The sequence below is a fragment of the Urocitellus parryii genome, chromosome 9, assembly GCF_045843805.1.
Source record: "Urocitellus parryii isolate mUroPar1 chromosome 9, mUroPar1.hap1, whole genome shotgun sequence".
Taxonomy (NCBI): Eukaryota; Metazoa; Chordata; class Mammalia; order Rodentia; family Sciuridae; genus Urocitellus; species Urocitellus parryii.
The window spans coordinates 48523020-49099735 of record NC_135539.1 but is presented as its reverse complement, the minus strand read 5'-3'; the positions used below and the strand labels follow the sequence as shown (position 1 = coordinate 49099735).

Below are 576716 nucleotides of genomic sequence, written 5' to 3'. Positions count from 1 at the left end.
AATAGTCAAAAAAGAAAACAAATAGAACTGATCAGCAAAACATTAACCTAGGTCTGTATGAGCTCAAAAAACAAAATAGAACTTCATGATATGGGAAAGGGCAATAATAAAACAGATATTGAAAAAAGCATCCTGGTTCTGTCGCAGATGTAAGGATAGCCAAATTGGAGTTTTGGATATCAGCTATTATTGATTTGAGCCAAATCATCTTCTTTTTGGTCTGTAGAATTCGCTTTAGTTAATCTCTCTGGAATCCAAATTGGCTGCTGTTCTCCCTGTGGAAACACACAAACAGACCCCCGACTCCAGACAATCACTGGGTCAGGATTTTAGTTAATCTCTCCGGAATCCAAATCGGATGCTGTTCTTCCTGTGGAAACATATAAACAGGCCCCCGACTCCAGACAATCACTGGGTCAGGACCTTGGTTAATCTCTCTGGAATCCAAATCGGCTGCTGTTCTTCCTGTGGAAACACACAAACAGACCCCCGACTCCAGACAATTACTGGGTCAGGACCTTTCCATTGTCCTGTTAGAATATCTTTCCAAAGTACCTTGGGCTTATGTACATTTTTTGGACACATATGCCTTTCTGCAGCACTAAGTCCTGATGAATCCAAATTTAAAAAGTTTAGAGTAAAAAGGGTTATTTTAAGTTTATCTTTGGGGAATATATACCCCTTCCCAATTCCGTCTTTTTGCTTCAATAAGTACATTTTAATAGTTTGATGAGCTCTTTCAACTATGCCTTGTCCCTGTGGATTGTATGGGATTTCTGTTATATGAGTAATGCCAAATGATGAACAAAATTGTTTAAAAGAAGTAGACGTATAACCAGGGGCATTATCTGTTTTTAACTGTTTTGGAATGCCCACAGTGGCAAAATTTTGTAAGCAATGAGCTATAACATCTTTAATTTTTTCTCCAGCATGAAGGGAGCCCATCAAAAATCCAGAAGAAGTATCAACTGTAACATGCAAATATTTTAATTTTCCAAATTCTGGCAAGTGTGTGACGTCCATCTGCCAAATATGGTTAGGTATCAATCCTCTAGGATTGACTCCAAGATTAACTTGTGGTAAAAAGGTCACACAATTTTGACATTGTTTTATTATTTGTCTAGCTTGCTCCTTAGTTATTTTAAAACACTTTTGTAAAGTATTAGCATTGACATGGAACCTTTTATGAAAATTTATAGCTTCTTCTAGTATAGAGAAAATATGTACGTCATGTGTAGTTTTATCTGCTAAATCATTGCCCAAACTAAGGGCTCCAGGCAATCCTGTATGTGCCCTGATATGTCCTATAAAGAATGGATCTTTTCTGTCCCAGATTAAACTTTGTATAGTGGAAAACAAAGAGAAAACAGTAGAAGAAGGGGAAATCCTACCAGCATCTTCAAGGGATACTATAGCATTAACTATATACTGACTATCAGAAAATAAATTAAATACAGAATCTTTAAACATCACAAAAGTTTGTAATACTGCATTAAGCTCTACCTTTTGAGCTGATTGTTTGGGTACTAAAAATGTAAAAGTTCGATCAGGTGTAACTATTGCTGCTGTACCATTATTTGACCCATCAGTGAATATATTTGGAGCATTCATGATAGGTGTTTTTCTTGTCATTTTTGGAAAAATTACAGGATGCAATGACCAAAAAGACAATAAAGGATTAGATGGTAAGTGGTTATCAAATGAAACATTAGATTTGCACATGATTATTGCCCAAGTATTTAACTCATTAGCTAATTCATCAATTTGATTCATAGTATATGGAGTAATAATTTTATTAGGAGAAATTCCAAACACTGCCTTTGCTGTTTTTATTCCTTTGAGTATTAATTGTCCTACAGCCTCAGGATACCTAGTAAGAATAGTGTTAGGAGAATAAGATAAATGTATCCATAATAATGGACCTTCTTGCCAAAATACTCCTATAGGAATATTTTTTGTTGATAGTACAATAAATAATAAAGGCAGACTTATATCAATTCTATCCAAATGCATATTTTCCATATATGTTTCAATGATTTTTAATGCCTTTCTTGCTTCAGGCGTCAACATTCGGGGTGAATTTGGATCTGATGGACCTTTTAGGATATCAAATAAAGGTCCTAACTCTCCTGTTGATATGCCTAGATAAGGCCTTATCCAATTTATGTCTCCTAATAACTTTTGAAAGTCATTAAGTGATTTGAGTTGATCTACTCGTATTTGAATTTTTGGTGGACGGACCATGGTTGAGGATAATAGAACTCCCAAATAATTAATTGGAAAATTTAATTGTACTTTATCTATTGCTATCTCTAGATTATAATTTTTTAATAAGTTTGTAAGTGTGGCATAACATTCTAGCAATGTGTTTTTAGCTTTGTGTGCTAATAATATGTCATCCATATAGTGAAATATTTGTAGCTCAGGATTTTGATTTCTAAGTGGCTGGATTACTTTGTTAACATAAATTTGACGCATAGTTGGGCTGTTAGCCATCCCTTGAGGGAGTACTTTCCATTCATATCTCTGATCAGGACCTTCATGATTTAGTGCAGGGATAGTAAATGCAAAACGTGGACTATCCTCAGGATGAATTGGAATTGAAAAAAAACAATCTTTAATATCTATAACTAAAACATACCAAGTTTTTGGCAAAGCAGACAACTGAGGAATCCCCGATTGAGCAGGTCCCATAATGACCATTTCATTATTAATGGCTCTTAAATCTTGCAATAATCTCCATTTACCAGATTTCTTTTCGATGACAAAAATGGGAGTATTATGGGGAGATACAGAAGGTTGTATATGTCCTTCCACTAATTGTTGTTTGACCAGATCATGGGCTACTTGTATCTTTTCTTTAGTCAAGGGCCACTGAGGAACCCATACTGGTCTTTCTGATTTCCAGGTAATTTTTATTGTCTCAGTGGCCCTTTGTGAAAATCCAACCCATGTCTGTCTGTTCCTTGATTTATTTGTATTGGTGCTGCTATACCTTGTTCTTGTTTTTCTAATCTTTTTCCTTTCCTAAAACCTTGTCTAGCCATAATAGTGGGTGCATTTTGATTGATATTATTTGTTAATGTTAAACCTAATTGATCTAAGACATCTCGTCCCCATAAATTTACAGGAAGATGATCCAATACATATGGCTGTATAGTTCCTTCACATCCTTCAGGATCCTTCCAATCTAATACCATTGCACTTTTATTGGGATTATTCGCCACTCCTAGGCCTCGAAGCGTTTGAGTGGCTTGTTGTAATGGCCAATGTTTTGGCCATTCTTGACGAGAGATAATGCTAAGGTCTGCACCTGTATCCAGTAACCCATTAAATTCATGTCCTTGAATATTTAGTTTTAGCATGGGGCGAGAATCTAAATTTAAAGAAAGCATAGCCCAATCTACACCTGTGGAGCCTAATCCCTTGGAACCTCTTTCTACAGCATGACTGGAAAATTTATCATGTAGGCATGGTATTATTAGTAACTGTGCTATTCTATCTCCTGGTGAAATTACTGATATACCTTTTGGAGAACTGGCTATAATTTTTATTTCACCTTCATAATCGGGATCAATTACCCCAGGACTTATCAAAAGTCCTTTTAGAGTAGAAGAGCTGCGTCCCAATAATAAGCCTACTGTTCCTTTGGGAAGAGGTCCTTTCACCCCTGTGGGAATGATTTGAACTCCCATCTCTGGAGTTAGTACTGATTTGGCGGAGGCGCAGATGTCCAACCCTGCGCTCCCTCTAGTCTGTCTGATGAGGGATCTGATGCCCTGGGCACTACCCTGATGGGGTTGCTGGGGTTGCTGGGTTCCTCCAGAGCTCCGTATATTTGTGGTTTGGGGCCCCGGAGCATTGGGGCCCCCTGTCCGTTTTTTGGCAACGGAGCCCGATGCCTTTGTCCACGATATTGTGGATAAAAACCTTGTCCTTGCTCGTTTTTTGATAATGGAGTACCCTCTATGGTGGTTTGAGAACGGCATTCATTAGCCCAATGTCTCCCTCTACGGCATCGTGGGCAAATACCCGGTATTCTATTCCTTTGATACCTAGTATTGTTAAACCCTCCTCCTATGGGGCAATTCCTTTTAAAATGTCCTGCTTGTTGACAATTGTAGCATGTTCTTGGCCCGGCATCTAAAGCCTGTTTTACTGCAGCTGCCACAATTTGCCCTTGTTCATTAATGTCTCTGGCATCTAAAGCCTGTTTTACTGCAGCTGCCACAATTTGCCCTTGTTCATTAATGTCTCTGGCATCTAAAGCCTGTTTTACTGCAGCTGCCACAATTTGCCCTTGTTCATTAATGTCTCTGGCATCTAAAGCCTGTTTTACTGCAGCTGCCATGACTTGCTCTTGTTCATTAATGTCTCTACACAATTTAATATATTTGTTTAAATCTTCCTGTTTCCATGGTCTAATGATATCTCTGCACCAACGATTCGCTTGGTCATAAGCCAGTTGTTTTATTAATGGCATTGCTTGTTCTGTATTCCCAAAAACTCTGGTAGCTGTTTGAATAAGCCTATCTACAAATTCAGCATAAGGTTCATTAGCTCCTTGTATTATCTTAGATAATTGACCTTGTAAACCTCCATGTCCTTGTAAAGTCTTCCATGCCTTAAGTGCATCTACAGCAATTTGTGCGTATACACCAGGATCATATGCAAGTTGTTGCTTCCGATCCTCCTAAGGTCCCTTTCCTAACAACATATCTAGATTTCTCTGAGGATAACCAGCTGCTGCATTTCCCATAGCCGTCTCCTTGCAAAATTCCTCATTAGCAACCTTCCATAACAGGTATTGTCCTCCAGTTAGCACAGCTTTACACATATTAGCCCAATCTGCTGGCGTCATGTTTAAGTTGGTAATGGATTCGATCAAGCTTACAGTGAAGGGTGCTTGAGGACCATAGGTTGTTACAGCCTCTTTTAGCTCCTTCACTGTTTTGTAAAATAAACCCTGGTGAATTCGCTGCCCTCCTACCTCAAATACAGGGCATACTTGAGATCCTGTCTCAGGATCCCAACTATCAACTGCGGGGGTTGGGAGCCTCCTAGCATATGGAGGTGGTGCTGTTGATTGGACACTTATGCCCTCTGGTGATAGAATGTTGTTAGTAGCAGTCTCCTGTAGAGGTGGTGCTGTTGGTTGGAGACTTTCACTCTCTAATAGAAAGATGTTATTAACAGTCTCCTGTTGTAACTTTTCCCCTGATGGCTTTTGCTGCTCTAAACTTCCTTCCTCTGCCTTTGTCTGAACTGAAGGCTTTCGACTAAGCAAGCCAGATACGAGCGTCCACATTGTCAATGTGCCAACTGGCAAAGTCCCTGGGTTGTACTTTTCTATTCTTTTTAAATCTTCACCATGATGGTTCCATTGTGATATATCTAACAACTCCTCCTTAAAAAGCCATGGGCTATATTTTTGTATTGTATCAACGTATGCCCTGAGTATTCTTGATTTTACTGAGATGCCTCCTTCGTCTAACAATTTACTTAACACTCTTTCGGTTTGTTTTTTACTAATTGCTGATCCCGTATTTCTACTATAATACAACCCAGCAAGATAACACCAAACCAAACCGAGACAGAATCCAATAAAAATGGAACAACAAAATTTCATTATAGCCTTTCTATCCTCCTGACATGTGCATCCGTCCTTTCTCCCTATCTGTTCCTCAGACGTAAATAGTTTTTCCTCAAATGTGAGCGGTTTTTCTTCCGTCTCACTCATCTCCAGGGACTGAAATGTCCTTCCTTCCTTTCTCCCTATCTGTTCCTCAGACGCAAATAGTTTTTCCTCAGATGTGAGCGGTTTTTCTTCCGTCTCACTCATCTCCAGGGACAGGCAACTTAAAACAAAAATGAAGCAAAACAAAAGAGTAAACTTAGAATGGCTACCCATCCTCTCGCCCTGCCCTCAGGGGCGAGCAGTTTACTTACCCTCAGTCGCTCCCCGTGCGAGCTACCAAATGCCGCAGTCTGGCTGGGCACAATTCAGGAGCCACTTGTCAAAAGAAACAAACTTTATTTTTAAAACTACAAACGCCAAACAAAACAGCTCCTCAGGAAAAACCCTCAGAGCCCAACTGCCACCACCGGCTTCCCACAAGCCTCTCACCCCCACACCAGCCTCTCCACCTCCCACAATCCTCCTGCTCTTGAGGCCGATTGGCTAGGTCGCGTGGGCGGAGCCAAAGAAGTCCCCCAATGAGCAGTTCCGTAGTCTGAAGGGCAGGGAAACAGCCCAATGAACATGACCGCAGAGGAGCCAATCAGCTAGATGTTGCTGGGGCCACTGTGAGCCAATCATCAGCTGGCAGCTTGAAGGGCAGGGAAACAGCCCAATGAACATCACCGCAGAGGAGCCAATCAGCTGGCAGTCTGGAAGTTTGCTGGCAGCTGGAAGTTTGCTGGGGCCCCTTTGGCTGTGGCTCTCAACTCCCAGCTCTCCCATGAGCGCAACAGCCAGACGGACGGAATCAGGAGTGGCGCGGGACCCGCGGCGCGGAACTCCTGGCTACTGCTCCCACCAGTGCTGACAACTGTGGTCTCTTGCACCAGCTACCGGGGGTGTGGCTACCAGAGGGTAAGCAAAATTCGCTGGGGGTTCTCAGCCCCAAGCTCTACAAACTTAGGGTCTGAGGGAATGGCAAACAGGGAGAGTGTGCCCAGGTGTTCATGAAAACAGGGCTCCCGGGAGCAGCAGACCAGGCGTGTAGCCAGTATTTTGGTGAGCGTCACCGGTGAGCGGGGCCTGGCTTGAGGAAAAGTGGGGAAGCTACTAGACACAAGAGGAGGCCTTAGGCACTCAGGATTGGAGACTCGCCCAGTCTGGGAGGAAGAGCTGCTGCACAGTGATTGGTTCCCGCATATTGAGAGGAGAAGCTTGGCCTGGTGGGCACAGCTCCACCTACTGGAAGAGAAGTTAATCAAACTCTAAGACTGCATTTATTAATTTTTTTTTAATTTGGGTTCTTTTTTTTCATTTTCATTTTTTTGTTGTTGTTGTTTTTTAATTTTTTTTTAATTTTTTTCTATTTTTTTAATTTTAATTTTAATTTTCTATTATTATTTTTTTTTCTTTTTTTATATTCTATTTTTTCTTTTGTCTTTTCATTTCTTTTCAATTTTCTTATTCCCCCTTCATTGAATTCTATCTGCTTACTCTCATTCTCTTTAGTGACTTCTTCCCTTCCCTTCTAATACCTTTCCTCCCAAGCATCAAATAAATTCATAGGAGTAAACAGTAACTCAGCAGTCAAGCAGAACAAGAAGTAACATGACCAGCTTCAAAAAGCAAGGAAGAAAAGGAGTACAAACAATGCAGGACAGCCTAAATATTCAGGAGGACCTAGAGTCATCAGAAAAATGGCCATATAAAGAACTCAAGGAACACCTTAGACAGATGGAATGGAACCTTAAAGAGGATACGAGACAGCAACTTCAAGCAGCGAAAGAACACATTGAGAATGAATTACATAAACAGATAGAAGAAGAAGTTAAGCATCTTTATCAGGAGATAGAGATTATAAAAAATAATCAAACAATAATTCTAGAAATGAAGGAAACTATAAACCAAATTAAAAAATCAAATGAGAGTATCACTAACAGAGTGGAGCAAGTAGAAGCCAGAACGTCAGATAATTAAGACAAAATATATCATCTTGAAAAGAGTCTAGCCATTTCAGAAAGGCTGGTAAAAAATCACGAGAAAAACATCCAAGAGATATGGGATAACATAAAAAAACCAAACTTAAGAGTCATCAGGATAGAGGAAGGTATAGAGATTCAAACCAAGGGAATGAGTAACCTGCTGAATGAAATAATTACAGAAAACTTTCCAGAAATGAAAAAGGAAACAGATATACAAATTGTAGATGCATACAGGACACCTAGCATACAAAATCACAGTAGACCAATGCCAAGACACATTGTTATGAAGATATCCAATATACAGAACAAAGAGAAAATATTAAAAGCTACAAGAGAAAGGAGGCAGATAACACTCAGGGGTAAACCAATATGGTTAACAACGGATTTTTCATCATAGATGCTGAAAGCGAGAAGATCCTAGAACAACGTATTTCAACACTGAAAGACAATGGATGCCAACCAAGAATTCTGTATCCAGCAAAATTCAGTTTCAGGTAGGACAACGAAATAAAAATCTTTCATGATAAACAAAAGTTAAAAGAATTTGCAGCCAGAAAACCAGCATTGCAAAGCATCTTGAGCAAAACACTACATGAGGAAGAAATGAAAAACAATAGCCAAAACCATCAGTGGGAAGTGCCTCGGTAAAGACAGAGGGCAGGGGGAAAACTAATCCTGGAGAAACAAACTAAATTAAAAAAAAAAAAAGATAAATAATCAAACATGGCTGGAAGTACAAACCATATGTCAATAGCAACTCTAAACGTTTATGGCTTAAACTCTCCAATAAAGCGACATAGGCTGGTAATATGGATTAAAAAACAAATCCACCAATATGCTGCCTCCAGGAGACACATCTGATTGGAAAAGACATACACAGGCTCAAGGTGAAAGGTTGGGAAAAAATATACCACACACACGGTCCTCGTAAGCAAGCAGGGGTGGCCATACTCATATCGAATGAAATCGACTTCAAGACTAAGTTAATCAAAAGGGATAAGGAAGGACATTATATACTGTTAAAAGGAACCATTCACCAACAAGACATAACAATTATCAATATTTATGCACCAAATAATGGTGCTGCGACGTTCATAAAAGAAATTCTCCTCAAGTTCAAGAATCAAATTGACCACAACACAACAATTATGGGTGACTTCAACACACCTCTCTCACCATTGGACAGATCCTCCAAACAAAAGTTGAATAAAGAAACTATAGAACTCAATATCACAATCGATAACCTAGACTTAACTGACATATATAGAATATATCAACCATCATCAAATGGATATACTTTTTTCTCAGGAGCACATGGATCCTTCTCAAAAATAGACCATATATTATGCCATAGGGCAACCCTCAGTAAATATAAAGGGGTGGAGATAATACCATGCATTTTATCTGATCATAATGGAATGAAAATGGAAATCAATGATAAAAGAAGGAAGGAAAAATCCTACATCACATGGAAAATGAACAATATGTTACTGAATGATCAATGGGTTACAGAAGACATAAAGGAGGAAATCAAAAAATTCTTAGAGATAAATGAAAATACAGACACAACATATCTGAATCTATGAGACACAATGAAAGCAGTTTTAAGAGGGAAATTCATTGCCTGGAGGTCATTCCTCAAAAAAAGAAAAAACCAACAAATAAATGAGCTCACACTTCATCTCAAAGCCCTAGAAAAGGAAGAGCAAAACAACAGCAAATGTAGCAGAAGGCAAGAAATAATTAAAATCAGAGCAGAAATCAACGACATGGAAACAAAAGAAACTATTGAAAAAATTAACAAAACTAAAAGTTGGTTCTTCGAAAAAATAAATAAGATTGACAGACCCTTAGCCATGCTAACGAAGAGAAGAAGAGAGAGAACTCAAATTACCAGCATACGGGATGAAAGAGGCAATATCACAACAGACACTTCAGAAATCAGAAGACAATTAGAAATTATTTCGAAAACCTATATTCCAATAAAATAGAAGATAGTGAAGACATCGATAAATTTCTTAAGTCATATGATTTGCCCAGACTGAGTCAGGAGGATACACACAATTTGAACAGACCAATATCAATGGATGAAATAGAAGAAGCAATCAAAAGACTACCAACCAAGAAAAGCCCAGGACTGGATGGGTATACAGAGGAGTTTTACAAAACCTTTAAAGAAGAATTAATACCAATACTTTTCAAGTTATTTCAGGAAAAAGAAAAAGAGGGAGCTCTTCCAAATTCATTCTATGAGGCCAACATCACCCTGATTCCAAAACCAGACAAAGACACCTCAAAGAAAGAAAACTACAGACCAATATCTCTAATGAACCTAGATGCAAAAATCCTCAATAAAATTCTGGCAAATCGGATACAAAAACACATCAAAAAAATTGTGCACCATGATCAAGTAGGATTCATCCCTGGGATGCAAGGATGGTTCAAGATACGAAAATCAATAAATGTTATTCATCACATCAATAGAATTAAAGATAAGAACCATATGATCATCTCGATAGACGCAGAAAAAACATTCGACAAAGTACAGCATCCCTTTATGTTCAAAACATTAGAAAAACTAGGGATAACAGGAACTTACCTCGACATTGTAAAAGCCTCAGGCTAGCATCATTCTGAATGGAGAAAAATTGAAGGCATTCACTCTAAAATCTGGAACAAGACAGGGATGCTCTCTCTCACCACTTCTGTTCAACATAGTTCTTGAAACACTGGCCAGAGCAATTAGACAGACGAAATAAATTAAAGGCATAAAAATAGGAAAAGAAGAACTTAAATTATCACTATTTGTGGATAACATGATTCTATACCTAGAAGACCCAAAAGGGTCTACAAAAAAACTACTAGAACTAATAAATGAATTCAGCAAAGTGGCAGGATATAAAATCAACACGCATAAATCAAAGGCATTCCTGTATATCAGCAAGAAAACTTCTGAAACTGAAATGAGGAAAAACACTCCATTCACAATATCTTCAAAAAAATAAAATACTTGGGAATCAACCTAACAAAAGAGGTGAAAGACTTATACAATGAAAACTACAGGACCCTAAAGAGAGAAGTAGAAGAAGATCTTAGAAGATGGAAAAATATACCCTGTTCATGGATAGGCAGAACTAACATCATCAAAATGGCGATATTACCAAAAGTTCTCTATAGGTTTAATGCAATCCCAATCAAAATCCCAACGGCATTTCTTGTAGAAATAGAGAAAGAAATCATGATATTCATCTCGAAAAATAAAAGACCCAGAATAGCAAAAGCAATTCTAAGCAGGAAGCGTGAATCAGGCGGTATAGCGATACCAGATTTCAAACTATATTACAGAGCAATAGTAACAAAGACAGCATGGTACTGGTACCAAAACAGGCGGGTGGACCAATGGTACAGAATAGAGGACACAGAGACCAATCCACAAAACTACAACTATCTTATATTTGATAAAGGGGCTAAAAGCATGCAATGGAGGAAGGATAGCATCTTCAACAAATGGTGCTGGGAAAACTGGAAATCCATTTGCATCAAAATGAATCTGAATCCCTATCTCTCGCCATGCACAAAAGTTAACTCAAAATGGATCAAGGAGCTTGATATTAAATCAGAGACACGGCATCTGATAGAAGAAAAAGTTGGTTATGATCTACATGCTGTGGGATCGGGCTCCAAATTCCTCAATAGGACACCCATAGCGCAAGAGTTAACAACTAGAATCAACAAATGGGACTTACTCAAACTAAAAAGTTTTTTCTCAGCAAGAGAAACAATAAGAGAGGTAAATAGGGAGCCTACATCATGGGAACAAATTTTTACTCCTCACACTTCAGATAGAGCCCTAATATCCAGAGTATACAAAGAACTCAAAAAAGTAGACAATAATAAGATAACAAATAACCCAATCAACAAATGGGCCAAGGACCTGAACAGACACTTCTCAGAGGAGGACATACAATCAATCAACAAGTACATGAAAAAATGCTCACCATCTCTAGCAGTCAGGGAAATGCAAATCAAAACCACCCTAAGATACCATCTCACTCCAGTAAGATTGGCAACCATTATGAAGTCAAACAACAACAAGTGCTGGCGAGGATGTGGGGAAAAGGGTACTCTTGTACATTGCTGGTGGGACTGCAAATTGGTGCGGCCAATTTGGAAAGCAGTATGGAGATTCCTGGGAAAGCTGGGAATGGAACCACCATTTGACCCAGCTATTGCCCTTCTCAGACTATTCCCTGAAGACCTTAAAAGAGCACACTACAGGGATACTGCCACATCGATGTTCATAGCAGCACAATTCACAATAGCTAGACTGTGGAACCAACCCAGATGCCCTTCAATAAATGAATGGATAAAAAAATGTGGCATTTATACACAACGGAGTATTACGCAGCACTAAAAAATGATAAAATCGTGGTATTTGCAGGGAAATGGATGACACTAGAGCAGATTATGCTAAGTGAAGCTAGCCAATCCCTAAAAAACAAATGTCTTCTTTGATATAATGAGAGCAACTAAGAATAGAGCAGGGAGGAAGAGCAGGAGAAAAAGATTAACATTAAACAGAGACATGAGGTGGGAGGGAAAGGGAGACAAAAGGGAAATTGCATGGAAATGGAGGGAGACCCTCATTTTATACAAAATTACATATAAGAGGTTGTGAGGGGAATGGTAAAATAAACAAGGAGAGAAATGAATTACGGTAGATGGGGTAGAAAGAGAAGATGGGAGGGGAGGGGAGGGAGGATAGTAGAAGATAGGAAAGGTAGCAGAATACAACAGTTTCTAATAGGGCATTATGTAAAAATGTGGATGTGTAACCGATGTGATTCTGCAATCTGTATTTGGGGTAAAAATGGGAGTTCATAACCCACTTGAATCTAATGTATGAAATATGATATGTCAAGAGCTTTGTAATGTTGTGAACAACCAATAAAAAAAGAAAAAGAAAAGATTTAAGCAAAAAAAAAAAAGAAAGCATATTTTCATTGAAACCTAAAGAATGCACAGGAGTTACCCATTAAGTGGAGAAAGAATGGAAGGAAGAGCATCCAGAAACAGGGAGCTGTAAGAACTATTTGTCAGAGGTGAGAAAATAAAGGAGCCCACTTTGAGTTCCTGGAATAGTGTGGCCAGTCCTAGTGTACAAGGGGTGATCTCGAGTAGAGGGGTTAGTGGTGGATGACTTGGAGATCTGCTAAGGAGCTGGACTTTTCTTGAGGACAATGGGAGGGCTGACGGTATAGCTCAGTGTTAGAGTACTTGCCTGGTATGCACAGGGTTATGGGTTCAGTCTCTAGCACTGCAAACAAACTGGCAAAAAAAACATTTTTTAAGCATAAAAATAATTGTCAGACCTTGAAGTGAATGAAAGTAGAAGAAAAGCTTACCCAGAGGTCATGAAGAGTTTCCAGTTTCAAAGGTCATTTGATTGAGAAGTAGCAGGCAGCTGGCAAGACTTGAGGCTGAAGCATCAGGTTGGAGACTGAGGTAGCAATTCAGGGATGAGAAGAAGATAGCCTGAACTAAGGTAGAAGAGTTTGCAGATTTGCAAGAAATAAAGGCATAAGGGGCAGAATATAGTGGATAATTCCATGTAGGATATTAAGAATAAGGAGGAGTCAAGAACTCCTCCAAGGTTGGTAGCGTGGCCAAGTCATTCACACTTACGGGCAGAACATACAAGCTTGGGCTTGACAGGAGAGAGAGAAGTTGATCTCAGTTTTGTGTATGTTGAGTCTGAGATTCTTGCAGATTAACCTGAGTAGGTTACTTGAGTTTTAGAGGCCTGTAGACCATCCAAGAAGAGAAGTTGAGTATGACTTAGAAACAAGTTTTGAGAACATGGGAAGATTATTAGCTAGAGAGAAGATTGAATATCATCAAAACTGGGGTAATTGAAGCCAAAGGAATGAAGAGACTTCCCAGGGAGAGTCAGGAAAGCAAGACAGAAAAAGAAAAAGATCATGGTATGAAAAGATACAACAGCACAACTTTTAAGGAAAGTGAATGCAACTTAGAGTGTTGAATCCAAAACATTGAACTAGAATCCTGACACATGCCTTTATATAATCAAATGATCTTGAACTAATTTCTTGAATTTTTCTGAGCAGAACCCATGGTTCTTAAGCGGAGGCCAATTTTCTTAATTCCCAGTCCATTTCATTTTCTGGTCCTGTGTCCCTACATTATACAACCACAGGGATACCATTCACAATGTGTTCCTTGAGAAGGGCACATTTAGACTGCTCTCCCAAGGGAGTCCAGTGGGAATTGTACCTTTTACATAGATCTCAAGGCAAGTGAATGCTTCCCTCTTAGACCAGGACAATGAGGCTACCCTGCAAGTGCCCCAGAAAATACTCTACAGGAACTTCTCCCAAAATAGCACTTGCCAAAAACATCATACTGTGGATTGAGGTAGTAATTCAAGTGCCATTCAATTTTCTTACCTTAGTAGCATTTACTGATAGAGAAGAATGACTCCATCCAGGACTAAAAATTTACACTGGCTTATAATTAGAATAGATCATTTTTTTAAAGAATAGCAGATGCATGTACTACACAAAATCTTTTACAAATAGAAGTGTAATTATATTGTATGAAATTTTAAAGAAACTTCAGCAGAATTTTTAAAAGTCTATAATCCTTACGAAATTGTAGAAGCAAAATACATTCACAATGAAAATTAAAAGATCCAAACATAGACCCTTTCAGTGGGGAAATTTTGTAAGAAAAGAAAGTTTAGGGAGAAAACACATAAAGTGCAGTGGTACAACTAAGCCCTTATTTTGACTTTGATTACAATGAGTTAAATTTATCTATTTTCCTAAATATTTGGAATAAATCAATTAATAACAATAAAAAACTATATGCTGTATACAAGAGGAATGTTGGAAACAAAATGATCCAGAAAGGTTCAAACAAGAATGGGCAACAATATGCCAGAGAACTAAAAACAACAAAGAAGGGAGGTGTTGGCTTACTGCTGTGATACAAAGAATATTCAACCTAAAGTGGAAGCATTTTGTGGTCATAGAATATAGTTTCCGTGAATATATAACTATCTTGAGCTATTGTGAATCAAATAAAATATAATAAAATTTTATAAAGTAAGACCTATAAGAAATCAAAGAAAAATACAAAACAATTGTAGCAGGAGACTTAAAGTCAGCTCTTGCCCATGTCAGCTGAGCAACCTAAAGAGTACATTGATGTAAAGACAAGAATAAGGGGCTGGCCTGGAGCTCAGTGGTAAAGTGTTTGCCTCGCATATGTGAGGTACTTGGTTCGATCCTCAGCACCACATAAAAATAAATAAATAAAGTCATTGTGTGTCCATCTACAACTAAAAGAAGATTTTTTAAAAGACAAGGATAATATAGTTAAGAAGGCAGGTATAATTTATTTATCATGTTCTATACACTTAGCTGAGAATATACTTTCAAGTAGCTACCATTTAAAAATATGCATACACATTAAGAAAAAAAACTTAATACAAATTTTTTAATAAAACACAACCTATATTCTCTAGTTATGATTACAAATTTACAAATAAGTACAAATCAAAACCAAACTAATGAAAACCAGAAATGTTTACATTTTTTAGTTTTAATAATTTTGTATCAGAGGAAATCAAGACTGAAATGAAAGAATATATTGAAAATTCTAATAATGAAATAACAATTTGTATAGCGGTACTCAAAAGAAAATTGGCACATTAAGCCATAAGTCAAGTAAGAAGAAATAAGTCAAAAAGAACTAAGTATTCCACACAAAATTCATATATTTAAAATTTTTTTCAAGATTTAAAATACAAAAGTTTAAATATTTAAAGTATAAAAAAATTGAAAATTGAAAAAATTAGGAAGAGAACTACAGAATTGAATAATAAAAATGGAAGCAAAACCTAAAAAGTTAGATCAAAATAAACAAGGGTTCCTAAGAACTCCTATTTGAAAGACAAACTCTCTAATCAAGTTAATTAAAGGGGAGGGGAGGAGGGAGCCACAAAACCACAAGTAAAAAGGCTTAAAAATCACAAATAAATAGACACTTTAAAACTAAATGAAATAGATGATTTATAGAAAAACATAACCAAAATTGATGACAGAAAAGACAAGAAGTGTATTGATGAGAAAAAAAATGAAGAACCTTGTCATGGCATCGTCTAATTTCACAGAAGATCCAGTCAACTCTTCAGAAGAGCAATAATGAGACTGATTACTTCTCCAGGAGAAAAAGCTTCCCAATTCAGTTTTAACAAAGAGCATGATTTTGACAACCACAGGATATGCAAAAGAAAACTATCACATCTGTAATTCCAGCGACTTGGGAGTCTGAGGCAGGAGGATCGTGAGTTTGAGGCCAGCCTCAGCAACTGACCTTGTCTCAAAATAAAAAATAAAAATTAAAAAAAAAACTGGGGTATAACCCAGAGGTGGAGTACCTCTGGACTCATTCCCCAATAGGAAAGAAAAGAAAAGAAAAGAAAAGAAAAGAAAAGAAAAGAAAAGAAAAGAAAGAAAGAGGAAATTGTCTTGGCTCTTAACTAATGAGGCAATTAACATAAATAAAGTACTCATAAGTAAAGACAGAAGCACAATAGCCTCAGTCATAGCCTCCCAAGGTCACCCTGTCCCCACAGGAAAGAAAAGAGACTGAATGTACAGCTCACATCACACTGTGAGGCTCCAAAAGTCCCAAAGTCCTTGCAAGTCTTACAAGCTCAGACAACTCACCGGAAAGCTTGCGCAGACGAATGAGAACGCCCATCAGGAGAATTCAGGAATGGACTTATTGGTAGGCTACTATTCTTCCAAAAGCCAGCTTTACGCTCACTCTGATGAGGTGGGAAGCCACTTGTGGGTAAATCAAATGCTATTTCTTCTAACTGGGCTTGCTACTTGTTCCTCAGTTGCAGGAGACTGTGAAACAGCTCTCTGTAGCCTGTAGCCTTGTGAGCTGCATGTCATCCCCAGCCATTAATGCCAGGTTGAGTGATTCCAACAGGGTGTCATCTCCAGATGGCATGAGAAAACTGTTCTCTAAAAGGGCTGATGGAAGCCAGGTGCAGCAGTGCATGCCTGTAATTCCAGCTATTTGGGAGACTGAGGCAAGTTCAAGGCCAGCCTTAGAAACTTAATGAAATCCTGTCTCAATGAAGAAATAAATAAATGCAGACAGATATGGATATGGAGGAAGGAAAGATGTGTGCCCCTAACCTCTGAAACCTTTAAGGAAGGTTTTTCCATTTAAAAACCATTCACAGAGTGGTACACTAAGCAATTACTGAGGGTGGAGCCATGTGCTAACTTGACAAGGTACTGTCCCTGCTCTCTAGGACTTTGAAGCTCAAAGTGCTCTCCAGCAATATGGTGGCATCATCAGCATTTTTCCATGTGCTTGTTAGAATGTAGAATCCCGGGTACCGCTCCAAACACACTACATTGTAGCAAGGAAATTCCTATGCAGATCGAAATTTACAATCTGGTAGGGAGGGACATTGAAGGAAATTCTTGCTTACCCTACAGTGTGACAAATTTATATTACACATGAAGGGTTACTCAAATCACTTTGGAGAAAATGAGTTTTCAAGGTTAAGTCAAATTTGCAGAAGTTTTCAAGGTTAAATCAAATTTGAGTGTTAAGGAAATAAGGGTTTATTAGATAAATGGAAAAACAATCTCAAAGACAGGCAGGCCTGAGACAGAATGATGTGAAACAGGAGGAGGAGTTGCTGTGGGCTTAAAGAAGTTTCTAGAAATTAGTTCTTGTAATAATTCTTGTAGACTCTGTCACCTCCAGACTAGGTGACTTTGGGCAAATGACAATCTCTTTGTGTCTCTGTTTTTGGGTTCATTTCAATAGAGATGGCAATAGTGCTACACAACTAGTAGGTTTGTACAGAGAATTAAGTAAGTTAATACTAAAAGGCACTTTGAAAGGCACCTAGGATGTAGTAAGCACAATATGAGTGACAGTTGTTGTTGTTCAAGACTAAGGGCATGTAACATACACTTTAAACTCCTCCCTAACTTCTTCTCCCACATCTGGCCTATGCAAACTCTGCTCCAATCAAACTAATTTTGGGTGTTGTTGCCCCCAGTACAACTTTTCATTCCAGGGTATGAACTTTTTCCTGGACAGTATATCTATCTTCCCTATACATGTGCCCAAATCTTCTGTTAACTAATCCAAGTTAGTTATCAAAACTCTTCAAGGATGTCCATCTTTCCAATTTCCCTAGCCCCAAAATAACTTTTCCTTCCTCTAAACTCCTGTGATAGCTATTATTGTCACCATAATACACAGAAGCAATTTCTCACCAGCGTAGATGGGACACAGGCTGTGTTTCATTTGGTATCTAGTGATAACAATGTTCATTGTTTTCTTCCACATGCCAGGTTCTGTTCATAGCATTTTGCACAAGAGTAGCTCATTTAATCTCTATATACCCTGAGATGCGTACTTTAATAGTTCTCTTTATAAATGATGATAATTTAATCTCTACACTGTCATATGTACTTCAATAATCCTCATTTTATAAATGATGAAGGTAAAAAGAGCTGTTCAGTAACTTATCCAGGATGGCCCCTTGTAAAGAGTAGTTGAGCTGAGATTCAAGTCCAGGAGCCTGCTCCCCATGTACCCACACTCACAGGGCTCTGGCTCCACTAAAGCTATGCTGATTTGGGAGGAAATTGCCTTGGATTTGAATTTGGGAACAGAATTTTAAATGTCATATTTATTTTTTAATTGAAAATCATGTTTTCTTAGGAATGTTATAATTAAAGTCCTAGCATAGGAGATGAGTCATAGAAATTAGCTTTTACTTTTTCTTTCTTCCTTCCTTCTTTCCTTTTTACCCCTTCCTTCCTCCCTCTCTCGCTCCCTCCCTCCCCCGCCCCCCACTCCCCTCTCTCTTTCTTTCTTTCATCTACAGGAAGAGTAACTTCAGAATTCCTTTCAGTGCAGAACTCACAAGCCTTATATTCACAAAATTCTCCATTATTCAAGAAAATCTTATCTCTAGATATTTGAGATTTCAAATCAACAAAAGATATCACCTTTGTTATTTAACTTAATAGGTGAATTATGGTGTTTCTGAATTTCTAGGCCTCTATGAGTAGTATTCATATTATAGAAAGGAAAAAAAAGTATCTTCTTCAAAAGAGTATTATCAAAAGATAAGTAAAGGGGCTGGGGTTGTAGTTCAGTAGTAGAGCGCTTGCCTTGCATGTGTGAGGCCCTAGGTTCAGTCCTTAGCACCACATAAAAATAAAGATACTGTGTCCATCTACAACTAAAAAAATAAAAAAATAAAAAAAGAAGCAAAGTGTATTCTAGTTCTCAAAACTTTGTAAAAAAAAAATCAAATTTAGTAGCTTGAAACAATGACTCTTTGATTTTATGTCAAGATTTAGCAATTCAGAAAATTGGCCAGGGCCTGATTGAGGGATTCTTCTGCTTCAGAGTACCATGGACTAACTCACTGGGCCGCATGCAGCTGACAGTGAAGCTAGTCTAAGTTGGCCAAGATGCTTCACTTACGCGCCTGGTACACCTGTTTGCAGAACACGTGGAAGATGTGTTAAGCTGAGGCCTCCTCTTTCTCTGTGTAATCTCAGAACCTCTCTGTGTGGTCTCTCAGCAGGACAGGCTGACTTTTCATATGGTGGCTCAGGGCACCAAAACACAAAAGATGAATACTGCCAGTTATCTTAAAAGCTAGGTTCCCAGAATTGGCACAGTGTCACTTCTGCCATGTTCTATTGGTTTGATCCATCATGGTCTAACCCAGATAGAATGGAAGAGGAAAGAGACACTATCATTTGATGAATAGGATTTGTGGTCATTCTTTATCTTTCACAAACCATATATACACTGATAAAATCTTGACTAAATTTCATGTTACTATTACATTGGGAGGAGAGGACCATAGCTTCCTCTGTAGTTCTACAAATATTTGTCAAGAGGAATCACAACATCACATTCAAGTGATGTGGCTATTACTGTTGCGTAAAATGGGAGCTTTCTTAAGTGAATAATTCCTCTGGGTTTCTCTCTTCATTGGTTAGAGCCCAATTAGCCTGCTTGCTTGTTTCACAAAGTCAGAGCCCTGTCTCCATCAGTGGATATTCTATAATTCATAAAGCTTTCCTCTAAGTCAGGTACCTCTCCTCTGCCACTGTCTGCCTGAGGCAAGCTCTCCAGCCAGCCAGGATTCATATGGCCTTCAGTAAATAAATAATTATTTTTGATTGTGTCATTTTGTGTCTATCTAATGTCTACTTCTCTACATTCATGCCCCTCAGAGAAGTGTCTGAGGAACGCTTCCATCAGAATCACTGCATGTTGATGGTCCCACTCAACCTCTCCCTTGTAGTTGTGCCACGTCAGAATTTTTCCAAGAAGGATCGGAATCTCGGAGATCTAGCAAAGTTCCTGGATTTTTAATACACTCCAAGATTTGGGAATCATTGTGTTAGATAGTAAGGAGGGAAAGATAAAGAACCATGTTTTGTTAAACTTGAACTACCACAGTCCTCTATATTAACAGCCATTAAAGATTTACATTATTTATCTTATAATAAACATGACTCTTGCAAAGCATTTAGGAGTAAAACTAAAAAACAAAGGTAAAACTGGAATGTTTTTTATTATTTTATTCTCAGGCACTAGAAGACCATAACAAAGTCTGGAGAGTCATTGATGGCATTGCCGTCAATTAAGGAAGATCTGCTAATCCCATCTGCAGACCACCTGGGAAGTAACAGGAGAGACTCCTGCAGATTATCTGTTTGGATCACGTTGACCAGTTAAGTGTGCAGTACATCAAGGATTATGGCAAAGGAATATTTGCTGGAGACCCCACTGAAGCTGAGGTCTTGGGGAACATTGTTGAGAGAAATAAGCAACAGAGAGCGCCTCTGCTCTGAAGATTGGGCCAGTTAAAAGCAACATCAAGTTATGGTTTGGAAGTGAGGTGTCCCCCAAAAGCTCATGTGTGAAAAAATGCAAGAAGGTTCACAGAAGGAATGACTGGATTTTAAGCTCCTTAACCCAATCAGTGATTTAATCTCCTAATGGGATTGAGTGGTAAGAAAAGGCAGGTAGGGTGTAGCTGGAGGAGGTGGGGCATTGGGGATGTGGCTTTGTGTATATATTTTGTATCTGGCTAGTGGAGTCTCTCTGCCTCTGATCATCATGTGAGCTGCTTCCCTATGCCACACCCTTCTGCCATGATGTTCAGCCTCACCTTGAGCCCTGAGGAATGGAGTCTGCTATATATGGATTGAGACCTCTGAAACCATGAGCTCTCAAATAAATTGTTCTGGTCAGGACTTTAAGTCACAACAACAAAAACGCTGACTAAAATAATCAGCCACACTAAGTCTACAGCAAGAAGATAAGGCCTTATTAAAGTGCTTCTGGTGGAAATTCACCATGAAAGGATCATTCCATATTTGCAATCTTCATAGAGTGCAAGCAGTATAGATGCTAATAGATTAATTTTTTCTCTTTTATCAAGCCTAGAGAACTAGGAAGCATCTCAAGAATTTGGCAGAGAAGCTGGGGTTAGCAGTTTTCGATTTAGGGGAACCATGATTCGTGTTGTCATTAGACAGTTGAAGCAGCAATCCCAGAATCTTCCTCTTCCGAGGCCATTTGAAATATAGTCACATGTGGAGCCCCAGGAAATCACCTCAGCTCACAATGGAAGACACAGATCATCAGCTGGACCAATGTGTCCAGGCATTACTACAAAATCTGGCTTGCACATCAGCCTGCAGAGTGAGCCATATGAGTTACTGCCACCACCAGTGTGGCCAAACTAGCAGGTTCCAGTGAGGGGCTATGGGAGATTAGAAAAATAAAGACTCACATATACAGATTGTGAAGTTAACAGCTGGGACTGGGTGGAGCATTGCTTTCTGATGGAGAAGCAGATCTAAAGATTTACACCAGCAATCTTTATTATATATGTCTCAAAAATAAGATTAAAGACCATGCAAGCATTGTTCTTTGAATTCATGAAAGTTACAGAGTTAGTGAAACTATGCAGCTTTGCCGAAGTCTGGCTGGGCACAATTCAGGAGCCACTTGTCAAAAGAAACGAACTTTAGTTTTAGAACCACACACGCCAAACCACACAGCTCTTCAGGAAAACCTTCAGAGCCCAACTGCCACCACTGGCTTCCCACAAGCCTCTCAACCTTCCCCCCTCCTGCTCTTGAGGCCAATTGGCTGGGTCACATGGGCAGAGCCAAAAAAAGTCCCCCAATGAGCAGCTCCGTGGTCTGAAAGGGTGGGGGAAACAGCCCAATGAGCATCACTGCAGAGGAGCCAATCAGTTGGCAGCTAAAAGTTTGCTGGGGCCGCTGTGAGCCAATCATCAGCTGGCAGCTGGAAGTTTGCTGGCAGCTGGAAGTTTGCTGGGGCCCCTTTGGCTGTGGCTCTCAACAAGCTTATTCCTCAGTTACAAACTATAGTTTCATTTTATTAAGGCTAGAAGAGATTGGGTTCTTGCATAGTAGACAATCTACTTTCCTTCTAGAAAAAGCAAATGTCACAGATTCGGATGCTTGGGAATGCTGATGAAGTTCATCAGTTACCACTGGTTCTACATGACTCATTGGAATAGCTCAACAGCTTGAAGCATATTTGTCTTATGAGTATATTGGACTTGCCAAGCGTATTGGACTTCAGGAATAGGTAATGAAAGTAGGATGGAGACTGAAATCAAGGACATTTTATTCATGTGGGAAATTTAAGAAGTGAATGAAGAGATCCCAGAAACACTTTTTCAATACCTAACAAAATGCTGTGAGGGATTCTGTAACTTGATTTTGGCCTTAAAAGACCAAAATGCTGATTACTCTATAATAGTAATCACTTGTAGAACCATAAGAAATGTGCATATGTCAACACAAGATTTGTTCCCTTTTGATGGAAAAGGCACACGTCACATTTCAGATGATTGTAGTTAGTGATACAGGCTTATGCAATATCACAAGCTTAGTGGAAACTATTATTAAATGTGAAGGGAAGGGCTAGGGCTGTGGCTCAATGGTACTGCACTTTCCTAGCATGTGTGAGGCACTGGGTTCATTTCTCAGCACCACATGTAAGTAAATAAATAAAATAAAGGTCCATTAACAACTAATAAAAATTAAAAATGTGAAGGGAAGGATTACACAGAGCTCTGTATTAATCAGGGCACAACATTCCTGAAATTAGGTGTATTTTCTTTGAAAGGATTTATGGCAGCAATTCACTCTTGTATACCTCAGAAATCTACACTGTAACAGAGGTGGCAGCCCAGTTAGAAAGACACAGACTTATACTACTCAATGACCAATCTATGTAAGTTGAGACTCCAAAATACTCATCCACTCAGAAGATTATTCTCCTGCTAACCCCTCCAGCTGCAATTTTGAAAATACTTTGCACTGGGCTGGTGACATGGGGTAAACATAAATTACTGGTTCTGGACTTTGGTGGTACTGTACCACTCATCAGTAAGACCATTAAAGTCCTTAAAGTCCTGCTGTGGCATCACCAAAGGTTTTAATTGGTGGCACAATGTGCATTCACAGCAAAATGCTTTCAGTATTTAGAAATGTATCTTGTACATCATATTTTATAATAGCCTGGAAAACTCTCACCCAGATTGCCAAATAATGCCAATTATCTCTCCAGGCTTGCTGCCATCTCTATACTGCTATGACTGGCTCTAAGTGAGGTGCTGACCTTGGCTGCTAAGGAAAAGGGCTCGGCAGCCCCACTTTTCTCTCTCTGCCATCTATGGCAAAAAGTAGAATGCTGCCAGCACTTTTGTGACTGCCACCTTTAGAAGACCTTTTTGAAGAAAATGTCTCTGTCTTTCCTCACTTCCAAGGTGTCATATGAAGTCAACACCAACCTGATTTTTTACAGCTATTATTGCATAGTGGTCATATCCAAGACTACATTCTAAATCTTATCCAGGTTTTATAGAAATCCTTCCTGATGGCATCCAATAGATCTGTCTGTTAGAGGCAATATCAATGGGTTTGAAAAAAGTTAAATTTGTCTTGCTGTCTTTCAAGAAACTGAGCTGGCCAATCCTACTTCATAGTGCACACATTGGGCCCTTCCTCTTTCTGTGGAAGTCCATGTTCCAGAATGACAACATCCACTAATGTCTATGTCATAGAGCATGGAGGGAATTCTTTAAGGCAAATGCATTGTCTCCCACATGAGCTTTTGGGGAACACCTAATATTCAAATCATAACAATTCCTATCTCTAACCATGTATAAAAATCAACTTAAAATAGATCAAAACCTTAATGTAAAATTTGAAACTACTAGAAGAAAACATAGGGTAAACACTTTAACACATTGTCAGAGGCAATGATTTCCTGAATAGGACTCTTAATAGCTCAGGAAATAAAAGCAAGAATTGATAAATGAGTCATACCAAATTAAAATGAATTATACCAAATTCCTCGGGTCAGGAACATCTTCTGGCCTTAGATTTGAAACCATGGAATTTGTTGAGATGAGAGGAGGAGGTTCTGCTGTAATTTTTTTCACAATGTAATCCAAATTCTGAGCAGTCAAAAGAAATGTGGTTGTTGGAAAGTCAGAATGCCTTCATCCTGCAGAATTATCAGCCCACAGTATAATCTCAGTTTTAGTTCCAAGGTGGAAAAGGCAATCAATTCAATAGGAAGTGTCTTTCCAGAGGGTGAAATCGAAGTGTATTTCATAGTACTGCAGTCTTGGATCATGGGCCCCTTGAAGCCCTCAACATCCTTTGATTTGAGAAAGTCTTAAACCCCAAGGTGGCTGAAGCATTAAATCTTTACCTTATGAAGGGGGGAAACAGCCTGATTATTTTGTGTTCTATTCTTTCTCTGCCTCCATTATAAATGGGATGCCAGCTGCTGCTACTGCTAGCTCTTCCCTTGATATCTTCTGATACTAGCACAGAAGCTGTGGTCTTGCTGGACAATCCATTAACTGGGGAAACTTGAACATGTATTACTTCTAAACAAACACCGTCTTCCAAACCACTAGAGGAATGCTAATCTTCAAATATCTGAAATCCATGAGTACTTAATTATAAGTAATTCTCAACAAGCCATGGTCAAATTTGACTTTAGCAAATTATAAGACAACTTTCCCCAAGTTCCACCTCTCAAAATTTACTTCCCCAAAGAATTCCAAAATGAATCCAATTTTCTGGAAAATTCTCACACTCAGTCCTCACCTCAGATCTCAACAATTGAGTATATGATTGTCTAGAAACAAAGACATTAATAGTGTCTATATTGCTTGTGCCATGTCATTAGGCACAGATTCAGTAACAGCTATGACAATTCAGAGTAATTTCTTTCATGACCTAAAGGTTTAAACTTCTTTAACCAAACTGATCCACATACAACCCTGCAAACCTTAAAATTGTTTCTGGAAGAGAGAGAAAGAAATCACAGAAACAATCCCATTCACAATAGCCACACATACACAGACACAATGATGAGTACACATGAATGAGGAATGCACTTAACTAAGGAAATGAAAGACCTCTACAATGAAAATTACAAGATTCTGAAGAAAGAAATTGAAGAAGGCATGAAAAGGTGGAAAGACCTCCCATGTTCATGGATTGGAAGAATTAATATTGTTAAACTGTCTATTCTGCCCAAAACAAGCTGTACAGTCAATGCAATCCCCACCAGAATACCCATAAAATTCTTCACGGAACTAAAAAAATCCTAAAATTTATATGGAAGCACAAAAGACCCGAAAAACCCAAGCAGTCATGAGCAAAAAGAGAACAAATACTTGATTTCAAGACATACTACAGAGCCATAGTAACAAAAAGAGCATTATAGATCAACATAAAGACAGACACATAGATCAATGGAACAGAATATATAAACCAGAAATAAATCCATGCATCTAGAGTCAAATGATTCTTGGGAAAGTGCCAAAAACACACATCAGAGAACAGATAGCCTTTTTTTAAGTGATGCTAGGAAAACTAGATATCCACATGTAGAAGGCTGAAGTACTTAACCCCTGTTTTAGTCAGATTTTTTGCTGCTGTGACTAAAAGACCTGACAAGACCAATTTTAAGGAGGGAAAGTTTATTTGGGGGTCACAGTTTCAGAGTCTCAATCCACAGAGAGCCAGCTCTATTCCTTAGGGCTCAAGGTGAGGCAGAACATCATAGTGGAAGAATGTGCTGAAGGGAAGCAGCTCACATGATAATCAAAAAGCAGAGAGACTCCACTCACCAGATACAACATATATACCCCAAAGACACATCCCAATGACCCGCCTCCTCCAGCCACAACCTACCTGGCCACATTTACTGCTCAGTTAATCCCATTAGAGGATTAATTGGGTTAAGGCCTCACAACCCAATCATTTCACCTCTGAATATTCTTGCATTGTCTCCCACATGAGCTTTTGGGGAACACCTAATATTCAAATCATAACAATTCCTATCTCTAACCATGTATAAAAATCAACTTAAAATAGATCAAAACCTTAATGTAAAACTTGAAACTACTAAAAGAAAACATAGGGTAAACACTTTAACACATTGTCAGAGGCAATGATTTCCTGAATACGACTCTTAATAGCTCAGGAAATAAAAACCAGAATTGATAAATGAATTATACCAAATTAAAAGCTTCTGCATAGCAGAAAAAAACAATTAATGGAGTGAAAAGACATGCTACAGAATGGGAGAAATTTTTTGCCAGCTATTCATCTGACAAAGAGTCAATATCCAGAATATATAAAGAACTCAGTTTCTCTAAAACCAAGTGATGCAATTTAAAAATGGGCAAATGATATGAATAGATACTTCTCAAAAGAAAAATACAGATGGCCAATACTTTTCTTAATGTTCAATATCTTCAGCTATTAGGGAAATGCAAATTAAAATTTCAATGAGATACCACTGCAGCCCAGTCAGAATGGAGATCATCAAGAATAACAAAAATAGTTTTGCTTGGTGAAACACATTTAGAATCCCAGAAACTAGGGAGGATGAGACAGAAGGATCACAAGTTCAAGGTCAGCCTCAGCAACTTAGGGAAAACCTGTCTCAAAATAGGACTGTGGATGTAACTAAGTAATAAAGCATCCCTGGATCCAATCTCCAGTATTAAATAAATAAATACAAATATAAGTAACAATAAATGCTGACAAGGATGCAGGTAAAAGGAACTCTTACACACTCTTGGTGGGGAAGAAAATTAGTACAGCCACTATAGAAAGCAGTAAGGAGGTTCCTCAAAAAAAAAAAAAAACAAAAATAGAACCACCCTATGATCCAGCTATCCCATTCCTGAGTATATATCCAAAGGAAATGGAGTCAGCATTCAGAAGAGATACCTGCATACCCATGTTTATTGCAGCACTGTTTTCAATAGCTAAGATATGAAAGCAGCCTAGGTGCCTGTCAATAGATGAATGTATAAGAAAATATGATTGATATATATATATATATATATATATATATATATATATATACACACAATGGAGTATTATTCATTCATTAAAAAAGAATGAAACCCTGCAGCAAAATGGCTGGAACTGAAGGACATTACATTAAGTAAAATAAGCCAGACACGGAAAGACAATTGTTACATGTTCTCTTTCATAGGTGTAAACTGGGGGAAAGCAAAAAAGATAACCTGTAAGAAGAAGAGGGATTACTAAGGACTGGGAAGTGTGTCAGGGGTTGGGGAAAGGTAGAAGTGTGAATGGACACAATCCATGCACCATGTCCCTTTGTGAGGAAATATCATAGTAAATTCCATTAATTTGTATGATTAATGTGTTGATAATTATAATAATAAAAAATTTTAATGGTAGATCAGGATACCTCCTGGGCAGAGAATTTAGTATTCTAATCAGCATAGTTTACCTCAGAAGAGTGAGTCAGACTGATTCAATGATTTTGGCTGGGTCTTTGCCTCTCTGGAGGACCTTATCTGAAACAAAACAACTTCAATGGAATGCTAACAGTCATTTAAAGGAGCAGCAGTTCCTACGCCACACTCCCCATAGGTAGTTACCCCTGAAAGTACTGCCTAGCAGCTAACAGGGCACAAAGCCCTAAGTTCAAAAGAGTTCCCTAGAGCACTCTATAATAATATAATTTGAGAATTATAAATAATATAATTTGGGTTATGGACATATCTGTCAGTTTATCACAGTTCAGTGCTAATTGCTTGACTCATTGTCTCACCGATCCATAGAAGCACGTTAATGGGAAAAGGAAAAAGAAAGAGCAGCAGATGCACATGGCAGAGTAGCAGAAAGTAGGGAGGGAGGTGTTATCAGTAGGGTCCACATCTAGTGGACCTCGTCCTCTAGTCATCCCACAATTTCCCTTCCTCTTTTTTTGTACTTGTGTTAGTAAGCTTTTCATTCCTGTGACAAAATACCCGAGAAAAACAACTTCAAGGAGGAAAGATGTATTTTGGCTCCATTTCAGACTATACTCATTTGCCCCCACCACTGTGGGATTGTGGTGTGTGGTGGAACTGTTCACCTCATGGTGGTAGGAAGGAGAGAGGGAGGGGTGAGTAAGGATGGGGGCAGAATAAATCCTTCAGAGCAACACTTCCAGTGACCTACTTCCTCTTACTAGACTCCACTTCCTAACGTGTCCACCACCTTCCCATAGGGGAACCATGTACCACAGTGAATCTCAACATCGTGTACATCCACAAGGCTGGGATCCTAGAACAAGATACATGCTATGTTTGTATAAATATATCAAAATAGGTTTTATGGTCATGAATAACTACACTGAACAAATTAAAATTAAAAAAATTAGTGCCACCAACTGAGGACCCAGTTCTTGACACATGAGCATTTGGGAGACATTCCAGATCCAAACTATAGCAGACAAGAATTCATATCAATGTTTTCACTGTACTTTCATCTTTATTAAGTTTTACAAACTACCAAATTTTACTCTGCCACAATGTACCACACCCAGAGGCATATCCAGGTTTTGTGGAGGTCTCCAACAAAAATAATATAACAAGCCAGGTGCGGTGGTGCATGTCTGTAATCCCATTGGCTCAGGAGGCTAAGGCCAGAGGATTATGAGTCCAAAGCTAGCCTCAGCAAAAGCAAGGCCCTAAGCAACCCAGGGAGACTCTGTCTCTAAATAAAATACAAAATAAAGATGGGGATGTGGCTCAGTGGTTGAGTGCCCCTGAATTCAATCCCTGGTATCCCCCCAATTAAAATTATATAATAATATAAATATAAAGTTATGTACAAAATCATTATTGGGACTGGGGATCAAACCCAGGCCCTCACATGTGCTAAGAATGCACTCTACTGCTGAGCTATACCCCCAGACCCAAAGACTTAATTTTTAAATGAGATAAGATAAAGCTATGAAATTTTTTTTTAAATTAACAAATACCACAGCATCACAAATCCCCAAAATATATTTTTAATCAATTAATTTCCCATTAACAATATTTTCACCAACACTTTTTGGCTGCATATTTTTTATCATTTATTGTTAGGGAAATGATTTTGTAGTATTTCCCACAGCAGGGATAGAAAATATAATTAAAATTTTCCTCTAGCATGCATAGTTATAATAGTTGGACTGCACATACATGCAACTATTCATTATTTGAAGTAATGACATAGATTTGCCCCTAAAAAGACAGATGTACAGACCATGGAACAGAACAGAGAACCCAGAAATAAACCTGCCTATATATGGTTAAAGAATCTTGTTGAGCACTGTGCTTATAATCCCAGCAGCTCAGGAGGCTGAGGCAGGAAGATTGCAATTTTGAGACCAGCCTCAGTAGCTTAGTGAGGCCCTAAGCAACTTATCAAGACCCTGACTCAAAAATGGAGATGTGACTCAGTGGTTAAGTGCCCCTGGATTAAATTTCCAGTACCCCCCCCCCAAAAAAAAAGAAAGAAAGAAAAATTAGAGGGGGAACTATTAGATGCAGAAGTATATCAGTGGTAGAGAATCTATAGGTTCAGCCTCCAGTACTGCCAACACACACACACACACACACACACACGCACTATGACTACATGACAACAATTTCTTTAATAAATAGTGCAAGAAAACCTAGATAGCTACATGAAAAAGAAATTGAACCCTCAAACCATACACAAAAGGATATTATTCAACTCCATCCATTTACCTGCAAATGCCTTAATTTTATTCTCTTTTAAGAAGAATAAAAGAAAAGTGAATAGCAAAAAGAGTGAAGCAGGAGGCATCACAAAACCAGACCTTAAACTATACTGTAGAGCAATAGTAAGAAAAACAGCATTGTACTGGCACCAAAGTAGATGTAGACCAATGGCACAGAATAGAAGGCACAGAGACAAATCCACATAAATTCATTTATCTCATACTAGACAAAGGTGCCAAAACCATACAATGGAGAAACAATAGCCTCTTCAACAAATGGTGCTGGGAGAATTGGAAATTCATATGCATTGAAATGAAAATAAACCCCTATCTGTCACCATGCACAAAACTCTACTCAAAGTGGATCAAGGATCTAGGAATTAGTCCAGAGACCCTGTGCCTAATAGAGGAAAAAGTTTGCAGTGAAATTAGTTTAGTTAGTAGATAAGGTAGTTTTTTTTTTCTCTCTGAAACTTAAACTGTTTGCAGAGACTTAGCTTAGAGTCTAACTTGTTGATCGTTTTTTAGGTTGAACTGTGCCACCTCTTTTGAAGGGTTAGGGAAGCATCAAGGTAAAAGGATCCAAGAGAAGACGACTCTTCTTGGGTGTTGTAGACAAAGAACATTTTGTCTTGGGGATAAAGTGCAAAGCTAGACCTGGATGACCTAAACTGTTCAGCAGTTTCTCAGTAATTTATTGTAATAGGAATACAATAATTTTATTATGTTTCCATGAAACCTTTTTTTTCAAAGTGAAAAGTTACCACCACTACCATAGCTACCCCCTTATTTTTAAGTACATGACATATTACTCATTAAAAAAAGATCAGAAAAATATTGAAAGTATAAAGACGAAAATAAAACATCCTATAATGATACCACTCGAAGGAAACCACTGTTCATCTTTATCTTTTTCTAAGTTAATATAAACAAACAAAATACAAGTTTACAAAAATGGAATCATTCCAGCCATATTGTTTTGTCTTTTCAAATGCATGGCTGGATATCCTTGCATGTAGAGGACATAGGATCACATGTTGATTTTCTTACTGCCTGAATATATTTTAAGTACTCCCATTTCACCATTTATTTTCTAACAACACTCTCCTGTAGTTAAACAATTAAAATTTTCTTAATTTGTATAGGGCTTTAGGTGATATCCTTGTGTGTGCTTGCAGGTGTAATTTCACTTATTTTATATTAGGAGAAATTCTAAGATGTAAAATTGCCTGGTCAAAAGGAATATCGACTTTTAAGGATGTTGACAATGCCAACCCCTCCTCTAGGAAGACCATGCAGTCTCCCAACGCTGGCCGGCAGCATTGAGGAGAATGCCCTTACTGTACCATTTCTGGCCAAGACCCTGTAGTTCCTCATCCATGTGAGGTAATCTGGTAGGGGAAAAGGCTCATTTGAAAAAACTGATTCGAGAAAGCTCTCTGTGTAGGGAAGATACTCTTTTTGATTGCTGTGTGCATTATAAACATTACTTTACTCTTTACCATTTCTTACATTTGTTTTTTTTTTGTGATATTTAGCAACATAGAGAAATTTGTTTATGAATCAAAATCAAGGGGAAAAGGATAAAAATGAGATGTTCAAGCCTATTGAAATATTTTTAACTAATTAATTTATTTTAATTAGGTATATATGATAGCAGAACTCATTTTGATTCATTGTACACAATTTCAGCACAACTTTTTATTTCTCTGGTTGTACAGGATGTAGCGTCGCACCCTATGTGCAGTCATACATGTACCTAGGGTAATGATGTCCATCTCATTCCACCATCTTTCCTGCCCCCATGCACCCTCCCGCCCTTCCCTCCCTTTTGCCCAAGGTTCCTCCATTTTTTCCATGCCTCCCGCTCTCCATTATGGATCAGCGTCCACTTATCAGAGAGAACATTCTGCCTTTGTTTTTTGGGGGGATTGGCTTACTTTGCTTAGCATGATATTCTCCAACTCCATCCATTTACCTGCAAATGCCATAATTTTATTCTCTTTTACTGCTGAGTAGTATTCCAGTGTGTATATATACCACAGTTTCTTTATCCATTCATTTATTGAAGGGCATCTAGGTGGCTTCCACAGTTTAGCTATTGTGAATTAAGCTGCTATGAACATTGATGTGGCTATGCTACTACAGTATGCTGATTTTAAGTCCTTTGGGCAGAGTCTGAGGAATGGGATAGCTGGTCAAATGGTGGTTTTGATTCCAAGTTTTCTAAGGAGTCTCTGTACTGCTTTCCAAAGTGTTGCACCAATTTGCAGTCCCTCCAGCAATGTATGAGTGTGCCTTTCCCTCCCATATCCTCGCCAACATTTATTGTTGTCTGTTTTCGTGATAACTACCATTCTGGCTGACGTGAGATGAAATCTTAGAATACTTTTGATTTGCATTTCTCTAATTACTAGAGATGTTGAACATTTTTTCATATATTTGTTGATCGAATGTATATCTTCTTCTAAGAAGTATCTATTCAGCTCTTTAGCCCATTTATTGATTGGGTTGTTTGTTTGTTTCTTCTGGTGTTAAGTTTTTTAGTTCTTTGTATATCCTGGAGATGAGTGCTCTATCTGACATGTGTGTGGCAAAAATTTGCTCCCCAAATGTAGGCTCTCTGTTCACCTCATTGTTTCTTTTGCTGAGGAGAAGCTTTTTTAGTTTGAGTTCATCCCATTGATTCTTGTTTTTATTTCTTGTGTTTTAAGGAAGTTGAGGCCTAATCTGACATGGTAAAGATATGGGCCTACTTTTTCCTCTATTAGGCACAGGGTCTCTGGACTAATTCCTAGGTCCTTGATCCACTTTGAGTAGAGTTTTGTGCATGGTGACAGATAGGGGTTTATTTTCATTTCAATGCATATGAATTTCCAATTCTCCCAGCACCATTTGTTGAAGAGGCTATTGTTTCTCCATTGTATGGTTTTGGCACCTTTGTCTAGTATGAGATAAATGAATTTATGTGGATTTGTCTCTGTGCCTTCTATTCTGTGCCATTGGTCTACATCTACTTTGGTGCCAGTACAATGCTGTTTTTCTTACTATTGCTCTACAGTATAGTTTAAGGTCTGGTTTTGTGATGCCTCCTGCTTCACTCTTTTTGCTATTCACTTTTCTTTTATTCTTCTTAAAAGAGAATAAAATTAAGGCATTTGCAGGTAAATGGATGGAGTTGAATAATATCCTTTTGTGTATGGTTTGAGGGTTCAATTTCTTTTTCATGTAGCTATCTAGGTTTTCTTGCACTATTTATTAAAGAAATTGTTGTCATGTAGTCATAGTGCGTGTGTGTGTGTGTGTGTGTGTGTGTTGGCAGTACTGGAGGCTGAACCTATAGATTCTCTACCACTGATATACTTCTGCATCTAATAGTTCCCCCTCTAATTTTTCTTTCTTTCTTTTTTTTTGGGGGGGGGGTACTGGAAATTTAATCCAGGGGCACTTAACCACTGAGTCACATCTCCATTTTTGAGTCAGGGTCTTGATAAGTTGCTTAGGGCCTCACTAAGCTACTGAGGCTGGTCTCAAAATTGCAATCTTCCTGCCTCAGCCTCCTGAGCTGCTGGGATTATAAGCACAGTGCTCAACAAGATTCTTTAACCATATATAGGCAGGTTTATTTCTGGGTTCTCTGTTCTGTTCCATGGTCTGTACATCTGTCTTTTTAGGGGCAAATCTATGTCATTACTTCAAATAATGAATAGTTGCATGTATGTGCAGTCCAACTATTATAACTATGCATGCTAGAGGAAAATTTTAATTATATTTTCTATCCCTGCTGTGGGAAATACTACAAAATCATTTCCCTAACAATAAATGATAAAAAATATGCAGCCAAAAAGTGTTGGTGAAAATATTGTTAATGGGAAATTAATTGATTAAAAATATATTTTGGGGATTTGTGATGCTGTGGTATTTGTTAATTTAAAAAAAAATTTCATAGCTTTATCTTATCTCATTTAAAAATTAAGTCTTTGGGTCTGGGGGTATAGCTCAGCAGTAGAGTGCATTCTTAGCACATGTGAGGGCCTGGGTTTGATCCCCAGTCCCAATAATGATTTTGTACATAACTTTATATTTATATTATTATATAATTTTAATTGGGGGGATACCAGGGATTGAATTCAGGGGCACTCAACCACTGAGCCACATCCCCATCTTTATTTTGTATTTTATTTAGAGACAGAGTCTCCCTGGGTTGCTTAGGGCCTTGCTTTTGCTGAGGCTAGCTTTGGACTCATAATCCTCTGGCCTTAGCCTCCTGAGCCAATGGGATTACAGACATGCACCACCGCACCTGGCTTGTTATATTATTTTTGTTGGAGACCTCCACAAAACCTGGATATGCCTCTGGGTGTGGTACATTGTGGCAGAGTAAAATTTGGTAGTTTGTAAAACTTAATAAAGATGAAAGTACAGTGAAAACATTGATATGAATTCTTGTCTGCTATAGTTTGGATCTGGAATGTCTCCCAAATGCTCATGTGTCAAGAACTGGGTCCTCAGTTGGTGGCACTAATTTTTTTAATTTTAATTTGTTCAGTGTAGTTATTCATGACCATAAAACCTATTTTGATATATTTATACAAACATAGCATGTATCTTGTTCTAGGATCCCAGCCTTGTGGATGTACACGATGTTGAGATTCACTGTGGTACATGGTTCCCCTATGGGAAGGTGGTGGACACGTTAGGAAGTGGAGTCTAGTAAGAGGAAGTAGGTCACTGGAAGTGTTGCTCTGAAGGATTTATTCTGCCCCCATCCTTACTCACCCCTCCCTCTCTCCTTCCTACCACCATGAGGTGAACAGTTCCACCACACACCACAATCCCACAGTGGTGGGGGCAAATGAGTATAGTCTGAAATGGAGCCAAAATACATCTTTCCTCCTTGAAGTTGTTTTTCTCGGGTATTTTGTCACAGGAATGAAAAGCTTACTAACACAAGTACAAAAAAAGAGGAAGGGAAATTGTGGGATGACTAGAGGACGAGGTCCACTAGATGTGGACCCTACTGATAACACCTCCCTCCCTACTTTCTGCTACTCTGCCATGTGCATCTGCTGCTCTTTCTTTTTCCTTTTCCCATTAACGTGCTTCTATGGATCGGTGAGACAATGAGTCAAGCAATTAGCACTGAACTGTGATAAACTGACAGATATGTCCATAACCCAAATTATATTATTTATAATTCTCAAATTATATTATTATAGAGTGCTCTAGGGAACTCTTTTGAACTTAGGGCTTTGTGCCCTGTTAGCTGCTAGGCAGTACTTTCAGGGGTAACTACCTATGGGGAGTGTGGCGTAGGAACTGCTGCTCCTTTAAATACAAAATAGGGCTGGGCATGTGGCTCAGTAGTTGAGTGCTCCTGAGTTCAATCCCCGGTACCCGCCCCCCAAAAAATCTATAATCAACATGCTGTGTACTTGCCGTACAAAACAAAACGATCGAACCCGGGCCGCATGCATGCCAGGCGAGCGTGCTACCGCTTAAGCTACATCCTCAGCCCATGCATTCTTACTTATCCCTGCCTGTAGTCCTACATATGATGAAACAAAACCAAGCCTTCTCTAGATCTAGGTAACTGTCACTACCAAGTCAGCGGTGAGAGGGCAGAAACAAGGTTTGGATTCAGTGAATCCATGAAAAAATGTTCTACCTATTCCCCCAAAAGAATTGTGCTCGTTAAAATAAATTCCCTGCAATTTACCCATTCTTATCTTTTCATGAATCTGCTCCAAGTTCTGACATTTACTTTGAAAGTGGGACCAACCTTCCCCTGTTCCATCCCTAGAATAATCTTGAGGATTTGCTATTCTTTGGATTAGCTTTCTGCGTTTAACCACACAGCACCACCTGGTGTCTGGATCTGGATGGCGCAGATTCATGAAGGTCACAAGCATGGATTGAGACTTGGTGGTCCTGACATCAGCTTTAAAAACTTTGTATTTTGTTTCTGATTGCAAAAGAGCATGCTCATTGTAAAACTTTTATTTGAGACAGGGTCTCACTGTATTTCCCAAGCTAGCCTTAAACTCATAATGCTGTTGCCTCACCCTCCTGCAGTAACTGGGATTACAGGTGTACCCCATAGGTCTAGCTCATTATAAAATTTTTAAGTATGCTTGTAAAGAGTGGTTCTAAAAGTCCACTTATGCAAGCAGAAAGTCAAGTTTGTCTTGCTTTGACTGCCATATGAATATTGTCCTTACTCTGAAACCATCAAAGGATATCTGTTATTTTGATAACAGTATCATAGTTATATAGGATAGTGTCCTCTATTCATAGGAAAGTTGTGCTACAATCCTTGCAGTTGACCTTCTAGGTTTGGAGGAAACAAGGAAAAGGAGGTTAAGAGGGGGTGGGAGAGAAAGAGAATGTTAATTATTGAATCCAGATGGGTAATATACAGGTACTTATTGTATAGTTCTTGCAAATTTTTATGTGCTTAATATTTTTCAAAGTCAACAGTCACAAGCACTAATGAGGTATGAAGAGAGAAGATAATGTAGTCTGAATGTCAAATATGGAAACTCAGAAATGCAGACCATTCATGCCCTTCCATATAGGTAGGACTTCTAGGGACTGCACACTATTGGGCAAACGGGACGATCTGGGACTGAATTCCAGCCAACAACTTTGAAGGTAGCATCAAATATTCATGGTTCTGGGGAGTGAAGCTCTGATCAAGAGTAAGTCTATTTCCAAGGTGTAAATATTAACACTGTGGTCAATTTCAAGATGCCAATATGAGATCACTAAGCATAGAGTCAAGAATAAATTTGCACAATTGCACAATCAACTCTCTTGAGCTTTGCTCCTGCACACCATTGTAAACCACAGTAGAAAATGCAAACCAAAGTCTCTTCCTTCTTGCTAGCCATTCTTCTCAAAATTAGCCACTATTAATTGTTCTTTGTGTATATATTCAAATATAATTTGTGCACATGCTTCTATGTAAGTATGTGTACATCTCTTGTGTCTGCTCTATAATTGCACAGCATTCATACCCTACCCTCTGTTCTGTATCTTGCATATCTTTCCCTTAACAAAAATCTTAGAGGTCTTTGATAGTACACACAGATCTACACTTCCCTAGTGTCTCCAACAGCATTCCGTCTGTGGAAGTACCAGTGTGAATTATTAGTCTCCTGTTGATGGACATTTGGTTTATTTCTCTCATTCTCTTTCATTAACATAAATAATGCCATGATGATCATTTTAATACACCTTGACGTACTTTTTGTAAATACATTCATAGCAGTGAATTCGCTGCATCATGGAGTATGCACATTTGAAGATATAACCAAATATATTTCACATATATTTACCAATGTTAGGCTTTAGCAAGTTTCTGATTTTTGTAAAATTTGACTTACCAATCAAAATTAATTTACAGAAGTTGAAAATTAGTGTCTCAAGACTTTGATCTGCACTTCATTCACTTGCTCAATCCAGAAATATTTTTTGAGTGCTCACAGTGTGCCAGACATTCGTGCAGTCTTTCATATTAAATCTTACAGTTTTAATAAGCTATTTATGTATCTTCTTCTAGGGACTATTTATATCCTGCTGCAATTTTCTATTAGGTTGTTCTTATTCCTTTTTCAGATTTGTAGGTTCTATTTGTGAAGGCATCTACTACTTTCCACACACATTGCAATTTTCCCCTAATTTATTTTTGGCATGCTGAATTTGGAATTTTTCAAGTTTGTTTTTCTATAAAGAAATGCTTATTATCTATATAGTAAAAAGTAATATATCTCTATTTCTGGAAACCAGGTTTTGAATCTGACTTAAGAATGTCTTTCCCATCCAAAATTATAAATTAATACACCCATGAATTCTTTTACTATTTTTACATTTAAATTTTCAACATTTAAATATTTGATTCATTTAGAATTTATTACAAGAAATACTGAGATCCAGATTTATAACTTTCAAAATTGGTGCTCAGTTTTTCCATTGTGAATATTTACTACTTCTACATCCATTTGAAATGTTACCTTTATTCCTTCCTAAATCCACATTTCCATCTTCAGTCACTTCTGTGCTGCTTATTATGTTCTATTACATTACCTACTTATATAATTTGTACATTTTATGTAGTATTAATGTATATCATACACAAAACATTACAATGTTTTGATTCATGTTTAAGATACATTTTATTAAGTTTTTAAAGAATGTTCCTAATAATCTGTATATTTTTCTAGATGAACATAGGTATAATTCTATAAAATTTCCTCCAAATTATCTTAATGATATTTTTTGAGGATTGAATTTATTGAGGATTTTGATAGTTTATTTTTTTCCTATCAAGAATTTGCAGAGGCTGGAGCAGTAGCTCAGTGGCAGAACACTTGCCTAGCATGTATGAGGCACTGGGTTCAATACTTAGTACCACATAAAAATAAACATATAAAATAAAGGCATGCTGTCCATCAACAGCTACAAAATTAAAAAAAAAACAGAATATGCATGTTCTCATAAAAATAAATGGAAGACAAATAGAGCAGGGGAAGTGGGCCAAGGAGAACAAAGAGGGAAGGGAAAAGAGAAGTCCTGGGGAATTAAATTATATTATTATATTGTATGCATGTATGAAAATGTAACAATAAATTCCAGTATTATATATAATTATAATGTACAAATAAAAGTATTTAAAAAAAAACATGCATGTTTTCTGTATCTCTTTTTTTTGTGTGTGTGTGGGGGGTTATTGGGGATTGAACCTAGGCCCAAACACATGCTATGCACTTTATGTACTTTATCACTGAATTATACTTTCAACCCTTTTTTTTTTTTTTTTGCGGGGGGGTGTCGGGGGACAGGCTGGTGCTGGGGATTGAACTCAGGGCCTTGTGCACATAAAGCAAGCACTCTACCAACTGAGCTATATGTCCAGCCCTTGTTTTCTATATCTTACAGAAAAACTTAAAAGATTTTTTTTTTCATAGTGTATCCATGTCTCCTAATTCTATTGCCATAATAAATTAAATCCCTTTTACTTTAAAAAGCTATTGCTTGTTTGCAAATTAAACTTATAAACAGCCTTCTAATTAAATTCCTTTAATAGTTATTATTTTCCAAGAGACATCATTGAAAAGAATCATAATTTTCTTTCTTCCCCTTATTTATGGTTCACTTCATTTTCCTGTCTGATTGCATTGGCTAGTATTTCCCAGTATATTGAAAATAACGGTGGGAATAGTAGTTGTGCTTTCTTGCTCTTAAATTTTATGAAACAGCTCCTAGTGTTTCGTCATTAAACATGATAAAATGTTAAGTTTCACATGGCTACTGTATCCCCATTCCTTAGGTTTCAGCCCAAAGGTTGTCATCAGGGACACTGATCTAAAATACATGATTATTTAATAGATTCATGATCTAAAATCCCTCATTCCCATTTCTTAAACTCTTAATTATTACCTTATTTTCTTCACTGCACTAACTACATTATTTATTGTATTACATATTGAAGCCTTAATTAATTTTGTTATGGTTACTTTTTTCTTTTACCTTCACTTAAATATAAGCTCCACTGGAATAAGAACCTGGTCTATTTAGTACATAGTATCTATTTCTTGGTCAGTGAACCTTCCATCTAGGAAAGAAAAATGAATGCGTTTATATTTCCTCTCACCTTTTCACTGCCATTTTAATATTATTTCAACATTGCCATATTTTACTACACTTTCATACCACACTCCCCCTAGTCTAGATTTAAATTGCTTCAATATCACCAACAGTGCTATTGTAATCTTTAAGGTCTCATAGATGCAATAATAGCCTCTGGCCCTTTCATTAGGCATTTCTTAGAACTTTAAGGACATTGCTTCATTTTCTTTTGTCAAGAGTTGTTGCTTGGGCTGGGGCTGGGGCTCAGTGGCAGAGCGCTTGCCTACCATGTGTGCAGCATTGGGTTCAAACCTTAGCACCACATAAAAATGAACAGAAAAAAATAAAGGCATTCTGTCCATCTATAACTACAAAAGTTTTTTTTTTTTTTTTTTTAAAGAGTTGTTGCTCAAACTGGTGTCCTCCCTCACCTCCCTTGTTCTGCTAGTGGAGTCAAGATGTGCTCATTATTTCTGTTTGCTTTCATTCTATTCCCTTCTCAGCACTGCAGGAAAGTCCCAATGTTTCTAGGTAGTCTGCCAACGCCTGGAATTTTCCCTATCTTGGCTTCCACTGGCTCCTTGCTCATTGCCTTTTCCTCAGATCCAGCTTCCTCCACAAAGTCCCCTTTATCCAGTCTCAGCTCTCTCCTTTGTCATTTCTTTCAGTCAGGCCTGTCTTTGTTTCTATCCAGCTTCACTCCCTCATATTCCTTTTGAAATACCTATAGGAACTTTCATTTCCTGATTTGACCCTAACTCAGAGGTGATTAGATGTGTTAAACTAGTTAAAGCAAACACTAAACTATACCCTACATTTTCTATCCTCCTTTCTCTCTGGCCACCACTTTTGGTTACAAGATTGTGTGCTTTTCATTTTGATTGTGTAGTAGTATCCCAGCTCTTTTAAGGAAAATATTTCTTCTACAATTTCATTTTTCATATTGTATCTTTGAAAACTTTGTGACAGTTGCCATTTATGGCATATATATAAGGGTTTCATGTGACTGTTCAATGGTAATCATACCCATTTCAAAAGCATTTTTTTAACTGGTTCAGAATTACTCTTGATCTCATCACATTTCATAATGGAAACAAGACAGGTTTAGATTTTGTCAACCGATAGTCAAGTATAATAATTTTTATTAAAAAAGCCATTTGCTGCTTGTTCCATGATACAAGGCTACAAAGCAAAACAACAAAAAAAAATTCTGGTTTTGTCCAAAGCCCTTTGATATTTGTAATTTATTAAAAAATATTTATGGAATATTTATTACATAGTAGGAGCTGTTGATTGTGAAGTGATGGAAAGTGCTTTTAGACAATGAAGATAGGCCTCTAATATGACAATGAGAATGTAGCAAATTGAAAATTTCTAAACAGAACTTTCAAGGCAAAGAAAGTACAATCCCTGGAGGGACTGCAATGAGCAATGGAACACATGGTGGGTGAGCCAGGAACATGGTAGTGTTCAGAAGCTTGAACTTGAAAGCCATGGTAGGCGCTTTGAGTCTTGTCCTGAACCTGAAGTCACAGAGGATTAATAACAGAATGACAAGGTGGTTTACATTTTACTTTGGCAGCTACCATAGAGAATTGGCTGTGTATATGCAGGGATAGGTGATGGAATGGACAGCCTGGGAGCAAGGTTAGATTGCGGCAGTGGCTTTCTGAAAGATGAATTGGATTCCAGTGGTCAATATTGTATTAGATCTGAATATTTTTGAAGACAACCTGCAAGTGGATTAAATGTGGGGTGTTGGAAAAAATTGACTTGGGTCTTGAACAACTGAGGGAATGATGGTTATCAAGTACTGGAAATGGGAACACTAGAGAACCAGGTTTTAACGACAATCATGAGTGTTTAAGAGAACCTGCCTATTTTAGAGTATCTAAAATGACCATTGCTGGGAATGAAGATGAGGGTTAATCCAGGTGTAATTGACATGAATGGGATTTTTACAGGCAAACCTGAATGAGATCACCAAGGCAGACTGCTTTAAAACACTCCCGAAGTTCAGGGATCAGGTAAAAGGGGAATACAGCAAAAATGGGCCTCAAATACTAGGCAAGTGCTACTTCTCAGCCCTCAGAATTTTCATTAAAATAGTTAAATTAACAAGTTACGGATTACTGAAATACAACTATTACATTTTAGTGTAATCTACTAGTTTAAATTCTTACACAAATGCAAATTTTCCATTAACTTCCCAAACACAGTTCTGAAATAACTGCACAATATAATCAAAACATATTTATTACTTTTTAGTGTCATTTTTGTACACTCCCGTACAAATACAAGAATATAGGCATATTTACAGGTATCGAAAAGAAATCTGTATATTCAAACCCAACTTCTAAATACAGTAGCTTCAAGTCCTGAACTACAAGTCTAGTATGCACTGAAATTACGGGCCGTCCTTCACTCTCCCCTTTGGAGTTGTCCCTTTAAAGCTAAGGTTGTGTTCAAACAGAACATTAAAGTTTTTGAAATGGAGTGACTCTTTTCAAGATTTTAAATGATTCCCTTCTAAGATTTTACAAGCATGGGGGGGGAATCTGAATAATTATATATATATAATTTTTTTAAGAAGAAAAAGCCACTCTAGCTATTAAAAGAAGTCTTGAAAAAATGGTGGCAAATGGAGTTCAGTGTGCTTAAAATTTGAAATCAGTCTAAGTTTTAAAGACAAGTTTGGTTAAAGGGGAAAAAGTGAAAGCTGGTTCTTCAGGGTAAAGACTAACAGGCCCACCATCATACTTACTACAATTGCAGTTCTTAAGATTTGAATATAGACTACTTGTCTTTTTTTAAAATGGGGGGACCTCTAAGGTTACCAGGGCTATTCAGTATCCCTATTTTCACATTATCTGAACAAAGGTACATGTTCAAATTCATAACAAGCCAACTAGATAAATATTCCAGAGTATTGTGCCTATTCTAGTGGATATTCCCTAGTTACCTCAAGTAGGTTAGGAGCTGGACATCAAGTCTGTATTAAAGTGCAATATTTAAAATAATTTACTACAGAATCATAAGTGGATCAAATATTATAAAAATATTTCCACAAGAAAAATTCTGTTTAAAAGTTTACCACTAAGAAATTTCAAATTAGGCATTTTGTCCTGAATGTGTGACTATTTAAGAATGTAAGCAACTTTTAAAACAAAGGGACAGAGTGACAAACTATTTGCAAACAAAACTTAAATTCACCTAAACCACAAGTTGCCATCTGATCAGAAAACATTTTCCTATAACATTACACATTGCTCAATTTTTCCCCCAGAAAAGATACAGTAAGAGTTCTAGCTTAACATAGCTCTTCAGGGTTTCATTTACATGCACTAATGAAGTTCAGCAAATGGTAACAATCTCACAGGTATGAACATTTTATGACAATATGATTCATGACATTTATCTTTTCTTACATTTAAAAGTATTAAGTTACAAGAAAAAGGAGTCAGCTTCCAGTATAAGATTTTAATTCCTCTCAGTAACACTGGAACATTTTTGTGTATTTCAGAAAACAATACTATTGCTTACATTTTACTTTTTATATTTACTGAAAAATTTGAATGTTCATTTCTATAGTATAAATGATTAAAGCACAAGAGCAATTTTGAAATTTTATATCTCAGAAAGTAATAACATTGATGTTGATGTAAAACATCAAAAATAAGCCCTTGGTGCTGGCAGTTCTGGAAGCACATATCTGTCTCAACAAAAAACCCTCTAAGATGTTAAAAATTTTGAAGTCGGGCTGGGGTTGTAGCTCAGTGGTACAGTGCTTGCCTTGCAAGCGTGAGGCACTGGGTTTGATCCTCAGCACCACATAAAAAATTATTAAAAAAAATTGAAGTCAAAAGACTTTTCTGCATACAGAAACTCTTTGTCATTTGATACAATCTGGCAGTGTCATGCTAAGGCCATGTGACTAACATTTTTAGCAAAGAAAAAAAAGCCAAGGTAAATTTATAGTAGCAATAGTTTCTTTTTTTATTTTAATATACTTTAGGAAACAATATACAAAGCTGAGCTTTCCCACCATTTCCAGATAACAGCAGGAAGCTCCAATTACACAAATTTAGCGTTTTGTGATGGCTAAGAACAGCAGTCAGCACCAGACTTGAACAGTTAGCTACAACACAAACATCCTTCAAAATGAAATGTCATAATAGCAAGACAAGTAAACCAGGGTTTAACAAAAGACAACCACTGGGGAAGTGACTTAATCATTTCTTGTTGAATTTCATATTTCATTAAATATCTTATACACAATTTGTTAATGTTTTAAACAAAACTTCCCTTAAGGAATTATATCAATTAAGTATAAATAGTCAACAAGAATAGTTCTGATAAAGAATCCCCAGGTAGTTCAAATTCTAATATGCACTGACCGAAGGAAAAGAAAAATAACAATTTGTTGTTTGTTTCAACATGTTTATTACAACAGTTACAATTCACATCTGACTAGCTTTGTTTCCTCTTTCCCCTCCCACAACCATGTTCATTGGGCCATTTCCTTATATTTGAGCAATCAATGTACTTTCAGCACACATGCCCAGCAGTACTTTTAAGTCCATTCTTACAGGGTGCAAAATGGATTTCAATAATTTATACAAACAAGTGGGTTATGCTCAATCACTGCAATTTTAAGCTACTGTACACAGGAATGAAAAGGTTATAGAAAAGTGCCATAGCAACAGTGCCTTAAGAAAGGAGAAAAAGAGGAGCCTTAAAAAAATGGATAAAATCAGATCAAGGATTTCAGAGGGAAATGGAACACATGGGAAATGAAAAACATTTCTGCAAAACAAATGGAGAAGCACTGCTCTTGATCAGGTGCAAGTGTGGAAACAGTTGTTTCATGATATTTTGTACACTGCCCATATGGTTCAAAATCGTATCCTTAGACACAGATCGCCTGGCGCTTGCACTGAATTTTTGAAAATGCAAGATTTCTGAATGATAAATTAACCCCCCCAATTTTTCTTTTTTAAAAAAGCTAATTTTGCAGACAGGTTTACATGTAAAAGGCTAGGTATTTAGCCACCTTAGCATTGATTAGTTTTGGATGTCTAAGCTCTGTTACACATGGCTTCCCATGGCTTCACTCTACAAAACATATTTACAACGTGAAGAATACATCTACAAGAAATCTACATTTCAAGGGTTTTACAAATCAATCTTGTATCTTTCCCCTGAATTGACTCTCACAGACCCCGTCCCCTTGTCATTTCCTTTGCCCAGCTTAACGGTCCAAAGTCTACTTAAATGCAGCTCAAAAATGTTAAGATTGGGCAACAGATTTACAGTTCCTGTACTCAAAACCATGTGCAATTATTCACATCTTCACACCATGAAGGAATTCTGATTTTTAAGCTTTTCGAGTTCCTTAATTTGTTGTCTCAAAAATAGTATCCTGAAAAATAAAAACAAATATCAGAATCTGTGTGTACATATAGTGTTGAAGACAAACCAAACTATGGAAGCAACTTATAAAATTATAATCAACATTATACAATTCAAATTTGTATAGTTTGTATGATTAAGACAAATTAACCATTTGATTTATATTATGCATAAGAGTATCAGGATGCCAAAATTAGAATGTTTTTTAAAATTTTCTAACAATTTCTCAATAATTATTCTGAAAATAAAGACCGATTTAAATTTTATTGTTCTATATACTGCATCATCATATTTTAAAAGGCAGTACACATACTGAATGTGAAATAAACCTCTAGGTTTGAGGGCTAATCTGAGGAGCAATATTCAATGAAGATACATATAAGTAGAGCCAAAATAATTATGAATATTCAAAATAATTATGAACTGTATATTTTAAAATAGCTAGGAGAGAGGATTTTGAACTTTTCCTATACAAAGGAAAGTTTGTGGTCAATTACCCATATCTGATCATTATATACTGTACATGTGAATGAAAATGTCACACTATGCCCCATAAACATATATATTGAAAAAAAAAAGAAAAATGGGCTGCAGGCATAGTTCAGTGGTAGAGTGGGTACACCACAGCAAACCCCACCTCAATGTTTTGTTTTTTTTTAAATGGAACCAAATCAAACTTAAAAGATTAAACAAATTTCACAAACCCCAGTTAACTAGATTCCCACAGATTTCATGAAATCTTTCTCCCATGAACTCTGTTATTTATTGCCGGTACTATGGGTAAACTAAGCATTCATACATATACCTAGCCATGTATAAATGTATAATTTTCTACAAGTCAAATAGTCTAAATGTAAGCCAAAATGAGGTTTTTACGTTAGAACTACTTCCAGAGCAAATATCAGAGTGAAAGAATCCCAGTTAATATTCAGAAAAGTATCTCCATATATTTTAGTAACCGTAACGGATAAAAATGCCAATCTTCCAAGTTTACTATAAATCTCAATTTGATTTTTGTGGAGGGGGGACGTGGGTAGGAGTTATGGGGGTGTAGAGAGGGTACCAGGAATTGAGTTCAGGGGCACTCAACCACTGAGCCACATCCAGAGTCCTATTTTGAATTTTATTTAGAGATAGGGTCTCACTGAGTCACCATTGCTGAGGCTGGCTTTGAACTCACGATCCTCCTGCTCAGCCTCCAGAGCTTCGAGGATTGCAGGTGTGCACCACCACACTCAGCTTTAATTTGTATTTTTTAAATATATGTATATATATTTTTTAACAACAAGATTAACTCTTCCCTCTGATCTAGTGACTTATATAGACAGAACGTAAAGGAACTAAAAATTTGTCCTCGATTTTGTGACAATGCGTCTAAAAAAACATATTATTTAATGTGAATTACTAAAGTGAAATACCAGACTGAGTAATGGAAGATAAGAATTTATGTAGAAAAACAATTAAGATAGCAGATATACTATATTATTAAACTTGCTAGACAAAATCCTTTCTGAAATTTCCAAGAGAAATATAGATGATGCAAGGATAATATAAATAGTAATAAGAAATTTCAAATGAAATATCCTCAGCAAAAAAGCTTGTTAACCCCAGGGCTGGGGTTGTGACTCAAGAAGTAGAGTGCTCGTCTACCATGTGTGACACACTGGGTTCTATCCACAGTACCACATAAAAATAAAGATATTGTGTCCACCTATAATTAAAAATATTTAAAAAAACACACACACACAGTGCTAACCTCAAATCAAGAAGGAACACTTACAATAGCTACTGTTGACATTTCACTTTTTAAATGTAAAAGGAAAAAAAGCCTAATTTATCATGAGTTAAGAGAAGCCAAGATGCCTTATTTATCAGGAATATTATTAAATTATAAAAAGTTATAGACATTTATATATATAAACTCATATATATATAGACTATATATAGACTCAGTAAAAGATATAGAAGTGCTCCCTTATCTACCATTTCTCTTTCTGTGGTTTCAGTTACTTGCAGTCCAAAAATATTAAATGGAAAATTCCAGAAACAATTGGTAAGTTTTAAACTGTGCCCTGTTCTGAGTGGCATAATGATATCTCTCATTGTCCACTCCATCCTGCCCAAGATGTGAATCATCCCTGTATTCAGTATCAACATGCTACATATGCTACTTGCCTGTTAATCACTTAGTAGTTATCCTGGTTATCACACTGACCTTTATAGTATCACAATGCTTGTGTTCAAGTAATCCTTATTTTATTATATAATCGTCACAAGCATAAGAGTAGCAGTGCTGGCAATTCCAATATGCCAAAAAGAAGCCATAAAGTGGGGATGGGGTTGTGGTTCAGCGGTAGAGTGCTTGCCTAGCACGTGTGAGACACCAGGTTCAAGTCTTCCTTAAGTAAAAAGGTAAAAATTCTCAACCTAATAAAGAAAAAAATTGTATGCTGAGGCTGCAAAGATTTATAATAAGAGTGAATTTTTAACTGTGAAACTATGAAGGAAAAGGCACTCATGTTAATTTTGATGTTGCACCTCAAGCTAGAAAAGTTATGGCCATGGTGTATGACACACAATTAGGATGAAAAAGGCAATAAACTATAGGATTTGTTATTATACACAATTTAAGGCATTCATTGGAGATCCTGAAATTATTGCTGTACATAGTTCTAAGAAAAATAAATATTTATTCCAGTGAAAATCTTACCTTTGCTCTCGCAAAGTTGCTTGAATTTCACATACTCGGACTAAAGATCTTAAATTTTTTAATTCAGTACAAATTTCTGACATGTGAACGCTCCCCATGTTATGAGCTTCTTCACGCAATCTTGATGCCTTTAAAGAAATAAAGATTCCATAAAATATACTATAAATAATATTAACTTACACACACAAAAAAATCCTTATTTCCAAGAACTTTAGACCAAGATCACAGACTAATCCATTTCCTTTCAATGCACAAAAATGCTGGCAATTAAGGGGAATAGATTTTCTTTTAAAGAAACCATCTCTGATGGAAGTTACTTTGAATTCCCCTTCAGGTTTCTTACCAGAATAGCATTTCCAACCTCTGGATTGTAATAAATTGGAAGAACTCATAATTTGAGGTTCATAAAGGATACCAAGTCAACCAGAGACTGTCAACCTGTAGAAGAATCTCACTATTGTTAGTTAAGGGAGAGAAAAATGGCAGTGACTAGAATGTCCTAAAGTTTTAAATCTTTAAGCAAGAATGTTTCATTAACTTCTGTTAGTCTAGTGAGAGTCGCTCATGAAATTCATAATTCTAACAGATTCTTAAACAACCATAGAGTCAAGTCACTGAGTGGAAAAAGGACATCAGATTGAGCCACATCAATGACCTTGGAATAACTTATTTGGCCACAAACATAGGGGCTTCAATGGCAAAAATGGGAAAACACTTATCTACACTCTAGCAAATCCTAATAAAAGCAATGAACAAATACAAAGCACTTATTAGCACAGCATTCAACACTGAGTACCTGTTAAAGTATTTCGTGAAACCAAAGAGCTCATAACTACTCTCTACAGATCAAATATTTTTAAAATTATAGATAAAATTAGAAATGTTATCATAAATACAGCTCAAACTCAGTGGTCCAGATTGGATTTCCTACAATCAGAATGTGCTTTTTTGCCAGTGTAATAAAATATTTACTGTGAATCATGTAACGTACCTGCTTCTCTGCATGATCTGCAGGCCATCCTTGAACATGTTTTATGAGATTTTCATTGAAGTGTGCTGCTAGTGTAGGTGTTAATGAACACGCAGGTCGGGCAGATGAATTCTGTGGTACAACTGCTGTATTTGATACATTACTACTAGAAGTATGATTTGGACCAGGTGATGGACTTCTCTGGCTACTGGAAGAAAAATGTTTAAAATGTAGAATGTATAATAATTAAAAGTGGTATCATAGAAACTACCTGTTAATATAGTTTATTAAACATACTTTGGCAATTCAAGTATATCATATATTCCTCAATACACTTCAGGGGAAGAAAAAAGCCTTTTTAAACACTACTGTCAAAATTAAATTGAAAGTAATTATATTTTTCAAATTCGACAGCAGAACGTGTTGATTTTGTATACCACAAACACTAATATAAATAAGAAATGGTCATATTTTATAGGTGCACATAAAAGGCATATCTGAATATTGTGTCTCATATATCCCTCTTTAGAGGGAAGGGTCTTTGTTCAACATCAGAATAAAGTTGAATCAGAGGATAGAATAATGTGAAGCAAAATAAAGGCATTTTATCAGACAGCACTGAAAGGAACATAGTGGCAAAATAAGACACAAAAAAAAATTACTCTAAAATTAGTTATCTTCTTTTAAAACTGAATGATTTGGGCCAGGGTTTTGGGATATGGTGTGAGAACCAAAAATTTAATCACCCAAATTGATTTCCTACCTGCTTCACCAGACTTGGCTCTGAATGAATTTCAGTTATTTCCAAAAACTAAATCTCCCAAAGGATGAAGAGTTTTCATCACTGAGGATATTTAAAATAACACTGCAGCCTCTAAAGACAATTTAAAAGAAGAATTTCCCAAAAATGTTCTGAGCAATGGCAACATTGCTGGAGTAAGTAGACAGCATCCAAAGGTGATTATTTTGAAGGGAACAACTCTCATTTGGATGTATAAGTTCTGAAATGCTTGTTTAGAAAACAACAATAAAAACAACAGTTGAATTATTTTGCCACCTTGTAGCATGAAATAAAAATAGGAAAAAAAATCAATCAAATGAAAACCATTCATTCAACAAGTTTTATTTAAGGTTGCATTGTTATGAGCCAAGTGAAAACACAACACAGTGCTACATAATTGTATGAAAGGTCAGAATTGAAGCTATCAGTAAATTCTGATATACTCCAGTGGGAAACAGTGGTCCAAGTTTTGTATTTTTGGCTTCACCAAAACACTTGAATCATGAGGTGATGCAATCAGTAAAATACTGTAAAAGCATCTGCCCTTTTGGTACAATTATTCTATATTTTTAGTTCATATAATTAAGTAGAATTTTAAAGAGCCATATTTCTTCAAAATAACCAAGGTTCACTTCATGACATAAAAGATTTGTCTCTGCATTTTGTTTATTTATTTATTACATATTTTGCAATATTGGGGATTGAACCCAAGGCTGCTCTATCACTGAGCTACTTTCCCAGCCCTTTTAATTTCTTATTTTGAGATAGGGTCTCATTAATTGGCCAGGCTAGCCTTAAACTTGTGATCTTCCTGACTCAGACCCCTAAGCTGCTGGAATGACAGGTATATGCCACTGCATCCTTTTTATCTTTGCAAATTTTATACTAGGTTCTCCATGGATTTTTCCAAAATTGTTTTTTTATACAAATAAATATTAATATAGTAGAACCTCATATTAAAGAAAACAAAAATGCAGTCTAATACACAACATCAACTTACCTTGAGCGCTGAAGACTTCGAGGAGAAACAGGTTCATGACCTGGCTGCTTGTCAGCAGTTACAGGCTGCTGTGTGGCTGATTGTGACACTGGTCCTTGCTTTACTACTGGAGTACTAACCTGAAATGTTAAAATCTGGTGAGACAGGTTTCTAACACATAGGCACATAGCACAGAAAGTAGAGAAGCTTCTACTAGCAATACAATTTTCCTATTATTTCTGTTCTCTAGTGATTAAGAAAATGGTTATCTTAATTTTTGTTCCATAATATTAATACTAGTGATATTTAATAGTGTGAATTACTGAGTAGGTTATCAAATCCAATCACACCTTTCCCTTCAAATCTAGTTAGTAATCTCAAATACTATAAAATCCGATTTTTCACAAAGAGGAATCAGAGGGCCTGTCAAATTAACAAAAAGATGAAGTCAAGTTTTGAAACACATCTCATTTCTTCATAAAATGGCCTAAGGCCATACAGTATTACTAACACCAGCAGAAGAAACTAGTTCTCCAGGTTTCAGCAGTTTTCATTCCAAAAAACTGCAATATCCCTCGATTTATTATTATGTCTGTTATCAATAAAAGTAATTATCTATGTTACATTACACAAATACTGATGCCAAGATTTCAACCACATATTGAGTATATACACCCACACCCACACACAAAGAATGAGTTATATACATATAATTCAACCTGAGAGGTCTTCAAAAGAGATGTTACCTTTTAGAGACAGATCAAGAAGTCCATAATTGCCAATGGGGATAAATATGCTATTTATATTCAGATGTCATAGAAAAAAACAAGGCAGTTTAAAATATAAGCCTCAAATTCAGACACAAAGGTAGACAATGCGTTAAAAAAAAAAAGGCAGCTATCTGCTTATGGAATTTGAAATGCTCATTTTATAAGTGCAGAAACACAATAATACTACTTTTGGCCACTACTGCACTTTATTTATTTACTTCTTACATGCACGGCGATAGTTCTGTTTTGTTGAAATTCATAATTTTTAACCCCTCAAAATTCAGGCATTTAGTAACTACATAATAAACTAACTATAACCTGGAATTTTAAAAGTTCAACTAGACCCTAAAACATACATCAATCTCTCACTGTGGAAGGGAATGATGGCTACCACCATCTTCAACTACTAGAAAAAATTTCAATTTCCACCTATACTTATCAGATAGAGTTTAGAAAAAAAAAATTATATAAAACTCAGTATTTCACTGATAGCAGCAAGTTTAAAGAGTAAAGAATGGGTGCAATTGCCTTTTACTTCTGAACTGCAGCCAGTCCTCATGCTGTGGTGCAAAACTTTATGGTAACATTGTGATGGTTCTGCTAGGTTCTGGTAGGAACAGAAAAGCAGTTTTCTAACTGTGGTTCTAAGGCATCATCTATATAAGATTCTGCTTAGACACACACAGGCATATTGCCTAGTCAAATGTGTTCTGTATTCACAAAGCCCTAGGTTTCAAATTCTTAATCTACCACAAAACTATCCTTTTTCTTAATTTTACTTAGTAAATGAAATAAACACTATGAGTTTCAGGATGTGAAAATTATATGTATATATGTGAAGCTCTTAGAGAAAAAGATCACTGAAAAACATTCTCTCATCTTTCATACTTTGAAACTCTACAAATACTTAGATTCACTTAGTAAACCATCTTTATCACACTCTCCATGCCACAAATTCCAACATCAATAGAGGAAACAGAATCAGATGGTGTATATAATTAGCACAGATTCAAGCTCCCCTTTCTGTATCTACTATCAGTCACCTCTCATTCATTCCACTACCACCTCCTAGGCCTTTTTCTACAATACGGGTTCTAAAATATTATTGATTTTCCAAAAGCAAGCAGTTTCCCTCAAAGGTGACATACCTTTGGCTGTGATGAAACTGGAGGAGTACTAATCAAAGGTTTGATAGGGACTGTGTTAGTTTGAGGTGTGCTTATTCTTGGAGACACATAGGATCTTGGGGATGAAGCATCAGACGTTAAAGACATTGGAGACTGATTAGATGGCTGGGCTGGAAAAGAGTGAAAGAATAATAAATAATAATAAATAATAAGCCAAAACCTTTGTAATATACATGAAGATCTCAGTATCATTCTATATAACCCATACCTCACATTTCCCCAAAGAACATTTTTCTGAAAAATTAAAAATGTGACATCTACACTGGATGCCATGCTAACTAATTGCACTGTTAAATAGTATCATACTCAGTGCAAGGTCCACTCTCTCTGAGACTGGACCAGGAAGCTCAGCTTGAACCTATTCTCACAGGGTCCCATTTCTTTTTTTACTATTCTTCATTTAGACCCAGGCATCTCACAGTTCCCTGCCTCATAAGGCTAGACAGAGCATTTCAGATGTCTTTGCATCACTATACTTCCATTCCAGTTCAGGTATTAATGTTCAGTTTATCATTTTCTGACAAAGCAATCCTTTTTGCTCTTGTTTGTCGTTCTCTATTTCAATACCATTATGATGAAGAGGTATCAAATTCAAGCAGAAATTGAGCATTTCTGCATCTCTAGACAAAAATCTAGACAAAAATCAGTGAACATCAATCTCAACCAAACTTCAACTTGTCAAATACATGCAATGTTTTACAGAAACTGAAGATATACCAAAGTTTACTTTCAGCTTTGGAGTAAAATATCGTATTAATAACAACTTAAATTCTGAATTAAATATAACTATGTTCCAGGTCTGATGGCAATACCTAAAATAAATGTCAAAGCATGCTTCATTTAAATAAAACAATAAAATGGTATATGCCAATGTTACAAAAACTAAAAATAAAATCACCGTTTTACAGCAAAACTGAATACAAACAACCCCTTCTCAAAAAAAAAAACTTGCCCTTAATTCCAAAACAAAAATCAAGAAACAAATTTTAGAAATATCTAAGAATATAAATGAATACCTTGAGCAGAGAGCTGAGCAGCTTGAGAAATCAGAGATGTTATGTTGAAAGCAGATGGTCCAGCAGTAAGAAACTTATGAATTATAGACTGCAGTGAAGCTTGTGTCACAGCTGCTGTAAGAACTAAAAACACATCATCCACTAAATTCAAATAAAAACAATGAGGCTTATGTGGCATTGGTAACAATTTGAAAACTCAAGGAGAACTCAGGGGAAAAAAGCAAGTGTTTCAAGTTACAACTTTCAAAATACAACCTGGAGAAAATTAATAACAGGTCTAAGACTAAAATGATCTAAGAGAAAAAGAAAATGGATTTACACTGAAGGTAAACCAATTGTTTCTTTTACAATAAGACCCCTCAATGAGACTTTTTTAAAGCACCAAAAAACATTCACTGAAACTTCTGTGTCAGAAGACTATCCATTTATAAGTAGAATACTCAGTTAATTACTCAGAATTAACTGAATAAATGGTTATTTCATTGATTGCTTTTTAAAAAAAAGCTGACCACTCAAACCACATCGATATCCACCCAATAAACTTTCAACAACGAATATTAAAAAGCCAGTACTTAGAAATACCATGTATTTTTGCTGCATAAGACATAATTGATATATTTTGTGCTATTGTTTCCTCAAACTATTTAAAGCTTTACTTTGCATTTACCTACAAAATCAAATTTCAGACAACAAAAATAAAGTTGAAGAAAGCAATAGAAAACTCATGTCTAGCCTGATATAGCTCTTTTTAGAATTAACTACTATTATTAAATATATTATGTATAAATATAAATTGATGATTCTAATCAGAAAATTACGTAAGCTCTTAGAATGTCTGAATTTGAATGGTTTCCAAATTAAAACCACAACCACTTCTATTCAGATTTCTTCAAGTTGATTGCCTGAACACTTTACTTCAGTAGCATACTGAAAAGAAAAGGTAGAATTACCGTGCTTAACCTGCTTAACCGTAGAGGAAGGGAGGGGAAAAATTTTATTCAGTACCTCCCTCCCTTCTGAGAATCTTTTACAAGTATTTTAAGTAACAATCTGAATTTTTAACCTTCTAGTAATTAACATATTTAAATATTTTAAAAATGCTGAGTTTTTATACAAATTTTAACAAATATTTCTTATTTTGCTTCTATACTTAACACACAAAAGAGCTCATTCTCCAGTAACGACCAGACACACAGCTGCTTTAAAAAATATATAGAAGTGGGTTGAGGTTATAGCCCAATGGTAGAATGTTTGCCTAGCATGCCTGAGGCCCTGGGTTTGATTTCCAACACCACAAAGAGAATAAAGAAAAAAAAAATCTATATAGAAGTATTACTAACTCAATTTTACTACCAGTACCTTTAAACTATGAAAGACAATAAATTTTAAACTCCAAAAAGAAGAAATTTAAATATTAGTTTCAAAAGGAAACAACAACAAATTCCCCTTAGTTGGGAATTTCATTGATAACATAATTTTGCACAAAGCAAACAAATATTTCTTAAATTACTGCTATCAAAAATTTACCTTCATTGATTTTGGATATGTCCACATTAGAATTATTGAGCTGCAGTGTGGCTTGCAAAGCAGGAAGCAACTGTCTAAGCAGATTTGGGTCCTGAAGTAATGGAGGTATTGGTGACTGTGGAACAGGAGAAACAGGGACTGCCGATGCAGATGTTGGAGGTGCTGATGTGGGATTCAGTCCGGAGGCAGAAGAAGTGGAAGGAGTTGTGCAAGAATGTGATACCAATTTGTCTCCTGATGTAGACTCTAAATAAAAAGATGATAAAGATGAAAAAAATTACCTGAATTTTGGAAACCTGAACAAAAATCAGAAAAACACTTCCCATTTAGTGCTCATAAGATTGCTTAGTAAATATCTGCCTGACTAGAATAATGCTAATAAGCCATATTCATCTGATTTTTTAAAAGTACCATACTGTCTAAGTAATGCCATCTCAAACATGGTTATATATTAACCACACAAACAGCTTCCATTAGAAAAAAGGAAAAATATTATACACCTTAATTTGCATGCCCTAAAAAAATATTTATGACCATATTAAGACAAGGCCTTAATACATAACAGAATGGGCACCATGGTGTTCACCCTCAAAGATGGGCTAAGGATGTGATGAATGAGGAAAGACTCTATAGAGTAAGTTTTAGAATAACAGTAAAAATTATCAATAAAAACGACTCTTTCAAATGCTAAAAACTAAAGCCTAGACTCAGTATTTAAATAAAAAGACGCAAGAAAAAAGTATGCAAAGCTACTATCCAAATTATTAATATAAATTCAATTGTAATCAAGACCCAAATGGCATCTTTACAGCATATGATAAATTGCTAATAAAAATTCTGAAGATTCCTGAAGAAAAATGCAACACATGAGATGCCCTGTCAGATAAATTACTTGAGACAGATCAAATTTTGTATATATATTTACAAGTCTTTAAAACTATTAGAAGAAAACATAGAAAAGGTATCATTGACATAAGTAGATATCTAAAAATTACAAAAAGCAAGATAACTAATTCAAAATATTAGCAAGCATTATATTTTAAAGAATTTCTATGAATTAAAAAAGGAAACTATCCAAAGGAAAAATGGAGGAAGATACAAAAAGAGATTTCACAGAAGAAATCTGAAGTCTAAAAACTCAAGAAAAGATACTTAATTTTATTCACTGATCATCAGAAAAGTGTAAAATAAAGCAAGATATCCATTTACTCTCACTGCATTGGCAAAAATTTAAGTTTGACAATACTAAATGTTGGCGAGGAGTAATGAAAATATTTACTTAACATTTCTGGTTGAAACTACTCTGATACAACCATTCTGGAAAATAATTCAGTATTATCTTAAAAAGGTGAGGATAAATACACTTAATAACCCAGTAATTACCCTTAGGTGAACTGCCCCCAGTGAAACTGTGATATACACAAATCAAGGCAAATACTCAACAGCACTGTGTTTCCTTTATTTTAGCTTAAAAGTGGAAATAAACAATGTCCACCAACAAGGAAGTAAACAATTGTGGTTCCTACATACCATGAGATTGTATTAATATAGTGACTTCAAAGCAGGAAAGAGTATTAGAAACATGAATCTGAAGGTAACAACATTCAAACTGAACTATCTTATAATATTGATCTAAAGACTAAATATGGGCATTTGGGAAAACACCTTTAATTTCCCATGCATATCCACTTCAAGATTATATATTTGTCATACGACTGAATTAAAAATTGCTGTTATGAAGTCACGCATACATTTCAGGACAACTGCATTTCAATTTTATACTGTTATTTAATCATTGTAAATCTTCATCTTTAACTCTAGAACAAAGCATTCACTAACCTTCATGGTCCCAGAGAAGCTGGGAATTACCAGCAAGTTTACTGAATAGAAACAATTTCAGTCTGTACACTATTATAATTGTTCAAAGAACCAGGGGGTAGAACCTCTTTAAAGTAGGAATCTCATAGCTACTTTAAGTCCATTTCAAGGATATGTTGATTAAAACTGCAACCAACTCAGAAGGCCTAAGATTTTTTATTTTTATAATGCCAATTACTTGAGTTTGACAGACTATCATTTCCCACTTTATATTTATTAATCCAGACTAGCAAAGAAACTTGATTGAAATGAATGATTTTGTCCCCCTTCGGAAAATCCATCAGTCGTTCTATTTTGAGGGGCAACTACAACTTCCACCCACGTGAGACAAGTGCTCTACCACTGAGCCACATCCCCAGCCCTCCTTCTGCTCTTAATGACAGGCAGAATCAAGTTGGAAAAGGAACTGTTTGGTTCTGTCAAATCCATTCAGACTTGGAAGTCTTAATAGAAGAGATTAATAGTTCTTCAATGTTGTCCTAAATTTAAGCCAATCAAAAGAAACACTATAAAACAAAATACTACTACACATCACCATAAAGAATGACAAAAACTAAACATTCTTGATTTCTAATTTAAATAGCTTTATTTCCTTTTTTTGACTTTAGCAGTGTTTTGAGAGATGAGCAGCATAAAAACCAGTTGATCCTATTAGGATCCCCATGCAAGTGACATCTCTAAAGGTCAGAATTTCTCTATTACAAAGCCTTGACTTTTAGTATTAGTTCTCAATACACTGCTTAACAGAATATAATCACTTCTAAAGCTTAAAAATATACAGATACTTGCGGCTGGGGTTGTGCATCAATGGTAGAACACTTGCCTAGTATGTGTTAGGTACTGCGTAGGATTCTCAGCACCACATATAAATAAACAAATTAAAGGTCCATTGACAACTAAAATATATATGTATGTATGTATATATTTTAAAAAGTACAGATACTTGGGCTCCAACTTAGAAATAATGAGGGGCTGTGACATGCGTGCGGCCCGGATTCGATCCTCAGCACCACATACAAAGATGTTGTGTCCGCCAAAAACTAAAAAAATAAATATTAAAATTCTCTCTCTCTTAAAAAAAAAGAAATAATGAGCCTGGGAGACTTAGACATATGTACAAATTGTAAATGTTCTGTACCCCCTGCTGGTAACAAAAAATACAGACTGGAGAATCTTGAAGGTTCCTCATAACTTTGAGTGAAGTGAGAATAAGACCAAAGACGGAAAAGCTAAAACTGTTTTCCAGGAAGGCCTTTAATATCTCATTTTTATGTTCTTCTTTTAATAGCCTTTCCCCCTTCCAAAATACAAATGCCTTTCCAAACCATGTTATAGCGTATTCATATATCTGAATATTATGCACCTCAATCTACCTGTGTAACTGGAAACTAATAACTAATTTGAGTTTAATAATTACTACAAATGCTATTCTGAGTAATCTCCATTTTACAAATGTATAAGTTTTACATTTGAGGGGTTTCTCTTATGCCCCCCTCCTCTTTCTTCATAGTACCAAGCATCTTCTATTATACAATAATGTTCTACTCAAACAAGGGCTCTATCAGAAGAGAAATTTTTGTTTGATGTATCTCACAGCCTTAGAGTAAAATTGGACTAGGCCTCATCAATACATATTTGTGAACAGGATGCCCAACTGTGCAATATAAGCAAAGATGCACATTCTCTCTTTACTTCTAGGACAATCTTTTGAATTGGCCTAAAAAAATGATGATGCTGGGGAGGATGAAGTCTAGGTTTCCAACAATATAATAGCTAAAGGAGTTAATAAACCATTTATTCTGTGTTATATTCACTTTCTTAGGCTTATTCTGAATACTTGAAAAACTACTGTTTTCATTAACAAAGGTAAGATATTAAGAAAACCTTAACAATTAACTATTGTGCTGTTCACACAAATCTAATTTTAACTAACAGTCTTTGAAATTGTTTAAGCTAGAATCTAATTTGTTAGGCTATGAGGCTAAAAAATCATGGCTACCTTAAACATTTCTTCTGTCAAAGGAATGGTATACAGTTTAAACTCTAGTACTTTGACTTAAAGATATCCAGATCTTTACCCTAAGCTATTTCAAACTTTATTCACTTCCCTACATTTCTACAACTCAGAGCTTTAACCAATTATTTAATATGAACCATAAATAAGTTCATAAAAATTTTGTTTTTAAATAGTCTCTCTGCCTTAAGATAAAACAGCCTTCCTTCTCTTTATACTTAATCATAAGTAGAGAGTTATTGATTTGTATTTCTATTTCTTTTCCTGAAGGGGGAGTAACTTAACTAAAATTAAGAAAAAATTGTTTCATCAGGCAACTTTTCTAACCCAACCTTCCAAGTCACCTAGAGCATACACCAAAGTAAATTTTTCTGGGATAGCAAATAATTCTCTTTGATATACACTTAGGATTTGTAAAGATACTGATAATAACTGCATTTCTAATCAATTTCCTATGATGTTTTGACAGCTGCTGTAATACTGAAGAGGGATATGAACACATGTATCTCAAAACAACAACTATATCAAAGACAATCTGCTTTTCCCACTTTGTAATAGTGGTGGTACAGTTAACATGAAGTAGTTTATAAAAGAAAACACAGTATACAGATATAATAGAAAAAAATCACATGGTTGCAAGATGATGATACCTATTAAAATATTACTGAGATTATCAATTTGCTTTGAATTATGTATATTTTAATCACATATCCTTCTAATACTTCGATGCAGTTATAAACATACATGAATGTTGATGTTTTCTAAGTATGTTTTTGCAACTTGCTTTTTATTCAACTGAGAGAATCTTCATCCTACTACAAAAGCATATTTTTCAATGTTTAACAGATGTTGTTAAACTGTCCTCAACACTACACTAACACACACTCACCAACCACATTTCCCCATATCCAATTGCTGTCAACCAACCTAAAATATGAAAAATGAACTCACAACTTCATCTGTACACTCAGTATGTACCTGCATTTTTAGTCTAATAAAATTTACATAAAATTTACCATTGTAAGTGTATGATGCAGCAGCATTAAGGACATTCACATCTCTGTGCAACTTTCGTAATCATTCATCTCTAATAAAACTTTTTCATCTTACAAACTACTTGTTAAACAACTCCTCAAACACTCCCACCAGCCCCTAGGACCACAATTCTATTTTCTGTCTTTAAGAACATACGCGGAATCATCCCATAAATGAAGTCTTACTACGTCTTACTTAATGTAATGTTCTCGTGGTTCATCCTCATTCTACAGCACGTGCCAGAATTTTCATTCCTTTTGAAAGTTGATAATGCTGCACTGTATGTAAATATGCACCACATTTTAGTCTTTAATCTGTTAATGAACACTTACTGTTTTTCATGTTGGTCTACAATGAATAACTGCTAGGAACAGAAAAATCTTGAATCCTTGGCTTTCAAAATTTTGTGGTGTATATATAGAAGACAAACTGTTGGATGCTGCACGTAATTCTCTGTATGACTTTTAAAGGAACTAACTAATCCCTAGTGGCTACATCATTTTACAATCCTACCAGCAAGTGTAGGATTTCTTCACAACTTCACAACCAATTTCTTCACAACTTCAAAAGTATGATTTTTTTTAAAGGTCACAAAGTCATCTTAATGGGTGTGAAATGTTATTTAATTGTGGTTTAGATTTGTATTTCCCTCGTGACTAATGAATTGATGTTAAGCATCTCTACATGTGCTTATTGGCCATCAAAATATCGTCTCTGGAGAAATGTATTCAAGCCCTTTGTCCATTTTTTAATTGGATTTTTTGTTATTGCTAAATTGGATATTCTCAGTATCAATTTCTTATATAAAATTTATAAATATTTTCTCTAATTGTATAGATTATTGGTAGTTTCCTTTAATACATAAAATGTTTTAACACTAATGAAGTCTAATATCTATTTTTTATTTCACTGCTTGAGTTTTTGGTGTCACTGACAACTTCAACATTAAAGATTTCCTCCTGTTTTTTGTTGTTGTTGTTGTTTGTTTTTTGTTTTGTGATGCTGGGGATTGAACCCATGGCCTTGTGCATGCAAGGCAAGAACTCCAGCAACTGAGCTATACTCCCAGCCCCTTTATTTTAAAATCTTATTTTAGCCATTGAAATGTCATCTTTAGTTCATTTTTAAAATTAATTTTGTATATAAAGTCTAATGACAACTTGAAATTCCTCTTTTCTAACAGCCTGATCACATTCTTTGCATGGTTTTTCTATTGAACCATTGTTTTTCGCATGGCTTTGCATAGATTCTTAAGGTATCCCATCTGCTATGTATGTTGTAAATATTTTCTCCTAACATTATTTTTCAATCTTGATTATTTGTCCCAGAAATTTTAAACATCTCAGTGGTCAATATATCAACTTTTTATTTTTGGTACTGGGGACTGAACCCTTGGGTGCTTTACCACATCCCCAGCCCTTTGTATTGAGACAGGGTCTTGCCAAGTTGCTAAGGCTAGTCTTAAACTTGGGATCCTCCGGTCTCAGCTTCCTGAGTTGCTGGGATTACTAAAAACATGCACCATCACACCCAGCTAAATTATCAACTTTTTTAGCTAAATGCATTATGGGTCTTGATTTTAAAAGGTCACCCTTATTCACAAATTATTAACAATATTTCCTAGTATTCTTTTTGTCACAGCCGATTCTCCTGCTCTACTGTTTGAAATACCATTTTTAGTCACTGAACTAAACTTAAACTTATTTACTAAGACTAAATTCCTCTAATTTATGTATTCAGCTATTCAAACATTTGAGTAACTATGGTCAACCTATTTTTTCATCAATATTTAGTAACTCTAAAAACTTTCAAAAACAAAGCAATTGACAGCTGAAGTTGGTCCACCTGGACAGTAAATAACCTTCTGTGTCAGCTATAAGACCACTGCTGTCTTAATGTATTACTAAAGTCTTAGAGTTTACTCAAATTTTACTTAGTCTGCAGATACCATAAAAAACACACAGGGGAATTCTATTCCAAATGAATGTCACTGCATATTAATCCACGACTGATTTCTTCTTCCCTCTCCCAATGAGAAACAAGTATGTTAATGATCTGATCATTTAGATACACTAATTCTGAGAGCTTGACTTCACTTAGGTCTGCTTTTCTGACTACTTACTTTGTTTATAAATTTACCTGTTATAATTCTAAATTACTAAACTTTTCTTACATTGCCATGACCAATACAGGTGCTCTTCCAACCCACAATACATTCATTAACAGTGTTAGAGTTGTTTATCCATCTGCAACAAATATTTACAGTGCTTATTACTATGTCGAGCACTAGGAAGAGAGCGGCAGATAAGATTCTGCTCTTGTATTATTTGACACAGCAAACTTTCAAGTAACACCCTTAGACATTAATACTTAGTCATATTATTATCACTTAAGACCAACAACAACCTTATTTGAACCATCAATCTTTTAACATAAATTATGTAATTGTGTAAATTTTGTTTTTGTTTTTCTGTAGTACTGGAGATTGAACCCAAAGTTTCACTCATGTTAGGCAAGTGCTCTACCATGGAGCTAAACCCCCTAATCCTAAATTATTTAACTGTTAAAGAAAATCATGATGTTGACAAAGATTCAACAGGAAACTTTATTTAAATAACACTGACTTTCAATTAGAAATGCATTTAAAATCAATGGACACTTCATAAATTTAAATCAACTGAGGATGAGAAAAGATCAAAACTATTATAATTTAAGACAGTTAATATTGTCTTCAATTATCATGCAGGAAAAAAAATACTTGGTAATTTCAAAGGTAATTGTGTTTCTTCCTATAAGCTTAAAGTTACTATAAATTTTAATTGTGTTAAGTTTATCAGAAATGGTGCTAAAAGCATGGAAAGAGGGTAGAAGGTGAACAAAGTAAAAAATGCAGTGAAACAGACCGTCTAACCCAAAAGAGAATATATTATTGAAAAAACTAAATTTGTAAGTGCAATTTTAGAAAAAAAGTAGAAATCATTTGGGAAACACTGGGAGAAGTGATACAAAAACTAGCATGACATCACAGTTCAGACCTAAAGAAACAGCACTGAGTTCAACATGTTGTGAATGAAAAAAAACAAAACAGAACATCCAATTTAACAAGGCTCAGAACATGAAAGAACATAACATGCTCTAAGAAATACACATGTTCACAACAGATTAAATGGATGCAAGAGTGAAATGGTTAGAGATCAAGGTAGTCAGAGAATGCAACCAGGCTGTTCAGTACTTACTACAATCTTATTAAGTTCTGACTGCTTTTAGCTAAGATAAAACCACTACACAGAAAGTTTTTAAGCAAGGAAATGGCACAATTCAATCTAAATTTTATAACAATGCCACTTTAAGGTCAGACTAAAATGAACGAAATAAGGTCATTCAATCCCAGTTTCAAAAATGCTGGTGGTAATTAATAGCAGAAAGGATATACCTAAATGAGATCTAGAAAGAGTCTTAAGATTTGTGAAAGGATGGGTAGAAGTAGTGAGAATGCTGAAGAACAAGGAAAAGTTTTGGGGAAAATGCTGTCAAGTACTAACAATCTAAATTATGGAACAAGGAGAAAATTTTGAATACTGTATTTGAGAAAATGTAACAAATACCAAGAAAGACGTAGATAAATTACTATGAAGTGGAATTAAAGGTATGGGTGTCAAGATGGTCACAAGGAAAAAGAAGACATTTTAAGCAAGAAAAAGGACAAAATAGTGAAAAAAGAAAAAGTAGATGATGCCAATATAAAAAGTGCAAAGTGAAAATAATTAGGAAATTGTAGGAGAGTAGTATCAAATGAGCCATAGAGAAAATTTCAAAAGAGAAAAGAGCTAAAAAGCGTTAAATATGCAAAGGTAAAATGAGATAAAGACTTCTTCTACAAGGTTGAGATTTTGTTTGAGACAAGTGTCTTGCTATGTTTAGCCAAGGGTAGTCTAGTGAACACCTGGGCTGAAGTGATCCTCTCTTACAGCCTCCCCAGTCAAGGAGAGATGCCACTGTACCTAGGTCACTTTTTTTTTTTTTTAACTGCAAGGGTTTTTAAACAAAATTCTTCTGTGACCAAATAAAGGAAATTACAGTAACTAAAAAACCAGAACATTCTTTAGAATTAATAATTAATGCATTAATTCAGATTTCGTCAAGTTTTTTTCCGCATATTTTCTATAACAGAGTAAATCTGATATGTATGCAATAAATTTGGTGCAAACCACCTTTAAGAAGTTTTATAGTATTTGAAACAAATATTAAGCTGTTTAATGTATTTTTTAACTGTATGATAAAAGCATATGATTTAGTAACATCTAACACAAATGCCACAGTAACAAGAGACATTCAAATAATATGCACAAAAAGAGGGGAAATTAAAGTAAAAGAAATCCAATTATTTGAACCCTTCATCAACAAATTAAGTCAACATGAAGCAATGGATCAAGCAATAGATTTGGCTTAAAGAATTATCTTCACCTAAACCCACCAAACATGGAAAAGTTTCTCAACACTTAATAGTTTGCTAATGGATCTACCCATAATTTATTTCTTCACTGCCTTTTAACTTTCTTAGATTCTTAAAATATATATATATATATTACTATGAAGTTCAGGTTTGGAATTGTGAAAGCTCTATGCAAAATATACTTATCACACTGCTGTTTCTTTTGTGTGTCATCTCCCAAGCAGCTATCATTACTTTTCAGACTTTTTTGGACATGCTATGCTTATTAACTTCTAGTCTTATAAATGCAATTTGGGTTATAATGTTTACTTGTACTTTTCAAACTTAAGAAGTGTTAATATCTGAATTACGGCTTATCTTGTGGCCCTCACAACTCAAAATTTGTTTTCTAATTCACAAATTGAAACCAGTAATTACATGTTAGAGAGAAATGTTTCAAAATATTTCTATTCACAAAAATTGACACAATTTCTAAACTATACTAACAACAAGATTATAACAAAAATTTAAAAATATCAAATATAAAGGGACAGTCAGTCATTTGACTCTGATAAGTTGTTTAAACCATTGCCAAACATTACAAATTAAGGACTTGACCTCAATATCAAAAGCAAAAAACAGTTGAGTCTGGATATTAAAAATTTAAAGGCTATAATATGACTAACTCTAGACCTAAGTCTATGCAGTAACATTATGAAAGACTTAAATGAATTTGAGCCTTACTTAAGCCAAAGGAAATAATGTAAATATCAGAAACTAGAGTTCAACGTGCAGCATCTAGTAATAATGGCATACCTTTTCTTTCTGTTTTCTGTGCAGGGACAGAAGATGTGGGTGTAGGCAGTTTTGATAAAGTAGATGCTCCATTAGCATCAAATGATTTCTTTGGCTGGTGATCAGACTGTAGCGAAAATGGACTAGAAGGAACAGTGCTTGGGGTAGCAGTTGGATGAACCACTGGTTTGATGGGGTGCTGTACTGGCGTAGAACTACTGTGAGTCTCTGCTCTTGGCAGTCTGTAGTCTCTGTCATTGTGTCTGCTTGTTTGAGACAAAATATTCTGTGGGAGCAAACTACTGGCATCACTGGAATGCTTGTCTTCCACTTTAGTTCACAGTTCGAAAAAAGATGTTGGAATGACAGAAGGGGGAAGAAAAAAGATTACGTTAGAATCCTGTCTTTAACATCAGCTAATTTAGCAACATACTTGTACTTATTTATCTTTGTATAAAACTGCAAGCCCAGTTAGTGTGTGCAGTTTTACCACTGACATAAATATTCAAATACTAGAAGAGGAGTTTAACCTGACTATAAATATTAATCTATATTCAGGTTTCAAGTGGGCTACTAATTTCTTGGGATTCTTAGAACCACACTGTAGTTCAAACAAAACACTTGGAAAAAAAGATTCAATACACGGAGATATAATATTTTACTCAAATCAAAAAACTTTAATGTTTCAAAAATAAAAAAGTAAATGTTCCATTCCTTTAAAATACGGATCATAGATTCTAATAAATGACTGAGTTATCCACAGTGGTCCAACTGCAAAGAAATATTAAGCTTATTATTAGCTTGATTTTTCTGAATACTAAAGTAGTGGGTTCTGAAGTAGTTTATGCAAGGGCTTAAATGACATCACTTAAGATGTTGGAGCTCATCATGAAATGTGCAATTAAGTAAACCAATATTTTTAATAGTGCTGACAGTTAAGTTAATAAAAATGATACACACTTCCTGAAAATAGAAGTCCTACATCTGCATCATGAACAACATCTACTTAACAGTTAAAGTAAAAACAGATCTTTCAATTTAAAAGCACAAAAATACTATAAACACAGGGAAGTACTGAAAATAACCTCTATTAATAATTTAAATTCTAGCATTATGCTTCCAAAAAAAACAGAATGAAGGAAAGAAAATTTCAACAATTACATTAACCACATTTATTACTAATAGAAAGTCTCTAACCTAAACAATATTCCAATCTACGGAACGGAAAAATTAAACCAACCTCCAAGTAAAAACCCTAAGATTCAAACATGTGACAGGAATCACAATTTTACTCCAAGTAAAAACCCGAAGATTCAAACATGTGACAGGAATCACAATTTTACCGAAGTATGCCTTCTCCATTTAATATTGAATTTTTTCCGGTTCATACTCCTTATTCTACAGACCAAGACAGCAAAGAAATGCTCTCAAACTACAAGTCATTTTAAAGTCATCACCACACATTACTATATGCTATATTCCAACAAAATAATTTAAATCATATAAAAATACAAGGTCTTTTGACAATGATTTAATGTATAAAATTTAGGGTCCAAAGTTATGTTACCTTAGAAAACTGAACAAAAAATAGATTGAACTATCACACCAGAATAAACATCTGTGCATGGGCACATTAATAAATTATCAACTCTCATGGACATAAAACTACAATTCTAGAATTTCTTCTAGCAAAAAGAATACTATCACAAACCCTTGAAGGATAGAAAGAAAAGGAATAATACTAAGCCTACCTCTACCACTTGATTGTCAAGAAAATAAAAATTCTAGGCAAAGAAAATTCCCTTTCAGTTCTATATAGCTACCATCAAAATATGTCAAGTAAATAAATGTACAGCAATGAAAACTAAAAATGATATTTCAAATAACAAAAAAAAAAAAACATAGGAACCAAGAAACTACAGGTACAAAAACCTTGTATTACAGCTCTAAAGAGAACACTGTTAAAGGAGATGTGCAAATGGCACCTGATAAGTATGAAGCTCAACAATCCAACAAAGGACAGTCATCCAAAACAATGAAACACCTGATCCAAAATATCAATAGTGCAATGACAAATCCCAACAGATTTCTTTAAACTTAAAGAGATCACCCCGTTAGATGGATTAGAAAAAGATCCAGTAATAGTATCATTTTAAAAATTGTATCCATATAATTCTGAATATCAAGTTGTGGAGAACATGTAAAAATCTTTCCAATCCTACCCCCTTCTTGTTTCTTTTATCAGTTATTAGAAACAAGCTTTAAGTATCACTCTACATGAACACCAATATGCTGAACACATAGGAAAACTGCCAAAATTTTTTAGATAGGCAATGTTATACAACTGGTTACTACCACAATGTTTACAGCTTGGCTGATCCATTAAAAAGAAAAAAAAAAAGAAAGAAAGAAAGAAAAAAAGAAAGAAAGCATGATACAAAACTACATTTTAACACAGCCATAGTCCCACTACTCATAATCTGCACATGTAGGAATTCAGCTTCAGGTAAGAGGGCAAATATAAAAATCTTGTTTATAGAAGAAAAAGGCTAAAAACTACCCAAGTATTCATGAATGGGAGTTATTTATAAAGGTACACCCAAGCACTGGAATATTGTATAGGAAATAAAACAAATGTAGAATTACAAGCTGACATGGAAATAAATCCCTAAAATAGTATTAAAGAAACAGACTAAAACCAGTAACAGATAATACCTTTTTTAGAGTAAAATACACACATATACAATTTCCACATACATTTATATATGCGCACAGAAAGAAAGTATAAGTTTCAAAATGATCCTGAGTCATGGGATTAAAAACTTGACCTCTCTTCCAATTTCTTAATAAACACGTCTTAATTTTTGAAATCATGAAGAAAAATTTTAAGCTTTGAAAGAAAAAAAACTGTATTCACACATATAGTTGCATTCACATGTACAAGACACACAAAATTCCCCCTCCCATTAATTTTCCTAAATCAAGTCTTTAATTTCTCCTCTTACTCTACCCTGAGGGAAGAATGACTTAAATGAGAGGTTATTTTGAAAAGAATATACTAGGCATACAAAGCTTTGTTCTTTTCCCTCTTTGGGAAACACTGGAAACATCAGCATAAGTAGAGACAACTGGTCCAATCTAATGCTGCCTAATCCCAGGAACTACTTAGCATGAACACAACACCGTATCCTAAAACATTTTTTTTTAACTAAAACAGATTATTTTTATACTCATCTGTCATTCTTCCTTTATGCTTCCCCATCCTCTATTTGCTCAAGGGTCCTGTAAGCTGGGTGCTATCTATTTCCTTCAACAAATCTGTTTCATTTTTAATGTTTGCCCAAAGTCACAGTTACTTAAGAAGTGAAATGTGACTAGAACCCAAGTCTTCTCAAAATACAATGTGCTTCCTATCTTCAGTACTTGGTACCACTGCTTTCTATACAATTTCACTAACAAAGTTTTAATGTTCCAAAGACTGCAACACTCAGCCATGGAAATTCATGTTACTGGTTCATCTTAAATTTTCCCCTCAAAAATTCAATGTCTCTTGCTGAGACCAAATACAGCAGTACTTTTGAGTTTTGAATTACAGAAATAGTATTCAAACGCTTAAATTTAAGATTCCCAGAACACACCGTCTTAAATATTCTCAAAATCTCAATCATTTATTTGAGGAAGGGGAAGTCATTAAGAATAAAACATTCAGTAAAATGTTAAATTCAAAAAAAGGATTAAAAACAAGTATATGATGATACCAAAAACCTTTCCCAATGCACAAAATTTGGCCTCAAAAGAATACTAAAGTAAGCCCATAATTTGATTTATAGACAGGAGCACTTTACAACAAATGTTTTAGAATAGTATTCTAGTAAACATTCTGGGAATCATTTTGTGGAAACTTAGCTGAGAGCTATACTACAGGTCTATAATTCTTGACTCATGAAGGGCGTTACATTCCAATAAACCAACTGAAAGTTAAAATATGCCAAAAATACACTTGATATACCAAACCTACTGAAAATCAGATATTAACCTTGCCTACCTTATACATGCTCAGTATACTTGTATTAGCCTACAGTAGGGCAAAAATCACTTAACACAGTCTGTTTTATAACATGTTAAACTGCATATGAAATTTATTGAACATTGGTACTGAAAATGAAAAACAATGTTTGTATTGATAGGACTTCTTAACTTTGCAGTAGTGTGAAAGCATAAGTTAGGGAATATCTACATGCAGATAAATACTTTCTCAAGGGTTGTTATAATCTGGACATGAGGTGTCCCCTGAAAGCTCATGTGAGACAACTCAGGAATGTTAACTGGTGAAATAATTAGATTATGAGGGCTGTTATCTATCTAATCAGTGGATTATTCCTTTGATTGATTAATTTAAAGTTGTTCTTCATCAGCAAAAAGCCAGGGGTCACCATCTGTTTAATTAAAAAAAAAAACTTAATCTAAAACACAAAATCTTATTGTTTACTAATTCAACAGCACTGTAGCCATTGTTAGTAGTAGGAAATATATTTATTAGTAGTAGGAAATATATTCATGTACTATTCTACTGTGCATCTCTATCTTTGTTTCCTATTCAGGAAACAAACTAGTAGAGGTTGAGAAAGAGTCAACATAAAAAGAAATCATGTATATGTTCCTATTTATCTTAATTTATACATGTATATGACAACACATATAAACACTTATAAACACTAAATAAACGATAGGGATGAATTACCCTGTTTCAAAGAAAAAAATTAATACTTACTTCCACTGGCAAACCCACTAGTAGCTGTTGCTTGCATCACCTCTCTTCTGTAATCCCTATCTTTTGGGAAGCTATTAACTGCCACCTTATTTGCTTCTTTTTGTCTCTGCTCTCTAAAAATAAAAAATAAACTCATAAAAATCACATTGAGGGCCTGAGTGTTCAATGATTAGATCTTTATTTTAAAAACAAACAAATAAACAAGCACAATCCTCATGAGCTGCCACTGATAACAAATGCGCAACAAAATGGGATATGGAAGACAAAAGAATTGAACATGGCCTGAAATTTCACTGCAGTGAAATGGATGGAGCAAACACCATACTCAAATGTCTCTGATGGCAAAACTATATCAATTATTCATACTATCAACACTATAATGAAAACTCTTCAAATTCTACATAAGGTTAAGAAACCTATTAGGATATGAAAGAATCTATTGCAAATTCTAAAAATGCATACATGCAGATTAATAATATAAGTATTTTATTAAATATATTGATTGCTTCCAAGCCCCTCTATTCCCCTCAGTAAAAGTTGCCCATGTGTCCTAACTTTTTTTAAAGGAAAGAGAAATTACGGAAATAACAATGACAATGGGCCAATCACTGAAATTAAGGAGAATGACACTATAAGGAAACTAAAATTAGAATATTTAATGTAAAATATTAAACTGTAGGATTAAGAATATTATTATTTAATTAGATTAAAACAAATACCTTTCAAGCCATTCTTTTGGTTTTTCCCATTGTGAAACTTCTGTTCGACAATTGTAGTAATATTTTTTCCCAGACGAGCTAATGTGCTCAGACCAGTCATCTGCAGAATCATAAGGCTTAAAAATACATTTTTAAAATTAGAAAATGTTAACTTGTACCCTGATCTAGAATCTAATTAACTGCTTATGTATTTTAAAAGAGTTAGTCTATGAAAACCTTTAAATATAAGAAAACCCTAAAGGATCAAAAGTAAACATTAATAAATATTAGTTATATTAGGCACAAGAAAAATTTAAAAATTCAAAACATCAAAGCATTATATAAAAGTTCCCCCTTATCATAATTTTAACTGCTAAAATCCAATAATAGGTGCAAAACCCTTTCTCAAATGACTGATGATGGCATGAGATCTGTAGTTCTAAACAGGAGAAATCATATATAGTACAATAGATAACAGCCTGCCTGTGTTTATGCTAATGAAAAAGGTACTAAAATTATAAAAATATTAAATACCAGATAATTAAAAGCTATAAATCTTCAAAATCCATGAGATGGGTCACGTATATACTAAAATCCGGCTAATACATTATAAATAAGACCAGAAGTTACCACTCTTTTCCCTATAACTAAAATCGGTCTTTGAAAACTTCTCAGATACAGTCTCTTACAGATGTTTTACAGGCAATGTAAAATCAGAATAAAATTAGAAAAATCTGAAAGGTCCAGTTTCCAGGAACTGAGTTCCAATAACATTTAAGTGCCTAAAGACCCCAGAAAATCTGGCAAATTATCAAGTACTCTTCTAGTTGAATTTCTTAACTATTTTTTTAGAGCAGCTTGATATTAAAATAATATTATACATATCCTCAGTTAACCACCCACAGAACAATACAATTTTAATGTTTGAGGGGAAAACCATTTATCGCTGTGCCTTTACCTAGCTTTAATTTTACCAAATAGAAAACAAGCTTAACAAGCTTAGAGAATTTAGGAGTTATTCACAGGTCACAACACTGATTGATGGTTTAAAGAAAGGCTCAAAAATTCTGATTTCCAAAATGATCTTTAATTTTGAGGACAACGGTGAAAAACTGTTTCAGATTCTGCTATACATTTATACTCTCAGGTATGTAATTCAAATGAGGAGGGTCCTTAACATCAGCCCTGTGCTGCCAGACCTCTAAAGAAAGGCAGAAGAGAGTTAATTCTTAATCCCCAGTTTCCAAAGTAAGCTATAACCAAGTTTTAGGAAACCAATCACAAAAGGCCAAATTCAAAAAAATCTTCTCTAGAGAAGAATTTTTGAGTTATACAAAATGATCCCTTTTATAAATATTGCCCAGGAAGACTTATATGGAGTTACTGGATTGGTCAGAGACAGAATGAGATTTGAGACTAACAAGAGAATACAATAGTATTTCTACACCAGCATTCTTCAAAGCCATGGTTTGCAAACTGTCACCTGTCCTAAAGGAGATAAGGAATGTAAACTAGATAACAGTTCATTTACATTCATGCACAACTCAAGGACAGTTAAAAATTCACATCAAGGGGCACTGTCCTCTGCTGGCTCAGGAGGCTGAGGCAGAAGGATCAAAGCCAGCAATTTAGCAAGGCCCTAATAAGCAACTCAATGAGACCTAGTCTCTAAATAAAATACAAAAAAGGGCTAGAGATTATTGCTCAGTGGTTAAGTGCTTCTGAGTTCAATCTCCAATACCAAAAAAGTTCACAAACCAGAACCCTGAAAAGCTCTGGTCAACTACACTGTCAAATCCTACCTTAGTACAAGATAATATCTTACCTAACAAAACATGTATTCGGGTACTACATTATAATCACAGACTAAGTAACTTTATCTCATCTTTACCTAATTTCCATACTCAAATAGGTTAAGGAAAAACAGAAAATGTTCCAAGTAATGAATTAATTTAAAAAATACTTATATGAGCAATGGCAGGTTTCTAACTTCTTTATTTTACAAAACACACACACACACACACTGAGAACTACACTTAACAGCCTTTTCTAAATTAAGCTTGAGGTGGTAGCCAACACAAGCATTCTCCAAGTGTCATCCAGGAAACACTGGGAATCCTGACATCTTTTGCAAGACTGAAACTATTTTCAGAATATTACCGAAATAAATCTAATTGTCTTCTTCTGTTAGGCATTAAAGAGATGGTTCAATGTTTTCTTTTTTTTTTTTTAAGAAAAGTTATTTTTTCATAAAAATGTCATACACATTAACATTGTGTTTATGATATTTCAAATGAATTGTTAATGTTTTGATTTTTAATGTGGTAAATACTGGTGAGGAGTGAACAACATAAGTAAGTTTCTTGGGAAGAAAAACTGAGAATGGATATTTTAAAAAAAAAAAAGTTACCAAGGCACATATCAAATCTCTCCCTAAATTCAAAATATCTCAAGTGAATACACCTTTTTCTCTTCTATTCTCCTAAATTTTTCTCTTCTATTCTCCTACCACTTCTCTAAAACTAGGGAAGATAGATAAGTTAATCTTATAATTCATAAATTAATCTTATTGTTAACAACAGTTCATCATTAAATAATATTAAAGGTAGCCAGGCATGGTCATGCACACCTGTAATCCCAGCAGCTTTGGAGGCTAAGGCAGGAGGACTGTGAGTTCAAAGTCAGCCTCAGCAAATTAGCAAGGCCAATAGCAACTTACTGAGACCCTCTAAATAAAATATGAAAAGAGCTGGGGATGTGGCTTAGTGGTTGAGTGCCCCTGGGTTCAATCCCCAGTACCAAAATAATAATAGCAATATAATAACAGTAATAATAATAATAATGGTTTGGTATTTCCTATAACACCTTCATGATGTTCTAAGAATTCTCTGATGCCTTAATAATTCTAGGTCAGATTAGTTAGAGATTAGATCTCAGGAAACTCAAACATTAAAAACTCTGAAATACACATGGAATACTTAACTGCTAATAAAGAGGGACTGGAATATGAATACAAAGTCACACAGAATTGAGTTTAAAGCACTTCCCACAATTTCAAACTGGCAGAGGATATTTAGGGAAGTTCCATTAGAGTGTTTTTAAGCAGGAACAATTTTTTTTTCCTAAGTGAAGAAATTCAGAACGCTTAAAGAAATCAAATAAGCATAATGAATCTAAAACAGATTATCTGTCTATAAGCCTGTCGTTATTTCAATTGAAAAGAGGCATTCAACAAGCTTTTCCTCAAGATTTGTCATGAGACAGGCTCTCATCTTAAACATAAATGTTTACAATAGCACTGAGATAGGACATGCATATAATATCTTAATCTAATAATGGAAGAAAGATTTTTACCTTGACTTTCAACAGTTAAACTTCACAAAAAAAAAACTTATCCAAACAAGTCTGTGTAACTAAATAATATTATTTATGATTTTTAATAATATTGTTATTGATTTAAAGCCTGACATCCTCAAAGAGAAAAACACCCCAATTTTGTTTAAGCTATAGTATATTTTAACCCAGATTAAAATAATGTGTACAGGTATTGACTTCCTCAACAGGATTTCTAATCTCAGGAAAAAATATATAGAATCATAAAAGGGCTGGAATTCATAAAGGTTCTACATAGCAAAGCAGAGGAAACAATTAAGACTGTAAAGACAGAATCTACAAAATGGATCAAAAGCTTTCTGTATACTCTTCTGATACAAGATTATATCCAGAAAATAAAAAGAACTCACCTCCCACCCCACCCCCCAAAAAACCATCCAATTAATAAAAGTCAAACAAACTTAACAACTTCTCAAAATCGCTAACAAATAAAGAACAAGTTCAACATCTTTAGCAGTCAGGGAAGAACAAATCAAAACTACACTGAAATTTCATCCCACACCAGTTAGAATAGCATTTATTCATACAAACAATAGTAAATGCTGAAGAGGATGTTTAGAAAAAGGAACCCTACATGTTGGCAAGACTGTAAATTAGTACAACCACTATGGAAATCAATATGGCAGTGCCTCAAAAAACTAGAAATGGAACCACCGTATGATTCAGCCATACCATTCCTCAGTATTTATCCTAAAGAATTAAGGTCAGCATAGTATAGTGATAACATGCATAACCATGTTTATAGCAGCACAATTCACAACAGCCAAACTATGGTACCAACCTAGGTGTCCATCAATAAATATATGGCTGGCTAAAGAAACTGTGGTATATATACACAATGGAATTTTACCCCAACCATAAAGAATGAAATTATGTCATCTGCAGGAAAATGGATGGAACTTAAGAACATAATGTTAAACGAAATAAACTATTCAGAAAGTCAAGGGTCATGTTTTCTCTCATGTAGAGGCTAGAGAGAAAGAAAACATGTGTATGAGGGGATAATTTATGAAAATGAAAGAGACCAGCAGAGTAGAAGAAAGGGACCAAGGGACGGGGGAGGGAAAAGAAGGGGAAAATATTGAGGAACAATATTGGCCAAATTATATTGTTATAATGGGTACATGTACAAATATGTAACAATAAATCCCACCATTATGTATAGTTACAACATACCCATACAAATATGAAAAAAATAATTGTGTTAGTGAATGCTATTCATTATTGAAGTATTGGGTAAAAAATTTTTATGTTTACTAGTCACTCAAAAACTTGATCTTTAGAACAAAAAATATCAGTCGACAAGTAATCATCATAAATGTTCAAATGCTAACATCTCAGTTAAGATTAAATCAAACAATTTGTAACTACTATTCTTGTCTCGCCCACTGGGTAATTAATGTCAAAAACTAAACAACAAACAAAAAGAACTCTAAGGTAATTTACATACCTACAGTTGAAATCTAAGGAAAGAGGTACCCTAAGTCTGAAAACAACAAAATGTTCATTCTATTCTGATAACCGCTTTCAGTTTCCACTCACAGTGAAATTCCCTGGTATCCCAATGATTTATCTTTCAAACATATCGGATGCTATTATTCTTTCTAATTTCATCAAGTTAATAACCCAAATAATAAAAATTTATTTTCCCTGAATAAGTGGTTTTGGTTTTATTCTTAAAAATTTTTAAAAAAGCACAATCTACACTGATAACAGAAGACAAATACCATATCTAAATTTCCAGTGATAAATAGGACTGTATGTTAATGTTTATAAATTAATGGGCCATTTTTCATGAAAACCAAGAAATTCTCTAAATCTTTGAGCTTGCAGCTTACTAAACACGACTCATCTCAAGTAGTATGATGTACCTACAAGTATATCAAGCTGTTATCTCAGCCACAATTCCACCCTTCTATTGTCTGCTCTGAGGGTTAAGGATGGAAAAATGCAAAATATACTTATATTTCACAGATGAATTCCTGTTAGATGTATCACAGATGACTAAAAGGCAGGAGGAAACCCTAGCAGCAACAGCAGATTCCAGTTTTCAGTTCTACACTACCCCAACTCAACAAGTGGCAAAACAGTAGAACCAAAATTCTTTCAACACCACTTAAGGTATGGTTATCAGCAAAATATCCAAGGCAAAATGTGTTGTCCATAGTCTTTTTTTCTAAATGTTCTTTCTTTCCTATAATGTATTTTCCACCTTGATACATGCCATTTTTTTTAAATTGCTAATCAGATGTTACTTTACCTTTCACTAGCTCTCCACTGCCTTTGTATATAATTCATATTCTTTGGTAAGAAGCATCTTTTTTTAGTGATCTAGCCCCATCTCTATAACCAAATTCCTGTCATTTTCCCACAAAATTTTTGCAGATCTCCAAGCATGCTATTATGTCCCACACATTGGTGTTTTTCTAAGTGTTATCCTTTGTAGACTACACAAAGTCTTCAACTGGCCAAGTTATATTTAACCTGTCAGCAAGCATTACTTGTTTCTTCCTAATTGAAGCTAGGAATCCCCGTCTTGAGCGCTCTCCTAAGCAACTTAAACATGCACTGCAATGTTTACTTTTCTGTCTCCACTACAGGTCTAAAATTTCCTTTATAATGGGCTACATTATCTTAGTTCTATGTATATTATTTAGCCTAGTAAATTGAAATGTACTAATCTTCTATCAAATGAATATATTAGAAATTTCATTTGAACCTGTAACAGGGACCTTTTATCCCCAAAAGTCTGATATAGAGTACATGATAGTAATAAACACAAGCTGTAATAAATTCACGTATTATGGAAAGAGAGCTATCTTAAGTTAAACCACTTTATTATTAACTAGAAGTTTTCAGATAATACAAAGGCAATATTTTATTTTGTATAGAAATACTCATAAAATTAGTATCAAGTAAATACATTAGGAAAAGGTCAACCTTCTCGGGAGGCTGAAGCAGTCTCAGCAACTTAGTAAGGCCCTAAAAAACTCAGTGAGACCCTATCTCTAAATAAAATACATAAAGTTAAGTGCCCTTGAGGCTTAATCCTCAGTACAAAAAAGGGGGAGGTAAACTTTGTTTAAAACATTTTTAAAAATCAAAAACATTAGATCTAAAAATGACCTGCTATAGAGTTTATTTCTAGTAATTCTTTTTTTTAAATTTGGGAATTAACATAATACTTACTGCATCTGAAGTTTTGCTTGGATTATTGCTTGGATTAGAAGAATGTGAATTTGAACTATGAAGAGCACTGTGGTTGTGTGAATTTTCTTGTGGAGAGTAACTGGTCCCTTAAAAAAAAAAAAAAAGAACAAAGAATTAGAACTTTATTTCATCTGGTTTTTATCATACCACAGATTATTTTATATCTTTAAATCAACACTTCATATGACCATTAGGAATAGAGATAATTTACACTTTTCATGCTATATCAAGTATTTAAAACCCTACCATGAATGTGCACTAAAAATATATTACATGGATAACATATGAAACAATGTTGTTTACAATTAGACTATATCACTCCTAGCAATTTAGATTTTTTTAAAAGAAAAATTTACTGAAGAGAGGGGCTGGGATTGTGGCTCAGCAATAGAGCACTCGCCTAGCACATGTGAGGCCCTGGGTTCGATCTTCGGCACATAAAAATAAACAAAATGAAGATTGTGTCCAACTACAACTAAAATATAAATATTTTTTAAAAAAGAAAAACACAATACACACAGAAATTTACAAAAATTCAACTGACGAAACTAAAAGTTACCATTATCACTGTCCTTACATATTTTAAAATCTTAAATAATTATAACTTGCTAATAGTCTTGCCAATTTTTAAATGAAACAGCATGAAAGTTTTCAAGCTGTCCCTCAAGGAAGGGACACTCAGTATCTTCTAATAGGACCAACTCCATCTAACAATTGCTTCAGACAAACTCTTGAATCTTATGAATAATCTACACATCAACAACTGTCAAGGATGATGGTTTCTCTAGTATTTTAAGAAAAACTAGGGTATAAAAATCCAAACTTAAAAAAACTTGTTAATGATACAGAACTGAAAGTGGGAGGAGTGTATTTAAATGGTCCAGTGAGCCATGAATTAGCAGTCAGAATCACAGTTGGTCAGAGTAGAAAGGAGTTAAGAAGTAATTACTTCCATTAGAAAAAAATAAATGGCTAAAAGGAAAGCTGAACTGAGACAGATGATGACGACTGTAAAGTTTCAGGTACCCAAAATCAAAGAGCAGATCTATATAAAACTAGAATTTGGGGGGGGGGAGGGGGCGCATACTTAGCTTCCCAAGTCTTCTCCATTAGAGGTCACAAGAAGACCAACTGCCTTACAATAAACATGTGGAAGAATATATAGCAAGAGAAATGGCAATGGTCATGATTTAATCCTGGATAAGGATACTCTTCATAAAGGGAAACTACAAGCAGATTCAAATACCCCACAAAATTACAGGTGTCAAAGAAAAAGAGAATTACTTTAAATGCATACAATGGTTACTTAAGGACAATGTAAGGAAATTTATCAAGAAGCTTGATGCTGGAGAGAGGCTGATGACTTGCTTTACTGTATGTTATCTATTTTTATCTATTTATGTAAAACACCCTAAACCCCCTTTTTAATATAGAAGGTAATAAATGCTTTATGAATGAACACAAAGCTATCAGTCAAAAATAAGCTCAGTGTACAAAAAAGTTAACACAACAGATGTAAGACTACTACCCTTTCAAAGGCCTGCTTGCATAGTATAGGCCCTTGGCAGTCATGTGGGGACCAAGATTTCAGTAAAGTTTTAATTGTTCATTGTACCTATGCTGTTTGTGCCTAAAATAGTCTGTTAAGTACTTGCTTTATAAATGGAAGTCTAAACTGTTTGTATTAAGCAGAGGGTACCTACAAACTAGCCAAATCCAATTTTTAAAACAGAAAACATTTAGTATCATCGCAATCTCCTGCTGAAAGAAATGAAGTGCTCATCACTTGTCCCAAGCTACAAGGAGATAGATAACTTGGGAAGCTTACCTCTATATTCTTCCACTTTGTCCCCATATGCATTTTCCCTTTTCATTTTATACTATAATTAAGCCACAGCTATGACAATGACTACTGACTTGGTCCTGTGAGCCTTCAGACAATCATTGAACATGGGATTGGTCTTAGGATCCCCAATGCTTAGTAACAAAAATTACAGCCTCAAGTTTTCAATAAAATCTTGGCTCTATGCTAAACTTTCTGCTTTACAGCTATAACTCATTTTTTTAAAATAAGCTTTACACCATAAGAAGTAGTATTTAGAAATAATAAGGACTACTAGAAGATCTTTTATACTCTGCATGTTGATATTTTCATGGAAATTTCCATAAAATAATGTCAAGAATAATGGAGGAAAAGTCACTGTTACTGACTAAAATGAACCCCTAAGTAATTTATAAAGCCGCCTACATTAGATACTCTTCTCTGATACTGCATACATTCTTAACAAAATGGTCTGTGCTTAAATCTACAAAATAAAAGGGGGCAAATTAAGTATTCAGACAATATAGGTAAAGTGCTCTGTGAACATAAGATTTTTAAGTTTAATGATCTCTTACAAGGTTAAGATCCAGGAATCTACTCCCTTTAGTAATTATCAATGAAAATTCAAATGAAATCCCAATAAGCTCTTTCCTCTGAAGAAATAGTAAGTCTTCCATCAGCCTGATGGAGACATCAGGTAGTTAAATGTCTAATATGTGAGTTTTCAGTGGGCATGGCGGCGGCGGCGGCGTCATCATCATCATCATCATTGGAAGCAATAGGAACCACTAGCCCAAGAACTTAAAGAGAAAACTGAATCCACTGTTAAAGAGAATACATTTTTAGAGAGGGGAGTTTCCAGGATAGGGACCAGATTCCACATTCTACAGAACAAATTTACCTAGACTACTCAGGGGATTTCACCAAGAAAGCCACACACCTGTAATAGGTATTTCTGATATGATGTTTTCTTTGAAATTCTGCAATATAGCACAGTAAAAGTAAGTCTTGTGAAAACCACTAGGAGCAAACCACTACATTATGCAACCAGAGCACTAATGAAAACTTGAATAGCACAGGCAAACAGCTCCATGTGGTTGTAGACTGCTTCAGGGGATATTAAAAATGCAAAAAAAAAAAAAAAAAAAAAGCATTAGGACAGAAATGCAGCTTGCTGGGACATGGAGGTGGAAGGTGGAAATAAAGCTCTTAGCATTGAAGCTGTTATAGTGGACAAAGAAGAAAATGCAATTTGACACACAGAGTCATGAAAAGATAAAGAAGCAAACTTGAATTTTCTTTAGGGGCCTTGCCTGGACAGCAGCAAGTACAATAACTAGACAATGTCTCTGGGGGAGAAGAGAACAGATTTGATGTGTCAGCCATAGACTTGCATTTGACAGTCAGCTATTGGAGTTACTTTTAGATGTGTGCTCTATTCAATGGTGGCCACTGGTCACACAAAGCTATTGAACACTTGAAACAAGGCTTAAGAATTGAGATTTGCTGTTATGTATAAAATACACACCAGATTCAAAGACTCAATACAAGAGAATGCAAACTCTCAGTGACATTTTTCATAACGACTGCATGATTAAATACTTTGGATATATTTGATTAATAGTACACAAAATCAAAACTAATTTTAAATGTTGCCTATTATAAAATTTAAAATTGTGTACCTAGCTCATTGGAGAGCAAATGCTCTAGATGAAGGCACCCACTGACAAGTAGAAAGGGGATAGAAATGTCCACTGTGCACAGGACATTCAAAGAACTATCCTATATCTGTCAGAAAATTCTGTAATCAGATGACTTTAGAACCCATTCCTGCCTTAAGACAGTATGCTGAATTTTCTAGAAACGTTAAGTGCTACGCAAATTGTAAGGTATAGCACTTATTTGGAACTTTTACCAATATGTTTACAACTTGGAAAAATCTCATCTCTGACAGTAATGCCAAAAAATACACCTGCACTTGTATCCATCATAAATAAATGCTATCAAGATTCCTTTGTTAACAGGAGTTAGAACCAAACATTAAAGTGGCAGAGATAACTGAAAAATAATGAATTATATTAATTATATTAATAAATATAATAAAATAATCACTGAATTATATTAATAAAGCTTGAAAAATAGTACTGCCACACTTGAAGTTTGTCCTGAATCATATATTAAGTATTTTTAGCACAGGGATACAAACCCAGTTTGTGCAAATTTCATAAACATTATCTCCTTTGGAGCTATCATCTTTCCTACTTACAAGTGTAGCTTGCATATATTAATTGAAATTTTATAAAATATTTAAAGAGGAGGAGCCACAAGAATGAATCCCTTCCACACAACCTATACAAAAATGAATTCAAAATAAACTGACGTGTAAAATCTAAAATTATAAAACTCCTAAGAAAAACAGAGGCCTAAACTATAAGAAACAAAGTAAGAAAACAGATAATTAAACACTGTCAAAAACTTGTGCTTTAAAAGGACACCATCAAAAAGTGAAAAGATGGGCTGGGGGTATAGCTCAGTGGTTGAGTGCTTGCTTAGCATGCATAAGGCACTGGGTTTGATCCTCAGCACCACATAAAAGCAAATAAAAGTATTGTGTCCATCTACAACCAAAAAAAAATTTTTTTTTAAGTGAGAAGATAATCCATAGAACAGGAAAACACACAGTTGGCCCTCTGTAGCCATAGCTTCAATTACAGATGGGATGACTGGTGGGATGGGTAGCTCAGTGACAGAGCACTTTGCCTAGTAGGCATGAGTCCCTGGGTTCCATCCCCAATACCACAAAATTTCTGATGGGAAATACCCAGGAAAAAAAAGTACCTGATTAAACTTGAACATGTACATACTATTTTTAAATCATTATTCCCTATAGTTAATAACTATTTATATACAGCATTAACATAGTATTAGGTATTGAAAGTAATCTAGAAGATGTTTTGAAGATGGGAAGATATGCATAGATTAAAAGCAAGCACTATGCCAAAAAGGAATTTGAAAATCCACAAGTGAAATAACCAGTAAGGCCACATATTGTGTGATTTCATGGATATGAAACATCCAGAATAGGCCAATCTGTAGAGAGATAAAATACAGTTTTCTAGAGCTAAGGGCAAATAGGAGACTGAGAGGCACTGATAGCTAAATGATTTCTTTTTAGTAATGTTCCAAAATTGATTTTGAATCAGTGTAACTTTGAGTATATTAAAACCTACCGTCTTGAACACTTTAAATGACTGCTCTCTATGCTGTGTGAATTATACATTACACATCAATAAAACTGTTAATAAAAATCTATGATACCTTATATGACTACCTTACTTAAACACAGTACCTAATTCATCTTTTCTCAAAACTTAATCCTACAGATTTGACCAGAAAATGCTGCATGGCTATGTAAATCTGGAATAGCTATATGCAACATTCTCTCATAGATAAATTTAGTGTAAACTTTATAGACTTGAGAATTACTGAGGTAAAGAAACTTCAATCTGAGGTTGGAAAAAAAAAATAATTACTAATACATGATATAACACAGATGAACTCTGAAATCAAGAAGACACTTGAAAGAAGCCAGTCACCAAAGACCATGCAAATTCACTTACATGAAAAATACCCATTATAGGAATATCTACAGAAACAAAATAGATCAGTAACTGGGAAGTTGGGAGTTGAAGGAAAAAATGAGAGGGACTGCTGAATGGGTATGGATGTCTTTTGGAGGAAATGGTAAAATTCATAATATGTTATAGCTCAAATTTTTGAAACAGTCATGGTAAAGTATTTTTAAAAGGGTTAGCTAGGTCTAATCAGATTGAGAACCACTCATTTAGTGAAGAGAAGTCAGGCAATGTAGGCTTCAGTACAAATTTTGCATTTAACTAAATAAAAATGAAGGCATCTAACCTATGGTCATTGATACTTGTCAAATTAAGATACTACTTGACAATGTGCAGGATTATAAAGATCAAAGTCTTTTGATCCCTGCTGACTTTTCAGACAGTTAGTCCATTCCCTCTGCTCTATTTTCCACTCTGCCCATTTCTTGGTTAATCTTCAAACACACCTTTCTGACCACCCAAAAAGTAAGTCCTCAGAATACATAAACATAACTGTTCAGGAGGGGTGTGTTAAGACTACATTCTACATTAATTCTTATGTTTTTCTGTTTTTAAGAATTAACTAAGTGGTTAGTCTAAAGAAGGAATGTATTTCTCTGCCACGCCAGAGATCATTTAGTGCACAAGTTGGGAGACCAGGGGCTGGAGATGTGGCTCAGCGGTAGCGCGCTCGCCTGGCATGCGTGCGGCCCGGGTTCGATCCTCAGCACCACATACCAACAAAGATGTTGTGTCCGCCGAGAACTAAAAAATAAATATTAAAAAAAATTCTCTCTCTCTCTCTCTCTCTCTCTCCTCTCTCACTCTCTCTTTAAAAAAAAAAAAAAAAAAAAAAGTTGGGAGACCAGCCTAGGGAATATTGAGACCTCATTACAAAATGATGATGATGATGATGATGATGATGATGAAGATGAAGATGAAGTAGCAGCAAAGTGTTGATGAGAGAAAAGAATAAAGTATTTTAAAAGTCAAAAGCTTTAAGAAAATTTATCAAATTACAATCTAAAAGGATGAGCAAGCAATGAAGTTGAGAAACCAAGAATTATCCTTTTGCAAGCTGATGCCCTTTTTTAAAAATAATATTTATTTTTTAGTTCTATATGGACACAATACCTTTAATTTATTTTTATTTAGTGTTAAGGATCATACCCAGTGCCTCTCGCACAGTAGGAGAGCGCTCTACCTTTGAGTCACAACCCCAGCCCTGCAAGCTAATGCCTTTAAAGAACAGTACAACAAAGAGAACAGCAAGCCCTGACATGTCTATAGGTGTCTCCAAGTAATTTCACCTCATGAATCTATTAAATTAAGCAAAATGAGAAGGGGTGAAAATGAACATAAAGAAATCTTCAAGTATGTTATGCTCTCCTTATATCTCACACTTAAGCTATTACATTAAGAACAGTATGAAAAACTATGACCATCTAATGTAAGACATTTCAACTGGGTTCAATGAAATAGTAAACTTTAATTAAGGGAAATAATATAAGCAACAGCATGAAAGTAGAAAGACAGATGGTGACAACGAGTAAAAGTAGTTTGACAACATATGAAGTTCCTATATAGAGATAATAGGGTGTGAAGGGTGTAAAGCTAAGTTAAGCCAATGACTTAACTTAGGGGCCCTGAATGCTAAATTAATGAAAAATGAACCTCATGTTCTCAGCAAGGAACCCTCAAAATTACTTAAGAACCCACCTTTCACTTTTGAGTATATTTCTCATGCTTGTGCAAAAATGTTGAGATCATGAAAAAGAATGCTAAAGAATATTTTTAAAGACAACACAAGAAACTAAAGAGGATTTTTTTTCCCCTAGAGAAATGGCTTCCTAATTTCTCCTCACCTTCCTAAAGCCACAGAATTCTTTCTTTATAGAGTAGGCTATCCTTAGGTGTTTATACATTAGTTAACCTCTATTAAAGCCTTTCCTTGACCAAAGTACATATTATGCCCATAACATTTCAACTCACTATTTCCTTTATAGCATAAATTACAATGTTATGTTTTCCTGTTTATGTACTTCACATGTCCACTATAAGAAAACTCCTTGAATATATTCATGAATATAAACTGTGAGTACAACATTGCCTGCATTGGTTAGTAGATTCTAAAAACAAACATTAGTAAAAAGAGAACTGCCCTTATTCTGGGTACAGTGGCACATGCCTGTAATCCCAGCAGCTCAGGAGGATGAAGCAAGAGGATTTCGAGTTCAAAGCTAGCCTAAGTAACAGCAAGGCACTAAGCAACTCAGTGAGACCCTGTCTCTCAATAAAATACAAAAAAGGGCTGGAGATGTGGCTCAGTGGTTTGAGTTCCCCTGAGTTCAGTGGCTGAGTGCCCTTGAGTTCAATCCCCAGTGCCAAAAAAAAAAAAAAAAAAAGTAAGAGAGTGTGTGTATGTACCAACAGAGAGAATGTGAGAAAATTCAAACAGAATTAAACAAAGGCATTTAACAGCGGTAGGAATAGACAAATATTTCCTTTCCATGAAAATAATCAACCTCTAACAGGGATGATTTTTACGTGGTAATTTACCAACAGGTATTTTAACAGCAACAACATTCTCAACAACAACATTCTCAAAAGTCTTATTTCTACAAATTTTTTCAATCGCAATACTATTTTTTAAAAATACAGAATAGGCATCAAAATAATCAGAACAGAAAAAGCATTAGCAAAGAATTCAATCCTTGTAGGCTCCTTTTCTACATAAAGAACTTATCCTCAAAGATAAAATTGTGATATTTTATGATTTTTTTCTATGTAATATCCAGACATCTTCATTTATCAATAAAAACTATTGTCATTTTTAATGACATTATTGTCTTTCACATGTGCATGTATATATGAGAGATAATTATGTTTTCCACCATTTATTTCACTGTTGGAATTCCAAATTCAGGTAAGAAGAAAAAAATATCAAAATAATCATAAAGTTATCTTAAAAGACTACTTCCAAATTGACTTTAAAAGCCATTAGTTCATGGAAATCCAAATTAAACTACTATCTCTCACCATGCACAAAGCTCAACTCAAAAGTGAATCAAGGACCTAGGAATTAGGCTAGGCCAGAGACCCTGCAACCAACAGAAGAAAAAGTAGGTCCAAATTTTCATGTCAGGTTAGGTCCTGACTTCTTTAACCAGACTCCTAAAGCACAAGAAATAAAATCAAGAATCAATAAATGTGACAGATTCAAACTAAAAAGCTTCTCAGCAAAGGAAATAATAATATGAAGACAGAGCCCACAGAATATGAGAACATCTTTATTACATGAATATCAGAGCACTAATCTCCAGTATATATGATGAACTCAAAAAATCACCAAAAATAATAATAATAAATAACCCAATCAATAAATGGGCTAAGGAGCTGGACACTTCTCAGGAGATATACAAGCCATCAACAAATATATGAAAAAATGTTCAGCTTCTTTAGTAATGAGAAAAATGAAAATCAAAACTAATATTTCATCTCACCCAGTCAGAATGGCAGCTATTAAGAATACAAGCAACAATTAGTGTTGGTGAGGATATGGAGAAAAAGGCACACTCCTCCATTGCTGGAGGGACTGCAACCAATCTGTAAAGCAGTATGGAGATTCTTAGAAAACTTGGAATGGAACCACCATTTGACCCAGCTATCCCAATCCTCAGTCTATACCCAAAGGACTTAAAAATCAGCATACTATAGTAATGCAGCCACATCAATATTCATAGCCGCTCAATTCACAATAGCTAAACTGTGGCACCAACCTGGATGCCTTTCAACAGATGGATGGTTAAAGAAACTGTGGTATACATACAACAGTATATTACTCAGCATTAAAAGAACAAAATTAGGTAAATGGATGGAGTTAGAGAACATTATGCTAAGCGAAGTTAAGCCGATCCCAAAAAACCAAAGACCAAATATTTTTTTTAAGAAGGTGCTAATCCATGGGGGGGTGGGGGTTATGGGAAGAATGGAGGAACTCTGGATTGGGCGAAGGGAAGGGGTATAGGGGCAGGAAAGGTGGAATGAGATAATCATCATTACACTAGGTATTTGTATGACTGCACATACAGTACAACTCTACATCGTGTACAACCAGACAAATGAAAATGTGTGCTCCATTTGTGTACAATGAATCAAAATGCACTCTGCTGTCATGTATAACTAATTACAGCAAAAAGCAAAAAAAAAAAAAATTTAGAAAGCCATTAGTTCAATGATTAAAAATTATTGACAGGAAACCACACAGCACAATTTATATTAAAAATTACACTAAAAGCAGACTTTAAAATGACAGCTTGATACCATGTTTCTATATTTGCCCCCTACAGTAACTATTAAAATTAACTAAAATAAACAGCCTCAGTAATTCATGGGGGGTTGGGGGGTATGAGAAGAATGGAGGCCCTAATCAACTTGCCAATCTCAAACAAAAACTAAAAAAAAAAAAAAAAAAAACAAAAAAAAAGGGTTAAGGATATAGCTCAGTGGTTAAGAACCACTAGATTCAATATCTAGTACTTCACCTGCCCCCCCTCCAAAAAACAAAACAAATCAAAAACATAAAAGGATATGCAATCAGACCTGGGGTTGCGGTTCAGCAATAGAGCGCTCGCCTAACACATGTGAGATGTGGGGCCTTGAGTTCGATTCTCAGCACCACAAAATAAATTAAATAAAGGTATTGTGTCCAACTGCAACTAAAAAAATTTTTACAAAAGGACATGCAATCAAAACTGAAGAGAGAATTGATACAACCCGACCAACACTGTCACATAATTTCAAGAGACAATTAAATCCATACTAAAGTGCACAGAAGTACTAAAATTCCAATTCCTCTAAAATCTATATATTTTGAAAATGTGGTAGGCAAAAGACAAAGAGTCACCTGTCCCATCAGATTGGCTTTTCTTTTTGCCTAATGAAGTAGAGATCTGCATGAATCTATCTGAGAAAAGTCTGTCTAAACCTTTGCCTAGACCTCTAGATGTGGAATTTCACTGGAAAGAATTCATCAAATAGTGAAAGTTCAAAGAGAAAACATAACACTTCACTTTATAACTCTTCTCTAAATACACAACTTTCACTGATAAAGTACTCAGATTATAAACCTCCAATTTTTATTTTTTTTATTATTAGTTGTTCAAAACATTACAAAGCTCTTGACATATCATATTTCATACATTTGATTCAAGTGGATTATGAACTCCCTAAACCTCCAATTTTTAAGGGTACAATTCTAAGTGTCCAGGTGAATAGTCAGAATCAATAAGAATTTAATCACACACACAAAGCCCAGAAGAATGACTTTACTCAAGACAAATACACAGAAACCTCCCACGCAAAACCTATGCAGCAGTCAAATGAACACAACATAAATAAGTGAAAATCTGAGAGAGTAACAAAAACAGCTATGAAACAAAGCATAAAGAGTGCAAAATAAAGGGGGAAACTAAAATAAGCAGACCTTAAGGGATACAAAAAAAAAAAAAAAAATCAAAGAAATTAAAATCATGTTAGAAGTAACAAGAATCAACATTGCTCAAATAGCCATAAGGAACAAAAATCAGAAAAATATCATAAAGCATGTAGAACAGTAGCACAAAGATGAAAGCACAAAGATTCCAGATATTGAAAAAAACGAAGGCAACACAGGCAAAACTGGAGGGTAGGGACACAGTTAAAAAGAAAAAGGAACAGAAAGCAGGAAGGACACTCAAGGGTATAATGAAATAAAACTTCCCTGAAAGTAAGTTCTTAATCTGTACACTGAAAGGGTATACAGCAATAGGAAAACATTCTCAAATCTAAGAATTTGAAAACTGAAACATCTATAAATAACTTGGGCAAAAGATATGGAACAGAGAATAAGGAAAACCACAATATCAAAAATTTTAACAATCCCTAGTTCAGAATTATTAGGTGTCCTAATGCTTTTATCATTTCCTTATCAAAAACACACTGGTGGAGGTGATCTTGTTTCAAACATTCTTTGACCAGAAGACCTTGACACATTAACCATTCTCTGCCTAGAATACATTTCCCTCACCCCTCATCCACAATTCCCAGTTGCCTCATTTCTTAATAACTTATTTCCCATGCATCTTTATTTCCCTTATTCAGCTTAACTCTTCCTATACAGCAGCACTTATCTCCAACTCCTTTATTACATGTTGTCTTTCCCAAGAAAACATCTAAGTTTCTAATAATAAACGTTCTTGAGAGCAGAATTGTCTACAATACCCACAGTATCTGGCATATAACAGGTGCTTATTATAGACATCTGTATATACTGTATGATGTTACATGAGTATCTCATGGAAACCACTACAATCCCACTAAAGGTTTACCTTATACATTCCACTTTTTTTTTATTAACAAATTCAGCTGGGTTGTTTTGTACTGAATACAATACTCACATCTGTCATTCTAGGATTTTCTGGTATCTCCCAACTTTCAACAGTACCTAAAGCAGCACTTGCAAATTATATCAAATAAAAAGTGTAAACAAACTATGATCTAATCTTTTCAGAATATCCTTATTCCTGAAACTTCCTGAGTGCAGATTTTGATTATAAAGCAAGCAATTGTATTAGCCTTTTTGTTAATACAACGATTTTAGTCTGATATAATAAAGTGCAATAACACAGGACAATGTGGATAATTCTGAAAATACACAGGTTGGTTTGCTTGCATAAAACTTTTTTTTAAATTTATAAACACAGATTGCTACTCATAACAAAATAATTAAACTGAAGGCCATTAGATTGAGGCAGTTCTAGCACTCTGGCTTCCTATGCAAGCAAATTGAACCTAAGCTCAGCTTATCACAGGAAGCCAACTGAGTATTAGTTATATTGTCTTGAACTGTCCACAGGGATAGTCCAAATAAGGCAACCACTCAACCTTTAGCAAATTAATGTCTTTGTGCTGTTTTTACCTTCAACAACCTCTGGTGGGGAGTCCCCATATTGCTTGTGGTCTAGTCAAATTGTTGTATGCTCTAATCAGCTCTGTAAAACTTTTAATGATGGCAAAACCATGGCATAATCTGACTTTAGGGAAACAGGTGATAAGAATACAAACAGACTTTGGGTGGGGGTAGACAGGCATGACCTAGCATAAGAACCCTAGCCAGAGCACCTACATTTCCTGTTCTTATTTTTAAAAAGTCATTTCAACATAAAACTATTCTAAAATGTATATTGAACCACAAGATGCCAAATAACCATTCTGAAAAAGAACTAAGAGGTAATGCATATTCTTACTTAAAACTCTTAAGCTACAGTAATCAAAACAGTGTGATAATATTATAAGAACAGACACCTATTAATTGAACAGAATAAGCGTCTAGAAATAAACCCACAAATTTAACTTAAACTTGATCATGTATTAAATGTACGGTCAGAAACCATAAAGTCCTTTAAAAAAAAAGGAGTTAAATTAATTTTGTGCATAAGAAAAACAGGTACAACAAAAGCAAAAAATGGAACTATTAAACCAACAAGTTATGCAGTAAAGGAAACCACAAAATGAAAAGGCAACCTATACAATGGAAAAAATACTTCCAAGACAATATATGATAAAGTGTTAATATCCAAAATATATAGGGAATGCACCAACAGTTTAATAAAAAAAAAGGAAAGAGAAAAAGAAAACCCTCCAATTATAAAACAGGCAAACAACCTGAACAAACGTTTTTCTAAAGACATTATGAATGGCCAGCAGATACATGAAAAAATGCCTGGCATCACTCAACACTTGAGAAATGCAAATAAAAGCCACAATAATCTATATGAATAGCTATGATGAAAAAGAGACAGATGTTGGTGAGGGCATAGAAAAAAAAAGGAACCTCTGTACACTGTTAGTTAACATGTAAGCTGGTACAGTCATTATAGAAAACAGCACGAAAGTTCCTCAAATAATTCAAATGGAACTACCACATCATCTAATAATCCCACTTCAACATAAGGGTATATATACATACATCTCAAAAAGAAAGTAAATCGGCATTTCTAAGAGAGATCTGCACCCCAGGTTCACTGAAGCATTATGCACAACAGTCAAAATATGGAAACAACCCAAGTATTCATCAATGGGTAAACAGATAAAATAAAAGGGACTGGGGATGTAGCTCAGTAGTAAAGCACCCCCAGGTTCCATCCCCAGTACCCCCCCCCCAAAAAAATTGGTGTATATATAATGGTGTATTATTCAGCCAAAGGATACCCTGCCATTTTCAACAAAGTTGAACCTACAGGTAATGACCTGTAGGTCATTATATCAAAAGGACAGGAAAATGAATACTATATGATTTCACTTATACATGGAATCTAATGTTGAATTCACTGAAGCAGAGAATGAAAATGGTGACTGGGGGTTGGGTTGAGGAATTATTGGTCAAAGCATACAAACTTTCAGTTACAAGATAAACCACCTTCTGTAAATAATGCTGTTAGTTTGTTAAATTAAGCAAAGTGCGCACTTACCAAATCATCACTCTGAACACCTTCAATGTATGCAATCTTTTTCAATTAAATATTTTAAAATTTAAAAAAACCTACAGGTTATTATAAACCTTTAAGCTTTTTAAACAAGATGGGAAAAATAATCTCATTATTCAAATAATAAAACTGAAGTTTCCAGCTCCTCCCAAAACTCCCCAAAAGAAGTACTGGCTTAGCCTTTTCAGAAGTGTATTAGTATGCAAATTACCACTATCTAACATCTGAGACAATCTCCACTCAAAATTAGAATACATTAAATGAATTAAAGGGGGGAGGGACAGCATTCCATACCACAAGATAGCATGAATCATCTAAGCTAAAAACTGAATGCTAATGTAAAATAGTTCACAAGCATTGTGAAAAAATATCTGAAAAATTCTAATGCAACCAAGGCCTTGAAGAGATACATCTCTAGAAAGCAGGGGTTCCTAGAAATCTTTACAGTATCACGTGTGTTTCCTTTGTTTGAATCAAAGAGTATTCCCAATATTCTCTGTAAATACTGGGAATGTCAAAATGTCAGTTTAGAAGGAAAAAAAAAAAAAAGGTAGAGGCAACATTCAGCCCCCTGGATCTGAGTTCCATACCAATTTGTTGGTTCCATACCAACCAATCATGGAACAAATTGGGGCAGAGTGGTTTACATCTTCACTGAAAACACGGCAGAAAAGTCTGACAAGTAATGTAGAGATGATCTTTAGTACATGGAAGGATGTATGTTATATGCAAATACTATGCAATTTTATGCCATTTTATATAAGGAACTTGAAATGAGCAAATGCAGATATATGGGAGGGTCCTCAAACCAACCCCCAAATACAGAGATGACTGTACCTCTATACTTCTCCAGACTTTAAAGAGCCACATTTTCTTACCATCAAGGCTTCAAACTAGTTTTTAAACACATTTAAATATATTTTCAAAATTTTAACTTAATTATATGTCTATCTCAGACCTCCTACCACTAATCATACCACAGAATTCAATTCTTAGTTCCTAAATTCCATTATATTTCAGTCATATAATAGCACCAAGTGGTTACCAAAGTTTGAAATGTCATCATCAACCTGAGTTTTACAAGCATGTTAAATGTACAGAGTTCTCATTCATTTAGTATTAAGTGGGACCCTGCGGCATTCCTAAACACCTCAAGTGATTCTAAGGCAAGCAGTCCATACATTAAACTTTGAAAAACAAATGGTACAATGTTTCTGACCACACAAAAATGTCAGAATGTTTTCTTGTTATGAATAAACTAAAAGTATGTTCCTAACAGCTCTGAAAAACTGATAGAACTTAGGATCACTGGCAGTACATTTTATAGTATGTATTCACTTTTTATTAAACACACACACACACACCTCACCTTCCATAGACCCCAAAATTATTTGTAGTCTCTAATTAGTCTTTTCCTTAAGAGGACTTAAATAAGGAAAAGCCAAATATTTGACTAGTCTGTTCCTGCACTGAATATAAAATATGGTTATGTCACCCTTTGGTTATTCCATTTCAATTAATTTGTTATTGCTCTCTGATAACTATTCTTAGTCAGATTTTATGTTATCATTTTCAAAATTCCTGAATGACCAGACTATATCTGAATTATCCAGTAAGAAAGACTAGGAGGCAGGAAAATTCTAGAAATGCTCCAGGCCAAGATCAGATGGTTAAAGCTCACCAAGTGAATAACCCAAAGACAAGAGGTCAGAGGTGTAATAATAAGGGGAGTAACAAACAGCACAGGGCCTTGTTGACTACAATAAGGGTATCTGAGAAGGTTTTGAGAAGAGGAGTAACTTGATCTGAATGCTGCTACATACACTGAAGGGTCAAGAGGCAAAAAGGCACAAAGAAAGGAAGAAAAGTAGAAAGATTACTGGCCTTAGCCACTGGAAGTTGTAGTTTCTATTTAACAAAATGCAGAAAAACTGAGAAAACAAAGTTTGAGAAAGGAAAACTTTTAGACATTACAATATAATCATCAAAAATAATAAAGTGTTACATGTGATAAACAGATGTCCTAAATAACCTAAGCTGTGATTGAGAGGTTAGAGAACATAACTTCTACCTGACAGAAGAGTAGGAAGCAGGAAGGAATTAATAGTTAAAATGGGCTGAAAGAGAAACAGTATTCTGGGAGAAGGAAATAGCATATATGAGATACCCAAAATGTGTTTAAAAAACTGAATTAGGTACAAAGACTGGACAAGTAAAAATAACATGTAGCCAGCTACTCCTTGAAATTGTACTGTATCTTCAGGGCAAGAGGAAGTCACTAAAAAGATTTTACATAAAGAATAAGCCAATGTGTTTTTCTTAAAAGGAGATTCAGGTTGTAATGTGGAGGAAACAGTATGCCATTTAATTCAGGCCAAAGGAGAATCATCTTCTGAGCTAGAAATGAAACACAAGATTCATAAGCTACTTCAAAAGAAGGATCTAGAAGACACAATGAATACCGAAGACAAAGGGGGAAAATGATATTAAAAATCAAGAACTAAGCAAAGTAAGTAAAATCCAAATACAAACAAGTTTTATCAAACCTCAGTGCTCCTTCTATTCCTCAGCTACAGAATCCTATAACTTTATAAATATTTACTCATTCTAACTATTGGTATTTTGAAAAATTCCCACAAGTAAATAATGACATTTAGGCATTAAAAGTTATACTCTAGGGCTGAGGATGTGGCTCAAGTGCCAGCGCGATTGCCTGGCATGCGTGCGGCCCGGGTTCGATCCTCAGCACCACATGCAAAACAAAGATGTTGTGTCCGCCGAGAACTAAAAAATAAATATTAAAATTCTCTCTCTCTCTCTCTCTCTACTCTCTTAAAAAAAAAAAAAGTTATACTCTACTTACATACTAAACCTAATAAGTGCAATTATTTCTCCTTCATCTTAAATGGCACTATAAAACTTACATATTTTTCTATGGTACCATTAATATTTTTTCAATAAGCACCAGGGGGGGAAAAGGTACTTAAAACACAAAAAATTCACAAGAATTTCTGGAATATGAAATTTTAAAAAAAGAAAAAAGTACTAAAGTAAATCCACCAGAAATAGAAATTAAGTATTTGGTCAATTAATACCCAATTATTTCAAGAGTCAAAAACAAATAGTTCCTGACAATGCAGAAAATGAACAGTTTTGGGCAGACAACTTACAATATAATAAATTGCAAGTTGTATTCACACGTTTATAACCTAAACCACTTTTTATACAAACAAAAGCCTGTTTAAATGAAAGTATATATCTCGCATACAATAAAAATTTTTTAAAAAACGCACAGAAAAACTCTTTGAGAACTGTTGCAAAATTCAGCCCTTTTTCCAATTTTAAACTTAGTAAATTCAGAGAGCATTATTTTTGCTGTTCTACTTTCTTTCTTTCCTGGTACCAGGGATTGACCCGAGGCACTTCATCACTGAGCCACAATCCTCATTCTGACTGACTGATGGAAAGATTGATTGATGAAAATGTTCCCAATGAATGATTGCTAGCAAGGTTACAGATTTTTTAAAAATTCATATATTGGTCTCAAGTCATTTATCTGGAAAAGGCCTTGGAAGTTATCAATTCAGCCTTGATCTTCAGCAGGCGTGGGGGGGTGCAATAACCAAGAGGTTATAGGATTTATTCACAATCACAATGCTAATACTTAGCAAAACAAACTAGTTTTGAGGTCTGGATGTTCTCAATCTAATGCTCTTCCAATTGATATTTCTGACTTTAATTCTTGTTACCAAGTTAATCCCTAACAGCATATAATCCATACATCCAAAGCGCAAAACGAATTTTCTCATAAGCATTAGAATCCAAAGAATCCAAGGAATATACAAAACCTGTGGCTGTGCAATTAAAATTTTTTTTCTTTATTTTTTTTGTAGTGCTGGGGAATGAACCCAGGGTCTCATCTATGCTTCAACAACATTTTTAAGTTTTATATTTTATTTCCTAGTTCCACAACACAATGCTTTGATAAGTTCATTAAAGACCCAAATGACAACCAGTAAGTCTTCTGAAACAATATTGCACAAAAATCAAAAACTTTCTAAATATTTTCTGGCTTCCTCCATTAAAACCAACATGAATAATATTGAAGATTAAAGATGGGCAACACACCTAATATACCATGAAGGAGAAGATCTAACAAAAAAAATTTCATTATGAATCAACAAGCCTGTTTTTCCACCTTATGTCATCAATTAGGAAAATAATATACCCCAATGATATATCATTCTAGCACCTACAAATATAAGTCTAGCTTTTTTAAAACAGAAGATGGCTTTAAGACAGAAAAAAAATCTTCAAAGTAAACACTGAAAGGGAAAAATTAGAAAGTTAGCAAATGTTATTTTTGAAAAGTGAACATCACTAAAATATTACCTTCAAAGAAGTACATAGGAAACATTTCACCATAAGCAATCTAAAATGATACCAATCCTCAAAATATTATTACTCTTAGAAACCATTTCAGAGCCTATAGTATTTTCACTCAAACATCATTAGCTGTTCTTTAATCACTGAGGACAGATTTAACCATTGAAACCAAATACAATGAAAATACTGGAAAATAAGGCGACTGGTTTACAGTTTCAGATAAAAATAACATGTGATTAACGAATTCAACCTCCAAACTTTTTGAAACTGAGCCATTGCTTCGGAATAAGAATAGCTTTTATCCTTCAATGGGTTTACTTTCCAAAGTCATAGTTTACTATCAAAATGCACAAGTTCAAGAGCTAAGTTTGCAGAGATAACATGATTTTCAATTAATTTTAAGTCACTTTAGAAATAAAATCACAACACAATAAATCACTAGTCCAAAATAATCAGAACAATGTCCATCAATGAAAAAAAAAAATGAAGCACTACATATGAATTTTTAAAGATATATAACATTGTAATATACATTATATATGGAAAACAGACCACCACCCACCATCCCCCTAAAAATTCCACTATTCTAATATACTACAAAAAGTGGGCCCATAAAGCTCCTGAGCTAGATTTTTTAAATTTTTTTTAGTTGTAGATGTTCACAATACCTTTAATTTTATTTACTTATTTCATTATGTAGTGCTGAGAATTAAACCCAGTGCCTCACACGAGCTACAATCTCAGCCCCTACAGTTGTACTTTTTGTAGTGAATTTAAAAAATGATTTAGGAAAGGAACAGTAAAAAAATTAGTAATAAGCTTGAACTGAATCATTTTAAATGTTATTTCATTATTCAAATTATATTTTATAGCATTATGATAAAGTAACTGATACTAGTCTAAAAAGGAAGGCTAGTCTAAAAAGGAAGGCTACATAAGGAATTGGTAGTAGCCTGCAATTAGCATTATATACAAATTTTCTTAAAAGTTTACTAATCATTTAAGCCTTTTTCTGCAAGTCTGAACAAACTATTTGCTTTTTTCATAAATAATACAAAAGCAACTTGAATCTTAACATGACAGAAAAACTCTAGAGTAATAAATTGTTGATTTTACTCACGAATTCATGATGTAGCAGGAACCACATATATAATTACAAATCACTATAAAAGAGCTGTAATAGAAATAGATTCAAAAAAGGATGAGATCTTAGAATAAAAGGTTTACCAAGAAAAGAGAGGTGGGGTAGAAGGGGACAGTTTTATCTGTGAAAGCATATACAAAGAGACAAGCATAAGAAAGATATTCTAAGACTGGATTTATATGACTAGATTGTAGAAGGAAGAGAGGGTGACTGTGGAAAAAAAAGCAGGAGAGAAGTCTGGATTCTTGGTAATGTTAATTAGACTTTTTAAAATTCAAAATTTCAAGCCAAGTTCACAGGCAGAAAATCCAGTCTGAAATGCTAACATTTCTGGCATGAACCCAGCAATGCTTTTTTCATTTTAGTATCCTCTATGTACACTGATGGGAAGATTTCCCTGATAAGAATACCAGGAAGTACAGAGGAAAACACATCAGTTGGACAATTCTGTCAACACCACATAAGAGTTCTAAAATTCAGATGCTAAAAGTTAATGAAGGGAACAATGCATTCAAATTTACAACCTAAAATTTTCACTCAGACAGCAACAGCTAAGGAAATGAAGTAACAGATCTTCTAAGAGTATGATACAATAGTTAAGAAAATGTCAGTGAGAAAAATAATAGGTATTAAGACAATTTTCCATGAATACGCAGGCACAGATTTGGGAAAATTTTCTACGGAACATCAAGGTGGTCGTTACCTAACAAGCAAAAAGGTATGTGGACCCGGAAATCAGAGTGGTAGTGTCTTGGATAATAATGACTATACCCAGATAGAGTTTGAAAAATCAGAAGTAGCAGCTGGGCATGGTGTGCTTGTAATTTGTGACTCAAGAAGCTAAATCAAGAGGATCACCAATTAAAGGCCACCCTCAGTAATTTATCAAGACCATATCAAAATAAAAATTAAAAAGGACTAAGGATGTAGCACAGAGGTAAAGTGCCCCTAAATTCAATTAATCCCCAGTACAGAGAAAGAAAGAAAGGAAGAAAGGGAGGAAGGGAGGGAGGGAAAAGAAAAGAAAAGAAAAGAAAAGAAAAGAAAAGAAAAAAAAAATGGAAAAAAGAGACACACAGGAGCCAAAGGGAAACAGCAAGGATGGACCACAGATCTCCACTGGAAGAAATGCTAACTTCTCAGTGGCAAGCAAACAAACAAAAACCAACACCATGAAAAACTAAAAATAAAAAACCATCAATAAGCAAAATAATTCCAAAGGATTTATGGCTTTTCGGTGGACTTGGTAACCAAGAATACTATCAGCGATTACAAAGAGAAATCTCATAATGAGAAATCGAACAGCAACAGGCTAAACAACATTTAAAAATTAGTTTCTTAATTGCACTAGCCACACTGCAACAGGCAGATGTGGCTAGTAGCTACCACAATTAACAACTCAGACATTAAACATTTTCAGCCCACAAACATTGTAGGCTTTTTCCTACGATCTCATCCCCAAACATGAAGAGATTACTACACAAACAGCAAACTTCTGAGGAATCCAGTAACATAGAAGAGATGTATCAAAGCCAAACAGAAGATCTTCTTGGGAAATACAACTGACACACCAAAAAACTAAAACATGAATGCCTAGGTAGTCTGGTAAATTAGATTCCTAAAATTACAAGAAGCTATAAAAATTAAAAGTAAAGCATCAAATAGAATACTTTAAGTACATGAAATGCATACAGGTTTAAATATAGTTAAGTGTTCTGGAAGCACATGCCAAAGGAATTCCCTCAGAATATAGTAACTCTTTTGCTCAAAAACCATCCAAGTACCTACTACTTACCAGGCAAACAGACCAAAACACATCTAACAGGAGTTCCAATAGGAGAAGAGTCAGAAACAAAGAAGGGCAGGATAAGAGTGGCACTGAACAAGAGAGAAGGTATGACTTTATGGGCTAGCTTCAGACAAATAAGGCCCAAAGCAGAAGTAATGAAAAAAAGACCCGTTATACATAAAAATAAAAAAAATGGGAGGTAAAGATGGAAAGAGAAAGAAAAAAAATATCCTAAGGGTTCTCAAGCTGCCAGGTAAATAAATAGGATATATATATCACAAAGAATCCCTATTTATGAGTATCCCCCATTTATGGTTTGATATCAGACTTCTCATTTGCAACAATAAATGGTGATCTTAAATTTAGAAGTGTCTTCAGGAAAATTTAAAAATTTAAGAATATTTTTTTAAAATCTAGCCAAAAGATTCAGGTATGACAAAACAACATTTCCCTACATACAAAAAAAGTCTCATTATCATCCACAAAAAAGTTATAAATCTTTGTACAAACTTAAAAAATAGAACACATAAAGCAAAAAATGCTTTAAAAAATGAGACACGTCAACTATATTTCAAAATTATCTCACTTGTGAGAAAAAGGCAGATCAAGTAAAAATAAAGAATCCAAACATTTTGCTACATAATTAAGAGCCTCATCTACTGAGACCTTTGTAAACCCCCATCTCAAAAAAATTTTTCAAATATCAAAAAAATATAGAGAGTACTGGCGGTGTAGCCCAATGGCTGAGCACAGATCCACAAAACCAATTCATTTAGTTATGAGCTTTTTAAAAAAATAAAAAGGACAAACCAGAACTGAATTACTTTTAGGCTTAAATAAAAAATAAAAACACCACTCTGCATCAAAACCTATGCAATATGTACAAAGCAGCACAGTTTACAAAAATCACAAGTTTAATAAATAGAATGTTGCCTCTCACACACCATGTTCCAACTTCCTTAGCTCTCCATTATAATGAAAATCCATTCACCAACAGGCACACACTCCTATGAAGTTAGATTTGGCAAAACTGTTTGATGAAGAATAGTTCTGGAGATGAATTATTAAATCCATTCTCTTTTCACCACAATCAAAATATCCCATTGTAATTTTTTTAAATTTATGGTTTGTGTGTGTGTGTGCTACCCGACTAGTTTTATGAATGAAAACAGGTCAAAACCTTTCAGAAGATGGTGTTATGTCATGACCTTCTGACAATCATACAAATTCAAAAGTAATAGAAGATTGAACAAATTCTAATTGTATCTAACTTATATCACATTCATCCAGTTTCTTTTAAAATGTAAATACTTCTAAGAATAAATGGACAAAATTAATCACTAACCAAAACTCAACATATGTACACCGGTTTGAGTAAAGGCTATTGTGTAAACCCAAAACCAGTGAAATCGACCACTGAATTGTCTCAGGACAGCATGATGACTAGAGTGCCTAGGACAATTTTATCTCAAGAACAACGGTGGCTGCAAATTCTAATAATATACAGTTGCTAATACTAATTAAAAACTTCCTCTACTGCTGGGCATGAGCTCCACTGATAAACATCAAACATCTCTGCCACAGGATATTAAGTTAGCTACTTAAAAAAAATGCCAATCATAATATCTATGAATCTAAAAAGTGGTAAGAAAATTATTTTTTTTTCCAGTACTGGGACTGAACTCAGGAACACTCTACCACTGTGCTACACCCCCAGACCCTTTTAATTTCTTGTTTTGAAACAAGGTCTTGAACTTTAATCCTCCTGCCTCAGCCTCCAGAGTAAGTGGGATTACAGGCGAGTGTCACCACATCAGGTAAAATTTTTTAAAACTCAAGAAAACACACAACCACTGGCAAATAATCCCTCTAACATCCAGATTTTGAATGATGTTAAATTCGGAGTTTCTCCTGCTGTGTGTAATCTTCCTAGACATGCAATTTATAAATATCTAATTTAAACCAAGTTTTATTTTCAAATTGTTATCTAAGCTCCATCCCCTATTACTCCAATTAAAGGTAATTCGGGCTGTAAGTGAACTGTAGCAAGTTTCTCAGATAATCCTAATAAGCAGTCTTATTCAGGACTTTTGCAGTTTTTGGTTTAACTCCTCTGTCCCAAAACATTACCAACTCCTGGATAGGGGTTCGTGCCCAAATAAAGTCCCCAAGGCTTTCCTCACATGCTTTTCACCTGCCAAACTACCCAACATTTTCCTTTCTAATTCTAAAGATGGAAAAAGTAGCTGAGACACAGGGCTGCTAATCTCACACAAATTTTAATTATTCATAGGAGTAAGAGTAAGCCTACTGTTACAGCCCACACTAACCTCTAAGTGTTTTTACATAATTTTACTTTATAACAATCTTAAAGGACTGGACGCAAAAACCTAAGAGAATAAGTAGCACACTTAAGATCACATATCTACAAATATCAAGAGCTGGCCTTAAAATACTGAAAGTTTCAATGACTGAAAACTTCACTCATTAGTTAAGGATAGAAATAGGTTAAACTCCCTGAGCAGGAACTGAAAAGGATTACTAATCACTCCTTTTAGATTGGTACTTTCAGCACTAAGTAGCTACTGAATCCACTATGCAAATATTAAAGCGAAATTTCAGAGAAAAAAAAAAGTATAACACAATATCTTTATAAAAATTGTGGAAAGACCATTTATAGAATCTTATTTTATGGCATAAGATGTCGCCTACAAAACTAGTGATTAACTTGAAGCAATTTTACTCTCATGCCCCTGCATTTAATTATTTTCCCAATGAATGCGTAGTAACAAAAATGTTTGTAACAGAAGCACTATATACCTCAAGGATCTAATAATTCTAATCTTGCTTGGCAGAAATCAAGCACATAAAAAAAGTTCTTTAGGACTGAAGGTATATATATATATTTCAGTAGTAGAGTGCTTGCCTACTAACATGCACAAAGTCCTGGGTTTAATCCCCAGCACCACCAAAAATAAATAAGAAATAGAAACATTTGTAACACATTGTAACATAACAATTCTCCAGAACCTCAATGTCCAGTTGAGCAGCCACCAACCACATGTTGCAATCAGACACAAAATGTGGTTAGTCCAAGCTGAAGTATGCTATATACAAAAAACACACACTGGACTTCAAAGACCTTGTACAAAATAAGGAATATAAAGTATCAATGAGAATTTTTTAAAAATATATTAGGTTAGATAAAGTACACCAAAATTTGATTCCACTTTATTTTTTAAAATAAGCCTACACATATGGTTTGCATCTGCAACTAAGCTTTCTACTGGACTGGAGAGTGCTGCTCTAGAACCTTGTTACTCACATAACGCCAGAAGCATAGACATCACCTGGATTCTTATTAAAAGGCACTCCTGGGCTGTACCCCAGACCTGAACCAAAATATGCACTTTAACAGTATACACATTCAAACTTGAGAAGCACTATTCCAGAAAACTGCAATTTCATTTCCCTTAAATCATAACAATCTGAATATTCTTTTAGTTTTAGGTGAAGATACTGGCTTTACAGTTTCAATAATAGTAATTAATTGAAATGTTACAAGATGTTAGGCACCATTCTAGGAATATAAAGCAGATAAAAACTTTAAAAATAAACTTACTCCCTGTTCTGGTGAGAGCCTACATTCCACAGAAGGCAAAAACAAAAACTAAGTCCAGTCACTTCTGCTATAACATGTTTTGAAAAGTGAAAATTGGTTCAAATTCTAATGATCTATCGGGGAATAATGTAAATTTCCCCTTATTGAGAAATACCAGCTGCATTCAGCCAGAACCACGCTGCACAGGAATTCACAAAGCACACAGATACAGACTTCAAACATCCAAAAGCTCAATTTATCACATAAATCATGAGTCCCATCCATCTACATGGTGTTAAACTTTCCATCTGATTTCCAGATAATCCTCCATCCATTATTTTATAGTAACTCATGAGCTTTACAACCTTTCCACTAGATGCCCACTTTCACAAGAAAACTTCAGATTTCTATCAAAGTGTCATTCATTATAGTATTAATAGTCTTATAATAGTTCATAAAAATAAAATCCTGCTGTAATTTTTATGAGGTTCCTCTTTTTTAATGTAATTTGTCACTAATATTTTTTGAGTATTGTACTCCTAAAACTCATTTCCCATAAACCCTGTGGTGCAATTTTGCATAGCATGGTGACATTCAGGAATACATGTCAATGTTACAGTAAAATAAAAGTAAACATCATGTGAAGTAAGAGGAGAAACAAGGCAAGGGAAACACAAATGAGAATGGGGATGGGTGTTTCAGAATACTCATAAAAGTTAGGGAAGGCCTCTGAGAACAGGTAATATTCAAGCAGACAAATTACTGAATTGAAAGAGCACACCAGAACATACAAAAAGATTATCCATAAATGGAGAAGTATAAGGTGTAGAATCACTAAGGCAAGAACAAAGTTTTCCTATAAGGATAAAAAAAAAGAGTACAAACAAGGGAAAGAGTGGTAGATGATGCTTAAGAAATACCTAGACACCCAACTACACTAATATCATGGTACTACAAGCCTTGAAAAGTAATAAGGAATCATGGAGGGCTGTGAGCCTGAGAGTTGACTGGCATTTTAACTGATCATTGGCTACAGTGTAGGAAAACCATATGAAGCAAAAAAAGAAGCAGGAATACCACCATTTGGGGGGCTATTGCACAATTCCAGCAGCAGGTGGTAGCCAGGACTAAAATGATTGTACTTTATGTACACAGAAGTTACACACTTGATTTTCTACTATAATTAGGCAATTTGAAATAGAAATTTAGGTAAAGATATTGGCTTTCCAGTTTCAATAAAAGTAAACTAGAGACTTTACATGAATTAAAACTTCAACCGTACACCAGGAATAACACTGAGTGATCAACTTCAAAAGGTAGTTATGGTACTGGATGAACAACAATACAACAAGGCTTTGAAAATTATAAAGCATCATATATGCCTTAAAAAGACGACTGACCATTGGCTATATTAAGCCCTAAATAATCTCCAGGACTTGATCCAGTGTGCCAGATACCAACCCATTCTAGCATTCATTCTCTAGTATCATAGCAAAAAATCACATTCTACCCCAAAACCATTCTGAACAGAAAAACATGACATATTCTTCAAAGATACAAACTAGAATATATAACTTTCTGTTAATTATGGACCAAAAATCCTAAGTATGTTACACCAAAAATTTTACATCAAGCACAAGTAGAAAATGGTTCAAATTAAGACGCACTTAAAGGATCAAAGTGAACCACTCTAAAATACGTTTATTACTATAAAACAAATACCATTAATCATAAAGAATATATAGTAACTCTAAAAATACCAAAAATATTGAAATTATGTGATAAGAAACTAAGACAAAGGACTTGATACCAAGTATTCAAACATCACAAATTTACATGCTTGGATGTTTAGATCATATATATTGTTTTCTAAAATTAAACATACCAAACAATTGAAACAAAGACTTTTAATCTTTTAACCTATCCTATTTCTCTTGAAATGCAATATGTTTCCTATAATTTTTAAAACTGACCTATGTAAATCCAATTCAAATGTTTCTGATTAGTTAACTATCTTAGTAGAAAGCATGAATAAATTATAAAATATTTATCACTAGTAGTATTAACTGAAACCTGAGCACTAAATTCTGTGCAAAATTCCCACATTTCTTTGTAAACAATATTTGAGAACGTATCTTAAGGAAAGATGATTTCTTCCTAGCAAATTTTTTGGCATGCATTTAAACTATTTCCAAAATAAAGCACTACCTTGTGAAGACATGGCCTAAAAATGCACATACATTGTACCCATGTGTACAAGCAGATTCTGATATTGTACTCTAATTAGCCAAGATTTAACCAACCACTGAGGAAAGTTGGTTGAAAGTATTAATAGGATAAAAAAAAAAAAAGCACCTTTAATTTGTGCTGTAGTAAACACTATCAAGTGAACTTTCAATATACCTGTTTCATCTCTAACAAACCAGAGCAGAAAGAACTAATTTCTAAACTCAACTGTCACTTTTTGTTCAATTTTAGAAAACAAAATTTCCCTCATTTATAAATCTGTAAAAATTGACCTACCTACTCAGTGTCAATGTGAGGATCAAATGAGACTTTATAATACTTTCTAACAATACTGATACAATGCACATTTCATTTTGTTCAAAATGTACTTATTTGAAATAACCATATAATTTGTTTTCAATATGAAAAGACCCAAACATCATTAAATTGTACGTAAAACTATAAATTATTCTTAATGGTCCTTACTGAATAATTCCTTCAAAACATTAATGCAAATGTTATCCAAAATGCTTAAAAACAAACTGTTTTAGATTCTCAAGTTTTTTGCATGTTGGAATATTTACATAGACTACCAGTTAGACATTCCTCATCTGTTTCTATCTAAAACTGAGCATTTCTGCATGACACTCAACATGATTTCAGATTTTCAGATTAAGGATGTTCAATCTGTAATAAAGATTGTTAAAAAATACATTTTCAAATTTCACCAAATTAAAGCTAGCTGCCAAACAAGATAAAAATAGGGGGCTGGGGCAGTGGCTCAGTGGTAGAGTGCTTGCCTAGCATGTGTGAAACACTGGGTTCAATCCTCAGCACCACATAAATAAATGAAATAAAGGTCCATTGACAATTAATAAGAAAAAATATATTTTTTTAAAATGTTACTAGGTAGCTCTAATCTTCCAAATCTTCCAAAAACAATGCTAAAGGCAATTTTCCTTTAAAAAAAAAAAAGGCAGAATTTTAAAAAGCCATGTAAATTTACTAAAATCCCAAATTCAGGAATCAGTAAAGGATATCCTTCATTAAAAAAAAAAAATGTGGCATTTATACACAATGGAATATTACTCTGCACTAAAAAATAAGCTCATGGCATTTGCAGGGAAATGGATAGCATTAGAGAAGATTATGCTAAATGAAGTTAGCAATCCAAAAAAAAACAAATGCCGAATGTTTTCTCTGATATAAAGGGGGTGACTCAAAGTGGGGTAGGGAGGGAGAGCGCATGGGTGGAAAATTAACTCTAGATAGGGAAGAGGGATGGGAGGGAAAAGGAGAAGGGGAACAGCAAGGATAGTGGAAGAAGACGGTCATCATTATACAAAATTCATGTATGAAGATATGAATTTGGTGTCAACATACCATATATACAGAGATTTGATAAATTGTGGTATAAAAGTGTATTAAGAATTGTAATGCAAAAAAATTATGAATGTAATGCACTCCACTACTGTCATGTATGTATTAAAAAAAAAAAAAAAAAGGATATCCTTCAATTAACTAATTGAGCCAGCTCTCCCAAAAGATGTTTCTAACAAACTTCTAAGAAGTTTCTCACAATAATTGAGAGGGATAATGGGGGGAAATATATCCAAAAAGTTGAAGTTTGTACAATTATTCCCAAATTTAAAATTACTTGGTAAAATATTTAGAGCTGGACTTAGAATTAAACAAAAGAACAAACTCTCAAGACTTCCTTCTGCCTTGTTTTTGAACCCAATGAAAATAGACCAACCTACACTGTGTGCCCTTTTTTTTTTTTTTTTTTTTTTGAGGTCTGGGTGACAGATGCATCTTTAAAAATATATCTAAACTATAAAAACAAATCAAATTGATTTTTGTTTCTGGTTACATATAGAACAAAGTACATAAAAAATGTTTCACCAAGAAAATTATCTTCACATAATTAAAGGTAATTATAATAAATCATAAGTGCTAAAAAGGATAAGATCTCTCTAACCTCTAGATGCTAAATTGCAGTCTTATTTTAACCAAGATTTTTAGTAGTAAAAACAATCATCCTCAGTCTCTGCTTTTTTACATTATAACTTTAAGTCCTTTTATGCCTTCTGAACTGATAATTTTCAAGAAAATCCAAGATATCAAGAAAGATTACTGAAAAAAAAATTTTTATGCCAATAAAGCTCAAGCCTAAGGAAAACTAATAAAACATTTAACCAGTTTCTTATCTGTTTAAATGCAATTTACAAATCATAGCATATAGGCTTTTAAATTAGATATTTTTAATAGCCACTGATTAAATAATCATAAACTGAAAAGAACTGTTTAAAAATTCATAAACTGAAAAGAAATTTGAAATAAATAGTTCAATAGTAACTATTTAGTTGTTATACATACCCAAGAGTACAAATGACCCCTTTACTTGCATTTGGTTTTTGATAATGGATTTGAATTTACACATATACACTTATGTATACACACATGAACACTTATTAACATATATTTGAATGTTACAATGCCTAAAATAAAATCATACTTCAGAAAGTTTATTACACTTCACATATTAGCAATAAAAGAAAAAATGGGATACATATCTACCTAAAGTCAAAGCTTAATTTCTAAGTATTAAATGAGGGAAGAATCACCATTTTATATCCTTAAAAAACAGAATTAACATCAAGAATTTACTCTGGCCAAGCACAGTGGTGCATGCCTGTAATCCCAGAGGATCAGGAGGCTGAAGCAGGAGTTCAAAGCCAGCCTCAGCAATGTCAGTGAGACCCTGACTCTAAATAAAATACAAAATAGGGGGGGATGTGGCTCAGTGGTTGAGTCTCCCAGAGTTTAATCCTTAGTATCAAAAAAAAAAAAAAAAAGATTTACTCTGACCTCTGGAATGAAAAGATATTTTGTGGTATTATTCCTTAGTAATATACAGGAATATGGCAAGCAGATATATTAAAGATTGGGTAGACAAGAATGAACTAGTATTTGGCTCCAGAGGGAAGATAAGCAGTGAAGAAGTAAATTACAAAGTAGGGTCTAACTCAGCAAATGACTAGTTAGAAAAATCAGTAGAAAGTTTCTTACAAATGGAGTGAAAGTAACATCAGCAAAAACACAAATAAGAAGAAAATTAAAAGCTACAAAGTACCTGAAATTCACATGTAGTAAGAAAATGAAAATCAAAGTGAGGAAACAAATAGAGAAAAAATAAGCAACTAAACCACTAGCTCTTAAGAGTCAAGGCATTTAAGAACAGGTTTAAGGACCAGGATCATGTTATCTTGACTTCCCAGAGTATCACACAATTGTTGACACACAACAGATGCCCAATGTTTGTTGCATGAATAGGCAACAGACTGTTCTTGGGATTACTTCACCTGTGAAACGACTGGGCATGGTTCACTATAAATTGATGCAAAGCATTTATATAGACATTTCCTAGGGTATCTAAACTGACTTCTTGCTGGATCTGGGGATAGACAGATTAACTCAGTCACTCTAAAATAAGAACTTGAGAATCTATAAAAACTTAAAGAGTATGCTTATAAAGAGTTGATGTACCTTGTCCTAGTCTGTCACAATTGCCAAACTGCACAAAATACAGCACAGTGTAGCAAAACTAGGTAGTACCTGTCTTCCAAGAGCTACCATTTGAAATAAAATCCACTATAGAAGAGTGGCTGATAAATATCACGAGTTCTACATAACAGATATGGAAAACTCACTCACAAAATTACAAACATTAAGTTTAATCCTGCCAAAGAATCTGACACTAATAAACCCACCTGCTACTCACTTACAAACGTGGTTTATCTGCCTAAGTAGCACAAAACTACAGCTATATTCAAGAGAACTATTTTCCTCCCAAACATCCAAATTACTCCATCCCAAAAGAATCTTCTGACCATTAATAATTTCCTCAACTCTGAAATTACGTAGATGAGACCAATGTTTCTCACTTGAGTAAAGCTGGTTCTATTCCAAAAGACAAAATTTAAAAAGACCAAAAAGATGCAGGATTTTTTAAGTAAGCCTACTAGGAAGCTATTTATTAATAGGGGCAGAAAGCCACAGAGTACTTCACTTAGTGTCCCTGGAAGTTTTCAATTAAGATTTTATAATTAACCCATGTATGTTGTGTACTTCAACAATATGAGATCTTACAGAGAAAGAAAACATGGATGTTTTGATTACCTTAATGAAATTAGTTTGTTCCTTTATATAGATTTTAAATATAAAATTTTTCCTTTAGGAAATTTTGAGCAATATGAAAATTTACTTATTCTCAACGCCCATCACAAATACTTGAAGTCATAACTGAAGGGTATTAGCACTGAGCAAAAGAAATGATATTAACTCTCAATGAACACTGTACAGAAATTTAACAAGACCCTGGAGAATACAAAAAATAAAATTTTAAATGTTTACAACGAAAAACAAATTTCTGAATTACAAAACATTTTAAACCTAAGTTTTTAAGATTTGTAATTTATCAGTATCATTAGGAAACAGATTTTGAACCCCCTAGAAAATACACTGAAGGAGCAAACAAGGTTCTTAAAAGTAAACTGAAATCTTCACTTGAAAACTTGAAGTTCTTTTCCTGAAAAAAATGTCCTATATCTCTACCATCATTAACATATGGTAGACTATTCACAAATGCATTCCCTATTATCAGACACAAGAAACCACACTGTGTCAGCATCTTATTTCTATAGTAACTTGTTTAACAAACAACAACAAAAAAAAGACAAAACATGAGAACATATAACCCTATAGTAAAATTTCCAAAGTGAGGAAGTTACTATGTCCACTGTTTTACTTAGATTTGTTAAATATCTGTGAAAGTTTCAACAAGAAAGATACTCACCACCTTCCCTCTCTCTAACTCTGTGAGTATGCACATTTTTGGCCTTATTGTGACCTGTGCTGTCACTATATTTGTTTTCAGGACTATCAGATCTCCGCAACATTTTATTTGGTGGTGAAGGATCTGCGGCGTCTCGCATCTTTTCATGTCGGTGATCACCACTACTGGGGTGACTCTTCGATGAATACTTAAGTGCCTGTAAAACATCACCCCCCCAAAAAAAGAGAAAGAATTGAAACTTTAAATAACTCACTAAACTAATTCAATCACAAATTTTAGTGTATTTACTTCATTCAGTTTTATGAATTTATACCAATAAAATTAAAAGGTCCATTTTCAATTCTTCCTTTATTCAGACAAAACCTAAATGCTTAAGAGCTGGTTTGACTTCATATCACATTTAAGAAAGGAATCCCCTCCATTATCACATTAAAATAAGAAATCAAGTATTTTGGCACACTGATTCCTCAAAAAAATTTGAAATATCTGAAATCCCTTTTTGAAAGTTTAATCTAAAGAAAACTGGAAAACAGTACCACCATAATCAATTTCTGCTCTATTAAAGGCACACATATAAAGCAGTCTGCAAACCTTCATTTTTAAAGGGCATCACTTTCTTAGACCTTGCTCATCTACTCTTCCAGGTGTGGAAAATAAAATTTGAAGCTATAAAAATATTGCTCAAAATGAATTAATATATGAGCAACGTTCTCAAGAAAGCATAACAAAGTTTATTAACACACCTCAACATAATGGTTCAGTTTTAATCTAAGTATCTTAAAACAATCATGATATACCAGTCTTTAATGATGGGTAATTGTGTTTTGGGGACATATTCAATAGAATTTAATCTTTGAATTATGCAAATGTAACAAAAAATGTTTTAAACAGCAGGGGAACCTAGTGTTTTAAACTGGAGCTTTGACTCATACCAGACAGTTACAGAACTATGAAGTTAGGAACCTGTTCTCTTATCAGAATGATTATAGGCAGAAAGTATTCTATTGTCATCTGAGAGTTATCAACTATTTATGAAGCTCCCCTACACACACATACTGGGACCACGTCTACTGTAATTTTCTAAAACTTTACATTCAACAACTGACAGTGACAAAAAAAAAAAGAAACCTATATGCCTAGAACCATCTATATTAGAATGAACTGCCCAAGTACCCACAGATTTTAATTCTTACTAAAACAAATGCATCATCTTTCACTTGTAAGGCAATTACTTGCACCAAAAACAATTAAAATGAAAAAAGAAACTAGTTTACAACTGATTTGAGAGTTGCAAATCACTTAGATAAAAGGCCTGGGAAAAATAGCTAATGTCTCTTTAACTTTCAATGCAGTATATAAGTATGCCAAGGCAGTAAGTATGCCTCTGAAGTCACCTATCACTGCACCGCATGGATTCTTCACTTAAATAACCAAGTAAGATCTTCCTGGCTGTGAACGATTTTTTTCCCCTTAAAAAAAGGAACTTCCTCCAGTCACCTGTCAAAATAAGTCACTATACCTTGTTGGTGAGCGCTAATGAAACAACTCCAAATTTTAAGGTGGCCCGCGGTGCTAGTTTTCGCATTTGTTGCACCGAAGGGCCTGTAGCGACTTCTGAAGCCTGCGCTCGAGTAGTCCCTCCCTTCCCCCTCCGTCCCCTTCCAATCCCTCCACCCCGGCCTCGGCTGGTACCTGGTAAGGCTGCGAGTCCCCCCTCCGGTCGTGACAGCTGAAAAACAGGAAGAAAAACAGCGACATTAGACTTTGAGGGGAGGGGAAGGAAGAAAACGGGTCCGCTTACCGCCCCTCCCCGCGGGAGACCTACCAAACGTACCGGCGCGGAGCCCCCACACGCGCACACCGCGTACTCACACGGGACTCCGGGGAGGGCGAAACCCTGCGAACCCGGCCCCTCGGTCCCCTCCACCGCGACTCACTCTTTCCCTGCCCCTCGAGCGGCCGCTCCTCCTCCCCAGCCCGATCCGGATCAGGGTTAACAACAAAAATGGCGGCTCGGCCAGCTCCAGATAAGGAGGAACAGCCCCCCCGCCACCGCCGCTGCCGCCGCCGCCGCCCCCCGCCTCCGCTGCGGCCCGGCCCGAAACGAAAAGACAATTTACCCATCACTGAGTCTCTGCTGTTTCCTCGCATACATTACCATCAATGCCCGGCCTGTGAGTGTGTGTCGGGGAGGGGGGAGAGCGGCCGCGAAAGGCGGGCGGGCGGGCGCGCAGGCGGCGGCGGGCGGGCGGCAGCCCCGGCACCAGGGCCAGGCGCGCCCTGGGCGACTCTCAGCACCTCCTCGTTACTGGCGCCGGCGCTCCCGGGCCATCTCCCTCGGTCGACACCACGCTCACTCTCAGCCCGGGCAGCGGCGCCAACTACACGGCGGCAGCGCGAACCGGGGGGAGGGGGGTAAGAAGACGCGTCCGGCTCAGCCCTGCGGAGAGCGACTGCTACCTCCGCCTTCCTCTCCTTCTGCTCCGCCGCTTCCTCCCCTCCTCCCCCCGCCGCCGCCGCCGCCGCCGCTGCTGCCTGGTCCTTCTCCTCCTCCTCCTCCTCCCGCCGCCGCCGCCGGTGCCGCCGCTGCCGCTCCACCAACTACATCCGGGCAACTAGGACGCTGCGGCCTTCGGCAAACCTCGGCAGTTTCCGCCGCGCCCCTCCTCTTCCACAGTCGGCCTCCCTCCCCACCCCGCGCGGCTCCGGAACGCCGCCTTCGGCAAACCTCGGCTCGCTCCGGCCTTCCTCTTCCTCTGAGGCCTGGCTCGCCTCCTCACGACCCGTCAGGCCTTTCCGGTTGCCGCTTCTTTTCCTCACGCGCAAATCTGGTCGCTGCCGTTCCAGTTTAGGGATAGTCCTGCTCGGCGACCTGCTCGAGGCTGGACCCAGGGGCCTCGGGCTGTGTAGGGTGGGAGCTGCCTTTGGGAGGAGGACCGCAGGGCGCGAGGGACGCCATCGCGGACTAAATAAGGGAGGCTGCGGCGGCTGCGCGTGCGCCCAGAGGCGCAACGGCGGCGCGGGGCGGGGGGCGGGGTGTGCCCTTCGGCGAGCTCTCCGGCCGCCGGCCCCCGCCCCTTCAGGCTCAGACGTGGTGGTCGAAAACCCCCTAATTGGGCGACTGGCGGACGGTTACCACGGAAGCTGCCTCGTGGGCCGCAGCAGAAGTCGCCCTCGGGGAAGTGGCAAGCGTGCTCCTGCGCGGTGAGGCGCGGCCCCGGAACCCGGAACCGCGGCTGGAGCACCTAAGCTAACCGGACGCCTAGCACGCGTCTGGGCAGGAGTGCGCTCCCCTCGCGGCGCTCTAGAAGCTGAAAGAAAGCGAGATTTCCAGGCAGGAAATGCGAATATGGAGGATTTGAGGGTGCTGTGCCGAACGGGAGAAGGCTGAGTGCCTGAGTGGCTGTTAGGTCTCTGGAGAGCCCTGAATTGGGGAGGGAGAGCCGCTCTGGCCGTGAATTAAGACGGCGGAAAAGATCGGAGACGTTGGGGATGGGTTACTTGAAAACCAAATGCCTGACCGTCTCATTATTTTCCGTCCCCAGCCGTTTTCTCCCCACCCTCCCGTTAGTTCCCATTTTTCCCTTATAGTTCTTTACTGAAGTTCTTCGGTAAAAGAACAGTCTTTTGGAGATTCAATACGTGAATAAAGGCATGGGATGTGCTACGTGAAATTGCTGCAAATGTAATGTTTTGTACTGCGGTAGACGGGTTGGGAGGCAAAACGTCAAGTATACCTATTAATGTGGTATTCCAGTGATTTATTATTTGTGCCCTGTCTCTGTAAGGGGACGGTGATTTAATGAAGGATTGTAGTCAGTGTAAAACGTAGAAAAGACAAATCGGAAGAAAAAAGAAAGTCTTCAAGAAACAATTGCCCGAAATTGGTATTTAACAAGTTATATTATTGCTAGGACTAATGAAGAGATGGAATGCTGGTGAAGGGTGGGGGGACCCTGAAATCACTAGTGATTGAAAAACCTTTATTTGCCACCTCCACCTGCAAACAATTATTAATGGCTTTAAAGACCCACTTAGGTTATAACCAAGAAATTGTCAGTGTCTAAAATGAAGGGGGGGCGGGAACGTAGTGCCTTGTGTGTAATTTCTAACTTTTTTTTTTGAGACCAGAAATATCAGATTGGAGTGATGGGATGTAGGTCAGTGGTAGAACACTTGCATTCCAGAGGCCTAAGGTCCAATCCCCAGCGGAGACACAGGCCTTATCAGATTAGAAGAGTACAAAAAGGAATCTGTAAATCCTATGCAGAAACTTTGAAGACAGACAACAATATTACTTTCATTTCATAACAAGATATCTGTTGAAAAACCCCTATCCCATTGATCAAAAGCAGCAAACTGGGCAAAGCTATGGGGGTACATTCCAGACAATGTCCTATTAAGCCTCATTACATATTTGCAAATTGCCTACTCAATAAAATAAAAATCAATAAAAACTAAAATCAGTACATATTTTCTGCATTCATAGACGTGGGCAAAGAGGTGATATTTAACTTGCTTGATACCTGTGGTCAAAGTTGAGATTAAGGCAACACTGCCTTATTCCAGCTCTCATACTATAAACAGTTGTCATATTTAGGGCCATGTTTTTTATATTTGTGTGTGTGTGTGTGTGTGTGTTTAGTTGGTGATTTTGCTCTTTTAAAACCCTCCACCCTCAAAGTAGTGCCCTGTGCTTTAGTGCTGTTTGGTATTTCTGCACACAGGAGGAAGACTATGAGAAGTCTTAAGGAAAAAGACACATGTGATAAGTCTCAGTTAGGCCCTTTGAGTTCCATGTTAATCAACTATATTTTGAAATGAGGTATCTTTATTTTTTAAATTAATTAATTTTTGGTGTTGGGGATTGAATTCAGGCACTTGACCACTGAACCAAATCCCCACCCCTGTTTTGTGTGTTATTTAGAGATAGGCTCTCACTGAGTTGCTTATCGCCTCACTGGTGCTGAGGCTGGCTTTGAACTCACAATCCTCCTGCCTCAGCCTCTGAGCTGCTGGGATTACAGGCATTTGCCACCACTCCCAGCTAAACAAGGTATCTTTTAAACACAAAACAAACATTGATTGGACAATGAAAATATAATCAGAAACTTAACCTTGTATTTATTGAGGAACATTTCACTGTTTTTGGTGATTTTATTAAGCATAACTACCAAAAATAACAGTCTGTATTTAATAGAGAGTATATGAAATGTTACACTCATTTTTAAAAACTGTCTAGATAAGTCCTTTGAAAAGTATTCTCATTATTTTCCTCTCCTCACCTGCCTAAACTACAACCCTAGTAAACTACAGTGTAGTACTTCAGAGCAGTTGAACTTGGCTGAAGAAAACCACAAAACCATGCTAACTTTGAAATTAGTTTGTGTTCCTCACCCACCTCCTCACTTCTTAACCAGCTGTTTCATATCTTTTAAACCTGCCAAGGTCATTATCTTCTTACCTCTGGAAAAAAAAATTAGAAATCAATAACTATTCTCAGCATTGTATCTACCAACCTTTTGCCTCTGACTGGGGTGCAACACTGTGGCAAGTAAGTAGATTATACAAGTTCTTGTCAGAGACCAAACTTGTCACTTTTGTATTGAGTTGCATTTTACTCAGAGAATTGTCCTCTTCCTTTATAATTTTTTTTTTCCTTTCAGCTGTATCACTTCTATTTACAAACATACCTGCACTAGGTATCACCTGAGGGGAGAAAAAGACCTTTTACCTGTATTACCCTTCAAATATTAATACATTGCTTTTTAATCTGATGTTTTATAGAAATACTTTATCTTCACTTCTACTACCCTTTCTTGAACCCATACAATTGGACTTTATTCTCACACTCCTGAACCTGCTTAAGATCATCAGTATCCTCCCTCTTCATAAATCTGATTTCATTACTCAGTCTTCATCTCACTTCACTTGTCAGCATTTGACACAGTTGGTAGCAATATTCCCAAAGTTCCCTATCTTTCTGCCAGAATTCTGTCTTGTATCTGTTCCTTCCTAAATGACTGTTGATTAGTCTTGCTGGTTCCTCCCCATTTTTCCAGCCTGTAAGTCCTGGAGTGCCTTAGGATCCAAATCTCAAAATGTGTGCTTCTCTTTTCTCTCTTCCTAGGCAATACCATTCACAGACCTAGCTGAATGAAATCTACATCTGAATCTCCAGCCCACACCAGTCCCTTAAGCACTGAATGTTTAGCAGGCATCATAAACTTAATGTATCCCAAAATCAAATCTTGTGCCCTTTACACCACAAAATAAGTCCTGCTTAGGTCTTACTATTCCATTAAATGCCAATCCCATTCCTCTAGGTAAGGCTGAAAATTTGGGAATCATCTTTGACTCTTTCATACTTCACATCAACTTCATCAGCAAATCATGCAGGCATTACTTTCAAATATATCCAGAACCTGACCTTTATGTACTACCTCCATCAACTTACACCTGGACAATGCCAAACTCCTCCTATGTTTCCACATAGTCTACTCTCACACAGACAAGTGATCCCATTAAAAGTCAATATTATTCCTATCTTAACTTTGACTAATGGCTTCTCATTAGTGAAAAAAGTCAGCTCTAATGATCCACCAAGGCCCTATGTTATATGTTTTGTTTGTTGGTTGTTTCCCACTAGAATGAAAATTCCATATTAGGTAAATAAATACTTGTTTATGATGAATATTTGACTACAAAAGAAAAATAGCAAAATAGAATTCTCAAAAAGAAAATACTTGATTCCATTTCTGCTTACATTCTAAAAGCAAGAGTTACAAATCAGTCCTGTTCTCAAAAATACAATATGGGAAAACTGGATCGTTCATAATACAGGCAAAATATTGTACGACAAAACATTAGAAAGTGTACACACATTTGTGTACATAGCAAGTTTTAAGCAGACATTTGCATTGCTACCTTATGAGAGATACCAAGTTTGCAAGTGAATAAAAGACCCATGTTTCCACTAGTAGATTAGCATATATTAACCTGTAGAGGGAAAGAGCTATCAGTTCATATTTTATAGGTGACCATGGTTTTAATGTGATACTGTTGGTGGAGAATCAAAAAGTGAAGACCTCAAGCCTCTGATTGTGAAAGGGACTTTAAAAAAGCTTTGCTGCAATTTCTAAAAAGTGTCACAAAAAATAAGGATATACCTCCTGAATTTTCACATAGCTCTTTCAGTTCTCTCCTTTGTCCTTGCCTTCTCTCAAGTTCTGCACAGTATACTAATTAAAAGTATGGGTTACAGAAGCAATTGCAGGGCTGGGAGTATAGCTCAGTGGCAGGGCACTTGCCTAGCATGCATGAGACGTTGAGTTCGATCTCCAGAACCAAGGAGGAGGATGTGGGAGTTGAATCATTGCATAATGTAGAGCTCTGGCTACGTTACCAACTTGTTAGTAGTGTGACTTGAGCAAATTATCAGAGGTTTTGCTTCCTCACCTCTAAACTTGGCTTGATAAGGTTTAGTGCTGTTTGTGAAAGGTAAATGAAATAAAGTAAATAAAGGCACCTGTCACACACATGTTCTACTACTGGTGGTTATTATTCATTCAAGTTTTGTTTTGTTTTGTTTTTTTGAGCTTCGGTGTATCAGGAACATAGTGTTAAGCAATATCACTTGGTCTCTGCTTTCATGGAGTTTATATTTTAACCAGTTACAATAAATAGTTGAAAGGAGAGACTTTATATTCTCAATGTTGGGGGTATATGTTGTTCATTCAATTATGAAAGAAAATAAGACAACTGTAACAAAAATTACTATTTATAGAACGGGAGTAAAAATCTCCAGTACAACATGATATCAGAATATGATATATGCTTCTAGGCAGGAACGATATAAATAATATAATGAAGAGATCACGTGAAAAATACTTATTGACTAATGTGTTGCCTGTAGTGCTGGATTTACCAAAGTGGCTGCTTATTTTAAGAGTTCTTCCAGGTACTAAAATTTAGCCAAGAGTGAGCTCTGTACCCTAAATTCTTTGCCTTTCTGTGGCAAAACTTCAATATGGATTAACCCAACTATTCACTTTCTCGGTAAATTTGAGCAATAGGACACTGCTGAAGACTAAAATAATAGATCGGACTGACTCCACTATAATCACATGACCTCCAAAATCAAATGGTCCCTCCATATAGCCAGGCAATCTTACATTTCTCTCTTCAACTTTTCTCAACCACTCCAACAAGTTTTCCACACTTACATTCTCTCCAAGCTTATTTCCCTCACTTTGCTACTTTTCCTTCACTCTCAGAAGATCATCCTTAGTCCCAAGCTGAAGTCACCAAATAGAAATTCCTTCCTGCCTCCAAACTTCAAAGCTACCTACATTTATCTTTCTATTTATTAATACCCACTCTGTGCTGAGAATACATCTGAAAAAAACAAGGCAGAGGCTGAGGCTGGAGCTTAGTGGTAGCGTGCTTGCCTAGTATGTATGAGGCCCTGAGTTTGATCCTCAGCACCACATAATAAATAAAATAAAGGTATCCTAGTGGAGAAGATAGGTGTAAAATGAATATTTAACATAGTAATTTAGAAGTAAGTGCTACAGAGAATGTAGGGTAAACGAAAATTTTGGATTGAAGGGTAATTTTTTTAAATGGTCAAAGAGCAGGTAACATTTGAGCAGAGACTTTAGAAGGAGGTAAAGCAAGCTATATGCCTATCTGGAGAGCAAAAGTCCTGAGGAAGGAGAGTAACTGGTGTATTTAAAACCAGTAAGGAAAACTGGTTGAAGGATAGTGACAGATGGGGACAATGTTAGGAAGTGAGGTCAAATAGGTTAAAGGAGGTGGGTAAATAGGTCATGAAACATAGGCCTTTAGAAGGTTAACTTTTATTCTAAGTGAAATGTGAATCGACTGGAGAATTATAAGCAGAGAAATGATGCTGGAAACTTGACAATAGTCTCTATTCCTGTCCTTACAGAAGGAATCAGGGAAACAATAGGCTTCTGATCTACCCAAAGGTCACTGTTTCAAAGCAAGAGTTAGTCCTCCTAGCTGCCATTTTCTTTACCTGTGCTTTCCTTTCACCCTTTCAGTTGCCTTATAGTCAGTTATCCCTTCCATTGTATATTCAAACTTTCCTTTCATTTGGATCAATTCTACTGGTTCTTAAACATGCCTGAATTCTATCTTTAAAAAACCCTTCCTTTACCTTATATTTCCCCCATTTACTGCTCTAACCCCTTTCTCATATCAGCCTAACTTTTAAGTCTTGTTTGTGGCATTTCCTTCTTCACTGCCTTGTTCATGTTTCAGGTCAATGTAATCTGACATCTACCCCCATAACATTAAAAGAATTTTTTCCCAAGGTAGTCATTTCTCAAGAAGCAGTGCTGATTTTTCAGCAGACATTCTGGCATTTGAAAACGTGGCAGTGTGTTTGGTTATCATTTATATATTTACGGTAATACCTAAGGGTGAGAAGTGCTACAGATATTTTAGTTGTAAGAGGTCAAAGATGCAAAACAGATACCAGTGTACAAGATACTCCTTTATTTTTAATAATGGTCCTGCTCAAGCTGGGCATGGTGGCACATGCCTGTAAACTCAGCTACTCAGGATGCTGAGTTAGGAAGATCACAAGTTCAAAGCCAACCTGTGCAAATAAGCAAGACCCTGTCTCAAAACAAAAAAGGACTGGAGATGTAGCTTAGTGGTAAAGCATTTGCCTAGCATGTTCAAGACTCTGGGTTCCATCCCCAGTTCCACACACACAAAAAAAATTATCCCACTCAAAATATTAATATCACTCCATTGAGAAATAATCTTAAGATTGCAGGTGATTTCTTTGTACCTATGTTTAATGAACATTTTTCAATCTTTTTCCTACTCAATCTCAGAATATTTAGCATTGGTAAGTATTCTCTTTGCATATCACTTTTCTTTTGGCTTCTCTAGTACAATATATGTCTTATTTTCTTTCTGCTCCTCTAACCACTCCTCTATTCTTTTTTACAGATTTATCATCTTGTACTCTACAACCAGATGCTGAGATTCTTCAAGAATTAGTCCCTCATGGGCTGGGGATGTGGCTCAAGCGGTAGCACGCTCGCCTGGCATGTGTGCGGCCCGGGTTCGATCCTCAGCCCCACATACAAACAAAGATGTTGTGTCCACCGAGAACTAAAAAATAAATATTAAAAATCAATCTCTCTCTCTCTCTCTCTCTCTCTCTCTCTCTCTCTCTCTCTCTCTCTCTCTCTTTAAAAAAAAAAAAAAAAAAAAAAAGAATTAGTCCCTCAGAAGTGATGGCAGCAAAAATGGCCAGTAGGAAACTCCAGGGACACACCCCTCCACAAAAACATTGAATAAATTGGAAAAAATTTTCAGAATCAACTTGATGTAACTCCAGAAACTTGTAGGAAAAAGGTTATAATCTTAGGAGGAGAGTTTTATATCATTTAAATTTATTTACTATCTCTCTATTCCCTGGTTTGAAAGTGACACCCCAAACTAGCAGTGGCTTTGAAGAGACCCAGCATTTCTGGTGTGGGTTCCTAGTGCCACATGAAGCAGAACAGACTTTTTTCTCAATTTTTCTTTTTTGGAGGCCTGTGTTATGGTTTCCTGAAGGACTGATGCAAAGGGCTTGATTTTATTCCACTTAACTCAGAACTCTGCTGAGGCAGAGATGGGGGTATTGTCAAAGATGTCTGATATAGGCTGGGCTATGGCTCAGTGGTAGAGCACTTGCCAAGCATGTGTGAGGAACTGGATTCAATTCTCAGCACCACATATAAAGAAATAAAGAAAAGTCCATCAACAACTAAAAATTATATTTAAAGAATATTAGAAACAAAATAACTGCTGCCATCTGGAACAAGGAATTATAGACAATAGATATATCAAAAAGCCTAAGAGGAAAAGCTGTAGAATAAAATACTTTAGGAAATAAAGACTGAAAACTCACAAATATCTGGAAATCTAAAAGGCCATATGTACAGAAAAGAGCTGAGAAAACCCTAAACTCTTACCTCTGGCTAATATTTAGGCTATGTTTAAAGGGGAAGTGAAAGTTAAAGTGGACTTGTAAAAACAGTTCAACTGAATATTAAGGGTATGCCCCAACATATACACAAAGCTCACTGGCAAAGATGGGAGTGTTAAATTTCTTTTTTTGGTTCCAAGCATTTAGGGAAATCTCTGTTGAGTCACTAGCTGACCATTTACCAACAGAACAGACTTCACTGGCCACACACAATAAGAAGTACAGATTTTACATAGTTTAGAAAATTCACTAAACAAATAACAGCTACCACATAAGCAGCAATGACGAACCCCAGGGAGGAGAATTTTATTTCAAGAGTTACTATATTATAGTAAAAATTTCTGGAATTATAAGGCAAACCAGGAAAACAAAAACAAAAAAAGTATGGCTCATACACAGGGAAAACAAGGAAATTAACAGACACTTTTCCTGAAGAAGCACAGACACTGAACATAGTAGATAAAGAAAGGCTTTCATCAGCTTTTTAAAATATGCTAGAAGCTGGGTGTGGTGGCACACGCCTTTAATCCTAGCAACTCAGGAGCCTGTTGAAGTTGAAGGCCAGCCTCTGCAATTTAGCAAGGCTCTTACTTAGGTACTTAGTGAAGCTGTGTCTCAAAATAAGAAATAAAAAGGGCTAGGTATATAGCTCAGTGGTAAAGTGCCCCTGGGTTCAATCCCCAGTATCAAAAATAAATAAATATGCTAGAAACAGCCAAGGGATGTAGGCACTCAGCTAACATGTGTGAGGTCCTGGGTTCAATCCAAGCACTATAAAAAATAATAATAAATAAAGAATTTTATATCCAGCAAAACTATTGTTCACAAGTGAAGGAGAAATTCAAGCATTCCAAGATAAATAAAATTGAAAGAGTATGTCACTAATAAACTTGCCCTACATGGGCAGGGATACTAAAGGAAGTTCTTTACATTAGACAGTAATTCAAATGGACACTTGAAGAAATAAAAAAAAAAAATAAAGAACACTTATAAAAGTAACTACATAGTCAGTATTGGTGTATTTTTTGTTAGAAACTTTTTCTGTGTAAATTGAGAAACAAAAATCTTTAAATTTAACTCAGTGGGTACACAGTATGTAAAGATATAATTTGTGATGATAGCAACATTAGAGGGAGAGGACAAAATGTAGGAGAAAAGAAGCTAGAAAAGTTAAGATATTAATTGTATTCCCTAGGGCAACTGCTAAGAAAATAGCTAAAAATTAGAAGAAAAAAGCTAAAAAATTAGAAGAAAATAGCTAAAAATTGATAAATGGTATGATAAAAAATATCTAATATAAAAGAAGGTAACACTGAAGGCAATAATGAAGGAATTGAAGAAGGTGGGCTAGGATTGTGCTCAGTGGTAGAGCACCTGCTTTGCATGTGTGAGGCACTGAGTTCAAAACTCAGCACCACATAAAGATAAATAAAGATATTGTGTTCATCTACAATATTTAAAAATTTTTAAAAGAAGACACATGGAAAACATATAGCAAATGATAAAGTCCTTGGTTATGTTAAAAGTAAATGCACTAAACTCCAATTAACAGGCAGAGAAATTGGCAGAATGGATTTTTTTCTGTAAGTGTTCTGACTAGTTCCTGTCTACAGGAGACTCACTTTGGAGCCAAAGATACTGGTGGGTTGAAAGCAAAAGTGTGGTGTTTTTGTCCATTTGTACAGCTATCAAATAACTTATACATAACATAAATTTATTTTCTCACAGTTTTAATGGCTGGGAAGTCCAAGATCATGACACTGGCATATTTGATGTCTGGCGAGGGCTTCTCTTTGCTTCCAAGATGGCATTTTATACTGCATCCTCCAGAGGGGAAGAATGTTGTATCATCATATAGCAGAAGAAAGAACAAAAAGGATGGACTCTATCAAGCCCTTTTATAAAGGCACCTCATCTCATCCATGAGGAGAGAAGCCCTCATGACCTAGTCACCTTTTGAAGCCCTCACTTCTAGTACCATCACATTTACCATTAAATTTCAACACCTGAATTTTGGTGGGCAAACATTCAAATCACAGGAGGTCAAAAAAGATGTTCCAAAATATCTCAATTCTACATGGAACATTCTTCTAGCTAAAACATGTTAGTCCACAAAATAATCTCAAAATTTTTTTTAAGATTGAAATTATATCAGGTATCTTCTCTGACCACAATGGAATGAAACTAGAATTAACATACCCTTAACCAATAGGTAAAAGAAGAAATTATGAAAGGAATTAGAAAATACTTCGAGGTGAATGAAAAAAGGAAACAACACACTAAAACTTACACAATGCAGAAAGCAGTTCTCAAAGAAAAATTAATATCGGCAAATGTCTAAAAAAAATTAGGGCTGAGGATGTAGCTCAGTGGTGGAGCATGTGCTTGGCATGTGCGAAACCCTAGGTTCAATTCCCAGCACCAAAAAAAGGACATCCCATTTCAAAAATGAGCAAAAGGGGTTGAAAACATAGCTTATCTTAATAGTAGAGTGCTTGAGAGAACTTGGATGGACATTTTTCCAAAGAACATATTTCTTTCTTTTTTTGGCAGTGGGGCCAGGTGTGTGCTGGGGATCATGATATTTAAATGGACAATAAGAACTCAGAAAGGGTGCCAGGGTTGTGGCTCGGTGGTAGAGCACTTGCTGAGCATATGTGAGGCAGTGGGTTCAATCTCAGAACCACATTTAAAAAAAAAAAAGGTATTGTGTTCATCTTCATATACATCTGTATATTATATATATACACAAAACTCAAAAAGGTGCACAACATTTTTAGTTATTAGGAAAATGCAAATCAAAACCACAATAAGATAACACTTCTTATCCACTAGAATGGCTATTAATCACAAAGTCTTGGCAGGGATGTGGAGACACTGATCGCTTCTTAAACTGCAAGTGGAAATATAAAGTGATGTGGTTGCCATTAAAAACAGTTTGATGGAGCTGGGGTTGTGGCTTAACAGTAGAACACTTGCCTAACACATGTGGGGCACTGGGTTCCATCCTCAGCACCACATAAAAATAAAATAAAGGTATTGTGTCCAACTACAATTAAAAAACAAAAATATTTTTTAAAAAAAACAGTTTGGTGGTCCCTCAAACTTTTAAATGTGGCATTATGACCCCCCCCCCCCCCGCAGTTCTTCTTAATATCTACTCCAAAGAATAGAAAAGAGGCATTCAAACAAAAACATATACAAAAGCTTGTACATAATGTTTAGGGTATCTTTATTCATAACAGTCAAAAAGTAGAAACCCTAATGTCCATCAACAGAAGAATGGACAAATGGAGATATATCCATATAATGGAATATTACTCAGCTATAAATAAGAATAAAGTACTAATACATTCTGCAACATGGATCAATCTTGAAAATATCATAAGTGAAAGAAGCCAGGTACTGAGACACATTCTATTTATGTGAAATGTCTAGAATAATCAAATCCATAGAGACAGAAAATAATTAATGGTTGCCAGGGCTTGTGGAGAGGTAGGGATACTACTTCATGGGTATAGGGTTTGTGTTTTTTTTTTAGTGATGAAAATGTTTATATTTAGGTAGTGGTTATTGTTGCAAACATCACAGATACACTGACTATCACAGAATTGTACACTAAAATGATTAAAATTGTAAATTTCATGTTATATGAATTTTACCTCAAAGAAGAAAATACAGTTACTCTCTTCACTTCATACATGAGTATATGCTTTCCATACACTCATTCACTCCCCTGGCTTTTGTGCATTGTTTACTGCCTATAGGTGTCTTCCTCACTAGAGACAGTTCATATACACAACCCTCATCTTTTTATCTAAGTTCCAGGCCTGAATATCCTACTGCTTACTTATCTAACACCTTCACATGTATGATTCAAATGCATCTTTGAAACATACAAAACTGAGCTCATAACCTTGCCTTTCAGACTTGGGCATCTTAAATGTTTCCTAATTCACTAAAGGCTAAAGATACTCATTGAAGAATTATTATTTGTTGGGACTGAATAAGTGCTACATCAATTATTCACTTAATTCTTACAAAACCCCAGATTTTTAATCTTCTTTTTGCAGTGAGTGTATTGAAAGGTAAAACAACTTGTGAGAATCACACACCTTGTTAAGTAAAACTAACTTTGAACTAAGGCATCTTGACTCCCCAGAGCCTATGTTCTTTACGATGTTGCTATACCATCCACCTTATTATAGAAACCTGGAAGTTATCCTTGTCACTTTGCTCCTTTACACAACAATTCCTCCTATTGATTTGATTCCTAAGTAACTCACTCTATTTGTTGCTCTATTTGTTACCAGCCTTTTGTTGCTACTATTACTTGGAATATTTTAGATTATTATTCACTATTATCCAAGCCCCCATCTTTTGTCTATACAATGACCTCTAAGCCAAGTTCTCCATATTCACTATGAAAAACCTAATAAAAATACTTTAAATGTAACTGTATGTCTCACAAGTGGGGAATTCATATTCTTGTCTTATGCCCAAGGAATGTTTTCAAATATTAATCATAAAGTTGGCCACATAGAAATCCTTAATGAATTTCAAAAAGGAAAAATTGGTAAAAGCCACTCTAGATTTCAGTGTGATAAAACCTGAAGTCAACAAAGGTTACCTTTATTTCTTGATTATCTTTTAACCCTACATTCTTTTTTCAATTAATTTTTTAATTTTAATGAGGTATATATGACAGCAGAATGCATTTTGATTCATGGTACTCAATTGCAGCACAAGTTTTCATTTCTCTAGTTGTACATGATGTATCATTGCACCGTAAGTGCGGTCATACATGATCCTAGAGTAATGATGTCCATCTAATTGCACCATCTATCCCTATGTTCTTAACTGCTGGTTCATTGCCAATCTCTCCAAGGCTCCTGCTTTCATTTCTTGGTAATTTTAATATGCATACCTGTGATGTTTCCAGTACCTGACCTCCAGCTTCTTAGACACTTCTTTCACTCTCTCTGAAGTCATTCCATAGTGAGACCTTCTTATTACTAGTAACTAACAAGCCCTCTATTTCAATTGTCTATATCCCTCTCTCTGACCCCACCTTCTATCTTCACCCCATGTTTTCTTCTCCTGATTCATCATACTTAACAGCAAAAACATAATTTTAACCAGGGTTTCACTCTTCCACTTTTGCTCCCGTGTAGCTGAACATGACTGGAAGAAAAATGCATGCTAAATTCACAAACACAAACCTCATGTAATCTCAGCATACTGCCAAAGCAATCAAATCGTATTTTCTCCCAGTTTATTCACTCTTCCTGTTTTAATCTGTTTGGGCTGCTATAACAAAAAACAACAACAACAAAACATAAACTGGGTAGCTTATAAACAATAGAAATTCATTTCTTATAGTTGTAAAGGCAAGAAAATTCATGGTCAAGGCACCAGTAGACTGGATATTTGATGAGGGCCTACTCTCTAGATTATAGATGATGCCTTCCTAACTGAGTCTTCACATGGTAGAAGGGTTGAGGTATCTCTTTCATGCTGAGAGCCATAGCCAAGTAAGAATGACGCATGGCATTTTTGGTTGAAAGGTGACGCCAGCAAGCCATTGAGATGGTAATGATTATGTTAAGATGTGCATTCAATTGGAGATTAGACCCCTGCTGTCCGCCTTGGCCTGCTACTTTGGAGCTCTTGCAGGACTCCCAGAGAGTTCCCATTGGTTGGGGAAGTGCTGTAGGAGGGAATTCTGGAGGAGGGATTTCTGGTTGGTGTAGTGTGTCCCGGGAGAAGGCCGCGTGCGTGGCATTCGTGGGAGTTTTGGAAATAAAGTTTGTTCCTGCTTTTGCTCCTGATTTTGTGCCCAGCTAGACTGCGGCACTTTCAGACTTCTTTTACAAGGACACTTATCCCAATCTTAAGGGATCATGACCTAATCACCATGACCTACTTACTTCCCAAAGGCTGTACCTTCTTACACCATCACCTAGGGAGTAGGATTTCAACATATGTATTTTGGGGAACAAAAAATTCAGACTCTTCACCTTTACTTGGAATATTTTAGATTATTCTCCTCTCCAAATAGCCCAGATGTTTTTACTTCCAATCTTATCCTCAGTGATAACTCTCTTTTCTATTTCCTGGGAAAAAATGAAGTGATCAGGAGACCTGCTCCTACATTCATCTCCTTATCAACATCTGAACTCTATGCTTTCAAGCCTACTGATATATATCAGCTATGCATGCTTTTCATGTTCTCATCTAAAATCAGCCTCTTTGCTTGTTTGCTAGATTAGGGATCTGCAAACTGCAGCCTATTGAACCAAATCCTGCTTTGTTTTGAATGGCCCATGAGCCAAGAATGGTTTTTACATTTTTAAATTGTTGGGTGAAAAAATATACAACAGAGACCATGTGTGGTCCACAAAGCCTACAGTATTCCCTATGCAGGTTTTTAGAGGGGAAAAAAAAAACAACTACTGATCTTTACACTAGATCTCACCTCTTTTCGCCTACGCAATATTGACACAGAAGTTCTCTCTTCTCCAACTTTAACCAGCATTTTCCCCATACTAGACTATTTTTTTTTACCCTCATTCAAACATTGTTATCTCTTCCATCTTCAAATCAAACTGAAAAATTCAGCACCACTTCTCTTAGTAATTACCGTTCCATTTCTTTGTTTTCCCTTTGCTTCCCTGCACCTTGAAATAATAGTCTATACTTGGTGTTTTGAATTCCTTCTAATTCTTACTTGAACCTACTCCAACCAGGCTTTCTCTTCTGTTACCAAAACAACTGCCCTTGTCAAGGTCATTAATAGCTTCCATATGCTTGTTCTAATGGATGGTCTTGGAGTCTATTATTATTTGACTTATCAGCAGCATTTGAAAAAATGAATCACTCCCGCTTCCTTGATAAATTCTTCACCTAATTTCTAGGTCACCACACTGTTTGCTCTACCTTGTAGTGGCACCCCCTCCTCCACAAAAAAAAAATTGTAATTAAGCATCTTCAGAAATCTTCATTATAATTGATCTTACAACTATCAGCAAAAGGATTTCTGCAGAAGAGTTCAATGTAGTTAAACTTTCTATTTCCTGTTGCTCTATCTTACAATAATTAAATTTGGCCTGAAAGAGATCAGCACTCCAATACCCCTTTACTAGTTTTTCACATTTATGACTATCAATCATAGTAACAATATATCTAGTATAGTAACAATATATATAATAGTTTGTAAAAGTTTTCAAGCAGGAAGTATGTTTGCAAATGCAAAGTGTGATAAGACAAAGACCCTTTAACAAGGCCTCTGGCCTTGGGTTTAACAGAGATATTTACATTTCAAAGAGAAGATGTTACTAATTGGGCTCCATGGTAACCCCTGGAGTGGGAGGGAAAAAAGGGCAGAAGAAGCTCTCCCCTTCTCAGGTGCTGTCCTTGAAGGGTTCATTTGCCCAGAACAGTGAAAGAAAGAGCTGCTTTTGTGTGAACGTCTTCTGATTGTGAAGCTCTGAGCCCCTCCCCCTATACACTGGGTATAAAGTTCTGAAACTGCCTGAACTGGGGGTTCAGGGGGATTGATTGATTACAGCTAAAGCTTTGCCCTCTGAACCTGGTTGCAACCAAATAGACCCATGTTCTGTTTTCCTATCTGGTGTCCTACTTGGTCTGTCCCTACAACAATCTCACTGGTGTAGGGCTCAGTCTGTCTTTCTCCATCTGTACATCTTAAGGATCTTATCATTTCATGACTTCCAAATCTACTTATTTGCTGTCAACTCCTAAATTTATATGTATCCTTGACTTCTTTCTTGAAATTCTGATTCCTATATATAACTATTTATTCAACATTCCACATGAATGTCAAATAAAAATGTCAAATTATATTCAAAACAAACTTCTGATCTTTAACCCTAAAGCTGTTAAGTCATCATCCTCATTTCACTATGTTAACTCATTCTTCTTGTTGCTAAATCTAAAACTTTTGGAGACATCCTTCTTTCATACAACTCTATCGAGAAATTCTGTTGGTTTCACCTCTAAAATAGAACCAGAATTTGATCACATCGTCTCCCACCTGGACTACTGCTGAGTTTGCTTCCTACTTTGTGCTTCTACTCTGGTTTCCTATAATGTAAACTCAAAGCAGCAGACAGTGATACTTTCAAAATGTACATCAAATCATGTCATTCATCAATTCAGAATTCTTCAATAGCTCCCCATTTCACACATATTGAAGCCTAAAGTCATAACAATGACCCAAAAGCCCTAAATAAACTGGTTTCCCTTACCTCTCCAACCTCATATCCAATTTTCCCTCCTTGCTATTCTGGGCATGCTGCTGATCTAAGGCTTTTGCACAAGCTGTTATATCCACTTGACTAACTCCCTCTCCTCCTTTAAGTCCTTGCTTAAATTTCACCTGCTCAGGTGCCTACCTTGATCACCATATTTAAAATCGAAGCCCTTCCACCTGTACCAGTAGTTCCCCTTTCTCTGTTCTGTTTTTGTTTTACTTATAACACTCACCACCCCCCAGCATGCTATATAATTTACTTACTATGTTTACTGTCTATCTCCTGCCCACTAATGTAAGCTCCACAAGGGTAGGAATCACTATGATATATCCCAAGCATAAAGGTTATAGCTGATGCTTAATAAATGCTTTTATTCTGCTCCTCGTCATCCTCAATAATTTTTAAGAAGGTAAAAGGGTCCTGAGACCACATAGTTTGTGAAATACTGAATTAAACAATTATATTCAGAGAACTGACAGCTGGGTCAGTTATGCCTCTATCTCCCTTTCACATACACAGAGCATATGCTGTGGGAATCTAGGGCTTTTCCTACAAGAATAAAATCTCAAGGAGGGTCCTCTAGGCTAGAGCAATATTTCCCAAAGTAGTCTGGAAGAACATTTGAGCTGGTATGAACATTTGGTATGGAAGAATATAAGAGATCAGCCCATCTGCACTTCCTAGGCACAAACCTGTGCACAAATATGAACTGTCCATTGAACAGTACCTCAGATGTAATGAGGCTTCTTCCCACTGAGGAGAGGGCTTGCTTATCTAGGGCCAACAGATGGATGTCCTAAATGACAAAGGAGTAACTGATGTTTGTAATCTACTGTGCCTTGTGAGACAATGATTCTGGTTTACATTTACACTATAGATTTTAAAGTTTCTTCTAAAAATAAATTTAATTTTAAAAATTGAGTTTATTTAAATAAAAGTATTATAAAGATATTAAATATTTGAATATGGCAAAAATTATTGAGGGAAGCCTAAGAAGCACTGCTCTACGCTTAGCAAATCATTCATCTGACTGGGATGGGTCTTTGATGTAGTTGTTGGGGGGATCTCAGAAAAATGAAGAGAAATGGAGAGAACTTCAGGTAAATTTTGACTTCCTAACTGACAGAAGTAAACAGTGAGAAGGGCAACTCTGCCTATGAATGAAAGGTCAAAACCTTTGTTTTGGCATTTGTGGAGGTTATCTAGTTTCTACTTGTTTTTTTCCTGATGGAATTTGTTTACCATGTTTCAGTCACTTACACAAAACTTTTGTTTATCCCCATGTGTCTCCTACAGTGTCTGAGTCAACAATACAGACTTCTCCCCCCCCCCCCCCCCCCCCCCCCCCCGCCGCACCGAAACATGATATGATCATATATTTATAAGGCATTGGTGGCTGGAACATATAAAGAACTCTATTACTCAACAAAAAAAGAGCAACCCAATTAAAAAATGGGCAAAGGATCCGAACAGACATTTCTCCAAAGATGAACAACAAAGGGCTGATAAACACATGATGAGATGATCAGCATCACTAATCATCAAGGAAATACCAATCAAAACCACAATGAGATATGACTTCACACTCAATAAGGTGGCTCTTGTAAGACAAACAAAAACCCTGAAAATTGGGGGGATGGGAGTAGGAAAGACAGTAGAATGAATCAGACATAACTTTCCTACGTTCATATATGAATACACAACCACAGTAAGTCCACATCATGTACCACCACAAGAATGGGAAGTTATGCTCCATGTATGTATGGTATGTCAAAATACACTCTACTGTCATATATATCTAAAAAGAACAAATAAAAACATTTTTAAAAAACAAGTTTAAAAAAAAACAGAAAATTAATGTTGGTGAGATTGTGAAGAAACTGAAACCCTTGTGCTCTGCTGGTAAGAATTGTAAAATGGACAGCCACTATGGAAAACAGTTCTTCAAAAAATTTAAAATAGAATTATCATGTGATCCAGCAATTCCACTTCTGGGTATACACCTAAGAGAAAGCAGGAACTTGAAAGATATCTGTACACATCCATGTTCACAGCAGTATATTATTCACAATAGTCAAAAGGTGGAAGCAATCCAAATGCCTATTGATGGATAAATGAATAAATAAAATGTGTTATATACATATAATAGAATATTATTCAGCATTAAGAAAAATTTGTGACACATACTACGGTATGGATGAAGTTTGAAAACATTATTCTAAGTAAAACAATCCAGTAACAGAAAGAAAAACATTATATGATTCCACTTTTACCTTAAGTAGTCAGTGTCATAAAGACAGAGTAGAATGGTGGTTGCCAGGGGAGGGAAGGAATTAGTTCTTGTTTAATGGGTACAAAATTTCAGTTTGGTATGAGAAACATTATGGAGATGAATGGTAGAGATGTTTCACAACAATAGGAATGTACATAATGTCATTGAACTGTACAATTAAAATGGTTTTAATGTAAACTTTATTATATATAATATATATAATAAAAATATATAATAATATATATATAATAAAGTTTACATTAAAACCATTTTAATCATACATATAAATATATCCACAATTTAAGAAAACACTGTGAGGAATTGTTAGTCACATTGCTTAAAATATAATCTGACTATGTGTCACATTGTAAAATGTATAACCAGATATTGCAGAGATAACACCTAAGTCAGTGGCATTCAGGAAACCACAATAGTTAATGTAATTTGCACATCATACTCATGCTATGCACATGTTAAGAATTAGACTGATTAAATATTTTTTCTGGTTCCCCATTTAGGCTTTTCTTTTGCAATCCTGTTAATAGTAAAAGAGAGCAGACTGGGGCCCAAAAGGAAGCTCTGAGGCCCTGTTGTGCTAGGAAGTTGTCCCCAAACAGAATACCAGTTATCCAACTAATGCATGATGCAACTGCACATGCCCAGAGAGTTACCGTGTTGGCAGTTGCTCAGGCCCTACCTATTCAGACTTCTAGTTTATCCGGATCATTCTGCTGTGCAATACAAAATTTTCTCTGCAAGCTTCTTTTTGCAAAGAGTACTTGGTGATGTACAAAACCTTAAGTCGACATAAGCAACTTTTAAAATTGTTTTTGTTAATAGAAGGCATTCTTTTCCTTTCTCTCTTACTTTTTTTCTTTCTTCCCCCGCCCCATTTTACTTTTCTTTGTGCATGCTAAGCACATACTCTACCACTGAGCTACACCCCTAACTCGGGAAAGATGATTCTTTTTTTTTTTTTTTTTTAAGAGAGAGTGAGAGAGGAGAGAGAGAGAGAGAGAGAGAGAGAGAGAGAGAGAGAGAGAGAGAGAGAGAGAGAGAATTTTTTTTAATATTTATTTTTTAGTTCTCGGCGGACACAACATCTTTGTTGGTATGTGGTGCTGAGGATCGAACCCGGGCCGCACGCATGCCAGGCGAGCGCGCTACCGCTTGAGCCACATCCCCAGCCCAAGATGATTCTTATATGGAAAAACTTTCATAATTTTATCTGCTTTTTACCAAGATACTGCAATTAGTCACCCTTTCTTGTGAATCAATCTTTGTTGACTTTTTTATAATATTGAGAATTACATAAACTGGCAACTTTATCGTTAAAACTATCTTTAAAAATAGTTAACATATGAAAGCATTCTTTAATTTTCCTTTCTAGGTGTGATAACTCTAGCTTTTTCCTCTCTGGTTTCCAATATGCTGTTTTCTTTCCCAAATGCCACATTCATTGAGGAAGACTTCATCCTTGATTTAGTCTCTGAGCAGCATGCAACTTTCCCAGCATCAAATAGTAGCAGAAGGGCAAATTATCAGGGTAGGTACAAATTAATGAATGAGAATTGTTGCCTTCACATTAGGTTACCCTCCTCCTCTTGTTGGGGATCTAACCCAGGGCCCTATGCACTCTAGGCAAGTGCTCTGCCACTGAGCTATACCCCCAGCCCCAACTTAATTTCTTATTCTTGCTATTGTTTTGCCAGTGAATAGTGTCATTAGGTGGACTGCAGGAAACTCTCCAGCTTCTAATTGCTTATTAAAGTCATCTTAATTATTCCTTAGCTATTATCTGTGTTTAAATCAAAGCAAAATAAAAGCCTGAAAATGATTTCTTTGGGCCCTTTTCTTCTGTTAACTTTTACATATATTTACTGTAGCAAAATTTGCTCATAGAGTGTGGTGTAGAATCTTTGAGGTCTAATAACTTGCTGCAATTATGTCTTGTTAAAGTAGGGTTTTCCTGGCTCCTGCTGCTAGCAATCATTACCTTTGTTAACATTCTCTCTTTACAGACTTTAAAGCTCCATCAGATAGAATCCACTGCAAAACCTTCCAAACATGCATATTTAGATATTTTGTTCATACTTTGAATTCCTAGTAGTCAGACCAAGGGAATTATATAGGCTATAGTTAACCCAACTTAGGACAGAATTACCAGGTATCCAGTTTTTCATGCAGAGTTAGAGGAAATATAATAATTCCATTAAAAATGTCCAGTGTTTATAATTAATCAAGTGTTGTTATCATTTTAGAATACATGACTTTTGCAAGGATTAAAAAAATATTTTAACAGTAGATGGAAATAATAACTTTATTTATTTATTTTTTTGTGGTGCTGGGGATCAAACCCAGTGCCTCACATGTGCTAGGCAACTGCTCTAGCACTGAGCCACAATCTCAACACGAGAATATTCTTTCAAGTCCAACCTTGGAATATATTATATACTTTTAGGCAGCTGCATTTAGAGCTTTGAAGTCAGGAGTCTGCTGGGCACATGTAAGCTGTGTGTGTCCTTGCAGCCAGCCCAGCAGGGGCATATGACTCTATTGGCTGGGCTCCAAATTTATATTAGTATTGTCTTCCTGCCAGGTGGTATGTGGTGGTACTGAATTCTTTCCTTTTGAAATGTTGTTTTCTGTCTGGTTTTCATACTTTATTTCATCACAAAGTATACTTTATTTCATCACAAAGTATACCCCTAGAAAAAGGAATATTCATCAGCTATATTAGTAAAAAACAGACCACTTTAAATTGACACTTTTAAAAGTTAAATTTTGTTTGCAAAATTCTAAAATGAAGTTTTGGTGCTTTTCTAGATGACAATTATTTTTGCCTTTGAAAGAATTTTGACCTGTTTATATAGGGAATGAATTTACCTGTAGAATACCACAAATAGAAAAAAAAAGCCCTTTCACAAAGATGTTTAATCCTAGTGTCTTTTCTCCTTTTCCTTCTTGGTAGAATACTTGGTTTTTAGTGGTTCTACCTCTGTGCTGAAAAAAAAAAATGTATTTCTTCACTTCTCCTGTAACTTGATGTATCCATGTCTGTCCAAGAGGATATAAGCAGAATTAGTACATGGAATTGCCAGGGAATGTGCTTAAAGGGAAAAGTCTATTCTACTTTCTTTTTTGTGGTCAGAAAATGTGAATATGATGACTAGTGCTTGGAGAGCCATCTTGGAAGACAGAGCAGAAGCTATATGCCAAGAATGATAGAGTAACAAGTGGGAGCCTGGTTTCTTAGCACCATGGAATGGAATATCAGCTCTAAAAAGACTAATTCCAGATTTTTTTAATGTCAGGGATAAACTAAGCTGCTATTTTGTTATGTCACTGTAATTTTGGATTTTCTGTTACTCATTGAACCTAATTCAAATTATTAAGATCTCAAATACATTGAAAATTTATCTCCTTTTAAAAATACACCATATTGCTAGGCATGGTGGTACACACTTATAATCCCAGCAATTTAGGAGGCTGAGGCAAGAGGATGGCAAGTTTGAGGCCAGTCTCAGCAACTTAGTGAGACTCATAGCAACTTAGCAAGACCCTGTCTCAAAATAAAAAACAATAATAATTTTAAAAGGGCTGGATATACAGCCCAGTGGTAAAGGACTCTTGATACCAAAAAATAAAAATACAAAGAAGAGGAAGAAGAAGGAGAAGGAGAAGGGGGAGGAGGAGGAGAAGGAGAGGAGGAGGGGGAGGAGGAAGAAGACAAGAATATTGTTTTCTAAGTTGTTTAGCTTTGGCTAATTGTGGCATCTCTACTTAATAAAGTATTCAAGTCTGAATAATGTCCCCATAGTAAGTAAGTAAGCAGTACTACTAGTAGTAGTAGTGGTAGTAATAATAATAGTAATAATAATAATAATAATAATAATAATAATAATAATGTTTTAGTCAGCCTTTTCACTATTGTAGTTAAAGGAAACAACCAGCACAATTGTAGAGGAGGAAAAATTTATTTAAGGGTTCATTGTTTCAGAGGTCTTAGAAGGCTCCACTCCTTGGGGCTCAAGGTCAGGCAAAAATCATAGTGGGAGAGTGTGGCAGAGGGAAGCAGCTCACATGGTGATCAAGAAGCAGCAAGAGAGGTCTCCACTTGCCAAATAGAAATATATACCCCAAAGTAACGCCCCCAATTCCCAACTCCTCCAGCTACCCTACCACTTCAGTTAATCCCTATCAGGGAATTAATTCACTGATTGGATTAAGATTCTTTCAACCAAACATTTCTACTCTGAGTCTTCTCCAATTTTCTCACAGGTGAGATTTTGGGGGACACCTCACGTTCAAACCATAACAAATAATAATAATAACAACAACAACAGGGGCTGGAAATGTAACTCAGTCTGTAGAGTGCTTGCCTTGCATGCACAAGGCCTTGGGTTCAGTCCCCAGCACCACAAAAATATTAAAAAATAAATAACAATAATAACAACAACAGCAACTCTAATTTATTTTGCTGAGGACACCTTCAATATGATGTTCATTTCCTTTGAAAGAACAGCCTGCCTTGATAAATAGAAATAGGTTATTGAAAACAAATAGCTTGCTAATTCAAACCTGCCAAAGAAGTTTTGCTAATACAAATCAATATTCATTTTCAGTTCTTATGTCTAATTCAATTGTGGGGAAAAAATCAGTGTTGTGAGTAGTTTGTGTTCTGATGAATTCAAAAGATTGAGTGTTGAGTTAATAAAAAGTATATTTTGTATTGGGGTGGATTGCTTTTGGAGGGTTATAATGTTTTATTTGTTGACCTGAATGGTAATTTAATTTACTCTGTAATTTTTCATTAAACTCTACATATGTTTATGTTATTTTCCATATTATATATCTCAGAATAATAAAGAAGTGAATTTTGTTTTTAAAATACAACTCTCACTTGTTTTGAAGAAAATGTTTTGTTTTTGCCAAAAATAAATATAAAATACAAATTTATATTTTTATCAAATATATGTGGTATTTTTGTTGAAGCCATCCAGTAGGATTTTTTCCCCCAGCACTCAGAATTGAATCCACAGCTTCCTGCATCTAGGCAAGAGCTCTGCCACTGAGCTATCTCCCCAGCCCTTTCTATTAAATTAAATGAATTAATTAGCCACGCACAGTGGTAGACATCTATAATCCCAGATACTCAGGAGGCTGAGGCAGGAAGATTGCAAGTTTGAGACCAGCCTCAGCAACTTAGTGAGACTCTTGTCTCAAAATAAAAAATAAAAAGGGGCTGAGGGCCTTAAAGAAGAATGAAATTATGACATTTGGAGGCAAATGGATGGGGTTGGAGAATATCATGCTAAGCAAAAATAAGCCAATCCCCAAAAACCAAAGGTCAAATGTTTTCTCTTTAAGTGGATGCTGATCCAAATGCGGGGGGCGGGGCGGGGGGCAGTGGGCAATGGAAGAATGGAGGAATTTTGGATTGGGCAGAAGGGAGTGTGGGGCGGGGAAGGGGCCTGGGGGTGAGAAAGTTAGTGGAATGAGACGGACATTATTTATGTACATGTATGATTGCATGAATGGTGTGACTCTGCATCATGTACCACCAGAGAAATGAAAAGTTGTGCTCCATTTGTGTACAATGAATTGAAATGCATTCTGCTATCATGTAGAACTAATTAGAAGAAATAATAAAAATGGGGGGCTGAGGTGTAGCTCAGTGGTTAAGCACCCAGGATTCAATCCCCAGTATCAATGATGATGATGATGATGATGATGATGATATTACCAGTGAGCTACATCCCTAGTACTTTTTAAAATTTTAAGACAAGATCTCACTAAATTTCACAGGTTAATTGTGATCCTCTGCCCCAACCTCCCAAGTGTGGAGGATTAGAGGTGTGCACCACTATACCAGTTTATCAAGTAAATTTAACAAAAGATAAATCCATCAAATTATCTAACATTCAACATAGCATTTACTTTAGTTAAACCCATTAATATAGAGGATACATATAATATATAGAATAAGTTTAGAATAAATGGTTGGATAGATACAATTTTAAAAGGTACAGAAAGCCAGGCATGGTGGCACACACCTATAATCCCAGCAACTCGGAAGGCTAAGGCAGGAGGATCACGAGTTCAAAGCCAGCCTCAGCAAAAGCAAGATGCTAAGCAACTCAGTGAGACCCTGTCTCTAAATAAAATACAAAATAGGGTTGGGGATGTGGCTCAGTGGTTGAGTGCCGCTGAGTTCAATCCCTGGTATCAAACAAAAAAAGCTGTAGAAAAGTTCTAATACATCTTCCATAAGAAATTTAACGTAGTAAAAGAAGCTCTGATATTCACTACTATGCTTGAGCAAGGTACATATACTTTTTTAGCTTCATGCTATTAAAGATGTGTTATTATCCTTGCCCTCTTACCTCACAAAGTTGTAAAACTGCAGTGAGATATGTGAAAGACCTTTGAACAAGCATTTACAAACCTGTTATTAATATATAGAGTAGATTTAATATGGACATGATCCAAATTAATCCAAGTTATTTGTGATTATGTATCTATAGAAGGAATGTATTAGTGAGATTAATGAATACTATCTGCTTTAGTATAAAGACTTCTCAGTGATTTCACCCAACAAAGACATATTCCTCTATCTCAACATAATCCAGTGTGTCAAGTGAATATCCTGGGTGGCTCTCCTTCAATTGTGGGACTAGAAATACTTACATCTTACAATTTTGTCATCTTGCAGTTCTTTGAGGAGCTGGAGTTGTAGCTCATTGGTGGAGCACTTGCCTAGCACGTTCAATCACATAAAAATAAATAAATAAAAGAAAGGCATTGTGTTCATCTATAACTAAAAAGTAAATAAAAATAAAAATAAATAATAAAAAATTCTTTGATTCCAACTCTGCAGATTGGAAAGAGAAAACAGAGGAACTTACATCTGCCCTCTACAGTTTTGGACCTTAGGGTACCATATGTTCTTCCTCTCACAAGTCCTCTGGCCAGAACTACTTCAATAGTCTATCTCAATTATAGGGTAATACAGAGTATTTGTGAACACTGCCTCTTACACCAGCCACTTAAATGGAAGTCACTTTATTTAAAGCAGGAGTACTTAATGTGAAGTCCATGGGATGGCTTTGAGATATCTGGGACTCCCATAAAATTTTATTCCAAAATTTGGGCTTCTTTGTGATGTTTTTTTCCCCCCTAGGGAGAAGGTCTATAGCTTTCTTTGATCCTAAAAGGGTAGTGAGAAAAAGTGAAATCTAGGAACTACTGATTTAAGATAAGGGGGAATGACTATGAAAGTGGGTGTTATCCTTCCTCTTATATTTAATATTGGCTAGTTTACTGCCTATTTGATATAGAGGACATATGGGTAGTAGAAGTTCCACATACAATGGATGGCTTAGTCATTGGGCTAAGTGTTCTTTTTTCACATCTTATCTTTAATCTTCACATTGCCTTTAAAGGCAGATATTCTTATCCCCTTTGTGCAAACAGGGAATCTAAGAAGCATAGGGATCACATAAAATGCCTCAGGTTACACAACTAGTAGAAGGGAGGAACTACAATGTAAACCTAGGACATTTTTTAGCTTCAAAATCTCCCTAATCACACTGGGTAGATTAGGTGTTTATTATCCACTAATAATGAGATGTGAAAAACAATACAGCCTGAGCACATTTATGATTTTTTTTTTCCTCCTGCAGGCTGAACCAACCAAATGAAATGTGAGGGTTTAGCAGTTAGTATTGTAGAAATTTCTGTGGTTGAATTGACAGACCACAATATTGATGAGAATCTGTTGCATACAGAACTGGCTACAAATGGAAAAATACCAAGAAGTAAAGAAGACAGTGAAATATTTTCCTCCCGATTCATGGTTAGATAGAGAAATGGATTGATAAATAGAAAAATTTGCTTCTGCTGATGTTGAAATAATTTTGTAAATAATTTTTTATAATAGTTGAATTTATTCGGTGAAACCATTTTTGTTTTTATTTTCCATTTTTTTCCCTGAATTTTCCAAAATTTTACTCAGATGTAAAACTAATGCAAAACATTAAATATTTCCATAAAGTACCAAGAGCAATTAATGATCCATATGGGCACTCAAAAGAACACTGTGCAGTTGTCATCACAGAGCATTCTTGGCAATTTTACCAGAATATTGTGGTTTTTTTTAGATTTATTTTTTTGTAAGGGAATCAGAAGTGGGAATTTGTACATTGTTGTGGTTGCAAACAACAAAAATCAGCTCTGGTTGTATTAAATGAAATAGAATAGATTGTAAGAGTTTTAGAGAAATCCTAGAAAGTTGGAGAGACTGAGCCTGGACAAAGAAAAGAAACAAGTTGTTCTCATGGGTCAGGAGAGAAGTTCTCAGCGAAATTCCTATGACAGTAACAACCTTTTATTGATGTGTTTTCATAACAGCACTTCACTGATCCAAAATTCAAAAGAGTGTCTAACTGTCCAAGCCTAAATCACGGATTCAACTCCCCCATCTCCTTGCTATTTCCTCACCTCACACCCCGAGTTCCCCTAAGGGAGGGCATCCACTCCTCTCCAAATTACAAACAATGAAGTGTTCTCCAAAAAAGAGATTAGGATACCAAACAGGACAGTAACTTTTCACACTCTAATTGGCCTTCCGTCATCTCACTGGCAATTCAGGCTCTTTATGGATAATTAGGAAATTAAAAACTCACATGTCTTAATCAAAATTTTTAGTTCAGTTACATATGCTGAAGTAAATTGTAAATTAAATACATAAATGATATATTAACTTAGATATACTGCTTATCTCATACATTCTCAATATTTATCAAAGAAACAAAAATTGAGTAGAGGCATGTCTTTACAAAGAATGTGATTGATTATACTAAAGTGGCACAATAAGAAAAAGAAACAAAAAATTGTGAGTAGTTAATAAAAAGAAGTGGTACACAGGGGGAAAAAAAACAGAGAAGAACAAATAATGTAGAAGAATAGAACGGAAGAAAGTGGTAAGAAACATGGATGGTAAGTCTTTGGCCATTTCTTCCTACGATAGATTCACTCCTTTTGCTAACATGTCTCTCTGATCATCCTTCTCTTCACCATTGCTTGGATCAGTTCCCTTCTCTTCTCTCCAACCAGAAGCAAACACTATTCCAAGCCCCTTATAGGGATTGAAGGTTGATTCAGATCCCAGAAAACCAGGAGAGCAAATTCCTGCCACATACATCTTCCCTAATATAATCAAATCAGAACTTCCAGAAGGTGGTGCTGGCAGCAGTAGCAAGGGTGGGTTTGGGCAGAAGCTTGGTGGACACAGGCAACAGTGACCACGAACCTGTCCCACCCTTTTTTTTTTTTTCTTCAGTAACCCAAGCGGCTCCAAAAGAAAAGGAAGCAACTCCTATAGCAGAACCCAGTAAAAAAAAAAAAAAAACAGAGTTCCCTACCTCAAAGGCCCACCTAGGGCCCACCAGGAAGTTCGGCAAAGCTCATCTGTTGAGAAATACTTTGTGACCATCTATTACATTCTTCCTTTTGCTTAGCTGAAACAGGATCTTAGGTTTAGCTATTTCATTTTCAAATTTTTCTTGGATGAGCTTAAGCAAAAGGAACTGCTCTTGACCAACAGCTTATATTAACATAATCACTGGTTACTAAAGTCCTGAAAAGTCCATACAACTGGAAATTATAGTCTATTTTGAAAAATGGTAGTTGTATTAGACAAATATGCAGAGTCTAGGAGTAGCATGCTCCTAGATATTTGCATACAACTCTTAAGATTTTGATAAAGTTAAAAATTAAAAGGCGGTAGATAGAAAAAAATCAGATTATGATAAAATCTTCCCACTCCCATGTATTCTCAAAAAAATATTTTTTCTTTTCCTTTTTTTTTTTTTAGCAGTCACCCTTTTGATTCCCTTTCCCTGTAAAACAATGTCTAAACCATGGCCAAGTTTTGCTCCATTCTGTAAATCAAAAAAATATTTTCTTTCTATCAGAAATAGCAATCATGGAAATTTTTGAAAAAGGGAATGACTATCAGGACAAAGACTTAAGGAAGAATAAAAATAGTCAATTTAGGCTTCATTTTATGGCAGGTAGTTTCTTTGAAAAACAGAACAGCACCAAAATAAACAATCCTATATTTAGAGATATTTTTGATAAAAAAAATGTGCTCTTTATTAGAAATAACAAAATTTTTAAAAGGAGATCTGTAGGCTTTGCAAATTCTACTTGAAAAGTTAGCAATGGATTTGGGAATATATCCTGGTAATTGGGTATAGTAGGCTGATTGCAAAGTTTAACACAGAAAACAATGGTTTCTAAGAAAACCATAACATGAGCTTTGTGATAGTAAGATGGGCCCGTGAAACCTGAGAAGAGTAGCAAGGAATCAAAGTCCTTTTTAACCTTTAGAGCAAGCATGCTTTCTTTTTTGCATGGGTGTAAGGGCTTTAAAGCAGGAACAGTGTAAGGGAGATAAGTCTGGCTCTAAATTTCTAGGAAAAAAGGGAACTGGAGTTAAGGAAAATTTGAAAATAAAAATCAGTCTTAAAGTGGGTAGGGGTTTATTTGGCTGTCAAGAATGCACTCTTTACTTAGACTGAAAGGTCAGACTTAGGGCCCAATTGGAAAGGAATGTACTTTATTAATACTCAAGGGAACTGGAAAGAAGAAATATCACAGCTGCTTTAGTTCCTCACAGTAGCAGGCAGCGTATATATCTAAACTAACTAACTAAATAAATGGTTCTGGTGTTGGCCTGGCAGTGGAATAAACCGGCAACTATTTAAAAGTCAGTTCTGTGTGGGAACATAAGTTAAATGGCTGTAAGTGACTTTTTTTTTTTTTGCCTCCTTTGTACATAATTTGCACCCAACGATTGGTTTTGACTAGAGCAAACTTGTTTATCAAGTTTGTATCATTTACACATCCTAAATGGTGACACTGAAATTTATCTAGAATGGAAGAGAATAAAAGACATGATTCCAAGAACTCCCAGAAACAGATTGTGAGTTCCACAGGTCACTAGGTCCTCAATAAGTTTGGTGATGAAAGAATGAACCCCACCTAACTCCAGAACTCCTTGAGTTGCTCCTGCTCATTTGTCCCTCTCCCTTTTTCATTTTGGCAGTTATCCTACTATCTTGCTGATAAAAAAAAAAAAAAAAAGGCTACCAATTCATGCTATCTGTAAGGGGACATTAGCAAATACAATGTAAGCAGAGACTTGATAAACACACATGCACTTGCTGCTGTGGACTCAGCCACTCCTACTAGTTTCCTAGGGGATGAAAGATCCATCCCAGTCAATCCAGCCTCTCCAGATGAGGCCCATACTTAAAGAGTGAGCTCAACTGACCCCATGTAGAATACAGACCATCCAAATCGCTAACTCACAGAATTAGAGGCAAATGATGCTTGCTGCTTTAACCAACTACATTTTGGGGGTGATTTGTTATATAGCAAAGTGAAACACCATTATTGAAGAGTAGATACCTACTATTATTGTTGTTCAAACAGAAAATTTTGCGACAGGGCTTTAGCAAACCTACATGAAATGGGAGGTTGCTGTGGTTTGAATGTGTCCCCCGAAGAACCATTAAGTTGGAAACTTTATCCCTGATGCAACAATGTTTGGAGGTACAAACGGAGACTGTTACAAATGGATTAAGGCCTATTATAAAGGGGCTTGAGGCTGCAAATCTACTCTCCTACTTTTTCTTGCCCTCTCCTTGCCCTTCTGTTAAGGGGTGATGAAGCCAGAAAGCCCTTGTCAGATACTAGCCCCTTGATCTTAGACTTCCAGCCTCTGGAATCATGAGCCAATAAATTCCTGTTCATTATAAATTACCCCGCCTTTGGTATTCTGTTATGCAGTACAAAACAGACCAAGGCAAGGATTTTTTTTTAAATATTAAAATAAGTATATTATTATTTTTCTGCTGATTTATCATATATTTTAAAGGTAACACAATTTAAAGTGAAAGTTAAAGTATAACACTTAGAAACACTGAAGTAATTAACTAGAATTAAAATATTCTCACTATTTTAATCCAGGAGAAAGCAAAATATTGGGCCAGGATCCTGACATTGGCCACCTATTTTTGTTAAATAAAATTTAAAAAATATATATTTTTATTGAGACACAGTTCCCATGTTCACTCATTTACCTGTCGTCTACACTGCTTTTGCACTACAACATCAGAGTTGAGTAGTTGAGACAAAGACCATATGACTGCAAAGTTGAAAATATTCAATAAATGTTAGCTATCATCATCTTCATACATTATCATCATAATAACTATTATTGTAGCCCAAGGATACAAATGAAAAATAATTTTCTTTTTTTTTTATTGGTTGTTCAGAACATTACCAAGCTCTTGACATATGTTTCATACATTAGATTCAAGTGGGTTATGAACTCCCATTTTTACCCCAAATACAGATTGCAGAATCACATCTGTTACACGTCCACATTTTTACATAATGCCCTATTAGTAACTGTTGTATTCTGCTACCTTTCCTATCCTCTACTATCCCCACTCCCCTCCCCTCCCATCTTCTCTGTCTATCCCATCTACTGTATTTCGTTTCTCTCCTTGTTTATTTTCCCATTCCCCTCACAACCTCTTATGTGTAATTTTGTATAACAATGAGGGTCTCCCTCCATTACCATGCAATTTCTCTTTTCTCTCCCTTTCCCTCCCACCTAGTGTATCTGTTTAATGTTGATCTTTTCTTCCTGCTCTTCCTCCCTGCTCTGTTCTTAGTTGTTCTCATTATATCAAAGAAGACATTTGGTATTTGTTTTTTAGGGATTGGCTAGCTTCACTAAGCATAATCTGCTCTAGTGCCATCCATTTCCCTGCAAATTCCATGATTTTGTCATTTTTTAGTGCTGCATAATATTCCATGGTGTATAAATGCCACATTTTTTTTTATCCATTCATCTATTGAAGGGCATCTGGGTTGGTTCCACAGTTTAGCAATTGTGAATTGTGCTGCTATGAACATTGATGTGGCAGTATCCCTGTAGTAAGCTCTTTCAAGATCTTCAGGGAATAGTCCAAGAAGGGCAATAGCTGGGTCAAATGGTGGTTCCATTCCCAGCTTTCCCAGGAATCTCCATACTGCTTTCCAAATTGGCAGCACCAGTTTGCAGTCCCACCAGCAATGTACAAGAGTACCCTTTTCCCCATATCCTCGCGAGCACTTGTTGTTGTTTGACTTCAGAATGGCTGCCAATCTTACTGGAGTGAGATGGAATCTTAGGGTGGTTTTGATTTGCATTTCTCTGACTGCTAGAGATGGTGAGCATTTTTTCCTGTATTTGTTGATTGATTGTATATCCTCCTCTGAGAAGTGTCTGTTCAGGTCTTTGGCCCATTTGTTGATTGGGTTGTTTGTTTTCTTATTGTTTAATTTTTTGAGTTCTTTGTATACTCTGGATATTAGGGCTCTATCTGAAGTGTGAGGAGTAAAAATTTGTTCCCATGATGTAGGCTCCCTGTTTATCTCTCTTATTGTTTCTTTTGCTGAGAAAAAACTTTTTAGTTTAAGTAAGTCCCATTTATTGATTCTTGTTATTAACTCTTGTGCTATGGGTGTCCTATTAAGGAATTTGGAACCCGACCCCACAATATGTAGATCGGAGCCAACTTTTTCTTCTATCAGACGCAGAGTCTCTGATTTGATATCAAGCTCCTTGATCCACTTTGAGTTAACTTTTGTGCATGGCGAGAGGAGGGGATTCAGTTTCATTTTGTTGCAGATGGATTTCCAGTTTTCCCAGCACCATTTGTTGAAGATGCTATCCTTCCTCCATTGCATGCTTTTAGCTCCTTTATCAAATATAAGATAGTTGTAGCTTTGTGGATTAGTCTCTGTGTCCTCTATTCTGTACCATTGGTCCACCCGCCTGTTTTGGTACCAGTACCATGCTGTCTTTGTTACTATTGCTCTGTAATATAGTTTGAAATCTGGTATCGCTATACCGCCTGATTCACGTTTCCTGTTTAGAATTGCTTTTGCTATTCTGGGTCTTTTATTTTTCCATATGAATTTCATGATTGCTTTATCTATTTCTACAAGAAATGCCGTTGGGATTTTGATTGGGATTGCATTAAACCTATAGAGAACTTTTGGTAGTCTCGCCATTTTGATGATGTTAGTTCTGCCTATCCATGAACAGGGTATATTTTTCCATCTTCTAAGATCTTCTTCTACTTCTCTTTTTAGGGTTTTGTAGTTTTCATTGTATAAATCTTTCACCTCTTTTGTTAGGTTGAGAAAAATAATTTTCTTTTGATGAAAGAGCGGACACATAAAACTATGAAATTATGATTCCTAATCTTTACATAACCATTATAGTCAATGTGTAAAGAGAAATACTCTTTGATTCTAAGTGTTAATAAAGAGGCTTTCCTTGTATTAAAACACATTTATCTACCATGTCAGACCACATACATAATTGTTATAAAATTTGGAAAATGTTTTAGATCACCATTTGGAAAATGTTTTAGATCACCATTAACAAAAATCATTTCAAATTAAAATAAAATATGGACCAAAAAGCAAAAACTAGGCTTGCTTTCTCATGTGAAACTAATTGCTAGTAGTTCTAGGAAACATATTAGCTGCTATGAAAAATCGTAAATCTGTATTTCTATAGATGAGTATGATATTCTAGGACCCTCAGAAAATTATGGTTTGGATATGAGGTGTACGCCAACACCTCCTGTTAATGTAGGAATATTCAGAGGTGAAATGATTAAATCTCGAGAGCTGCAACCTAAGCAGTTCATCCCAGTTTGCAGGGACAGATTGGGTGGTAACTGTAGGCAGGTGGGGTATGGCTGGAGGAGGTGGGTCACTGGGTCATGCCCTAGAAGGGCGCATCTTTCCCCTAGCTCCATTCCTACTCCCTACCCCCTATTTCTGCTTCCTGACCCCACCACAAGGAGGGCAGTTTTCCTCTGCTGGGTTCTTACACCATGATGTACAACCTCACCTTGGGCCCAGAGCAAAGGAGTTCACTGAATATGGACTGAGACCGCTGAAACCATTAGCCTCAAATAAACTCTTCCTCCTTTAAGTTGTTCTTGTTGGATATTTTGGCCACAGTGAAACAAAAGCTACCTAAAACAGAAAGGAAGCATAATCCAGGAGAAGAAGGAATCTGTTTTTGTCTCCTTTTCTTTTATCTCCTTGACTTTCTTAAACTAATTATTTGAATTTGTCTTTAATTCTGGGAAATTTAAGTATTGCCCTACCCATTCTCTTTCTTACTTGCTTACATGGATATTCCTGTGGCTCCATGTCTCTTAATCTCCCTTTCACATATTCTATCCCATCATCTTTCTTTCACTGTGTCTACTGCACAATCTATCTGTTGAATCGCCAAGTTCAAGTTTTAAACTTTCACTTCTAGAAGTTCTGCATAACTTTTTTTTTTTTTAAAGAGAGAGTGGGAGAGAGAGAGAGAGAGATAATTTTTTTTTAATATTTATTTTTTAGTTATCGGCGGACACAACATCTTTGTTTGTACATGGTGCTGAGGATAGAACCCGGGCCGCACGCATGCCAGGCGAGCGCGCTACCGCTTGAGCCACATCCCCAGCCCCCTCTGCATAACTTTTAAAAATATCTGGTTATTTTTTCTCATCTCTTATTTCCAAGTAATATATCTGATGACCTATTTTATTCATTTAAGCAAATTATGTTTCATTATTTTACATTTCAAATATGAAAAGTTTAACAACTTAAGTCTTTGCAAATCTAATCCTATTATTGATTACTTCTGTTGACTCTCATTGTGGCTTGTCTCCTCATGTGTTTTCTGATTGTGATTAATTTCTGTTGAAAATTTCCTTCTTGCTGTTTGTTGAAGCCTGTGGGTTCCTCTAGATGGATTTACATTTCCTTATTCCAGGCAGCTAGAGACCTATTGTTAGTATAACTTTATGCTTTAAATCCATCAGAGAACCTTGCTTGTTATTAGGAATGCTCAGGAAAACTCTTCCTACTAGTCCATCTCCAATCAGAGCCAAAGGTAAAACAGGCAAGTTCCATTACTATTTTATCCTAGGGGTTAGGATGGTCAGATTCAACAAATAAAAACAAAGAACACCATTCAAATACAAATTTCAGGTAAATAATATTGCATGTAACTATATTACTTATTTAAAGATGGATTTCTCTTTCATTCATTAACTGTGATGTATCTTTTCAAGGTTTTTACTTTACGTGGGGTCTCTGATCTGACTTTTCACCTTACATGGGTCCATAAGTTGTAGCTGATTTAATCTTCTATATGGAAATCAGCAAATACTTTCAAAATATCCACTGCTTTCTTTAGATTAGTGCTTTCTTATTCTTTTCTCCCCCCTGCTCCTGAAGGATTTCCCTTACTTTCTTGGCTATTGAATTTTGCTCTGAATATTTGTAGGAGGAAAGTTACTTAAGATATCAAACCCCTTGAATTTTGAGCTTAATGTGTTCAATAGTGCATAGTGACTTTGCAAAGTCCATCATCATCTTCTTTATCTTGCCCATTTGGAATGGTTAATACCAATAAGAAGAATGAATCTTTACAGAATATATTCAAATTCCATGCAATCAACTTTTGGAAATTAAGAAAAATAGTCACATAATTTTATAATATCAAATACAAGGTTTCTCAGTTTTTTTTAATTAATTAATTTATTTATATATGACATCAGAAAGCATTACAATTCTTATTACACATATAGAGCAAGATTTTTCATATCTCTGGTTATATACAAAGTAGAGTCACACCAATTTGTGTCTTCATACATGTACTCTGGATAATAATATACATCACTCAGTTTTTAATATGTAATTTTACATTTAAAGATTCTTTTTGCCCAGGGAATTGAACCATTTAAATGCTATTCCAATTTTTCAAGATGATATGGCTAAATATCAGTATTGTTAAAATTTATTTTGCTTGGGGAGATTTTTTTAAATTATTTCTTTGGTTATTTTATTTCTTCCTCTTCTTTCTCTGTCTCTCCTCTTCTTTTACCCTTATTTTTTTCTTCCTGGAACTTTATTAATCCTCTTGAATCACAGTCCTATGTATTTCTTAATTTATAGGTCATTTTTCCTATCTTTTAAATAGAAAAATATGTATGGAAGATTTCCTTTCTTTTTAAGATATATGGATTTTTTAAAAAATATCTTTATTTTGTTTATTTATTTTTATGTGGTGCTGAGAATCGAACCCAGGGCACCACATTTCACTCACACACACACACACACACACACACACACACACATATACACAGGAAGCACTCTACCACTGAGCCATAACCCCAGCCCTGGGAGATTTTCCTGATTTTAACTTTAAGTCTTTTCATTTTTCAAATTTGGCAATCTATTCTTATTTTCTAATAATTCTCTTATTTTATGATGCTTGTTTTCTTATTATATTCTTCATGGTTTTTAGATTTAATATATACTAAAATCTATTCAAGGACTCTACATTAAAATATTTAAAAAATATCCCGAATTAGCTCTTCCCTCTGGGATTTTGTTAGTTGACCTTGCTCCTTCTCACATGTCCTGTTAACTTTATCCAAATATGTGTGACTTTTGGTTGTTAATTCAAATTTAGGTATGATTGGGTTGATTAAACCCAATCATGAGTTTCCTTCACCATTATCTGTAAGGACTGACTAAATATTTGAAAGGCTTTATTTTGGGTGCCTAGAACTTTAGCAAATCTTTTGCTTTCTGTAGACAGCAGATTCTTGTTTTTATTCTATGAGTAATTGCTGTGTTTAGATGTGGGGGTATATGTTAGTGGATCATTTGTCCCAGATGTTTGCTGAGAGTCATTTTGTTAAATACTATGAAAACAGAACCACAGCCCCCTGTGGTTCATTATCTGTTGACTCAATACTTAGAGCTTGTCTCAGGCTCCACAGAGCAGATTAGGTCCCACTTCACTGCTGTCTTTTCTTGTAGCTGTTTTCAGGTGCAACTTGATCTCTGATTAACTTGCCACCAGAAACCTATGAAGTTTCCACCTACAAATATTTTGTTTAAGTGTCTGGGGTTCTTGCTTTTCTTTATACTGATCAGATTGATTCCTTTATTATATCTTTAGTGTCATTTTATAGGACTGGAAAAGAAAAGAAAGTAAAAATATATGTGGATTAGTCAGGATTTCCCCAGAGAAACAGAACCAATAGATATATAAATAAAAAGAAATTTATCATGGGAATTGACACATGTGATTATGGGGCTGAGAAATCGCACAATCTTCCACCTGTAAGCTGGAGACACAGGAAAGCCAGTGATATGATTCAGTTCAAGTCCAAACACCTGAGAAATACAGGAGCCAATGCGTTAACTCACTTTTCTAGTTCAAAGACCTGGGAGGGACAGTGTTGGGGACTGCTGATGAAAGATCCAGAGTCCAAACACCTGAGGATCAGGAGCTTTGATAATCTGAGTATAGAGGAGAGTGAATGTCCCAGCTCGAGAAGAAAGAGTGAATTTCACTCTTCCTCTGCCTTTTTGTTCTGTTTGGGTCTTCAGATGATTGGATTTAGATGATACTCAGTAGCATTGGTGAGGGCAATTTTCTTTACCTGGTCTACTGACTTACAAATCCAGAAATATTTTTACAGACACACTCAGAAATAATGTTTTATCAGTTATCTGGGCACACCTTAGCTGACACATCAAATTAACTATGTCAGTATACTTTGTCCAAAATTTAAACCCACAAGCCTACAGATCTGATCTGTTATTTCTAATTCACAAATATGATCTAAATAAAAATAAATCATCTTTAAGTATTTCTGAATACTATTTGGTATTTCTCTTGTCATAGTTAAAATACACTAACAGAAATTAAGTCTTATTTATTAATAAACATTATATAACAATTTTCATAAATTTTATAGAAATTGCCTATCAGAAAACATGATCTGAAGATGTTAGCTGATTTTGGATACTCATTTCATAAATGACTCATGTAAATAACAAAAATTATGGCAGAGTTGAAATAAAATCTATTAATTCTGAATTGGGTCTAAATGAATCTATAATGTTAAGTATTCTTATAAGACTACTTCAAAATGGAAGTATCAATTTCTAACAAGTATATTTTACTTCTCTTTACACTACTATCTGTTAGTATCTTTTAATGTACTCACTGTTGTGCATTATTTTCGTTATCTTAGCTCCAAGTGGTGGAAATAACTTCTAACAAATACATGCCTTACCAAGAAAGGATAACTATTAAATACATATAGACAAAATTTTAAACTAAATGATATCTAGTTCAATCTCTTCATTCTAATAATGAGAAAACTGAAGCACAAGAATTAAATGTTTTGTCTAAGATAACAGCTAGGAACAAGTTTTCTTAATCCTTACCTTATTAAAATATAGTTTGCTGTCTTAACCATCAGCTTGATTTGTGACTGGTGACAGTAAAAGGAGGCCCTGGTGGCAAGCCAGACTTATTAGAAAAGAAAATACTTGTGCACAGAACTGCTTCTCAATAAATCACATCAAAGTGATCACTATGAACACTGTAGGGCCCAAACTATTATAGACACAAAAAGTTGAACTCAGAGGTAGTGAACTAGGAAAAGTAATGTAAACTGTTACTACAAAGGAACTTCAAAGCCATCCCTTCCCTCTCTCTTACTCACTTAACATCTCCAAGCCTCTTTCCCCTCTCTATCTTGTCTTCCCACCAGTGCTCCCCTTGTTAGCTTATGTTAACCAAATATACTGCCATAATTTTTTTTTTTTTTTTTTGGTATTCGGGATTGTACCCAGGGTTGCTTAACTGCTGAGCCACATCCTAGCCCTTTTTATAATTTTTTTTTTTTTTTAAATTTTGAGACAGGGTCTCACTAAGTTACAAAGGTTGGCTTTGAACTTGCAATCCTCCTGCCTTAGCCTCTTAAGCCACTGGGATTATGGGAGTGCACCACTGCACCTGGTGACCATAATTTTTTTTTAACCTGGTAGAGAAAAGGGTAAGAATATGGAAATACATAAGCAGTTTAATTTGCTCTAAATCCTGATTCTTAGACTGTCTTAAGTAAAACCATTTAATAATTTTTCCTATATATTTAAGGATAATTTAAAAATATTTTCTTTAAAAAAATCATGAGTCTTTTGCCAGGCAGGTGGCACCAGCCCGTAATAGAAACAACTTGGGAGGCAGAAGCAGAAGGATTGTGAGTTCAAAGCCAGCTTTGGCAATTTAGCAAGGACCTAAGTAATTTAGCAAAACCCTGTATTAATTAATTAATTAATTAAATAAAAAGGGCTGGAGATGAGGCTCAATAGTTAAGCTCCCCTATATTCAATCCCAAGTACAAAAAAAAAAAAAACACACATATCGTAGGATTACTGGATATGCACTTAGTTGGTCCATTTTTTGGGGGGGAAAAACTTGAAAAAAAAATGAAGGGAGCATTAAATATCATATATATGTAATATATGTAATATGTACATATCACATATATATGTTATATATATGTGTATATATATATGACTAGAGGTGCCTCTCTATGAAACTTGCTACGTAGAGAATTAAACACATTTAGATAAGTAATCCAGTAAACTCACCAGATGGAGGCTTAAGTACCTGAAAAGAAATAAGAAAATAGCAGAATCATACTAATTCTACTTTATTTTCCGACTATGTATTTTCTTATAAATACGACAGTCCCCTCTTATCTGTGGCTTCAATTTCTGTGGTTTCAGTTACCAGTGGTCAAAGGTAGACTGAACATGTTATACAAAAAATTTCAGAAATAAAAAATTCATAAGTTTTAAATTGCACACTTTCTGCATAGTGTGATGAAATCATGCACTGTCCTTCTCTGTGTTACTCCTAACATGGATCATTCCTTTGTGCAGTGTATCCATGCTGTATATATTACCCATCTTTGGTTATCTAATTGACTGTTCCTGTATCTGAGTGCTTTTGTTCAAGTAAACCTTATTTTACCTAATAATGACTCCCAAAGCGCAAGATTAGTAATGTTGGTAATTTGGACATGCCAAAGAGAAATCATTAAGTACTACCTTTAAATGAAAAGGTAAAAGTTCTCAACTTCATAAGGAAAGGGGTGGGGGAAATCACATGCTGAGTTTGCTAGGATCTATAATACAATGATGGGAGGGACAGAGAGAGAGAACAACTTTTATTACAATATATTGTTATAGTTGTCCTATTTTACTACAAGTTCTTGTTAATTTCTTGCTATGTCTCACTTATAAATTAAATAAATTAAATTTATCATTGGTATGTATGTACAGGAAATAACAAAAGATATGTAGGTACAATCAGTGATTTCAGGATCTACTGGGATATGTTCCTCATAGATTAAGGGGGACTACTGTATGTAACCCCATACCTTGATATAGCATTAATTTAGCAATTGGATTGGGTATGGCAGTTGTAGCCAATGCATCAATAACCTGCAAGAACAATTCATGTTCATCATGTAGTCCAAAGATAATGAAAAATGAAAAGTTCTCAGTTGTATTAATGACAGGTAAGTACAGGCCAATTTATAGTTATTCCATGATGACTTCATAATGGAGTCCCCAGTATGCTATTGCTTTTAAAAATATACTTTTGAGTAAATTAACATTTGTTAGCTCTTTACTTCTATCATTTAATATTATCACAAAGATTAAAATCTTTTTTTTTTTTTAGAGAGAGTGAAAGGGGAGAGAGAGAGAGAGAGAGAGAATTTTTAATATTTTATTTTTTAGTTCTCGGTGGACACAACATCTTTGTTGGTATGTGGTGCTGAGGATTGAACCCGGGCCGCACACATGCCAGGCGAGCACGCTACCGATTGAGCCTCATCCCCAGCCCGATTAAAATCTTTTAAAAAAATTTTTGGTTGTAGATGGACATAATAACTTTTATTTATTTATTTATTTATTTATTTATTTATTTATTTAATTTAATGTGGTGAACCCAGAGCCTCACACATGCTAAGCAAGTGCTGTACCACTGAGCCACAGCTCCAGCCCCAAGATTGAAATCTTAAAGTAGGAACATATATAATTATACTTGTAGCTTCTTGAGATTAGGGGCTACTCGTTTGAGTTTGGAACTTAAATGTTGCTCAAAGGCCCACGTATTAAAAGCTTGGTGCTATTGGGAGGTGGTAGAACTTTAAAGAGTGGGTCCTACTTGGAAGAGATTATGTCATTAGGGTGTGTCCTGAAAGGAGCATGGGAACCCTGGCTCCCTCTTTTTCCTTTCTATTTGCTTTCTGGCTGTCCATGAGGGGAGTCACATCTTGTGCCACTCGCTCCCACCATGTTGTACTTACCTTGACACAGGCTCAAGAACAATGGGTCAACCAGCCATGAACTGATACCTTCAAAACTGTGAGCCAAAATAAACCTTTCCACTTTCTAAGTTAATTATCACAGGTATTTTTAAACTTAATGGAGCCAGGCATGGTGGTACACAGCTGTAATCCCAGTGGCTCGGGAGGCTGAGGCAGGAGGATCACAAGTTCAAAGCCAGCCTCAGCAATTTAGCAAGGTGGTAAACAATTCATTGAGACCCTGTCTCTAATAAAATACAAAATAGGGCTAGGGATGTGGCTCATGTTTGAGTGCCCCTAAATTCAATCCCTGGTACTTCCCCCCCCCCAAAAAAAATTAAAGGAAATCTGATGGACATACTAATTCTGACTCCTAGGAGTTTTTATCCAGGGTTAGCAATATAGCTGTATCTTACATCTGTAAAGCTTATATATGTGAAGTAGGATAGTTCTAGCACAGACTGTGGGATAATTCAGATCCTCTACACATGGTAGATAAGATCATCAGCTCAACCTTTAGTCAGACTCACTACTGATAGGATCCAATCCTTGTAACCCAATCTTTCCAGAAACCGATTCATCATTTATCCTTCTGTGTTTTAGTCTTTGCCTTCTATATAAGGAGATAAGGAACCTAATTGTTACTTTTCTTTCTGAGCCTCTCTGCCCCTATCTCTTGTGAACTGGTAAATTAGTAGATAAAATTTTCTCAATTTTATCTACCCTGGTGAGTGAGTTACTCCTCTGAATGCCACTTTCTGTGATTAAATATCCAGAAGCTCCTCCAAAATCTCTCTGGCATTATTTCCATCTCTTTCTGGAGTTTTTCCAAAGGCCTGGTATTGGATGTCTACCAGTCACCCGCCTTTGCTGACAATAATGTGACAGAGCTAGGATTCAAGCCCAGATTTCATCACCACCAGAGTCTGTGCTTATCTGCACTACAACCTACTACTATCTATACTGAAATTTTTGAAAGGTTCCCTAAATAAGAGACTTGTCACAGGGGACTTAAAAAAAAAAATAGCCTTCTTGAGAACACTGATTGCCTAAACAGTTACGGATAGGGGTAAAAGCCAACTCTCTTGGTCTAGTTAAAGTTGGTGTTACTGAAGGGCTATTGCTCAAGATGAGATATTCTCCCCTAGCATGGGAGGTAAAGATGGCCCACCATAAGGTTACTTTCTTATTTGGCAACACAGAGAAATTTGAAGATTTTTTTTTTTTTTTTTTTTTTTTTTTTTGCTCCATAAATCAGCCCGTAAAAAAGAACATCTCAAACTTACAGCTACTAGATTAGGGGCATCAAACATTCAACCAATGCTCAGCATCTTGAGTCAGTGTATTTCAGAGACAAAAGAAAGTACTGTACCTGTTGTATTTTAAAGCGAAGGCAGAAGTTATTTTGCTGCAGAGCTGCAGCTTGACATTTTCAGCAAAATATGTAGCCCTTTTTTCAATCTTTGTTTAGGTTGTTCTGCCTACTACTCCCCGGCTCAAAGTTAATAGAATTGAGAATAGAGTCCAGAAGGATGATTGGAAGCTAAACCCCAAACTTATCATTATTTTGGATAAATTCAGAGGATGGATAAACCTAAATCATGCAAACCTTATCTGTAGCAGCCATGGGAATCTGCTTCTCAATCTCCTGCTTCAGGAAGTTTTTTTTTTTTTTTTTTTTTTTTTTTTGGTATCGGGATTAAACTCAGGGGCACTCAACCAGTGAACCACATTCTCAGCCCTATTTGGTATTTTATTTAGAGACAGGGTTCTCACTGAGTTGTTTAGCACCTCAATTTTTCTGAGGCTGGCTTTGAACTCGTGGTCCTCCTGTCTCAGCCCCTGGAGCTGCTGAGATTACAGGTGTTTGCAACCACAACAGCTACAGGAACTATTATTGATGTCCAGCCCTAGCTGCTGGTATAGTATCAGCACTGAGACCACTCTTGCTTCCCATAGGCTACTTCTAGCCAATGGCAGCATGGTAGGAATACCAAGGAGGGCCATACTTGGAAGACAGGGTTTCCACTAGTGGGTAATTTAGTTTCCAGGACTCCCTTTAGACCTTGCTGAAACTTTCTTAGAACTACACTATAGTCGATGACCTTCATTCCTTCCGTCCTTCCTTCCCTCACTCCCTTCATTCCTCTCTTCCTTCCTTGCTTTCCTTGTCCTTCACAGGGGCCAGTCAGGCCTGCATCATAGTCTAATGGCTCTCCCATCCTCCTCCTGCTTCCTCCACATTATCCCTCACAGAGAATTTCCCCAATAAATCTCTTATACTGGGGCTGGGGTTGTGGCTCAGTGGTAGAGCGCTTGTCTAGCACCTGTGAGGCCCTGGGCATGACATTAAAAAACAAAAACAAACAAACAAAAAAACAACAATATTTTTTTAAAAAAGGTTTAAGGGCCAGGGCTGTAGCTCAGTGATAAAGCACTTGCCTACCGTGTGTGTGGCACTGGGTTCAATCTTTAGCATCACGTAAAATAAATAAATAAAGGGATTGTGTCTATCTACAAATCAAAAAATGAAATAAAATAAAAATGTTTAAAAAAGATCTCTTCTACATCTATACCCTTTACCAGCTGCTTCTCAGAGAACCTGAATTAAATAATTATTTAACTATTTTGTATGTGTAGTTTAGGACCAAATAACATCACTTATGAATTCAGGGGAGAATGTCATTCATTAGGAGGGGGAGGAACTAACAATGAATATATATGTATTTTATACACACAAATACACATACACACACATTCTATTGAGCAATTAATTCTGCCAATCTACACATGTAGGAAAGTATTTCAATTCTGAATAACTTAACGTCTCTAGAGCAAAGACCTATATTTTGGAATAGTTATTGGAAGAGCCAAAAAGAAAGAGGTAGAACGAGCCAATTCTCATGCTTAGGTGGAGCGCAATGAGTTTGCAGAGCAGGCTGTGCAATCTGGAAACCACAACCCTGCCTCAAGGCTTGGCTAGAGGTGATTAGGCTTTGAGAGATACGTTGTCCTTTGTTATCTGTCCACTCATCCATACACTGAAGACCAGTGAGTACCCACACTGGTGGGCCCTGGATGTAACAAAGGTTAGACAAGAACATTATCCTAAGAAGCTCAAGCCTATGGGGGAAGATAGGCTTGGAAACTGGTGATATGTCCTAAAACTGAGATATGAATGACTTGGGTGGCTAGAGAAGGACATACGCCATTCTGCTTGGCAGATGGAGAATCATTTAAAGGGGGAGCTGAAGGACACAAAGGTTGATCAGACATGAAAACAGTGGTGTGAAGGAACTCCATTCAGAGTTTTCAGGGGTCCCTGAGGCCCTGCAAGATGCTTCTGCCTACCTCCTTGGCACCACATTGCACCACTCTTGTTGGCCTTGCTGTAGGCACTTGGCCTTCTCTCCTTCCTCCAGAATGCCAAGTTCCTTCCCACTCATATTGTTCATCCAATTAACTCCTCCCCTAGCACTTACTGTCGGCCAGATGCTGGACATAAAGTGAGCAAGGTGAACAAGGTATCTGCTCCCCTGCTTCTTATATTCTGGTGGGAGAGGCAGAAGATAAACAAGTAGCAATTTTTAAAAGTATTTTCTGATAATGTAAGTGGAGAGGAGACTAAAACAGTAATATCATGGAAAAGATTAGGCAACTGCTTGAGGTTGGCTCCCAGTTCTTCTTCCCTGACCTCCGATTTTAGTGGTCTCAATAAGGATCAAATACTTCTAGATCAAAAGTTCCTTAAGGGACAGTACTGAGTTGAGTGTTGGGAAAGGACCTGGCCAGAAGTTCAGCAGGCTTGGAACGAGGAATATGACGTAATCCTGACCTTTGAATCATCCTCAGGAGCTTAAAATCTAATTAGGAAGGTGTAGCTTTAATTTCCTAGAGCTGCAGGAACATTATTATGAACTGGCTTAAAACAAAAGGAATGTATTTGTTAGAGGTCAAAGTTCTGAAATCAAGGTGTCTTCAGGACCATGATGTTTCTGAAGGCTTTGCAGAAGTATTATTCCTTGCCTATTTTAGCTTCTGGGTGATGACCAATGCTATGGTTCAGATATGAGGGTGTTCCCTCAAAAGCTCATATGTGAGACAATGTAAGAATTTTCAGAGGTGAAATAATTAGATAATGAGAGGTGTAGTCTACTTACTCAATGGATTAATCCATTGATAAGGATTAATTGGGCAGTAACAATAGGAAGGAAGGGTGTGGCCAATGGAAATAGGTTATATTTGGGGTTTATAATTTTGTCCCTGGTGAGCTGAGTTCTTTCTCTGCTTTCTGGTTGCCATGTCCTGAGTTGCTTTCCTTTGCCACACCCTTCTGCCATGACATTCTGCATTGCTTGGGGACCAGAACTATGGAGTTAGCTGACAATGGACTGAAACTCCAAAACAGTGAGCCAAACTAAACTTTCCCTTCTCTAAGTTATTTTTGTCACAATTTAGCCAACAAAAATCTGACAAAGAGCTAGAAATCCTTGGCTTGTGGGCACAACCATTCCAGTCTCTGCCTTTGTCACCACATAACATTCTCCCTGTGTTATCTTTCTGGGTCCAATTTCCTTTTCTTCCCTATACAAATCAATTTCAAAATTTATATAAACTTTAATGTAGTAAGAGTATTTTCCCTTTTCTTATAAAGGGAAAATGTGTTCATTTTTTTTCTTTTTATGTGGAAATAATTACAAATTTATTTGAATAACAAGAATAATATTAAGAACACTCAGATCATTTCCATATTTTCAACATTTTGTACTTCTTACTTTATCATTTGCTCTCTATAGCTATTTATTTCTAATGTTTTCACTTAAACTATTTCGAGATAAGTTTCATATATTAAGGCTCTTTATCCCTATGTACTTCAATGTGCATTTGCTAACCACTGTACAGTTTTTAACTAGCAAATTTAACACTATACATTGCTTTTGTCTAACCTAATCCATCATTGGCATCTGTATTCTAGTTTAGTCTATTAGCTAAATAATATTCTTTTAATAGAATTTCCCCCTCCAATTGAGGATTGTGTCCAAGGAATGACATTTCATTGTCATATCTCTTTAGTCTCCTTTAATCTAGAAAATCTCTATAATCTTTCTCAACATTTTTGAAAAATATAGTTTCTCACTTTTTTTTTTTAATGTGAGTATTCCTCACTTAGGTTTGGTGAGTGTTTTCTCTTGATGAGGTGTAGGTGTGCATTTGTGGTTAGACTGCTACATAGCTGATGTTCCCTTCTCAGGGCCTCACTCTGGATATTCATATGCTCTTTATCAGCAATGTGAACTCAGATTACCCCAACCAAGATGTTGTCTTGACTGTATAATTACTGTTTTCTTTCCTGTTGCAGCTACTAAGCAGCCTTGGGGGACACTCTTTAAGTCCAAGCCCCTTATGCAAATACCTCCTTAGACTGAACATTGATTCTTTCCTGTCACACGCTTTCTTTGAAGTATCCAACTCCAGCATCCTTCTTCATTGACCAGTGAGGCCTGTATAAGAATCCTCTCCTCTTTTCACCCATTTATTTACCTGTTTATTATTGATGATAACCTATTATCACTAGTATGAACTATTCCCAATGGTTTTTAATGTATTGACATACTTAGTTATTTTGTTGTTCAAATTGTCCTAGATCTGGCTTATCAGAGACCTATCAGCTGACTCAGGTGTCTGTGACATGCCTTGGGCATTACTATGTTGTTTTAAATTAACATGAATTTCTAATAATAAATTTTAGTATTACAGGGGAAAGAGAAGGAAAAAAAGATTTTTTTTTGCTGCTAGGATTTGAACTCAGATCCTCATACATGCTAAATACACACACTGCACCACAAAGTTACATCCCCAGCCTAAGCAGATGTTTTTAGAATGAAAGTTTTATCTAACAGAAATTCAGAATGTGACTCCTTATTGTTGTTCAAATAGTATTGCACAGAATCACTTTTGTTATAAAGGTTTTTTTTCAATAAATAAACAATTCTTGAGCATTATGTATGTAAAATTCTGTTAAGGCACAAAGGGAGAGTAATAGAATTTTAAGACACAGTCTTCCTTACATTAAGAGGTTGATAATACAGTTGTAGACAGAAAAATTTCTTACGGCTCTTTGAAAGTTTGAATACAAATGAAGGCAAAGCACATGTAAAGATAATCAGAAGTTTAATAAAACCATGTGGCTCTGCCTTTTTGACCTCCCCAGAGGCTGCTGAAAGCCTGAACTTGGACTTTCTAGACTCACCCATGCACAGGGAGGCTTCTGAGAAGTGAGGGGTGGACAGGAAGACAAGGAGAAACAGTTATTCCCCAGAAGCAAATGGACATCTGCAAATACAGAGAGCTGACATCTGTGTTTGCTGGGGGGTTTTGGTTATCCTCTGAGAATCATCCATTTCAGAGCTAAAGGGCTGGTGGTTGCTGTTCTGGTACCCCTACCCTCCAGCGTTCCTGACTTTCTTATCTTCAGAGGTTACATAGGTCCTTAGTTGCCACTAATAAACTTCTTACTCAGATTACTTAGGTGACTTCCTATTTTCCTGACCTATAGCACATGACCCGTTTCTTATTTATTTATCACACATTTATATAGCATTTACTATGTATGAGCCTTGAGCCATGCTTTACAAATATTAATAAATGAATCCCCATAAAGTAGGTATGATTACCTTTCTCTAATAGGCACATAGAGATTAACTAAGGCTACAGAGCTAGTCAGTGGTAAATCTGTGCTTCAAACCCAGTAAGTTTGGCTCCAGAATCTAAGTTTTTATTACAATTTTTATAAATAATACTTATGTGACTATATTAGTCTGCTCAGAATGCCATAACAAAACACATAGTTCAGGTATATTAAACAACAGAAATTTGATTTCTCTCTGTTCTGGAGGCTTGAAGACCGTGATCAAGATCCTAATTGATTCATTTTCGGGTGGGGGCTCTCTTCTGACTTGCAGATGGCCTTTTCTCAGGGTAAGCATGCAGATAGAGATGGAGAGTGAGAGAGGAGAAGGAGAGAAGAGAGAGGATGAAAGGGAAGGGGAAGGGGAAAGGGAAGAGAAGGGAAGGGAAGGGAAAACTATCTGATGCCCCTCTTCTTATAAGGACACTAATTCTATTGGACCATGTCTTGACCTCATTTTACCTTATTCACTTCCATAAAGGTTTTATATCTAAATATAGTCACATTGGGAATTAGGAATTCAACATATGAGTTTTGAGGGCATACAAATATTCAGTCCATAAGAGAAACCAAAATAGCACCAAGAAACAACAGCTACTATTGTTATGTTGTGTAGTCCTAAGTATCTTTTTCCCTGAGCTTTGAATGAAATGCCTTCTTTTTACTTCTCTCTATTGTGGGGCCTTGCTTAAGTTATTTAATCTAGCTGAGCCTCAGGCTCCGCAAATGAAAACAAAAATATCTTTTGCAACATAGTATTAAAATAACAATGCAAAATACACAATCTATACCAGCCACTCAGTAGGTACTTGATATATCTTAGCTCTCTGGCTTGAATTTTCTTTAAAGGGTGATACTCAATACAGTGGATCTATCTGTTGTAGTTATTCTTTTTTCACCAGCATTCTCATCTGTGAATATTTATTGGCTATAGGTCATGTTGGAGGAGACATTGTAGTGTGGCTCACTCTGCCACATTCCATGCATTTGAGTAAGACTAATTCTATACATATTACAGACTAGTAAGGTAGGGACCATATTGCCTAAATTATTGTACAGCTTGCAATAAGTGCAATATACAATCTTTCTGTTGCTTCCTAGAGACATTTGATTTTCTGGAGGCAGGGTGAAGGTTGGCTTTGTTAATGTGGATCACAACTGAAGCAGTGCAATCCTAGAGCTCAAAGCAGGGCAGCACCTTCCAGATTCCCTGGCTTCTTTATGGTAACCAAAGAGATAGCAACTTTGTAGGGCTACTTCCTTGTTCTGGGGTTCATTCTGACTGCTCAACCAGGGTCTGCTTCTCCAGCATTAGCAATGGTTTTGCATGCTCACATTCCTGTATAAATCCCTTTCTGCTTCGATGTGCTTAAGTCACTGCTATCTGAAGCTGAAACTGATTCAAATACTCAGAAAATGGAGAAAAAGTTATATGGTACATTTGGAGATAAGCTCCATGGAAATGGAACTTTTCCCTTTCATTCACTGTGGTACTCTCAATGCCTAGAACAGTACCTGGCGTGACTCAATAAATAACTATTAAATAATTGTTAAGTAAATTTCTGTTCTCTTAACATTTTTTTTTGCATTGCACATTACCCCAAATTTAGCAACTTAAAACAACAAGCATTTATTATTTAATAGTTTCCATGGTTCAGGAATCTAGGAATAGTTTAGCTAGGTAATTCTGGGTTGGGGATACTCACAAGATTGACAGTTGAGAACTCCTTTGGAAGCTCACTCCTATGGCTCCTCTGTGGAAATTGGTTTTGCAGTTCCTTAAAAAAATTAAAAATAGTGGGCTGGGGATGTGGCTCAAGTGGTAACACGATTGCCTGGCATGCAGGGGGCGCTGGGTTTGATCCTCAACACCACATAAAAATAAAATAAAGATGTGTCCACCGAAAACTAAAAAATAAATATTAAAAAATTCTCTCTCTCTCTTTAAAAAAAATTTAAAATAATGTTGCCATATGATACAGCAGTTCCACTTGTAGGTAAATACCCAAACAAATTAAAAACAAGGTTTCAAGGAGATCTCTCTCTTCCTATGTTCAAAACAGTACTAACCATAATAGCTAAAAAGGGAAGCCACCAAATGTCTATCTGTAACAGATGAACAGATAGATGAACAAAATATGGTATATACCTATAAAGGACTATTATTCAGCTTTAAAAATTAGGAAGGAAATTCTGACATATGCTACTTGATGAATGAACCATTGTTACCATTTGTATGTGAGGTGTCCCCCAAAAGATCACATGTGAGACAATGTGAGAGAGTTCAGAGGGGGAACGATTAGGTTGTAAGAGCCTTTAACTAATTATTGAATTAATCCTTGATGGGATTAACTGAGTGGTGACTGGAGGAAGGTGGGGTGTGGCTGGAGGAGGTGGGAATTGGGATGTGGCTCTGGGGTATATATTTGTATCTGGTGAATGGAGCCCTCTCTCTGCTTCTTAATCATCATGTGAGCTGCTTTCCTCTGCCACACTCTTCAGCCGTGATGTTCTGCCTCACCTAGAACCCCCAGGAATGCAGCCAGCCTTCTATGGATTAAGACCTCTGAAACCATGAGCCCTTAAATAACCTTTTTCTCCTCTACGATTGTTCTGGTAGGGTCTTTTAGTCACAGTGATGAAAAAGCTGACTAAAACAACCATGAAAGGCTTTTTTTTTTTTTTTTTTTTTTTTTTACAAATTTTTATTGGTGCATTATAATTATACATAATAAGATTCCTTATGCCGTATTTATACATGCACATAATTTGATCAATCTCATTCCATATTACCTTCCCTTTCCCACTTCTCCTCCTTTTTCGTGATACATTTTCTCTGCTCTACTGATCTCCCTTCTATTATTATTACTTTACCTAGTACATTATAATTATATATAAAGGTAGGAAGCCTTGTGGTATATGCATACATAGACATAGCATAATTTGGTAGATTTCATTCCTTAGTACTTCCCCAGGCCCTCTCTCCCTTCCTCCCTTTTGGTTCCCTTCTCAACTTTAGTGATCTCTCTTCTATTTTCATGAGACGATAAAGACTGTACTAAGCAAAATGAGCCAGGCACAAAAAAGGACAGATGCTGTATGAATCCACTCATATAAATTACCTTGAATAGTGGAACTCAAGAGTCAGAAAGCAGAATGGTGGCTGTGAGGGCCTGAGGGAGGGAGGAGGGGGGAGGTTTTGTTGAATGGGTATACGATTTTACTTTGATGTGATTTTAAAATGTCATGGATGTGGACGGTGGTGATGGTTGCACAGCAATGTGAATATAAATGATCCTATTTGAAATTTTTCTTTTATTTTTTGGTGCTGGTGTTGAATCCAGGGCCTCATGCATATGAGGCAAGTACTGTACCACTGACCCCCACTCTCAGCCCCAAAATGGCTTTAATGATTTCTGTTATGAAAAGAAATAACAGGGAAAAAGGCACATCTCCTAATTTTTGCCATTTTCTTTTGCCTTAGAAGTTAGTACTAGATCTAGCAGACAATCAAGGAGAGAGAAATTTAGCTTCACCTGGTAAGGGGAAGAGTATCAAAAGATTTATGGCTATACCTTTAAAACTACCATTCCAAAATAAACATCATTCATGTAAAAATAAAATAACCCACTAACAACTTGCTAAAGGTGCTTGTCATAGACTTTTTAAGTGGTGGCCTGTTTATAAAGACTGACCCATAAAGTAAAGAGAGAATTTATCCTTATGTTGTCACTTAGTGCTTAGTGTTTATCTATTTACACACGTGGGACATGAAATCAGAATGGGTTTAATGGAGTAAAATGCTGGTAAAAAATTTGTATAGATGTGAGATACTTCACTCAAACTCAGTAAGTTCTGATTCTTTTAGAAAGAAGATTTAATCTTTAATGATTTCACATCAAAGGTAAATCCCTAAAGAACTGCATTTGAAGTTGTAGCCACACGATATACAAAATTTGTAACAAAACTTGTAATCTGCATATTACATATCTGCTAAAGGATATAGACAGACCATATTCTGGAGGTTTCTTTTTTCATTTAATTTTATTTATTTATCCTAATTTGTTATACATTACAGCAGAATGTATTTTGATTCATAGTACACATTCAGAGCACAATTTTTTATTTCTCTGGTTGTACACAAAATACAGTCACACCATTCTTGTCTTCATACATGTACTTAGGCTAATAATGTTCATTTCATTCCACCATCTTTCCTACCACCATGACCCTTTCTTTCCCCTCCCTCCCCTTTGCCCTAACCAAAGTTCCTCCATTCCTCCCATGGTGGAATGTGTATATATCCATTATGTACATATATACACAGTTTCTTTATCCATTCATCTATTGAAGGGCATCTAGATTGGTTCCACAATTTAGCTGTTGTGAATTGTGCTGCTATAAACATTGATGTGGCTGTGTCACTGTACATGCTGTTTTAAAGTTGTTTGGGTATAAACTGAGGAGTGGGATAACTGGGTCAAATGATGGTTCCATTCCAAGTTTTCTGAGGAATCTCCATACTGCTTTCCAGATTGGTTGCACCAATTTGCAGTCCCTCCAGCAATGTATAATTGCCTTTCCCCCCACATTCTCACCAACACTTACTGTTTGTATTCTTAATAGCTTCGATTCTCACTGCAGTGAGATAAAATCTTAGAGTAGTTTTGATTTGCATTTCTCTAATTACTGGATATGTTGAACATTTTTTCATATATTATCCCTTGTTCTTGGATAGGCAGAATTAGTATAGTCAAAATGACCATACTACCAAAAGTACTATACTGATTTAATGCAATTCCAATCAAAATCCCAGTGACATTTCTCATAGAAATTCCTCATAGAAAAGCAATCATGAAATTCATCTGGAAAAACAAGAGACCCAGAATAGCCAAAGCAATCCTTAACAAGAAGAGTGAAGCAGCTGGCATCACTCTACCAGACCTTAAACTATACTACAGAGCAATAGTAACAAAAACCACATGATATTGACATCAAAACAGACTAGTAGACCAGTGGTACAGAATAGAGGACACAGAGACAAACCCACATAAATACTAATCTAATAGTTATCTCATATTAGACAAAGGCGCCAAAAACATATATTGGAGAAAAGATAGTCTTTCCAACAAATTATGCTTGGAAAACTGGAAATTGATACACAGCAAAATTAAATTAAGCCTCTATCTCTCACCATGCACAAAACTCAACTCAAAGTGGATCAAGGATCTAGGAATTAGACCAGAGACCCTGCTAATAGAGGAAAACATAGACTGAAATCTTCATCAAGTAGGATTAGGCCCGATTTTCTTAACAAGACTCCTATAGTGCAAGAAATAAAATCAAGAATCAGTTAGTGGGATGGCTTGCAGCTGAAAAGCTTCTTCTCAGCAAAATAAACAATCAGTGAGGTGCAGAGAGAGTCTACAGAATGGGAGCAAATTTTTACCACATGCCCTCAGATAGAGCACTAATCTCTAGGATATACAAAGAACTCAAAAAACTTAAAAAAAAAAAAACCAAATAATTCAACCAATAAATGGGCTAAGGAATCGAACAGACACTTCTCAGAAGATAATATATACATTCGATCAACAAATATATGAAAAAAATGTTTGGAGGTTTCTTCATGGATTTCACCGGGTACACTAACATCCTGGGCCACTTGTCACAGAATGGATTTGGGATGGTCATTGGCCTCGGTACTGATAAAAAGCACTGCTAGAGGCCATGTTTGCCTCTTGTTTTACTAGTGCCTTCAAAATTCTGTGCAAGGACATAATCAAACAGCATATATTTAAAGGAACATTTTCCACTCTATCCCTAAGTAATAATCAGACATATACTTTTATAAGTTCTCTTTAAGTAGCATATTTTACCTGTGTATAAAAAGAACTTTTTTTCTTTCAGATCTATCTATTCATTTGTAGCTTTTTACATTTTCTCCCTTCTGATGAGAGACCAAACCATCAAACCATTTCCAGTTTAAAGTAACACCACACTGGCTATTTTTGTTGTTGGTGATGGGGTAACATTGTGTTTGCTTCCCTTCCTTTTTTTTTTTTTTTTTATTTCTCCAGACAGTGTAACAGAAGAGATGTAGTTATTTCTCAAGTTTAAGCAGTTGCTTTCTAGGGAAGCCAAATGTCAGCAGAGTGAACAAAGAAAAAAAAAAAAAAAAAGGAAAAGAAAAAAAATCAAAAAGAGATCATCACCTTCTCTCTTGTTTTTATAATTGTACTTGTTATTCAATATGTCTATAATGACACCTCTCCTATGAGACAATAGAAGTTTATCAAAAGAGGTGCATAAATTACCACCAGTGTTTTATGAGATTTCTGAGATTTCTGTGTTTCAAGGGCTTCCTCCTTTTATATCCTTTTCTTGGATCATTTCTTTTTCGGACTTGCTTTCCCCCACCTGCCCTTTTCACTTCACTCCCTCTTTCCTCTTTTTATCAGGGCTAAAGGAAGTGATATTCTTGGTTCCTTTTGTGGCAATAGGTCACCAACAGTCCTACTACCATCCAGAGTGCCTCCAGAGCAGAGTCATTCATTGCATGGTTTTCTCCTCTCCCCTCCCATTCCTGTAAAAGCAGGAGCACCTGTAGGTTAGGGGGGTTCCTCTTTTGTCTTCATTGGAGGGATGGGGGCAGCTGGAAGGTGTTTTATTTGAGGGAAGTTTGCTAATGTGTATTTTCTCACTCTCCTGCTTGTGGAGGAGGAGATAGGAGTTAAACTAAGGAAGAACTGAAGATTTGAAAGTTACTGGCAGTGAGGCTGGGAGTGTGGCTCAGGAGTAGAGTGCTTGCTTAGCATGCATGGGACCCTGGTCTCCATCCCCAGCACCAAACAGACAAACAAAAGGTAAAATCTTCCAGGCAAGATGGTGCAAGCCTCTAATCCCAGCTACCAAGAAGGCTGAGGCAGAAGAATCACTTGAGGTGAGCCTAGGAATTCAAGGCCAGCCTGGACAGCTTAATTCTGGTAATGAATTGGGGTTCAATTGTATTGTTCTCCAACATCATATTTTGCTTGGCACATGAGAGACCCTGGGACTATATAACTGATATAACCTCTCAGACTACAAATTCACTTTTTATATTTCAATTGCTAAAGGTTTTTAAATGATCACCAGTTTAATCATTTATTTTATAACCTTAGCTCAATAGTCACAGTCAACAACCAGAACAATATCAAGAAATGCTTCCCTATCTAAGAAAATTTTCTCTCCCCATCTCAGCTCCCTCCTGCCCTTTTCCTCCCTTCCTCCGTCTCTTTCTTCCCTCCTTCTTTTCTTCCTAGTACTGGGGATTGAACCTAGGGCAATCTACTACTGAGGTATATCCCCAGCACTTTTTTATTAATTCTTTTGAGTCAACTTGCAACCCTCCTGCCTCAACCTCCTAAATTGCTAGGATCACAGGTGTTTACCACCATGTCTGGCCACTAAGATAGTTTTCTACACAGATACGATTCTGAAAATATGAATGATTTTCAGTATGGAGAAACACACGCTAATGTTCAGCCCCACCCCACCCCACCCCACACTGCCTGATCTCCAAAAGCAGATTCTGAGGTGGACACTAGTGTGTGGAATGTTTAAGGAGCTCTCCTGGAAGCTTATCTCTGAAGGGGGAGCAAGGATTAAGCAAAAGGGGAAGCTGGGCAGAGATAGAATTCTGAGAAAAGTTCGGTTCAGCCCTAAGAGAACTCTGAGCCCCAGGGGGCCCTTCAGAACTGTCTCAGATGAGTGAGAAGCTAGGTATAAATTAGTCACTGGATGTGGGCCACTTGGGAGGGGTAAAGGACCTTGGGTAAAGAATTCCCTTTTGCCTGAGGTGGTTCCCCAAATGGTAGACAGCTGGGAGCAGTCCTCTGATGTCACTCCCCACAGCCCTCATTCTTCAAGGGATCTGAGTCCTAGAGTACCAGGGTCACTGCAGTCTGAATGCCCTTTTACAAGGAGAACACACCAAATTGTAAGAGGGGAACACTCACCTGAACCTCGGGCTAGGTCATCTCCATGGTACAGGCAGAAGCCTCTGCGCCTCAGGACTGGTCCACCAGCAAGCTCTGACCACACAGCAGTCAGAGAAAGAAGAGTAGAGAAGGAGGTTTATAACCACCTTCCGTCCTCTGGGTCTCCTTCACTCTTCTGACTTCTCTGAAGGGCCATTCAAATGACCTCATCTCAGGGCAGGGGAAGAAGTGGCTCCCTGGCTGGGATTGAGCAGAGACTCGACGTCATGCCTGCATTATCCCTTCATCTAGTCTTCCATCTGCTCTCAAGTTTCAACCACACATATCCTTCCTCTGTCCCATACATGAAGACCTCCTTACTGTCGTGCTGTGATCACCCGAAAATATGACCCCTGCCTCCCTTTTTCCTTTCTCCCCTCTGTCTGGTTTGTCCTGAGCTCCACACTCTGTGGGGTAGGGCTCTCCAGAATCCCCTCCAAGCTCTTCCAATGCCATTTTTTGGAGGACAGATATCAAGGGCAGATACCACTTTCTGACACCCTAGAATAGTTTGTGTCAAACTCAGAAAGATAAATGGAAGGATGAAGGCAGAACTGTTACAAAGCCGTAGTAAATCACTCCTTCTGGGCTACCATAGGTAATGCTTTTACATTTCTCTTCAAAGCTTTCCTTTGGGGTTGAGCTTTGTAAAAAATGCTTGTCAGACCATAAGACAAGTTCTGCGACTTGTTTATATTTACAGAAGACTTTTAAATATTTACATCTTATTTGAAATCTTTGGGTTTTGTATGATGAATGACAATAAATCACTGTCAGATATTTTAGCCTGAATGGAATCAAATAGGGTTTTATTTGTATACATATGGAAACATTACTGTATACATATGGAAAAATAAGGAAGAGTTGAACCTGAGTTCATTTTCTTTTTTTTCTTGTTAGATAAGAAATTTATACAGGACACCATGTTAAAAATCAGAGGTTTTCTTCTATTTTAAAAATAACATTTTCTTTCTTTCTTTCTTTCTTTTTTATTTTATTTTTTTTTTTTTGTGTGTGTGTGTGTATGTGTGTGGTACTGGGGTTTGAATCCAGAGGCACTTTACCACTGAATCTACATGGCCAACCCTTTTTATGTTTTATTTTGAGACAGGGTCTTACTGAATTGCTGAAGCTGGCCTCAAATTGAGGTCCTCCTATCTCAGCCTCCAGAGTTTCTGGGATTACAGGTGTGCACCACTATGCCTGGCTTATCTTAAAAAGAGTTTTGAAGTAATGAAAGAGAAGAAAGCACAGAGAACAAGCACTGCACAATATGGAAAAGAAATAAAAAGCATGGTAATAATCTATGTGAAAGGATCTCAAAGAAAAAAGAGAAGAAATAATCCTTCAGAGGCATCAGATCAATCCCTTAATTCTAATTCATAAGGTTCATGACTTGAAATTGTCTTGCTTATGAGAGAAAATACTAATTCTTAAAGATTTTTTTTTTTTTGTCTCAGAATTTCCACTCAGTTTAATGCTGGTGACAAGAAGTGCTAAGAGCCCATTTATTCTGAAGAGAGTGCTGAACACAGCCACATACTAATCTTAAGATACTTACTCCACATTTTACCTTGACTGTAAAAGAAAAAAATATATGGGCTGATAAAGTAAAAAGCCCTCAAGAGATCCCACCTGTTCTCCATTATCACTAAGCCAATGAGCATTAAAGTCACTATCTAATCCAGCCATGGGTTATCCCAAAGTTCACGGTCTTTCCACCACCCCAGCCTGACTCCTAAAAAAGACTTCTCTGTAAATGTCAAGAACCTGTTACTAAAAAGGTAAAATTGAAAAGATGAAAGAAAATGCCAGGATCAGACTTTTATGGGGTAACTGGATTTCAGAGAAATCCATTAGGGGAAGGGAACTAAAGCTTTTTACTTGAGGACAGAATTTCTGACTCTTAAAGAGATTATTTAATTTGAGTTCCTCAAGACAGCATATGTACAATTTTCCAAGGAGAAGAGTTGAGAGATTGCATCAGATTCTGAAAGATGTCTGTAACAACCAGAAATGTTTCATTTTTATGCTAAATGATTAGACATAGAGGGCAAAGACAAAGTAGAAAGCAGAGGAAAAGAAGTAATGATGGAAAATGAAATAAAAAGTAAAGGGGAAAAGGAAGAAGGCAGGACTAGGTAGAGTAAAGCAGTTCTTGCTACTTCTTCTTTTAATTTGTTCCTTTTAGATATACATGACTATAGAGTTTTTGTTGTTGTTGTTGTTGTTGTTTACTTATTATACACACATGGAGTATAACTTATCCTAACTAAGGTTCCATTCTTGTGGTTGAGCATGATATGGAGTTATACTGGTCATATATTCACATATGAAGACAGGAAAGTTAAGTCCTATTCATTCTACTGTCTCTCCTATTCCCATCCCTCCTCCCTTCCCTTCATTTCCCTTTGTCTAATCCAACAAACTTATATTTTTCCCTCCTCCCCTCTTATTGTGTGTTAGCATCCTCATATGAGAGAGAGATATTTGGCCTTTGGTTTGGGGGGATTTTACCAACAAATGCTATAATTTCATTCTTCTTTATGGCTGAGTAATAGTCCATTGTGTATATATACCACAGTTTCTTTATCCAGTCATCTGTTGAAGGGCAACTAGGTTGGTTCTGTAGTTTAGCTTTTGCAAATTGAACTACTATAAATATTTATGTGGCGGCATTACTGTAGTGTGTTAATTTTAAGTACTTTGGATATAAACCTAAGAGTGGGATAACTGGGTCACATGGCGGTTTCATTCCAAGTTTTCTGAGGAATCTCCATACTGCTTTCCATAATGGTTGCACCAATTTGCAGTCCCACCAGCAATGTATGAGTGTACCTTTTCCCCCACATCCTTGCCAACATTTTTTGTTACTTGTATTCTTGATAATTCCCATTCTCAACAGAGTAAGATGGAATCTTGGTGTAGTTTTAATTTGCATTTCTTTAATTGCTACTGATTTGAACATTTTTCATATATTTGTTGACTGACCATATTTCTTCTGTGTAGTGTCTGTTCAGTTCCTTTGCCCATTTATTGATTCGGTTACTTGGTTTTTTTTTTTTGGTGTTAAGTTTTTTGAGTTCTTTATATATCCTGGAGATTAATGGTTTATCTTAGGTGCAGGTTGCCACCTCTTTTTAAAAAATATTTTCTTTTTTCCCCCTAACAGTTTTGTTAACCATGGAGGAAAAAATATTGGCCTTGAGACTCAAATAACTAATATCAAAAGTGCAAAAGGGAAGTGGGTCCTTCTTGCTTCTGTCTTACAGACTTGAGGGCAGGGTTGGGAGGTCAGGAAAGGCTCTCTACTCTGAGAAGGTGGAAGAGTTGGCACAATTTTTAAGATCAGCATGGAGTTAAAAATATCAGTCTATATGGCTTACTAAGCCACACCAAAGTTGAGTAAGATCATCTCATCGGACTCAACAATAAATGATGTAGTGAACTTACATAAAATACATATGCATTTTGGGATTGGGAACAAGCTCAGATGTAGAGTGCATGCTTAGTAAGCATGAGGTCCTGGGTTCAATCCCCAGCCCCCCAAAAGTAATAATAAAATAAAATACATTTGCATTTTGGAAATTTGAAGTTTTCATGACAGGTGTATGAATAAAGAAAAACCAGATTTTTGTGAAAACAAGTAGCAAAGGAAGTTCTGGATTCTTTTGCCAGGTCAACCACTAATTATTTTTTATTCCATTAACTTTTTCCAAATCATTACATTTCCTAATACACTTCCTTCAAATGCAGAAAGTTTTATCTTTCATTGACACAAACTCAAAATGTGACAAAATTAGTTACAAAGATAGGAGTTTATTTTTAGGAGTCTAATGTTTCAATAAAGCTCACTGTTATAGAACCGAATCCCTCTTATTCTTACTTTATTTTAAATTAAGCTAGGACATACAGGTTTCACTGATGCATGAACAGGAAATAAGGGTTTCAGTTGATTAGTCAGAATCAGACTAGGTTCTGCTGCATTGACAAATAACCTTAAAATTGCTAGGACTTATTTGTGGCTGATACTGTCATTGAAAGTTGGCAGGGATTTTGCTTCATAGGTCCTAAGAAACTCCAACCAATATTGGCTCCACTATCTTGTGATACTACCATCTCAGCAAATGACTCCAAGGGCACCAACAGCCTACACACAGTGTGGAGGACTCAAAAAAGTAAATCCTACTCTGGTCCCAACCTATCAGCAAAGAGCTACAAAGGAGGGGCACAACAGATGTGGTTATTCTCATGGTCTCATTCACATCATGTTATTTGGAATTAATAGCATGCGGGGTATTCATTGTGTTGGTATTGCTCTCAATATAGAATCATTCTAAATGGACTTTTTATTGAAAAGGCATGATGGGAAGGGAACTACAATGCTAGCTTATACAGTTAAACTTTTATATAAGAACTCTTATAAGCTATAAAAGTTTTTACATTTAAAAGGGTACAAGAATCATTAGAGAGCTCAATAGGGCATGGATTCCTGGTCCCTACCCTTCAAGATTTTAAAGCAATACTAAGTTTGAGGCACAGTCTAGGAATTTGAATTTGAACAAGCTGCTGAGGGTTGTCATGCAGGTGGTCTTCAGGGTCTGTGATATACACATGTTATTGATTTCTATCTTCTGACAGTAATACATCAGGGTTTCAGGAAGTGTGTGCAGTGGGGGGGCATTTCATTTTGACAAGTAGGGTGCTAAGAAGCAAATGGCTGTTACTTCTAGCACATAGATCATCACAAGATGAAAGCCTTGGTAGAAATGGATCCCAAAGTGCAGAGGTGTGTGGATAAAAGCAGCAGGAAATGAAAGAGAGGAAGTAGAAGGTAGAATGTAAGAAGATGTAGAGGATCCCAGGAACATGAGAAGATGCAGAGGAAGTGCAGAAATAAAGGTCATGAACATCCCTGGTAGACCAATCATTTCTGCTGAGTATAGAGATTAGTTTATCTGGGTCAACATATGGTCTGGTGAAAAAAGAAGGTGCTGAAAGTGTTCCACAATATGGCCAAGGATTTTTACGATGGTTTCATTTAATCCCACTTAACTGAGAAACTAAGACAGGGCTAAGAAGGGATAAAGTACCATTGGGCTCCTTATCACCATTGAAAAGGGGATAACTTGCTAAAGAAATGATCAGAGATATGCATAAATATCCATGTAAAAAGCTTTTGCAGCATTTTTATAATGAGAAAAAATTGCAGATCATCTAGATGTATGCCAATTGGGAATTGTTTATGCATATTAGGTTTTATCCATGAGATGGGATGCTGTGTAACTACCAAAAGTGGGATTGAAAAAGGTAGCAATGTATTAACAGTTTAACAAAATTTTCTTCCAATGCTGACTGCCATGAATAAAACAAGATACACCAAAGAAAACATCATCTAATGATGAATCTAGGAACTTTTCCCAACCTCATACCACAGAAATCAAGAAATCAAACTGAAAATACAAAACATCCAGTATATTCAAATATGAAACAATTAGGCCTAAATTGAAATAAAATTCTGGGAACCAATCCACAACTCCCTTTTTGGAGTGAGCTACCCACTATAGCGACAAGAGCTGAATTTCTGAAGAAAAAAAAAATCCCACTAATACTTCTCAATTTGGAGGAACAGGAAACAGGGACCTGAATTGGCAAGAGAAAAGATCTGGAATGTTCCACATGAGGCCCTTTTACCCCATTGTAAAGCCAAACATCACTCCAAGGCCACAGTGGTGGGAAAGAGCCAGAAATGAGCTTCTAGCAGCAATTGTCCCTGAGGGTCAGGCAGCTGCGAGTTGGCTGGAGGAAAGTGCATGTGGCCACAACAGACAAGGCATTCACATGCTGCTGGGCTGGGCTCTCACTCCATATCTGACCTGCTAGAGAGGGGAGGCAAGCCCAAATCTCCAGACCCATCACACATCCATGGAAAAGAGCTGTTTTTCTATTTATTGGACAGCTTCTGGTCAGGAGTTTCAACAATATCAGAAATAAAATGAAGGTAAACAGAGTTTCCAGCTTCGACTACTCACTCTTCTGACAGCTTTGGGAAGGACAATTTGAAAATGATGCTGATTCAAGCCTGTAGTTCCCATTCCATGGAGAAGATGCAAATTGTGCTCAAGCAACCAGGGAGATAAGAAAAAGAGACAGAGAGATAATATTTTGGGGTGAGTAGCAGAGCCATGGAGAACTGCCACTCTTTCAAAACAATGAAGCGAGAAGAAATGCTGTGTGCTGCCTATGCATAATTCTGCTCCCATTTCCCCCCTAAAAAAGGAAAGAAGAGAAGGAAAGGACCTTAAAACATAGAAGACAAACAAAGTTCACCTCAGCATCAAGTTTTAGAAAATCCCTTCTACTCTCAAAGCAAGTTAAAAAGTGACATGGGATCAAAAGAACAGAATGGAGAAGATTGCACATTTGAGACCCAGGACTGTACACAATCCTTTCAAGGCAGGGACTGTGAATATTTAATGAAGCGATGAATTTTTTTTTTTTAAGTTGATTTGTGGGATAAGTTATAGGCCTGTTGGATAGTCACTGGGGATACTGAAGCAAACACTGTTGATTTTTTAACCTCATCACTCATCTTCCCTCTTTGCCAGCAGAATTCCTACTGTGCTTAGTTCACCCTTCCTCCACATAAACACGTGCTGCAGAGCGAGCAGGCTCCATCCCCAGGCTGTATACATTGCTCAGTCCCAGGGCACCAGTGAGCAGCATTGTCCTCGTGATTGTTTTTGGTCAGAAAGGGCACATGACACAAATGGATGCAATTAGACGAAAAGAACAGGGTCTGTCCGGTGCTGCAGGGACATGAAGAAAGGACCTTTAATCACCACAGAAAGCCACCTCGTGGCCATGAAGAGAATGCCCTGCCAAAGATAGGGGAGGAGATAGACCTTGATGGGGTCATTGAGCCCATGATACCTGTGGACTTGCCATATCGTCGCTTTTACCAGCTGAAATCATGCTTTCCTAAATAATCTGTTTTTTATTTTCTTTCCTTTTTACACATTTCCATAAATTTAATTTTTATCTAATTTGTCTATTTTTGGTGAATGGGATTAAAATGTTTGAGACTTTCTGGTTTTTCTTTTATTTTTTTAAGACACAGGGTTTCATTATGTTGCCCAGGCTGACCCTGAACTCCTGGGCTCAGGTAATCCTCCTGACTCAGCCTCCAGAGTAACTGGGAGTATAGGTGTATACTGTGCCCCGCTCCAATTTTAGTTTTACAAAGTATATTTAAATGCTATCTATGCCTGGGGGAGTGGGGTGGGACAGAAACTGGAAGAAATATATACCAAAATAATTTCTATTTAATATTATAGCGTTTCTTTTTGTCAGGCTTGTCCCCCTATAATGAACATGGAATGAAATGCATAAAGATTTAAAAGATAAGTAAGTTTTCAAAAAAATTAAGCACTTTGATTTTGTCAACATTTTCAGTTTCTTTCCTCTTAGATTTGAGTTTATAATGTTTTGCAGCTATAAAATGAGAGACTGAGAAGAGAGAGAAAGCGTGAGAAGAGAGAGAGAAAAAAACTAAAGGCACGTCCCTTCTCCCCAGTCCCAGCGTTAAGTACAAACAGACTCCACATTGTTAGATCCAGGCATAGTTGGCCTCGCCACAACCCCACGACTCTTCCAACTGGAGCATCAAACATTTCCCTTTTTCTTCTCATGGGATAAAGCTTCCCAACACTAGTAGTTTTAGGAATTTAGCTGATATCAATTTCCCTTAAAGGGTTTTACTTCAGATATATAGCAAACCTAGCCCCTGTTCATACTGTGACATTATATTTTAAGTATCAACAATCAAAACAAAAGATGTTTTTTCATGCCTTGAAAATAAATGCTCAATCCAAAATTGCAAAGGGAAATTTGTCTTGAGCATCTCCCGCTCTCCATCTTCTATATTATATTTATTCTTATCACATACTATGTGGGAGGTGCTTTGTATACATTAAAAGCTTTGCATTAAAAGTATTTTACAGATAAGTCTTGGAGCAGGGTTTCTCAGCCTTGACACTATTAACATTTGCCATCTGGATAATTCTTTGTTACAGTCCTGTGCTTTATAAGGTAGGAAATAGTGTCTCTAGCCTCTTCCCTCTAGGTATCAGTAGCTCCCCACACCCAGTTGGGATTACCAAAAAATGTCTCCAGACATTGCCAAATATTCCCCAGGTGCAGCAAAAATCACCACCCCCAGTTGAGAAGAACCACTGTTTTAAAGTTTAAGTAACCTACTACAGTATCATTGTAGAGGAGGAGTCAGATTTTGAATCTGGGTCTGAATCAAAGCTTAAACCCATAATCATTATGGGTTGCCCTGTGTTTCCCACCTGCACTTCCTGATCCCTCCTCCCTACTTAACATACTCACCCTATACCCTTTCCTGCCATGGTTCTTACCCTAACCTCAGCCTGGAGCTTTCTTCTTTTCCCTAGCTGGCTTGGGCAATTCTGACCATTAAGAAAGAGAGAGAGAATTGTCCACTGAGGCCCCAGCTCCAAATCTTGAATTCCATGATGTCACCTTCTGATCACAGCCTCCGTGTCCTCCACTGTGTTCCTCTTGCCTGGGCTCTGTAAATCTAAGCTGAAACCCACTGCACTTCCTTCTCCATCTCATTAGGATACCTAGTAGTCCCCACTCTCAGAAAGAAAGTCAGGGGTGCAAGGTGGAGATGATTTCTCATTCCTGTATAAACACACCCATGAAGAGGGGTTTCTCCTCCTTCTTCCTCTTCCTATTTTCTTTCCCTTTCCACCTCCCTCTCTTCCTTTGTTAGCCTCCTCCTACATGATGTAAATTCTTGTTCATATCCTTTGCCCATTTTTTTCTGTTGGTTTTTGGCAAAGAAGACATCCTCTCTACTCCTGATGGGAATTCCACATGAGGAAGTGTGAACATCCTGGATTTGGTTCCTTCATTGACTATCCCAGAAGAGGTCACTTGACCTGCCTACGGATAAGGTGACCCCTGGTCATGCTCAGCCAGAGAGCATCTTCTCCCTTTTTTTTTTTGGCCGGGGTCATCCTGCCCTTTTGGGGGAGGAGCTCTGCCCTGTTGCAGTGCCACCATGACTGTTGCATGCCTTGTATAATTCTCATATTTTGTATTAGGAAGACTCTGGACTCTCACACTAAACTGCCTCTTCCATCCTTGCCACAACTCCATACTAATGGTGATAGTTTGGTTTCCATTTGCCTTACTCTTTGTCACACATCTCAATTTGTTCAGAATTCAGGTTGGAAAGGGATTGGGTAACATTTATTCAAACATCTACAAGCTTAATGAGCTTATCCTTTTATCAGTTAGGGTTACCCTTTGTATATCAAAAGCCATTGTTCCACTTCATGTGACTCGTTCTATAGTATTTATCCTGTGGCTTTGTTTACAGTTTTTTCCCTTGATATAAGTGTCTAATATTTATGTAGTCATTATGTCAGCCTTTTTTTCCATCTTCAATCAAGAGTTATAAAAATATTTTTAAGTGGTTTTTTTTTTTTTTTTTTTTGTACTGGGAATTGAAGTCAGAGGTGCTTAACCTCTGAGCTACATCCCCAGCCCTTTTTTATATTTCATTTAGAGACAGGGTCTCACTGAGTTGCAAGTGCCTCTCTAAGTTGCTGAGTCTGGGTTTGAACTCATGATTCTCCTACCTCAGTCTCCCAAGTTGCTTCTTTAAATGTTTTAATGCTTCTACTTTGGTCATTAATATATCTGAAACTTATTTTTACATATTCCTTAAAGTGGGTGAGTCCAATTTTATATTTTACCAAATGGATAATCAGTTACCCTAGCATTGTTTACTATAAAAATCATCCTTTCCCTAGGGACTATTTCAGATTTGAGACACACTCCAATTTCAACTGGCTAACTTTGTTCTCTTTTCTGCACTCTTTAATGAAAGGTAGCTCCACCTCTGCGCTTGTCTCTTCTATTTCCAGACATCATTTGAATACTTACAGTTTTTCAAATGGTCATAGTGTTTTAAAACTTCAATTGATAATTATTTATTATAGAAAAAAGCAAATAAGCAAAAGCAAGAAATTTTAAATATGCTTTATCCCAACATTCACAGATGATCATGTTGCCCACGTCCCCCTTTCCTTTCACTGTTTTCAAAGGAGAGTGCCTGTTATTGTTACCAAGCTAGGCCCATTTTGCCCACCACACAGTATGCCAATCACTGAGAAGACCATTTTTTTTTTTCTTTTTAAATTTTTTGTTTTAAAGAGTTTATTCGTGTGGTGTAGGGATGGGAGAGCAAATCTCCAATCATCCTCTCCAATGACAGGGTTTGAGGATATGTATGGACTAAGATAACAGGAATTTAGGATGTAATCAGTGGTCTGTGTATGCGTAATCAACTTCTTCAGCTGTTAGAACTTACACATTTGAGGGTTAGCTTTCTCTCTAAAACTGGTGATTTTTGAAGTTAATTCAAAGTAAGTAACTTAGAATAGGCAAAACAGATTGGGTCTAGAGAGTTTAGTCAGGTTTTCCCTCAGTTTCATTATCTTCTTTTGTCCACCCAGATCCACCCTCCAAACTTCCCACTCTGTTCTCTGCCCCAGGAGGTTCACCAGTCTGGACAAAGTGGACAAGTTCCAACACTCTCTGGTTTCCCACTGAATATGGCCAATAGGGAGCTCCAGCAGATAGATGATTGTGGGGCAGGAGAAGGAGAGAAGGACATTTATTTCCCATTTCTCTTGTTATTCCCTAACTCCTCAGACTGGCTGTATCCTAAGCTCACGTGTCATGATGCCCCTTCAAGAAAACTGATTATGTACTTCTGGGTTCCTGCAACTGCCCTCTCCCTCATCCCTTTGGATTTAAGGACAGCAACACTCCACTGTTACTCACTCTGGGGTCCATCACACTCCTAAGGTCCTTCTGAATCCTACCCATAACTTTATTCATTATCCCATCATTAATTTATACCATCTGTTTCCTGTGTTTCTGTGGTTGTGTCAAGGGAGCAATTAAAATGGAATTATGCAACTAATACATGAATATATTCTTGCTGTAAAAAAACTTGAGCCATACCTATAATAAAGTGATGAAAATCTACCTTAACCTTGAACCTTCCCATTGAAGCCCCTGCCTCAAAAGTAGTTATTGTTTTCAATTTGAACATCTTCCCAGATCTTTATTTCTTACATTTTCTTTTTAAAGGTTTATATAGACAAATATGATGTTTTATATGTGCACATATGTGTTTATATAAGTGGTATCATAATATTTGTATTATTTTATACCTTGCTTTCTAAATTTATGTCTGGAACACTTTTTTTTTCACTGCAAATCAAGACAGACTTAGCACACCTTTATAAACTTTCTGTCTCATAATCTTTAGTGTGGAGGTACAACTTTTTAAACACTGTCCTGTTAGCAGACAGGGTATTTACAATTTTTCAGTAACATAAATTATATACTTCTGAAAACGCTTGTACTTTCCTTTTAATTAGCATGGGAGATTATTTCTTTAAGGCAGATGCTGGGAAATAAAATACAGGGCTGAAGGTAAGTACGTAGTTAGTTTTGGTGCTGAGGAGTGAACCCAAGGTCTTGCACACGCTAAGCACATACTTTGCCACTAAGATACACCTCAAGTACCATTTTTGTCTTTTGTTTTCATATATACTGTCAAAATGCCTCTCCCAAAGTCCAGAAGTTTTTCCATGTGCAGACACAACTAAGTATGTGATGGCAAGCCCCCGAGGGAGGACTAGACACTAAGGCCATATTTTTAAAGGAATGGCTTTTATTTGAAAGTAACAAGAAAATTCTGTCTCTAGAACTTGAAACTCTCACTTTGGAGTCCTCGGTTTCATTGTAAGGTGGATGTGACTCTCAAGCCACCAACTCAGAGGTATAATGCCTATCATTGTATTCATTATGCTGGTTTCGGGTCCTCTCTGCACCCCTTAGGGATGCTTGCTTGGTTGTGATAGAAATCAGAGAGATGCTGGTTGGGAGTGGAGTGAGAGTGTATCTGGTTCTGTCTCACTGATATTTACTGTCATAAGCCCCTGCAAGGCACACTATCCCATATGGCCCTTGTTGGACTGCTCACATCTCTGCTGCCTAACCTTGCCAGGCCTGGCCCTTTCTGGTCTACTGCTGACCACTTGGAGGCAGAGAAAGCATTTGTCCACACTTCATCGACAGGTTGGTGTGTGGGGAGTTGTATCGGGCTGCTTCCGCCCCTACAGAGCAGCCATGCTTGGTAGCTATACTGCTGCGCCCCAACGGGTTGGGGGACCTGAGAGCTCTCTGGCAGCCTAAGTTTTACAAAAACATGAAGGGACAGTATCTGTCCTTTCAGATTCTCTAAGCATATCGGTGATTTCCCCAAACCTGCACTTCCACTTGGTCCTGGGCCAGGTGTGGGACTGAACATATGTTAGTGCCAGTCTCCCCGAGGCCATCCTGATTCATGCCTGTGGCCCCAGCACAATTATTTATAGTGCTACCTTTCACTTTCAGAGTGTCCCAGTTTAGACAACTCTAAGATCACTCTACCCACACAGAATCTAGTTTACCTGTTTCCTTTCTAACTCTCCTCTCTTCCTCTAACTCCATTTCAGCTTGGAACACATAGCTTTAACCAACCCCCCTCTATCCTGTCTAATCTAGTGTTTATTGCACAAAAATAAATACCATGACTCTTTAAGGTCAGATGTTTGATATTAAAAACACCCAGATATTGGAAACCCCAAAAACACCTTCCTCTGCTTTTTGAATGGAATAAGCCTTTCCTGGAATAGACAATGGATACCTCACAGTCAACTGACTGGTAAAAAGGGCTATGGGGGTGAATATCATGTTGCTTAGGATTCTAAAATCTTAGTCTAGGACCGGAGGTATAGCTGAGTTATAGAGAGCGTGTGCTTAGCGTGAATGAGACCCTGGGTTCAATCCCTGGCATTTAAATAAATATATAAATATTTATTTATTTATCCTAACCTCTATTTTCCCTCCATCCCTTATTTAAGAAAGTTTAGTCCTCATAGAGGTGTTTTCTGATGCCTTGCTCCCCAGGAAGTGGGAACTAAGTCTCAGCCATAAGCAAAGTGCTCCCAAGAGTCAATTCCAAGTACAAGACCTGGGTGGGTTGCTGACCTACGACTGTCTGGGATAACTTTGGTCAACGGCTGGCTAGATGCATATCCTGATCATCAGTGCTGCCAAACTGCCAGGAGTTCAACGCAATGTATGTGGAAAGCGAGATTCTGTATTGAGATTACCCTGCATTCACAGAAGTAAAAGTTTTGGTCACCCGGTAGAATGGGTCCACAAATAGAAACTAAATAGAGTTATGGAAAAATAAAGCAAGTTACATTGTTCGAATGTCTGAGTTGTGGCTTCAAACTTACCTCTGCTATGTAGGGACTCATGTGGGTTTTATGATGATGATGATGATGATGACAATGATGATAGCAATGATAAGGGCTAATATTTATTCATTGCTTACTATGTGTGAGACTCTGTTCTAAAGGCTTTATGTGTCATTATGTGGCAAATATTATAATTTGTTCCATCTTACAAGAGCAATCTAAGTCACTGTGCAATGAAAGGATTGTCCAAGGTCAAAGTACACATTAGCCTACAGACCAATGACAAACCCTAGAGTGGAATTTGTGGCAGGTCACTCCAGGACATGAGAAAACTGGAGTGTGGTGATGAGCCAAACATCTCAGAAATCCCCATTGAGTTAGAAGTATTAGTGGGCTGCAGTGACTGCATTTTTAAAAAGTACTAGAGTTTTCTGTATATATACAGGATAACCAGCAAAAGGAAGACATTTAGGAGAAGGAAAGAATTTAAAACTCTTCTGTGACTTCCTAAGTGAAATGAACTTTGTCCTAGAAAGGGAAAGGCTATGTAGCTTGGAACTTCACATATGGGACCCCAGCGCTGACCATCCAGGTAAGAGGGCCCTCAGGCCTTACCTGCCATGAGATTCTTGAGCTATTTCAGGGTTGCTGTGCTTTGGAGGAGGATGCCACTTTTCAAGACCAGAAGGGGAAAAGCCCTCCCCATCCCAAAGAGGGTGAGGATTTTGTTTTATTTTATTTTGCTCTTGAGATACCACCAAGAGTTTCTGGAAGAGCAAATGCCTCTATGCAATGCCCAATTTTGTCAGTGGGAAATGGAGCATTTGGCAGTGAATAGCACATGGAAGCTAAGTGGGTGTGGGAAACTTCCACAAGTTGGACAGGACTTTGCAAACTGCCAGGACAGAGGCTCTGCCTGCCCTGCATTTCCCTGTCTGGCCAGACAACCAAAGCCCAGAGAGAAACAAAGAAGGGAAGAAGGAAGGGCTGGACATCAGGCTGAGGAATCAGTCTGTATCCCAGGCTCTCTTCAAGAACTTGCTCCACATCCTACATTCTCTAATCATGACTCCAGGTAGGAGAGGAGAGTTGAGAGGGGGAGATGGTGCAGCTGTGGAAGATCTGTGAATAAAGAACATGCTAATTCCTATGGAAAATAGTTTTTTTATTAGTATTTTGACTATTGTTTGCAGCAAGAACAAAAGGGGAAAATGGATGTGTCTGCCTTTGAGAAAGACTCTTGAGATTCTCCAAGAATGTAGAGTGGGGGCTAGGGTTGTGGCTCAGTGGTAGAGCGCTCGCCTAGCATGCATGAGGCACTGGGTTCGATCCTCAGCACCACATAAATGTAAAATAAAGATATTGTGACCTAAAACTTAAGAATAAACATTAAAAAAAAAAAGAATGTCGAGTGCCATTGTGGACCGAGGTGATAATGTAAGGGTGGATCACAGCACCTCTCTGGCACTCTGGGGGTATTATGTTAAAGGGCTACTGGCAGAGACACTGGTGATCTTGGTTCAGAACAACAGCCAGCCTCCTTCAAACAACCTTGTGAACAATAGATATCAAAGAACAGTGAGGGGCCCGGAAGGAACAACATGACAACAAGAAGACTGAGCCATGGAATCGTGGAAGCTAGAACTCGAAGGACTTCTGGCTATAAATGGAAGATGCTGAGACTTGGACATGTTATGATAGAAGTGAAGAGCTCCATAATAATCAGATGCAAATAAATTTTATTATTTTTCTCAGTAAAATTAAATCTGGTACAATGGTCATTAGCTTGGCTCACAGAATATTCCAGGCCGTCATTTTTGGAACTCTGTTTCCAGCTAAAAGCATGTCTCCTCTGCATATCCAAATTTCCCAGACAGAATTTGAGGGTAAAGGAAGTGAAAAACTTTAGGTTGGTGGACAATTTTGATAAGTCCCCTTACCCATCTGCCACCACTTTTACCCCTGGGATTCTGGGCCCCGTGTATCTTGGCTAGGAATAAAGAGCAGCACTAGTCAAATAAGATGGTATATCACTGCAAGGTGTCTCTCCAGCTGGCCCAGGAACTGGCTGCCAATAGCCCATTCGTCTCCTGAGCCACCTGCTTCTGGTGACTGGATACTGTGATAAGATCAGGGAATCCCACAAGCTTTTGCTCATTGGTTTACTTTTTCCCTGTAAAATGCATTTCTTGGTCAGACGTAATACTGTGTGGGAGACCATGATTCAAATATAAGGCATTTAGCAAGTCCATAGAGAGAGTACAGGCAGCAGCATGGGGACAGCCAAGGAAACGAAGTCCAAATCTAGAATAAATGCCTGTTCCAAAGGGAACACATTGTTGCCCCCTCCCTGATGGAAGCAGTCCAATGTAATCAACCTGCCACCTGGTAGCTGGCTCCTCCTCCAGTTTCCTCATTCCACTAAATGACATGGTCAGTCATTCAGTTGATCAGGTCAACATCCTAAGAGTCCACAGTCATTTTTCCTTCTCCCTCATACTCAATATCTAATGTTAGTAAGTCTTATTTCTGCTTTAAAACAAACCCTGTTTGTACCTCCACCATCACATTCATCCAAGCTACTGTAGTCTCACCTGGAGCACTGTATTCGCCTCCTACCTGGCCAGCCTGATTCTATTCTTTCTAGTGTACATGCTTCTCCACACAACAGCCAGAGTGATTTTTATTTGTCTTGAATTTTTTAAAATTTTGATAAAATACAGCATAAAGTTGTGTTTTAACAATCTTAATTATTTTAAAATATGTAGTTCAGTGATGTCAAGTACATTCACACTGCACAGTTGCTAGAACGATTTTATCTTGTATAACCAAAACTCTAAACCACTAAATAACTTCCCATTGCTTCCTTCCCTAGTCCGTTAAAACCATCATTCTACTTTCTATGAATTTGACTAGTTACCTTATATAAGTAGAATCATATGATATTTTCTTTTTTTGTAATTTTTCTCATAGAATCATATGATATTTGCTTTTTTTTCTCATTTCACTTAGCATAACATCCTCAAGTTTGATCCATGTAACATGTGTCATAATTTCCTTCCTTTTTAAGGCTGGATAATATTGCATTATATGGATATACCACATTTTGTTTATCCAGAGTGAATTTTAAAAATAAATATTAGGTTCAGTTTGTTCAACAAATCAATGATATGAGAAAGGGGAAAATCAGCCAACTGTAATGGATGTATGTTGCTTGGATACTGATTGAACAAACCAACTATAAAAAGATGTTTTTGAGACCATGAGGAAATTTGAGCCAGAAGTGAGGATTCATTAAGGAAAGGTTTTTTTTTGTTTTTGTTTTTGTTTTTGGTACCAGGGATTGAACTCAGGTGCATTCGACCACTGAGCCACATCCCCAACCCTATATTGCATTTTATTTAGAGACAGGGTCTCACTGAGCTGCTAAGTGCCTTGCTGTTGCTGAGGCTGGCTTTGAACTCTCAATCTTCCTGCCTCAGCCTCCCAAGCCGCTGGGATTATAGGAATGTGCCACCACACCCTACTAAGGAAAGATTTTAAGAAATTATTATTGTTTTTGTGGTAAGGGTAGTGTGGCTAGGTGTTAAGATTTTTCTTATATTCTAGAGATATTTCCTAAAGTGCCAATGAGTAAGATGCTCATTCTAGTTGGAGTTTGAATTAAGTATTCTAGAAAAAGAATGTGTTGGTGAAAGGGGAAAATAGGTGAATTATAATAACAAATTGGTAATCATTGCTGAAGCTAGGTGATGCACAAATGAACATTGATTATATTTTCTCTCTACTTACGTATATACTTGAAAACACTCATTAAAATGTTCTTAATGAACTCAATTTCATTACTCTTCTAAAAACTCTAATAACTGCCCAACACTTATAGAATGAAATGCAATGGAACAATATTCTTGTATTATGGTACTGTTATTAGTATAATGCTTCCTCATAGAATTGCTGTGAGGATTAAATGAATCAATACATATAAGGCATTTGGAGGAAGTACCTGGCCCATCTAAAGGGATATATCACTGTTTTCTTCTTCATTTTGTTATTATTTCCTATCCCTCTCTCCCACTGCTAGGGATCAAACTAAGGGCCTTGCACATGGTAGGCAAATACTCTATTACCAATGGTAAGCAGAGAGTTAGACATAACACCAAAAGCCTAATTATATAAAAGGAAAAATTTATAAAATTTCATCAAAATTTTAAAAATTCTGCTTTCTTTCTCTTAGAGGAAGAAAAAAACAAGCTATATTCTGAGAGCAAATATCTCAAAGCATATATCCAGCATAGGACTAATATTTAGAATATAAAATTCTTACAACTCAATGGTAAAAATGCCAACAGTCCAATTAGAATATGGATAAGAGACATTTCATATATGTCTATGGAGCTGGGGGCTGTAGCTTAGTGGGAGAGCATGTGCTTAGCATGTGTAATATTCTGCATCAAACACACACATATGTATATACAAACCTATATACATATATATGCAGAGTATGGCGATTACATACATAAAAAGGTGTTCCTTATCATTAGGCTGTAAGGAAATGCAAATTAAAACCACAAAGAGATTTTGATATCAGCAAAATATTGGAATAGGAAGTCCCAGACCTTCCTTATCCCTAGAAACACTAATTCAAGAGTGATCTGTGGACCGGTTCTCCTGTGAAAAATTCAGAAAGCAATTAAGAGGCCCCTGTACACCACATGAACACAAAACCAGCTTCCTGAAAACTGAATGGAAAGTTTTGCCCTGATTCTCCATAGTCCCTCCAGCTGGCTTAGCATGATGTGATGAGGAGAAAACTCCCAGCTCCCAGCAACTCCCTGGGGAGGAAAAGAGAAGACTAAACCATATGTCCAATGGTCAGACTTTCCAGAGGACAGTCTAAAGAGACTGGTGTCTGTTATCCCTGAATCTAAGCAATGACGGGAAAGGGTGCCAGGTGGAGGGACACTGAGAACAAAGGCAAAGGTTTGGACAGCATGCACTCACTTGCCAAAAAGCTGTGTAATCAGGAGGAGGGAAAAAAAAATCCCAGCTTCTATGTTGGTAGGGAGAGAGAAGAATGGAGTTTATTCCCAAGTCTTAGGTTTTCAGGGGGCTGCCCGAAAGGCTGATTTCTGTCTCATCTGTATTGGAGTGTTTATAGGACCCAATATACTCTAGATACCTGGGGGTTATTGAGAACAAAAGTGAGCCTGGTGGCTTGCTGCTGCTCCAGAAGACCTTTAGCATAACAGACAGAGACTAGCACTAAGAAAAGAAAGGAAATTACCTCAACATAAGAATGGCCTTACATGACAAGCTCACAGAGGATGGCTGAAAGTTTTCCCTCTGAGATCAGGAACAAGGAAGGCAAGGATTCCCATTCTTACCACTTCTAGTCAATGTAGTACTAGAAATCCTAAATTAGCATTAGACAAAAAGAAAAATAAAATACTTTCACATTGGAGGTAAAATTATCTATGCCCAGATGACATTTATCTTACAAATATAAAACCCTGAAGATTCCACACACACACACACACACACAAAAAAAAAAAAAAAACGAATAAATGAAATCAGCGAACTTATAGGATACAAAGTCAATATACAAAAACCAATTGTGTTCTATACACCAAAAACAATCAACCTTAAAGGAAAAATAAGAAAAAAAAATCCCACTTAGAACAGCATAAAAATAATGCTGAGGAGAAAATTTAAGGAGGTGAACAATTTGGTACATTGATAACTATAAGACATTGTTGGAACAGGTTAAAGATAACACAAATAAATAGAAAGATGTTTCATTTTCATTAATTGGAAGACTTCATATTGCTATCTATATTACTCCATTCCTATAAGAATTTCAATGGCATCTTTGATGAAATGGAAAAAAAAAAAGAAGTCCTAAAATTCATATGGAACTACCAAGGGCCCTGAATACAATTGCGATTTTTTTCCAAACAAAAGACCCCAATTCTTAAAACAATCTTGAAAAAGAACAGAAATGGAGTCTTCAAAAGTTCTGACTTCAAAACATATTACAAAATTATTATTATAATCAAAACAAAATTATTATACTCAAAACAGTATGATACTAGCATAAAGACAGATATACCAATTCAAGAAACATAATAGAGTCCCAAAATAAGTCCATACATGCAGGGTCAAATGATCTTTGGCAAGAATTCCAGGACTACATGATGGAGAAAGATTCATCTCTTCAACAAATGGTGCTGGGAAAACAAATATCTACAGTAAAATAATGAAATTGGATTCTTATCTTACATCATACACAAAAATCAACTCAAAAATGGGTTAAAGACATAAGTGTTAAGATCTGAAACTCTAGAAGACATTGGAGGAACACATCTTAATATACTGACAATGATTTCTTGAACATAACCCCAAAACCGCAGGCAACAACACCAAAAGTAAACAAGTGGGACTTTATCAAATTAGAAACTTTCTCCACCGCAAAAGAAATAATCCATAGAATGAAAAGGAAACCTACAGAATGGGAGAAAATATCTGTAAGCCATAAATCTTATAAGTAGTTAATATTCCAAAAAATGTAAAAAATCTCTTACAATTGAATAGCAACATCCAAAACAAAAATATCCTGGTTTAAAAATGGACAAAGAATTTGAATAGGCATTTCTTCAAAGAAGACAAAGGTGGTCAATGGGTATATTAAAAGATGCTCACCAACACTAAGGGAAATGCAAATCCAAACCATAATGACTTATCCCATCAAACCCAGTTTTGTTATAAAAAATAAAATAAAATAAACAATGATGATCACAAAACTCACAGAAAATAACAAACACTCATTGGTGAGAGTGTGGATAAACTGCAACCCTCTGTTCCATTAGTGGGAATGTAAAATATGGAGCTGTATGGGAAACAGTGTGGAGATTCCCCATGTATATCTCTAAGGAATCGATATCCAGAAGAGTTGAAAACAGAATCTTGAGGAGATATCTGTACTTCCTTCTCATTGCAGTTTTATTCACTATAACCAAGAGGGTCTTCTCCATTTTTACTACCCTCATCAATGGGTCCCTAGAGAAGCAAAACATGCAGACTGACAAAATTCCATATAAAGTTTATGTAGACACAAGGAAATATTATTCACCCTTAAAAAGAAAGGAAATCTGTGTATATAGATTTAAGTCACATTAGTTTTAGATACAGAAGTATGGAAAGGGTAATATCAAATTTTGTACTGAGCTAGGGTTAGGGTTAGAGAATTAAGAATAACATGGGAAAATACGAATATTCATAAGATTGTACTTATAAAAATAACATGAAAACATAAATATACAGGATCTGACACAGGGAAGAGTAAAGTCTGAGTCCTATGAATATATATGTATATTACAAATATGGGGATGCATGGATGAATCCCATATATGATACAATGCAATATGTATGCAAATTAGACATTAAAATAGAAAATAAATGTCAAAATACACTTTAAAAAAAGGAGGTAAATCTTATCACATCCTACAACATGCATGAAGGTTGTGGATATTAGATTAAGCCAAACAAACCTGTCACAGAAGGGCAAATACTACATGATTCCATTCATACAAAGGCTCTAAAATATTCAATCTCATAGAAGCAGAAGGGAGAATTGTGGTTGCTAGGGGTTGTGGGAAGAAGGAAATGAAAAATCGCTGTTCAATGGATTTAGAGTTTCAGTCATGCAAGGTGAAAAATTTCTAGAAATCTGTAATACAGCAGTGTGCTTATAGGTAACAACACTGTACTATCTGCTTAAAAATTCAAGAAAGTCAATCTCACATGCTTATTACCACATTAAAAAACAAACACCTATTTAACCAATCTACTGGAAAGATAAAGAAGAAAACCACAAGTAAATATCACTATACTCCTATCAGAATGACAAAAATAAAATATAGAGACAACATTAAGTGCTGGTGAGGGTACAGAGCCACTAAGTCAACTGATTCACAATTGCAGAATGTAAGACCTGTATGCAAATATCATATTTAAGCATCACCATCCACAATAGCCAAACTATGGAACCAGCCTAGGTGTCCCAGGTGTCAAAAGAAAATGGATGGAACTAGAGACCATTATGTTAAGCCAAATAAGTCAAACTCAGAAGTTAAGGGTGGTCCTATATGTTTTCTCTCATATGTGGAAGCTGGAGAGGAGACAGAAAAAGAAAAATGCAGGTGGATCTCATGAAAAGCAAAGGGAGATCAATACAGGAAAGGCACCAAGGATTAGGGGATGGGGAGTGACATTGGCCAAAATATATTGTTATGTTTTGTATCGAGTGCATGTGTAAATATGTAACAAAAAAGCCCATCAATATGTACAATTATAATGCACCAATAAAAAATGTGGGGAGAAAAAAAAAGAAAGGGAAATATTCATATTTATGCCTATGTACTAGCAACAGATGCATGTAAACTGAAGTAAAAAATTGAATGCCATTTATAATGATAAAAAACAGAAATTCTTAGGTTAAATCTGATAAAACATGTACAAGAAAAATATGCTTAAAACAATAAAATGCTGAGGAAAGAAATAGAAGATCTAAGTTAAACAAGAAGACATATATTGTGAATATGAATTGGAAGAGTCTACAGAGTGAAAACAGGTCTCCAAATTAACATACAGGTTTAGTGCAATGCTTATCAAAAGATTTATTGTGTATACAAATAAGACTGTTCTACAATTTATATGCAAAGTGGAAGGAACTAGACAATAAAAACAGTTTTAAGAAAAGGAGTAATCACTCTAAAACAAAACAAAGTTTATGCTTTCTATCAGAGCTCAAAGTTTTTACATCTTTTAACTTCTTACCATTTCCCTAGTTACCTTTGTTACAAACTATTGCCAGTTTATGTTTTAGTGTATTCAGTGTTATTTTGTATTTATTTTATACTAAACACAGAAAGCAAAGCTGTAAAAGAAAAGTTTTATTTAATATTTGGAGTATACATAACTCTTGAGATATTTCATTTTCTTTTCATTAAGACATAAATCTTACATAATCAGTCTCAAAAGAGATATTTGAACTGATTATAGAAATTATTTGAAGATACTGTCCACTTTCAATTAAGAGTACTTCTTGCTTTTGAAGTCGGAAGTCCAATTCTCTTATTTTGACAGGGCAAACTGTATAGTTTTGAACCATAATCTTGAAAACAGGTATATGATGCATCTTTTTGATAATTTTGACATAGACTAAAGATATTACTGCTCATTACTGAAAAATCATCTTCATATAAAATCTGCATATTTTCAAAAAGCAGAGTGCTCTGCTGAATTATTAATATATACATATTTTTGATAGAATGAAGCTGATTCATTCCATATTGTTAAATGGAGTTCAATAAAATCATTTTTTAAATGTTCATTTCCAAGTCCTGGGTTCTTTTATTTTATCATAAACAAAAATTCAACATTTCTTTTATTTGGAAATGGCTTATATTCCCTGGGTTTTTGAAGCTTGCAAATACAGGCCTTCGCATAGCGTGGAACCGTCTTCCCTGGCTATACTTGCAGAGAGAGCTGATCAAGAGCCAGTGTGCGCCTTCTGGCCATTTCCATCACTCTATTTCCTAGAGAGTGAGATTATTTTCAGATTAGATTGTGCAAACACATATTTTTGTGCATGTTTTAATTTAATATTTTTTTACTATTTATTTTTTAGTTGTAGTTGGACACAATACTTGTATTTTATTTATTTATTTTTATGTGGTGCTGAGGATCGAACCCAGGGCTTGAATGTGCTAGGCGAGTGCTCTACCGCTGAGCCACAACCCCAGCCCCATATATATATATATATATATATATATATATATATAAAATAATAGAAGAGATTTTTATTGCTTATTTATGTCAAAATTTGTATTATGCAAAATAATTTTAAACTTTTAACTTACTACTCTGTTTTGCTAAATGTAAAGATAATTATGTCGAATCTGTCTCGGCCTCATAGATGTTTACTGTTTAAAATAGACACCCAGGCAAAGGTATATTGATAGCAGAATAAAATATTAAATGATTATATTATGTTTGGCTTTCCAATTGACAATTTTTGTTGTTTTGTTTTTATGGTGCTGGGGATTGAACTCAGGACCTTGCACATGTTAAGCACAAGCTTTACTACTGAACTTCACCCCATCCCTGGGATAGTTTATCAGAGATAAAATGACTCCATGTATCAAGTTGGTCTGAGTCTACATCTCTCTGGTCCTACTGAAAGTAAGGAGAAAAGAGAGTCTTCTGACAAAAGGATCTGAAATGAAAAGGAGGTAAGAATTTTGAACTTGGACCTAAAACACTGTGTGTCCATTTTAGAGTATGCACCAAGGACAGCTTGGGATAACTGAAAAATCACCTATTGATAAAGTAGACGATTCTTATTCATTCCCCAGGTCTGATATTTTTGAGCCGTGTGATTCTGGGAAAGTGATTTAACTTCTTTGAGTATGTTTCCACATTTAGAAAAGCAGAAAAATATAGCCCACAGGTTAGGATTGTTGGGAATATTAAATGTAAACTCCTGTGCAGTTGGGATGTTCGGGGTTCTTTGAGAGCTGGGCCTGTGTTGAAATTGAACAGCTGGCCTGTGGTTTGGGGGTTTGCATCAAAGGGAAATGCATGCATGCCGGTTGTAAGCCTATCAGGAGGCAAAGTAGGGCGAAAAGCAGCAAGACCAGTGGGTGGAATTGCCTCCTCCCAGCTTTGTATCTCCTTTCCTCTTCTTCTTCCTCTTTATTAACTTCTTTTTTAAATGGCTAATGATTTTTTTTTTGTAAGCTAATTTTATTATAAAATGCATGCTCATTGTATAAGAAATCTGAAAACAATATAGAATAGTATGTAAAAAGAAAATCACTACCTGCTGAGGACACATCTTTATTTTCATAAAATTGAGTATTAGAGGGAGCATTTTTAGGTCAACAGGTTTTACAATTTTTACTGCCCTTGGGCCCACTTACAGATGCTTCTAGGACGTTTGCAGAAATTTTTGCTCCCACTAGTATGAACTGGGAGCACTTGTGTCCAGAGACATTTCCAGGCCTTGAGAAACCCAAGCACTCTTCTGTATTTGCATTTTATTTATTTATTTTGGTACTGGGGATTGAACCCTTGGGTGCTTTACCACTGAGCTACATCCCCAGCCCTTTTTGTTTTTTAATTTTTAAAAAATATTTATTTTTTAGTTGTAGTTGAACACAATACCTTTATTTTATTTATTTATATGTGGTGCTGAGGATTGAACCCAGGGCCTCACATGTGCTAGGGGAGTGCTCTACCGCTAGGCCACAACCCCAGCCCATTTGTTTTTTTATTTTAAGACATGGTCTCACTAAGTTGCTTAGGACCTTGAACTAAGGCCCTAAGTGGTTGAGGTTGGCTTTGAACTTGTGATCCTCCTGTTTCAGTCTCCAAGCTACTGGGATTACAGGCATGCGCCACAATACCTAGCTTGTTTTGGTTTAGCTTTGTTGATTTTTGAGAATTGTTGCCAAGCAAGACAATCTATAAAAACTGTTTTTCAGATAATAAGAGTATTCTGAATACTACAATAACAACTAAGAAAGTTGGGTTATTATGGTTGTTGAAATTTAAGCATTTATTAATTTTTTAAGTTTTATTTCAAATCTTGGAGCCAATAAACACTTTTCAGGTCCATAACATTTTCAGTCTCTGAAAAATCCCATCAGCCCTGGGCCCCAAGTTGCTAATAGAAAAAAAAAATGGCACTCTCAATATTGTCTTTTCTAATTGATAAGGAAATGAGACATGTTTTTGTTCTATTTTATATTTTGAACTCTATAGTCAAAAGACATATGGAAAGACATATGTTGAGTATTTCCTATGGACATTCCAATACTCAGGGAAATGGAGTCTAAGAGGAGAGGAGTCAGAACACTGATGAGAACTGGAAGAAAGCGTGTGCTGATTACCCTAAGCAGGTTTAAGGAATTCCACTGTGGGAGATTAAGAGAATTCATAAAGCAGCTATGGGAATTCAGAGAATAAAGAGATTATTTTCAGCTTTAGTAGTCAGAGACATCTGGATGAAGCTTTATTGTTTGAGCCAGGCAAGGGTAGAATTTTAACAAGGAGAGGGATGGAGAGGGGTTAACCCATAATATACAAGTTATTACATAAATTCACACATTGTCTTAGCTTCTAAAATATTCTAAGAAAAATACATGGATGTGAACCATTTGGGGTTCTTATTACCATGCAGATTCTGATTTAGTAGGTTTGGGGTGTGCCATTTCCAATAAGCTCTTATGGGATGCAGGTGCTGCTGGGCCTTGGAGCCAGGGGCTTGGTGTTCAGGTTGGATGGAGTAGCATGTGCTGTGGCACAGAGATGGGCAGTATAATGGGAGCTGTACTACCCTGTTTGTTAACGACAGTGTGGTTAGCCAAGTGTAGTCTATCTGTGCCGTGAAGGTACAATGGCAGATTAGATCCAAACTGTAGGAAATATGCTGACTGTTAAGTTTCAAAATGTGAACTTTATACTACAAGCAATAGGGGAACTGAAAACCATTGAGTAGGGGAATAACAGGATCAGAATGAATGTCAGTAGAATTAATCTGACCACAACAGTTGAGAGTCAAGGAGACCAGTTAGGAAGTAAATTATAACAGTTCAAGTAAGAGGTATTAAGAGCAAAGCATTGATTCCAGCAGAATTGGGAAGGAGAAATATTTTATGCAGCAAATGGATGCTCAAAAACAATAAACCAGATAAATAAATGAATCAGTGAATAAAGCAAAATGCTTACCGAAGGAAGGATGCACAGGATGTGGAGGTTGACATATGACCTCAATTTGATTTATGAGATAATGACGACACCATTAACCAAAAATGGAAGAAGAGGCTCTTGTTTTGTGACAAAGTATGATAAGAGCAATGCTTATTGAGTACTTCCTATATACTATTTATAGTTTTGAGTGTTTTTCATACTCAATCTCATTTAATCTTTACCACAGTCCTGTGAGAAGATACCATTTACATGCCCCATCTTATGGAAAAGGAAACCGAGACACAATGAGTAACTTAGTTAGAGAGGAATCAGCTTTGGGTTAAGAATACAATTCTCTTAATGCAAATCAAAACTACACTGAGATTCCATCTCAATTCTGTCAGAATGAGAATTATCAAAAATATAAGCAACAAAAAATGTTGGTGAGGATGTGGGGGAAAAGGTAGACTCATGCATTGCTGGTGGGACTGCAAATTGGTGCAACCACTATGCAAAGCAGTTTGAAGATTCCTCAGAAAACTTGGAATGGAACCACCATTTGACTCAGTTATCCCACTCCTCAGTTTATACTCAAAGGACTTAAAATCAGCAAACCACAGTGATATAGCCACATTAATATGTATAGCAGTTCAATTCACAATAGCTAAACTATGGAACCAACCTAAGTGCCCTTCAACAGATGACTGGATAAAGAAACTGTGGGATATATACACAATGGAATATTACCCAGTCTTAAAGAAGAATGAAATTATGGCATTTGCTAGTAAATGAATGAAACTGGAGAATATTATGTTAAGTGGAATAAGCCAAACCCAAAGAACCAAAGCCAAATATTTTCTCTGATATGCGAATGATAATTCACAATAAGGGTGGGGGGGAATAGAGGTACTTTGGATTGACAGAGAGGAGTGAAGGGAGGGGAGGGGGTTTTGGAATATGAATTATATTAGAATGAATGGGACATTATTACCCTATGCACATATATGATTATGTGACCAGTATAACTCTATGTCATGTACAACCATACATGACATATTAAGAATATTAAGAAGTTATATTCCACTTATGTAGGATGTGTCAAAATGCATTCTACTGTCATTTATAATAACAAATTTTAAAAATTAAAACAGGGGCTGGGGATGTGACTCAAGCGGTAGCGCGCACGCCTGGCATGGGTGCGGCCCAGGTTCGATCCTCAGCACCACATACCAACAAAGATGCTGTGTCAGCAGAGAAGAACTAAATTAATAAATAAATTTTTTTAAAAAAATGAAATACGGTTTAAAAAAATAAAAAAAAATAAAAATTAAAACAAACAAAAAAAGACACTTGATTAAGATACAAATAAAATATAAATTGTTTAAAAAATACAATTCTCTTAATTGCGGCCCTAAATCTCATAGTGTATTAGATAAATCTGGAGTGGCTCTATCATTCATTTTTCTTTTGGGATAGGGACCATTTGGATCCTTCTCCCCTGGCCACAGCTAAGTGTCTAAGGGAAGAGAACTTTAAACCTGAAGATGACCTGACTGGCTGACCTGAGTCCTAATACCTGGTGGTCTGGTGGGAAAAGGGAATTGGGGTGATTTATTTACTTTCCTGGGAATTTGCAATGGGAAAGACAAGGGAAACCATAGTCTCTGGTCTCTGTCCTCTTTGAGACTTTTTCTCTCTTCCTGTGATCTGTGGCCTTCCATTAAGTTACTCTTTCCCCAAGATAATCCAGTCTCTGTTCTTTGTACTGGATGATCTTGACTTCAGTTCAATAATTTACTTCCCTGTAAGAATTTATTCAGACTCATTGGAAAATGAATAAAACACTTAGGCAATGCTAGGTAAGCATTAACCCACCAGTTTTTCTTCTGTCGACTTGGAAGTGTGTGGAAATACGTGGGGTAATGTATATTTGCCACATTCACAAGTGAAAGTTTAGTAGTCAAACCCCAGTCTACACCAGCAAAAGTGCATGGTTGGTGGGGGTGGGGACATATTTTTGGGAAAAAAAATACTCATCATTCTTAATCTGCAGGGTCCTTTCTCTTTCAAAAGAACTGGTTAGTTTTCAGGAGATTAGCCCCTGACTCTCTGTCTTCTTGGCTCACTATGTGATTTCTTCTGTGTTCAAATTGTTTCCTTTCTGTTTCTCTTCCCTAATGCCATGTAGCCATGGGGGCCTTAGCAAGAGAATGAACAGATGGGGCTGGCAGCTCTTGGCTTTTCAGCTTACAAAATTGTGAGTTAAATGAACCTCTTCTCTTTAAAAACTATGCAGCCTCAGGTATTTTGTTCTAGCAACAGAAAACAGACTGGTAATGCTCACCAGGACTCATGTTTTTTCTTCTTATAGTCAGCTCACGTTTCTAGCCTGCCCAGCAGTGAGGTAAGTCCATATAGTTGTTTTCTGTCAAAGGGTGGTAGTGGATGCCCAGGAGGATCTCCCTGTGTGCTCCTCTGAGCATTTTCCTTGTCTGCAGGTGAATGTCCATACATTATGATTGAAAATGGAGCTGCCCCTTCAACCTGCCCCTCTGCCCCCAAGGAACACACATTTGAACTCTTAAAAAAGTGAGAAATAACTTTATGTTATGTTAAGCCACTAAGATTTAAGAGTTTGTTACAGAAACTAACTCCCTTGCTAACGCACAGTATTTTGCTGCATTTTTACTTGGGGCAGTAGTAGCCAGGACTCATCTCTTGACCAGTTATAATGAGAAAGAAGATCCTGAGGAAGGGAAAAAAATCTTCTTTAACTAGTAGGATGGAGTATTGGAGAAATTTGATTCAATTATTAAAAGATATTTAACTTAGGCTTGTAAATGAGGCTGGTAAAATTGGACCTAGCTCAGTTAATTTGAATCTTGTGGTCAAGATTAAACATTCTGTTTTAATTCTCTATTTTCCCACTGATTAATCATTCTTACATTAGATTAACTGTATTTAATACCATAATAAAAATTTTAAAGCCAACTTCTCAGTGAAAAAGGCTACTAGTAAAATAACATGCTTAGCATAATTCCAATTTTAAAAAGAAAGCTAGAAGTCTATAAATATGTCTATATACACATTGACTTAGAAAGATGGCACCAAAATATTAAAAGTGGTCATTTATGTGAAATCAGATTAAATGTAATTTTTTTGTATTTATTTTCATGTTTTTCTAATTCTTCTCAATGAACATTCTTCACTTCAAGATTAACAACAAGTTTTATTTATTTACTTTCCTAGGAATTTGAACTTGGAATGGAACCACCAAGATTAACAACAAGTTAATCTCGAAGTTATTTCGAGGAGTTATTGAAAAAGGTAGAAAAGAAATGTTGTCTTTGAATAAAAATGAATGCAAGTCTCTTCACACTTTATCACTGTGTGTTCTTGGTCAAATTCACTTTCCAAAGAAAGACATGGGTTCCAGTAGAACATTATTATATTAAAGCTGTAAACAACATATTTTTGTTAGTGTTCAATGAGCATTAAATCTAGAACTTGGAAAATAGAAAGACTTTGCTGAGAGGTTTACGTTTTAAAGAGAGCTACTCATTGTTTTCCAATAAGTATGTCTATATACATTTCTAAAACTTGGGAAATACATTACTTCAGTTTTGGGGGCCTTCAGTTTTGCAGGCTACACTCAGACAAATCTAGCCAAGTGAGTACTGTAGTGTGGCTAGCATCAGAACACTGTTTTTCTTCTCATATCTTGACTAAGAATGTTGATGGGTCTTTCTTTCTTAAAATGAACAGAGTTCCAATAGAAGGTTAAAAATCATTCACATTCTAAGGCAATAGCAGTTGGACTTAAACCAGAGTTTCAGGAACTTTAGGAAGCATGCAGGAAACTGAGATTTCAACACCCCTCCCTGCCTTTACCTTTGGCTTCCAGTGCTATCTCCAGTCTGTCTTTAATGTCCATACTTTAGCATTCATCTTGTAACATAAATGTTATTTTACCAAAGCAGAATGAACCTGTGGTTTCTGTCATAGAAAAGTCCTCCCGTTTGGGACACTTCCCAACTTTCTGTTCAGAACCTAAATATAAACCAGGGGAAAGGCAGGAGGATTAGATTACCACATGTACACTGGACTGCATCACTCTCTCAATGACAATAAGCATTTACATAAAAAAAGGATCCAGATAGAAAGTGTTATAAACATGGGAAATAGAAACACATTTTTTTTTTTTTGAGAAACTGTGGCATATTGGGAAAAGTATAGACTTCGAAGCCCAACATACACAGGGTCAAATCCCAGCTCTCATTTAAATCCTCAATAGAAAAATGAGGGCCCTAGGACCTATCTTACAGTGTCGTTAGGAGCATTAAGCACCTCACATAGAGCCTGGTACACTCTAGATACCCATTAATGCTGGTTCTCTTCTATTTTTAAGGGTGGTTGTCAGATTAGATTTGGGAAGAGGCTCAGATAAAACAAAACCAGCTTGAAGGAAAATGAGTGAAAATGGGGATATGGTGTAAAAGAGATGCACTTATAGAATGTGAAAGAGAAACAATTTGGCTTCAGAGCCTACTGCATAAGGAAGGGTTATGGAGAGAGAGTGAAAAGGTCTAGGTCTGAGAGCCAGTAAAAAATGTTAGGGGATCAACTACAATCCATGGAAAACTAGCTTTTGCCTCATTTGATCTTCCAGACCTATGATTTTAAGTGACTTTATATGTCTTCTGGGAGAGCTTTAAGTTAGACATCCCTGTGTAGAAGAGCTATAAAACTAAGTTTTACTTTTGCTATTGAAAAATTTTTACATAAGAGCTGGAATGGTGGTGCACACCTGTAATCCCAGTGGCTCAGAGGCTGAGGCAGGATCGCAAGTTCAAAGCCAGCATTAGCAATTTAGCAAGGTCCTAAGCAACTTAGTGACAGCCTGTCTCAAAATGAAAAATAAAAAGGAATGGGGATGTGGTTCAGTGGTTAAGCACCCCTGAGTTCAATCTTTCATATCACAAAACAAACAAACAAACAAAACCCTTATGTAAAAAATGTATGTTTGTAACAAAATAAATACATATAGTTGTTATAGTGAACATGCTTCTTTCCCTTTCTCCATCAATCTCTCTCCTCAAATGAAGCCACTTCTAACAATAGATCAGATTATATATTGACCATAGACCATGATATATATAGATTTTATATATATAGACCATTCTTTATATGAGACTGTACTATCTATACATATATTATGAAGAACCTCTTTCTAAATCTCAACATTATATTATGTATATCTTTTCACATAGTAAATATAAATTGTTAATTTTACAACAGTATAGTAAGAGAAGCAGTAGAGCTTGGGGACCAAGAAATGGACCACTTGGGTTTGAAATTCCTTTCTGCCACTTTGGTTTTGTGTGAACAAATTCACTTTCCTGTGTCTTAGTTTCTCTATCTGTAAAATATGGAGCAATAAAATGCTTGTTGTGAGGAATGAATGCGGAGCAAGCTCCTAGAACAGGACTTGGGCACATGGCAAGTTTCACTGTAACCACAATCTACTCTTTTTATTTGTTTATTTTTATACGATACTAGGGATTGAACCCTGGGCCTAACTCATGCTTAGCTAACGCTAAGCTATACCCTTAGCCCTCTGTCTTCTGTAAGTTTTAACAATTACAAACAATGCTATGGTGAACATCCTTATACACATATTTTTGACTCATGCTAGAGTTTTTTTGTTTTTTTTTCTCTTTTTTTGTACCAGGGATTGAACCCAGGGGCACTTAAACACCGAGCCACACCCCCAGCCCCCCAGCCCTTTTTTGTATTTTTACAAAAAAGCAATTCTCGCTGAGTTGCTTAGGGCCTCATTAAATTTCTGAGGCTGGACTTGAACTCCAAGTACTCCTGCCTCGGCCTCCCAAGTCTTTTAGTGAGAAGGAGGGCTCATGTAGGATGTTCACAGACCTGGGATAGATGTCATCTAATTTCTTTCGAAGAGCTGCACCAACTTACCTTCTAGCCATTGGTTTTCACAATGGTTTATTTACCCGGATTTTTTTTCCCAGAATAAATTTTATAACCGATATTTGATCCATTCAGTTATAGTACAAAGAGGTCTTTAGCCAAAAGGCCCACGAGGCATCAAACAGGACATTTTAAAACTTTAATAGAAGTTCTTCCCTTTATCTTGCATCAGGATATAGGAAACTCTTATCTTCTGTACAATGCTTCTTTGTACCTTTATTTTGAACAGATGGTGTATGAAAAATAAATTTTATTTCTCTTCATTCTTTCTTTTTATGTTCTTCAGACTTTGTGAATATTTAAGTGATCAAGGGAAGTTACATGCTAGTTGGTGCAAGCATGCCAAACTCTATCATTAGAATGAGAACTATGTGGTTATTCTCTCCTCTTTACATTTTCTGAGCAGGTATCTTCCTAATACTGGTCTCTAGCACATGGACAGGTCAGTTATAAGGATTTAGTCTCTTATCACAGACTAAAAATCTTTTGGAAACGCCAGGGTTAGGTCAGATTAGAGTTCAAGGCCATACTTATCCCCTTCTGAGTTCTTGAGTGAGGCTGCTGACTGTTATGAAGTGGGCATCACTTTCGAAGTCCTCTGTCCGCTTTGTGGGTTCCACTTGTTTGATTTGCCATCTTGTCTGCCCTCTGCTGGTTTTTCAAAAGAAGAACATGAATGATAAGAACGACTTTCTCTGCCCTCTGAGATCTTCCTCATTTATTTTTGTTTTGAGAAATGGAAATTCCAGTCAGATGCCTTCATTATAAAAAGGACAAATGAATACATAAATGAGATTTGTTTGAAGTGCTGGGGGTGTTCAGAGGTGGGGCATGTGGATGGAAGAAAATCCCTATTTTACTTCTTTCTGTATAGGTCTCACTGTTGCATTTTTCAACTCGGGGGCTTCTCGTATATATAAAGGCAGTTGCATTAAACTCATGGTGTTGAATACATATTCTAGAATCCTGTTAATCTGGAAAGCTCAGAGCTGGAAGCATCCAGAGACTGAAAAAGAACACAGAGGAAGAACAACCAGACCTTAGAAATTTAACAAAACCAGAGTGTTTCACAAACCCTGAAAGGTTCTATTTGATTTTCAAGTTCTATATCATACCTATTCTAGGAAATCTCCAACACTTGCTGGCTTGAGAATCATACCAATTCATTCAGGAGCCAGTTGCTTCAGGCATCCTGGTCTGTGTGGGAAATGTATACAGACCTGCAAGGGAGCTGGTTCCCCTTGTCACCAGCCTCTGCTCTTCACAGACAGTGTTTTTCTTTGACATTCTTTACTTCTTCAAGGTTAAAATAATTGACAAATGACCCAAGCCTGGCTACTTGTTTGGGATTTTATGTGAATGCTGGGAGAGAGAAATTACTTCTTTCTTCTAGGGTCACAAATCTGGGATTATAGAAGCCTGATTTGGTCCATGACACTCTCCTCTCCCACCTGCTTCAAGCTGGGCTCCCAGGATAGCAGATGTGGAAAGTAGATGGCTGAGTTTTCATTGTATTTGGACAGAGAGTCTGCTGGGAGGTTAAATCAGAAGCAAGAGATGAACAAAAGGGAAAAGTCGAGAATTACTTCTAGATTTCTGAATTAGTTCCTGGATGAATGAGTTAATATAGGGGGAGAACCAGGAGTGGGGTTGGAGATTAAATCAGGACTTTGAAGTGACAATCAGGAGTTACAATTTGCACATGTGGACTTTGAGATATCTGTGAGATAGTCAAGTGGAGACATCGAGTGTGCAGTTGGATGTGTGTCTCTGGAGCAAGGGAGAGAGATTTGGAACAAAGATATTAATTTATAAGTTGTGACATAATTGTTTGTGAAGATTTTGGAGTGGATGAGACTATATTTAGATATAGAAGACATTCAAGAGACCTAGAATTAGGTTTTGAGAAAGATCTAATTTCACAAAGGGGAATTTAGCAAAGAAGACTTAAAAGTTAAGAGGCTAATAAGATAGTAGAAAAAATACAAAATAAGAATAAGGTATTGCAGAATTGAAGAGAATAGGGTTCCAGAAAGAAGGTTATGATCAGCTAAGTCAAAAGCATTGGAGCAATTTTAGGTCAGAGACCCAATCACTGGGAGTGGCAATACAAAGGGTATTGTGAAGTTGGCAAGAGTATTTTTAGTAGAGTAAAGGCCATGAAAACTAGTTTGCCGAAGGTTAAAATGGAATGGCGGTGACCAGCAGCATAGATGACATTGTGAGTTTGTAGGATATTCCTTACACCATATCCTTAAACACACACACACACACACACACACACACACACATATGTGAGTGTGTACGTGCACGCGCATGCATGCTCACAGTACAAATAAATACCAGCAACTGATAGAGTACTGTATTTAAAAATATTTCAGACTATCATTATACCCTGATAAAAAATTAATTCCTTAGACATTTTACTCCTAAACCACCAGGGTCCAGAAGCATGAAGATTGTAACAAAAATACTGTATTCTCATTGTTCACCACAGTTACATTCTATAAAGTTTCTGCTAACACTGAATTAGCAAATAATGAACCATTGTTCCAAGGTGAAATACTGGTTAAGTTCCTATGAGCCTCTGGTCATAACATTTTTGTTATCCGAAACACCACTGCATGGGTTCCTTTTTCAACATCCTTGACAAAAAATCCAGTTTTATCAGCATTGAAAACCAGCTCTTCTGCACAACCCTTTCCTGTATAACATTTATTAGGTATTTTAAGAATTGTTCGGCAATCTCCTGATCTGCAAAATCTGCCTTGCCTGCAAGCTTAACATTTTTCATGGTCTATTACCTTTTGAAATGTGTAAGCCAGCCTGTACAATCTTAAGAGAGTTAAAAATTTTCCTCATCCTGAGTATGATGATTAATTTTATGTGCCAACTTGATGTGCTACAGAATGCCCAGAATTTTATTAAACATTATTTAAACATTATTTTGGGGTGTGTCTGTGAGGGTGCTTCTGAGTCAGTAGATTAAGTAAGAAATAATTTCTCCTCTTCCTTCCCCTCCCCCCCCATCTTAGTGTCTTTAAGTTGATCTTCTCTTGTCCTTACACTGGTACTTCGACTAATACAATTGGCTCTCCTGGGTCTTAGACTAGAGCTATACCATCCACTCTCTTGGATCTAAACTTCTTAGCCTTAATTACATGAATCAATTCCTTTTTTGACAGATGATGGATGGATAGGTGGATGGATGGATGGGTAGATAACCTCCTATTGGTTCTGTCTCTTTGGAGAACACTCATACACTGGGTAATATGACCATAAATATCTTCCTGGAGCAGACTGATGTACAAATAAGTGGATTTCTTTGCTGTTTTTCTGGATATACAGATTGTTGAGTCACTAGCTCATGACAAGCAGCACTATAATTCATGCCCTCGCAAAGTGTATCTAACATACACATTTTCTCCATAAGGCACATCACAGCATTCTTATGCTTAGGAACACAACACAGGACTGCAACATGATGCTTGGGTGGCCATTTTAAACAGAAAAATTATTTTTTAAAAAATAACAGAAATGTGGAAAGCATGGCACAAAGTAGACCCAAATAATGATGCTTGTTTATAGTATGAGATCTGAAATAAGAAGGCAGAGCGTCACCTTGTTCAATCTGAGCTGGAAACATGTGCATAGGACAACTTGAATTTTTCACCACTCTGAAGATGTCATCAAATGACATGAGAGTGCTGTCAGAGTTGATTTTGTGGCTATGAAAAAATTTTAGCCAGTAGGTAAATTTACAAATATGGAATCCATGAGAGGTAAGAATTGACTGTATTTTGACTTTGGGAACACCACCATCATATATATTGACTTAGCTCAGAATCCAATATAACATGACATCAATTCTTTGCCAGCTTGTGTTATTATGCAGATCCATCTGTGATGCAGGTTCATACATTTCCCACCAGTTAACTAGATAAATAAATTCTGCATAGGTAATAAGTGTTCTGAAATTGAAGTAGCAGTGGACAAGAGTAAACCTGCTGGGGGGAAACAAGCCACCTGTTCATGCAATTAGTTTGTGTCTTCAGGATTTACTTAATCTGGGTTAGGTATCTGATACTTCCATTTGATAAGGTAGTGCTTCTAGGTACCTCAACTACATAGAGAAATGACTCACAAAACAACATGTGGTCTTGGGTATCTTAGTCCCACAGTCATCTCATATCCCATAAACATTCAGTTTCTTCTACCAGTCCAGTGGCAAGCCATTAGCTGTTTCTCAAAATGGAGATTGTTACTAATGTAACTCTGCATAACTTTGCTCTAAACTCCTATTCTTCCGTCAAAACTAGCTTTGGCCACATGAAGACTTCTCTTGCTTTGAGTCCAGCTCACGGATGACAACCAACAACATTTTAGTTCACTTGATATATTCACTTCAGAAAAAAGACCTAAATGCGATATCAGTAGTCTCCAAAATCCACAATGGCCAGCCACAATGGCCAACCCACATTTTCTTATTGGTTCATTATGGTTCTACATAATGGTGGAATTTGTTGTTACATATTAGTACATGCATGTGATATAACAACATAATTTGACCAATTTGGCTTCCCAACACTTTTGCCCTGGGATTCTTTCTTAATGGGTAAGAGGTCTATATATTCAAGATATTTTCTTTCCACACTTTAGAAGGTATATGTCTTAGCTGGATAACCAAAGAACCTCCTAATTCCAGTTAATCCTTATAAACTTTATCAAAATAGTGAATAGGGTTATACATATGGTATACACACACACACACACACACATATATATATATATATATATATATATATATATATATATACCATGTTATATATGTTATGTCTATGGTAAGACTATCATTAATTTCCAGAAGATTCCCTCAGATAAGGACAGGGAAGAAACAAGGCTAGCTAGTAACAGTCTGCTACTGTCCCTGCCAGGAGAAAGCATTCGTTTCTTATTTTCTCTGTCTAATGAGTCTGGGCAGGCAGCTTTTCCTAGATTAATAGTGACATGGTTTGTATCTGTGCTTGTGCTGCCTTGCTACAGTAAAGAGATCATCTCCAGAAGAGCAGCTGTAATTACTAATTAGACTTAATGTAGTCCATTCCAAGACTGCCTCTCTTCTCAAAGACTGGACAGAGGAATTTAATGGGGATTAAATAAATTCTTCATCTTTTAAAACCTTGGAGAATACATCAATTCCTACAATTCTTCAGGAATATGCTATTGCTTTTGTTCACTCTTTTAGTAGGAAAAAAAGAACTCAGAGGATTTCACTTGGTCCTTCTTATGACAGTTATCCTTATTCCACAGGTCAATGAGCAATGGGGGATTTTAACCATTGCTGAAGGCAGAACTAGAGAAGATTTTGTTATTAACTATATCTCTCTTTAATTCAGAAAAATTGTCCAGACCCTGTCTAACAAGTTATCATTTCAAGTTTTATTGATAAAATCTTTCCACTGACTTCTAGCTGCCAAGGAAGTTAGGAAATCAAATATTTAAAATTTCCAGTCTCTATAACAGAGAGCAAAGGAGAAAATTTGGGGAATGATATGTGGTTTTCCTACAAATCTTTATGGGCAGGGCTTATCACAACTGTGGCATTCTGACCCTCGCTATCAATTACACCAGGAATCTGCTATTTTCTAGCTTCCATCAACATTCCAGCTCTATTAATTGGCCTTGCCATCATAGAGCTTAGAGTTTTGTGAAGAAAACAAGCACAGTAGGGAAAAGGGTTGCTTAAATTAAATCATGTATTTCCTATTCTTTTACTTTACTATCCCTCTACTAATAAAAAAGCAGCAATGGTTTTCTATTATGCACTGTCCCTAGGGGAAGGGTGGATGGCTTAGTGAAAAGCAGTTATTATTCAACTTTGAACTTCAAAAAGTGATCTTTCAACTCCTTAGCTAACATGAGGGTCTAAAAGCCCAACCCTTGATTTTCAAGAAGTAGGTATGGTTGAGAGAGAAAATGTGTGACTTGAAAAACAAGATATTCAGCTTCTAGAAGATGGGGAACATTGATTTTTTATTAACAATCAATAATGAGAATAGGAAATAATAGTTCTTTGTAAGGTTAATGGGATAAATTTGGAGAGATTAAAACAAGTTAGAAGAAGTTAAGTGACCCAGAAGCATCTTTGGATCCTCTGGTTTAAATCTGCAGTTCCCCCAGGGCAATAACCACCCAGAGAGGTTCAAGAGGACCTCAGAGAGGAGTGTCCTGGTTGTGTTCCAGGTGGTTGACAAACCTGTAGGGCTGCTCTACATTGAACATGGGTGACAGAGCAGCATATTAACCAGGGTTCAAGGTTTGGTCCAGCTATATGAGCCTGAGAGCATCCCCATAGTCCTGAACCCCCAAACAGTGATGGGAAGAAAGCAAGTCAGGGTTCCTCTGTCCAGAGAGAAAAGATAGTAGAGGAACAAATGCTGAGAGGAAGGATGTGGGAGTTTAGAGCCAGGAGGGTAGGATGAAGATAAAAGATGAGTGGACCCAGTGGTTTTGCCAGAGGCCTTGTCAAGAGCATTTGAATCAGCAACTTATACCAACCCTCTGTCTAAATTCAGATGGGAGTGCCCTCTCATCAGAGGCCAGCAAGAACTGGTGAGAAACTAATGTGACTCCATTTTTGAGAAACCAGCCTCTACCTCAGAGCAAAGCCTATCCAAGGAAGAGGGCGTGACCCTGGCCCTTGGAAAAACCCACAGAGCACTCCTAAGCACATACCTATCCTGCTGAGTTGTTTGTCTGTAAATAACTGGAGAGGTCTAAGGCGCCAGGTATCCCTGACTCAGTTAGGCTAGGTGAGGACCCATAGCAACCCCCCTAGCAACCTCCAATCAGCATGAGACAGGGAAAATACCTGAAATGCCAGATGACCCCCAAGTAGTTTATGGTGCTTGATAACATGTTGGGAAACCATGTAGTTTAGCATGTACACCCCTCATGGCCTAAACCAATCAGTTCAAAGGAATCCCCCTCTTGTACTAACCAATCACCCCTACCCAACTTGTTCCCGCCATTGAATGTGCTAACCAATGTTAAGAGTTGTTGTTTGACTTTCCCACAGTATGGAATGATTTGTTGTGTGATGTTGTGACTCATAGAATATCCCCCCCAAACCTATAAAATCCTACTGAACAAAGGATCCGGACTCACTTCCTGAGACCGCTGTGTCGGGAGCGGTTGTGAGTCCAGGCTCAAGTTTGCAAAAAAGACTCTTGTGTGCTTGCATCGGATTCGGCTCCTGGAGGTCTATTGGGGTCCCACGAATCTGGCATAACACTGGGGAATGGCACAGACTCCAGACACTATATAACCTCCATGTCAGGACGTTTCTGAAGTCACTCAGAAACCTAGGTCAGAGGGACAGCCAGCAGAAGGAAAAAGATAGGATCTTAAAATGGTCCATATATTTACTCAAAAGACACTAAGTTTTAATTCCAGTGGCCACAATATGTGTTCTCTGATCTGTGGAGATAAATGGTTCAGCAGTTAGCTGAGTTTTATTATGGAAGATAAAGTTGGGCATCTAAGAAACCATATAAATGAAATAGTGGACAAGCAGGATGTTGTATATATGGCAAAACTACCAAGTTTCCAAAAGATTCCCTTTGGATAGGGCCAGGGAAGAAATAAGGTTAGATAGTGAAAATGTGCTGCTTTCCTGCCAGAAGAAAGCATCAGTTTTTGGGTTACTCTGTTCATTAAGCCAGAGTGGGGAGAATTTTCCAGATTAATAACAGATCTCAGTGTGAGTTTTATTATAAAAGATAGTTTTCAGTTCATCTGAATTGTGACTATAAACTTTATACCACCTTAACAAGTATGTGAATTGATAATTACAATGGATTGTGATATGTGATCTGTAACAGGATGATTAAAAGCAGATGGAATTGAGAAAGGAAACAGTGTTTTTTTTTTGTGTGTGTGTGTGTGTGTGTGTGGTATTGAACCCAGGGCCTCACCGATGCTAGGCAAGCACTCTACCATGAGGGCTACATTCTCAGCCTGGAAACATCTATCTCTCTCTGGAGAAAAAAAAAGGAAATGATTCAAAGAGGAAATTTGAGATAATATTTTAAAATCTGAATATACAGCCTTTATTTATTTTCTTTAGATTTGGAGCTTTTTGTGATTAAATTATAAAAATGAGTCCATTTTTGTAACCTAAAATATTTACTTATTAAGATAGCATTAATACTTTAATAATTACACAAGAAAGAGAATGAGACAAACATGTGCATTTACAGAGCTGAATGTCAGCCAGGCCGGCTCCCTGCAGAGGGAATTGCCAGTATGACCTCTTTCACCTGCGAGGACACAGAGTAACCCTTGTGTAGACATTCATCTACTTGTCCAGCATGGTCAGCCCTCTTCTTCTTGATGGTTTCCTTCTGCTAAGAGTGTGCTTGTCCAGTAGTCTGCTTCTTACAGCAGACATTTATTTACCATTCTCATGCACCATCCATTGGAGGACGGGGCCTCTGAAGAGGATGGGTTGGAGCCATTCCTCAAGGAGGTTTCCTCCTGGCTCTCTTCCATCATCCTTTCTGAAATCTGATGGGTTTCCTTTGCCTCTCCCTTCTTTCACATCTTGCTAAAACCGTTTTGGAAAACGAAACCACAAACTTGGCTATTCCCCATAAGAAACCTGTTATCCAGGATAATCTTTGTGGTACGCAGGCTGTGTATGAAAATTCATGGACCTACCACTTGGGTAAACGTTTTGGGTATCCAGGAGTTGGGCTGTACTAAAACAGTCCTTCCAGATTGAAAGACAAATTTGTGCCTCTTGTTTCTCTTACCACAATGAGGAAAACACTAACCTTGCAGTCTTTTCACATTCCATACCTAGGCACATCGCTCCAGTCACATAATAAGTGAACGGCGGGTGGCAGTTTTGAGTGAACCCCACAGGAAAAAGGGGTCTGCAGCAAGTCCAGGTTGTACTACATCAGGTTTTGCCGTTTGGACTATTGACTATGGAAGGCCCTAGAAGGCCAGGGGTGGGAAAAGATATTATGTGCAGTTTTGGGTAAGCTCCAGAGGAAGAGGAACCATGATTGTCTTTCTCAAAAACTTCTTAGTGTGTAGTGGGGCCCTGTTTTGTCTCATTTTTATCTGAAATATCTTTTGCCAATATTTCCTCCGGTCTGCCGCTAGTCTTTTCATTCTCTTGACAGTGGACATTCTTCTCTGACAAAAGAGCAAGGCAATACAATCGAGAACTGATGGTCTTTTAAATGGATGGTGCTGAAATAAATAATTGGACCCGCATATGTAAAAAATGAATCAAAATACAGATTGAATATCCTTCACAAAAATGAACTCACATCACAGATGTAGCTGTAAAACATAAAATTATAGAACTCTTAGAATATAACCTAAGGTCTAGATGACCTTAGTTTGGGCAATGGCATTTCAAATGCAACACCAAAAGACAAGCCATATAAGAAATTTGTTAAAATTAAAGTTTTATGCTATTTGATTTTTTTAAAAAATATAATCTTATGCATAATTAATAGACTAGTCAAAGGAACCAGGATTCTGAAGAGGTTAGACATAAAAAAATGGGGATAACTGGTACAGCAGGATCTTGGAGGAGCTTAGAGAGGGTGTGCTCCAGGTCAAGGTGGAGATCTTAACTGTGGAGGTTAAAGATTCAGAGGCAAGTGTGAATGCTGGTGCAGGTCAACTGGGAGGAAAAGGGGGAGAAGAGAAAGAGAAACTGGACTTGATGGCAGTGGAGCAAGGGCCCCAAATGGGAGTCACTGGGCAAGGCAGTTATTGCCATTATGACTACTTGAAATAGTAGTGTCACCTGACTCAGAATCTGCTGAAGATGCTCAAGCGTGGTTCAGGGCATGCCAATCCCATGTTACTGGGTGGAGTGTCTTGGGCTGAGAGTTTCAGGCATGGTGTTCCTGAGAATTAATATCATTTCCCATGACCTCATTTGGAGCAAGTTTTCTCAACAGTGTTATAATTATTATTTTAGACCAGAGAATTATTTGGGAGAAGAGTACTATCCTGTGTCTTGTAAGATGTTTAGCAGTATCTCTGGTCTTTACCTCTTAGATACTGGTAACAACCACTTTCCACTAAGTATTTTCAGTGTCCCTTAAGGGAGAGAGCAAAAATCTTCTCTGGCTAAGAATTAAGATTCCAAGCTGGAGTTAATGATCCCATACTAGGGCTGCTTCTCAGGAATGTGCTTCCTAGAAATGGGCCTTGCCTGTCTTTGTGGAGGGAAGGAAAACCTTTGGCATTTGGAGAAGGTATTCAGAAGGAAGCCACACCCAGACTTGCAGTGCAGTTCATATTACATGTGCCAACAATGTAGATGCCCAGTCATTCAACCTTTCTCTAAGTAATTTCTCCATATCACAGTCTTGGAGAAGAGGAAAAGATTTCTCTCCCCAGATATGGGTCCATTATGTTTCAAAGCCAATTTTTTTCCTCTTTTAAATTCCTCTCCCAGCATTTTTTCTTTTACTATATCAAAATATAAAAAAAATACTCAGGACTCTCTGGGTAAGATCTTCACAAAATTAAGCCAAAACATTATCAGATAATGTTATAAAATATCCTCCCCTCTCAGATCATCCTGTTCCCCTTTCCTCATTTATGGAGAGTTTATTTGAACTCACTGCTTTTGGGTCTCTCTGTCTGTGGGGCTGTCTAGGGATCCAGATTGATTGACATGACTACAGCCGGTTCGGTCATAACTGTCATTTTACCCACTGAGAGACCTGGCACACATCCCGAACTCTATGGAACAGTTATTAAGATAGTCAGTCAAGAATGTTGAGCCAGACTCTTCCTTAACTACTGTTTGTCATGTTAATACTTTTTGAGAAAGACCAGGTACATTCTGGATGGCTGCAGTTCACTTTTTTTTCTACTTTAACACATAAACTGCCTTGGGGTGCAGGGATATTCTTGTCTTGCTGCCACCTAAGACATAGTTCTTTTGCCTATAAGTCCCTGATAAATTTTCCTCTCGTGCAATCCTGGAATGCCTGCCTCTTTCTTCCATCTCACATCTTCTGTCTTTGAAACCTTGTTCTCATACATCAGGACCAGGTTTTTCTGAAGCAGGTTGGATCCTTAAGGATAAGAGTGTTCCCCTTGCAGTTGAGGAGTTCACATCAAAGAAATAAGGCAAAAAAGAGTGACAAATATTAACATGCTTACCAATCCAGTATTTTGAAATCACAACAGAAGGAGAATGCATAGAGGAGAAATGGATCAGTGGTTAGAGAGGCCTCTCTGGAGAAGTGATATTTTAGTGAACTTTTAAAAGATGCTTAGGCTGGGCATGGTGGCCCATGCCTGTAATCCCAGCAGCTCGGGGGACTAAGGCAGGAGGTTCACGAGTTCAAAGCCAGCCTCAGCAACAGCGAGTTCCTAAGCAACTCAGTGAGACCTTGTATCTAAATAAAATACAAAAAAAAAAAGGGGGGGGAGGGGGCTGGGTATGTGGCTCAGTAGTTGAGTACCCCTGAGTTCAATCCCTAGTACCCCCATCTCCAAAAAGGATGCTTAGAATTCCAGACAATCTCCCATGGAGACGTTTCAGGCAGGAGATTATATAAAGGCCATGGGTCATGACCACAGGTTGTGTTTAGAAATCATGGAAAAGGTTTATGTAGCTCAAGTGCAGTGACAGAGAGATAAAATAAATTAGGGACTGAATTACAAAAGCCCCAGCAAATTGTATTGGGAAATCTGGACTTATTCTGTAAGAATGACCATTTCAGGCAGAGGAATTTTCTAATTACTGGGTCCTTCTCTGATCTTGATCTCTTTGGGTGATTTACTTTTCCTCTTCCCTTTTATTCCGGGTTATAACCCTTAGGCTACAGATAAACAGAATCCAGCCATTTGTTTGAACTCTCCCAGAGATATTGCTTCGTGAGGTTTTTTATTTATTTATTTATTTATTTATTTATTTATTTATTTATTTATTTATTTTTCTGTTTCAACCTCCACAAATAAAATCCTATCATTTCCATTGGTCTGCCTCCTAGGGTCTTCCCGACTCTGTTATCTCTTATTTTCTGCGTTTCAGAATCCACAGGTGCCACCAACTCCTAGTTTTTGCCCAAATTCATTTCCTTCCTTATTTCAATGTAACCAGGAAAATTCCCTTATTCCTATTGAGAAATCATACTCAGAAGGTGTTAAATATCTAAGTACCAACTTCTGGGTAACATTCTTTCTTAAGAAGAATTTTCACATCTGACATTTAATAAAAATGAATTATTCTTGTACCAACCACTCTGGTTATGGAAATATATATAGTGAGACTTGGAAATCTTTTTTCTCCTTGGAGAAAGTAGCTGCCAAGGTGAGCAATGGCATAGGCACAAGGCAGGTTCCATTGCTCAGTCTCCCATTGACAGGTTCTGTCTGATATATAGATATTCTTAACTCTGAATATATCTCTGCAGAGAGAATATATTTTAAAGCCATCATCAGAAAAATTATTTTTCCCATATTTTTTATTGGTGTACCATAGTTGCACATAATGATGGGACTTGTTGTTACATATTTGTATATGAATACAATATATTTTGGCCAATATCATTCCCCAGTATTTCCCCTTTCCCTCTCCTTCTTCCTCCCTTTTATCTAATCTTCTGATCTCCCTTTGATTTTCATGAGATCTTCCCTGAGCTTTTTTTTTAATCCCCTTTTTCTTCTTTATCTTCCTCATATAAGAGGAAACATTTGACCCTTCACTTTCTGAGTTTGGCTTATTTTGCTGAACATAATGTTCTCAAGTTCCATCCATTTTTCAGCAAACAACATAATTCCATTCTTCCTTATGGCTGAATAAATCTCTCTCTCTCTATATATATTTTTTTTTCACATTTTCTTTATCCATTTGTCCATGATGGACATCTAGGCTGGTTCCATAGTTTGGCTATTGTGAATTGTGCTGTTAAAAATATGAATATGAATATATAGATAATAGTACGGTGACTTTAATTATTTAGGATAAATACATAGGAGTGGTATATCTGGGTCATATAGTAGTTCCACTCTTGGTCTTTTGCAGAAACTCAATACTGATTTTCGGAGTGGATGCACCAATTTGCAATCCCACAAACAATGTATGAATGTACCATTTTCTCCACATTCTCTCCAGCATTTATTATTGTTTGTATTCTTTATGATTGTCATTCTGATTGGATGAGATGAAATCTTAGTGCAGTTTTGATTTTCATTTCCCTACTTGCTAATGATGTTGAACATTTTTTCATGTATTTGTTGGCTATTTGTATACCTTCTTTTGAGAAGTGTCTGCTTAGTTCAATTGCCCATTTATTGATTGGGTTATTATTTTTTTTGGATGTGAAGTTTTTTGAGTTCTTTATGTAATCTGGATATTAATCCTCTGTAAGAAGAGTAGCTAGCAAAGATTTTCACTCATTCTGTAGGTTCTCTCTTTACATTCTTGTTTCCTTTGCTGTGTAAAACCATTTTAATTTGGTGCTATCCCTTTCATCAACTTCTGGCATTATTTCCTGAGCTTCAGGGGTCCTATTGATAAAGCTGTTGTCTGTGCCTATATGTTGGAGTGTTGACCTTACATTTTCTTCTAGGAGTTGCATAGTTTCTGGGTCTAATTCCTAGGTCTTGGATCCATTTTGAGTTGACTTTTAGCAGCATGAGAGATAAGGGTATAGTCTCATTGTTTTACATATGGATATCCGGTTTTCCCAGCACCATTTATTTAAAAGCCAGTCTTTTCACAGAAAGACAATTCTTAAGGCTTGTTTTATAGTAGCTATGTGACAGCAACATGCTGTAGGCCAGAGTGCAAAAAGAAAGACAGAGAGAGATGAAGAGAAAGACAAAGACTGGTACAGAAAGAGAGAGGTTGGGGGGGGTGGAGAGGGAAAAAGAGACAGAAGCATAGAGAAAAAGATAGGCAAGAGTCAGAGTGAAAGAGAGATGGAGGAAGTCAACTATTTCCACATCATAATGGGGTCAGGTTTGGCTCCTCCTAGGGCCTTCCTTCCTTCCTTTAAGAATACTGATGTGGGACCAGGCACAGATCCAAATTCCTGTTCTGAACTCTGCACCCTGCTCATAGTGCCATTTTTATATGTCTTTAATATCACAAAGACACTCCCAACTGGTGCTAAAGGTTTTTAGAACAGTCATGGTGACAGAGAGGGTTTAGAGGTATAAGGGAAAGATGGCATCTTACAGGTTTCTATGACTCCTCCTTACTCTGGCCGTGATTTCTGATTAGTTTATTTTCTATTGTTTTTTATTTGTTTTAATTAGTTACACATGACAGTAAAATGATCTTGACGTATCATACATTTGAATCAGATGGGATATAATTTCTCATTTTTCTGAGTGTACAGGTTGCAGAATCACATTGGTCATGCAGTCACCTATATACATACAGCAGTACTAGTGTCTATTTTATTCTGCTGCCCTTCCTACCCGTCCCTTCCCCTCCCCTCCCCTCCCATCACTTCTCTCTACCCAATCTAATGTGACACACTTCTTTTTTCCCCCTCACATCATCATACATATAATCTGTATAACAATGAGGGTCTCCTTCCTTCTTCCGTGCAATTCACCTCTCTTCCCTGTTTAGTGGTAATCTTCTTCTCATGCTCTTCCTCCCTATTCCATTTTGAGTTACCCCCCTTATATCAGAGAAGACATTCGGCATTTGTTTTTTGGGGGGATTGGCTAACTTCACTTAGCATAATCTGCTCTAATGCCATCCATTTCCCTGCAAATGCCATGATCTTGTTATTTTTAGTGCTGAGTAATATTCCATTGTGTATAAACGCCACCTTTTTTTAAATTCGTTCATCCATTGAAGGGCATCTAGTTTGGTTCCACAGTCTAGCTCTTATGAATTGTGCTGCTGTAAACGTTGATGTGGCTGTGTCCCTATAGTATGCTCTTTTTAGGTGTTTTGGGTATAGTCCAAGAAGGGGAATAGCTGGGTCAAAGGGGTGATTCCATTCCCAGCTCTCCAAGGAATCTCCATACTGCTTTCCAAATTGGCTGCACCAATTTGCAGTCCCATCTGCAATGTATGAGTGTACCTTTTCCTCTGCATCCTCCACAGCACTTGTTGTTTGACTTCATAATGGCTGCCTTTCTTACTGGAGTGAGATGGTATCTTAGAGTAGTTTTAATTTGCATTTCTCTTATTGCTAGAGATGGTGAGCATTTTTTCGTGTATTTCTTGATTGATTGTATATCCTCTTCTGAGAAGTGTCTGTTTAGGTCTAAAACTACCCCACAACTCTTCTTCCCTTCCTTTCCTTTATATTTCCTTCATGATCTGTTTTTGTTTGTGGTGTTGTTTTTTTTACTGTTTCCTTTTCACAAATGAGAGGACTTGGAGGAATAAAGCCAAGGAGTGTCATGCTCAATTTTGGTAGCAGAGTAAAGCAAATGCAGGAGTTTCTAAAACGTTATCAGTTGTTGGTATATCTCTATACTGATCTGTACTTCTATTTTTCCATAATTAAAAAATTGGAGTGAACAAAAACACACATCCAGAACTTTCAAGGGATGAAAGTAAAATAGGGAGTATCAAAAATTGGCAAGATATCCTATAAATACATCAGCACCTTTGGTCTCTCCCAGTTGCCTGGCGATATAGCTCAATCAAGATAACCAAGAAAAAAATCTTTTTTACTTCTTCCCTCAAACAAGTGCCCCACACATGGAGTTAAAAGTTTAGGTCTTGCCATGCTGGTCCTAGTAAGACTGAGTGGAGGGCAGCCCATGTCCCTATGGAGGGCTGCTGCCCACGGAGATCAGGGAGAGCTCCCTGTCCTCAACTGCTCCCTGGACAGCCTGATGTGACCTGGTGCAGAGGGGCCAGATGTCCATGGGGGGTTCAGCCCTGGTCCTTCCTCCCTCAACCCAGTCTGAGAATACCCAACCTCTTCTCTCTTTACTGTGCACCTATGGTCTTTTCAATGTTGATTCTCCAATAATTTCTATCACTTTATGTTCTGATCAGAATTCTGATAGAATTCTTTCTGCAGTTGAGTTTTGGATTTTTTTTTCACAAAGTTTCACTCTATTACTCAATATCTTTGAGCTGTCTTAATTCAGAATTTAAAAAAAAAGATATTATAATGGAAACAAATGATAAATTTCATTGAGTACTATTTTAAAATTCCCCTGTCCATTACCCGAATGCAATACTAACAGTGGATTAACTGGAAAAAATTATTTGTAATAGGCCAGAATCAAAGAATAAATAAATAATGTTAATAATACATGTAGGGGCTGGGGATGTGGCTCAGGCGGTAGCGCGCTCGCCTGGCATGCGTGCGGCCCGGGTTCGATCCTCAGCACCACATACCAACAAAGATGTTGTGTCTGCCGAGAACTAAAAAAAAAAAAAAAATATTAAAAAAAATAATAATACATGTAATATTAATGCTATGGTTTGGACATAAAATTGTTGAACTATGACACAAGAAAAGACCACTGACTCCAATTTTAAATCAAATAAAGCAAGCTTGTATTGTGTACACAAAAGCTGGCCAGCTACTGTCTCACCCAAAAACTGGGCCAGAGAATAGCCCCCCAGCTCTCCAGGAAAAAGGTTTTAATTTTTTTAAGAGAGAGAGAGAGAGAGAGAGAGAGAGAGAGAGAGAGAGAGAGAGAGAGAGAATTTTTTAATATTTATTTTTCAGTTTTTGGTGGACACAACATCTTTATTTTATTTTTATGGGGTGCTGAGGATAGAACCCAGTGCCCCGCACATGCCAGGCAAGCCCGATACTGCTTGAGCCATATCCTCAGCCCGGAAAAAGGTTTTATAGCACAAAAAGTTACAAAGGGGGATGTCTTGAGGACTTACAGCTAACAGGATTTTGACAAGCATAATACAAAGGCAGATAGCAGGTTAATGATCCACATGGCATGATATTTTAAGGTAGGGAGTAAATGCAGATCCCAACATCAGAATTTATGAGGCACCACTGAGGTTTCAGAGAGGGTTATGATCTGGTCAAGGGGAGCCAGGATTTATGAGGCACCACTAAGGTTTTAAAGAGGGTTGTTATCTGGTCAAGGAGACCCAGCCATGGGTGAGTTCAAGGCACGGGGAGGTCTGCCACTCCACCAGCGCGAGCTTCATAAAAGAAGGTTCGATGCATAAGAAATTGTTAGTGAGTTTTAAATTAAAGAGACAGACTCTCATTACCTTTATTTTTTTTATTTTTTTTATTTTTTTTTTTTATTGGTCGTTCATAACATTACATAGTTCTTAATACATCATATTACACGGTTTGATTCAAGTGGATTATGAACTCCCGCTTTTACCCCGTATACAAATTGCTGTACCTTTATTTTTTTTAAATTTTTTTTTTAAAGAGAGAGAAAGAATTTTTAATATTTATTTTTTTAGTTCTCGGCCAACACAACGTCTTTGTTGGTATGTGGTGCTGAGGATCGAACCTGGGCCGCATGCATGCCAGGCGAGCGCGCTACCGCTTGAGCCACATCCCCAGCCTCTCATTACCTTTAAACCCCAGCTCTGAGATAGCTTCTCCTAGCTCCCGCCTCTAGCCACCTAATGCGGTGGCGAGGTTTACAGAAGAGACTAGCGAAAGAGGGAGAGCATGCCAGGGAGTGAGCTTTTATTGGGGAACAAAAAATTCAAGGGAAAATCCCATCCAATGAAGGTTAAGGGGGGCAGCATCCCCAGGTCAGGGGAGGTGATTGGGTCTTCAGGTTAGTAGCCAGGCACGCCTCTGCATGGACAAGCCTTCAGAACTGGGAAAGGGTATGGGATGGCTTTCACACCGCTGTATCCAAGCCCCTCTCACCCAGCCAGGGAGGTAACTCAAATCACTTGCTAGGATGGCCTCCCACGGGCAAGAATTCCAAACAAGTTTAGAAATCTCAGTAATTTATAGTAAAACAGAAATTAACTTTCATGACTTTGTGACAAGATGGTTCCCAATCTTAAGATGAAATTTGGCTGGATTCATCAAAATGTCCCCTCAAGGCTCCTGTTAATGCAGGGATATTCAGAGGTGAGCTAATTAGATTATGAGAGCTGTGACCTAATCAGCTCATCCAAGTTTGAATGGACTGACTTGGTAGTAACTATAGGCAGATGGGGCATGGCTGGAAGAGATGGGTCAGTGGGGGAGTGCCCTAGAAGGGTACATCTTCCCTGCAGCCTGCCCCCCACCCCGTCTCTTTCTCTCTCTCTTCTTCCTGCCCCCAAGCCGACTAAAACAATAGCATATACATGTTCATATAGAGTATTTATTAAAGTTCTTTAGAATGTAATCCATAAGAGACTATATCCCAACAGGAACAACATCAAAAAAGGATATAAAAGTCAATTCACAAAAGAAGTGGCAAATCAAAATGAGTAACCATGTTAATTATCAAGGAAATATCAGTTGGAACAACTACAAAAATGCTGGGGAAATTTGCATACCTCCATACACTACTGGTAAGGGTATAAACTAAAAATATTTTCTGGAAGACCATTTGGAAATTTGCGTTACAAGTTTTTACAATGCACTGATCTTTTGATCAAGCAAGTCCAAGCCCTAGACATAATTGAGGATGTAGGTGTAAGAATGTACAAACATGGTTCTGTTTTTCAAACAGAACTCTAAAAGGAGAAAGGCCTGGATCCACTTAGAAACTAGTTTAAATTGCATTTATAACTTAATAGTTTATATTTGTACTGTAATTTGTAACTGAATAATTTTTGAGAGGGAACCCTTCACATTTGAGGAAATATCCATAATAAAACAGTAAGCATAAATGCTCAAATAGATACACTTACATGTGTATGCTCAAAAACTATAAGGACATGCAGTGTACCCAAACATAGCAACTAGTTAAGTCTAGTAATGGGATTAGAGATAATTTTAGATTTTGTCATTATACTATTTTCCAGATTTTCTATAATTGAAATATGTAACTTCTGTGATCAGAAAAGAAATACATACTTTTTTTTATTGCTTAAATAAAAGCAAACTGACCTTCATCTTAGAAAGGGAGAAATGGTGTGGGGGACTGAAGACAGGAGTGGGGGCTGGAGCCAGTTAGACATGCGTCACGGCTTTCCTATTACTAGAAATGTGATTTCCAGTCAGTTACAAGTTAATGATGCTTCAGTTTCTTCACATCTGGAAGGGAAAACAATAACATCTCTCACAAGGCTATTATGGGGATTAAATGAGTTATTTCATTTAAAGCATTGGGAACAGTTCCTTCTCCAGAGTAAACACCCAATAGATGGTAGAAACATTAATTAACGATGATGTGTGGTACAAACCATGTTAATATCCTTTCTTTGTACCTGAAAAATTTTAAAGAAATTAATTTAAATGTAAAACCATGAAATAAAAAATTAAGAAGAAAATAGAGAATTGAGGTTGAAATCATCACATGATATCCAGAACTCCAAGAAAAATACAGATGTATTTGTCTGCATAGTGTCTTAACAGAGAAAAATAAATAAAATTTAAAAATAACAAAGTGGGAAAACTGTCTGCAACAGTCATTGTCTCTGCCACAAAAAAATATTTCATACAAAATAAGAAATGTGGGCAAAGGACATGAATAGGAAACTTAGCAACAGAAATTTAAGTGTATGGTCAATCTCCCCAAAGAGTTAAGAAATACAAATGAAATCAGAATTACATTTTTCCTACTATATCTGTCATGACAAATACTTTTAATAATCCAATTGTTGGCAAATATATGGTAAAATGAACCTCAGTAGAAAATATTGGTTTTACTACAAGTTGTTACATTTTTATAAAGTAGTTTGGTGATATCAAAATATAAAATATACATATTTTGATATGTTATTCTCACTAATAGGAATTTGTCCTTAGATGATAATCCCATAATTTTTCAAAGAAAATATATAAGGATATTTAGGACAGCGTTGCTTGTAATAGAAAACAAAATCCATCTAAATGTTAAGTTGTTAAATAAATGAAGAAGTATGATATATAGCTATGTTCACTGTAAGAAAAGATATCCATATATCCATAATGCATTGCTCAGGGTACTAGTAAACATAGAAAAATGTTTTATGATTCTATTTCATTAAAAAAATCTGTACACACGAACATATATTACAGTTTCTATGTGAATGTGTTTACATGTACATATATATGTATGTATATATATTATATATACATGTACACGTACATATATATGTATGCATATATATAATATACACATGTATATCTACTTATATAGAGACTAGTCACTAAAATCTTGAATTGTGGAGTTATGAATTACTTTTTCTTTATACAGTTTTATATTTTCTGATTCTTAAAATAGGCATTGTTCTCTTGATCAACAAATATGTGGAAAAATGCTCAACATCTCTAGTAATTAGAGAAATGCAAATCAAAACTAAGATTTCATCTCATGCCAGTCAGAATGGCAGTTATTAAGAATACAAACAACAGTAAGTGTTGGCAAGGATGTGGGGGAAATGGCACACTCATACATTGCTGGTGGGACTGCAAACTGGTGCAACTGCTAAGGAAAGCAATATGGAGATTCTTTAGAAAACTTGGAATGGAACCACCATTTGACCCAGATATCCCATTCCCTGGTCTTTACCCAAAGGACTTAAAATCAGCATATTATAGTAATGCAGCCACATCAATGTTTATAGCAGCTCAATTCACAATAGCTAAACTGTGGAAGTAACCTGGATGCCCTTCTATAGATGAATGGATAAAAAAATATGGTATATATACACAATGGAATATTACTCAGCATTAAAAGAGAATAAAATTATGGCATTTGCAGGTAATTGGATGGAGTTGGAGAATATCATGCTAAGCAAAGTAAGCCAATCCCCAAAAAACAAAGGCGGAATGTTCTCTCTGATAAGTGGATATTGAGCCATAATGGGTGGGGGCACAATGGGGAAAATGGAGGAACTTTGATTGGGCAAAGGGGAGGGTGGGGATTAGAGGAAACATGGGGGCAGGAAAGAAGGTGAAATGAGATGGAAATTATTACCTTAGGTACATGTATGACTGTACATATGGTGTAATACTACATTGTATACAGAGAAAGGTTGTGCTGCAGTTATGTACAATAAATCAAAATTCATTCTGCTGTTATATATACCTAATTAAAATAAATAAATAGATTTTACAAATAGGCATTTTTCTCCTTCAAGAGGAAGCTGTTTCAAAACACTTTTTTAAATTCTGAAAATAAATTCAAAACATTTACTGAGTGAGATCAGTTTTCTGAAGAACTGGCTTATTCCCCAGAGAGCGGATAGCTGAGATGATTCCAGAGCATGAATACACAGTCGAGTGACTAGGGGCCAGTCTCAATAAGCACAAAGCTGCACCCTAATCATTTGTTTTAGTAGTAAACAAATGGTAAATTCGTTGAAGTACAAAAGGATTTGATACAATTTTTTTCTTTTTGTTTTTAAAAGAGCATATTTATAGAATAAAAATTGTTTGCACAGGCTCAACAGAGAATTCCCCAAAGTCATTCATTAGTTGAGTTTGTCTGATAGTTTCTCTGTTGATCTCAGTAACTGAACAGGGTGCTGTTCTTTAGGAGTGAGGAGTGGGCCCCCCCATGTGGTTATTAAAGGACCAGGTGGTCCATACTTGGTTTCTCAATGAGATCTCTGCTTCCTGTCTTCTGATGACACAGAAGGCGAGATTGACCATCAGAGCTGCAAGTTCGGGGCCAGGCTAGAAGTGGCACATACCTTTGGTTCCATTCTTTTGGCCAACACTAGTTACATGGCTCCACCCAGATGCAAGGGCACCGGGAAATGTCATTTTCCTGTGTATCTAGGAGGGAGGCTAAATGGCTTACGGAGCTATTTTTGCCATTTGTTCAGGGAAGAAATTTCCCAAATCTGGCAGATGCCCATATTTTGGTTACTTTCATATGGTTTGAAGGTAGATCTTGAGATTCAGTATATTGTGAATAAAATATCCCCTCAAGAAGGTCTATTTTATGTTGCTCTGAACATTTTTCTAATACGTAATTTAGTGTCCTACATATTTTGATATACAAAAGGGGAGTCAGATGACAGCAGAATTTCTATTTCTAGGAAGGAATTGGTTACTTTTCCCTCTTTATGTTTTAAGTACTCTTTCTGGTTGTTGCACCTATAAATTTGGAATTTGAGTTCATTGTGAAACTAGAGTTTCTGAATCTGGAAGACTGTATGTAGGTAAGACCTGAAACTTGATGAATATATGCACATCCTACTGTCTCCTGGGCCTGTCTGACTCTTCTGAGATTACTATCCCTTTGGGTTATCTACCTAAATGATAAAGTGGAGCATCAGAGTGTCTTGAAGGCAAAGGGTCAAGTCCAGAAAACCAACAAAGGCTGTATAAGAACTAAAACCAGGAATCCATAATAGGGAAGTTGGAGAATGAATCTGAAATGTATTTTAATAACTAGGTAAAGTAAAAGTGGGGCAGGAAAATTAGACTTCAATCTTTTTTTTTTTTTTAAGACAGGGTCTTTTTCTTACCTGCTGGGACTTACTTTGAGAATGTGGGAAAGCCTGAATGCAAAGGAAGGGGTGAACTGGATCCACCTATTGTGTAAGAGGTAAAGAGGGGACTGGGGATGTAGCTCAGTAGTATAGCACTTACCTAGCACTTGCCCTAGGTTCCATCCCCAGCACAGAGAGAAAGAAAGAGAAGAAAGAAAGGAAGGTGTGTGGGGGGAATGTATGTAAGAGGGGCTGAGGAACTGGGGAGCCCAGAAACTGGGGTGAGAGGAAGGAAAATGTCAGTTCCTCTCATTCTAAACTTTCCAGTTCACATCACAATAAACCCAGCTCTCTTCTCTAAATGTTCATTTCTGCTCTATTCTTGTCTTAGAAGGTATTGAAAGTAAGTATTCCAGAGGAATCAACAAACTCCATAAGAATCTGCTCTTCTGTTCACCAAATTTACTCAAATAAAAAGGTTTCAAGGCTCAGATAGTTAACTTCTGTGAGCCTCAGAGCGAAGACCGGTGAAAAACAGCTCAATCAAGGCCTTTGTTTAAAAATCCACTACATTTTGATCTAAGAGCTCTTTCTTTAAGTTGAGAGATATGGCTTTCTCTTTGGGTGCATACAGCGGAACTTCAAGTGGGTAACTGGGAAAACTCTGAGTGGTTCCACCCGGCACGATGATTACCCAGGAGCTGCACAGAGTCCATATTTTTGCTTTAAAAAAACCTTTGTTAAAAACCTTTCCTGAGGACAATGGCTCTAGCCTGGATCCTTAGGGAGATCATAGCAGAACTGACGATAATTTGCAGAATCCAGTGCAAAATGCAAACTCAATACCCCTTGTTCAGAAATATGTAAAGACTTTGAAGATGGCGACAGACAGCATTAAACCAAAGTGATTTTCCAAGTGCAGGGCCTTTCAGTGCCTGCAGGGATCATATGCTGGTGAAGCTGATCCTGCCCAGGGATTGTCTTCAAACACTGTAAATTACAACTAACTGCCTATTTTCCCTTCCTTGGTTGTATTTTTTCTTCCTATACTTACTATATTTAATGTGCCATTGTCCACCAAAGGTAAAGCTTAAGATCATTCCAGATTCCTCTCTGCCCTCTCTCACCCATCATCCAACTCATGACGATTCCTATTAATTTTACTAGAAAACTTTTTTTCAGTAAATTTCTCATCTTAATCCCTATCCCATTTTAGACTTTCATTAGGCTTTACTGGTATCCACCTGCCTGAATGCGCCTCACAGACTCATCTTTCTAAATTGCTAATCTGACTGCATCTTGGCCCTGATGAAAAATCTTCAAAGACTCCTTAGAACCTACCAAATAAACCCGAATGCTTAGCACACCACACATCATCCTCTGCAACATGGCTCTCCTTACTGCCTAAGCAGTACCTTCCATATCTCCTGCTTCACACCTGATGCTCCCAGAACACTAAACCACTGCTGGTTCCTTGTGCCCTGTGCTGTGTTGTGCCATTGTGCCCTCTTCTGTCCAAACTATTCTTTCCTCCTTTTTTTTCTTTTTTCTTTTTTTTTCTACTGAGGATTGAACCCAGGGGGCACTTAACTACTGAGCCAAATCCGCAGCCCTTTTTATTTTTCACTTAGAGACAGGGTCTCACTGAATTGCCTAAGGCCTCAATAAGTTGTTGAGGCTGACTTTGAACTGGTGATCCTCCAGCCTCAGCCTCCCGAGAAGCTGTGATTACAGGCAAGCCTCACCGTGCCTGGCTCCCCTCTTCTTTATACTACCTTCTGTGGTAATGAGTGATGGCGCCCCAAGAAGCCAGGTCCTAATCTCTGGAGCCTAAGAATGTCACCACAAATAGCAACAGAGCCTGTACAAATATGATTAAGCATTTTGAAATGGGGAGATTATCCTAGGTGATCTGGATGGGCACGGAATGAAATAAAAAAATATCCTCCCAAGAGGGAAACTGAGAAAGATTTGACAACACAGGAGAAGAAAAGGAGGTGTGAAGACAGAGTTGAGAGAGATTTGAAGATGATTGATGTTGGTCTTGAAGGTGTGGGAAGAGACCATGATGCAAAGAATGTGAGGAATGGAGTTCTAGAAACTGGAAAAAGGCAAAAAAAAAAAAAAAAAAAAAGAATTCTCCCCCAAGCCTCCTCAGAGGTGCACAGCCCTGCCAACTCCTTGACTCTACTGGAATCAACTTCATACTTCTGATCTTCAGACCTGTAAGAGAATAAATGTGCCTTGCTTTAACCTGCAAAGTTTGCATTTCTGTATTACAGTAGATAGGGAACCAAAACACCTCCCTCAAGAAGTCTCCCTTCCTTCCCCTGACCCCACTACTGGGCGACATGCCTGTCCTCTGTGCACCCACAGCATAACCCTAGGGTACTGACTGCCTGCTTCTTATTTTCCCATTAGGTCACATGCTTCTGGAAAGCAGGAACCGTATATTCTTTCCCTTCTCCCTGGCACTTAGCCAGGGCCTGGGATATAACAGGCATCTCATATTTAGCTCTTGAATGAGACTGCCCCGCAGGGTGAAAAGAACAGCAAGGGGAACACAGAGGGTGAAAAATACCTGCTTTGGGTTCAATAAATTACTCTACCTAAGATCTCTATTTCCGTTGTTCTAGGATGGGCAGAACCCAACTACACAGAACAGGTGGTACAGCAAACAGAGAGCCCTCAGATTACAACCAACCAACCCCAGAAGGAATGAAAAGGAAAAACTGTCCAACAGAAAGAAAAACTGTCACAGCATAAGATGAGATCTAAAATGCATTTTGATAGAACAATTTATAAAAAGCAATATTCTTAGGATGGCATTGGAATATCAATGATAAAGAGTATTCTGACTGCTATTTTTTTTTGTGTGAAATGGATAGGTACAGGATGCAATTTTTTTATGTAAGTAGTGGCAGGGACTCTGGTATAAGGCCGAAATACCCTTACACAATGTCACTAAGGAACATGTAGGCAAGCATCAATAGAGCTTGGAAAGAGTAGGGAAAGGATTTGGGCCCAGAGGAAAATCTGAACTCAGCCATACTGACTAAGGGTTTCCAGCAGCCCCCTAATAAAGCAGAACTGGAAATTTGTGTCATATCCTTGCTGCTAGCTATATATAGATCTGCAAACTTTTGCTTGTTTCCTGTGTAGTAGAAACCATATGAATTATTATTACACAATGCCATGCAGTGATCAGTTGTAACCAACTTATCTTTTGCTGCCTTTATAAATTCCAGAGTCACTGAGATTTTATTATAGAAACATCTGTCCTGGATGGATCCTGACTACTGGTTGCCATCAGGAACGTGGTGACCGCAGTGAGAAAAATGAAGTAAGCAACTCCCCTTCCAGAAAACTGCTTTAACGCTTATCTCCACCCGGGTGGGCCACACATCACTGACACAAAGAGATGGGCAGTGGTTGTGTACGATGTGACCCATGTTATCATTCCCTCTGTTCAAAGGACACATGTGGAAAGGATTGGAAAATTCTGATCCTCATAAAATTACCCAGACCAATGGAGAAACCTTTAGTCTTAACAAAAATTAAAGAAAAAGACAATAAGCCAACCTCTCAGCACTCTGCCACAGTAATAAACAGTGCTATAAACTCATTGTCTATAAAACTGGTGTTGGCTCTTCCTCTTCCCCCATGAAATGGCTCTTGACATGACATGGCCTCTCTTGCCATCTACCACTTCCCTAGATAAAACCAAATCCAAATGGGCCCTCTCCGGGCAGTTCACTCCTATTATTAAGTGGTTAGAGTCATAAAAATTCATTGCAGGAATAGGACTGGCAATGATGCCCATTGCTACATGGGTTTAAAAAAAAACATCACTCACATTGATGTGGAAAACCAGGAAGGGAACTATGTTAATTATTTCATGAAGAGTTCATGTTTCCAAATAGGAAGCCCTTACTTCAGACTTGGTGAGCTCTGTAAGGTGCCTAATATGCTTAGGCACTCAACAAAAATTAAATTAACATATCAAGACATCGAAGGGAAAATGCATTTTTAGACATAAGAGAACACATCTGTGTTTGGGATCTGTTGACTGTCTCAAATTATTTTGAAAGTGGTCTTGTTTTGGTAACATATTTGGCAAGCTCTCTTCCCCTTCGTTTTCATACCCATGTGTATTTAAGAGGGAATTTAATCCATATGTTCCTGATTCTATTACACTTGACTCATCTTAGTCTTGCTTTGTGAAAGTGATTCGAAAGCCAAAAATCTTGCAAGTTTCCCAACAAATTCTGAAGTCGCCTGCCCTCCACAAGAACCAAAGACATTTCTTTTGTTCATCCAACATTCTGAGGATATTTTAAGGAAATATGTGGACTTTTCCTTATCACTGTATTTGTATACAGTTACAACTTGGAATGGTGAGTGGCAAAAATGACATGACTAAAATGGCATTAAGTGTTGGTTTCTTGGTATTCCTATTACATAACTGTCCAAAAAGACATCGACCTCAAAATTAGATCACTGAAGGAATTATTAAACTCTTGGAAGCTCTCTACTTGGTCCAAATCAATTTAAAATATTGAGTGTGAGCAAGTGCAGGTCACTCTGCAGTCACAGCAGACAAGTTCTGGGATGTTTGCCCAATTCACAAATTAAATGCCTCCCCCACCCCAACTATCCCCTCACGATTTGCCAGTTGGGCTTGGGGTCATGTTTGATTATCGGACTGGACAGGCACTTAACTGGAATGGATCCTGCCAGAGTGTCCTGTTAACAATTTGAATTGAAAGAATGAGGGAGAAAACTTTGGAAAGGAGTGATGTATGTAAGAGGGGGAGAAGGATGAGAGGGAAAAAGAAAAAAAGGGGGCGCTGGGGTTGTGGCTCAGTGGTAAAGCACTTGCCTAGCACGTGTGAGGCACTGGGTTTGATCCTCAGCACCGCATAAAAACAAATAAATAAAGGCACTGTGTCCATCTACAATTAAAATATATTAAAAAAAAGGAAAAAGGAAAGAAAAAAAGGGGGTTTGGTTTAGTCTGTTTGTGTGGCTCTTATCTGTACCATATAAACTCAAGTGCCAAGTTTGGGTATTTTGTCCCATGTCATGGGTGGCACACAGAAATCGAAGACAGCACACAAACACAGAATACACCAGAAAATCCATGTGCTATTTTCCTCTATAATCTGTTATTAATCAATGCATTTTACAACCTGAGAAATTCAGTGTACAACATTATATTCTGATGAAATCACACAGAGGCATTACTTGTTTCATAAGGGAGTGGAAAGAAAGGACGATACATACTAATTGATTTTGATGTATAAAATTGAATGCATAGAAGGAAATGTTGAGAATTCATTTAAAGACTAGTTTCATTTAATGAGGGGAACAAGATGTGCAGTATTCCAAAAGTTATAATCCATGCAATTAAAAGAATGACACTGATCTCTAGAAGCTAAAATTATAAAAGTATCAAAGACTAAGCTAGTTGAGCCTACCAAATCTAATTTCTGCAAAATTAGTTCATTATTCAAAAGACAAAAAGTTCTATTTTTAAAATTCCTATTGCTAGAAAGAGCATAAGGAACAAATGGACTGGAGTTCCAGAGAAAAGAAACCTGGAAAGCTGAGTTGATTTGATCGAATATTTCTCATTAATTCATCATCATTATTGTCGCCATTACCATGACAATATCACATTTGCTAAGCTATTTCTTAGGCAAGTCAGTATGTAATTTTAGCAATATGAAATGCTGATAGTATGGCATAAAAATAGCATATTCGCATCCAAATATAAAAATGAGTAAAATAAGGAAAACTTGAAGGAGATAAATAGACATTTTCTTTTATGTTTTTACCCAGGGGAATGTAGGTGGATTCATTAATGGAAATTAACGAAATTAATTGTCCCATGACATGTGTGGCACACAGAAATCGAAGACAGCACACAAACACAGAATACACCAGAAAATCCATGTGCTATTTTCCTCTATGATCTGTTATTAATCAATGCATTTTACAATCTGAGAAATTCAGTGTACAATATTATACTTTACACTGTATATATAATATATATACAAGCAGATGAGGATGGAAGTCAGAAAGTCATACTTGTAAGGAAGTTCTAATGGTTAGTACTTGACAAATAACACCACGGGGTACTGAAAGAATTTTCTAGCATATTGTCAAACAGATAATGAAAGTCTCAGAATCATCAGAGAGGTTCCACAAGTACCAAATGGTGAAAACACTATTTTTTTTTAAGAGGAGAAAGATTTCAGTCATTTAAAACCAGCAACCTTACTCAAACCCAGTCAAAATCATATAACATATTGTAAAAAAATTATTTTAAAATTTTTTAATTAATGTTTTAAGTTGATAGATAAAATTGTATGTATTTTTGTACATCATGATACCTTGAAGCACAGACACATTGTGGAAAGTTAGTCACTTTTGAAACTAGAAAAAGAGTGTTTGCAATGTGGTAGATAGAGGAGGAAAGAATTATCATGTCATCTTATGGCAGAATAATGTTCCCAGAGTGGACAAAGTATAATAATAAAAAATAATAGTGAAAAATATGAAGTGTTTCATATTATCTAAAAACCAACTGAAAAAGAGAAGAATGGATGGCCTTAGTATCCAGGAAAAAGGATCTGTATGAGTCTATGTTGAGAAATGGCAGGTCTCAGTCCATTCAGGCTGCCATAGAAAAATGTGTGAACCACAAAAATATATTGCTTATCATTCTGGAAGCTGGGAAGTCCAAGGTCAAGGTGCCAAGAGATTTGATCTCTGGTGAAGGTCCCCCTCCTGGTCATAGATAGAAGGCCATCTTTCAATGTCACCTCACAAGGCAGAGGGATGAGCTAGTTCTATGGAGTCCCTTTTATAAGGGGACTAATTGCAATCACAGACTCCACCTCAAGATCTAATCACTACCCAAGGGCCCTACCTTCAAATACCATCACCTTGAGGGTTAGGATATCAACATAGGAATTTTAGGGAGAAACATTCATTCAATCATAGCAAGTAACTTGACCAGAGTAAAGTTAAAGGAAAGACTGATATTACTCCAAGTCTGACTGATTCTACATGAGAATAAACAACGGTCCACTGTCCTCTCCAGGGCTCAGCACATGTTGGATACTGCGTCCCATTACAGGGCTGTATTTTAAGAACACTGAAAAATTCATGGACATTCAGAGAAGACGAAAACGACATGAGGCGAATCTTTAAATACTTGCAGGCTTCACATGGAATTGAATTTGTCTTGTCAAACCTCAGGAGGCAGACAGAGGACAAGGCCAAGAGTCAGATAAAGAGAGATGTAAGAAAGGCCAACATTTACTGAAGGTTTACTGTCTACCAGACACCATGTTAATTATACTTATTGTCTCACTTAATTCTCTTCAAAAACTGATAAAGTACGGATTATCATAACCTCCATTTTACAAATGAGGAAAAAAATGAAGTCAAGAGAGGTTAAATACTTACCCACAGTCACACCAGCAGCAAATGGTGGAACCAGTTTGGATGGAGACAGCTTGAACCCAGTTTGCCTGCTTGTGTGGAAGGAACTGAGATAATGAACTTGAGCTGAAGGAAACATTCAGAGGGTGCCTGGCAGTGCTGCAATCCATAGACACTTCTTTCCTTCATGGGGGCATCTATGCACATTATCTTCAAGCATATGTTTCCATCTCTGGGAACTGATTAATTTGAAAGTCTGAAAGAACATGTCCCAAGATGTCACCAGGATTTATTAACCCTGAGAATTGGGATTACAGAGTATTTTTACTTTCTTATTCAGATTTTTTTAATTTTGTTTTTTTTACAGTGAGCATGCCTTACTGTTATTAATGTGCACGTTGTAGCTGTTTCCTTCTGAGGAAAGGGAAAGGAAACTATGGATCCACTGTGTGCAAAAATATGTGAACAAATGATTTTTATGTAGTGCACAGTGTGAATCAAATAGGCTTTACATTCTTTCAGAATTTTTCTTTTTAAAGGGTTCTCAGGCTATACTTTTTTTAAAAAAAGTGTAAGGATCTTATATAATTTTCCCTTTACAATGAGTTTTAAAACTCATTATGTTGAACAAGCAGGATTAATGGGGTATGATCTGGAATGACTTAATTATTTCCTGTTTTCCTTCTTCTCACTACCTGGTCACACCTATCCTAGAGAGTTATTTCTGGGTCCTTGAGGACCCAGCATCTCTCACTAGCTGTTCCCTAGATTCAGCAAAACTACCTCCTGGGTCTCTGATTATAGAAGAACAATTCCAGCCTCCTGTTGCTGACATTTACTGGGTCCTCCAGGGCACATTGTCCCACAGGATTTAAGATAACCCCAAAAAGGCCTTGTCCTGCCTGGTCCACACCTGGCCCATAGGAAACGTTTCCCCAGATCTGCCACTAGAGGGCGCGCAGCCACTTCCCAAAAGCACCTCTCTGTACTGATTGGGGTTTTCCACCCTGCAATTACTTGTAGATGATTTCTTGTTCATTTATTTCTATTATCTGCACGGGAAGAAAAAAAAAAGCTTCCCATCTGGCAGAAGGACTTTTAAGGCGTACCCATCTTATCCTCCTGAGAAATTTTATTTAATCTCCAATTGCAGATACTTTATACTCTGAAAGGCGAGGACTTGGTTAAGGGTAACAAAACTGGTTTTAAATATCTGCGTTTCAGATTCTGTGACCTTGTGCCTCACTTTGGGAAGTGGAAGCAGTTGGCATCTGAGTCTTGGGCTGTCTGTAGAAACGAAGACTGAAAAGGTCCCATTCTAACACGTCCTGTTACATGAGGATTCACCTATACACAGAATATCATCAGTATTTTGTCATTATATTTCTGTAAGAAAAAATGGAAGGCGATATGGGGAATAGAAGGAATTTTATATTTTCCTTAATACCTATTATTAAGAAACTATACATCAATTTCCAATTTGTAGCACTTTATTTTTTACAGGAAACTGTTTTTTTTTTTTCTCAGATGTCTTTTCAGTGTCTGTAATTGTATGACTTTGTTTCTAATACATTTTTTTTCTTTTTTTATTGGTTGTTCACAACATTACAAAGCTCTTGACATATCATATTTCATACATTAGATTGAAGTGGGTTATGAACTCCCAATTTTACCCCAAATGCAGATTGCAGAATCACGTCGGTTACACATCCACAATTTTACATAATGCCCAATTAGTAATTGTTGTATTCTGCTACCTTTCCTAATATATTAATAAGGCAAATTATATCACTGCTGCTACTCCTTGAAACATACATATTTGAGGTGTTGTTATCCTGTAATTCACAAGTGGGAAAAGGAAAGGAAACTCATAGAAGAGAAAGAAGTTACACAAGCTTACACAGCCCAGAAATGATGGGATCCTGAATCCAGTGCTTTTTCTGCTATAACTATACTTCCTTTCATGACTATATCATGATTAAGGAGTAATCTACATGGCAAACCAATGGCTTATTTTTTAAACATAGATAAATTGTAGACCAGAATATTATATTTAAATATTTTTAAAAAGCATTCCTTTTAAAATGGGAAAAGCTAGATAGATGGTCATTGGTCACTTGTATCTTGTTGCCAGAGCCTATTACTAGACTATCCCAGTATTCTCCAAGATCAGGTGAAGCAGAATCACCTAGAGTGTTTGTTGTTCAAGTGCAGATTTCTGAACTGACCCTGTATTCATTTTGTATTGCTGCTGTAACAAACCACCATAGACATAGTGACCCCAAGCTACACTAATTTATTTCCTTACAGTTCTGGAGGTCAGAAATCTAAGATGGCTCAGAAGGGCTACTTTCTTGGATGGTCTACAGGAGAATCATTTCCTTACTTTTTCCAGTTTCTGGGCTGCTGCCTCCCTTGGTCAAGGGTCACATCACTGACCTCTGCTTCCAACCTCACGTCTTTCTGACTCTGAACTTTGTGTCTCCTTTTTCACTCATTAGGACCCTTGTGATTACATGCGGCTCCTCAGATAATGCAGAAAAGCTTTTCATCTCAGAATCCTTACCAAAGATTTGCAAAGTCTCTTTTCCATGCAAGAAAACATATTTACAGGTTTGGGGCACTAGGACATGGATGACTCTGGGGGACCATTATTCTGCCACTTGCAATGCCTCCAGGGATTGCTTTACAGAATTTCAATGTGGGTCTCAGGAACCTTTGTATCTGACAAAATCCCCTATGGTTGTTATATTAAAGGTAGGGAACATACTATCAATGACTACCTGCCCTCTTTTTAAAAATGACCATCGTAGGAGACTTAATAACTTCCTCAACTTCTTCTACATATAAATTTGTTCTAGAAAATTGATGATTAGAAGAATTTAAATGTATGCTGTTTGCCCTAATCCCATGTTCTAAAGTCACATTATCAGACACTATTTTAGAATCTCTTCTTATTTTGTTTTCAACACCTTAGAGACAGTCTATCTTGTCCTCTTCCTCGAGTGCTTGCCTACCATGCACAAGTTCCTAGGTTCAATTCCAAAAAAGCTCTCTCTGTCTCTTAAGGTTGTAATGAGGATTAATGGAAAGTGCTTATTAGATTAACACTTACTAGAGAAGATCCACTTAATAAGTACTAGCTACTATTATTATTAAATAATAAATGATACCGGGAGTGGTGGCTCACACTTTTAATCCTAGCAGCTTGTTAAGCTGAGGCAGAAGGACTGTGAGTTCAAAGCCAGCCTCAGCAAAACCTAGGCGCTAAGCAACTCAGTGATACTCTCTCTCTTAAAAAAATACAAAATAGGGCTGGAGATGTGGCTCAATGGTGGAGTGCTCCTGAGATCAATCCCCAGTACCAAAAATCAATCAATCAATCAATAAAATGATTTCCCATATTTTTGTCCTTGTGCTTTTAGGGTTGTGCTTTAGGGAAGAGTGTATTATACCTACAAATTTTTTGTCTTCATTAATAGATAAGGAAAGACAGTAAATAGCACATGTGGCCAGCGCTTGTTGGGAGGGAGTGGGGGGCATCTTTGTTTCCTCTGTGGGGCTCCATTTGTATAACATGGCACATACTCGATAGGAGTGAATTAAGCAGCCCTAAAGAACTGGGAGACAGAGCGTATGGTCCAGAAGAGAAGAATTCCCCTCTGAACAGAAAAACAGGCTACGGTGACACACTTTCAATTGGAGATCGGAGGCAAAGTCCTGGTATTCTGTTGGTGGGAGGGCAAGATGAACACTCAAAGAGAAGGTTGTATACGCCAGGGACCTACAGAGGGAAAGGGATAATTTTAGGGCATTGAGTGAAAGGAGGAGAGTGAGGAGTCCTGGGACCTGTGGCAGCAGTGCCTTTAGCAGTGTCCTTCACCCTGAAGTGTACAGGGAGGGTCAGAAACGGGGCTGGCCAGATTGAAGGGGTGATGGGGCAGAATGTAACGCAGTCCCCCAGGAAACCTCTAGGGAGAAGCCGGGAGGGAATAAAAGCCCTGCCTTGGTATCCTTCCACTGATCTGCTGGGATCCCCAGGGGCCAACCCCAGTGGGAAGCCAGAGAACATCTGTGTGGGGCCCACTGGTCAGCTTCTGGAACTCCCAGCATGGCAGAAGAGGGTGGTGAGTAGATCCGAAGAGGAAAAGGAAGATGATCTCTAGGACAGGGGGTGTTTTTGCTCATTGAGAAAGTGTCCCTGACTTTTTTTAGAGCAAGTGAACAAACGTGTCCTAACAAGGTGGTAGAGGAGTGTTAATCCAGGGATAAGCAGCTTGGGAGCACAAGGCAGCAGAGACCTTAGGACACTCAGCAGACCACGTCAGCACACGACCTGAGCAACCAACAGCCCCAGTGGGACAGCTGCCAGAGCTTGTGTGAGCAGGCTGAGCCATGCAAGGGACGGGCCACAAGGGGTGGTGCCCACCCCTGAGGCTGAGAGGGTGCGACTCCGGGAGGGAGTCCTGAGTCTTTTGTCGTGGGAGAACACAGACACTATTTCATCCTGGTTATGAAAAGACTTTTGCTGACATGTGAGAGTACTTTAGGAGCAAAAAATTTGGCATGTTCCCTGGAGACTTTCAGAAGTCTCTAAGCAGAAGCACAGGCCTAGGACAGGGTCCTTGGTGCTCAGGGTGCACCTGGGGCAAAGGCTACTTGTTTATTTCATGATATCCTGATGTTTAGAATGCTCTGAGGAAAGACATTACTCCAAGAAGCCTAAAGATTCTAGATACACAAAGAACAAACAAACAAACAAATAGCAAGAAAGAAAATGTAAATGGGGGTTAACTGGGAAAAGGAATGGAGCATTTGGGAATCTAAGCAGAACACCCCATTGTTAGCAAAAATAGAACAGTAATGTTAAGAGGTAAAAGAATATTCAGCAACAGGGAAGCACTTCCAAATTTGCCTCCTGCCTCCTCAATCAATTTTCTACCCAGCACTGAGAACAGCCTTTTAAAAAAAGATAAATTTGAATGTGTCACACATCTGCCTGGAACCTCTTAGTTGCTTTCCACTGAGCTTTGAATAAAACCCAAACCCCACCTCTGCTGCAAATCATGGGACGATCTGTCTCATACTTACTGCTTCTCCAGTCACATTTCTTGCTTGTTCCCCTTTGCTTACCGTATTTTACTTAGATTCAACATCCTTTTCCTAAAAGGCAGGCTCTTGGCAGGTTTAGGATCATTGCACCATGTCTCCTTCTGCCTTGACTGCTGGGCCATTTCCCCCACCAGCCCCTGCAGAATTGAGGCTTTCCCAGATTAGTTAAAGTCAGTCTCCTTCTATCTCAGCACCCTATTTGTTTCCCTGATAGAACTCTTTTCAAGATGTAGTGTCTGTTTGTTGTTGTTGTTGTTGTTTGTACTGGAGATTGAAATCAGGAGTGGTTTACCACTGAGTCACATCTGCACCGCACCCCTTCTTATATTTTAATTTGATACAGTGTCTCCCTAAGTTGCTGAAGTTCTCACCAAGTTGCTGAGGCTGGCCTTGAACTTGTGATCCTCCTGCCTCAGCCTCCCAAGCTTCTGGGATTACAGGTGTGTGCCACTGGGCCAGGCCTTAATATGTGGTTTTTATTTGATTGTTTACTGATTATTGTCTGCCTTTTCCACAAAAGTACAAATTCTATGAGACCAGAATTGAGCTCTGCCTTGTTTACTGTTAAATCTCTACGTCCCATGCCTGACATGTGTGGACAGATGGATGGGTAACAGGTGGCTGAATTGATGGATGGATGGATGGATGGTAGATGAGTGGATAATGGGTGGATGGACAGGTGGATGGGTGGAAAGATGGTAGGTGGGTGGGTGGGTGGATGAATAGGTGGATGAACAGGATGGCTAAATCTTCCAAAACCTACTCTTTCTCTGTGGATCCTAGAAAACTATTACTTAGCATATGATTTGTTTGGATTTTGCTCTACATAAGACACTGCTAAAAGTTTCTTGGCACTTCAAAACTGGAGAGAACCAAAGCAATTAGAGACAAAGCAGGAAGTGATTAGACATGGAGGAAAGGCCACGTTTATTCGCTGTTGAATAATTACTCCAGAAATAACAGCTGTTGTGTTCCTCATTTTAGAATTTAAAACTGACCTCACTAAAAATGAAAGGTCAAAAGCTTAATTTCCTCATAACAGAGATCGTAACACGAGTTTCTTTGTGTATATGTGCACGTGTATATATGTGCACATGTGTTTGCACGCTTGGCCTTCACGTACGCGTGTAACAGAAGGATTCGAGGCTCACAGAAATTTTACCCTGTGCTTTTGTATAAACGGAATACTCCTTTGCAAAAAAAGCTAAAAATTTCCAGGCAAATCTGCAAAATCTGTTTTTGTCTAAAACCTCTTAGAGCACTTTCTCAAGGATTTATGATGTCTGAGAAATTTTATACTTTGAGACATTGAAAGCCAAGATGGACAAAAATTAGAAGGAGTAGTTGGAAAGAATTCTACCTCTATATACCATTCCACCTCCAAATTTGTTATTTAATATGGGTCTAGGAAAATATGTAAGGGGGAGAAACTTCTTTTTTACCTAACTGTAGAATTTACAGCCAGGTGGTCCTACAGGGGGCAGGGAGGAGGTCTATGACAAAGCCACACAACTGGTCAGGAAAGGACATCAAGGAGAGTGAGACCCAGGAGACCCCTGCTGGAGGACTGTATTGTGCACAAGAGCCACTTTGGATTCCCAATCTCTAGTTCAAGTTTAGCTAGTCACCCCTAACTACAGAGCCTTATTCCTTTTTTTTTTTTGTCTCTTAGTCTCGTTTTCTGACCCATAAAATTGGATGATAGCAATACATATTTTAATATTGTCATTAGGAAAAGTAAATGTAAAACCAGTGTGCATAAAAGTCCTAGCATAGTATTCCTGTTAGGTAACCCTGAGTACCTAGGAAGCGCTCAATAAACATTAGCCATAATTGTTTGTCCAACCTCAGCATCATGCCACAGAAAATAATTTGTCATGCATGTCATCTAAAATTTTTTTATTCACTGTATTTAAAAAGCTGAAATTCATTTAAATAGTATATTTTATTTCATTTAATGTATCCAAAATATTATCACTTCAATATTTAATCAATATGAGTAATTAGCAAGGCATTTTGCATTTTTTTTTCATATTCAAGTTTGAAATCCTGTATTTTGCACATACAGCACATGTCAGTTCAGGCTGGCCACTTTTCAAATGTAAAATAGCCACCTGTGGCTCCTGGCTACTGTATTGAACAGAAGGGGTCTAACATCTGTCTCTGAATCCTATAGAATGACCTCTTCTGCACAAAACTCCTTTTCAGCAGTCATGCAGATGGATTCCAGATGGAAAAATCTCTTCATGCCTTGCAGCTAATCCTGTTTTACAGAAGAAAGAGGATGAAACAATGTCGCTGTGACAGTGAAGTAATTTTCTATAGTTTGACTCATACTCCCCGTGTCTCATCTCCCTCTTTCTGGAAACTGTAATCCCAATGCCATGAAACTAGAGCTGGATTTGTTTTGCTTTATGAATTCTCTAAGTCTTCAGGAGTGTGCTACCCATCAATAGTATTATAGTATATTGTGGATTTACTCAAGAATCCTTCTAGAATTCAGAAGCTGAGTTATATTGCTAGGTACCGAGAGAAAATGTTTCCACATTCCACATTCCTTTCAAATTTACTATTGTCTCATCTGGAAGATTATCCCCCCCACCACACACACACCACCACCCCGCCCCAAATTTTCCCACTCATGAATTTCATTTCTTTCTTATGAATATTTGTGTGGAACCAGCAGATGGCAGTCAAATACTTTAAGTTTAAGCCTTTGGCTCCTAGGAAAAAGCAGATAAAGTTATTAGTCCCACATGTTTTCTGAGAAAGACAGTGGCCCCTGTTAGGTCTTTGCCTAGTTTATGAAATAATTATAGGATCATGGAGAAGACAGTTCGGTTAGGGCTGAGGTGGATATTCCAATATAAATTTCTGTCTTCACTTCCTTAAAATCTTTTGAACTGCTTTTGGGATGGTTGTTCACGTTTTCCCGTTTACCTCAAAAGATGGACGTGATTTAAATCATAGATTTGAAATGTACATGGAATAATGGACATTTCCAGTTATTAGTACATACTCATTGTTCTCCCCCTTCCACATCATTAACTTCTGAGAAGCTTTTAAAGAAAAGTTTAATTTATGTAGTTGCATGTTACTGAAGAATGCTTGTTTTGCAAAATCTGAAACTTTATTGGGCAATGTTCACAATTAGGCAAGGTTTGCAACTCCATGTAATAAGTCTATGGCCTCTTCATTTTCCATAATCAAATAACTGCTGAGAATGTGGCTTCTCAGAAGGATGCATGAGAAGGAAAACCAACAGACATTAAAGGTCAGATATCTGGTTACATACTTAAGTAAAGCCCATGAAATAAATACTTACTTGGGTCAGTGGTTTGCTTTTGGCAGAAAGCATTGGCTTAATTCAAACTGATGGAACAATTAGACGATATATATGTTATTAGGTTAAATATAATGGATCATTACTTTTGGAAAGCTGACAAGTAGATAATATACACGTTCTTTAAGAGTTCTTTTAAAATAATAAATTGTGGGAATTAGCTAAAACAAGTTTATTTTAATAAAAATCAGAGAAGTTAAAGATTTTTATTTATTATACCACTCATTAATTTTTCCTTCTTGTATTCAATGCATTACATATTTGCTGAGTATCTATTCTGGGTTTTGTTTAGTTTTTGTTTTTTGGGTGGGGAGCAGTATCTATTCTATGAAAATCACTGTTCTGGGCATCATGGACAAAGAAAGATGGTTCTTTCTTAGACTCTCACAGTGTAGAGGCTTTAAATGCCACATTCTGTATCTTGGAAGATAGGTAGACCCATCGATAGATGAATGAGGAAATAAAATGTAGTATTACATACAATTGAATATTATTCAGCCATAAAAAGGATGAAAAGTCTGGTACGTGCTATGAGCAAACCTTGAAAATGTTACGCCAAGTGAAATAAGCCACTGTGTTGCTTAATTGTATGTGTCAACTTGACTGAGCCGGGGTGCCCAGATTAAACATTACTTTGGGGTATATTTGTGTGGATGTTTCTGGAAGAGATTAGCATTTGAATCAGTGGATTTAGTACAGCAGATTATCAGTGTGGATGGGCACTGATAAGTCTATTCAGGGATTGAATAGAACAAAAGGTGGAGGAAGGAGGAATTCTCCCCCTTTGTCTTCTGCCTTTCTGCTGCAGCTGCAACCTTGGTCTTCTCCTGTCTTTGGGTGGGGATCATTGGCTCCATTGGCTCAGGTTGAAATTACATATCAACTTTTCTGGGCTCCCAGTTTACAGATGGCCAACTACTTATCTTCTCAAAGGGAGATTAAAGGTAACCAGCAGCTAGGTGGAGGGAAAAGGGAAAGTTAATATGTAATGGGAAGAGTTTTTGTTGGAGATCGCACAGAAGTTCTAGAGATGGACACGGTGATGCTTGTATGACATTGTCAGTATACTTAATGTTACTAAATTATACACTTAAAAATTGTTTAAATGGATTGGGGATGTTGCTCAGTGGTAGAGCACTGGCCTGGCATGGGCAAGGCTCTGGGTTGAATCCTCAGTATCACAAACAAAAAAGTTTAAATGGCGAATTTTATGTCATGTATAATTAAAAAAAATGTAAATAAAATAAAATAAAAAGATAGGCAGAAACTGCATGAGGGTTTGTTCATTGGGGTGTTCTAAGTGAAAGGAATAGCAAAATCAAAGGCTCAAAGGGCAGCAAAGAATGAGGAAGAACTGTCCAATCTTAGGAAAGCCCCCAGGCACCCAAGGTGACATTTTGGCAACCTGGGGCTGACTAGGTGATGGAACATGCCTGCAGGAGGGGCATAAAGTCATGGAGTCTAAGACTAGTGTAAACAGGTAAGTAGTTCAAGTCATGCTCTTCAAGACACAGTGTCCTTAGGCAAGGGTTGGGTAATTCAAGGAAGTACAATTCAAAGCGCAGGATACTGTGCTGGGAAACCCAGCTGCTAGTTCAATGCAGAAATCAAGAGGGCTGAGCAGAATCCAGTTTGAATCTGGCCAGAGTAGTTAGCGTAGAACACCCAAATCATCATTTCTTCCTATTTCAGAGAAATGGAAAGATAAACAAAGGAAAACACTGCATAGAATGAGCCTACAAACTAGGCTAATAGCTAATCTAGAAGTGGGGCTACTAATGCTAAATAAGCCTCTCTTCAGGCTCCTGGCTCTCAGCACAGACTGACCTCAGGAGCTCAGGAGATCTGACCAGGTTCATGAACATTGGCCACCAGGAAGCATGAGCTAAATGTTAAACCACTCAGAAGTTGGGCTTGGTCAGTTGATTCACTTCTGACAAGATTTTCTTGATACTGGAGGCTGCACGGAGCTGGGAAGACTAAGACCAAAAAAATGAAATGAGACTGACAGGATTATGAGAAATGGGCTGCAGAAAAGATTAGGGGTGACTGTGGACAGATTTAATGCCCCGCTAGAGTTTGAATCGAATTCCATGAGTACCAAGAAGACAGAAAACTCCTGAAGCGATAAATAGAAAGTATTGCCCTTAAAAGATTAACCTGGCATGAAGGTTGGTGTATATATGAGCTCATAAGTAGGTGAAAGACAATAAAGGCCAGAACTAGGAGGTGAAATGAACAAAATATGTAGATGTTTAAGTTATTTATTTATTTATTTGGTTAGAAACAGGGAAGTATGCTACAGTTGTATTTTCCATGTTTTGGTTTGTCAGTCATTTAAAAATGAAATATAAAATATATTATTTTTCATTACAAATGTTATACTCATATATATTCAGAGCAGGGGAATTATGATATTAACAAAAATAGAGGGTAGAAAATAAAATTTCTCTCCATCTTTCCTGTACCAGAACAATAATCACTGATTTCTTTTTTTTTTTTTTTTCTGTTGAGGTACTAGGGATTGAACCTATGGGCTCTCTACCACTGAGTCATATCTCCAACCTATTTTATCTTTTATTTTGAAACAGGGTTTCTCTAAATTCCCCAGGCTGACCTTACACTTGTAATCCTTCTGCTTCAACCTCCCGAGTTGCTGGAATTACAGGCATGTGTCATTGTACCTGATGATATATTATTATTTCCTCCTCTTCCTCCTCCTCCTCCTCCTCCTCCTCCTCCTCCTCCTCCTCCTCCTCCTCTTCTTCTTCTTCTTCTTCTTCTTCTTCTTCTTCTTCTTCTTCTTCTTCTTCTTCGTTTCTATACCTAGATATTAGATCATTTGCTTGTAACAGTTTTTCCATATAATATGACAATATCATCTAGTGAGAAGTTGCATAGTACAGTAGTTTGCAGTACAGACTCCATGCAATCCAAGCTACTTGGGAGACTGAGGCAGGAGGTTCAAGGCCAGCCTGGGCAATTTAGTGAGACCTTGTCTCAAAATTCAAAGCAAAACAAAACAAAACAAAAAAAGGGGTGGGGATGTAGCTCATTGGTGAAGCCTGCCTGTCTTCAATGCCCAGTACTGGGGGAAAAAGAAAGTACAGACTGCAGAACCAGATTGTCTGGGTTCAAATCCTAACATTTGCCATTGACTATCTTGGTGACAAACTTTCTGTCCCTTAGTTTCCTTGACAGTGAAATGGTAGTCCTAATGGTTACAATTTTGTAGAGTTTTTGTAAGGATTAAATAAGTTAAAGGAAAACCTTTAGCACATGACATATAATAATCACAAATGTTCAGTATTTTACTAAGCAATTATAAAATTATAGAATGCAAGACATTTTGAAGATTTTTGCTCAAGATAGAAAGAAGGCAAATTCACAAAGAAAACTGGTGTCATTAACATTTATAGAAAAACAGGAAAAATGGTTTGGGAGGTGACAAAGAATATATGTAGGTTTAATTGCATACGGTTGAAGTATAGGTAGAAATGATTAAGAGGGCTTGGAGATATTATAGTGAAGTTCAAAAGACAAGTTGTAACCAAAAAAAAATGGATTTAGGAGATATCTGCCTAGAGATGACAGTAAATATTATAAAAATAAGACCATTAAAGGAAAGGAAAGTGTGGAGTTTGAAACTTTGGGAAAGACCTTCCTTCAAAGAATGAAAGAAGGGCCTACATGGTAGTGCCCACTTGTAATTCTAGTGACTCAGGAGGCTGAGAAAGGAGGATAGCAAGTTTGAAGCCAGTCTGGGCAATTTAGCCCATCTTTTCCTGTCAAAAAAAAAAAAAAAATATATATATATATATATATATATATATATATATATAGAGAGAGAGAGAGAGAGAGAGAGAGAGAGAGAGCTGGGAATATAGTTCAGTGGTAGAATGTCCCAGGGTTCAACCTCCAGTATGACAAATAATAATAATAATAATAATAATAATAATAAAGAAGTGAAACTAGGAAAGGTGGGAGGGGAGAGGTAAAAATCAGAAGAGGAAATAAAGATAGGAGGACTAAGGGAGTATGAAATGAGATCAGTCATGGAAGTCAAGTCATGCTTGCTGTGGCTGAGCCCCACAGTGGTGCTTTGTGGGACCAAAGAGATGACCTCAGGGAGTCCTGGGTGGAGAGGGGGCAGTAGCCCTCCTCTAACACTTTTGCCTCTTCCAGGACAGACCTCGCCAAGGGAGTGTGGGGACTCAGGTCTGCCATTTCTGCTTCTAACCCCCTTTGGTCCCCTCTGCCCCATTCTCCTTCTCCAGGCCTCTGTCCACTGGAGCTCTGCTAATTCTCAGGTTGACCTGGGTTTTCCCACAAAACAGGACAGCTTTGTGAGCTGATCCCTTACAGCCCGGCTGGTTGGGTGCAGGGATGGAAGGTGGGCAGGAATAGCAGTTAGGAGTTTGCTGCCTGATCCTGTTTTGTATGTCAGAGGATGATCAGGACTCTACTTCAGGAACTAATGCCATTCTTCTGAATCCTCCATGTTTACAGACACCTCAGGACAACGAGGACATAGGATCGTAGGTACCAAGCAGGGCAAAGTAGAAGCAAATTGATTTTCACAGTAGTGTCCTGTTCCTTATTTTAACTGACTTACTTATATCTTGCAGTGTTGGAGAAGGGAACCAAGTCTCTACCACTGAGCTACATCCCTAGCCCTTGTTCCTGTGCCTTATTGTTAAAAGGTTAAAAAAAAAAAAGGATATATAATTATCCTTATAAGAACCTCAAAAGAAGCAAGAGTAGAGTACAGGTATGGGGGAAGCTTGAAAAAGAGGGATGACAATTTTTGAACAAATAGAGAGAAGACTGAACAGACAGAGAAAATTTGAAGTAGAGAGTAGAGAAGTTGAAGGATTTCACATAAGGACCTTTGACCAGGGGTTTGGTCAGTATTCTGGCTTGTATTTAAAATGCATGAATTTTGGAGACAGACACTCGATTCCAAACCTGGGTAGGACACTTCCTATCTGTGAGACCTTGAGAAATACCCTACTTCTCTCTGTATCTCAGTTTCCTCCATCTGTACAAAGATATAACAATAGCCAGGCATGGTGGTACATACCTGTATTCCCAACTGCTGGAGAGGCTGAGGTAGGAGGATCACAAGTTCAAGGCCAGTCTCTTTAGAAAGACCTTATCTCAAACTAAAAAAATAAAAAGGATTTTAGCTCAGTGGAAGAGCATTTTCAGGGCATTCACAAGGCCCTGTGTTCAATCCCCAGCACCAGACACACACACAAAGTAACAACATTAATAATATCTACCTTGCAGGTTTGTAATGAGTATTAAGTGCATTACTATCCCTAGGTATATAAGTACTATTATTCTAGGTAATTAGACCAACTTTTGACAGATTATCTTGGGAAAAAGCCAGTGACAGAAGCAAAATGTATCTGATCGTTGTTGACAGCAATTCAGGAAGCAGACATTCTGTGTCAGGGAGACTCGGGTCCTACTTTATTTTTCTTTTTTCTCCTATCATCACCTGATTATGTATTTAGGTATTATAATAAGTATGTTGCATATTGATGTATAATACGTATTATGTATGTGAGCACTTACTTGTAAGTCTGATGATCAGCCTTGTATCACCAGAACTCTAAGTCATCAGAACAGAGACTTTGCTCTGTTTTGTTTATGATTAACACAATAATCGTAAAAGCAAATAGCTAATTAAAAAGACATTAACTTGTGGGAAAGTTGATTCAGGATTGAGCTCATGTTCCACCAGAGAGGAGCGGATGGAGCAGGGTGGTGATCCAGGAAGGGCTGCAGTGGGAGTGGGGTCTGGGCAGGGGGAAGCCGGTGGATGAAAGAGGGAGGAAGCAAAGGGTAGGAGTTCAAGCTGCAGAGATGTGAGCAGCATTCTCATTGGAATGTTCATGGGAGGATTCCATGGGACCCAGGCCAAGGAAATACATTCCTTTTTGATCTTTTCCAGTTTGGTTGTTAATTTTTGGAAAATTGCATTTGTCTAAAGTATAGATTAAAGTTCAAATAAGGGTTTACAATGATCTCTTATGTATGGATTCCATGATTTTCCTTCTTTTTTTTTTTTTTGTCTTCTTTCATTTGTGTTAGTCTCTATTAAAATTTTAGGAGTTCGTCAATTTTGGTGGGAGAATTTTCTTATTAAAGAACCCTATTTGAATAAATATATTGATCTGAATTATTTCCTGGGTTCTAATTTGCTCATTGATAAATCGTATTCCTTTCTTCCTTCCGATATTTTCAATATTTTATTATTTTTCTTGAGTGTTGAATATTAACAAACAGTTGTGTGGTTCCTGAAACTGGCTTTTGCTGGTGGTCTCCCCAGAGTCTTGAGGGTGAGACAGGGAGTGGGAGGGAGGAGGCAGAGCAGGTCTCTGCTGATTTATGTCTTCAGTGACCTTTAAGGCTGTGTGTGTGTGTGTGTGTGTGTGTGTGTGTGTGTGTCTGTCTGTCTGTCTGTTGCGCGCTGGGGATTGTTGTTGCTTGAATTTAAAAATGGCTCACAATTTTAATCCTAAACTGCCTTATTTCTTTTGCAAACATTGATCGCCTTGAAATTACCTCTATTTGGAATCTGAAACTCAGCTTTGCTTTATTTCCTTCTGCTGCCACTGTCCTACAATCTCACCCAAGTTCTGTGCCTGATTCTGCATCCTGCATTGCAGTTTCTGCACCCCTGTTTTATAGGCAGAATGCTTGATAGTGACAGAAAGCAGAGCCTCTGAATTTATGTCATTCTGGGTTCACATCCCAGCTCTGCCACCTCCCAGTCGAATGACCTTAGGCAGGTTATTTGGCCCAAGCCTCATTCACTCCTCCTCTAAGTGGCAGTAATGGTAGCACCTGCCTCAAAGAGCAGCTGGGCACATTCAAGGGGATGATGGCCATTGAAGACTCAGCACTAAGGGAATATTAGCTAAGCTAGTTTGCTGTGCATTTCAAAGGGCTTGTACCAGTTTTTAAATGTCACCCCGACACTACCCTATGTTTTTAAACTTTTGTTCTTAGTTCACATTGAGGAAAATGAAGACACAAAGATATTAAGTGCAGTATCTCTGGGAATTCTTAGATTCCTCGTGCCCAGCCATGTGCTCTTTCTAAAGCTGTAAGTTAGCTAACTCTGGACAAAAACTGGGAAATAATGAGTTTTCTCTAATAGTACACATATGCCCTTCCTCATATTTTCTCTTTCTGTATCCTCCAACGAAAATCTTTAAAGGTAAAGCTTAACATGTTACCCCTTCCAGCCCACACTTGCATTGTATCACTAAATCCGTAAATCAGAAATCTCTCAGGACGTGAAGAATGTCTCTCTAAAAGAATTTATAAGGGGCAGAAACAGTGTTGTTGAGCAAGGGGCCTTTTCAGGGAGCACACGTTCTCACTGTATCTTGTGGTAGACAGAATGATGCCCCCAAAGATCTCCATTTCCTAAACCCTAAAAGCTGCCATGTCACTTAACATGGCAAAAGAGATTCTGCAGATGTGATTAAGTGTAAGATCTTGGGATGGAGATATTATCCTGGATATTACCCATGCAGAATCAGTGTAATCACAAAAGTTCTTATGAGAGGGAGACAGAGGTCAGAGAGAAGGAAATGTAATGATGGAAGCAGAAGGGTGTGTGTGTGTGTGTGTGTGTGTGTGTATAAGAGAAGCCAAGCCCAGTGGTGAACGCATGTGATCCCAGCAACTAGGGAGGCTGAGACAGGAGGATCGTGAGTTCAAAGCCAGCCTCAGCAAAAGAGAGGAGCTGAACAACTCAGTGAGGCCCTGTCTCTAAATAAAATACAAAATAGGGCTGGGGATGTGGCTCAGTGGTCAAGTGCCCCTGAGGTTAATCCCCTGAGGTACCCTCCCCTCCACCAAAAAAAAAAAAATGGTAGAGAGAGTTGAAGACAGTATACTGCTGTCTTCGTTGATGGAGGAAGAGGTTATAAGTCAAGGAATGCTAATGATCTCTAGAAGCTGGGGAAAAAAATAAAACAAGTAAATGGGTTCTCCCTTAGAGCTTCCAGCAAAAAAAAAAAAAAAAATACAACTCTGTTGACTTCTGAGAGGTAAAATGGGTATGATAATAAATTTGTGTCATTTGGTGCCACTAAATTTATGGAAACTTGTGGTAATTCGTGATGGCAGCAATAGGAAACCCATACACATTTCATAGTCCATGTACAGTCAAGCTGACCCATCTTTCCCCAAGTTCACCATTTCCGACCTAGACCAAGGGGTTCACGGGCATGTAAGTGTGCACCTATTGCAAATTGAGCCTTAGGGTCACAGTTTAACCAAGAGTTCAGACTTAAAACCGTTAACTTGGAGATGGTTCAGTATAAGGAAGACCCTGTGGATTCTGGACTACTTCATGTTACTGTACAAGCTGGATGCAGCCCAAGGATGCTTGACTGAGGGCGACTGAGAGATGAAATCCAATCAACCTCCCTCTGCCAAGTAGTAACCCCAGCCATGCAGCATATTTACCTGGAGGCAAGGACACTTTTTTTTCCCCAATTTACTCAAATGTACCAGATGGACGACCAGTGGTCTTCAAGGACTTATTTTCATTCTAGCAAGGACAGATGGGGGTGAACAAAAGGTGATTACACTTATAATTTTGAATAAAAACTGCACTTAATCATGTAACTGGCCTCTTTGACACTCTTTTGCTTCAAAGGGAGACTTCAGCTAGACAAAAGTCACCTTTACTAACACTGCTCTTGCCTTCTTGCTGTTAACTCAAGTGTGTGCATTCTACCTTGGGGCTTTTGAACTCACTATTTCCTCTACTCAGCACAAGACTTCCTCCTTAAATTCATTTCATTTTTGTATTAGGAAGGTGTCTATTCAAAAAAGAACTTCCTTCATTTGCCATCCTATTTAGAAACATTGCTCTCATGTTTTATTTATTTATTTATTTATTTATTTGCTTAATTTTCTTCTTACTTGATAATATCATAATATTAGTATTTGTTTCCCTCACTAGAATAAAAATTTCCTAAGTCCAAGAACATGGATCTGCTATAGCACCCTCAGTGCCCATTGCTTGACTGAGCACATAGTAGGCATGTTAATCAATTTTCCTTTCCTGTGACAAAATGCTGAGATAAACAAGTTAAAAGGAAAAAAATATAGATATTTATTTCAACTCATGATTTCCAAAGTTTCAGCCCATGGTGGCTTGGCCCCATAGCTTTGGACCTGTGGTGAGGCTGAACATGATGGCAGGCAGCACATGGTAGAGCAAAGTTGTTCACTTCAAGGTGACTGGGAAGTGAAGAGAGAGGAGCTGGGGTCCCCATATGCCCTTCAAGAGCACACCCCCAATGACCTACTTTTTTCCAATTAGGCCCTTCCTCCTGAAGATCCTACCACCTCTCAAATAGTGTCACCAGCTGGGGACCACTTCTTCAACAAGTGAACTTCTGGGGGGCATTTAAGATTTAAACCAAAACAGTAGGTGCTCACAAACTTTTCCCCTTATGTTAAACCTGCCTTCCACAAAAAGATGCTGAGGTGCTTCATGGTGTGTGTGTGTGGAGGGGGGGAGATTTTACTCTCTGATCACGCATGGAGATGCAGATGTGAGTGACCAGTGCATGGCTCCAAGATTTGTTCTAGATCTTTTTTTCACCAGTGTCACCATTTTCTAGGGTGTGGCCAGAGCTTTACAAGGTATATAGCCCAATATAACATTTTGCTTAAAATCAGATTGGTCAATAGCTGGGCACAGTGGTGCATACCTGTAATCCCAGCGACTTGAGAGACAGAGGCAGGAGGATCAAGAGTTCAAAGCCAGTCTCAGCAACTTAGTGAGATTCTAAGCAAGATTCTAACAAGACACTGTCTCTAAATAAAACACACACAAAAAAAGGCTGGGGATGTGGTTCAGTGGTTAAGCACCCAGGTACCAAAAACTGAGCAGTTTTGCTCTACCACAGACTCCCACTATGATGTGCTGCTTCCCACAAGCCTCCCCCAAATAGGGCCAACTCATCATGAACTGAAATTTCCAAAACTCTGAGCCAAACCTTTTCTCTTTATAAGTTGTACCTCAGGTATTTTGTTATAGTGGCAGAAAGCTGGCTAACAAACTCATGCTTACCAATGAAAAATACTTACATTTTAGATTAATCACTTGAAAAATGAATCTCAATTTTCATTGAAGACACCAAGTCAATATTTGGGAAGAAGATTTCTAGCCTAAATCCTTCAGTGATTTTTTTTCCTTTACTGGCTTCTCTGAACTCTCTGATACCATGTCCTTGCCCTTCTGCTTGGGTTTGGGTAACTCTTCAGGTGGGGCAAAAGGCAGAAAGAATCTCCCTATTGTTCTACTTCTCAGAAAAACACAAAGTTGTTCTAGTCCCTTTGATTTGGGTACTTTCATGAAGTTTATAACTGAGTAGACAAATAGACCCTTTCCTGATTTTCCTAACTTAAACTAGTTTCTGCTTGTTCCCAGGAATAACTACTATTAAGAAGCCCTGCGTCTGAATTCTTCTGACTTTAAGAATCCCCATATGGTGGGAGGTCTAGAGAGGAATTTATTCCACTGAGACTCTGTGTATATTTTTTCCTGACAGCTTCTCCTTGTAATCTGTGAGTCTTTAATGATAACCATATGCACAGGCCCATATGGTCCGAGCCTCCACTCAGCATGTGCTCCTTGATAGTAAGTCACAGAGCAGCATGGCTTTTCCTGTGAGGTGCACCTTGTGTAATATAGGATGGTGACAGGTACTTTATTTAGAGCCAACACTCTTTGCTCTAACATTCTCATTGCATTTTCTGAAATATTGGCTGGACCCTTGAGGTCACTTAAAAAGCAGATTCGTATTTGAAATACTCCAAGTGAATATTCAAAGCTTCATGGAAAGTCCCTCTGTTGAGGATGGATAGATGCATTTGGAGAGAAATTTGGGTCTGACTTTTATCTCAGCAAAAGACTAACATCCTTTTTTGCGGCCATACTAAGGACTTTGTCCCTCAGTAGCTGAAATCCACATTAAACGGCACACATGAAGCAGCATCTCAACAAAGTGACTTGGCCTCACGGTGGGAAGCTCGTTGATTTCAAATGGAAAACAATCAGTTCAGAAAAGGATGGGTGGGAATTTTGTCTTCCTTTTTTTCCCTGTAAACTAGAGGAAAATGATTTTTTGGCTGAAAGAACTTGGCAAGAAGTTTGATCCTCCAAAGGTTAACCCCTGTGAAGCACAGATAAGTTATGACTGCCCCCAAAGGAAGACTTCCAGGGAACACAGCAGAGGGCACATGTCTGCCTCCATCTGTCCCACGCTTCTGAACTTGGCAGCGCTCTCTGCCGCTTACATCACAGGAGGGTTTCCATAGAGAGGGTTCTCCATAGCTTATGAGCCATTCGTGGCGAGGTACAGATTTCCAGGGGGGCAACTTCCTTTTTCTACTCTCCTCCATTCAAGGTTATTGTCATTAGTGACTAGAAAGAGACCAGGAGAGAAGAAATAAGGATTTCCAGGGCACTGGGGGAGTAGCTCAGTGGGAGAGCACTTGCCTAGTAGGCAAGAGGCTCTGGGTTCCATCCCCAGCACCACAAAAAACAAAAATTAAAAAACAATTCTAGCTTTTAAAATAGCATAATGAAAGCAAAACTGGAAAAAAAAAAAAAACCACTGAATCATATGCCCTAGTCTAGAAAGAAGCAAATTCTATGCAAACACTCTATCTGCTCAAGCAGCTTGTTTTTCAGTTTTTTTCTTACCTGGTTTTCCACACTCTCTCCTTTATCATCTTTTTTTCCTGTCTCCTATTTTTCTCAACCTGCTTCATTTCTCCCCTCCTTTATATATTCCTTGTCTATCTTTCTCCCTCCCCCTTCTTCCTCCTATTCCTCCTCCTCCTCCTTGTTCTTCTCCTATTGTCTCCTTATTCCGTAGTTTCTATTCTCTAAAGTAGGCAATAAGGAGCCAGGAGCAGGGACACCTGCCTGTGATCCCAGTGACTGGATCATAGGAGGATTACAAGTTCAAGGTCTCAACTAAGTGAGACCCTGTCTTGAACTAAAATAAAAAGGACTGGGAAGTAATTCACTGTTGTAGAGCCTCTGGGTTCAATCCCCAGTACCACAAAATACATACATATATACATACATAAAAATATAATAGACAATAGGAAAGGTCTGGATTTTATGTTCCATAATCTGAGACTGGACAAAAATTTGAAATCAGTTTGTGGTAGGAACAATCAAGTGTTTTAAAATATTTACAGGGATCCAAGAAATACTTAGAATAAAACCTCTTTCATTGTCTCTGTATTATCTTCTTGGATTAGGATTTTTTAAAAAAATTGTACCATCATAAAATTTATTTAATAATTCAAGGACTTTTGGCTTGTCAATATTTCAGTTTTGTAAAAATTAAAGCTAAGATGTGTGATAGCTTTTCGTACTCATCAATGAATTTAGATCATATTTTACCTGTTGTGGGTTTTTAAAAATTACTTTCATTTTTTAAAGTTTTCAAAAATAACTGGTATAATAGAGCATCATAACTGGATTAGGAAAGTTTTCTTAATTATAATTAAGTTGGTTAATTGTTCAGATTTTTTTTTTAAAAAAATAGTTACAATATCAAGTTGTTAAAAGAAGTTGGCAGACGGCAAAAAGTATTTTACTCTTCTTTGGGAATATGTGTTGTAAGGGCGTCTTACATGGATTTTGAGGCAGCCCCCGCTTTTTGCCTACCAGAAACCAAGGTCCTGACTGTGAAGTGCCCTCATCTTTCCGCAGCACGCTAGGAGCAGCCCTTTGTACGTGTCTTGTTTACAACCCTCTATATCACCACCTGAGTCGGGCTTCCACTCTTCCCAATCCACTCAGGTAGCCTAGCCTGGGGCCACCATCAGGGTGGAGTCCAGGGTACCAACCACACCCACCTGTGCATCCTGGAATCCATTGGCATCCTCTTGGTCCAGGTGAGGATTCCTAATTTTCCCTTGTATAATTCTCCTTTTGCCTGCAATGGAGATTCTGATACATTCCTTTTCTTCATAGGAATGTCTCTGCACTAAGAAAAGAATAAAACCAAAACCCAAATAATATAATGGTGTCATCTTGAAAAAGACCTAATAAAGTACTGTTGTTTACTAAATATAATGCTGACAATAAACCCTTAGAATTGTAATTAGATTAACTTATATTTGTATTCTCAGGGCCTTGCAAGCATCTGGCACATGACAAGCTCATCATAAATTTTGAATGAAAACACAGAATGAAGTAAATAGGTTCCAATAGCATTCGAGAAATTTAATAATAGGTGGTAAGGATTAGGTCAAAATATAGTCATATTTCAGCATCTGTCCTGTCCACTCCCTCCCTAAGCCCAGGCAACTGCTGATGGGTTTTCCGTCACTGTAGATTAATTTGCATTACCTAGAGTTTTATGTAAGTTCATACAGCATATATACAGTATGTACTTTTATTCTGTCTGGTTTCTTTCACTCAACATAATATAATTATGCTGCTGTGTATATCAATTATCCATTTCTTTTAAATGCCTGACTACTGTTCCAGTGTATAGATACACCACAATTTGTTTATCCATTCCCATTTGGACATTTTGGTTGTTTTCAGTCTGGGACTTTTACAAATAAAGCAGCTATAGTATAAACACTTGAGCACCATCTTTCCAAAATAGTTGTACTGTTTTATATCCTTGCCAGTGGTGTTTGAGGGTTCCACTTGCTCTACATCCTCTCTAGTTCTTGGCGTGGTCAAAATCTTTAACTTCAGCTATTCTAGTGGGTATGATGTGGCATTGCATGGTGTTTTTGTTTTTGTTTTTGTTTTTAAAGAGAGAGAGAGAATTTTTAATATTTATTTTTCAGTTTTCGGTGGATACAATATCTTTATTTTATTTTTATTTGGTGCTGAGGATCGAACCCAGCCCCCGTGCATGCCAGGCGAGTGCACTACCGCTTGAACCACATCCCCAGCCCTGCATGGTGGTTTTGATTTGAATTTTACTAGTGATTAATGATGTCTTTGAGTATCTTTCATGTGCATCTTTGCCATCTGAATATCTTCTTTGGTGAAGTATCTATTCCACTCTTTTGCAAGTTTTAAAAACAGGATTGTTTGTTTTCTTATTACCGAGTTTTGAGAATTCCTTCTATATTCTAGACAAGACCTTTATCAGATATGTGATTTACAATATTTTCTTCTAGTTTGTGGTTTGTCTTTTCATTGACATATGGTTTTCAAAGTGAAAGTTTGTAATCTGGATGAAGTCAAATCTGTCATTGTTTTCCTTAAAGAAATCTTTGCCCAACCTGAAGTCAAAAAAATTTCCCCTAGAAGTTCTCTTTCAGAAGTTGTATAGTCTTGTGTTTTACATTTAGGTGGACAATACATTTTGAAGGAATTTTTGCATATGACCTAAGGCATAGATCAAAGTTTTGAGTCTGGCTATCCAGTTATTATTGCACTTTTGTTGAAAAAATGTGAATTTTTTTGCATTTATTACCTTTACATTTTGGTTAAAATCAACTGACCCTGTGTAAGTGGGCTTATTTTTGGATTCCATTTGGTTCTATTATCTATTTGTCAGCTTGTGCTGTTTTTGCTCTTGATTGACAAGGATTTTTACATGAATAAGAAAATAGAAAAAATTTTAAAGATGTGGTCAATACAACTATGTATAGTAGTGGTTATTATAGGAGAACTTTTTGTTAATACAGATTGATGTCTGGTTTCATTAGATATTGTCTCAAATAATCTAATTGATATTTAATATATATCTACAAAAGGTCTCAAAAAGATTAACAAGGCTTTTTTTGTGGGAGGGAGAAAAGAAATCCTTATAATTCTAAAAATAAAAATACTATATAACACAAATTAGTACCAATAATAATTCTATCCTTTCTAACTAAAGGACATAATTTTCTTCCATAAACTAAAACATTGGTAATGGTGTTTATCAATAAACTATCAGTTTCAAAGATTTAAAGTTTTCCTTACATTTTTAACTTGTATGTTCAGAGAAGCCCATAATTCCCCTGGTACCTAATACATACTTAAATGTATAATATTAACTATATTGATATTTTAATTGTGTTTTTCTGCTTTATAAGAATGAATGTCACTGGGTGTAGTGACACTCGTCTATAATCTCAGCTGCTCAGGAGGCTGAGAAAGGAGGATCGAGAGTTTAGAGCCAGCCTTGGCAACTTAGCAAGGTGCTAAGCAACTCAGTAATAGGGCTGGGGATGTGACTCAGTGGTTGAGTGTCCCTGAGTTCAATCCCCAGTACCAAAAAAATAAAAATAAAAAATTTTAAAAAATGATACCTTCTGTGGTATCTCCTTGACTATTCAGAATAGAGGACAGGGAGTATATCTGGGCCCAACAAGTAAACAATACCACAGCAAATCTTCCTTATATTTGGTCAGTGCTTTTCATCATCTGATTTGTGCACACATTGTGCTGTAGTTTGATATTCACTGTTCTCCAAAAGTCTATGTGGAACAGCTTTGTCCCCAAAGTGGCACTATTGGGAGGTGGTAGAACCTTTAAGAGGCAGAGCCTAAGGGGAGGTCTTTAGGTCATTGAGGATGTGCTATTGAAGGGGACTGTAGGACACCAGCCACCTCCTCCATCTCTTTTGCTATGGCTTGTGATGTGAGTGGTTTTGCTTCACCAAGTGCCCCTGCTATACAAAAATAAAATTTTATACAAAATAAAATAAAATTTTATACAAAAATAAAATTCCTGGTGAAAAACTCTGTAATAACATGACATATGCATCCCTGCATTTTCTTGTGTTATAACCTGTAAGTTCATGAATAATAGTGAAAAGTTATTTACATATTTCTCTAATGCAACATCATGTTATGATTATAGTGAGCACATTATTTTTATATTCTGCTTCTGTAAAAGGAAAATATGGGGGCTGGGGATGTGGCTCAAGCGGTAGCGCGCTCGCCTGGCATGCGTGCAGCCCGGGTTCGATTCTCAGCACCACATACCAACAAAGATGTTGTGTCCGCCGAAAACTAACTAACTAAATAAATATTTTAAAAATTCTCTCTCTCTCTCTCTCTCTCAAATAAATAAATAAATAAATAAAGAGGAAAATATGCTACCTATGTGCGGAAAAGAAGAGGTAGTCTCAGAAAGAATTCCCACCTTCTGAAAGGACTGAGGAACATAGAGAAGGGAGAAAAGAAATCCTTTTGTGGAAGGGAGAAAAGAAATCCTTATAACTCTATAAAGAAAAATACTATATAACACAAATTAGTACCAATAATAATTCTATCCTTTCTAACTAAAGGACATAATTTTATGTGCAAGGAATCAGAGATGAGACAGAAGGAGAAAGATCTGGAAGCTTGGAGAAGGCGCCTTGTGTAAAGTGTAGGGACATGAGCACCAGCCTGCCATGGGAAAGAAAGACACCAAGGAGGAGACATGTCACCAAAGAAATGATAGAGTTAACACGGGAAGGAAAATGCATTTACTGGCAATGGTCAGGGTAAGAGGAAATAGTGCTGGTCTGGTCTCTGCAGCTTTCACTGAAGTTCTAAATGGATAAAAAGAATCAATAGAAAATAGAAAAGAAAGAGAGAGGAAGAGAGGGAGAGAGGGAGGGAGGGAAAGGAAGGAGAAGGAAATGGAACTAGTCAAAGGAAAATTTGTTATTTTTATTGAGTTCCCAAGACATCATGAGATCCATGGGATGATTCTGAGGGGCAGTTTACTTGGCCCTTGATGTCAGGCACTCAAGAGGGAAGAACCTAAGGAGTTGGCCAATTTATAATCTATTGCTTAAAGAATCTCTAAAAGAAAAGAGGAAGACTGTTGGTGGAACTTTTTCACAATGCCAAGGGGCAGACCAAGGACAAAGACTTTTCTCTTACTGAGAAGTGAAATGGTTGTGAGATTACCTAGTTGTGTAGTAAAACCGGCATTGCAGAGTTACCTTAGCTCAGTAAGAGAATGAACAGTTACAAGATAAAGAAGGAGATGATCCTGAAGGAGAACCATGGAAAATGGAAGTGGGAGCAAGCCATTCTTCTGGTATACCTCACCTGGAGTATAGAGAACTGGTGGACATATTAAAAATGGTCTCTTTCTCTAAATCTCCACCCTAAGAGCAAGTTTTAATTAACTTTCTACAAAACGGCTTCTAGTGTGGAGAACTAGACAGTTAAAAAAAACCTTAACTGAAGGGGACAATTAGTGAGGTCACTGATATAAGAGGGAAAATAGCTTCATAATTAAAAGTAGAGGATGGCTAAAGGATGTTTCAATCAAAAATAGTAATGAAAGAGCCCACATAATCTAGGGAGGAACATGCTTATGTTCAGAAACTATTCACTCCCTCCCTCTTCCACTGAGTCTTGAGATCCATTCCTTGCACTCACCTTGGAAGTCAATGAAAACCCTCATGTCTCTCAAAGAAGAGATAATACAAGCAGAAAAACTAGAACATGCCTGGCACCTAGGTTCTTGATGCCCAATAGTTGACTCTGTCTGGCATGGCCTCAGGATTCTCACATTAACTGGTCCCTTGCTGGCCCCTGTGAACCTGTTCCTATTTGTGGCCCAGAGACAGAGGGCAAAAATGTTTCTGCAGTGTCAATCTGAGCCAGGCACTGTTGTAGGTATAGATTTATACCATTTCAGCATTTATAATGATCTATGTATCCGTCCATTTTTCCATTGCTATAAAAAATATCTTGAGATTGGGTATGTTATAAAGGTGTGTATTTAAATCACTGTTTTGGAGCTTGAAATTCCAAATGGCATGTCACCGGCTCTGGTAAGGGGTCCCCTGACTGTGACACATCATGATAGATGACATCATGACAGAAGCAAGTGTGAAAGCAATCACATGGTGAGACAGGAATCTGGAGACGGGGGGAGGATTCAGGCTTGCTCTTTTATAACCATTAACCCTCTCTCAAGAACAGAACAGGGTTCCCTGACAACTACCTTAATCTCTTCTGAGTGCAGTGCCCCAAATGACAAACTACCTCCCCACTAAGCTCCATCTTTTAACAGTTCCATCACCTCCCACATTGCCACACTGGGGACCAAGCTTCCAACATGTGAACCCTTGGGGGATACACTTCAATTACATCCAAACCACAGCCATTTACACACAAGTCAAATGCTGAAGGAACATGAATTCCTATGATGATGAGTAGCTTCCAGGGTAAAGCAAGGAAGGTAGTATGAGTAATTTGTTCTTGTGAAATCTGTGGGGCAGAATGAGGATGTTGGGCCAGAAGGGCAAGGACTGACCAGATTCTGAACTTGGGTAGATCAGAATCAATGGGAGGGCCCACAATGGGGTTGGAAAAATGGGTAGAAAACCAGTGAGATGGAGCAGAAGGAACCTGGGCAGCCAAAGCAGGCATGAAGTGAACCAGCCACTGCCTTTTAGAACACATCTGCTTGGAAAGAGATTGCTAACCTGAGGTCTCTTTCTATTTTGGGGTCATTTGCCTGGGATTCATGGTCATGTGTCTGGCGATGGCCAATCACAGTTAATACACCAGCCCTAGTTGTGAAGGAGAGAGGTTGTCCACTGATCCCTTCTGACTCCAGTTTCTAAAGTAGCAAGGAGTCCATCTTCTTTGAAGACCCATGAACAAAAAAATTCCAATTCCAATGATAAATATTCACTAGAGATACGAAATGGATATGGAGATTTATAGGTGGCTGTTGGAAATATAGCTTTAAGGTTAAAAAAAAAAATAAGGTCCAGACTAGTGTTACTGATCCATTATTAGTAAACCATGTTATCTAGCTGGCAGCTATCTGAATATCTGCAGTTGTCCGGTGGAAGGGCTTAAATATTTCATATGTAATTACTCTTTTTTATCATTTGAAAGTCAACTCGGGTTGAGTCTCTCATGCATCTTACACTAGGAAATTCAATGCTGTCCATCTCCTGCCCTCTTTTGCATATCTCTAAGGAATTCTCAGGGGCCTCACATCTTCTTTGCCTCTGATTGTGGCTAACCTGTTTTGCTTCTCCTATTCTGTGTGTATAATGACCTCAAATTAATCCTCACTTTAGAGATAAAGAACTTAAAACAAGCTCATACTTTGGAAATGCTTTGGTAAAAAGTATATAAGAATTTGAGGACAAAAAGCGGGGGTAGAAGTGCCCTGTGACTGGGTTTGAGATGAAGCTAGTCAGCACCTGATGAATGACCAGAGGGGAAGATTTTTTAGAAACCACTACAAACAGTCCCCAACTTAACAATAGTTTGGCTTACATTTTTTTTTGTTTGTTAACTTTCTGATGGTGTGAGAGTGATATGCATTTAGTAGGAACCATACTTCAAATTTTGAATTTTGGTCTTTTCTGAGGTTCATGACATATGGTACAAAGCTTTTGCAATGCTGGACAGTAGAAGCCAGCTTCCGCTTCTAGCAGCCATGCAACCATGACAGGGAACAACCAATACTCTACCTTGCACTTTATTGCCAAGCTTCATAGAGGCTAAGCCCAAACTTTTCCCCTGAGCTACATCCGCAGCCTGTGTTATGTACTAATAATGTAAATGTGCTGTACACATTTAAAGTAAGCTAGGTTAAGCTATAATATGCATTAATTAATATATGATTAATATATTTTGGGGTTTACCATATTTTTAACCTACAGTGGGTTTATTGGGGTATGGCCCCATCTTAAGTCAAGAAATACCCGTAAGCCTGGCATACTGGCACATGCCTGTAATCCCAGTGGCTCAGGAGGCTGAGGCAGGAGAATCTCGAGTTCAAAGCCAGCCTGAGCAACAGTGAGGCACTAGGTACCCACCTCCCTCAACAAAAAAAAAAAAAAAAAAAAAAAGAAGCACCTGTCTGAGATGCTGCATAAGCAATAACGCCGTCTATCCTCCATTAGATGAAAGGTCTCCCTCTTACCCCCTCCCAAATGTGTATTTGCTAGGTGTCTGTTCACACTGCTTATATTCTACTGGAGGTAACGAACAAACAAATGACCAAGGAAATGCCAGGCAGGGATGCATATAATGATGAAAAGAAATTGAAGACTGGGCAAAGGGTATGATACAGAGAGATTCAGAATCATTTTGGATTGAATGGTCAAGCAAGGCCTCCCTGAGTAGTCAATATTTAAGCTGAAAGCTGGTACCCAGAAGGAGCTCAGTCTGTGCCAAACTGTAGTAAGAATTAGGCCAGGCAGACAGGGACAGCAAGTTTAATGACCTCAATATGGAAAAATGTTCAGGAGACAGAAAGCAGATAGGTGTGACTGAAGCATGTGTAAGAGGCCAAAAGACACTTTTTTTTTTTTTTTTTTTGACAGTACTAGAGTTTGAACCCTGAGCACTCATGCGGATCTCATATGAGAGGCCAAAAGCCAAACACACCTTTTCTTTTTCTTTCTTTTCTTTTTTTTTTTTTTGCAATACTAGAGTGTGAGCCTGGGTTACTCTACCGATGAGCTGAATCCCAAGCCCTTTTTGGTTTTTCACTTTGAGAGAATCTCACTAAGTTGCCAAGGCTGGCCTTGAACTTGCTATCTTCCTTTCTTGGCCTCTGAAGTAACAGGGGTTGCAGGTGTGCACCACCACACCTGGTTCATTTTCATTTGTATCTTAGCTGTTTTCCTAGGTTCATAAATGTACATCAGAAGGAAAGCCTTCAGGATAAGGGTATGATAATAGGAGGAGCTTTGGTGCAAGTGGGTCTAACAGCATAATGGAGACCATGATTAAAGCAGGCTAGGAAGGATAAGGAGAATTGGGTAATTAAAGAGGGAATAGATACCTTGTCTGGGAATATGGTTAACAAATTCAGGACAAGTGCCATTGTTGTTGATGGAAGGATTAAAATTGTGGAACTGGAAGAGGGTAGGGTGTGTAGATTAGGTTAGAAGGTTTAATGCATATAGGAGGAATAAAATCATAGAAGAGGATGAATCCTGCAGACCCATGGAGGGAAGGACAGAAATTGACCAAAAAGTGTATGCTTTCAAAAAAGGAAACTTCCAAGAAGAGATTGGCCAGTTATCAATCAGATATTCAGCAGCAAGTGGGAAGAGGGAATATACACCTTGTATTATCACAGATTAACTTTCTGTGCCAGAAGAAACCAAAATGATAGACCTCCTTAATATCTCTCCAACTTTATCTCTAATGTCCTCATGATTTTATATGTAAAAGGGGACAATTATAGCATGCACAGATTGAGATAATGGACATAAAGTACTTAGCATATTACATGATTTCAGTATGTGTTAGGTTGTAAACCCACAAGGACAAAATTGGCTCTTTATTATTGAATTTCCAATTCCCAGCAGAGTGCCTGACAAGGAATAGGCATTTAATAATATGTATAAACCAGAGATGAATGAATGACTCCTTTTGGCCACACTATAGTTTTAACATTTGTTTTTAAGGTTGTTACAGGATTCTCCATAGGATCTTCCATATGGGTCTGATCTTGTTTTTCTCTAATCTCTTTCAAAATAGCACCAGGGTTTAAAAAAAAAAAAAAGAAATCTGATCATGCCATTTTTTTTATTCATTCTGAAGAGGCTCTCCATTGCTACCCAGAGAATACTCAATCTCATTACCATGGCCTGGCTAGGGTTTATTTCTGTCTTTTCAGAAAATTTCTTTAGACTTGAGGCTCCTTCACATGTGAAAATTCTTCCTTTTCAAGGTCTATTGATTAGGAACTGAATTTGTCTGTTTATTATATTAACTTAATTATATAGGCTTTCCTTCCTTCCTTCCTTCCTTCCTTCCTTCCTTCCTTCCTTCCTTCCTTCCTTCCTTTCTCTCTTTCTCTTTCTTTCTTTCTTTCTTTCTTTCTTTCTTTCTTTCTTTCTTTCTTTCTTTCTTTCTTTCTTTCTTTCTTTCATCTTTCTTTCTTATTCATAAGAAATCTGGAAGTGGGCAATTCAGAATTTGTGTAGTTGTTAAGACCCAGATACCTCCTGGTCCCTGGCTCATTTTTATGATTGAAACCACCTATATCAACAATATAACTATTAGGACTAAGGACTGAGACCACCTGTGTCAACTACTGAGGACCAACTGGAGGAGAAAGAATATTTGAGATCAAAGACTGAGTGTGGAAATGCTGAATTCAGCATGGCCTAGGTGTTGGTTCTAAGAAAAGTTGGGCCCAGGAAAAGATTCTAACCAGTAAGTAACTTGACTGTTGCTTCAGGAAATTCCTGCACGTTAATCTCTCTGGGGTTAAGTCTGTTCATCTGGGCAGAGAACAACAGTTTACTTATCAAAATCCATTTCAAGACCCTCAACCTGGCTATCTGCTCCCATCCTAAACTTGTATGTCATGAACGTGGCCCAGGTCTATCAGTTCCCTTCCTTGAAAGATCCACCTTAAACAACTGAGTCTAAACTCAGAATCTTATAAATAGTCTTCCCTGACTTTTCTTCTTCTGGGACACTGCTAGGACATTGTCAAGGGGGTGCTCTTTCTTCTTGCAATGAGTTCTGATAAATATAGCTTTGGGGTTTTTTAAATTAATTTTTAAATTTATATATATGTCAGCTAAATGCATTGCAATTCTTATTACACATGTAGAACACAATTTTTCATATCTCTGATTGTATACAAAGTATATTCACACCAATTTGTGTCTTTATATATGTACTTTGGATAATGATGTCCATCACATTCCACCATCCTTGCTAATCCCCTGACCCCTCCCTTCCCCTCTCACCCCTGTGCCTTATCTATAATTCATCTATTCCTCCCATGCTCCCCCTCCCTACCCCACTATGAATCAGCCTCCTTATATCAGAGAAAACATTCCGGCATTTGGTTTTTGGGGATTGACTAACTTCACTTAGCATTATCTTCTCTAACTCCATCCATTTACCTGCAAATGTCATGATTTTATTCTCTTTTATTCCTGAGTAATATTCCATTGTGCTTATATGCCACATTTTTTTTATTCATTCATCCATTGAAGGGCATCTAGGTTGGTTCAACAATTTAGCTATTGTGAATTGTGCTGCAATAAACATTGATGTGGCTGTTTTCTTCTAGTATGCTGTTTTTAAGTCCTTTGGGTATAGACCAAGGAGAGGGATTAGCTTTGTTTTTTAATACCAGGTTGTCTGGTAACATTTAGGTTATGTCAGTACTGTTCTTAGCTTGTGGCTTCTGTCCTCTGTTTGGAGATAACATGTCTTTCTTCTAGGCTCAAAGAAACAGGGAAGAGTAAAGGGCTAAAAGCATATGCCAACCAAGACTTAATAATTGGGATCATTGAGGACTTCAAGAACTCTCTTCAGATAGGAAAACCAAAGCCTTCTCTGTTTCATAAAGCAGATTTATAAGGCAGGACAATTTCTCCTGCTTCTGTCCTCTTACTTATTCATTTCCACATTCTCTCAGTGCCTGCATGAAAAATACATTGGAAAAAGGTATTTTTGTAGCTAGTTTGGATGAAATGAAATACCATTAATGCTGAGCTGTTTTGATGGAAATGATCATAAACAAACAAACAAAAAAACCAAACATTGATCCTCATGACATTTGCAACAGTTGTAAAAATACATATTCTAAGTCACCCATTCCCAGGATGCTCTCAGCACATTTCTAAGAACTAGAAGAAGAAAGGGAGCTAGCTCCATATGGAATATGGATTCCAGAAACTTTGATTCTTAATTATGAATTAGTGAGTCTGCATAGTTAAAAAGAAGACTTTTTTTCCAATTTTAAATCTAACATGCTTTTTGCAAAAGTTTTGCATTGTAAAATGAAAGCTCCCAGGCCCCACCATCAGCAAGCCTATCCGTCACATCATGAGAATACTGCCAATGCTTTGGTTTGTAGGCTTTCAAATTATTTGAATGCATTTAGAAACATGCATATGTACAAACAAATAGGAAAATGGTTTGTGTTACGTTAATCATATTACATTCAATCTGCCTCAAATTGTTTTTTTTCTATTTCACTTTTTTAAGGGAACATTCCATATCCATATCCATAGTTCAAACAATTCATTTAAATCCCTGCAGGGTTTCTGTTGCATGAGTGAAGCCTAACCTGATTAACCCAGTTTGCGCTTGAACTATTTTTTTTTCCTTTCCCCTCTTTCTCTTCCTTTCTTTTTGCTGTTACAAACAATCCCACAACAAACATTTTGGAACCTAAGATAAGTTTTAAATAAATTTTGCTCTTTCAGTGTTTATTAAGTGACGGGGATAGAATGCATTATCTCATTGTTTCTTTCGTTTGCATTAACAGTAATAAGGAAATATTTTAGTTTATTGACTATTTCTAGTTCTCTGTGAATTGCTTAGATCCATTCTGTCCAATGTGACAGCTGCTAATGGAATGTAGCTATGGAGCATTTGAAATATGCCTAGCTAAAGTGGGTGGTTCTTTTAGCATAAAGTACACAGAAATTTCAAAAACAGTCAAAAAAAGATATAAAAATTTTATTTTTTAGCTTTACATTGATTACATGTTTTAATAATAAGATATAAAGTTTTAAATAATCGTGTGTAGGGAGGATTTCTGGAGATTGAACTGAGGGCATACCAGGCAAGCACTTCTTTCACTGAGCTGGAACAAGCCTTTGCTTTTAAATAATTTTAATGTGGCTACTGAAAAATTTAGAATTACATATGTAGCTCACATGATCTTTCTATTGGACAGAGACGGCTTAGATTTTTCTTTTAATTGGGTTGATTTTTTTAGTAAGAATTCTTGATATATGTTTAACACATATCTTTGTCTACTATCTTTATAGCAAATATTTCTTCTTCTCAGTTTGTAACTATTTACCTTGGATTATGGATTCTCTTGCCATACAAAAGTTGTAAGTTTTTAAGACTTTGTCCATCATTTCCTTTGTTGCTTCAGGGTTTTTTTTGTCTTGCTAAGGAAATCTTTCACCATGCCAAGGTTAAAAAAATAACTGATTGTGGTTCCTTTTTTTCTGGTACTGGGGATTGAACTTAGAAGATGGAGTCTCTCTAAATTACTGAGGCTGGCCTCAAACTTCTGATCCCCTCTTCGCCTCCCAAGTCATGCTTTCTTTACTTTTTTTTTTTTCCAAGTCATGGTTTTTTAAAGTCCTTTCTTTCTTTGATGTTCACCTTTTTAGGCATTTGAAATTTAAAAACAAAAAATTATTTTGGTTTGGCGTGAGTTAGGAAGTTTGTAAACTTTTTATAAAATTGTAAATAAGTAAAGGACACAATTAGATATGGATAGCTAGAGTTATACAATTATGGTGTCATATGTATTATATGCATGTATAATAAATTATATAAATGCTCAAAACTCATCATGTCCTAATTATGTTACTATGTTTTACTATAATCTGTGCTCTTGAGGTTACTTATTTAGTCTTATTAATGTAAACAGTAACATCAGTGGACATTCATATGGGAAACACATTCAGAGAACCAATTATTTAACATACATTATCACACCAGTGTTTTTATAGCATGGAAATAAAGAAAGCCTCTCTCCTTTTCAAATACTTCATCTCATTTCATTTTTTCCATCTACTGCATTGGCTAGGACTCTAGTACAATGTGGAATAACAGTAGTGTTACTTGACATTCCTGATTTGATCCTTAACATTTCTATTTTAGCAAAAAGAATGATGTTTGCTCTGGATTTCTGGTAGATACTAGTTAAAGTTCTGGAATTTCATTTGAATACTTTCCTACATACTAATGGGAAACTTCTGCAATTTGTCCTTAGTAAAATTTCCTATTTTAAAAAATTCTTCCATTTTCTACAATTCTCTATTTTCTTTCCAAAATTTTATGACCATATGGATTCCAGAGTCCTTGCAACATTTGGCACAGTCTCTCACTTCAGCAAAACACCTTTAATGACTCTTTGAAAAACTTTCCTATCCTCACCACTTCTCTTTCCCAACCTGCCATTGCTCTGCTGTCCGCTCCAGAATGCTTTGTCCCCCTGAACCCTACACCACTGAAGTCACTCCTGTTAAAGTCTCTGGAGAACTCCACTGTGCCAGATCCAGTTAAGAATTCTCAGTCCTCGTTTCAGCTGCACTATTATATAAACCCCTTACCCCCTTTCTCTTTTTGGCATCTGGAACACCATGTTCTTTCTGGTCTTGTTCTCCTCTTTATTAGCCATTCCTTTTTTTTAAAAAAAATTTATTTGTTCTTTTTAGATACACATGATGGTAGGGTGTATTTTGATGTATTACATAAATACGAAGCGTAACTTATTCTAATAAGAATTCCATTTTGTAGTTATACATTATGTGGAGTACCACTGGTTGTGCATTCATATATGAACCTAGAAAAGTTATGTCCAGTTCATTCTACTGTCTTTCCCATTCCCATCTCCCCTCCCTTCCCTTCTTTCCCCTTTGTCTAATCCAATGAACTTCTATTCTTCCCTCCCCCTACTTATTATGTGTTAGCATCCACATATCAGAGAGAACGTTTATATTAAAGACTCCTTTTATTTGAGTTGAGTTGTGGTTTTACTTTCATTATCCCTCTTCTTTGCCTCTATATGTGAAGGTCTTGACACACTCAGAGCTCAGTCCTCAGCCCTCAGCCATTTTTTCTATCCACTTTCCTAGCTTTGAGCATTTTAATTTTTGCTGGATACCTGTCTATCGTATGCAAATGCTTATTTCTACACATACTTTTACAGCTCACAGATATCTCAGTCTTAAGAAAGCCAAAGTCATATTGTCAATTCTCAGCCCCTCCCTCCACCAAGTCCAAATCCATTATTACTTTTGTAATTATTCTTTTCTAGTGAATCACACCATTAGTTACTTATACCACAAAGTATAATCCGCTCACATTGGATTCCTCAATTCCTCTCACCTTCATAATATGATCCTTTAGTAGGGTTTTTTTCCTCCTTTAAAAATACACTCCAAATCCAACTACTGTCTACCATTAATATCACTTTACATTCAAACTTCACTTTCATCTCTCTTCTGGACTTCCATAGTAACCTCCGTATGGTCTCTACTCTCATTCTTTTTCCTTCCACAGAAACCACAGAAATCACATATATGAAGTTCATGTCATTTTTGTGCCCCGCCCCCCCCCCAAAAAAATCTTTGAGTGGTCTCCTATTTTGCTTAGGAAAGAAAAAACAAAATGCAAATTCTTCCATGGCTTGCCAGTTCCCCTATCTATCCCTTATCTTGCACCCACCTCTGCCTTATAGAGCATGCCTTATCTGCATTGTGTTTCCTACTGCTCCCATAACAAACCAGTTCATTCCTGCCTCCAAGCACCCTACTTGCTGCTTTCTCTGCAGGGAACATTCTTCTGTGGCTGTTTCATGAGACCAGGCTCCTTATAATCATCTGTCTAACTACCTCTCCAAATAACCACTGTCCATCACACTTTGCATCATTTCCTCGTAGTATACACAGTACCTGAAGTTACAGAATATACTTACTCAACATTCCATCTGAATGTGAGGGTCATAAGAGTAGGAGACTAGTTTGCCTGGTATCCTACTGTACTTCCAGCTCCTAGAACAGTGCTTTGTATGTTGGAGGACTCAATCAATCATTGTCCAGTGAAGGAAGGAATAAAGAAATAAATAACTCATTTGTCTACAATGATGGCTAACTAAACTTACTCATTTAAGCCTTTAAAAAGGTAAGTAATAAATAAGTACTTATATAAGTAAGTACTAAGAAAGGGGCAAAGATTCACTTGGAATCAGAGGTCCAAATTTTGCCAGTTGGTTCCCTCTTTCCAACTCCCTTGGAATTCTACCATCTAGGAATGAACCTAGGTGATGCAGGCATGTGAAGGAACCCATGTGAAAGAAAAATCCCTCAGTGTTAGTGAGGGATATAATAAAATAGTACTGCATATCCTGCATATCCCTTAGTGTTAGTGCCATTCTTAGGCATTGATCTCTTCATGTCAGCATCCTCAAATCTTCTTCCTCCACTTACAAATACAGCAGGTAACATGATTTTCTTTTCGCAACACAAAGTTTTCAAGCTGCAAATCTGACTGTATCATGTTTCTTTCTCTGGACAAAATCCTGTGGCTAAGGAATGAGATGCTCTAATTGAGGGTTGGCATCTACAGCTCACTGGCCAAATCTAGCCTGCTGCCTGTTTTAAAAATGAAGTTTTACAGAAATCAACACGTAATTCATTTGTATTCTCCCTCCTCCCTCCCCCCATATCTCTTTTTTTGCTATCAGGACAGAGTTGAGTAATTATGGAATAGCTGAACAGAAATCATATGATCCATGATGCCCAAATGATTTAGTGTCTGGTGTACATCTTTACTGGGTTCAATCCCCAGTACCACAAAAAATAAAATAAAATAATAAAAATTTTAAAAAGAAAAAAAATATTTACCAATTCTTTTAATTGGTCAGGATGCCACTGGTACAATTCAAACTATTAGACTAAATATTTTTCTGTTGGGAGTGTTTTAGTTATCTATTGCTGTGCATCAAACTACCACCAAAGTTCATGGCTTAAAACAATGATTTATTATTGCTCATGATTTGTGGATCTGGTGTTGGCTGGAAAGCTAGGATGGATGGCTAGGAAGTCTATAATGGCTTCACTCACATGGCTAACAGCTGGTCTTCAAATGGGCTTTAGAAGTGGTTATCAGAGGGAATACCTATATTTCTTTCACATGGGTTTCTCCTTGAACTTCTTGAACTTCCTCATGTACACATCACCTAGGTTCATTCCTAGATGATTGAATTCCTAGAGAATAATCACCGATATGCAAGTATTTATTAAGTGTCTGCTTTGTCACATATAGTAATATTCTGGCCAGAGCTAATTGCAGGGCCAAATTCAGAGTAAAGGAAGAGTGGGTACTCGAAGGTGTGAGAACTGGGAGATGAAATTCCTTGGAGTCCCCAATTATATTCCACTTATTGGTGGTTTCAGAAGTACCCACCCCCCCAAAAAAAAGAAAGAAAGAAAGAAAAAAAGAATGAACGAAAGAAAGAATGCTGGCAAGGCAAAAATAAAACAGAATCTACTACAAGTTACTGAAAATTGTAATTTACAAGTTATTTGTAACTCGAATAAGATGTTGAATTTGATAAAATCCTCCTTCAGCATTTTTTTAGTGGCTTGGATCATTTTAAATTTTTTGGTAGTTGTTTTATGTAGTTGTTATATGGTTATGTCTAATTCATTTAAAAATGTTGGACTATTTACTGGATAAAATGTATGAATCATAATGGATTATTTATTGTAGGATTCAATTTTCAATAACTTATTTAAGTTAACTTTTGGATTTAAGATCATAAACATTAGTTCTTTATTCTATTATGTATTGTTTTCTTTTCTCTTTCTTCCTATCTGCCTCTTCGTTCCTTCTACCTTCATGATTTGTAATGGGACTATGTGTGTCTCATTTTGGAATCAGGATTGGTTTGATTTGTAAAACAAATCAGGAAACTTCATTACTGTGTACACTGTTTTAAGATGAAGGCTCTCTGCAGGCAGGGACTCACTTAGGCTTATTGTTATGAAAACAGCACCTGAAACATAAAAGGAGTTCACTAAACCTTTATTTAAGAATGGAATGAGTCTTCCTCAAAGCATTAGCCCAGATCTTTTTGGTCACTTTCTCTCCTACTTAGGATTATTAATGTTCTTTCCTTGATGAGTTTCTGTGTCTTTTAAAATGAATTTGGTTATTCATTTTTTCCTGAAAAGTAATTGACTTCTTTAAAATTTCACATTAGTATAATGATATATATATAGCACTTCTAGTAATTTTTAAGTATCCTTTTCCCTGTCTGGTTTTAGAGTTTTGGGTATATTTTCTCTTTTATTCTTGATCAGACTTTCAAAAACCTTGGTAATTTTATTGACCTTTTAAAAGAAAGCATTTTTGGTTATATTGCTCAAGAGTACTAAGAAGCAATTAGTAATTAATTATAATTTATTTGAGTTGAATATCTCTTTTATATATTTTCCTATCTTCTGGATTTTCTAATAATAAGTCTAGGCTATAAAATTTCTCCTAAGTATTAATTTGACCACATCCATAGGTTTTTATGTCCAAGGTTCCCTAAGCATTCTATAATTCTATTTTTTTTGTTGTTGTTGTTTTGCAGTATTGGGGATATGAAACCAGAGCCACATACAAACCAGGCAAGCATTCTACCACCCAGCCATATCCATAGCACTTGTTATTTCTTTTGTTTGTTTGTTTGTTTTTTGAAGGAAAACAAAGGGATTGTTGAAATACCACAGGAATAGTTTAACACAGCATTTGCAGAAAAGCTCATGTTGTTCAACATTAGCAGGCAGAAGGAATAGGAAAAAAATAAAAGTGAGGCTATCACAGAAAAGCCAACTTATTACATTAATTAGGTTTTATGAGAGATTATACATCATATATTAATGGTCTCATCAATAATGATTCCCATCTATAATCAACATTTCAAAAAATGAAAGTTTTGGGGCTGGGGTTGTGGCTCAGTGTAGAGCACTAGCCTTGCACATGTGAGGTACTGGGTTCAATCCTCAGCACCACATAAAAATAAAGATATTGTGTCCGTTTACAACTAATTTTTTAATGTAAGTTTTATACAAATATATATATAAGCAGTATGTTGCTTATTCTTTAATTTCTAAATCATACTCATTCACACACTGACTGCCTGAGATATAAATAAACATTATTTTATGACAAAGCAGAATATCTACATTATCTCAACTATACAAAAAGAAAAACAGGTCCAAAATAGTGTTAAGGGACTTCCTTAGTTAAAACTGCAAAGCTAAGTATACTGGGCTGGAGATATAGCTCAGTTGGTAGAGTGCCTGCCTCACATGCATAAAGCCCTGGGTTCAAACCCCAGGATTACCAAAAAAAAAAAAAAAAAAAAAAAAAAAAGCTGAGAATGTTTATAAATATATATTTAAATCCCTGCATTTCCATTCCACTTTTCTTTTGCGGGGGGGGGGGGGAGCGGGGGGCTAAATTTTATATAGATAATATCTGCTCTTCTATTTCCACTCATATTAAAGACATCACTACCCTGTCACTCAAGCCAAACCTCCTCTCCTTTACCAGCCCCCCACCTCTAATCATCAAGTGTTAACAAGACATCTTCCTAAATTTCTCTGGAATGGATCTCTTCCTTAGTTTCCTTTTGCATGTCCATTTCTTCATGAGTCTGTTATGTCTCACAGTTTTCTCTTCTTCAGTGACAGCTGAAGAATCTGGTGACAGCTCCAGATCTGTTTGCTTTTGTAGTTCTTGTATCATGGTCATAGTCTTATTCAAAGTAGCATAAATGCGGCTCTTAGTCTCTTTCTGCTCAACAGCAACTGGTTTAAAACGTGCATATAAAGATTGATAGTGAGACTTCATCTCTGACAACTCCTTTAGGACAGTAACTGGATTTTTCTGGCCTGTTGAATCAGGATGATTTGTCTTGATTTCATACTCCAGCCTCTACTGAATGTAATCCAGATCAGAGTCAGCTTTCTGGAACATCAGTTTGAGCTTATGGACCTCCGCCTCCATGTTGAAGAGTTGACATTCCTCCTGTTATTTCATTTTTTAAACAGGGTCTCACTCCGTCTCTCAGGCTGACCTTGAACTCCAGGTCCTCCTGCCTCATCCTCCCAAGTAGCTAGGATTATAGGCATATGTCACCATACTCAGTGTTTAACTATATTTACTTTTTATCAAAAAGTCTTCAAGTTTTTTGATCTTCCAATGTCTACTCTTTCCTTTTTTCCTGTACTTCTTTTGATTTATCATTTTGTGGTAGCCAGCCTTCAGGATAACCCCCAACAATGCTGGTACCCACCTCTTTATTAGTGCTCTCTCACATCATATCCCAGTTAGTGTGACTAATATAAGATGGCTGTGACTTCTGAGGTGAGGTCTTAAAAGACCTTGTGGCTTCACATTGCATTCTGTCTCTTAGATCACTCACTGAGGGAAGCCAGGTGCCATTTCAAGGCGACGCTCAGGCTGCCCTCCAGAGGATTCCTCGTGGTGAAGAACTGAGGTCCCTTGCTGATAGCTATGTGAATGCACTTGATGAAGGATCCTCAGGGCCCAGTCATATCTTCCGATGATTGAAACCTTAGTTAACATCTTGATTGCAGCCTCATGACAGATCCTAAACTAGAAAATTTCAGCTAATCTGTTTCCCTAATTTCTGACCCATACAAACTATGAGATTCCAGTTGCTTGTTGCTTGTTGTGTTTAGTTCTCAGGTTGTAATGTGATTTTTCATGCAGCAAGAGATAACTAACATAACTTCACAATATATTTTAATCTCATTTCAATAGGGTTTTGGAAGGGGAGGAGAAATAAAATTGATCTGTTTTCTTAACCCAGAATCCAACTGTTTGAACAAATCATTTATATTTATAAAGAGAAAACTATTGGGGGATATAAATGTTCGTAAAGAGAAAATGTTAGTATTAGAATTCCACAAGACACTTTAACTCCTGTGAATGTGTATATTTATAAACCACAAAATCTTTTTCATCAGAACAAATAAATGTGAAGCACATAGACTGAATATAGACACTGAGGGAATTGGGAAAGAACATTGAGGTGAATGTTGAGAGAAAACAGTACCTTCAATCAGACACCAGAAGTGTCATCTCACCCTGGACTCAATTGTTGGGCTAATCAGTGTTGATGAGGATGGTGGTGTGTGTCATATGTGTGTTCTCCTGCATCTTGATCAAGATTTGTGTGTTTGTGTGTTTAATACCCTGAATCGGAATGTTTCACTCTAATTCCTCTTCTTCAGTTGTTTTAAAACTTTTCTTTCAGAATTCTTCCCCTTACTCAGTGGCTTGGAAGGCTGAGATAGGAGGATTGCAAGTTCAAGGCCAGCCTCAACAATTTAGCAAGGCCCTAAGAAACTTAGTGAGATCCTGCTTCAAAATTAAAAATTTTTTTAAAAAATGGGGGGCTGAGACAGTGGCTCAGTGGTAAAGTGACTCTGGGTTTACTAAAAGATAAAAAAAAATAAATAAAAATAAAAGAATTTTTCCCCTTTTTTTCTTATCTCTCTGATGACCACCCCTCAGCCACTTTTATCCCCCTCCAATGGCACAGGTAAATTTTCTCTCAGCCCAAAGTTTGCATGTACATCTGAATTTGGATGCTTGGGAGGCATTTCCTTGTCTCTAGATTGACTTAAAAATTAATTCCAGCTATTTTACACATGTCTCTCTGGAAAAAAAAATTGTGTCCATATGTGTCTCTTGTCAAATGGAAACTGTTTCTTCAAAAAATATGTTTGGAACTAATTACATCCTAAGAAATGAGATTAAAACTATTTGCACTGCCAAATTTTTACCAGACTTCAGTTACACTATTTCCTGTGTTATTCTAGTTTCACAAATGCATAATGTTGCATAATGGAACATCACAAAACTGCGTGCAACCTTTTCCTGTTACTTCTGAGTGATTTATTTCAGCTGAAAATTTATGATGTGTGTTAAATAGAGTCATATAATTGCAGAACTCAGGAATTAGAACAGTACATTGTAGAATACTGGAATTCTAACACATGGGGTTAAATTAAGTAGAATTCTCACAGTGCCATAAGCACAGACTTTGTAGCCAGACACAAATGGGTTTAACTTTTGCATGTATATATCAGTTGTAGGACACTGGGTATGGTACTTAACGTTTCTTACTCCTTGGTAAAGAGCAAATGATAATTCTTGCTTGCCAAGGTGTTTGTGGGTTCGATGCCGTAACATACTATAAAAATATTTGCTAGAATTTAAGTGTTTAAAAATGTCAGTTTTATGCAATATACACATATAATAAATAATGTAAATTTTCTAGCTACATCTAATAATTTCTAGCGGGCTTCTACTAGTCATATTCTAAATTACTGTTTAGATTCTAAAATGTGTATAAGCTGCCAACTGTAAAACAGTAACTTTAAAACTCTCATGCTTCAAAAAATTTTAAATGATACCCTTTCAACTCTAATTTATATCATAAATCACTTAAATAGAGTGAGGGTGAAATACAGTTAGGACAGCACTAAGGATGGAAAATAGACACACTGTACTCAGGATAAGACACTTGCAATTTATTAATCTCACAGACACACACCAGCATGCACACTTGACAAGCTGATAGTGCATGGGTCTCGAACATTACCTAAGCTAATGAAAGCACGATGCTAATGAAAGAAAGATTTGTAGATCTCTTAATTTCTATAGGAATAAAAACTCCCTAATGTGTTCTGGTGGTTAGAAATGGAACTGAAGGAGAGGATTGATGGAGTAACCCACACCCATACCACAGCTGAATAAACAAAGCAAATGCCTATTCAATTAACTGTGAGTCAGTAGCATCACATTCCCTTATACTGTATGGGGCAGAACATATAATTTCTAAATGTCTAAAAGCTGGAATTCGTGCCTCGTAATCTCAGCAATACTGGGGATGAAATGTGAGAATAAAAATTGTTCTAATTTTCTACAAAAGGGAATATTTTTAAAGACTAACAAACTAAAAATTGCTTTTTTGGATATCATCTTTAGCTTTTATCATAATTTCCAATGCAAATTGGCTAAAATATGACTGACTGAGACCAAGTATTGGGGTTAAATATTACATTATAATAATGAGTATATCATTTCTTGCTTTATGATTCATACTATAATTTTTATTTTAAAGTTATTCCAAATAGTTTCTAAAGACCATCTTCTGCATTTTACATTAGGAAATTACTGTTATATTTTCTTGAGGTCTCTCCCCTCAGTGATATTAGTGTGGGAAGAAGAGGAAGACATCAACTGAAGGTAGGCCCCACCCGATGAGGAACCACAGAGCTGGTAAGTGGGAGAAGGCCTAAATGATGTTTGCATAGGTTGCCCTCCACCCATTTGTTTATCAAGTATCTGTTGAGTCAGACCCTGAGCTCGGCATAAACAAGGGTAAACAAAGTAGGTAGGAGTCTGGCTTCACTGAGTTTATATTCTAGTGGAGTAGATGGTAAATAAACGATGAAAACATATACAATTCCAAATTGTCCTCAGTATAACAAAATGAGTAGGGTACAGTGTTGGAGAATAACAAGGGGAAGCAACTTCAGATGGGAGACCAGGGAAGGTGTTTCTGAGGAAGTCACATTTTAAGCAGCGACCTGGAAAAGAAGGAGCTAGCTATTTGAAGAATTTTCTACAAAAGGTAATCTTTTTTCAAAACTAACAAACTAAAAATGGCTTTTTTGGATATCATCTTTAGCTTCTATCATAATTTCCATCACACACTGACTGGCTAAAATATGGATGACTGAGACCAAGTACTGGGGTTAAATATGACATTATAATAATGAGTATATAGTTTAGAAGATTACTCCAAAAAGACAGAGTATCTTCTATAAAGTAGAAAAGGCAGAGCTTGCCATATTAACATTAGTACATAAAATTGGGTGTAGATGGTGTACAAAAAGCAAGGTGAAGACTTACAGGAGACGAGTTTGGAGAAATATATCCAATTCTGAATGTGCTCTCAAAGACATGAGGTTTGTTTTGGGTGTGATGGACATTATTGAGCAAAGCGGGCGAGCAAGGGAGAGCTGATTCACACTCTCAAGTGGTCGCTACTGTTGACGCCTATAGTACAGCTGAAGGTGGACAAGAGTGAGGAGCATAGAGGCCAAACAAGTGGCCATTTCAACAGTTCAGGAGAGAGATGATAGCCACCTGAAGTCAGGTGATGACAGTGGAGAAAGAAGAATCAGCAGTCCTTGGTAGGTTGCAGTTGAAGATGGAGAAGAAGGAGGAAGCAAGGTGCCCCCTAGGTTTCTGGTGTGACATGATTTGGCAGATAGAGGTACCATTTGCTAGAATGGGGGAGGAGCAAGTTTGGGGAGGGAATCAAAAGTCCAGTTTTGGAAGGGGTAAAGAACCAATAAATTCAGATGATTATATATACTTGCTATGGTTTAAGTGCTCCCCAGAGGCTTGGTTATCAAGCCATGGCACTATTCAGAAGGTGGTAGAACCTTTAGGAGGTAGGGAAAATTTAGGTAACTGGAGGCACACCCTTGAGGGGATAGTGGGACAATTGGTGCCCCCTCCTCTGCTTCTTAAACTGCCTTGAGCTGAGCAAGTCGTCTGCCATGCAGTCCTGTGATGGTGTACCGTGCCACCACAGACCCAAAGACAGCAGGGCCAAGCAACATGGACTGAAGCCTCTGAAACCAGGACCTAAAAAAGAGGAAATGTTGCTTATCTCAGGAGTTTCATCAAAATGACAGAAATCTGACTAACACAGTGCTCCTCTGCGATAATCTGCTGTTCTCACTTGAAGGCACCAGGACTGGCTAGACAAGTTCTGCCTGCTGTCTTGTACTCTTTGAGTAAAGCCTTTTTTCTTCCAGTTCCTTTACTTCCTTATTCCAGTACTATCATTTCTTTGGCCTTTTGGAAACGTACACTTTCTAAACCCTTGTTTATTTTGCTCAGTTCATTGGACGTCTTCTGATGGGGCTTTATGTTCTAGCTAGCTGGAATCACATGTCACTTTCTCAGGAGCACTCCTAATTTTTCATGGTTTTTTTGTTTGTTTGTTTGTTTGTTTTTGTTTTTTTCAGACTGTACAATTATCAATTCACCAAATTTTTATAGAGTGCCCTTATTTATTGAGGTAAAATCAGGAAGCTACCTGTGGGGGTAAAAAAAAAATGTGATTCCAGAGTGCATTTTCCTTAATTTATGATCGTTTCTATTAGATTAACCAAGATGAAGCTATGATTTATAGGATTGAAAGGTAGGGGTGAGATAGCCTAAATTAAGTTGTTCATCCAGGAAGGAAGATCTTTTGAATATATTTCTAAGAGAGCTAACTCAGGCCTTTCAAAGAGACCTGAGAGATAGTTTGCCAACTATGAAATCTAGAACCTCAGCTGAATTGACCAAATCCTAAATCTGAATGAAGTCCTCAAAAACTATGCAGCAATATATTTTCCCCAGGCCATTATGGGTCTTTTTCCCTACCTTTCAACTTTTTCTTTTTGTTTTTCAGGTAATTTCTTCTTTTTCAGATTAAATGATTTCTGTTCATTTAAGTTCAAATTCACAGGCGCTATTATATCCTACTGTCTAATCTACTGTTAAATCATTGTGTTAGTCAGCTTTCCATTGCTGGGACAAAATACCTGAGTGAGGAGGAAAGATTGATTTTGGCTCATGGTTTCTGAGGTTTCAGTCCATGATTGGCTGAGTCCATTGCTTTGGGCCTTATGTGAGGCAAACACTATGGCAGAAGGCATGGTGAAGGAAAGCTGCAAGCTCATGGCAGCCAGGAAGAAGAGGGGCCTACGAGTTTCTATCTTCTAAAGTTTCTAGAACTTCCAAATAGTCAGTTCACCTATGAATCCTTTGATGAATTAATCCACTGATGAAGTCAGAGCCTTCATGATCTAATTACTTCCCCAAATCCCCACCTCTGAACAGTGCTGTGTTGGGGTAGCAAGACTTCAACACAATAATATTGAAACTTTATATCTAAATTGTAACAACATCCATACAAGGACTCCCCTGCCACTCATTTTAGCTATTATATTTTCCAGCTCTGTCTGGAATTTCTGATTCATTTTTTAAGGTGTGGTTTCCATTTCTCTACTGAGATTCTTCCATCTGGCCATGACAATTTTTTCCTTTAACCTCTTGTGTGTATTTGTAATAGTTCTTTAATGTTCATATCTGCTACTTTCAACATCTTGGTCATCTCAGAATATGTTTCTATTGATTGTTTTTTTTTCTTTCGGTTACATTAATCTGTTTCATTACATTTACAGTAGTTTTTAAATGTTATGCAGAACATTGGGATGACACATTGAAATAATTTATATTCCTTAAAGAGTGCTGATTTTTGTTTTAGGAGACAGTAAAATTAATACTGATCAAGTCTGACCTGTGCAAGCTTGGTTTTAAAGGTATTTAGGGAGGGTCTATTTTGGTTTTGCCTTTACTCTGAGAGTGAAATCTAGGGGCCTGGCACATAGTCTTTACTTCTAAGGTAAGGTGCTTCTACAGTTTCAAAGGAAGCTCTGAGGTATTTACCAAGTCCCTCCAACTTGTAGGTTTCAAAACTTAATTTCTTTTTTTGTACTGGAGATTGAACCCAGGGCTCATGCATGCTGGGCCACTGCTCTACCACTGAGCTACATTCCCCAACCCTTTCTAAGATTTTATTTTGAGACAAGGTTTCACTAATTTTCCCAGATTGGCCTTGACCTTCTGGTCCTTCTGCCTCAGTCTCCCAAGGGTCTGAGATTACAGGTATGTGTCACCACATCCAGAAAAACAAGTAATTGTTTTTTTTTTTTTTGTTGTTTGTTTGTTTTTTGCAATGTTAGGGATCAAACCGAGGGCCTCACCTATGCTAGAAAAGCATTCTGCTGCTGAGCTCCATCCCCAGCCCATGAAAACTCCAAGTTTTGTTTGCTCTGGATGGGCAACAGTTGTAGTTTCTCTCTGCTCACCTTTTTAAGTATTCTAACTATTGATTTCTGTTAGGCTCCCTGGAATCTTCTCAATGTATATACAGTTTAAAAGTCAGCAGAAGATTTAATAGGAGTTTACATTCAGCTTTTATGGCTACCTCCTCTATAGTTCTCTTCATTCTAGAATTACTGCTTTCAATGTCCAGCCACTCAAGTATTTTTATATTTTATCTTCTGACCTCCTAATCTAGTCAGATTTGGACTCTTTTCTTAAATTCTAGCCACCCCACACTGCAAGGACCAGAGAATGTCTTCAGAAGAACAGCCACATATAGGGTAAGTATTCATCCAGTTTCTGCCCACTAGTACTGACACTAAAACTCTGTGAGAAATATTCTTATTGGTGAGTCTTTGTGGATGGATGGTAGATGATTCATGTATATATTGGAAAGTCATTAACAGAACCTCACCTCATTGTCTTATTATCTTCTTATTACCTCAAAGTAGGGAAAAAGTACCACTCTTTTTAGTGTGCAAAAGTTAAAATGCATAATAAAGAGGAGAAAAATTGCTTATGATCAGAGCATTTTAGCCAATAAACTGGAAGTAGATTCTAAGTAGGTAGATCTACTTCCAGTTTATTGAATCTACTAGAAGTAGATTCTAAGTAGCCTTCATGTTAATGTTATTCCTATTGGATAAGGTTAAAATCTGTGAAGTTGTTAAAGCTAATAAGGTTTAAAGGAATGTTTATATCCTTAGTTACTACTAAAACCTCATTTCATAGTACCTTTGATAGTACATAGTACATTTTTTTGTACCTTTACCCTTTTTTAATGCAAAATTATAGTGCGTTATCAAACTAGGATGTTGACATTAGTACAGTGAAGTCACAGAATATTCTACCAGCACAGGGTCTCTCATGTTGCCCCTTTGGAGTCACACCCATTTCCTATCCACTGCATCTCCTGACCTTTGGCAACCACTCAACTATTCTTCATTTATAAAGTTTTGTCATTCCAAAGATGCTGCTTGTAGAATTGTACAATATGTAATCTTTTGATATTGAGTTTTTTCCATTCAGCACAATTCTCTGGAGATTCATTCAGATTGGTGTGTGCATTGATAGTTGTTTTCTTTTTTTGCAGAGTCGGTTTTCTATGGTAGGGATGTACCATGATTGGTTTAACCATTTATCCATTGAAGGGTATCTGAATTGTTTCCAGTATAAGCTGCTATAAACATTTGTGTACAGATTTTACTTGGTGTGTGTGTGTGTGTGTGTGTGTGTGTGTGTGTGTGTGAAAACCTAAGTTTTAATTCTCTGGGGTACTGTATACCTAAAATAAGTATATTTATTGTATATAAATTTTACCATAATAGAACTAATTTTAAAAACTTAACATTTAATAAATGATCCAATGAAAACAATCCAATTAGAAAATAAGAAAAAGACATGAAGAGACATTTCACCAAAGAGAGTATACAGATGATTAAAAAAAAAAAAAAAGACATGTGAAACAATGTTCAGCTACATTAGCCATCAAGGAAATGCAAATTAAAACCACAATGAGATATCCTTACACACCTATTGGAATGGCTAAAATATAAAATGTGACAACACCAGATGCTGGTGAAGATGAAGTACTAGATTATTTCTGTATTGCTAGCAGAAATGTAAAATGGTAGTCACTCATATTCTACATTTTGATAACTTAAATTACAAATATGACTCAAGTTTGTATTACTTAGTAAGGAAAATTTTTGACCTTAAAAGCTATTAGAAATCTTAAAAGAATTATGTAGCTGGTTTTTAAGGTAACATGTTACTTTCCTAAACAAAATGCAAAATAAAAATGTCAAGTAAGAAAGACAGTATTCATTCAGCTACAATAAACCCAAAACATAAATTCCTAAGACATTAACACAAAAAGACAACATTCAAAGAATTTCAGATGTTGTTTTTAGAACCAGCAACATTTTGAAATATTAATATTCTCTAAATCAATCAATCAATCAAAATATATCTAAATTAATTTGAGGAAAAGAGGCAGGAAAGGAGACTTGATATATTAGTCTACAAACCATTAAGAGGCTGAAAGTAGCCAGGATCATTTTAGAAAGGAATAGAAAAAAAGCAGTACCTTTATAGGACATTTAAATATGTAGTATAATAAATATAAAATGTATTACAATAACTACAATGGTTAAAACAGTGTGGCAACATAAAAGCTATAATGGTTAAAACAGTGGGGCAATAAAAAAAATAGACATAGTAATGGGGCAGAATAATGAGCCCAGTATGTATAAACAATTTAGTATACAATAAAAGTATTTTAAATCAGTGTCACATGGCATTTAGGAAAATGGAAAGTCATTAAACAAAACTAAATGTATACTTTATTTTTTACATCAAAAATATAGTCCAGCTGAATAGAAAATATCAATGCTGCAAATATAACTAAAAGGTATTAGAAGAAAACCTGTGTCAATATATTTGTAATTTTGGTATAAAATCTTTCCAGTGTAAGAGAAATGCACTTAAGTCTTTCTTCTTTTAGGTAGTAAAATATGATCAGAAACATGAGTTTGTCTATTTGGAATAAAAATCAACAATTTTTTGTTGTTGGAATTAGGAAACATTTCCAGTTTTCATTCATAAAATCATCACTCAAAATTGCAAAAGTAGATTTACAGAGGCGCATATCAGTAACAAAATAGGAGGACAATGAGACCTTCCAGGGACATCTGGAAAAGTTTCAAAGAAACACACTAGGCTAGAAATGTACAGTTAAAGGTGGCTGCACAACTGGTTACATCCACTCATGCATTTTCTCACTTTTAAGTTCTTCCTTGTATTTGCCCTTCTTGTTTTCAATTATCTAGATTTGACTTTGCCTTCAAGATTTTTTTTTTCCTGATCTTTATCTTATTTTAACCTGGTAACAACCACTTTGCTTGGACTGAGTGTCCATGTGGTTGGTTGTGCCATTGTCCTTTCACAATACCTGCTCTATGTGTATTGCTTTCTGTATACGTGGATTACCTTGGTGATTTGATGACCTTTGTAGTGTCCACCAACCTCCAACCTACTGGCCCTTTGGTCCTTGCTGATCGGATGGAGGAGAACGTGAACATGTAGCTTCTTGGAGACAGGACCACAGGATCTTTCTGCCCATGCACAAGAATGCACTGAAGTAGCTTTTGTGGTTTTGACTGTGTCTGGGGTCACAAAGGGGTTCAACTTCATGGTGACCCCCAACCTGGTGCTGGGCACCAGCAATCAACTTTTAATCAAAAAACTGCTCACTGGTTAAGGAAAAGACTTCATAAGACAGGTGGGCACTTTTCTTTTTGCCGATCTGTGAGCAAGCTCACAGTTCTTCACCTGGGGAGAGGAGGGGGGGTACCCAAGAATGCTACCAGAACTTAGAACTTAAACTTAACTAGGGCTTATAAACTTAAGCTCTACTGGGCTTATTCTGGTAGGGTTTATAAAGTCTCATCCTTGCCATAAGTATCTGTATATATTTATTTTGTTGTGCTGGGCACTCTATCACTGAGTTACACTTTCAGCTCCATATAATTGCTGTTTAAATCTTCCATACTGAAAAGGAGAGACTATTGAAATAGTTGTTCAATTTCAAGTGATTAAAACAAATTTTTTTCGAGGTGCTGGGAATCAAACCCAGCGTCTTGTGCATACTACGCAAGCACTATACCACTGAGTTATAACCCCCACCCCTGATTAAAAATTTAAGAACTATAGAAGACATTAAAGAGCAGTTACTCTATACTTTTTAATAAGTGAATTTGAACATGGAGCCTTTGCAAGTAGGTAAAAGTTTTAATTAGATTTGATATAATTAATTTTATTTTTTTCTAAAAATTTCCCAAATTAAATCCAACCTAGCTGAGATTTTTATTTACCAGGCATCAAAACTCTATTATATTAATGAAGCACTTAGAAGCTTGAGTCAAATAAGAAAAGCATTCATGGGTCTTCTTAGCACAGAACCACACTGTACATGAGAACAAAAACTTCTTTGCTGATTGGCTGTAGATAGAAGCTTGCATCAACTTCAACCACTGAAAGATACAAAATCATTTTCTTGTTCACCATGTCAGGGGACGGAGGGAACCCCATGTTAAATGCCATTTATTTCCTCTTATCGTGGAAGGAGTTATTGTCCAAGCTATTTTTCGTGGTGGAACTCTTCCAGGCACCTCTGTTCTGTGTAATACAATCAGTGCACACACACAAACATAATGTCAGAGCACAATGCGTGCTAGTGTGCTTGGCTTTGAGGCTCTGGTTTGGGAATTAAAATTTCACTTGGTTCTTGACTTGAAAATTCAAGTTCTAAACATGTCCCTACATGGTCTGACCATGACTCACCCCCATTGGTAAAAATAGAAACTTCACTGGAACAATGGGAGATAGATTAAACAACTTCTGTAAAATAGGTAATTACATGAGTAAATCAGAACTCAGATACATCTGTAAATTTAGATCTTTAAAAATCATTAAATTAAAAAGTTTCCATTTCTTTTTTTCTTTTTATTTTTTAAAACCCAACTCTTCCAATTAGCTCAGGTTTTAAAGAGGTTGTTTTTCTTGCCATGCTGGGGATTGAACCCAGGGACTTAGTACATGCTAGGTAAATGTTCTACCACTGAGCTGTATCTCCAACCTAAAGAACCCTTTTACCAAATTAAAGGCCATGCTGCTCCACCAATTTTTCTTGTGATGGTTAAAAAATTAGAAAGACAAATACTTATTATTTTAGTTGCAAATCTTTTTCATTCTTTTGCAGAGACAGTCAAATGAATTTGAAATAAGGTAGTTAGACTAGGTGAAATATATGCATTTTTAATCTCTCTTTCCAAACTATAGTTAAAACATTTTTTTTTAAACCTCTTTGGCAAGTTGAAATCAAAACCTGAGAGGCCCTAAGACTGCCCAGTCTGAGCTATGCTGTACGATGAGCTATTTTTACTCCGGCTTCAAGCCATCTGGTTTCCCTGCGAAGGTTCACGTTGGTATTTTTCAGTGCAGCTGGTCACATGGGCTCTTTCCCCAAGTAAAGACTGGTGACCTGAGAGGAATGTGTCCAGATTCTCCAGTCATCTCTGACCTCACCATATCCTTCTGCTGGTAGTTGATACTGTTGATCCTCCTGGCTAAATCCTGGCCTTAGTGGCAACTACTACTTATACTCTCTTCTTGCATTTAAATGTTGAAGATTTTTCTCCTCCATGGGAACTTCTACAGAGTCAGCCCAGCAGATAAAGCCTGGGGCTCACAAATGCTTCTGTGAACTCATTAGCATTTATCTTGACTGTGTGCCTTGACACCTCCTGCCACTTTTCTGCTTTGCTATAGGGAACAGTGTACCAGGTGAATGTTAAGGACCTGAGTGGCTTGTTACAGTAAAACTATGTTATGGGCAGGCATTTTTTAAAAATACATTTACAGCATTGGAGAAGGAATAAATTATCTGACTATGCTCCATTAGTCTCAGCCAGGACTCACTCTCCTGATGGCTGTCACCTGGCACTGCCAGGAAAGCCTTTCTAACCATCTGGACTCCTTTCTTTGTCTTTTTCTCTTAACATGGAGCCTGAAGACTGTCACTATTTGGAGAAGTATAAATTTCCTTACCTTATCAACACCTTTCAATTCAGTTAATATTTATAGGGTGCTTGTGGGACCTACATCATACTAGCACCTCTCACTTTTCACATTTACAAATGATACTAAGGAGAAATAGCAGCTGTATTCATTTTGAGTAGCCTGCTCTGCAAGATGAACAGTGGCCTCTTTTTTCTACTTGCTGATTTGTGTCCTAAGGTTTTTTTTTTTTTTGTGTGTGTGTGTGTGTATGTGTGATAGTGGTACTAGGAAGGCAGAAAAATCCCAATAATTAATATGGGATTATACAAATAAAAACGAGATTTTCACAGACTCAAAAACACTTATTTGCATTATCACTTCCACCCACTAGTCTTTGGTGATTCAGTTCTAGAAGGGTAATCACATACAGAAGGCAGTGGGTTTGCAGGTACTTGCATTCCAGATCCTCTAGATTTCTTCAATTCCCAGGGCCTTGACTATTTTTTACTACTTTCAATTACTAGCTAATGCTATGAACCCTGACTATGAGGTGATCTTTGTGCTAAGCCACATGGTGGCTAAGGACCAGAGAGGGATTAGAGATGGGGAGAGAAGATTTTTCAAAGTTTTGCTATGCAAAACTTTTTCACAAACTAAAGAGTTGTGAGCATTTTTGTTTGTTTAGAGAAACAGAAAAAATTTAATATCTTTAAAGTCCCTGAACAAATGTTTGCTTTTATACTGCTTCCTTATGACAGAGACCACAAGACATTCCAGCTTTTATATAGGCAATATACGTACTTCATCTGCTTTAGTCAACAGGTAGTCTCCACCTGTACTTTCTCTCCTACCCCTATTTCTCGATGGTGTCAATTGACAGCTAAAAGCCTCCCAAATTCTGGAGTGCAGGGCTCCTTATGTAGGACGGAAGGCTGACCCACTCCTTGCCTCTGTGATTCGTTTTGTCACATGGCACTGGAGCACACAAAATGCATCCAGAGTCTTCTCCAAGTTTCTCATAAAGCAGGCTTTTACCTTCTGTTTACTCAACTAAACTCGCACATCAACACAAATCAAGTAATGGTTTAATCCCTGTTCAGTCTTAAAAGAAATCTTTTAAAACATTTCTTTCGAGAAAACAATAAGAAGGGTTTAGAATGATAGTTGAGGTTTTTGACTTTGGCATGAAGGAGCAAGGTGTGATTTCCAATATAATCAATTATTAATCATCTAAATTTGAGCATTTAATCTAATTGCCCTAGATGTCAGATTTTTCATCAGCGAAATAAAAAGAATTATGTATATCCCATGATGTTTATTATAATCCAAGTAAGACACTTCATGGACGTTCACCATTGCTGTCATTTAACTTGAAGCAACTTAGGTATTTGAAGCAATAATGCAAAAAAGAAAAAAAAAGATCTTTTCTTGTTGGATGTTTAATATCTATAATTAATCTTTTTCTTGTTTTCCAGAACAGCTTATCTCAAAGCTATATTCTATTCTCTACCTTTTGCAAGATAGAAACTGCTTATATATTTGAGATGTCAGTTTTTCTTCCTGGTTTCTACCAACCTATGAAGATTTTGAAACTTCCTGGGTTAAAGCTCCAGGAGTGGGCAGCTGCTGGCTCTGCAATGGAGAGGAAGCTTTTCCTGATACAGTGTGTCCAAACAGGCACTGAGCCTGGAGCTTCCTCCACCTGCTTAGCTTCCGGAAAGTGCCTTTGAATTGCGTCAGGGTTATGGTTAGGAGGATGAGCTTTGTCAGGGGCTATCCCAGTGTCTTCCTTTGTTATAAGCCACTGTGAAAACAAATGAACAAACCAACAAAAGCCACCATGTTTTCAAATTTGGAAGTGGGGAGGGGGGTATGATTTGAGGTAGAAATTTTTTTAAATTAATGAAAATGTACAACTGTCATCAACTGTGAAGCAAAGATTTGGGGCCCACTTTGAATAATTAAGGATATGGAAAGCAAAATAAATATGAAAGGGTGTGCAATTATTTTATTTATTATTGATTTTTAAAAAATTACGCGACAGAGGAATGCATTACAATTCTTATTACACATATAGAGCACAATTTTTCATATCTTTGTATATAAAATATGTTCACACCAATTCATGTCTTTATACATGCACTTTTTTGCATTACAATTCTTATTATACACATATATCACAATTTTTCATATCTCTGTTTATATATAAAGTAGGTTGACACCCAGTTCGTATCTTCATACATGTACTTTGGATAATGATGTCCATCACATTCCACCATCCTTGCTAATCCCCAGTCTCCTTCCCTACCCCCACCCCCACCCCTGGGGGACTATTTAGAATGTATCTATTTCTCCTATGTTCCCCCTCCCTACCCCACTATGAGTCAGCCTCCTTATATCAGAGAAAATATTTGGCAAATTCTATGATTTTATTCTCTTTTATTGCTCAGTAAAATTCCATTGTGTATATATACCATATTTTTTTTATATCCATTCATCCACTGAAGGGCATCTAGGTTGGCTCTACAGTTTAGCTATTGTGAATTGTGCTTCTATAAACATTGATGTGGCTGTGTCCCTCTAGTATGCTGTTTTTAAGTCCTTTGGATATAGTCCGAGGAGAGGAATAGCTGGATCAAATGGTGGTTCCATTCCAAGATTTCCAAGGAATCTTCATACTGCTTTCCGTATTGGCTGCACCAATTTGCAGTCCTACCAGCAATGTATGAGTGTGTCTTTTTCCCCACATCCTCGTCAACACTTGTTGTTTATCTTCAAAATAGCTGCCATTCTGACTGGAGTGAGATGATATCTTAGAGTAGTTTTGATTTGCATTTCTCTGATTGCTAGAGATGATGAGCATTTTTTCATATATTTGTTGATTGATTGTATATCCTCTTCTGAGAAGTGTCTGTTCAGGTCCTTGGCCCATTGTGAATGATTTTAATCTGACTTCCTCCCACTCTTGGTAAGTAATTGGTTTTCTCTTCCTTTCTCTCTTCCTTTTATTCTGTTTTTCCTTCTTTTTGCTTAAAAAGGCTTATCATAAGGATCTTCTTTCTCATTTTTTTTTTAGTTGTAGATGAACACAATACCTTTATTTATATGTGCTCCTGAAGATTGAACCCAGGGCCCCACACATGCAAGGCAAGTGCTCTACCACTAAGCCACAATCCCAGCCCCTTTCTCTTCTTCATTGTAAAAAATAAAATAAATAATTTTTGTTACTTTTATTTGAAACAGTCTTTTTTTTTTTCCTTCCCAGTTTATTTTTTCCTAAAATGACATTTTCTGCTCAAACGGAAAATTCTTCAGGGATTCCTGTTGGTTTTAGCATCAGGCCCAAAGTTCTTAGCCTGGCAATGTAAGTCATTCTATTGCTGCCTACCTCTTCCTTCCAGAAATTTTTGGTTCCTGATATCCTCATATTTCTCTAAACATACACAGTTCATGACAGGCTCAAAGATTTTGTTCATGATGAATCCCAAAGGAACACCTTCCTCCAGGACTTTTTCTCAGCCTGCATAAAGTTTCTCACCTTTAGACTTGTGTCTTTTCCTTCAATTCACATTGGCGTCTCAGTTTTGTTCTCTAGTGACACAAACTGACTCCTTTACACTGGGATATTCTCTGCCTGACTGGAAGATGTAATTAAATGGCTTCACATAGTGCCTTAAATGGGGCAGTTCCCTTACCTCATGCAACATAGGACACCAGCAGAATAATTCAGAAGATCAAAATGGGTATTTTTATAAGCAGCATTTTCAGTTTTCAATATTTAAACATCCCCTCTGAATTTGTATTCTAAATTTATTTCACTGCAACCAATGTAGCTCATAACACAGTTGACTTTAAGATATAAAGTTTCAATCTAGGTAGGTAATATAAGCCAATATTTTTCAAAGTAGAAGAATGTCTTAATATAGATTTCTAAAGCCTCATCATGCTTATTTAGAAATTGGTTCTTTAATAAAAACAAGTCATAAGCTGCTTATTGCAATTTAATTTGTGAAGAGAAAACATACATTGTCTACACAGGGTTAAGATATTTGGATTTGGCTTCACTTAGACAAATAAAAACCTTTTCAATTTCTTGCACATAGAAATGTATCTATCTACTTTGACAGAAATGATCCTCTGTCCTTTCAACAAGTCTCATGAGCCACATTTTATTGATATGCAGAGAAGGAAGAATCAAGTGCTGATGGAAGTCTCATTATCTGCACCGTGCTTAAAGCTTTGATGTCGTCTTATTTAATGACTGTAACATCCCTATGCAATGATGTTATTATTCTCTTTCCCATGATTGAGGACATTGCAATTATAGGACCTATCCAAGAGTTGGATTTTTAAATTTCAATCCAAAGTAAACACAATAATCATCATCTGTGATCACTGGAATGCCTACTTTGTTGGGAGAATTATATATAACAAGGTATGAAAATACATCACAGTTGCTAAGACTCTAGATGACACATGAGCATAGTAGACAAGGGCGCCCAGAGTAACTTGTATACTACACTTGATTAAAGTGTCTCATTCTAGTCAGAGTATCATTTTATAACAATTTCATAACTAATGGATGTAAGTCATCTTGAGGAAGGATGTTTTTACCTAATTAGTGTCAAGACACCAACAGCACAGGTTATCAAAAGACTGGGGTGGTTTGCACCTTAAAATCATTAACTGCCCCAGGCCTCTCCTTGCTGGTCTGCATCTGACTCATCTCCCCGTCTGAGATCAGTGTTGCAAATCTTTCATGATTCCTGTGATGGAGAGTACTTGAGGCCATCCCTTTAATATAGTGAAAAAGGAAAAAGAAAAAGAACTGTGGTTAGAGCCAGGAAAGCTGCCATGAGTACTTGGGAGCTAAACCAATATTTATAGAAAACAACTTTTATAAGTCTTTATTTATAAAATCTTGTAAAATCTCCAATTAGCACAGAAGCTTTTCTAGCATAGATAAATGGCAAATGCAAATGACAAGAATGCTCATTTGTTTTAAAATATCTTGCCTTAAGTTTTAGGAGACTGGAATTATCAGTTAAGCCTCTTTTCTAACATCATCTTCTCAGCAGCTCAGAGCTTAAAGGGACCTTTCTGACCCATATGAAAATGGTCATTCAAACAGGCTTGGGGACAGGTACTGTGATTCTACCACAGATCCCAGTGCGTGATTAATAGATCCAGGATTTGATCCAGGATGAAGAAATGCACTTTTGTCTTTGAGGAATTTGAAACGTGGAGCTGAAAGACACAAAGCCTGGAAGATGAAGGAGCTGAGTCAAATCGAAGCAGAGCTCTAAAGGGAAGATGCTGCTGTGGACCTGACTCCTTCACTTCAGTCTGGAGTGTCCACATCTTCCACTGATTCCTGGAGTGGTTTCATTATCCTTCATATAAATGCATATATTCATGCATGCACACACGCATATGTGCTCCTTATAATCAACTCTATTTTTTAGAAGAGTTTAAATGTACAGAATATTGACAAGTTAATAGGAAGTTTCCTAGGTACCCAGCTGTACCTACTTTCCCTTATAAACACGTTAGTATGGAACATTTGTTATAATTAATGAATCAATATTGGTACATTGTCATTACCTACATCCCACACATTATTCAGATTTCCTCAGATTTTACATGATGTCCTTTTACTGTTCCAGGATCCTATCCATAACATTACATTTGCTTGTTGTATCTCTTTGTTCACGACAGTCTCAGACTTGCCTTGTTTTTGATAAACTTGTAATTTTGAGGAGTATAGTTTAGGTATTTTGTGGAATGCCCCTTTATTGAAATTTTTTTTGAAAATTATTTTTTATTGGTTCTTTTTAGTTGTACATGACAGTAGAATCCATTGATTTCAACTGTCAGTTATATCCTCTATTGGAATTTGCCTGATATTCTTCTCAAGATTAGACTGGTTATGGGTTTTGAAGAGAAAAACCATATATACTGGTAACATGCCTTATCATACTGTTGATGTTGGCCTTGATTGCCTGACCAAGGTAGTGGTAGTCAGGTTTCTCCACTGTAAATTTATTCTCTCCTCCTCTCCTTTGCATACTATGCTCTTAGAAGGAGGTCGTCATGCACAGCCCACACTGAAGGGTTAGATATGCTCCATCTCCTCAAGGATCCAGTGTTTACGTAGATTATTTGGAATTCTTTTGCATGGAACATTTTGTTTCTTTTCCCTTATAAATATATACATAATGCATATGTACGAATTATATGTATGTATGTGTATATTTAAAAATTTATATTAACTTAAAACAGTGCCTGTAGCTTTTAGAAGCAACAAAAACAAGCTCTTAAAAAATGATTGTGTTCAGGAGAGATAAATGCAAACATCTACAGTGGCCAGGAGGGCAGCAGGTTGAGCACGGTATATGGCAGACTCAGAGCACATGACAGTTTTGAAGGACCCACATCTCAGCTCCTGGAAAAGGTTCCCACATGGGAGCACAGGTCAGCATACCATATCTTCCTCTTCTTAAAAGTAGAAACTGGTAAGTTGGACTTTCACATGAAATCTGATTTCAAAATGTTGGCAATTAATTAAAATTTCTAGAAACTCTATGTTTGCCCAGTGTAACTCTAGTTGGTGACTTCTTGGGTAGATAAGTCACTGCTTATGTTATTACTAAGAAGACAACCTCAGAAAACTAAATGTGGTAGCCAAAGCTACACTTCTACTAATTCTAGTGTCTTGACTGGGATGTCATTCATAGTTTTTAACTTTTTTAGAATCACCTTGTTCCAGATTTCCTATCTTTAATGAACACACATGCATGATGAAATCTCTGCTATAACACTTCTTTCATAAATCTCCAAATAAGTGGTATAATCCTAGCCAGGAACCACTTGCCTTGATTTCCTTTGTTTCCTGTTAGACACCACAGTTCATTTGCTTGTACAATTCTAATATTATAATGGAGACAAATAGCAGCTTGGCCAATTGCCCAAATCAAAACTAATAGAGACCATGAATTTTTGCCTTAAACAGTATGAGAAGAAGAAAGTTTTGTGGTCCATTTTCAGAATATAGTATTTAGCCTTAATTGGATGTAAGATCCAATTGTAGCCATTTTGCCCACCCCAATTTTAAAATTAGCCAACCGAGTGATTGTAAGCCCAGCTCCTCCTATCAGGGCAAGGGGGAGCACTGCATTAGGGACAAAAGCAGGTTTATTGCCTGCCCAAGTGTGCTTGCTAGGCAGGTTGGGTAGCAAACCTTCCTGGCAAAAGTAAAGTTTGCCTTGCCCTCTCACTTCTGAACATGGGTTTGATTTTTTGCAGTATTTTGTATTTCTAACAACATATTTGTTTTGTTTTCCTTTAATCCAGTATCTGCTGTGATGCCTGACAATAGGTAGGTGCTTAATACTTTTTGAATGAATGACAGTCACCAATGACATCACATGGTGGAAGAACACAGGATAAAAAGATGAAGTATCAACATATAATAATGTCAGTGAAACCTGGGAAAAATCTAACAGTGCAGAAATAAAATTATTTGACATTCTAAACAGCAAGAATGCTCTTAGTTTAAAAAGTTATTATTCCATTATATATAGATCATGAGAATTTTAAATTTTGAATATCATAAATCATTCATCTTCTTTGTGAGGACAAGTATGTCTTGCATTCTTAAATTTCTTCCTATTTAATATATCTCTGTACATCTTTTTGGTTATATGGTGCATTTTTTAAGACTCTTAGAATTTAAACTCATGCATCAGAGACTTATCAATTAAGTTCCTTTGTTGCCTGCTCATATACCAAGGGGAGGAAATTTTTTTTTTTAATGAATTAATAGTCAGGACAAAGTTACAAGAAAATAGAAGTGATTTAGCAAAAGTCCCTTTTTTTGAGTGTGTATGTGGGGTACTGGGAATTGAACTGAGGGTCACTCAACCACTGAGTCACATTCCCAGCCCTATTTTGTATTTTATTTAGAGATAGTCACTGAGTCTCACCTCACTTTGGCTGGGGCTGACTTTGAACTTGCAGTCCTCCTGCCTCAGCCGTCTGAGTCACTGGGATTACAGGCTTGCATCACTGTGCCCAAGGAGTCCCATTTTTTAAAGTAACATCTTTGCTGGTGATGCCATGCGAGCCCCAGAAACACTGATGTGTGGGTACCTTCTCACACGGTGCCTCCTGCTGTGTGGTCATGGGCCTTTTGCTCCAGTTCCTTCCTACTGGATACCCAATCCCCTGTGAAAAAAAGGAGTTACTCAATTTTCAAAGGGCTGAGATGAGAAAGCTTCTGTTTTCCAGGTCAGCACAAATTAATTAATGATAGCATAGAGTCGATTCTGGCGTAACATAAGTAGCACAAGCGTAACTCTGCCTGCCACACTCTCTTGGGAACTCAGCGTGGTAAGTACAAAGATGATTGAGCTTAATTAAATATAGATTCCAAAAGACTCCTCTTCTGAACTGCACATATATTTTTTTTCCTCAAATTTTTCTATCAGTGCCCTTCTTTCTGAATGTAAAATATTTATCTCAAACATAGATATGACAAAGTAGAGATGTTCTTTGGCTTTGTTCCTACATGATGAATATGGCTAACAAGTGATGAGAATGAATTTTTGGTACTGTGTATAAGTGGTGTTGATTTATATTGTGCCTGGAGTTTTTTTTTTTTTTTTTTTTTACAAAAGATACTTGCAGACTAGGCAATAAAGGTGCCCACGTGGCGGGTGCAGAAGTTAAGTCCTGCAGACGCCAACCGCCTTTGCAACCCGCGGGATCCCTGGGCTGCTTGGCCCGCCCCGCCTGAACCGGCAGTCCTCCACCATACGGGCTCCCCCGGGAGGCCTAGCTCTCGCCCTGGGAAAAGCGGCCCCACCCGCCCGGTTCCTAACCAGGCAGCCACAGCTACTCGGCAATAAAGGTGCCCACGTGGCGGGTGCAGAAGTTAAGTCCTGCAGACGCCAGCCACCTTTGCAACTCGCGGGAACCCTGAGCGGCTTGGCCCGCCCCGCCCGAACCGGCGGCGGGTGCAGAAGTTAAGTCCTGCAGACACCAGCCACCTTTGCAACCCGCGGGATCCCGGAGCGGCTTGGCCCGCCCCGCCTGAACCGGCAGTCCTCCGCCATCCGGGCTCCCCCGGGAGGCCCAGCTCTCGCCCTGGGAGAAGCGGCCCCACCCGCCCGGGTCCCAACCACGCGACCGCAGCTACTCGGCGATAAAGGTGCCCCCGCAGCGGGTGCAGGAGTTAAGTCCTGCTGATACCAGCCGCGTTTGCAAGCCGCCGGCACCCAGTGCGGCTTGGCCCGCCCCGCCTGAACCGGCAGTCGGCCTCCACCATCCGGGCTCCCCCGGGAGGCCTAGCTCTCGCTCCGGGAGCAGCCCCCTGCAAGCTAGGCGAACCTTCGACCCATCGGGAGGTTAGGCCCAGCAACCTGCGGAGTGATAGAGGTGCCCCTCATGCCTGCTGGGTAGGCGGACCTTTGACCGACCAGCAGAGCAGACCTAGGGCCTGCCAGCGTGGTAGACGGATCACACCAATTGGAGGAGGATCACAGCCACTACATGCCCTGCAAGGGTGATTATTCAACTATACAAGAGCATTATAAATAAATAGAGGGAAAATTTCAAAACACAACAGTTTCACCAAGCAGAAAGAAACGCCAGCAGTATGAAAAGACAAGGAAAGAAAGGACCACAGGCAATGCAGGTCAACTCAACTTTAGAAGAGGTAATAGGTGCAACAGATGGAATGTCAGATAGAGAGATCAGGATATACATGCTTCAGATGATCTGGAGTCTCAAGGAAGACATGAGACAGCAAAATCAGATAATGAAAGATCACATTGACAAACAAATCCAGGAAGTAAAAGATCAATTTCACAGGGAGATAGAGGAAATAAAAAACAAACAAATAGAAATACTAGAAATGCAGGAAAAAATAAACCAACTTAAAAACTCAATTGAGAATACTACCAGCAGAGTAGATCACTTAGAAGAGAGAACATCAGACAATGAAGACAAAGTATTTCAACTGGAAAAGAACATAGACAGCTCAGCAAGTCTGCTAAGAAACCATGAACAGAACATCCAAGAAATATGGGACAATATCAAAAGACCAAATTTAAGAGTCATTGGGATACAGGAAGGCACAGAGCTCCAAACCAGAGGAATACACAGCCTATTCAATGAAATAATACGAGAAAACTTCCCAGACTTGAAGAATGAGACAGAATCCCAAATCCTAGAAGCCTACAGGACGCCGAATGTACAAAACCATAAGAGATCCACACCTAGACACATTATAGTGAAGATGTCCAACATACAGAATAAGGAAAGAATTTTAAAAGCTACAAGGGAAAGGAAGCAGATTACATTTAGGGGTAAACCAATCAGGATAACAGCTGATCTCTCAACACAGACTCTGAAAGCTAGAAGATCCTGGAATAACATATTTCAAACACTGAAAGAAAATGGGTTCCAACCAAGAATCGTGTATCCGGCAAAATTAAGCTTCAGGTTAGAAGATGAAATTAAAACCTTCCATGATAAACAAAAGTTAAAAGAATTCACAGCTAGAAAACCATCTCTTCAAAAAATCCTTGGCAAAACATTGCAGGAAGAGGAAATGGAAAATAACATTGAAAACCAACAATGGGAGGTAGGACAGTAAAGGGGGGAAAGTAGTCAAAGAGGATAACAAATCAGGTTTAGTAACATCAACAAACAAATATGGATAGAAGTACAAACCATATCTCAATAATAACCCTAAATGTCAATGGCTTAAACTCACCAATTAAGAGACACAGGCTAGTAGAATGGATCACAAAACAAGACCCAACAATATGCTGTCTACAGGAGATGCATCTGATAGAAAAAGATATCCATAGACTGAAGGTGAAAGGTTGGGAAAAATCATACCACTCATATGGACAGCGGAAACAAGCAGGCGTGTCCATACTCATATCTAATAAAATAGATTTCAAGCCAAAGCTAATCAAAAGGGATAAAGAAGGACACTTCATACTGCTCAAGGGAACCATAAACCAACAAGACATAACAATCATAAATATATATGCCCCAAATAATGGTACAGCGGTGTTCATCAAGCAAACTCTTCTGAAGTTCAAGAGTCTGATAGACCACCATACAATCATCATGGGAGACTTCAACACACCTCTCTCACCACTGGACAGATCTTCCAAACAAAAGTTAAACAAGGAAACTATAGAACTCAACAACACAATTAATAACCTAGACTTAATTGACATATATAGACTATACCACCCAACATCAAGTAGCTACACTTTTTTCTCAGCAGCACATGGAACCTTCTCAAAAATAGACCATATATTATGTCACAGGGCAACTCTTAGACAATATAAAGGGGTAGAGATAATACCATGCATCTTATCTGATCATAATGGAATGAAACTGAAAATCAATGATAAAAGAAGAAAGGAAAAATCAAGCATCACTTGGAGAATGAACAACAGGTTGCTGAGTGACATATGGGTTATTGAAGACATCAAGGAGGAAATTAAAAAATTCCTAGAGTTAAATGAAAACACGGACACAACATATCGGAATCTATGGGACACATTGAAAGCAGTCCTAAGAGGAAAATTCATTGCTTGGAGTTCATTCCTCAAAAAAAGAAAAAACCAACAAATAAATGATCTCATACTTCATCTCAAAATCCTAGAAAAAGAGGAGCAAAACAACAGCAAAAGAAGTAGAAGGCAAGAAATAATCAAAATCAGAGCTGAAATTAATGAAATTGAAACAAAAGAAACAATTGAAAAAATTGACAAAACTAAAAGCTGGTTCTTTGAAAAAATAAATAAAATTGACAGACCCTTAGCCATGCTAACGAAGAGAAGAAGAGAGAGAACCCAGATTACTAGCATACGGGATGAAAAAGGCAATATCACAACAGACACTTCAGAAATACAGAAGATAATCAGAGACTATTTTGAAGCCTTATACTCCAATAAAATAGAAGATAGTGAAGGCATAGATAAATTCCTTAAGTCTTACGATCTGCCCAGATTGAACCAGGAGGATATAGACAACCTAAACAGACCAATAACAATAGAAGAAATAGAAGAAACCATCAAAAGACTACCAACTAAGAAAAGCCCAGGACCGGATGGGTATACAGCAGAGTTTTACAAAACCTTTAAAGAGGAACTAACACCAATACTTTTCAAGCTATTTCAGGAAATAGAAAAAGAGGGAGAACTTCCAAATTCATTCTACGAGGCCAACATCACCCTGATTCCGAAACCAGACAAAGACACTTCAAAGAAAGAAAACTACAGACCAATATCTCTAATGAACCTTGACGCAAAAATTCTCAATAAAATTCTGGCGAACCGGATTCAAATACATATCAAAAAAATTATACACCATGATCAAGTAGGATTCATCCATGGGATGCAAGGCTGGTTCAATATACGGAAATCAATAAATGTTATCCACCACATCAATAGACTAAAAAATAAGAACCATATGATAGTCTCGATAGACGCAGAAAAAGCATTCGACAAAGTACAGCATCCCTTTATGTTCAAAACTTTAGAAAAATTAGGGATAACAGGATCATACCTCAACATTGTAAAAGCAATATATGATAAGCCACAGGCCAGCATCATTCTGGATGGAGAAAAATTGAAGGCATTCCCTCTAAGATCTGGTACAAGACAGGGATGCCCTCTCTCACCACTTCTGTTCAACATAGTCCTCGAAACACTGGCAAGAGCAATTAGACAGACGAAAGAAATTAAAGGGATAAAAATTGGAAAAGAAGAACTTAAATTATCACTATTTGCAGATGATATGATTCTATACCTAGCAGACCCAAAAGGGTCTACAGAGAAGCTATTAGAGCTAATAAATGAATTCAGCAAAGTGGCAGGATATAAGATCAACACGCATAAATCAAAGGCATTCCTGTATATCAGCGACAAATCCTCTGAAACGGAAATGAGGACAACTACTCCATTCACAATATCCCCCCAAAAAATAAAATACTTGGGAATCAACCTAACAAAAGAGGTGAAAGATTTATACAATGAAAATTACAAAACCCTAAAGAAAGACATAGAAGAAGACCTTAGAAGATGGAAAAATATACCCTGCTCATGGATAGGCAGATCCAACATCATCAAAATGGCGATATTACCAAAAGTTCTCTATAAGTTCAATGCAATGCCAATCAAAATCCCAGCTGCATTTCTTGTAGAAATAGATAAAAGAATCATGAAATTCATATGGAATAATAAAAGACCCAGAATAGCAAAAACAATACTAAGCAGGAAGTGTGAATCAGGCGGTATAGCGATACCAGACTTCAAACTATACTACAGAGCAATAGTAACAAAAACAGCATGGTACTGGTACCAAAACAGGCGGGTGGACCAATGGTACAGAATAGAGGACACAGTAACCAATCCACAAAACTACAACTATCTTATATTTGATAAAGGGGCTAAAAGCATGCAATGGAGGAAGGATAGCATCTTCAACAAATGGTGCTGGGAAAACTGGAAATCCATTTGCATCAAAATGAATCTGAATCCCTATCTCTCGCCTTGCACAAAAGTTAACTCAAAATGGATCAAGGAGCTTGATATTAAATCAGAGACACGGCATCTGATAGAAGAAAAAGTTGGTTATGATCTACATACTGTGGGAGCAGGCTCCAAATTCCTCAATAGGACACCCATAGCGCAAGAGTTAACAACTAGAATCAACAAATGGGACTTACTCAAACTAAAAAGTTTTTTCTCAGCAAAAGAAACAATAAGAGAGATAAACAGGGAGCCTACATCCTGGGAACAAGTCTTTACTCCACACACTTCAGATAGAGCCCTAATAACCAGAATATATAAAGAACTCAAAAAATTAGACAATAAGACAACAAGTAACCCAATCAATAAATGGGCAAAGGACCTGAACAGACACTTCTCAGAAGAGGACATACAATCAATCAATAAGTACATGAAAAAATGCTCACCATCGCTAGCAGTCAGAGAAATGCAAATCAAAACTACCCTAAGATACCATCTCACTCCAGTAAGATTGGCAGCCATTAGGAAGTCAAACAACAATAAGTGCTGGAGAGGATGTGGGGAAAAGGGCACTCTTGTTCATTGCTGGTGGGACTGCAAATTGGTGCAGCCAATTTGGAAAGCAGTATGGAGATTTCTTGGAAAGCTGGGAATGGAACCACCATTTGACCCAGCTATTCCCCTTCTCGGTCTATTCCCTAAAGACCTAATAAGAGCATGCTACAGGGACACTGCTACATCGATGTTCATAGCAGCACAATTCACGATAGCAAGATTGTGGAATCAGCCTAGATGCCCTTCAATAGATGAATGGATTAAAAAAATGTGGCATTTATACACAATGGAGTATTACTCTGCATTTAAAAATGACAAAATCATAGAATTTGGAGGGAAATGGATGGCATTAGAGCAGATTATGCTAAGTGAAGCTAGTCAATCTTTAAAAAACAAATACCAAATGACTCCTCTGATATAAGGGGAGGAAACAAGGACAGGGTAGGGACAAAGAGCTTGAGACGAAGATTTTCATTAACAGGGTTGAGAGGTGGGAGGGAAAGGAAACGAGAAGGGGAATCGCATGGAAATGGAAGGAGATCCTCAGGGTTATACAAAATGACATATAAGAGGAAAGGAGGGGTAAGACAAGATAATTCAAATGGAAGAAGTGATTTACAGTAGAAGGGGTAGAGAGAGAAAAGGGGAGGGGAGGGGAGGGGAGGGGAGGGGGGATAGTAGAGAATAGGACAGACAGCAGAATACATCAGACACTAGAAAGGCAATATGTCAATCAATGGAAGGGTAACTGATGTGATACAGCAATCTGTATACGGGATAAAATTGGGAGTTCATAACTCATTTGAATCAAACTGTGAAATATGATGTATGAGGAACTATGTAATGTTTTGAACGACCAACAATAAAAAAAAAATTATAATAACAATAATAATAATGTCTAACACTAAAAAAAAAAAACAAAACAAAAGATACTTGCAAATTAAAAAATTATTTCAGATCCCAATTTTAGGCATTATAGGTATGAAGAGTGTTAAAAAATACCTGCTTTAAACAACTTCACATTTATAGTTTTCCAGACAAGGGCAAGTGGAAAGATGGAAGTCTATTTATTTCAATATGGGAATTTAAGTGTTTTGTGGGTGTGGTGTGTGTGTGTGTGTGTGAGTGCATGTATGTGTGTACACATACACACATATAGATACATAATTCAATCAGATAGCGTCTTAGTCCATTTTGTGTAGTTATAGCAGGATATCTGAGACATAATTTATGAAAAAATGATCTCCTGCAGTTCTGGAGGCTAGGGTAGCAAGATGCTGGCACCTGGTGAAGGCCTTCAAGCTGTTTTATAACATGGCAAAGGGCATCACATGGTGGAAGAACACAGGATAAAACAAGAGGGAGGTGGCAAGGGAAAGCTGAGGAAACTGAACAGGCTTTTATGACTAATCTACGCCTGCCACGATGGTCTAATCCATTCATGAGTGACCTATGTATCTTTTAAAGGCCCCACTTCCCAACATGATCACAATGCCATTAAAAACCAACATCCGTTCTGGAGGGGACATTGAAACCATAGCAGATAGACATGTCACTGGGCATATCTTCTTTGAATAGCCAGAGAATACGCCACAAACAGGCTGAGTCTCCTCAGGTTGGCATACTAGCATTTAAGCAATTAGCATCTTTATTGTGCTTTACCATCTCAGAAGTTCTTGGCTATCTTACTATAGCACATGTGGTAACTTACTATGCTGAGGCCCACACAGACGTTTGTACAGAGAAGTTTATGGAGTCATTAGTAATCAAATTTCAGACACTTCACATATCATACTACCTTTCCTCACCCTACTTTTCAGAGGTAGATGGCTCTTACTTACAGCAACAGTCCTTGAGGAGGCAGCCAATATATACAAACTGTATGTGAAAGCCATCTTTTTCTTTCGTTCGTTTTTGTGTTGTTTTTGAAGTGCTGGGGATCGAACTCAGATTCTTGTGCAAGTGCTTTACCACTGAGCTAATCTCAACCCAGAGAAAGCCATCTTGAAGAGTTGCCAAATACACAAAAATGAATAGAACAGATCCCAGTCATTGCTAGTAGTTTAGATGAATGTTTCTTGCTCAGATAAAATTGGTGGATCAAAACTCTCCCATTTTAAGATGAGTTCCAAATTAATGAATCCAATAAGTGTACATTGGGCATTTCCTTATGTCAGACCTGTGATGTAACGGGATAATATGGTGAATAAGTCAGAAAAAGCCCCTTGCCATCATTGGGCCATTTTTTCCCCATTTATAAGTAAGACCAAGTCTATATTTTTAGCTGACAGAGAGAAAAAAATATTCCCCTAACTTAGAAACTTAGAATTTTGATAAGGGGTTTATAGGTTTAGTGAGGGATAGTTTCTAACCTTGTCCCAAACATACCTGATAGTATTCTACCATCTTTAGTAGAATTACTGATCTGATAACAGCTAGGAACATATATCTGGGGAGAGAATAAGCAGAAAGGATTATACCAGTATCTTACAGTTTATGGAATTTGAAAAAGCCCCTCAGATAATTTTAATATCCTTGCAAAGTAATAATATATGGGAATTGCTAGTTTCTTCTTTCATTGCAAACCCCAGGTGTTTCTGTTCTGCATATGCATGTTTATGGTGTAGTAATTGTGACATTACTATAATTGCAGGATTCTGGATGACTCTGGTGATGGATGGTACAATGGTGGTAATGGTTTATGTGACTTGATGCAGCCTAAAGAGATGCAGACTGGAATACAGAACCCGGGAGTAGTAACCTCTACAGTGAAGACTGGGTCATTAATGATAAAGTCCAACAGTCACACCGCACCAGAGAAAAGCCTGCAATTGAACTTGGTTGAGCTTATGAACTTGTGATACAGAAGAGTGTGACAAGGACCCTTGCCAAACAAAGACAGAGTTCTTGTAGGATTTGGGGAGGGATTGGAGTTCAGGTAGCATTTGAAGGAAAGTCTTGGGATAGACTCAAAGCAGAACAAGGCTATAATTATTTTATTAACATTTAATAATATTTTTATTCACATGAGGTTTGGCCTCAAAGATAGATTCAGAGTACTATTTCTTTGGAAATAATAAATTTAAAATAAAGACAGAATACAAATCCTGGAACCGAAGGAATATCATTCCCTAGGCTGGAAATCAAGGTTGTTTCCCTGTGCCACAAGCAAAAGGGATTGCCATTCTAACTCAGATTCAAACAGCAATGTGTCTGACATCATGATTTTAGAGAACAAGTTTTCTTTACTCTATGCCCTTGGTGTTAACCAAAAGTGTTTTATAGTATGACAAGATGTAAGTGAAATTTTGACTGAGGCCCATAAGAAACAATAGGTGTGAAATTCTAAAATAAATTGCTGCAACAGGAAGCAAATCTGCAAAGGAAATTTAACACTTAGTGAGTCTTAAAACCCCTTCACTCAACATAAAAGGTGAAGGGTATGGTGATTTGGAAAGGACCTAATGAGGAGTTTTCTTTGAAGAAGGCAATGCTATGAGTCGCATCAATACCCCTTCAAGATCTTGTTCTTAAACTCACTAGACAGGGGTGTCAGTAGGACCACTAGGGCAACTTGACTGATGTACTCTATTTGGAGCTTCTGACATCGACCTCACAAATCTCAAGAATAAGAGACTAAAGGTATTGGTTTAAGACAGTGGGGGTGGGGTGGAGTGGAGGTGGGGTGGAGTGGGGAGGATGAAGGAGAAAGAATGCTGAAAATGGCTTTGCACTGGGTGTAGCTGCCCATCCACAGATCGGGGAAAATATGTCTGAGTGTTTCTTGAGGACCAGATAAGAGCCATTAATTACAGAGAGCTGGGCTGGAGGAGATGTTTAAATCCTACCCAAGAAGAACACCTGGAGAGGCCAGGAGAACATTTCCTCCCCTCCTCCTCAGCGGGAGAATCTATAGGATGTGGCCTGCAGGGAACCAGAAACTAAGGAGGAGGAGGCTTCCAGAGAAAACTGCATTGCCCAGATTCTGAGAGGTGCACACAAGATGTTTGAGGTGCAGGTCGCTAAGAATGTCCAAAAACATCCAAGAGGGAAACTGTAAGTTTTAGCCATTGGCCAGGCTCAGAGCAAACCATCCTGGTGATAGTATTAAACACAAATACTGGACAAATATGCTAGTCCAGTATTCTTCCTGCTTTTTGCATTATGAATTGGAAGAAGGGTCTATGGGATAAAGACATGGAGTCCTTTCCAGTTTCTGGGAGTACCTGGCCTGTCAGCATTGACCCTAGTTGGGAAGTCTTGGGAAGAAGGGCCTACCTTTGGATGTAGCTTGAAGTGTTGATCAAAATGTTGGCATTGAGATTTAAATTTCTGAATTAAAACTGTATTTTGGAGCTTAGTTGGCCAAAGGATTTTAATACCTAATAGCCATTAGAAAAGTTATGGGATTGCCCCAGGGCACGGGCAGTTCTCCTCCCACTGACTCTTTATTGATAGGATACTGCAGACAATGGTTGGCTCCTGCTTCCTGATATTCCACCAGTTCTGGGTGTTTTACATATTGATCTCACTGAGCTGGTGACAGTGGGATTGTTCATTGACATTTACCAACTGAGCAAGTGCTTTTGCTTTTTAAATAAACTTAGGTTATGCAGGCATATTTCAGACAGGAAAGGGAAATTAGTAGAAGACCTTAAAGGGAAATGGCAACTTCAAGCTAGTACCAAGGAGAGTACTGGGTGCCTAGAATTCAACTGAAGTAATTTCCAGAAAAAGCTGGCCCTTTCAAGATTGTGGGCCTATAGCACCTTTAATTTCTTCATCATTTGCACAGTAATAGTTTGTCATTGTTATATCCCCAGATCTAATCTCTTGGTTGGCAAACAGTAAGTTCTTCATAGATCTATGCCTGATGGACTGACTTAATGAATGAATATCTATTTCTGTCATTACTCTGAAAAAGAAAAAAAAAAAGAAATATGATTGTACTCCAATATTGGAAACTTCATGTTATACCTGTTAGGAATCCTAGTTCTTACCATTGTCATATCAAGGGGCCCTCTTCCCTCTCTGACTTATTTGATACCACTCCCTTTTTAGGCCAGTCTATCCTTAATAGCCTTTTCCCTGTTCTTCCGATACATCCCTTTTCTTTTTTGGTTTTTGCCCTTACTGTTTACTCTCTTCTGGAATTTTGCAAAGCTGGTGTTTCCTCACTTAGGTGGCAGCTCACATCTTAGAATAAAGCATTTCAACATTCTGGGCCCATCCATGCTAGGCAAGTTTGTGATGCAAGGAAAGTTATTTATTATTTTTGAGACAGGATCTTGTTCAAGTTGGCCTCAAACTCCTGGGCTCAAGCAATCCTCCTTCCTCAGCCTCCTGAGTATCTGGAACTACAGGCATGTGCCATACCTGAAAAGTTATTCCTGTTCCTAAATAAACTATTTTCTGGTCACTTTTTCATTTTCTTCTTTGTCCTTGAACCACTCTGCAAATTAACCTATTTATTCATTCATTATCTCTCTTCTTGTACTAATGAGAATAGCCTATCAAGTCTGTCTACTTCAAAGCTACATTCTGAGTGCTTAGTATTAGAGAATTAATATTGATTACATGCTTGGTGAGTCAATGAATAAAAAAAGCATTTTAGATACATATTATTTAATCCCAATGAAAGAAAGTTAGTGATGGAATTTCAGGTGTTATTGTAGAAAAGACTTTTGTATTGTGTTCTTCCTTTTTTGCTCATACTAGGAAACATTAAGTTCCCTTTTTTCCTTAGATGATTTAAAATTAAGTAGATATGAACACTAAGTTACTTGCTTAGAGTACTTACTCCAGGTCATATATTTTCAGACTATTGTTTAGGATTCCATTTATTTCAAAGGTTCTGTCAAAAGCCTTTAGGAAATGTGGTTACTTTGTCCTCCAAAGACAAAGTTTATTCTCAGGAAGTAAGAGAAAAAGGATTTGTCCTGCTCTTTGAATCAGCTTTCTTGTCCTTGCTTCTTTTCAAGTTGATGTTTACCTTAACATTCCTTTCCTTCGCTAAATCTGATTTTTGTCAATCTCTATTTTTTCACTGTTCTATAATTCAGTTTTGGAGGAAGTAAGTGCTTAATTTCATACAGCTTGTTTTAGAACTTCACCAGAATGACAAGAACAAAGAATGGTAAGGCAGCAGGAGAGAACTGTGCTAGAATGGTCCTTAGATGAGATAAACTTCACTCCCTTCTAAACTGGCCAAGATGACACCCAGCCTGGGTTACCAGTGATCCTTATCTCAATTCCCTCCCTCAGCTTTTAATTTTCAAAGCCTGTGTCACATTCTTTTCTTTCCCTCCATTATCTAAGCTTTCCAGTTCACATCTGAATTTATTTCTGTAGTCTTTTTTTTTTTTTTGTACTTTGGATTCCAAACTTTTCCTATGAAGGTGTTTTTCTATAATAAAAGCTGTGTTCATTGTAGTGCTATCTATATTATGAGCTGCAAAAATAGTGGTTACTCAGGAAGGAAATGGGGTACCTCAGTCATGTTTGCTAAGTTTTTTTTTAAGAGAGCTGAAGTGGGCTGGTACCAGTTCATGTTTTTTGATAGTGCTCAGATTTTAAGTGTATTTACTGTGTTTTCTTCTGCTACAGTTGGATCAGTTAGTTCCCTGCTTATCCTCCAAGTTTTTATTTTTACCTTTCTCTACATTTTACTCATTTTTCTATTCTTACAAAACAGTTTCCCCCCTCAATTATGAAAGCAATACATGCTAAAATATGGAAAGCAGAAAGATAAAGTCACCTATTATCTCATGAAAGGTGAAAACAATTTGTCTTTTCTTCGCATGACAATATCCACCAGAATCTTACGCAGCATTTTCTAGCATAACCAAGAGACCTCTCTAAATTCACGTGATGTTTAAAATCAGTTGTTATTCACCAAGTTCACAGGAAAATTAAAGAATTGCCTAGAGGTAAGAAAGCTGGTATCCGGCAAATGAACTTGGGCATCCGGGGTTTTCTTCAGGGAGGCTGTTTGTTCGTCAAACACACCCCATCCTGCAGCCACCTGGGACAGAGGAACCAAGGGCAAGCGAACCAGGCGGGCAGGAGCTAAACGGGCGAGGATTGCGGGCAAGAGGAGGAGCTACAGAGCTGTCACCAATCAGGGCTACTCTTTGTTTTCCCTTACTGACCAATGAGGGAGTTCGGTTGGAAAGGCTGCCCTCAAGTTTGAGACTCCCACTACTTTCGCAGCCTATTAGCGGGCGCCTCTTACAAAGCTTCGGCGAAGCTCACGCCCAGCGGGCGGTGCGGCCCCGCCCTTTACCCCGCCCCTCAACCGTGTCTCCACCCCTCCGAGGGAGGGGGCCGAGTCGGTTACTCGCCGGGCTGGAGGTGGGGGCCGGTCTCCCACTGGGTTTGTGCGTTTTGCGCCCGCCGCAGTGGAGCCGAGCCCGCCGGCTTCTGATTGTCCTTTGCAGCTGCCCCGGTAGCTGCCTACTTGTCCCCGGGCTTTAGGGGCAAGAACCAGCGCGTCTCCCTAAGACCACGGTTACCAGAGCAGGTAATGGGGCGCTGGGACTGCAGCGCCTGTCCGAATACCCTGCTTACGGCTGGCGGCGAGATCGGTTCCCCTTGCTGCTCTGGCCGCGGGCGACCGGGCGGGGGCGGTGGTCACCGGGAGCCTCCAGCGGCCTCCGCCGGGAGCCCGCCGTGGCGTGGGCGGCGGCACCTTGCGGGGAGGTGGGGGCGGGGCCAGTTGTGTGGAGCCGCCGCGGGCGGGACTTTGGGGACCCTCTTGGACTCGGGTGGGGCGACGGTCGGAGGGCGGGAAGATGTGCAGGTGGAGGGGAATTGCAGGACCTTCTGATAAGTAGCGATAAGCTGTGTGCTCTCTAAGCCAGAAAGGCGTCTTTACTTTGGTCGTGTTAATTACACATTTTCTGGAGACAGGCACTTGACAGTGCGGTGGTGTACACATTAACGTTCTCTTCAGTTATTTATTATTTTTAGAATTAAGATTAGCCTTTAACGTGAGTTTGTTTGGAGGCTTTTCCTTAAATGACAAGTAGACCCAGCAGTGTGACTCACCTTTGTCTGGACTAAAGTGGTGAAAGGTGAGAGAGGAATGAGGGGGAGTAATGTTCATAAGGAATGCTTGTGCAGGTTTGAAAGGATTGTGGGGGTGGGACCTTGTTGCTATCACTCTGCCATGGGTAGAAGTAGAATTGTGATTTTCTTTTCTTTCTTTCTTCTTCTTCTTCTTCTTTTTTTTTTTTTTTTGCTTTTTATGATTTGTAACAACAGCAAATAAAAAAAAAAAAGCCTCTTCTGAAGTAATCTCTGGACTTTAGGCATCCAGGGATGCACCTGCTGCTCACTGGTACTACTTTGCAGACAAGCCTTAGGCAATTCAATGCGTGATTTGACGCATTTATAAAGCAGTACTTTGGATTGCTATTACCATTCCCCCCCCCCCCCCTTGGTACACCATTTAGTCACAAGTGAAATGATAATGAAATGATAAAGGTCAACGAAATTTAGTAATAATGGCACAGTGAGAACTCCTGAAGAGCATTTTCTCTGTCCAGGTCCACTAATGTTCTACAAAATAGTATTTTCATTTAGATCGATTGGTTGAGAAGCTCATATCCTCTGTCAATTTTAGTATGCCATCTTCCTACGCTACTGAGATAGGCTGTGCATAGCATGCCCACTTTTAAGGCACATAAACTGAAAGCCCCAGAGATGACAGGAGTCTATCCTACTCACTTGACTGACTTCTAGTTTATTTTAATTTTTTGTTCATTTTTGCAGTACTCTGGATTGAACCGAGGGCCCTACACATTCTAGGCAAGCACTCTACCACTGAGCAAAATCACCATCCTCCATAATTTATACCCAGATTTAAATCCAAGATTTAAGGTTCTTTCTATCAAGCCAGCTTCTGGATACTGATTCCTTCACATGTACAGGAGTCAGATACCAAGATGTTTATTTCCAAGTAAAAGAAATAGTTTATTAGTTTTCTTTTTCATTTTTCTCCTAAGTTGCTAACATAGCTTGAATTTTGCCCAAAGATAATTTGCCACACAGGCACAACAAAAAATTTGGTAGTGCTATGAGAATCTCTATTTTAAAATTTGGGGGGCTTTCCAAAATCCAGAACCTTATTTATGTTTGCATCTCTAGCTTAGAAGTGATTTCAGGACTATTATTTCATAATTGGCTTGAAATAATTTGCATAAAGGCAAATACAAATGAAGTCTGATGTATTTTGTGATTATGACTTTAGGGGCGTCTTTACTATAAATTTATAGAAAGGTTGAAAATGTAACAAAATTCCTTAATTAGAATGACTCACACAAGGGAATTTAAGAGTCAATGTGGAGCAGGTTTACATGGGTAGTTGGGAATAACCTCTCTGATGTCAATACTTAGGGAACTCTATAGAGTTGTCAGGTTTTGTTAATTCTAGTTTTGGGGGTAATGTGGAAATGTTTTATGAATTAATGAATGGAACTCTTTGAATCATGAAGTAATCCTTTGTTTTAATGCTGATGCATCTATAGCATATTATAGGTATATTTTGATATAGCTTATTTGTGTAACATACAAGACACAAGGCTTGTCAGTTTGCCCTGCACTAACTTACTGATTTATGCTTTAGCACCTTTGCTTAACTTTTACTCTCCTGTTAACTTAGTTTCTAGCACTGAAGCAAAAAAAATTTCCATAAGGAAACCTTTCATCATCTGTTAATTTTTAAGGATGAAACCTTTCTTTTGATGAGTCCAGCCCTCCTGCAGTGTGGGAAACTGGAAAGAGATTCTGGCTGTTTGTATTTGCTTGAATTCATACCTGAGTTTCCCCTTCCAACCTATATGATTTTCTTGGTTTCAGCGATTTTTCTTTTTATTAAAAAAAAATTAATTGCATTACCTTTACATTACATGACTTCCACTAGATGGTGCACTGAATGCTGCTTATTGATGATTTCAAGCTGATTTAAAAATTATTATTATAAACATTTCAATGACAAGCATAAAAATGTTCAGCTGTTTCTATTGTAGCAATGAATGGCTTAAATTTTATTGAATAAGGTTATTTGGAAGGATAGGGTGGTTTAAAGGGAAGGAAATTGCTAGTCATTTCACAAATAACCTCTATTCTAAAGCCTTTTGGTTCTTCTTGAGGTCAGGGATCCAAACCAGAGTGTAGATTTATTGCTTCTTATTTATGTATACTTGAACTTTTTACAGAATGCTTTGTGTTTTGTTGAAATCTTATATAATTTGGTACTAAACTATTTGTGGAAAGCCTTGTGCTTTGCTTTTCTTTAGATTGCTGATTCTTTTTTTTAAATATTTCTTTTTTAGTTATAGGTGGACACAATATTTTATTTTTATATGGTGCTGAGGATCGAACCCAGTGCCTCACACATGGTAGGAGAGCACTCTACCTCTGGGCGACAACCCCAGTCCCTAGATTCCTGATTCTTTAAAAGAAGTGGTGAATGGTGTGTGTAACAAGATTATTCACTATAAACAGCTGCTTAAGTAAAATAATTTTTTTTCTAGGCTTGTAAAAATATTTTTTTTCTCATACTCAAATCTTTCTGTTCTTTCAGGAGAAACATCTATTTGTTGGCTTTACTTACGTAGGCTGAGAGTATTCTTTTCTCTCTGATAAGTACTATTAGTTGGGCTTGTTACTAATCAGGTTGTTTTTTTTTACTGATGGTTGCAGATGGAAGATCAGAAAACAGCTGTTGCTTTGATAGAAGCAATTCCCGTTTGAGGGAAAGGAATGGTTCATGTTCTTGGAGAACCTGGGATGATTGCATTTTGCAAGATATTTTGAAGGTATCCCTGGCAAATGCAAGGAGCTTAAATGTGAAAGTCTTTAGGTGTGTTTATTTCAGTTCTACTATGCTGTGGGTGGGGAGAAGAGCAACGATAACTAGTTTATTGGAGCCATCTTGTTCTCAGGGGATTTGATGATGATTTGGAAGGAGAGAAATAAATAGGGTACATCCTTTCTGGTTAGATAGTTCTTTGGCAGTGCAGCTAGCCCTTGGATGAACATGGGCGTGGGAAGGTGGTTTGTTTTAAGTGGCCAGGCTGTTTAAAGCTATCCTGGTGTTGGCTTCCTAGGGTTCTCTTCACCTTTAAAGGAATTTAATCATGTTAGTGAGCATTTTAAGTCAGATTTATAACTCTCTTGTGGTCTAGACTTGGACTAGGTACTCTTTAGTCTTCCAATTGATGCCTTATAAAATTATAAAAATTGAACTTTATAAAATTAATGAATGACATATGCAAGTGAATAGCTTCAGAGAGTTATTTACCTTATAAGTTCTCAAATTCTCTTGGAAACTTAATATACTTATTTCTCATTCTCTTCCATCCCTTTTCCTTTTTTTTTTTTTAAAGCCTAATTGGTAATAGGCAAATTTGAATACACATGTTCTGCTCAAATTGAGGACTTGGGTTGGGGATAAAGATTCTTGTTCTTGATATAGCTTTGAAAAGAAAAGGATCAGATAGAATTTTGTTAGGGGCAGGTGTAATAAGGGGCAGGTGTAATAAGGGGCAGGGATCATGTTAGTGGTTGCTGTGTAATTAGGTGTTGATTACCTTTACTTGTGATTAAAAATGCTCATGGAAAGACAGTTCTGTGTACTTAAGTAATTTGAATCGAGAATCAAATGTTTCTGAAGGCTGCAACTTCTTTTTTTGGCAATTGGAAGTTTGTTGAACTGATGTTGTAAAAATTTGGAGTTGAGCCCAGGATAAAAAGGATTATGGAGTTATGGCTCAAGATTTATCAAGCTTCTACTGCCCAAAATTCAAAATGTATTTTTTTCTTCCTAATATGGCCTCTGATTTTTTTTGGAGTTAGTGTGGACTTCTGTGCTCTATGCCTATTTTGCATTTCCCTCAGTTCCCAGTAAGGCACATCAGAGTTATACATTCATTCTTTGTTATCCGTCAGGGATTTGGTTCCAGGACCCTCTTGGGGCTTCCAGAATGTGAGGATGGATGTTTAAATTGCTTATATAAAATGGCCTAGTATTTGTATATAACTTACACATGTCCTCCCATATACTTTAAATCACCTCTGGATTGCTTATCATGCCTAATACATTGTAAATGCTTTATAAATAGTTGTTATACTGTACTGTTTAGGGAGTAATAAGAAAAAGTCTATAGGCTCAGTATAGACACAATTTTTTTTCCTGCATATTTTTGACTCATGCTTGGTTGAATCCTGGGATGTGGAACCTGTGGATTCAGAGGGTCCACTTTACTTTTTTAATGTAGCATAATCAGGATGCAGATTAGATATTTTGCCAGTTTGGGAAAGAGGGTACTGTCCTCTGGACAGTGAGGCAATGAATTAGCATTGTTTTGATTTATTCTTATTCATACCTCTTAAATTTTGGAATTTTCAAAATGGTTGTCATTTCCTTAACATTAAGCTTAGTATGAAAAAATATAGACAAGTGATTCTCAAACTTTAGCATGCTTTCAAATCACGTGGAGGGCTTAGTAAAACTTAGGCTGCTGCCCTCTGACCTGGAGTATCTTAAGTAGGTCTGGGTTCCTTGCATTTCTGATTAGTTCCAAGGTAATGATGATGATTCTGCTGGTCCTGGGACCACACTTTGAAAACCATTGAATAGATTCTAGAAGGAATAGAAGTGTAATTGTTGATGTAGGCTTTGAAGTTAGATCTATTTGAATTTCTGTCCAGCCAGTTACTAGATCTTTGACTTCAGGCAATTTTCTGAACCTCTGCTTTTCATTTCTAAGGTGTAAATAATATAGTATTATGTTGTTAATATTAAATGAACTTATGGGTGTAGAAACAAAACAGTTTGCAAAGCATGTAATAAATGTTGACTATTAAGGTTAAAAATCATTGTTATGAAATAATAGAATCCTGAATCTTAGGAAGTTTAAGGAAGCTCCTTAAGGACAGAAAATTTTATGTTCATCCTCATTTCCTGGCACTATACTGAGAAAATAATGAGCACTCATTTACTCTTTATGACTGTGCATTCTAATAATGTTTCAGAAACATTTGTTTATATAGATGTAGATATGCATATTTCCAGTGCTGCCACCTGTCCCCATTGTTGAATTTTTTTGGTCATGAAAGTGTTGGACTCTAACAGTTCTTGTAGTCCACACTTTATGTAACAGGATTTCTCAAGATTATTCAATTACTGGCACTACCCAAAAATCATCTTCAGAACACAGCCTCACCTGTAGTATTCTGGTGACTTTGACCTTGAATGTAGTTCTCAAAGCTCTCTTCCCCGTTTGCTGAGTGCCTTTCTTTCTGCAATTCTCTGAGAGTCCCTCCCTTTTTTTGATGATCCTCTGAAAATTAGAACCCCTTTGCCCATTACTGTCTCAATCATTTGCTTTATTTCCTTTGTAGCAGTTACCATACTCACAATTTTGTTTGCTTTTTATTGTTTCCTTCATCAAACTCTTTGAGGGCAAGGACCTGATTTGTGTTACTGGGACCTCAAAACTGGGCACAATATTTGCTATATGATGACATCACATCTGGTTCAGTGAAAGAATGTGTAGCATGCAGTCCTCTCCTTACTTCCCTTCCCAAATCAGGTGCTCAGACTTGAGTTAATTATTAGTTCATGGCTCACTATCATTATTGGTCCATGCAGAGTCTCCATTTAACTTAGTGTACCTTCCCCCTTCACCCGTGCCCGTTTATGTGTCTCTTACCCTATAAGGACGCTCTTTCAGGCATATGCCTGGTTTCATGAAGCGCTGCTGGATTATTCTCCAGGATGGCTGTGTGGCTGACACTCTCACCAGCTGCTGTTTTCCACATTCTTGTTGGCACTTGATATTTTCTGACTTTGTAATTTTTTTTTCCAATCTGATGCAACAGGTGGAGAAATCCAGGCCCAAAGTAAGATGTTACTGTTCTCATTTGTGATTCGCTGGTTACTGGACAGCTGAATATCTTGTCACATGCTTACTAGCTGTGTGGGTTTCCCCTTTTGTGGTTTGGGCATTTTATATATTTGTCTCCTTTCCTATTAGGATTTCCTATCCCTTTCCTGCCTTTGTGCTCTAATTTATAGTGTGTGTGTGTGTGTGTGTGTGTGTATACTGTAGGTGTTAATTTCTTACTGGGTTTTAAATATTGCAGATATTTCTATTTCAGTCTCTAGCACTGGAAAAAAATCTGTTTTATTCCTGTCAAAAATTTTTTTCTTTGAAATCCTGTTTTAAATAGAATCTTTAATTTTGTTGTGAGCCAATCATTTTCTCACCTTCTGGGTCTTGTTTAGGAAGTATTTCTCCATTCCTAGTTAATAAAGGTATGTTTCTACATTTTTACTTTTTTTTTTTGGCAACTATTCTTCCTTAGTCGCATTTACTAAATGACCTAGTGGGCTGTGATGTACCTCTACCATACATCCAGGAGCATGCACTCCACACCCACCCACTTAGTCATCCCCACTTAAATCTATTTTTAGGTTCCTGCACTATTCTGATTAATTTGTTCCTCTTCTAATTCCACAGTGGTTTTTGTTTTTATTTTTACTGCTACAATTTGTATATTGACATCTAGAGAGGTGAGTTCCTCTTGTATCCTCTTCTCTAGGAAAGTGCTTACAACATTTTTTTGGTAATTATGTCTCCTCTAAGATCATCAGATATTTACACAGACACATTGCTTTTTTCACTTTTTAGTCTCAGTACCTAGTATGTTCTTAATACATGGTGACTTAATTTTATAGATTCTGAACAGTTTTGCAGAGTTTAAGTTCCCTGAGGTTGATTTGTTAATAGGTCTTTAGTATTTCTCCAAATATCATATATTTGGCTAATGTTTCGCTTTAGGCAAGAATTCCCTAAATGAACTAGGCTTGATTATTTTCATAAAGGCTAATCTGGGTCCCTGGTTAATGATTCTTCCCAAGCATTCAGTCCAAAGGAGCTAGGTTTCCTGGTCTTTGTGGTATTAGTTCTTTTATCATTTGCTATATTGGATTCACCTGGGAGCCTACTTTATCTACATTAAGCATGTCTAGCATTTGTTGGTGTATGTAATTAGAGGTTTATATACACAGTTTTTCATTACAATTTTTTTTATTAGTTGTTCAAAACATTACATAGCTCTTGACATATCATATTTCATACATTTTATTCAAGTGGGTTATGAACTCCCTCATTACAATTTTAATACCTAAAAAAATTAGAAACAACCTAAATGCACAACATAGACATTTATTATTTTTGTTTATGGAAATTGGTAGTATAAACTGGGCAAAATATTACAAAATCCTGTAATCAGGATCATTCTACTTTAGTAATAAGGAATAAAGTTATGTTCATGTAAAATTCTGTAAATTGTCCTTGTACCATTTATGTCCATATCAAATAAAAACAGTTCAAATAACAATGTTAATGGGCATTAAGATGAAAGGTGAGTTACTTCTTTGCTGTCTTTGTTTTCCAAAAATTTAATAATGGCATTATAGTCATTTTTTTATAATGCAGTAATTAAAAACAACTGCATATTAATCTGGGGTGGGAAGGTAGAGGAGTTGTAGAGGAAATAAAATGGACCGTGTATTGAAAATAAATGATGGTATATAGAGGCTCATTCCATTCTACTAGTCTCTCTACTTTAGTATATACTTGAATATTCCCTAATAAAAAGTAAAAAGAAAAAAGACTGTAAAATTTTTGAGGGAGGATACTTATAGAATATAGAATGTAATCCCCAGCAGACTTTTTGTTATTGCTCCATGGGACACTAATAATGGCTCTTCATCTTATCTGTCAGTAGTAACCTAAGAAATAGTTTTCCCTTACTGGGAAGCATTAAATAATTAAGTTGCCCTTGCCCCTAAAACCTTTTCTTTATATGACATTGGGGGTATACTTAGTTGGGTCATGTCACTCATCTGCTCTGAACTTTTCAGCTGCTGGCTCTCTGCAAAGCCTCTACAATAGTTTACTTACTCTACGTTCTGTGTTCCTGATTGGAAGGTCTTGTCCATACATCTCATTGAACACTGAGGAAAATGTTTGAAAATTGAGGCTTCCATACTTCAAACCTTGAAGCTTAAGTGACTTTTGTTATAAATCTAGTCCTGAAGAGTTTACCAGTCAGGTATAAAAGGAAAGAGATCAGTTTTTGCTGTGAATAACTCTTAAGTTAGCTGGAGGAAAAAGAACATGGGAACAGTTTACCTCTAGCTCTCTTAATCCACTAGCATGGTCAGAGGCACCTGAACTAAGAGGGAGTAAGTGCTACCCAATCCCCCACCCCAGGTCTCCTAATCTCCCATTCATGGCCTAATACCAAAATTTGCTCTGAAGGTCCTTTCTAGGGATGGCTGTGGCTGGTGATGGATGGTAGGTGGTAGGTGCTCTTGGTCTGTCAATGGGCTCCTACTGGACTCTCAACTTGTAGTGTTTCCTTCAAAGAAGAAATGGAAGAATAAGGTCATGTCTGTGCTGAGTGTGGTGATGCATACCTGTAATCCCAACTGCTAGGGAGGCTGAGGCAGGAGGATCACAAGTTTGAGATCAGTATTGGCAACTTAAGGGAGACCCTATCTCAAAATAAGAATAAAAACAAGGGCTAGAATGGACCTCATAGCACTGATAGTGTGCTTGCCTTGCATGTGGTAGGCCATGGATTCAATCCCAAGTATAGGAAAACAAAAAATTAAATGACAAAAAGTAAGAAGGTCATGTCTGAAAGCTCATTTGAACAAGCACATCCTTGACCTTGGCTTTATTTCCTTGGAACCCTGGTTTCAAACGTGTGGTTCCACTTCATACTTCTAAAAATTATTAAGGATCTACCTCAAAGACCTTTTTAAAATATCTGTCAGTATTTACCATATTAGAAATTTAAACAGGAAATTTTAGAGTGTTTGTTAAATAATTAAAAGTAAAACCCCATTGTACATTAACATAAATAACACGTCTATGAAAATTAAATGTTATGAAGAGAAGTTAGTGAGAAGAGTGGCATTGTTTTACATTTTTGCAACTCTTTTTTAATGCCTAGCTTAGTACAAGGAACAAGATTCTCATGTCTGCCTCTGTATTCAATCTATTACAATTGGGTTGAAGTACATGAAGAAAATTCAGCCTCGGATAAAACTGCAGTTGGAAAAAAGAGGAGTATTTTAATAGTCTTTTTGGATAACTCTGGATATTTTCTTAATAGATATATTGTCTTAATAATTACATCTGCAAATGTCATTTGCAAAATTCTGCTTATAATTGTTTCTTAAAGTTTAATTGCAGTTTGGAATCTGAAGCATTATCAGTAAACTTTCCTCACTGTGTTACATTTAAATCCATTGAGTCTTTTTACCCCTGGATGGTTTGGAAAAATTGGTTCATGGGATTATACAAATTCCCCTAAATATTAGCATATTTTATGATGCAATTAAAAAAAAAAGCACATTTGTTAAAATCACCAGTGGTTCCATCATAAAAGTCGCCCCACCCTTGGTTTTATTGAGGTACAATTGGTATAACAAAAACTGTACATAGTTTGATGTATTCAGTTTGATGAACTTGACAAATGTAAATTCATGTTATCATCACCACAATCCAGGTCATAAATATGTCTATTACCTCCAAACATTTTCTAGTGGCCCCTCCCCCACTTTTTTGGTATTAGGAAAAACATGAAACTTAAGATCTATCCTCTTAACCAAATTTTTTCTTTTTTTCTTTCTTGAACCAGGGATTGAATCCAGGGGCACTTAACCATTGAGCCATATCCCCATTTGATTTAGAGACCAGATCTCGTTAAGTTGCTTAGGACCTGACCAGATTGCTGAGGCTGGCTTTAAACTTGTGATCCTCCTGCCTCAGCCTTCAGCTGATTACAGGGATGTGCCTCTTTGCCCAGCTCAACCAATTTTTAAGTACACAGTACTTTATTGTTAACTGTAAATATTGGGAAAGCTGTCACATTCTTGGTGGCAGATATGAGTTTTTCAAAACTCTGAGTTGAAAGTTCAGATTTTATCATTGTCAACAAATGTTAATAGTTTTCCTTGAAGCAGGAGGATTACTTCATTCATTTTTGATAAAACATTGGCCATAGTTTATTTTGCAATTATTTCATGTTAAAATGATATGGGGAAAAAATGCTGCTGGTTCAGCTTCCTGATCAAACAATTGCCACAAGTACTTTTCCTTGAGACAGCCACATAGTTCATGTGCAGCGTAAATCCTGTATTTGCACTTCCCATTTCATCACACAGAACCTTACAAAAGCCCATGTATTGAAGAATTGAGATTTCACACCATTATTAATCTTCCCTGTTTTCATCAGGGACGTTCTTATATGAAACTTTTTTTTCCCCACTCTGAGTTCATAGTGATATTGACTACCCACACTCTTGGTGCCACTGCCATAATTTGTGCCAAAGCACCATCAGTTTTGTATACTTTTGTTTTTGTTACCATCAGTGCACCTGTCTGTATAGCGAGCATTGCAGATAACCTCTCAGCATTATTCTATTGTGTTGTTGTCATCTGCTCCACCACTGAGCCTCACCCCCAACCTCAGCATTATAAAAAATAGTTTTGATGTTACAGATGCCCTGAAAGGTTCTTGAGGACCCATAGAGTGTCTTAGACTCTTTGAGAACAGCTGGATCCACAGCATTTTTGGTCAGTTTAGTTGAGGGCTGGTGCTTCTTCTTGATCTGTCTCCTCTGAGGTTGCTGAACTGGTTCCACCTTCTCTATTCACTCTTAAAGCTGTCTGATTAGAAAGAAGCTACTTTTTGGCTCAGTTGGGCTCTATTTTTCCAAGTGAAAGGAAGTTTATCATCACTAGGAATGAAAATGTGTCTGAACCTAGCCTACCTCTATGAATTGGAATTGAAAAAAAAATGTGGACACACCTTGAACCTCTATGAAGTTGTTAATTGTGCTGTCTTAGCACAATAAATACATCCATAGAAATGTGAGTCCTGGATCAACTTTTCTCATCTTTAAGATACAATTGAGATCTTGTAGAGAAGTTCTGTTCATTTATCAAGAAATATTTGTTTTATAACATCATAACTACCTGTAGTTTATGATGGTTTAACTTATTCTGTTTCCTATAAGTAGCTACCAGATCTTGATTTGATTCCGTTTCTATTTTTTGGCAAAACTGCTACAAAGGTAACCTATGCTTGTAATTGGAAGTAGATACTGTTGTTTGTCTCTTCTGCTCCCTCACTCTTGAACTTTCTTGAAATCAATCTCTCTCTCTCTCTCTCTCTCTCTCTCTCTCTCTCTCTCTCTCTCTCTCTCTCGATAGTGCTGGGTATTGAATCTTTCTTTTTGTGATATTCATGAAGTTTGATAATCATTGCCTAGATCCATTATATTCTCAGAGGTTTGGAAAAGGTTGATCTTTTATTCCAACTTTTTTATTAAGATAGTTTTAAAAAGGAGAAACTTTTCTCCATTATCTGTGAGATATAGTTGTTATAGAGAAGGCAGATTAAATGTGTGGGTCTTTTTTTTTTTAAGTCAGATTTCAACATTTTAAGTTTATCCATTAGATTGTAGAACAAATTTGTTCAGGATGAGTAAGTTAAATTTGTTTTCATATTGTTTTGCTTTGAAATAGCAAGTTAAAATGCAGTGATTTTTTTTTTTGGGGGGGTGGGGAAGTAAATCTACGTGAAGCTTTTGTAAGGCAGGAAAGCTTCTGCTCTGTTCTTTATCAGTTTGCTGAGATAGACTGACAAGAGAAAAAGGGTGTACAAATTTATTATTATGCACAAACTTAAGAGCCTTCCAAAATAGGAAACTCAAAGCAGGGCCAGACGGTTGAGTCTTAAAAATCCCCCTCCCAGAGGAGAGGGAAATGTGGGGAACTATAGACAAATCTTGGGGGTAATAAAAGATTTTTAGGAGAGTTGAATGGGCCCAAAGAATGGACAGTAGTTTGTGAATGTTTCTGTTGGGAAGCTGAATAAACCTGGCAGAAGCTTGTGTCAGTCTGTCCGGGTGTGTTGATGTTCTTCTGTCTTCTTCCTGTGACAGGAGTTAATCTTCCCTGATTAATGCGATTTTAGAAAGGAGGTCTAAGACAGTGCAGTTCTTCTGGAAGAGCTTCTTTTAGTCAGATGGGGAACTCAGGGAGCCTTCTCTGTACTTGAGGGAGAAACTGGGCGGGGTAGAGAAACTTGGACTCTAAGGCAGTTTCTAAGGGCTTCCCATTTTCTTTAATTCAAAGTATTCCACAAGCCAGAGTGCCACACTTTGGGATATTGTTTTCTAAGCCCCAGAACTATTAATGGAAAAGTCCTCTTGTTATATTCTGAAAGTAGCTTAATTCATTTGGAATTAAAAAAATAAAAAAGGAGACATACCATAGAACTGGTAAAGAAATGGGAATTAAAAAAATTAAAGCAAGTTTTTTTCTTATCTTTAGAATAATGAATGCAATGCATGTTTGTTTTGTGTTGTATTCTCAGATTTGAGGATGTAAAAGGCTATTTTGCCTTTAAGATGCTTGTAGTATAATCAAATAGGCAAAAGGTTGATTATTATTATTATTACATTAAATTAATATTAAATTTGGCATTCATGGATAGAATGATAAACAACCAAAAGTTATCTTTGTTATAGTATTTCCCTCTTTTTAAAATTTAACATGATGAAAGGGCAGCAGAATAGAATAGACAATATGATTGATGTATGTACATTCCATGTATGTATTATATGTCAAAATACATTCTGCTGTCATGTATGACTAAAAAAAATAAAAATAAATCGTATGCTAAAAAAAAAATTTAACGTGATGAGAGATAGATGATGGGCAACAAACTAAAGTTTACTTTGGAAAAAGAGAAGTAGTAGGTGAAACTGATTATTTGGGAGGGTAAGTCAGGTTGAACTCAAGGGCTCCCATCCTAATCTTTGTGAGACAGAAGGGAAGGAGAGGCACAGGACTGCAGTTTTCATTCTGCTTTCCTTCCTGTGCTCACAGGGGCTTGAAACAGGTCCTTCTGCTGCAGGTCAGACCTGTTTCCAGCTACTCCTCCCTTCCTGAATTCCTTCTCATAGTTCGCATGATTGCTGGATACACTCCACTTACAGCCTAGACAAGAAAAGACTCTAGGAGTGTCTGTGAATGTTTGCAGACCCCACCTGGGAACCTGTTCCCTGCTGTCCATGGTCAGCAGTAGGAGGATTCTTGGTGACACTAGTTTTTCCTATCCTCTTCGTCTCCTGTGTATTTCAGAATATACAAAGCATTAGTATAGATGTGCATGCTATTAATTCACCAGGATCTGTTAAAATGTTATCAGTTCAGTGCTTTATACTTTACAAATGATACCTACAGTGATTTTGATTTGACTTCTACTGTTCTCCACACATTTTATCTCCAGATGGATCTAAAACCAAGTAGTTAAGTCTACTCTTAATTTTGCACAGTGGCCTTAAAGTATCCCTCAGAACAGACTGTGAACCATATGGCAAGACTGCTTATCGAAATAGACATTTTGCTGTCCAGTAAGTTTGAACTTAACAAAGTTATGGAGTGCTTTAACAGATTGGAACTAGCTTAGAATTCATAGATAATAGCTGCTCTTTATTGGTCCCAATCTCACCCTAGATATTTGTGTAAATTTTACAGCAGCTCTTTGAGTATCATCATTTTCATTTTACAAATGAAATCCTGGGTCATGAAGAAATGAAACAATTTACCCTTGAGCTCTATAACCAGATAGTAGTAAAGCCAGGATTTAAACCAGGTTCCCCATTCTCCAGCACATGAAAGACTAGAATGTGGGAGAACTACATGATATGAATTCTGGTGGAATTTTCCTCTAGTTTATCCATCTTAATCTTTCCTTCCTTGGTTCCTTGCCTCCATCTGGACAAACACACATCTCACCTATTTTGACCAGTGCTCTAATTTTTTTTTCACCAGAGTGTACAACTTAATGACAGAAATTTGCGCAAGGCTGGGCGCACATCAAACAGTAGCTGGCTGCTAGCATGAAATTATTCTGAAATTTTATGTTTGATCTAATAGATTAAAAATGACTTTCCAATGTGTGGAAAAAATGTGTTATTTTCTATGACTCCCCTTGAACCACACAGTATGTTTCAGTTTGAGGTACAGTCTATACAGGATTGATCATGGTCAAATGGGGATTGCAAATAATTCACTCTGTTGGTATAGTGAGGTCAGACTGGAAGGGGGTCTCTGACATAGTACAGAGAGACAATAGTGAGGGGTTGAGCTGAGGCGTAAGGGGTGTTGGACTGGGAATGGATATGATGGAGATTTGAGCAGTGTAAAGGAATAGATTTGATGACTACCTACCAGGGAACTCAGTTCTTCTACTGGTTTTCTTCATATTCCTGTCCCTTAATTCTGGGAGTATCCTAGTCCTTGACCCACTTTTCAATCCCTGCCTCTGTTTAACCTTTACTTATTGTTTTGACTTTAGTTATTTCCTTATAAATGCCTAAACTGTGGTTTCAGTGAGCTCCAGTTCAACACATGTACCTGGTAATTTGCTCTCCCAAATTTGTAGTTGCTCAATGGATATTTCCTGGATATTTGAATGTCCCAGAGTTGGCAGGTTTCATCTGAAATGCTCATCCCTCTAAAATCAGCTGTAGCATTTTTAAGAGGTATACGGACTGGTAGAAGAGGTTGTACCCACATGCACTGTACACTAGACTCAGGTCCCTAATTGATTAGCCAGGGGTGCAGAAACACCATGGAAGGTGTTATGTGGTATGCCTTTGTTTGGCCCCTTGGTTCTCAATGAGGCATGCAGCTATAAGGCCAAGGACACTTCAGTGGACCTCACAGGAACTATCTGTACACGTCCTGATGTTCATCAACAGTATGTTCTTGAGCAAGACTTTGCTTCCTCCAGGCCAAAAGCTTCATTGTGAGGAGAAAGAAGAGTTGCTATTCTTCTTTAACATTTTTAGTTGCAGATGGACACTATACTTTTATTTTATTTATTTATTTTATGTGGTGCAGAGGTTTGAGCCTTGTGCCTCCCACATGCTAGGCAAGTGCTCTACCACTGAGCTACAACTCTAGCCCATTGCTGTTCTTAACAATGACCCTGCATATAATCACTATTGTCCTGGAATGTCTGTTCCCACAACTCTCTTTCTTGTTTAAACTATCTCCACTGCCATGCTCACCCAACTGAAAAACCTTAAGGCCACATATCCTAAAGTTGAAGAGTGTGAACTATAAAATGACTCCTTGAGGGTTAGTTTAACCTAATTCCAGCTCTGGTCACTGCTGATCTTATGGAGTTAGGCGAATGTGTTAGTTAGCTTTTTGTTAGTATAATGGATATCTGAGAAAATAAACTTATAAATAAAAAGGTTCATTGTAGCTCACAGTTTTGGAGATTCTAGTTACATGATTGGTTGATCCTGTTTCTTTTGCCTACATAAGGTAGCATATGACGGTGCGAGCATATGGTAGAACAGCAGTTCACCACAGGTTTGGGAATCAAAAAGAATAAAATGAAGGGATGGGGTTCTATATGCTCTTCAAGGACATGCTCCTGATGCCCTCCCAGTAGGCCCCACCTTTTAAAATTTTCATCATCACCCAGTAGTGCTAAGCTGAGGATCAAGCCTAACACATGGGCCTTTGGGGGACATTCTGAATTCAGACCATAACAGGGAGTATTTTAATCTTGCTTAGCTTCAGTTTTCTTATCTGAAACAGGCCAAGGAGCATACCTAACACAATGACGGTCCTGATAAATAAATTTGAAAACACCTATGAAGTATAATAGAAACCAATGCTCAGTAAATGATAGTTGCTATTCATTACTAATTAACAGTATTCATGTTAAACACCCTAAAAAGCTGTCCTTTTTCCATCTCTGCTGTCCTGTCAATGACCAGGTGTTACTGTCAGTTCCTTTCCATAGTGCCTGCTGCTGTCACCATCTTAGATACTTGTCACTTTTTGTCTAGGTTGCAGGCACAAGCTGCTTGCTGACCTTCATGTTTCTGCTTGACTCTGTGCATCAGTCTTCCTTTTTAGAAATGGTCCATGATTCTTTGGATCTGTCATACTGACTAAATTGCTGTCTGACTTTCAAAGCCTGTCATACTGGACCTCTGTATGGTTATTTTCCATGACACTTTTTCTTATAGCCTCTGCTCTAGTCAGAGTTAGGAATGTGTTCCAAGTCATCTGTTCTCTTTCCCTTGTTGTCTAAATTGGCACCCTGGATCACTTCACTGGCCACGTGCTCATTTGTCTCTCATGGGACTATTTTGCCCTGTTCTGTGGAGGTCACATCTCATCTCCAGCTGGTCTGAGCTTTTCCCAGGTCTGAGTTGATCAGGGCCTTGGCAGTCACACCCTCCTCCAGGATAGGCCTTTGTCTGCCCTTGGGAATCTAGAGCCTGAATGAAACTTCATTACACTATTGCTAATATGAATTCAGAGTCAAGAGAACTAGAAATTGTACCAGTGTCCTGTTGCCTTAGTCCTGATGAAAGGAATTCTGCTTCTTGAAATTCAAACTCCATCATCACTACATTACTATCTTATTATCTTATTGTTCCTCGGAAAGATGCATATCCAGTAGGTGTACAATAATGTTCCCTTGGTATTTATTTTTGTCTTCTTAGCTGTAGAGGTGTTGACACTTACTGAATTGAATGAATCACCCTGGCTGGTTAAAAAAAAACAAGATGAATCAACATGGTTGCCCCCTTGTTCTCTTTAATCCCCCATCATTCTGAAGGAACGTGGTAGTCAGGGTTACCTGTTATGGTTTGGGCACGTTAGAAAAGTAAAGACCATCTAACCTGGTGCCCTGTTCATTCCCCCATCTCATATTTCCAGTTCTCCTTACCTGGACATGTGCTAGTATTGATGATTCTTAGGGATCATGTAGCCACAGTTTCTATGTGAATTTTCTTGGATCTGACTAAGAAATTGAGAGAAGATAAAAATGAACAGACGTGTCTTTGAAGGTAGGTGTTTTGCCCTTTTTCTTATATCCCTTGTGTCCATCTGGTATAAATGATTATTGAGTAACTGGATTTTTTTTAAAGAACATGCCGTGCATTCCTACAGTGAGCAAATGAGTTACCTGACTTTATTCAGAGGTTTATCTTTTAAAGGAAAAAGGAGCCACTATCTGGTAGACATCTCTGCAGGTGGCTGGTGTTTGAAGAAGGATCTGTAAAGGCATTAGGGACAAAGATTGGGATGAGGGGGAAGACACTGAGTTTAGAAGATTATCTTTGGTGGCTTCTTCCCTCTCAATTCATCCTCTTAGCTTAGCTTCCTTAGAGACACCTCGGCAGGTGCCCTTCCTGGTTGCTTCGACTGGAAACCTTGTCTATGGGTTAAAACCCACCCCATCAATTCACTCTGGGAGATCAAACAAGAATTTAGATATGCTCATTATGCCATTCTATTTCAAGAGAAATGTTAGGAGTCCAAAATAGAAATTGGCTGCTTGGGGAACAAATGAGGTTTACCTTGTTCACCCTGGAGTTATTTGGCCAGGATATGTCAGATAAGTGAGAGAATATGCATTACCCCTTTTCTTTTCCATTTTGTTAAAATTTCAGAAATACAGAGTGGCAGTAGAAATACCAGATGACTTTCTCCTAGTGTTAACAGTTGTTAACATTTTGGTGTATTTGTTTCAGATTTTTATTTAATAAAAGAAATGAAACATCACAGATAAAGTTGAAATATACTTTGTTTCACTTCTCCGTTCAACTTCCCTCTCTCCCCAGAAGCAGTTTCTAATAGGAATTTGTGTATGTCTTTTCATCTTTTTCTAAATGTACTTTTACTATATATGGATTTCAATTAAAAATTATTATATGTTGACAAACTGTAGCTATACAAAGTAATGTTATGATTTTTGAATAGAGTGTGGAATGACAAAATGAAGCCAACCAATTCATCTAGCATTTCAAACATTGACATCTTCAGTGATGAGAACATTTGAGATCCACCCTCCAGTGAAACTGAAATAATTAGATGTATTTAACATTGTTGTGCAACATCTTAAAAAAAAAATCACACTTGGTTCTCTATTTAATTGAGGCTTTATACCCTATGATTATCATCTTCCCGTGTTTCATTAATTTGAGGACATGTACTGTGTTAAGTGTTCATTAACATAAATGACATACTGCATGCTACTTGCGTTTTCAATTTGTCTACTTTGATAGTATCTAGTCATGTTGATAAAAAGACCAGATGACATTTTCACTTCTAGTTTTTGTGTTGTGTGCAATGTCTTTTTTAATGTACCTGGTTGCTAGTATAAGTCCATTGTTGTTTCCTTAACGTTTAGTAAAAATCCTAATTTGTTTGCATGACATAAATTGATTTGAAATTTAAGAATTGACGCTGACAGTAAGTTGAAATCTAACATTTGGCTGAACTTTCCGTATTTATACTAGCGCACAGTCTCAATACTTTGTGTTCCAAAATAAGCTGCACTGGTATTGCAATGGGTATGGGATGATTTGCAAGAGACTTGAGTAGGTGGCAGGGAGTTTTTGGCTCAATTAACATATGCAGAAGTGCTGATGCTAGGGCCACTTTGGGAACTTGTTATTGTGGCGGGAAGTGTTGTTATTTTAAAAGTTTTTAAAATTTCTTTTGGTAACAGTTGTTTGTTTTCAATATTTAAAAAAATATTTTTTTAGTTGTAGATGGACACAATATTTTTGTTTATTTGTTTTTATGTGGTGCTGAGGATCAAACCTAGTGTCCCACATGTGTGAGTCAAGCGCCCTACCACTGAGCTACAGCCCCAGCCCTTTTTTTTTCAATATTAAAGCAATGTCTCCATTAATTTGAGAAAGTTACATAAACTGAATATCTGTAATATTAGTTTATCCCCATCTTCTAGTTAGGTCTCATTGCTCCTGTTGCCTGTGGGGTGTTTTCATGTGAATATCTCATATTTACCTCATTCAGAAGTCCTAAAATGGAACAACACATCCATTTTTCATTTGACCCAATTCCCATTTATGGGACCACAATGCTTTTCATGAAACTTAAAGTTTAATCCTGACGGCTCTTTCAAGTTTTCTATTTTCAGGCTTGCATTTCCCCCTTAATGTCTCTCTTGCACTAATCTCTTCTAATCTCATTCTATCTTCTTGGTCTAATTATGCTCACCTCTGGACCAGGCGACCATTGCTGTTGCTTTGCTAAATGTGCAGCCTGCAGTTTACCCTGTTCCCTGTTGGAGTTTTAAAACATTACTAACAGCACACTATTTTCACAGAGGTCTTCCTCTGTACTTATAAGGGCTCTGAAATTGCTATAGTCAAACTCTGATTCTCCCACTTACCAGCTGAATGACCTTCAGATTGTAAATGCTTCTTAGACTCAATTTCTGCTGTGTAAACTGAAGTAGTAATAATGGTAGTTATATGGTAGTAGGAGGCTTAAACCAGAGACTATACCTCCTATTCTGTAGCTGGCATGATGGATTTACCCAGATTTCATTGTTCATAATATTGTGCTGCTCTTGAAGCATTCAGCCTTAATATTTAAAAAACAAACCTGTTTTGTAATCAGATCAGTTTCTTTGGTCTTTTACCCTCCTCCCTTCAAGTCAAACCTGTACATGTGTGATATGTGCTCCTGTAAGTGTACACACCCCAGGTTTGGGTCCTTTCATAGTTTTTCATTTATACTGTCCTCCTGTTCTATTTTTATTTTGGGTGCTGGGCATTGAACTCAGGACCTTGCACAGGCTAAGCACGATTCTACCACTGAGCTACACCCCTGCCTCCTTGTAGTGGCTCCTTTTTGTTTATGTTCTTCTCATCTTCTAACAATCTAACTTACACACACCCCCTTTCATTTGTTTGCTTCTTGCAACACTAACTTACAGTGATATATTCCTTTATTCCTCTTATGCAGTGACACTTGTTAGTTTACTACTTTGCATGTAGAAGCTCTTTCTTCATCTCAATTACAAGTCTCTTCTGGTCTGCCCTCTATTTTGGAGTCAATCTGTAGCCTAATCATGGCTAAGGCTTATTTAATAATAACTCAGTAAAGCTTCTTACTTGGTAATGTTTATGCTTGGTGTGAAAAGGATATGAGAGTATGATCAGGAAAGTTTGACAAACAAACAGGCATTCATATTTATTTATTGTGGACTGTGTGCCCGGTACTCCAAAAAATATAGTGATACATAAGATATACAAGGTTTCTGCATATACACAAACACACAGACATATATACACTTATGTTGTGCACACACAATTTTTAATTTAATCATTACTTTTTCGAATTTCTCTGTGACCTGGGTGTTGGAGGCAGATAATTAAAGATCCATGGTGAGATTGGTTAAGACATTGTTTAGATGTTAGAGAGTGGTGGCTTGGACTAGCGTGTTGGTGACAATGCAGATGTAGAGAAGAGGACCAATTAAAAAAAAATCAGGAAGATGACAGGATGTGGTGATTGATTGGATGTAATAGGTAAAAGGGAGATAAGACTCAACCTGGACTATGATTTCTGATAGAGACATCTGGGTGGATGGCCATGCCGTTCCATGCCGTTCACAGAGGGCATGCTGGGAGGAGCGGCTGTGGGGAGGTAGTTAAAAGATATAATGGTTTTTAAATGTGTTGAGTTTGAGGTTTGTGCACATTAAGTGAAAACTACACTTGGTTGTCTGGTGGATCTGGGATGGGGACAGAAAATTGGAGTCATCAGCTTGAAGGTGACAACTGCAGCTGGATTTGTTATTCTTTAGTGGCAACATTTTCAGATTGGACAGTACCTCTGAAGTCTGTACTGTAAACATTTTGGCTGAATGATTTCATCAAGTTTTATTAGATTCCTATTATTTGAAAGGCACAATGTGGGTTCTGGGCAGATACAAAGATGAATACTATCTACTTTCTCTCTTGGAACCTCAGATTCTATGGGTAAACTAAATAAAAATTGAAAGCAGAATGAACTATGAATATAAAGGCAAATGAGGATAGCTTTTGGTTGCTGATTTATAATGCAGAATTTGATGGCATGGAGAAAATTAGGAGAGGATGGTGTTGAAGATAGTTTATTTTGAAAGGCATTTATTTTTCTTTACCAGTAGCAGAGAGTAGGGGAAGAGATTGTCCAGGCAGACTCCTTCGTGCTATGCGATTTGAGCCATGTTATACTTCCGTTGATGTAGGGTAGGCACTGTTTAAACATTGGGTGGGGTGGGTATGATTGTTCTGCAAATCTGTATATTTGGTTTTGTTGGTTCTGGGAGCCAAAGAATCTTTTAATTTATTAGAAGGCCATTAAAAATGGGTTAATGCTATAAAACCATATTATCTTAATTTGTTTTGTTTCCATGGCATTAGTACTGTATGAAATGCTTGCTTTTGATTGTTGGAGAATATGGGGCCGAGTTTAGGAGTGCCTTGGTAGCTATGAGTTTACTACTTTTAATGAACATTCTGAGATATATGCCGTTCTTATTATTTCTTCAGGACTAGGAATAAAAATCTGAGGTCTAACAAATCCAGACATTTATTTGTTAATGGCAAAGAAGAATTGTGTTCTGCAAAGAAATGGAATTTCTTCCACTGTTTGCATTTGTCTTGTTTTGTGGTGCTGGGGATTGAACCTGGGGCATCCTGCATGCTAAGCAAACACTCTATCACTGAACTACAACCCCCACACTGTGTTTGCGTTTTTTGATAGCCCCCTTGATGTTATTTGTCTTAAAACAGACAAATACTTTTGAATTCTTTGCTTTTCTAGATTCTGAATGCTTATCTCTTAAGCATTAAGGTATGTGTGAGTGAGTGACCTGGAATGTAAGGGAGGATGGATTTTCTTTCTGCGTTGAAGTTCCACTCAGCCACATCAGAGGATATGCTGAGTGACTGCTTATGTAGGTTTCCAGTTACCTTGTAATTGTACCTATGTGAAGACACTGAAGAAATGTTGACAAAATACATTGATCTGAGTGCTTGTACTTTTTCTCAGGCTATGATCTTTTTTAAAGATAGAATTCTGTTGTACTTGTTTTTATTTTCCTGGTTCTGGGATTAAACCTAGGGTTTCCTGCTTACTAGGCAAGTGCTCTATCCCTGGGCTATACTCCCAGCCCCAGAGTTCTTTTGTAATTGTACCAGAAGACACAGAAAGACTTTCTAATTAATTTGAGGTTTGCTGACTTAGTCTTTTTAAAGACTACTTCAGATTCCTTTTGAACTGTTCATATCAGCTAATTTTGTTAATGATATAAAATGACATTTTAGGTTGTTCCTCTTCATTTGTAATGAAATAATTTATTTTTTTTTGGTAGGACGTAGAAGCGAATGAGAAGATTTAATAAGTAAGTGCATTAACTTCAAAATTGAAGCTATTCTGATATCTCTAAGCATCAGCATCCATATATTTTTTTTCCTTTCCTCTTCCTTCTTCCGTCTTTCCCTTTCTCTATTTATTTACTTTTTTTATTTTGTGGTACTGAGGATTGAAGACAGGGACTCACACACTGAAGTACGTCTCCTGCCTTTTAATTTATTATTTTCAGAGGGAAATTCTCAGTTGCTCAGGCTGGCCTCAGTCTTGCAGTTTTCCTGCGTTAGCTGGGATTATAGGTGTGAGCCACCATGTCTGGTTTATTTCAATTTTTGATGCTGGGGATTGAACCTAGGGCCTTGTACTGCTAAACCACTGGGCTGTATCCCCAGTTATCTTGTTACATTTTTCTTTAAAATTTTTTTTTTCTCTTGACACATTATTAAAAATAAGAACATATATAAAATTAAAATCTAAGAAAATCTTTGTCTTTTTTTTTTTTTTTGGTGGTGCTGTGGATTGAACCTAGGGCCTTGTGCATGTGAGGCAAGGACTCTACTAACTGAGCTATAACCCCATCCCTCTAAGGAAATCTTTGTGAAAACTCAGTTAATGAGAAGGTGAAATCTAGTTGCGAGAGTTATTTAGCTATAGGTGATTATTCATCAGCAATTGCTACTGGAACTAAGTTATTTCCTATTATTTTTCTAGCCTTTCAATGGTTGTAAGTAACAATTCTATGGAAGTATCACCTCTTCATTGTTTGAGGATCTATCAATATCTTATACTACCTTGGTTTTATATGTATATAAATAAATGTACTTACTATGTTTATGGATGTAAACAAAACTTTTAGCAGTAAAATACAGAACAGACAGTATGCATGTAAGTGTGTAGCTTAATGCATTTTTGTGAATTGGACATACTTGTTGAAATAGCCATTTTGTAGTTTATTTTGCAAGTAATTTTTCTAGGTTTGTGTGATGGGAAGAGATGTTTGTCTAAACCTTGAATCTAGAGGTACATTTTATTTATTTATTTAAAAATATTTTTATTAGTTGTTGATTCACCTTTATTTTATTCATTTACATGTGGTGCTGAGAATCAAACTCAGTGCCCCACACATGGTAGGCAAGCGCTCTACCACACAACTCCAGCTAGAGGTATATTTTAGTTTGGCAGAAGATGTGTGTCTGTTCTTCCCTATGTTAATCAACTTTCATTATTCTATCGAATATCTAAGATAATCAATTTATAAAGACAAAGCTCTTAGTTTTGGAGCCTTCAGTTGCTTTTGGGCCTGTGGCCAGGTATCATAGTGCGGTGGGAAGTATGTGGTGAAGCCAGTTGTTCCTCTGATGGCCAGGAAGTAAGAGAGGAGAGCCTGAGGTCTGAAGGTCCAATTGAGGACACACCGCCCAATGACCTGACATTCTCCCACTAGATCTCACCTCTTAAAGGTTCTACTACCTCACAGTAGCTGGGGGGGAGGGGGAGGCATTCTAGATTCAAACTATAGCATCACCTCAGGTGTCTTCAGGCTTAGCTGTTCATGGTCATGCTCTACAGACCACAACACTGAGGACTTGAGATCCTTCAGTCTGCCTAATTTTCAGACAGGAATCAGGATCTTGCCCTCTTCAGCTTCCACAGAGCCACAGCAGGTTGCCTTTTTATTCACGTCTGCATCCTTGTAAAGGCCTCATTTTTCACAGAAGAACCTCAGGTGCATATGTAGGAATCCAGCAACTCAAGTAGGTGCTCTCCCTGCTGTTCAGTATTTGCCAAAGTCTTTGTTTGAAAGGAGTGGTATTTAAAGGAAGGAGTGTATAAAGCATGTATAGAAAGCTCAACACTGTACCAATATTAGCTGAACTAGAAACGTAATTACAGGAACAAGTGTATGACCTTGTTATGACCTGCAACTCTCCTATTGCAATTTTGTAAATTAATTAAAATAGTTCATGTGCATTTTAAAATATACTAGTTATTTTAAAATATACTCCTGGATCAAGCAGATTAGCAAGAGACAGTGTCCTTATTTTATGTAGTTTTATTGGCATACCAAACAGACTTCTATTGAATCATTAACTGGCGTGATTTTTGTTGGTGTTGTCATGGCCAACTCTTGGAAATCCCCTAATGGTGTTATGATCACCTAGCCCCACCACCCACTATTTTTTCCTTCTTAAGTAGAGCAACAGGTTCAGAACCAGTGATTGTTGCCCATCTTTTTTTTTTTTTAAAGAGAGAGTGAGAGACAGAGAGAGGGGGAGAGAGAGAATTTTAATATTTATTTTTTAGTATTTGGTGGATACAACATCTTTGTTTGTATGTGGTGCTGAGGATCGAACCCGGGCCGCACGCAAGCCAGGCGAGCACGCTACCACTTGAGCCACATCCCCAGCCCTGTTGCCCATCTTAAGTGAATTTTCCCTTAGGTTTCTCTGTTCCTTCCGAACAGGCTGCACATCTGCAAAGAGGGTAAGGCACATTGCAAATCTCGCTTAAATCCCTTTTGCTAGGAAACCATGTTTGTGAGCTCTTTTGTGTCTTTTTAAATTATGCACACAAACTATTTTAATTAATTTAAAAAAATGACAATACACAAGTTGCAGGTCATAACAAGGTCATACACTTGTTCCTTTAATTACTTGTTTCTAGTTCAGCTGATATTGGTACAGTGTTGAGCTTTCTATTGTGCCAAACAGTCCAAATGTCCCACAAAGAGATCCTGACGTCATTTAATGGCAGTAGAGGCAGAGCAGCACGTACTTATTTCAAAGGTTTCTTCAAAGCAGCTCTCCAGCTTCGTAACTCCCTCTCCACAACTGCAGCCCAAGCTGTGCAGCTGGCGGTCTCTGATAAACTATTCAGCAAGTTCTCCAAAGACATTTTTAACTTGTGATCATTTGATATTTTTACACATCTTTTACCATAAATATTTTACTTTAATTTCCTACTGAACATTTAAGAAAAACAGGATGGAGGATGTGCATGTTGAGCAGAGCCCCATAGATAGAACTGAGTAGGCGCGCACGTGCCTCCCCTGCACCCAGCTCTACAGGGGAGACGTGGCTGCTATCCACAGACTATCTGGCTTTCTTAAAATAATGTTTCTAAACCTTTAAAGCCTCTGTACCATTGGGTTTTTGTGTGTGGTGATTATAACCATGAGACAGATTTGGCCTTAGAGAAGATGTTTGATTTTTTTTTTTTTTTTTTTTTTTAACTAAATAAGGATAAAGGTGTAGTCAGTTGAGATTTGCCTCAACTTCATTCTTATGTGTGTTGAAGTCCTCATGTTCCTGAAGGACTAGCTCAAATACCTCTTCATCCTGAAGCTTGTCACCCTTTTAGCTGTACTGTAAAGTTCAGTGGCATCATCCTACCGAAAGTCACTGGATAGAGAAGCCGAAATAGGTCTGGTTCACCTGTTAAGTTTTGCAGATGGGGAAACCTTTAGCCTGCTAGAGTGTGGGCCTGGGCATGTCAGTATTGTTGAGAGGACCCATACCCAGGCTACAGCCCGCTTTCCATCCTGGGAACCTGTCCTTTTAGAATACTCTGTTTGGGGGCTGGGGTTGTGGCATAGTGGTTAGAGCACTTGCCTACCATGTGTGAGTTTGATTCTCATCACTGCATATAAATAAAGAAAGAAAATAAAGGTACATTAATAATTTAAAAAAATTTTAAAAAAAGAAAAAAGAATCTAATTGGGAATACTCTACAGTAACCCAAGTTTGAATACAGTTTTCTGATTTTATGTAATTTAAAATGCAACTTACTGATTTCGTATTAAAATATTCAGACTTTGAAAACCAGTTTCTCTGTGTAATCAATCATTTTATATACATGGTAGCTCAGAAGGACAAAGACAGAATGATTCATTTTGTGGTACTGATTGAAGACGTTGGACAAAGTGGTTTTACAAGTTGGGGATCACACAAATTAGACCCAGACTCAAGGAATTTAGTTAAAATCTACCAGCTTATTGAGAATCAGTCATTGCTGTGGGCATTGAAGACATGGCCTTGGGCCAGCTTTGTATAGTACCTGCTGTCATGGAGCTTACTTGGTAAGGGAAGAGCAATTTCTAACTTGAATATCAAATTATTCCATTCTTTGGCTAGAGCAGTGGGATTTAAACAGCAGAAAAGTTCTTCACCTGCCTTTATAGAAGGTCCTAAATAAGTCAGATGAACATATTTTATACAAATAAAGTATTATATAACCACAGATTCCATGGACTTAGCCATACAGAGAAAGCTATCTTGATCCATAAATAGCATATGGAATAATCAGAACAGGAGCTTTGGAATGAAGGTTCTTGACTTCTCAGATCTCATTTTGTATATATGTGAATTGGGACTAATGATAGTTTGTAAATAGCCAATGAGATTACTAAGGTAAAGTGACTGACCTAGCATATAAGATATGTTCAATGAATGGTTGTTGCTATTATTACTGCTATCTTACTGCTATGTGTATTTAAGGAAGTAAATAACAGATGTGCTTAGGTTTCTTAGATACCTTATTTTTTTTCTACCACCACAGTTCTTAACCTTCTCTCAGTATGTGTTTTCTTGTGGCACCATAGATAATTAAGTTCATGGGAATCATGACATGCTGCCAAGAACATACCTGGGAAATTAAGTGAAATTGCACTCCAAAATGCAAATCAGTGAGAGTGATATTACTTTTAGGAGGCACTGTGCCCAGTGGTTAGTACCCTGGGCTGGATTACCTTGGCAGCTTGCTTTACCTATCAGTACCTGAATGTTCTTATTTGTAAAATAGATGTACAAATATGTCTCAGTTTTACAAAGTTATGGAGAGTGAATGAGTTTACATGGGTGAGGTGCTTAGAACACTTTTTAAAAACTAATTCTATTAATTTTTATTTATTATTCTCTCAAGTGGTATTGTCTACTTGTTCTTTGCTGTTGATCACATTTAATTGAGAAAGTCTTGATTCTGATTTGCAATTAAATGTGATCAACAGCAAAGAACAAGTAGACAATACTACTTGAAAAAAACCTTTCATTTGTTTGTAACAAATCTGTCTCATTTTAATTTACCAGTTGTGTAATAAACCTTTGATTTTGTATTTTTATTATGAAAAGTAGTTATGAGTATGTTAGTTAGACAACACTTTTGCACCTGTTATAAAAATGTGTCAGTCTGAAATTAGGGACAAAAGGTTGCCTTTGCAACAGTCTATTTGTTGGAGAGATTGAGTATCTTGTTAATCATAACTATGGGGTAATAAGTAAAGGTAATCAAAATGTTTAAGGAAGTGTAGATAGTTATGGAAAAAGAAAGTCCTTACTCTTGAGTAATTAGAGTTGGACTTGGTATTGTTATTGTTGTGAATATTCTTGAAGGAAGAGCAATTTTGTGAATCTGAATTAATTGTTTTTATAATAAAAGTGTTTTAATCAGATTTTTTTTGCTCCTGTGACCAAAACACATAACAAGAACAATCTTGGAGGAGGAAAGTTTGTTTCATGGCTCAGAATTTCAGAGGTCTCAGTCCATAGAAAGCCGGCTCCATTGCTCTGTGCCCAAGGTGAGGCAGAATATCAAGGTGGAAGAGTGTGGTAGAGGAAGATGGCTCAGGACATGGCACGAGGAAGCAGAAAGAGCTCCACTCTCCAGGGCAAAGGCACACCCCCAGTGACCCAGCTCCTCCAGCCACACCCCACCTGCTGATAGCTACCACCCAGGTTATCCTTCTCAGTGGGTTAATGCACTGATTATGTTGAGGCTTTCATAATTTTTTAGAAATTTAAAAGTGAAAGTTCAGATGGCAAATGGCTTGCAAGGTGCTGTGTGATGTAGCCTGTCTTGCTTTCCCACTTTGTTTCAGTCAGGGTTTCCTTCAGACTCATTGTGTTCTAGCTGCACCTCCTTTGAACATCTTAGGCCCCTTTCTTCCTCAGAGTCTAAGCTCATGAAGGACCTTCCACTGTTCTTCTCTCACCAGTGAATCAATGATTTGGGTCTCAGTTTAATTTCATCTTCTTAAAGAAACTTCCTCTTTTACCCAAAGACAAATATGCCTCCTCTTTACTTATAGTCATTATTCTTTCAAGTAGTATTGTCTATTTATTCTTTGCTGTTGATCACATTTAATAGTATTTATTGGCTATTTATCTATTTGGGTACTTGTATTTTGGCTTTTTTTTTTTTGCTTGGTGGACTGTAAGCTCTGTAAAGGCCAGGGGTGGTGCCTGTGTTGTTCATCACAACAAACCTACCATCTAAAGGCAGTGGCTGGCTCAGAGTAAATAGTAAATATTCTTAATGTTTAATGACTTATCAAATGGATGCAAAAATGGGGAGGTTAGCAAATGTTTTCTATAAATTAGTAATTATATTAAATTAGAAATTACATTAAATTAGCAATTATATCAAACTTTGCAGGCCTTGTGGTCTCCTGTTGCAAGTATGATGTTATTGTAACACAAAGGTGATCATAGATAATACATAAATGAGTGAATATGGCTGGGCTCCAGTGAAGCTTTATTGCTGGAAGAAGGTGCTAGGCCAACTGGTTGCAATTTGCTGACCTCAGAACTAATGCATCTAGCAGAACAGATTGCATATGGGATACCTGAACTCATTCACCTCTGGAATCATGTTATTGGGCCTAATGACTAAGGTTTCAAAGGGCAGACAACCTAAACAGATAGAACACTTGGGCTGCATGTGAATCAGAATTAATATTTATTGAGAACTTACTACATGCCACATATATGGAAACTAGGGACTAAAAACTGATGATGGGCAAAGGCTTTAGTCCTTAAAGCTAAGAACTGCCTATAGCTACCATGCAGGTTATCCTACTCATTGGGAAGTAGACAAGCCAGTGATTATGTTACATGGTTTTAGTAATGTATGTATAACATCTTGGGAATAAAGATGAGGCATAGAACAGAAAGATGAGTTTTAAGAAGTTGCTTACAAAAATAGAGGACAGAGAGAAGGAAACCAGCTTTCACTGAGCACCTTCTCCTTGTATTACTTTTTTCTGCTTCTTGGCAAAACTCTAAAGAAGGTGTTATGAGGACCTGGAGCTCAGAGAGTCAAGAGAGGTAATAGCATGTGACATTAGGATTTGAGGACGTAAAAACATTTGTTTTTAAAGTCAGACTGAAGTCCAGATCCCTGTCCTACCTCCGTCTTTACTGACTTGTGTAAGTTGTTGAGTTTCTTAAGAAGGCTCTTGTGAAGATCAGATGTGAGTCTTATAGATCACAGAGCAGGGAATTACGTAAGTGTTTAAGGAATGACGCGGTTTTATCAATGTTAAAAATATGGTTCAGACGCAGATCTGGATAATTCAAAAACTCATTCTTTACCCCTCCTATTGTACTTACTCTGCTCATTACATTTCATTAAAAGAATACACTTTCTGTCAAAATTTGTTAATTGCCTTAATTAAGTTAAATACACACCATGATGTGTATTTCATGGTTTTTGGACATTGGAATAGACACATTGTTAGCACTGAATAGTTTGTAGAGGTTTTATCCTGAGAAATCATTCATTAGAAAAGGATTCAAAGTGAATTCTTCTTTTAGGTATGAAGACATTTTGATGTGACCCAAGCTCATAATTTTGTTCTTTTTAAACATCCTTTGCTTATCATTTACCTAGTTTCATTTCATGCATCTTTCATCTGATAGCTTAGGTCTCCAGATCTTTAAAAATGCCAACAAAAACTGTGCCTCTGTTAGGAACCTAGGGAATTTGTCTTGCTGTCCTTTTACACATGGTTCCCTTGATGAGATGTATGTATCACAGAGTATATCTGTTTCTTTGGCACTTACAGTGCATGGTACTGGTTAAGTTTTTCCCTTTCTGACCACTTATTTCTTTTGCTTTCCTTGGTTCTGCCCTTGACCTATCTTCCTACCCTACAACCTCCACTTTAATCAGTCTGGTGGAGAGGATGCCTTCTGATAGCAATTTTACATTTCTTAATATCAGTAGCATGTGGTGTGATGATTATGCTTTCTTTCTGAATTCATTCTCCCTTGGCTGGCTTCTGCAATGGTGCTGATGAATTAATTTTCTAAGTCATAATTCTTTTTTTTGATATATTTGTTTTTTAGTTGTAGTTGGACACAATACGTTTATTTTGTTTTTATATGATGCTGAGGATCAAACCCAGCGCCTCCCACCTTGAATTTATAATCCTCCTTCCTCAGCCTCCCAAGTCACTGGGATCACAGGCACTTCTAATCTTATCTCCCACTTTTCATTCCAACATTTACCTTGTGTTTTATCCCAACTGTAATAAACAGTTTCCTTAACATGTTCTGTGCTTCCCACTTCCATATGTTTGCTCAATCTGTTGGGTGGCAGCTTAGATTAATGCTTGGTCTCTTCAGTCAGACTCTTGGTACTTTGATAGTTTGAAATAACATTTTATTAAAAAAACTCCCTGGGCCGGAGTTGGTGTCCATTTTGCTTCTCTCTACTCTAATTCCTTGATTGATCAAGGTGGTCACCAGGGAGGTGGAATTTAAAGCTCAGCCTCCTCATGCTGCAGGGTTTATTGTCCGCCATCCTCCCGCCCTAGATGTCTTGCTTGCATTGTACAGTGGACCCTCTTTATCCAGGAGTTCTGCATCCATGGATTCAACCAACCATGGCTCAAAAACATTGGGAAAAAAGTTGCATCTGCATTGAACGTGCATAGAACACTCTTTTCATGTCATTATTCCATAAACAATGCAGAAAACACCTTTTAACTTACTTTTTTCATCGAATTGGATATTATAAGTAGTCTAGAGATGATTTAGGGTATACAGGAGGAGGATGTGTGTAGGTTCTATGCAAATCCTATACCATTTTATATAAGGGATTTGAGCATGTGTGGGTTTTGATATCCTCTGGGTCCTGGAATGAATATCCCACAGATACTAAGGGGTAAGTACAAATACCATAATCATTTCAGTTTCCTGTCAGCCCAGGTCCTGGTGCTTCTATGTGTCTCCTTTGGTTCCTGCAACCCTGTCTATCTCAAGTCTCCCTTTCTGGGGATGAAAGCCTTACCCCTGGAGTCGAGTCCAGGGCCATTGGCTCCATAGGATGCCTTCCTTGATGGTGAGCCACCCTATCTACCTGATTCCCAAGCACCCCAGGCTTCCTTGTCCCCTCACCTGAGTCCTGTCCTCATCTCCACATTCGTGGGATGGTTGTCTTCCTCCTCCAGCTATAGGTGGCCTCTCCTCTCCATCCTCCCCTCCCATCCTTTCTGGTCTGCAGATTATGGACCAGCTCCAGGATCCCTCCCCTTCCTTGTAGCTGCTTAGATCATGCTTCACAGCCAAGTTCTGAGAAGGGGAAATACTTCAGTGATGATTTTATACAGAGAGTCTTCTGTATGTGGCTCATGAGCCAATTTACTTTCTCATCACAGCCAACATTGGTGGAAAAATGAAGCTCTGTAGAACTTTAAAGATCTGACAGTGGTGGACCAAAGTTAAGAGGGACATTTTGGGGCTTTATCCCTTCCATAATACCAACTCCCCTTTTTTAAATATATGAACAATTGCCGTTTTCTGAATATTTATTTCAGGAACTGTGCAAGCACAACTTGAATATTGTGACTTTACCCTCCTTCACTCCATCAAGTCATATTCCTAATTTCTCAAATTCAAGAGCTACTACTGTTAGTTGGTAGAACTTGTTAAATTTCTCAAATTTAAGAGCTGCTGTTAGTTGGTACAAGGTATTTCATGGTGCCTAAGAATTTGAATATACTACTAGTACAGAATTTTGGATTTTCTTTAAAGTTTTTCATAATGGCGTATGACTTAGATGTACTTGGTCCTTTGACCCCCTATATAAGCAGGTTCATTTGAGGTTTTACCTTGTATTAGCCTTCTCAAGCCATCAGGGCAAGAGTTCATGAGCTGATAGGTGATCAGACTTCTATCTTCTAAACTCATGACCTGTTTATACTTCAGTACATGTTGAATATCCCTTCTCCAAGATGGGTTTTGGATTTTTCAAAGTATGGAACATTTTTGTTTACATTATATCTTGGGGAAGAAATCCAAGTCAACACACACAATTCATTTACGCTTCATATACAATTTATACATCTAGCTGGAAGGTAATTTAAGATAACATTTTAAATAATTTTATGTAGGAAGCAGAGTTTTATGGTGTAGAACTTCCCACTTGTGATATCCCATAGTACTCAAAAAGTTTTGGATTTCAGAAGATTTTGAACTCATATTCAGATTAGAAATGCTGAAGCTGTATTATTTATGCAATTTAAACAATAACTAAAACATAAATGTCAGCTTTTTAAAATAAAAAGTACCGATGATAATGGATACCCAGCTTAATGCATGGTGCTGAAGTTTAAGCTCTATTTCACCAGCATTTACTAGTTCAGTAAAACTTTTACAAGGAGATACAGAAAGTAAGACAAACCAGTGTCTCTGTGTGTGTCTCAGGATATAATAACTTGTTTTTTTTTTAGTATATTATGTGACCAGAGGATTTCCTTAAAAAGTTGGATGGTATTCTGCATTACTACCATTGGCATGTTCCTGATTCCTACCCCCTGTCTACTCAAGGGACATCTGATGGAGAACAGTCTAGGAGAGATACATATTGGGAGGTAAGGGGAAAAATGAATGTACTGTTGGCATTGAATAAGTACTGAGGGTTTCTCACAGGTGTTCCTATTATGACCACTTCCAGGATATGATGGCAGAGAATGCTTTGCCATACTTAAATCCTTGTCGGAGTATAGTGGTTGCTGTGGATCTTGTCTGCCACCCATTTCATCATCAAAAGCACTGTCTGGTAGAGTGTGAAGCCCCTGTGCTGGGGTTGGTACATTTATGATAAACATCAGAGAGTTCCTGCCCTGTGAACCAGTTGGCAGTCTTACATAAATGGTAGTTCAGTAAATTGCTGGTGAGGAAAGTGTTCAAGGTTAGTTCTTTGTCTCATCTGTGTACAAGATCTGCTTTTGCTAATGAACCTATATTATCTCGCTGTTAAAATGGCTAATTCTGTACAGGGAACTATTGAGACAAAGCCGGTGAGAACAGTTTTTTCTTGGTTAAGAGATAAAAGATAATTAATTAAATTTGGGCTCCCTATGGCTGATTTGCTGGATTGACATAAGAAAACTTTGATAAGGTGCGGCAGTCTGGCTGCGCAGAATTCATGAGCCGCTTATGAAGCAGGACCGGACTTTATTTTCAGACCGCAGGCGCTGTGCAAGCTCTTCAGGAATTCCCTCAGAGCACCACCAGCTCTTCCTGCGAGCACCTCAACCCCCACTCCTCCCCCCACTCCTCCCGCTCCTGAGGCCGATTTGCTGGGTCGCATGGGCGGAGCCAAAAGAGTCACCCAATGAGCAGCTCTGGTCTGAAAGGACCGTAAACAGCCCAATGAGTGTCAGGCAGAGGAGCCAATCAGCTGGAAATTTGCTGGGCTGCGGTGAGCCAATCAGCTGGAAGTTTGCTGGGGCTGCTGCCACTGTGGCTCTCAACATTAAGGAGCTAAAGAATAATTTTACACTATAAATTTTAAGTCATCTAAACTTGCAAAAACCATTGAAATTCTTTCTGTAATAGAAAATTGGGAATAAACTAAACCTTTCACTGAGCTGAAATGTATCATGTAGAAAATAGCCTTTTCGGTTCATTTTAAATTGGATCAGAAGAGAGTTACTAGCTACTTGGCTAGAACATAGGTAAATATGATACATGATGTTTTTACTTGTTTTTAATTTCCTTATCTTTACAAATGATTGAAGGGAAGAACCCATAGTTATCTGTAGGCATAAGGGAAATTTGTATCACTGCTTCAGATCACTAATTACTAGATGTAGACAATCTGTTCATTTATAGAGAATCAGGGAGATTGGAATGGAATGGATTTCCCTTGGGAATAATTGAGTCCTTTTTTAGGTAATTAAGTATAAAGTAATTCACAAGTAGAAAAAGGGATGTCAGTGATATTCATGATCATGTTACAAGTACTCTATGAAACAGAATTTATAAATAGTTGCTATATAGTGGTTTGTGTTTTTAATGCCACTTTTCCCTAAGTATGGACATGTTTGGGTTATATTAGAACTGCTGTAGTGAATTTTTTTTGTTTTAAGTACTATGCCTGTATTTTCATGTGTATTAGAAAAACATAACTAGTTCTTCAAACACATGGTTTCACTATATTTGTTTTAAGAGATCCAAAAGTAGGTATTTAAGTTAAAAAGTTGGATTTAAGAAAAATGTTAAATAAAAAAATAGTTTTTAATGTAAAAATTGTGAGGACAGAATATACAGGAAAGTTGGAACTACTGATGAAAATTATTGATGATATAGCAGCTTCTGTTTAACTTTGTTGAGTTGGTGTATTTGAGAGTACAAGTAACCTGGGAAGCAGTGTTTATAGTGGAGGAATAAGTTTGCCTGGAAGGTTGAACCCTAAGCCTTCTCACTGAGTGGGTGACATGATAATGTTGCACTGAGGCTTTTCTGATTTCCTTTTATTCACTGTTTAGCAGAGTGTGGGGCCCTCTCTCCCCCACTACCCAGTGTGCTCCTCAGAGCAAGGAAAGGATCCCTCTCTCTGTGATCCTAGCCCCAGGCCTGATAGTTGCTCAGTAAATGTTCTTTGGATACCAGTCAGTCTAACCGGAGTAAAGCCGTATGTTTAATGAGTCCTCATAGAAAATTTACCAGATAGCTTTATGTGTAGACCAGCTATAGATTTTTGGTGCAGATAGTTTTAAAATATTACATTTTTAAAATAAGAACTTGTTTTTCTTCTTGGTGGTATAACTGTGGCTCTACCTAGAAAGGAATCATGAGTCAGATGGGGTAGAAGGACAGTGGGATTGAGACCTGGGTCTGTGTGGTTCTCACATAAACAGGAAGAGTAAAATGGAGCTGCAGCTTGCCTTCGAGGGCTGTGGGTCAGATGAAACAATAGTTGTATAAGCACCAATGTTGTCAAGTTCTACAGAGTGATTTTTTTTTTATGTGCAATAGGTATCAGCACATGATATAAAACCTAATGTAGAGGCTTTTGTATTTAACGCTCACCCGCTCTCTGCTGCCCCATCTCCACCACCCACCCTCCATCACTTGATTCCCACTTTCTCACTTAAAAAGCAAACTAAAAAAACCCATCAACAAAGAGCAGAAGCCTGGCTTCTTGTTTACCTCAGCTCTTTTTTGGGGAAAGGATATAAATTAATACTTTTGTGCTGTTTATAAAATACTTTTTCTGACATGCATTGTTAGTTCTAGAATACATTCTTGGTGATTAAAAACATAGGAAAAGAAAAATAGATAGGATTGTTTTCACTTGATACTATTTTTTTTAAAGCAGTTGATAGTAGTATATGATTCTGCTACATTGAAAGGAAAGTATGCAAAGAAACATGGTCAGATAATTCTGATCTCACATTTATTGACTATCACACATGACAAAGTTTATTGAGTATTATCACCTGCCAGTGTGTCAGTTTTCCATCTCTGTGACAATGCCTGAGATAAAACAACTTCGAAGGAGGAGATGTTTATTTTGGCCCCCATTTCAGAAGTTGTAGTCCATGGTTGCTTGGCTTCATTGGTTTTGGTTTTAGGGCAAGTTAGTACATTGTGGCAGAAGGCAAGTGCTCACCTCATGGTGTCCAGCAAGCAAAAAGAAGGTGCTGGAGTTGCAATATCCACCTCATGGCTGTGCCTCCAATGACCTAACTTCCTTCTTCTAGGCTCCGCCTCCTAATGACTTTACCACTTCCCAGTAGGGCCATTGCCAGGTGACCAAGCCTGGTGACACATGAGCCCTTGGAGGGACTTTTAAAAAGATCCAAACCATAATGGCCAGATACTGTGAAAGGCATTTAATTGTCCTAGTAACTTTAGGAGGAAGACATTATCTCTGTTAATGGGGGGAAGAAATCTGATAAATGTCAGAGTTTGGATTTGAATCTAGGTATGATTGACTCCAAAGCCTAATGGTTGTCAGCCATGTCTGTTCATTTCATTCCTTATAGGTGTTGTTGAAATTCTCCATGTTTTAACATTTTTTTCAACATACACTGTGATTAGTGTCCTTATCTGGTGATTTTAGCATCTGGATTACTTGTAATTTTTTTTTTTTTCTTTTGGTGCTAGTGATTGGACCCGGGAGTGCTTTACCATCAAGCTATATCCCTACCTCTTTTTATTTTTTTTAAAATAAAAATGAGAAGTTCTGCTAATTCAGAGTCTTACTGAGTTGCTTAAGTCCTTGCTAAATTGATGAAGCTGGCCTTGAATCTGTGATCCTCCTGCTTCAGCCTCTTGTGACACTGAGATTATAGGCATGTGCCACCAAGTCTGACAGTTTTTTTTTTCTCCTCCCATTGGTTCTATCTCTTGGTATGTCTTCTCTGTGCCTTCTTTTGATTGAATATTGGACATTATATATGGAAAATTGCAGAGGCTCTGATGATACCTTCCCACATAGGATTTTCTTTAGGCAGTTGGAAGCTAAAGAACTTCTGTGAGGGATTGAGCTGATTAAAAGACTATGTTTAGTCCAGTTTATTTTGAGTTCTCCATTTCCCTATTGGTGGAATTCTTCAGAGGTCTCAACTGGGTATAGACCTTTAGGGATCCCACTAAAATATGGTAGAATTTACCAGGGTCATTCTTCCTTGCTAGAGCCTGAACTCTAATGTTCACCTTCCCAGTATGTTGAGACAGACTGTATCTCTGCTCAGTTTTTCATTCCCTTAGCAACTTCATTCTACCCAGTGGTTTGGTTGGCTTTGCTGATGAATCTGTGAATACTGCGAGAAGAAAGGCAGCTCACTAGGCTCACTTCTTCGCGCTTTTCCTTTCTCTAGAATCTTGACCCTTCAAGTCCTAGCTCCCTTCAGAGCGCAGTTTTTGTCATCCTACCCATGTCAAACTGACAAAGCCCTGCTCAGCTTCTGTCTTCTAACAGTTGTCTTCTCTGTGCCTTCTTAACCTCTCATCTCCACTGCTTGTGAATCGGGAAAGGTATTGGGGAGGCTGTATAGAATATTGAGTGCATCCCAAGAATAGTTCCCTTTATCTCCATGATCTTGGCCATTCTAATTCTGCTTTGGAAGCTTTTAAACTTTTTTTTTTTTTAAATCTGTCCACATTTAATGGTTGTGATTTTTTTTCTCCTCCTCCATCCCCTCCTCTTCCTCCTTACCTCTCCCATCATCATCATCATCATCATCATCATCAATTATGTGTTAGGTACAGCATGAATTAATCTTGCTTGTTTTCTTAATTGTTGCATTTATATGTGTTCGGCTTTTGAAGTTAACAGTTAGCCAGAGTCTGATTTTGGTAGAATTTTATAATGATATTTTTTCAAAGAAGTAAATGATATTTATTTATAAAAACAAATAGTTGAGTCTAAATTTAATTAAAGGGACCATTAACTTAAAGCTTTAGAAAAATAATTTTCCCACTTTTGATTACAGAGAGGAATGTAGTTCTGTAATTTATTTTTTTCAGAATTTTATTAAGGTAAATGAAAATTAACATTTTATATCTTTCTGTTTTGCTTATTGAGTAATATGGGTTATCCTCTCCCTCTCCCCCCCACCCCCGCCCTCTGTGGAATTATTTAGAATAGTCATAGAAGGAAGTTAGCCTAAACCATTTTTAAAAATTTACATTTTTCAGCTGTAAATACCCAAAGTTCCTTTGAGTACTTCATATATTAATGATTTCAGTGGAAGACACTCATTTTCTTGCTACAATGAGAAACTTTTAAAGTTGAGAGTAAATAGAGTAACAAGATAAACATAAAAACCTAAAAATTGTTTTCCATTAATTAATATAATAAAAGATGATCTCACATCCGAACTTGTATACCTTGATAATTCTTCTCTTTCTCAATCTAAATACCTCACTTGTGTGGAATGTTATTACATGATGTGGTGGTACCAAGCAGGTGATTCCAGTACCTCAAAACATATTGCCTATCTTGTACTGCATAAGATTTTTGATTTTTTAAAGGTTTGCAAGGACAGAATTAAAAGCAAAATTATTTTATAAGTTTAGTTATAACACATTGAATTATGAAATGAATGATAAGGACACACAGTTAGTTAAAAATGAGTTATCAGCCCGTATGCATTATGGAATTCAGAGTTGCTTGTCTCACCAGCCTGCCAAGAACCTTTGAATACTGTGTTATAAACCAGTGAAGAAAGAAACATTCAATATGTTTTATTTCTAAAAAATATTTTTTTGTAAGCCTGTTGATGGACAAGTAAGATTAGATAACGACAACTCTTATCTAAGAGTTTACTACATCACAAACGTTCCATCTAAGATGACCAACAGGAGTTTTAGCAACTGAGATTTACTAATAGCATTTCCTAGAATTGTTAAAGACAAATGCTTAAAAGAATGAAGAACGGGGCTGGGGGGATGGCTGGGGCTGTGGGAGGCCTTGGGTCCGATCCTCAGCACCATTTAAAAATAAATAAATAAAGGTATTGTGTCCAACTAAACTAAAAAATAAATATTAAAAAAAGAATGAAAAAGGCGTTTTATTCTGAAAGAAATACTTGCACTTAGTACTAAGTTTTGAAGTATTCAGAGTGACAAATTAATAGTTTGAAGCAAATAACATGTTACAGAATTACTGACATTTGTTACTTTTTTTGGGGAAAAACTTCAAGTCTTCTGTTTTACTTAAAGAGAAGCTTTTATATAAAAGTTTCCTGTAAATCTTATTTCTTTATTCAGTGATGCTATAAAAGTAGTGAATCTAACAACATCCTAGCCCTTGAGGTTGAATTTAACCTGCACCCTTCATCCTTTAGTTTTAACTTATGCAAAGGAATGGGGTCAGCATACCAGTCTCTTCTTTTTCATACTTTATTAGTAGACCAAAAGAATATAGGTCAAGGGTTTGAGAATTTGTTTTTTTTTTTTGAATGATCTCACTTTGTAGATTTGTGGTTGTCATGTAACTGAAAGATAGTAGCCAGGTGCAGAGGCATATGTCTGTAATCCCAGCAGGGTCTGGAGGCTGAGGCAGGAGGATCCCAAATTCAAAGCCAGCCCCAGCAACTTAATGAGGCCTATGTAACTTAGCAAGACCTGTCTGAAAATAAAAAAAAAAATAAATAAGGGTAGAGGATGTGGCTCAGTGGATAATCCCCAGTACCAAAAAAAAAAAAAAAAAAAAAAAAAAGATAGTTTACTTAAGTAAAATATTGTAATTCAATATCTTAATGAACTTAATAGAAAATTGGGAGAACTGTGTAGGTATATTTTACTTTTTATTGACAGTTTATTAGTTCAAAGCAAAAACTCAAGAAAAATGAGATTAAAAATGATGTTTTATAGATGTTGAATACAAAATAATTATAGACTAACAGCATATATTGTTTGAAGGAAAACATTAAACAACCTGATACAAAAAAATGTGAATTTAAAGTCTATTTGCTTTTATTATAAGACACATTTTTAATGAAAGAACCAGAGAATGAACTTTAATAACATCTTTGATTATAAAAAGGATTTACATTTTCTATTACTTTAGGTACTCAAATTTTATTATTAATTGGGATCCAGCCAAAACATGAAGATAGCATCTTTTTTTTGTTAGTTGTGGATGGACACAATACTTTATTAATTTTTATGTGTTATTGAGGACTAAATCCATTGCCTCACATGTGCTAGGTGAGCGCTCTACAACTGAGCCACAACTCCTGCTCTAAGCATCTGTCTTGATCAGTAATTTCATGTAGCCACCATAAGTAGAGTTCAATGAAAGATATTTATGCTCATGGAAACAAGCTTTTGTTTCTATGAAAGTATCAGAGATTTTCTTTGTAAGCTTTAAGTTAATTCATATTTTATACTTTAATACTTGTATTTTTTTGTTTTTGTTTTTGGTACCAGGGATTGAGCTCAGGGCACTTAATCACTGGCCCACATCCCCAGCCCTATTTTGTATTTTATTTAGAGACAGGGTCTCACTGAGTTGCTCAGTGCCTTTTTATTACTGAGGCTGACTTTGAACTCTCAATCCTCCTGTCTCAGCCTCCCAAGCCTATCTTTAATACTTTATTTTAGAGTTTTAAAATCATAATGATAATATACAAGGAAAATATAACCAATTTGTTTCTCACAACCTAGACTTTCGTTCCAGATACCAGGTAAGTGATATTATTTCCAATTCATTCTATGACACAAAACCCTTAACTTTACCTATGGCTTTTTAATACTGTGAAGACTTCACTGCTACAACTTAGTTTGTTTTTATTTTTTAGTTTCTGATATTTTTAATTTCTTGGTGGGGATTGAATCCAGGACCTTACCCATGCTAAACATGTGCTCTAAACTGACCTACATCCCCAGGATCATTGCTGTCACTTAATTTTTAATATAGTGTGGGTAATATTGTGATGAGTTAGTTTGATCTAGGTGACCTCTAGATCCTTACAAAGGATTGTAGAATCTTCTGAAATTCATGTTTTCTGAGAACCATCTTTATCTTCCCCATGGTCAGGGCGACTGCTCAGAGGACTTCTGATCAGGACTGTAGCTAAGTGTGTTTTCCTGTGTTAGCCTTAGGTCAAATGTGTATTTTGTCTGTTCATCAATCACTCACCATGCATTTAATGAGCATCTCTGTGCCAGGCATTATAAAAGATAATTTTTATTTATTTTTGTTCCAAAATAATTTATAGTCTAATGGAGGAGAGACAGTGACTTGCATAAAGGTATTAAATATGGTGATAGATTAAATAGGCCTTGAGATCTACAATGGAATTGTGGGCCATGGCTGCCATTTGATTTCTTAAACATTGTAATAGTATGTATGGTTTTTCTCTGTTTTTAATTATACAAAACTTCAATGAATATTAACTGTTAAATTTAAAAAGTGCCAAGAATAGAGGCTAAGAATTAATCCTATTTTATATCCCAACCCTCCTCTATGTTTTTTTCATTATTTCATTCATTATTAATTTTTCAAGAACTATTGCCTAATTGGTAGACATTTTAGGTCATTCTTCTTTTTTTCCCCTGTCATTAATGATGCTTGGTGAGTTTTCTTGTCCATGTCATGTATATAAATTGTGTGTATCATGAAAATTCCCACAAGTAGAATTCTGGCTAAAGTTTATTTCTCTGGAGTGTATTTGCTGATTACTAAAATCCTTAGAATTAATAGGCTTTGCTTTGATAACCAAAACCTTGGAAGGCTCGTGGTTGTTTGCAGTTGGCAGTAGGCTGGAAGACAAGTCATCTTAAAGGTTTAGCTGCAGCATCTGCAGAGGTCTGTCTCAGAGAAAGAATTCTGGGTAGTTGCATTTGATTCCTCCTCAGCTCTCTGCCCCAGTGCCCCACCTCCTCGCCTTGCCCCTGGAGCCACTTCTGCCCACCTGTCCTTCTTATTTAGACATGCCCTCTCCAGATTGTTTCGTATTCTTTTTTTTTTTTTTTTGCACAGTGTGTCCTGTTGACCTCAGGCATAGTTCTGATAGTTAGAGCAAAGAAAATTGACAATGGGAGACTCTGCTGAGTAGCGTTTTCAGGGTCTTCCATGAGCTCCAAAGGAATGACTAATGTGGAGTGAGAGTTCTCTAGTTTTTAAATTGACATGCCTTTACTTGATTGCCATATGTCTTATCACTTCTCATCATCTCCCTCTGCTTCCCTTCCAGCATTTTAGAATGCCACCAAGGACCAGTAGAAATACTCATGGTTACTCCACTCCACATAAATGAGAGTGCTCTTGGAAACGAATGAATATCCATCATTGAGCTCTGTGACTAGAACTTTATGAGTTTGTAGAGTTGACCAGTAAAAAAAATAATAATAATAATAATTAAGTTGTAGAATTAAGGAGAAATGAATTTCCATCTCTCTTTCTTTTTTATAAATGCACTTTCCCCAGAATTCCAATGCACCAAATTAGAACAAGTACAAAAGAGAGAACAAAAGGGGAGGAAAGGTGAAAATTCAGTGATTTCCAGTTTTCAGTTCTATAGTACTTTGACAAATAACTAGAAAAACTGGATGAATTCATGTTTCATTATTTGATGCCAGCTTCCTGTCCCTACCATTATATAATCATTTTCATGGCCACCATACATAGCAAATGACTCTCGAGGTCTCAATAGGCTTTCTTAATTTGTGTAGGTTCCCTTGTTGCCTGAATTCAGCTGTTCTCCCTGAGGTGGTCATTAAGTTGTTTGCATGTCTGGGCAGGACAGCTGCTTTTCTAGCCAGCTCTTCACTCTCGATGAGTAAGATGGTTGGTTGCACCTTGCTACCCTCTCAGCCATTCTTGTTGGTTTGATTGTGAGACCTATCTAGGGTGTAGGTGGAGTAATGACTCAGTTAAGTATACTCTCCCTGGGTTTTTACTTTGAGATGAATCTGTTTTTGTGGTTTTCTGTGTAATACTTTTTATTTGCATTTGGGATAATTCTGTTGGGTAGGTTTTAAGTAATTAGCTCTGGTCTCTTTTTATTGACTGTTTAAGGTCTTAGCTCAGCTTGACTAATCTTGGAAATCTTTATATTAAAAAGATAAGATCAGATTATTAATGCAGGGTGATTCAGTGCTATTTTATTATCTGCATTTGTCATACCTTTGCAAAATTAGTAGTTCAGAACAGGAAGCCAAAAGGCTTTTGGCTCACTGAAATGTGTTACTGATTCCTGACTGTAAACCCTTTATTTTATTAGGTCCTTGAGTTTCTTCTTTCTTTTCCATAACATTTGACTCTAGGAATTAGGGCAAAGAAATGCAATCCTTGTTCCATAAGACACATTTAGCAAGATTTTAAGAACTTCTGCAACTATGATTTTACTCTTCAAAGTCTTGGCTAATTTGTGAACTTAATGGTTTTTGAAATGTTCTCAAGTGTCATAAGTAAGAGTATGAGGAATCTTTTGAGACATTGTCACATGTTAATCTGAGAAATTTATAATGCAACTGAAGAGAATTCACAGAGGAACAGATAAAGAAAAAGTATATATTTTTTTAAATACTTGGTAAATGATGTCTTAAATAGCCACATAGAAACAGTGACTTTGCTCACTTTGTATAATGTGTAAAAATTTAGGGAAGATGATTTTTCATTTCAAATTTTATAAAGCTTATCAAGTGGGAAGGAAAAGTATTAGTAAATATTTCTTCATTATGATATTTATAGGTCTCCTTGATGTTGAAATAGAGTTAACATAGATTTATTCATTTTTGTCTTTCTGTTTATCCTACCTTTGGGTTTGGATCTGGTTCTTAGGCTGCACGGAACTCAGAGTCCTTATCTTTTATAAAATGTTCTTTTTTCTTTTGCATGTATTTGGTTAACCACTTGAGCATACCCAGCAACCTTTAAAATTCTTTAATCGTAGTCCTAAGCACCCTAGTCTGCTTTTGGGTGGCAATAATTTCCTCCCTGCCAACTTATCTTTTACCAAAACCCTCCAACCAGTCTTATGTTTAAAGAAATGAAGCTGAGAACAGGCTCGTTATAGACAACCCAGTTGTGATGTGAGTGAGGTTTTTATCTGACATATATGTCAGTAATGTAAGCTTTTATTTTCAAATTATTTGCTGGTCAGTGTTACTTAAGTAGGTTCAGATTTCAAGAGTCTATTGAGTTTCCACTAGTAAGACTTGAGTTTGCCAAACTGGAAAAAAAAAATCTTATCTGGTTGCCTTTTACTGCCCCTGTTTGATATTAGATATAGGCTTATTTTTTGACTTTTACATATCACACAAAACAGTGAGTGGTTGCAGATTGTCTAGAAATGGGGGGGCTGTGATAGGGAGAGATTGGGCATGAAAGTTGATGCCAGCTTCTCGTATTACAACCTAGACTTGAGTAATAGCTGATTTTTAATTCTTTACAGAAAGCTGGATAAATTCCCAAGTATGTTTGTTCTATTCTTGTTCAATCCCATCTCTTCTGTTTTTCAGATAAGACCATCTCTTCTGTTTTTCAGTTAAGAAATCTAGCCATCATTATAATGTACACAGTGGAATGTCTTGGATGCTCTTGGTGTAGCATGTTTTCAGGAGTCCCTGAGGTTAATGAGAATAACTGCAGAATAAAATATATACACATAGATTCAGCATTTTAGAATTGGATTTGATTTAAAAAGTGAAATCTAGGTGTGTTTATAATTTGGTATTCTGTAACATCTCTAGGATAGTACTATGCAAATACATGAGTTTGTTAATTGTTTTATAATTATAAGCAATATGAAGTCATAAAATGTCATGATTAATGTTGAAAGTATCAGTAAACTCTAGGTTTTATTGTTCTGTCAAAAATGTGTTAAGTATCAGTAAACTCTAGGTTTTCTGTCCTTTCAAACTGTGGTCACTCAATTGTCAGCTCCTTTCTGAAATATGAAAACACCAAAGCTGAAAACAGACCGAAAACTAGCTTAGGTAGAACATACTAGAAAGCCAAAAGTGAAACAGATTGCATGAGTTGTGCTAGGGAATGGGGACTCCCTTGTTGGTGCAGGTATATTGAAGGAGAAATATCTACAGCTCATTTCACATTGATGTTGTGAATGACATAGTAACTGCAGTCAAAATGGTGCCATTAAAAACTTGAGCATTCTTTTGTTACAGTTTAGTGTAAATGGATTGACTTATAGTTGCATACTTGATTTATTTCTTAGGGTAAATTCCTTGCAGGTGAAATTATTGGTTCAGAGAGTAAATCACATTTAGAACTTTGATACATTATCAGACAGTTTCTTTTTGCTAAATAAAGATGCATGTTCAGATTCAATTCATATCAGATATTTATTCTTTTGATTCCTCTTTTATTGGAAATGTATTTTTGAGATTTTTTTTTTTAACAGTCCGAAACTGCAAGTTTGTTAAGGTGACCTTCATTTTCCTTTGTATAAATAAAAGTGTGGCACCCTCTGCTGATTTTGAAAGGAATTGCTGAATAGTAATTTTCAGGATTGAAAAAAAGAATGATGATTCAAATGTTTGAATTGTCAAGATCATTGTAATGTCATGTGTAGCTAATAAAAAAAAAAGAATGCATGTTTATATTTCAGCCTTATTGTCCCTCAGTCTTGCTACTATGATGCTCCTTTTTGCTCATCATTAAGCAGTGTGACATTATACATGCAAATTAAACCCATATTTTGAAACAGGTTGAGGAACTCAAGTTGAGCAAATACCTCAAGAGTTGAAAGATACAGTGCAGTGCATTCTATTCATTATGGAATTTTTTGGGGGCAAGTTTCAGTATGATTTTTGCAGAGAAAAAAAGGCAGCTATTTCAGAGGGCACATGTAATTTTATGGAATTTAAAACTTATCACGGAAGTGCCATTGATTCATCAGGTAGTTTTACTTAGAGCAATCGTGATCATGTATATATCTGAGAGGCTGATGGCAGCTGCAAGCAGTATGGGCTGGAGGTGGTGGGGACAGTCTAGTGTGACAGTCATTGCATTTGCTAAGTTGGCTGATTAAGGCCCTCAGGAGACACAGCTCTGAGGTACAGGAGACTGAGAGAGAAATTATTTGTTCTCCAAAGACAGCATAAAAATCAAGACACAAATATTGAAAGAACAGTAGAATGAATAACTATATACCTTTGTTAAATCCAGCAATTTATAACATTTGGCCATGTGCAGGCTTGTGCTGTCTCTCTCTCTCTCCACTGAACATTTTTGAGTGACTCACAGAAATCATTACATACTTAAATACTTTAACAAGTATCTCTCCAAAATTGGGATGTCAGGGGAGGGATGTTTAGGGAGATATAATCAGAAAAGTTTGGACTTGAGACTATAGATACTAGGTTTTGTCATATCTCAAAAAACAACTGTACAAGCTTGGTTTGACTGTTATTAATTTGTAGCTATACAGTATTTCCCTTCCTTGACCCTTCTGAGATTTTTGGGAAGTGAATGTATAGCAAAAGCTATTGAATTTGAGATCAAAGCTTTTTATAAACCTTAGAAAACTTTTTTGATTAGAGCAAAATATCAAATGCACACAAAAGTAGTATTAGAAATTGTTCTTGGCCAAGGCAGTGACCCATGGAGGCATCTCTATGGGAAGAGAAAGGGGCATTAGAGAGGAGATGGTCAGACTTCTCCTACCATGGAAGGAGGGCCTGGCTCTATATTCATTCTAGAACCCCGAGGAGAGGAAGTTTCAGAAAGCAGGTGCACCGGGAGAACAATTATGGTCCAGCCACATGACGTGGTAAGAGTGAGCAGGATGCAAGTCACTGGCACAAGCATGGACCACTTGCAGGAGAAGGGATCAGGAAATGCCAAAGGGCAGTGGGCATGGGCACTGACCTTTAATTAGAGACTTTTCTGGCCTTACCTTTGGTCTGGTGAATGTTACAGATTATGATAAATGAGATTAGCTTCCTTCCTCCATTGACCAGGAGAACTAGGAAGGGGGTGATCGGAGTGGTATAAGATGAATAACAACAATGTCACACACAAAACACTTGATATTATCATAACTAAAATTGACAGGGGTTCCACTTTACTCATTCATTTCTTTATCCATTTAAAAAATAGCTTATGGAACCACCTGTTGCTCTGTGAAGGATTATTCTCAGACACCAAGGATCCAGCAGTGAACAAGACAAAAGAGTTCCTGCCTGTGGTTTGTACCCAAGACAGAGAGCAGACAAGACACCCGGCATATATGTAGTGTATTAGATGGTGGTGAGCACAGTGAAGACACAGTGGGAATGGGGGTATGTGTGTGTAGACAGTAGACAGGGTAGCCAAGGAGGCTCCCCAGAGAAGATACCCTGTGAAACCTGAACCACAGTAGTCATGTTCCTGTGTGAAAAGTGTCCTGCTCAGAGTTGGCATTATTTGCTGGTGCATCGTGTAGGCATGTCTCAAGAACTCGTGCATAGGAAGTGACTTACAGCTGGTTTCCAAATAATCTTTAAATTATTTTGTGTCCCAATATGTCCCCCCACCCTTCTCTTTTTCATTCAAGTCCTAACCCTCAAATTTCTTGACCTTAAATTCATTGGAAAGTGAGTTTCTCTTACCCAGACTCATTCCAGAGGATGTTAGTAGGAAGGAGTTTGCCTACTAGCCCTCCAAGAGGTGATGCATAGTTCTGTGAAATGCTCTCTTGTGTAAACATTTCCCATGGCTTTTGGACAATGATTGGCATGTTACTTTCCATAGCAATTTAACTTTCCTTCTGTCTTCACAGGAGACTTTGGAGATGTTGACTTTTTCCCCTTATAGTCTTGTTCAGACAGGCAAATTAAAACTTACAAAGTAAGTCAATAGATCCCAGCATCTAACACAAATGAAGTTTATTGAGGTTATTGAAGAAAGTAACATAAAAACTTTTATGGACAATACAGTCCTCTTAAGAATTTGCTTGACTTTTAACTAACTGATAATGAGTGTCTTCACTATTTAATACATAAAGGGCCAACATAGACTAGATTCTCTTTTAACTTAGCATTCTGTATTCTGCTCCACAAATACAACATTAGAGTTGTCTGAGGAGCTTCTCCCAGTATGCTTTTAGCTTTAGAAATCATTAAAATAGGGGCTGGGATTGTGGCTCAGTGGTGGTAGAGTGCATGCCTAGCACATGGGAGGAACTGAGTTCAAACCTCAGCACCTTGTAAAAGTGAAATAAAGATATTGTATCCACCTACAACTAAAAAAATAAATATTTAAAAAAATGAAATCCTAAAACAGATGATGTGTTTGAATACAGAAAAAAAAATGGACATAAGCTCTTGTATAGGGGAGTGAGGATCCTTTAAGAGTGTGAAAGTAGAACACCAGGGAGAAAAACCAAAGTTTACATTGAGTTCTTCATATTCTAAATCAACAATGCTTTTGAATCTCATATTTTCTTTTGTTATCATCTATTTTTAATAGCTTCAAAAATACATATGTAAATATGCATGAACATAGCAACTGTGTATTAAATTTATTTTGACTGTTGCTGTACTTAATTTAAAATGTGACTAATTTTGGTATCATGACATTTTATAATGAAAATGCATTTTTGGAAAGCTTATTTATGGTGGTTCTGACATAGGGCCTAAGAAACTAAAAAAGCTAGACAGTTTGCATGATTTTTGTTGTCAAATTAATATTAACAAATGAAATCATGTTTATAAATATCCAGATTCTTTGTAGGTATTTCTCGTAGGAAATAACAATTGATTTGTTTTTTTAAAATCATAGTATTAGTTTGTACACATGAGCTATGTATCAGTTTTAATGTGCTAAGTTGCACTTCAATAGCAAACAGTCCCCAAAACAAATGTTTATTTCTTGCTCAAGCTATATGTCCCTCACATGTTGGTGGGGTGTTCTGTTCTATGTCCAGGACTTGAGCTGATGGAGGTGCTATTATGTGGAATAGTAGACAGTTCGAAAGGATAGAGATGTGGAATCTTGCACGGGCTCTTAAATGTATCTTCAGAAAGTGACAAACCTGTCACTCTTATTTATTAGTCAAGCCAAGCTGTAAGACCTCAGCTAACCTCAAGGGGATGGTGACACATACTTACATCTTCTCTGCACTTGGAAGAGAGAAGTCACAGAAATATCCTTGAGTTGAACCATTGTCTAACCACAATTAGGAACATTTCCAAAGTAAATTACTAGAGTTGGGTTCTCTGCACTGTGTGCCTTGGCATACTAGTTGAGTCATCATTGGTAGTGATATTTGAAACCATCTACTATACTGCAAACTTGTAACACAATTACTTGTTATTAGTGTGCCCTTTTTGACAAAGTGTGTGTGAGTTTTTTTTTTTTAATATTTATTTATTTTTTTATTTTATTGGCGGACACAACATCTTTGTATGTGGTGCTGAGGATCGAACCCGGGCCGCACGCATGCCAGGCGAGCGCGCTACCGCTTGAGCCACCGCTTGAGCCACATCCCCAGCCCCGTGTGTGTGTGTGTGTGTGTGTGTGTGTGTGTGAGTTTTAGTACAACAGTGACTCATGTCTTTCAAAACTGACTTCCAGAATGGTTCCACACACCATCATGTAAAGACTGGATTATGTGTGTAGCTATTTTTAAAATCAGTTCACTTGTAATTCTGGTGTTGTTTCTCATCTCTGAGTGCTGCTTACCAGACTCTTAGGCGACTGTTCTGGCTCCTATTAGTTGGTAGTTAACTCCTTCTTGGCAAAGTATTATGCTAATTGTTTTAAAATTATGACAAAAACTCCCATTTAGCATTTGTTTTACTTTTTAATTGGTACCAGGGATTGAAACCATGGGTGCTAAGCCATTGAGCCATACCCCAGCCCTTTTTATTTTGAGATGGGGTCTCATAAGTTGCTGATGCTGGCTTTGGAATTCTGATCCTCCTGCCTCAGCCTCTTGAAGTCTTTTTAAAAAAAATTTATGTATTTATTTTAATTAGGTATATCTGACAGCAGAATGCATTTTGATTCATTGTCACAATTGCAGCACAATTTTTCATGTCTCTGATTATACACAAAGTAGAGTCACACTGTACATGTCTTCATACATGTGCTTAGGGTAATGATGTCCATCTCATTCCACTGTCTTTCCTGCTCCCCTACCCACTCCCTTTCTGTCCCATCCCCCCTTTATTCTATCTAAAGTTTGTCTTTTCCTCCCATGCTCCCCCCTCCCCAGTCCCCATTATGAATTGGCATCCTTATATCAGAGAAAACATTCGGCATTTGGTTTTTAGGGATTGGCTCACTTCACGTAGTGTGATATTCTCCAACTCCATCCATTTTCTTGCAAATGCCATAATTTTATTCTCTTTTAATGCTGAGTAATATTCCATTGTGTGTGTGTGTGTGTGTGTGTGTGTGTATATATATATATATTATATATATGCATGCCACAGTTTCTTTATTCATTCATCTATTGAAGAGATCTAGTTGCTTCCACAGTTTAACTATTGTGAATTGAGCTGCTAAGAACATTGATGTGGCTGTATTACTATAGTATGCTGATTTTAAGTCCTTTGGGTATAGACCAAGGAGTGGGATGGCTGGGTCAAATGGTGGTTCCATTCCAAGTTTTCTAAGGATTTTCCATACTGCTTTCCAGAGTGGTTGCACCAATTTGCAGTCCCACCAGCAATGTATGAGTGTGCCTTTCCCCCCACATCCTCGCCAAAACTTATTGTTGCATGTATTCTTGATAATTGCCATTCTGATTGGAGTAAGATGAAATCTTAGAGTAGTTTTGATTTGCATTTCTCTAATTACTGGAGACATGGAACATTTTTTCATATATTTGTTGATTGATTATATATCTTTTTCTGAGAAGTGTTTGTCCAGCTCCTTTAACCCATTGATTGATTGAGTTGTTTGTATTTTTGGTGTCAAGTTTTTGAGTTCTTTATATGTCCTGGAGATTAGTGCTTTATCTGATGTGCGTGTGGTAAAAGTTTGCTCCCAAAATGTAGGCTCTCTTTTCACCTCATTGATTGTTTCTTTTGCCGAGAAGAAGCTTTTTAGTTGGAATCCATCCCATTTATTAATTCTTGGTTTTATTTCTTGTGCATTAGGGGTCTTGTTAAGGAAGTTGGGGCTTAATCCGACATGAAGAAGATTTGGGCCTACTTTTTCCTCTATTACAGCCTTGTGACATCCTAATTTTTTAAATGTATGATTCAGAAGTGTTAAATATATTCATATTGTAGTGAAACAAACAGATCTCCAGGACCTTTTCCTTGCAAGATTAAAATTCTGTAGATATTGAACAATAACCCATTTCTCCTTCCCCACAGTCACTGGCAACCACCATTCTACTTTCAGTTTTTATGCTTTCAACTACTTTGAATACTACATATAAGTGGAACCATACAATATTTGTCTTTGGGTGACTGGCTTTTTTCTTTTTGATAGCTGAATAATATTCCATTGTAGGTATATACCACATTTTGTCTGTTCATTCATTTGTCATGGTCATTTGGCTTACTTCTATCCTTTGTCTGTTGTGAATAATGCTGTAGTAAGTATAGGTGTGCAAATATTTCGTTGAGATCTGTGTTCAGTTTTGCTGGATGTATACCAGCAAAAGGCTGGCTTGAATTTATGATCCTCTTACCTCAACCTCCTGAGCTGCTGGGATTATAGGTGTGCACCACCCTTCCCAGAATTTTTAGATTTTTGAGGAGTTGCTTTATGTCTTTCCCCTAGTTCCTGCACCATTTCACATTCCACCAATAGTGCACAAAGGGTTTCAGTTTTTTCACATCCTCCCCAACATTTGTTATTTTTTATTGTACCCATTTTAGGTATGAAGTGATCTTATTGTGATCTTGATTTGCATTTTTCTAATGATCAATGATCTTAAGGATCTTTTCATATGCTTCTTGGCCCTGTGTGTGTCTTTTTTTTTTTTTTTGAGAAATATCTGGTCAGTTTCTTTTTATGGTTGAGTTATAGGAAGCCCTTATGGATTCTGGATGTTAATCTCTTATCAGATTCATGATTTACAAATATTTTCTTCCATTCTGTGGATTCCCACTTCACTCTTTTCATTGTTTCTTTAGATGCTCATAATAAGTTTCTATTTAATCTGGTACTATTTGGTCTCTCTGTTCTTGTCTTTTTTTTTTTTTTTAAAGAAATGGTTTATTTTTGTTAAGTTTATATGAGTTTGTGTATGTGTGTGGTACAGAGGATTGAACCATGGCAGTGAACAAGCAAGTCATGCACCCTATTGCTGAGTTGCATCCCCAGACCCCCTCTGTTCTTGTTGCCTGTGCTTTTGGTATCATATTCAAGAAATCAGGGCCGCATCTGTTGTCAGTAAACTTTTCCCCTGTGTTTGCTTCTCAGAGTTATAAAAAATTAGGTCTTATATTTAGGCTTTAAATCCATTTTGTTTTAAATATTATGAATTATATAAAGCATGGGCCCAATCTTATTATTTTGTATGGGGACATTAATTTCCCAACAGTATTTGTTGAAGAAGATGTCCATTTTCCATTAAATGATTTTGCATCTTTGTCAAAGATTACTTGAATGTGCACATGAAGGTTAATTTCTTTGCTTCTGTTGTGTCCTATTGGTCTTTTTGTCTATCTTTTTGGATATACTACACTGATTTGATTAATATAGGAATCAAGAAGTGTAACACAATCTCCAATTTTGTTCTTTTTTTTAAAAAAGATTTTTTTAGCTTATTTTGAATGTGTTGAGATTTCTTGGACTTTAATATGATCTTTAATTCTGTAAAAAATGTCATTTGAATTTGTATGGATCTCATTGAACTTTTATGTCACTTTAGGTAGTATAGACATTTAACAATATTAAGTCTTCCAGTCCATGAACATGGGATATCTTTGCATTTATTTGTGTTATCTTTAATTTTTTTTCTCAGTGTTTATAGTGTTTAGACTTTGCTTCCTTGGGTAAGCTTATTTCTAAAGTATTTTATTTGTTATCATGAATAGGATTTTAAAAATTTCTTTAAAAATTGTTAATTATGTAGAGAAATGTAATTTTGCATCTTTCAGTTTTGTTGAATTCTTTTATTAGTTTGAACTGTTTATTTTGTGTGTTTGTGAGTGTGTGTGTAGTCTTTAGCATTTTTTACATAATAGGTTGTACCATTTGCAAATAAAGCTAAAATCTTTCTTTCTACTTGAATGCCTTTTATTTCCTTTTCTTGCCTAATTATTGTGGCTAGAACTTCCAGTACTGTGTCAAATAGAAATGGTAAGAGTAGGAATCCTTGTCTTTTTCCTGATTTCAGGGGAAAAGCTGTCATTCTTTCACCATTGAATATGATGTTAACTGTTGACTTTTCATATATGGACTTTATTATGTTGAGATAATTACTTTTTACTCCTAGTTGAGTATTTTTTTAATGGAAAGGAGATTTATTCTATTTTTACACATGTTAATCTGTATAGAAAGTGATACATAATTTTAATAAAACTAGCTAATTGGGTGATCTATTTTTAGACCCTTTGTGATATTTTGGAAATTACTAACTACAAATGTTTAGTAATACTGTGGTGACATTTTGTTTTTAAGAAAGATTCAAAAGAGTCTGAATCTAATTCTTGAGCTTCTGATTTACTCTATTATTATTTTATTATAGCTGTGTTCAATATAGAAGTTATCTTTGGCTACCTTGCAGGATTTTTCTATAGACTTTAGAAATATGTATGGCTTTTATAGGTTATGAAATTTTAGGTGTGTTTTAGACTTAAGTATTGGTGATCAAAAGATTGAAGACTGAGAAGATTATTTTCTGAACCAGCTTGGTGTTTTGGATTAATCAGAGAAGGCATGATAATAAGGTGCCTAAGGAGCAAACTAGAGAATGTGGATGTGAACTGGGCAGCTTTAAACATGTTAAACTCAAGGATATTAATGGAAAGGTTTATTTTGTTTATTTTTTGTGTGAGTGTGTGTGTGTGTGTGTGTGTGTGTGTGTGTGTGTAATCTTATGTGAGAGATATAAGTTGGAAATAAGGAAATCTTATGAGGGAATATAAGTTGAACAAAACCATTAGGTCATTCACATAACATCTGAGCATCTTGCAAGTTTTGTTTAGTCATCACAATAAGTGAATGAGGCATAGATATTAATTCTACTTGATAAACAAGAAAACTGATTGAGGGAGTTTAGAGTTAAGAGGCAGCATTGTGTAGTGTAATGAACAAGTGTGAGCAATGAGTTCATATTATCTGACATTAGAATCCTTTCAAGCTGGGGCATAGGACAAATTTCTCAAAATTCAGTTTCCTCATCTGTAAGACATGAAATTGTGTTTTCTAAACAGGATTATTATGAGAATTCAACAATATATGTTGAATTTTTAAGCTAATGTCTGGGAATTGTATGTACTTAGAAAATGAAAGCCATCACCAACATTCCTATGTGTATTCTAAATGATTTTATATGGTTTTCTAACCTTTCATAATTTGTAACTTGTACAGGTAAAAAGTGGTAGAGTCCGTTTTTTTTTTTCCCCCCAGTACTGAAGATTGAAACCATGGGTACTCTACTACTAAGCTGTATTCTCCAGCCTCTCTTATTTTTTATTTTGAGATAGGATATCAATAAGTTGCCTAGCTGTCCTTGAACTTGTGATTCTCATGCTTTAGCTTCCCAAGCAGTTGGGATTGCAGGTGTGAGCCACTATGCCCCAAATTCACATTTTAAAACTAAGGTCTGTTTCCTACCAAAGCATGTATTCTTTGCATCATAGGATCCTAAAAGTTTGCTAGATTAGAGGAAGTGGGAAATAGTGGTGAAAACGAGATTGGAAAGTGTTAATAGAAATTATCGGGCTGGGGATGTGGCTCAAGCGGTAGCACGCTCACCATGCGTGCGGCCCGGGTTCGATCCTCAGCACCACATACCAACAAAGATGTTGTGTCCGCCGAGAACTAGAAAATAAATATTAAAAAAAAAAATTCTCTCTCTCTCTCTCCTCTCTCACTCTCTTAAAAAAAAAGAAAGAAATTATCATCTGTTGACTTACAATTATATAAGCATAATTTCATTTCATTAAGTTGTGTGGCCAAGGTCATATAGTAAGTAAGGCAGAGCTGGGATATGATCTTAGGTCTGTCTAATTTCAAAATCTGTGCTGTTATTATTCTGCTTTACTACCAAAGCAAAAGAATTAGGCCACTTTGACCTGGAAAGATAAAGGTTTTGGAAGGTTGGAGTTGGCCACATATTGAAATATTTATAAATGGGAACCTGTGTTAGTCCAGGTCCCTGTGTTATGTGTTGCTATATCAAATTACCCAAAGCCAGGTGCTCTATAAAGTAAAGAGTTTCATTTGCCTCACAGTGTTGGTTACATTTCAGCCTCTGGTGGGCTTGCTTTATCAAAACCTCTTCCTGTGGGAAATCACTTACTATAAGAAACCAATATTGATTTCTTCCAAGGGTGATGCCTCCGATGACCTAATTATCTCCACGAGGCAAATACCTCTTAAATGTTCTACTGCTTCATACATCCGCATGGGGACCAAGCTTCTATCAGGTGAACACTTGGGGACCATGCTCAAAACATCCAGATCATAGCAGGACCATTGTGCAGTTTTTAGGGATGTGTAACACAGGTTCCCTCTTCAAGGAAATCTTATGAGGGATATAAGTTGAACAAAACATAAAATTACATTTGTGTACCTTAATTATAAAAAAGGGTTGTAAAAATTGGTTTGTCCAATAGAGAAGATCTAACAGAATGCCGGTGGAATGCTGAGATGGATCTGGAATTGAGAATTATTCAAACAACATGTAACAAAGGAGCTGTATTATTCTTCCCTGCCCCCAATAATGAAAAAGCCAAAATTAGAAGAAACCACAGTGAAAATAGCAGTCATTGATGGCTAACAGTGTAATCTTGAAGAAGAAGAAACCAAGACATTTTAGTGCTAGGTGGTAGGAAGTGAACCCAGTGACAGTGGTCGTCATCAGAAAGAGCATTGTCTCTGGTGAGGAGAGGGGAATAAAACTGGAGTCCTCATGCACTGGCTATTGTGCTAGAGGTCATCCATTCCACCTCTGCCTCCAGGAAGGACAGCTGAATGAGGCAGGCAGTGTATACCTTCTCCAGAAAGCGCTCCTGGTGGATGGCCTTCCTTGTGAGTGGACCAGGGCTCCTGGCCGACTTTCCTATGGAAACCCGGGTCTCTTAAGTTTATAAAGCAGCTTATCCTCCCTTTCCTCTTTTCAGTCTTTAAATCTTTATAAAGATTATAAAGATTCTTTGAATGAGATGCTCCTCTTCTGTTGCTTTGGTATTTCCCTTTCCATTTGTGGGAAGAAGATACGTTAGTTTCACATTCCATAACACTTGAACCCTGTTGAGTTTGTAAAAATGTGGGGCATTTTAATCTTTCACAGTTGTTCCTTCCCCCCCCCCCTTAAAACTAGGATTTTGGGTTTGGGTTGTATAAGGCATATTTTCTCACAAACAACATCTGAACACTTTGGCAGCTGTAAGCAGATTTTAAAGGTTCCTACATATACAGATAATTCTCAACTTAGGATAATTCACTTCATAAAACTTTACTTTTCTACTTTACAGTGGTGTGAAAGTGATATGCCTTGTTTAGAATCCGTACTTCACACTTTGAATTTGGATGTCTTCCTGGGCTAGCAACATGCGGGGCAATCCTCTGTTAGCATGCTGGACAGTGACCGTGAGCACAAGATTCTTAGGATAGCCAAAATTGGAGTCTAATTTTGTTGATGATTAGAAAGTGCATCTTTAAAAATTCCATCTCTCTTATTTTGCATCTGGTTTTATATCACACTGTTATTATTATTTCCATGATAACCAATAAAAATGTTACAAGCATGTTGCTTTTAGATCTTGAAGTCACTGGCAGGTAGGATGCAAGCATATAGAACTGTGGTCAGCACACCCCATTTCTGGCAATGAATGGGTTATGGGAACATAGTCACGCTCACATGCCTGTTATTTATGCTGAGACAGAAGCCATATGGGTTTCAAAGCCCGAAGTGTTTCCTGTCTGATCCTTCCCAGAAAATGTTTGCTGGATTTTGGCTTAGAATAGCCATTCTCAACACTTTCGGATTCCAGATCTTTTGACACTCTTAAAGTTATTGAAGACTCTGAAGAGGTTTGATTATGTGGGCTATATTGATCAATATTAAACATTGGAAGTTAAACTAGGTTCACTTTTTAAAAAAATATTAAACTTGTTACTTGTTAACACAAATAACATTTTTATAAAAAAATAACTATTTTCCCCCAAACAAACAAAAAAACATTAGTGAGTTGCAAGTTTAATTTCTGGCTTAACAGGAGACAGTTATTTTCTCATTTGTCAATGCTCAATTTGTATTACGTGTTTTGGTTGAAAGATATGAGGAAAGCCAACCTAACTCAGAACTGTAGGATCATTTTGGTAGCCTCTTCAGTCAATTGTGGATATATTTTTCTATTACACCAAAAAACGGCATGTGGCACGGTAAGCTGCAGTGTAGAACTGGAAAACACCATAAACTTATTGTGTTGGAACTTTAAATCTATCTTGTGCTTTACATAAATTTATTCATGAATGATTTTCTAGTGTGTTACTGGAAAACAGGAAAATATAAGTTCACTGAGTTATATAGGTCTTCCAAATGTTGCCGCAGTACCAAAAAAAAAAAAAAAAAATCACATTGGTTTTACTACCACCACTGATTTTCTCAGAAAAGCCTGTGATTTTGAAACACTGATAGAACCAGGCAAAGTGGAGACTCATTTACCTATATTTTGCATTTGTTTTGGTTAACTTGGTACATACCATGCAAAGAGAGGGCCATCTCTGGTAGATGCAAGCTTTATAAAATTTTTGCTTGGAAGCTCACGTTTTATCATTAGCAACACATACTGCTAGTTTCTTTGAAGTTACAGAATCATTTCTTTCATGTTCAAGAAAATGTCTGTCAAATGCCCAATTACTAAGGTTTAGCATTCATTAGATCTTTTAAAAATGGCACCCATGAAACAAGTGACTAGTTAGTTTACAACTGAAATCATCACACAGATGTTTCTTGAGATAGCCTTTGCTTTATTTCCAGCAATAGCACTTTATGTGTACTTTCCATTTCATCACAGAGAATATTAAAAAGAAGTTAAGAGTCCATTAATTTTTAATTTTCATTACTCCATTAAGGATAATCTACAGCAAACCCTTTTCCTCTTCCCTTCCCACCTGTGCTACCCCTCCGGTACTGGGAAGTGAACCATGAATAGCTTCAGTTCTGTGCCACTGTATTCATTCATGCTGAGGTGCCAGTGGTCTCACCACTATCACTTTTCACCATTGGTGCACACATTGACAGTGCAAAAGGCAGATAACATCTCACTATATTTCTAGAAATAATTTGACCTCAAGAAGCCCTCTGGAAAGTCTTGGAGTCTACCATACCTTGAGAAGCACTAGTGTATCAGCTATAAATACCATTTCATGTAAGCAGATTTATGTCACTTGGTTATATGTTGCTTCCTTCATATTCTTACAGATAGAATTTATGAAGCATCAAGTAAAGTTAACAGATGTCAGTCTGCTCTTGCATTAGAAAATATAGCTAATGAATCTTTCAAATTGAACTTTCAAGAAAAAATTTGTGATAATAGATTTATATTTTGTTGTGTTATTTTATTGCTGTTTAAAAATGTAACTCTAGAGTACTTTCACCTTGTGATAAAATCTGCAGTTGGATTACTGAGTATTGTTGTTGTCTTGTGAAGTGATAGCCTCTTAATATAATTCTTTTTTTAAAAATTTTTATTGTTGGTTGTTCAAAACATTACATAGTTCTTGATATATCATATTTCACACTTTGATTCAAATGGGTTATGAACTCCCATTTTTACCCCGTATACAGATTGCAGAATCACATCGGTTACACATCCATTGATTTACATATTGCATACTAGTGTCTGTTGTATTCTGCTGCCTTTCCTATCCTCTACTATCCCCCCTCCCCTCCCCTCCCCTCCCTTAATATAATTCTTAAAGAGGTTATTTGTGATGACATTTAATTAAAAGTTTTCATATTCTTGAACACCCCCTCCCCAATTGAGAGGGAACATGCTTGGAGGTTTTTCAATTTATTATTCGTATTCATTAACTGTGTGTGTTCACATTAATGAAAAAATTGCAAATGACTATGTCACTGGATGGAATGAAATAAATTCTTGAATTACTGAAAACGCAAACCACTTCCTGCTCCAGATACCTGCACTTCTGTAGTTGGCCACTAGGTGTCATGAGTGGCACAGGAGCATTGAGGGTTAGCCAGGGACAGTAGAAATTTGAACATTGAAAGCTCATAGACCTTCACATAGTTCACTGTTTCCACGTGATCAATGCCAGAAGAACCTGATACAGTGTGATATATAGAGGCAAGGTACAACTGGAATAATGAAATTTCAAAAATAAGCCTTTTAAAAGGAGGGTTGTAATAGTTCTGTTGGGTATTGTAAATGCTTCAGGTGCACTTGATACAGCTGTTATGTTCCTGGCTTTGAGTCTTTCTCTTTTTTATGGAATGATGGATTGAACTTCAATTTAAGAATATTCAGTAATCCCTCTCAGGACATACTGTAACAGCTGGTATTTTTGTATTGTAGTAAATCGATTCCATACAACAGTCAGTAATAATTATGGCTAGGTTCTGACAAATTCCAAAGCATTTTCAATAAATTTAGCCAAAGAAAATAACATTGTTACACAAAAATTTAACTCAATTTGAAAGTTAAACCCGGCAATCGCAACTCTGTTCTACAAAATGTTAAGTATTTTGCTGATTAGGATTCTATCAAACCATTTAAAAAATCTACATGTATGTTCTGAGAAGATAATTACTTGGCAGTATATATACTTAGATGATAATTAAAGTGTAGTAAATACACAGATTTGGAAAAATTTACCCTGAATGTTCATTATGAAAAAAATGAGAGAGATTAAGTTCTTTCACATGTGTCAGTATCTGCTCAAAGAGATGTTTTGGTGTGGATTGTAAGATTTTCTTTAGTGTTAATGCAATGAAATGTTCCCCACTGTTCACATTTTAATTATTTGATAAAAGCACTTTAGTTTATATGATATATATGGATTATAAAAGCAAAATATTATAAATTCTTTAGGCCATTAAGAAAACTGTAGGTTGTATAGTATTGATTGTATATTATATACCCATTTCTATACTCACAGTGGCAATCTATACCATACAAATTATGGCTTTTCTCAAGGCATAAAGAGCTTAAATTAGACACATATGCACATATAATAAATGCCTGCCAATGTACATACATACATATTGCTCTAATGATAGAAATGTATGTGCGTATGCTTTTCAAATTTTAACTGTTTTAAATTTCTTTTTCCTTTAAGCAAATAAAAGTCCATTAATTGATTGCTTTCTTTAAATTATATGTAGTCTTTTTGGGACTTGCTTTGTGTATGAATTATTTCATTTCTACCCTTGCTTTATATAAGGAATATTTTCATGTAGTTGAATCTTAGTCCTGATTAGAATAATTTATGCAACCAAAGCAAAGTTGCTTTTTAAAATCATTGGGAAAATATCTTCTGAGCTGAGCATTAATGAAACCTTGCTTTGTCTTTTTTCTCTCATTTAAAATTTTTAGTTTAGTGATTTATATTTTCATTTGGTATTTAAAATAACTGCCCTCATATTTTTAATTAGCACTCATCTTTGTATGAATTTGTGTGCATGTTTTAACTACATGAATCTTTGTTATATGAAGCAGATTTCAAGACATCACAGCAGATAGTTTAGTCTAAGAAAGACTATTTGGTGAATTTTTTTATAGTGAGTTTCACTTTGGCAATTAAAAAGTTAATTTGGAAGGCTTTAATGGGATTTTTACAGTTGGATTTTTTTCAAGTAAAATTTGGCAAACTCATTTTCTTTATTCTGTAATATGAATCAGCAATTTTAAAAGGTTTTAGGAATTAAAGTGAGCCAGTTTTTCCCAGTGTTTACAGTGTCTGTTTTTCCTGTTGTCCTTGTATATGTTAAAATATGCTTTCAAATGACTGACTTTGTTATAGAGATTTGGGGAAAAAGCATTTAAAAACGAATATAAGTGCATTGTGTAGTTAGTTCTGAGTTCTACAAAAGTGTAAATGGAGTGTATTTTCCGTTATTAGGCAGCAGTGATCCAAATTTAAACCACATGGCCTCCTTCTAGGTGTTAGGTCAGTGTAAATTTAATCTTGCTACTTTCTTTTATGTTTGAATTTTATAATTAGATTACCTGAATTTAAAAAAAAGCTGTGGACATATTACATTTATTGTTTGTTTACAGTGTGTGAAACACTATGTTGTATGTCTTAGCATATTCAATTATCAACAGTTCTATGAGGACGATAATTCCTCATTTGTAAGGAAATTAAGGCTTATTTGATAAGATTAAAAACTTGTGCAAAATCACAGAGCTAGCAGGATTAGAGATTAAACCAAACTCTATACTGCCTATTTTGGGATAAACTTAGGATAATTATTGGGAAAAAAAAGTTGACATTTTCCAAGATACATCAAAACCTAGTTTTTACTAAAAGAATTTACTTATTAGCTTGGATCATTAAGTTTAGTTTAAATTACTAACACTTTGGAAATCTATAATAATTTCTTGCTTCAATTTTAGTAACAAAAAAAAAAGGCTTTCAAGGTTCTTTGCAAGACCTCAGTTAGAAAACTTTGCAGTCATCATATTAGAATGAGCTTTTTAAAAAATATAATTAGTTATAGGTTGCTGACAATTCATATGGTCTTGGTTATGCGTTTAAGAATTATAGCTTGAATTATGATAACAGAGGAAAGGAATTTTATTTAGAATGGCATCGACTTACAGAAACTTCTTAAAGTTCTCCATCTGTCTCATCAGCGGCCCCCAGACCAAATGTAAAAATCTTTAAGGAAGCCTTGGTACATGCGTGAAGCGCATTCATGTTTTCAATTAGAAATTGCACATCAGAATCAGAAGCTTTCTCACTGAATAACTGCATGTTGTCTGTAGAAGAAATTCTGTTAGAATTCTTGTGATCTCGTTGGTAGTGTGTGGTAATAAGAATTTAGAATTAGTTTTTGAATGTTGCCTTTTAATGATATTCTTTTTTTTTTTTTTAATATCTAAACGTTTCTTTTCTTTCTAGAAAGGGCTCACACAACATATAAATCCTGGGCGACAGCGTGGCTGCAGGCGGTTGAACTGGAGCTCCCCGTGGCTTTCTGAGGCGTGAGTGTGTGGAGGGTGTTTCCTCACCTGCAGCCTGCATCATGCCAGCCCTGTCCACAGGATCTGCTAGTGACACAGGTATGCCAAGCCAAGAGGGGCAGATTTTCTTCCACCCTTACTTCAATCTTGTTTGTGGTGAGAGGCAGCATTGCTATAAGAAAGCACCAACAGCTCATGCCTGTTTCTCTGCGACCAACACGAGGGGCATGAAACCAACTTAGACGTGTCCTTGGTAGACAAGCTACTGGAGGCCTCTCTCTGGCTGCTTCTCTGTCCAGGTTGTGGTGCCCTGTGGTGGTCTGTGTCCGTGTTCTCCCATTGTCTTGCTTTTGGAGTAGTGCTGTGCATTTGATTTTTAAAAATGAAGTATTTTAAATATACAGAAAATTCTGGCAAATACCATGATTATCTACCTGTATTGCCCTTCACACAGATTTAATAAACTTTTTGCTGCCTTTGCTTCAGACCTCTCACTTTTACTTTTTCTTTAAAAAAAAAAAAACAAAAAAAACCATCCTCTCTATTCCATTCCTCTATTTTCTTCCAGACGTGATGCCTATCTCTAAATTGATAGATGTCATTGAGGGATTCAATTAAAACTCATAAACACATTTCATCTTATCAGTTCTAAGATTTACAGAGGCATAGAGTGAATATTTCTAAGAAAAGAAAAAATATCTCACATGTGTCTGTAAAATTTCCCCTTTCTGATCTAATTTAGGGAATGCAGTGGGGGTGGACCTTGAAGGTCCTGGTATTCCTCAGATTTGGTGCTTTTGCCCCTGGATGCCTATAAGGATGTGTGTCTGGGAGACGGGGGGCATACTCAGGCATAGAGTGTTTGCTTAGCATGTGTGAGACACTGGGTTAGATCCTCAGTATCCTCCCTGCCTCCCAACCCCACAACCAAAAAAAAAAAAAAAAAAAAAAAGTGCACATGGCTCTGCTTTGCATTTTGAAGACCCCTTGAAAGAAGTGGTGGCATACTGTGACTAAAAACATTTCCTCTCTGTCACACTGGCTGTGCTGAATTTGGTCCTACTGGTCCTATTTTCCAACCAGCTGACATAGCTATTTCAGCCTATACCATTCCAATCATTTGCTCTTTATCTTCAGAAACAGCTGAGTTACAAATGTAATTTTGTGTTGTTATTATGTTACACTGGCATTTTTATTTGCACAGTTTGCAGATATCATTCTTTGCTATTTTCTGGCATTTCCATACTTACAGTTTGGAAAGTTTTGTCTCATCTTTATCTATTAAGAATCCCCCCCCCCAATGAGATTTACACTAGCTTTTGTCAGGAAGAAATTTTGATTGTTAAGTCATATAAAATATTTCTTTGTCAAGATATTAATTTGGAAAACAGCTCCTTTGGAATTTTTTCCTTTTTAGTTGTTATATATTCTCACATTTGTGTTCTTCTATATAAAAATGAATGATTTAAACTTTCCGTAGTAGTTTCAGAATTATAGAGAAAATTTATTTGAACCATAAATTTACTATAGTTGTGTTTTATGCCCTGCTGTTCATCAAAAAAAGTGTTATTTTAACTGAATGCAAAGTGTGTTTGCCTACATATAACTCAAAACATGATTAAAAAGGTGTATTTATGATTTATTAGGCAGTTTAGGTGTCAGTCATGAAAAATGGCACAGACTACTTAGTATTTACAAAGAGCTTTTCCACACATAGCCATCTCACTTAGTGCGTATCTAACGTACCATCCGATTGACATTCTGTTTTATGGTATTTTTTGATCTATGTCCCAGTAGGGTTGGAATCAGGCACAGAAGGTTACTGCACTTAAGAGAGCACTTAAGTGTGGTATTCTCATCAGATGTTTGTAGTTCCCTCATAGGTCCTCCTTGTCCAGATGCACTTGGCCATCTGGGGTCATTTTTACCATAAGCCCTGTTGCTTAGCAATATGGTTGATGTTGACCCTCATCAGGTCTCCAGGAGAACAGAGTATAACTGACAGAAGAGCACCCAAGGAACAGCGTGCCCCAACCTCTCAGTACTTATTTGGGAAGACGCTTTCGATGTAACACTTTTACCACTCACTCCTCACTCTTCCCCTTCCTGCTTATTTCACTAAGAAGAAAGAATTAATTATACAAGTACAACATGGTAATAACTACTTTTCCTCAGTCTCTTCGTCATTTTGATAGAAGCTTCCAAGAATTTTCTATGCATTAAACACATCTTTTGGATGTGGCTCAGTGGTAGAGCACATGTTAGCATGCAGAAAGCCCTGCACTTGATCCCCATCACCAGCAAAACCACGAACTAACAAAAAATTAATTAGATATGAGTGTACGTAAATACATTGTTCTGAATTTTTTAAAGTCATGGATTTTTTATGTGCCATGGCTTGTTAAATTATTTTCTGTATCAAGCAGTATGTCTTGGAGAGGTACTTCCATGGTGTATAGTCACTGTAAAAGTGTGTGTGTTTATGTATATTTATCTATGTATCTATTCCTGTACACATCTATATATCTACCTCATTCTTTTGAACTAGTCCATAGTTTCTCACAGTGTCACAAAGTAGTGGACCATACTACTATTAATGAAACCCTGGTTCTGCTTCTTTTGTAAATATTTTGGGAGAAAAGATGTGCACGTTTAACGATACCATCAAATTGTACCATCAAATCGTCCTCCATTTGAGTTAATGATTTATGGACAGTGCATTAAAGTTCCTTTCTCCCACATTCTTGCTAATATTCAGCCTCTATAATTTTTACCACCTAATGGTAAAAACAGTATTTTAACTGTTAAAGGTACATTACTACTGACATTGAGGATTTTAACAAATGAAAATACCTGTTCATTCCTCTGTGATTTTATGGTTTAGATGTGAGATATCCCCCAAAGGCTCAAGTGTAAAACAATGCAAGAACATTCAGAGGTGAAATGATTTGGTTATGAGAGCCTTAATCCAATCAGTGAATTAATCCCCTGATAGGGATTAACTGAGTGATAAGTGGTGCAGGGTAGGATGTGGCTGGAAGACGTGGGTCTTTGGGGGGCATGTCTTTGTTTTTTTTAATATATATATTTTAAAATATTTTATTAGTTGTTGATGAGCTTTTATTTATTTATATGTGGTGCTGAGAATTGAACTCGGTGCCTCACACATGCCAGGCAAGCACCCTACCACTGAGCCCTAGGTTATATATTTTGTATATGGCAAGCTGTCTCTCTTTTTCCTTCCTGATCATTATGTGAGCCGCTTCACTCTGCCACACTCTTCCACCATGATGTTCTGCCTCACCTTAAGCTGCAGGGAATGGAACCAGCCTTCTGTGGACTAGATCTCTGAAACCATGAGCCTCCCAATAAACTTTTCCTCTTCTAAAATTGTTTTGGTCAGGACTTTTTAGTCACAGCATCAAAAAAGCTGACCTAAACAGTGATTTAGATATTAAAATTCTTTCACCATCTTGGTGTTTGCTTATCATTTTCTAATTTATTGGCAGAACTTGTTCACTTTTATTTTACATATTCTTTGGTTCTCATAGATGGTACACCATTTCTTCTGGCCAAATGTTTGTCCTTTTTTGCCCCTGAGATAGTATAATTTCTTTCATAGAGTTGGAAATTTTAATGTAGTCAAGTCAGTCTTTAGTTTTTTTTAAATTCTTTTGCCTAGGTAGGCCTTTCCTGTCCAAAGATCATATACATATTCTTCTAGTAATTTGAACTCAGTGCCTCACACATGCTAGGCAAGCACCCTACCACGGAGCCACAGCCACAGCCCTAGGTTATACATTTTGTATATGGCAAGTGGTTTTTATACATTTGGAATTTTAATCCAACTGCATGGAGACAATTATTTAATATAATCTTAATTCTAATTTTATTTTCTCATGGATTGTCAGTAGTCCCAGAATCAATTATTCAGTATTCTTTTCACATAAATTTGTAGTAGCTCCTCTCTCACATATCAACATCACGTTCGATCTGGGTTCTCTTTCTTGACTATAATGGTCTACTGATTTTATCTTAAGGCATCTTTGCTTTGCTTTGTTAATGCATTATAGTTATAGGTGATAGTGGGGTTCATTGTGATGTATTCATACATGCATATAATATAATGTGCTCCATTTCTTTCCCTGGTATCTCCCTTTTGCCTCTCTTCTTCCCTCCACTTATCCCTGTAGAGTCAAAGAAGGGAATCAAAGAGGGAGCGAGGAGGAATGGAAAGGGGGTGAAAGAGTAGAATTGACTAAACTATAAGCATAATATATGTATGAATATATCATAACGAATCCCACTTTTTATGTACAGTTAATAAATAAATTTAATAAGTAAATTAATAGAAGGCCAATATCTTAAGAAATTTTTAATAAACCAATTTTATAGTAATTTTAGAGTTATAGAAAATTTACAAAGATAGTATAGAAATTTCTGCATCTATATATGAACATCTCTATGTGTAATCAGCTATAGCTATATTAAGCTAATATAAATTCAGACTGAAGACTCCAACTCTGATCTACTAGCAAATGGATCATTCTAGCATTTTTCTCTTGCTTATCTATAAATTCCTTCTGTAGCAGTTAAAAAACTTGCCCCTTATATTCATCACAAGTCTACTTAATTTTAAGTTCAAGTCCAGTTTACATATCTAGCAATATCAGAGTTGTTAACCCATGGGAAATAGCTTTCATCGACTAGAGAGTTGATATTATTTTTATTCCTGTAACGGTGCCATACTTTAAAAAAATCTTATGGAATAATTTCTTTCCCACATAACACCCATGTTAGTTTTAGTTTTATAATTTCATTAAATATGATTTGTATAAACATATAATGTGAAATATAATATATGTACAGAAACGTATGTAAAAGTTTTACAAGTGCAGTTTTAAAAGTGTTCATAACATCCATGTGGCCACCACCTAGGTTAAGAAATTGAACACCTTGAAAGCAACTGCTTCTAAGTGGTGACCTCCTTTGAGATGGACAGGGAAAATGGAAAAGATTCCTACTCCACACTATGCATAATGTGCATAGCTTATGATTCCTGGGCAGTATGGTTTAATTTTGCTCATTGTTGAACTTTATAAATGGAATTAAGCTATGTAAATTTTCTTAGGCTGAAAGTATTTATTTAGAATGAGAAAAATTATACCAAATTATAAATATTACAAGTAAATACATATGATTATTTTAAAACCCATGAAAGACCATAATCTTTTTATTAATTAACTGCTTGACACTTTTATATTTTCTGGCTGTCTGCTCTTTGATCACTTCTTCATATATAATATGGTCTTTAAGAAAGAAAAGCAATTCAATCCTTATTTATTATTTTACTCTTGATAGTTTGGAGGTAAACTGCATTCAACTTCACATAGAAATTCTGATTAAAGTTTTCTTTGCATGATACCCAATTTAAAAATGATCAATGGTGCATTATTGAATATATTCCTGACAGAAGAGAATTTGTTTTGACGAGCTCTAAATGAGAATAGATTCCTCAGCATACAATTTTATAATAAAACTTCAATGATTGATACAAGCTTTACAAACTGCCTTTTGGCTTGGTACACTTCAAATTACCCGCATACTTCTGGTGCTGGGGGCTACAGAACATGGTCATGTAATAGTACATAACTCTGGACCCGCATCCTGTGTTATGAAGCCAACTTAGTCAGCACAGTGGGCTGCTGTAGTAACCCTCAAAATCTTTTTCCACTGGATAGCTAACAATAAGTTAAACATATACAGCACTAAGGAACTATGTAACTAAGCCCACTACATAATTACATTCCCACTAAACCCAAATTAAATTTATCTTCAATGGCAACTCATCCTTAATTAGATTCCCTCAAATACCACCAGCCTTTATGTATTCTTTTGTGGCTTGTCTTCTCACTCTTTATGCTGTCTTCCCTGACTTCCATGCCCAGAAGTTATTAATTTCAATGTAGTTGGGTACCATTTTCCTTTAGCATTAGTGATTCCTATATTTTATGCATGCAATATTTTCTTAAGATCATGGAGTTATTGCTTTCTCCCTCTGTATATTAGTTTTAAGACTTTAGAATTGATTTTAGTGTGAGGTAGGATAATTTTTCCATACAGCTATCCACGTGCTTCATGGTGACTTCTTATAAAGACTGGCCTTTCCTTTTTGCCAGCAATGGCAGCATCTGGGACCTTCATGACAGTGGTGTTAGTGGTAAGAGTGTGCATCATTGTTTTTAGTTTTATATCTCAAAAGAATAATTTCAGCATTTCTTTGTCAATGTTCTGTTTTTTTTTTTTCTTCTTGTATATCCTCCTCCCCGTTTCTTGTTGTCATATGATCCTTTATTGCAGTGTGTTCCTTTGTACTTCCTAACTAGCTGAGCATTCCATTGCACCACTGTTGATGTCATTTACTATGTCATGAGATGGTGGCCACCAACATTGAGCCCACAGACTTGGGCAGTCCCCAGGGTCTTTTTAATGGGTCCAGGAGTTCTCTGGGTAAAGATTGGTGTTGTATGCTGGCAGTGTTGACAGTCAGTCTCATCAAAGGGGATATTTCCACTTGTTTTTCTGCTTCTTTCTGTCTCTTGGTGGTTCCTGGAGGGCATTGATGATCAAGGCAGAGGCAATAATAGGTACAATCTCAATATCGGACTATTCTGAAAGGATAGTTTCACTGTGATCCTAAGATCCTTCACTTACCACTGGCCTTGACAGTATCATCAAACTCTCTTGGAGACAGAACCAGGAGTCTGAGTGCACCTCAGTCATACCATTCTGATCTTTTTTTGGGTTGAAGGTATAAGATCAACTCAGATTTGGGACACTTGAAGAAGGTTCCACTTTGTCCTCCTCTGAGACAAAACGTGAAAGTCCTGTGTATCCTTTTTAAGGAAGTTTCCTTTGATTTCTAGCTTGCAACATTTTAAAAAAATGATTAGCTATTGAATTTTGCTTTTCATTTATTTACGTTAGTGATCCTGTGATTGGTTTCCTGTTAATTTTTTTAACGTAGCAAATTATATTGATTTTTTGAACATTAAACCAACTTGTTTTTTTGAGACAGACTTAAATTGGTCATAATTTATTGTCCTTTTTATATACTTCTTGATTTGGTTTGCTCATATTTTGTTCAGATTTTTAAAAATCTGTATTTGCAAGTTTAGCCTGTAATTTCCTTTCTCATTCTTTTATCACATTTTTATAAAGCCATGCCAGCAATGGGTGGAGTCTTTTCTTTTCGTCTTGTGGAAAAGATTGTGAAACACTGAAACTAACTTTTACATGAGTTGGACTTACCTGTTAGGCCACTTGGTTCTGGGAATTTTTTTTCAATAAGATTTTTAATAAACAATTCATTTATTTTAAAGGTATTAAGAATATCCTTAAATCTTTCTATTTCTTCTTGTGTCAGTTTTTGGTGAGTTACCTTTTTCAAAGACAGGCCATTTCATAAAAATTTTCAACTTTGTTGTGAAATAAAATTGCTCAGAATATCATTTTATGTTTGCAGTTTCTGTATCAGTTTCTTCTTATTTGGTCCTGATTTTGGTAATTTTGCTCTCTCTTCCCTGCTGCTTAATTTTGTTCGTTTTTTCAGTCTTTTGAGAGAGAAAATTTTGGGATTTACTAATTGACTTTGTTCACAACTGTTCAGTCTGCCTTTTTTTTTCTTTAATGTTCACCTTTAAAACTATTCATCCCCAGATTTTGTTTTATCATTTTAAAATATTTTCAGAAAGCTGAATTTGCTTTATTTTAGTCCTTTGAAGCTTCTTTAGGCTTACTTTGTGGTTTGATGCATGGTGAGTTTTAATAAGTATTCTATATGTATGTGTTTAACGGTAGTTGTATTCCTGTATGTGTCTCATATATCAAACTTGTTGATTAAGTCATTCAGATGTTTTTGTATAGGTATACCTTGGAGATATTGTGGATTTGGTTCCAGACTGCATTAGAGCAAATATCTCAATAGAGTGAGTCACAAAATTTTTGGTTTCCCAGTGCATATAAAGGTAATGTTTGCTCCATATTGTGGTCTCTTAAGTGTGCATTATGTCTAAAAAAGGCCAATGTACATACCTTAATTAGAAATATTTTATTGCTAAAAATTGCTAACAATTATTTGAGCCTTTGGAGAGTTGTATTCTTTTTGCTGATGGAAGATCTTACCTTAGAGTTGATGGCAGCTGCCTCATCAGGTGTTGATGCAGAAGTTTGAGGTGGCTGTGGTACTTTCTTAAAATAAAACAACAGCTAAGTTTGCTTTATAGATTAACTCCTCCTTTCATGAAAAAAATTTCTAGAGCATATGATGCTGTTTGACAGCATTTTCCTAGAACTTCTTTCAGAGTTGGGGTCAATCCTGTCAAATCCTGCTGTTGCTTTATCTACTAAGTTTATGTAATGTTCCAAATCCTTTGTTGTCTTTTCAGCTTCTTCCCACCATATTCATCTTTCTTCCATTTTATTAATTTTGAGCTACATCTGATCTCTTTTATATGCCAGTATTTTTAATTTTTAGTAATAGATATATTTGTAAGAAATTCTGTTTAGATTTCCTAAAAGTGTATAGCCAATATTTAAGTTGTTTGTACCATCCATGAGTCTGATTAGTTAATCTTAACCTTACTTCCAATTTCAAAATCATGATGCTTTTATGTTAATTTCAAATTATTGAAGGGACTTGATATGTCACAGAGATTTGCCACTAAAGGAAGCCATTTGAAAGAGTAAGAATATGCTTTTATTTTTATTGTCAATGTCATGAAAATATGGTGTTGTCATTTTTCATTTTTAAAAAGCCTCATATGATCCTTCTTTCCCCTTGATAATTTGTTTATTTCATTGTGGAAAAGCAACTCTGAGCTTGGTGTGCTTTTTTTTTTTTTTTTATTAGTTCCCAGAAAGAATTATCTTCTGCTAATTTGACTTGATCATATTTATATTTTTCACAGTTTCCTTCCAAAACAGGAATGCCAGGCATGTAGCTGCCTGTTAGGTTTTCTCTGTAAACAACAAACAGTATGCACATTAGCATTTGGGAAACTCTATTAGCATTACTATTTTTAGTCAATATATTGATGCTTCTATGAACTAATTCTAAGTATTTGATCTATTTTAGTCAATGGAATATGTATAATTGCAATTGCGTAAAATATTATTTTTCCAAACACAATGGCAGTAAGCAAATACCAGTGGAAGTTGACTAAATGAGCACAGATAAGCCTAAACTCTGCAGTTTGTGTATGGCCTTGAGAGCTTGACTGGAGCTTCTAGCAGGGAGTGCAAACCCTAGTTCACTGATACCCAAAGAAACACCCTCTTTTTTACCTGGGAAGGTCATTCTCTTTGAACGTACAGCTTTGATGAGTAATATATATGGATCCATGAGAGGGGAGGGGGACATCATCTAGCCAGCCATGTGAGCCAGATCAGCCTTGATGATCAGTGGCTGAGAGCCGTTCCAGCCAGATGGCTTACCCACCCTTACATCCTTGTACAGCCTCATGTAACGAGAATGAACAGATTTTTGCTAAAGTCATAATTTTGTTGTAAATTTGACCATAACAAAATATTACTGATTTTTTTTCCTTCGATGGTGCTAAATTACCAATAGAAATGGGCTGAGGACCACTTGAAAGACCACTGGGACCCTCTAATGTTCTACAGGCCACACCTCAAGGAACAAGAGTCAATCTAATTTCTTGCACAGTTCCCCCAGAGGCTTGGAACCCAGTGAGCAATTTGAAAAATGCCCATCTTTTCTTCCTTAGCAGTTTATTGCTCAGGAAAAAATGCTATTAAAAGTGTCATTTAAATGAAAGAGAGTGTCAATTAAATTAAATTTTGTGGTCTTATGAAATAAATAGTTATATTGGGAAACTATTTTTATAGCAAAATTTTCCATATACACTTCTGCATAATACTAAAATTGCTAAATTGCTAGGTTTTGTATTATAGTAGGCTTCATTGTCACAACAATATTTTCTTTCTTTCTCAGCATAATATTAAATATTAGTGTTCCAGAAAGAGTTTGTGATGGTTTCAGGGTCCAAATATATAAAGGATTGTCTTGGTAGATTTCAGATTCCTGTTGATATATAATGTTTCAATATTAAAATGATCTTTGCTCTTTGGTGATATGAACTTTTTCAGTGAGTTTATATCTGTCACTCAAAAGATATAATTTCTTTTAGAAGTGAAATTTAGGGGTTCATGGTAAACAATTCCGCTAAAAATGGAGATTAAACCTAGAAGACAATTTTATTCTATTAAGATATAATTAAATAGTTATTATAGAGCTATTGAAAATTTTAATAAACATTTTAAAATATTTACATGTACGCTGAGCATGCATGAGGCCCTGAGTTTAATTCTCAGCATCATAAGTCAATCAATCAATCAATAATAAAAAATAAAAAAATATGAAAATATTTGCCAACACTCACATTAAATATTAAACTTCTTTTCTGTCTGACAGAGTGATTTGAATATCCTGGTTTCTTTCTTTCTTTTTTTTTTTTTTTTTGGCAGTGCTGGGATTTAACAGCAGACCTCAAGCATACTAGGCAAGTGCTGTACCACTAAACCACGTTGCCAGCCTCTGGAATCACCTAGATTTTTAAGATTGTTCAGGAAGCTCAAGTGAACACGTTTTAAGATAAGGGTTAGGATAAAGTCTATGTCTTCCCCTCATTTCTTCTTATCAAGTTAGAGATTGTGGAAAATCACCCCTGCAAATATCTGGAGAGGGTTTTTACTCTAGCACCTGCCTTTTTGGTTGAATTTTCATAAAATGATTTGGATCCTATGAGATTAGTAGGGATGGGCTTTATTATAAAGGCATCTAGTTTATTGGATTTCACTTTTATTGAAATGGTAATCCTAAAGTTCAGTACTCTCAGAAGAACATTTCCCCAGTACTGAACTGATTTGTAATTCTACCTTATTTTTTATTCAGTTCTTTATGTATCCTCAGTCTGTTTGTCAGTAAAATTTTTTTGTTTCAGCAGATTTTCCAGGTTAGTCTTTTGGTCATTTGGCCAGGGAGAAGTTACCCTGAATAGTCATAAATACTATTGCAAGCAAAAGGTCATCTGTTTAGAGAAGACTTGAGTGTGGTTGAAAGAAAGCATTTAACTTGGTACTTGTTTGTTAGAGGTGAACCACCAACTTGTTACTTTCAACTAAATAAAATAATTTATAGTTTAGATAACTTGTTATTAAAATCCATATAAGGAAGTACCTTAGTTATTATTAGTTGGGAGTTCTCTAACCTGTTACACCTTTTCCTCATTAAAAGTGGGCTTTTGCATCTTTTAGATAATTAAGATTGTTGAAGATTTCACTCATTACATTCTTGTGTAACCAATTGTCCTTGGGGGCATTGTAAAGGATATTCGCTTGAAGAGAAGGCCATTTAAGATACTTGGATGCATGGAGCTTTGCTAGGAGCTTTGCTAGGAGCTTTTCTTTCACTTCAGTGCTTATTAATAGGCCTCTAAGAACATAGGATAAGGTTGCTGGCAACAGGTCTGTTTATTGCAGGTTAGCCATGTGATGGACATTTTTAGAAGCTATATACTTTTTCATTCTTTTTTTGTCTGTTATTTTATTTTTTGTGGTGCTAGGGATTGAACCCAGGGCCCTGTACACGTGAGGCAAGCACTCTACCAACTGAGCTATATCCCCAGCCCTGTGTGTTGGTTATTTTAATAGTCTTAGTATAAAAAGCCTCTCTCTCTCTGTTTCCACTACTCCATAGCCTACCTCTCTTTCTGTTACATTATTCTGTACAACCAGCATACTGCTTTTCACTTCCTCACTTTCTCTTGCTATTACTTATCTTCCTGATTAAGGTTAATGTTTGTTGATCTTTTACCATTTCATACACTGAAAAGAGGCACAGTAATATGATGAGGTGTCAGATTTAGATTGCTATCCTGCAGTATCAGGTACAATTCAGATTCACTGTCCAGTTTGGTCTAACTAGTGGTATTGGTAAATTCTAAATACACAATAAATATCAAATTAATTGAAACAATTCCTGTCATACTATAACTACCATGAAGCATGTATAGTGCCTTAGCTTTTATTGCAAACTATTCTATCCTGGTTTGCCCTATAACTGGTAATCTAAATACAGGATAGCTATAGGCCATAATCTGTGTGAGGTTTAGAAGTAATTTGCATTTCATTATTCCTTTATCTTTTGGGTGAGTAATGCTAAAATCAAACTACATATTTATTTTGGTAGTACAGAATACTATGCAAAGCTACAGACAACTGGCACTAAGTTAATTACAAATTGGAACCATTTCTCACTTAGGGATAGCTTCAAAAAATGAAAGTACAGGTATATGTATGCACTTGCCCTCAGTTAACTCAGCCTGATTTTATAGATGTTAAGGCAATTAGATGAATTGTTATTGAGCAAACTGCAATATTATAATTATTTAGACAGTTTTGTGTATTTAAAAACTTAGCCTGCCAGATGCTTTACTAGGTTATTCAGAATAGAGGGATTGTGTAAGAAAGAGATTGCTTGTGTCAGGGTTGAATTAAAGTCTTTTAGTCTTACAGGTACTTATGGAAATAAAACACAACTTTAAATGAGAAAAATTGAGGCCTGTTATGAATGGCACTAAATAGTGCTGATTATTTTACCTTTGACAAAGTGGAAAATTTAAAGCTTGGTGTATCCCATTTTATTAATATAATAAAATTTAATAGTGTTGTTCTGGGCGTCGATATATGTTCTTTAGTGTTTATTAGCCCTAGGTTATAGTAAAACGTTTTGGTCCATTGCCTGTCTATACTATACAGAATGCACATATCAAAAACGAAGGAAAAAAAAACAAATAAATACTTATTTTTGTTTTATCAAGTCTTTTCCTATATGATTTTTTAAATGTTTTGGTTGCTTAACTATCAAATATGATTGAACACAGAGGACATATTTTTTATCATTTAACATAGGTTTATAGCTTCCCCAGACTTGTTCTAATAATGAAGCTATGAAGGATATGACAAGAATGGTGATATTGAATTTCTCTAGACGACCAGTAAATTTTTCCATTCTGATGTCAGGAATGTTGAGCATCTGGAATCTGCAAGAAGAGTGAATTGTTCGCTGTGGGAACACTTTCATCATATTCTGAGCCATTTATTCTCTTAGGAACTACTACTGTCCTGAACAGAATATTGTATTTTTACAGAAGCAATTTTCTGGAACTGGAAAAAATTTTCTTGCTCGTGCTTCTGTATTTTTTAATGCTTTCAGGTTTTAGCCATACCACTGTTTGGAGAATTAATGCTATTTTTAGCATTCAATTTATTTCCTTAGGCTTAATAACAGTAATTTATATTTGATCAAATACAATGAAAAGCAATAGAAAACAAATGGTTCAAAATAAAGGTATTTTTTTTTTACAGTTTTTATAGGTAGATATTTGCTCTATCCTTTTTGTCATCTTTTCCCTTGAATTTTCAGACTCAACATTGTGTATCTTGACACCTTATATCTTGATTATGACATTTCTTTCTTGGAAAAGTGTTATGGAGGTGGAGGGAAGGAACGTGCAACATCTTCCATTCTCTTCGTTTGTAAAACATTTCCAAAAATCAAGAGTTGAGATTAAAACAAGTATAAACTGGTATAAGTTTCCTTTTTTTTTTTTCCAAAACTTTTTCTCTATTGAGTGAAATTTTATTCTGAATTGGCCTCAGCAGGGTTTGTATTTATTGTCGGCTGCTCCTTGATTAGAAGATGGCATTGCTATGCTAGATTGCGATTCTGTGCCTAAAATATGGGCTGGATTCCCTGATGAGAAAGGTTGGTGTTAGGTCTCACTCGTGTCTTAATGTGCTATGAATATCTAATATGTATTTAAAATTTATTGTTTTGTTTACTTACAATGAGACGCCCTTCTCCTCCTCCATGTGACATCATGTAGTTAGTCTCGGCATATCTGTTTCACTTGATGTTCTGTCATCAGCTCAGACTGAATGAGGAACCAGTAAAGCTACATCTTTTCTTCCACACCCCATTTTGCTATGGGACTGTACAGGAACATGGTTTACCAAATGTGTGCACAGTCCTAGTGTCATCTCGATCCTTTAACCTGAGGACTCATTCCTTTATCACTGAATCATCTTGCTTCCCACTCTGCCCTGCCCCTTCCTCCCCAGCTTCCTGCCTTTTGACTGCAGGATCTTAGTTGAACTGCAGCCACTTTTCTACTGGAGGGTTGTGGTCTCCTCCTTACCCACTTGAAGTTTGTTGTCATTGTTACTCTCCATTTTTGGATACTTGTCATGTTGATCAGGCTCTCCAGTAACTTTAAATTGTATTGCATGATGTTATTTCCATTTGAGCTTCAAGTCTGCATAAGCAGATATGAATCATCTTCAATCTGAGTTAGTAAAATCATAGTTCACAAACTTTGCTGCCTAATTCTCTTTGGGCTTTCTGAACCACGAACACTTGGTCAGTTAGAGGCTTTTATTTTTGGCTTTGTCTTCGGGTTGCTTTTGATGTGGTCCAGATGGTTTGTCCCCACTTTATAGGCATTTTGATGAAAAGACCGTTCTCTCATTTGACAGATGCAACTTTGGTAATTTTCCTCTTTTATAAAGCATTATGGATTTACTCTTGCCTGTGTAGGAAGTAAATACGTTTCTTTTTTTTCTCCCATTGTTACTTGCTTTTCCTTTTCCCCATCCTATTGAAATGATTGAAAAGATAATTTCTACAATAAAGATGAATTTTGTGGCATTATTCCAACCAAATGGTAAAACCTCTGTGATGATTTTGACATGAGTTTTTGGTTGATGCAGTTTTTCTGATTCTGAGCATGTGGCATCCTTGTGTGAAGGATAGCCTTGTTGGCTTTCCAATTCTAGAATCTTTTTTTCCTTTGTTATTAATAGATCCTTTGAAATAGAAGATGAAAGTATCACAAATTTTAAACAGTAACAGGAACCTGTAAGTGGGAATTCTCTATAATTTTCTTATGAATAATGTTCATTATATCAAGAACTCTTGGGAAAATTGCTGGAAAAACTAATGCTAAAAGGCTTCAAAGCAAGGTCATTAAAAGAACTCTACTCCTTGAGATACATTATATTGTTGTTTTTGTAACCATCTCTGAATGTGGCTAAGATTTTCTTAGTTTGGCAAAAAGAACGAGGATAACTGTGCTTATACTTATAAAATATTGATCCTATATCTAATGAACTTGTTTCCACTGTTAGTAGAAGGAAGGGTTAAAGGCATAGAGATCCAGAAGAGTTAAATAGTTTGAATGAACAATTGTTGTTGGACACATTCTCAGTTAAGTGTTTCAGTATGACAGCACGGGTGTGCTATAGTTGATCACCTCCAGTGTGTTTATGATATCCAACACAGGTAGTCTGCAGGGAAGTGAAAGTTATTTATCATCATCTCTGAAATGATTAATATCATATTTCTGCATCATTTGAAGGATTTTGTAAGATAAATCCACAATTATTTTAGCGTGCTTAAAGTTTTTAAGATGAATCCATAATTATTTTAGTGTGTTTAGTGTTAAAATGACAATCCTGCATTGCCATATAGTTTATGTAAGCTAATATGGTCAGTACATTGTGAATATATAACATTGATACCCCCCAAATTATTGATATTTCTTGCAAATACATGTTGTACTTTTATCTTGAAAGTTGTTAAGCTGTTGGAAGACAGATAATTTTGTCATTTCCCATTTCCTGTCTATTGTTCTTTATTGTGTAAATGTCTAGCCTGATCGGGTCAGGGGTGTGTGACCACATTCTTCATATCTCATCTCTCTACTGTTTACCCAATACATGGGGACCATCATTGCCTATCTGTATTGTCTATGGTGAAATCCTTTTCCCCCTTAATGCATTTCAGCAGGATAAACTTACATTTTGTAATATGTGTACGTAATGCTTGGGCCTAGTCACATAGTTAGCATTTAGTTTGGAACTTATTTTTGCTTAAAAGATGCTTACACAGATTGTTCAGCAAAGTGAGACATCATTTTAAGCTTTACAGATAACTCCAAATAGTCAGTTCTCATATCAGTCTTTGTTATTAGTCCATTTTTCTGTTCTTAAAACAAAATACACAAATCAGGGTAATTTATTTAGCTTACAGATCTGGAAGTCTTAGGAGCATGGTACCAGCATCTCCTTAGTTTTGGTGCACAACATGGCAGATGGTATAAGGGTGGAATTACTTGCAAGAGGGAGAGAACACATGGTGAGATAGGAAGGAAGAGGAATTCAGGTGTCAGGCTTGCTCCTTTAATAATAACTGACCTGGCCTTCAGGAACCATATTGATCCCTTCTGAGAGAGTGTCCAGGCTTAATTCTCTTGCAGTGTAGGCCCCATCTCTGGTGGGAGGTTGTGGAAACTCTCAAAATCACCACACTGAGGATGAAGCTTCCAGCACATGAACCTTTAGAGGATGCACTCAAATTAAACTATATCCAAACCATAGCTGTACTACCAAATCTGGTTTACAGATTAAGAAGTGGATGCTCAGAGATCTTAACTAATTTTCCTTGTTGCAAAGTTGGCATTTAAGGTATTTATGTTGTTTGGTTATAGCATCCTAAGCATCCTGCCCTAGGGCCTCTGTTAAGTGCAATTCTTTTTTTCATGAGGTTTTTCTAATTCCTACTTCAGCAACCCCCTAGCTAATGTTCATACTCTCCTCAGATCTCAGCACTCATCTCTTCTTTCTTGGGGAAACTGTACCTGAAATTATTCACATCCCACTGTTTCATTTTCCTGGTGTCACATCCCTTTCTTGTAGCACCTTTCAGAGTCAATACTTTACCTTTATTATCATGATTATTAATACCTGGTTCTTGCACTTACCCTGGGGAATGGCTTTGTCTGCTCTTTTTTCCTCTCCTTATTGTATTCTCAGCCCTTCACGGAGCCTGGTACATAGTGAGGCATCAGTGTTTGTGGAATGAGACTAGGAAATGATCAAGAGGGATTTTAAAACATGAAAGGACTTGGAGTTTGTTCCCTAGATGCACTACCGCCTTCGAAGGCCAGGTGTATCATGTTAAATCTACTAATGGAACTTTGATACAAGCATGATACCATGCTTGTTTTGCCTTCTGGATGAACTCAGGGTTCCTGAAGGGAGGGAATATGACAGCAGTATAGTCATGGAGAAATTAATTATCAGAAATTAATTAATTATTCAGGATACAGGAAGTAAAAATACACTGTGGTTGACATATAAGCCCAGGGGAAGTTGCGAATTATGCTTCCAGAAAAGGGTTACATCAGGTTATTACTAAGAAGTAACAGTTTTGAAAATTTTAATGTAATGCCTGTCTTGTAAAAACGCTAAGAGTGCAGAAGTACATTCAGTAACAATCAAAGTAATGTGTTTGTTAGTCACCTGACTGTAGGTGCTACATATGGCCCTCCTGCCTACCCAGAACTACAATCAATGAGTGAATAAAGGCAAGTGTCCAGACCAAGGAAATGGAAAGTTTAAATGATCTTCTGGTCAGAAATCTATAGTAACTTCCCAGGTTTATTCATTTCTCCCTTTTCATAGAGGACTCTGTCAAACCTTCTAAGTACAAACATTTCTTCCCCGTCCTTACTCTCAGCAGATGACCACATTTCCTAGTTATTGGAAAACACTGAAGAAAACACAAGGGAATTTACCACATGTTCCCTCGATCACATTTGCTCCTGGATGTGCTGCTTCCCTCACTGAAACCACCAGGCCAGCTGCCCACAGCTCTGTCTAAAGTCATCCCTCCACCTGCATGCTAGACCCCAAACCTGCTCGTCGGCCAAAGGATAGAGCTCTAGAAAATGCTTCCTCCTCCTGCATCATCAGAATTTCTCAGTGGTTGAACATTGCTGTTAGCACACAAATATGTCATCAACTTCTTTACCCTTATGCCCTTATACACATCAATTCTCATTTGTACCAAAACTTCTGTTGGTTTTCTCTGTGTTTGCTTTCACTTATGTCTCTTCCTATTTTTAGCACTTTTCATTCAGCTTTCTACACCTGTTACCTGCCAAAGCTAAATCAAATGGTCAGTTCTCAGTCTTTATTTTCCTGTGTTATCAAGTGCATTTACACTGCAGATTGTTCATTCTTCCTTGATACATTGAATTTCTGGGATGTCACATTCTCCCTGAGTGATCGTGGTCCCTCCTGTCTTCTGCATCTCCTTTGAGTTCTCAGAACTCAGTCCTTGGTTCCTCCTCTCTTTTGTGTCCCTCAATCTCATGCCCTTGGGAATGTCATCCAGGCTCATGGCTTTAATAATTCATATGCCAGTGATTCCCAAGTGTGTATCTTTAGTCCACACTGTTCTGTGGAACTCCTGACGCCTATATGCAACTCTCCACTGCATCTCCACCCAGTATCCAATAGATACTTGAACTCAGTGTCTACGGCTGAACTTCCCCATTATGGGTGATTTATTTCAGAAAATCTTGTTTCTTTTCTTTTTTCCTAATGCCCCTCATTGAATCATTCCTTTTCTTTTTTTTTTTTTTTCATGTCCTTCATTGAATCAGACAGAGATTCACATTTATCACTTTCTTCAAAATATATCTAGATTTTGACTGGGGATGTAGCTCAGTGGTAGAGTGCTTGTCTAGTATGCATGAGGCCCTGGGTTTGATCCCCAGCACCACAAAACAAACAAAAAACAAATCCAAAATTTGAATACTTTTAAAAATTAAATTATTTATTTATTCTAGTTTGTTACACATGACGGCAGAATGCAATTCATTTCATATTACACATATAGAGCACAATTTTTCAAGTCACTGATTGTACATAAAGTATTTTCACACCATTTGTGTCTTCATACATGTACTTAGGGTAATGATGTCTAACTCATTCCACCATCATTCCTACCCCCTATCTAAAGTTCCTCCATTCCTCCCATGCTCCCCACCCCACATCACCATTGTGAGTCAGCATCTTTATATCAAAGAAAACATTCGGCCTTTGGTTTTTTGGGATTGGCTTGCTTCACTTAGCATTATATTTTCCAACTCCATCCCTTTACCTGCAAATGCCATGATTTTACTCTCTTTTGATGCTGAGTAATGTTCCATTGTGTGTATAAACCAAAGTTTACCTATCCATTCATCTACTGAAGGGCATCTAGGTTGGTTCCATAGTTTAGCTATTGTGGCTTATGCTGCTATAAACATTGATATGGCTGTGTCCTGTAGTATGCTGTTTTTAAGTCCACTACTACTGCTGGCTAATACCTGAGACCAGGCTACCGTTCCCTGGTGCCTGGATCACTCCATTGACATTCCAGTATAGCTCTCAGATTCCACCCCTGACTTCCTGCAGTCCACACTCCATTCAGTAGCCAGAGCAGACCTTCTCTCCTGTTAAGCCAGATCTTTCCACATCTTTGTGCACATCTCTTCCAGGCCCTCTTGATCCCTACTCCCCCGCACCCGTGTCTTCCTCTCTTGTACCACCTCTTATGCTCCCTTTTCTGCAATAATGCTAGTTACATTGCCCCTTTTCCTTAGATGCCTTGTCCTGAAAAAAAATTTTGTTTTTAAAAAATTTCTGACAATTCTCCTGAGAATTCAGATTCCCTCAGATTGCCTGTGTGGCTAACCACTGTACCTTCAGGCCTATGTTCCTTTGTTGCCTTCTCCTTGTGGCCCACCCAGGTTACTTTACACGTCACTGCTGTAAGCTGCCCACTGAGCTGTTGGGATCCACCTTATACTGGGCTACTGTTGTCCTTTGCAATTAATGCTTCTCGCCTTGCCACATCTGACATGGTTTACTCAGGATGCCTTTTTCAGTTTCAGAATTTTTTTCCCCCCAAATATTCTGTGAAATCTTTCCCTACTACCTTTGTGATTTCACAAATTGAAGTATTTGATCCATCTGTACTTTGGGTCTCAGATAAGGCATTCCATTTTTCTCTTGTAGGAAGCTGATGAAGATATTTTAGTAGATTAACATGATGGAATTATGACAGGAAGCACAAGCCAGAGCTGAGTTTAAATTTTGAATATGCTACTTACTAGGGTAAATGTGTGTCCTTCTGTAACATGGAGATGTAATAGCACTAAATGAGATAACCCCTAAAGCATTTAACGTAAGTGTCAGAGCTCTGCAAATATGATGCACGATCAATGCTACTAGGGATTGCTACTGGTAATAATTATTGCTTAGTATTATCTTAGGAAACTTTATCAGTTGGTGGGTGGGGGTAGATTAAAGGCGAGAGAGGATAGAAAGAGGCATAATTTTTAACAACTAGTTTTATTAGGCAAAATAAAAAATTGATGGGGGTCTACCTATGATGATGAGACTTTTACTTTCAGTTACAAATACTGTGATAAAGTCCAGTGGGTGAGTAATCTTAAAAAGGTAATGAAATAGGGCTGGGGTTGTGGCTCAATGGTAGAATACTTGCCTTGCATGCATGGGACACTGGGTTCAATCCTCAGCACCACATCAATCAATAAATAATAAAGGTATTATGTCCATCTCCAACTAAAAAAAAGGTAATGAAATATAAGCATAAGATGATATACTTTGTGATTAATTGCTGGTTAACTTATTAAAACTCTGGGTAAATTGTTTTATTCAACATGGTTACATGTCCTCATGGGTAAGGTCAGTGTTGTCTGCCTTCCCCAATCTTTGGTGGGATCACACCTATTGCTTATACCTATCCTATATAAAGATAGTAAGATTATGATACAAAATGACTTTAGCTCGACAGTACCTCTCTTATCTAAATATTGCAAACAAAAATTGCAAGACATTTTTTTTGAAGTTGTAAAAGCATCAACAGAATTTAAAACTGCTCAGCATTCACTACTGCTGACCTTCTGTCCATTAGGTTGCCTGGAGCTTGGGAAGCCTCAACATATTTGGACTACAAGTTGTTGCAGGGAAAAAGCATAGTCTTGTATCTTTAAGAATAATGGCAGTTGTGTTTATTCTTTATCGTAACATGGCTACAGGGAAGTTAGACACAGCATATTTAAGTCCAATCAAATAATTCATTACCTCAAAGCCTATGGTTTTTATCTTCAAGGAAAAGGGACAGATAGATTTAAAACATGGTTATAGGGAAGCCAGCTTTAGCACATTTAAATCTGATCAAATAAGTCAGTGAAGTTAAATTAAGATCATGGTCTATAGAGGACATGGCTTAATGAACTAGTTCACAGAGTGAGCAATTTTTTACTGTCCTGCAAGCCTTCTCATTAGTACTACTTTTAATGATTACATACAGCTAGAATTTGCCATATAAAATTCCTCTGGAAAGAGAAGATGAGGTGACAAGATTTGGTTCCCAAACAGCAGGAGTCAGTGACCTATTTAAAAATCTTCAAACATCTTTGCATCTCTCTGCAGTTAGATCCTGTTATCAGTAACAGGAACTAAACTAGCCCCTAAAAATTTTGCCCACTTTGTACTTTGTGTTATTTTCTCCTGCTTAAGAATTATTTATTATTATTGTTAATATAGTGTTGGGAATTGAGGGCCCATATATGCTGGACTAGTGCTCTGTCACTGAGCCATACCTCTAGCTCCTACTTTTTTTATTTTTAAATTTGTTCTAATTAATTATACATGACAGTGGAGTGCATTTTGACACATTGTACACAAATGGAGCACAACTTCTCCTTCCTCTGGCTGAACATGGTGCAGAGTCACACAGATAGTGTAGTCATGCATGTATATACAGTAATGATGTCTGTCTCATTCCACCGTTCTTCCCATCCCCACAACCCCTCCCCTCACTCCCCTCTATCAAAGTCCCTTCATTCTTGCCCCTCCTGCATTATGTATTAGCATCCACTTATCAGAGAAAACTTTTGGCCTTTGGTTTTTTTTGGGTGTGGCTTATTTTGCTTAGCATGATATTCTCCAGCTCCATCCACTTACCTGCAAATGCTATAATTTCATTCATCTTCAAGGCTGAATTAAATATTCCATTTTGTATACATACCACATTTTCTTTATCCATCTGTTGAAGGGCATCTAGGTTGGTTCCATAGTTTAGCTGTTGTGAATTGAGCTGCTATAAACATTGATGTGGCTGCGTCACTGTAGTATGCTGATTTTGAGTATAAACTGCCCAACTATTAATCACCTTGTGGGTCTTGCCTGTCAGATGCTATCACAGTGTTTATGCTCAAGTAACCTTTGTTTTACTCCAGTTGAGGAGTGGGATAACTGGGTCAAATGGTGGTTGTATTCCAGGTTTTCTGAGGAATCTCCATACTGTTTTCCATCTTTTTTTTTTTTTTTTGGAAAATCATGATATGTTTTTGTTAACTTTTTAACTAATATGCTTTGTGAAGAGGCTAGCGTTAAAAGAGAGTTCTCTTTTGATTGGAGTTATATGAAGGTTTCACAAAGAAACAAACACAAAAGAAGATATATATATCTAAGTATCCATACACCCATAAGCAAACATGCACACGCATATATATGTGTGTGTATTTGTGAAGGGTGATTCATTATGGGAATTGACTCACTTGTTATAGAAACAAGTCCCATGATTCACCATCTGCAAGCTGAAGAACCAGGAAAGCTGGTGGTATAATTCAGCTGGAGGGGAAAGGCTTGAGAAGCAGAGGAGCCAGTGGTGGGAGTGTGAAGGCCCGAGAACTGGGGCTGGAGGCCGTACGGGTGGGGGCTGCTGGAAATGGAAGACCTCAGAACTAGGAGCTCCTATTTCTGAGGTGATGGCAGAAGACAGTTGTCCCAACTCAAATAAAGAAACGGAATTCATCTTCCCTCCACCTTTTTGTTCCCTCAATGGATTGGATGATGCCTGACATATTGTTGACTGTGGATCTTCTTTACTCAGTCTATTGGATCAAGTGTAAATTCTTTTCAAGAAGTACCTTCGCTGACACATCCAGAAATAATACTTTGTCAGACACCTAGGCATCCCGTAGCAGTTGAGTTGACACATAAAATTAACCATCACAAGAATGTTCATTTGTCATTGTTGAACTTAAAACTTTGACTTACTGTCCTTCAACTGAACTCTTGGGTCCAGGCTTTGCATCCTGTTAAAATAGGCAAATGTTGTAAATACAAACCTTTGATTCAATAGTATTTCCCCTTCAAATAAATCCATATTAGTAAAACATCTACCTTCACTAGTCACTAGATATTTTTCGTTGTATCCCCACTTGCCAAACAACAAAAGGCCACACCAAAACAAAAGAGGCACACACGTTAAATCAATTTGTAGAAGACTGAGCCAGTTATCACTTCTTTGCCTCTTAGCTTCAGATCTATACTTCATTGCCTGCTTCTCATTTGCTGCTGGTGTGATGTTAAATTTTGTCATAGAGGGAACTAGAGGGATACTGCAGTAGGAGGACACTTTTTTCCTCATGGTGGTTTTTCATTTGCTTCCTGGGCTGGTTAACAGCACTATGTGAGGGTGTTCAGTGGCACTCACCCGCCCCCCCTTGTGTTTAGTACCATGCCCAGTGACAGATTCCCAGTGAGTCCCATAGACATCCCTCAGGTTGACTTCTAGGCCCCATGTGCTGATACACCAGAGGGCTATTCCTTGCCTGCCAGCCCCTCAGTTTTATGTACCCCTGGAATGTTTCTGTCTCTTCAGTCCCTGGAGAAGGTTTATGATCTCATACTTGAAGATATTAAAGATTTTTTTTGGAGGGGGGCGCTACCAGGGATTGAACTCAGGAACACTTGATAACTGCACCGCATCCCCAGCCTATTTTGTATTTTATTTAGAGACAGGGTCTCACTGAGTTGCTCAGCGTCTTGCTTTTGCTAAGACTGGCTTTGAACTCAAATGATCCTCCTGCCTCAGCCTTCTAAGCCACTGGGATTACAGGCATGGACCACAGTGCACGGCCATTACAGATACTTTTAAAGTAACTAAGTGGTTCTGTTGTAGAGGCAAACTGTAGGAGTATGTGACAAATGAAAAAGTATTCAGCTTTAGGCAGATTCCTATTGATAGCATCTTGTAGGTAATAAAATAAATACTGTCTCTTATACAGTTTATCTAGAGGTGAAAATGATGTATTCTACCAATAAAAAAATTGATGTATTCTAACTAACAGTGGAATCAATGATAGGAAGTCATTGTGAAATACAATAAATAAAATGGTTACCTGAAATGTATAAGTAAGGTAAAAACCAGATATCTAGACTAATATATCTCACCTCTTAGGGAATTAAAGTATGTGTTCCTATTTAAATTATAATTTAAATATTATAAGCAGGTGTGAACATTTTATCAACATTGTTAAAAATGAATTGTTTGAATTATTAATTATTAATTGTTTGAAAATTAGATATATTTCATTGGCAGCCTAATTATGTCTTTATTCAGAAAAATATTTTGTGTCATTCCTTAGGCAGATGGGAGATCCTTACATTTAGGATTGTTTTATGCTTGGTCACATCTCTGTGTACTCTGTGTCATCAAAGAGTTTGAGAGAGAGAATGAGGCAATAGTTTTTCTTTTTAGTTGTGTCTCCAATGACTAGCATAGTTCTATGAATATAAGAGCTCAGCAAGTGTTGATTCTTAGGAACATAGTTTTTAAATACTTTCTTAGTCTATTTTGTGCAGCTATAACAAAGTACAGTAATTTCCAATGATATTGCTTTCTGTAGTTTCCATTATCCGTGGTTAACTGTAGTCCAAAAATATTGTTTGCAAAATTCCAGAAATAAACCATTCATGTGTTTTAAATTGTGCACCATCCTGAGTAGTGTGATGAAACCTTTCCCGGCCCCACCTGGGACACGAATCAGCCCTCTGCCCAGCATGTCCACACTGTGTGTACTGCCCAACTGTTAATCACTTTGTGGGCCTTGCCTGTCAGATCCACTGCCATGCTATCACAGTGTTTATGCTTTGTTTTACTCCATCATGGCCCCAAAGCAAGAGAGTATATAGAGGGAGTGATAGCATACATAGGGTTTGATTTCAGGTATCCACTGGAGATCTTTGAAAGTATCCCCCTTGGATAGGAGGGCATCTTATGTTTCAAAGACTGGGTGATTTATGATGAATAGAAATTTATTTTCTCATAGTTCTAGAAGATGGAAGTTCCAACATTGAGGGGACAGTATGGTAAGGGCCTTCTTAGTGTGGCATTACATGGCAGAAGGGCAAAAAGAGATAGACAGAGATGGAGACAGACAGAAAGACAGAACTTAGCCTTTATAATGAACTCACACGATGAGAAAACTGTTCCTGTGATGAGGATGGAGCCCTCATGGCCTGATCACCTCCCATTAGTCCTCACCTCCTAACACCCTTTCTTTGGGGGATAAATTTCCAAACATGCTTTTTGAAGGACACATTCAAACCATAACTAAGACTCAGGTGTTATCAACTTTTGTAAAGACTTTCCTTATGTCTTCTTCATTTGTAAGAATCGGCCCCTTCCTTTGCCTCTCACTAATAGACCTGTCTGTATTGTCTTCTGTACTATAAACTCCTGAGGATGGGAACCATGTCTGATGGAGCTTGGAACAGTACCTGTGAGATCTTCAGAGCTTGGAACAGTTCCTGTTCATAGGTCCTGTGCTTTCTGGAATGAAGCATTCATGACCTTGAATGACTGCAAAATGCAGGCTTTCCTTATCACAGTTCTTTATCAAGGACCAAGAAGATTTAGGTAAACATTTCAAAGAATATTTCTTGCTATCTACACTCATTTCTTGCTCTCTGGATTTTCAGGTTCAAAAAGATTTGGATTTTGTAGCATTCTTCACTACTGGAACTCTAGGAACTGAAAATAGGAGTATTTTAAAACATCTCAGAACACAGATCAAGTTTTTTTGTGTGGACAGAGATGGATTCTAGGGCCTGTAATATTTCCTTGGAAGTGACTGTGTTGCTGTCATTCAGAATGTGCACACCTCTACCCTGTTATTTTTTTTTTTATTTGAGCCATGTCTTTAATTTCTGGTTGACACTGTCCTATCTCTCTGGCTTTGGTCCTGGTTACCAGATATGGTAGCTGAAGGGCAGGGCTTGCTGTTGTCACTAGGATGCCAGCCTGTGGTAGCATACAAATTACAATTGCATAAAGCTAGTTAAACTCAGAAAACTCAGGTTTATGAGCTTCTGCTAACAGAAAAATTATTTTTTTAAAATTTAAGCTTAATATGACTTATTCCACAAAATGGAAGCAGTATTTGGACAAAGTTAACACTTTCCATATGTAAAAGACTAGGGTGGTTTTATTTCTCAGTGTAGTATTGTATCCAGTTGGAATGTATGGCTAAGCTGTTGTTTTTTGACTTTGAACCATTGAGTTGAAATGGTATTTCATTCTAGAGGGAGAGGTATTAAGGAAATGAGAAGATTACCTTCTATCAAGTACCTATTCTGCCAGCCATGACACTAAGTGCTGCCACATGCACTGTTCCGTTCAGTTCATACAACGATTTTTTTAAACCACTATTTCTGTTTTATGTTAATATTTTATTCTGAGGTAATTGTAGGTTCGTATATTGATGGAACAGATGATACAGAGAGATCTCTACCTTTCACCCACTTTCCTCCAGGGTTAACTTCCTGGGTAACTACAGCAGAGTTGTGGAGACTAGGAAATTGCCATTGGTATAGACAGCCCGTGGTTTGAATGTGTCTGTGAAAGTTCTTGTATTGAAAACTTTGTCCCCAATACAATGATGTTGGGACCTCAAAAGAGGTGATCAGGTCATAAGGGCTCTGTTCTCACAAGTGGACTGATGCTAATGCAGGAGTGGGCTTGCTGTAAAAGTGAGTCTGGCCCCCTCTTGCTCCCTTGCTCTGCACTTCTGCCTTCCAGCATGAGTTGACACAGCACAAAGGCCCTCACCTGGTCCCAGTCTCCAGAACCATGAGCCAAGTAAATGTGTATTATTTATATCATTTATAAATTACCCTGTCTGTGATATTCTGTGATAGCACCACAGAATGGACTAGGATACCCCATTGACTTTATTCAGATTTCACTAGTTTTCTATGTACTATTGTGTGTGGGGGTGTGTATGTAGTCTGTGTGGTTTTACTACTTGTCAATTATTTTTTTCCCCCCAGTACTGGGGGTTGAACCCAGGCCCTTATGCGTGCTAGGCAGGCACTCTACCACTGAGCTACGCCTTCTGTCATTTCCTTTTAAACACATGAGGGAAACAAAATTCAGTAACTTATGTGAAATGCTCCAAATATAGACATGGGGTTTGAATCTATGTCTGTTTGATCTGAACTTTTGCTTTTCAGTAATAATATGATTAGTAACAATAATTAGTAATAACAATGACTGGATCTGAGTTACATATGGAACATGATGAATATTGACCTATGTAAGTTATATCACAGTTGAAATAGTTATCCTTAATTAAACTCTAACTCATATTACCCCAAGGATAGGTAATTATTTTTATAACTCCTGAAATCAGTAGTAAAAGAATGAAATTCCACTCTTTTAACATGATTTTACATTTTGAACCTCTGACCTTAACTACTGATCTTGGAGCTGTGTGGAGGGGGAGAGACGGAAACAGACAGACAGACAGACACACACACACACATATTCATGCAGACATTTACACACACATACACACAGATCTATGTTGTTATTGAGTTAGGTTGACATACTTTAAAAACAGTTTTACAAAATGGGAAATAAGAGCCGGCTTAGGCAGTATTCCAGGTTTTTAGGGAATAAATGTAAAGCATCAAAAATATTTAAGAATGTAATTGGGAGAAGTGTTTTCTTTTTTTTTAAAATAGAGTTTTAGCTTTTTAGTAGGGTCTAAGTACAGCCTTAGGAATGTTTGAATTTAATCAAATCTCCCAAGTTACCCGTCAAACTTTCAGAGTGGTACCTTACGCATTTGCTTGTGAATTATCACTGATTAGCATGGTGTGATCCTGCTTTAGGAAGATAATAGATCTACTAATCAGCAGCCCATAATATACTATTCTTTGCTAGCTAAATATCTTGTAAAGCTGTCCCCGTGATGAACAGCAGCACTTATTCAGATCCAAAATAACAGCAGTCCCGTGTGTTGCTGGTCCCATGAGGTCTTGGTGTTTTTGTAGACAGCAGACAGAAATAAAAGGAATTTTGTCCTTTTTACCTCATGTAATCCCACTGGAAAATGAAACATGTGCTATGAGTTGATACTGACTTCTGCCAGGTCACCTCCCTAAAGAGTCTCGGGCAAGCGCTGTTGCAACATTTCTTGGACAGGAGTCTGACGGCCTGTGATGGAGATGGATGGTTTGTGTAGCATGCTACTGTGGAACACTATGCTACTGTCTGCCCCTAGGAGTCTTCCAGTGAGCAAATGCCATGGGGAACCTGTGTCTGCTATTTTAACTCTTTCAGAGGGGAGTTAGATGAATGTCACACATCCCCAATTTAGACTCAGTCCTGTGTAGCTTTCTCTTTCTTAATTGTTGACTACAATAATGTAGCACCATGGGCAGATTATTTGGTCTTCCTTAGTAGAACTTGATTTTTAATGTTAGGTTAACACACATATTTTTGAAGCTATATGTTATTAGGAACTCTCTGTACAGTGCAAAGCCTTTTCAGTAGACCACTCTATCAATTTTCTGTTCTCCTAAGGAAGTTTTTCCTATTCATGACTCATTTCACTCTTTGGCTAGCAGTGAGGGAAATGTAATAACGATTAAGGAAAGGAATGTATGTGTTTTCTTCTTTTTCTGAAAACCTGTACACATTTTCTGTCTTGGGTTATGTAAACTTGGATGGCTGCAGAATGTTGACAACCGTGAAAGGTAAAAGCTTGTCTGTTAATACATACTTCTTTGGAATTGAAAAATCAAAAAACTTTACTTTGCTTCTTTGGCGCAGTGTTTTGCTTGATGACCCAGAATACAAATCCAGTTAAAATGACATGTTCCAGCCGTCATTTACACACACCTTAAGCGAAATTAATGAGATCACTCTAAGATTACGCTTTGTGTTTTATTTTCATTTTATAGGTCTCTATGAGCTGTTGGCTGCTCTGCCAGCCCAGCTGCAGCCACATGTGGATAGCCAGGAAGACCTGACCTTCCTCTGGGATATGTTTGGTGAAAAAAGCCTGCATTCACTGGTAAAGGTAAACCATGCTGATGTCAGATTCTCTTTGAAAAAAAACATATGGAAAAATATTTTGAGCGCCATCTAGTAAACCAGAGATCAAATTGTTGCTCTCTGAAAACAAAACAGCCTTGTTTCATTTCACTGACAGGCGTGGAAGTTGTTAAAGATCCTACCAAAAATACATAGATGATTTCACTTAATGGTGGTGATCTGGCTGTGCATACTAATGCAGCAAACATGTGGTTGCCCTTGTTTAGAAAAAGAATATGAAATAGTAGCAGGAAGGTTTAGCCTCCTTCATGGTCAACATTCATGAGCTGGAATTTAACTTAAATAAATAAATGTTCACAGCAAAAATTAGAAGGAATATATTTTCTGAGGTCAAGGATGGCAGCAGTTCAGTAGCCACATTAATTTAAAATAATTTCCTTTAACAAAGTCAACTGAAATTCTAGTAAGCTCTTTTCTTTTATTGGCACAACTCCATTGAAATGGTATTTTGTAGATAAATACACTGAACCTAAATATGAATAAAAACAGTTTTTGGAGACGGTTTTAGTAAAGCATCATGCCATGAAAATGATCAGCCACCAGGAACCAGATCTTGTCTTACAGAAACACTGGGAGTGATCAGAACTCTTAAAATAGTAAAATGAGAACAAGAAACTTACTGGAAAATATGTTACTCTTGCTTCTGGAAATATGAATTGCATTTTCTCTCATTTAATTCAAGCTGAAAGAAATTTAGAGTCTTACTTGAGTCTGTAGGAGGTAGAAACCTTTGCCTCCATGAAATCTGGACCTATGCTTAATTCAGCTAAATTTGTTATGGTTGTCTGTCATGACAGGAGGCTTTTAATTGATGTACAGTATTTGAAAAGGAGCCACTTCTAGTTGCAATTGCATTATGGAACAGAATTCTTCATATATATATATATATATATATATATATATATATTATTTTTTTTTCTTGTTGGGCAATTTACTGAGATTTGTGTGCTCTGAGTAGTAACAGTTCTCAAGAAGTGAAAGCTGATACATGGCATTTCCCTGGCAATGCATTTAAAGTTTTATTTGTTCATTTATTTACTTTTTATAATAAGGTAATTGCCAAGGTATCTTTGTGCTCTAAATAATTTTAGGCAGTTTAGTTGCTTTCTTGGGGTTTCTTAGAAATGGTTTTGAGATTACAGTGGATGAAGTTTATGACTTGGTGAGGTAATCATAGAAATATTTCTGTGTTGTATGTATAGGAGTGGAATAGCTATGGATTGATTTATATTGACTTGATCCTTTGATGGGGGAATAGAGTGTATTTGACTTGGCATCATCATCCCTTGATTATTGAATAAAATGTCCCCAAACAATGGCTGTATGTTTGTATTTTTTAAGAGCATGACTACTATATCAATTTCCTTATGTAAAATGGAAGTTAGAATATTTGTTGGCAGGGTTGCAAGTTTCAGTTAAAATAACGAAGACTGTAAGTTCTTTGATAGATGTGTAGGTTAGGCAATGTTAAATAGACATTATTAAATACTGAGGCAAAAGATAATTACCCAGCACATGAAAAACTACAGAGGTGGTTGTTATTTCTATTAAAAGAACAAAACTAAGATATACAACAGATTCTCAAGTTACATTGGCTGGTAACTGTTAAGCATAGGCTGTTTTCCAAAGTATATGTCAGTAACAAGTAGTTAGGAAGCATTCCGGATGGTGTTGATATCTGGTTTGCTAAAAATAGAAGCAAATAAATGGCTGTTGCCGGTATTTAGATAACATGGTTAATGTGTGCTATTCTAAATATTTTTCAGTAATTACTATAAAATGTCTTTTAAAAATTAGTTTTATTATGTACCTTTAATACATTCTCAATTTCTTAATACATTCTCCCCACCCCCAACATTGATCAGATGCAGATCTCAAGTGTGTCCTTTGACTGACCCATTCTATTAGTTTCAAATAAGTAAAGTCTAAATGCCTCCACGAGGCAGACTCATGGGATTGTAGCTTTAAACAGCTGGAAAAAACCACTTCTCTGTATTCCAAGTGCTTCTATTCAAGGTTGGAGGATAGAAGCCTTCAGCTTTTGTACATAAATCTTGATAGAGCAGAAGGAATTTGTTTGAAAAGATTTGTTTTAGAGTGAATCAAAATGTGCTTTGGTTTTATGTGCTTTTGCCTGAAGTTAAAGCGGTTAGGCTGTGATTTAAAACTGGGTGAACACAAAATTTGATTTTTATATCCTAGCACAAAATTTTCATCATCCAATTTTGTATATAAAAAAGCTAGTTGTAAATCACCACACAGTTTTAAATACGAACAACCTTTGGAGATAATGTAAAATAGACTTAAAAAGAGGCATTTTGGCATTTCAGTCTGTAACAGGTACAGCATGCCACCTTGGGGTATTGAACTTGTCACTGGAAAGAAATAGGATTATGCTTCCGGGTGGTAACTGAGGATTATTATGATTATTTTTTGGAGATATTAAGTAGAAAAACTGAATAATAAAATCTGTGAGTATGAGATTTTGTAAGTAACAGAAGGAAAATGGTACTGAGAGAGAACCTGGAAAAGGAATAGAAAAATATATATACATGGGGTGGGGTGGAAGAAGCATATTATAATTTACATGATCTAGTGAGTGTGATGGAGCAGCAGTCTTAGGTGTATAGCCATGTTTTTGACCCATCATTAGTAAATATACTGGTCCATGAAGCATATATTTTATGTTCTAATATTTGTAGATTTATCTTCTACCCTTGACTTTTTTTTCTTTTGAGATCTCTTGAAATTTAATTTTATTTATTTGTTTGTATGTTTGTAATCTGTTTTAATTTCTCTATAGAAAAAATATGTCTAGCTTAGATATTGTATTGCTTTGAAATTGGGTTGTAGTTTCTTCAAGAAATTTCCGTTTTTAATTCATAGTTGTGTTGGATTTCTAGGATAAGAATATCAAATTGTCATTACTTTTTAAATAGTTGCATGTGTTTTCCTCATTTAAATAGCCACATGTATGTGAGGGCAGGAGCAAAGAAGTTGTTATTTGAATTTTATTCTTTTTTCAGATTCTGAGATATTTCAGCAAACATAAATTGATATTTTAAAGACACAGTTCTTTGTGGTTGAATTACTGTGCATATTTTAGTGGTTTCAGCCTTAAAGGAATAATGGTAAATACTCAGCTAGATCCTTGTAATGTTGTTACATAACTTTAACTTTTGATTATTGATTAATTTGTTCACACTGTGTGTGTGGACTACTTACCATAAACCAGTCACTATAGGGACTGTCAGGGCTGAATATCTAAATATTCAACAAGGAAGGCACAGTCCCCTTCCTTGTTGAATCTCCAGTCTCCCAGAGGACTCAGATGAAAAGGTGGACAATTAAAACATTCTGTGGTAGATCACATTGAGAGCTTTTATGAGAGGTGCAAGGTGTGTAACTCAACACCGGCCTCAGGGAGGGGCCCCTGGAGGATTTGATATCAGCTAGACCCTGCAAGCTGAGTAGGAGTTGTTCAAGTAAGATTTCTGGGGGACAGTGGGAGTTTAGGCCAGAGGAGTGACATGCAGAATGTCTGGAGGTAAGAGCAAGAGTTGTATCCTTAGAATAAGGACTGTCTTTTGGCTGGTATGTGAAATAAGAAAGAGTGGACAACATGTGGCAAAAAGTTAAGCAGAGACCTACTCTTAAACTGCCCAAGGTGTACAGCCTGATGGAGCCATTGTATTGGGAGGTTTAAAGCAGGGTAATAAAGAAGTGAACATTTTCCTAGCTATTATGATCATTTTCTGCACTATTTGTATATCATCTTTAGAAAGATGACTACTTGGGATTCTTTGCCCATTTCTTTCCAATTGAAAGAATACTTTTCTTCCAGAAGCAAATTGGTATGCTGTGCAGACTGATGGAGCATGAGATTCTAGTTCAAGGATGATGGTGACAGAGTGTTGGAAAAGGGGAGCTGATTTTTAGTTTGAGAGACAGAGACTGATTCCAGCATGTGTGCTTTACTTAATGTCTCAAAACTCCTGCCCCTGGATCCAGCCACTGGGTTTATACCAGGCCATTGGGAGTTGAAAGCAGACTCCAGGAGCCAGACTTAAGGTCTCAGGTACCAGTTCTTATATATTTGCTGGTCCTCAGAGGAAATGAGAGATGATTTTAGTTTGTTTATGTTTGTTTCGTGTTTGGAGCATAATCAAATAGACATGCCTATTATATGGTTGGATACATGTACCTAGAAGTGAGGATAATTATGTTCCGGGTTGAGGAAAATCAGTATGGGGGCAGGGCTGCAGTGAAAAGTACAGGACATGTAGTTAAACTTCAGATACATAGTGTGGAAGTTTTTAGTGTAAGCATGAACCATGCAGTATTTGTATTTTTACTTGTGAAACTTGGCGACTCTATTTGGAATTCATTAACATTTAGGTGGTAACTTGTTTTGTTGTTGTTGTTAACATTTGTTGAGATAATTTGTTCACTATACAATTCACAAATTGAAAACAGAATTCTGTTATTTTTAGTGTATTTACAAGGTTGTGTACAACATCTCTATTGTCAACTTTAGGACCTTCTGATCACCTCAGAAAGAAACCCTGCACCCCTAGTTATTATCCTCTAATCCCTACATCCTCCTGTTCATCAGGTCTAAGCAGCTACTAATCTACTTCCTGTCTTTGTGTATTTGCCCATTCAGATATTTCATAAAGATGGAATCATGTGCTTTTTTTGGTGACTGACATCTGTCACTTACTTTAATACCAAGTTTCACCCACACCTGGTGTGTATTTGTACCTCATTCCTTTCTTTTGCAGAATAGTACAGTATAGATATGCTACATTTGTTTATCCACTGATAGACATTTGGGCTGTTGTTACATCTTGACTGTTAAGAATAGTGTTCCTAAGAACATTTGTGTTCAAGTGTTTGTGTAGATATGTTTTCAACTCTCTGGGGTATATGTTTAAGAATAGAATTGTTTGGTCAAATGGTAACTCTGTGTTTAACATTTTAAAGACCTGCCAGAGTATTTTCCAAAGTGATCACACCATTTTATATTCCCACCAGCAGTGTATACCTCCTTATCAACACTTATTTTTAATCTGTTTTTTTTTATTCTAGCCATCCTATTGGATATGAAGTGAAGCATGACTAAATAATGTTAAGCATCTTTTCATGAGTTCATTAGTTATTTATGTATTGTCTTTGGAAAAATGGCTTCTTGGGATTCGTTGTCTACTGCTTTCCCATTGAATTCTTTTTAACCAATAGAGAACTTTTTAAGAAGAGTTTTGATTTATAGAAAAATTGAGCAGATGATATGAATAGCTTTCCAAGCACTCCCCCCAGTTTCTCTTACTATTAATCTCTTGTGTTAACATGGTACGTTTATCAATTTAACATTGATACATTATTATTAACTGAAGTTCATAGTTGACATTAGGACTCTTTGTGTTGAGTGATTCTGTAGACTTTGACAAATGCACATTGTCATGTATCCACCATGGCAGTATCACAAAGAATAGTTTCATCTCCCTATAAATCTACCTTGTATACTTTACCTACCTTCTCTCCCTATCTCAGCAACCACTTGATTTTTTTACTGCCTCTATAGTTTTGCATTTTTCAGACTGGCATTTACTTGGCATCATATAGGCCTTTTCAGATTGACTTTTTCAATTTAGCAGTATGTAAGATTTCATCAGGTCTCACTCAGATCTCATGGCTCAATTAATTATTCATTTCTTTATGTCACTGAATAGTATTTTGTCCATTGTATGTATGTACCACAGTTTTTCTCCCTTCACCAATTGAAGGACATGATCATTGCCTTCAGTTTCAAGTAATTACTGGTAAAGCTCCTATAAATATACATGTGCAGCTTTTTATATCGATATATTTTCAACTCATTTGGGCAAATGATAAGAACATGATTACTGGATCATACAGTAACACTGTGTTTAGTTTTCGAAGAAAACAGATTGTTGTCATCATCTTTTTTTTTTTCTCTCTTTAGTATTGTGGATTGAACCTAGGGCCTCTTAACCACTGAGCCACGTCCTTAGCCCTTTTTATTTTTGATTTTGACACAGTGTCTCACTAAGTTGCTTAGGGGCCCCCTTGCTGAGGCTGGTCTTGAACTTGCAGTCCTTCTGCCTCAGACTCCTGAGCTGCTGGGATTACAGGTGTGCACCTCTGTGTCCTGCCCAGATTATCATCAAAAGTGACTGTACCATTTTTCATTACCGCCAAAGATGAATGAGAATTCCTGTTGCCCTGTATCCTCATCAGGTATGGTCAAGGTTGTTTTTTTTTTTTTAATATTTTCCATTATTGTAATAGATATGTTATGGTATCTCATTATTATTTTAGTGTGCAATTTCCTTGAAACCTGTTAAGTTTTCATATGTTTGCTTTTTGTATGTTTGTCATCTGTACATCTTCTTTGTTGAGATGTCTCTTCAGAGACATCTTTTAAAATTGTTTTTTTAAATTGTTTTTTTTCCCTCACTGCTGCATTGTATCTTTTACATATGTCTTTATCAGATATGTATTTTGTCAGACTGTGGCTTGTCTTTATATTCTCTTTGTTATCTGATACAGTATAAGTTTCTAATTTTAATATAAAATCCCACATCAGTTTTTCTTTGTTTGTACTTTTGGAATTAGTCAAAATGTCATTTTTGCCAACAGTGGATGCATATACAACTGCAGACCCATGAGTTTATGTTGCCTAGTTAGGTCGTTGCTGTCTTAGTTTGTGTTTGCACAAATGAGGACACCATCTCACAGTGCATTTTTTGGAAAGTGTCCCCAATATTAAAATGTATCCCCATCAGTTAGTGATACATGACAGTATCTAAAACTCATCATCAAACTCAAGATCAACTAGTTTTCTCCTCTGTTATCTCCTAGAAATTTTATATAAGTTTTTGTATTTGTTTACATTTGAATCTATGATTCTCTTTAGCTTATTTTTTTGTGAATGTTGTACATTCTGTGCCTAGATTAAAAATTTTCCATATGAATATCCACTTGTTCCAGTGTTGTTGAGAAGACTATCCTTTTTCATTGAATTTCCTTTTCTCATTTGTCAAAGATCAGCTGATTTTATTTGTGCCCATCTGTTTCTGGGCTCTTTTTTCATGTTCCATTGTCTGTTCACCTATTCTTTCACCAGTACCACACCATCTTGATTACCATAGCTTTATGGTAAGTTTTGAGGTAGGGTAGTAGGAATTTTCTACCTTTGCTTGTCTGCAGTACAATGTTGGCTATTTTGGGTCTTTTGCCTTATCATTTAAACTTTAGAATCAGTTTATCATATTCACAAAATAACTTGCTGGGATTTTGATTGGGATTGTGTGTTCAGTAGATCAAGTTAAGAGAGTTGACATTTTAACACTTACTGTGTTTTCCTGCCCATGTGGGTAGAATCTCATTCCATTCATTGAGATCTTTGATTTCTTTCATTGAGTTTTTCTTATTTGGATTCTATTCGTATTTTGTTAGATCTGTATCTAGTATTTCATTATTTCATCATATCACTGTAAACAAAGACAGTTTCATTTCTTCCTTTTCTCTTTTTTTCTCCTTCCTTTTCTTGTCTTATAACATTAACTAGAAATGCCTATGCAGTATGTTACAGCAGTGGTGGGAAGAGACATCTTTGCCTTCATATGATCTTATGGGAGAAGAATCTAGTTTCTTATTAGTACGTGTGATGTTAGCCATAGCTATTTCATTGTTGTTCTTTATCAGGTTGAAAAAGTACATTTATTCCCAGTTGGCTGAGAGTTATCATGAATGGATGATAGATTTAAAATTTTTTTTTGCATCTGTTGATGTGATTTTATTCTTCATTAGCCTGTTGATGAAATGAATTACATCCTTAATTCCTGAATGTTCAACCGATATTTACATATCTGTAGTAAATCTACTTGGTTGTGATCTATTATGATTTCATACATTGTTGGATTCAATTTGCTAACATTTTCATGAGAATTTTTACATTGCTGTTTATAAATGATATTATTCTGTAATTTTCCTACTTTGTAATGTCATTTGTCTAGTTTTGCTTGTGGGGTAATGTTGGCCTCATATGAGTTATCCATGGAACGAGAAGTGTACCCTATGCTTTCTACTTGTTTCCAACCCAACATCCTTAGGCAGACATTGTATTTGATTGGTACATTTTACTTCCTTAAATGTTTTGTAGAATTCACTAGTGAAACCAGTTGGGCCTGGTACTTACTATTTTGGAAGTTGACTAATTATTGATTCAATTTCTTTGATAATATAAGTCTATTCAGATTGTCTTTTTCTCTTTTGGTGTTTTTTAATCACTAGTTTTTTTTTTTTTTTTTTAAGGAATTGGTACATATCATTTAGGTTGTCAAATTTGAGGACAGAATTGTTCATAAGGTTGTCCTTGGGGTAATAGTTATGATCCCTCTTTCATTTCTAATATTTGGTTGTCATTGTCTCATACTATATTTTTTTTTCTTTTTCCCTTCTTCCTTCTTTTTCTTTTTTGGCTAGCCTGGTTATGGGATCATCAGTTTTTATTTTTATTTTTTTTCTGTTTCAATTTTACTTAATTTTGCTCTAGTTTTATTGTGTCTTGTCTTATGCTTGTTTTTCTTTCTATAGTTGCCAAAGGCGAAAGTTAGATTATGCATATTAGATTTTTCTGTTTTTGAAATGTTTACTTTGTGTTATAAATTTCAGGCTAACTGTTGGTTTTTCGGTATCCACAAACTTTCGTGAGTTCCATTTTCATTTATTTCAAATTATTCTTGAGAATTCTTTGATGCGTGTGTTATTTAGAATTTTTCAATCTCTAAATATTTAGAGATTTTTTCCTGCTGTCTTTGTTATTGATTTCTCATTTAATTCCTTGTAATCTGAACTTCCATGTTGTGTGATTTCCATTCTTTTAGATTTTATGTTTTATGATGCAGAATGTCGTCTGTTTTGGTGAGTGTTCTATGTGAGCTTGAAAAGAATGTCTATGTTGCTATTATTTGATAAAATATTGCATAAATGTCAGATCCAGTTGATTGATGTGTTGTTTGTTTCGACTTTATCCTTACTGATGCTTTTGCCTGCTGGATCTGTCAAGTTACTGACAGAGGGATGTTGAAATTTTCAAGGATGATAGTGGATTTGTCCATTCTTGCAGCTGTATCAGTTATGCTTCGTGAATTTTGACATTCTCTTCTTAGGACCATAAACCTTAAGAATAGTTATGTCTTCTTGGAGAATTGACTTCTTTTTATGTCCCCTGCTTTGTTTGAAATTGGTATGTGTACTGGAGCATTCTTTTGGTTCATGTTAGTAAGGTTTTTCTTTCTCCAGCCTCTTTCTTTTGCTCTGAATTTCCTAGATGACCTATAATTGAGTCTTCCTTTTACCCATACTATTCTCTTTATTTTATTTAGTATATGCTATGGTTTGAAGGTATATTTGTCTGAAAAATCCCTATTTCTCCTTCACTTTTGTAGTACAATTTCACTGGAGATAAAAATTGAGCTGTACAGTTTTTTCTTCCAACACTTAAAACATATTTCACTCTATTTTCTTCTTGCTTGCATGGTTTCTGTTTTTTTTTTAAATCTGATATTCTTTTTTTAATTTTTAAATCTGATGGTATTAAATTAAATCTTTCCTATCAGAGGGAAGGTATTTTCCCCCCTCAGGCTTTCCCCCAATTCTTTCTCTTTGTTTTTGATTTTCTGAAGTTCTAATATTATGTCAAAATGTAGATTTTTTGGTGTTTCTTCTTTTTGATGTGTCCCCCCCCCCACTGGTTCCTGGATGTGTGATTTGGTATTTGTCATTAATTTCAGGTTATTCTCCGCATTATTACCACAAATATTTCCTCTGATCTTTTTTTCTCTTTTTGTGATTTTCCTTTTATGTGTATATGCTCTTCCTCCTCTTATTGTCCCACAGTTCTTTTATATTTTGTCACCCCCACCCTCACCTTTTCATTCATTTTTCTGTTTGCATTTCAGTTGGAAAGTTCTTTTAGCATCTCTTCAAGTTTTCCTTGGCTATGCTCATTCTACTATTGAGCGCATCAAAGACAGTCTTCATTTCCATTATAGTCATTTCTGATTTCTAGCATTTCACTTTGATTCTCTATCAGTTTCCACCTCTCTCCTTACATGACCCATTTCTTGCATGTTGTGTACTTTTCCGTGAGTTGATTTAGCATATTAATGATGCTTATTTTAAATTCCCAACTTCATGATTCCAAATTCTGTCATATCTGAGTCCCGAGTCTGAAGCTTGGTTTAGCTCTTCAGACTATTTTTCTTGCCATTATCATGCCCTGTAATTTTTCGTTGAAAGCTAGACATGATGTATTAGGTAATAGGAACTAAATAATTAGACTTTTGGTGGGAGATTTTATGTTAATATGGCTTGGAACTGGCCTGCGTTTAAGGCTTGCTATAGGCAAGTGCCAGAGGTTTTAGTGCTGTCCCCCGCCACTCAATCTGTTGTCTTTGGATTTTCTTCTGAGCTCTTTTTGGAGCCTGTGTCTTGTAGCTCTCTGTTACGATCTACTGTTACTTACTCTGACACTTGTTGATGGTGATAAGTTATTAAAGAGTGAAGGTATTTTATAATTTTATAATTAAATGTCAGTTTCTTAGTGACCTGAGTCCCTGGGCTGTGATCCTCAGAAGCCCTTATTACCCTGTTCTCCCCCCTCACCCCTCAATTTCAAATTGGTAAGGGAGGAAAATGCACAGGGGATTTGGGTCGTCTCATTACCCTTTTTTACAGGTTCAGTGTAGCTCTAGTAAAGCAGTTTTCTTTGGATAGGGGAAGCTTTTGTTACGGATAAAGTTCTAGGCCTGTGGAGTTCAAAATAGTCACAGACACCTCTCATTCCTCTTCCCTCTCCAAATGAAGCACTGGGAGATTTTTTTCTTCCTAACTCTACCCCTGAGATCTTGGTGAGACTCCTAGGGGAAAGTGTGTGTGGGTGCTTCTTAGATTGGGTCCACAGAATTTTTTAACTCTCAGACTAGTTTTCACTTGGCCACCATCAGCTCATCAAAATTAGTATTTTCAGTGTTCTATAAGTTCCTGTCTTTAGTAGCTTCTGTTCCTGCTTCCTGAGCTCAGCTGTGATTCTCTGCATTCTCTTTTCTCTCCAGATTTCAGTGTGAAAGTTTGCCCTGTGACTTAAATTCTCTGCTAGATATAAGAAAAATCACTGATATTTGAATTTGTTCCATTTTTTTTTGTTATGAGGACTTGAGTGAAGACTTCCAAGCTCTTTATGTTGGAGTTGAGACTAGAAATAAATTTCCCTTTGCCCATACTTTAATTTGGTTATTTTTCTTTCAATTACTGACTGGAAGGAGTTTTTGTTTGTCTTAATACATTCTGGTGCAAGTTCTTACAAGATCTGATTGGTAAATCACGTCTTTATTTCTAAACTTGCAAATTTTGCAGATTAACCAACATGAACATTATTTGTTTACTGTTTTGATCCATTTACTCAAGGGAAAACATGAAGCAGATTTCCATCTTCTTCCATAAAAGATAATCCTGGCCATGCTCTGATTATTCTTCCTTCCCCTACAAATAGACAAGTTCTCTCATTTGATTATCAGTTTGCTGTAAATCACAATAGTACATACAACCAAGTTCAGGTGACACTTTGAAGTGTCATGATAATCTCTTCGTTGTCCACCACAAACACTTTGAGGTTAGGTGCATTCCTAGTTTTATTTATTGGTAATTTAAAAGAAATACCCACTCCTCAGTATCAAGGAATAATTTTATTTATAATCCAGAATATCCAATTTCTCTTCTTAAAACATTTCCTGAAATTTTGTTTTTAAAAGGACACATGAAGTCATGGGTGTATTAATTGACTGGTAGAAGTAAAGCACCGGAGGAAAATTAGTGGGAGTTTGTATTGACTCTCCATATTAATGTGAATTTATGAAAAATTTTTAGGGCTCATGAATTTAGTTTAATTCTAAAAGTGAAAATCTTCTTAGTTTTTAATCTAAACAAACCCTGAGCAGATGGATGCTCATAGAGAAACCCGTGAATAGAAATGTACTTTTAAAATTTGACATATCCAACCTGGACACTTCAGAAAATGAAAAACTAGTTTGAAGGTAATCTTCAATCTTAGTCTTTTAACAAGATACATTCAATACATTAAATTTTTGTAGTAATTACTACTATGAAATTAGCTTGGAAAATCCTGATTATTTACAGGATAATTGACATGGTAAAGCAATTAAAAAAGGAAGAGAGCATTTTATTGAGCAATGGTTTTATAAACAGTTACTTGTAAGTAAGTTCCTCTCTTATCTAGAAGCAATGAAAAGCATCATACTGGAGGTGGGGGTGATGGTTATAGTGTAATGAATCAGATTCAAGGCTGAAAGACTATTTATAAGGTATTCACAGGTATGGGATCTTTTGGAAACAAATTGTGCAGTTTGGGGAGGGGAGACGGTGTGAAGTTCCGAGTGTCAACCCATCAGGGAGGTTATGTTACTTGCCTCTGAAATATCATTTGCCTTGGGCGGGAGGAAAAAGAAAAAGACAGCCAGACATTGTGAATGATCCATGGCCACCTGGTCTGACAGAGTGGAGAGTTGGGTCTCAACAGCTGTTAATGCTCCTTGGCCAATCAAAGGTAATTGTCCAGCCAGCTCTGTTGGAGAAGCCAGACAAAGTTATTTCTTACGTTATAGTTTACATTTTTTCAGGCACGGAAACATGTACAGTCTGCTGAAGATAGGAATTCCTGAGGCCCTGAGTAAATTGTTGCCTTTGTAATTCATACTCTCAAAATAGTGGCCATATGCAGCCCTTTTTAGAGATTTGCTGGGGAGTAGGGATGAGTGAATAGGAGCCAGGTTTGTGAATACTTGCTGGGGCAGTGTCTTCCTGCCTGGTCTGCATTTAATGGAATGGAATAGGGCCTCCTGGAAGTTATTGTGCATTTCGGTGATTACTAAAATATGCTTCACTTCAGAACCACCATCTTACATTTGTATTTAGTCATAGTTGAATGATAAGGAATTTGTGTGCACCGTAAAAATGGTTTCTTATCTAGAACTAGAACTGCCCTAATGATAGTCCATTCATTAGAATGTGTGGAGTCAGTAAGTCTGTAACACTATCATTTCCCTTGGAGAGGCAATTCCTATTATTCCCTAAATCCAGAGAATAGGAATTTCACTAGGAAAATATCTGGCTTTTCTAGATGTTAAACCCAATAGTGGAGTTGCAGGGCCGCGGAGATGGCATCTCTTGCTTCATTGAGTGTTGCCAAGTTGCTCTACTCAGTAATTACACCATATCCAGTAGCGGGGACGACTTACTGGCTAGTAAGATATATATTTGCAGTTCTGGCACCAATTAAAATTACTAGTAAACTAATTACATGATCTATTTGATCTAGATAGTTTAGTTTGGTATATTACACCTTTGGTTAATGAACAGAATGAATAAGTGTGTCCATCGTGTGTCTGATGGAGAAAAAAGTGGTTTCCAGAGAGAAGAATGTTGTACCTCCAGGAGAATGTTCACAATTCATTCACATCAAGTTGAGACCTTTTGCTATCTCCAGTCTTATTTTTGTTTTGTTTTCTTTTTCTCTCAATCTCATGAACAATTCTTTCTCATTCTGGCAATACCTCAATCACAGGCAGGTACACTGAATACTGTTCTGCATGTCCAGAAATCTAAGCTCTATTCTCTGCTGAAAGTCATCTCTAATTGTAGTTCAGAGCAGGCCCTGAGGGGGTCCCATTGCTTGGACTCAGATACTGGCTGGGCCAAGAATAAGAAAATAATAACCTTATGGTATTAGTTAACTTCACAGTGCCTCATTTGGTGCATAGCGAGGATAGTAGTACCTTCCTTAAATGTTTGTTGTGAGGGTTATGTAGACTAATATATGATTTCCTTTAAATAGAGTCTGGGACAGTCGTTATGTTGAGGACAATTGTTACGATCCTTGTCATCTCCCTTTTTCCCCTCCTTTTAGCCATGTTTACTGCTGTATGCCAGGATCTGCACCACTCTTGCGTATATCCCTTTGGCTGCATGGCTCTTTTTTTCAGGACAGTGTTTTCCAGCCTTAATAAACTTTTGTTCTATTTAAAATTCCAGCAAAAATTGATAGTCTGATTAGACTCTTGAAAAAAGTTCTTGAGTTGCTAAGTGTATCTTTTAACTTTCATTTTAAAAATGTGAGAGCTGGGTACAGTGGCACACGCCTGTAGTCTCAGTGGCTTGGGAGACTGAGGCAGGAGGAACACAGGTTCAAAGCCAGCCTCAGCAACTTATTGAGGCTGTAACCAATCTAGTGAGAATCCTGTCTCAAAATAAAAAATGAAAAGGGCTGAGGATATGGCCTAGTGGTTAAGAGCCCTAAGGTTCAATCTCTGGTTATCTCCCCGCAAAAAAAAAAAAAAAAAAAAAAAAAAAATGGTGGAATATTTTGGGCATTAAAATGAGAATAATATGCTGAGCATGCACATATTCACCACACAGCTTAAGGAATACAGTATTACAGAGTCAGTTGAAGTCCCTCCTTGTTCCCATTCTTTTCTTTCTCCTGCCAGAGATAAATGCCATTTTGAGTTTGTATTCACAGATATTATTTTGTTATGTTTTAAGACTTTTCATATGTAGAGTCATATTTGAAACATTAATTTTTCTGTAGCCTAGTTTTTCACTTAACATTTTGGTTGGGTTTATTTATGGTGCTACAGATAGCTCTAATTCATTCCTCTACATTGCTATATATGGCATTATGTGGCAAAATCTTAAATGATCTATGTTCTTTTTAATGGTTATTTCCATTGAGAACCACCCTCTGGGTACAAGAGCCCTACAGTCAGGAAACCACTTTTCTCTCCAAGTCATTCTTGGCAGCAAATAACTTTTGTGTAGACTCCCTTTTACCACATACAGGACCACTTCTCCAAGTGGTCACACCTGAATAGAGTTTCTGGCCCCAGAGATATGCATCTCACACTGTATTTGATGTTGTCTAATTCCTCTTCCACGTGATAGTGTTACAGTCTGAGAGTTGCAGTTGGCTCACATACATGTCAACACTTGGAACTATTAGACTTTAATTTTTGCTAAGTGTTGATTTGAAATGCCATCTCCTAGTTGTATATTTACTTGAGTATTGAGGTTGAACATGCCTTAATAGGCCATTCCAGTTTCCTTTTTATATCTGTTGTCTATCCTCCCCGCTACCCTAGATACTTGCCTTTTTCTAGTTGGTTTGTAGGAATTTCTTTATTTATCTGATTCTGGATCTTTGTTATAAAAAATATCTTCATGGTCCATACCTACTCCAATTTATCATGTTAAAACAAACTCACATAGAAAGTCTTCTATCCATCAAAAATTGTAGGAGCAAAAGAATCTAACACAAAACTCTCAGTTCAGTGAATCTTACTAAGAGTAAGTATCAGAGTCTGAGGTGTATATAGCTCCCGGTCAAGTCTGAGCACTGGTTTATTTTATTTTATTTTTTTCTGGCTCTAGAGGGCTCCTCAGGGACTGTTTGCACTGATCTCATGTTCCTGTTTGGTTGTAAGCATCTATATAATGTATTTTTAGCACCTAGTACAACTACAGGCATAGTTGTTCATTGAGTAAAGTTCTCTTCAGGCAGGTGGATAATTTATCTCTGCGTTTTCCACATTGCTAGAAGTGTGGTAGGTGTTCACAAGAGGTACTTGATTACAGGAGAAAGGGAAACCTTCCATTCCAATCTCTTTCTTGTTCAAACAATTGTTTTCCATTCATTTTGCAACAACTTGAGTGAGTGCTATAGGACACAGTAATGTATGTCCACATCCCATTGCATTTGTTTGTTGAGGTGTTATGCTTAGTCGTAGATAACTGACAAATGCAGTTTGTTTTTTCAGGAATGTTGTATCATCTTTCTGACAGATAAATGACAGTGAATAAAGAGGATTTTTTAAAAATACAATTGGTTTCAAGTGAAAATTATTGTATTTTAGTATTGTTAATTTAGTATTATAAATGCCAATTCTCAATATATCACATTGCTAATGTGTCAGTAAAGGCAGGAATTAGGAGAGTTTTTTGGTGATCATGGTTTAGAAATAATATACTTTCAAAAGGAAAAAAAACTAAAAAAAAATATATATACTTTCAAAAAGAAGGAATTGAATTAGATGTTTAAATTTTTTCTATTTTCACATAAAATAACTCATAAAATCTTCATTTCAAGTTATTTATATGTATATATTTTTTATATTTTTTAGTTGTTGATAGACCTTTATTTTATTTATTTATATGTGGTGCTGAGAATCAAACCCAATAACTCAAATGTGCCAGGCAAGTGTGCTACCACTGAGCCCGAGCCCCAGCCCCAGCCCCTTGAGTTATTTTAAAGAGTTCCAAGCATTATTTAAAATACTTTATTGTAATTCCATGAATAAGACATTAATATAAACAAAATAATATAAAATCCACAAAAGTGAAATCATAGGCTTTCATATATGTAAAAATTAATTTCAAATGATTCACTCTAAATTTAAAGAACAAAAAAGTATTTTGTATCTTTAACTGCCCACCCACTCACTCATCCACCCACCCATTCATCCATGTACCTGTCCAGTTGTCCTGTGGTCTTCACAGGTACATATAGAATTGGACTTTTCCATCCCTTGACCCTAGTTATGGACATATGATTTGTATAGTAATTAAAGTGTGAGCAGAAGTAAAGTACATCACATTGGGCAGAAGCCTTAAGAGCCAGTGAAACTGTTCACCTCATCTCCTCACCCTTGGCCACTATTGCTGACTGGTGGGGTTCCAGAGGGTGGGAGCTCTCTCACTTGGGTCTGAGCATGTGGGGATGTGGAACAGGGTTCCATGAGGACGTGAAGTGGACAAAGAGTGCCAGTGTGAATATAAACTTTCACTGTTATAAGCCACTAAGATTTAGGGGTCATTTATTACCAAGGTTTCACGTATGTAATTCTAACAACTATCTTTACTGCATTGCATTTCGAGTCTGTTTTTCAAAGATGGCTTAGTGATGTAGAAATTCAAATAAATGCAATTATTAACATTCCATAAGGTTATTTTTAAGTGGCTGCTATCAATTTGTTGCACTGTAAACAGTTAAAACTCATTCTTTTGTCAGACCTTGTAACTTCTGTGTTTTCTTCCTTGATAGTCAGACATACATCTCTCTCCTCACCACTGTGACAAATCTGGAGAAGGGGTGATATGATTATAAGGTGTCATTATTTTCCATGATTTTTCCAGTGTCATGTAATAGCACAAGAGTATATCATCTGGATCATAGTGCCCTTGATTTCATGTTCTCTTTCATCACAAATAAAATAGAAGACAAATATACATACATTATTTCTTTGTTTTGTTACTAAATTTCACATGATTATTTTTGTTTAACAAGCAAAGACTTCCAATCTCAAAGCATAACACACACACACACACACACACAAATATGCCATCTGATAATTAGCTTTTACTTATTAAAAAAAGTGGCCTTTAATATGACAAACTGGGATGATAGGGTTGACCTCTTAGCCCTTGTTCACCAAGAAATTTTCTACTCCATGTTTGAGACTCAATGCACTTGTCACTTTCTCTGGGAAGACTTTAATTTCTCCCTTCTTTGTGCTATGACTGTCCATTTTATATGAATCTGTTATAACATCTTTCAAATGGTTAATATATATATATATATAGTGTGTGTGTGTGTGTGTGTGTGTGTGTGTGTGTGTGTGTAAAACTGGGTTTTTCATATGTAATTAGCATTTTATGTGTAGCTTCATTTTCTTTTGAACTTTGGATGCATAACACCTCTAATCACCTTTTTTCCTTATCATGTTCATTTCTGTGTTGAATTACAAGCTAAATTAAATGGCATTAACTGTCAATTTAAAGAATAAATTTTAGTTGTGAATTTGTTTCAGTTAGCATATTATAAATTACATAGATCATAAGGTTTTTGATTTTCATTATATGAAAACTTGACAGTTATCTTTGTCTTTTAATTTGAATAAATATTTGGTTGTTCTCTAAAGTGTGCCTAGTAAATGTAGGTAGTGACTCAAGCTGCTTTTTAATCTTATGTAATTCCACTAGATGGTGCTCATTCCTTTAGGAAATCTGAGACCTTGCTGAAGGAACTTGTCAGTTCTGTCACTGATGGGTTAAAAAAAAAAAAAAAGAAGAAGCAAATTCAGGCCAAAGCAGTATGAAAAAACTTGTGAAATTTTCGTATGTCATGTAAAGAGCTGTGGAACTCTGTGGCAGATGTATTTATGGTTAATATTGTATTATATTTCCAAAGAATCAGTGATTTTATTATATGACTCATAAAATGTATTTAAATGCTAATTGTATATTGTGTTAGGTGATGGAGATAGAATGGTTAAAAAACAGGCATGGTGGTCTTTAGCCACATGACTCTTGGAGTCAGTATTCAATCATTTGAAGTGTAAATTTATAACTGAGTATGTAATGGATGGAAAAGGGAGTGTTTGCTCAGATGCTAGGAAATTTTGTTCAAGAATTCACTACTGAGCTGGTTAAATGAGCTCTGAAGAATTGACCAGGTAGAAGTGAGCTAGAGGAGAAATTTCCAAATGTGTTAATGTGGAAGTGGACGTTCTTCATCAGAACCCTGTCAGTCATTAGAACGGTTGATATATGGGCTTTACTAGTACCAGAGACTTTTGTGCTTCAGCTGTCATTCTTTGATTTTTTTTTTACCCTCAGCTCTTCTCCATCTTTCTGAATGCTGGATGTTAGGTGGATACTGGTCTTATGGGATTCGTTGTTTAATGTTTTCCTTCTGCTTTTGCTTTCTGAAAGATTTCCTCAACTTTTGCTTTCCATCTTTCTATTTAATATTTTATAGCATAATGGTCTTTATCCACATGACTCTTGGTCAGTATTTTCATTGCAGTAAGTTTGGGTAGGGTGTCTGTTCCTTTTTGATAACATTCTGGTCTTATTCCATGGATACACTGCAGAATCTTTTTGAGGATAATTTAAGCAAACAGAACCTCCTTTCTTATTTATTCATCAGTTAGTATGTTCCATGTGCTTTTCAAAGTTCAAAGTGCCTTGTTCAATTCTTCCTTCTTGTAAATCAGTACATACCCTAATAGATAGGTACTGATTTACAATGGAGGTAAAGAACCAAGGCATTGTTTTGATTGGTTATACAGCCAAAAGGCTGATAGAACTGGCCTTGAACCTAGGTGGTCTGTTTTAAATTCTGTGCTTTTAACATCATGCTGTTCTCCTTATTAGTTGATACTCAATAGAATGGTTTGGGCTTTATAAATTCTTTTCATGCTATTCACAATTCATGATTACTGTGGGACTTTTCTGTTTGCTTGGTGTTTCTCTTGGTGTGGAGTCTCTTCTCAAACATCTAATTATTTTTAGTTCTGCATTTTTTATCTAATTATCGTTTTTAAATTTATGGTACTGGGGATTGAACCCAGGGGCACCCTATTACTGAGCTATACCTGAGCCCTTTTTATTTTAATTTTGAAACAGGGTCTTATTAAATTGCAGAGGTTGACCTCAAATGTGTGGTTCTACTGCCTCAGCTTCCTGACTGCTGAGATTGTAGGAGTGTATCATCATGCTTGGCACCTGCTTATGTTTAATAGTAAGTGATTAAAAAGATGATTCGGTGGTCCGTGTGCCTGATGGACTCTTTAGAGCAGAAGTTTTCAACCATGGATGGAGGACTTTGTGCACCTGCCCCCTCACCTCTCACCACTTGGCAGCATCTGGAGAGATTTCGATTGCCATAACTTGAGGAGAGGGGTACTTCTGGCATCTAGTGGGTAGTTGCCCCAGAGATGCTACTGAACATCTTTAGTGCACAGGATAGCCTCCTACAATAAAGAAGGATCTAGCCTAAGATATTTAAACCCAACATTAGGGAGGAGAGTTTGCGTATTTTAAAGTAGACACTTTCTCCTTCATAGCTTTTCAGTTTTTTCATCAAAGAAACCTGGCATCTGCTGCCTGGGACTTAGGTGGCTGGCTGCTTGACATTGATAGTTGGCAAGGAGAAGGAGCCCCTCTCAGTATTATCTTCCTTGCCCTCCACCCCTGACACCCCTGACAGTGTTCTCAGGGCCAAATGGCTCCAAGTTTGTTCTAGTTCTACACTGTGACTTCCTTTTTCTAAAAACTCGTTGACCATTCAGTTTCCCGACTGCTCCATTCCCATTACTTTGAGTTAAAAAAATCTGGGCTGGGGATGTGGCTCAAGTGGTAGCCCGCTCTCAGGGCTCTGGGTTCCATCCTCAGCACCACATAAAATAAAATAAAGATGTTGTGTCCACCGAAAAACTAAAAAATAAATATTAAAAAATTCTCTCTCTCTCAAAAAAAAATTAAAAAAATTTTTTGTACCACTTAGGATGGAAGAAGATATTCATATCTGTTATTCATCACTGAATTTTGTAACCATAATGATTAGTGGCCTTTTTTGCAATCTGCCAGCTGTTTATGAGTAATTTACTTAATCTTTTTCTTATAGTTGGACATGAATTTTTCTCATCACTTCTTAGAGTACAATTTACACAGGAGCCATAAGATCAATGCTTGAGTCTTTCCTTTAACTTAATAATTAAAAAAAAAATTATCTTGGTATTCTAGATCCTGCAGTTAATCAGTAATAGTCTTTTTAGTATCATCATGAACACAAAGATCTTTATATATTGAATGGAGCTCAGGCCATTGCAGTTATTTGATGCTCAAAATTCCTTCATCACTGGGCAGTGGAAGCCCTTCAAGTTGGCTCCTGTGGGGTTTTATTGTTTATTTCTAGTTTTTCAGCACAACTCCATTAGGCTTTGATAACTACTTTACTTTCAGAACTGACAAGGTGTCTCAGGCTTATTTTGTACTTTAAAATAGACTTTTAGTCGAAATTGAGATTTTCTCTTTTTCTGACACTATTTATTCCTGATAGTGACCTATAGAAATGCCTTTACCCATGTCTTCCCAACTTCTAGTTTAAAGCATGAATTAAAAAAAAAATCCAGCTAATACCTGTAAGAAAATCCATGAGTTCATTTACTTTCCTTATAATATCTCTCTTCTTAACTGTTTCTAGTTGTGCTTAACCTGCACTGCCACATCTCAGATGAGCTGTGATATGCTGTTTTTTACCCCTAGCACCACCATTTAGCTTTGGTTAAATGTAGTAATCGGTAACCACCTTTCCTTATCCAGGGGCTTCTTGTTTGGGAAATTTATCCTCCAGTAGGCTTGTCATGGGTAGGGCTCATGGAAACAATTTTACCTGACCTCTTAGACTTTTTCTGTTGTCTTTGCATTAATATTTGAGGATCAGTTTGTCTAAAATTAAAATCATGAATTCAGATTTCCTTCCTTCCTTCCTTCCTTCCTTCCTTCCTTCCTTCCTTCCTTCCTTCCTTCCCTCCCTCCCTCCCTCCCTTCCATCCATCCATCCATCCATCCATCCATCCATCTTAATTGTGTTGCTCCTTCAGCCTCTGGTACAGGTGTTCCAATTATAGTCCCATCCCAATATAACTTTCTTTCCTTGTGTTTTTTTGTCTTGATGTTAAAAGGCAATTTTTCTTTTTATCTTCAAATCTTTAAAGAATATTTCTCAATAGTGCAGGTTTTGTATCAGTTTCCCCAGGTATTCAGTGTGTCCTTTTAACCACATATGTTCATACACGTTTATTTCATGGTAGTATTTTTAAAAATCTTCCCTTGCGTCCCACCTTAGAAAGGAGAATTGAAGTGAGGCAGCAACTAAGAGTAAATCGCTTTTCTGACTTTAAACTGTGGATAGTTTTGTCTGTTCTTAGGATACTGTGTCATTCCATTTAAATAAATCCCATGTGTTTGTGTCTCCCTACTTTTTCTCAGATTCATTTATGTTATGATTAGATTAATTCATTTTTTATTGCTGTATTCTCTAAGAATTACTCAATTTGTTCAACTATTGTTTCTTTCTTATTCCATTTTTTGTTTTGTTTTGTGGTGCTGAGATCAAATCTTGTGCATGCTGGGTAAGTGCTGTACCTCTGGGCTGTACCCCATGCCCTGCATCCTGATTTTTGCCTGTTGTAGCTAACACTGCCCTAGTTATACATGTACACCTGTTTGTTGGGTATATACTGAGGAATGAAATCATTGGGAAGTGGGGTTTTCATTCAATTATTTGTATTCTTATTTCTGTAAGAATATATTTGAGAATGGAGTTGCTAGGTAATGGATATTTCTTCAAAATTTTATTGTAGTTTACGTTCCCATCAGCAGGACATGACAGTTATTGCTATTCTGCACACATTTTTTTTTAGCCCTTGGGATAATAGGATTTGTTTTTTCTTTTGTTTTTGAGCCCACTCTGGGGTGGGGTGGTGTTATAATAGTATTTCATTGATTTTAAATTTGTAACCCAAGCTGGTTGGTCAATAAGGTTGAACACTTTTTCCATGTATTTGTGAACCACTTGGAGATTATTTTCAATGAAGTGCTTGTTCAAGATTTCTACTAGGTGGGGTTTTTTGTTGTTGTTTTTAGGCTGTTTTTTTTAATCCATTCGTAGGAATTACTAATAAATGCCTTATAGTACTCAACCGTAGATTGAATACTTTGTTGGTTATGTGTATTACAAATGTCTTCTTACTTTTTTTTTTTTTTTTGGTGTTTGTGCTGGGTGAGGATCAGATGCAGGGCCTAATGCATGCTAGACAAGTGCTTTACCACTGAGCTATGCCACCACCCCTCTGTGACTTTTCTTTTAAATGAGGTCTTGATGAACAGAAGTTCTCAGTTGTAATAGTATAGTTTATTAGTCTTTTCCTTGTGATCAGCACTTCCTTGTGTCCTGTTTAGGAAAACTTTGTATACCACCAGATCATGAAGATGTTTTCCTGTATTAAATTTTATTGTTTACCTTTCACATATAGATGTTCAATTTAATTGAGTTGATTTTTTTTTTCTTGGTGGATATTCAGTATTGTGTAAGGGAAGGCCTTCATTTCTCCACAGCCATAGAGTTCGAACTTTATCATTAATCCAGCATCCATATATGTATAATATAGGTCTGTTTCTGGACCATCCCTTCTTTCTGTTGTTCTGTCTTTTTGGCAATGCCACAGTGCCTTACTTAAAAGAACCCTTTGATGTGATTATTACTGCATTGAATTTATGGTTCAGTTTGGGTAGAACGGATATCTTTAAAATATAAGTCTTGCAACTCAAAAATATGGCATTTCCCCCCATTTATTTAGGTTTTTAATTTCTCAGAATACTTTATAATCTTCTTTTATAGGTGTTGCATGTCCTTCATTAGAATTTTTTCTAGGCATTAAGAATTTTATTTTTTACTTGTTTGCTACTGGTACATAGAAATATATCATATTGTTGTAGTGTAGTATTCCTGCATTTTGCCCTTTGCTGAATTCACTTAGAATTTTTATTACTTAATCTGTGCAGTCTTTTGTAATGAATGATAATTTTTTAACAACCATTACTCTGTGAATTTCTCTACCTATCTGTTTTTGCCTTATTGTTTGGTCTAGGACCTCTAGTACATTGTTGAATAAGTATTATAATAATAAATCTCTGTCTCTTTCCCCATATGTAATTTTTTTCAAAATCTGTGTCTTAGTATTTATTTTTGTTCAGTTTTCACCTGAGATTGACTTCTTTTTTTCCATATCTTTTTATTGGTGCATTATAGTTGCACATAATGGTGATTCATTGTTAGATATTTGTACGTGCACACAACATAACCATAAAATTGGGCCAATATCATTCCGTGTATTTTTTCATTACTACTCACCTGTTCACTCTGAACACTCTATGCCCTGCCTCCAGTGTTCCTGTCCTACTTTAGTTGTGCTTTCAGTAGTTTCTCCTTTCTGGTGGCCTTTTGGAAGGGAGCTTCTGCCACCATCTTGCCCTCTCTTGGCTTGTGTTTTATTTTTAAAAAAATTACTCAAATATTTTACTTCATCCTAACCCAACAGATAATATATAGGTAGTCCATAGTACGGGAGTCATAACATCCATAGCATTGTTGAACAGATTAAAGAGGTTGACCCACAAGAAGTACCTAGAACAGTCTTACCATCATAAGCACCCAGTATTTTTGGTATGATAATAATTATTGGCAATTAGAAAATGCCATATTCATCCATTCATTCGACAAAATAAAAATTATTTGAACAGAGTATTAAAGTTGATAGTGATTAAAAGAAAAATATAGAAAGTAAGACTAATTTATTGCTAGTCTGATTCATTTGGGGCACATGGGTAATTAGATACACAAGGAGCAATCAATAGTATAATTGCTGTAAGTTTTTTAAAAAATTTTTTATAGTTATACATGGACAAAGAATGCCTTTATTATTTTGTTTTTTAAAATTTTTTTAATATGGTGCTGAGGATTGAACCTAGTGCTTCACGCATGGTAGGCAAACACTCTGCCACTGAGCTACAGCCCAGCCCTGCTGTAAGTTTTTATAACTGAGAAAGTATTTTTTTGAATGTTAAATTTATTAATGTTATTAGACTTATATTTCATCATGGGAACTTAATGAAAAGTATTATTTCATTTTAATTAGAAAATGAATGTTCTGCTGCTATTCATTGGCAAATATTTGTTATACCCACATAGTCCAGGTTAGTGTAGTAAAAATCTCAGTATATCCGCAGTAGCTGCTTTGGCAGAAGTAGAAACATAATATATGTATGTCTAGGGCAGAGCAAGTGTCTAGAATGAAATAAGTCTTCTCCATGTGCTGCATGGAGCTCTTTGGCTTTCCTATATAAATCAGCAATGAGAGGATTGACTAGGATTGAATCGTGTCTAACTTTTGTGAAGTCTGTCTTTTTGGTATAATTCCAACAGTACCTCTTTCTAAATCACAGATTTTACCTACTGATATTTTTATTTCTACTCAATTTTTAAAATTGACAATATGTTGAGGTCCTAAGTTGCATTTTGGTAAATGTACTCTTGAGATTCATAAGACAATTTGATTTGGTATCTTTCAACTTCATGAAAACATGTTGCCAAAGTCTGTGACATCATCCTCTCTATAGGCCAATGAAAGTACATTGCATCATTCGAGATCTGGCAGTTTGTAAGATTTGCAAAAACTTTAGCACATGCTCTATAGCTGCTGGGATATTGATGACTGCCATTTTTGCAAAATTATTGAGTGCACCCAGGGAACAGCTTACCATCTAGAATAGAAAGAGACCAGCTACCCTCCCTGCCTCCTCTTCCCACAAGGCTGTCTCTTTGGAACATGACCATGGCATGAACCAAAAAAAGACAAAGAAAAAAAAAAGTAAGACAAGCTAGAAAGGGAAAGGCATAACAAAACTATAGAAAGTCTTCTATATAGAAAGAGACTATTCAAAGACTGACTAAAACTATACATAGGCAATGTAAGCATTTGATATCACAACCAAGATTTATTCAGATGATGTGGCTATGTTACAAATGATTGGTTAATCCAAGGATTCCCAAAACACTTACCTTGCCTGCCAAGTTTAAAATACTGGTATGCTTAAAACGTCTGGTCTGAAGCATAAACTTTTAACACCATACCTGTCACATAGAAATGATGAATTTTTGAGGTGATGGATGTGCTTGTTGCCTTGCTATGATCTTTCTATCTATGTCTTGAATTGTTCTGCTGTATCCCATTAATAAATACAAAAATCATGTCTCAGTGAAAAATAAAATTTAGAAAAAGTGACTCAGTATGTGTGCAGAGAAGATCCAGATAAAATATAGTTTCTTTTTCCAGTGAGATAGCACATTTTTTTTTCTAAATATTTATTTTTAAGTGTAGATGGACACAACACAATGCCTTTATTTTTATATCGAACCCGGGTCCCGCCCATGCTAGGTGAGCGCTTTACTGCTGAGCCACAATCCCAGCCCCAAGATAGCACATTTTTTACTTTTTTAAAGTTCTGGGCTTACTGGAAATGCCACTGATCCCACAGTTTAGACTCCTTTACATATCACCACCAAATCTAACTAGCAAATTTTTCTTCAGCTATTAAAATTAAAAACTATAAGGAATATAGACTTTACCCACAGTGTAAAATTCTGAGGTTAAAAAAAAAAAGACATACAAGTGGCTGGTTTTCATTAATTTTCATTTTTCTTTTGCTTAAGACATCTTTTCCCTCCTTTTTTTTGAGAAAATAAGGTAAAAAGAAGTTCAAAAAGCTGTAAATAGTTTAATAAGTTGCTTATTGTCAATCCCTTTATCCAGGACACTATGAACATCAAGAAAAAAGGTACCAAATTTGTCTTATATCCCTTCTTGTATCTTCGACGCTAGCAGGGCATATTACTTAATATCTAGTACATGTTTCTTAATTTATATTATTTTTTCAATGACATTTTCAAAATTTTTATAATCTACTTTTTGAAACCATTGTGAAATGCTGAAGTTGTATAAATCAAATGTTTGGTAACTTGGAGTGTGTGGGGTGTTATTATATAACTGTTACACTGTTAAGTGAGAAAACACCAGTCTAAGTGTGTTACCTGAATCTAAGTGTGTGTGTGTGTAAACAGAGGTAGGACTAGACTCTATTGAGTACCACATTTGGACACAACAGCATGGGAGTTGGGAGGGCAGAGAATTATTGTGTCTGTGTAGTGTTTGTGAGGGGGTGAAGATAATGTTTACCTTTTAGACCTTCAGTTAATGTGCATGGACAAATTCAAGCTGATGCTGTGCATGATTGTATAAGTTTTGAATCATGCAAGCGAGGAAAGGAAACACTAAAAACAAGGCAATCGATGCAAAAGTCATGATAGTTATGAAAGTGACTAAATTTTTTAGTTAAAAACCTACAAATAAGTTGTTAAAAACAAAATTTAGTTACACAGAAAAAAAGACAAAAATAATGAGCTAAGCATTCAGCTTAAATAATAAAAACAAAAACAAAACCAAAAAAAAACCAAAAACCAAACAGAATAATCACTACCTTTAAGTTGAAGTAAGGGAATAGTATAGGTAGGAGCAGGTATTGGTGAAATTGGAGTCTGGGGGAAGAGTTTCCCTGAAGCCAAAATTTGATTCTTTAAATAAATGAATAAAATGGACAATCTTCTGGCTACATTGGTTTGAGGGAAAAGAAAAAAAATGCATAAACAAACACTAGTAGGAAAGAAAAGAGAGCTGTCATTCCAGGTGCAGGAAAGATTTGAAAGGTCATTAGAGAATATTCTGAATGGCCTCAGGATAATTGAAAATGTAGATGGCACATGAGAATTTCTAGGAAGATATCATTATAAAATTGGCAAGAAGAAATCGCAAGTCAAAAGTAGATAAAACACCAGGCTCTGATGGCTGTTCACTGTTTCCTTCTACAAAACTTTCAAGGAATAGGCTATTCTACTCCTCTTCAAATTCTTCCAGAATGTAAAGAAAGTGTGCTTCTCTCATTTCATGGGACTTGATACCAGAACTAGAGGTATCAGTATAAAGAAAATCATAGCCCCATTTCAACTCATGAAAGTAGAAGTCAAAGTGTTAGCAAAGGAAAACCAGCCGTGAAGCTACAGATAGTACACTGCCCTGTTGGAGTAAGTGTCCACCGATGGCCCATGTGTTGAAAAGCGGGTCCCCTTGGCACTATTGGGAGGTGGTGCAACAAATGGGGCTAGATGGAAGGTCTTGGGTCTTTAAGGGTGTGTCCTTGAAGGGGATTGTGGGACTCTGGTCTCTTCTGCCTCTCTCTTTTGCTTCCTAGCCTCTGTGAGGTGAGTGATTTTGCTGTGCTATATGTTACCCATGATGTTCTGTTTTGCAGCAAGCCTACTCCAGCAAGACCTGTCAGGGACTGGATCTTCTGAAACCATGAGTAAAATAAACTTCTTCTCTTAATAAATCGATTATCTTAGATATTTTGTTAGAGTAAACAGAAAGCTGATTAACTAAGTTGGAGATAACCATTAAGAAAAATCTATAATTATTGCATACAATTATTTTGATTGATGTAGAAAAGGCAAAGTTGATAAAATTTAAGTCTCATGTCTTTAATTAAAAAGATAAATGCTCTCATAAAATAGGAGGGAGGGGGCTGGAGTTGTAGCTCAGTGATAGAGCTCTTGCCTAGCACATGAGGCATTGGGTTTGAATCTCAGCACCACATAAAAATAAATAAATAAAATAAAGATATTGTGTCCATCTATAACTTAAAAAAAAGTTAGAAAGGTTAGAAAAACTTTAGAAAAAAAGAAAATGGGAGGAATAGGAATTGTATAGTAGTAATCATTCTTAATCAGGAAAATAGCATTTCTTTAAAAATTGGGAACAAATAAAACATGCTTTCTGTCACTACTTTTAAAGATCTTGTAATGAAGATCTCAGTCAGCATTGTAAGACAAGAAGGAGGAGGACAAGGACTGGAGAAGAAGACAGAACTGGCTGGCATCATTCACAGATGATATGGTTGTCTGTACATTGGAAAAACCCAAAAGAACTGCAGACAAGTTACAGAGAGCCCAGCACTGGGTGGCTCACTACAAAGTCTGTGTACAAAAATCAGTTCTATGTCTAGATCACAGTACCCAATAGAAAATGAAATAAAAATGCTATTAAAAAAAACCCTGTTCACAATAGCAGTGTAAAGCATAAGTTACCTAAACATGAATTTCACAAAGATGTTCAAAATTTATACACAGAACATGGCACAGCTTATCAGAGGCACAAATAAGTGGCAAAAGAAGCCCTATTTGTGGATAGGAAGGCTTAGTATCATAAAGATGCCTCTTCTCTTCAAAGTGTTTTGTGGCTTACAAACACCAGCAAAGCACCATCAAGAGCTGGCAGGCCCTGATGGTATGAGAGGTGCGCTCTACTGGATACTGAGGTCATCATAAAGTCTAGATAACAAAGATGGCATGGTATCAGCACAGGGTAGGCAACTGGGACAGAGGAGCAAACAAGCTCCTACTTACAGACCTGCAAGTGCCCGGAACTAAAAGGACCTTGGGAAAGAAAGATGCCACAGAGATAATTTGCCCATATAAAAATGATAGATTTGGAGCCCTACTTCACATTATAAACAGAAATCAGGGCTGGAGATATAGTTCAATTGGTAGAATGCTTACCTCACTTGTCCAAAGCCCTGGTTTCTATCCCCAGCACCACCAAATAAATAATCAATTTTAGATGGACTGTATGTGTAATTTCAAAAGTGGAACTTGAAAACTTGTAGAAGATGAAAGACCATTTTTCTACCTGCCCCCACAAAAGAAGTGTGAAAATTTTATTATGTTAAAACTAAGAACTGGGTTGGTAGAACACTTGCCTAGCACTGAGTTTGATTCTTAGCACCACATAAATAAATAAAGATATTGTCTTCATCTACAACTAAAAATATTTTGAAAAAACCCCCTAAGAACTAAATGCATCAAAGTGTCAAATAAATGAGAAGAAAAACCATAAATTGGGAAATGATAATTATAAGACATATAATTTTACAAAGGCTTTGTTTCCTGAAAGTATAAAGAACACCACCTACCTACAAAAGAGCAAGAAAACAATTTTTTAAAAATGGACAGAAACATCAGATACATTTAGGACCAGTAGACATAGGAACTGTAATCTTATCAATAAGTACAAGATTAAAATTAATCTGACAGTGATCTAGCTTCACATTTGAAACTCTAGATTGGCAAAATTTAAAACATCTGTTAATACTTATGATCAGTGAGAATCTGGAACAGCTTTTACATTTTGCTAGGATGGGGTATAAATAGGTAATCATGTTAAAAAAATACTTATTCCCTGTGATCTGACACTTCTTATAATAATCATCTCAGGGAATCTCTTACATACGTGTGTCAGGGAACTTTTACAAGAATGTTCTAGCATCAGAGCTCTCAACAACAATAAATGGGAATAATTCAGATAGCTGTTGACAGAAAAGCAGGTAAATAACTTGTGGGGTTTTTTTCCTGCACAATAAAATATTATGCAGCAGTGAAGAAAAAAATGATTTATAGGACATGAAATAAAATCTTCAAAACACATTCAGGGAGAAGGGAAGAAAGTCCCAGAAAATTACTTATAGTTTGATACCTTTTATAAAGCTCAAAAAACTTGAGCAACATAGGGTTGAACCAGTTACAAGAATTTATAAAACCATCTTTTTAAATGAAAAGATCCTAAAATGATCTGGGTAATGGTTACGTTTGGGAGGAGAGCATGAGTGGGGTAGAAAAGAAAGAACAGGATGGTAGATGGGCTTTCTTCAGTGGAAAAGCCTGGATGTTCCTAATTAAACATGCTTTATTAACATTTGGGAAAATGTTTATGTGCTTTTATAAATGCTATATGTTCTTTTATGTATCCAGTGATAAAGAAAAAAGAAATGATGCTAACATTACACAGTATCATTAAAGATGTTATATAGATAAGATGCATTAGGATTTAGATTTACTTGGTGCTTGAAAAATAAGTACCTTCAGGACCATGTGGGAAACTAAATTCCAAATTTTCTTTTATTCTGATTGGTCTGGCAGGAGTCAGCTCTTATCCAAATGACTTTTGGAAGATGCCATACCCGTGTGTGTGTGTGTGTGTGTGTGTGTGTGTGTGTGTGTGTGTTATGATTGACTGATGATGGCTGCCTTTAAAATATTTCAAGTTAAAGCCATCTGCTCCATGCACCTTAAGATGAGGCTGTTTTTAAATGTAATCCACTGGGGATCATTTCTTTCAATTGCATTTTTTCTTCTTCATTCTCCTTTGGTTTTCCTCCTCTGTTTAGTGATTATTGGTTTGTGAAAGGAGGATCTAGTTTGACATAGATGATTGGTTTTGTCAATCTTTCCTTTGGCATGGTGGGTAGAAGCTTCTGGGGGCAAATGGCCCTGAAGAAGTGATCAGACCTCTGGTTCTCATCTGTTGGGTCAAGGTAGGTGGTAGGGATAGGAAGTTTTCAAAACCTAGATGGTGGTTTGGTATTTGTAACAAGTAAATATTTGAAGCAAGAGCAGTTACACTGACACCCTTCCTAAGCCTCTTTAGTTTGTGACCCATATTAATTTTCTGTTGGAGCTGTAACAAATGACAATAAACTTGGTGGATTAAAAGAGCACAGGCTTATTCTTTTACTGTCTGGAGGTTGGAATGTCTCACAGGGCTCAGATGAAGGGGTCGACAGGGATTGTTCTTTCTGGACCCTCTAAGGAAAATCTGTGGCCTGACTCAGTTTCTAGAGCTGTCCCCATTCCTTGGCTTTGTCACCACATCACATTGTTTTCTTCTCCTTCTGTTTCCATTGTCACAAATCCTTCCTCTGTATAATCTTCCTGTATCAAGGATCCTGTTGTAGGGACCCTTGTAATTACATTGGGCCCACCTGGCCAATTACGGGTAATTTTCTCATTTCAGTGTCTTTATCTATAAAAACATGGCTTTATTTTAAAAGGACATCTGCACAGTCCCTTCATCATGTAAGGTAACCTATTCACAGGGTTGGGGGTTGGAATACAGGCATGTTTGTAGTACAATTACTCAGCTACCACATGCCCCATTATTATCCCTGGCATATTTTTATCGTAGCCTCTGGAACTGAGGATCATCCGATATCTGTGTTCATTCAAAGCCATAGGTGTTCAGTGGGAAGGAGAAGAATTGCCAGATAGGCCAAGAGCATTTTAGAATGCTGTTTTTGTATCCAGCCATTTGTTACTGTGTTCTCCATTACCCCTCTTGCCACTCCACACCAATTTTTAACGGAAGCCTGTACTTGCAAGGTGACTGCCTTCCTACTTTAAGTTTCTATGTTTGGAGCCCCCCTTTGTAGCGCCCCTACTCAGCAGTTCCCATCAAGGGAAGTCTAAGAGTGAAAAGTTAGCTGCGTATATGAGAAGATAGTAGTTCACTTCTGGAATACCTTCATTTTGTCTCTTCATAAGTATCCTTAAAATACCCTTCTTTAGGATTATGAGATGCAGAGGATCTTTGGGGTTTCTTCCCTGACTTTAGTGTCTCTCACAGGCTCCTCCTTTACCCAGCCTTTGCTGTTGGAGGTACACTGGGCTAAGATAAGCTGCAGATACAGCCCCACTTCTCAACCTGTGCACAGTACTTTCTCCCTGGGAGATTTTATTCACTTTGGCTCATTTCAAGTTACTATTTGCATTCCATGAGTTTTGAAACCTCTGCCTTCAGTTTTGGTCTTTCTTTGGAAAGTCAGGCCTATATAAACAATGGCCTGTTTACTTCTCCACTTGGATGTCTCTCAGGACCTTATACTCATGCACCTAAAACTAAAGTCCTAATTATCTCTTTTAACTTTGGTCTTTGTCCTTCAGAATTCTGAATTTCAGTAAATGGCAGCATCTTTCCTCCACTTCTCCTGGAAGTGAAGGACTTGTCCTAGACATGTCCTTCTCTCACTACAAGCAATCAAACTCCAAGTACCTTTTATTCCACCTGATTTAAGAGTCAAGTGTTTGAGTACATGCTAAATCTCCTGCAGTATTCTATACCCTAAGCACATAGGGATGAGCATGACAATACCAAGTTCTCATAGAACGTGTGTTGAAGAAGTGACAAAATAAAACAAGACAACTTCTACACTGTAAGTACTATCAAAGTAATAGAAGAGGGTGATGTGAAAAACAGTTATTCAGATCACAGAAGACATCTCTCAAGAGGTGACATTTTAATTGAGACCTAATGACAAGGAGCCAGCCATTTGGTGGAGACAGACCTTTTGGGACAGGAGGAATAATAAGTCCCTAAGTTAGGAAAACCTGAAATGATCAGAGTTCAGTGAGTGGGAGGGAAGCAGTGTAAGGGGTGTGTTCTGATAGGAAAGAGGGGAACAGATCACAGGAGAATTGAAAGGTAAGTGTGGTGGGCAGGATACAGCCTTCCCCTGACTGTGAGGATGTCTGGCTTTATCCCTGGAACCTTTACGTGGCAGAAGGGACTTTGCAGATGTGATCAAATTTAGAATCTTGAAATTGGGAGATCATGCTGGAGTATCCAGGTGAGTCCAGTGTAATCACAAGACCCTGTAATGGGGAAGCAGGAGGGTCACACTGAGGGAAAGATGTTAGGATGGTGCCACTGGTGGAAGGATGGAGAGGGGCATTATGCACGCGTATGTTAAGACTGAAGTTGGCCTTTTATAACCTCATCTCAGGAGGGACATCACATCACTTCTGCCTATTTCAGTGCATTACAATCCAGTCACCAGATCCAGTCTGCAGAGGGGGACTGGTTCCCCCTGGGAATGAGTGCTGGGAGGATAGACTCCTTGACAGCCGTGTTAGAGGCAGCTGACCACAGCACTTAGTGGGCTGTGGCTGGATACTGAGTTGATATCCTTCCCCTACTCTGTCTCTCTGAACCTCTGCTTCTCTGGGCATGGTGAATTTGCATCTCTGATGACTTGTCCACTTCTAAGCAGTGAGAACAGACTTTGAATACAATGACTCAGATGGATTCAGATTTTCCTACAATCTTATCTTCATATTTTCTAGAAATATTCCACTATTTCCTGGCCTTTTAATGGCATTTCTTGCTATTATTATAACATTTTTTTAAAAAGTCATTTAATTCTTTTTTTTTAATTTGTCACTTCAGTGGGATTCTGCGTGGGAATAGGAATAGGTAATAAATCTGTCGGTTCAGTTTACCTTTTGGAACTAGACAACCTTGTTCTTTGTTTTCAAGGTAGCTTTTCTTACCTTTGATGGAGTTGTTAATATTTTCATACATAGAATGTTAATGTGATGGGAAAATTGTTCTGTTCCTTCAGAGAGTTATCTTTATATTCCTGTGGCCAGAACTTGTCCCATGTAGGTTTTTGTATTAAACTCTGCTTTGGTTTAATTGATCTGAGAGAAAATGTCAGCTTGATTTCAGGATTTGATAGATTTCACCCCCAATGGTTGAATTCACTTGTTTTGTGAATTGTGGTTTGGTTTTCTGGGCTTCTGAACTATATTAATAATGTGTTTTAGCTTTCTGTCATTTGAAAATAAACAAATGTATGAATCTTTGGGTCTGAACCATGAGATTGTTTGGAAGCCAGTAGAAGGACATAGTAATAATTTTACAATTTTATTTTATTTTTTTTTAATATTTATTTCTTAGTTTTCGGCGGACATAACATCTTTGTTTGTATGTGGTGCTGAGGATCGAACCCGGGCCGCACGCATGCTAGGCGAGCACGCTACTGCTTGAGCCACATCCCCAGCCCTTACAATTTTATTTCTATAAATGAATTTTAACATATGTACCCATGTGAATCTAAGGACTTAATAGAGTGAAAATTTGGGAAATAATTTTCTTAGAAAATGAGATTTTACTAGAACTAAACTGCACTCATTTTTAACTTTCATTTTTGAAGCCTAGGATGTGTAGCCTTTCAGGTGATAGGAAAATTTGCTTTGGTACAAGATTAAAATGATTAGTTTTGATTCTGAATTTCATCTGTCCACCTAGGAACCATCTTCCTACACGCAAAGTGTTAACAAGATTTTCTCTTTCTGACTGAGAGGTATATTTGATTATTCGTGCCTGCAGAGCTGCATATATAATGGCAGCTTTGATTTTCTATTAAAAAATGAATTCACAGTGAAAACTGTTTTTCATAGGAAGATAAACATTTTAGGTAACTGCCAGGAATAAGAGGAATGGTAGCTGTGTTTTATATAAGAGTGGGGGAAGGGCAGTACTGTTTTTCAGAATCTACTACCACTACAGACACACAGACTCTTGAGTGCCTTAAAATATCCCAACTGTCTGTGATGGCAGCAGTGCGAGCAGATGACATTTTATGTTGTTATACAAAGCAGAAAAATGGAACTGCATTTTAGAGCATAAAAATATATGAAAGTTAAAATATACAATTGAAAAACACATGTCGATGTGTGAAAAAAGGGACAGTTTTGAAGAGGTGTAATAAATAAGAGAAGATGATAAAAGCAGTCCTGGGCTGGTGCCAGAAGCACTTGGTCTGGGACACTGTCATAAATTGCTTAGCTTAAGTGACCTTGCTGTTGCAGAAGTAGGTCAGAATGAAAGGCATTGAAGTCAGAACTTTGGGGGAAAAAATGTGAATAATGAAACATCAAGGGACAGAGCGAACTTAAATTTCATGAAATGCTAAAACCTGATCTGTGTACGTGAATTCATTAAAATTATGGTAGACTTCCTTAAAGCTTCTTGTCACCACTTTCAGATTTCAGAATTGTGACATTTTATGGAAAAGGGTCACCTGGTTCAGACAGTAATGCACATTACAAACCTGGACTTGTGGTTTCAGGTAAAATGCCAGGTTCTGAAGACAATGTACATCAGACAGAAAGTATTCCTGTCCTAGAGTCATGTAAGTCATGGAGTTATGCAGCCACAAAGAAGTTTTACACTTATTCATTCAGAGTTCATATGTGTAGTGGTGGTTCTCAAAGTGTGATTTGGAGACTTCTGAGGGTCTCAGACTATTTCAGGGGTTCCACAGTGTCAGAACTGTTTTCATGATAATATTGTGATGCAGTTTGTTTCTTTCACTGAGTTGACATTTGTATTGTTGGGTAAAAGCACTGATGGGTGGTACAGCTGGTGCCATCACACAAATGGAGGCCAGGACACCAAATGATACCAAGTGGTACTAGTTAGTACTACTTAAGGACCACCAATGGGTCCTTATGTTCTTTACCACCACACTCTCACGTTAAAAAAAGAGGAAAAATGCACTGTCTTAATTTAATTAAGAATGTGTTGATGAAGCAGTGAAAATTATTAGTTGCATTAACCTTAACCTTTGAATACATGTCTTTACTGCAAACCAGCTTTCTGGTTGCCTCCTCAAAAAAAACTCCTGTGGGATTTTGTGATTTGTGAACTGTACCACCTGCTTTTTTCTTAAGATACCTTTAGAAACTCTAGGTTTCTAAGATATGTTTATTCAGATTGACTGGTGTTTGGAAGACATTTTTTCCCCCAAATGATCAAAGTGAGTGTTGTGCCAAAGACAACAATAAAATATTGTCATCAATGATAAAGTTCCAGCTTTCATGCAAATATAAGAATTTAGAAAAACTTGTATCTGCTGTACCATGAGGATTGGCAGTTTCCTGGTGTTTAATTTTTTTTTTTTTCCCCAATGAGATTGGTGGTAGTATTAACAAATGTGATCTTTGTTGTTGTACCATGAAATGGGCGAACATTTGGAAAGTCTGCATAACTCAGTGAAGTAATATTTTCAGATGGACTAGGGCATGATACCACAAGACCATACGTGGGTAAGAGCCATCGAGAATGCAGAGAGACTGATGACAGTAATGTCATGGAGTGTGGAGGGTTCATCGATATAGCTGCAGAGTTCACTTTGCATCTTACCTCTGAGAAATCACCATCTCTCCAATTCCAATGTAGTATTGTAGGTTTTTTCTTTTTTCTTTTGCTGCTGTGAACTGTACCACTAAATGACCTGAAAGAATAATTTTAGAGGAGGAAAAGTTTATTAGGGGCTCACAGTTTCAGAGGTCTCAGACCATATGTGGCCAACTCCATTGCTGCAGGCAGAACATCAAGGCATAAGAGTGTGGTGGAGGAAAGTAGCTCAGGATATGGCCACCAGGAAACAGGAAGACAAAACTCAGCTCGCAAAATATATACTCCAAAGGCACATCCCCAGGGATCCATCTCCTCCAGTCACCCCCTAGCTGCATACAGTTATAACTCAATTAATCCCTGTGAGGAGATTAATACAATGATTAGGTTAAAACTCTTAAAACCTAATCATTTCACCTCTAAACTTTCTTGCATTGTTTCACACATGAGATTTTGGGGGACACATCATGTCTAAACCACAAGTATCAATGAATATCTCCAGTTAGCTTAAAAGGCCACTAAAATGTGTCTTTCTTTTCCAATTGCAAGTCTGTGTGAGGTCAGATTTTTCTCCATATATTCAATACAAGCAATATACACCAAAAAATTGAATGCAGAAGCAGATAGGACAATTTAGGTCTTTCCTTTTCCGCCAAAAATGAAAAATATTTGCAAATCTGTGAAACAGTGCCACTCTTCTGAAATTTTTATTTTGGAGAATACATTTATTTTTTATAAACATGTTATTTTAACATTTCATTTTGAATAGATTAATCTAAATATTTCTTGGTTTTAATTTTAATGCTAGAATTACCAATAGATACAATGCATATAAGGACTATGGGTTCTAAGTAAATTTTAAGAGTGTCAAGAGGTTAGGAGACCATAATGGTTTGAGAACATTCTTGCCAATAAATAATCAAGCAGCTTATTTCAATTAAGAGACAATTTAAATTTTCTTCTTTACTTCACCAAAATGCATTACACTGAAACTAATTTTTCTCTCCTTTAACAAAATTTCTGGCAAAATCTATAACTTCTAAGGCATTTTCAGTAATTACAAGGCCAGTTTAAAACTCCTTTGTCTTTGTATCTGACTTAAATCTCAACCTTTTACTCTCCCTGGTGGCAGTGAGGAGTAGGGAATTGACATGGAGATGGGGCCCCCTGTGTTCTTTTATCTTACTCTGCCGCACCCTGGGGAGATGGACTAGTTCACTCTGAAAAGAGATCTACTTTTCTAGTGTGTTAGCTGGGAGAATGAAAAAAAAAAAAAAAATTGAAAAGGGAATGGGAAAGTATTTCTTCCTTAATTAGCCACCTTATTGTTTCTCCTCAAGCCAACTCTGACTGGCATCCAACACTGACTGGCAAGTGCCCAAGTACCATGTCTCTTGTAGGGTGCACAGTTGGCGCAACCCAGAGCCTTTTGCAGTGCTGTTGGCTTGGTCCTCCATAAAGTGGTTCAAGCCCAGCTGCCTTCATTGGGGCCCACTTGACCCCCTGGGAAACTCCTGCATCATTTGGGACCAAACAATAGTCTGCATAATTGGCAGTCCCTTTTTAAAATTCTGCCCTCTCTCCTCATTTCTTTTCTTCCCTTTATTAGGCACCAAAACCCAACCAACCAGTCTGCTGCCTGTACATAGGAGCTGGAGAAGACCTTCTCAGTGTTCTTATCTCTACCCCCATTCTCACTCTTCTTTCCTGTTCTTCTTTTGTCCTATTGCAGTAAGATAATTTTCTTTCATCAGTCTCCCCTCCACATACCCCCTCACACAGAGAAAAGTGGCAGATAAGATGATGGAGGAGAAGATGGCTACATTCCATCCATCTCTTAAGTTTTTAAAAGGTTCACATTTTTATTTCTTGTACGTTTTCCTTGGAGTGTGGAATTTAATTCTTTTCCCTCAGCTTTTAGTGTTAGTTATATATTTGGGGGCAAGAAGAATAAAATTACACTCTCCATCCTCTTGTACCATGATCCCAGGGTCTTACCAGTCACCCAACATTGCAAGAATGTTTTTCATCATTCATAATAATTATAATTTTTGAGTATCTATTCTATATGGTCTATTGGGCTAGGAGCTAGGGACAAAGTGGTGACCTCTAGGGACCACTGTCCCTAATTTGTGAATTCATAGATCTATGAATTCCCTCATCTATGAATTTCATTACCCATGGGAATAGGTGTCAGCATATAAATGCAACAAGAATACAAAGTCTGATAAGAGTAATGAGCAAAAAGAATAGCTGTAAGAATCAGTGGTGGGAGAGTTAATTTTGGTTAGATGGGAATTTGGGGGAGAGTTTATTTGTGTAAGTGGCATTAGAGTTGAGACACAGAATTGAGTGTAGACACACACCTCTGCCATCCCCAACCCGCATCAAGGACATTGCAGACAGGAAAGACCTTGAGAGTGAAGGGACCTTGTAGATTTGAGGACCTAGCCTAAGCTCCTTGTGTTTGGAACTTGGAGTAGAGTGGTTTGAAATCGAATTCTATAGGGGTTACGCTATACAGAGCCCCAAAGCTAGTTTGAATTTCCCATTGCATTTGACAAGTGTACTCTTTTTTTTTATTTATTTTTTTTAATGTTGGTTGTTCAAAACATTACATAGTTCTTAATATATCATATTTCACATTTTGATTCAAGCGGGTTATGAACTCCCATTTTACCCCGTATACAGCTTGCAGAATCACATCAGTTACACTTCATTGCTTTACATATTGATATACTCATGTCTGTTGTATTCTGCTGCCTTTCCTATCCTCTACTATCCCCCCTCCCCTCCCCTCCACTCTTCTCTCTCTACCCCCTCTACTGTAATTCATTCCTCCCCCTTGTACTGTTTTTCCCTTTCCCCTCACTTCCTCTTGTATGTAATTTTGTATAACCCTGAGGGTCTCCTTCCATTTCCATGCAATTTCCCTTCTCTCTCCCTTTCCCTCCCACCTCTCATCCTTGTTTAATGTTGGTCTTCTTCTCGTGCTCTTCTTCCCTAGTCTGTTCTTAGTTACTCTCCTTATATCAAAGGAGACATTTGGCATTTGTTTTTTAGGGCTTGGCTAGCTTCGCTTAGCATAATCTGCTCTAATGCCATCCATTTCCCACCAAATTCTATGATTTTGTCATTTTTTACTGCAGAGTAATACTCCATTGTGTATAAATGCCACATTTTTTTTTATCCATTCCTCTATTGAAGGGCATCTAGGTTGATTCCACAGTCTTGCTATTGTGAATTGTGCTGCTATGAACATCAATGTACCAGTGTCCCTGTAGCATGCTCTTTTTAGGTCTTTAGGGAATAGACCGAGAAGGGGAATGGCTGGGTCAAATGGTGGTTCCATTCCCAGCTTTCCAAGAAATCTCCATACTGCTTTCCAAATTGGCTGCACCAATTTGCAGTCCCACCAACAATGTACAAGTGTACCCTTTTCCCCACAACCTCGCCAGCACTTATTGTTGTTTGACTTCATAATGGCTGCCAATCTTACTGGAGTGAAATGGTATCTTAGGGTGGTTTTGATTTGCATTTCTCTGACTGCTAGAGATGGTGAGCATTTTTTCATGTACTTATTGATTGATTGTATGTCCTCCTCTGAGAAGTGTCTATTCAAGTCCTTGGCCCATTTGTTGATTGGGTTATTTGTTATCTTATTGTCTAATTTTCTGAGTTCTTTATATATTCTGGATATTAGGGCTCTATCTGAAGTGTGAGGAGTAAAGATTTGTTCCCATGATGTAGGCTCCCTATTTACCTCTCTTATTGTTTCTTTTGCTGAGAAAAAACTTTTTAGTTTGAGTAAGTCCCATTTGTTGATTCTAGATGTTAACTCTTGTGCTATGGGTGTCCTATTGAGGAATTTGAAGCCCGACCCCACAGCATGTAGGTCATAGCCAACTTTTTCTTCTATCAGATGCCGTGTCTCTGATTTGATATCAAGCTCCTTGATCCATTTTGAGTTAACTTTTGTGCTTGGCGAGAGAAAGGGATTCAGATTCATTTTGTTGCAGATGGATTTCCAGTTTTCCCAGCACCATTTGTTGAAGATGCTATCCTTCCTCCATTACATGCTTTTAGCCCCTTTATCAAATATAAGAAAGTTGTAGTTTTGTGGGTTGGTTTCTGTGTCCTCTATTCTGTACCATTGGTCCACCCTCCTGTTTTGGTACCAGTACCATGCTGTTTTTGTTACTATTGCTCTGTAGTATAGTTTGAGATATGGAATCGCTATACCACCTGATTCACACTTCCTGCTTAGTATTGTTTTTGCTATTCTGGGTCTTTTATTCTTCCATATGAATTTCATGATTGCTTTCTCTATTTCTATAAGAAATGCCGTTGGGATTTTGATTGGCATTGCATTAAACCTATAGAGAACTTTTGGTAATATCGCCATTTTGATGTTAGTTCTGCCTATCCATGAACAGGGTATGTTTTTCCATCTTCTAAGGTCTTCTTCAATTTCTCTTTTTAGGGTTCTGTAGTTTTCATTGTATAAGTCTTTCACCTCTTTTGTTAGGTTGATTCCCAAGTATTTTATTCTTTTTGAGGATATTGTGAATGGAGTGGTTGTCCTCGTTTCCATTTCAGAGGATTTATCGCTGATATACAGGAATGCCTTTGATTTATGCGTGTTGATTTTATAACCTGCCACTTTGCTGAATTCATTTATTATCTCTAATAGTTTCTTTGTAGACCCTTTTGGGTCTGCTAGGTATAGAATCATGTCATCTGCAAATAGTGATAATTTAAGTTCTTCTTTTCCTATTTTTATGCCTTTAATTTCTTTCGTCTGTCTAATTGCTCTGGCCAGTGTTTCGAGAACTATGTTGAACAGAAGTGGTGAAAGAGGGCATCCCTGTCTTGTTCCAGATCTTAGAGGGAATGCCTTCAATTTTTCTCCATTCAGAATGATGCTAGCCTGAGGCTTAGCATAAATTGCTTTTACAATGTTGAGGTATGTTCCTGTTATCCCTAGTTTTTCAAGAGTTTTGAACATAAAGGGATGCTGTACTTTGTCGAATGCTTTTTCCGCATCTATCGAGATGATCATATGGTTCTTATTTTTAAGTCTATTGATGTGGTGAATAACATTTCTTGATTTCCGTATATTGAACCAACCTTGCATCCCAGGGATGAATCCTACTTGATCATGGTGCACAATTTTTTTGATATGTTTTTGTATCCGATTCACCAGAATTTTATTGAGGATTTTTGCATCTAGGTTCATTAGAGATATTGGTCTGTAGTTTTCTTTCTTTGAAGTGTCTTTGTCTGGTTTCGGAATCAGGGTGATGTTGGCCTCGTAGAATGAATTTGGTAGTTCTCCCTCTTTTTCTATTTCCTGAAATAGCTTGAAAAGTATTGGTATTAGTTCCTCTTTAAAGGTTTTGTAAAACTCTGCTGTATACCCATCCGGTCCTGGGCTTTTCTTAGATGGTAATCTTTTGATGGTTTCTACTATTTCCTCAATTGATATTGGTCTGTTTAGGTTGTCTATATCCTCCTGACTCAATCTGGGCAGATTATATGACTTAAGAAATTTATCGATGCCTTCACTATCTTCTATTTTATTGGAATATAAGGATTCAAAATAATTTCTGATTATCTTCTGTATTTCTGAAGTGTCTGTTGTGATATTGCCTCTTTCATCCCGTATGCTGGTAATTTGAGTTCTCTCTCTTCTTCTCTTCGTTAGCATGGCTAAGGGTCTGTCAATTTTATTTATTTTTTCAAAGAACCAACTTTTAGTTTTGTCAATTTTTTCAATTGTTTCTTTTGTTTCAATTTCATTAATTTCAGCTCTGATTTTAATTATTTCTTGCCTTCTACTTCTTTTGCTGTTGTTTTGCTCTTCTTTTTCTAGGATTTTGAGATGAAGTATGAGATCATTTATTTGTTGGTTTTTTCTTTTTTTAAGGAATGCACTCCAAGCAATGAATTTTCCTCTTAGAACTGCTTTCAATGTGTCCCATAGATTCCAATATGTTGTGTCTGTGTTTTCATTTAACTCTAAGAATTTTTTAATTTCCTCCTTGATGTCTTCTAAAACCCATTGATCATTCAGTAACCTATTGTTCATTCTCCAAGTGATGCATGATTTTTCCTTCCTTCTTTTATCGTTGATTTTCAGTTTCATTCCATTGTGATCAGAAAAGATGCATGGTATTATCTCTACTCCTTTATATTGACTAAGAGTTGCCCTGTGACATAATATATGATCTATTTTTGAGAAGGATCCATGTGCTGCTGAGAAAAAAGTGTAGCTGCTTGATGTTATATTCTATATATGTCAATTAAGTCTAGGTTGTTAATTGTATTATTGAGTTCTATAGTTTCCTTATTCAACTTTTGTTTGGAAGATTTGTCCAGTGGTGAGAGAGGTGTGTTAAAGTCTCCCATGATTATTGTATGGTGGTCTATTAGACTCTTGAACTTGAGAAGCGTTTGCTTGATGAACATAGCAGCCCCGTTGTTTGGGGCATATATATTTATGATTGTTATGTCTTGTTGGTGTATGGTTCCCTTGAGCAGTATGTAGTGTCCCTCTTTATCCCTTTTGATTAACTTTGGCTTGAAATCTATTTTATTTGATATGAGTATGGACACTCCTGCTTGTTTCCGCGGTCCATATGAGTGATATGATTTTTCCCAACCTTTCACCTTCAGTCTATGTATATCTTTTCCTATCAAATGCGTCTCCTGTAGACAGCATATTGTTGGGTCTTGTTTTTTGATCCATTCTACTAGCCTGTGTCTCTTAATTGGTGAGTTTAAGCCATTAACATTTAGGGTTATTATTGAGATATAGTTTGTTCTTCCAGCCATACTTTGTTTATTAATGCTATTAAACCTGATTTGTTTTCCTCTTTGATTATTTTCCTCCCTTTACTGTCCTACCTCCCACTGTTGGTTTTCATTGTTGTTTTCCATTTCCTCTTCCTGTAGTGTTTTGCCAAGGATTTTTTGAAGAGATGGTTTTCTAGCTGCAAATTCTTTTAACTTTTGTTTGTCGTGGAATGTTTTAATTTCATCTTCCATCCTGAAGCTTAATTTCGCGGGATACACGATTCTTGGTTGGAACCCATTTTCTTTTAGCGTTTGAAATATGTTATTCCAGGATCTTCTAGCTTTTAGAGTCTGTGTTGAGAGATCAGCTGTTATCCTGATTGGTTTACCCCTAAATGTAATCTGCTTTCTTTCTCTTGCAGCTTTTAAAATTCTCTCCTTATTCTGTATGTTGGACATCTTCATTATAATGTGTCTAGGTGTGGATCTCTTATGATTTTGCACATTCGGCGTCCTGTAGGCTTCTAGGATTTGGGATTCTGTCTCATTCTTCAAGTGTGGGAAGTTTTCTTGTATTATTTCACTGAATAGATTGCTTAATCCTTTGGTTTGGAGCTCTGTGCCTTCCTGTATCCCAATGACTCTTAAGTTTGGTGTTTTGATATTATCCCATAGTTCTTGAATGTTCTGCTCATGGTTTCTTAGTAGACTTGCTGAGCTGTCTATGTTCTTTTCAAGTTGAAATACTCTGTCTTCATTGTCTGATGTTCTATCTTCTAAGTGATCCACTCTCCTGGTAGTATTCTCATTTGAGTTTTTAAGTTGGTTTATTGTTTCCTGCATTTCTAGAATTTCTATTTGTTTGTTTTTTATTACCTCTATTTCCCTGTGAAATTGATCTTTTACTTCCTGGATTTTTTTGTCAATGTGATCTTTCATTGTCTGATTTTGCTGTCTCATGTCTTCCTTGAGACTCCAGATCATCTGAAGCATGTATGTCCTGAGCTCTCTGACATTCCATCTGTTGCAGCTATTACCTCTTCTAAAGTTGAGTTGACCTGCATTGCCTGTGGTCCTTTCTTTCCTTGTCGTTTCATACTGCTGGCGTTTCTTTCTGCTTGGTGAAATTGTTGTGTCTTTGATATTTTCCCTCTATTTATTTATATTGCTCTTGTATAGTTGAAAAATCACCCTTGCAGGGCAGGTAGTGGCTGTGATCCTCCTCCAATTAGTGTGATCCGTCTACCACGCTGGCAGGCCCTAGGTCTGCTCTGTTGGTCGGTCAAAGGTCCGCCTACCCAGCAGGCTCCAGGGGCACCTGTGTCACTCCGTAGGTTGCTGGGCCTAACCTCCCGATGGGTCGCAGGTTCCCCTAGCTTGCAGGCACTGAGGGAGGGGCCGGTTCTGTCCCTCAGCAGGCTTTGGGCCCGATCTGCTGGTGTTCAGAGTCCCGCCTACCTTGCAGACACTGGGGGAGGGTACGGGCCTGCCCCTCAGCCGGCCGCCAGACCTGTCCTAGTGGGTCCGGTCCGCGTTCCCCGCAGGCGCGTGTAGCTGCTCTGTCACTTGGCTGGTTGCTGGGCCTGACCCGCCCGCCCGTGGGTTGCAGGTTCGCCTAGCTTGCAGGCACTGGGGGAGGGGCCGGTTCCGCCCCTCAGCAGGCTTTGGGCCCGATCTGCTGGTGTTCACAGTCTCGCCTACCTTGCAGACACTGGGGGAGGGGACGGCCCTGTCCTCGTGGGTCCGGTCCGCGTTCCCTGCAGGCGCGTGTAGCTGCTCTGTCACTTGGCTGGTTGCTGGGCCTGACCCGCCCTCCCGTGGGTTGCAGGTTCACCTAGCTTGCAGGCTGACAAGTGTACTCTTAATCTTCATGCAATGAAAAGCCATTGAAAGACCTAAATAAGGAAGTGACAACTAATTTATGATTCCTGATGTTTTCCATTGTGAATGAAGTCTGGTTCTTTTCCAGTACACATTTTCCATACAGTCACGTTGGAATGCATTCCACATTCCCTACCCACATACTAGCTCATCTCAAAATGATGTATTTCCACATTGGGACTGTGGGCAAAGGGTCTTTAAACTCTTACAGGGAGATGATAGCAGACAACAATGGTAGCTGCCCTTTCATGGTCTCTGAACTCTATGGTGACTCTTTTTTTCCAAGAATCTTTCCATCTAGGTGTGATGCTTTTTCTGTGTGAGGATTTCGTTCCTCTCTCCTTTAGGAATAGGACACTAGAGTGAAGGCTGCTTCAGGACAGGTCCTGTTTGTGTATATAAATCAACATGTAGATTTTTACCTCACAGTCCTCATTCTGACTGGAAATCGCACTGTTATTTTCAACTTGCTCTTTTCAATCTTTCCATCATTTGCCACGTGGTATGGTCAAAATATATTCCTGCCTTTTCTGTGTTCGTGTCAGGCTTTCTTAAACCCTGCGGTCCTGCCTTTGTTCAGGTTCTCTGTTTCTGTTTTTGTTTCTGTATTTGTAACTTTGACTGCTTTGAAGAAATGTCGAAGGAGATGGCATTTAGTTGGACCCTCAGAAATACATATTCTCTTTGTGAGCACAGATGGTACCAATTCTGCTCTGATTTTTATCTTTAGGTTTTATTTGTATCTTACATATATAGAATAGCAGTGGAGGGTAGAGGAGGATTTGGGACTTAAAGTACCATTTATTGGATATTTTCTGTTTCCAGGGGTAACATGAAGCTCTTGTAATGGCAACTTTATTTAATTCTCACCATAACCCTTTGTAGGTGGTACTGTTGTCATCTGTTCCAAGTACAAGGAAATTAAGGTTTAGAAAGTTAGTAAGTTGCCTAAAAGCAAGTAAGGGGCAGAACTGGGAATTAAACTCAGATATTGGTTTTCAAGTCTCCCAGTAAACTATTTTGACACTGGTTTTTAATGTTGTAAGTTCTTTGTGATTCTTTTCCTTCATCCTGGTCCTTTTCCCCATGTGGATAGCAATAACATCCCTAAAACACAGTGGGCCTAAATGATCATCTTGGGAGCAGCAAGGAAAATAGCAGCTGGGAAGAGTACAGCTTATTTCACAGAGGCCACAGGCTGGTACTGAGAGGAGGAGGAAGCTGCCCGAATCCACCTGGCTGCCGAAAAAAAGAAAGGAGAGCTGGAGGCACCTCGGAAGGCACCTACACTGAGCTGTGACAAGTTCTCTTGGAATTTATTCCCACTGGGGCTGTGTCCTCTTGACTGTGGAATGAAGCCCAATTTGAGTTATGTGTCTCCTCTTCTTTAATGCCTTGCTATTCTTTGTAGTGGGTAAGGACCAAACCTTTTCACATGAACCATCCATCTGCATTTTGGATTATTTTCTTAGGGGGGGGGGGAAACATGTAAACAACTTGCATAACATTTCCAGGAAATCCTGGACCATTTGAGAGCCATCCACGAACTCAGTTAGCCCATAGGCCCTAGATATGCAACTTTCTACCATTTCCTTCTTTCTTTTGTTCCTAAACAATTTTATTTTAAACCTGTAATTTCAGTGCATGTTTGTTAAAGTGTACATGTGGGAGGCCAACCTTAAGGGTGACTGAGTTACACTCCTCAGCTGGGTGCTGAGGCGCTCAGTCACAGAAGTGGGTGTGTCTTACTACAGCCCCATGGGTGAAGCTGTGCTCACCTGTTCCTTAGGCAGAAGATGATTGGCTTATGGATATTATCTTGCTAATGTAGATTGACAGGCATGTCCCACTCAAACCCTATAACAGTTGTGTACATTCCAAAAAGAAACTGAGCTACTGGACATTGACTTGAGGTTTGTCACCAGCCAGTTATCACCAGCTCCCGTGACTGAGGTAGCCAAATAGCCGAGCAACAAATTGACTACACCAGTGACAGAAACTTATGGTAGACAGCAGATAAAAAACCCAAGCCAGCCAATTATGCTGAACTTTAGTGACTAAGACTATATTTACCTTTATGGAAAATTGTTGGAAAGATTATTAAAATAGATTTTTCCAAGAGTATTTGTATTACTGACAGACCTAATTAACTCCTTAAATATGAAAGTAAAGAGAAAAAATGATAAATATCCTGTAGCCTATAAGAATACAACTTATTGCCTCATTAATTATTGCCAGCTAATATTTCAGAACTATAATATGCTAAAGTTAATATTCAGGCTTTGAAACAGGTATATGTCTATTAACCAGATCTAGACAAACTGCTGGTCTCATAATCCCTAAAGTGACTACTTTAAATATTATTCCTTGCTTATTCAATTTCGGCCTTTGTGGCTATGTCTTAAAACTTACAATGTATGGATTTTCTTAATGTTTGACTTAAATTACATCCAACTTCCTTCATGGTCAGATAAGTGCTGATGGAAGGATGAGAACTAAGTAATGATGTTCTAGAAGACAATGTAATGCATAATGTGGTAAGCCCTTTGCTCTATTGTTTATAGAGAGGCCTAAATGCCATGGCAATGAAAATGTCTGTTACTATGGCCAAAAACAATGGTCCCAATAAAATTGGGAGAAGATTAAAAATCTTCTGATGAGTGTTTGGCAAGGTAAGAATAATCCAGATTATTGTGTTGACTGTTATTTAGATAATATGTTTTCTACTAATTCTTTTTGTGTTTTAATAGCAGATTGTGATGACCTTGGACCAAGAGCCAAGTGACTGAAAGAAACTTTCCCAGTTACATTCTTTTTTTTTATATTAAGAAAGGGGGAATATGTGGGAGGCCAACCTTAAGGGTGACTGAGTTACACTCCCCAGGTGGGTGCTGAGGCGCTCAGTCATAGAAGTGGGTGTGTCTTGCTACAGCCCCATGGGTGAAGCTGTGCTCATCTGTTCCTTTGTAATATAACCCCTTGTCCTGTTTAGGATAGACTCTTACATGGAAGTGCCTTGTGTGTCCCCTCCTCTTACTGTGCCCTTGGGTGTGGCCTACCCAGGTGTCAGTCAACCTGCTGACAGTGGACATCATGAAGATAGACTCGGCCCCTGAAACCTGACCCCTTGCCTCATTTGAATAGCTTCTCCTCAATAAAAGGGGTCAGCACATGCTCTCGCTCTCTCTCTTTCTTCAGACCCTTAAGGTCAGAGGAGCCATCACAGCAACCCCAAAGAAAAAGGTATTTGTGTCTCTTGTGTGGTTATTTCGTGCAGCCCAGTTAGCCCAGTTTAACTAGAGTGACCCCTGAGCCTTTTAGTCGCGAGAACAGAAACCCGGCATGTACACTTATAGTGGAGCAGGCCTGTATTACCAGCAGATTGGGAGGCTGAGAAAGGTAGATTATGAGTTCAAAGCCAGCCTCAGCAACTTACCAAAATAAAATATAAAAAGGGTTGGGAATGTAGCTCAGTGTTTAAGCACTCCTGGGTTCAATCCCTGGTGTACATGTAATTGATCTCTAGGGGTATGTTGAAAGCTGAGTTCCATGACTTCATTTGTAATACCATCCAATACTGCTTTGATTAAAAAATAATAATAATAACATTTCCTAATTCTTTGGTACTTGTTAAAATTTAGATTTATTTTTAAATGCTATATCTGATCATTGTACTATGAGAGGGTGAAAGATATATGTACAGGTTTTGTGTTGTTTTAAAATAAGACAGCTCATATGCTTCTGGATTGGATAATTCAAGTTTAGTTTTTTTTTTTTTAAATCGAATCACTAAGATATTCCCATGTAATGCCTTGAATATTTTATCTTGAATATTGTTCTAGGAACTTTGTTAAATTTTGAGATGAACTTTGTTTTTTAAATTTTGCTAATTTGCTGAGGCTGGCCTTGAATTTGTGATCCTTCTACCTCAGCCTCCCAAGTTACTAGGATCACAGGCATGTGCCACTGCGCCTGGCGAAACTTGCTTTTTAACTGTACTTAAGAACATAAGTGCACTCATAGAGCCTTTAATGCAGAAGGCCCATGGACAAAAGCATGAGAATCTTTGTTGTTAACTTGAAAAATTAATTCCAAATTACATGAAATATTCAATTTTTTAAAAAGCTGGAAGTATAGCTCAGTGATGGAGCACTTGCCTAGTTGGTGTGAGGCCTTTGGTTTGATCTCCAGCACTATGAAAAAGACCCCCCCCCCGATCCCAGCAGCCTGCAGCAGGGCCCGGAGAGCCAGGCCAACTGATTCGCGTGGCCTGCCCTGCGGCTACAGAAGGCGTGGCGCCTCAGTGAAGCTATTAATTGGCAAGCAGGGAGGTTAGGGAAGGACATTAGGTGGAATCCCACCAGCCAAGCCCACACGGACCCTTGGGCCGAGCACGGGTTCTCAGAAGGGGAAGGAAGCGGTACAGTCCCATCCCCCACAGCGGACACTCCGCCGAGCCAGTCAGCGGCCACCATCCGGGAAAGCTGAAGGATACACCGCCACTCTCCTTCAGAGTGCGACGTCAAAACAGGTCGGGGTCATTCAGCTCACCCCCCAGACAGCGGGAATTCACATAAAATCTCTCCTAGGCTTGCCGGGAGAGGGAGTATCAAGCTGAGCCTCCATACAGGCTAGGGGGGAAAACAGAGGCACCTGACCTCCAACCCCTCCTCCCAGTAGCAGCCAAAAGGAAACCTGGCTAGCCAGCGCTGGGGGAGGGGCAAGCAGAAAAAATCAAAGTGATAGAGTGCCAGGGATCCCAGCAGCCTGCAGCAGGGCCCGGAGAGCCAGGCCAACTGATTCGCGTGGCCTGCCCTGCGGCTACAGAAGGCGTGGCGCCTCAGTGAAGCCATTAATTGGCAAGCAGGGAGGTTAGGGAAGGACATTAGGTGGAATCCCACCAGCCAAGCCCACACGGACCCTTGGGCCGAGCACGGGTTCTCAGAAGGGGAAGGAAGCGGTACAGTCCCATCCCCCACAGCGGACACTCCACCGAGCCAGTCAGCGGCCACCATCCGGGAAAGCTGAAGGATACACCGCCACTCTCCTTCAGAGTGTGACATCAAAACAGGTCGGTGTCATTCAGCTCACCCCCCAGACAGCGGGAATTCGCATAAAATCTCTCCTAGGCTTGCCAGGAGAGGGAGTATCAAGCTGAGCCTCCATACAGGCTAGGGGGGAAAACAGAGGCACCTGACCTCCAACCCCTCCTCCCAGTAGCAGCCAAAAGGAAACCTGGCTAGCCAGCGCTGGGGGAGGGGCAAGCAGAAAAAATCAAAGTGATAGAGTGCCAGGGATCCCAGCAGCCTGCAGCAGGGCCCGGAGAGCCAGGCCAACTGATTCGCGTGGCCTGCCCTGCGGCTACAGAAGGCGTGGCGCCTCAGTGAAGCCATTAATTGGCAAGCAGGGAGGTTAGGGAAGGACATTAGGTGGAATCCCACCAGCCAAGCCCACACGGACCCTTGGGCCGAGCACGGGTTCTCAGAAGGGGAAGGAAGCGGTACAGTCCCATCCCCCACAGCGGACACTCCGCCGAGCCAGTCAGCGGCCACCATCCGGGAAAGCTGAAGGATACACCGCCACTCTCCTACAGAGTGCGACATCAAAACAGGTCGGTGTCATTCAGCTCACCCCCCAGACAGCGGGAATTCGCATAAAATCTCTCCTAGGCTTGCCGGGAGAGGGAGTATCAAGCTGAGCCTCCATACAGGCTAGGGGGAAAACAGAGACACCTGACCTCCAACCCCTCCTCCCAGTAGCAGCCAAAAGGAAACCTGGCTAGCCAGCGCTGGGGGAGGGGCAAGCAGAAAAAATCAAAGTGATAGAGTGCCAGGGATCCCAGCAGTCTGCAGCAGGGCCCGGAGAGCCAGGCCAACTGATTCGCGTGGCCTGCCCTGCGGCTACAGAAGGCGTGGCGCCTCAGTGAAGCCATTAATTGGCAAGCAGGGAGGTTAGGGAAGGACATTAGGTGGAATCCCACCAGCCAAGCCCACACGGACCCTTGGGCCGAGCACGGGTTCTCAGAAGGGGAAGGAAGCGGTACAGTCCCATCCCCCACAGCGGACACTCCGCCGAGCCAGTCAGCGGCCACCATCCGGGAAAGCTGAAGGATACACCGCCACTCTCCTTCAGAGTGCGACATCAAAACAGGTCGGTGTCATTCAGCTCACCCCCCAGACAGCGGGAATTCGCATAAAATCTCTCCTAGGCTTGCCGGGAGAGGGAGTATCAAGCTGAGCCTCCATACAGGCTAGGGGGAAAACAGAGACACCTGACCTCCAACCCCTCCTCCCAGTAGCAGCCAAAAGGAAACCTGGCTAGCCAGCGCTGGGGGAGGGGCAAGCAGAAAAAATCAAAGTGATAGAGTGCCAGGGATCCCAGCAGCCTGCAGCAGGGCCCGGAGAGCCAGGCCAACTGATTCGCGTGGCCTGCCCTGCGGCTACAGAAGGCGTGGCGCCTCAGTGAAGCCATTAATTGGCAAGCAGGGAGGTTAGGGAAGGACATTAGGTGGAATCCCACCAGCCAAGCCCACACGGACCCTTGGGCCGAGCACGGGTTCTCAGAAGGGGAAGGAAGCGGTACAGTCCCATCCCCCACAGCGGACACTCCACCGAGCCAGTCAGCGGCCACCATCCGGGAAAGCTGAAGGATACACCGCCACTCTCCTTCAGAGTGTGACATCAAAACAGGTCGGTGTCATTCAGCTCACCCCCCAGACAGCGGGAATTCGCATAAAATCTCTCCTAGGCTTGCCGGGAGAGGGAGTATCAAGCTGAGCCTCCATACAGGCTAGGGGGAAACCAGAGACACCTGACCTCCAACCCCTCCTCCCAGTAGCAGCCAAAAGGAAACCTGGCTAGCCAGCGCTGGGGGAGGGGCAAGCAGAAAAAATCAAAGTGATAGAGTGCCAGGGATCCCAGCAGCCTGCAGCAGGGCCCGGAGAGCCAGGCCAACTGATTCGCGTGGCCTGCCCTGCGGCTACAGAAGGCGTGGCGCCTCAGGGAAGCCATTAATTGGCAAGCAGGGAGGTTAGGGAAGGACATTAGGTGGAATCCCACCAGCCAAGCCCACACGGACCCTTGGGCCGAGCTCGGGTTCTCAGAAGGGGAAGAAAGCGGTACAGTCCCATCCCCCACAGCGGACACTCCACCGAGGTAGTCAGCGGCCACCATCCAGGAAAGCTGAAGGATACACCGCCACTCTCCTTCAGAGTGCAACATCAAAACAGCGGACACTCCATCCAGGCAGTCAGTGGCCACCATCCGGGAAAGCTGAAGAATACACCACCACTCTCCAACAGCTTGTAACATCAAAACAGCCAGCAGCAGGACCCCGGAGATCCAGGCCAACTGATTCGCGCGGCCTGCCCCGCAGCTACAGAAGGCGTGGCGCCTCAGAGAAGCCATTGATTAGCAAGCAGGGAGGTTAGGGACTGCCATTAGGTGGAATCCCGCCAGCCAAGCCCACCGCCCACGCCCGGAAGAGGCCCAGCAATCTGCCAGCATTGTAGTCACGACACCCCAATTGGAATAGGGACAGAGCAGAGCCGCCTTCCACTCCCGGAACAGGCCCAGAGAGCCGCCAGCGTGATAGACACGTCACCCCAATTGGAGTAGGGGCACAGCCGCCGCCCGCACCTGCAAGGGAGACTTTTCAAGTATACAAGAGCAACATAAATAAATAGGGGGTAAATTTCAAAACACAACAGTTGCACCAAGCAGAAAGAAACGCGGGCAGGATGAAAAGACAAGGAAAGAAAGGACCACAAGCAATGCAGGTCAACTCAACTTTAGAAGAGGTAATAGCTGCAACAGATGGAATATCAGATAAAGAGTTCAGGATATATATGCTTCAGATGATCTGGAGTCTCAAGGAAGACATGAGACAGCAAAATCAGACAATGAAAGATCACATTGACAAACAAATCCAGGAAGTCAAAGATCAATTTCACAGGGAGATAGAGGTAATAAAAAACAAACAAATTGAAATTCTAGAAATGCAGGAAACAATAAACCAACTTAAAAACTCAATTGAGAATACTACCAGCAGAGTAGATCACTTAGAAGAGAGAACATCAGACAATGAAGACAAAGTATTTCAACTGGAAAAGAACATAGACAGCTCAGCAAGTCTGCTAAGAAACCATGAGCAGAACATCCAAGAATTATGGGACAATATCAAAAGACCAAATTTAAGAGTCATTGGGATACAGGAAGGCACAGAGCTCCATTCCAAAGGAATAAACAGTCTATTCAGTGAAATAATACGAGAAAACTTCCCAGAATTGAAGATTGAGACAGAATCCCAAATCCTAGAAGCCTACAGGACGCCGAATGTGCAAAATCATAAGAGATCCACACCTAGACACATTATAATGAAGATGTCCAACATACAGAATAAGGAGAGAATTTTAAAAGCTGCAAGAGAAAGAAAGCAGATTACATTTAGGGGTAAACCAATCAGGATAACAGCTGATCTCTCAACACAGACTCTGAAAGCTAGAAGATCCTGGAATAACATATTTCAAACACTGAAAGACAATGGGCTCCAACCAAGAATCGTGTATCCGGTGAAATTAAGCTTCAGGTTAGAAGATGAAATTAAAACCTTCCACAATAAACAAAAGTTAAAAGAATTCGCAGCTAGAAAACCATCTCTTCAAAAAATCCTTGGCAAAACATTACAGGAAGAGGAAATGGAAAACAACATTGAAAACCAACAATGGGAGGTAGGACAGTAAAGGGGGGAAAGTAGTCATAGAGGATAACAAATCAGGTTTAGTAACATCAATAAACAAATATGGATAGAAGAACAAACCATATCTCAATAATAACCCTAAATGTTAACGGCTTAAACTCACCAATTAAGAGACACAGGCTAGTAGAATGGATCAAAAAACAAGACCCAACAATATGCTGTCTACAGGAGATGCATTTGATAGGAAAAGATATACATAGACTGAAGGTGAAAGGTTGGGAAAAATCATATCACTCATATGGACCGCGGAAACAAGCAGGAGTGTCCATACTCATATCTAATAAAATAGATTTCAAGCCAAAGCTAATCAAAAGGGATATAGAAGGACACTTCATACTGCTCAAGGGAACCATACACCAACAAGACATAACAATCATAAATATATATGCCCCAAATAATGGTGCAGCTGTATTCATCAAGCAAACTCTTCTCAAGTTCAAGAGTCTAATAGACCAACATACAATAATCATGGGAGACTTCAACACACCTCTCTCACCACTGGACAGATCTTCCAAACAAAAGTTAAATAAGGAAACTATAGAACTCAATAACACAATTAACAACCTAGACTTAATTGACATATATAGACTATACCACCCAACATCAAGTAGCTACACTTTTTTCTCAGCAGCACATGGAACCTTCTCAAAAATAGACCATATACTATGTCACAGGGCAACTCTTAGACAATACAAAGGGGTAGAGATAATACCATGCATCTTATCTGATCATAATGGAATGAAACTGAAAATCAATGATAAAAGAAGAAAGGAAAAAGCAAGCATCACCTGGAGAATGAACAATAGGTTGCTGAGTGATCAATGGGTTTTAGAAGACATCAAGGAGGAAATTAAAAAATTCCTAGAGTTAAATGAAAACACAGACACAACATATCGGAATCTATGGGACACATTGAAAGCAGTTCTAAGAGGAAAATTCATTGCTTGGAGTTCATTCCTCAAAAAAAGAAAAAACCAACAAATAAATGATCTCATACTTCATCTCAAAATCCTAGAAAAAGAAGAGCAAAACAACAGCAAAAGAAGTAGAAGGCAAGAAATAATTAAAATCAGAGCTGAAATTAATGAAATTGAAACAAAAGAAACAATTGAAAAAATTGACAAAACTAAAAGCTGGTTCTTTGAAAAAATAAATAAAATTGACAGACCCTTAGCCATGCTAACGAAGAGAAGAAGAGAGAGAACCCAAATTACTAGCATACGGGATGAAAAAGGCAATATCACAACAGACACTTCAGAAATACAGAAGATAATCAGAAATTACTTTGAATCCTTATACTCCAATAAAATAGAAGATAGTGAAGGCATAGATAAATTCCTTGAGTCCTATGATCTGCCCAGATTGAGCCAGGAGGATATAGACAACCTAAACAGACCAATAACAATAGAGGAAATAGAAGAAACCATCAAAAGACTACCAACTAAGAAAAGCCCAGGACCGGATGGGTATACAGCAGAGTTTTACAAAACCTTTAAAGAGGAACTAACACCAATACTTTTCAAGCTATTTCAGGAAATAGAAAAAGAGGGAGAACTTCCAAATTCATTCTACGAGGCCAACATCACCCTGATTCCGAAACCAGACAAAGACACATCAAAGAAGGAAAACTACAGACCAATATCTCTAATGAACCTTGACGCAAAAATCCTCAATAAAATTCTGGCGAATCGGATTCAAATACATATCAAAAAAATTATACATCATGATCAAGTAGGATTCATCCCTGGGATGCAAGGCTGGTTTAATATACGGAAATCAATAAATGTTATTCACCACATCAATAGACTTAAAAATAAGAACCATATGATCATCTCAATAGATGCAGAAAAAGCATTCGACAAAGTACAGCATCCCTTTATGTTCAAAACGCTAGAAAAATTAGGGATAACAGGATCATACCTCAACATTGTAAAAGCAATCTATGATAAGCCACAGGCCAGCATCATTCTGAATGGAGAAAAATTGAAGGCATTCCCTCTAAGATCTGGTACAAGACAGGGATGCCCTCTCTCACCACTTCTGTTCAACATAGTCCTCGAAACACTGGCCAGAGCAATTAGACAGTCAAAAGAAATTAAAGGCATAAAAATAGGAAAAGAAGAACTTAAATTATCACTATTTGCAGATGATATGATTCTATACCTAGCAGACCCAAAAGGGTCTACAAAGAAGCTATTAGAGCTAATAAATGAATTCAGCAAAGTGGCAGGATATAAGATCAACACGCATAAATCAAAGGCGTTCCTGTATATGAGCGACAAATCCTCTGAAACGGAAATGAGGACAACTACTCCATTCACAATATCCCCCCAAAAAATAAAATACTTGGGAATCAACCTAACAAAAGAGGTGAAAGATTTATACAATGAAAATTACAGAACCCTAAAGAAAGACATAGAAGAAGACCTTAGAAGATGGAAAAACATACCCTGCTCATGGATAGGCAGAACTAACATCATCAAAATGGCGATATTACCAAAAGTTCTCTATAAGTTCAATGCAATGCCAATCAAAATCCCAACAGCATATCTTGTAGAAATAGATAAAAGAATCATGAAATTCATATGGAATAATAAAAGACCCAGAATAGCAAAAACAATACTAAGCAGGAAGTGTGAATCAGGCGGTATAGCGATACCAGACTTCAAGCTATACTACAGAGCAATAGTAACAAAAACAGCATGGTACTGGTACCAAAACAGGCGGGTGGACCAATGGTACAGAATAGAGGACACAGTAACCAATCCACAAAACTACAACTATCTTATTTTTGATAAAGGGGCTAAAAGCATGCAATGGAGGAAGGATAGCATCTTCAACAAATGGTGCTGGGAAAACTGGAAATCCATTTGCACCAAAATGAATCTGAATCCCTATCTCTCGCCGTGCACAAAAGTTAACTCAAAATGGATCAAGGAGCTTGATATTAAATCAGAGACACGGCATCTGATAGAAGAAAAAGTTGGTTATGATCTACACGCTGTGGGATCGGGCTCCAAATTCCTCAATAGGACACCCATAGCGCTAGAGTTAACAAATAGAATCAACAAATGGGACTTACTCAAACTAAAAAGTTTTTTCTCAGCAAAAGAAACAATAAGAGAGATAAATAGGGAGCCTACATCCTGGGAACAAATCTTTACTCCACACACTTCAGATAGAGCCCTAATAACCAGAATATACAAAGAACTCAAAAAATTAGACAATAAGATAACAAATAACCCAATCAATAAATGGGCCAAGGACCTGAACAGACACTTCTCAGAGGAGGACATACAATCAATCAACAAGTACATGAAAAAATGCTCACCATCGCTAGCAGTCAGAGAAATGCAAATCAAAACTACCCTAAGATACCATCTCACTCCAGTAAGACTGGCAGCCATTAGGAAGTCAAACAACAATAAGTGCTGGAGAGGATGCGGGGAAAAGGGCACTCTTGTTCATTGCTGGTGGGACTGCAAATTGGTGCAGCCAATTTGGAAAGCAGTATGGAGATTTCTCGGAAAGCTGGGAATGGAACCACCATTTGACCCAGCTATTCCCCTTCTCGGTCTATTCCCTAAAGCCCTAACAAGAGCATGCTACAGGGACACTGCTACATCGATGTTCATAGCAGCTCAATTCACGATAGCAAGACTGTGGAACCAGCCTAGATGCCCTTCAATAGATGAATGGATAAAAAAAATGTGGCATTTATACACTATGGAGTATTACTCTGCATTAAAAAATGACAAAATTATAGAATTTGGAGGGAAATGGATGGCATTAGAGCAGATTATGCTAAGTGAAGCTAGTCAATCTTTAAAAAACAAATACCAAATGACTCCTTTGATATAAGGGGTGTAAACAAGGACAGGGTAGGGACGAAGAGCTTGAGAAGAATATTTACAGTAAACAGGGATGAGAGGTGGGAGGGAAAGGGAGTGAGAAGGGAAATTGCATGGAAATGGAAGGCGATCCTCAGGGTTATACAAAATGTCATATAAGAGGTAAGGAGGGGTAAGTCAAGAGAATACAAATGGAAGACATGATTTACAGTAGAAGGGGTAGAGAGAGAAAAGGGGAGGGAAGGGGAGGGGAGGGGAGGGGGGACAGTAGACAATAGGACAGACAGCAGAATACATCAGACACTAGAAAGGCAATATGTCAATCAATGGAAGGGTAACTGATGTGATACAGCAATTTGTATACGGGGTAAAAGCGGGAGTTCATAATCCACTTGAATCAAACCGTGTAATATGATGTATTAAGAACTATGTAATGTTATGAACGACCAATAAAAAAAAAAAATAAGATTAGAAAAAAAAAAAAAAAAAAAAAAAAAAAAAGACCCCCCCCCAAAAAAAATGCATTGAGGTGAAGTAAAAATGCCCAACAAAATGAATCGCACAAGCCAAATGAACAGAACTCTTGAAATTCCTATATAAATTAACCTAAATTGTTTTCCTGATTATTAAAAAGTCACTTTGCTCCCTTTCATATTGTATAAGTGAACTGGCTGCTGTCTTGTTAAGAGGTGAGAGTTACTTTACAGTAAATAATTAATCTAGCCTTTTTAAAAAATATTTCTTAGTTGTTGATGGACCTTTATTTTACTTATTTGTATGTGGTGCTGAGAATCCAACCCAATGTCTCACACATGCTAGGCAAGCGCTCTTCCACTGAGCTACAACCCTAGCCAATTAATCCAGCCTTTTAAGTACTACAACAAGTACCTAGAAATTCTGGGTAATTGCAAACATTCTTTAATTTTTATTTTTGGGGGATAATAATTTTCTGTTTATTAATAAATAGAAAGTACAAGCTTTAGATCTTGTCTGAATTGAAAGTTAGTGTGTTTATTACTCTGCAACATGACTCCCCTATAGCTCTTACCAAAACAGCAATATTTATACGTGTAATTTCTTAGTACTGACAAATGTTCCTTTACATGCATTGCCAAGCTTGAAAAAGAAAATAGGCGGAATCCTATAGTTTCAGAAATGAGTGGTAAATTGAATACTGTTCTGGAAACTGCTTAAGCTCTAGTTATATCTCTGTTGTGGAGACTGGGTTGGGGATGTAGCTCACTCCCCTATAATTTAGGCTGACTAAAGGTAGGGAATTGGTACTGAGACACACATAAAATGGCTTCATTTTCTCATCTCAGAAGGTAAGAAAAATTCTAACTATCTGTTAGAGAAGTGACAAAGAAGCTGTTTTGTCTGTTCTTGGGATTGGATGGTAACAGAAAATAGTCTACTTTCAGAATCTGTAATGTGGACTGATTGGAGCATAACTTTGGATGTATATTCTTTTAGAAAATATTTTTATTTGCTTCTGATGAGTGACCTTGAAATCTTACCAGCCACTTGCTAATTTCACAGTGTAAATTAAGCAAATAAAAATATTTTCTAAAAGAATATACAACCAACCCCAGGATGACTCTTAAAAAGCCCCATGAAGGTTGCACTGACAACCCCAAATTATAAAACATTTGAGAAAACAGTTTAACCTCAGTCACAACCTACAGGCCTAGCAAGTACCAAGGTTAAAACCTAAGCACCTTATATAATAGAAGTCTCATACCTTTAACATGTATGTTTAAAATAATATCCATAGTGGGGTGGGGACATAGAGAAGAATGAAGGAACTTTGGTTTGTGTAGAGGGGAGTGAGGGGAGAGGGGTGGGGTTGTGGGGATGGAAAGGACAGTAGAAAAAGACAGACATTACTCTATATATATGTGTGATTACACTAGTGGAGTAACTCTGAACAGCCAGAGGAATGAGAAGTTGTGCTCCATTTGTGTACTATATATCAAAATGCATTGTACTGTAAAATAAATAAATTAATTACAAAACTATAGGAAGGCATAAGAGAAAGCCACAACCATTAAGAAAAAGAACTACTAGAAAGAGAACAAAAATATTCATAAAAGAACCAATTTGAACCATAAGAATAATAACCATAATCATCAAAAAGAAAAACACATGTAACTCTGGATAGATTCCTCAGAGATTAGACACAGTTTAAGAGAAAAAAAGTGATTTGGAAGATAGATTTAAGGAAAATTTCCTAGAATGTAGAGATAATAAGGTTTGGTAGGATACACCAACTCAGTTTTCCATGACAAATGGGTAGGTGGTAGACCGATCCTACAAGCCACATGGGAGAATATATGCCTAACAAGCCTTGTCCTACCAGATATTAAGAGTGTACATAAAAATATAGTAATGATTTTGATTCAGAGAAAGACAAAGAATTGAACAGCATGGAAAGTCCACATACATTTGTATGTAGGAGTTTATCTTTAATATAATTTTTATTTTTATTCATTTTGTTTTATTTTAATTTTTGAAACAGGCACTCACTATATTGCCCAGGCTGATCCTCCTGCCTCAGCCTCCAGGTAGCTGGTATTATAGGTACCCAGCTATGTGGGAGTTTTTTTTTTTTTAAATTTTTATTGTTGGTTGTTCAAAACATTACATAGTTCTTGACATATTATATTTCACACTTTGATTCAAGTGGATTATGAACTCCCATTTTTACCCCATATACAGATTGTAGAATCACATCAATTACACATCCACTGATTTACATATTGCCATACTAGTGTCTGTGGTATTCTGCTGCCTTTCCTATCCTCTACTATAACCCCTCTCCTCCCCTCCCCTCCCATCTTGTCTCTCTACCACATCTACTGTAATTCATTTCTCCCCCTTGTTTTTTTTTCCCTTTCCCCTCACTTCCTCTTATATATAATTTTGTATGACCATGAGGGTCTCCTTCCATTTCCATGCAGTTTCCCTTCTCTCTCCCTTTCCCTCCCACCTCTCGTCCCTGTTTAATGTTAATCTTCTTCTCATGCTCTTCGTCCCTACTCTGTTCTTAGTTACTCTCCTTATATCAAAGAAGACATTTGTTTTTCAGGGATTGGCTAGCTTCACTTAGCATAATCTGCTCTAATGCCATCCATTTCCCTGCAAATTCCATGATTTTGTCATTTTTTAATGCAGAGTAATACTCCATTGTGTATAAATGCCACATTTTTTTTTTTATCCATTCGTCTATTGAAAGGCATCTAGGTTGGTTCCACAGTCTTGCTATTGTGAATTGTGCTGCTATGAACATCAATGTACCAGTGTCCCTGTAGTATGCTCTTTTTAGGTCTTTAGGGAATAGACCGAGAAGGGGAATAACTGGGTCAAATGGTGGTTCCATTCCCAGCTTTCCAAGAAATCTCCATACTGCTTTCCAAATTGGCCGCACCAATTTGAAGTCCCACCAGCAATGTAGAAGTGTACCCTTTTCCCCACATCCTCGCCAGCACTTGTTGTTGTTTGACTTCATAATGGCTGCCAATCTTACTGGAGTGAGATGGTATCTTAGGGTGGTTTTGATTTGCATTTCTCTGACTGCTAGAGATGGTGAGCATTTTTTCATGTACTTGTTGATTGATTGTATGTCCTCCTCTGAGAAGTGTCTGTTCAGGTCCTTGGCCCATTTGTTGATTGGGTTATTTGTTTTCTTATTGTCTAATTTTTTGAGTTCTTTGTATACTCTGGATATTAGGGCTCTATCTGAAGTGTGAGGAGTAAAGATTTGTTCCCATGATGTAGGCTCCCTATTTACCTCTCTTATTGTTTCTTTTGCTGAGAAAAAACTTTTTAGTTTGAGTAAGTCCTATTTGTTGATTCTAGTTGTTAACTCTTGCGCTATGGGTGTCCTATAGAGGAATTTGGAGCCCAACAACACACTATGTAGATTGTAGCCCACTTTTTCTTTTATCAGATGCCGTGTCTCTGATTTGATATCAAGCTCCTTGATCCATTTTGAGTTAACTTTTGTGCATAGCGAGAGAAAGGGATTCAGTTTCATTTTGTTGCATATGGATTTCCAGTTTTCCCAGCACCATTTTTTGAAGATGCTATCCTTCCTCCATTGCATGCTTTTAGCCCCTTTATCAAATATAAGATGGTTGTAATTTTGTGGATTGGTTTCTGTGTCCTCTATTTTGTACCGTTGGTCCATCCGCCTGTTTTGGTACGAGTACCATACTGTTTTTGTTACTATTGCTCTGTAGTATAGTTTGAAGTCTGGTATCGCTATACCACCTGATTCACTCTTCCTGCTTAGAATTGCTTTTGCTATTCTGGGTGTTTTATTTTTACATATGAATTTCATGATTGCCTTATCTATTTCCACAAGAAATGCCGTTGGGATTTTGATTGGCATTGCATTAAACCTATAGAGAAGTTTTGGTAATATCGCCATTTTGATGATGTTAGTTCTGCCTATCCATGAACAGGGTATATTTTTGCATCTTCTAAGATCTTCTTCTATTTCTCTTTAGGGTTCTGTAGTTTTCATTGTATAAGTCTTTCACCTCTTTTGTTAGGTTGATTCCCAAGTATTTTTTTTTTTTTTGAGGATATTGTGAATGGAGTGGTTGTCCTCATTTCCATTTCAGAAGATTTGTTGCTGATATACAGGAATGCCTTTGATTTATGCATGTTGATTTTATATCCTGCCACTTTGCTGAATTCATTTATTAGCTCTAGTAGTTTCTTTGTAGACCCTTTTGGGTCTTCTAGGTATAGAATCATGTCACCTGCAAATAGTGATAATTTAAGTTCTTCTTTTCCTATTTTAATGCCTTTAATTTCTTTCGTCTGTCTAATTGCTCTGGCCAGTGTTTCGAGAAATATGTTGAACAGAAGTGGTGAGAGAGGGCATCCCTGTCTTGTTTCAGATTTCAGAGGGAATGCCTTCAATTTTTCTCCATTCAAAATGATGCTAGCCTGAGGCTTAGCATAGATAGCTTTTACAATATTGAGGTATGTTCCTGTTATCCCTAGTTTTTCTAGAGATTTGAACATAAAGGGATGCTGTACTTTGTTGAATGCTTTTTCTGCATCTTTCGAGATGATCATATGGTTCTTATCTTTAAGTCTATTGATGTGGTGAATAACATTTATTGATTTCCGTATATTGAACCAGCCTTGCATCCCAGGGATGAATCCTACTTGATCATGATGCATGATCTTTTTTATATGTTTCTGTATCCGATTTGCCAGAATTTTATTGAGGGTTTTTGCATCTATGTTCATTAGAGATATTGGTCTGTAGTTTTCCTTCTTTGAAGTGTCTTTGTCTGGTTTAGGAATCAGGGTGATATTGGCCTCGTAGAATGAATTTGGAAGTTCTCCCTCCTTTTCTATTTCCTGAAATAGCTTGACAGGTATTGGTATCAGTTCTTCTTTAAAGGTTTTATAAAACTCTGCTGTATACCCATCCGGTCCTGGGCTTTTCTTAGTTGGTAGTCTTTTGATGGCTTCTTCTATTTCCTCAATTGATATTCGTCTGTTTAGGTTGTCTATATCCTCCTGACTCAATCTGGGCAGATCATATGACTTAAGAAATTTATCGATGCCTTCACTAACATCTATTTTATTGTTGGAGTATAAGGATTCAAAATAATTTCTAATTATCTTCTGTATTTCTGAAGTGTCTGTTGTGGTATTGCCTTTTTCATCCCGTATGCTAGTAATTTGAGTTCTCTCTCCTCTTCGTTAGCATGGCTAAGGGTCTGTTGATCTTATTTATTTTTTCAAAGAACCAACTTTTAGTTTTGTCAATTTTTTCAATTGTTTCTTTTGTTTTTCTTTTGTTTAATTATTTCTTGCCTTCTACTTCTTTTGCTGTTGTTTTGCTATTCTTTTTCTAGGATTTTGAGATGAAGTGTGAAATCATTTATTTGTTGGTTTTCTCTTTTTTTAAGGAATGAACTCCAAGCAATGAATTTTCCTCTTATAACTGCTTTCATTGTGTCCCATAGATTCCGATATGTTGTATCTGTGTTTTCATTTATCTCTAAGAATTTTTTAATTTCCTCCTTGATGTCTTCTATAACCCATTGATCATTCAGTAACCTATTGTTCATTCTCCAAGTGATGCATGATTTTTCCTTCCTTCTTTTATCATTGATTTCCAGTTTCATTCCATTATGATCAGATAAGATGCATGTATTATCTGTACTCCTTTATAATGTCTAAGAGTTGCCCTGTGACATAATACATGATCTATTTTTGAGAAGGATCTATGTGCTGTTGAGAAAAAAGTGTAACTGCTTGATGTTGGGTAGAATATTCTTTATATGTCAATTAAATTTAGGTTACTAATTGTATTATTGAGTTCTATAGTTTCTTTTTTTTTTTGCAATTTTCTTTTTATTTTATTAATTTTTTGAATTTTTTTTAGTTGTAGTTGGACCCAATACCTTTATTTCTTTTTCTTTTTCTTTCTTTTTTTTATTTTTTATTTTTTATTTATTTTTTTATTTTTTATATATATATTTTTTTATTGGTCGTTCATAATATTACATAGTTCTTAATACATCATATTACACGGTTTGATTCAAGTGGATTATGAACTCCCGCCTTTACCCCGTATACAAATTGCTGTATCACATCAGTTACCCTTCCATTGATTGACATATTGCCTTTCTAGTGTCTGATGTATTCTGCTGTCTGTCCTATTCTCTACTATCCCCCCTCCCCTCCCCTCCCCTCCCCTTTTCTCTCTCTACCCCTTCTACTGTAAATCATTTCTTCCATTTGTATTATCTTGTCTTACCCCTCCTTTCCTCTTATATGACATTTTGTATAACCCTGAGGATCGCCTTCCATTTCCATGCAATTTCCCTTCTCACTCAGTTTTCCTCCCACCTCTCATCCCCGTTTAATATAAATATTCTTCTCAAGCTCTTCGTCCCTACCCTGTCCTTGTTTACTCCCCTTATATCAAAGGAGTCATTTGGTATTTGTTTTTTAAAGATTGACTAGCTTCACTTAGCATAATCTGCTCTAATGCCATCCATTTCCCTCCAAATTCTATGATTTTGTCATTTTTTAATGCAGAATAGTACTCCATAGTGTATAAATGCCACATTTTTTTTATCCATTCATCTATTGAAGGGCATCTAGGCTGGTTCCACAGTCTTGCTACCGTGAATTGAGCTGCTATGAACATCGATGTAGCAGTGTCCCTGTAGCATGCTCTTGTAAGGGCTTTAGGGAATAGACCGAGAAGGGGAATAGCTGGGTCAAATGGTGGTTCCATTCCCAGCTTTCTGAGAAATCTCCATACTGCTTTCCAAATTGGCTGCACCAATTTGCAGTCCCACCAGCAATGAACAAGAGTGCCCTTTTCCCCCGCATCCTCTCCAGCACTTATTGTTGTTTGACTTCCTAATGGCTGCCAGTCTTACTGGAGTGAGATGGTATCTTAGGGTAGTTTTGATTTGCATTTCTCTGACTGCTAGCGATGGTGAGCATTTTTTCATGTACTTGTTGATTGATTGTATGTCCTCCTCTGAGAAGTGTCTGTTCAGGTCCTTGGCCCATTTATTGATTGGGTTATTTGTTATCTTATTGTCTAATTTTTTGAGTTCTTTGTATATTCTGGTTATTAGGGCTCTATCTGAAGTGTGTGGAGTAAAGATTTGTTCCCAGGATGTAGGCTCCCTGTTTATCTCTCTTATTGTTTCTTTTGCTGAGAAAAAACTTTTTAGTTTGAGTAAGTCCCATTTGTTGATTCTATTTGTTAACTCTAGCGCTATGGGTGTCCTATTGAGGAATTTGGAGCCCGATCCCACAGCGTGTAGATCATAACCAACTTTTTCTTCTATCAGATGCCGTGTCTCTGATTTAATATCAAGCTCCTTGATCCATTTTGAGTTAACTTTTGTGCACGGCGAGAGATAGGGATTCAGATTCATTTTGGTGCAAATGGATTTCCAGTTTTCCCAGCACCATTTGTTGAAGATGCTATCCTTCCTCCATTGCATGCTTTTAGCCCCTTTATCAAATATAAGAAAGTTGTAGTTTTGTGGATTGGTTACTGTGTCCTCTATTCTGTACCATTGGTCCACCCGCCTGTTTTGGTACCAGTACCATGCTGTTTTTGTTACTATTGCTCTGTAGTATAGTTTGAAGTCTGGTATCGCTATACCGCCTGATTCACACTTCCTGCTTAGTATTGTTTTTGCTATTCTGGGTCTTTTATTATTCCATATGAATTTCATAATTCTTTTATCTATTTCTACAAGATATGCTGTTGGGATTTTGATTGGCATTGCATTGAACTTATAGAGAACTTTTGGTAATATCGCCATTTTGATGATGTTAGTTCTGCCTATCCATGAGCAGGGTATATTTTTCCATCTTCTAAGGTCTTCTTCTATGTCTTTCTTTAGGGTTCTGTAATTTTCATTGTATAAATCTTTCACCTCTTTTGTTAGGTTGATTCCCAAGTATTTTATTTTTTGGGGGGATATTGTGAATGGAGTAGTTGTCCTCATTTCCATTTCAGAGGATTTGTTGCTGATATACAGGAATGCCTTTGATTTATGCGTGTTGATCTTATATCCTGCCACTTTGCTGAATTCATTTATTAGCTCTAATAGCTTCTTTGTAGACCCTTTTGGGTCTGCTAGGTATAGAATCATATCATCTGCAAATAGTGATAATTTAAGTTCTTCTTTTCCTATTTTTATGCCTTTAATTTGTTTTGTCTGTCTAATTGCTCTGGCCAGTGTTTCGAGGACTATGTTGAACAGAAGTGGTGAGAGAGGGCATCCCTGTCTTGTACGAGATCTTAGAGGGAATGCCTTCAATTTTTCTCCATTCAGAATGATGCTGGCCTATGGCTTATCATAGATTGCTTTTACAATGTTGAGGTATGATCCTGTTATCCCTAATTTTTCTAGCGTTTTGAACATAAAGGGATGCTGTACTTTGTCGAATGCTTTTTCTGCATCTATTGAGATGATCATATGGTTCTTATTTTTAAGTCTATTGATGTGGTGAATAACATTTATTGATTTCCGTATATTGAACCAGCCTTGCATCCCAGGGATGAATCCTACTTGATCATGATGTATAATTTTTTTGATATGTATTTGAATCCGATTCGCCAGAATTTTATTGAGGATTTTTGCGTCAAGGTTCATTAGAGATATTGGTCTGTAGTTTTCCTTCTTTGAAGTGTCTTTGTCTGGTTTCGGAATCAGGGTGATGTTGGCCTCGTAGAATGAATTTGGAAGTTCTCCCTCTTTTTCTATTTCCTGAAATAGCTTGAAAAGTATTGGTGTTATTTCCTCTTTAAAGGTTTTGTAAAACTCTGCTGTATACCCATCCGGTCCTGGGCTTTTCTTAGTTGGTAGTCTTTTGATGGTTTCTTCTATTTCCTCTATTGTTATTGGTCTGTTTAGGTTGTCTATATCCTCCTGACTCAATCTGGGCAGATCATAGGACTCAAGGAATTTATCTATGCCTTCACTATCTTCTATTTTATTGGAGTATAAGGATTCAAAGTAATTTCTGATTATCTTCTGTATTTCTGAAGTGTCTGTTGTGATATTGCCTTTTTCATCCTGTATGCTAGTAATTTGGGTTCTCTCTCTTCTTCTCTTCGTTAGCATGGCTAAGGGTCTGTCAATTTTATTTATTTTTTCAAAGAACCAGCTTTTAGTTTTGTCAATTTTTTCAATTGTTTCTTTTGTTTCAATTTCATTAATTTCAGCTCTGATTTTAATTATTTCTTGCCTTCTACTTCTTTTGCTGTTGTTTTGCTCTTCTTTTTCTAGGAATTTGAGATGAAGTATGAGATCATTTATTTGTTGGTTTTTTCTTTTTTTGAGGAATGAACTCCAAGCAATGAATTTTCCTCTTAGAACTGCTTTCAATGTGTCCCATAGATTCCGATATGTTGTGTGTGTGTTTTCATTTAACTCTAGGAATTTTTTAATTTCCTCCTTGATGTCTTCTAAAACCCATTGATCACTCAGCAACCTATTGTTCATTCTCCAGGTGATGCTTGATTTTTCCTTCCTTCTTTTATCATTGATTTTCAGTTTCATTCCATTATGATCAGATAAGATGCATGGTATTATCTCTACCCCTTTGTATTGTCTAAGAGTTGCCCTGTGACATAGTATATGGTCTATTTTTGAGAAGGTTCCATGTGCTGCTGAGAAAAAAGTGTAGCTACTTGATGTTGGGTGGTATAGTCTATATATGTCAATTAAGTCTAGGTTGTTAATTGTGTTATTGAGTTCTATAGTTTCCTTATTTAACTTTTGTTAGGAAGATCTGTCCAGTGGTGAGAGAGGTGTGTTGAAGTCTCCCATGATTATTGTATGTTGGTCTATTAGACTCTTGAACTTGAGAAGAGTTTGCTTGATGAACACAGCTGCACCATTATTTGGGGCATATATATTTATGATTGTTATGTCTTGTTGGTGTATGGTTCCCTTGAGCAGTATGAAGTGTCGTTCTATATCCCTTTTGATTAGCTTTGGCTTGAAATCTATTTTATTAGATATGAGTATGGACACTCCTGCTTGTTTCCGCGGTCCATATGAGTGATATGATTTTTCCCAACCTTTCACCTTCAGTCTATGTATATCTTTTTCTATCAAATGCGTCTCCTGTAGACAGCATATTGTTGGGTCTTGTTTTTTGATCCATTCTACTAGCCTGTGTCTCTTAATTGGTGAGTTTAAGCCATTAACATTTAGGGTTATTATTGAGATATGGTTTGTTCTTCTATCCATATTTGTTTATTGATGTTACTAAACCTTATTTGTTATCCTCTTTGACTACTTTCCCCCCTTTACTGTCCTACCTCCCATTGTTGGTTTTCAATGTTATTTTCCATTTCCTCTTCCTGTAATGTTTTGCCAAGGATTTTTTGAAGAGATGGTTTTCTAGCTGCGAATTCTTTTAACTTTTGTTTATTGTGGAAGGTTTTAATTTCATCTTCTAACCTGAAGCTTAATTTCGCCGGATACATGATTCTTGGTTGGAGCCCATTGTCTTTCAGTGTTTGAAATATGTTATTCCAGGATCTTCTAGCTTTCAGAGTCTGTGTTGAGAGATCAGCTGTTATCCTGATTGGTTTACCCCTAAATGTAATCTGCTTTCTTTCTCTTGCAGCTTTTAAAATTCTCTCCTTATTCTGTATGTTGGACATCTTCATTATAATGTGTCTAGGTGTGGATCTCTTATGATTTTGCACATTCGGCGTCCTGTAGGCTTCTAGGATTTGGGATTCTGTCTCATTCTTCAATTTTGGGAAGTTTTCTCGTATTATTTCACTGAATAGGCTGTTTATTCCTTTGGAATGGAGCTCTGTGCCTTCCTGTATCCCAATGCCTCTTAAATTTGGTCTTTTGATATTGTCCCATAATTCTTGGATGTTCTGCTCATGGTTTCTTAGCAGCCTTGCTGAGCTGTCTATGTTCTTTTCCAGTTGAAATACTTTGTCTTCATTGTCTGATGTTCTCTCTTCTAAGTGATCTACTCTGCTGGTAGTATTCTCAATTGAGTTTTTAAGTTGGTTTATTGTTTCCTGCATTTCTAGAATTTCTATTTGTTTGTTTTTTATTACCTCTATCTCCCTGTGAAATTGATCTTTTACTTCCTGGATTTGTTTGTCAATGTGATCTTTCATTGTCTGATTTTGCTGTCTCATGTCTTCCTTGAGACTCCAGATCATCTGAAGCATATATATCCTGAACTCTTTATCTGATATTCCATCTGTAGGAGCTATTACCTCTTCTAAAGTTGAGTTGATCTGCATTGTTTGTGGTCCTTTCTTTCCTTGTCTTTTCATACTGCTCGCGTTTCTTTCTGCTTGGTGCAACTGTTGTATTATTGAAATTTACCCCCTATTTATTTATGTTGCTCTTGTATACTTGAAAAGTCTCCCTTGCAGATGCGGGCGGCGGCTGTGCCCCTACTCCATTTGGGGTGACGTGTCTACCACGCTGGCGGCTCTCTGGGCCTGTTCCGGGAGTGGAAGGCGGCTCTGCTCTGTCCCTATTCCAATTGGAGTGTCGTGACTACCATGCTGGCAGGTCGCTGGGCCTGTTCCGGGCGTGGGCGGTGGGCTTGGCTGGCGGAATTGCACCTAATGGCAGTCCCTAACCTCCCTGCTTGCTAATTAATGGCTTCTCTGAGGCGCCACGCCTTCTGTAGCCTCAGGGCAGGCCGCGCGAATCAGTTGGCCTGGATCTCCGGGGTCCTGCTGCTGGCTGTTTTGATGTTGCAAGCTGTTGGAGAGTGGCAGTGTATCCTTTAGCTTTCCCGGCTGGTGGCCGCTGACTGCCTCGGTGGAGTGTCCACTGTGGGGGATGGGACTGAACCGCTTCCTTCCCCTTCTGAGATCCCGTGCTCGGCCCAAGGGTCCGTGTGGGCTTGGCTGGCGAGATTCCACCTAATGGCAGTCCCTAACCTCCCTGCTTGCTAATTAATGGCTTCACTGAGGCGCCACGCCTTCTGTGGCCTCAGGGCAGGCCGCGCGAATCAGTTGGCCTGGATCTCCGGGGCCCTGCTGCAGGCTGTTGGGATCCCTGGCACTCTATCACTTTGATTTTTTCTGCTTGCCCCTCCCCCAGCGCTGGCTAGCCAGGTTTCGTTTTGGCTGCTACTGGGAGGAGGGGTTGGAGGTCAGGTGTCTCTAGCTTCCCCCTAGTCTTTATGGAGGCTCAGCTTGATACTCCCTCTCCCGGCAAGCCTAGGAGAGATTTTATGCGAATTCCCGCTGTCTGGGGGGTGATCAGAATGACACCGACCTGTTTTGATGTTGCACTCTGAAGGAGAGTGGCGGTGTATCCTTCAGCTTTCCCGGCTGGTGGCCACTGACTGCCTCGGTGGAGTGTCCGCTGTGGGGGATGGGACTGAACCGCTTCCTTCCCCTTCTGAGATCCTGTGCTCGGCCCAAGGGTCCGTGTGGGCTTGGCTGGCGAGATTCCACCTAATGGCAGTCCCTATCCTCCCTGCTTGCTAATTAATGGCTTCACTGAGGTGCCACGCCTTCTGTAGCCTCAGGGCAGGCCGCGCGAATCAGTTGGCCTGGATCTCCGAGGCCCTGCTGCAGGCTGTTGGGATCCTCTATAGTTTCTTTATTCAACTTTTGTTTGGAAGATCTGTCCGTTGGTGAAAGAGGTGTGTTGAAGTCTCCCACAATTATTGTATGGTGGTCTATTAGACTCTTGAACTTGAGAAGAGTTTGTTTGATGAACATAGCTGCACCATTGTTTGGGGCATATATATTTATGATTGTTATGTCTTGTTGGTGTATGGTTCCCTTGAGCAGTATGTAGTGTCCCTCTTTATCCCTTTTGATTAACTTTGGCTTGAAATCTATTTTACTTGATATGAGTATGGACACTCCTGCTTGTTTCCGAAGTCCATATGAGTGATATGATTTTTCCCAACCTTTCACCTTCAGTCTATGTATGTCTTTTCCTATCAAATGTGTCTCCTGTAGGCAGCACATTGTTGGATCTTTTTTTTTTTTATCCATTCTACTAGCCTGTGTCTCTTAATTGGTGAGTTTAAGCCATTAACATTTAGGGTTATTATTGAGATATGGATTGTTCTTCCACCCATATTTGTTTATTTATGTTACTTAATATGGTTTATTTTTTCCCTTTACTGTACTACCTCCCACTGTTGGTTTTCATTGTTATTTTCCATTTCCTCTTCCTGTAATGTTTTGTCGAGGATGTTTTGAAGAGATGGTTTTGTAGCTGCAAATTCTTTTAGCTTTTGTTTATCGTGGAAGGTTTTAATTTCATCTTCCATCCTGAAGCTTAATTTTGCTGGATACACAATTCTTGGTTGGAACCCATTTTCTTTCAGCGTTTGAAATATGTTGTTCCAGGATCTTCTAGCTTTCAGAGTCTGTGTTGAGAGATCAGCTGTTATCCTGATTGGTTTACCCCTAAATGTAATCTGCTTCCTTTCTTTTGTAGCTTTTAAAATTCTCTCCTTATTCTGTATGTTGGACATCTTCATTATAATGTGTCTAGGTGTGGATCTCTTATGATTTTGCACATTCGGCGTCCTGTAGGCTTCTAGGATTTGGGATTCTGTCTCATTCTTCAAGTGTGGGAAGTTTTCTTGTATTATTTCACTGAATAGATTGCTTAATCCTTTGGTTTGGAGCTCTGTGCCTTCCTGTATCCCAATGACTCTTAAGTTTGGTGTTTTGATATTATCCCATAGTTCTTGAATGTTCTGCTCATGGTTTCTTAGTAGACTTGCTGAGCTGTCTATGTTCTTTTGAAGTTGAAATACTTTGTCTTCATTGTGTGATGTTCTATCTTCTAAGTGTTCTATTCTGCTGGTAGTATTCTCATTTGAGTTTTTAATTTGGTTTATTGCTTCCTGCATTTCTAGGATTTCTGTTTGTTTGTTTTTTATAACCTCTATCTCCCTGTATAGTTGATCTTTTGCTTCTTGGATTTGTTTATGTAATTCATTGTTGAAGTGATCTTTCATTGTCTGATTTTGCTGTCTAATGTCTTCCTTGAGACTCCAGATCATCTGAAGCATGTATATCCTGAAATATTTATCTGACATCCATCTGCTGCAGATATTACCTCTTCTAAAGTTGAGTTGACCTGCTTTGCTTGTGGTACTTTCTTTCCTTGTCGTTTCATACTGCTCGCGTTTCTTTTTGCTTGGTGAATCTGTTGTGTTATTGAATTTTCCCCGTATATATTTATTTTGCTCTTGTATAGTTGCAAAGTCTCCCTTGCAGGCGCAGGCAGCGGCTGTGCTCCTCCTCCAATTGGGGTGATCTGTCTATCACGCCGGCGGGCCTCTGGGCCCCTTCTCTGGGTCGCGTGGTCTGCTTACCTTGCGGGCAATGGCTGTGCCCCTCCTCCAATAGAGGTGATCTGTCTACCACACTGGCGGGCCACTGGGCCTGTTCTCCAGGTTGCAGGACTGCCTACCTTGCAGGCGCAGGTGGCCGCTGTGCCCCTCCTCCAATTGGGGTGATCTATCAACTAGGCCGATAGGCCGCTGGGCCCCTTCTCCGGGTCGCGTGGTCTGCCTACCTTGCGGGCGGCACCTGGGCCCTTCCTCCAATTGGGGTGATGTGTCTACCACGCTGGCAGGCCGCTGGGCCTGTTCTGCCGGTCGGTCGCAGGTCTGCCTACCTTGCAGGTGCGGGCGGCAGCTCTTCCCCTCCTCCTATTGGGGTCATGTGTCTACCATGCTGGCGGGCCGCTGGGCCTGTCTATGTGGGAGTTTTAAATAATAAGTGGAGAAGATTAAATGGTGCTATAAAGTTAGAACCTCTCATGGATGCAAGTTCAGTATACACAGTATAACTATAATACTTTGAAGAAATCACAGGACACCCTCTTATATTAGGATTGAGAATGTTCTTGTAAGAAATGAAATCTAATCTGGTGCATTTGTTCGTGCCTATAATTTCACCTACTCAGGAGGCTGAGGAAGAGGATCACAAGTTTGAGGCCAGTATCGGCAATTTAGTGAGGCCCTGTCCCCTCCTTCACCAAAATGGGATGTGGGAGCTCAGTAGTAGAGTGTCCCTGGGTTCAATTCCAAGTACAGCAAAAGAAACAAAAAAAATGGACATCCATGAAGAAAAATCTACATATATTTGGCTACTTTAAAATAACTTCTGTTTGCCCAGGGCCAATATATTTAAGATGCGATAAACAATTGGCAAATAGTGCAAACAAATGTAATGGTAGATACAATGGAAGTTTTTAAAAATTTATTTTTTATTGGAAATGCACAATTTATGTGTTACGGTGTCATAATTCAATATATGTGTACAATGTGTCACATATATTGGCCCCAAACTTGTGATCCTCTTGCTTCAACCTCCCAAGTTACTGGGATTACAGGCATGTGCCACAGAGTTGAGCTACTAAAAACTTGTTGATAAATTTAGAATGCATGAATACTGATTTCACATGATAAGTACAGATCTACAGCAATATGAAGTCAAAATTTATCATTAAAGACAGAAGCAAAACCAGGATATGAATTTTACTACTTTTTTGGTAGTTATTAGCCATATGAAAATTAACTACAAGAGAGAGGTTAAGCATATCGAATTGGAAAGGAATATGTTTCATTTGTATTGTTCATTCTGTCCTCTTTGTTTTGTTTTTTTTTTTAGGTTTAAATTTCCTCTTTATTGTCCCATTTTTCTTTTGACTTCCAATATTTTTCTTTTGGAGAAAGATTAAATTATTATTTTTTAAAAAGAGTCCAGCCATTACATGTAAAAAAAAAATTATTTTTACACAATATAGTATGTGAATTCCAGCTCTCTTGGCTGTTATTGCGTCTTGTGGGTTTTCTTTATTTAATAAAGAATTATTAAATTCTTTATTAAACAAAGAAAAAATAAGAATTCCCCTCATATCCACTTCCATTTTTTAAATAAAGTAGATGGTGTATAAGTGTTCATACAAGTATTAATTCCAGATTGGTTACTATTGATTAACATAATAGACATTCAAACTACTAAGCAGTTATTTGCACTGCTTTTTATACTTAGAAACTGGGAAAAGGATTATAGCTTTGATTTATTTAACATAAAATAATTTAAAAAAACATGGTGGAGTTTTTCCGTGTAAATACCTCTACACATCGTTGAGAGGTTTAGTACAAATGACTGTGTTGGGAGTAGTTTCTAAGTCCTATTCATACTCTGACTATGAGAGCTTCATTTAAGAAAGTTGTGTATAACTAAAATTAGATCACTGACACCAAATTCCCTTACTAAAAATAAAATTTTTAGTAGATATATAAATGAAGGTAACTATAATTTTCTTATAAGAACTGGTTCCACATAGAAATGATTTTCATTTTAACTGACTTTTTCTAACTCCACTGTAACTATAGAAAACAAATTCATATATAGAAAACATATGCACTGTTTAATACAGCGTAATAATATATGTAGATTTTGAAATGTCTTCTTAATAGTATATTTTAAATATTTCAGCATGTCATTATTTTAGGAGCTTTCTGTGGAGTAGGTATGTCTTTCTGTCTTCTCTCCAGACATCTTTTTCCCTAACTCCTTTCCTTCCTGAATTCCTTCCCTTATTCCTCATGCTCATGGGAGAAAAGTGAAGCACACTGTTATCATTACATGGTTGGATCTGCTGTGGGGAATATATAGTCAAAAATAAATGAGATTTTTGCCTTCCATTTAATAATAGATGTTGATAATTAAGCTGCCTCTTTGGTTATACATCTGTCTACTGGATTTTAAAATGTTCCTACTCAGGGCAATTTGCCAAGCTATATTAGTGAATTTTTCTGGACTATAAAGGAAAATTATAGAGAGTGTAATGTAAAGCTAGGCTATGTTCTCCAACAGGAAAGCTAGTAGCCACATGTGAATATTTCAATTTTAATTAATCCAAATGACATAAAATTAAAAATTCAGTTTCCCAAGTACACTAGTCCCAGTTCAAGTGATCAATAGCCATGTGGTTCGTAGCTACCCAAGTTGCACAAGTAGCTATAGAGCATTTCAGCCTCACAACAAGTTTTGTTGGCCAGCCTTGAATGGTATCTATAGGTGATACCTGTTTGTTTTATTTATCTTATTAGAATTTTAAAATGATTTTTCCCTGGATATTATAAATACTAATACTAATTTTTCGAAACAAGGAATAGCTCAAAATTATTCATGAGTATATACTTTTTTTAACTTTCCTCCCAACTTAATTTTTAATATTTTAAGACTAGTGAAATAAAACATGTATCAACCTGGGATTGCCAGCATTTTGCAATTCTCAAAGAACATTTAGAAAATTCTTGATAATAGTACAAAGTCCAGGGATGGGGACGTGAGGGTGTGGGCTATTATCTTACTTGGTGCTTACCCAGAAGATGATGGAGGAGGAACTGTTTGTTTTTATAAGACACTCAAAAGAAACAGAGTCAGTTTCTTTTGGGAATATAATTTTAAGGTATAATTACAGTATTAATCCAGGAAAAGTGGGAACCATCAGAAAGAAGAGATAAGGGAGAAGGATGGAGAGGAGCCAGCATGATCCTTTTAGTTGTTGGGGACCTTCACTATTCCTTGCCATCTCTCTCCTGAGTCCTTTCCATGCCCTGTGTACAGGTCACGTTCACTCAGCACTGAAAGCAGCCAGTGAGGAACACAGGCTCTCGACATGTTAGTCTGAGAGGCAGGAAAGTGGGTGATTAAGAACTCTGACAGGGAGCCAGATGGCTGGATCTTGAGAGTCCAGTTCTAGCTTTTACTGTCTGTGAGAGTGTAGCGAGTTATTTAACTCTGTTTATCTGTAAAGTGAGACAATCTTACTATCTTCCTCTTCATATGATGGTTAAGGAATGAAGATATAAACTCATTAAAGACTATATTGTTAGTATTGCTAACAACTGTTACATAGGTAATATGGCACATGGTAAGTGACCAATAAGTATACGCTTCTATATTTATTATATCAGGGAAGAAGATATTTAAACAAGTAATTGCAGTAAAGCTGGATGAGTTTTATAGTAGGCTAAGTTCAGTGTTCCATGATCGTATATGTCGAGGTGACCTAATTCTTGACAATTATTTAACCAAATTTAGCTTAGATTTTAGTTTGGCTGTTTTTTGTTTCAAACTATACTTTCATAGTTTCTTAAATCAGATTTTATTCTTTTTATGGTTTGCGTTCTTTAAAATTTGTTTATTACCCCAATGTGATAAATGTTTGAAGGCTCCAAGATATTAAGTAAAAATGTTGTCCTGATCATTCTGGTAATATCATAACTGTCACAGTTCTTTCCCGGATGCTTTACATTATATACCAGGTTGCCAAAAACGTAATAGAATCCTCTCTTAGTAATAGCCTCTGGCTAATCAAAATAAAATCTGTCTTCCAGACTTTTACAGGGGAGTTTGGTTAGCTTCGAGTATAATTAAAGAGTATATTATTTGATACCTATTAAAGACAGGAAATTGTGAGGGGCAACTGGTTTTCATATATTGTGGGACAGTTTTCTTTAACTACATATAGAAGCTGCTAAAGTGAGTTTTCAAGTAAAAAATATGAAGTACACCTATGTAAGAGCTGAAATAGATTAAACTTAAGTACCAACAGGACACCTTTATCGAAGCATCATTTACTTCTCACTTTCTAGTATGAGATTTTCTTAAGGAACTCAGTTTGCCTCATGTAGCATTAAAATCTTTCTTGGGTCACAATGATAGGAAATGAAGGGCTAAATTCCTTTTAATTAACATAAGTTACATGTTTTGTAATATGGAGAAGGTTATTTAAACTAACTAGTTGTGAGAAATGTCTCTAGTTATGAGGAATCTCTTTGTTTCATTGAAATCTGAATTTGGGGTAAATGTTAGGGAGTTTCAAAAATAAATGAGCAATAGGTAACAGGAACAGAGTGCTTGGTAAGGTGTTTCTGGACTTGATATCCAGGTATGCACCACACCAATTGCTGCTTCTTGGTGGCTCCCATGTGCCAACCTGTCATAGTGTCACTGCTACTTATTGCTTTGTTTTACTTATGTTTTAAGAAAAATAAACTACAAATAATATGTGAGGTATCCAAGCTATATATTTTAGAAATTATAGAGCTCTAGAAACGTGACATGTTTATTCAGGAGGAAAAGCTAAGGTTTAGTTTCTATGTGGGTCTGTCCTATTTAATGACAATGCTTTTCTATTTCACTCCAAATAGTAAATATTGGATCATAGTAATAGATGAATTTTATATACATATGTGCCACCTATAGGTTTATTTTAACACATGGCTGTAGAAAAAGTCCAAGGAATCCAATTCTATTTACAGTTATAAAAATATTTAAATATCTATGATTGTTTGCTAGCAGGTAAGCTCACATTTGTTTGATTTTCTTCCAGATTCATGAAAAACTTCACTACTATGAGAAGCAGAGCCCGGTGCCCATTCTACATTCTGCGGCAGCCTTGGCCAATGACGTAAGTGTGCCTTTCTGAGCTCACAGGACGTGTCTGCCGCAGGCCTGGTAGAGGTGGAACTCATCCTAGTGCAGACAGATGTGTGTGATCCTACGAGTGAAAACCAGAAGAAGTTGCAAATGTTTCCAAAAGCCCTGTCATCACTGAGCTTATGCTGATATTATGTTGATTTTCATTCACTTTCCTGTTTTAAAAATTGTGCATGCACCTACCCCTGTGTTCTGCCTTGGTAACGACGTAATAGAAATTTTAGGCTTCAAGAAAACTTTATGGAGAGAAAGAAGCTGTCAGGCATTGGTATTCTGAGAAAGTCACAGACAAGGGGAAAGCTTTAGAGAAATAAAGACAAATGAGATAGTTATATTGCTGACAGTACTAAAAAAATGACAGGTACTAGGATAGGAATGAGGCATATGAAATACATAAAAAGACAGAATTGTTTTTAAAATGGATTATAAAGCACAGTGATGATTTATGGATATTGGACCTTTCCAAATTACCTTCATAACCAAAAAATAAATTTTAGAAGCAGTTGGCATTGATGGAGTAGTTAATTTCCTGTAGCTATAATTTTATTTTAAGCCTGGGGGAGGGGAACCTAACTTGCTGATTCCTACTGTTAACTTTCGGATTCGGATGAATTGAGAGCACACCTGGATAAACTATAAAGGACACTCAGCTAGACGAGAAATGTGTTTAGTGTGTGGTAGTGATATCCTGTAACTTATTTGTTGCTCTTAAATTTTTTCCTGTATCACCATAAGGCAAACTGTAATTCAGTTTAGTAAAATGCCAGGACCATAATATGGTAAGAAAAAAAGAATCAACCGTCTTCAGAAGTTGATTTTCTTTGATGTTTTGTATCCTAATTTAGAAATTAAAACATATGTAATAACAATCCAGTTATATGTATTGGTTTAGTCCTCAAATATTTTCCATTCTATTTTTATCTCCAGACATATGTTTCAATACATATGTTAATGAGGAAGCTTACTTCTGCATTGTAAAACTAAAACTTTTGAAACAAAGGTGAATAAAAGTGTGTATATAGTTACATAATTAAGCTTCAGCTAACATTTGAAAAAGGCTTTAAAACCAGTTTTCAAACATCTACTGCCGAGGGTTTTAGGAAAAAATTGTGTAGAGATTTATGTAATTGAGCCCCAAGCATAGTACATAGTAATTTTTTTTCAAAAAAATTAGAATATGAGATTGAGATAGAACTCAGGGGTAGAGCACTTGCCTAACATATGGGAGGCTCTAGAGTTGATTCCTAGCACTGCAGGAAAAAGTAAAATAAAATAAAATAGTAGGCCTTACTATTAAATATGATCAATACAGTATTTTAATTCACTATGACATTATACTTAAATGTTAAACATATATTATTATGTATTAAGTGAGTAAGGAATATGAAGAGCCTTTTGTATCTTTTTGTAAGTTAAAAATTCTATAAAAATGTTACCCTGAAAAAGTAAAATTTTTGTAATGTTATTTGTCAACTTTCTCTGATTTTATTTTCTGTACAAAAAGTCCATTTCCAAAGATAAGAACTATTGTTTTTAGCATAAAAGAAACAGTAGGGGCAAATGGAAAATTCATGCAGTATTTTAAGATAAAATGCTTTTATATACTTTGAATTATAAACCATATGTTGCATAAACTTTATCTTTTTATATTTGTGTCTTGCTTTTCTTATAGAAATTATATGATCCTTACTGAGAAATTTTGATAGGAAAGTCTCAAGTTTTTATTTGTAACTGGCAAAAGATAATTGTATATATTTATGGTACACAGTGTGATATTTTGAGACACACACACACGCACACACAAACACGATTAATTAGCTTACCCAACTGCTCAAACATATACCATTACTTTGTGGTAAGAACATTCAAAACATTCATATTGGAGAACATGAGGCAGATTCAAAGTTCCAGTTCGTTCTTCATATCAAATTGACAAATGGGAATTCTTGAACATTACAATAAAGTACAGTTAGCATTTTTGGTGCCAGAGTAGTTCTCAAACTATTATGGGTTTATGATTAACTTGGTTTTTATTTAATAGACTTCTTAGTCTGTGTAGATAAACATAATAAAAGTTTCAGGTCATTTACTCTATTAGGATCATTCTAGTTCGTTTTACCCCAGTTCTAAACAGCACAGCTACTGTGGATTTTTGGAAACCCTATGGATTTCACCACCTCATTCAAAAACTCTCCATCTTTTTTATTTTTTATTTTTTGTACAGTGTCAAAACTTGATCCAGTCCTTTTTACAAATGGTCCTTTGTCTACGTGCAAAAGACCATTCACACAGATGAAGTGCTGGGATTTGCCCTCATTGCAATAAATCAGAAGTGATGTGGCTGATATGATCACGCAGGTTGTACTCAGCCCAGAACCTGGGCTTGAATCTGATCTTCTAAGGACCAGAAAAGAAGAGCACTGATTGATTTCTTTCATGCTGACTTAAACACTGGAAAGTAATAACCTTGAGCAAAATTAGATTCTCAGTTCTGCACAGAACCTCACAATGCTCTTGCTAAATGTTACTCATGTCAATGTAATCTTCCTTGCAGCTGGCTGAAGAGCTTCAGAACAAGCCATTAAACAGTGAGATCAGAGAGCTGTTGAAACTACTGTCAAAACCCAATGTGAAGGTGAGGACATGTTACTCCTGTAATAAATACCTTCTGAAAGGGCCACTTTCTGAGTCTTCAGATGAATTGTGTTTCAGGCATCAATTTTCAACTCAATGTATTTTCAAATAGTACACATATTTTATTAACCCGAATCCTAGTAAGGTAAAAGAATTATAATGTTGTGACAAGTACTACCTAGTACTTTAACTGGGAAACTCAGAATTTAAGTTGGGTTAATATAGTGCAGCTTCAAGGTCGTTTTCCTTTACAATGAAATTAAGAAATCAAAATACAGAACCACAGTGATTTTGTTTAGGTTTATTTAACTTGGCCAGTTAATGATTATTTTAATATATTTGACAAATATCTCTATTTTTCTGTAGAATTATTTTGGTACTCTTCTCTCCCCCTTCAACTGCCTCATTTTCTATCCTTGTACTAATTCATGTTTCAAAATATCATACCATTTTATAGAATAGAGCAGTTGTCCAGTGTCAAATATCTCTTAAAATATTGATAGACTTCAAATTTTTTTGAAAAATTGTCCTGCCTGCTTCCTCAGAGTTTATTATTCGTTCACTTATTTATTTATTTTCTGAATGTGATTAGTTCTGAGAAGGCATTTCACAATTGTCTTGCTCTTATTCTAAGGTTATCAATACATAAAATCCTATAATGTATACATTGGGAATTTGAAACCACTGCAAGCTATGTGTAAAATGGTTTCCATGAGTCACAATTACATATGAATTTTATATGTAATTTATCATCATAAGATCAGTTGTCTTATGATGAATACTGGTAAGAATAGAGTGTTGAATGAAAACTTATGTTCAGGTACAAAACTGTTTTTTGCCTTCTTGGAGAAATATCCTTTGAAATTGTGCTGTATTTGGTTTTAAAATTTATATTTTTAAAACGTGAGGGTAATTGATTTCTAATGGTTTAGGGGTCTAATTAAATTTTATTTCTAAAAGAACAAAGATCAAATTAGAACAGAAAAGTTGCTTAATATTAAAAAGAAAGGGTGCCACATGGTTAGGCACTCCAAGAAGGAGATTTGTAGAGACCACTGTCAAGATTTCTTTAAATCTTGAGATTTAAAGCTGTGTTTAGTATCAACTGTATGTAAAAAGTTAGTATCAATCACAGCAGGATGAGGTGAGCCATGAGAAGCTTGTCAAATCCCTTTCTGAGATTATTAACTTGGTTCAACGACATTAGAAACTAAAGAGGAATGTTTCAGATTTTTTAAAAAGTGACTTTGGTATTCTACTCAATGGTGTTTGAAATGGAATGGCTAAAAATAGATTATACAAGAGGTAGGCTGGCATTTGGTTTAAAATGGAGGTATGACTTAGATGGTATTATGAAGATCCATTTGATAAAATTTAATAATTGGTTAAATTTCATTGTATGGAATGTATTTTATATGCATTATGTTGTTTATTTTTTCATATTTTATAGTGTGACTATAGAATGGATGAGAGGTCAGTGTAAAAGATGTATATTAAAGAAATATGAGTAGAAAGCAGATGATATATCAGACACATGGTGTTTCAGTTGGCATTGACAATCCGTGGTTAGCCAGTCTTGGGAAGAACATATCTTTCTTCCATTTTTCACCTAACATATAATACAGCTTTCCTTGAAGTCATTTGTATTAACTGCCATCATTTTGAATGTCACCTATAAGTGATTCTTTAAAAAGCTCAGCCCTAAAATACATGTTGGACTTTTTCAGAATATAATCAGTCAATTCTTTTGGTTCTAGGAATTAAATTAAAAAAATTTGCTTTATTTTCCCTCTTTTAGAACAAAGCAAGGTGTAGTAGAATATGTTATCTATTCATGGGCTATTAGTTGAACTGACAGTTGAAATATGAAATATGTAATTCTGGTGTGTTAATTTGAGTGTTGTCTGTCATTTTTAGCAGATAAAAAATTATTTACTGTTTAGATGGTTATTCTATTTTAAATATTTTATTCATAGTAACTGAAAGAAAACCTGACATATGCTTACCAAGTAATATGACCTTTTTTAAATATTCTTATTTGTAGATGGACACAATACCTTTATTTTATTTATTTATTTTTATGTGGTACTGAGGATCGAACCCAGTACCTCACATGTGCGAGGCAAGCACTCCACCACCGAGCCCCTAGCCCCAGCCCTAATATGACTTTTTTTTTAAAAAACATTTAGGTACAAACAACCAGATATGCAGCCACTACAGAAAAATAATATGTGTATTCCTCAGATTTGCTAATAACTCTTTTCAAAAATCGTTTGAACTTTTCTTTGGTGATTTGTAAATGTTGCTAGAAATAGATATTTTTTCAGATATTTATTCAGTGCCTACTGTGTGCCAGGCCCTCTGGAGATACGATTTGTAGTAAATAGATTAATGAAGGCATAGGAGAAATATTGGGTTTTAAAAAAGGGAGGACAAATGGAAATGATGTGAAACATATAGGATTGGTGCTAAATCCAAACTTTGGTTGAGGAAAACTGTAGAGGAAGGCCTGAAGGTCGAATACGGGGAAACTAGAACAGAACGGGGCATGTGGAATGGGTCGTTGGCAGAGTGTGAAGAATAAAGGTTTTAGTCAAATGCATAGTATGTGAAGTCTCTTAAAGTTCAGCATGACTGCACAGTAGCCTGTGAAAGAGGACAGGGCAAGAGTTTGGAGCAGGAAGTCAAGCCTTTTGAGTTGGGCTTGTCCCACAGACTCTGGCTTATACCTGTAGTTAAGGATTATTATTAATAGCTCTTCTTTTACTTTCAGTTGCTTCCTTATTTATATGTTTTATTATGGCCACCCTAATTTTGAACATGATAAGTTTGGATTTCATCCGAAGTGTAGTGGAGAGTCATTGAAAGGACTTAAATAGGGCAGTGACACAGTCACTCCATGCGTAGAATATGGAGCAGTTTTGAGGGATGAAGGGTGGATAGAATGGAATACTGCAATCAAGGAAGGTCAGTTGGGAGTCTGTGGAAATAATGGAAGGGGAATATGATTGTGGCCCTGATGAAGGAAATGGGGGACAGGTCATTTTGAGGGATAACTTTAACACGTGATATTTGGGGGAGGAAATAGAAAAGAAAAATCCCCACTAGAATGGATTCCAAATAGGAAAAAGCCTGAAGTATAAAAAGAAATTGGACCATGTGCTGGGCATGGTGGCGCATGCCTGTAATCCCAGCGGCTTGGGAGGCTGAAACAGCAGGATCAAGGGTTCAAAACCAGCCTCAGCAATGGCGAGGCACTAAGCAACTCAATGAGACCTTGTCTCTAAATAAAATACAAAATAGGGCTGGGGATGTGGCTTAGTAGTTGAGTGCCCCTGAGTTCAATCCCCAGCACCCGGCCAAAAAAAAAAAAAAGTAGACCATGAGATATTAGCTCAGAGGTAGAGCTCTTGCCCAGCATGTGTAAGACCCTAGGTTTGATCCCTAGTACTGCAAAAAGAAGAAATTTGCAACAAAACAACATCAACAACAAAAAGATTATTTGATCATGGGATAGAGAAGTGTTCACAAGAATAGAGACTGACAGACACAGACAGAAACATATACACATGCTCATACCCATAGGAGTTTTTAAAAATCCCTGAATGAGTTTAGAAGGAGTACTTTATACAAATGATTTATGATGTTTGTCATTAGTAAAATGTGAAACTTTAATTTTACCTTTTAAAAATTTACTTGATAAAGACAAAAACAAACATATATTCTTTTTTGATGATACATAATTGTGTTTTTAATTCAAACTGGACAAAGTTCAGAAGCCACTCTTCTCATTGCTTTTAGTGAAGATTAATATCTCTTGATATGCATAATCACTTTTTCTTCTGTGAATTAGATGTTCATATACCTTTGGGGAATAACTGTCCTTAGCTGGCTGTATTACTTTTCCATTCTTTCTAAATATCAATATTAAATGTACATTTTTCCACATAAATGTGATCATAGAATATACTACTTAACTGTGGGTTTGTTTGGTTTTAACAGTTGGGTATTTTGTGAACTTCTCTTGGGATTAATATAATTATCTCCTTAATTCATCACTTATAAGTGGGTCTTTCTGTCATTTCTGTATTTCTGTTACTTAAAAAACACTATGATATACATTATTTGTATATTATAGAATTTTTTATTTTGGTACCAGGGACTGAATTCAGGGACATTCAACATTGAGCCACATCCCCAGCCCTATTTTGTACTTTATTTAGAGTCAGGATCTCAATGAGTTGTTTAGTGTCTTGCTATTTCTGAGGCTGGCTTTGAACTATTGATCCTCCTGCCTCACCCTCCCAAGCTGCTAGGATTATAGGTGTGTGCCACTGCACCTGGCTGTATTACAGAATTTTATGGAATGTTGGATAAAAATATATTTTTATCATGTCAGTAAATTGTTGTACATTCATATTTTCACATTTAAAAATTTTGGTGGTTATTGCTAGCTTGTTCTTTTTTGAAGGGGGTTACTTGGGATTGAACTCAGGGGAACACAACCACTGAGCCACATACCCAGCCCCATTTTGTATTTTATTTAGAGACAGGGTCTCACTGAGTTGCTAAGCACCTCACCTTTGCTGAGGCTGCCAACTTGTTCTTGAGACAGATTCTCCCAATATACAGTATAGTAGTGCATGAAAAGATCAATTTCCCTAGGCAATTTTAATTTATATGCAATTAATCACATATGCCATGTTCAATTAAAGTTCTTTTTTGAGCTTCATTAATTGATCATCACTAGAATATAAGCTGCATAAGCACAGGGGTAAAAAGTTCTGGTCATGTAGCAAAATTTCAGGTAAGTATTGTAGGATCATTTGATAATGATCACTGAAAATCTTGTATTTTCTTCATGGGAGTATTGTAAGAATATTAACCATCATTATATATTTCTAATTTTTATTTTTAATCTTACTTGCAGTTTTCAAGACAACACAGAAATACATAGCATTCTTTTCCTTTATGACTTCTAGGCGTTGAGTTAGTTGAAAGGACTTCTTGTTCCTCATTACAACTTTTGAAAATCATCTTCTATATTTTCCTTTGGCTTTTTAAAAGTTTTATTTCTTTAATTTTTAAGTCATTTATGAAAATTTGGTATATAGCTTAGATATATTTCTAATTTTGTTTTGAAAAAATATATAGCAATTTTCATAACAGTTTAAAATATCTTTATTATATACCGAATGTGTTTTGAACTCTTACTTTGATCAATCTAGTTATGTGATTGTTTCATTTGGTAGACTTATACCATGATACTCAGTGAGACCCAAATCCTATCATAATTCTTCTAAATTTATTCTTCCACAAGAAATTTAGAATCCTTTTCGTATGTTGTCAAGTATCCAATTGGCATGCAGTTGAGTTTTACAATCTAAGAACATGACAATGTACTCATTTTATATAGTTCTAATAATAATCTTCATATAATTCTTCAATTTTCTTACCAAATCTGTCCCCAAGCCTGGGGTGTGTCGTGTGTGTGCATCAACACACACATTCACACAACAATAATTCATATATGATAGCAATTTTTCATTCTTATTATTTTGGTAAGTATGTTGTTACTCTGTAGCAAAGTGTTGACTTTTAGAATATCTTATAGCACTTTACTGAATTATCTTATTTTAATTTTCAGGTTTTTTCGTCATGCATAAAATCACATCATTGATGAAAATATTTTATCTTTTCCTTTTTTAAAGACTTATAATTTTTTTCTTTCCTTTCTTGCCTTAATAATTACTTGCAAGGTGGAAAATGCTCAAAATGTATGGTAATATAGTATATATACTTTTGTTTCTCTATACTTCAGTGAGGACACTTCTCTGTTTAATATGTTTGTTATTATTTTCTGATATAATTCATCTTTTAAAAAAATAAAGTTTTGTGGGGGAGTGGGGGCTGGGGTTGTGGCTCAGTGGTAGAGTGCTCTCCTAGCGCGAGTGAAGCACTGGGTTCAGCACCACCTAAAAATAAATTAAAATAAAAGTAGTGTGTCCACCTACAACTAAAAAAAAAAAATTTAAATAAAGTTTTGGCTTCTCATCTTTTCTTTGTTTTTAAATTTGTTTTTATTTTTTAGCATCAGGGATTGAACCCAAGGGGTGCTTAACTACTGAACCACATCCCCAGCCCTTTTTGTTTTTTATTTTGAGACAGAGTTAGGTTCCTAAGTTGCTTAGGGCCTTGCTAAGTTCCTGAAGCTGGCTTTGAACTCATGATCCTCCTTCGTGTGCCTCCCAAGCTGGCTTCTTTGTTTTTTAAAATAAATCAGGAATATGTTAAATTTTATCAAATGTCTTCTGGTATTTATTGAAGCGATTATATGAGCTTTTTAATTATCAGAAAGATAATAATGTACATAAGTTTATATTAGAAAGCATTTGTAAGAATTAAACCTTCTTAACATATGATTTTCTAATGTAATACTCAGATATTTTTTAAAAATCCATTCTGATGCAAGAGTTGTGGTATTATCATTTTATACATTGTGTTTAGGTTTTATAGTTTGGTTCTGATACTTTTGAAAAAGAAATTGAAGTCAGACGTGGTGCTGGGCCAATCTGTGCAGTATAGCAAGACACCATCTCTTAAAAGAATTAGAAAAGAGGGGCTGGGGTGGTGGCTCAGTGGTAGAGCTTTTGTCTAACGTGTGAGACACTGGGTTCAATTCTCAGCACTGCATATAAATAAAATAAATGTCCATTGACAACTAAAAATTATTTTTAAAAAAGAATTAGAAAAGAAATAAAAAAATATTTTCATCGTTTTCTTGAGTGATGCAATGCTTGTAAGTAGCATAGAAAACATTAATACAGTCCCTTGGTACTAGGACCGTCTGGGAGGAAAACTTTCTGATAGTTCTTTCAGTTTCTTTTGTTGTCATTAATCTGGTTTTCATCTTCTTCTAGAGTTGTTTTAATTTTTCCTAGAAAACTTAACATTCTTTTTATAGATTTTCAGATTTATTAGTGGTACTCTGCATTTTTTCCTACTTGATTCATATCTGAAGTTCTATCTTATTTCCCAATACTACCAATGTACATATTTTCTCGTATCTTTTTTTTTTACTGTGCATAGCAAAAACTGTTTGCCTAATCTCTCAAAATAACTGACTATTTAATATCAATTCTGTTTCTCAGTTTTTTCTTCTTTTACCTTCCTTTGATTTCTGTTGGTTTGTCTTCCCCTCCAGCTTCTTCAGCTGAGTACTTGGCCTGTTTATTCACACTGTTGAAATATAGAAGCATATATAAATTTTACATGTTATATATGGCATATATAAGCATTATATAAATTAAATATATATGCAACATATAAGCATTACATAAGCTATATAAAAGCATAAATGTTAGATAAAAACATAATATAAAATCATAAAAGCTGAGTTTGACTTTTTGAATTTGATAAGCTTCCATGGTTGTTGTTTATGTCCTATTGGTATTGATGTTAATTTCTCAAAATAGTCTCTAGCAAATATTAATAAGTTTATTATCCTGACTTATTTAAATTTTCTGGATTTGTTTGGGTTTTCTTCTTGATGTTTTAACTGAATGTTTACTTCTAGTGTGATCAGTATTAATCACAGTATTCAACCTGTTTTATGTAAAATTTGTCAAAGATATTTTTGTTTGATCATTTTTTGTAAATGTAATGTAACTATATTAAAGTAATCTTTATATAAACATGGTCCTGTACAAGTTTATGCACAAAAGTTGAATATAACTCTCTTTTAAGTATTAGGAACACTGAAGCTCAAAAATTTGCATTCAGAAACTAAACTGGACATTTAACATGTTTGTGTGTGTTGTGTTTCAGGGGTGTTCTGTGTTCTGTACTCAACAAAGAATGCAAGTCTGTTTTTCTTTGGATGCACCAGAGAGATGATCTTGTTTGTTTATAGCACATAGCTTGCAACATAGGGGACTCCCAGTAGATTGAAATCAATGGAAATTATTAAACATTTAGAATTTTTATTCTATTATAATCATTTACATCTCTTGTATCTTCATATAAGATAATTCAGCATATTCATATACCCGTTAAGGTTTTCATTCATGTTCTTTAATTCATAATAATATAAAGTCATGATCCTATTCATTTCACTCTTTCATAATCCCTTGCTTTGAAGGGTACCAACACTTGTCTCATATAACCTGTTGCTCTTAAGTCTTTAGCAGAGAAAATGATTTGCCATTCCATAAAAATAGTGTCAGCTGAGAAGATTTTTAAAGATGATACCAACATAAATTATCAATTAACATATCCAAAATTAAATTATTTTTATAAGTCAAAAGTATCTACCCAATCCTATTGTTTCAATCTTAAAGTCTAGGAAAAACAATAAGATATAAAAGAAATGACAGATGGGGAGAAAAGGAAAAGTTAATGAGTAGCCAGATGCTTCCTGCATTGTGGCAGGAGGCAAGAGCAACGATGTTGGTGTTTAGGAGCATTAATGGAGCAATTTTGGTCTATACAGAAATTTTGTTTCTAGGAAAATCATTGTCACTCACTGACAATTAGGAACCATTTTTAGCCATCAAATTGCTGCAGTAAAGGCAAATTAGCTGGTATGAGTCATCATCCAGGGGCTCATTTGGATAAAATAGTGAAGTGACACTATCTTGAAAACATGGTATTGTAATTTAGGAAGTCAGGGAGAATTTGGTAGGATAAAATAATTTTTTTTTTTGTAATTTTTTAGCTTTCGAAAGCATTCACTTACCAGAAATTACTCATTGCTAGAGCATGCAGGATGGATGAGGCTTCATTAAAGCATGCTAAAGGAAAAAAGTTAAGCTTCCTTCTGGAGGGATAAATCAATGTTACTCATCCTTATGAGCTGGATACTCAATTCCGTGAACCTGACAGATACTTAGAACTTAGAGTTGACTCCAGGGGGTCTGAGGCAGTGAAAGCTTGTGAGCCAGATGAGTTACAAGGCCTAGTGTTCAATTTCCTGCAGATCCTTCTGAGCAACAGGTAAACCCATCAGTTGTGATTGGTGGTTATGTCATATGGAAACACAATTTTCATTTAAGTATTGCCTTTTGAAAGGAAAATCTATATATTGAAAAATAAAATCATCATAGTTAAAACAGGAAAATGGAATACAAAATGACTTTTAGTTGTCCACAGTAAAAGTGTTGCTGAACAACAGTATTTGTAAAGCAGAGCTATTACAAATAATAAACTTGAAATCCATAAAGTTATTCTGGAATCCAGATATCTCCTTAGTTTTGGCTAGTGAGAAAAGATATATAGCTGGTACTCTTAATATCGCATATACTATTGCAACAATGATAATTGCTTTACTTACAAATGTTTTCATTAGCTATTTGTATTGTTCTTACTGCATGCCAAGTAATTGCATAAGTACCCAGATAGTGAATTTTTCTGGTATTCTTCATTCATCTCTGTAGAACCATATTCCCATGTTGTGGTGTTTTTCTCCTGTGTAAAAGACTCCCTATAACATTTCTTGCAATGCAGGTCTGCTACTAATGAATTCTTCAGCTTTTGTATGTCTTTGAAAAGTCTTCACTGCTGAAAGATATTTTTGCTGGGTATAGAATGCTAGGTTAACAATATTTTTCAAGTATTTTGAAGATATTAAGATATTATTCTATTGCCTTGTGGTTCATATTGTTTATGACGAGAAGTATGCTTTCCTTTTTGATAATCATTCTTTCACATGTTGTATACCATGACCCCATTCTGCCATCTTTGGGTGATTTTAATATTTTTCTCACTGTGTTTAAGCAATTGGGTCCTATGTTTCTTGTGCTTTGGTACTTTGATCTTGACTATGTGTTGTTGTTTTTTTTCCAATATCAAATTTGGACTATTTTCTGCCATATTTCTTGAAATAGTTTTCATCACTCTACCTTTCTTTGGACATGCCAATTACTATAGTAAGTCACTCAGAATTGTCCCACAACTCACTAATATTGCTTTCATCATTTTAAAATATTTCTTCTCTTTTGTGTTTCATTTTGGATAGATTGTATTAATTTGCCTACTAGTTTACTTTTTCAATATCTAACTTACAGTAATCTCATTTGGTGTGCTTTTTCTATTTCATACATTACATTTTTCATCTCTAGAAGCTTGCTTTGAATCTTTTTTTACATATTTCATATCTCCTGTTTCAGTCTCACAGGTATTTGGACATTTAGAATATAACTATAATAACAACTTAATTTCCTTATCCTACTGTCTATCTACCTGTGTAATTTCAGGGTTTGGTTTTATCTAGTTCTGATACCTGTGTAATTTGGGGGCTTGCTTCTATTGTTTTATTTTTTTTCCTTCATTATAAGTAATATTTTTTGCTTTCTTTGGATATCTGGCAACTTTTAATTGAATTTCAATCATTATGGGTTTTCTCTCATGTGAAGCTGGGTAATTTTGTGTTTCTGTAAATAAAAATATCAAGAATTTTTCTGTTAAATAGTGAAGTTATTTGGAAACATTTGATCCTTCAGAGGCTTGTGTTTAAGCTTTGCTAGATGACACCATAGCAACACTTAATTTTGGGCCTATTTTTAACTGTTTAAGTCTGTGTGACAACTCTTCTCAATGTGTTGTGTTTTTCCCTCTCAGGTGAGAAGAACTCCTGCTTCAGGGATCATTCCTTGTAGTTCAGAATGTATTACTCTGTTTACTGTTGCTATAATAAAATACTTAAAGCTGCATACTTATTAAAAAAAAATAGGGTTAGTTAGCTTAAGTTTTGGAAGGTAAAAATCCAAGATTGGGCAGTTCCATTGTTTGGGCTTCTAGTAAGGAACTCCTTGGGCTGCATTATAACAAGTAGATAAGCAAGAAGGGAACATGTCATGTGTAGAAGAGGCCAGGTGCCCAGGGTGGTCTTGATTTTTAACAATCCAGTCTCTCAAGAGCTAACTTCTCTTTTGAATAGAGAGTAATCTGTTACCATAAAAATACCCCCTTTGACCTAATTCCCTCCCAGTAGGCATTAACTCTTAAAGGTTCTGCCACCACTTAATAGCTTTGGGAGGTAGTCCTCTAGCACATGAGCCTTTGGGGTACAAACCACATATCCAAACCATAGCAGAAGAGTTTTTCAACCTTGGCACTGTTGACATTTTTGGCTGGATAATTGTTTTGGGGGTTAGAGGATTGTTCTTTGTGCTGATATTTAGGAGCATCCCCTGCCTCAGTGCACTAGATGGCAGTAGCATCCCCCAAACTGACAATAAAAAATGCCTCCAAACTTGCCAAATGTTCCCTGGAGAACATTTAAAAGTAAAATCACTTTCCCTTAAGAATCATGTATCTAATTCTTTCTGGTAGTATTTATTAAATTAACACACAATTTTACATATTTATGGGCTACAGTGAGATATAGTGATCAAATGGATAATTAGCATGTCCATCACCTTAAACATTATTATTTCTTTGTGTTGGTAATATTCAAAATTCTCTTTTTTTGTTATTTTGAAATATATAGCACATTATTGTCGATTGCATCCACCCTGCTGCACTATAGAACATTAAAACTTAATCCTCCTAACTATATTTTTGTATCCATTAACCAACCCTTCTCTTCCCAGCTTTTAGTAATCACTGTCCTGCCCACTGCTTCTATGAAGTTAGCTTTTTTAGTTTCCATATATTATTCAAAACATGAAATATTGGTCTTTCTGTGCCTTGCTTATTTAACACTAATGTCCTCCTCACCTGTTGCTCCAAATGACAAAATTTCATTAATTTTTATAGTTGAATAACATTTCGTGTAGATACCACTTATTCAATGGTGGATACGTAGATTGATTCTATACCTTGATTGTTGTTAATATTGGTAAAATAAACAGAGCATACATATATGAAGTAATAATAGTTCATTGTGGTTTTGATTTTTTTGACTGTTGATTAGTGAAATTGAGCATTTTTTCTATTTCTGTCAACCATTTGCATGTCTTCTTTTGAGAAATGTCTAGTCATATCATTTGCCCATCTTTAAGTCAATTATTTTTTTTACTGCATAGTTGTTGAGAATCTTATGTATATATATGAATATTAATCAAGCCATCTGGTAGTTTTTGCATATGCATGTTATGGATTAAGGCCTGGCTGTCCTTTATCTCAGGAATTCTGTGTCATAGTCTTCCCTGAGAACTTTAGCTCCTTGACTTCCTTGGATTCATTTCATTTCTACCTCTGTTTTCCCATCTCAGGGAGACCACTGGCAGAATTCTTCATGGGTTCTTTCTTCTCTGATATTTTTCTGTTTCTCAGTGGTCACTGCCCTTCAATGTTTAATGTCCAGTGTGTGTGTGTGTGTGTGTGTGTGTGTGTGTGTGTGTGTGTTTTAAGAAAACAATTGTCTCATTTTCCTTTTGTTTAAAAGGCGCTTTCTAGGTGGGTACTTGTAATCTCGGCCCTCATTATCGTTCTTGAAAGATACTTTTGCTGGATATAAAATGTGGGGCTGGATTTTGTTTTTTCAAAGCATTTTCAAAGTATTTCAACTGTTCTCTAGTTTCCATTGTTTCTGCTAGTCAAACTTTCTTTCCTTAATACTTTTTCCTTTTTTTTGGTCATTGGTATTCAGCTGTTTCATTATAATATTTCTGTGCATGGATTTCTTTTTATTTTTCCTGCTACCTAGAAAAATCCTTGGTTTTCTGAATCTCAGGATGTCGCATTAGTTCTCGGAAATTTGTAGCCATTATTTCTAAAACTTTCATCATCTGATGCTTTTCATTTTTTCCCATTGAAGCAAACTCTTATTGAACACAAAAGCATTAATTGAGCTCATTAAAATTAGGATTCTTTATTGATTGAAAAATGCCATTGAGAAAGTGAAAACAAGCTACCAAATGAGAAACTATGTTTATAGCATGTGTAATTGACAAGGATTCTAATCCAGCATATTGTAAAGAACTCTTGCAAATCAATAAGAAAAAGATAGGTGCAATGTAAAAATGGAAAAGGGCCTTGAAGGGGCATCTCACACAAGAATATATATATACATGCTTAATCAATGTAGAAGAATTTTGCCTTTTGTCTCATGAGTGATTAGAAAATTTCAATCATAGGAGATGGTACACACTCAGAATGACCCAAATTTAAATAATGTAGAGTGTTGAGGGATGAAAATAATGTAAAATGTTGGGGAAGAAAGTAGATTCATCTATGTTGTTAGTGGGAGTATAATTGAAAAAACCGTGTCTACTGATGTTGGCTATACTTTTAACCAGTGGCCTAGGCATTTCCCTTCTTAAATATACGTAGTCAAAATTATATATCTATGCATCAAAAGACATTAACTATTTACAGGAATATTATTTGTAATAGTCAAGAACTGAAACAAACTATATGTCCCTCAAAAAATGTAATGGCTAAAGAACTCTGAAATAAGTATTTGGGATGCTATTTTTATGAAAAATGAAAACTGCCACTTATGAAAAATGAAAACTACCATCAGTAACAGCTTGGATGAATCTTACTTTACATTAGTGAAAAAATGAATCCACTCTTATAATCCTAATTTTCAAATAGAGTCATCCTTTGGGGGATAGAGAGGCATGATGAATAGTAAAACATTTAAATGGGAGCTTCTAGGGTTCACTTCATGTTTCTTTTGGGACATATTCATTTTTTAAATTCATCATCATGTGCATTTACAAGCTTTACTTTCTGTATTATGTTGGTACTCCATATCTATGGGTTCTACATCTCAGATTCAACCAACCACAAATCGAAAATATTTGAAAGAAAACATTGCATCTGTAGTATACATATATAGACCTTGGTTTTTCTTGTCATTTTTTCCCTTAAACAATACAGTATAAAACAACCATTTACATGGATTTTCACTGTTATCAGGTACTACAAGTAATCTAGAGCTGACCTAAAGTGTATGGGAGGTTAGGCATAGGTTATATGCAAATACCACACTATTTTATGTAAGGGACTTGAGCATCTGAGGATTTTGGTATCTGAGGGGAGTCTTGACATCAATCTCCTGTGTATACTGAAGGATGACTGCATATGTAAAGAGTCACTAAAAGCGTCTAATTAAAAAAGACCATTTTTACTAACTTAGGGCTTGGGTCAGTAGATAGCCAATATTAAACATATAGCCATAAAATACCTATGTGATTAAAAGTTGTGAACATTTATGAAGGCAAAGAATAAGGTGCTGAAGTGAAGAAATGGAGGGAACTGCCATTTAATATTTACACTGAATATCTGGGCCATGCCTCTATGAGAAAAAATTACTTGAGTGAAAAAAAAATGTTGTAAGATAAGGTTGGAGAGATACACAAGACTGTTAGAAGATGTCAAAGAGTTTGATCTTCCAAGAACTGTGGGCTTAGAAGGGATATATTTCAAAATAATCAGTCTTGCTACTGTTTGAAGTATGGATATGAAAATGTACCAAAGTTCAATGCTGCTGAACCATTTAGAGGCTATTGCAGTATTCCAAGCCCAAAATGATAGCGTCAATCTAGACTGGGGGTCACCAATGTTTTAGGTAAGAAATTATCTTTTCCAACTACTGAATTTTGCCATTATACCATGAAAGCAACCATAAATATGTAAATGAATAAGCATGACTATGTTCTAATAAAACTTTATTCACAAAAATAAAAAGTGTTGTACGAATCTCCGATATACAAAGAAGAAAATAAAGTTGAGATATATTTGAGGAGTGGATTTAATAGGGTATAAGATGGGATGTTGCGAGTATAAGTGAGAGGGGAGATTTCAAGGATGATTGGCAGACTTCCAGCTTGAATAAATTATGGTCAGTTATGCTGTTGATTATATTAAGAGACAAGTTAATTGAAAGTCTAAAACGCACTCATCTAAAATAGTAGTGACATGCAAGGTTTCAGTGCTCGCCCCCCCAATCTTTGGTCTATAAAGACAATATATCCGTGCACTGTGGAGTTTTGTCCCCATACTTATCATAACTAAAGATACTTTTTATTCTTCTATACACACTTGTTACACAAAACATGAGAAAAAAAAGAATCACATTGATAGTTCTTTGTTTTCTGCCAACAGGAGGACAAATATTAAGAAGAAAAAATATGTAGTTTTCTCAGATTCCTTTTGGCTCACTGACTATGTACCTATAGCCTCATTTTCTCCCTTCACACACCCACTCCACCTTTGCTTCCAAGTTGCCTTCTTTGTAAGGATAAACCAGCTATAGCTGAGCTAGAGGAAGGTGCGTGCTCATTCTTGTCCTGCATTAATGACCTTGGAGATAGAGGTGCAGCTAGGTAGCGCTGCCAGCTGCAGCTCTGCAGGTTCTGCTTACCATCCTGTTTATAAAAGACCCCTTTCAAGAAGTTGCTTTGCTACCATCATGCCAAAATCATATCACTATTTCTATCTTCTTTACAGTGTGAAGTGTTTGCCATTTTGTGTTTGATTAATGGTTTTTACCAACTTTTGAATTTTACAGGCTTTGCTCTCTGTACATGATACTGTAGCTCAAAAGAATTATGATCCTGTACTGCCTCCTATGCCTGATGATATTGACGATGAGGAAGACTCTGTAAAAATAATTCGGCTGGTGAAGAATAGAGAACCACTGGTGAGTTTGGCCTACATTGTGCAGTGTACTTTTATATTTCTTTACTTTAAAAAGTTGGTGATGCTATCTTCCAACTCAGCCTCAATTTGATTGCATTTTTCAGGCTAAGTAACTATTTAGAAACAAAAAAAAATTAACTTCTAATACTACCATATAGAAAAACATCCCTTCAACTTGAATGAAGAAATTTAAAAAGTATTTGTTGATTTTTTCCTTTAAAAAAAGTATTAAGATTTTTAAATGTCATTTTCAAATGAGAATATGAAATCAAGTGAGGAGAATTACTTGTCTTGAATTTTGTCTTGTCAAATTTATAACTAGCATATCAACTTTAGTTTGACAATTATTGTAAAAATAAAGTAAGACTACTGGGTGAACAACATTTTGTTTTTCCTTCCTTCCTTCCTTCCTTTTTTTCTTTTTTATGCAGGGGGTTGAACTCAGGGGCATTTTACCACTGAGCCACACCCTCAGCCCATTTTATTTGTTATTTTGAGTCAAGGGTCTCCCTAAGTTGCTGAGGCTGGCTTCAAACTTCTGGTCCTCCTGCTTCAGTCTGGGATCACAAGCATGTGTCACAGTGCCCAGTTAAAATTTTAAATTTTTAAAAATGTACTAACCAAAAAATTTGAAAGTATTTATTTTCAATATTAATTGTCAAATGATATCTGTCAGTTTAGGGAGAGATGGTTGTTAGAAGAGACACAAGACTGCAAAGTTCACAAAAACAATAAAATTCCCTAGTAGTAAGAGTCAAAGGCATCTTCAGGAGAAGTAATTCTAGTAATATGAATTAGAAATAGGTGTCCTCACACAATAGTCTACAAAGCACTGAATAATCTAGTTCTCTGCTTCCATTTGACACTGCCGTTCCTGCTTCTCCCCTTTTTCTTCAACCATACTCCTTATTGTTCCTTATACATTCCATTCATAGGTTCCCCTTGGCACCTTTGAACCAGCCATTTTTTTCTCTCTCCTTTGGCTAACACCCTCCCCTCTTCCTAGTCTTTTTTTACTCACTTCAATGAGGCAGTGTCCTTATAGATTCCTCTCTACCTGCCCTGGCATCCGGATCTTTCTTACTCAGCTCTTTCTCCTCCCGCTTCTATAGTGCTTACTATCTTCTAATATAATATATAATATACCAAGTATTTCATCACTTGTATTTTCTCTGTGTCCCTTTTGTTTTGTTCACCAACATATTGCAAGTCCTTGGAACACTGGCACATAGTTCTCAGTTGACATTTGTTGACTTCATTGACTAAATCAGAGGGACCAGCATTAAACACAAAAAAAATTGTGATGGCTCTATACTGAAAAACAGCACACTTCATAATATGAAGAGAGAGTTGTTTTGGTTATCTAGTTGTTTTTTACAAAACATCCCCAAATGTGTGGCTAATAACATATTATTTCTCACAGTTTTCGGGGTTGGTAGGCTTAGCTGGGAGGTTCTCAGTTGAAGTCCCTTATATGTACTGTCTGATGGTGGCTGAAGTTGAAGTCATCTGAGGGCTTCTTCATTCACATGATTGATGCCTGGGCTGGAAGCCAAAAAAATTGGGGATTGGTCCAGTATCTTTTTCTCTAAGGGGCATCTCTATTTGACCAGCTTTGGCTTCCTCACTGCCTGGTGGTAGTTATGATTTCTTAAAAGACAGCTGAATTACCATTGAGCAAGTATTTCAAGCCCAGATGGCAGCTACAAAACTTATCATTTCCTTAGAAACCTCAAAACCATGTTCCACATTTGAGATGGGAATGTCACATGCACACACAAGAGGGGAAGGAATTGATCATGTCCACCTTAAATACAAGCCACCATAAGGCTTGTGAACTCATGAACTTGAGGACAAAATGAACTGTCAGCAAAGTTTATGAAAAGATTTAGGATAAGCAACAAATGAATGATAATACTATCTGGTCAGATTGCCGAAGATTCCTGTTCACTTCATATTTGTTATTTTATGTTAGATAAATTATGACCATTTGGAATTTGATTTTTCATCAATAAAATTTAAAGTTAGATTACTAGGCTCTTCTGCAATTTAGCCTACTATGGTGGGAATCTTAAGACACATTCTTAAGGAATGAAAGTTAATGTAATTAAAGTAATTAGTTGTATCACCAGTCATTATGGCCAAGAGTTAGCTATTTAAATAAAAGCAGAAACTACAAGTAATTGATGGGTCTAATTTTATGACAATGGAGAGATGCCGATTCAAGTACTTGGCCTTGTCTGCATGCATAGATGGTTAAAAAAAAAAAAAGGCACATCCTCTCACTTAAGTTTTGATTTTTATTGTTAGGTATGTTTATATCTGATAGTTGTTGTATATATAAAGTATACTTATTATAAATGGATTAGTATTGTATACATATCTGTTTTTCAGTGAAATGATGTGCTTTTTCAACAAACTTGAGAAAAGTTCCACTTCCTCAGGAAGAATTCTGCCACCACTTCAAGTCTACCTTTTCACTGATGCAGCCTAGATGGCTTTTCTAAACCAATGCCAGTTTCTTGGAAGGAAGCTGATGCAAAAGCTTTCAAAGTAACCATTTGCATCTGATATTCTTACAAAGCAGCATTCTGTTAATTTGTCTCTTTTTGAGATTTTTCTTAACATTATAGCAGAATGTTTTTTTATTTATATTAGGTACAATCTGAGTTCATTAAAACAGATCTGTCACCCAGTGTGGTGGTGCACGCCTCTAACCTCAGACTCAGGAGGCTGAGGCAGGAGGATCACAAGTTCAAAGCCAGCCTCAGCAACTTAGCAAGGCCCTAAGTAACTTAGTGAGATCCTGTCACTAAATAAAAAATTAAAAGGGCTAGGGATGGGGTTCAGTGGTGAAGCGCCCTTTTTGCCAATTCCTGGAAACAGAAAGGGGAAGAGAAGATATCCATTCATTTACGTTAGCAATAGCAGTAACTGATTACCAGCGTTGTTGTTTTGGTTTGGTTTGGTTTTCTATTTCTTGAATATTATCATGAAGCTTCTTTACTATTGCAGCTTCGTGTAACAGAGGGATCATTAAACTCAAAGTCTGATAACCTGGGCCTTCCTCCCCTCCCTTTCAGTGCTGGGGATCCACACCGAGGTCATGCCCCTAAGCTCAGCAAATGCTCTCCCACTGAGTATACACTCAAATGACCGTTTAATTCATTACATGTCCTTTTGCCTGTTGGACATAATTATCAGTATTCCACCTTCATCAAGGATTATTATAAGTATAAAATGAAATGAGAAAGTGCTTTTAAAAAGTAAAAATAATATTCAAATGCAAGGTATTTAATAAAAAATGTTTTTTTATTTCTATAGTTTAAGGAGATTAAAATTTTTTAAAAAAACTTAAAATTGTGCTGAAATGCTTAGGTGCTATGTAGATAGAATTTCTTTACCTTGTAAGGAGTGTTTGTGGGACAGATGGCAAGATGTCTCTGCTTCTTGCCTCATTCCTTTAATTTTTTTTTTGTAGTAGTTTTCACTTTTTCCAGATGAATGTCCTTATTTCTGTCTCTCCCTTCCTACCAACCAGTTTACATTCATGCACAATTTTTGTTTTTGTTTTTGTTTTTGTTTTTTTTGAAGGGAGCTACCATTAAGAAGGATGAGCAGACCGGGGCGATTGTTGTGGCTAGAATCATGAGAGGAGGAGCTGCAGATAGGAGTGGTGAGAGTCTAAATGTTCACTGAATATAGACAGATCACATTGTGTTTCATGACATTCCCAGTATATAACTTAAAAGATGACACTCTTTTAACATAATATGGGAACCTCCATAAATAAATGATGAATTTAACTCTGTGGTCTTAGTGTGCACAGGCTTTCAAAGTTATTTTAAGACCTGTTGCAGTATTTCTGATTTGCAAAATACCATTAAGAGCATGCAGCTTTTTAAATAAAGAAATATTATTCTTTTTAAATAAAGAAACATTATTAAACAATAATGTTTGTTTCTAGACAAAGACCCAAGATACTGTTATCATTTTTGCCAGCATTATTATGCTATATTCTTTGACTCATTGCAATAGAGAGGCACGGAATCCGAAACCTGAGAAGTGTCTCGTTCTCAATCTTTAAATGTGCTAAAGGAGCTAATGATGATTTAATTATGGAAACAATTGAAAATTATAGTTTCTTTTGTGGGTTACATTGCCTATTTTGTACTTGTCAGGTCTTATTCATGTTGGTGATGAACTTAGAGAAGTGAATGGAATACCAGTGGAGGATAAACTGCCTGAGGAGATAATACAGATTCTGGTAAGCTGTAAATTTATTTTAAAATAACAATGAAAATAAAATCAACTCACTAAATTTCAGGTTTTTCAGACCTGGTTTGAAATGTACAGGATTTGGATTTAGTAGACCAAGTCCCTGTGTATCTTTGAAAAATACCTTAATTTATTTGTACCTCGGTGTTTTCATTTGCAGAATGAGAAGAGTTAAGTATATCACATGTGTTAAAGGTTAAATGAGGTAATGTATATAAAGAGTTTAGGGAAAGGACATGGACTCTCCCAAAGTAGGTATAATCAGTCAGTGAGTGATATCTATACTGCTAGAGGGGATGAATCCGTCATTGTCCTCCTCTTGAGACAGCCATCTTTCGGGCTGTGAATTCTAGTATGCAAGTCACAAGTCCTGAAACTGATTTAGAAGTCTTTTGAAATCCAAAACTTGAAGGCAATTGTTTTAGGCCTGCACACTGTTAATTCTTAAGTTTGAGGAAACTCCATAAAAGAAATGATAAATATTAAGGAGATATACTTAACTTGATTTGAACATTACACAATACATATATGTATTGAAATATCACATGGTACCTCATAAATATGTACAACCTTTATATTTTTATATATCAGTTGAGAAAATGAATTTAAATTTTAAAAGGAGGGGATTTTATAGGAGCACATAGAAATAATGACAGAGTACATGACAAGACCTCAAAGGGAGATTGTTGTTTCAACCAGGAAAATTCTAGAGACATGTGCCTCATCCATCAGTTCCCTCTCTCATCCACGTGCTTGCACATTGAGTTTAATCACACCCCAGGATATGGAGCTGAGCCTTAGCATCACCTTCATCATGGAGGGTTGGGGGGCAGAAAATGAAAGCATTTATAAATCAGAAAAAAAAGGACAGTCTCTACTTTACACTACACAGAAAAATACATTTCCAATACGTTGAGTATTTAAGTGCCAAGCATCACAGATATTACACAATAAAATACGTGTAATTTTTATAATTGTAAGGTACAGGAAGACTTTTTAACCTTGATTCAAATTGAAAATAACAGCTGTTTCTACTGAACTCAAAATTTTCTGTACAGAAAAAAGACACCATATTATAAACTTACGAGGCAAGTGAGATTATAAGGAAATATTTACAATATATATTATAAAAAGATCACATTTTAACATGTATTAAAACCATAAAAATCATTAAGAAAATATTATAAAAATCAGGGATATTTATATGTACAATTTAAAAAAAATTGAAAAACACTGGATTTCATTGGACTTAAAAACTTGCTAATGCACAGAGTTGGCCAGAGTATGGGGAAATAGCTGTTTATGTGCTTCTGGGGATGGGGTAAATTAATAGGGTTTTTGAGATGGCCCTTTAAAACCACCAAAATTTTAAATGTGCATATCCTTTATTTAAAGATTCAACTGTTAGAACTTAATCCTACAGAAATAACTTGGCAAAGGTTTAAAAAAATTTTTTTTTAAATATTGGAAACTTCGAAGAAGATTGCAATCATTTAGATGATGATTTACTGGGAAATAATCACAATGGCTGATAGACTTATGTGACTTAAAAATAATAGTACTAATAATAATTGCTAACAGTAACTGATCTCTTAATAAATGACACTGTTCTGAGGGATTTCCCTCCATTTTGGAAAATACACATAAGGTGGGAGTGGTGGCAAATGCCTATAATCCCAGCCAATGGGGAGACTGGGGCAGGAGGATCACAAGTTTGAGGCCAGCCTCAGCAACTTAGTGAGGCTCTAAGAAATTTAGTGAGACTCTGTCTCAGAAAATGAAAATGGCTGAGAATATGGCTCCGTGGTTAAGTGCCCCTGGGTTCAATTCCTGGTATCAAAATAAATAAATAAATTAAGTATACACATAAAAATTGGAAAAGTCTGAGTGGATTATAAAGATCTTGCGTTCTCTTTACCTGTGTAATTCAGTATTAGACTGAATTCTTAGTAAGATTTGTTATTTTTGTGAATGTAAAAACAGTAATGCCATTGTAACATAAATCACTCCTTTATAAATTGTGTTACTTACTGTGTTGGGCTGAAACTGAGGCCACTGTAGCTTGATAGAGCTGACTCTGTGACATTTTCCTACCCAACTTTCAGAAACTGCCAGTAAGTTGAAATTGGTTAAGGTGGGAGCATTTATACCATGGAAACTGGCCGACAGCATCATCAGCCCCACATCCTTTCAGAGTCTTGATTTACCAGCGCATCACTGATACTTGCATGGGGATGTCTTCCTCCTCTCTTTTCTCCCTCTTTGCCTTCTTTCCTCTCTGCCTGTCTTGTTTTCTTATTCCTTTCTTCCCTGTTTTTCTTCCTTCTTTATCTCTTTTAAACATATGCCAGGCTATTTAGTGCTTTTGTGGAGCTTTAAATTAAGCAGGAGTAACAGATCTTAAGAAATAATTGCATAAATACTTATGACTGTGATCAATGCTAAAAAGAGAGAGGCAAACAGAATATGAGAATGTATTTAAAGCGGGGGCCTATCCTTGTCTGAGTCAACAAAGATTGGTGATGCCTGTTTTGATTAAACTTAGAATAGATACTCTCTCTCTTCATCTTTTAATGAATCTATTGTATTTGGTATCTTACGAACCAGAACACAACATATTTGAATGTTCCTTATTTTTTCTCGTGGTCATCGCTGCTAAATGAATCATGTGTTTATAATCATAGTACTACTGACAGTAGAAGTATTTTGTCTCAAAACACATGGATGCCAGTATGTAAATGTAATAGCCTGAACTTTGCACATTATATTTTGCATTTCTATTTTGAAGTAGCTTGACATGGATGATAATATTGAGGGAGGGATACCTTAGAAGTACACAGAAAATAAAAGTGAATTTGGTGGTTAATGTTTTTTAACTTACTTGACAAACTTTAGAGCTTTCTCACATTACCGGAATTTCTACAAAAATAGTTTCCTCAGTTTGGTCTAAGAGCAGTAATCCCAAGCTTGTAAATTTTTAGATGCATTTAGCTTTCTACCTATTTTATCTTATTTTTCCTTGGCAAGAGTTTTCTTATGACTCTTTCTTTCACCCAATATCAGGGTCAGTCTCAGGGAGCAATTACATTTAAGATTATACCCAGCATCAAAGAAGAGACGCCCTCCAAAGAAGGCAAGGTAATCTTTTCTTAAAAATATTTGTGCATGTGGGAAGTAAGTTTTTTTTTTTTTCTTTTAATACATATCCACTTTTTCCCCACAAGTTTATTTTCGTATTCTAGTCGTTTGGATCATTATTTCTTAAATATACATTGCAAGAATGTAGGCCATTTCACATTTATTTTTTTTATATTTATTCTTCTTCAATGAAACTTTCCTCCAGATGTTTATCAAAGCCCTTTTTGACTACGATCCTAATGAGGATAAGGCAATTCCATGTAAGGAAGCTGGGCTTTCTTTCAAAAAGGGAGATATTCTTCAGATTATGAGCCAAGATGATGCAACGTGGTGGCAAGCAAGGCATGAAGGTGATGCCAACCCCAGAGCTGGCTTGATTCCCTCAAAGCATTTCCAGGAAAGGTGAGCTCCTGGCATGGAATGGTGGCCTTTCTTCAACTGACCTTTTGTTCTCTGAAAAATTTCATTCCATCATAGTTGCGATAAAATAAGCTCTAAAACCCTGCCTTAGAATTCATTATCCCTTGGGTTTGGATTTCTGTTTTGTCTAAGTAAGTATGAATAATGACCAAAAATAATATGACAGTACCAGGTCATCTTAAGTTTTTGTTACAAAGCAAATGGAAAACAGTCCATTAATATCTGATAGTGTTGTGGTGAAAGGTAGAGAAAAACAGTTGTTTCAGGAGCAGTGCAAATAGAAAAATTTAAAGTAGAAGGTTTGTTTTATAACTGGAGAAAATTGCATTGTGTTTTTCCCTACCTAACTTGCAAGGTTGGGTTTTCTTCTTTTTTTTTTTTTTTAAAGATTTTTAATATTTTGCTGCTGCATTAACCTCAGACATACGCTGAAAATTGATAGGCATATTGACCTTTTATTCCTCCAGGAGATTGGCTCTGAGACGAACAGAAATACTAGTTCAGCCCCTGAAAGTTTCCAACAGGAAATCATGTAAGTTTGTTAATAAGAATGCAGAGTAACTAAATCCTGCTATTTATTTTTGACTATTAAAGCAGGTGCTCATGGAAGAAAACAGAATCATATTATCTTGCAATAGCTTTTGGATTATCATTTTTCAGGAACCAAAGACGTAAGAAATTCACAGTAGGAATATTAATGTGAATCTTGTGAAGAAAAGTGTGGTTGGAGATGTTTATAATAAACCCATGACTCACTCTTTAAGAAAATAACTCAAAACTACTGCTCTCTTTGATTTTCAAAGTTAACTATTTTGTAAATGTAACCTAGACTACAACTCTTCTTTCTCTAAATTCAGGAGATTTGGGCAGGATATTTCCAGATAAAGATTAGTGCAAAAATCCCACCATTTTCTTGGGCACAAAAGCATTTGTGCCTAAGAATAATTATGGTTCATAATTCCTTTCTTATCTACAGATTATATCCACAAATTATAAATTATTAAAACTCTGACCTTTGTTTCATATGATTGGATTTTATCACCAGACTAGATTCCCAGAAAATGTAAGAAAAAGTAAGAAAAAGAATGATGTAGAGCTACTGAAAAACATTGTTTTTTTTTCTTTCATCTTACCCTTCTCTCAGCTTTTCTTGACTTCCCACCTCATGCCCTCTCAAGTCTCCAGTTCATAAATTTCAGTTTAATCTCCCTAAATGTTTCATGGTTCTGGTTTTCTTTTAATAGTTTTTTTTAAAAAAGTCCCTTGTTTTAAGCATAGAAATTGTACATTAAAAAGTGAAATGAACAAATAAATGGCCCTGGAATTTTATACCAACATCTGTTTTTAGTATTGTTGCATTTTTCACATCTCCTGTTTTTTCTGTCAGTTTGTAGAATCTTAGAGCCCAGGAATCACATAGTAAGGGAGCCAGACTACAGTTGACTATAAATCCCATAGCAAGCAAATACTTTAAGTAGAACATTGATTCAAAAGCCTGCTTGTTCTTGCTATATTAAATCAGTGCAGAAGGAAAAAAAATTGTCATAATACGCGTGGCATCCTAAGACATTAGATGGCTTAAAATTTAATGGTGCGTTATTTCTAAGCATGGCAACTTTTCATTGGCAACACCCTGCTGAAAGAAACGTTGAGACATTCACCTGACTGGCTCTTTCAGGGAGCATTAGATCAGAGGTGTACCCACATTTAATGGATAAACATGCGTCACTGAAAAAATGAGGGAAATATGACTACTTAAAGCCGAATGCAGACTCAAGTTTGTTTGAATCATAAGACAACTTAGAAATTTATGATTTGTTATAATTATGATTTTTTGTTTATTTAAAATTTTAAATCAATTGTATTTCTTTGCAAAACTATATACACAAAGGTGATTGGCTTTTCAGTAGCTCTCCCACATTGAATTTGGTATAGATGTGTGTGAATTTAAATGTGAGAAGAGTGTGTGTATATGCCTGTAAGTAGACAGCATTAATTGTAATAAAAGTTTTTTCATCTATTGATTTGCACAGTTTCTTTTTGATGTTAACACTTCAGTGTTTAGATCTGAGAAGTATTCATTTTTTTGATTTTTTTTTTTTGGCTTCTTGAATGCCATTTAGAAATGTTTCTTGATCTTCTGTTTTCTTACTTCCCCCACTTTTCTCTTTTCTTTTAAAGTAGGTATTGATTCACTAAATGATATATTATTTGTTCTCATATCTAGGTGTTATTAATTTTTAAGTAAAGCTAGCCAAGGATTATCCAAATAAATCTTTAGGCTATGGTTATATGGCCTTGTTCAGAGACAGTATGTTTATGTGAAAATTATAGAAGGCTAGTGTCTTTATTCTGAAAAAAATGAAATTCTGTTTGATCTTTGAATATTGTTTTATAAACTTAAAGTCTGTTCATAAGTCATTGTGTTGGTTCTGAACATTCTTAGTGGCATTTAAAAGCATTTTAACCTGTGGATTTGGTAGTGATTCTTTAAATATAGCTGTATCATTTAAAGGTCATCTGACTCACTGCTTCTTAGAGTCAACATTTGGTACTTAGATTTTTGGAATAGGAAGTTTATGTTATCATGCCCTTTGCTAAATTATAATCTATAAGGAAAATAAAAAGTTGGCCTAAAATAATTTTTATGATTTTGAATATTCATGAAAACTTTAAGAAAAGTTTCTGACAGTGCTAAATAAAATGTTAAATTTCTGAAAAATAATTCTTTCATGTTGGTGTTACAACTTTATGAAAAACTTATAGTGATGAAAATTTTCCGTACTTACTTTTACAAGTGCCTTTAAGTGCCAGGAAGATATTATAAGCATTGGGTCTGGAATAATGAACTTAGTCATCTAGTAATATGTGTTAAATTGGTTAATTTTTGTTCCTGGGTGATTGCTTATATTGCTATGATTTTACTCTGTATTTAGTTCTTAAGTATATCACCATACTGAAATTTTCCATGGAGGAAAAGTTCATGGATGATGACTCTGGAACTGTAGAGGTTCAATTAATATCAACATAGAAAGCAAAAAGGAATAGCAAATTCTAATCATGTCATCTTTGCAGTTATATTTGTGCTAGAGCTCTGGTACCTGACTCTAAGGTAAATAAAGTCAGGAGATATGATAATAAGAACCTCTTTAGGCTTTGAAATTAGCATCCTTATGCAAAACTCACAATGTAGGTGGCATTCATCTTTGTAGCTTGGTTTTTATCTCCTCTTAAGAATCTTGGCCTATTTACATATCCAGAAAATAGGCTTCCCAAGCAAAATAATTTGCTTCCTAAAATTGAACATTACTAAAATCGAAAAAAAAATGTACTATTTTTTTTAAACAGAGACAAAACAATATAATTTTATTCTTGGTGAATGAAATAAATAACCTCTACCCTAATAAAGTTTATAGTCTTTTAATATTAGACCCAAGCCAACCTTTACTCAGGCCACAATTTCCCCTAACTTCTTTCTTTTTTATCTTTTATTTATTTTATTTTTTTAAATACACAACAGCAGTGGAATGCATTACAATTCTTATTACACATATAAAGCACAATTTTTCATATCTCTGTATATAAAGTAAGTTCATGCCAATTTATGCCTTTATAAATGTACTTTGTTTTTTTGCATTACAATTCTTAATACACATATATACCACAATTTTTCATATCTCTGTATATAAAGTATGTTGACACTTAATTCAAGTCTTCATACATGTACTTTGTATAATGATGTCCATCACATTCCACCATCCTTGCTAATCCCCTGCCTACTTCCCTTTCCCTCCCACCCCTCTGCCCTATCTACAATTCATCCATTCTTCCCATGCTCTCCCTCCCTACCCCACTATGAGTCAACCACCTTTTATCAGAGAAAACATTCGGCATTTGTTTTTTGGGGATTGGGACTCTTAAAATGAAAATATTCTTAAATCTTAGAAGCTTAATATGGGGACTCATCTCCTTTCCTCCCCTTTTCTGCTTTTTGGAGGAATTGCCTTTGCAACAACAGCAGCAGCAACAAAAATCTCTAATAGAACTTTATTTTCCTTCCTGCCATCATCTAATGATAGGCTTCCACCTAATATATTTGTATCAGGAACAGAGACAAAAGAGCAGACCTAGATGTCTGATAGACTTTCTTTGATATGATGAATTTTGGTTTATTACATAAAAGAGGGAGTTTAAGTGTTCTGGAAATAAGTATAGGAGAATCTTATGTCTCAAGTCACATACAGGAGTAGTTTTTTATAATGGAAACTTGGCAGCTTACATTTCTGTTTCAAAATACTTTCAAGTAATTACTTTTGTAGTTTTGCATTTATATAGCATATGATATCACCTGACCTAAAAGAAATGTGAATTTATTTGAAATATTGTTTGTTCCTCTTCTATTGAAATCTAAATGTGTGTGTTAAGAATTGTCTTTAATTACATTAATGCTGACTTCAATAGGATATAATTTATATTTAAATGAAATATAAATGGTATTCAGGAAGGATGGAGAAATAGCTCTTTGTTATATAGTATATATTACAACAGAACATTCAAGTATGATTTTTATTTTCAGTACTTATATTTCCTTTTTTAGTTATAAAAGAATAAATACCTGAACATTTCTAATATGACAATTTAAATAACACTAATTTGAAATATTTTTAAAAGTATCTCAGAAAATTCGTCATAAAAGAAATCAGAATAGTTTTTGACATTTTAAAGCTTAGAACTTAAAACTAAAATTTTATAATTTGTTTCAACCAATTTTAATTGTTTATGTGCATAAAAAGAAAATATTTAAGGGCAGACGCATGATGTCCATTCAAACAAGGTGTTACCTGCTTCTTTCAAGATAAGCACACAATTGAATGCAGATCACTTTATCCAGGGAAAGAATTTTAAGCACTGAAATAATGAATTTCCTGTACATAGTCCCAATATCTTAGAAGGCCACATATGTAAGAAATATATGACAGGAACTCTACAGGTTGTTGTAATAAAGCTTTTCAAGTTTAGTACATTCCTCCTGGCATACTCAATAATGTTTATTCAGTGTTTTCACACATAGAGTTAATTCAGAAACAAATAGATTGCTTATGTTGTGAAAATTAGGTTTGTATGTGTAAACTTTGTGAAACGTTTTCTTAATGGGATTTTCAGTAAACAGAAACACATGGAGTTTTTAAAAAAAATTCTAAAAGTATTTTCCTTTATGGATTAGTCAGCTTTCTGTTATCTTAGCAAATGCCTGAGATAATCAACTTATAAGAGAACAGGTTTACTTTGGCTCGAAACTTTGAAGGCCCCAGCCCATGAATGATGGGGCTTTGCTGTTTTTGAGCCTATGACTAGGCAGTGCACTAGAGTGAGAGCATACAGTGGAGCAAAGCTGCTCCCTGGGTCCCACAATCCCTTTCAAAATCACACCCTCAGTGACTGGAAGACCTCTCACTAGGCACCATCTCCTAAAAAATTCCACCACTTGCTGGTAGTGCCAAACTATTGACCATGCCTCTATCCAGTACATGGAAATGTGGGAGACGTTCCAGATCCAAACTATACTATTTTAATATTTATTAATAACATTTGAAAGACCCAAAAGTTCAAGGTTTGTGTAGAAAGAGGTGCAAATGAACTAGGTGTTGTAAGTCTCATGTCCTATTACTTCCTTGATTATATGGATGAGGTATTATTACCACCTTTTAGTCTCAGTAAACTGCCTTCTCTTTGCATATCTGATAGTGTTGCTTCCAAAACACCCTCAGAGTAGATTCTTCTAGTTTGATGGGTTTTAAAACATTTCTTGGATTTTGTCCTGGGGACCCAGTGCCATGCAGGTAGGAAAGAGTAGGTTAATGGTTAAAAATCTGGTCTGTGGACATGGATTATTGCAGAATTTTAGGGGAGATTTTTAATAGGAGGGTAAAGGAAATAGAAAAGCAGATTTTGTCTTGCCCATGTGCACAATACCTCAACAGTGTAGACCTAAGATTGCTCCAGTTGTCAAGAGTGTCAGATTTGTACCACTAAGAGTTGTATCCAGTGGAATGGCCAATTGCAGAGCTCATCTCATGTTCCTCATGAGAGCCTTTCCAGTCCATTCACAGAGACAGTAAATTAATGTCTTCCTCATCTTCTGTTTGTTGTGTCAGGGATTGAAACCAGGGGTATTTTACCATCAAACCATGTCCCCCAGCCCATTAAATGTAACAGGGTCTTCTGAGTTTTTTAAGGTCTCCCAAAGTTGTGGAGGATGACTTTGAATTTGTGATCTGAGCCGCTGGGATTATAGGCATATGCCACTGTGCCTGGCTTAAATTTATCTCTTAATGTGCTTTTTGACCTCCTGTGGTTCTCTTTTCTCTCCTGTTCTTCAGTGCTGCAAGTTAGTGGATGGTGGACTCCTGATAACATTGGAAAAAGAACCACTCTTGGGATGTTGTGGGGAAACTTCAATAGGGAAATGTGTTGGAAGGTAATGGGAGTAGACAGGAGACTTGGAAAAAACCTCATGTCTTTACTTCTCCTCTCATTTTATTTTCTAGCCCAAGGACTGAGTAATCATCAATGATTTTAGCATGATAATATAGCATTATAATTAGACACTCAGAAGTCTGGAACCAGACTATGTCTACATCCCATATTTGCCACTTAATGAGTGTTGTCCCATCTGTAAAAAGGGGATAATAGTATTGGCCTTATAGAGTTGTTGGAGAAATAAATAACTTTATGCATTTAATGTACCTAGAACAGTTCCTTGAACATAGTAAGAACCATGTGGTTGGCTCTCTTCTGTGATCTACTTGTTATACATATATTTCTTCCTTTTTCTAACTTGCTAATTCTAAGAGAATGTGTTTCTTTGTTTTTCCTACTTATGTCTATTAAGCATGAACTTGCTACTGGATACATGTGTGTGGCTTTGTCGTACTAAAATGTATCATTCCTTTTCTAAAGAATTGTATGGGGAAATATTCTTTTGCAAATTTAGCAGCATATTCATGACCTTTTATTAGAGTATGAAATATCCGTATCTGTAATATAGAGTGTTTATTTTTATTGTGGATTGGTCTTGGCATTTTAATTTTTTGTTTTGTGGCATGGTTTTTATCATCTGATTACCATGACGTTGAATCTTTAATCAAGGATGCAATACTCAATTTATCCTAATATTCCTATCAAAAAATGTAGATACTGCTTAACAATTCACTTTGTAGCAGAGTCCAGGAGATTTCATGATTATTGGTTGTAACTAACTACTCATTATTTCCCTCATGCCTATATATCTGGTAGGGTTAATCTGTATCATGTAGTTTGCTTTTTATTTTCTGATGATTCATTTTAGGTGCACATCACATTTTGGAGCTATAAGGAAATATGCATATACATTTAAACTCACAACTTGGGTAATTCATAAAATGAGCCTGAATACTATTGGTTTGCTTATCATATTTGCTAATATTTGTCAAGTAGAACCAACACAGTTAGAAGACCCATGTGTATTTGAAAATAAAAATACAATGGTATATACTTTGCCCAAAGCGTTTTCTGACTGCCATTTTGTAGTTGCAGAGAAAGTGAGCAGAGAAGTGTTCTTACTGCTCCTATTTACTCTATATAGTCAAGTTGTAAAATATTTTTTATCTTAACTCATGTTTTGGTTTGGTTTTGTGGATGTTCCCAGAACATTTTTTCACCCATTACTGAAAGTGAGTCTCATCAGATTTAACTATCCAATTAGTAATTTAAGAACTGTTTAGGACTTTCTTTTTTTAAGATACTTTTTATCAGATAATACAGACGGAATGAAAACAAAGGGATCTACCTGACTCATTTGATGTGTATAATAAATTGATCATTATCAGGATATTTAGACATTTTAAGGGCAAAATTTATTGTTTCTAAAATTCCTTCTACTTTTGACCATATTTATCATGAAATTTCTTCAAATGTCTTAAACATTGATTTATAAAGACAACCAATCTATGAAAATAAATCAAATTCCCTTATTCAAGGTATCATTTTGAAAAATTGCTGAGGATTTTTTTCTGGTTATTTCCCCTTTTGGTTGATACATGAAGGCTTTAAAAGCGTAAAAGTCATTTTAGACTAAGTCTATACTGCAGTCTAAAATTCTAATTGTTAACTAATAATTTTGAAACATTTAAATACATTTCTTTTTTCCCCCTTTGGCTTTTCTAAGATGAGGAAGCAGTTGAGTGTGGTAGGTGTATTTTGTTTTTTTTTCCCCTTGGATGCAACATCTTCCTACTTTAATTGTATTTTCTGCTCATTTAACCATATCCTTTCTCATTTTCTTTGTGCTTCTCAGAGGAAATTAAAGGTACATGTATGAAAGTTTCCCTGAATAGTCTAGTAATTTATTTAGTGATCCTAAGTAATAGGATTATAGCAAATATACCTAGCAGTTATGAAAGAGAACTTTCTTGTACATCCATACCTCCATCTTGACATTTCAGTACCAAAAGTCATGGTTGTACTTTGTTTTTGAAAGAAATGTACTTTTCATCTGTTTTTATTTTTTGTTTATTTGTTTGTTTTTTGCTTCTCATAGAAGAAATATAGGATGTAATCTAAATAGCACATGACATTTGTCTCTTTTGTCAGTAGTCTTGAAGGTGAATAAAGAATGTATTCAAATATACTGACATATGTTCAGTGTATTTAAATATATTGACAGACTTACTTTGAATAGGGATATAGCGACCATCTTCTCAACTTTATTATTAGTATTATTAGTAGTAAGAGTAGTAGCAGTTTTGGATTGAGCCCAGGGACTCACACGTGCTAGGCAAGTGCTCTACTTCTGAACCATATCTCCAGTCTGTGTTAATCTAGGGGTGTATTTATTTGAATATTGGAGGCTAAAATCTTAAGTACATAATCAGTGTTCCACTGCATGGCACATTGTTTACTTTCAACTATTTTTTAAATAAAAATGGAAATATTATTCCTTTATTCCTTTCCAACATGGAATGAGTACCTGTCAATAGAAAGAATATATTTTAATCTTAACCTTTTTGTCTAATCCAATGAGCCAAAATAAGTGCTATACTTTACATATTGTCCAAGAGCCTGATTTACCAAAGTCAATTTTCTTTGGGCATCAAGTGCTATAGTTTTATTAACTGTAAAAGCAGAAACATTTCAGACAAGTCTTTTATAATAATTTTCTTGGAACTTCATCAAGGAACCTCTGAAGAAGTTGAAAAAAAAAACACCCTGCATGATATTTCAAAATATTAAAACTTAAATATAAAACAAAATGTTTTATGTTTAAGAGTGGCATTGTGAAGGCTGTTCTATGCTGTGCTTTACATGATTGTTTTGAGTAATTTATTTTTTGCATCTGTGGCTGGGCTTCTAACTGTTCTGCTTTATTTCTTGGCTTTTGTTCTGTATGCTTTTACACTCCATCCAGAAGATGCTGAATATGCTGGTAACAACAGCGGAACATATATAGGTGAGCAATTGGTCATGGAAGAGGATTTATTTCTTTCTGTTGCTTTCTTCACAATTATTATATTATTTATCTTAAATGAGCATATTTGCATTAGCATGCTCTGATATTAGTGGGGGTAGCATGAACCTTTGTATTACACAGGCTCAGTGGGCTGGACACAAAGGATTTCATAATGTGCCTTGGTTACTAGTAACTCAGGAAGCTTTCTAGACACTCTAGCTTGGTAAAGCATTATATATATTTTGATAGAGGATGAAAATGCATTCCCTTGGTGCCATCCTTGTATTCAAGTAACAATGTCTATACTTTTTAAATCATCTGATTAACTGAATTAATTACTCAAAACTTCTAAAAAAAAAAACTTTTTTCTTCTTGAATAACTTCTTAATTTTATTTTGTTATGATTTGCTATTCCCATAATGTGGATAAATAACCATTGTCTGAACCCCATATATAACTGGACCTTACCATTAATTTTCTAATCTGTATTGGAAGGAGAAATTTCTAGTTTGGAGATACCAACGGATGGTCTGAATGGTGGCAAAGATATCTAGAAATCATTAGGGCATCAAAATTATCATCATCTGCATTTCACTTTCAATCTCTCGCATTTTAGTCATCTTTAAGCATGTTGAGAAGTTCTTTCATTACTGATTATAGGTAGTTGTGTGAAAACACAGAGATCAACTGCTTCAGCATCCTTAAGATTAACATTTATATACACAATGATACTATTTCCTGATTAACAAAGAAATTATTTAGATATTGTATGCACCTATGCATATATATTTAAAACATATTGTCTCCAATACCCTGAAGTTTTTAGTATTATATCCATTTTACAAAATTGAAAATAAGGCCCAGAAAGTTTACAGTATTTACCTAAAACCTAGAAGATAGTAAATGATACATCCTGAATTCAAATCCACGTTTGTATTAAAATACCTATCCTCTTATCTTTTACAATGTGCTTCCCTCTGGATTTTCATTTTATGAAACAAAACAAACTCTGTGCACATATTGAATATTACAGTTTGTAGTGTAGAGAAAATATAAGAGAGAATTGAATGATCATTAATTTTTTACTTGTTTCAGAAAAATAGTGTGTGCTAGATAATTAACACACACTGTGTTAATGAACACCTCTCCTTACATCCCTGATCAGCCTAAGTTACCAGGAATTTATTCCCATGATTCCGTGGTCAGCTGCTGTTCTTCTGGTCTGGTTCAGCTTGAGGTGCTTTACAGTCTGGTGTGTTGGCTGGGGTCTGGTTGATTTGGCGAGCTCAGCTGGGTAAACTTGTTTGTTTCACATGGTCTTTCACCCTGCACTAAACTCTGCCCACCATGAGTCTCGAGTCTGGAGAGCCACAAGAAAAAGAAGTCTCCAGCCTGTGAGTGCTTTTGAAGCCTTTGCCTGCATCACATTTGCAATGTCCCATTGACCAAAACCAGTTTCCTAGCCAAGCAGAATCAGTGTGAGAGCTTGGATACTGGGAGGTATGATAAGATACAGTTATTACTGCTTGCGTCTGCTGATTCAAAAATAGACAGTTGTACCTACTCTGCCTGCTTTAGGATTTTATGCTCAGTGAATTAGATAGAATATATACTTCCAATGGATCCTTGTGACACAAAGTAACATGTGGTGAGTACTGTAAAATGCTGATTCCAGAGGAAGAGGATCCATTCAACTGAGGCAGTCAGAGCCTTAATCCTCAAGAGAGAACATTACAACTGGCACCAAAGGTCAAATAAAATTCTAGTTAGCAGCAGGGGATAAAGATGTAAGTGGCATGGTTACATCTTAGTTTGGTTACTTGCCAGTGTGAGATCTTAAACATCAAGCCAAGTAATTTACACATTTCTTGAAGTTTTGCCTAATTTTTATACTCAGCATTATTGGTACATCATAATTATTTATAATAGTGGAATTTGTTATGCCATATTCATATATACATTCATATATATTATTTTATGTATTATATTTCAATTAGTACATTGTAATTATATATAAAAGCAGGATTAATTATAGTATATCTGTATATGGACAAACCATAATTTGGTAAATTCCCCAGTACTTTCCTTTGCCCTTCCCTCCTCTATCCCTCTCAATTTCCTTCCTTTACTCTATTTGTCTTTGTTTTAGTGTGCTTTTTTGCTGATGTGACTTAATCACCCAACCATAACAATTGTAAAGGAGGAAAAGTTTATTTAAGGGTTCATGGTTTCAGAGGTCTCAGTCCATAGAAGTATAGCTGCATTCCTCAGGGCTCTAGAAGAAATCTAGCACCATTCCTCAGGGCTTGAGATAAGGCAGAACATCATGGTGGAAGAGTATGGCAGAGGGAACCAGCCCATGTGATGACCAGGAAGCAGAGAAAGAGATCTCCACTTTCCAGATACAAATATATACCTCAAAGACACACTCCCAATTCCTACCTCCTCTATCCACACCCTACAACTTCAGTTACCACTCAGTTAATCCCTATCAGGGGATTAATTCACTGATTGGGTTAAGACTCTCACAACCCAATCATTTCTCCTCTGAACCTTCTTGCATTGCTCACACATGAGCTTTTGGGGGATACCTCATATCCAAAGCATAACAGTCTTCCTTCTGTTTTTGGGTGGTCCCCTCCTTTTTTAAAATCCTCATCCACTTCTTTACTTCCTACATATGAGAGAAAACATTCGACTCTTGACTTTCTGAATCTGGTGTATTTAGCATGATGTTCTCCAGATCCATCTACTTACCAGTAAATGACATAATGTCATTCTTATTTGAGGCTGAATAAAGCTCCATTGTGTATAGATACCACATTTTCTTTATCCATTCATCTGTTGAGACACACTTTGGCTGGTTCCATAACTTGGCGCCTGTGAATTATGCTTCTATAAGCATTGGTATCAGCATCATTCTTTGTATAAAATTGTAGGCAAAGAACAAAATGTAGGTTTTTACTCTGAGTCTCTTTTTAAACATTTAGAAGTTTTTTTAAAATGAATATTTAATCAGTAGATTTGAATTAAAGTCCAAAAGTAAAGAGATGGTCAACAATATGGATTTCTTTACAGAGTATGCAGAAAATGATACGCAGTTGGATCTGGTAACTTGGAGTCACTGATAACATCTGAGAAACAGTTTTACTGGGAGCCAAATTGCAAGGTGTCAGGAATAACAGTTGACAGTGAAAGATAGCAATTGAGTTCAAGGCAGTTTTTATAGCTGAGCATAGGAATATTTTAGTGAGTAAAGATGTATGATTATTTTTGTAAGCAGAGATGATGATTCCTATGGTAGGATTGAATATCTGAGATAGGAAATAATTGCTAAAACAAGCCCAGGACTAGATTGGGTTGAATTAAGAGTTCGTTGGATAAAAGAATTTTGCATGAGCTGGTGAAGTTCAGCATGAAAATATCCCATGACCTAGAAAAATCATTTCTTTGAAAAGACAGCGTTTGTGCCCCCAAAAGACCATTCTATATCACCCAGTTACAGATGAAAATAGGAGACCATATTGGTTTAATGAGAATATCATGAATCATAATATAAAGCTGGTGGCTCACAGAAAGTTAACAGGCTATGTTTAGACAAAGATATACTTTTGGTTAGACTTGCAAAATGAGCAATTTATATAAAAATTTAGAGCTCCTTTGGCAAAACAAAAGATTTGATCAGACTAGGCCTTCACATCCCAATGTCATTATCTTAACTTGAGCTAAGTTATGGATAACTGCTTAAATGGGACACGGTCTCTCTAGTTATTCAGTACAATCTCCACCACTCCTCTTTATATTGCCAATTTTTATAGGATATCAGTTAACATTCTCCTGTTATATGTGTACTTCATCTGTAGTTTTATCTGTTGAGAAGTAAAAGTAACTCAAGAGGATTTTAGAAAAATAAGACAACTTCTTCAAGGACTGAATATGGTATATTACCATTGGCAGAATGGCACTTGATGATTTTTCTACCTGTCTGGCCTGGATAGGATTTTGGATTTGCAAGCCATGGTTATGGAGTGTAGCCATTCACTGCATTTAACTCCTAGTCTTAGAAACAATTGTTTCCTTTCCATACTTTTCTATGGCAAAGGGAAAAATTCAGCCAATGAAGTGTAATATGTTTGCATTGTGTTAGTCAATTTTTTTCAAAGTAGAAAATGCCTGAGATAATAAACTTAATAAGAGAAAATGTTTATATAGCTCCAGTGTTGGAGAATTGCAGTCCATAATCAATTGTTCCTATCACTTTGGGGCCCATAGCGGCACATCATGGCAACCACACATGGTAAAACCATTCGCCTAATGGGCAAGACACAAGAAGAGACCAGAACCCTACAGTCCCCTTTGATGGTATGGCCTAAAGGACTAGACCCCATCTCTTAAATTTTCTACCACCTCCCAATAGCACCACTTTGGGGAACAGGGCTTTAACATATGGACCTTTAAGGATGTTACAGACCTAAACTCCAGGATGCATTATGATATCATTTGTTCCTGGTCTACATACTTGTTTTAATGTACAACAAGAGACCATCACAAGGGTTATTATGTACATAGAAGTTTCTTTAGATACCACTGAAATAAGAGAATATAAGAAGATATCTGAGAATAGAAACATATAACAAAAGAATTCTGTTTAAAAAAGAATGTGTATAAACAAACCATGTTTGGAGGGGGGAGAGAAAGAGAAAGAGAGAGGGGGGGGAGGGAGGGAGGGAGAGAGGGAGAGGGAGGAAGGAAGGAAGGAAGTTCATTTAAGGAATCACTTCAACCAGTGACCACAGATTAGAAGTTGATTCTTTTGTAAATTAAACCAGTTTGATGATTGTCTCTTAGTTTTATTTTATCTTGTTAAATAGTTCCTTTGTTATAAATAGATTAAACAAATACATTATGTTGTGGAATTCTGATTTCCCTTCAAAAGCCAAATTATTAAAACACCTATAGATCCTGTTTGTTTTAAAAAGAAGTCTCATAAGCAACATGCTAACATAAATGGCAAAACTTATTTATGGTAGAAGTATATATTTAACAAACACCTTAAAGTTTGCAGTGATTTAGTGCAACTGTGACTGTTTAGTAGTTTTTCTTCCTTTTTTTCCTTTAATAGTTTTGCCTCCTGCTGGGTTACATTGTCAATTCTGGTTAATTTGGTGAGCCATTTCTCTGTTTTGAATATTAACTTTTCTTCTGTTGCTTCCATTTTCTTCGGGTCTTTTGGTTGTGTTTTACCTTTTTCTGTGCGAACTTTTGCAGCATATAGACATTTTACTGTAACATAGCTAAATCTGTTAATTATTTCCTTTTTTGTCTTCTGAAGTTTCATTTATATTTTTCACAACAAAATTATTTAGAATAATTTAAAATTTTATGTATTTTTAAATGTCTTCATTAGTGCATTATAGTTATACATAGGATTGGGGTTCATTTTAGCATAATCATGCATGCATAGAATATGATAATTTACTTCAGTCTTATCAAAATACTGCATCCATTAGATATGAAATTGTTCTATTGGTAGAAAACCAATAGAATATCAGAAATTCCATATTGCTCTATGAAATAAGTTGTTTGAAAAGTCCAAATAGTATTTCAATTCTGCAAACTAAAGACAGGAGCCCCTACCTTCTTCTTTCCCAGTCCCATGTCCTCTCTTGAGAAGTCTTTTTAGCTTTGGTTGGCAGTTTCTTCTTCTATGTACAAAATATAACTTTCTTATAATGCTATTTCTGGATTTTTAAAAACTATTTCATGTGCCTGTTATGTTTTAGACCCTGTAATGGGCACAGAGTTTCAACTGGGATCAAAGCAAATATCCTTCTTTCCTAGCACTTCCATATTGGGAATAGGGGTGGATACTAAATAAACAGGGGTGTATAACTAAATAAATTATATAATCCATTAATTGGGAGTAAGGGTGGATAACTAAATAAATTGTATAATCCACTGGATAATAAGTCCAAAGAAAAAAAGTAAAGCAGAAACGGAATAGTGAAAGAACTTTCAAATTTAAATAGGGTGATTGAACAAGGCCTCCCTGAGAAGGTCATGTTTGAGCAAAAACCTGAATGGAATGTTACAGGAAGCAAGCATGCCAGATAGCACAACATGTTCAACAACCCTGAGGCAGGATGCTTGCTGCACCTGAGGGTCCATAAGGAGACCAACATGACCAGAGCAGTACGAACAAGAGAGAATTTAAGTGGTTGAGGTAACACATGATTATGGTAAGGAGGGGCAGGTACTTTGTCTTTTACTCTTTGTGAAATAAGAAATAATTGAAGAGTTCTGAGAAGCAGAACATGACCTGACTTGAGTATTTAAGGCTCACACTGACTGATCTATTGAGAATGTACTGGAAGAGAGCAAGGGCAGGAACAGAGAGCTACCATAGTAAGTGAGGCAAGAAATGATTGTCCCCTTAAGCCAGGTTATCATCAACGGAGGTGGTGAGAAGGTGTCAGATCCTGAACAAAATTTTTAGATACCTCTCAGGGTGACATTGGCCAAATTATTATTTTTTTAAAAAAAATATTGTTGTTGTTGTTTATGGATGGACCTTTATTTTATTTATTTATAAGTGGTACTGAGAATCAAACCCAGTGCCTCACACACGCTAGGCAAGTGCTGTACCTCTGAGCCACAACCCCAGTCCCCAAATTATATTGTTATTTTTGTGTGCATGTATGAATATGTAATAATAAACCCCATCATTATGTACAACTTCACTGCATCAATAAAAAATGTGGAAAAAAAATCTTAGACATATTGGAGAACCAAAGATAAGTGTACCATTTGAAGACTTAGGAAATTTAAGAATGGAGTTACTATTTCCTGAGATGGAAAGGACTGTGGAGGAGTGGGTTGTAGTGAGGAAAGTTTAGGTTTTCTGTTTAGGATACATTGGGAATTGAAGCTGGACAGAATCACCAGGGGAGTGTAGATACAGACAACAAAAGAACTTCATGGAGGAGGAAAACCAGGAATGTCATTTTCTGGGAGCTAAGAAAAGGTAAAATTTCAAGGAGGAAAGAATGAGAGGTCAAACAAGATGAAGATGAGGACTGACAATGAACTTAGCAATGTGGAAGTTATTGGTGACCTTAGTGGACATGGTTGATAGCAGTTTGGTTGGATTCAAAGACATATTCAAAATCCAACACTTTGGTAATAAAAGCAAACTAGGAACAGAAAGGAACTTACTTGAACCTGACAAAGCATTTCTAAAGATTGGTCGACTTGCTTTTAATCAGGGAGGTCTTTGTTCCATCAAGACCTTCAACTGACTGGGCAAAGTCTACAAACATTATGGATGGTACTCTGCTTTACTCATCCCATATTCCAATGTTACTGTCAATCGAGAAACAGAAACATACAAAATAATGTTGACCAAATAAATGTCTGGACACCATGGCCCAATCAATGCGACACATAAAATGACCATCACTTTCTCCTATCATACTTTAAAAATTATATCTATGGTAATTGTTGCATTGGAGGAAAAAACTTTCCTTTGGAGATGTGGTATGTTTTATATAACATGTCTTTCTCATAATTTAAACGGTGTAATTCAACAAGATGGAATAGGCTTGTAACATTTTAGTCATTTACCACATAGCATATGAAGGAATCATAGTGTTCTTAGATAGATACATCAGATCCCAACAGACACCACCACTTTCCCAAATACATGGTAGTAACACTAGTTTTAAAGAATATCTGTATCAATCCTTGGCACATGATACTTTTGTCTGATCTTAGAGTAGCTCTGGAAAATAACCAAAGGAGTTCCTAGAAATTCAACCTTCTCTTGAGATCTTTAGCAAGGATTCCTTAAGAGAATTTCTGAAGCTCTTACTTATTTTAGGAACTTATCACTCTCATACCTTGTATTTTCCAAAGAAGAAATAGAAGTGCTCTACCTTATAGACAGAATATCCTTGAACCAAAAAATGGGACTGTCCAGGATTTACTTGTAGAGCCTTTGACCACAGTGGATCTAAATCAAGCCAACAGCTCATGGAAGACATTTGATTATTTTCATTTAATTTAAATATTATAAAATCAAGCACAAAACAGCATATATAAATAGCCCTTCACCTGATGACAGATGACATTTTTGAAAAATAAATGTCACATCAACATAATTTGATTTTTGAAAAAAAATGACATGGCACTTCAAGGTTTGAATGTCGATTTTCATAGGAATTGTAGTTTAAAAGCATAATTAATAAAGTTTCACTGATGTGGAAGTACTCTCTGTAGTATGATTCTTATTGATATGTCATTTCTTAGAGGTAAAGGTTTGATTGTTCGAAGGAAGGAAAAAGCTCAGTGACTGGGTAATATAAGTTATATGTAGTCTGCATACAGTTTTGAAACATGAAGGTTGATAAGTAAATATACTGTAGTATGAATTATAGAAATTTTTTTTAAAATTATACTTTTAAAAGTTTAATCCCTACAAGTCAAGAGCTGCCTATATGGAATGATTGTCATTTACAGATTGATTTGTTATCTATGTATATATACTGTATTTGTGTATATGAATTATTAGAATTAATTCATGTTACCCATCCTGGAAATTTTACTTGTTAGCTTTGGTGAATGGTGTGGAGTTACATATTTTTGATCTATGTGCATGGTGTTGCTTACAAAGTGTAATTGCTTTATGTAGTTGAATAGTCAGCTTTTAAAGATTCTCCTTTTTCCTATGGCAGAAAAAAATAGTCCATATGAAGAGTTACTATGTTTTTTAACATTAGTAAGAATTGCACAATGTTTTCTTCTGATTAATTCATTATAGAAAATTTGTTCTAATCAAATCACAAAGCACAGCAAATCAAGCGTCTGTTTTCTGACATTCTTTCTTACAAATGGTTTCCTGAAAAGTGAATTTTTCTCCACTCTTGTCCTTGCTGGAATATTTCATGCATTCCTTTAAAACAAGTTCAGTTTGGGGACTTATGGATGCTTAGACTATTCGTCTACTTAACCAAAGTGTTTAGCATAAAGTTAAATAAAAACAAAAATTTTCATTTGCTGTTATTTCTTTTAAAGGTTATTATTTATCCATTCTCTACTTTTGCATTCTTTCCTAATCCTATTCCTTATTTGTCCTCATTCTCCTATATTTAAACACCATTGATCCTCAATAAATTACAGTACTGATTTTGTAAATCTACTAAAAAGTCCCATTTACTACAACATCCAACCATTTAGTAGATTGTTGGGTATGTAAGTACAGCTATGTCAGAGTATCCTTAATACTTTAAAAATTAAATTCTTTTACAAAGAACATCTAGAGGCATTCTTTCGAAAGTTTTACAGGTTCTTTCTTGAATTAAAAAAACAAAAACAAAAACAAAAAAACTCTCCATAATCTAACATGTCTGAAATACTACTTGAAAATATTTTATTTTTCTAACAGGAGGAAGTCATTCCTGCTTGGAGAATTTAAAAATATTAAAATTTTAAACCCAATTATCTCTTCTGTTCAGAATTATTATTTTTATATGGAGTTTTATGTATACACACTGTATTTTCTCATAATTTTGAAAGTGTAAATAAGAACTCATTTCTTCATGAGATGGCTGTCAGAAAATTAAATTCTCATACAGCTTTTCTATTTTTTAAGATGATCCTTCGATATACCTTGGAAAATAATTTTTTAAAAAAAAATGGTCTATGGTATCAGGAAAACTTTTTAAACTTTTTTTAAACAAAAATATGTAATTTTTCCCTTGGAAACTGTAAGTTGATATGTTAACTTCTATGGTTTTATCAGTTACAGTTTTTTATTTTTAGTCTGAGATGAACTGAGCATTTGAACCTGTAACTTTCCAGAGGTGAATTTTGAGTTTTTTGTTTGTTTGTTTTTTTCCTTTGTTCAAAAGCCTATTCCTCCTTTTTATACAGAATTAGCATATCAGTATGGCTGGTTAATAAGGTATTGATAGTGCATCACGGGGGTTTTTTTTGGTAATTTTTTTTCTAACATTGATGATGAATATAGAAACTGATTAATCTCGGCTCTTCAGATCCCATTAACATCTACAGTTGTGTATTGGCATTTTTTTTCCCCTCAGTTTCAGATTCCTCCCCAGAGCTTCATTTGTCACTTTAAGATTGTTTTTAATTATCCTTCATTGTCTTTGTGATAATTTTATGATTGGTACCTTAGGGACAATATTTCAGTAATTTTGTGTTCAAAGCAGCTGCAGCTGCTTGAGAGGCTGAGGCAGGAAGAGAGCAAGTTCAAAGCCAGACTCAGCAACTTAGTGAGATAAAAGGGCTGGGGATGTGGCTCAGGGGTTAAACACCACTGGGTTCAATCTCTGGTACCAAAAAAAAAAAAAAAAACAAACAACAAAAATTTTGTGGTGATTTGCATCATTACAACAACATTGGCATTATATTCAGAATATTTATTTTCATGAAAATGTTCATTTTAGGGCTGGGGATGTGGCTCAAGCGGTAGCGTGCTCGCCTGACATGCGTGCGGCCCGGGTTCGATCCTCAGCACCACATACCAACAAAGATGTGTTTGCCGAGAACTAAAAAATAAATATTAAAAAAAATTCTCTCTCTACTCTCTCACTCTCTCTTTAAAACAAAAAAAAGAAAATGTTCATTTTATTGTCAGGAAGGAAAGATTGTATAATTTTAAGAGGTTTCGTTTTTATTAATAATGTGTACATTTTTTAAAAATGTTCTTAAGTTTTTTTAAAAAGTTTTACTCACTTTTTCCTTGTAATTAAGGCACCTATGAAACCAGTTAAATATTTGTTTGATCCAACTATTCTGATTTTTAAGATGCAGATAATAATTCTCATAAGTTTTTGACAGTACTCCCAATTTTTCAAAAAGAGATCTACATTTTAGTATATTGAAGATGAGAAAAAACAGTTTCAAAAAATGTGTTTCCTTTTTGGAAATTAAGTAGTTTTCTGGACTATGTTCACATTGAATAAAATATTTCTTAAAAAATTAGGAACTTTATTTCACATGGATCTTTCTATAAGTTTCTAATATTGAATGTACCCGTGACCTATATTTGTTCTGATTTGAGAAAGTTTCATTAAGATATTTTTTCTCTTGTTATAAACATCTATAAAATCTAAACATATTAAAAGCTTACTTAGACATTAGAAATGCACAGTATCTGATGTTACTCGACCAGGTTGGTTGTCTAAAAGAGATGTAATCAAAGAGAAAATCTGAATCCCATTTGAAAAATTGCAGGTGGCTGCATAATAATTCAGTGTTTATTTTCTTCGAGTTAACAGAAAGTCAGGACCACTTTTCTCCTGTTCACATGTGTGATTTCTAAGGCCTTTAACTGCTGATGAGCAAAGTGGGATGTTATGGTTTTTGTGTTAATTGGCATATTTCTATATAATATGATCATGTTTTCAATAAAATACCATATTAAATAGTACAATCTATGAAAAATGAGACTACCGAAACTATAAATGTTTATTACATTTTAAATTTACATTGAAGTTACTAATTTGTGGACATCAAAGAATATGATAATTTGTGATTTAAAAAATTTCACATCAGTTTTATTAGTTTGGTTTTAAGTATTTAAAACAATTTTTTTGTGTGAGATTGCTGGTTCTGTTTTCCCTGATCTTTAATTCTTATACCACAGTTTCATTTCCATTGTTTTTGCTGTCCTGTCTAGCCTTATATTTGAATTTATTGACTATTTCTAACTATTTTGAACGGGGATGCTTGTCTATTGCTATAATCATTCAAAACATAGGAGATGAAAACCTGCCTCTGAGACATAAACAAAGATATTTTGTATCATGTGTTGGTATAACCACACAAATAAATCTGCCAATAATGGGCTTTATTTGTTTGATTTTTCACATATGAACTCTTTGTTTTTGTGGTTTCTTTTCCAATTATAAAATCATAAAATGTTGAAAATAAAATAATTGCCCATAGCCTTTGCTACCTGACACAACCATTGTTTTTATTTTATTCTATATTTCTTCATTTATAACAATTTTCATATTCATAAAAAGTAAAACACATAAATCCTTAGATTATTGTATCCTATCCAGCTTTTTCCAGTTTTATTATACAAAATGCATTTCTATGGTATTGTATAGTTTTCTTTATATAATCTTAATGGCTTTAATCCTAATTCTTTGAAGTATTTCGTGATTTAATTAATCATTTCAATACTTCTGCATATTTTGGCTTCTTCCAAGTTTTTTAAAAACTATTACTGCTAACATTTAAAATTATAAGATAGGTATAATTTTATCTACAATATTGAAGCTTACTTTATTAACTGATTCTTAAGGTTAATATTAAGAATTATGAATATGTAAGAATTAATACTCTTTTTATGAATGTGTTACACAAATTCATTGTAATGAATCAGTTTTGAACAATAACCAAATCACAACTGCCCAGATACTTTTTTATTTGAAAAAAAAAATGTGAAAGTCAAATCAGACATTAGAATAGATGCAAAAAATCATATAGTATGGTCCCATGTTGTGAAAACAACTTAAATTACAAGTGTTTGAGAATAATTGTTGTACCCTCTAGCAGATTGGGGCCTTTGTGAGGTGGGATACGCTCTTACATATTCTTTGTACTTTATACACCATCTGAATATAGAGCAATATAAAAAAGTACTTAACTGTATTTAGAAGCTGTCTTTTCCCCCAGAGAAAAAAAATTATATTTTAAACTCCTAAATTAAGCTTCTGTTCTCTTTGATAAATTTTCCTCATAAATTATTTTCTAAAATTACAGAAGGCTCATCATTTTTTTCTGTGTTGCATCTGTGTATGGCCTTTTAAACATTCTTCTTCACTTCATCATTTGCTACTTAAAGCAAAGCCGCCGTGGCAAGCATTTTTTTATTATACTAAAAGGTCTACTTAAACATGTGGATCATTCTATCTACTGCATAGGGTTGCTGTGAGAACTAAATAAATCCATGTAAAACTAGATAAACTAATCCACATAATATTCTTTGAGCAAAGCATGACATCTAGCAAGTTCTCAATAAATATCAATGATTACCACACTAATATTGTTTTTCTGGTACTGATATTACTAATAAGAGAATAAGCTCAAACTTAGACCAAGAATCACCTTTTTATGTCATGACATAATAAGTAATCTATTCAGTAAAAGATGAATATCAACATAAATTAGTAAAAGGCTTGTTCAGTATTTCTTGGACCACTGATGAATTATTTAGAAAAACATAAAGTTAAAACCATACTTTATAGGCTTGAACTCATGATTACATTTGATTAATTCCAGATGGGATTAAAATAATTAAACATAAAGCCATGCAAGCCATTTTTTAAAACTTCAGAAATTTTAGGGGAATATTTGTCAGACCTAAGAGTAGGAAAGTCATTAAAACAGTGGAAGAAATCAGAAGAAAGAAATATGCAGATTCAATCACAGAACCATTTTAAATTTCTTTATGATTAGTGAAAAGTTATAATTAAAAACCTTAAGATGAAGAGCTTATTTATTAAAATTTCTGTGTATTCATGAAGACCATCATCAAAACATAATCAAAATGCATTAACCAACAGTATACAGAAGAAATAAGAACTGTAAGTAATAAACATGAAAATGTCCAACCCTGATACCAGTTAAAATAACAATGATGTACACTTTTTTACTTGTCATATTTAAAGAAGTGAATAGAAGTTTTTTTAAGGAAAGAATGGTGAAGTGGGTAAACACGTACTGCTGGTGGAAATGGCAATGGAGATGCATCTGGACAGGATCTAGCTAGCTTCAGCAGTCCTTGCTGATGAAATCAGTGACACATACAGCTATGTACACAGATATTGTTGGAGTCTGTTTCAGATAGCAAGATGCTTTAATGGAGCCCTTTATAGTTTTTTCTTAACTTTAAGCATAGCTATACAATTAAATAATGAATAAAGTAGTCATCAAACATATCTACTGGAAAATATTAGCCAAGTAATATCTCCTTGTGGTCAGGGGACAACCTGCGGCTGTAGTCTCATTCCAAAGTCACTTTCCTATTGTAACAAAGTGATCCTGATATTCCTTTCAAAAACACAAATCTGTAGCAGCTGTGGGTAAGCTCCCGGGGGGGGGGGGGGAGAAACCTGTCCATAAAAATGTTAACCCAATTATAAATTACAAAAAATGTGAAATATAAGGAAAACATATTTTGTGTAAAACTGGTTCCCTTCCATGTCAGTGCTCCTTTTCCCTTTTTTTCTATTTTAAAGTCAGCTCTTTTGTACTGAAAATTGACTGAAATTAAGTAGGCTCCAGGTTATTTATTCATAGAGCTAAAAGGCTTTTCTGTTCACTCAAAGTTTACAGTTTGGGGGCTCCCTTTTATTAAGAGAAACAAGATGTAAAGGTAAGAAATTATTAATGTCCCTTTCTGACATAGTTTAATTTCCTTTATGCATAGACTCACCAAGGTGCATTGACCCATCACTCATTATTTTAGTGAAGATTGAAAATTAGAGACTCTGAATTGTCAAGAAGGGCATGCCAAGTGCACTGTCACCTCTGACTACCCAGGAGGACAGAGTCTAGAAAAATTGCCCTTTTTCTTTTAATCTATAAAATAATCAGAAATGAGGACTCCAGGTTTTATGACTTTTATTAAATTCTTTGTTCTGGCCATGTTATTGGTCACTCTGGGAATTTTTCTTGTTTCCTTACTCTGTGTATGCATATATACTTGCATACTCATGTGTGTATGTATATTTGCACATGAGTGTGTGTGTGAATGATGTGGGTGAGTAAATATATCACATGTATGTGGAGCAGTTAAGTAAACAAAAGATACCAGTAAGGAAGACAGAAGGGAAGGATGCTGTTTCAATTTAGGTAGTAACAAAAATAACATGCATTCCTAGAAAGAAAATCTTGTTTTTCTTTAAATGAAAGAATAGTTTTAAATGCCTTACTAATTAAATAAAGTACTTGAGGTATTTTTAATTAATTAATTAATTTGCTGGAGATTAAATCCATGGCCTGTGCATACTAAGCATGCACTCTACCACTTAGCCGCAAACCAGCCCTGATTAGCATATTTAAATCAGGCTTTCATTTTAATATTGTCTCTTTTATAATATTAGCCAATTTTAGAATAATTAATCTGCTTCCGAATGTACTTTTCCCATCTCTCTAGAGTCTGGGTTATGGGAATACTTGTTCCTGCCTTCAAGGTATTTTCAAATAGGTGGAGACATAATCAAGCATCAGCCTGTTGCTAACATATGGAAGCATTTACCGTAGGCTGGGGACTGGCTCAGATGCTCTACCTGAACAATTTAATCTGTAACCACCTGAGAGGTGGATACTGCTGTTATTTGCATTTTAAAATAAAGAAAATGAATCTTAGAGAAGTTTTCTGAAGCTCTCCAAGATACACAGCCGCAGGTAAGTTGGCGGCAGAGACCACTGCATGTGCAGAATGCCCACCTCCAGCCTTTCTTCCTAACACTCAATGACTCTCCTGCACTCTGAGGTTCCTGTGGCCAGCTGACCACCTTTGCTCCTGTTTTGTCAAATAAGTATATGGGTCAAGGTACTGAAGCTTCATTTGTAACCTTTGTGTACCCACTTGATTTGAAGTCCCTACTGAAAAACTGGGCGGGTATGAGTCTAAGAGTGACAGTCACCAGGGACAGCTGTGCCTAGGAGAGGGAGCAGGCCTGGATGACTTCCAGAGTTCCTTCCAGCTCTAAGGTGTTTACAAAGTGTTCTGTTCTTTGATCTACATCTATGAATTTTAACTCTTGTGAAAACATCAAATATGTGATGCTTGCTTTGTTGAATAAGGTGAAACAGGAATGACAGGGTTTTGGTCACTGCCTTTTCTAATTACTTTAATTCTGGAAATGTTTATCAAGCATCTCTTCTGTACGAAGCCCTCCACTGCACCAAACCATCCCATGGAACATGGTCTCCATCTTTTGATGTCTGTCAGCACAACCTCACTTAGAAATCTGATCATCATCTCTTTTCCCTACCTTCTCTCCCAACTGTTTATGATGAAAGTTAAAAGCTTCAGTGAATAGTAATTAGATAAATACTTATTCTGAAATTTAGGATTTAGCTGTGATTCACTGATCAGAAAAAAATTCAGGTTTTACTTTTGGACTTTGTTTGCTTTGGATGAAGCATTTATGTTTTAATTATGTCCATTCCTGTGCCAAAAGTTTGTAGTGATTTAAGGAAAACCCTCCTTCTATACAAAGAATAATTGTGAAGGAATTTGTAGTTTTACCTGCTTATCCTATAATTGCTTCTCAGGAGTCAAGAACCATGGGAACCTGAAATTAGAACACTGAAATACCCACATTTGACCTTTTCTAACTAGAATAGCTAATGTATAATTTTTGTAGTTATTCTGGATTCCAGTCTTGAGTCAGCAGTCACAAGTGACAGAGTTAGGGGTAACTGGTGGGTTGGGATAACTAGAGGCTGCAAATTAGGAAGAGACCTGTGTCTGAGAGCCACACTGGACTAACACATGGGAGTCATTGTAAGCATCTTATCACCTCTTTTGCTATTGTAAAGATCATCCATAGAAGGGATCCTTTTCCTCGGTTCTCACAAGTCTCTCCCAGTGTCCTAGGAAACAAGAGGAACAGTAGTACTTCCTTGGGCCCTTCCCACAGGGGGTTCCATTTTCTCAGCACAGAGGATTTTGAGAGTCACATATCTTGGTCCATCCCAGAACCAAGGTCATGCATTTCCCCTTTCGAGTCCTCCTATTTTGTCTCTGGGTTTCATGAATGGGGAGGTGTGCTTCTCCTCTTTACCTCTCTAAGGAACCTTAAGAGAGACTTTCTTCCTCATTTCAAAACCTTCAGATACAATTATTTCCCTGAAGTAATCCACAGATCCCCTCAACTCAGAGCAACTCTTAGAGAGCCACAGAAATATATCATCTGATCAAATTTTATTAGTCTATTCTTAATATTTTGACAAATTTTTGTTACACTCTGAATCCATAAGGAGAGTCATACAACTACATGTTTCCATATTATTTAGTTTACATCCTATTAATTTGTAAACCCAATGGTAATAATTATTCACTTCCTTTATATCCTCCCAAATTCACATAGATCAATTATGTCATTTTTACATTTTGTTTTTAAAAATGTGTATTTAAAAAAGTCTTCTATTTTTCTAGTTTGATGAATATTCTTTTTAAATAAAATATATTTTTATACATTTAAAGGTATACTTAGATTTCATGCTATGAAATCTAATTTTCCCTTACTGATGCTATGGAGCTGATGTAGAATACATACAATGTTTCAATAAGCGAAGTATTTTCTCTCTCCTTAAAGTCTGGATTTTGAGAGACTATCAAGTTGGTTAGAGAGTTCATTGCACATCTTAGTGCAGTCTTGAATAGTATGTGTGATGATTATCACATATCTAGAAAGGAAATAAAACTGGACTCATGTGACAGCATGAAGAGTAAACAGAATGAAATTGGCATTAACTAAGAAAAGCAACTTTAGCTGGAATATTCAAGTCCAAGCTGCAGAAAGATAAAGTACACATGAAATTTTTTAAGTGTTTAAAAATTATTTTAGGGGCTGGGGCTGGATCTCACCAGTAGAGCGCTCGCTTAGCACGTGCGAGGTGCTGAATTCTATCCTCAGCACCACATAAAAAGAAAGAAAGATATAAAAAATTTATTTTAGTAAAACATCATATGACCTATTGGAAAGGGGAAATGCACTACCTTGGTCATGGAATGGGCAAAGATGTGTGACTTCCAAATGTCATATGACCTATTATTTTAGTAAAACGTCATATGACTTATCCTGAAACTTATTTCATTTTGTGTGCTTCACATCATAGATGCATAGAGATTCTATTGGAAGCTCAGTCATTTACTCCACCCGGATAGAATCACATTATTGTTAAATGACTGCTTAGGACTGACCTGTTCTTAACTGAGCCTAATTCTGTCATCCTGATTTGTGCATAGGCATATTCAGTACTATGCTTTCCCTAATTCAGTTTTGTTTTTTATTTAATGATAGATGCTGTCTGTGCCACAGGTATGTTGTTAGGTTTTTACTGAGAATATCACTTTTTTTACTATACTGCATGAAAGAGTTTGTCATTTATGTTTTAAATGCCTGTATAAGATTTTTAACTTTCTCTTATGAAATGTGTTCACCAGTAAGTCCATGATAAATAATCTTTGTGATTTCTGGCTTTTTTTGTTCCATTATACAGTTATTCTACTCACTGATTTTTGAAAAGGGCTCTTCATGATTTAGAACCAAATGGAATTTATATTATTATTGCTACATAAGTAAATGTTAGATAATCCTCTTATATATTTTCTATTTTGATGAAATTGCTTAGTATCTAAGTTGTTTCCCTTACTAAATGCACTTGTAACAATTACGGTGATTAAAATTCGACACAACTTGGAAGAATATTTTTTGTTTTGTTTTGGGTCTTTGTGGTGCTGGGGATCAAACCCAGCGCCTCACACATTCTGGGCATACGCTCCCCAAGCTACAACCCCAACTTTGAGGGTTTTGTTTTGTTTGGGTTTTTTAAAAATTATTACATATGTTATATGCGTGTGTGTGTATATATATATATATACACACACACACACATATATGTATATATGTACATAAATATACACACACTTTTTTTTATTTGCAGCTGGTTTTAGAAGAAGTTTTCGTCTTAGCAGAAAAGATAAGAAAACAAATAAATCCATGTATGAATGCAAGAAGAGCGATCAGTATGATACAGCAGACGTACCCACCTATGAAGAAGTGACACCATATCGGCGACAAACCAACGAGAAATACAGACTTGTTGTCTTGGTTGGTAAGTGTTTTTGAATGTAATTCTGCAAAAATGTGCAAAATAATAAACATTTAACTTTGAAATGTATCATAGTTGACATTTACAAGCTAAAAATCCCATCTTGAACAGTCTTTGCTTAGTCTCTAAAATGAAATCTTATTAGTCTTTCATACTTACATGCCATTCAGATACTTTTAAGGCTTCTATGAGGTTTAGTCCTGGCAAGCTGGGGAAGCCTCTCTGGGAGAGGGGATAGCAGACATCACTGCAATGATAGTTGTATCAGAGTAACTAAATAATATAAATGGATATTTTAAAATATAATGCAAGTTATTTTCTATTCATTTTGAGCAGTCACCATGGTAGAAGGTTCTTACCACTTTTAGAGCTTCAGCAAAACAAATTATTAACACAGAGTTCTAGGGAATTCCAAGCAGGGCTGTCAGTTAATAAAAGTGACTTGAGGTAGTAAGTACAAGCTGGTCTTTCGCATCTATCTTGTCCAGTTTCACAGACATCCCAGCCTTGTGCTGCTCCACCCCACCTCCACTATGGTTCTTTTTTTTTTTTTTTTTTTTTTTTTTTTTTTTTTTTTAAGAGAGAGTGAGAGAGGAGAGAGAGAGAGAGAATTTTTAATATTTATTTTTTAGTTCTCGGCAGACACAACATCTTTGTTGGTATGTGGTGCTGAGGATCGAACCCGGGCCGCACGCATGCCAGGCGAGCGCGCTACCGCTGAGCCACATCTCCAGCCCCTCCACTATGGTTCTTTAAAAATGTGGTTAGAGCCATGTCAGTTTCCAGGATCCAAGCCAATAATTTTGGAAATGTTTTCAGAATAAAGGAGCATGGTGTCTCTTGTTAATTGGCTTTTTATAAACTCAAAATGACAGTTACAGGGAAGAGAATAAATGGAAAGCCAAGGAATTGCCCCTTTTCAGTAAGGTGAAGGCCTTTGAAAGGTTACAAAACATTAATTCAAACAGATGGTGGGTGAATCTTGGGAAATGATGCAGTTGCTCACTTCAAATGGCACTGGAAGTGATCATTAGCACCATCAGGCATTAACTCCAAGGAAATTCCAGTTTTTCTTTATTAGCAGTATCCACATCTCCTCACCTGAACCTCCCCATACCACACCTCTGTAAGTATTGATGTTAGGTAGAACTCACAGCATCTGAACTTCTAGCCCTGGTAGAGTCACGCTGATGAGTAAGAACATACCATGACTCACACGGTGCTGGTAGTCATGGATAAATCCTGTGGTCCCTTATTGACCTTATGCCTGTCTCCCTCTCTTTGTCCCCACTGTGGCCCTCCATCATGGCACTGATCCCTGCAGCATCTCTTTTGTTCCCATTGCCTCTCCTCCTCAGCCCAGAGGAGATTCACTGTAATAAATGGGCAGAGATAACACGATAGTGTAACTCTTCATTGCCCTAACATCAAGGTCACCCCCACAGCTATGCATGTGGTGCAGGCCTATAATCCCAGCTACTCAGGAGGCTGAGGCAGGAGGATCACAAGTTTGAGATCAGGTGGGTAACATATGGAGATGATTGTCTCAGAATAAAAAAAGTTTGCAGTGTAGCTGAGTGATAAAATGTCCCTGGGTTTAGCCCCCAGCACTGGTAGAAAAAGAATGACCATCACTTCTTAGAGTTATGATTGTGAGCTTTGACCTTTCCATAGGAGATCTGATTAAAATAGGAATTTTACCTTTTTTTTTTTTCCTCCCTGTAAGTGCTAACAATTAAAACCCTTTCCTTAGGGGTAAGAATAGTAGGTGGATGAGGCTAAACTATAAGTCTGTGTACCCAGGTAATAATGAAAGGAAGTCATTGTCTGAAACAGATAAAGGTGGTTGATGGCTATGGAAAAGAAATAGCCAACCTGTAGACTCTTCCAAAGCAAAAGCGGGTTACAGGATGCAGTCAACTTGTGTGTGGGACTGCTCATTGTGTTCTGCCCCAGGGTACAGATGAAAGTAGTTCATCACCCCTCCCTACAGTCCCCTTAAGGTATAAAGAGGAAGGATGCTGCGTTATCAGCTGTCCAACACCAAAACAAAATACTTTGGATAATTATAAAAAGAAAAGCTCATTTTGGCTCGTGGTTTTTGAGTGCCAACATGATTCTTTCTACAAGGAACCTCACACCTGACTTCATGTGGTAGGTTGTAGCCAGAGCACAGGCACACTGAAAATCTTTTTTTTTTTTTTCACACTGAAAATCTTATGAAAAATTATCCTCAGGCTATGTATATAAAGTGTATATGAAACACCAAGGAATTTCATCTGACCCCATCACTTTGAGTCTGTGGTAAGGCAGCACATCATGACAAGAGCAGGAAGTGGAACAAAACTGCTCACCTCATCATCAGGAAACCAAAGAGAGAGAAGGAGAAAGGAACCAAGGTCCCTCAATTCCCCTGGGAGTTGTACACCTCCAGTGACCTAAGGACCTCCCATCATGCCCCAGTTCTCAAAGGTTCTACCTCCCAAAAGCTACCCAGAAGTCCAGACCTTTAACATGTGGACTTTGTGGGGGACATTTAAGAACTTAATCATAGCAAATGCCAAAGGAAAATAAAGCTGTTATTGAGCTGCAGTAGGTGCAAGAGTCCTAACCAGGGCTCATTAGCTGGGATAAAACACAAGGGGATCACCATCTGAGCTACCAAGCTCAGAAACCCTTGTCCTTGATTTCTCACACCCATTGGCACTGGAATGCCAATAGCAAATACATTAGATCCTCCAATATTGCCTCACAATCCCTGAGGCTCTGGTTATATTTTTCTGGTACTTTTTTTTTCTCTTTTTCAAATTCAATAGTGTCTATTGGTTTATCTCCAGAATCCCCAACTCTTTCCATTATCATCTTGGTATTTAGTCCCCCAAGTCAATTTTCTCCTTTACATATTGATTTCATTCTGTTGTTACATTGCCAATTAATTCCTTTCCATGGTTGCTGTTGGTCTGCCCAGGATTTTATTTTTCCAACAGTTACAAGTGTGTTTTACCTTTAGCTCACAGGGCTGAGTTAAACTGATGCTTTATTGTTTTGTACTCTAGCTTCAGAGACATCTTGGGGATGGCAACTGTTGGATTTTTTCTTAAGAATTGGTCGCCTTTATCTTATTCTTTGTATGTTGCATATTTTCTATACCTCATATGTTTTTGCATTTTACTGACTGGGAGTGTTGTTATCCCCCACCGCCCCCCAAACACACATTCTCACACACACACTCAAAAACATGGGCTGCTTTGTAGGCTGCACCAGTGAATTCCTGAAGCATTCTCCGCTGATTTCCCTGGTCTTTCCCTCTGGTGTCGCTCACACTTGCAGCAGCCCACCTGGGGTGACCCTCTTAGTCACCAAGAAAGGTTAGGTTAGGAAAGGTCAGCTTCCAGTGTCTGCCTTGGGTGTGTTCCCTGCATGTGGCACTTGGGTTAGTCAGAGACGTGCACAGTGATTCACACTGAGTTCATTTCTCAAAGCCTTCATTGTCCTTCTCTGGATTCATGACATTGGTACCCAGCCCAGGGGTGAACCCAGAACCTTTGTGGAGACTGAGCTGCTCTGAGTCTCTTCGTGGAGACTGCCACTGCTCCCCTCTACGACTTTGAGATGGGTCCTCACCATGTTTAGGCAAAGCCCAAGGTAGGAAGAAAAAGTAAAATAGGAACTGCCCCCCTCTTGGGGGATCACCTGTCACATCAAGTTCCTCTCATTATCTGGCTGCTTTCATTTACATTTTAGAATACTAAGGTTATTGTGTTTTATGCTTCATCCAGAGAGTTTGGTTATATTCAGTGGAGAGATAGGTGGGCTCCCCACCACTGTGGCACCAGAACTCCTAAAACTGTAATCTCACAGGCACAACCTGGCCTCTCTCTCTGGTGTACTTCAATCAGCATCCTCAGACTTGAGCAATGAACCCCAGTACTCATGTCTCCCCATTAAGAGTTTATCACAGTGTCATCCCAAATACCTTTGTAGGTTAAAAAAAATACCCCCAGAAACAGATCAAACTTTCCATTGTCAGCCCCAAGTCGCACAGTAACCTAAGGTATTTTGGCTTCTGCACTATATGAATGCTATTGTCTAGATCGGCAATCGTTGAACTAAAACTCTTCTGGCTGAAACCTTGAACAAATAAGTTAATTTATTCCTGTGCACTTCAGTTGCCCTATTTCAGTTCTCTGGGTTCCTGGCACTTGAATTCTGAGGTGAGTATGGACTCTGCTTTTTGGGAGATGCCAGACCTTTCCAACAGACAAATCATCTCCCTCTTCTCATTAACTTTTTATTTCCAACAGGATCCTAAAGCTTTATTTTCTATCCTATGGTGTCAGCCCTGCTGCCATGACTACTCTTCCTCTGTCTTCTGCTGGCAGTTCTTAACATGCTGACTGAGCCCCGATCCTCAGTGGAGATGCACTCTTGATCTCCTGGTGGGAGCTTTACCCTCAGGATGTTCCTAAGCCAGAACTAAATGTAGCTTCTCCCAAGGGCACAGTCAGGAAGGGCTCATCTTTCCTTGCCGTGTGTCTCTCCTCCACTCGTGTATCCTCACTCTGCAGATACTTCTGGGCTTTGAGTAAATAGCAATTCAGTTATTTCAGTAACAACCCTATTCTGTCTTTTGTTGCTTTTTACTACTTAGCAGGTTTCTTTACTACTAAGATCTAGCTATATTGTTTCACCACCCTCTTCTGTTTCTGGCTCCTTTCTAACAATCCCCCTGAGTTTTTAAGTTTTAATTAGTTTATCAAGTGGGGCCTTTCCTTCTCCATGATATGGAATGCCATTAGCTAAAGGCTATGCATATATTATTGCCTTCAGTCCTCAACATGACAGTGTAGTAAATACTTTTATGCACCCATTTTTATAGATGGAGAAATAAAGTACAGAGAGAAGTAATAAGTAATCTGTCCCAGGTCCCACAGTTGTTAAGCTGTGGTGTGATCAGACTCAAGCAGCTGGAGACCAAAATCCACTTTTTTTTTCTTGTACCAGGTAATTTAGTCAGCTTTTTTTGCTGCTGTAACTGAAAGACCCAACTTGAACAACTGTAGAGGAGCAAAGGTTTGTTTAGGGGCTCATGGTTTCAGAGGTTTTAGTTCATAGAAAGTCAGCTCTATTCCTTGGGGCTCAAGGTGAGGCAGAACATAGAACATTCTTACAGAAGACTCTGGTAGAGGGAACCATCTCATTTGATGATGAGAAAGCAGAGAGAGAGAGATACAACTCTCCATGTACAAAATATATACCCCGTAGCCACACTCCCAATGAACCCCTTCCTCCAACCACACCCCACCTGCCACCAGTTACCACTCAGTTAATCCCACTAGGGATTAATTCACTGATTAGGTAAAGGCCATGACTCAATCATTTCTCCTCCAAAGCTTGTTGCATTATCTCACATGTGAGCTTTTGGGGGGACACCATATCTAAACCATAACACGAGATATTGAACCCAGAGTCACTTAACCATTGAGCCATATCGCCAGCCCTTTTTTTTAAATTATTTTTTTATTTTGAGACAGCATCTCACGAAGTTACCTCTGGCTTTACTAAATTGCTAAGTCCACCTTTGAACTTGCTATCTTCCTGCCTCAGCTTCCTGAGCTGCTGGGATTACAGGGATGCACCACTGTACCCAGCTAAAACCCTCTTATTTCACTATGGAGTATGACTTCCAATCTGTAACATCAAGGATATTCTTTACCTCCATGCTATTTTATTTTTCTTTTTTCCTCTTTGACTTAGGCTCCATTAATTTTTTTTCCTGACAAATACCTTCTCATTTTGTGAACATTTGGATCTGAGTCTACCAAAAGCATCTATCATTCCCCTAAATCCATCCCCCTTCACTACCCTCAGATTCTCTACTGCAGCCCCCAGGTTGGTCCAGCAGGCTTACCAGGCTCTTCTCCCTCTTCCTCACATACATTCTGCATACTACCTAGGGGGAATCCCTGTATTGCACACATTATTGTTTCACTGTCCCTCTTCACAACACTGATGAATTTCTTAAGTATTCTAGGCTGGTTTTCCTGGGCTTTCCCTATCAAATCTGCAGCCTTCTTGGAGTAATTCTCCTGATACCAAGGAAGGTTCTGTTTGTGCCAGAGCTATTTGATCCGTCTTCAGAGTTGAGAACTTACCTCTTAGTTGTTTTTCGATAGCCTAAGACAGAGGCAGCTTTGGAGAATACACCAAGGAAAGAGCCCTACTAACCTTTCCCCTCTGATCTCCAGCCCCTCCTCCAGGGCTTCTCAGACTGTATGTAACATGCATTCCAGTCACCTAGGGATCTTACTGATATGCAGTTTCTTGCTAGTCTGAGACGTGGTTTGAGAGTTTGTGTTTCTAACAAGTTTCCAGATGCTGCTGGCCCCCTTAACGAGGCCATGCATTGAGCTTTTTACCTGTGGCTACTGGTGATAATGCAAGTGCCACAAGGCACTAGCACTGTGCATGCAGGGGGCAAAAAAGCCTCATTGCTGTGGTCCAGCAATGTGTTTGAGTGGGTTCAGTTGCCATTAACCTCTCTGGTGGGTCTTTGCAAACTGGCTGCCGATTATTTTGCCCTTATTGGGCATCACCTTTCAGTTTTGTGCTCTCTTGTGCCTGTGTTATGATGATGGCTAAACCTTTGGGTTTTATCCTAATCTGTTCATAATTTGCTCGGTGATATTTTGGGTTTGCTTTGTTGGTTTTGATCAATTGATTCATTATTATTTTTAGCTTTTATTTTGAAAGCCCTGAAGGAAAAATAACTGAAATTCTGTAGTCCCATTTTGGAGCAGTGGCTGATATAATGGAGTATTTAAATTGATAACAGTGGCGTTGCAACAGAACAGACTGAATGAAGAATATTAATCTTATTCTTTTTTGTCACATCATATTACATATCATAGCCGGGGAATAATATATATCTTGTGTCTAGGAAAAATTAAGAGAAAGATGTAAACATGTTATGTTCATGTAAACTTCTTAGGAATGTTTCTATTTATGGAAGACTTGTAAACCTGCCAAAATGCCTGTACAGGTGGAGGCTTGCACAACTTCCCTGGTGCTACTGAGGAGCCTCAGAGTGTGTCCTTCCACTTCTGTGCACTCTGTGGCCTTCCATGCAAAATGACATTCTGCGGTGGAATCCGGTGACTGCTCAGGATAGTTTTATGAAACTTTCCTTCCAGAGTGTTCCCTATAATTAGATTTCTTCCATATAGTCACTGCTCAGAAACCCTTTCTGCTGTGTGTCTGGCATCTTTGATGTAGCAGAAGTTTAGAGTTTGTTGCCTGAGGAAATCTGCATCTGTGAGGCAAGGTAGCATAGAAGGAAAGAAACAGGCCTTTGGGGGCCTTACAGGCAGAGCCCCAATTCTGTTCTGCCCGATCATGTGACACCTGTGTCATTCACGTTCTCTCTGTCCTTCAGTTTCTCCATCTGAAAAGTACCAATAATAAGAACACTTGTTTTCTAGACTTGAAGGTGAAACTCAATAATCTTTGCAAAGACTTAAACCAGTTCCTAGCAGCTAGTAAGGTTTTAATAAAAAGCCGTTCTTGTATATTATCTAAAAATACTAGCAAGATAAACATGAAATCAAGTGTGAGCAGGCTCCAGCTGACTTTGATCTTCAGTGTTCAAAACTCTTATAAGTTAGATCATTTAGCAGTTTATCATCCGAAATAGGTAAGCAAGCAGGGGATACATGTTTTGGAAGCTCTATCTTGCTCTTGAGTTGACCGTTTACTTTCATGATCTTGTAAAAAAAAAAAAAAAAATTCTATACTTGGGATATATTTCCATGACTTCTACAGCAGAAATATATCCAGTCTGTCTCTACCCAGTGTTTTCAAAACCATTGGGAGTAATGACATTTGCCTTGAAACTGTTAAATGAACATCATTGGGGAGGTGCACACTATTTTATTTATATTATTACTATAATACTGCATAATTTTTATTCTTGGATCCTATGTTCAAGAAATAAAGAGAGACCGAGTTGTTACTGTGGCATCATCATGGCATCAGAAGACTTTGAACTTTGATTAGAGGCATTTGATTTTCCCTTCATTTTGTAAACGTATTATTCCTGAGGCACATTTAAGCCATAAAACATGTCCATGATAGTTTTCTGTTAAATTTTCTGCTTTTTATTTTCTAAAAAGTGTTGAGAAAACTGTCAGGCATTTAGTACGTTTTCCTACCTGACAAGTTTTATCTTTAGTAAAATCTGACTTTTTTCATAGTGAAGTAATAAAGTCAAATAATGAGGGGGCGCTGGGGAGAGGAGCAGGAAGAAAGTCTTGGTGTTAAAAAGCTACTAAAACACTTTCTGTGGTCTAAGCCAAAACTAGAGCTGAAATTCATCTTGTGGATATTCAGACAATTTGCGACTTGTTCTGTCTGGTTATAAGAGGAAACTAATAATAAATCTTTCCGTATATTTCACATTTCTAACTTGAGCATTAAGTACTGTTCTGCCCTCCTTTTGTGCTGGATCTTACATGCTGCCTGAAGACTGCTTTTCAGAGGTCATTTGAATAAATAGACATTTATAAGACTGTCATCGTTTTTCCATAAAACCATGATGTAACACAGTCTCCCACATAAAGCAGAGACGAAAAGTACTCTCTCAGAACTAAACGTGAAGGTTAATAGGTGTCTTAGAATTTTCATTGCTTTTGTTGAACTTCCATCGAAGGCTTGTAGGAATTAGTCTGCTCTGGAGGATTTTTTGTAGATAACCATAAAAGCAAAAGTCATAATTAAATTTATGAGTGTGTGATGCATTTAAAATTATAATCCTTGTCTAGAAGAAGCAAATGTGCTCTTCATTAGAATCACAGTTGGCTTTTGATGCCATTGGTCTTTTTATACTCAGGCTTAATATCTGGGCCTAAGTCATAGTGCTATTCATTCAGCTGATTTTCACAGAAGACTGACTGCCAGCCTTTGTTCTGGACATGTGGGCTCCTTAGTGAACACCACAAGCATTCTTGCCCTCGAGCCATTTACATTCTAGTGGAAGAAGATAGACCAAAACCATATTTGTAATAAATTAATGATAATGATAGAGCCACTTCTATAGCTGTTAGAAAGTGGTAAGTGCTGTAGAGGAAATAATAGGGCAGCTGGTTATGGGGGAATTAGGATTTTGGAACCAGGACATGACAGATTTTGATTCAGAATTCCTGTTGCCCTACTAAAAGGTTACATTCAGAGCAGTTTTGAAGGAAGGTACTCAAGCCCTCTTCTACTTAGCTAAGGAAGATGGGCATGATTGTATCTTGACCTTTTAATTTTATTCTCCCTTTTACCGTAGCTCTGAGATAGAGGTGAGACACATACTTACGCCAGTCTCTGTAAGTCTAGGGCAGATAGCTGGTGTGGAGAAAATGATGCTCTTTCAGCAAGCTTTCTGCTCCCTGTTTGTGTCCTTTTTTCCTTCTTTTCCGGACACTAGCATTACAAACTGATGCTTCATTATTAACATTTTTCTCCCATTTTGAATGCAAAAGAGGCAAGGAAATCTGAATTTCTATCAAGGCTTCTTAGAACAGCCAAGTAGCTATACTTTTTATAGAGTTCCATTCCAAAGGAACTTTAAATTTAGTTTTATAAACAGACTTGTCACTCTCAAATGCAATAATCCAGCCACCCACTAATATGATAATTCAAAGACTGGGTCAAATGTACTAGCGTGTATTTTTTTTTTAATGCCTAGAGCAACCAGATAGTAGTGCTACAATATGATAAGTAGACTACAACACATGTCTAATCTGAGGGATACCTAGAGATTTTGTTTGATATATCTTGTAGTAAATCAAATGAATAAGTATGCATTTTCAGGTAACAAGGCAGTTTGGATATTTATTTCAGACTCTAGTAATTCTTCTACTTTTCTCTGGATTGTAAGAGCAACAAGTCTGGCCAATATCATAAAAATGTCTATAGAGAATTGTGGAAGCATTTTCATGTGAAGCAGTACAGATACACGGGAGGTGAGCACATAATAAAACCTACATTGATGTCAGTAGCCTTCCACATAATGTGCTCTTTTTATGTTTACAACAAGATGTACAAAGATCCTGAGATCTGAATAGTATTTTGTCAGACCAACAGATATCCCTCCAATATACAACTTAATATTGAACTTAAACCCTTGAGTTGTTCAATTCAGTACTCACCAGCCATCATAAAAACTATACCTAAATTCTAAGCCAGACATTTACAAATAAAAAATACTTTATGCTCATTGTTTGTAGACAGCATGTCATTTGAAATATATATATAACATACATTAATATATTTCTCACATTTCATTGATTGCAATAAAAGTATTTTCACAATAGTAATATAATAATTGCTATTCTAGCAAATACGTATTCATTCACTTAGGGTGTGCATGAACATATTAATATGTAGGTGATTGAAGCTCCAAAGTACAGTGCACAGGCATGGCCTGAGACATTTTTTTTCTTTCATGTAAGAATGTTGAACAATATTTTAAAGCCCTCTCAGGGCACTTACAGTAGTTTGAAAGTACTTGTCTAGGTACAGGTTTTATTGCCTCAATGCTTTTTGTACTCACTTAGCTTTTTCATTTTTTAAATTATCTATGTCTGTTTCAGATTCAGGAAGTAGATCTCTTTGGGAACCATATTACAGAATGAAAAACACATCAACTATGAATTAATTTTGAAAGTGTATTGTGCCAGCATTCTAATAAAAATATTCACCCATAGCATTTGTAACAAATAATAAACACATATTTGTGGTATGAAAAGATAAAAATCTGAAATAAAAATACTTAACCTCCTATAATAACAATAATGTTAGCTGATTTAGGGGGTCCTTTGTGGAAAAGGTGTCATGTGTCTAAATTACCTTTCTACGTAAGTGATCTGAGAATTGTATATGATTTCTTAACTTTTTAAGATATAAATGAATGTTTGCAGATTGTTAACAGTGACTGTTTCCTTAAATGTAACATTTAAAGGGAACTTTACTAGCATTATTTTATTGACACTTTAAGTGGGCTATATTTCTTTGGCTAAAATGAACTTTTTTTTTTTTTAATAAACTCACACTTGACACATTTGTCTACTTTCAATAAGGAGTTACTAATTAAATTGAAATCATCATCATTCTTTTGAAAAGATCATAGAGTAAAAAAAAAAAAAAAGACGCAAATTTTTGAGCAAACAGAAAGGCTTTTTAATACTACCTAAGCCACATTCCAGATGTGTGACCTTCTGAAAATTACCTAACCTTTTGTTGTCTCGGTTTTCTCATCTGTGAAACAAGGATAATGATAGCTTTCTTTTAGGGATATTTTGAAGATTAGTAAGGGTGTATGAAACCATGTAACGCATGCTTGCCACATGAAAGGGCCTCACCTTGTCCTTGTCATCCTCATCATCATTCCAAAGCCTTCTGTCTGCACTTTAAAGATGTGTTATGCCCATAGTACAAGAGTTAACATCTAGAATCAACAAATGGGACTTACTCAAACTAAAAAGTTCTTTCTCAGCAAAAGAAACAATAAGAGAGGTAAATAGGGAGCCTACATCATGGGAACAAATTTTTACTCCTCACACTTCAGATAGAGCCCTAATATCCAGAGTATATAAAGAACTCAAAAAATTAGACAATAAGATAACAAATAACCCAATCAACAAATGGGCCAAGGACCTGAACAGACACTTCTCAGAGGAGGACATACAATCAATCAACAAGTACATGGAAAAATGCTCACCATCTCTAGCAGTCAGAGAAATGCAAATCAAAACCACCCTAAGATACCATCTCACTCCAGTAAGATTGGCAGCCATTATGAAGTCGAACAACAACAAGTGCTGGCGAGGATGTGGGGAAAAGGGTACACTTGTACATTGTTGGTGGAACTGCAAATTGGTGTGGCCAATTTGGAAAGCAGTATGGAGATTTCTTGGAAAGCTGGGAATGGAACCACCATTTGACCCAGCTATTCCCCTTCTCGGTCTATTCCCTAAAGACCTAAAAAGAGCATGCTACAGGGACACTGCTACATCGATGTTCATAGCAGCACAATTCACAATAGCAAGACTGTGGAACCAACCTAGATGCCCTTCAATAGACGAATGGATAAAAAAAATGTGGCATTTATACACAATGGAGTATTACTCTGCATTAAAAAATGACAAAATCATAGAATTTGGAGGGAAATGGATGGCATTAGAGCAGATTATGCTAAGTGAAGCTAGCCAAGCCCTAAAAAACAAATGCCAAATGTCTTCTTTGATATAAGGAGAGTAACTGAGAACAGACTAGGGAAGAAGAGCACGAGAAGAAGACCAACATTAAACAGGGACAAGAGGTGGGAGGGAAAGGGAGAGAGAAGGGAAATTGCATGGAAATGGAAGGAGACCTCAGGGTTATACAAAATTACATACAAGAGGAAGTGAGGGGAAAGGGAAAAATAATACAAGGGGGAGGAATGAATTACAGTAGAGGGGGTAGAGAGAGAAGAGGGGAGGGGAGGGGAGGGGAGGGGGGATAGTAGAGGATAGGAAAGGCAGCAGAATACAACAGACACTAGTATGTCAATATGTAAATCAATGGAAGTGTAACTGATGTGATTCTGCAATCTGTATACGGGGTAAAAATGGGAGTTCATAACCCACTTGAATCAAAGTGTGAAATATGATATATCAAGAACTATGTAATGTTTTGAACAACCAACAATAAAAAAAATAAAAAAATAAAGATGTGTTATGTAGATTCTCTCCTCTGCTTCACTTTACCATTAGCAAATGCAGTTGAAAACAAACTGAAATCTATTCACCTGTGTACATACAAATGTATTTCCCCTGTTGTAAAAAAATGTTATGTAATGAAGGGTGAATTGAAGCCATCCCATTGAGGAGTCATATGAATGAATCTCAGTTTACATCCCTAAATTGCCTACAGTGTAAATAGCCTTTGTATTCTATATAAAAAATGGCCACTAAAATTGTTGCAAAAAAAAAATGAGAGTCTAACCACAGAAGGGGGGGATACAGAACAGGAATGTTGTGGTTCTTTCAAAGTCAAGAGAAACTGCTAAACTTCTCTAGTATGGGTGGCAGAATTGATTCAAGGTCCCTGCAGGGAAAATGCTATTTTTAGGTCTACAAGACAGTTTTATAGTGAAAATGATTGAAATTATGTCCCTATTTTAAGCTTTTTGCAACAGTGCTTCTACCTTTGAAAGTGACAATCTAGAATAACAATCTTGACATATATGAATGTGTATTCCATGAAAGGGTAATAAAGTAAATTCATTTGTCAGGGCAAAATTATAAAATTAACATATGGAGGCCAAAATTGAATACCATCAAAATCTAAGGGTATCACATTGGAGACGGCATACTTTTTCCTGTAAATGCAAACACTTGTAGTTTTTTTTTCTCCACAGTTAAAATAAATCTCTCTTCTTTTAATATGGATATTAGATAAGAAGAATATGCTAGTCACTGAGCAAAGTACCTACACTCCTCTGGAAAGTACTCCAGAGCTGAGACCTACTAAAGAAATGCTAAATTCACATCACTTCAGGATATCAATTGGATGCTGTAGTGTCTAAAAGGTAGTGTTGAGAGCCACTGTCTTATAGAGTAAGGGGAAGTTGCTAGAGAATTGATACCTGGCAACAGTATGGGGAAAGGTATTGAATGACCACCAGGGGGACAGGTGTTTCTGTACAGGGTGCTGGACTGAGAAGTATAGTAGAGAAGGAAGGTGCAATTCCCAACTCTGCCTCTTTATCTTTGTTCACACTCTTCCCTCCACCGAGAATGCTCACAAATACTCTTCTCTGTCCATCTGTAAGTCCTTCTGTGTTAGTCAGCTTTTCATTAATAGGACCAAAATACCTGACCAGGAACAACTTAGAAGAGGAAAAGCTTATTTCAGACATTCAGTGCATGTCCAGCCAGCTCCATTGCGCTGTCCTGAAGAGAGTGGCATATCATAACAGAAAAGCATGCAGAGGAAAGCTGTTAGCCCTTGGCAGCCAGGAAGCAGAGAGAAGAGAGGGCCTAGGCACAGGATATAAGCCCCCAGTGACCTCCTCCTTCCAGTTATGCTGTACCTGCCTAAAGTTATCCAGTAATCCATTCAGATTATTAATCTACCCAATGGGTTGGTCCACAGATGAGGTTGCAGCTTTCATCATTGCCCCAGAACCCCACCACTGCACCTTGCTGTATTAGGGACCATGCTTCCAAAGCATGAGCTTTTGGGGGAACACGTCACATCCATACCAAAACACCATCATTGTCTGACTTTAAACAGTGTCAGAATCTTCTGACCTACCAGGTTGGAAGAAGAGGTAGGCAGTGGGATAATCTCAAGTACCTGGGCTCTATGCTAGGCACTGTACATAAGATCTCATTCATTTCACCCAAGAACGGAACATTACCACTCAGAATAACATCTGCACAGGTTCAGTGTCTTTACCTCCCAGGAGCACAGGAGAGGGAATACTGAGTGGAAGAAATGGGAAACCCAGCTCAGGCCAGGTGGGCCCTATAACCTGTATTCTCTTTGCTGCAGTATATAGTCCTTAAATGGACCCTAATGGCAGTGCTGTGAAAAGCATTTCAATAGAAAAGTAATGCTGGCTATTTGGGGCTTGTGCCCGTCTAACTTTGATTTCAGTCTCCTTTTTGAAACTGCCCTTTGATTTTTAGTATTTTAACTGGTTACTTTCTTGGAAAGTAGAGTTTGTTTAGTATCTATTATTATTACAACATTTACCATATGCCTTTTGCTTGTTGTTGATGTTCAGTATGTATGGGTTGCTTGATTTAAATGTGTAAGGTCTTTGCAAGTTTTGAAATGCTTAAGGACTAACCAAAAATATATATACTTATCTTAGAGAAGGTCTTGGCAAAGGTAAATGTGGCCATAGTTTTGCAAATTTAAAATGCATAGTGGAATTTACATCCCAAATAAAGTCAAGGCCAAAGGTCGTCTTTTATTAAAACTTAAAGATACTTAGAATTGAAATTATCACTATGGGAACCATTGACCAGTTTTTTTAGGTGCACTTATTTTTTAGGATCTTATGCATACCATTAATTGTTAATATATTCAGATACCTTGGTATTTTTCATGTAAAGCATTTTTATCCTTTTTGAGGGAGAGGTCAGGATTTAAGTTTTAAAAGTAAAAAGGCAAGGGAAGAAATCCTAGTTTGTTTGTTTGTTTTATGTACAACTTAACTGGAAATACCTTTTTACTTGGAGTGCAGGATTGGATCTATATTCTCAGTCTAACATACAGATTCAGATCAGTTATAGAAATGTTTAACATTTCATTTAATAAATTTCTCTTGTGCTGTTTTTCAGGTCCTGTAGGAGTGGGTCTGAATGAACTGAAACGGAAGCTGCTGATCAGTGATACACAGCACTATGGTGTAACAGTGCCCCGTGAGTTTTGTACTTTTCAATGCTACTGTGACTGCACTAGTAGGGATTGCTGAACACTTAGAGAGCATGCACCCTCTGAACCTCCCATCGGCCCCTAAAAGTGTACAGTGACATTATCCACGTTGTACAGAGGAGGTAACAGAGGTACCATGGGTTAAAGGAATTGTCCCTAGATGACACAGATGATTGGTGGGATATTTGTTAATTGCAGCTTCCCTACTTTTAGAATTTTATGAGGAATTTTACCTCACAGATAACATCAACTTATTATTTACAAATTTTCTTCTAAGTAAAAGACTCACTTTTCTATTTCCTAAAATAAGTGCTAATGTTTTCCAGAGTTTTTCTCTAGTATTACGATTAGAAGGACCAAACCACAGAGAACTGAAGGAGACTTCTCATAATATGAACCTTTCTTAATTACCTTTTATATGTAGTAATTGGCAGATAGTGTTAAATGGGCTTTTCATGGCCATATAGACCAAATATGGTAGGCTTCTTTTCAGCACACAGAATTAGATCTATTTTTATAAAAGTGGTTTTCATAGGCATTCTTACAAATGAAATATGATGCTTGAAACATTTTGATCTCCAGAATAAATGCCATTTGACTACTTAATATGTTGATTTTAGAAAACTGTCTAAAAGGCTAAATTGAAATGTTGGCTTTTTCAAGTGGTTTTAGTAATGTCAAAAAAAAAAATCATTTGTCTATTGCCCTTAGCAATGTTCTCTAGTTTTGGAAGAGTTCAACTTTATTTTAAAATTATAGTTTTCTATTACCTCAAGTTACATCTTGTTACTACATTTTTCCAAATTATTGTTTGTAATCATTTTCAGCCGTAAGTTATAGGACTGCTGGTTTCCACCAGGGAAATGTGGAATTAGACAGTTTTTAATTCACTTCTCTTACCGAAGTTGAATTTCAATTTACAGGTAACTAGAAAAGTATACAAATGATTGTTAAGCTTATAGGTGAGCAACTATAGAAGAAACCTGAGATGCAAAAACAGATTACAAAGGAAAAACAAACAAACTTCAATTTTCTACTGTAGATTCATCTCCATTGTTCATCTTAAATTATGTAACCCTCCCAACAATGGTATAAGATGGGTGATATTTTCTCTATTCCACAGAGAAGGAAAGAGTGCAAAGAGTACCTGGACTCATTCATAGCTCAGTTGATGATAGTTGCACTTGGATTTGAAATCAGGTGTTTTGACAGCACTGCTTATGTTCTTCTGCTTTTCTTTAGCAGTGCTTTCAAACTATTTACAATGAAAGCCCAGTGAGCAGTAAAAACTGTAGTGAAGATGATAAATATCAATAAGGCCATCTATCAAATGTAACCTTCTGCATTGGTTTTGGTGTTACCAAAAGCCCTAGAACAAAGCACTTTGGCTTCAGTTTATCTAACTGCTGAGATAACCTGTCTCCAAAATTGTTACAGAATCAGAAAATATCTAGAAAGATCCTGGGGCTCAGACTCTGAAAAAAATTCTCAGAGTATTTATTTTCCACTCTGATTCACTTTAAACAGGTGTTAATGTCACAGGGTCCCCAAATACCAATGGTTTCAGACATGCCTGATGATAAGAATCTCTTTGGGGTTGCAAGAAAATATATGCCTGAGACTGTGTTTATAGCAAGCATCCCAGATCATTCATAAGATCAGACATGTTTGGAAAATATAACTAAAGCATCAATTAAGAATGAGGTAGTTAATTTAAGAAAAATGTATTTTAAGAGTAATTTTGAAATTTCATTGTTTTGCTTTCTAAAATACTTTGGGGCAGACTCTTGAATATTATAGAAAAAATATTGAATATTAGGGAAAATTATTGCTTTGATGATTACTAGTATTATTTGATGCTTAATACTACAATTTTCCTTTCTGAAACATATAACATCCACGAGAATAGGTAGAATGAAAGAGATGGAACTCTTGTACATGGCTGATCAGAGTATAAATTACCATTTCAGCAAACTAAGTGGTCATATCTATGAAAGCTTCTCAAACACACCATATGACCCAGCAATTCCATTCCCAGATATACACCCAACAGAACTGCATATATACAAAAGACATATATTCAAATATTCTTAGAAACATATTTATCAGAGATAAAATTAGAAACTACCCAAACACCTATCAGAAGTAGAATGGAAGCCAGGCAAGGTGACACACGCCTGTAATCCTAGCAGCTCAGGAGATGGAGGCAGGAGGATTGCAAGTTCAAAGCCAGCCTCAGCAACTTGGTAAGGCCCTGAACAACTTAGCAAGACCCTGTCTCAAAATAAAATATAAAAAAGGTGTGGGGATGTGTCTCAGTTGTTAAGAGCCCCTGGGTTCAATCCCTGGTACCAAAAAAAGAAAAAAGAAAAGTAGTAGTAGAATGGATAATAAATTAAGGCATATTTACACAATGAAATACTAGAACACAGAAAAAATTAGTCCACAAGTACACAGACCCATACAAATGAACCCCACAGACATCATGTGAGTTAAAGAAGCAAGCACAGAAGAGGACCTGCATTATTTCTCCATGCTTATAAATACAAAAGAGCACAGCAATATGTGCTCTTCGAAATTTTGAGGAGGGAAAATTGGCCAGTAATTTGTGAGTGCTGGCAATTTTCTGCTTCTGTTAGAAGTGCTCATTAGGGCTGGAGATGTGGCTCAGCGGTAGCGCGCTCGCCTGGCATGCGTGCGGCCCGGGTTCGATCCTCAGCACCACATACCAACAAAGATGTTGTGTCCGCCGAGAACTAAAAAAAAATAAATAAATATTAAAAATTCTCTCTCTCTCTCTCCCCTCTCACTCTCTCTCTCTCTCTCTCTTTTTTAAAAGAAGTGCTCATTACACAGGCATGTTTGAAGTGTGAAAATTCATCAAGATATACATTTATAAGTGTATATATAACTTTATGTGAACTTTTCTTTCTGTATATCACACTCGGGTCAACCTCGCTACTGAGTTACTTTCTATGGTTTCCTCTGAAAGCAAATATCTGAAATTTTGTGTTTTTATGGATTTCCAAGTACCTGTGTTTTAGAACACTCCTTTGTCTAAAGGATGCCTTACTTAAAGTTTCCAAACTATAAATGTTTTGAACTAGGATACCAGTTTTTAATTTTTTTTTAATTTCACCATGGTGATTATTCTGGGATTTTGTTGGGGACAAGGAGGAGAGGCTAGAACTTGTTCCATATGCATTTGATTTTTGTCTTAAACTATAAGTGTGGTAGGTCAGCAGTCACAAAGTAGTGGCCTGCAATGGCTCATCTTTCCCTTTGAATCCCCTTTTCCTGTGAATTTCTAGGTCCTTCATTCAGAATCCCTCATTGTTACTGAGTTCATGAGATTCCCAAGGTTGCTCATTTTAATTAGATGCTGAAATTCTTCATCAGTAAAATAGCATCAGACCTAGCTAGTTCAGGTTGTTTATGATACACAAACACTTTGGTTGTAGACATGTACCTATGTAGTGTGTTCAGCAATATCATAAATATCTTAATTACTACTTCATGCAGTTCTAAAAATATTTTTAACCCTCTAAAGAGACTCCATGTGTTGGGAAAGTGATGTTTAACTGTTGTAGATTTTCAGTCAGCATGTTCTGCCAGTACAATTGGATAAAGTCAGTCTTTGCTTAGTTAATGAGAAACAAATGTGTAGAAAATTCTATTTTGATTTTCCGCAAGACTTTATCTTACGCCTACCATTTGCTCAGGGAACAATAACAAATGGTGGTAATAAAACGGATTAAGTAATAAATGAATATAAACCTTAATTCTAAGGCATGGTATCGTACTAATTTTAATCTTTCAAAGTATTAGATACTTATACATACACCCAACAGAACATTTTTGTGCTATGAAACTTATTCTTAGTTTTTATGATAGAATAAAATGTATCAGTATCAGTCCTTCATCCAGTTCCTGTAAAGGGTGTGACATTCCATAAAGAATAGCACTGCTTCTGGGTGCGCCACACGTGAAAACAAGTGTGAAAAACTGTTTTCAAGAAATAAGAACTTTGTAGTAAAATGTGCTTGCTAACTAAACAAAAGGGAGTTAAAATTTTGGATATAATTTAAATTAATTGGGTTTTATGAATCCATTGCTGTTTGAATTAGCTTACTGTTTCCCCGACTTCTCACATTTTTATAACATTATTTAAATACAATTAAAATAACTGCACATACTTTAAATATGATATGATCAGTCTTAAATACATATGCACAGTCAACATAACAAAGCATTTTTATCTCCTCAAAGAGGTCCATGTGCTCTTTGCAGCCCATCCCTCTACTCCTATTGCCAGGTTCCTGCTGGTCTGCATTTGGCCGCTGTGGGTCAATAGGAATCGTTAGTACTTTAAATTGAATTACACAGCATATACCTACTTTTTTCTTTGCCCAATGTTTCTATTCAACATGAGCTTGGGACTCATTCATATTGTTTCATAGATCAATAATTGATCCATTTGCACTGTTGAATAATTTTTATTATGGAAATACTGATTTTTTAAAATCTATTTACCTATTGATGGATATTTAGAAGTTTCTTTCCCCACCTCATTTTTGGCCACTGCAAATAAAGGTATTATGAGGTTTGTATACAGGATTTTTGATGGTCATATGTTTTGTTTCTCTTAGGCAAGTAAGTAGGAGAATGACCATGTATCTGTGTCTTTATATGTAATATGTCACTCTTTATAGGCTTATTAGTAGAAATGTATTAAGGTATTTATCTTTTACCCATTTTAGGGTAAATCTCTGCCTTTTAATGGGTGTATAGAGACCTTAACCATTTATTGCATTATTTGTTTTTTAACTCATTATTTGTTTTCTGTTTATGTTTTCTGTATTTCATTTTCTTTTTCTTCCTTTTCTGCCTTCCTTTAGATTAGCTGAAGTTTTTTTTTTTTTTTTAGTATTTGATTTTAATCTACCTATTGGCACTCTGGTTAAATCTCTTTGCAATAGTTTTTTACTGGTTGCTTTAAGGGATTATAATATACATATCTAACCATTTACCATCTAAGTGGAGTTAACTTGGCATTGTTTCCCATAAAATATACAAGACTTGCAACCATGTAATTACTTTACCCCTACCTTAATCTGCTGTAGTTATTGAATATGTTATATTTGCATACATTGAAAATTCTATCAATCAGTAGTAAAACTTTTACTGAAACAGTCACATATATATTTTAATGGACTTAAATGGGTAAAGGTAGACTTCGATTTGTATTCAACTATTTGTTCTTTCTTCATTCTTGAAGATCCAAGTTTCCTTCTTACCATTTCACTTCAGCATTTAAAAATGTCCATTTTTCCTTTTAGAACAAAAGGCTAATGAATTCTATGTTTCCCCTCATCTTTATGTTGCCTTTATTTCTGAAAGATATTTTGGTTGTTTTATTTCATTTCATTTATTTCTTGTTTTATTATTTATGAAAAGAAATCTGTGATGATTTTAAATAATTCTTCCCATATAGGTATTATGTTTTCCAGCTGATTTCAAAATTTTTTAGTTACATTTGACTTTTACTGATGTGATTATATGTGTAGGCATGATCTTTTTTTTCTGAATTTATCCTGTTTGGGATCTGCCGATCTTCTGAAATCTGTAAGTTTATGTCTTTCACCAAATTTTAGAATTCCAGAATCTGCTCTAATATATTTTTTCCTCTCCTTCTAGGACCTAATTACACATACAGTAGACATTTCAGCATTGGGATTCATTCACGTTGTTTCATAGATCAATAATTGATTCATTTTCATTCTTGATATGGAAATACCAATATTTTTCTGTCTATTCGCCTATTGAATCCAAGTCCCTGGAGTTCCATTTATATATTTTTTTTTATTGGTCGTTCATAACATTACATAGTTCTTAATACATCATATTACACGGTTTGATTCAAGTGGATTATGAACTCCCCCTTTTACCCCGTATACAAATTGCTGTATCACTTCAGTTACCCTTCCATTGATTGACATATTGCCTTTCTAGTGTCTGATGTATTCTGCTGTCTGTCCTATTCTCTACTATCCCCCCTCCCCTCCCCTTCCCTCCCTTCCCCCCCTCCCCTTTTCTCTCTCTACCCCTTTTACTGTAAATCATTTCTTCCATTTGTATTATCTTGTCTTAACCCTCCTTTCCTCTTATATGACATTTTGTATAACCCTGAGGATCGCCTTCCATTTCCATGCACTTTCCCTTCTCACTCCCTTTCCCTCCCACCTCTCATCCCTGTTTAATGTAAATATTCTTCTCAAGCTCTTCCCTACCCTGTCCTTGTTAACTCCCCTTATATCAAAAGAGTCATTTGGTATTTGTTTTTTAAAGATTGACTAGCTTCACTTAGCATAATCTGCTCTAATGCCATCCATTTCCCTCCAAATTCTATGATTTTGTCATTTTTTAATGCAGAATAATACTCCATAGTATATAAATGCCACATTTTTTTATCCATTCATCTATTGAAGGGCATCTAGGCTGGTTCCACAGTCTTGCTATCGTGAATTGAGCTGCTATGAACATCGATGTAGCAGTGTCCCTGTAGCATGCTCTTGTTAGGGCTTTAGGGAATAGACCGAGAAGGGGAATAGCTGGGTCGAATGGTGGTTCCATTCCCAGCTTTCCGAGAAATCTCCATACTGCTTTCCAAATTGGCTGCACCAATTTGCAGTCCCACCAGCAATGAACAAGAGTGCCCTTTTCCCCACATCCTCTCCAGCACTTATTGTTGTTTGACTTCCTAATGGCTGCCAGTCTTACTGGAGTGAGATGGTATCTTAGGGTAGTTTTGACTTGCATTTCTCTGACTGCTAGCGATGGTGAGCATTTTTTCATGTACGTGTTGATTGATTGTATGTCCTCCTCTGAGAAGTGTCTGTTCAGGTCCTTGGCCCATTTATTGATTGGGTTATTTGTTATCTTATTGTCTAATTTTTTGAGTTCTTTGTATATTCTGGTTATTAGGGCTCTATCTGAAGTGTGTGGAGTAAAGATTTGTTCCCAGGATGTAGGCTCCCTGTTTAACTCTCTTATTGTTTCTTTTGCTGAGAAAAAACTTTTTAGTTTGAGTAAGTCCCATTTGTTGATTCTATTTGTTAACTCTAGCGCTATGGGTGTCCTATTGAGGAATTTGGAGCCCGATCCCACAGCATGTAGATCATAACCAACTTTTTCTTCTATCAGATGCCGTGTCTCTGATTTAATATCAAGCTCCTTGATCCATTTTGAGTTAACTTTTGTGCACGGCGAGAGATAGGGATTCAGATTCATTTTGGTGCAAATGGATTTCCAGTTTTCCCAGCACCATTTGTTGAAGATGCTATCCTTCCTCCATTGCATGCTTTTAGCCCCTTTATCAAATATAAGATAGTTGTAGTTTTGTGGATTGGTTACTGTGTCCTCTATTCTGTACCATTGGTCCACCCGCCTGTTTTGGTACCAGTACCATGCTGTTTTTGTTACTATTGCTCTGTAGTATAGTTTGAAGTCTGGTATCGCTATACAGCCTGATTCACACTTCCTGCTTAGTATTGTTTTTGCTATTCTGGGTCTTTTATTATTCCATATGAATTTCATGATTCTTTTATCTATTTCTACAAGATATGCTGTTGGGATTTTGATTGGCATTGCATTGAACTTATATAGGACTTTTGGTAATATCGCCATTTTGATGATATTAGTTCTGCCTATCCATGAGCAGGGTATATTTTTCCATCTTCTAAGGTCTTCTTCTATGTCTTTCTTTAGGGTTCTGTAATTTTCATTGTATAAATCTTTCACCTCTTTTGTTAGGTTGATTCCCAAGTATTTTATTTTTTGGGGGGATATTGTGAATGGAGTAGTTGTCCTCATTTCCCTTTCAGAGGATTTGTCGCTGATATACAGGAATGCCTTTGATTTATGCGTGTTGATCTTATATCCTGCCACTTTGCTGAATTCATTTATTAGCTCTAATAGCTTCTTTGTAGACCCTTTTGGGTCTGCTAGGAATAGAATCATATCATCTGCAAATAGTGATAATTTAAGTTCTTCTTTTCCTATTTTTATGCCTTTAATTTCTTTTGTCTGTCTAATTGCTCTAGCCAGTGTTTCCAGGACTATGTTGAACAGAAGTGGTGAGAGAGGGCATCCCTGTCTTGTACCAGATCTTAGAGGGAATGCCTTCAATTTTTCTCCATTCAGAATGATGCTGGCCTGTGGCTTATCATAGATTGCTTTTACAATGTTGAGGTATGATCCTGTTATCCCTAATTTTTCTAGCGTTTTGAACATAAAGGGATGCTGTACTTTGTCGAATGCTTTTTCTGCATCTATTGAGATGATCATATGGTTCTTATTTTTAAGTCTATTGATGTGGTGAATAACATTTATTGATTTCCGTATATTAAACCAGCCTTGCATCCCAGGGATGAATCCTACTTGATCATGATGCATGATCTTTTTTATATGTTTCTGTATCCGATTTGCCAGAATTTTATTGAGGATTTTTGCGTCTATGTTCATTAGAGATATTGGTCTGTAGTTTTCCTTCTTTGAAGTGTCTTTGTCTGGTTTCGGAATCAGGGTGATGTTGGCCTCGTAGAATGAATTTGGAAGTTCTCCCTCTTTTTCTATTTCCTGAAATAGCTTGAAAAGTATTGGTGTTAGTTCCTCTTTAAAGGTTTTGTAAAACTCTGCTGTATACCCATCCGGTCCTGGGCTTTTCTTAGTTGGTAGTCTTTTGATGGTTTCTTCTATTTCCTCTATTGTTATTGGTCTGTTTAGGTTGTCTATATCCTCCTGGCTCAATCTGGGCAGATCATAGGACTCAAGGAATTTATCTATGCCTTCACTATCTTCTATTTTATTGGAGTATAAGGATTCAAAGTAATTTCTGATTATCTTCTGTATTTCTGAAGTGTCTGTTGTGATATTGCCTTTTTCATCCCGTATGCTAGTAATTTGGGTTCTCTCTCTTCTTCTCTTCGTTAGCATGGCTAAGGGTCTGTCAATTTTATTTATTTTTTCAAAGAACCAGCTTTTAGTTTTGTCAATTTTTTCAATTGTTTCTTTTGTTTCAATTTCATTAATTTCAGCTCTGATTTTAATTATTTCTTGCCTTCTACTTCTTTTGCTGTTGTTTTGCTCTTCTTTTTCTAGGATTTTGAGATGAAGTATGAGATCATTTATTTGTTGGTTTTTTCTTTTTTTGAGGAATGAACTCCAAGCAATGAATTTTCCTCTTAGAACTGCTTTCAATGTGTCCCATAGATTCCGATATGTTGTGTCTGTGTTTTCATTTAACTCTAGGAATTTTTTAATTTCCTCCTTGATGTCTTCTAAAACCCATTGATCACTCAGCAACCTATTGTTCATTCTCCAGGTGATGCTTGCTTTTTCCTTTCTTCTTTTATCATTGATTTTCAGTTTCATTCCATTATGATCAGATAAGATGCATGGTATTATCTCTACCCCTTTGTATTGTCTAAGAGTTGCCCTGTGACATAGTATATGGTCTATTTTTGAGAAGGTTCCATGTGCTGCTGAGAAAAAAGTGTAGCTACTTGATGTTGGGTGGTATAGTCTATATATGTCAATTAAGTCTAGGTTGTTAATTGTGTTATTGAGTTCTATAGTTTCCTTATTTAACTTTTGTTTGGAAGATCTGTCCAGTGGTGAGAGAGGTGTGTTGAAGTCTCCCATGATTATTGTATGTTGTTCTATTAGACTCTTGAACTTGAGAAGAGTTTGCTTGATGAACACAGCTGCACCATTATTTGGGGCATATATATTTATGATTGTTATGTCTTGTTGGTGTATGGTTCCCTTGAGCAGTATGAAGTGTCCTTCTATATCCCTTTTGATTAGCTTTGGCTTGAAATCTATTTTATTAGATATGAGTATGGACACTCCTGCTTGTTTCCGCGGTCCATATGAGTGATATGATTTTTCCCAACCTTTCACCTTCAGTCTATGTATATCTTTTCCTATCTGATGCGTCTCCTGTAGACAGCATATTGTTGGGTCTTGTTTTTTGATCCATTCTACTAGCCTGTGTCTCTTAATTGGTGAGTTTAACCCATTAACATTTAGGGTTATTATTGAGATATGGTTTGTTCTTCTATCCATATTTGTTTATTGATGTTACTAAACCTGATTTGTTATCCTCTTTGACTACTTTCCCCCCTTTACTGTCCTACCTCCCATTGTTGGTTTTCAAAGTTATTTTCCATTTCCTCTTCCTGTAATGTTTTGCCAAGGATTTTTTGAAGAGATGGTTTTCTAGCTGCGAATTCTTTTAACTTTTGTTTATCGTGGAAGGTTTTAATTTCATCTTCTAATCTGAAGCTTAATTTCGCCGGATACACGATTCTTGGTTGGAACCCATTTTCTTTCAGTGTTTGAAATATGTTATTCCAGGATCTTCTAGCTTTCAGAGTCTGTGTTGAGAGATCAGCTGTTATCCTGATTGGTTTACCCCTAAATGTAATCTGCTTTCTTTCTCTTGCAGCTTTTAAAATTCTCTCCTTATTCTGTATGTTGGACATTTTCATTATAATGTGTCTAGGTGTGGATCTCTTAAGATTTTGCACCCATTTATATTTTTTTCAGTCTTTGTTTTTGTTGTTGTTCAGATTATACAATTTTTTAAATATATATATATATATATATTTTAGTCATGAATGGACACAACACCTTTACTTTATTTTATTTTTTTATGTGGTGCTGAGGATCAAACCCAGTGCTTCAGGCATGCTAGGTGAGCACTCTACCACTGAGCCACAACCCCAACCCCAGATTATACAATTTTTATTGATCGTCTTCAGGTCACTGGCTCTTTTATCTATTATCTTCATTCTGCTATTGAAACCATCTTGTGATTTGTTTCTGTCAGATATCTTTTCAGTTCTAAAATTCTCACTTGGTTCTTCTTTTATAATTTCTATTTCTCTGCTAAGACTTGCATTTTCGTTGAATTCAGGTGTTTCCTTTTACTTTATGAAGCATAATTATGATAGTTGCATTAGAGTCTATGTTTTAACTTCTGGGCCTTTCAGTTTCCATCTGTTATCTTTCTTCTTGAAAATGGTCATATTTCCTTGGTTACTTTATGTTGAACAATTTTAGATTGCATTGTAGGTATTGTATTATGTTACATTAACACTAGGTCCTGATCTAAATTCTGGAGAATGTTGATGTATTTATCTTAGCAGGTAAACAACTGCCTGACACTAAGTTCTATCTCATTTATCTTTGCTCTGTTGATTTGCATCTGTCCTGGTTGAAAGACTAGTCTGAGATTGTATGCATAAATTCAAATCCAGCTCAGTTATCCAAGGCTTTCCTACACTGTTAAGGGTGTGTTCAGTGTTTTCTATTATGCAGGGTTTAGACCTAGATTTCTTAAAAACTTCTTAAAAACTTTACTATGCTGATTTGAATCTCAACTGCATGCGTAAGGGCAAGAGTTATTCTTAGACTAATGGTTTTTCATATATAGAATTAAAGTATTTCCTTCTCGACTTTCTCCCCTCCTGGATTTCCTACATACTCTTTAACCCAAAATGACTTGGTTTCTCCCCATCCCCTTTTTTCTAGTTCTTTCACTGAATTGGCAGGACATCTATTGGAATTTAGGCACACATTCCACTATGATTCTCTTGGAGTGATTCCTACCCTTGGGGCAAACCTAGAAAAAAAAATAAAGCCAAACTTTTCCCCATGCAGGTTGATCCCCTTCCACAATCTTACCTGTTTTATTTATTTTTCAGAGTACTCAGACAGTTGTCTTGGTTTCAGAGGTTTTCATTGTAATCAGTAGGACTGTGGTGTGTTTTTTATTTGCCATATCAGTGCAAAACCTTGTGTTTTGTTGTTTGTAATTAATCCTGCATTTTCTGCTCCATTACAGTTTACTAAAAAATAATTAGAAAAAAATTACTGGAATATTAGAAGTTCAATAATATTCTAAGAGGGTGCTGCTTATAACTTTGCCAAGGATAATGAATAGCACATAGAAGTATTTGACTTTATCCAGTTAAATATAAAGCATTGATGCCATAGTGCTGTGTTAGGAAGGTAATAAGGTAATTTCATAATTTATAACCTAGTGGGCATCAGATTTTCTTCAGTGAATGAGGATCAATAAATAAAGATGATGAGCATATTATTTGCAAAAGAAAGGAATTTTCCTCAAAGTGTTTACCACTTTTATTTAATTATATTAAAGAACCTTCAAAATAATGAGTAATAGCACACACAATGTAATTGAATTTTACCCAGTTTTCAAATTTTAATATCAGTAGCAAAATCTGAATTTATGACACTTTACTATATTTTATTAGCTAATTTGCTTATTTATAAGTTTTTAAATTCCGTGTAAGATAACTGCTTCGAGTACATATGATCATTTCTTTAATATTTTCTATACTCTTTTTTTTAAAGTATGAGCTTTTCTAAACTTCTTTTTTTTAATCAACTCACAGATACCACCAGAGCAAGAAGAAGCCAGGAGAGTGATGGTGTTGAATATATTTTCATTTCCAAACATTTGTTTGAGACAGATGTACAAAATAACAAGTATGTAGAAATTTTGTGCAAGTTTTATATGACTTTTGTTTTTAAGCATGTGTCTATATAGCCAGCCTGTATATCCACTTAGAGTTTTGCTGCATTTGAAAATGTATTTTACTTACCACAATAATATTTGAAGCCCATATAAAGTGACAATTCAGTTATTAATTTTTACTAATATTTACCCCTTTTAATAACTAGAGCTGTTCCATTTCTGTTAAATTAAACACAAAGGTATTATTTTGCAGTATGAGGGAAGGTGACTGGTGTCTTATTGTAACTTCTTTCCAGTCCACTGATTTAATCTTAACATGTAATTTGGGTGGAATTTTATTTTTTAAATTCATGGACAGCTACTCACTATATCCCTAATCCTACAATCTGTTCCATACACACACATTTATTTCATTCTTACATTGACACTTCAAGAAATTGAAATAAGGTTAAAGTTGTACACATACCATCTCCTCTAGCGAGCTCTAAAATCCCCCCCAACCCTGCTTGGGTTTTCCATTTGCTTAAGCATGACTATTTTAGGATGATATCAAAAGCAATGTGTGTTTTAATGCAGGATTGTGGGATTTTATTGAAACATCGAAATGCTTTCTTCGCGTTTGGCGCAATGATTGTGTTTTTATAGCACATGATCGGCTGCCCTGATTCCATTAGCCACCACCCGGCTCCTGTAGTTCTGAAGCTAAGCTTGGTTACTCCGTAGTATGCAATGAAATTTCAGTAGTTTCTATTGTTTGGCTGATTCATGGTTTTATTGCATTGCATTAGTTCTGAAAAAGGGGTGATGGAAAACATTAGAGCTCTACTGGATTGAAGTACTTTTTTTCTGCTTAAGTGTAATACAAGCAAGTGTTACTGATTTGAAAATGTAGAATAGAAGATTTTTTAAAATTGACATTCTAAAGTAGTTGGCCCTATTTATTCTATTAAACATGGTAAAAAATTAAATGTTAAGCAAAAATATCATTTACCTATGAATTATATCTTGCCACCTATAAATTTAACTCACAAATGATTCTGATGAGCCTCTAATTTTCCACAGGTTTATTGAATATGGTGAATATAAGAACAACTACTATGGCACAAGTATAGACTCAGTTCGATCTGTCCTAGCTAAAAACAAAGTTTGTTTGTTGGATGTTCAGCCTCATGTAAGTAAACAGTGAATATCTATAACATTGATAATTGTTTCAGGCTATAAGGAAACTGATTAGAATATTGTTTATTTAAACCTTGTTTAAATACATGCTTATTGTAAATATATCTTTGACATGATATTAATCTTGAATAAAGAAGAGTAGCAATTAAAAAAAAAGAAATATTCAGAACACTTGCAACCCATGTACTATACTGCACTTCATGTGAGCATTTCGGTATAAGGTAAATATAAAGTCTACTCATATCAGTGTAATTTAATATATCTTTGGTGGTGGAGGAGGAAGCCCACAATATAATTAGGAAATATTAGTGGAGGGAGCTTAAAGATCTGTGTTTGTAACTCTCATTCATTTCCAGTCAAGTTCAATGACTTCTAAATATTTCTGTGTATTTCATATTTTTAAAGAATAGGTTAATTCACATATGATGTATTTTTATGTTATGTATTATTCTAAGTGTTTATCATTTTTAACAGTGGACATTTGGTTCTCAGTCCTCTGTCTTTGATTTGAGTTTTGTAAATGTCCTAGAAACCTAAAACCCTTGCTAGAGTTATGAGACTTTTCCCAGGAATTGTGCTGGGCAAGATCCCTTTAACAGTTGATCTTTGTCACCCTGGGTTTTTTGTTTTGTTTTGTTTTGTTGTTTTGGTTTCTTTTTTCTTTTTCTTTTTTTGTACTGGGGATTGAACCTAGGAGCACTTAACCACTGAGCCATATCTCCAGCCCTTTTTGTATTTTATTTAGAGACAGGGTCTTACAGAATTACTAAGGAACTCACTAAGTTTGCTGAGGTTGGCTTTGAATTTGTGATCCACCTGTCTCAGCCTCCCAATCCACTGGGATTACAGGCATGTGCTGCCTCACCCAGCACCAGGGAACTCTTAAGAACATTCCAGACTGAGGATGCCAAACCCAAAGCATTTTCCTGGTCCTCCAGGGGCCCTAGATTGTCCTTCTACCAGTGGTGGCACCCTGAGGCACACAGCCTCCACTGGGTCTGTTTATTCCTGGAAGCTCACAGTGTAGTTTCTGCCTCTCCTCCTAGTGCCTGTAGTACCCCTCCGTCCCCTGCCACCTTCAATACCCCCACTCCCCACACTCCCTCTGCTGCCCACACATAGCCCATTGCCTAACCTTTAGGTGATGCCTATCATTTATATTCATATTTTGGAAGGACACAGTTCAAGAACATTCCTCAGCCCTCACCCTTCTGTCGGTTACCCTTGATGACAGGTGAGTCCCCAGAAGCAGAGTGTAAACAACATAAGACCCTTGCTGAGGGAATGCTGATGCCATCACAGACAGCAGGGGCCACCCTTATCACTCCCTCTGAGGGGCAGGTGTGAAGGACTCCTGCTTGAGATCAGGAGAGAGCCATAGGGATGGTCAGGTGACTTATTATATTATTAGTGCTGTTATTATCATTTACCCCGTCACATCTTTTTGGTATTTGCTCTAAAAGCCAGATCCGTGGTGTTTGTAGCTACTTGTGTTCAACATTTGTGATTATGTATTTCAGACATTTTAAAATGAAAGTTGCATTTTCCAGCTTTTTTAGAGAGGGACATTTGTCACCTTCAATTGTCAATAACTGAATAATAATAATACATCAAAAGACCTACTGACCTTAATTAGAGAATAGGTTTAGAAATAAGTTAAGAAAATGAAATAATTCATAGGTTATGAGGAAATACAAGATAAAAATTCTTTTCTTCCTTGTAGACAGTGAAGCATTTAAGGACACTAGAATTTAAACCCTATGTGATATTTATAAAACCACCATCAATAGAGCGTCTGAGAGAGACAAGGAAAAATGCAAAGATTATTTCAAGCAGAGACGACCAGGGTGCTGCAAAGCCCTTTACGGTGAGTACAAAGATGTTAGATGGTTTCTAGCAGTGCGTAAAAGCATATGTGCATCTGTGGCTACTCAGGAAGGCTATTAAAGACAAAGCTGTGATACAAAAATCTGTAAAAGGTAGAATTGTATTTAGGTACCTATTTTGAACTATTGCACTATTAATTTCTTTTTGTAATTCTGTGAATGCAGCTTCATATTAAATTAACTATTTTTGTATGTTATTATATATATATTAGATTTTTCTAGGCCAAACATTTGTTAAAATTAGGTTAATTATTTTTCAGATTAGCCTTACATTTAAAGATAAAAGTATCCAAATCAGTTACTGCTCTTTCTTAATAGTCTAAATGAAAAACATAATAACTTGCCTATTCTCCTGGTATCATATTTAGCACTATAAAAAGAAAAGGCACCATTTGAGGAGAATACTAGTAGACTATGTTATTATCTAACAGTGCTATTCGTATTTCGTAGGAGTGTTATTGGAAATGGCGACTGTGATATGTCAATGGTTACACTGACTTCTGGCAAGGCTTTTTACTGTTTTTGTTTTCAATCTTCTCAAGATAATGTATTCTACCTTTGGATCAAAATAAGTAAAGAAGTTAAATGTTAAGAACACCCCCCCTTCTATTTAACTTTAGTCTCTATTAATCTGTATACTTTTAATTGTGATTACAAATACAGATTATGTTTATGATTCCCAATATTTGATCTTTTTTCAAAATGCTAACAGTATCTATTTATGCTGAGTAAATGTTAACATATGATATTAGTTACTCAAGGTTTTTGATTAACACTAACGTTAAATTTTCTATTGGGAAATCATAGGTGATATTGCAATGTGGATTCTTAAATTATTTCAGTATGTGGCAATAAAGAATTATTATCTTGTTATAAATTTAAAGGTTTTCTTGGTGAAGATAAATGATAATATGTTCTTGGGATTTGTCCCACTACCTTTATGTATATATTTACATAGCCTTAAGTTTTATAGCCAGGTAAAATAACTTCCTGATGTCAAAAAATGTGGCTCTTGAAGCACTTCGAATGAGCCAAAAGAGGGATATACTAACTATTCTTTTATAACGTATCCATCCATGAAAATGTTTGTGTTGTAAATTCCTTCCTATGCATAAACATAAATAATGCCACAAACCAATGCATAAGAGTCAGCAGTTCTTTTTTCCCCAAGTAGCTATTTTAATAACCACATAACCATGTAATGATAAGTTAGTGACTATATATCCTGAAATTTAGTTAAGGTGGGAGTTTTGGATCTTCTAAGAGGAGTTTAGTTATAAGCAGATCAGAGAAAAGAATATTAGAGGTTATGACATCTGAAGAACTAGTGGTTAAAGAAGGTAATTTTTATTGCTGGATGAGGTGAAAGGCTAAACCCAGAACAGTATTAGGTAAGGATACTAATGCTAAAAACAGTATTAGGTAAGAACTGTAGAATGTTTACAATGGTGTGAAATGATGTAAGTGCCTGGTTAACCAATTTTTTTTAAAAAATACTTCCTTTTGTAGGAAGAAGACTTTCAAGAAATGATTAAATCTGCACAGATAATGGAAAGTCAATATGGTCATCTTTTTGACAAAATTATAATAAATGATGATCTCACCGTGGCATTTAATGAGCTCAAAACAACTTTTGACAAATTAGAGACAGATACCCATTGGATACCAGTGAGCTGGTTACATTCATAATTACAGGAAGTTTCCACACTTGTGTGTGTATGTGTTTTGTTTTTAATAGAATGCATGATTAAATCAGTTGCCATTTTGGTCGTAGAGTTTTTTAATTATATCACTATCATAGATGTATAATCTTTGTAAAAATTGAATACTGGTTTAGTTTGTATCTTTTCACGGCCTTATTTGAAATACGTGTGACTCTAAAATCTAAGAATCCACCTTTGCTCAGTACTATATTCTGAGCAAAACTTTGGACCTTCCAGTTCTCTTTAATATATCTCTATCTGCAATGGGAGGTTGAATTTTTTAAAGAGATATAGCTAGAGACAATATATATAGATGTTCTGTACTTCAGCTGGTCTCAGACGTGGCCACTGCTATTTAATCTGTATGTCCGTAGTTGAAGGTATTAACTGAACAGTTTCAAGAACCTCTACAGACATGTCAGCTCTGAATTTTCAGGTGGTCACCATGGACTTAACTGGGCTGGCAATAAGACATAGTCTTCTTACTACTTTAAGAATGCAAACTTTTTCTTATGTCTACAAAATACGTTCACAGTGTATACATTTTAAAATCTTAGAGGAGTAACAGAAAATTTACCTTGAGTGAGTGACCTCATATTATAATTTTAGAGTAGTCCTTACAAGTATGTATCAGTGACATAACACGTAAGAAGGGAAAACAGAGGTTTTTTGTTTGTTTGTTTGTTTTTTTAATACAGGGGTCTCTCTTTATAACCCAGGCTGGCCTAGAATTTACCATCCTCCTGCCTCACACTCCCAAGTAGCTGGGATTACAGGTGTGTGCCACTACACCTGGCACAGACAGTAGACTGTTAAAAATTATTATAAATATAACTCATAACCTTTCTATATGGTATTAAGAGTGGGGAAGAAGTAATTATAAAGGACAGTTTTATTTGTAAATTCTCAGAAGACATTGCTGGAGTCACCAAAAAGGTATTTTGAGAAGGCTTTGGATTTTCCCAATAAATTATAAAAATGTTATTCCTATTCTAAACTATGTAAAATATGTTTTATATGTTAGTGATACAGTTAAAAAATGATCATTTTTTCAATTTGTGCAGTTGATCACCATATATGTAAATTGTGCTCTGTTTAGAAAACTTTTTGTGTAATGTAACTTTTGTCACCAGATGATTCTTAACACTGGCCATATACCATCTTAACCTAAAGAAGTATAAGAAGGGCTGGGGATGTAACTCAGAGGTAGAGCACTTAGCTAGCATGCACAAGGCCTTGGGTTTGATCCCCAGCACCTCAAATAATAATATTAATAATAAAAGAAGAAGAAGTAGTAAAAGAAAGACCCTTATATTGTAAAATATTTAGATAGTATCTCTCGTCTTTCTTTGGTACTATTGATCTTCAGAAAGTGAATTATATAATTCAAAATACTACAAATGTCTATAAGTTCTGTAAGAGAACATGTCCTGCTATTCTTGCATGTTGAAAGATCTTGCCAATCAAAACTCACTGCATCTATGACTTTCATACAAAAGAATTATTTTTGTCACTTTGTAAAGAATTTAGATGTCACATTTAAAAAATATAGAATGTAGTAAAATTTTATATATTTATGAAATATTTGAAAGGCATATTTTTTTAATTATCAAATGGGGCTCTCCATAAAATAAATTGACTATATGTAAAGATATCATAATTTAAAATAGTAGTTTTATAGATCAAGGTCAACATTCCATGTAAATATTTGACCTTTACACAGTTAAGATTCACAAGTACATTATATATACACTGCACATTTGGTATCATTCATCACTGGATTTATTTCAGACATGTCTAATTACATACTAGAAACGGGAACAAAAACTACTTCAATAGCCCTGATACATAGTCACATCCGAGGTAGTCAGATATTCAGACTAAATCGTATTTAACAACATAAACCGGGTGAGTTCTAAATTTATTAAATACCAAGCCATTTCATTAAAAAAAAATGAGGGAAAGGTTACCAGATCTCACATTGTAGCCATTCTTAAAGTTATATGGCTCCTCTAAGAGAAGTGCAAGTCTGGTTTGGGTAGAAAGCATGGAATCATGCTTTGACATTGGCTAAAATTTCCAGTGAAATGAGACTTCCTATAAAAAGAATGGTGGGAAATGTATAATAGTATAGGCAATCTTCTGAATAATTTATTCATCCTAATTTCTTTACTCTGAAATATCTACATTGTTTTTTTTTCCCTGCATTTCCAGATAAATGCCTCAATTCATTACTTTAGGGATAGAGATAGAGGAGGGTAGTGGAAACTGAGTCCTTCCAGGTGGTGGTGGTGATGGCTACATTAGGAAACTACAACTCTACAGATCTTTGTCCTTTTTTGGACCAGAACTGAAAAAAATGTTTTTAAAATAATGAAAAGAAGGACAATTTGAAAAATCAGGTAGTATACATAGCCTTATAAGTGGTGTTTGTGGGTGCTTAGAGATTGGATTAAAATTTAATAAGGCAGGCCAGCTCCAAGGACTTGTTGATAACTGTAGCAAAAAGGGCCTGGATTCTGTCCTTCACCCTCATCCACCATTGCCCCTGAGGAAAAGAGCACTGTACTCCCAACATGGAATGTCAGCCACTATTTGACAGAAGGGGATGATTAATTTTCAACTGTGTGTTTTAAAATCCAGAACCAAGAAGGAAATTCTTTTTTCTCATGATTGACAAATTAGTTAAAAATAAAAAGGTGCAATTGAAATACAAGTTTTTGCTATGGTTTTACTAGTCAGTGTAGAAATTCTTAGTATCTTTAAGGCTGACATTTCTTGTATTGAGTAATGATTGAATGTATCTAAATCTGACAAACTGTAAACTCAGATTTATGAAACTATGTTGTTAAAATATTCCTGAAGATAGATTTTTATTATTTATTTTCTTTTGGATAAGAAAGGACAATGGAAAGCCCTTGGTTTTAATAAAGTATCTATAAACAGTATGTGTACTTGAAAATTCTTTTTGCACTTGAATATTCAATTTATACTGTTTTCCATGGTAGGACAAATTCTTTTCTGCTGTGATATGAAGTGATTTATTTCAATTTGGCATGTCTAAAATTAAGTTTTCTGTTTTTTCAAACAATGCTCTTATCAAAGTTGTTGGAGACACCAGATTCACTAGTCTTGCTCTTACCCATAAATACCACAGCATAAAGATGTGGAGAAATAGAGTGGTTTGGATGATCCGGGACGATCCATGATGAGAACACACCTCTGCTTCCCCACTTCCTTTTCCCCCACCCCATCAGGACTGTTACATCTTCTTCCTGACCCAGTTATGCAAAACTGAACTTGTTCAGCTATACCTATAAGAACACACTATCTTCTCTTATACAGGCAGATATTGTTCTTGCTGCAATAGTTCAAGCCCGGCTTCCACATAAAGATTTTATAATGACGTACCAAATAAAAGTTTGGGATTTGCCAGGCACTAAAGCATATATCTGCAATCTCAACTACTCAGGAGGCTGAGGCCAGGAGCATTGCAACTTTGGTCCCAGCCTGAACAACTTTGCAAGACCCTGTCTCTAAATAAATTTTAAAAAGGGATAGGAATGAAAACTTGTTTGTAGAACACTTGCTTGACATGCATGAGGACCTGGGTTCAATCCCCAGTTTTGTTGAGAAGCAAGGATATGTATTTTTCATATATATTTTATGTATAATTCATTTATAAATATGTGTGTGTTCATATACATATGAATGAACTTGGGATCTGAAGCCAGAATTCTTGAGTTGAAATTCTGGTTTTTGCCCATTACCAGTGTTGCAACCTTGGGAACCAAAAAAAAAAAAAAAAAAAAAAAAAAAAAAATCAAATGTCTCTGGTCTTTATTTTCTCATCAGGAAAATATAGGTAATAAATAGATATTTCCTCATAGGATTGTTGTAGGCATCAAATGACAGAATCCATGTTAAGTACTTAGAGCTAAATCTGGAATTGTGAGCTCCTGTTTTTTATAATGGTCATTATCACATCACACAATTTAAAAATGGGTATGTAAGTATTCTTAATCACCCTAAATAGTTCCCTTATTATAATAGTGAACTCATTAGAAGTTCCTAATAATTCCTATTATAACTTTATTCTTTTAAAAAATTTCATTGCTTCCAACCAAATATAGGAACTAATTAGGCAATACCCAAAAGAAAACCAAGTCAAATTTTATTTTTAAACACTGAATATGATGCAGTATGCTTGATAATAGTTTGAAAGAAATACCTCTTGTTTTGTTGCTCTTTCTTCTGCTGCCATCTTTCCTCAATGTTTGCTTGGTTACGGAAGCTTCTGGAAGCTATTTTTTAGAAGAGCTGTCTTAGAGACATATATTAGCCTAATCATTGCCTGATTAAATTGCACTGTATTAATCTTGGAAGGTCTGTGTGATTTCCATGCACTATCTCATTTAATTCTCACAGTGATCTTATGTGGATGACATATTATCTTCATATTTAACAGATGAGAGAACTGAGAGCTTCAGTACTGTGCCCAAGGCCACATAGGAGATGAGTAGTAGAATCAGGGTTTGAATCATTGTCCGGCTTCCTCCATCTCCATGAGATTTTTACTCAATTGTGCTTCCCTGTGTTGATAGAACTTGAGATAAAGCTGGAAATTTGTGTAAGAGATGAATAATTAGGAGAACAATCATGCATCTTTACTTTTGAATGCCCCTGCCTAACAGTTTTCTCAGAACACTACTGCTTTGATCAGATATACCTTAAAGTATCTATGCCTGTTTGAGTGGGTTAATCACAGCTAGTGGCTATGATCAGAAGCATACAAAGACATGTACTAAGTTGCTCTAAGTACTTTACATAGTAGGCAATTGTTTGTTTAGTCTCAGTCCCAGTCCTTAGTGATGATTCATGATTTGTAAGTCAGTCAATCTCCTATGGTGAATGATCTGAGCTGGTCATGCTACCAGCTCCAGATAATGCGTTGTCTGTTGGAGGAGGAAGACACATTTCTCTGATTTAAACAACTGCATGAAGTGAAAATACTTTGTTCCTGCCCCCATCCTTCCTGCTTGAGATGCCTTGGTTATGTTGTGTTGCTTGTTAATAGGACAGCCATAATTCTACCCCTACACTAGAGAGGATGGTAAAGCCCATCATCATCTGAGGATGACTGAATAGAAAAGAGAAAAGCCCTAAATCCATTAAACCATTGAGCTGCTGAATCAATCCGAAGGATTCTTTCCTATAATTGTTGAAGAAAAAAATGTTATGATGGTTTAAGTCATTGTTGGGTTTTTTGTTTTTCTTGCTGCTGAAAACACTCAAAAGTGTTTACCCATGAGCAATGTAGACCACTGTCAATATCTGCTTTTACTTACCAAGCTTGTCATATGCACTCCTGGATACAATTCTTTAATTTTAAAACATCCTAGAAAGAGACTGCATTCAAAATGTGTTTTTCTTGGGTTTTACTATTTTTTCCTGTACAACATGAATGGGAAACCTTAAAATTCAAGTTAGAACAAATTTGTTCTTCAGTGTTTGGACTTATAAATTTATCATGGTTTGGTTCTAATTTTATCAGTTGCTCAAAATATTATATAAACTAAAAGGCTAACCAAACACTACCCGAATCTGCCATTTTGAAAGAAGTATGTCATTTTTAATCTGATTTGGGCAATAAAAATGTGAAAAGTTTCCATTCCTTGAGCCTTTGCTTGATATACTATCACCTTACTGATTAATACATGTAAGCTGTTTATGCACATCCACCTAAATATAGAAAAGTTCTAAATAGAAATATATTTAGATAATTCTAGGAACTATGGCTACAAAATGAAGCGATTCCTATAAATGTTAAAGCTGGATATGAAAATAGGTAAATATTAGAAATCTAGAAGATACCCAAATAACAGGTTGAAAGAGGGAAGCGGTACTGAATCATTGTTTCTTAAGATTTTGGAAGCAATCACCCACGGAACTCTAGAGTAAACACTAGGAGAATCAAAGAGAATCCCTAAAGTGAGATAATGGAAACAAGATCATGTGTATCTCTTAACAACAGTTTTAATTGGCATAAATTCATGTACATTGAGACAACTTGAAAAGTTGCACCACATCAGAAAATGAAACCAGCCATTTGCTTCTAAAAGAGAAAGGTTTCAAGTTAACAAGATTGGTGACAATATGAAACAGGATATTAATAATACCAGCATTGAGTTCAGTGTTCACCAATTGGGTCAATAAGTCAATCTTCAGTCACCAGTAGTGTAAGTCATAAAAAGAAGAACATTGAAGACGTTAAGTAAAAACTCAATAAGCAACCAATAAAGCCACATTACTTGTTAATCTGTAAAATGTTCTCATAGAACTTGAACAGAAATGGTTATAAAGGGTCGTTGTTCCTCAGGTTGATCTCATAGGTGTGGAAAGACTATTTTGTCCTGAAAACTGTGATTATTCTATATTCAAGAGTTTCATTGAGCATTTACAAAATATAGTCCTTAAAGTAGGCCACTAGGAAAGACTCATTAAGTTCCAAATTATTTACCTCAAATTACATTTTCTGACCATGGTCCAATAGAACTAGAAATGAAGGAACAACAATCATAAAGACCTAGAAAGATTTTTTTTCAATGTTAAGATATTTTGGTCAATGAGGAAACAAAAATGAAATTGCAGATTATATAGAAAATAATGAAACTAACAGTCTGTGGAATAGGACTGAAACTGAGTTCAGGAAAATTTGTCACTTTTAAAACTTATAAAAAATAAAAATAAACATTGGCTCAAAGAACTCGGAAAAGAATAACATGAGTAGTATTTTGGCTACGTTATTATATACACTGAATTTTCCAGGAATGCACTACCATGTAAATCAAAGGAAGATTATGCTTTATTTATTTTTTTTTCAGGACTTTACCTAGAGCTTTTCACAATTTTGGAACATCATGTCACTAATGACCATGCCACTGGAGGTGTTTGGGTCTTTAACAGTGCACATCTGTACCAGACTGACAGTGGCCTACACAATGTCTTCCTGCATTTGATTACTGTTGCCTGCCAGGGAAGTGCAAGCCAAAATATATATTATTTTTTTCAATATCTTTCCTTTTATTTTCCCCTTTCATTGCAATAGAGTTTGTTTTAATTAAGCAGATTATAGTATTTGTGGATTTCATTTCAGGATAGAGAAAAAAAAGGATCCTACAAAATTCTCTTTCAGAAAGGGACTATAATAGGGTAGAGAATCACTGCTTAAGATGCAGGTTCATTCAAGCCCCACCTATTTCATACACTAAAGCTTGTTTGTTAGCTTTGCATTTACTATTACAAAATGCTTAAGAAAATCAATAGAAATAAGAGTTTATTTTGGCTTACAATTTTAGAGGTTTCAGTTCATAGTCCGTTGGCCTCGTTGCTTTTGGGCCTGTGGTGAGGCAGCACATGATGGCAGGAGCACGTGGCAGAGGAAGCTGTTCAGATCAGGGCAGCCGGGAAGCATAGAGGGAGAAGGAGACCAGCATACAACAATCCCCTTCTAACACACATCCCCAGTGAAAACCTCCCACCAGGCTCCATCTCATAAGATTTCCCTCACCATTCATTGCCCAAGCTGGGAATTAGATCTTTAACGCCTGGGCTTTTGTAGGGGACATCAAGATCCAAACTATAGCAGAGCTTCACTGCCCATCCTTTCTTAATATGATATTTTATGTGATTAATATATCATAGCATAAATAGTATACTCAAATAATATTGCTACAAACAGATGATGAAGAACAAAATGCCTTTAAAGTTATTCTCAAAAAAATATCTAATAGGACATTACTATAGTCCTAAATATTTAAGCTAAAAGAGCAGGCTGACGAAGAGTCTCCTGGAACATAATTTATAAAGGGTAAGGAATGAAAAGTGTGGAGACATGGATAGTAGATCCAAAAGGTTCAACTTCCACCTAATATGATTTCCGTAAGAAAAAAAAAAGTAAGCTAATGATGTGAAATAATAATAGAATAAATTTGAATAAAAAATAAAATTGAAGATAAATAAAATCCTCATTCAGTGGCCTACCATAATGTTATAAAAAGATCCAGATAGTTCCTAAAATTTTTGAACCCTGGAAAAAAGAATTCTATAATGAGAGAGAGAATGTACTCCTCAGATAATGGCATTAATCTGTTCATGAGGGGAGATTTCCGAAATGCTTCTAAGGTCCCACTTTCCAATACTATTACATGAATTTTAACATGAGTTTTAGAGGAAACAAACATTCAAACCATAGCAATAGGCATTTGGTATTATGTATATTTTTCTTGCATTCAAGATCTTCATTTCCAATGGAATTGAATGTCTTCCCTCTTGATTAGCTCTCACATGGAAACATGGCCACCAGCACCTATGAGTTATATCTCAAAAATGTGTCCTAACCCACTGCCAGGGACCAATTCTAATTGGACCTATTCTAATATCTCTCTACTGATCCCTGTTCTGCACTTAAATACACTGGGGGTAATTCATCCTCAATGTTTCCAGCTTGCTTGATTTTCTAAAACATAAATTTGTGACACTCTCTTGCTTAAATTTCTTCAGTGTCTTAAATAATAAAAAATGGGCAAGAGATTTGAACATTTTATAAAAGAAAATAAATGTCTCATAAGCATATAAAAAGATGTTCTACATCATTAGTCAAAAGAGAAATGGAAATGGAAACCACAATGAAATACCAGTATTCACCCATTAGGTTGACTAAAATTAAAGAAGATTGACCATGTTAAGTTTTGACAAGGCTGTAAAGCAACTGAAATTCTCTTACTTTGCCGGAGGGGAGGAAAATAGTGCAGCCACTTTGAAAAACAATTTTGCAGTTCTTAAACATCTTTCTACCATGTAATGCAACCAATCCATTCCTAAATGTTTACCAAAAACACATGGAAGGCTATGGTCACATAAAATCTTACACACAAACATTGATATTTGCATTATTTTAATGGCTCCAAACTGGAAGCAACCTAAAGGTCTATCAACAGGTGGAAGGATAAACAAATTATAATACATTCCATACAACGGAATAGAACCCCACACTAAAAAGGAATAAAATAATGAAATGTACAACAATATGGATGAATCTCAAAATCATATTGGATTTATAGAAAATTATAAAAAATTCAAAGCAATCTGTAATGACACAGCAGATTACCAGGGTATGCAATAGGGGGATAGGAAGAAAGCACAAAGAAACTTCAGGGAAGTGGCATGTTTCTTATTTAAATTATATTAATGACTTGATGGATAACTTGTCAAAATGAATCAAGTTTTACACTATAAAATTGTATAGTTTCTTGTACTTAATTTTTAAATTAACATTTATTTTAATTGGGTATATACAACAGCAGAATGGATTTTGATTCATTGTACACAATTGCAGCACAACTTTTCATTTCTCTGGTTGTACATAATATAGTGTTGTACCATATGTGCAAAATAATACATGTATCTAGGGTAATAATGTCCATCTCAACCTACCATTTTTCCTGCCCCTACAAGCCCGCCCCACCCCTCATTCCCCTTTGCTCAAAGTTCCTCCATTTTCCCATGCCCCACCCCACCCCACCCCATAGATCGGCATCCACTTATCAGAGAGCACATTTGGCCTTTGGTTTTTTAGGATTGGCTTACTTCTCTTAGCATGATATTCTCCAACTCCAGCCAATTGCTTGCAAATGCCATAGTTTTATTCTCTTTTAATGCTAAGTAGTATTCCAGTGTGTATATATACCACAGTTTCTTTATCCATTCATCTATTAAAGATCATCTAGGTTACTTCCACAGTTTAGCTATTGTGAATTGAACAGCTATGAACACTGATGTGGCTACATTAACTATAGTATGCTGATTTTAAGTCTTTTGGGTATAGACTGAGGAGTGGAATAGCTGGGTCAAATGGTGGTTCCATCCCAAGTTTTCTAAGGAATCTTCATACTGCTTTCCAGAGTGGTTGCACCAATTTGCAGTCTCACCAGCAATGTATGAGTGTGCCTTTTTCCCCACATCCTCACTAACATTTATTGTTTTCTGTATTTATGATAACTGTGATTCTGACTGGAGACACAGTCTTAAAGTAGTTTTTATTTGTATTTCTCTAATTACTAGAGATGTTTCATATATTTATTGATCAATTGTATATCTTCTTCTGAGAAGTGTCTGTTCAGTTCCTTAGCCCATTTATTGACTGGATTGTTTGTTTTTTTGGTGTTAAGTTTTTTGAGTTCTTTCTATATCCTGGAAATATATATCTGACATGCATGTGGCAAAAATTTTCTCCCAAAATGTGGGCTCTCTCTTCACCTCATTGATTATTTATTTTGTTGAGAAGAAGCTTTTTAGTTTGGGCCCATCCCATTTATTAATTCTTGTTTTTATTTCTTATTCTTTAGGAGTCTTGTTAAGAAAGTCGGGGCTTAATCTGACATGACGAAGATTTGGCGTACTTTTTTCTCTATTAGGCTCAGGGTCTCTGGACTAATTCCTAGGTCCTTGATCCAATTTGAATTGAGTTTTGGGAATGGTGAGAGATAGGAGTTTAATTTCATTCTGTTGCACATGGATTTCCAGTCTCCCAGCACCATTTGTTGAAGAGGCTATCTTTTCTCCAATATATGGTTTTTGGCACCTTTGTGAATATGAGATAACTATCTTTGTGTGGGGGTTTCTCTGTACCATTGGTCTACATGTTTATTTTGGTGCCAATATCATGCTATTTTTGTTACTAAAGCTTTGTCATATAGTTTAAGCTCTGATATTGTGATGTCTCCTGCTTCACTCTTTTTGTTAAGGATTGCTTTGGCTATTCTGGGTCTCTTATTTTTCCAAATGAATTTCTTGATTGTTTATTCTATTTCTGTAAGGAATGATGTTGGGATTTTGATTGGAATTACATTGAATCTGTATAGCACTTTGGGTAGTATGGCCATTTTGACAATATTAATTTTGCCTATCCAGGAGATCTTTCAATCTTCTAAAGTCTTCTTCAATTTCTTTCATTAGTGTTCCTTAGTTTTCATTGTAGAGGTCATTCATCTCTTTTGTTGATTCCAAAGTATTTTTTTTGAGGCTATTGTGAATGGGGTACTTTTCCTAATTTCTCTTTTAGAGGATTCATCACTGATATATAGAAATGCATTTTATTTATGGGCATTGATTTTATATCCTGATACTTTGCTGAATTCATTAATTAATTCTAGAAGTTTTCTGGTGGAGGTTTTTGAATCCTCTAAGCATAGAATCATGTCATCAGCAAATATTGATAGTTTGAGTTCTGATTTTCCTATTCATATTCTTTAATTTCCTTCATCTGTCTATAATTATTCTGGCTAGAGTTTCAAGGACTATGTTTAATAGAAGTGGTGAAAGAGGGCATCCCTGTCTTGTTTCAGTTTTTAGAGGGAATTCTTCCAATTTTTCTCCATTTAGAATGATGTTGGCCGTGCTTTTAGCAAAGACAGCTTTGACAATATTGAGGTATGTTCCTACTATCCCTAGTTTTTCTAGTGTTTTGAACATAAAAGGGTGCTGTATTTTGTCAAACGCTTTCTCTGTATCAATTGATATAATCATATGATTCTTATCTTTAAGTCTATTGATGTGGTGAATTATATTTATTGATTTCTGTATGTTGAACCAACCTTGCATCCTTGAAATGAACCCCACTTGAACATGATTCACTATTTTTTGATATGTTTTTATATGCAATTTGCCAGAATTTTATTGAGGATTTTTGCGTCCATGTTCATCAGGGGTATTGATCTGAAATTTTCTTTCCTTAATGTGTCTCTGCCTGGTTTTGTATCAGTTTGATACTAGCTTCATAGAATGACTTTGGAAGGGTTCCTTCCTTTTCTATTTCATGGAATAATTTGAGGAGTATTGGTATTAATTCTTCTTTGTAGGTCTTGTAGAACTCAGCTGTGAATCCGTCTGGTCCTGAGCTTTTCTTTGTTAGTAGGCTTTTTTTTTATCCTTTCCTGTATATTTTATTTATTTTTTAATTTTTTTATTGGTTGTTCAAAACATTACATAGCTCTTGACATATCATATTTCACACATTTGATTCAAGTGGGTTATGAACTCCCATTTTTACTACGTATACAGATTGCAGAATCACATTGGTTACACACCCACGTTTTTACATACTGCCATACTAGTGTCTGTTGTGTTCTGTTGCCTATCGTATCCTCTACTATCCCCCATCCCCTCCCCTCCCCTCCCATCTTCTCTCTCTACCCCATCTACTGTAATTCATTTCTCCACCTTGTTTTTCTTTTCCTTTCCCCTCACTTCCTCTTATATGTAATTTTGTATAACAATGAGGGTCTCCTTCCATTTCCATGCAATTTCCCTTCTCTCTCCCTTTCCCTCCCACCTCTTGTCCCTGTTTAATGTTAATCTTCTTCTCATGCTCTTCCTCCCTGCTCTGTTCTTAGTTGTTCTCCTTATATCAAAGAAGACATTTGGCATTTGTTTTTTAGGGATTGGCTAGCTTCACTTAGCATAATCTGCTCTAGTGCCATCCATTTCCCTCCAAATTCTATGATTTTGTCATTTTTTAATGCAGAGTAATACTCCATTGTGTATAAATGCCACATTTTTTTTATCCATTCATCTATTGAAGGGCATCTAGGTTGGTTCCACATTCTAGCTCTTGTGAATTGTGCTGCTATGAACATAGATGTAGCAGTATCCCTGTAGTATGCTCTTTTTAGGTCTTTAGGGAATAGACCGAGAAGGGCAATAGCTGGGTCAAATGGTGGTTCCATTTCCAGCTTTCCAAGAAATCTCCATACTGCTTTCCAAATTGGCTGCACCAATTTGCAGTCCCACCAACAATGTACAAGTGTACCCTTTTCCCCACATCCTCGCCAGCACTTGTTGTTGTTTGACTTCATAATGGCTGCCAATCTTACTGGAGTGAGATGGAATCTTAGGGTGGTTTTGATTTGCATTTCTCTGACTGCTAGAGATGGTGAGCATTTTTCCATGTACTTGTTGATTGATTGTATGTCCTCCTTTGAGAAGTGTCTGTTCAGGTCCTTGGCCCATTTGTTGATTGGGTTATTTGTTATCTTATTGTCTAATTTTTTGAGTTCTTTATATACTCTGGATATTAGGGCTCTATCTGAAGTGTGAGGAGTAAAGATTTGTTCCCAGGATGTAGGCTCCCTATTTACCTCTCTTATTGTTTCTTTTGCTGAGAAAAAACTTTTTAGTTTAAGTAAGTCCCATTTGTTGATTCTAGTTATTAACTCTTGTGCTATGGGTGTCCTATTGAGGAATTTGGAGCCCGACCCCACAATATGTAGATCGGAGCCAACTTTTTCTTCTATTAGATGCAGAGTCTCTGATTTGATATCAAGCTCCTTGATCAATTTTGAGTTAACTTTTGTTCATGGCAAGAGAAAGAGATTCAGTTTCATTTTGTTGCATATGGATTTCCAGTTTTCCCAGCACCATTTGTTGAAGATGCTATCCTTCCTCCATTGCATGCTTTTAGCCCCTTTATCAAATATAAGATAGTTGTAGTTTTGTGGATTGGTTACTGTGTCCTCTATTCTGTACCATTGGTCCACCCGCCTGTTTTGGTACCAGTACCATGCTGTTTTTGTTACTATTGCTCTGTAGTATAGTTTGAAGTCTGGTATCGCTATACTGCCTGATTCACACTTCCTGCTTAGAATTGTTTTTGCTATTCTGGGTCTTTTATTTTTACATATGAATTTCATGATTGCTTCATCCATTTCTAGAAGAAATGCCATTGGGATTTTGATTGGCATTGCATTAAACCTATAGAGAACTTTTGGTAATATCGCCATTTTGATGATGTTAGTTCTGCCTATTCATGAACAGAGTATATTTTTCCATCTTCTAAGATCTTCTTCTATTTCTCATTTTCTTTCAGCGTTTGAAATATGTTGTTCCAGGATCTTCTAGCTTTCAGAGTCTGTGTTGAAAGATCAGCTGTTATCCTGATTGGTTTACCCCTAAATGTAATCTGCTTCCTTTCTCTTGTAGCTTTTAAAATTATCTCCTTATTCTGTATGTTGGGCATCTTCATTATAATGTGTCTAGGTGTGGATCCCTTATGATTTTGCATATTCAGCATCCTGTAGGCTTCTAGGATTTGGGATTCTGTCTCATTCTTCACTTCTGGGAAGTTTTCTCTTATTATTTCGTTGAACAGATTGCTCATTCCTTTGGTGTGGACCTCTATACCTTCCTGTATCCCAATAACTCTTAAGTTTAGTCTCTTTATGTTATCCCATATTTCTTGGATATTCTGCTCATGGTTTCTTAACAGTCTCGCTGAGCTGTCTATGTTCTTTTCAAGTTGAAATACTTTGTCTTCATTGTGTGATGTTCTATCTTCTAAGTGTTCTACTCTGCTGGTCGTACTCTAATTTGAGTTTTTAATTTGGTTTATTGCTTCCTGCATTTCTAGGATTTCTGTTTGTGTTTTATAACCTCTATCTCCCTGTATATTTGATCTTTTGCTTCTTGGATTTGTTTATGTAATTCATTTTTGAAGTGATCTTTCATTGTCTGATTTTGCTGTCTAATGTCTTCCTTGAGACTCCAGATCATCTGAAGCATGTATATCCTGAATTCTTTGTCTGACATTCCATCTGCTGCAGATATTACCTCTTCTAAAGTTGAGTTGAACTGCATTGCTTGTGGTCCCTTCCTTCCTTGTCTTTTCATACTGCTCATGTTTCTTTCTGCTTGGTGAAACTGTTGTGTTATTGAATTTTTCCCCTATATATTTATATTGGTCTTGTATAGTTTCCTAGTCTCCCTTTTGTGGAGAAAGACAATGTTAACATTTCTCAATATCAATAGTACATCATCTAAGCACACATTTTCCTTATTACTACATTTATAGCTATACTCTATGTCTACAAATGTTGGTTTCGATTATCATTTACAAATATAGTCATTAGTTTCATGAAAGGCATACCGTTTCTGGTAGCTTGAAGAAAATTGAATTTCAGGTGTAGGATGTTATGTTTAGGGGGAAAGGAGTGAGGGTATGGGGTTAATCTAACTTAGTATCTTTGGAAAGCCCTAACCAATAGATGGGTAATTTATGGAAGGATGTATAGATTCAAATTCCTATCTGTATTTATAACATTACTTATGAATAGTAAAGTTTATGGGGTTGCAAGTGAGATAGAGGGAGTAAGAGGGAGGAAAACAAATAACAAGCAAAGGAAGGGAAAAAAGAGAGCAGGAAAAAGAACATACGAGAAAAAAAAAGAAATAAAAAGGGGAGAGGGAGGTGGGGCATATGCAGTTCCTGTATAGTATATTATTCTGGTGATTCAGTTGTTAAAGACCTTTTTCTTGTACAATTTTTGGTTTCACATATGTTGATGTTGTGAAGACCCGAGGAGGAAGGGTAGAGGATACTGGGTGAATGGCTGAAAAGAGAGAGAGAAGAGAGAAAAAGAAAGAAAAAAAAGAAAAAAAATGTCTCTCAGAACTCTGTTTTTATTTCTTCCAGTTGGTGGCATTGTCTATTCCTAGCTTGAGTCTCTGGGTTCAGGATGGTGGTGGTAGTCAGTGTGAGAGGACTTCAGCTTCCACCTATGGCCTCTCTACTCTTATTCTCTGAGATGTTAACCAGGTGCCTGATCCGCTGCAGAACCACACTGGTAGCCACGCCAACCGATTGGTGGCTTTTAAGGGTTGGTGGGATTTTCCAAGATGAGTTCCATCAGTTTTTCTCATAAGGTGTTTGATGAGGTGGGGGTGTTGGGGAAACCTTATGTTTGTCAAGAGCTCTGTCAGGTGACCGCACCGGCGGGCGGCAGGGCCCCTCCTCCCGTTGGAGTGGTCTGTTACCGCACTGGTGGGAGGCTGGGCTCCTCCAACTAGGGAGGTCTGTCTACCGCGCAGGTCGGCCGCTGAGCCCCTTCTCCGGGTCGCATGGTCTGCCTACTGTGCAGGCAGGAGGCAGGATTGGCTCCTCCTCCACTTGGGGTGGTCTGTCTACCGCGCCCGTGGGCCCCTGGGCCCCTTCTCT

The 576716-nt window shown here is 36.7% G+C and overlaps 2 protein-coding genes across 16 annotated transcripts; one reads left to right on the top strand and one right to left on the bottom strand.

Moving 5' to 3' along the window:
* Nucleotides 1-44469: 44469 nt before the first annotated feature.
* On the bottom strand, nt 44470-112700 carry Wac (WW domain containing adaptor with coiled-coil). 11 transcript variants are annotated; one of them, XM_026410598.2, is made up of 14 exons: nt 111785-112176; nt 110749-110785; nt 109057-109252; nt 77071-77177; nt 70510-70625; nt 69791-69903; nt 65041-65349; nt 54866-55111; nt 53339-53461; nt 52284-52432; nt 50387-50505; nt 48627-48813; nt 47636-47763; nt 44470-44935 (listed from the first exon to the last, which is right to left on the bottom strand). In XM_026410598.2, exons 3-14 carry the CDS (start codon nt 109193-109195, stop codon nt 44866-44868), a joined length of 1806 nt encoding a protein of 601 aa, XP_026266383.2. In that variant the 5' UTR covers nt 109196-109252; nt 110749-110785; nt 111785-112176; the 3' UTR covers nt 44470-44865. The 11 variants fall into 11 exon arrangements, with proteins under 11 accessions (XP_026266383.2, XP_077658465.1, XP_026266382.2 ...); XM_077802339.1 differs by having other exon boundaries at nt 109057-109271; nt 110750-110785; XM_026410597.2 differs by lacking the exon at nt 111785-112176 and adding an exon at nt 111177-111693.
* Nucleotides 112701-303733: 191033 nt separating this feature from the next.
* Nucleotides 303734-563611, top strand: Mpp7 (MAGUK p55 scaffold protein 7). 5 transcript variants are annotated; one of them, XM_077802561.1, is made up of 18 exons: nt 303734-303922; nt 337234-337374; nt 366426-366586; nt 395534-395652; nt 473316-473393; nt 475977-476057; nt 491520-491651; nt 495245-495326; nt 495832-495917; nt 498992-499066; nt 499272-499468; nt 499954-500018; nt 527691-527861; nt 543239-543319; nt 555818-555911; nt 556963-557071; nt 558803-558946; nt 560475-563611. In XM_077802561.1, exons 3-18 carry the CDS (start codon nt 366550-366552, stop codon nt 560652-560654), a joined length of 1731 nt encoding a protein of 576 aa, XP_077658687.1. In that variant the 5' UTR covers nt 303734-303922; nt 337234-337374; nt 366426-366549; the 3' UTR covers nt 560655-563611. The 5 variants fall into 5 exon arrangements, with proteins under 5 accessions (XP_077658687.1, XP_026266392.2, XP_026266393.2 ...); XM_026410607.2 differs by lacking the exon at nt 337234-337374 and having other exon boundaries at nt 366430-366586; XM_026410608.2 differs by lacking the exon at nt 337234-337374 and having other exon boundaries at nt 395534-395646.
* The last annotated feature ends 13105 nt before the right edge of the window (nt 563612-576716 follow it).

What these genes read in the sequence shown, in the direction of transcription:
- Mpp7 (XM_026410607.2), top strand. Translation starts at nt 366,550, where the DNA reads ATGCCAGCCCTGTCCACAGGATCTGCTAGTGACACAG. An exon ending in TGAAGAATAGAGAACCACTG is followed by an intron (nt 491,652 to 495,244) that starts GTGAGTTTGGCC and finishes TTTTTTTTGAAG; the next exon opens with GGAGCTACCATTAAGAAGGA. An exon ending in GTGCTGCAAAGCCCTTTACG is followed by an intron (nt 558,947 to 560,474) that starts GTGAGTACAAAG and finishes TTCCTTTTGTAG; the next exon opens with GAAGAAGACTTTCAAGAAAT.
- Wac (XM_077802334.1), bottom strand. Translation starts at nt 111,217, where the DNA reads ATGGTAATGTATGCGAGGAAACAGCAGAGACTCAGTGATGG. An exon ending in TAGTGGGTTTGCCAGTGGAA is followed by an intron (nt 65,350 to 69,790) that starts GTAAGTATTAAT and finishes TGTGAACTAAAG; the next exon opens with TGGAAGACAAGCATTCCAGT. An exon ending in TGCTCAGCTCTCTGCTCAAG is followed by an intron (nt 52,433 to 53,338) that starts GTATTCATTTAT and finishes ACTCTTTTCCAG; the next exon opens with CCCAGCCATCTAATCAGTCT.